Below are 458,764 nucleotides of genomic sequence, written 5' to 3' on the forward strand. Positions count from 1 at the left end.
CTCAGTAACTTTTTCCTGCAATGTCAGATTTTTTAAAGCAATATACCATTACGTCTGCTGGACTCTTCTGGTTGTGGGGATATATAGGGCTTGTAGATTCATCTAGAACCCTAGGTACCTAGAGCCAATAAATGAGCTGCACCCTGCAGTGGGTTTTCATTCTATACCATGTATACAGCAATTCATTTGCTGAAATATAAAGAGTGAAAAATAGCTATCAAGAAAACCTTTGTATTTCTGAAATAGGCACAAGATAAGGTGTTGAGGAGCAGTGGTTATTTGCACATCGCTGAATTCCGCGGTGACCATACTAGCATGTGAATTACAGGGCATTTCTCAAATAGACGTCTTTTTTACACACTCTCTTATATTTGGAAGGAAAAAATGTAGAGAAAGACAAGGGGCAATAACACTTGTTTTGCTATTCTATGTTCCCCCAAGTCTCCCGATAAAAATTATACCTCACTTGTTTGGGTAGGCCTAGCGCCCGTGACAGGAAATGCCCCAAAACACAACGTGGACACATCACAATTTTTGACAGAAAACAGAGGTATTTTTTGCAAAGGTCCTACCTGTTGATTTTGGCCTCTAGCTCCGCCGGCACCTAGGGAAACCTACCAAGCCTGTGCATTTTTGAAAACTAGAGACCTAGGGGAATCCAAGATGGGGTGACTTGTGGGGCTCTGACCAGGTTCTGTTACCCAGAATCCTTTGCAAACCTCAAAATTTGGCTAAAAAAACACATTTTCCTCAATGTTCGGTGACAGAAAGTTCTGGAATCTGAGAGGAGCCACAAATTTCCTTTCAGCTAGCGTTCCCCCAAGTCTCCTGATAAAAATGATACCTCACTTGTGTGGGTAGGCCTAGCGCCTACGACAGGAAATGCCCCAAAACGCAACGTGGACACATCACAATGTTTGACAGAAAACAGAGGTGTTTTTTGCAAAGTGCCTACCTGTAGATTTTGGCCTCTAGCTCAGCAGGCACATAGGGAAACCTACCAAACCTGTGCATTTTTGAAAACTAGAGACCTAGGGGAATTCAAAATGGTGTGACTTGTGGGGCTCTGACCAGGTTCTGTTACCCAGAATCCTTTGCAAACCTCATAATGTGGCTAAAAATACACGTTTTCCACTCATTTCGGTGACAAAGTTCTGGAATCTGAGAGGAGCCACAAATTTCCTTCCACCCAGTGTTCCCCCAAGTCTCCCGATAAAAACAATACCTCACTTGTGTGGGTAGGCCTAGCGCCCGCGACAGGAAATGGCCCAAAACACAACATGAACACATCATATTTTTTCACAGAAAACAGAGGTGTTTTTTGCAAAGTGCCTACCTGTGGATTTTGGCCTCTAGCTCAGCCAGCCCCAGGGGGGGCAGAAATGGCCTAAAATAAATTGCCCCCCCCCCACCCCCAACCCCTCCCCCGAGAGCGACCCTTGCCCACGGGGTCGCTCCCCTTGCGTGACATTGGCGCAAAAAAAAAATCTCCGGTGCCTAGTGGTTTCTGCCCCCTTGGGGGCAGATTGACCTAAAATTGGCCGATCTGCAGAAATGGTCTAAATACAATTTGCCCCCCAGGGGAGCTACCCTTGTCTAATGGGTCGCGCCCCATCTCTAAAGAAAACAAACAAAAAAAACCACCCAAAAACAATTTGCCCTGGCGCCTAGAGGTTTCTGCCCCCCGGGGGCAGATCGGCCTAAAAACAATAGGCCGATCTTCCCCGGGGGGGGGGCAGAAATGGCCTGAAATAAATTTACCCCCCCAAACACCCCCAAGGAGCGACCCTTGCCTACGGGGTCGCGACCCTTGCCTACGGGGTCGCTCCCCCTGCGTGACATTGGCGCAAAAAAATAAATCCCCAGTGCCTAGTGGTTTCTGCCCCCTTGGGGTCAGATTGACCTAAAATCAGCCGATCTGCCTTCAAGGGGGGCAGAAATGGTCTAAATACAATTTGCCCCCCAGGGGAGTGACCCTTGCCTAATGAGTCGCTCCCCATCTCTAAAAAAACAAACAAACTAAAAAAAAACACTAAAAAAACTTTGCCCTGGCGCCTAGAGGTTTCTGCTCCCCCTGGGGGCAGATCGGCCTAATAACAATAGGCCGATCTGCCCCCGGGGGGGCAGGAATGGCCTAAAATAAATATACCCCCCACTCTCCTAACCCCCCCATGAGCGACCCTTGCCTACGGGGTCGCTCCCCCTGCGTGACATTGGCGCAAAAAAAAAATCCCCGGTGCCTTGTGGTTTCTGCCCCCTTTGGGGGCAGATTGGTGTAGCAAAAATCGGCTGCTCTGCCCCGAAAGGGGGCAGAAATGGCCTAAATACAATTTTTCCCTCCAAGGGTGCGAGCCTTGTCTAAGGGGTCGCTCCCCATCTGTAAAACAAAAAAAAACAAAAAAATCCCCGGTGCCTAGTGGTTTCTGCTCCCATTGGGGGCAGATCGGCCTAATCAAAATAGGCTGATCTGCCCCCCAGGGGGGCAGAAATGGCCTAAAATAATGTTTTCTTCCAGGGGAGTGACCCTTGCCTAAGGGGTCGCTCCCCTTGAGTGAAATTCAAGTAAAAAAAAAAAACTCCCTGGTGTCTAGTGGTTTCTGTCCCGCTTGGGGGCAGATTGGCCTCATAAAAATAGGCCAATCTGCCTCCAAGGGGGGCAGAAATAGGCTACATATAATTTGCCCCTAGGGGAACGACCCTTGCCTAAGGGGTCGCTCCCCACCTCCCAAAAATATATATTTTTTTTAAATGATCCCTGGGGCAGAAAAGGCCTTCCAAAAAAATGCCCCCCCTGGGAGCGACCCTTGCCCAAGGGGTCGCTCCCTTATGCCAATTTAGAAAAAAACAAAATCCCTGGTGTCTAGTGGGCATTTCAAAAGCCGGATTGCTTTGCAATCTGTCTTTTGAAATGCTCAGAGAGACTTCAAAAGGAAGGAAATTCCTTTCCTTCCCTTTGAAGCCTCTCTGGGCCTCCCCCACGGGATCGAAAGAGAAATGCTTTGCATTTCTCTTTCGATTGCGCTAAAAGCTGAGCTTCCAGCGCAATGGGAGGAGGCCCTCTGTGATTGTCAGCACGCAATGCGCGCTAACGTCACAGCGGGGTGGGGGGGGGGGTCAGGGGTGGAAGGGGAAGGGCTTCCCCTTCCATCCCTGCCTTGGGGGGGGGGGGAGCACATGGGGGGAGCGCTAGCGCTCCCCCCAGTTCCCGGGTGCAGGACGAGGTGATCTCGTCCAAGGCACCCGGGAACCGGTGCCTTGGACGAGATCACCTCGTCTAAGGCACCGTAGGGGCTAAACAGGCTAATGACGCTTGCATTCCGTCCAGCACTCTTCTTACACACTTCTACACATAATTTTACTCCCCTCCAAAACAGCCCCATTCCTTCTGTTAAATCTGAGTTATCTTGTTAACAGAACCATAGCAGTATTCTGTATGTGTGCTGACTGGGGTATGCACGCACACCTACATAGGAATAATCATCAATAAAGTTTATTACCACGGGGTTTTTATCCCTCTGTGCATAATGGCATTTCTTACACTGGCGTAGTGTTGCTTACTTTTTAGGTTAGGATGGAGCACAATAACGTTGTTTGTTGAACATGGTTAGGGCTGGTTTCAGAGATGATGCCAACGTGGTTGTTGGGGTGAAATGGAGGTAGACTGGTTGAGAGCTTGCTTGTGAGACTGTGGGCATGAGCGGAGAATGTTACAAGACTGAAGACAGAAGAAAGTTTACCCTTGGAGGTGGGGCAACGCCCCTGGGGAAAGAGGGTATCCATGTCCCTCCAGAGGGCTGGCTCAAAACACCAGCAGGCAGATTCCCCAAGTGACCCCATGTCTTCTACCGCTTCAGGCTCCTGGTATGACTGTTAAATAGTGATGCACAGAGGGTCACCACTGTAGAGCCGCCACTAACGAGTGAGAAAGTGTTTGGTATAGTTCCACTCTGTTCTGTACGTGTGAGTTCTGGTGCACAGTAAGGCCTATCCTTGACTTAGAAAGGGAGCACTAAAATTCACAGCCACCACTGAGCTCATAGATTAGTGAGCATTCCACCCACTGGTTCACAAACTTAGCTAGCCTTGCCCTTATTTTATTTTTTTCTTCACTAACTAGCAAAAGTTAGAGAAGCCCTCAGGAGCCACAGGGAAGATTCAAGAACCCATTGAACCAAGGCTATGACAACATTGCCCCAATCCTCACAAAATATCCATGGAGTGGATCCCTTTTCACATATATATATAGACAGTTAGTGATGCACCCTATATGAGTGATATACGGTTTTCTCCAATGACTAAAGTTCCTTTTGTGTCAGCGCATCGATTTTCTCAGCAATCGGTGAGATGGGTGGTGTAGCTCCACTGTGTCAGGAGCAAAGATGAATAAAAATACAAATGTGCCAGCTAGCCACCTCAGTAAGTGTCTTTATTACCATATTGGAGTTTCATAGGATTTTTTCAACCAAGAAGGAGTGGGTGTGAGGGAGGCATTTAAATAAACATGTAGGAAATCAATCAATCAAGGAATTTGTAGAGCACACTACTCACCTGTGAGGGTCTCAAGGCGCCGAAGGGATGGGGGTAGGTGGGAAAGCGTGACATCATCCTCAGAAAGCCTCCACCATAGGACCTAGTCATGTCAGTCCTGCCCTGTGGAATCAGGGGTCAGCACCTATTGGTTCCCAGTTGTAGCCCACATGATGTGGCTAACATTTTAAAAGTCCAAATAGTTTAATATAATAAGCCCACAACCACTTTTTCCTATATTGGAGCTATGTAATATGAACTTTTTTGCACCAAAATTCAGACGGTTAATTAGCTCTTGGACTCCGGGTATTCCTGTCAAACACAGAGTGCAAAAAGAAAGCACCAAAGAATGATACCTCACTGTTTCAAGCAAGTATACTTTTTGGCTACAAGGGCTACTATGGCCTACAGCATTACGTGTTGCTAATGCAGGACATTTACTGACCCCCTAGCCATAAGCTAACAACATAAGCCACACAATATGGTCCCCTTTAAAAATGCTGCTTGAATAATTATATGTCAGTTCTGTGGGCATGTCAAACCTTTTTTGCTTTTATATTATTATGATAAGGTGAAACGTATAGGGTAGGTCATCTATTACCCTCAGAGGTCGACTCAGACCTTTTGACTCAGACCGGAGTGTGTAATGATCCAACCAGACATTATGAACCAATAATCAACAAATATGACATCAAATAATCAGCATAATCAATTGGAGTCAGTAATTTAAACACAACATGGCCTATGTGGTCATGAATCACCACACCAATTTAGTAAAGTTTAAACATTTATTGCCCTTTAGATTAACAATGCTAGGATCATGTAAGTCATGCCCAAGACCAAATGATAAAAATACAGAAACATCACAGGCAGTCCAAAACGCCTGAAGAATCTCAATCTAATTAAGTAATGTACCATTAAACATTCCAAAAGAACATTTCAGAATAGCAACAGAATCAAATGAAATAAAGAAACAGAATGCATTTATTTTGTGCAGTTGAAACAAACTACATCAATTAACAATCAAATTTAGACATTAGCTCAGGCACCTCTAAATTACACTCTAATTAGAAAGCATGTGTGGGCTTCATGCAAAAAGAAAAATAAGACATAACTGTGGTGCTAACCAAAGTACGCAGATGGATTGTCTAAAGAGAAAACCTGCAAAGAAAACACAAATGCACATTGGTTATACATTTCCTAAATGGATCAGCAAGCATCAGAATCTTCTTCAGCAGAGCACATGAACATAAGGTCTTCAGCGAACAACATCAGGACATTAGAGGGAAACAGTTCCGTAAAGTTGGGCCTAATATATCTGAACTGTTGGAATCATAAGCAAGATGTAAGCAGTATCGTGTAGCATGGAAAATGGGGAACTGACTTACATCACCTAAAACATTGCTGTATTAAATTCCAAAAAGTTACCAGCTAAGCCTCTATTGGACAGACTATCGGATGGTTTTACTTTGCAGCCAATGATTGTCTTCTGCACATCAGATGTATCTCTTCACATTTTCTGCTACCATGATCGGATTACGCTGTCACTCCTCTCTCGTCTCCTTTCATACAAAAATTACATTTAAAACTATGTGAAAACATTTTATGAGCTTTCTGGCAAAAATTAATTTGAACGAGAATAAAATGCAACATGAAAAACACAACATTGAGCGCTGAGCTCCTTTGTTTAACTAACAGATTTGATCTCAATGGAAATATGCAACACATGCAATGAGAGCAATAAAAACATTTCTACCGTGCAATTCACACAGGATTTTTGAAGCAACATCATTTTGCAGTTAACATTCTTTTTAAACATCGTGCCTCTGGAAAATTACTGAAATGTGAGGCCTTTAAACTAGTGTTAAGCATGAAGAACAAAACATCGCAGAATAAGTTTAAACCATAAATCTTTCAGTACACATTAATAATACCCTTGGCAGTATATTTAATTATGCTTAAACAAAATATATTTTCATTAGTCAATATTTAATTTCATGACAAACCTCATTGTGGCTGACACCAGAGCGTCCATATTTCAAAGTGCATGTTTTCATTTAGGCCTTTTAATAAAAGTTATTTCACATTATGTTTAGTGACACAATTTTTATTAATAATGTTTCCACTCCAACAATCCCTCCTTTGACGACTATATGTGTTGTCACAAAAAAATACTTATTAATACTTGTATTAATACTGGTGAGACAATTCAAAACTTAGTTTGTTTAGTATATCTACTATTTCTCAGTTTTCTCCAAGTTTCAGATTTTCTCAAATTATGAAAGAATTTGCTTCTCATCTTTTACATTTTAAGTTCTTCCCTCCTCTGTTCATTTTTCAATTAAATCATGCAAGTGACACATACAACCACTATTAATAAATGTTTCAGTATCATTCCCACAGTACCATGACCAAGATTTCCCAACCAACTTTTCACTTTAGTAACACTTTTGCCTACATTTTCCCATACACCTAGTTCGTTCAGGTCTTTTAGATCCAAATTTAAATCAATGTCAAATTTGTAATTACATTTCTAGTTTCTTTACTGTTCTCAGGAATAAATGTAAAACAATGTTTTGTTTTAAGCATCTGGCAGACTCAGCCTACCTTTGCTGAATGGATGTCTAACGCAAGACAGTTCTGAACAACCATTGAACGTCTTGTAACCCTTTCAGTATCCATCAATATGTTTGCTCCAGAAAAATATGTTTGAATTCTATCTACAATAATGGCCAACTTTCTAATTTTCATGTCATTCAGAACAATTCCTACAGAAGGAATAATTGCTCCAAATATATCTCCAACTAGGTCTGAATAACTTGACCTTTTTTATCTTAATTTCAGGTTCTCATGTGTATCATCTATGTTGTTAACATGATAAACTTTACGAAAAAATACTCCCAGGTAGCAAGTACCATACCAGCCATTTGGAAGACAATAATAAGCACTTTTCCCATCTATGTAATAAACCCCAGAAATACCAGGATCTTGTCCATTCAGCATAAAGTCCCATATATTCTTGAAAAGAAATACGTGTCTGCATTCGCTCGGTCCCACAAACTTAGTATCAGTTCTAAATTGAGGTCTGTGTATACAAAGCTTTCCCACATGTTGGCAATCTAAAGCAAGCTTCCCTTGTGTGTGAGTTACACTATATGCATAGTCATTCTTGTATGTGTGTTTAAGTAAACCCTTCTCTATCTTCTCCTTCAATACCTTTCTTCTATCATCAGCCTGATCCAGAAAAGTTTTCTCAACTTGTGAAATGGTACATGTGAGGTTGTCCCTCTGCACGTAAGCTGTACCAAATGTTAAGGTAGGCTCAAAGAAACCTCCTACAATGTAAATGTTCTTAGCTCTAGCACTACTACTCAAATGTTGGTTTATTGGAGCAAATGAAAAAACAATATCCATATTCAAGTAAAAATATTGGATGTATTCTTGATTGTAGAATCTTGTTAATGGAAGACTGCAACTAATTCCATATGCCAGTGGTAAACTATGATATGTAATTCCTTCTTGCACTGATGAATGAATTTGTGTACACACATAACACTCTCTCACATCCATTGTCCCAACATATTCATACAATAAGCAATAAAAAACATTAGAAGAATTATCTCCCTGTGAGTTGTCTAAATGTAGGAATTTCTCATGCCTATTAAACTTCTCTAATTTAGAAAGTGTAGTAGTTTCTAGAGGAGGTGTATAATTAGTCTCAGCTTTATCAGGAACACTCATACTTACAAATAACAACAAACTTATCAATACACACCAACAGACATACACTGGAAAAACATCTTGTTTTTAATGTGTTTGTGATTGGAATCCATGACCCGTAAAGAATCAAGAAGCAAATGAAAAATAGATTATGCAGAAAAAAAGAAAAAAATCTTCAGTCTTCTTTGCAAATGTTTTTAGACTTTTCTCCAGAACTTGTCAAAAATCAGTTTAGCAGCTTTGTCAAAATCAGTTTCAAATGTCTCTTGTTAGATCATAATCTGCAGATCACTCACTATTACATCCAGTGTATAATGTCTCTCTTGTTCAATTGGCAATGTGATTTCAAACTCAGTTCAAATGCAATTCAAGTTCCAAAATGTAGAACTATATTCTCATGGTCAAAACAAAAGGACACAAACTTGTATTCTCATTCATCAGCTATGTGATATGCCATTCAGGACCTGTGTATCTTCTACTTGCGACTCTCTTTCTCTTTGATCTTCGATTTGCACTTGTCTGCCCATCACTCTGATCTGTTCCTTCTATTGTTTCAGCTTCCACATTTATTTTCAGCAGTACGTCATGAACCTTTCCAGTTTCATGCAGTGTAGGCCCCTTATCTCCTTTCATAGTTTTTCTAGACAGTGACGGCAAAACTGGACTTATGATTCTTCTTTGTTCAGCAGGATTTTGACAAGCACTTCTTTGACTTTGACTTGCTTCACCTTCACCATTAGCTACTTCAAGGGGAGTCAAATTTGCATGACTTTGATTGAACTCAACTCCACTTCCGGCTTCTTCAGGGAACGAGATCAGCTTTATATCTTTTTCCCAATCGTCTGCTTCTGGGAGAGACCTCCTTAGACTTGACTCTCCTGCTTCTATTTCTGCTGATGGAAAAATATTAGAATTTACCTCTATTCATCTCTCAGCGGAGTACCTGGATCTTCACCAGTTTGCACTGTCTTTCTTCTTGCAGTCTTTTGCTCTGTCTTTGTCACTTGTTCTTCTTGAGACTGTACAGCAACACTGGATCTTCTTTCAGAGATGCAAGTATGACTCGCATGGACCCAGTTCAGAACTCCAGCACACTTCACAGCAGTCACCAGAATGATCTGGTATGGGCCTTTCCACCTAGGTTTCAAGCAAGTCTTCCACATGTGCTTCTTGATCACCACACAATCACCAGCTCAGAGACTATGACACTGGTCTTGGGATGGTGGCACAGCTGTTGCTTCCACATGGTGAGACAAGAGCGAATCACATCGGCTAGACCCTTGCAGTAATCCAGCACCAAGTCATCTGTTATGTTTACAAGTTCATTTGCAGTAACAGCTGACAATCTCATTGCTCCACCAATCAGGATCGCGTGGGGATAGAGAGCAGTCTTTCTGTCTGGTGTACTTCTCATGCTCATTACAACCAATGGTAAAGCATCAGGCCATTTCAGATTTGTAGATGCACACATCTTTGCCAATCGAGCTTTTAAAGTTCCATTCATTTGTTCTACTGATTCAGAAACTTCAGGTCGATAGCTACAATACAGCTTCTCAATATTTAAGGCTAAATGTGGTAATTTAATCACCTCCTTGTTGAAGTGATTTCCTCTGTCTTATTCTAAAGAGACTGGAAATCCAAAACAAGGAATCAACTCTCTAAGTAACAGCTTTTGCGACTGTGAGGGTATCAATTCTATGTGTGGGGTAGGCTTCAATCCAGTGACTAAATATACAGAGAAGCACCAACATATATCTCAAAACACCGCATACAGGCATCTCAATGAAATTAATTTGCATTCTTTTAAATGGACCACCTGCTATTCCAAAGTGACTCAAATTAACAATAGTTATTTTGTTTTTCCCACTTTCATTTGTTGGCATGTTTGGCAAAACTACCTGCCCTTCATTTAAAACACAAATTTCATCCAGTTCTCTTTCTGTGCAACCCAATTTTATCCAGCATTTATTTCAGGGTCTGGAACCTCATTTAGGAGTCTTTTTATCTCCTCAGAAAGTTTTAATTACTGTCAACATACAACTTTGACTTGTCTCATCAGTATTCATTACACCAACATTTTCCATTCTTCATTAAATGTTATGCAGTTCAAGGCAGTGAAGTGAGCAACCTGATCCGCATAGGAATTTCCCATGGAGATGAAATCACCGACTTCTGGTGTGCACTGCACTTGACCACTGCAATTTGCTCAGGCAATTGTAGGGCTTGTAACAGATCATGAATTCTATCACCATTTCTAACTGGTGAGCCGGAAGAGGTCATGAAACCTCTCTGGGACCATAAATGCCAAAAATCATGTACCACACCACATACATATTGGCTGTCTGTAAAAATCATAATTTCAAGCTGTGCAGAAATAAAGCATGCTCTGGTAAGAGCCACCAATTCAACCACATGTGCAGAAAGTACTCCTTGAAGCCATGAAGCTTCGAGTAGTCTAGAAATAATGCACACAGCATAAGCAGATCTCAAAGTTCCCACATTGTCTTTCAAACAGGAACCATCAACAAAAATGATTTGATCATTTTCCTCCAACGGAGTATCCTGAATCCCAGGTCTGGGTTTGGAGCATAGTTCAGTAACTTCTATGCGGTCATGTTCAACTTCATTTAGACTTTCACTATCAGCATTTTCTACTGGGAGCAAGGATACTGGATTAAGCACATTGCAACGCTTAACGGACATATTTGGTGAGCCTAAAATCAAAAGATCATATCGAGTCAATCTGGAATTTGTTAAATACTGGGTCTTGGTCCTGGTGAGCAAGACCTCAACCGAGTGATGGAAAAAAACAGTTAAAGGATGGCCCATCACAATCTCTCACACTGAGTGATGCTCATGCCAATCGCAGCCACATTCTTTAAGTAGCCAGGCAAAGCTGCGGCATCAGGATCCAATGTAGCTGAAAAATATGCTACAGGGCAGTTTACACCACCATGTACCTATATCAGGACAGAAAGTGCACAACAATCACGTTCATGACAAAACAGTAAAAAAGGCTTCCTGTACAGACTCTCTCTCAGCTCAATAAAAGCTTTCATAAAAGCTTCGTCAAAGGGCACTTGATCAGGTATGTCTTGGCTTGGAAATTACAGAAAATTGGGAATCCATTGGCGGCAGTAACTCACCATTCCCAAATCATCCTGACATCTCTTTGTGGAACTGGAGGATTCATTTGCCAAATAGCTGTAACCCTTTCTATGGACACTTTCCTTGCACGTTGCTCTATCTGAAGTCCCATGTATTTCACTTCTTTCTGACACTACTGTAATTTTGCTGGGGACACTTTGGCCCATATTTATACTTTTTTATACATTTTTTGATGCAAACGTGGTGCAAACTTAAGTTTGTGCTGATTTTGCATAAAATAAAGACGCAAATGTGGCACTAAAAAAGTATAAATAGGGGCCCTTATGTTGATTCTCACCCACATGATTCAACAATGCAATAGTATCCTGTTTGTATGATTCCTGTGTCTTTGAAGCAACCGATAAGTCATCAATGTACTGAACCAATGTTGTTTGGAAAGGCATTTCCAATGATTCCAAATTCATCTTCAGCACCTGAATAAATATGGATGGGGATTCTGAAAAGCCTTTTGGAATTCTGCACCAACAATACACACAATTGCAGAATTTAAAACAAAAGATAAACTGGCTATCCTCATGTCGAGGCACTGAGAAAAATACTTGTGACAAGTCCACTACCGTGAACCATTCTGCGTCACATGTAATTTGGAATAGAATCACTGCTGGATTGGGTGCCACTAGACACTATTCGACCACAGTATCATTAACCTTTCTCAAATCCTGAACAATTTGAAATTTCCAACTTGGTTTTCACAAACCCATAATAGGTGAATTACATGGGTTGCTCAGCACTTCTTTCAGGACTCCCTGTTTAGCAAAATCTGCAATTACAGAAGTCACTCCTCCAATTACATCTGGTGCCATTTGATATTGAGGAGTCTATAGAAAAATTGCGTTAGGTTTCACTGTGACTTTGACTTTTCCAACTCCTTTAATTAGACCAATATATTTTCCAGAAACACCCCAGACTTTTGAACTGACTGTATCTTGTAAGTCAATTGGCAGGTCCAATACTGTAAATGCAGGATAAAGAGTAATCAATAGAAACTCTTCATTAATCAAATTACAATTTCCAACTGGTGAACAGGATTCCTCAATATCACTATTTGTTTGGATGGCAAGTCCATCATTTGTGCGAGTAATCGCATATCTTGTTTTGCACAACAAATCTCTTCCCAAAAAGCTTACTGGACTTGAGTTGCAGACTACAAATCTGTGCATGCCTTCAAATTTACCTATTTTAACAGGAACCGGCTCAGTAATCAGATTTGTTAGGTGTTGATTTGCTACTCCTACAACCTGCACTTCACTTTTGACCCATGTTCTGCTGAGGAACTACTATCTGTTGCTGTGCCATTGGAGCTTGAGGTATTTGCATTTTCTGCTGTGGCATCATTTGCATCTGGGGTTGCATTTGCCTTTGCAGTGGTACCTGAAAACGTAGTACCTGCGTCTCCTGTTGGGGAATTTGCATTTGCTTCAGAATCTGCATCTGATTATTCATATTCAGAACATTTAAATTAGGATTCCGAATTCTCTGTCCTCTCAAATTTGAAAATTGATTTTGTTCATTCAGCTGCACAACACCATCCGGGACCATCACTGGACTCTCCTGTTTCAATGTCCATGACCACAACAAGTGTGACAAAGTAACATCAGCTTCATTGTTTGCATATCACCTAAGTTAACATTAGTATTCAGATCAACACCTGCACAATTTCCATTTTCATTTCCAAAAACACCACGTTCCTTGTTGTTGTGGAATTCCCTGCATCCCCCATTGTGCTGCTCTAATCTGCATCACCATTGCCTTTTCTTTCAATTTCTTCTGTTTTATTTTAATCTTTTGCAATATTTAGCAAACTGCAATACCTCATCAACTGGTTTTGCTTGCCAGCAAATCAAATGTCTCTTAAGAATGCTACCAACTTCAGGTCTCAACCCTTCAACAAATCTGAACACAAAATGGGTCATGTCTTTGGACTCAATTGTTTCTGTACCACTGTAACGTTTGAACGCCTGCAACAACCGTTCATATTATGCATGTATTTCCTCCTTTGCTTCCCGAGCTGTCCTATCACTTCTCTGCCAATCAATGTTTTAGGGGAAATTCTCATTTTCAGAAATTCAATCACCTTGTAATAGCTTTTCATTACTTCAGGAGAAGATGCACCTGTAACTGGATCTCTTGTCCAGCCAATCAACACTCCTTTTGGATTTGATCCATTATTTGCTGGGACCACTGTCTCTAACAGAGTATTTATATCCTCCCACAGACATTTTGTGAGTTTCACAAACACATGTTTGTTGGTACCATTCCACTGGTTTCTCTCTTAATCTCGGGTTATCATTTGTGAATGATAAAATATCACTCCTGGTCCAAGAGACATGAACGTAATTCCCTCCAGGAATTTCTCTCATTGGTAATATCTTTACTAGACTATCAGTCTGCTGTGTATCAGTAGAATTCAAATTTGCAGACTCCCTTTTCTTCTGATCTCTTTTCTTTAGTCAGCTGCCTTCCCATTTATCTAATGCTCTCCATGTTTGAATACTTTAGATTAATACTTTAATGTGAATTTTGATTCCAGGTGATCTCATGTTCTCAATGTCTTTTGAATCAAATTCTAATCTGTAACCCCTCTTCAAATGTTTAGATTTCTCAATACCCACTTCAAATTTTTCGGCAAGTTCTGATAATTTCTGATGTGACAATCCTGCTCTGCTTGTGACATATTCACACATGAAGTGCAACTCATCTTCATTATATGAGTCAATTCTATTTAATGTAAGTATTCCCACAATCATTTAATTTAATTCTAATTTTAATCTTGATAGCTTCAGTGTTCTTTCCCCTTCAGCAACTGGTTTCATTGCTGATACTCCACCACTCACTTTCTCCAACCAATCTGTTAACTGCTAAGGTGTCAGGCCTTGTAAAGAAAAATTATTTCCATTGGGCACACATTGTGGAGTATTACATGGCGGACTCATTGTTCTCTCACAGGTGTCATCAAAATTGAATTCGAACTTGGATTTGACTTCTCCAAACTTTTATTTAGAAATCCTGGAATAAGCTAAATCTAAAAACTGACCTGTTTTGTCAAAAGTCTGATTAATTGGATACATGACTCTCGCAGTAGCATTGAGTCTTTCCATTTCTGCATTTGAATTAAAAAGATTCTGTACATTACTCTCATTATTTCCCTGAGCATACAATGGAGCAACTGGACCAATTGTAAGAGGCACTGTTAATGCCTCTGGTCTTCATTAAACATTCTGATTTCTCAAGTAAATTACTCCAGAGTTCTGACCTGTAAGTACTGAGGCACTTGCTTGTGTTACTGTTACTGGAGTATACCTTGCCATTGTTTGAATTAGGTGTAGACTCTACCTGAACCATCATTGGTTTCTGATAAATCTGTGGTATCTGTGATAGTGGCACCACTGGTACTGTAATACTTGATGCGGAACTTACTATAGGAAATGTACAATAACCTATAGGCTGTGCCAGAGTCTGAATCATAGGTATCTGAGTTACAGCAATAGCAGGAATATTAGCTGCAACCTGTACTTGGCTCTATGTTACCACAACTTGAGATGGTGCACTTGGACTAATATTAGTACCCGAACTTGCTTCTTGTGCTGCATATGGTGGGGGACAATTTCTCAATAATTGTGTTATAAATTCATCATCATCAGAGTCACTATCATATGTCAGCGACTTCTTCAAGATCCTTATTCTTTTTCTTTGTCTTTGGTCTAACACTGTCCTCTTTATCTTGTGTAATTGCAGGATACATTAAAACACCCTGTGAGGTCTCCAAAATTTCTGATCACAGTTCCACCTTGCTTCTAGCAATGTGTTCTCAGCTTTTCTCATTTGCCTCTCAAATTTTAATTTCTCTTGTTGTCTGGCCACTAACTCCCAAATAGCTAAAGCTTCACATTCTGCTGGTCTCTGAGGGGTCTTTAATTCATTAAGTACTATTCTCAAATTCTCTAACATTCTCATATTACAACTTCCATGAGCAGGAAATGCTAAGCTCCCTTCCTTCTCTGTAATCTTGCACCATTTCTTTAACCAAATATATGCTGAAGGACCTTTCTCCTCAATTACAATATATGCTGATGTACCTTCTGGCGGGGCAATTTCTCCTAGTCTGACTGGAATACAAGTATCTCCTCTTAATGCACTCTTTAACACTTTGAAAAATGTCATTTTCGCCTCTAATTTGACTTAAAACTATGAATTGAATTCAAAACAAGAAGTAATTCAATCCCAAAATCCTTTTCGCTGGCTACTCTCAATCAATAGTGAAACGCAACTGTACACCAATCCGTTTGTGGCTCCTTTTCACCAACGAACCTGTCCCAGTGCGGATCAAATTATGTCACACACTGGCTGACAAACACTCACGAACGAGTGACAATTCAAGGCTGATTCACCCAAAAATTAAATTTGAAATATTGCGAGTACTGAAAAAAATTTAAAAATCAACAAACTATCTTGTTTGCTTTCTACAGGTAGGGGCTCAATCACTTCAGAAGCTTTACAGATATTTTAACTGCGGCTTTTAGCTCTGACGGCTACTCGTTCGACTTTAGCTTTCTCTCATGCGCAAGTAAAATTCGATCTGCAAATTTCACCTTTGACTAATACCAGATCCTCCTTGAGCTCTCAGGACTCACCAGGTACCTGTCAAACTAGCACTTCCTAAGCACACACACTAGAAATACTATTTGTCAACCTTGTCCTATTGACCTAACACAGCAAACAAGTTAAAACAACAACCAAGTGTCTCATACACTAGTACAATACTCCAGAGTCTTTGACCACGCATGGTCCGTACATCAACAACGACGTGGGCAATTTTTTAGCACAAAGCGCCACAATCACATGAAGTATGATGACTTCCCTACTCTCACCCCTTGGAGTATGCACACTCCCTATTCAACTATATTAGAGTATACAGACTTCCTGTTTCTCTCACACATCACAATTCACCTGCGATTTGCCAAAGCATTGCAAACTCAACCCGTACTTAAAACTGAAACAATTACTGGGAACACTGGAAACATATCATATTTAATCTAAACAAGCATTGGCAAAACCAAATTTCACCTAAACAAGTATTGGCAAAACCAAATTTTCAAACATCAAAATTTCAACAAACCTTAGCAAAATCAAATCTCTCATAGAACCATCTCAAGTAGGATGTTTCCCCCCTAATGAGACAAAACCATCAGATGATAGCTCCTTATTGAAATGTAACCATCCTCTGCTGCTACCAAGTTCTGTGGGATTGTCAGACCTTATTTTCTTTTTTATTATTATAATAAGGTGACATGTAAAGGGTGAGTCATCTATTACCCTCAGAGGCTTAGTTGTACCTTTTAACTCAGACAAGAGTGTGTAATCATCCAACCAGACAATATGAACCAATAATCCTCAAATATGACATCAAATAATCAACATAATCAATTGGAGTCAGTAATTTAAACACACCAAGACCTTTGTGACCATGAATCACCACACCAATTTAGTAAAGTTTAAACATGTATTGCCCTTTAGATTAACAATGCTAAGATCACGTAAATCATGCGCAAGACTAAATTATAAAAATACAGAGACATCACAGGCTATCCAAAATCCTGTAGAATCTCAGTCTAATTAAGAAATGTAACATTAAACATTCCAAAAGAACAATGCAGAATAGCAACAGAATCAAATGAAATACAGAAACAGCATCCATTTAGTTTGCGCAATTGAATCAAACAACATCAATTAATTAACAATCAAATTCAGACATTAGGTCAGGCATCCCTAACTTACACTTTAATTAGAAAGCATGTGGGGGCTTCATGCAAAAACAAAAATAAGACAAAAATGTATTTAGAAAACATCTAACTATGGCGCTAACCAAAATAACAGTTGAATTTTCTAAAGAGAAAACCTGCAAAGAAAACACAAACGCACATTTGTTATACCTTTCCTAAATGGATCAGCAAGCAGCAGACTCTTCTTCAGCAGAGCACAGGAACATCAGGTCTTCAAAGAACAATATCAGGACAATAGAGAGAAACAGTTCAGTAAAGTAGGGCCTAATATAACAAACTTTTAGAATCATAAGCAAGATCTAAGCAGTACCTCGTAGCTTGTAAAATGGGGAACTTGCTTTATTAAAGTCCAAAAAGTTACTAACTAAGCCTCTAATGGACAGAGTTTTAGTTTGCAACCAATAATTGTCTTCTGCACATCAGATGTATCTCTTCACGGTTTCTGCAGCCATGATTGGACTATGCTGTCAGTCCTCTCACTTTTCCTGACATCAGCTTCCATACAAAAAATACACTTAAAACTATGTGAAAACATTACATGAGCTTCCTGCCAAAAATGAAACTCGAACAAGAATTAAATGCAACATGAAAAACAGACATTGAGCACTTAGCTCTTTTGTTTAGCTAACAGTTTTTTATCTCAATGAGAATATGCAACACGAGCAATGAAAGCAATACAGAAATTTCTACTGTGCAAGTCACAAAGAATATTTGAAGCAACATTATTTTGCAAAGTTAACATTCTTTTTAAACATCGTGCCTCTAGAAAATTACTAAAACGTGAGGCCTTTAAACTAGTGCCATCATGAAGAATAAAACATCTCATAATAAGTTTAATCCATAAATCTTTCAGTTCACATTAATAATAACCTTATCAGTATATTTAATTTTGTTTAATCAAAATATATTTTCATTAGTTATTATATAATTTCATATCAAACTTCATTGTGGCTGGCACCATAGTGACCATATTTCAAAGCGCATGTTTTCATTTAGGCCTTTTAACACACATTATTTCACATTATGTTTAGTGACACGATGTTTATTACTGGTTACACTCCAACACTTTCAGTACTTATTTGCATTATTTCTCGCCCTTTCCACTTTCTGCTGAGACTGAAATAGCAGAAAGGATATGTAGAGAGCAAAACTATGGGGGTCATTCTGAGTCTGGCGGGCGGCGGAGGCCACCCACCAGACTTCCCCCCTCCAAAATACCGCTCCGCGGTCGAAAGACCGCTGAGGGTATTTTGGCTTTTGCACTGGGCTGGCGGGCGACTGCCAAAAGGCCGCCCGCCAGCCCAGTGCAAAAGACCCTTCCCACGAGGACGCCGGTTCAGAATTGAGCCGGCGGAGTGGGAAGCTGCGACGGGTGCAGTGGCACCCGTCGCGTATTTCAGTGTCTGCAATGCAGACACTGAAATACAAAGTGGGGCCCTCTTACGGGGGCCCCTGCAGTGCCCATGCCATTGGCATGGGCACTGCAGGGGCCCCCAGGGGCCCCACGACAACCCATACCGCCATCCTGTTCCTGGCGGGAGAACCGCCAGGAACAGGATGGCGGTATGGGCTGTCAGAATCCCCCATGGCAGCGCAGCAAGCTGCGCCGCCATGGGGGATTCCCAGGGCAGCGGAAAACCGGCGGGAGACCGCCGGTTTTCCGCATCTGACCGCGGCCAAACCGCCGCGGTCAGAATGCCCTGCGGGGCACCGCCAGCCTGTTGGCGGTGCTCCCGCCGACCCTGGCCCCGGCAGTCCGTGACCGCCGGGGTCAGAATCACCCCCTATGTTCTGTTATTATGCCATCATATTGAGTTCTTCTTCTTTGAGTGGAGAAAATGCTTCATTTTCAGAACACTTCTTAATCAAACATCACCATGTTCAGCTGACAACAAATGTATTTTTAAGAACAGGACCACTCTTTTGTCTGATTCTGTTCATCTAAAGGAAGTTCATTTAACTGCTTTATCTAACTATATTTGAAAAAATAAACATGAGTAAGTCTTTCAACAGATTTGTATTCATATTACTGTACAATTATGTTTATAGAGTGCAAATAAGTGCACAGTTGGGTACATAGAAGGAGACGTTATAATTACCTATATCAATCTGGGATTAGTGAGGTACTTTACCAGTAAAAGCCATTACTCTGAGTGCTAGTTGTTTCTATCCCAATGAGGTTTAACTGTACCATAGATGTAGGTACATTGTGTGTGTTTAACAGACACAACCCAGCTCTGTTCCACAACGAACATCTTCCTCTTGAGTGTGCCTATTAATATGTCTACACTCAACCCCCACCCTCACAGTTCATACGTTATCAACAAGATCAATGCTCCAAGGAGAAGGAGCGGCAGTCGCCACTAGATAGTTATAGTTAGGACCATGTTTCCATAGAAAAAGCGTCTTGACTTGCCTAAATCTTTGGAACCATTTGACAAATCTTCACTACATTTTCCCAAAAAAGTGTTGCGGTGATTCTTGTTGCGCACTGAAAGTTTGGTGGTGAACCGTCAAGCAGGGGCAGAGAAAAAGGGGGTTGGGGTGAAAACAGTTTTGTTTTCCATGTTAATTCCCATAGAACCTTTAGACACACCTGCAGCTCGAACCACTGGACCGAACTACTCCAAATTTGTGGCCTAAGGTAACTATAACTCACGCCTCGCCATGCACAGCTTTCTTATTAATAATTTTATTGTAAATGTCGCAGTGATAATATCATTGATGCCATACAAGATCTCACCAGTGATATAACGTGTGGAGTAATTAGCAGTGGAATGGGAAGGCACATGTTATAATTATTTCAGGGTGTGACTTACAGTTACTTGAAAGAACTATAACTTTAACAGATTAATTTCTATGGTTTTGTACCAGTACATTCAGAACCTCACTATAACATCCCAGAAATCTTTGTAGCTATATATATATATATATATACACTTTCACAGTGTTGTTGTAGTTGGTATTCTGGCTACAGGATTTTTGTAGGACACTATTTGCACAATATTCTGACATACAAACTAGGCACTACTCTGTTCAGATTAGCCTCACCCATACCCGTTGTCCACCAGAGTCACTTTTATTACATGTACCGTTTTATATCCATCTGGCCTCCCTGTTTAAACCATCTGGCAACTCCAAGGTGCGGGTCCAATCGTGTGCAGAACATAAAAAGCTGTATATGTGCTTATGTAAAGGGTAAGACATTCTCAAAATTGAAAAGTATACTATAAAGGTTTGAAGGCTGTAGGAATGAGAGGCCACTGCAATGGAAGAACAGGAAGGTCCAGATTTTCAAAGGTTTAGGGTCAGTTTAGAGCTGCTTTTGTAAAGCTAACTGACGCGAAACTTTTTTTGCCATTCACAAAACAACGCATATAGGAACTTGCATTGGTTTGTGTGGCAAAGTAAGCAAAGCATCTCAAAACTCTGCTTTACATTACTTTGCGTGAAGAGGGCGTTACATGGTTGGTTGGGTGGTAAATAGGAGTACCTGTTCTACCACCCATACTTTTTGACGCTAAACCCTATTCTGAGACATCAGAAGAAAGGATTTAGGGCCTGATTCCGACCCTGGCGGTCATGGACCGCCAGGGCCGGGGTCGGAGGATGCACCGCCAACAGGCTGGCGGTGTATCCAGGCCAATTCTGACCACGGCGGTAAAGCCGCGGTCAGAAAAGGGAAACCGGCGGTTTCCCGCCGTTTTTCCCCTGGCCTCAACAATCATCCATGGCGGCGCTGCAGGCAGCGCCGCCATAGGGATTCCAACCCCCTTCCCGCCAGCCTGGTTCTGGCGGTTTTGACGGGCAGAACCTGGCTGGCGGGAACGGGTGTCGTGGGGCCCCCTAACAGGGCCCCACAAAGATTTTCAGTGTCTGCATAGCAGACACAGAAAATCGCGACGGGTGCACCTGCACCCGTCGCACCCTTTCCACTCCACTGGCTCCATTCGGAGCCGGCATCCTCGTGGAAGGGGGTTTCCCGCTGGGCGGGCGGGCGGCCTTCTAGCAAACTCAGAATTACCGCGGCGGTCTTTTGACCGCGCTGCGGTATTCTGGCGGGGGAACTTTGGCGGGCGGCCTCCGCCGCCCGCCGCAGTCAGAATCACCCCCTTAGTGCTAAAAAATAACGCTTTTGGAAAGCCTGCACTAAATCGGAAAATATTTGCATGTGTGCTGCATTGTGCAGATCACATACAAAGGAGGAAAATCATTTCCATTTGTCTAGGCATAGTATTTTGTACAGGAAGGGTATCCTTCCTGTACAAAACATGCGCTACACTCTCGCACACACCCTAGCCCTATGGCGCTAAGGTGTGCGCTTGGCATTCGGCAGCTGAAATCAGTGCCGATGGTAGGGAGAGGGGAGGAGAGTGCCATATCTATGTGAATATGGTGCTCTCCTGCTCTCTCCTTGTCACGCAGCACAGCAATGCATAGCCTTTTTTGCCTGCTGCACTGCGTATCACCTTTCAGAATCTTGGAGTAAAACTAAATTCATCCTCTTTGCAGTCATCAGCCGATTGGTCCACAGGTTGCTCTGCCCACCTATGACCAGTGGCGTATCAAAACTTGAGGGGGGCCCCCTGCAAAGTACCTGGAGGGGGCCCTCTCCCACCTGGACTCAGTCAGGGGCCTGGCACCAGTGCACAGTGTTGTGTGCTGAGTGGGCCCCCTGGAGCTCAGGGACGTTCACACCGCGGGGGCTGCGGGCCCTTTGTTACGCCACTGCCCCCTAAACGAGACCCTGTACTGATCTACAGTATGAGGCGGTGTCATTTAAGGAAGATGGGGTAGAGATTGTTGAAAGCTGTTTCCATCTAAAGAGCAAACTCAAACCTTTGCTCTCATCACTGGACTTTAAGTGTACGTCCATGGTAGTTGTGGCTGCTGAAAATGCAATACTTGATTACTGACCCTGCCTATATCCTGGGTTCCTCTCTAACAAATCCTGATGCTTCAAAGACCCCCGAAAGCAGCTGTTAAGATTTGTTTCTGGTCTAAAGAAAAGCGAACGTGTCAAAGTGGCACAAAAATTCTACATTAATGTCCTGTGAAGGAACTTACTTGATTATAATTAGGGCGCTGGATGTTTCAGCGGTTAAAGAATCTGCCTGCGTGAATCCCTCTATATTCCAGACATCAATTCCTGCGGCAATAATAAAATGGTTTTGTAATCTTCATTGTTAGGTGGAGCAAATTTGGTTTGGATAAAAACAAAATCTTTTTAGGTCTGGCGTTTGCCAGTAACTTTTGATTTCACAAAACAATCTATGCACAGTATAGTTATAGGGGCTTCCAGCCAGCTCTGTTCATCCATTGGTCAGTTTATGTCTCGTAAACATTTTTCTTCTGCGCACTGCGGCATGTGGCGATAAGTCGGCCCACTCCACCCACTGACTAACTTCAGTTTGAGTGAAGGAATTCAACTCTTTCATTTGGAGGGCACCCGCACAGAGTCCTGATAGCGCGTCCAGTCCTTATAAATTACTTGTACTTGGACACGCTGGAGGTCGGTGAACCTTTTGACCTAGTTGGGCTCTCCTCATCCAAGAATAGTCGGATCACTCAAATCAATCATCGATTAATAATCAATCAACCATCAAGAATCAATAGTAATCAGTATTTGACACACCATGACCTTTCAGTCATGAATAACCACACCAGTTTATTAAAAGTTATTGAGTTTATTTCCCTATATTAACAAAGCTAGCACAATATAAGTAAGTCTCAAAATCAAATGATATATGTATATGAACATTACTAGCTGTCCATAGCGACGGAAGAAACGCAATCTACGCAATATCTGGATTATAATGCACTCGGTTGTAGCAATGCAAATCACTAATATAAGCAACTGATTTTGACTAATTTCATACATCGGTCAGCCTAACAAGATTTCAATTTAGCATGGTGCATTAGGTGAATACCTCGACTAACCTCTAATTAGCATTGGCATGTGGGGCTTCATGCAAAACGAATTTAGTCAACACAAATTTTGAAAACTTCTAGCTTGGGTTCTATCAAAATAAGCAGTTGGTACCCAAAAGGAAAACATAATGCATAATACAATTATCCTTTCATATTTACCAAATACAATCAGCATTCAAGGAAAAGTCTTCGTCCTTCAGGTACCGGTTCGATCAGCTTGGGGCAGATTTCAAAGGGGCAAAGTTAGGCAAGTTTCCTTGCTGGCAGCAAGGAGGATGGGGCAGAAAGTCACTGCATGGACAAGACGGGGAAAAATTCAAGTTAAAGTCTCTAGGGTGAGAATTCTTAAAGTCTCTTTCTCTGCGACAGAGAAAAGGCATCGAAATGTCATTTATAGCGTCTTGAATCAGGCTTCAAAATGGCATCAAAGAAAATGGCTGACTTCTCTTCATCCAGTGGGTTTAAGTAAGAAACATTCCAAATTCTTTAGGATCTTCCATTGGAGGGTTCATAGGGTGGCTTCCTTTTGACCAATGAATAGTGTATTTCTCTTAGTACTCATTTATGCATAAGGTGTCCTTGGGGCCTTGGAACACAAGTTGTAACAAAGTTTGCCAATTAATTCTATAATAGAGCTTTTATTGTCTGCACCTGCAGAAGCTGACCTTGCTTCAAAGGGGATGAAGCTAGCCTAGCACGAAACCTTGAGATAAGTGTATTAGTCATCTCTACTGAAAAAATACAACCTTTAAAGTAAAATAATATGTCTTTGTTAATACAAGTGAAAACCACGCAGTTAAATTTGAGACCAAGCAACTAGGCCAAAGCCTCTGCTAAATTTAAGCTAAGGATATAACAGTTTCAACAAGAAAATCATAGAATACATTTGCAATTATGACGGATTAGTACATTTATCGATTCTTCATGACTAATTAAGCTCGTTTATAATAATGGCGAACTACCTCGTGGGCACATTTTCCCACGTACGTTATTTTTCTTTGCTAAAATCACACTACCTTATACGATTTTGATACATGATATATGAATATTTGTTAGTCTTTCTTTTTCTGCTTCATCAGTGCCAAGGAATTTGTGCTGTTTTGAGACCAAAAAATATGTTCACTTTTAGCCAATGTTTTTGTTTTACATTGACAAGGGCACTTCAGGTTCCCTAATAATGAAACCATGAGAAAAACACAAGCACAATAGCCGGTGGTTTACATAGATAAATGTAAACACATAAAACTAAGCATACGTTAAATGTGAATTTTGCTATGGAACTGAATCCATATGGCATTACACTTTCAATAAATATAAAAACATGATTGAATATATGTGCCTACTGTCAACCCAATTCTAATTGGAAAAACCTACTGATAGCGTTGCCCTTGCTTTAACTAACTAAGATATAGACCTACAGTGCGACACTGTATTCATAAAAGACAACCTGGGCATAGCATCGAAGAAGAACAATGTTCCATCTGGATAAATTTAGACCAGAAATTCTTGGATAATTTCATATTTGTGGCCCTGAATCATGCAGTGTCATCAAATAGGAAAAATAAGGCCTGGGGAGTGTTATACCAGAAGTGCATTTACACCGCAGCAAGTAGCAAACCATAGTGAAGGGGTTCAGTGATCTAAATGCCATCTGATGGGTGTATACAAAATTTAAATACTGTGTGAACAAAAATCCAATGTTTTGTGTACGGAGCAAACCAAAAAGGGAATCCCTTACACATGCATCTAAACCAGACTCGCCAACAGAAAGCAAGATGGAAATATATACATATACATCTCTCCACAAACAGATTTCAGTATCCGTACCAGGATAAAAGTCTCCCACAGTACATAAGTAGGTGCATAAATGAGCTCACGAGATAGCTTGTAGATGGAATGTCATCCTAAGGATTTCGGGGACCAAAATTGTAGGGGCTCCAGTTTGAAGCATTTTTAAATGTTATTACAATTTTTTTCTAACTCAAGCCCGATATTGGCTAAAAAATATTGAATTATACGTTAAGGTTAAGATACAAAAATACACATAGATGCAAAATTCATATCTCGCCTTGACTAGAAAATGGGCACATCTTCTAAGCACAATTAACATGAGCAGGAAACTTGACAGTTACCGCTACCAGTTACAGAAGTCAAGCATCCCCACTCTTAACTTTAGAATAGATTACTAGACCATCAAAGCATCCAACAAACACCAAATTTTAAATACATGTGAAGTTGTGGTGCTTTATTTAGTGACAAAAATGGTATTGGATGTGCCTTATTGGTCTGATGATGAATATTTTCTAATTTCTTTGTGTTAGAAATGGATTCTTTGGTTGACAGTCAGGTTACCCCCTGTTCAAGCAAGGACCCTCACTCTAGTCAGTGTAAAAGAGAATCACCCTCAGCTAACCCCTGCTTACCCCCTTGGAAGCTTGGCAGAGTAGTAGGCTTATCTTCAGAGTGCTAGGTGTAAAGTATTTATACCAACACACACAGTAACTTAATGAAAACATGACAAAATGACACAATACCAGTTTAGAAAAATAGGAAGTATCTATCTAAACAAAACAAGACCAAAATGAAAAAAATCCACCATACACAAGTCAAGTTATCAATAAAAATGCAAAAAGAGTCTTTAAGTAGTTTTAAACACACACTAGTGCTGCTAGCGTGAAAATGTACCTGGTTCGCGTCAAAAATAACCCCGCACGGGCAGGTGTGCGTCAAAAATAACTCTGCACGGCGGTACGTGAGTCGGAAATCCAGCCGCGCGATGATCTGAAATCCCCGCAGCGCAGGTTGAGATCTCCCAGCCTCTGTCAGCGAAGCTTCACATCGTTTCTCCTGCTCCGTGCGTCGATTCTTCGGTCACGTTTCCTGCGAGCATTGTTTTCTCAGCTGCGGAGCCGGCGGTGCGTTGTTTTTTCAGCTGCAGATCGGAGTTGCATCAATCTTTTCCCCGCATGGCGCTCTGTGCGTGGATTTCCTTGTCTTTAGGCTGCCATCTTCTCCTTTCAGGGTCCCAGGAACTGGATGGGCACCACAGGGCAGAGTAGGAGTCTCTCCAGAGACTCCAGGTGCTGGCAGAGAGAAGTCTTTGCTGTCCCTTAGACTTCAAACAACAGAAGGCAAGCTCTAGATCAAGCCATTGGAGATTTCGTCTCAAGATGGAAGGCACACAAAGTCCAGTCTTTGCCCTCATACTCTGACAGAAGCAGCAACTGCAGGATAGCTCCACAAAGCACAGTCACAGGCAGGGCAGCTCTTCTTCCTCAGCTATTCAGCTCTTCTCCAGGCAGAGGTTCCTCTTGGTTCCAGAAGTGTTTCTAAAGTCTGTGGTTTTGGGTGCCCTTCTTATGCCCAATTTCTCCTTTGAAGTAGGCCTACTTCAAAGTAAAGTCTCTTTTGAATGTGAAATCCTGCCTTGTCCAGGCCAGGCCCCAGACACTCACCAGGGGGTTGGAGACTGCATTGTGTGAGGACAGGCACAGCCCTTTCAGGTGTAAGTTACCACTCCTCCCCTCCCTCCTAGCACAGATGGCTCATCAGGAAATGCAGACTACACCCCAGCTCCCTTTGTGTCACTGTCTAGTGTGAGGTGCAACGAGCCCAACTGTCAAACTGACCCCGACAGGGAATCCACAAACAGGCAGTCACGAAATGGTATAGGCAAGAACATTTTCACTTTCTAAAAGTGACATTTTCAAACACACAATCTTAAAATCAACTTTACTAAAATATATATTTTAAAATTGTGAGCTCAGAGACCCCAAACTCCACATGTCCATCCACTCCCAAAGGGAATCTACACTTTAATCAGATTTAAAGGTAGCCCCCATGTTAACCTATGAGAGGGACAGGCCTTGCAACAGTAAAAAACGAATTTAACAATATTTCACTGTCAGGACATATAAACCACCGTACTATATGTCCTACTTTAACCATACACTGCACCCTGCCCTTGGGGCTAACCAGGGCCTACCTTAGGGGTGTCTGACATGTAGGAAAAGGGAAGGTTTAGGCCTGGTAAGTGGGTACACTTGCCAAGTCGAATTTACAGTTAAAACTGCACACACAGTCACTGCAGTGGCAGGTCTGAGACATGATTACAGAGCTACTTATGTGGGTGGCACAACCAGTGCTGCAGGCCCACTAGTAGCATTTGATTTACAGCCCCTGGCACCTCTAGTGCACTGTACTAGGGACTTACTAGTAAATCAAATATGCCAATCATGGATAAACCAATTACATACAATTTTACACAGAGAGCATCTGCACTTTAGCACTGGTTAGCAGTGGTAAAGTGCTCAGAGTTCAAAAGCCAACAGCGACAGCTCAGAAAAAATAGGAGGCAGGAGGCAAAAAGACTGGGGATGACCCTTCTTAAGCAAAAAAGTCCAACACTTTGTGATTTTATTTATCACTTTGAGAAGGTGCAACACACACACACAGACACCACCCACATCGCGGGTAAACAGTGATGCTCAGCAATGTACAACGGAGTTCCTGAGACAACAATTCAGAAAGGTGTACACATTAGCCTGGCAGCAGGGTGCATAATGAATACATCAGTGGCGGCGGCGGCAGGTGAGCTCATCACTGGGCATTATAGCAGGGACAGAACATGTAAGATGACGGCAAGGAACAAAAAGGCTGAAATGGTAATTTGTATAAAACATTCCTATCAATCTGAATCCTGGTGTTCTTGTAAGAAGAGATACTCTCGGAGTGGTTGCCAGATGTCCAAAGCCAGGCCGTGGTGGGTTGTAGCATGGAATATATCTCGCTAGTGGTGTCGCAGTATGTCATGCTTTTCAGCCAGTCAAGTGCGGTGGAGCTTTGTTAGCTAGTCCAATGCAAGGGGATCTCGTATATCGCTAGGAGCAATGCTCAAGCAGTGAATCTGCAACCCCCATGTGGTGTGTCATTTACATACCCCAGGAAAGAAAGAAGGGGGTCGGGCACAAGGTCAGTCCCGATCATTAGGGTGAGTCATGAGAAAATTTTACTCCAGTATCTTCCCACTGGACCACATGTCCATGTCAGATGAGCAAAGTCAGCACCTATGGCTTGGCACTTAGGGCAGCTGGAGGACCTCAAAGGCTCTATTTTGGCCAGGGCACTGGATGTAGTATATGCATGTCGTAAGAACTTGTAGTGTAAACGTTTGTGTCTGTAGTTAGGGGATATGAGCTTGGTTTGATTGCAGCAGTAAGACCAGAATTTGACAGTAAGAGGGCGCCCCAGTTCATGGTCCCAGATCTCCATAAACTTCCCATCTCGGGTCAGCAGCTGGACTACAAAAGAGTGGTAGGGATTGGATACCAATCACTCTCCATCAGGGTGTGTTATCACTAATATTAGGAGGGTGAATTTTTCCGGTGCCAGTGGTTAAGAGGAAACCTGCGCCGCAATGCACTATGGACATGTCACAGTATGAAATGGTCCATGGGGGTGGTGTCCGCGAACTGGGCATCTTCGGCGTGCAAAAGGGTGTGACAATCATGGAAAAGATTCCCAAACATGTGTAAGGCATGTTCTGACAAAATACGCTGGAGCAACTTCCCCTGTGTGGGAGGCACTTATTGGTTATCCACTAGTGGCAAAGCAGGGGAATAGAGAGACCCTTCTCCAAGTAAATGAATGATATTCCTTTATGGCCAACTTGTGGTGGAGAGTGTCTGTATGTCGGTGGGGTTCAGTGGGATTCCCTTCAGGAGTATGGAGCGGAGTGACACAGACCCTGTCTGCTTATATTTGGTTTGGCATATGGCAGCCGGGCATCGCTGTGGTATCAGTAGTATGCAAAGTGCCATTGTACTGCCAAATAATAAAAGTAAAAATGTGGTACACCAAACACCCTCTGTCATAAGGTAACACCAAAGTGCCCTGGCCTGCCCAAACTAGCCATGAAAGGAGGCTCTGTAGCGTGGAAAAGAATGCGTTGGTGAGGGGGATTGGTATATTCAGAAAAAGATACAGGAAGCAGGGAGCACAACTATTTTGATGATGGCTTTTCATCCTGCCATGGACAGCAGGAGCCAAATCCACCCCTCAATTTGAGTTGTTAACTTTTCTATAGCTGGGCCATAATTAAAAAAACTACATGCACTTTCTCCCAATGTGACAGAATGCCCAGGTATCTAACTGGGCTGTCACATAACTTCAGGGGAGACTTGCATGTGATTGGCAGCATAGCATCAGTAAGCACGAAGACCTCGGTTTTGTTCCAGTTTATGGTAAGGCCGAAGAACCTACCAAAGCAAGTGATCTCTTGGATTATGGGGGCCAAGTTGTTTGCTAGATGACAAACAATAGAATGTCGTCTGCATATAGGGATAGGAGCAGTGGGCCTGGTTTGAATTGCAATCCGCTGAGGTGTTTCTCCTGGAGATGCTGAACTAAGGGGTCCATGGCGATTATGAAATGAAGTGAGGATAATGGGCAGCCCAGCCTAGTCCCTCTAGTGATGTTAAAGGGTGCTGTGAGAGAGCCATTGGCTTGTATGCGTGCCACAGACTGGGAGTATAATAGCGTGACAAGGGCAATGAACCCAGGGGGAATTCCTAGTTTGTGCAGCTTTGCCCACACAAAAGGCCATTCTAAAGAGTTGAACGCCTTATCTGCATCCAGCAGGGCCACTGCCTCAGGTACCATTGGGGAGATTCTGTTCAGCACAGAGAATACTGTACACAGCTTCAGAGGGGTGGAGGGACGAGGGACAAACCCCGAGTGCAGGGGCAAAAAGCTCTGATCTAGCAAACACGACAACCAGGACTCCAAGACTTTAGCCAATATTTTGTAATAAAAATTTAGCAGTGATAAGGGCCCATATGAGGTGCAGAGCTGCGGCTCCTTTACGGGTTTCACTAATCATGTGGTTACGGTTTCACGCAGCGATGGGGGAGGGATTCAGCATACTTTTCAAGTAAGTGTGTCACAAGTAGGTGTTTACAGGTCTTATAGAACACCCCCGTGAGACCATCCAGGCCGAGGGCCTTGGACTCATCGAGGGGATCAATCACTTGTATGATCTCTTCACTAGAGATCAGCTCACTGATGAACTGCTGCTGGGCATGTGTGATCCAGACCATGGCTATTTCAGAGAGGTAGTCCATCCCAGCCATGTCCTTGCAAGGGGTACGGGAGGTGTACAGGTGTGTGTAGTAGCAGAGGAGCTCTGCCAGGATATTGGCATTGTCACAGAAAATGAAAGGGTACACTGTTCCAAGTTATCAAAAAGTTCCAGGGGACCTAGTGCCTCAGGAGCAAGAGCCCTCATGCATCACAATGGATGTCTGGCATCATCATCGGGAATGCTCCTCGCCAGGCTGGCACTGCAACGCCTGAGGGGCTCCCCGAATAGGGGCTCTAAGCCGTACTGCTCTTATAGGGACTTGTGGGTTCAAACTATATAGAGAAGGATACCTTAATCCAGGCACCAGCACAGATTGGAGAGAACAGAAAAACTTTAAAATTGGTTATTCATCTCAGAAACACATCATAAATTTAATCAGTACGTAAGAGATGAAGACCAAGACTAAAAACCAAGAATGAAAGTAAAAAGTTGAGTTGTGATGCTCAATTACTCTCAAAGAACAAACACCATAAGAGGACTGCAACTATTATGGTACCTCTAATCCAGGGTCAACATGTTTCGCGTCTAGTGGTCCAGCCGGATCCATTGACGCTTCATCAGGACCAAAGAGAAAATAGCAGCTTCTCCAAATAACAAATCTGAAGTTAAACCCTAAATTAGGACTAAAAAACAGTCACTTACTTTAAGTCAACTGGCTAAGTCAAAAAAAGTCACCCATCCCCAAATTTGAGATGAGTCTCCTTGGGAAGCGCATGCCAAGGACTAAGGCTGACAAACTGTGTCAGTGGTCTTGTGCCGTGGACCTACCCTCTGGTCAGCACCCCCGTATATATACGATTTATACAGGGATGATGATGCCAGTCATCCATTGTGATGCATTGTGATGCATGAGGGCTCTTGCTCCTGAGGCACTAGGTCCCCTGGAACATTTTGATAACTTGGAACAGTGTACCCTTTCATTTTCTGTAATTACCATTATTGGGAAACTGTACACTGGACCATTAACCTCCCGGTCCCTCCCCCCTCTTTTTTTGTCTTGATTTATTGGTATTGTCAGTCACTGAAGTCCCGTCAGACCACTGCAGCTCAGAGATGTATGCACTGCCTCTAGGTGGACAGAGTAGTCATGCCATAGTGCGACCCAGATGCTCGCCCTCCCCCTACTTTTGGGCTCTACTGTGTTTTCCCAGAAATGTGACTTCTCTCTCAGCCAGCTCTCAAAATTTGCCCAGTAATGACGTGCAGCACAACAATTGTGGTCCATGCCCCAGCTGTGTATCTATGTTGCCAATATCTTGCAGCTCAGTTTCAATACGAGCCAGATCATTGCGTATGTCATGCAGCACCCTGAGTGTTTAGATATACATATCCCTCTAATGTAGGCATTAAAGGTTTCCCATAGGTTAGCCTGTGCCTGGACTGAACCCTTGTTCAGTTCAACGTAGTCAACAATATCCATGCAAAGCTCAGACCTGAATACTTAATTAAGCAGGGCATTAAACAGGAAGCGCCAGTGACGTTCCATGCCCCAATCTATAGACGGCATCACCAGCACCATCAGGCCAGGTGAGTGGTAAGAGAGATTGCGCAGTAATTGGATCATGCTTTACTAATCATGGGGTGACAGTGACTGAGAGTAACCAATAGTCTGTGAGGGTCCATGTGTTGTGAAGGAAGGTTAGAATGTGTAACCTACTGTGGTGGCATGGGCTATGAGCCAGGCACCTTTAAGAATGTAAGAGTCACAAAGTTCATGAAGTGTCTGCCGTGAGCGCAGCTTGCCACTCGGTACTGTGGCCGTGGAGTTGAGGAGGGGATCTAGTATGAGGTTGAGGTCGCCTCCTAGTATAATATGGTCTGTGTCTACACATTCCAGTAGGAACAATAAGTCTTGGAAGAATTCCGGGGAGTCTGTGTTGGGAGCGTAAACTTTGAAAAGTAGTATGCTTTGGCCTAACAAAGTTCCAGTAACTGCGATATATCTACCGTTGTCATCAGTGAAATAAGCAGTAGGATGGATCTGAGTATTAAGATGCACACGGGTCATGAATAGCTGCTGTAATTAGAAAAATAATAGAGGGGACCCCAGGAAGAGTCAAAGGTGTGGAAATGCCCTAGCGGAAGGTGGGTTTCGTGTAAGAATGCAAATTTTCATGCCATTGCAGGTGAGAAACTGAAGCGCCTGCTTGCCCTTGCGTGGGTTATTGATACCTCTTATGTTCTAGGAAAGGAATGGGAGATCAACCACAGAGGCCCCGTTATCACACAGCACCGTCATGCAGAGTTGTGCAGGATAATGCAGAGCTACTCATCCTAGAGAATGGAACCTTCCTATAAGGCAAATTAAGAAACATAAACAAAACCTCCAATAAAAGACACCACCCACCCCTACTGGGTAATTGAATGCCCAGCAAATCCCTGAACCCATTACCAACAACTGAAAAAACTAATACCCCAATAGTCAGCAATGCACTGTACACCTAGGGGGACAAACAACGCTGCGGCCACTGAGCCCCAATTGCTTAAGTGTGGAACAGTAGGGACTTAAAAGGGGTTGCTAGTTTTAGTAGGAGTGTGGGCCAATCGGGTGGCTAATATGGATGAAGCAGGACAATGTTCACCAGTGGAGCTTCCAGGAATGGTCAACAGGTTGACAGTCTAGTGCGCTCTATAGCACTAATCGTTCTGGTGGAAAGAGGTCAGTGCTGGCCGAGGCATGCAGGTCCGGGGGAGAGCGATCTGCCATGGGGGGCAATGTCCCCTTCCCATATTGTTTACAGAAGGCCAAGAGGTCTGCAGGAGTGCCATTGATGTCCACCAGCAAACAGGCTGGGTAAAGCATGCGTTATGTCAGCCTCAGTTTCCTCAGCATGATCTTGGCCTAAACTTATTTGTGATGAACTTCCTGTGCCGCTAGAGTAAAGCTGGGGAAGAAGGAGTGTTTAAAGTCTTGACATTGTACCTGTCCAATTTTGCGCACCAAGTGGAGAGCCAAGTCTTGATCCTCAAAATTCAGGAGTTGGGCAATAATAAGGCACAGTGGGGCTCTAGGTGAAGTCCGAGGGCCTATGGAACAGTGTGCATGCTCCATCACAAAGGTGGACATGAAGTGTTGGCAGCCAAAGAGTTTGGAAAGAAGCCATTCGACAAAGAGATCCATACGCCTGGTGTACGTGAATTCTGCAACACCCGGAATATGCAGGTTTTGCAGTGGAATCGGGCCTCTAGGTCTTTGTTCTTAATAGCCACTGTTTTAAGGAGCCGTTCGGGTCTCTCTTGCCGCTTACTAACTAGGGAGGATCCGTCTTCAAGTATCGAGAGACGCTTTTCGGCTTCATCCAATCGTCCAGACACTCCCCCATGGAATTGCGTCTACTCATGAAGGTATCAAATCGGGCATCTAGGAAGCGGAACCCCATGTGGAGTTCTGCTACGATGGCCGCAGACCAGCTGCATGTCATCCGGAGTCACAGATCGCTCCGTATCCCTGACACTTTCGACTGGGAATTTCCGATGCTTAGGGTATCCGCACACCCTGGTCAGCGAGATCTTAGGTGCAGGCAGTATCCTGTGTGGCTAGAGGGTTCTGTGACTGGTGCAGTAGTTGTGCCATGATGGGTGGAGCTGCCAGGGGCCTGCGTAATCAGGGATAGTCGGTGCGGTCTTCTGCCACTACAGTGAGGTGCAGGGCCGGGCAGGAGCTGGGTGAAGGCCGCAGGGTATCAGGTGAACAATAGCCAAGAGCTGGACACCCATGCCACTGGGGTCAGCAAGTGGGTAGAAGCAGGCCAGGTGCCTCCTACAGGCTCAGAGTGTTGGAACACACAGGTCAGGGCATGAGACCCCTCAAGTCCCTCACAAATAGAGTCTGGGGGGCCATTGCCCGCAGTGTGATGAAGGCCGCAGGAGGTCCAGAGCTGTGCAGGGAGTGAGAGGATTCAAGCAGGAGCCATCTTGGTTCCTGCCGTGGCCATGTCCCCTGTAATAATTCCTAATGATTAATGACAAATTAATGCTGAAGCCACCCCACCCCCCCGGTCAAATCCAAGAATACTGTGAAAACATGTCAATGTGTCCTTTTGCAATCTCCCAGATGGAAGACACATCATAGTCACCATAGATGATTCTTCAAAATGCGCATCTGTAGAGTTCCTGAGGACATCAGTCGAAGTGGTCACAACACTGGTGGAGAACATGTTTGTATTCATTGGCTTTTGGCCACACCAGCACTGATGAAAGCAGATAATGGACAATCATTCAAGAATCATCACTTCAAAGAACTGACCTACAAAACTTATAGAGCTGGGTCATCAGTGTATCTAGCCATACTAGCCACAAGCGAAAAGAGAACTGGCGTGTTTTACACTGATTGTTATGAAAATGCTCAAAATGGCACACACAACGCAGGAATCAATTCAACAAAGAGCAAAGAGAGATAGGAGAAAAAGCATTGCTATATAACAATATAAATAACTCAAAGTGCCATATCAACCAAAATCATACAAAGCACTCCTAATATACAGCACCGTAGTGATCACTTTAAGAGGGGCAAGGAATAAGCATTTGACTTTTTGAAAGTCTGGAGCATCAGGGCAACTGGTCACAGAGCTAGAAGACTACATCACACAATATCTCAACTAAAGTTATGGCAATTTTCCACCGCAAATGCCATGGAAATAGGAAGGAATGTCAAAACAATCTCCATTGTGGTAACTGCAGTCAATAACTCATCTTAGAAGAGGAGAGGTGTTTTGGTTTACAATATGTGAGTGCAAATACATATAGATCAGATAAAGGTGAGGTGTGTGATATTTCAGGGAACTCTTACTTGCAGAGCAATTTGACCAGCCGTCCGCTTTTCTTTGCCCCTCATGAAAGGTATCACCTGAGGACAACCAACAGCAATAGAAGTGACCCCAGCTTCCCTCTGTGAGCTTAGACGACAATATGGGAGTAGAAGCCAGGAGCAAAGGCTATCTGTAACTCCAACATCTCCTCCAATAGGTGAGAAGTTATTGTTAGGTCCACAAGAACTGGATTTACACAGATTACTTCAAAGGAATCATGTCCCATTCTTTTAGGGTAGATGGCCACACGGAGGCTTCCTGGCTGGTCTCTTTTGAATGGGCTGGAAAGCAGACATTTGGGTGACCCTACGTCTACCAGATTACTTTCCTCTGACATCTTCTACAGGACCAAGATGAGTTGTTTTCTGTAAGGTTAGCCCAATCTGACATTCTGTGGGTATGTTCTAAGTTCACAAGCACTTGCTCCCAGCTTGGATTAATGGGTGTCTCTTATAATCTCTCCATAATTATACCTGACATAGGGTCTGATTTAGAGATTGGTGGATCAGTTACTCTGTCACAAATTTGAGCGATATCCCATCTGCAGTATTACAAGCACATTTTATCCAATGGCACTTGTTGTCACGGTCTGCACATCTCTTACCACCGAAGGCTGAAGAAGTTGGAGGAACACCCAGTTGCTTACTGGTTCTGGACTGGGCAAGATAGGGGCAACCCTTTCTAGTGGCCACAGTACTGCTGACTGGAAAAAGACGCCAAGGCAGACCGTACTCTCCAGAAGGAGTCCCATAGGAAAAACCCAACAAAATGGGAAAAAAACCTCTACCACAGGAACTCCTGAGAAAGAGGAAAAAACAATGAAAAAAGGGAAAAATTGAATATAATTCTGCAGAAAGAAGCAGGAGCACAGAGAAAACTGGAAACAGAAGCCAGGATCACCACCAAGACGGAAGTGTTTGCAACGCAAGGAAGAAAGTAATTGCAGTGTTTATATACCATGAAACAGGAAGTGACACAACAGGAAGAAAGTACGACACCATCTTGGATTGGGAAAGACCACATAGAAATAAATGAGCGAAAAAACTAAATAGAAAAGGAAAGGGAAAAAATGCATACTGGAAAGAAGAACACCAAGGAAGAAGACAATATGGACAACCAAGAAGAAAGAAGAAACAAAGACAGAAGAAAAAGAAAAAGGAAGAAAGAAGAGGAAAGACCCAAGGAGGTAAGTACAAGGAAAATCAGGGAGGCTGTCAGGGGCTGTGGCACGACCCAGAGCACGAAATGTGCCTCCTGATCCGCACCTCAGAAAAATGAGTACAGAAAAATGGGCAGCGGCTATTCCGGTGTCCTGAAATGCAGACTGTCGGCCCAACCACAGTCCGAAAGAGGGACACCGTGGTAGTCCGCTGCATCACACTCAGCCTCCTTCCGATGCCCCAGGCTTGTCAAGAAAAAGAGAGATTTATTACAAACTGAATGGGGTGCATGAACTGAGGAAGCATCTTCCCATGAACAGTCACTGAGGGGATAACCTTTCCAGTGAATCAGAAATTGTAGCTTATTCCAAAAGATACGTGAATCACAGATCTCCTGTACCTCATATTCAGGATGGCTATCCACAGTAAGAGGAGGAGGATATTGAAAAAGCCTATTGTAAGGATCAGCTGTGAGACATGAAAAACTGGATGAATATTTCCAAGTCTCGGGTAAACGTAGCCGAACAGCGACAGGATTCAATACCTGAAGTATTTGGAAAGGACCATAAAAGCGGGGTTTGAACTTGTTTTGAGAAAAAAAAACGAAAAGGCAGAAATTTAGAGGAAAGCCACACTTTGTCTCCCGGTTGGTAAGATGGTGCTGCCCGACAACGGCTATTAGCCTTTCTTTTCATAGTTTGTTTAGAAGCTGGAAGAGTGGTACGGATCAGGTCCTGAACATGGCGGAGTTGTCGTGCAAATGATGTAACCACAGGAACAGGAGGCAGGACACAAGGTATAGTGGGAAAAGTCTTGGGATGATAGCCATAGGTGTAAAACAAAAGTGTTGATCCTGTTGCACTATGCACCGTATTATTATAGGAAAACTCAGCTAAAGAAAGGAAATCGACCAGTTACTTTGAGTGGCATTACAGAAACAACATAAATGCTGTTGGAGTTCCGGATTCAAGCGTTCAGTTTGACCGTTAGTTTGTGGATGAATCCTGATGAAAGGGAGACATTAATATGTAATGAGGTACAAAAAGCCTTTCAAAAACGTGATACATATTGGGGTCCCGATCTGAAATGATGACTTGTGTAAGTCCATGTAGGCAAAAGATACCTTGGATGAATATATGTCTCATTTCTTTGGCTGTAGACAATTTCTTTAAGGCTGTGAAATGCGCCATCTTGGTAAATGAATCAACAGTTACCATAAATACATGATTCCCTGAAGAAGACGATAAAGAACATATGAAATCTGTAGACAGGGTGTGCCATGGAGCAGAGGGAACAGGCAGGGGCATTAATAATCCTGCTGGCTTGGTCCGAGGTGTCTTGGTTTGGGCACATACAGGGCATGATGTTATGTAGGATTCGGCAGCAGTCGTAAGTGTAGGCCTTCAAAAAGAATGTAGGAGCAACTGTCTTTTTAATTTCATGATGTCCAGCTACAGGAGAATCATGGCACATCTGTAATGCCTTGGTCTGTACTTTCTTAGTTGGCAAAAATAATGAGTTTTGATAATAGAAGAAGTCCTGATTCTTTTGTAATTGAGGACTCAAAATGTTCCATTCTTCAAGTAGAAGATACTGGTAGTCTGACTTAACACGATCAGGAAAGGACTGGGCAACCCCGATAATTCAACTGGGTTCTATTATTTTTGGAGCGGAAGTGTTAGCGCTTTCTGGATAGTGACGAGCTAATACATCAGCTACTAAGTTCTGAGATTCGGGAATGTAGGTCACAACAAAGTCATATTGGCTGAAAAAGAAAGCCCATCTTGCCTGCCGGCTATTTCGACATTGGAAATTTCAGAGACATTGTGGATTACGGTGATCAGTTCTTGCTTCAAACGGTTCTTTGGTACCCATTAAGAAATGTCTCTATTCTTTATAGGCATCCTTAAGAGCAAGTAATTTCCGTTCTAACAAAGATTAATTGCATTCGGCTTCTGTCAGTATGTGGGATAAGTAAAAGATAGGATGTTCCAAGCCATCGTCTTCTTGTTTCTGAAGTAAGACTGCATCAATAGCTCTCTCAGAGGCATCAGTGACTACTATAAACTTTTTAGTAGTATCCGGGTGTCGTAACATAAGAGCTTGGATAATGGCCTGTTTTAGGTTTTGAAAGGCCATCCCTGCACTGTCAGTCCAAACAAATCCCTTCTTCAGATTTTCTCCTTTAATGACCTGAGTGATAAAACTTTGTTGATGGGCAACGACTTGTATGAATTGCCAATAAACGTTGGAGAGACCTAGCGAGCATTGGGTTTCCTTCACAGAAGAGGGAGAAGGCCAATCCAAAAATGGCTTCCACCTTGTCTGGATCTATAGCTATTCCAGTCTGATTGATGCAGAACCCACAATACTGTACTTCTGTCTTGTTAAATTCACATTTTTCAGGTTTACTGTATAGCTGATTCTGTCTGAGTCTTTCCAAAACCTGCAGTACATGCTCAGTGTGATGTTCAGGTATACGAGAATATACTAGGATGTCATCCAGATAAATCACCACACTGTTATTCAGAGTCAGAAAACATGGAGTCCATGAATCGTTGAAATATGGAGGGTACGTGTGTTAAACCAGAGGGCCTGACTCTGTATTCACAATGGCCAAATGATGTACGAAAGGCTGTTTTCCAATCATCTCCTTCCTTGACACGTAAGAGATGATAGGCACCCCTCAGATCCAATTTGGTAAACATCTTGACACCTTGGACGGCGTCACGTATATCCCTAATAAGGGGTAAGGGATATCGATCCTTGATGGTTATTTTATTGAGTCCACGAAAGTCAACACAGGGACGCAGATCTTTCGTTTTCTTTGGAATTAAAAAAATAGGAGCCCCTGCAGGAGATGAAAAGGGGGCGACTAAACCATTCTGTATATTATCATCTAGGTATTTTTTAAGTACCTTCTTTTCTTGTTCAGTCAACGAATACATCCATCCAAAAGGAACCACTTCTCCCGGAATCAAAGGAATGGCGCAGTCATAGACCCAATGAGGAGGTAAAACAGGTTTGCAAGGCTTCTGGAATACATGACAGTACTCTTGATAACAACTTGGTACGCCCTGTACCATGTTGATAGAGCAGCTCGTATTCTTGGAAGAAGGAGTTAAACCTTTTGGAGACCAATAGGAGTTTGTGGAGTAACAGTTCTGCTGGTAAAACTGTGATGATAAAGATATTGTTCTTGTTTCCCAATTGATATATAGGTTATGCTGAGTGATGCAAGGAATTCCTAATATCATGGTATGATTTGGAGAGGATATTAGATCAATGGTAATGTGTTCCTGATGTCTCCCAAAATGCAGACAGAGAGTGGGTGTAGTATCCACCACTGGTTCTGAGGTTAAAAGGGACACATCTACTGTGTGGACTTGTTCCAGCATTTCTTTAGGAACTCATGGTATACCTCTTTCTTTTGCCCAAGTGTCATCCAAATATTTACCGCTGGCTCCACAATCCAACAATGCAAAAACCTGCTCTTCTTGACTTTGGGAACACTGTATCACAACGGACAGTATAAACAGAGCTGAGGTTGTCAGGAATCCCCTAGTTGCCTCCTGCGTTATCTGTCGGCATCCCCAGGGATTAGGGTTAAATTATATCTCTGTTCTGGGTTAAACCTTCATGTTTCTAAGTAAACATGATGTTCTGTGTTATAAATTGGTTTTATCAATGCTTGTTTTACCAATGCTTGTTTGCTAATGTGAGCAGGTGTAGACATGTGCTTCTAATTGGGTGTGGTGTAGACATGTGCTTCTAATTGGATGTGGTGACTCATCCACATGTGAAAACTCAACTGCTTTTCTGATTGGCTATAAATAGCAGAGTGAAGCATGCCTCTCTGCTTGGCTTTGTTTTGCTTCCTGATCTCAGCATCTGATTTGGCAGTCCAGCCCCTGCTATCATCCTCGTATTCAGGACTTTTGAGGCAATTATTTTCTTCATTCCTGTACCAGCTGACATCAGGCATTCCTCCAGCACTCCGGAAACAGCAGCTAAGTGACTAGTATTCTCCAGAGAGTTTGTTCTTTGAGCGCCGCGCTGTCCTAGAACAGCTGTTGTATTTCAGACCTCGTATTTTGGTAGAGTGCTTACCTTGAAGAGACAAATGCATTTCTGAACATTCTAAATTATTATTGTAGTTACTTGCCTAAATGTACTTCAGGAAATCTGCTTGAGCTCAAGTACTACAAAATGTGACAGTGCAATGTTAAAAGAGCATTTGTGTGACTTTTCTTTTTCTAATAGCATAACTCTTGGATTTAAATTGTGTCATTCATGCCTGTGTTTCAGGTTTGAGGAATTTGCTTTTGAAAGGTTTTTCACACACACGGTGAAACCAAACCAAACGGTGCCACCGTAACTGTTTAAACCCAGAGTGGACATTTGTATTTCTTGGATTGTTTTTGTTCCTTTTAGTTTAACAATATGCATGCTGGAAAGTTATACGTGATATAATTAGTGCCCTTGTTTGGCTTTCTTGTGCATGATAAGTGCAACCACAGTTCTAATTGTAGTGTGCAACAGTGAATCTCTGTGCAGCCAGCCCTAGTGTAGCAGCACTTGTTGTTATGGTACTCAGTTTGGGTTTTTGGTAATGAAGTGTTAGTAATTGTGCCAACAGTTATTATTATCCAAGAAAAGAGCTGGAGCATCCTGGTGTTCTTCTACCGCTCCCGTGCCCATATCAGAAAGAGAGATTCAGTTTCATTGCTGTATATCACGTAATGCTTCTTCAGCAGCAGCCTCCAACCCGGGTCGCTCAAACATCTGCTTCAAGAGTTTAAGAAAGGTAGGCTAATTAGATAATACAGGATCCTCAGCAGATACCAAGGGGGTCTCCCAGGCTAGTGGGGGGCAAGGCGCTGATCAAATAACCCACCTTGGCTTTGTCAGATGAAAATTGGAGGGGTTGAAAGGCAAAGAAGACTGCCGAAGAGTCCAGAACTTCCTTTACTTTATGCACATCTCCAGAATATCGAGGTGTCGAGGTGGACACAGGAGGTATATCCACAGGTCGAGAAGACAAGGCTTGCCGTAGTGCGGTATTCTCTGCCCGCTATTGTTGTAATTCTTGGGCTTGTTGTTGCACAGTATGGAACATGGTTTGTGCACTTTCTACGACATCATCCTGTGGTCCCTGCATGGTCATCACGCAACGCTGATTCTTTTGGCGTTGCAATCTGTCACGGTCTTCACATCTATTAACACTGTAGGCTGAAGAACTTGGAGGAACACCCGGTTGCTTACTGGTTCTGGACTGGCCAAGATAGGGGCAACCCTTTCTAGTAGCCACTCTGCTGCTGACTGGAAAAAGACGCCAAGGCAGACCGTACCCTCGAGAAGGAGTCCCAGAGGAAAAACCCAACAAAATGGGAAAAAACCTCTACCACAGGAACTCCTGAAAACGAGGAAAAACAATGAAAAAGGGAAAAAATATAATATAATTCTGCAGAAAGAAGCAGGACAAAGAAAGCTGGAAACAGGAGCGAGGATCACCACCAAGACGGAAGTGTTCGCAACGCATGGAAGAAAGGAATTGCAGTGTTTATATACCATGAAACAGGAAGTGACACAACAGGAAGAATGTACGTCATCATCTTGGATTGGGAAAGACCACACAGAAAAGAATGAGAGAAAAGACCAAATAGAAAAGGAAAAGGAAAAAAGGCATGCTGGGAAGAAGAACACCAAGGAAGAAGACAATATGGAAGCCCAAGAAGAAAGAAGAATTGAAGACAGAAGAAAAAGAAAAAGAAAAAGAAAAAGGAAGAAAGAAGAGGAAAGACCCAAGGAGGTAAGTACAAGGAAAATCAAGGAGGCTGTCAAGGGCCACGGCGCGACGCAGAGCATGAACTCTGCCTCCCGGGCTGTACTGCAGCAAAATGAGTACAGAAAAATTAGCTGCAGCGGTTTCGGCGTCCTGAAATGCGGACTGCCGGCCTGACCGCGGTCCGAAAGAGGGACGCCAAGGTAGTCTGCAGCTTACACTTGTAATATGCTGGATGGGATATCTGTCACATTTGTGTTGGAGTAACCCATCATTTGAGCTCTAAATCAGGCCTATAGGGGCTCCCCTCCAGGGAGAGCTTACGTCACACTTTCAGAACACAGCAAAGAATTGCTCTTACACTGATTACTTATTAAAAATCAAAACACCTTTGCCATTCCCCTGTGAAATTGACTAATCACAGCTCATGTTTACCTTGACATGTGGAAAATAGCACAGACTTGAGGCAAGAAATGTGATAAATGGGTCCAAAGGAGCTTGTCCTCATATACTTCCGATTTCTTCTCAGGTTGATCACTATACAGACAAGCAAGGACCTACCTCTGTCAAAAGTAGCTGCCACAAAGCAGTGTCAACAGCCTTTGCTCGCAATGCACTACTCGCCTCAAAGCTGACCTCAAACCAAAGTGAGGATAAAAAGGATATCTAAACTCATACTTCCAAACTGATTTCAAGCAAGAAGAAGTGAACCAATATGCATACATCTGGAGGCTTTTAAAGTTACCCAGGTTCCGAAGAAGAATCAAAAGTAGGGAAATGGTAGAAACGTGGCTTGGTGGACGGGTGGTGAAGGTAGCACAAGCGGAAAGAACAAAGCAGTTGCAGATGGGATATCAGTGGCAAAGGGCCAAAATCAATCAATCAGGAATGTGTAAAGTGCACTACTCACCCATGAGGGTCTCAAGGCGCTGAAATGGTATTCTTGATGGCTTTTATAGCCACTCAGATCAGCCCCTCTGAAAACTGTGATTCAACAGTCAGGTGTCAACTCTGGTGTCTAGGTTCAGTGGTCCAGAGGTCTCTTGCGACAGGCTAGTACCGGTTGCATGAGAGACCCACGCATGCCAGAACAACGCATGCCTTAACAACAGGGTCAGAACCACGACCGTTTCATTTCCACGCATGCCTTCACCATGCATGCCTTTACAAAAAAATGTAGTTGTAAAAGCATGCCTAGTAAAGGCATATGTGGAAACTGCATGTGAAACGGCATGTGTTGTTCTGTCATACAACACACCCCACTGGCCCTGAGGCCCAAAACTACCCCCACCCGTAAACTACCCCGACCCCCCTGAGCCCTAAAAAAATCGATTTCAACCCCCACACCCCTGCCCCTAAAACCTAAAGTACCCCAACCCCGCCACCCTCCCTGAATCCTAAAAAAAAGACCTATTCAAACCCCACCTCAACCCTAAAAACTAAAGTAGCCCAACCCCCCCACCTCCTCTGAACTCTAAAAAAAGACAACCCCTACCCCCACCCTGCCCCATAAAACTAAACTACTTCAACACCTCTCATTCACCCTGAGCCCTAAAAATAAAACTTCCCGGACCACCCATCCCCGCCCACAAAAACTAAACTACCCCGTCCCCCCAACCACGCTGAGACCGAAAAAAAAAGTACCCCGACTCCCCCCCTAAAAACTAAACTACCCCGACACCCCCACATGTCCTAAGACCTAAAACCTCCCCCCTAATAAGTAAACTACCCTGACTCCCCACCCACCCAGTCCTAAAAGAAAAACTATCCAGAACCCCCATCCCTGCCCCTAAAAAACTAAATTACATCGACCCACCACCCACTCTGAGCCCTAAAAAAATCTACCCTCACTCCCCATCCCTGCACCTAAAAACTAAACTACCCCTGACAGCCCCCCACCCACCCTAAGCCCTAAATCCACCCCACTGCTAAACACTACCCACCAACCCTGCCCCAACCCCACTTACCTCACTGCGTCCTCTCACAATCCTTCCTCCTCTTCGCTCCTCCCTCCTCCTGCTCTTCCTTAAACATTCCACCATCCCTTTAAAAATAAACTACCCCGCCCTCAAACCTAAGCCCTAAATAAAAAGAAATACCCAAACGCCCTACTCCCGCCACTAAAAACTTTTTACAAATAGCCTGACCCCATCCTAAAAAAAATACCAAACCCCCTCACTCCCGCCCCTTAAAAAAAGAAATTGCCTGCCTCAACCCTCCCCCTCACCCACCCCAAACCCTTAATCCACCCCTAACCCCTGTCACAACTCCAGTTACCTCACCGTGGCCTCTCCCGATCCACTCTGGCTTTTTCTGTGCTTTAGCCATGCATATAGGTAGTTTGGCACATGCGTGGTTAAGGCACAGAAAAAAACATATGTTGCTCCGGCAAGCGTTGCTACGCTTGTATGCTAAACTTCTGCGTTGTTTTCAACGTACTGTAAAGGACGTTTCCCACTGGTATCTAAAGGAGGTACTATATTAGAGTGATAGTGGTAGTCTCTACTATTGTTGCCACCTGCAATACCATCTAGTCACAGAGCTCCACATGATGTAAACATGATTGCACATGAATGGATGGGTTGACTTATTGACTAAAAGCATTAACTGGAATACTTCCGCAGAAAGGTTTCTTGCCATAGAAGAGGCTAGAGGCAAAAAAGGTAACTGGACAGATCTTCCTGATTATAAAGATCACAGTGCTAAAAGTACTATGTAAGGATCGATCTCTGAAGAGTGAAGGGTTAGCTGGGCTCCGCTTTCACAGGAGTACACGGCCTTTTCAGAAGGATGAGTGTATTATGTGTGCTTGCTTGTCACAATACAAAGCAGTGCTATGCATCACCTGGGCAGGACAGAGTATCTGCTGGGTTCTTATAACAGAGGGGGGAGGCAGAGTGATGAACAATAAGGGTAGTGCCTGGAAGCAGAGAGACGATCGGATTGGTGGGGATGTGGGTGACAGAAGTCTGGCTTGGTCAGATTGCTTTGAAAAGGTAGATTGAGTTCGTGGAGAGTGGCAGGACGGAGTGCCTCCGAGGAATTTGTGTTTTGCACCCGGGGATGTGCTCCTAAAAAGACTCCTGTATGGGAAAGGTCTTCTCAGTTTGAAAACGGGGTATAGTGGTAGCCTGGAGTAGGATGGAAGAGTCTTAGGGAGATCATGAGGCACTATAATGTGTTTTTCTACGGAGCCTACCCCATGGGCCACCACCACTTAAACAATAAAGTGGTTGAGACCCTCTGGCAACAAACAACTAGGATTCCGAAAGAAGGATGGTAAGTGTGGAAGCCCACTGGGATAACTCAGCAAGGCCAACAAACATTTTATATGTTTGCAGATTATTCAGTCACTTCCTGATTCAGTCCCGGCCCCAGTCTTTGTGGCACGTCAGGTGCTATGCCTACAGGGTATCTTGGAGAAAAAAAGCCTTGGCACCTGGTTTGAAGTTGGTTTCCCGATTGAGGGACTGGGAGATTCACCAAAGGGTGCCTGAATTGCCCAACCCGTGACAATGTTCTTCATTTACACTAGCAAAAGGTGTGGCACCGCCCTACTGATCCGCAGGAACCAGAAGATAGGGTGCCAGGAGAGCCCAGTTTGATTGATAACCCTGGGAGTCAGGTGTCTGCCTCCTCCCATTAGAGCCAGTTCTGCAAAGAGATTTGTAGGCTGCGTGTCTTTGTGGCGCAAAAATCCACGAAAATGATTCCCACATAATTGCCAGCTGTTGGCGCATTCGCCAAGCTTTGTCACTTCCCTAATAAAAGAGTTTGGCACAAGAGAACTTGGTGTTTGAACTCGTTTGCAGAAAGAGAAACTGATTTTTTATGTAGTACCGCGACTGCTAAAACCCTTGGTGGAGACCAAGAATATCTTTTGTTCTTGTGGTCGATGTCACACATGGGGCACCACGTGTTGTTCACATCTGCACACAGTCTTGCGAAGTCCACTCCTTCATAGCAATATAAAAGGCAACCCCTTCAGACCTGTATAGTGAGGACAGGGAACTACTTTCCTCCCCATAATTCCTATCAATGACATAAGGAATACACAATGGTTGCTTTTATATCGCTCTACTCTGTTTGTATCCACCTTTCACCAATTATGTTGACATAAGAGCTGACAGCATTTAAACACATTACAAACTCTTACTTTCCTTTCCACTTTGCATTTACACGAGAAACCACTAAATATACAGCGTCGCTATTTGAATACCACTTGACATCTTATTTGACTAGCAAGTCACACACCTCGTTCCTGCTTCCATGCAGTTTGCCAACCAAATCCACCGATGAATGTGGGATCGTTTTTGCCTCATTTCACACAAGATCCCAGACGTTGTTGGCTCCTGTCCGCTAGTGTCCATAGGAGTGCTGAAGGCAGGTGGAATACATAAAGGTGCAGCCATGAGGACCCTGTCCTGTCTGCTGTGTCTGGAATTGTGGGGTTCACGAGTATCTGGGACACTTTGCTACCCATTCCTGTTCCAGGAGGCAGGTCAGTACATGCTTGGAGGACTCTTCAATTTTGGAACTGGCAGCAGAGACATGACTTATCGTTTTCAGCCTGAAGTAACAATATGCGAAAGGTAAGTGGCAATCTCTTCTTTGTGTACTGTTGTATGTTAGAAAATCAACCACAAAAAATTGACTACAAAAATAGTATAGCAACAACATCTCCAACCAAAAATTGTGAAGGTCAATAGCTATATATATATATACATATATACATTGGTGTCCTTTTTTAACTGCACATTGGGAGATTTTTCTTAAAGGCTACCAAAAATAACTAGACAGAGCGCCACAATGAACTTGTCTGTGATATGCTTAGATGACTCTATCAAAGAAGAAAAATCTCCCATTATGCAGTTAAAAAAGGACACCAATGTAGCACCCATACCCATAAAAGTGACCCGACACCTTAGGTCAAAGGAAGAAATTGATCTTTCTCAAGGGGGTCACAACTGTACAAGCCTCCGTTGGGGGAATATCCCCCTCTCCTCCAAACGGCAATCTGCAAGAGCTGCAAAGATTGATAGAGCAACGTGAACCCCGTAAAAAAAAAAAAATCACCCCCAATACCAGGGAAAAGGGAGGCGAATGATGACAGCACGGGCCTTTTGAAATCTATTTTTCCAGTGTATTTTAGTAATTGTGAGGACTTGCGCTCGAGTTTAGAACAAGGGAATCAGTCGGAGCAATCAGTCTGTGTTGCAACACAGGATCAGCCTTTAATCAAGAGTTTTTACACTGACTCTTTTGCTAATGATGTTAGCGCTTTGTAGGAAAAGAGTATATCGGCTCCTCACCCAGGACAACACCAAGGGGACTGGGAGAAAATTACTAACACCATAGTCAGCCTAAGTACCTTTTAGGAACACTCGAGCAGCCCTTCAAACAAGCTAAATTTCCTGTTAGAAGCAGAGGTGCCAGCTACCACATGGAGAGCACTTTTATCAATGCTGGACATTGTCAGCGGCAATAAAATATCTGGCCGACATACAAGACATTCAAGTGGACCTTCTCAACATCATGGCAGAACACATTGTGGCAATAGATTTAAATCTGCAAGCCCTCAATGATCTGATTCAGAGAGCCCAAAAGCACAGTTTTACACAGCACGATGCTTGCAAATGTGTTCTATCAGGGGAAAAGCCCCAGGCCATTTCCTCCATTTATAAGATAATCCTGGAATTCAGGGCCTAAGTCATAAAAACAAGGAAAAGCTTTTGAGTCCTTGAACTGAACGAAATGGCCACCTCAAACGCTGAAATCAGTCATTACATGGAATGCACAGAAGGCGTCCCAAGGGGTTCCCAGAGTTCAGTGTAACGACGAAAAAGAGGGCACTCTAAGCCCAGCCGTATATTAAATTTCCCCTCGGCCAGGAGATCCCGATATAGGGGAAAAACTCGAAAGAATAACTAAGGCTTTCGAAATGGAAGACGCATGTGGCCCTTGCCACCAAAAAACAAAAGGGGAAAGAAAAAGCAAAGAAAGGCACGGAAAAAAGAAGAAAAAGTCCAGCAGAAAAATATATGGCAATGTTTTGTATACCATAAACACTCAGCCTCTCCTAAAACTAGTGAAGGACATGAAAATGTCCCAGATCCATCGTGAGAAATGCAGGAGGCTGTAGCAGAAGAAAGTCTCACTACTACTGTCCCAGCGAGCCCAATCCCCAGGCCCAAAGAACAATTTCAATTTAGACATGTAGGGAACAAAGAAAAGAGGGACAAAGAAATACTCTCGGGCAACAAATGTCCCTAGACTATCGCACAGGGATAGAGAATCCGATGACTCCTGTTAATAAAGAATTCCATTGGTTGCGGCATACTAGGGTATGCACATCTATAATTAGGGTGATATTTTGTATGCCACTCCTAGATCAAATGGCTTCCAATCGGACTGCATTGGGTTGAAACTTGAGTTAAACATTAGTGGAGGAGCTGATAGCCATGGAATTTAGATTGAGGCCCAACATAAACTCACAAATAAGACTCAAACTTAATGCTCTCAATTTTTTTGCAGAACCTTTGAATAAAGCAACTTGTAAACCTTCAGTTTATCAACACTGCCCTTTCCCCCATTGTAGACGAGTGTTGCAACCTATCAGAGGTTGATTGACAGCAGGGGAGTGCAAGGTCACTACTGGCTGTTAATAAACTACAGCAGGGAGACTTGAATGGATGGCCTGGAGTCGTGTTGTTGCAGCACCCAGTTGCTATTGTTATGAGAGGTAATACAAAGGGTACTGTTTCGAAGTTAGAGATGAACTCGCCTATTCTGCAAGCCCAGAGGTGTACCAGCTGGGGATTGGAGACTGATAGGGGGCTATTTAGTGAAAATCTGCTAAGAGTACTATCCTGGAATGTAGCAGGAGTGCGAGCAAAGCTTGCAGACCCTGGGTGGGGAAGGGTTTATCGATCAACATCAGTTTATACTTCTTCAGGAGACTTGGGCAGTGCCTCAGGTATTCAGAAATAGTTATATTAACTTTAGTGCTAATGTGGTACCCTCTATCTCTGGAAGAGCGTTAGGGGGGTCTACTAATTTTGTTAAAATTAGATTTTTTTCCCACAGTGAAGGAAGTTATAATTGGGAGTAAAGATTTGCTGGGGGTAGAAATAAAGGTAAAAACGCCCTTAGGTGTGCAAGGACAAACAGTGCAACCAGGGAAAATAGTACAATAACTAGGTGCTCATCTCCAGACTATTGCAAAATGTATGCACATATGTTTGTGCATATGTGTGTATTCATGTGTGTGTGTGTATGTGTGTGTATATATATATATATATATATACACATACATATTATATATGTGTGTGTGTGTGTTATTCAATGCTTAACAAGTTCATAGGTCATTGCATAACTCCTAGATAAGTTGTTATACTAGATACTTATGGATCCCTGCTCTCATCTTATATCACACTCATCTATCACTTATCTAAATGTGTGTGTGTGTATATATATATATATATATATATATATATATATGTTTGTATGCTATTTTATGCCTAACATGTTCATAGGTCATTGCATAACTCCTAGATAAGTCGTTATACTAGATACTTATGAATCCCTGCTCTCATCTTATCACACTTATCTACCCATCATCATATGTCATGTCTCTATCAAACTATCCTCCATTCCCACTCTGACTCATCCCAAATCCTTTCTACTACTTTCATCTCCTAAATAACTCTGCCTAAGCTCTTCCCTCCGCTTCCACATCTAACTCACCAAACCTCACTCTACTACTGTGACCTCCCACACAACCCTACTAAATTCTCCCGCATTTATCTCACCCTGCTACTATGCTCTCCCTAACCCTTCCACATACTCTTCCCTCCTCCATCCCCCTTTACTCATCCCAAGCCCCTTTGGGTTGAGTAAATGAAGGATATACTCCCAATAACACTTCTGGATTTCTTTCCTCCTCCACCCCTCCATTACTCCAGTCAATCTAACTAACAAACTCTCATATCCGCGGCTCAAATTAACTCTTAATAATACTAAAACTGTACTCATTATTTCCCGATACTAATCCATCACTAATTCTTGTTGGGTTCCAGAGTAGCGTGCTACTCACCGAAAAGCGCTTCGACGCCTCGTCAGGGGTAGTAAGCGCTATATAAATACGATTACAATACAATACCATACAATATTGGTTAGGCGGTCATATACCAAACGTATCCTTTTTCCAGAAACAGACTCTCAAAGCAGGAGTTTGCTGCTGCTTAAAAACACAAAAGCTACTGCCACACCATGGGTACTTTCTCCCAGGGTGTGTGGGTATGTTTTTTTTTCTGTTCCTGACTGCTGCTTTTTTCTGGTGGTATCTGACAGAAACAAGCATTTGCAATGCAATAGGTCTCACATTACGTCGAGTTAAAGCTATTAGCGTTGTAATCTCCCAACATGACTTTTCTTGCCATATTAAATGGGGAAAAAAACGAGTGCGATCGCGCTGTGAAATAAAGAGAAAAAGTAGTCCAGAAACCATACAGAAAACATGGAGCCTAGTAAGTTTCAAGTAGTTTACCAGTGCTCTTGAGGAGGGCTAAACACCAGAAAAGTCATGGCGTATGCATGCCTTTCACGAATGAAAACAAGCAGATTTTAAAAGGCAAGCCCACAAACCAATGAAAGTGACTGACATAACATGGGCGTGGTTAAAATCCCCCTAAAGAGAAATTAGAAGACAGATGGAGCGCTTTGCGTTCGCCCCTAAAAAAGCCTCAGACTAGACACTCTAAAATAGTGCGTCTGGTTTCATGGTATTGATCTGAAGGCCCCTACTCTGTCGACCATCGGAGAAAGCTTTCCATTCATGAAACTAATGGTGGAGCTCTGATAGAAAACTGACCATCGCCTGACTCTAGGAGGTGGGCCTACCGAGGGTTCATTGGACAGGGTATTCCATCACATTTGTCACAAAGTATCCAGAATGCCAAACTCTGAATCAGGTCCAAAGTCAAAAGAAAAAAAATAAGTGTTGCTCCTCTGTAATGAGAGCCAGTGCTGACCATCTGCAACCACATACACAAATGTAGGACTGCGCAGGGGCTTTGTTTATTTTGTACAGGATAATATACTGCTGTCACAACACATGCACTCTCCTTATGAGTCCTAATATACATAAATTCTCAGTGGTGTCATCCGACCTTAGGCAGAATATACCGCACAATCGCCTTGCTAAAAGGCAATACTTCCATACGGTTTACTCACACAAAGTGACCCATACCTGTACCCTTAATAACTGAGCATTTTACACAGGCCTATCACATTATCTTCAAGGCTACAACTCTACAGAAGGGAGGCTACCTGGAGAACAAACTTTCCATTGTTAGCAACTGCTAGAAAACCAGGAACCAAGATCTAGTCCGACATGAAACTGGGAAATGTGCTTCAGCAACCTTCTTACTGCATGCTTTAAGTCTCTGGAACTGACTACCGCGGCCCATAGACTGGTTCCCTCCCTTCTGCAAGGGAGGAAGGAGCCGAAGTGACTTCCCTAGGCCATCATCGGACCCTACATCCCACCCAGTGCTTAATTTGTAAACAAAAAGTTGCCGGTGCCCAAAGCCCTCCTTTTAAACATGCGCCTGCTGCAATTTAATGTGTGAACACGGAATACTGAAGCAGCGTAATCCCGAAGCCATCTGGGGCCTCTTCAATCCATTTAAAGCCACTCCCTGTCCCTTCAGCTCACTCCTGCAGTTTTCTGCTTTCTCTCATTGTGACGCTTTTTCGTTTTTCTCTTCCTCCGTCTTTCCCAAACATGTCTTTTCTCGCAGCAAATGCTTGAGGCAGAAGACTAAGCCCCGGCCCTCAAAAATAAGTGCTGGTGCTCAGCACCGGAAACAACAAGCACAAATTAAGCACTGATCCCACCCCGTCCTGTGTTATCTAGCCATCTCTTTCCCGCTCTCTTGGCATTATAGCTCCATCCTGTGAATTTAATCCCTTTTGCTGTTTGTAGCTCTCAACCCCTTTTCCACATCCAGTGATATGCTCTACAAGTGAACCATATAAAATGTAAAAACATAAAAGTTCAGTAAAAGGTACTCACATTGCAGACTTTTCTAATGTGAGTACATTTTATGCAGCCAAACCCCTTATTCCACTTTTAGTTCTATCAGGACTAGAGTATGTTTGTCCTTCACTTGTGGTCTTTCTCAATAAGCGTGCTCCCGTTTCAGCCTATTAGTTCTATTTATTCTTCTATTCACATACATTTCGTTCCTTCTAACATGTTGTGAAGGATGGCACTGGCAGTTCCAGTAACAGATGTGACCTCCACCTCAGCCAGCTCCGTCTGAGGCGGAATCTCATGGTTCCCATGGCAATCTACAAAGATTCTACTCGTAAAAACACACATTATAACATAACTCCACTCACATTACATCTTATTTATCTTGTTTTCAGTGTTAGCCTATTTTTTTTAGCAGTTTTCAGTTCAGAACTTAACTTTTATTTTAAAAACTACTAAAGGTTTTGCTCTGTCCTCTCTGGCTGACTTACTTTCTCGCTATTACACTTCTGTAGTTTCCATCCAAAGGGCAGGACCTCTTTGTCAGTCCACTGCCCCTTTTTTAAGCCTCTTTTTTTGCTGGGGCTCAATTCTATTCAGAAATCTCCCCCACACTGCCCAGCAACAGGGGCAGGTAAGGATGTTTGGGGTCATGGACCAAACAGATTTTGAGGGCCCCTGTTCATCACAGCTTTGAATTTATGATCCAATTTCAGCTCTTTAATGCCTTCTTTGGCCAGGTCACAGACAGTGCACAGGCAGAATGTGTTTACATCTAATATTCAGGGATAGTGGCTTGTGTTTTCAATACGTAACACAGCAGCAGCTCACTTATATTAAGGCAAATAATCTCTGCGATGCCCACCCGTTTCTTATATTTGAGGTTCTATTTTATAACTCAAAAGAAACTTTCTTATGGATGTTGCATGAAACATAAACACAGTATTTCTACGCACAGTGTCCATAATAGACTCTCATCCATCATCCACATTAAAAATAACTTAAAGGAAAATAGTATTTAAAACATGTTTTTAGGAATTACTCAAGGTCACCAGGGCAAGACACTCAGCAGAACAGAGCTGGCTATATCTTGGGGAGGGAGAGGGGAGAGGTGTCTGAAAGGCTAGAGCACTGGGCCAGTGCCCACTTTGCCCACGCCTTAAAACGTCTCTGCTCAGCTTTGCCTTTAAAATATGTCTTAAATGAATTTGTGAGGTTTGCCTGTTCACGCCATTCTAAATCATTTTTATCTTAGCTTTTCTTGATGTTCTGGTCATGTCCATAATATATTGCACTCTCTGGTAATGTGTACTTTTTAATATTGTTCCATGATTTCCGTGAAGGAGGTTTATATATTTAAATAAATAAATATCTCCCTTTCTGACGTTTTTTCAGTCTTTCTTTTCCACCTTCTTTCACCTTTGTGTTTTTTTCTATCTTTTGCTTTCATCAATGTCTGATAAGGAAACATAAATGATGGCCAGCGTACCCCACCGGCTACCACTGGCTCAAATTAAGCACTGGTATTACCTCACTTGAGAGTACCCAATTTATCAAACTCAAAAGAAAGACTGGAAGAGCCATGCTGGGATCTACAGCATGTTCTACAGGTTACAACACATCAAAGAAAAAGGGACAAAAAACAGCAGAAGTAGGAATTTTAGCTCATGGTGTACTATTTGACATTTACCAATCCCTCTCCTCTTTGCAGGTTTTATGCTCCTGGTTTTGTGTTAGCTCTTGCGATGAGATTTGCCATCGAGGAGATCAACAACTCAACCTCTCTGCTTCCGGGAGTACAGCTGGGCTATGAGATCTACAACACCTGCTTCGAGCCTCTGGTGACCATGCAGCCCACTATGTTATTTCTCACCAGGCGGAACAGCACCGGCGTAGACGTCACCTGCAACTACACAGACTACGAGACCCGGGTTATTGCAGTGGTGGGGCCCATGTCATCAGAGCTGTGCATCTACACAGCAAAACTTTTTGGTTTATTCATGGTCCCACAGGTAAACATCAGGGATAGTGTGCTTAACGTGCCCCTATGAACAGAAGATCCACATGGTGGTGGCTAATCAGTGTTGCTATTGAGTACATGTTGGTTACAGGCTAGAGTTTTGGTCTTTTCACAAGTTGGACTGACAGTGAGACCTCCTGGGACTGTGGGAAACCCTAAAATGTCTATACCTGCCTTTTAACAGACAGGGCTCTGCACACAGATCTCCAGAGCTGATCAGCCTGCCTTTGTAGTGATTGTTTAGGGTTACCATGAATGGTACTTCAACAGTACCAGGAACAATTATATTGATTCCTTTTCTGCAATGAAGTGAAATGTGAGTACATTAACGGCTGACTTTAACTATGAAAGAGGTACCTGGAGAGACCTTTTGTGCTCGGTGCTGTTATATAGATTAAATTGTGTGAATATTCGTTGCTTTGGTGATTCAAATGTGGCATCTTGCTGTGTGGATGCAGTCGGCTTCGGCTCCAGTGTCCTAAATGGCTGCATGCTGATTGGATGGCTAGTCAGAGCCAATTGGAATGTTGAGAATGTGTGTAATGAGTGTGGTTTAATATAGCTGCTAGAGGTGCTGAGAAGCAAATTGCCTCTGTCAGATATCAGACAAGTGTGATAATGTGAAGACATTTCTCCAGGATAGGAATACAGATATGTTATCTGTCAACAACACCAGGAGTCCTGCTAGGTTGAAGGTGCACTGTACAAACACGCCTAATATGTTATCTAGAACAGCAAAGATCCCAAGGAGAACTTGAGAGGGTCTGAAAACATGACAGGTAAAGGTGCCTTACAGCTATGGAGCCACCGCCTGCCGTTTAGGAACTAGGAATATGAATTCCAAGTCCATCTCAGTAATTCACCAGATAGTAATCTTAGTTTAGGATTGTGCTATTTTACACCTTCATCAAGGATTTTGCCCTTACCACAGCAGAGTCAATTTTTAAGATGTGTGGTGCAGGTAAAGCAGCCAGGTATTCAAGAGGCATTTTTCTAAAGCCACAAACACTGTCATCAATGGCAAGGCTTTAAATACATATCCTTCAGACATAATGGATAGACCTACATGTTCACAGACACTTTGTTGGCATCTTTCTGGGAAAACTCTAATGATATGATCGAAGTTCTCCCTTTTATTGCTGAATGTTGATCACATTTATGATGCAAGAAGTTCTTATGTTATATGTATTCATAAAGGAAGCCAGCTAAACCTAAGAAGGCTTTGGTTGGAGAGTAAAGATGAACTTAGAGTATGTTGGATACTCTTAGACACAAGGCTATTTTCTGTAGGTAATTTGCTTTTGTTACTTGAGAAGACAATTACCTTAATTTATTTGGTGACGGAGAGCCTTCCCTACTGAGGTCTATTATGTTTCATTCACTGAACTACTGAGTTAACATTGTACATTTCAATTAAACGACAGAGCATTAGAGTACTTTTTAGCTTATACACCAGATGTATATATTGAAAATATGTTCAGCCTGTTAAATGTTATTTGCACTAAGGATAAAGGTCTAATTCAAATCCACCTTCAGAGTTATGTTTTAAAACAGAATTTACTAATAAATACTAATTTTTAAAACGTGTAAATACATCTGATTGAATTCTTTCAGGCAAAATAGATTGCTTTGTTTCCTTTATTTGTGAATGCTGGGGTGCATGTGAAGGAACTTACCCCAAGATAATTAGTCATGGTGAAGTGTGGGATCTCTGAGAATTATGCAGAAATAAATGATTTTACACTGCAGGTCATTACCTGTAAAAACAGTATTGTAATGCTACTTATATTTAAACAATTGCTTAGTCAGATGACATCTCAGATTTATCAGACAGCACCCTTCTATGAATGAAAGGTTCAGTACACATTGATGTTCAGGACTTTTTACATGTTCTCATGTTTTTGAAGGTCCTGGTAGCCTCTGATATTAGATAATTTGTGAACATGCAATCAGCTTAATGCCCATACTGCCCATGTGTTCCCAAAATTACTGGCCTTATTTAGAGTTTCACAGACATGTTGCTCCTTCCCAAACATGACAGATATCCCGTCCACCATATTACAAGTGCATTACATTCTGTGACACTTCTTATAAGCATGTGAAGAAGTAACCTTCCCAGTAAACCCTAACCCAGGCACTAAGTTTCTTCGACGATTATGTGTTTTATGGAGGTAAAGTGCTGGCTTCCAGAATATTTGTTTTGGCCTCTGCTGTTCAGGAAACATTGCTGGTTAAAATCCTGTGGGTGCATTGTGGGTGATATTTGTCTAGCAAACATCCACACTTTATCCCTTGTCTGCAGGTGAGCTACGCAGCAAGCAGCAACTCCTTAAGTGACCGGGTACTCTTCCCTTCCTTCTACCGAACTATTCCAAGTGATAAACACCAGACAGAAGGCTTGGTGGAGGTCATCCATCTCTTCAAATGGAACTGGATTGCAGCCATCGGCAGTGATGATGCCTACGGCCAACAGGGACTAGCGCTGTTCTCCACACTGGCCTCCAGCCAAGATATCTGCATTGCCTTTGAAGGCACCATCCCGAATATTCTAACTGAGTCTTTCTCCCTTGTGAGCCTGCATGAGACCATAAAGCAAATTAACTACAGCCTGGCCAATGTCATTGTCCTCTTTTCAGGTGAAAGAGCGGCAAAACTACTGCTGGAGGAATGGATCAGGATCGGGGCAGGTCCAAAAGTTTGGCTAGCTAGCGAGGACTGGGCCACATCTACAACAATCTCCTCTATTCCTGGCCTTCAGAGAATAGGAACTGTCCTTGGCTTTGCAGTCCAGGGAGGGCAAATTTCCGGTTTTGAAAGTTATCTGTCACATGTTTTGACAGCGGCAGCGAGAGAGAGTTTATGCTGGTCTCCCAAGGATGGCTTCATACCCTCAGCAAAATGTGATTCACCAGAGACTCCACATTGTATGGAATGTAGTTACATCTCTATTTCAAATATATTATCTTCAGTGGAGGCCAGTGCTGTATACAGAGTACACACTGCAGTCTACAGCATCGCCCACTCTCTTCACAATCTCCTGAACTGTAATTCCAGCCGGTGCCAACCACCACAAGTAGTCAAGAGCTGGCAGGTGAGAACAACACATATGAAATATTTGCATTGCCAATTATCATATGGGGTCCAGAAAAAAGAGCAAAATTAATAGGGTCAAATAAGCCAATCACTTTAATCAGCTTATCAGACATTTAATTCAAACAGTTAGTGAGCCCTCTCTCGATAATTAGGTTCTCACCATGGCTTATACTTCACAAGGGTTTACACACCCCTTCTCCTTTTTTCCTTTTTTGTTATCACTGGATGATGTAGGCACAACTTGAATTATGTCACAATCAAGCGTAATAATGTATGTTTTCTTAAGTCCTCAGAGCACTACTGATATGTCTGGATTTGATACCCACGGGTGTTATGTCACCACGGTTTGAGATTTAAGATTGTTTGTGTAAAACACTCAGTGCTGGTCTTTGGTTGAAGAATATAACGTATTAAAGCAGCACACTCCCTAAACCCTAAAAGCTCATATTTACACTAGCCCTGAAGAAGTCTATGTCACAAAAGCCACTATGTTGAAACAAGTGTTATGTGAATATTGAAGGAATTGAAGACAGCAAGGATTGCAACAAACACTTTATTGTCAATTATTTTTGGTTTTCGACAGTGTGCTTGGAAGAATTCTTTATTGTGGGATTTATGTTTTTGGAGGTTGATATGGTGGTCACTTCTTCCATTTCGAGCACTAGTCCTGAACACACATATATTTTAATTCATAAGTGTGCGCACAGCCTGGCCCAGTAACCCTTGTGGTTCTCAGTTGTGGCCAAATAGTTATTTATTCAGTGAAAGAATTATGATGAACTTGTTTTGTAGAATGACCTCACTTGTGAAAGCTACCCACTCTCCCTACTACCAGATCCAGCACAGGAAAGTGCTAAGGCTAGACTGTTTCCTTCATAACCTGTGTTACCCAGCCTTCCAGCAATGTCTAAAATACCATTTTCGCATTAGCTCCAGTGGCTATTTATTTGTCATTAATGAGGACCCAACGTAAATAATGCATTATGTAGGCATTGACTTAATACATGAACAATAGGGTGTCAAATCTGATTTCAGTTATAGTCACGTCCAGCAGCCATGGTGATTTGGTGATATTTCTGGGTGTGGAGAGTAGGAGTATGGCAACAGTGATAGCACCTTTAAACCAAAGCTCTTACCTTCTTTGTGTCACTTCTTCTTTCCCCATAGTTGCTGGAAAAGATGAAGAAAGTTCAATTTCAACTTGATAACAAGTCATTTTATTATGATGACCATGGCAACCCCAATACAGGTTACAGCATTGTTCTCTGGACCTGGAGGAATGAGACGCTATATTACTCAACCATTGGCAACTACATGCAGGGACTGCACCTCGACAAAGGTGGGATTCAATGGCACACTGCAGACAATGAGGTGAGAGCAGGTTTCATTTGAAGAGACAGACAGGTTTCATTGATACTGACTTCACCACTAACTCAGAAAAGCCCATCATTTTTTAAATTCCTCAGTGATAACTAACTAATGATGATCCATACAAGACATGTGGAAAATATGGACATGCAGCCAAACATTGCTGATTCCCATCCTAGAGCCTAAACCAAACGACTTACCTTCCAAAACATCTACAGGCCTTCTTTAACCCGACTGACTCTCAATGAAAGCAAACTACCTCCAAGGGTTTGTCAATTTAAATAAGATGGATCATTGCAACCTGGTAAGCCCTATATCTCCCCTTGGTTGTAAAACCCACCTTCTCATGAAGTTGGAAAGAAATTAATACATATCCATCTTGTTACCCTGTGGAGAGGCCTATTATATGCCTAAGAGGCAAGCAGGTATATCCAGCATCCCTCCCAAATTTCTTATAATATAACTCTACACATTTGTGCCGCCATCTGGATTTCTGGGACATGAACCCATCCATAAATGGATAATAACTAAAACTCAATAGGCTCCGTGCCAAGCTTTGGTCCTTACTTCAAAGAATGTGCCTGACATTGAGAGGACCATCTTGATTTTTCACTCACTACATTGAAGTAAACCTAGCTACAACCACACTAAAACCATTTCAATGTTCAGATCTTGTTAACATGCATGTCATCCACAGGGACCCAGTCTAACTCTAGGGGTCCTTTGACTCTTAAGAATGAGGTTGAAGATCAGGATTTACAATATTTTGCCCCAAGACTAGGCCACCTTTGCATGCTTTCAACTGATTTAGTGACACACAAGCGGACCCTGGTGATCAGGCATAACTGATCTAGTGCACTAATGCTGGTAAATATCCCTCTTCAACTGTTATGACTCAACTAGGATACCGTCAACTATACATCCTATGAAGGAGGCCAAGGATGGGTTTTATCTGTTGGCAATGTCCATGGCAGCTCCTGCAGCCAGCATAATGGTGTAGGCTCATGTCTAGCGCAGGTTGGTAGCCCTAATGTGCCAATTCACCATGAATCACTGGTTTGCTCCTCCCTTTTTAATGGCTCGGTTGAAAGGAAATCTTACAAATACATTTTACTGTAGAATTATCTGAGGTTTTTCTCCAGTCAACACTACTTTGTAAACACATCATTTGGTAAGGCTTTATAAGGTTTTAATTATTTACAGTTAATAGAGGCATACCACGGCTGCAATCACATAAATCTTCTATTACTTTGTAGTACAAGTAAGTTTAGCAACAATAAAATTTACAGTATAAGGTAAAAGGCTTCCTCTTGTTTGAGAAACATAGATGGGTAATTATTGACTGATAATAGTTTCATCACTAACGGTAACGGGTGTGCTTTACACTCTCTAACCTGTACTATCTGATGTGAGAATTTTAGTCTGCCCATATGGAATCCTGTGCCCACGTATCAAAGTGCTGTCCTGCATGTACACTATTATTTAATGTAGATTTTTGTTTCAGCTATAGCATCAATTTTACCATTCCACAGCTTTTAACCATCTTTAGCTCCAGGGCACGACTCCAGGGTAGATGCAGGTAGACTGTGTCTACCCACTTTTTTCACAGGTTGGATGCTGTCTACCCTACCAAGTGGATGAGGCCCTTACAAATACGCGAAACTTGTCCTGGTGCTATTTGTAGACACTGGGACACATTCGGCACCGCCTGCAGGTTGGCTGCTTTTGTTACGAACAGGCAGGGAGGAGGCTTTTTAGATTCCAACTGGACCCATAACAAAGGCCGAAGTTAAGGGCCCATCAGGCCTCCTTTTGTTGGAGTATCTTGGCTGCGAGATAGTGGGACCCTCACTCCTAAATGCAATGGAGGGGAAACAAAGGCACACAGCTTATCACTTCACAGGTAGTTGAAAGGCACGCTTTTGAATTCGTTTATAAGACATATGCATGCACTGGAAGAATGTCAAATGTGTTGGTATGTCCAGTACGTACATAAATAACAATTTAAATGCCACTATTTTGTTTTATTTCTTTTACAGTGCTTTAGGGATACTCATCCAAATGCAGGGTGCCCGAGCACTTTACATCACAGATGATTTACCAGGCACAAACAGATGTCTGCCTCATGTGTCTTAACCCCATAAGATATTTTAAAATGTAGAATTTGCAACCAGTTAAGCAGAACAGATTTACTGCCCCGTGCCTTCTTGTTGCCAATTTCTTTGTGGTAGGTTTTAAAAAATAAATGGATAAGTTGAGGCCCAGATTTTGCATCAGGGTTGCACCACTTTTTTGGCACATTCCAATGCATAATCTAATTTGTTAAATATTGTAATGCACTTGGATGTACTCATGATAGACCTACTAAACAGATGTGTGAAGTTTTAAGTAAGATCTGATATCACTTCTTGTGATGTCACTTTCTGTGAGGCCATAGGCTGCGATACCATGTGCAATATCATGCACCATGAGGTCACACACTGCTGAATGTCACATGCCATGATGTCACTTTCATACTGCGTAACTTGGTATGTCCCCCCACTTCTTTGTTTAGGACTTGTGTACTGTTCAGCTCCATCACCAGCTGCAAAGAAAGCACGGAACTAGAATAGCCACAGGGAATCTGTATACCAGTGACTCAAATCAGCTTTAATACTGTCCTGTCCTTCCGTCTTGTCTTGACTTCACTTCAAGAGAATTCCTTTCTATTCTAGAGACTTTCATCAGTAATTTCACAATCTTTGCTGAAGGAGGAACGTGGCCAGAGTGTTTGTCCATAGAAATTCAGTGACTCCCCTTAGGGTGTTTTTCCACATGATTGTGTTTTAAAAATTGAGCTGCAAGAATGTTTATTCCAGAACCTCAACTAACACCATTTGTGAAGATAAATATCCATGTAAGTAGAGGTCTAGTACTTTTAAGTTCAGATCTGTACATCTTAGGTGATATTTATCATCGAAGTACACGCATTTGGAGTTATAGATACCAAATCTACCCTTACTTATATGCAGTTATTTTCACATTATATTGGTAGTCAATATGCTGGAGTGGGTATTACTCTTTGTAGGACGATATTACTTATCTCAATATTGTAGTATAAATGTCCTCTGAGGCAGATTTGGTGAGGCCAGAGCAAAATGTACTTGCACAGCCCCTATTGTACCTCACCACTGGTCACTCAGTGAGCCATCCATCAACATATATCAAGAAATATCATTTGTTACCTCTCATACCAGTACTTCGAGAGCCAGTACATTGCGATAAGTACATTGAGAGAACCTTTGCATCAGAACTCATTGCATCCAGAAGTGCCTTTACTTCATATCATTAATGGCAGATGTAATTTTAATTTTTATAAGTGATATTACGAATTACAATGTTAATGTCAATAGTAACAAAGGGCCAGATGTAGCAAAGAACCAATTTGCGACTTGCAAATTGCAAGTCCCTGCGACTCGCAATTTGCAAGTCGCAAATTGGTATGCAGTACGGTGTCTCAGACACCGACTGCGACTCGCTATGGGGTCGCAATGACCCACCTCATTAATATTCATGAGGTGGGTCGCAAATTGCGGCCCCATAGCGAGTATAGGCACTCGCAAACATGGAGGCCTGCTGTCGTCAGCAGACCTCCATGTTCGTGACTGCTTTCAATAAAGCAGTTTTTTTTTTTTTTTTAAGTGTAGCCCGTTTTCCTTGAAGGAAAACGAGCTGCACTTAAAAAAAAAAAACGAAACCTTTAGTTTCGGGTTTTTTTCAGGGCAGGTACCTTGGACCACTACCTACCCTGAAAAAATATTTTTGGGTCCATTCACAAAGTGGAAGGGGTCCCATGGGGATCCCTTCCAATTTGCGAGTGGGTTACCATCCACTTGAAGTGGATGGTAACTGCGACACCATTTGCGACCGCATATGCGGTCGCAAATGGTATTGCATCCCACTGCGACTCGCAAATAGGAAGGGAACACCCCTTCCTATTTGTGATTCAGAAATGCATATTGCGAGTCGGTACCGACTCGCAATATGCATTTCTGCATTGGGAAACGCGTTTAGCGAGTCGCAAACGGCAATTTTTGCCGTTTACGAGTCGCTAAACGTTTCCTGCATCTGGCCCAAAAATTCTAAAACGAAAACAAGAGAATATTATTATTATTATTATTAGTACTCATTATAAGTACAATCGAAATTGCACAATGAAGCTTGTACGTAATAATTCCCCTGAATCCTAAAAACTCATCACCCCCTAAACTCAACCTGTCCCTGAATACAAAAAAAAACTAATAATCTATTGAAAAAACATCCCTGCTGAGTGAGTGTCGGATAGAAGCGGTCACGCCTCCCTCTAGCACAGAAAGAGAGAGACTCGTGTTCTGCCATTAGTATTTCTGGACAAATGTCTGTGTAGAAAGTAGCGTTTCTCTCTTTCCCGCACAGGTGCCGGCGTCAGTGTGCAGTGATAAGTGCTCCCAGGGTCAGGTCAAGCGAGTGAAAGGCTTCCATTCCTGCTGCTACGATTGCGTGGACTGTGAGGCGGGATTTTTCCAGAATGATTCTGGTAAGTACCTGGAGTCTTGAAAACTGCCAGACGGGGTAATTTCCACTTTGAAGGCGGGGGTGGGGGGGTGTTGGGGAGACATACGAGAAAGTAGCCAGTGGGAAAAGACAATACCAACTACAGTCCTGCCAAAAGCTTTTCTGGGGCCTTTAAAAAAAAAAAAATTGCAGGCGGAACAGTGCCTCGTTTGTCATGCAAGGATTGCTTTGGAAGAAATATTGGGAAATTGGGCATTTTCAGGTAACCAAATTGCATCAGTAGAAACCTTGTAGTTTTTAAAGGGGCCATTTAGTGAACAATGACACAAGAGGCTTTACAATGGAATTAGACACCGTCAAAAAGACGTCCCGAAATACGTATCCAAGGTGTCTGCTGATGAAAGAAGACTTGGTAAGAGGAGACCGTTTTTGAAACATAAACTAGCAACCAGTGTTTTCTATGGCAACTCAGGCTTATAGCAATCAATACTGCTTTAAAAGCAATCTTCAATAGGTGCTGGTTGGGGATTCTTTAGGAATTATTTGTTAAATGGGTGCTTTTACAGGGAACTTGGCCAAATAATCATCAAAATTAGGATGGAGTTTCAAAAACTGTGCAAAGTTTTTTTGCATTTGTGTTTTACAAAAGGTTCTGTGGATAAATACAATTGGTGTGAAACAAAATGTCAAACAAAACCAACTTGGGTGATGTATCAGAGCAGGGCTGTATGAGCCCATCAAGACGTGTAGTAATACTTCATGAAGTCCAAGTATTCATTTATAACGGTTATGTGCTTGATAAAGTCAAAAAGTCGCTGCATGGCAGGGGCTAAAGTTGTTCATTCCTCCTCATCTCTACTTTTCCCCAGTTAGAAAACAATGACCCAGATTTAAAAGAAATTGACGGAGCGCGACCCTGCACTAAAATTGGCAGTGCCTTGCTCCGTCATTTTCACAATGCAGGGATGCGCTGTATTTAATGAACTACGGAGCACCCCTGTGTTGCACTGTGGTGGAGGCAGAGACACCCGCTCAAGATCAGTTAAGTACCGAACCCCTATAAATGTCAAATCTTGGAAGGGAACCAGCTGACACTTCTCCCAGTTGATCAGAAACCCACAGGCCTGGAGAGCACAACAAACAGACTGGAAATCCTCAAGAACTAGGTCCCGGAGGGGGCATGAATCATCCAGTCATCCAAATAGGGGTACAGGTGAATTCACTGAAGATGCAGGAAGGCCACTAGAGGAGCCACCACTTTTAAACACCCTCGGGCCGACCGGAGACCGAACAGAAGCACCCTGAACCGGAAGTGGGAACCATTGACACAGAACCTCAGAAACTGCTCCGAGAAAGGATGAATTGGGACATGATAGTAAGCTACTTGGAAGTCCAGAGCGCACATCAGATTGACCATCAACGGAATTATCAGCTGCAATATCTCCATCTTGAAGGGGACATGAGTCACAAACTTGTTCAAGGACTTTAAGTCCAAAACCAGCCAGAGGCCCCCAGTGAACTTTGCTACAAGGAAAATGATTGAGTAAAAACCCTTTCCTGTCTCCAAGACAAGCACCCCCAGAATCGCTCCTTTTCACCAGAAGAGAGTGAATCCTCTGGGAAAAGCAGTGTGCTTCACAGGATTGGCAGGCAAAGAGGTTGACCTCACTCCTAAAGGAGGAGGGAACACCCCAAACCTGATCCTGTAACCAAACGGAACGATGTCCAAAACCCAATCGTCTAACGTGGACCCCCTCCAGGCTACCAAAAAATGCTGTAGACAATCTCTCACACCAACACCCGGCTTCATCTTATAGTCAGGAGTGAGGCTTCTGAGGGAGGGATTTAGGTTTCCTGTCACAACCCTATCCCACTGAAAACCACCCCTGAGAGCAAATAAACTGGTGTCTGGAAGGCAGACGCAGTGGAGACTTACATGTGGAAGGCTGATGGTCCCCAGGCAGTGATTTAAGAGAGAACTAATATTTCTTCTCTTTAAAACGTTTATGAAGCTTCTCTTCCAGTTTGGCTCCGAACAAACCCAACCCCTGGAAAGACATCTGGAGAGCAGATGATCTCTGCACAGCATCCATCTTCCAATCATGTAGAACTAGATTCTGCCGAGCCACCACACAACCCTTCCAGAGAGTGCCAAGGCTCTCACATCAAAAGACACATCCGACAGGAGCCCCACCTGACACTCAGTGTTCTCCAACATCCCAGAGCAATCAAGGAACTCATCCAAGGCATGATAAAAAGACTTCAAACCAGAAATCAGTGACTGCGCCACATATGTGCATAAATCCCAGCCCGAAGTGCGAGATGGGCCCCTGCGTACACCTTCTTCCGGGCGACAACCATTTTCTTATCCAACAGGAATGGAGTCTGGCAAGTCCTTAAACATGTCATGCAAGCGATACAATTTCACCATAAATCTGGGCATCATGATCTTATCGGGATCCTTTCACTCCCATTTAAGAACCTCTTGAATGCAAGGGAGGACAGGTACATCAACAGGAGTAGAACACTGAAACTAGCAAAAAAGGGAACCCGAAGACGTCTCAAGCAACTCATCCTCTGGAAAACCCATATGCTTTCACATAATGGATAAGGCCAGATAACACGTCTTTAGAAATGTACTTTCCTTTAGACACATCCTCCTCCTCAGAACCTGAAGAACGAGCTGCCACTGCAGGCACAGTCCCGTTAGGCCTTTCAACCTCCCCCATGTCCATAAGGGTCTCTTTTATGAGGCTCTTCAGGAGGGCATCATCAACCGCCCTCCTCCATTCAGACTGAGGGGGCCAGGAAGACGAGGAATCAGTGAAGATGGAAGAAGCAAGTTACACATGCTTTCTCTTATGGGTGTGCTTTCCCAATGCAACAACTATGCACACCACTGCAGTGAGTAATACAAACTACTGCTAGCAGCAACAACAGCACACTCAAGGAAAAGACCTCAGAGCAGCAAAAACATCCGCTATGCAGTACTTACACCTTCACCCCCGTGTACTTGAAACCACAAATCCAACACATGCACAGTAAAGACTTCCATCCCATGTGAAAGTCAGACAACATTGCATGTTATTAGCAATACTCCCAGACCTGCATGCAGCCCAGGAGGTGGACTTCACAGCCAGGAAACCTCTGAGGCATACAAACGCTATGACTTCCAACCCCTGCACCTCCCCACGAGCCCTGCAGACAGGGAGGCTCTGGCCTGGACCTCCCCTTAACGTCAGGCAGAAGGGAAGAAGGACAACAGCAGAAGCCACTCCCGTCTGGAAGGAGCAGCTCCCTCCAGTCCTCACGCCATTCTATCATCGAGACAGAAAAAATAACAGAAGGAATATTGGGTAAGTACACAATATGCACTCTTAGGGGGATGGGGTAGAGGATAACATTCCTTGTGTTCTTTTTTTCTGTCATGGAGATAGACATCTCCACTAGTAATGAATGGGACGAGGACTGGAGGGACCTGGCTCACTTCTGCTTCCTCATAGTCCTGGCACCTTTCATGCAGTCTAGTACCAATGCAGACACCCTTGCACCACAGTTCTATTGCTTTTGTACAGGAGGAGATACTTTTCTGCACAAAAACAAGCCCTTTGGTCATTTCCTTTTTCTATGTGTGCTGCAGAATGCAGCACAAACAGAAAGATGAGATAACGCCTCGTTACGCCATCTTATGGGAGGCATGGCGATTTTATGCAATCCCAGGTTTACATACCTTTGTAAATCTGGGATTGCGTGGAATCCATGGATGGATGGATGCGTGGGAACACCCATGCTCCACTCATGGAACGCATCCACAAACAAAAAGTAAAGCAATGCAACGCAAGCTGCTGCATTGCATTACATTTCTTTACAAAGCCACACAAGGCGGTGCAAATCACTGCTTTCCCGGCTTTGTAATTATCTACTAGTATTGTGGCTAAGTGGCGCAACCACAACACAAAATGTTAGTAAATCTAGCCCTTATTTTCCAGGAGCTAGTTCTCCAACCAGTCAAGCAGACTATTTACAACCATTGTGAACCAGGGTTCACCATCCCCAAAGGCTGAATCAGAATTCTGAGCTCCACAATTTTAGAACAATGTTTTGAAGGAGGAAAACATCCAGAATGTATATACAGCCACTACAGTTTTCCATAACAGATAGACAGGTGTTCTTCACAGCAAGAGCCAAAGCAAGTGAAGCTTTTCTTTAAGTTCCAGTTCTAATTACTGTACTGTGAAAGGCTCCCTAAGGAGAGTACTTCAGGACAAACCCTGGCCGACTTTACTTATCTACTGTTGTTACAGAGTGATGTAGTCCTCCTGGTAGAGTGGTTTGCCAAAGGTTTGTTACAACTAAGAGCTGTTGATTCCAATGGCCTTAGCTGGGATGAAGTTAAAGGTGTGTTGGTTGCAATATCACTCTGCTACATCATAATGTACACCTCTGGTATTCAACAAAAAGTTAACTGACTGTTAGTTGGTACCCCAACACCAAAACATTGAACATTTCAGCTCTGGGTATGAGTGACGGAAATTGAAAACTGTGCTCAACAACAATGCATTTATTATTTACTGCTTGCCCCAAAGCAGGGATTGCAAGATGGAGTGACAAATCACGTCATGATCTCCCAAGTGTAAAGTTTAACGGGTTTAACAAAGTCCTCTTCTCTCCTCCCGCCCTTCATTAAACCTTCCCCCACTCTTTTAAAAATAAACTACTCGGCCCCCACACTAAGACTTTTATAAAAAAAAATACCCAACCCCCCACTCCCACCCCTAAAAGAAAAAGCCCATCCGACCCCCTCACCCACCCAATCCCTTAATTTACCGGCCCCACTTACCTCACCGCGTCCTCAATGTATGAGTAGTTTAGCACATGTGGGGTTAATCCACAGAAAAAGCCATGCGTAGTTTCAGCAAGCGTGGTTACGCTTGTGTGGGAAACATCTGCGGTCTTAAGGACTTGTGGTTAAGGACGTTTCCCATGCCCGTTTAATTGGGAATAGTCATCAAAAGTTTCCATGGTGTGATTGTCTTTGCAAGAGGCATAACTAAACCGTCACGGCCCCCTGGATATTGGATTTCACAGTGTAGGAAGTCCCCTTAGTGGAACATCCTGCCCCATAAGTATCAAGGCCCTTGCCTTAACTCCATATTGATAAAAAGTATGACGTAGGGGGAATTTTATGGGGGAGTCGGCCACGGTCTCAGGTGACGTTGGCGGGCGTAGCAGGGGTAGGGGAAGCAGGGATTTGGCTGATCGAGGTTGATCTGTGATGTTAGCAGGAACGGCTGCTGGGACCCCGCAGGGGACCTGGAATAGGAAAAGAGTCCTCACTGCTGTAAAGGGCCTCTGAAAATATGTATCTATTTTTTAAGAAAGACCATGCAAGCTTCATAGTTTACAAAGGTTGGATGATTTGAAAAAAATAGTGATTTAAATAATTCGCACATCCCTGCTAATCTTCCTACTCTGCTATAAATTGGAAACGGCCTTTTCTATGCGGCCGGAGAAACGCGTAGCGTAGCCACTCAGGCGTTACCACGCTCTCCTGAACCACGCATGTACCTGGACCACGCAATTGCATGGTGAGGGCACCATGTATATGCGTGGTTCAGACACACAGCAACAACAGCCAAGAGAGAAAAGCTGCGGCCGGGTAAGTGGGGCTGTGGCAGGTTAGGGGATTTTTAACAACAGGGCGGGGTAGGTTTTAGAGTTCAGGGCAGGGATGGGGTGGCGGGGTAGTTTTTAGGACAGGGTGGGGTAGTTTTTTGGGTTCAGGGCGGGGATCAGGGTAGATTTTGGGACAGGATGGGGTAGGTTTTAGGGGTGGGTTGGGGTGGTTGGGGTAGTGTTTAGGACAGTGAAGGGTAGTTTTTAGGACAATGTGGGGTAGGTTTTAGGGTTTAGGACGGAGGTGAGAGTTCGTTTTTAGGACAGGGCGGGGTAGGTTTTAGGGTTTAGGGTGGGGCTGAGGGTCAGGGTAGTTTTTAGGACAGAGTGTGGTGTTTTTTAGGGTTCAAGGCATGGGCAGGGAGTTGGGGTAGTTTTTAGGACAGGGTGGGGTAGTTTTTAGGATAGGGTAGGTTTTAGGGTTTAGAGCAGAGCGGGTAGTATTTAGTACACAGTGGGGCTGGTTTTAGCGTTCAGGGTGCGGGGTTGGGGTAGCTTTTAGGACAGGGTAGGTTTTAGGGTTTAGGGCAGGGGGTCGAGGTAGTTTTTAGGACAGGGCGGGGCAGTGCTTAATTTGTAAATAAAAACGTGCTGGTGCCCAAAGCCCTCCTCTTAAAACACGCGGCTGCTGCAATTAAATCTGCGAGCACAGGATAGTGAGACAGCATAATCGTGAAGCCATCTCGGGCCTCTTCAATCTATTTGCAGCCACTCCCTGCCCCTTCAACTCATTCCTACAGCTTTCTGCTTTCTTCCATATGTTTATTGCGTGCATTAAATGCTTGAGGCAGAAAAACAAGCACCAGCCCTCAAAAATAAGTTCCGGTGCTCCGCACCAGAAACAACAAGCACAAATTAAGCACTGTGGCGTGGTAAGTTTTAGGGTTAAGGGTGGAAAGAGTTAGGATAGTTTTTCGGACAGGGTGGGGTAGGTTTTAGGGTTTAGGGTGGGGGTCAGGGTAAGTTTTAGAACAGGGCAGGGTAGGTTTTAAGGTTTAGGGCGGGGGTTGGAGTAGTTTTTTAGGACAAGGTGGGGTTGTTTTTAGGACAGGGTAGGGTGTAGGGTTTGGGGGCGGAGGCCAGGGTAGTTTTTTTGGGCGGGTGGTGTAGTTTTTAGAACCGGGTAGGTTTTTGGGCTCAGGGCAGGGGTTGGGTAGTTTTTAGGATGGGGCTGGGTAGGTTTTAGGACAGGGCAGGGTAGCTTTTAGGGTTTACGGTAGGGTCAGGTTAGTTTTTAGGACAGGGTAGGTTTGAGGGTTAGGGTGGGAGGTCGAGGTAGTTTTTAGGACCGAGTGGAGTATTTTTTTAGGACAGGTTAGGTTTTAGAGTTTATGGCGAGGTGGTGGGTCGGGGTCGTTTTTAGGACAGGGCGGGGTAAGTTTTAGGACAGGGCAGGGTAGCATTTAGGGCAGAGCTCAGGGTAGTTTTTAGGACAGGGCAGAGTAGGGTAGGTGTTAGGGTATAGGGTGGGGTTCAGGGTAGTTTTTAGGACAGGGTGAGGTAGTGTTTAGGACAGGGTAGAGTTTAGGGCGGGGTAGTTTTTAGGACTGGGCAGGGTAGGTTTTAGGACAGGGCAGGGTAGCTTTTAGGACGGGGTCAAGGTAGTTTTTAGGACAGGGTGGGGTAGTTTTAGACAGGGTAGATTTTAGGGTTTAGGGGGTTGAGGGGGCTGTATCATACAACCACGCATGGTGTTACCACATATACCTTTACTAAGCATGCTTTTACAACCAAATTCGTTGTCAAGGCATGCATGGTAAAGGCATGCATGGTAAAGACGCAGTCGTGGTTCTGACAAAGTTATTAAGCCATGTGTGGTTCTGCTATGCGTGCTTCTGTCATACTTGAGAGTCATCAACAACCAAAGTTTGTAAAACCTATAATTTCCACATCTGTTTGATATGCCCAGGTATGTTTAGTTTTTCTTTAGAGACTTCAGAGTCTCGGTGCACCACTGTGGCTGATTAGAGGAAATACCTCTTCTAACTTAATAAGTGAAGAAGATGAGAATGTGAGATGAGGCTCTTTATTCGCCAGAAGATCACAATCTTGAAAATCAGTTATGGGGTTGCCAAGAGTAGCAGCTGCTATTCTTTACTTTCCATTTTACTTCTCAGGTAGTGCCCTTGCTACCCCACCACTCAAGGAACATGAATGCACAGTACACACGGGAAGTATAGAAAGTTCTTAGTCCTCTTTTTAACTCAGTAGTTCCCACTCCTTGCTATTTCTTTACCTTCTCATAAGAAATCAGGAAGCTGTTGAGTTGCTGGTGTTGGACAGAGGGGTCAAACCTGTGAGGTAATTGGGGGGTCAAAAGGGTCATTTTTACTACCCCAGCCATTTTGGTGAATCAATGCCTTGATCACAACCATCTTCAAAGTTTGCACAAGTCTAGGCGGATTAAAAGTCCTTCTCGTGCTAATAACTACATATATATACAAAACTGTTGCAACATCAATTTCTTGACTTAGACTTCTTTGACTTCTCGGTCAGCATCATTCATTCATCCCTGGATCTTCATTGTTGGAATTTCGGATGTAGGGATTCAGGTCATTAAGGACTAGACCCACTGGCAAAGCAGCAATCCAATACCTTTCAATTACTGTTCCTGTATTGTAACAAAGTGCATTGTTAATTCACTATCTGTTGGTGTTGAAGCTGTGCTTATGCACATTATTAACATCCTTTCCTATAAGGAAAGATTGATTCAACTTGATGGAATAATTTAATGCAACAAATAAATCATACGCCCATGTTTTCTTCTCTCTCTTGTTTTCTAGAAGATCAGGTGTGCACTCCTTGTCCTGATCTAATGTGGTCCCCAGCCAGAAGTTCCCAATGCTACAATCAGATTCTGATATACCTCTCCTGGGACCACCCACTTGCTATGCTACTGCTGGTCCTCACTGGGTTCATCATGATTCTCATCCTTGCCATTGCTTCACTATTCTTGAAGAATATACGGACACCACTTGTACAAGTCTCCGGAGGACCAATGTGCTTTGTCAACCTGTTGTCGCTCTTGGTGGGTTGTGGCACCAGTGGCATCTACATGGGTAAACCCACTGAATACAAATGTGCTGTCCAACAGCCACTGTTGGCCTTCTGCCTGACTGCCTGCCTCACCTCCCTACTGATAAAATCACTAGAGATAGTTCTGGCCTCTGAGGTCCCTCGCTTTTCCACATATTACCAAGAGTTGATTAAAGGCAAAGGTGGCTGGGTAATCATGGCTGTTTGCTTGCTGATTCAGAGTGCCGTGTGTATTTGGTACATCAGTGTGCTGCCACCTATGGTGCAGATCAGCCAGGGTGACTCTGAGCAGGAGATGCTGGTGCACTGTGTCATTCAATCTTGGCTGGGCTTTGCACTACTACTGAGCATTAGTGGAGGCATGGCCTGTGCATGTTTCTTGTGCACCTTCATGGTGCACAGCCTGCCCAGAAAGTATAACCTCGCTCAGGGCATCACTTATGCCATGCTGATGTATTTCATTGCCTGGATCTTCTTCCTCCCAACTTACTCCACAGTCCAGCCTTTATACCAGCCAGCGGTGCAAGTCTGTGTTATTTTGCTATGCACCCAAGGCATCCTGGGAGCTTTCTTCCTCCCCAAGTGTTACCTGATTTGGTTTAGGCCTGAACGAAACACAGTTACCTTTATGAAGAGTAGCAGTGAAGATACTCCTAGCCAGGATATTTCTAAGGAGTTGCAGATGTAAACACTAAATAAACCATTTCTAAAACTTGATAGCACCTGTAACTGTCAATGCTTCAGCAAGATGTATAATGCACAGTAAAACTATCTATGCTAAGACTCCATGAGTGATGCAGAGTTTGGTAAACAAGACGAACCTGACCAACACTGTAACAGTGCCGTACTTGTGTTGCACAAGGCTCAGGACTTTCCATTTAAAAGGTTGTAAAGAAGTGCTGATTGTCATTATCCTACGTAATCTGGGACGCATCCTTCCTCTATTAATGTCCTTTCCTAGCTAGAGCAGGGTGATTAAATTATCAGTTGATGAAAACTTGAGTGCATGTGTTGATAAAAGCATTTAGATAAACATGTATTATACGTAGTCCTTGGTTTCACATCACTAGCACGCACCCGAGTCCCAACCCCATTTGGTACATGATGCTTGCCTTTGTATCTTGTGATTGAAATAGGCTAACATTCTTAGACGTGGAAATCAAAAGAGGGCTGCTTTCATAGTGGAGAGCCCCACCACAGGTTGAATGGCATGCATCTGTGAATGTGGTATGTATATAGTGTGAACCGAGGGAAAAGAAAGAGGAGCACTGTTGAGAGGCAAAGGGAGAGGCACAGTACATGATAGATTGGAGAGGAGCCCAAGAGCGGAGGTGGACCCTTGCAAAGTGTAGTGATCAGTGATGTCACTGATGTAATACTGGCGGTAATTAGCAGAGCATGGCAACGGAACGAGTTACAGTTACTTTCGGGCACGAGTTACACTTGTTTGAGATAAATATAAGTGATACATTTCACTGGTTTTGTTTGTTTAAAATGATATGTTTAAACTGACATTTCCACTTAACTATAACGTCCCTATAACCTTTGATTTTTTCAATGAATGTCCAAAGTTTTTTGATGTAATGTACCATATTACTTTAACCTTTTTTTCTAAGTGAATCACTTTTTTTTTTTTTAACGTAAAGTATGATTTCATCACTATGAGTGGCATGGGGTTGGACCCTGCTCTCAGCCCCTTCCCACCCTACTGATGCCCGCCCCCAATATCATGGGGCTGGGTGCAGGGCCTAGCCTGTTGCCAGGCTCTGCGCCAAACTCACAGTCGGCGCCCAATCCCTGTGGGCATGTACATCTGACCATGTGATGAAATAATATAATGGTGTCATTTATTTTAGTAAGGCAGATCTGCTGACTTTAGTGTCAGAACACTAAAACATAAAACAATAAAACATAAAAGTGGGCCTATTGGCTTTGTCTGGGTGTTAGCATAGTCATATGTATAAAACAGACTGATTGCCTTTGCCAAGAAGTCAACAATAACGGTATTCAAATGTAAACTGTTGGACCTGGCCCTTTTTGCAAGGTCACCCCCAAACCTTTTACCTCCTTCCTCTTATTTTTGCCTGACAAGTTTTAGTGGGCTTTAGGACTCTGGGCACTTTACCAATTCATATGCTTTCTGTCTAAATTGTAATGGTGATTGGTTTGTCCATGATTGTTATATCTGATTTACTAGTAAACCCCTAGTAAGGAGCACTAGAGGAGCCCAGGTCCTGTAAATAAAATGCTACTAGTGGGCCTGCAGCACTGATTATGCCACCCACATGAGTAGCCCTGTAAACATGTCTCAGACCTGCCACTGCAGTTCTGTGTGTGCAATCTTGAACTGCCAATTCGACCTGGCAAATCTACCCATTTGCCAGCCCCAAACTTTCCCTTTTACTAAATGTAAGTCACCCCTAATGTAGGCCCTAGGTACCCTACGGGCAGGGTGCAGTGTATTTAAAAGGTAGGCCATGTACTGGTGTGTTTTACACGTTCTGATAGTGAAATACTGCTAAATTTGCTTTTCACTATTGCAAGGCCTTTCTCTCCCATGGGTTAACATGGGGACTGCATTTACATATCTTCTAAGTGTAGTTTCCCATTGGGAGCTGATATAGAAATGGAGTTTTGGGTCTCTGAACTCGCAATGTAAAAATACATCTTTTGGTAGAGTTGGTTTTTAGATTGTCTTTTTTTTAAATGCCACTTTTGGAAAGTTGGCATTTTCTTGCTTAACCATTCTGTGCCTGTGCCTGCCTGTGGAATCCACATCGGGGTCAGTCTGAGAATTGGGCTGTTTGTGAATTGCCTCTAGACCAGAGGTCTTTAAACTGGGGGGCGGGACCCCCTAGGGGGGCCTGAGGTGATTTCATGGGGGGCCCCAGACTCTGGCCAAAATAAATTTTATACAGATAACAGGCCTTTGTTTTAAGCAGAAGCATGTTATTGTAGTTTAAAAAAGGAAACAGTACTTAACTGCAATGTTTAAATAGGTTTAGACATATTTAGACATGGCCATGTTTCTAAAATAACTGTGAAAAATTCTGAGGGGGGCCCAATGATTTTTATTTTTCAACTGGGGGGGGTGCGGCATTAAAAAGTTTGGACACCTCTGCTCTAGACTGTGATACAAAGCGAGCTGAGGACTGTCCTGCATTTCTTGATGAGTCTCCTGGGCTAGAATGGGGAGGGAGGAGCTGACATTTACATCTGAAAGGGATGTGCCTGTCCTCACACAATACAGTCTCCAACTGTTTGGTGTATGTATGGGGCCAGGCCTGGGCGGGGCTGGATCTTGTGAACAGCAGAGACTTTCCTTTGAATTTTGCCTACTTCAAAGGCAGAAATGAGTATAATGAACAGACCCAAGACCCCAGATTTTTAGATTACTTTTGGATCAAGAAGAACTTTTGCCAAGGGGAAGTGTTTGATGTTTGAGGAGGACCTGGCACTCTGCCTGTTGCTTTGCTAGGCTGGCCTGTTGCTGCATGTGCCTGAGGGGGGAAAGAAGTGGACTTTGCTTTCTGAAATCCAGTTTGTGAAGTTTCTACAAGGGCTTTGACTGAGCTTGCCCCCAGTTCTGAAGTCTCAGGGACATCAAAGACTTCATCTGCCAGTGCCTGGGCTCTCTTGCTGAGACTCCTACCCTATCAAATGGTACCACATCTAGTCCCTGGGCCTTGGAAACGAGAAGCTGGTGAACCCAAGGTGCAAATCAACGCACCAGAGCTGAGCGGCAGAAAAATCTACGCATTGCTGAATAAAAAATGACGCATCGCCATTTCAGCGCAGATTCATTGCTGCTGTGCGTCCGAATTTTCCACGCATCGTCCCTGGGCGTCAGAACCTGCAACATCACCGCACAGACCTAAGGCTGCTTGTCCGGAAATCAACGCATCTCTTCACTGCGAGGAAAGAATCAATGCATTGCTTGCCCCACAGAGAAAGAATTGGCGCACTGCCTCACTTGCGAGTAAGGAATTGACGGATCGCTTGCTTTTCCGAGGCCCGTCTGTGCTGCTTTATTTTTGACACATAACAGGTACTTTGTGCTAAAACAACACATCCATTGATTTCTACGCATTAAGACCCTTTTTTACTTAAAAAAATCATATCTTTGCTTGTATATGTTGGATTTTTGTCATTCTGGCCTTGTTTGATTTAGATAAATATTGGCTAGTTTTCTAAACTGGTGTGGAGTCCTTTTGTGGGTTTTCATTGTATTACAGTGTGTGCTGGTACAAATACTTTGCAAATTGCCTCCGAGATAAGCCTGACTGCTTGTGCCAGGCTACCAAAGGGGTGAACAGGGGTTACCTGAGCTATGTATCTCCCTTACCCTGACTAGAGTGAGGGTCCCTACTTGAACAGTGTGTAAACTGACTGCCAACCAGAAACCCCATTTCTAACATATACTATATAAATTTATACATTGCAATGTTTAATAAAAGTAACATAAAAATGTTTTAATAAAGTTTTATTTATTAAAAAAAAGCTTGTCTTTAATTATTTCTTCTATCATTTTTCAGGCCACAAAGTGCAGCCATAGAGCCACCCACAAGGGGGCTCTGCCTGCGTTCCAGAGTGCTTTCAAAATATGGAAAGCTTATCTGGGATCATGGATTTCATGACCCAGTAGACTGACTGTGTTTTTTTGTATTGCTGCGGAGGGTTGCTGCACTCCTTGTAGCTCCCCACAACATTAAAGAAATGCTTGGTGGTGTCCTTTCACCACACACCATATGTCTGGAGAAGTTAATAATTAATGAGTGGTTCCTGTCGATCATTTATAATTATCTTTTTTTTTTAAAAAAAAGGGTATTTGGGTGCCCCAGTGCCCACCCGGGCACTCACAGCTTCTTTTATATTAGAATCTGTAGGGGGAATTCAAAGTCCCCTGCGGCAATTGCTAGCTCCACAGCCACCACTGTGCAAGACACAACCAATGTGTTTTAAAAACAAAATTGTTTAAGTGAGTGCCCCATTGCCCAATCAGGGCATCCACATGTACCTAAAGGTTGGGGCTGTGGGGGGAGTCCAATGGCCACTGCAACCCCAGCCAGCTCCCCAGCCAGCACTCATTGTGGTGCTGGTGGGACGGGCATCATTCTCCTTTGTTCCTGCTTGGGCAGAAGCAGCTTTTTTTCTCCTTCCTCCCAACCGGAGCAAACATCTGTTTCCTGCCCTACAGAGTAGGGATAGGGTATGCTCGCAGTCTCCTGGGCAGAACACTGCCGCCTTTCCCTTATTTTTTAATATAGCCCCAAAGGATGGGGTCCCCGGGGTATCTTGAAGACTGAAGTAGGTGGACCACATGCCCCCTCCTCTTAATTGTAGGGGCCCTCGGGGCCTCTTGGAGGCTGGGGATGGGCCTGCATATAGATAGAATTTCAGTCCAAAAGGGTCAAACAGCTGGGCAAGTGGAGTTAGGTACAGGTTAAACGATAGTGGTACCCGATTGGAACCTTGCAGCACTCCACATGTGCTATATTTTAATGAAGACTCACAAGTCATTAGTTTAACTCAGAATGATCTGTGCGATAGAAACTCTTGGAACAACACACATGCTAGATTGAATAAGACATGTCCTAAAATGAATATCAAGTATAATGAAAATAATTTGGCCCTCAATAAAAAGAATAAACGAAGAACTGAAATTAATATAATGTGCATTAAAAAGAATGACATTCACTGTAATAACGGACATGTTTCCAGAGTAATCTACTACATGTTGAAATTATTATGATGCACTGAGATGACTATAACCTCAGTAAAGTGTAGATGACATACTTTAAATATACTGTATTTTGGAATGAAAATAATAAACGTTGACAAAAATACAGTACTCCATGCACATATTACAATGACCAGGACTGGTGCTGAAAGTAATATTGTCAACACTGAAATGAATATGCAAAGTATAGAAATAAATATAGCACACTTTAAAAATACTATGATGCACATGGGTACGAAATATGTAGAAATGAAGATAATCCACAATGAAATTAATATGGGACACGTTCAATTGAACATGAAATATTCTCAAATGAATATGTGTTCAAATAAATGTGATCTATAATAAAATAAATGTGACATGCATTGAAATGAATATGGAATGCTTTGAAAGGAATGTGACACACAGTCAAGATAATATGGCATATGGTGAAAATAATATGACATGCATTTCAATGATATGAAACACTTTGGCATCAATATGACAAATGCTAAAATTAATATGAACTATGTTTAAATGAAAATGACGTCTTAAAATGAATGAAATCCATAATGACATAAATGTGATGTGTTGATAACATTATGATGTGTTAAAATAAATATAAGCCATCTTGACATGGATATGAGATGCACTAAAATTAATATGACCTTTGCTGATTTGAATATGACATTCATAAAGTTGATATGGCTTGCACGTAAAATAATATATCCCCATTGAAATTAATTTAAAATATAATAAAATGGACAGGACCTACACTAAAATGATTATGACATTTGATGAAATCAATATACATGCGCTGACATTAATGTGACATGTCTGAATATGCCAATTGTTAAACTGAACATGACATGTATTGAAATAAATATAACATGATGAAAATAATATGGCGCCTGTTGAATTGAATATAGCTCAGGTCAAAATCATTAATATGTGTTAAGATTAATTTGACACTTATTAAACATAATCTGAAACCATGTGAGAGGAATATGGCATACAATGAAATTAATAAGCAGCATGGTGAAATTAATATTATCCATGATTAAATGAAGGTGACATGCATTGAAAAGATGATGGCATGTTTTGGAATGAATGTGAGTGACATGTTGACATTTTTATTATATGTGCCAGAATGAATACAACATATACTGATATTAAAGTACAATCCTTTTAAAATAAAAAAAATATTTAAACAAGGAATATGTCACACTTTCACATGTGTGTGTAGTAAAATGGATTAATTCAAGGTCTAAAGTCTTCAACAATGCAGCACATGTGACCACATAGGGAGGGGAAACAACCGGTGACACAATATCTGGTGTTTATCATGCTTAGCATACTTTGCTGCTTGTAATCACAGTTAAAACCCCGTGTTGGTGGGAGAGTAGAGTTGCTTGTATTGAACCTATAACTCATTTTTCTCTCCCCCTAGAAGAGTTCCTATACTTTTTCTTTTTCTTATCAATGCTTGCTTTCTTATGGATGGATGTTTTGGAACAATGTATATTGTTCTTCCAGCACACATAGCGGGATACATGTTTTATATTCTGTGAAAACTAATAAAGAATTGCAATAAAAGCAATGCCACACATGGACTTGCAGCATGGGAAGATTGTGGCACAAGAATGTGCAGAATGAGGAGTATGGAACGAAAAAACAGAGGCAGACAGTATCCTTCATTATGACTTGTCTGGGGAAGTATTACTATATGGTATTATGTGGAAATACGAATCAGCCCAATTACAACTAATACTACATCCAGAATTTAAAATCCTATTATAATTTGGAGCTGAAATTGCCGGTCATGTGGTAATACCATTAAAAAGTTCCACTTGCTTGGAACATGTGGTAAATCGATGCAATTGACAGAAATTCACTGAGAAATAATATTTGAAAGTCATATGGACTCAACCTGTCACACTCACAACTATGCTAACAGGAGGAAAATCAAAAAAAGACAATAACTACTTTTCATGGATGCAGAAGGTCTAATCTTCACTACAATGCTGGCCATTAATGAGAAACGTGGACCATCTAAATAACTGGGTGCCAGTCAAGACTGTAAAATACTGATCAGACCTTACATCACAGTCTCAGTCACTGCCATGAATGAAGCACACGTTAACTATTTGTTAATGTTATATGCAGTCCAAATCAAGTTCCAGCTACACCTACGGGGCAGCAACAGGAGGAAACAGCCAGGCATCAAGGGGCATAGGCACCACCCACCACTCCAGCTAGAGGAGGAGGCCTGGGCTCATTAGAAGATGCCTAAAGGATGTCAACAATCTCAAAGCCTACATTCTTACATTAACCATGAGCATAGCCAACATCCGGAACTGGCTGACTGCCATTGGAGATGCAATGGATCCCAGTATAGGCTTCAAAACGTTCATCAACCACTAATGAGACTGATTGTGTTTCACTTCCTTGCCACAGGGGGGTCATGTGCCAGTCAGCAGTGTACATATTGCAAAGACCTAATTCAGTACCTATCAGCTATACTCAGGTTAGCTTCACAATACATTTTCTACGTCAGAGACCACCAGACAGAAAATTATGTCAATGCTATGTACTATGCAACCGGCTTCACAATGATCATTGAACTATTGCATTGTACCCATGTGCAATGGTACTTCCAAAGAACACTGAACAGATTTACCGCAATGCAAAAATGCACCAGAACGTAACCTTGTGGTAATGCTGAGCCTGGTTATTACTCCCTTGCTGTGCTTGATTCCCTGGATCCACCCATGACTCAATAACACTTTAAGATCTGAAGAATGCCATCTCGAGAGGTGGGACACCATGCTCACAGAACACGGCTAGTGGGTGAGTACATTACACTCTGAGCCCTCACATGACATTGCCTGGATATTGTCTTGTCACATAATTTCAATAATATTTATGTAAGGAAAAACCCTCTCTCTCAAACAACCAACTCAACTGAATAAATCGAAACACTCTGCTACCTCAGTTGTAGTGTGCAGGATCCCTAAAAATTCAGTGTCCTCTCTAAACAAAAGAAAAAGGTTGGAGCACACAAAATCAGATGCAAAAGTAATCATAAAGTCTATTATAGGCATGTAGTTCGGTGCATCAATATCACTTTTTTTATCACAGGTGGTCACACTAATATGCTATTTGTGAAAGAAAAGTACATCACATAACAGCATCAGCGTTGTCCTGCCGGACTTTATAAAGACTGAAGTATAACACATTGAAAAAATATATAAACCATACTTTACATATTTGATTTCAGTGTAAAAATATATCATAATTTTGTGAAAATCAAATCAGTACAATGAAACAGAGTCTGGGCATCGCCCATTGGGGCATTTGAGGGCCGGGCTAACCCATATTAATTTTTGCCCCCCGCAAATGACTGAGGCATCAGGCACAGTATTTGCCTAATCACAAAAAACACACATGCTGAAAGTAGAGGTGCTCGGGTGGGGAGTGGTTCAGCACTCCCAAAATAACCATGCCGGAGTTCAGAAGGTAAATGAGCAATACAAATATCTTTAAATTTATTTTTTTATCTTGTTACATATGCTGTGTGTTCCAAAACACGTTAAATGTCAGGCTATGTCTTCTGACAAGTTGCTGCTCATTCTTTTAAGGTGAAAAGTTGGTTACTTTTTTCATTGACTACAAAGCGAGATAATTTTGTTAGGTGAACTATGTGACAATCTCACTGAGATACAGGCAGGACCACTTTAATTATGTGGCAGTAGAGGCCCAAATTATGCAGCCAGATTGACTAAATTACATGGCAAGAAAACACAAATGATACATCTTAATGCAGCATGTTTTGTGATAGTATTGCTTCATTATGTTGTCATTTTTACACAAGCAATGACTGATCAAAGGTTTTGCTTCATTAAAACCAGTTCCATATTCGACTACAGCTATAAGTGACTGAAAGGTGACCAGCAAAGGACCTTCCACTGCATGACAGCACATGTTGTGGCATTTCTAAATAACCTTTATTTATCTGCTGCATAACACAAAACATTGCAGTGACTAAAGAGACAGATACATAACAGAGTGGTTGGAGTGGGGGCCACTCCATGCAAAATGACTGAGGGGTACATTGTGAAGCAGAGATGTCAGGGCCAATAGAAACACGGTACATTTGTCCAATAAGCATAGTGCACAATTCCTTCCGTATCTTGTGGAGCAGACCATGCTGCAAAAAAAATAAACTGGTCACTCAGGTACCCCGATCCATTACTAGTATCACTTTCATCACTTGACCGCACAGCATCGGGGTCCAAGAACTTATCATACAATCTCCCCCATACAGATAGGTCCTCTTCTATTTTATAGTCTGCTCTGCTTACTTGTAAGTGGTATTTCTCAGCTAGTGCCAACTCCACTCTCCACTACATTCCTGTGCCATTGATCTATGGTTGGGACCCCAGGGCCCATCCATGTGATGGCCACCCTTTGCCAAGCAAGCACCAGCGTTAGCTGTAAGAATTTATATGCCAGTTTATGACCCCTGAGTCATTTGATATTTCCCAGCAGACAACACTGCGGTGTCATACCTAGCCAGAGTGAGGTGACATCCATTAATTACTCCACCACCCTGTTCCAAAACCCCCGTACTGCACCACATTCCCAAGCCAAGTGGAGAAATCTACTCCCCGGGCTCCATATTGTGGGCAAGTGTCAGTGCGGGTATGGGGAATGCAACTAAGGGCCCTGGTAATCAAGTATGTATGATGTATGGAATTATAATGAATTAATTTGAAGCGGGCATTGCACAAGACAGATTGCGTGAGCTCGCAAACGCGAGTCTAGTCCCCATCAGTCAAAGTTGGCGTCAGGTCCATATCCCAGGCTGCATGAGCCCAGAGCCGGGCACCCACCACATTTCCCCTCATGGCTTTGTAGAGCAAGAAGATATTGGGCGTCTTTATGAGTTTGGCGGAGGGGATTACTCCATCACAAACGTGACGTTATACTGTCCTCCGTATTACAAGTTCCATCATATGTAATTGGCATATGTAATATGGCAGATGGGATATCCTTCACGTTTGTGATGGAGTAATCCCCTCCGCCAAAATCGTAATGAGGCCCTACATGTCTGCCTGATCCGCATTCTAACGGTAACCCCAAGTCCCTGTTGACTCAGGCGCAGCGGGAAAAGGGGGCCAGGTCTGCTTGGCCACCTCAGTGATGCTTGCATGCTGCAAGAATTGCTCCGGCCCCAACTCAAATTTGAGCTGAGCATGTTCAAAGGTAATCAAGTGTTCATTAGGGTACAAGTCTCTATTATTTTGCAGCCTCCATTCCTCCACACCTGGAAGGACACATGTGCAGCCAGCTGTTGGACTGGAGCCAGTATCCAAACTGGCAACTCCCTATGAAACGGGTACTATCTTAGCACCACCGTAACATATACTTCCATATTTGTGTCATCTGACTCACCACGTAGGGTGCATCATCCTCCAGAGCACCAGAGCCCATCATTAGGATTGCTGGCGGTTGCCCAGCATTGACTGTCCTGGTGGGGTGGCGTTTCTCCCAGCTATCTCCAGGGTCAAGCAAGCACGCATCCTGCTGCAGATGTGCAGCATAATAGTTTAAATCAGGGCGAGGTGCCTCCTGACCACCCTCACTGTAAGATCTAGTCAGCATGGACACAGCCCAACTCCTATGCCTGCCCACCCAAAGCAGAGAAACTATGAGTGAATCCAATTGCCTAAACACCCTGGCTGGCACATTCAATTTATCCGGAAAACTCCACAACCGCAGAATCACATACTTCCTGTGTCGTTGATTTAGGGGGTGCAAAAAGATAGACTGAAGGTTGTAAATTTCTTTCTAATACACAACATTTTAAATGCCTGTAATTAAGCAGTTCAAATATTTCAACATATAAAAAATGTATAAAAGCACAAACAAAACATATTTTGTTTTGCAATTCCGAAGTGTGATGTAAACCAAGGTTTTAATTGGAGAAAAACACATCTTGATGATGCACAAATTATAAATATTGAATTTTATTGTCTTGGAGAATTTGTATAGCCCTCACATGGGCAGCAAGCAGTAGGCTGGGATTGTTGTCATTATCCGCAGGTCATAAGCTCTGACTTTGCAATAGTTACCTTTAGTTATTCATCATCCATGTATTTATGACTGACATTGTCCTTGCTTACACTGGTATGTTGTTAAATATAGGCTGGTGAAATAATGTATCTGCTCCAGAGATCTTTATATTGTTTGCAGGAGCCAGATAATTTGTTAGGTTAATATGCCTCATGCAGAGGGCTGCAAATACCATTACTAGCAGACCCAACATAGCTGCCAGGTCACAAAAGAGCTGCTATAACAGATTATCTATCTGTCAAAAATTGTTTTATATTTAAATAACCCTGCCAGTCTCAACACTTGTGATGGAGTAACCCTCTGTCAATATCTAAATCAGGCCCTTAGTCAAAGCTGGGAATTGAAGGACATTCTGGGTAAGAAAAGGCATTGATCCACATAAGTTACACTACCCCAGACTTCCCTAGGTGCCTTTTTCCAGAAATATCTGGCCCTGGAAGTTTTTCTTGGGTGCTGACCACACCCTGGCATAAATACTACTTCTACCTATATCGCCAGAATTGGTGATATTTCTTTGTATTATAGGGGTTTTAGGGAGCCTTTCATTTCAAGGGTGCTTGCTCAGTCACACAAGTGGTGTACTATTGCTAACAGGAGATGTGTAGGAACACTGTATTTTAGGGCATTTGTGTATCCTCACGTATTCCATTAGTGCAGTCAGCTTTCACTTTTGCTTTGTTGTGTAACCTCAGTGCACACAGCATGCTGCGCACCACATCAAAACAAAAAAATAAAATTCAGGACTCATAGAAGCATTTCCCTTGCTTACTACTCTGATTTTGGAGAAGCAAATTTTCTGATGTTTATGCACGAAACATGTTCTTCTCGAGTACTGTGAACGACGTGTTGAAGTCCAGCACACTGTGAAGGTAGTTGGTGCCTATAGTTGGTGCTAACAAGAATTGACAACAAGCTGCAGGGATATGATGGCCACATTGCACTAACCTCTTTGATCCATGATCAAAGGGGACTTCTCCAGTTTCAGGCAGCACACAGGAGAGTAGGCTTCTGGGACCGGGGAACAGCGAAAAGCACAGTGGTTAAAGAAAGGTGGTAGATGCTGCTAATGGCCATGAGCAGCCAAGAGAAAATGTCAGCTGTCATACATGGTCAATGGAGAAGAGTACCAGAGAGAGAATAAAAAATAGTGAGAAGTACAGAAAAGATAGAGAGAGGTTCTAGAAAATGAGAGAAGATTGAGAGAAAGAAAGGAGTGTAAATAGAAAGTGCAAGAGAGAAATGGTGGGAGAAACAAGAATGGCAAGGTAGATGCAGCAGCAAACAGAAAGGGATTTTGGGAAAAAAGGTTGAGAGAGGCATTGGGGAAAGAGATGAGGAGATGAAGAGAGAATACAGAAAGTAAGAGAGAGCCTAAAACAGCAAAATAGGAGATTGGCATACATGGTGAAAAGGTGATTGGAGATTTTATGTGGAATTTATAGCTTATTGTATTTTGGCCAAGACACCTGGCCCAATGGGATTTCAATGCACAATTTAGCTCTCTATTTCCTAAAAGGGATCAAAGAATGAGATCTTAAAGTAACCTTGAAAAGTGGTCTTTAAAATCCCAATTCAGTCTAACCATTTTTACTTGACCCATATTGCTTTTTGCAAATTGCTTAACAAAGGCACCCTCTTGTCATTTGTTGTAATGTGCTCTTGGTGAGAAATGATGACGTCGTCTTTTTTAATGCACATCAGTCATGTGTACATGTGCCAGAATAGTGATTGGAAAGTACTACGTACTTGTTGAGAAGTTTAAGTTATATTAAGGAGGTGATTTGGCTTTTCATTGTACGTTTCAATATGGCAGTTTAACTGCTTCATGACATTAAGCTTGACTTGAATCTGTCCCTGTAGTAATGCGGAACAATCCCCTTGCAAGTAAATATTTTCCATTTGTAGTACACACATATCATGCTTCCATGCATCACTCAGAAGAGTCCATGCTTGTCCAAGCAATATTGATCACTTAGAGGGTGCCACCTTGAGAATTGTATGCAAGAAGTCCACTGCATGTGAAAGAGTGGAGAATATCCATGTTTCCTGTAGTGGTGGACTCTGCAGCATCCAAATGAGAGGTACTAAGCAAGCACCATCGAAGGAAGCTGTTATCAAAGAGTATACACCTAGAAGCAAACAGTGAAAATGCCACTCAGAGCCTTAAAGGCGGTGTTTGTGCCTGCCCATCCATGGTTCCTCTAACTGGAGAGGGAACTAGTGTCCTCAGGCATGCCACATGGCTCAAATGGACCCATCCCAGGATCAATCACCTAATATTTACCAAGCCTACCTGTTTTGCTGAATGCTCAACATCCTTTTGTACAACACCTTTCATACAACTTGCCTTTAACTATAAGGGTTGTATACCATCAAATGTCATTGAACTATCTGTCTTTTGGAACAATCTTATAGTAACATTCACTGTGGTGAACTTCATAGGCTCTGCATTTCACAACACTAGAATAGTTTAGAAAATACACAAAGTTGGGAGTCAGCCTACTTTCTAAGTCTACACTCTTCTACTTTCAATCCCATCTAATTGATAGGACTCAAAGTTGGATTGTGATAAGTTGAATGGGTGTGCTTTAATATGTACCCTAAAAAAGCCCACAAAGTGTGTACTTCAGTATTGAAACCAGAATGTCAATGGCATAGAATATTAAGAACAGAATATCAAATCCAAAATTTCAACAGTTAGTAAGTAAATATTTTTTTACACTTTACTCGACATGTACACTCCTACACCATATATATATCTTCAATGTGTGTAGATGTGGAATTAGGAATAATATGTACCTCCCTATATGTACTTACTTTCGATATTCTGACTCAATATTTGTGCATCATGATATTCTGTGGATCATTATTTACTAGGACAACCAGCATTCGGGAAAGAATGCACAGCTTTAATGTTTGTCATTGCTGAGGGCTATGCCCCCATAAAATATACTTCTGACTGCAGGCCTGAACAAAGCTGAGAATCGAGAGGGTGGCTTACATATATTGATGAGCAGTGACGTGCTTTTCTGACTTAGGATCTATACTTCCAAATAGTGCTTAATTTGTAAATCAAAACGTGCCGGTGCCCAAAGCCCTCCTCTTAAACATGCGGCTGCTGCAATTAAATGTGGGAACACGGAATACTGAGGCAGCAAAAACCATGAAGCCAACTCCAGTCTCTTCAATACATTTAAAGCCACTTCCTGCCACTTCAGCTCACTCTTGCAGCTTTCTGCTTTCTCCCATTGTGACGCTTTTTTGTTTTTATCGTCCTCCGTCTTTCCCAAATGTGTCTTTTGGATGCAGCAAATGCTTGAGGCAGAAGAACAAGCGCCGGCCCTAAAAAATAAGTGCTGGTGCTCGGCACCGGAAACAACATGCACAAATTAAGTACTGCTTCCAAAGCGACAAAAGAAAGCTGAAGCCACAAGTGAACATGGCTCAAGAAGGAAAGGAAAACAAGAATGCCTGTACACATAAGGAAGACAAAGGTGAAGCAAATATATATAGTTGTGATCACCAAGTAATAGTGGCTGAATGCCTGGGATCAAAGGGTAGACTAAATACCACGGGCCAGATGTATTAAAGAGTTTTGCATTCATAAACGGTGCAGATCGGCAAATTCCATCGTTTACAAATGCAAAATCGCCTTCTAGGATGTATGAAAGGCAGTGCAGTTCAGTTTTAGGAAATCGCAATTTTTAGCGATTCCATAAAATTGCGAATTGAATAGGAAATCACAAATTGCGATTCCCTAAATAGGTAATCGCAAATAGGGAATACCTATGTGCGATTACTTGTGCACATGTATCATGCATTTCCTAAATGCGAACTGAGCATTTAGGAATTGCAATTACCACAAATTCAAATTTGGTGGTAACCTTGTGCAATTTTAAAAAATGCATTGAAAATGCATTTTTAAAAGTGCCATGTAGCGCACACATGCCTCTAGGGCATGCGTGCGCTTTACATGTGCATAATTTCTTGGGGGGAGGTGCATCAAAGGGGGCCTTAGGGCCCCCAACACCCTTGGATTTGCATTACATAAATTGTGAATTCCTTGCAGAAATTCGCAAATTGGGAAATGAAAAACCATTCGCACCTATGGGCCTTCAGGCCATAGGGATGAATGGCGTTCCATTCCCTAATAGCGACTGCGAATTTGAAGAAATCACTATTAGGGATTCGTTAATTTCTTACATCACATTTTGTATTTCTCAAATAGCGATTTCTTAAAATTCGCCATTTAAGAAATGCAGACCAGGACTTTGATACATCTGGCCCCAACATTAAAACGAAAATGGTTATTTGTTAATATAGTACACTGCTATAGCCATTGTTTCTATATTCTAGATTTATTGCTATAGAAACCGGAACATGGACAGGTAGAAAAAAAAGAGAAGTGATTGTAATTATTTTGTGCCTGGACCATTCTAATAGTATTATAGTTGCAAAAATATTTGACACGCTCAAATATAGTTACAATCGTGCACAATTAAATATTTAATCTGTCAAGCAGAATTGTATGTTGGAGGTAGTAGAAGTTCAAAGGAGTAAGAGTGAAAGTGCTCCAGTTCAAAGTCTGTAGGTACAATAAATAGTTGATGTTTAGAATAGCGTCAAGCCATAATAAGCCATCCCAATATATGGTGTCTAGAGAAAGGATACAGTAGTCATCTCAGAAAACCCATTTGACACACAACACAGTGGTGATATTGATTGAATGTTAAATCTAAGAGCTTGGAAAATGTTGTACTATGCAAGCATTTTTGTATGGTATAGTAAAGCAGCCCAAACAATTGATTTTGCAGTGAGTAAAAGTCACTAATCCACGAAAACAAAAAAATAATAGCAAAGGAATTGATCCTAGTTAATAATAACCAGGGCATAGGTCAATCTGTCCTTATATGCCTTTTATCCATGTATGGAGAAGATAAGTGCGCATAAATGCATGTATAAGGCAGTAGCCATTCTAGTATAAGGGTGTATGCCCACGGCGGTAGTATATCTGGGGTGAACAGAGTGATATGTGCCCAAATAACACAAGGAAACAGCACGACATCAAACGTTCAAACAGAATGAAATTAAATATGAGTTCTAGCTATATGATAATGTAAAGTAAAAAAACAAGGAAAAGATTCATAATAACAAATGAAGGCAATACTTACCTGTGGTACAGGAGTGCATCATCTTGTGTGGAAAGAACCTGTGTTGCAGCAAAGGGCCAGTTAAATAGAACGATAACTAAACAAAGGACAATTGACATCAGCCCCACAAAAAAAGACTGGAGTGTAAATAGGCAATTGCCATATTGGAAGTGGCACAAGAGGGTTATATGAACATCCCTGAGTGTTATGTATAAAGGAAAATAGAAAATGTTAACAAATCATATGAAATTTGGAATTAGAAAATAACAAAAAGTGGCAATCCAGACACAAAAAAACAGAAGAATGAATAGCACAGGAGGAGGGCAAAGACAAAGGTCCAAGTGCATTAAAGCTAATAGAAGAACATGAGTAGATTTAGTTAAAACAATGAGCTAGGTTTTTTATACAGGCTATCACAAATGTTGTCTGTATATCAAGGTCCATATTGAGTTAAAGAAAGCAGCAAAGCAATGTATTACAACAGTAAGCTTGGTTATGTCATATGTACATAGACCACAATTGGGAGCTTTCATAATCCCACCACACTCATTGCAGGACAAAAAATCATCCATTGTGACAGCAAAGGGGAAAGATCATAGTAATCCAGGAATACAATAAGAAGAAGAATAGATCAGTAACACGTGAAAGTGTCTACTGTGCATCTTCTTAGACTTAGAGCCTCCCACCAACCTCAACCTAGATAGCAGCCTTAGACCAAAATCAATCTTCGGTCCTCTTATAACAAACCTTAACATTGATAGGTTTTGCAAAGTAGTCACAGAGGACTGATACAATCCCAAGGGTCAGCAACAGAAACATAACAATTCACACAAACAGAACATCACAATACTAGAAAGTCACGGCTTACTATCCCATGGCCTAGATCAAACTATAGTCATTAAAGAGGCTGTCAATGGAGACAACATAGTCATCATGAATATTGAAGACTATGTGAATAAAATTGATTGGCAGCTTTCAGATACCAAAGCCTAAATTAGCCTGGTAACAAATCATATAACAGCTATTATTACAAAGATAATTGACACCGAGCTTCGTAAGTAGCCAATTGAGCCTGGCATTTGATTTAGAATTTAGAGACCTTACAAACCCCTTCCAAACTTCATCATGTATATACATATTACCTAAGATTCATCAAGCGGGAGCTTTCCACCAGGCAGACCCATAATATCAGCTATAAATTCTCTCACAGAACATGTGTATGAATACATTGATGTGTTCCTTCAACCTCTGGTACAAAATTTGCCAATATATATACAGGATATCAAGGGTCTGATTTAGATGTTGGCGGTAACGGACCCGCCATCGGTTTTCCGAGTGAAAACTCACCCGCCGCCATGATGGTCCGCCCACCGTATTTAGATGTTGGCAGTCCCATAGACTTTAACTTGTCCGTGTCCCGCAAACTTCGCCAAGGAATCCCAACACAGCCATGGCGCCATCAGAAAGAGTGGCTGACAGCAGGGCTTCAGCTACACTTACTGCCAATCAGATTTGAATGTGCCATACTACCAAGCAAAAAGTAGCGGTCTGACCTCAACTTCTTACTTGGCAGATTGGAGGGAGAAGGTGGGTGAAATCTCACCTTTTCTCCCAATTCAACTTCTGTTTCTAGCTGGACATGACTGGACAGGACCCTCAGTCGCTGCTGCCACAGGATCTCGTAGAAAACACGGCCCCCCAGTTGCTGGACACAAAGACAGGCGACCTGCATTGGCTGTATACATTGGGGGGGGTCTCTGGACATAGGCATGGGACCACTGCAGACGTGTACATGTCACAGTCATTTTTAAAAATGATTATGACATGCATATGTCTGGGACACGGGTGGGCAGGACACGGGTGGGGACACACTGGTACACAACACATGTCGAACACATACACAACAGTTATCATGGCCTCAGTATTCAATGCCAAATGAATGCTGGCACCACAATGATGGTACATTCACACTCGTCAATTGTGCCGATGTGTGCACATTGCAAGGGGACATTTACCTGTCATGTTGTGCTTGTTTTGTGCGTGTCAGTCACTACATGTATGTGTCTGTGTGATACGATTGGCTGGGTGAGGTTGAAGTAGGTGCAGTGGGTGATGTACTTGCGTCAGTGTGTGCCACTTGCATATGGCATAGATGTTGTTTTGTATGTTGTTTTGTGTTGCTGCATGCAGAACTCAGGTATACGTTGTGTGGCAGTCGCTGTCATGATGGGTGTAATTGTGCTAGTGTGTGTGTGTTTTTGTGTAGATGAGTGTAATGGTTGTGGTGTGTGTGTGTGTGCAGTGTGGCTAGTGTGTGTATGTTGTGTGATAGAATGTACATGTATGTTTGTTTGCAGCATGCATGTGTTGTGTTATGATGTAATGGCAATGGATAATGGTGTGTATGTGGTGTATTGTGTCGGGTGTGATGCGGGGGGACGCACATGTGAAGGGTAGAGTGTGTGTGTGACTTACCTCTTTTCCATGGCTGCTGGCATTGTCCAATGTCCATTGGGTCCAGTGATGTCCTCCCTCCTTCAGGAAACCACTGCAAGTACAGCATAACATCTGAAGATGGCCGGCAGCAACCCGTCAGCCTGACCGCTAGGTAGAGAACTCCGTCATGGCGGTCTGTGGCTTAGCTGCAATACATCTAAATACGGCAAGCAGAAGACCTCCAATGTCACAGTCATTTCAGATCCGCATCCGATGCGGCTTAGTGGTGCGACCGCCAACGTCTAAATTAAGCCCTAAATTTTTATTAAACAAACTAAATGACATACAGTGGAGTTATGAACTTATGTTTGTCATGTTAGATGTGTGTTCTTTATATACCGGTATTTCTAAGGACTTAGGCCTCTCAGCAGTATACTATTTTCTTTCGAAGAGAGATGTTACTCTACATGAGAATAATGACATGTTCCTGGAAATGATAACCCTGGTCTTGGAAAAGATTTTCTTGCATAGCAGAAAGTGATACAGCTAAATACAAGACGTTGCAATGGGCTCCAAGATTTCATAGTCCTATGGCAAACTACATATGAAGTGGTTTTGAGGCAACTGGCAAAAATATCCAGCAAACTCACAGAACATATACTGTACTGGGACACTATATTGATGTTTTCACATTATGGACAGGTTAAACAATTCTAGGGTATTTTTGACCACCTGAATAACAGTACAAGTAACCTTCAATTTATTCACATTTGCAGCAAAAGAAACATTAAATTCCAAAGTATTACTCTTTACACCGAAGATGAGAAAATACCTTCCAAATTTCACAAAAGCCATTGGCATGTAGTTTGATCGTGCATGCCAGTAGTGCGCACCCCATGGCAAGGTTCTCAAACATACCTAAGAAGGAAATAACAAGATTACTAAGAAATTGCAGTGAGGATCAAATATTCATGAAAGAACTGGATAAATGAGAAGTAAGATTTCGTAGTCGGGGTTATTCGCCTCTAGAAATAAAAGATGCCAAGATGAGAATTTGTCAAACAAACAGATCAGCTTTACTGATGGGAAAAAGTAAAATACAGTCTAACAATAGGCAGCCAGCCTTGATTACTCAATACACATTTGCATCAACTCACTGCATATCCCACGCTGGCCAAACATTTACCAAACAAACCACGGATTGTGCATATAAAATCGTCAACATTTTTTAATTGTAATTGTATTTGTATACCATTTACTACCCCTGACGAAGTGTCGAAGTGCTGTTCTGCGAGTAGCGCTCTACTCCGGAACCCAAGAGGAATTAGTGGTGGATTAGTATAGGGAAATATGAGTACAATATTAGTATTATTATGAGTTAGTTTGAGCAGAGGATATGTGAGTTTGTTAGTTGGATTGACTAGAGTAATGGAGGGATAGAGAAGGGACGAGTCCAGAAGTGTTAATTGGGAGTTTATAGTAATAGGATGAGGCTGGGATGAGTAAAGGAAGAATGGAGGCGGGAAGAGTGTGGAAAGGGGTGAGGGATATCATAGTAGCAGGAGGTGTTTTGGATGAGTCAAAGGTGAGATAAAAGAGGGAGAATTTAGTATGGTTGTTTGGGAGATCATGGTATTAGACTGAGGTTTGGGGTGAGCTAGATGTGGTAGAGGAGGGAAGAACTTAGGCAGGGTTATTTTGGAGATGAAAGTAGTAGAATGGGTTGGGATGAGTCAGAGTGGGGATGGAAGAAAGATTGATAGAGACATAGCGTGATGGGGAGACAGTAAAGCTTATGAGAGAGTAACATTTACATTATTTTTTATTTATGTATTCTTTTTCATATATATTTATTTTTTTTTTATTTTTTTTTATTTTATTTTTTTGTATTTTTTTATTTAATATATTTGTATTTTGAATTTTATTTATAGATTAAATTGTATTTATCTTTTCTCTATTACAGTACGACTAGAGTAATAGATAAATAGATATGTAATTACATAGTAAGGGAAAATATGTGCAAGGAATATAATAATCGGTATAATAACATGAGAAGAAAAGTAGTATTGTATAAACACAGACTTTCAAGATTTGTAATATTTGAAGTTAATTGATAAGTGTACTTTTCTAACAGTAATTTATCTTTCCTCAATTTTTCAATAGCGAAATGCTTGCTGTTAAATAGTTAAGATAACATTTGCTCTTTGTGATATAAAAAAGAAAGCATGAATTCATAAGTATCTAATATAACAATTTATGTAGGAGCTATGCAATGACTTATGAGGATGTTAAGCATAGAATAATATACACATATATATGTATATATACACACACACACACACACACACATATATATGTAGATATAAATATAGATATATATGTATATACACATGCACACACACACACATATACACACACATATATGTATTTAACCGTGAGTAAATATACATTTATTAAACAGCTTAAAGCATATGTGTATAATTTATTATTATGAAATAGTAACTATACATATTTCTTAAAGAACTATACATATCTAGAATATACACATAATCAGGTTATAATATTTATCAACACCGGCATATGCAGACCATTGCTGTTTGAATATGGTTGTTATGAAGGAAAGAGCCAACTCTTCGGTAGGCTTCTGAAGGCAAGAAAGTTATCCGTGGATCTTATATTTGGGGGTAATGAATTCCATAGTTTGACTGCTTAAACAGAGAAGGTCGGTACCACCTATTGTATTCTTCTTGTTAGCTCCATGGTCAATAGATGTATATATGTAGGTTGCTGTGGGGTGTGTTGATTTGTGGTGTTTTATATCGGAAAGTTATCAAATGGTAGTCTGACCATGTGGCATGATGCTTTGAACGGTAACTAGTTCAGGCTTTGCAAAAATGACATCTAGGATCTGTCCAGCGATGGGTGTGGGATTGTGTACAGGCTGATGTAGGTTCAATGTGACTAGGCCAGTGGTGACTACTTTTGGATTGGGCATATTGAGTTTGTCAAACCAAATGTATAGGTCCCCAAGAATGCATAGGTTAGAGAATAATGTTATAAGGTTTGAGACTGTATCTAGAAAAGTATCTGGGAATGTTAAGTTGTTAGGTGGAGGTCTCTAAAGGACAAGGAAGTTGGTGTAGGGTTGCATCTTGTGAGGAGGGCCTCACAGCCTTGTATGGAAATGTTGTCTATTTTACTGTGATCTATTGCTTGTTTGAATATAATAGCTAGGCTACCTCCTCTCTTGCCTATACGGTTGTGTGTGATGGTTTGATAGCCTGGAGGAACAGCTTCATACAACACTGGGGCCAAGTCATCTCCCAACCATGATTCCGTTACGAATAATAAGTCAAGTTGTGTGTCCGTGAGCAGGTCGTAGATGTGGTGCTTGTTTTTTTAGAGTGATTGAGCATTTATGAGCAGGCAGTTTAGAAAAATAGTGTTTGTGGTGGTGTTGTTTTGTTTTGGAGAACAGTGAACAGGATATTTGGAGCTTGTAGCAGGTGTGTTGTTAGTCGTGATAACTGTGAGGGTCACAATAGTTCAGTTTTTTAACTTAGTGTTCCTCTTTCAACAGGCTTGGGAGGCATTTTGTTGGGTCTGTGTGTGTTGGTGGTGGACTTGGTGACTGAGAGTGACATGATGAGTGCAGTTTTTTTTGTAGAGTAGCCTTATTGTGTAATCCAAGGGGATGCAAAGTTGTTAAGAGTGGCATGTTGTTTATTTTGTTTGTGTGTGTTTAGTGTGGAAGGAGTATGGGTTAGGGGTGGCGGAGGAGTATGTGGGTTATAATGTAAGGCTCTAAATTGGCAATGGATGAGAGGCGGGTGAATGAATGTTGCTGTGCTGGGGTGCTTGTGGTAGATTTTCGTGAAGAGTAAGAATTTAGGAGTAAAGATAGGCAGGATTTGTATTACTTGTGTAGTCATGAGGGTGGGATTGGGTGTGACGGAAAGTATGAAAGTTTGTGTTATTTTGATGTGCTGATGTGTGTGGTCTGTTTTGTTTTGTGAACTAGTGAGAGGAGATATTGATGTAGTGGTTTTCTGTGAAGGATTTGTATGTGACTTAGTGCTGGTGAGTGGTCTTAGAATATTACAGGGGGTGTTGATGTTTTGGAGAAGAGTGTATGAGGTGTGCAAGAGGGGATGAATGTGGGTTAGGGGTTTTTGTATACGTTGTTTGATCACTGGAAAAGGTAATATGTGTGGTGGAGTGGAGTGTAAGGGTTGTATGGCTGTGTGTAATTGGTGAAGAGAGGGGGAGGTTGTAGATAGTGTGTGGAAGGCTGGGAGTTGGTATTATCATGATTAAAGGGGGTCTGGCAGGAGCAACTAGAGGATAGTGCTGTTGGTTTGTATGAACAGCGAGTGTGTATCTGGATGGCTGAAAGTAATGTATAATGTGGATTGAACAACACTGAAATACTGCTTGTCGCACACTCAGATATTTGGCTTTTTCAAGGCAAAAACAAGTGATGCAGACACTTTCTAAACACTATTTAAATAACAGAAACAGATTAATTAGTCTCCTGAACACACTGTGGTTAGCCACTGAGGTGTATGTAGCAGTACTTTGCCACAAACAAGGAGGGGAATTTCAAACAGTCATGGCTAAAAAACAGCAGTTTAAAAATGGCAAGCTAGCTGAAACACAGGGAGCATACAGTAAACAGGCACGGGTAGCAGTACAAACACTTTTTAACAAATAACAAGATTTCCCAGAAAGGATGGGACTCTTACCAGTCTCCTAGGATTTCATGATCACTGGGCTGTATTAGGGTGCAGAGAAAAGGCTGGGCTCACAAAATGCAGGTGGCTGTCTTGGGGTTCCCTCCACAAACTTAAAGGCCCAATGCAGGTGTTAGAGGAAGGTTCACGCTTCCTGGGAGATAGAGAGCCAATCAGCAAGCCCAAGCCCCTGTGGAAGGGAGGAAGAAGCTGCTGCTCTTTTCAGAATCTCCTTGGATACAGACAGGCTGAATCCACACTTTCAAGCTAGCAGAGTATACTTTCCATGTAGGGGAGAGATTGAAAAACACTGAAATACTGTTTGTTGCGCACTCAGATTTTTGCCTTTTTCAAAGCAAAAACATGTGATGCAGACACTTTCTAAACACAATTTAAATCACAGAAACAGATTAAGCCACATCCTAAACACACTCTGATTAGCCACTGAGGTGTATGTAGCCTTTTTTCTTTAAAAAAGGGGGAAGAGGGGTGGCGTTTGGCTTTATGCAGTACTTTGCCACAAACTAGGAGGGAAATTTCAAACAGTCATGGCTAAAAAAACAGCAGCTTAAAAAGGCAAGCTGGCTGAAACACAGGGAGCCTACAGTAACCAGGCACAGGTAACAGTGCAAACACTATGGCCCTCATTCTGACCCTGGCGGTCGGTGATAAAGCGGCGGCCAAGCCGCCAACAGGCCGGCGGTCTAAAATATGCAATTCTGACCCTGGCGGGAACCGCCAACACAGCCCGCCGTATTAACACTTCGCCCGCCACGGCGGTACAAACAAACAGCGCGGCGGTCCCCGCCAACAGCCAGGCGGCAGACAATGTACCGCCCACCCTATCACGACCCACCAATCCGCCACCTTTTCCGGGGTGGGAGCACCGCCGATAAGAACACGGCGGAAACAGACTACGAACGGGAAAACGCTCACCTCTACGCACTCCACGCGAGATTCCGGCAGTATGGAACCAGAGTTGCAGGTCATCCCCGCACTCCTATACCTGCTCATATACCAGGAGCACGCCCGGCGGCGCGGAAGACATCGGTGAGTACTGCACCTACGACACAGGGGAGGGAAAAGATTACCGGCACACACCCACCCACCCACACCCACTACAACACACACATCAATGCATTCCCACAGATCACTGTCACAACCCACAAACCACCCCCCTCCGAAATAATGCAAAGACCAAAATAAGAGATCATAAACGGGCAGATATATTGAAATATGTACACCAGTAATCCCAATAAATAAATAAACTATGTACAAAATATACACAGCTACTAAATGTAGTCCAACCACTGTCCGTGGATCACAGGGGTCCTGTGCAAAGGGGCAAGGCCCAGTCCCACGACAAGAACTCCACGGAGAGAACACTGCAGGGGCATCAGAAAGAAAATAGGACAGGCACCTCAGGGGGAAGGGAAGGGGGGGCACCTCAGCCACTTGAGTACACGACGCCAGATCCACGAGTGGACTCCATGACCACTGGGCCATCCTGGGGAGTGCTAAGCCACAGTCCAAACAGTCCATACAGTGGGTGGCCTGCCCACTGGGCCATCCTGGGGAGTGCAAAGCCACAGTCCATACAGTCCATACAGTGGGTGGCCTGCCCACTGGGCCATTCTGGGGAGTGCAAAGCCACAGTCCATACAGTCCATACAGTGGGTGGCCTGCCCACTGGGCCATCCTGGGGAGTGCAAAGCCACAGTCCATACAGTCCATACAGTGGGTGGCCTGCCCACTGGGCCATCCTGGGGAGTGCAAAGCCACAGTCCATACAGTCCATACAGTGGGTGGCCTGCCCACTGGGCCATTCTGGGGAGTGCAAAGCCACTGTCCATACAGTCCATACAGTGGGTGGCCTGCCCACTGGGCCATCCTGGGGAGTGCAAAGCCACTGTCCATACAGTCCATACAGTGGGTGGCCTGCCCACTGGGCCATCCTGGGGAGTGCAAAGCCACTGTCCATACAGTCCATACAGTGGGTGGCCTGCCCACTGGGCCATCCTGGGGAGTGCAAAGCCACTGTCCATACAGTCCATACAGTGGGTGGCCTGCCCACTGGGCCATCCTGGGGAGAGCAAAGCCACTGTCCAAACAGTCCATACAGTGGGTGGCCTGCCCACTGGGCCATTCTGGGGAGTGCAAAGCCACTGTCCATACAGTCCATACAGTGGGTGGCCTGCCCACTGGGCCATCCTGGGGAGTGCAAAGCCACCGTCCATACAGTCCATACAGTGGGTGGCCTGCCCACTGGGCCATCCTGGGGAGTGCAAAGCCACTGTCCATACAGTCCATACAGTGGGTGGCCTGCCCACTGGGCCATCCTGGGGAGAGCAAAGCCACAGTCCAAACAGTCCATACAGTGGGTGGCCTGCCCACTGGGCCATCCTGGGGAGAGCAAAGCCACAGTCCATACAGTCCATACAGTGGGTGGCCTGCCCACTGGGCCATCCTGGGGAGTGCAAAGCCACGGTCCATACAGTCCATAACAGACCCCACTGCCACTGGAGGAGGCAAGTTGGCCAGAGGACATCCTGCAGCCCTGCCCGAGATAGATCCTGCCCTGCCACGTCTGCCAAAGGGCCAGCGGTTCTTGCCTTGAAGGGCCCAGTTCAGCGGTTCTTGAGACGGCGGGGCCCAGCGGAGCGGTGCTTGAGACGGCGGGGCCCAGCGGAGCGGTGCTTGAGACAGCGGGGCCCAGTTCAGCGCTCCTTGCCTTGAAGGGCCCAGTTCAGCGGTTCTTGAGACGGCGGGGCCCAGCGGAGCGGTGCTTGAGACGGCGGGGCCCAGCGGAGCGGTGCTTGAGACGGCGGGGCCCAGCGGAGCGGTGCTTGACACGGCGGGGCCCAGCAGAGCGGTTCTTGAGACGGCGGGGCCCAGCGGAGCGGTGCTTGAGACGGCGGGGCCCAGCGGAGCGGTGCTTGAGACGGCGGGGCCCAGTTCAGCGCTCCTTGCCTTGAAGGGCCCAGTTCAGCGGTTCTTGAGACGGCGGGGCCCAGCGGAGCGGTGCTTGAGACGGCGGGGCCCAGCGGAGCGGTTCTTGAGATGGCGGGGCCCAGCGGAGCGGTGCTTGAGACGGCGGGGCCCAGCGGAGCGGTTCTTGAGACGGCGGGGCCCAGTTCAGCGCTCCTTGCCTTGAAGGGCCCAGTTCAGCGGTTCTTGAGACGGCGGGGCCCAGCGGAGCGGTGCTTGTGACGGCGGGGCCCAGCGGAGCGGTTCTTGAGACGGCGGGGCCCAGCGGAGCGGTTCTTGAGACGGCAGGGCCCAGCGGAGCGGTGCTTGAGACGGCGGGGCCCAGCGGAGCGGTTCTTGAGACGGCGGGGCCCAGTTCAGCGCTCCTTGCCTTGAAGGGCCCAGTTCAGCGGTTCTTGAGACGGCGGGGCCCAGCGGAGCGGTGCTTGAGACGGCGGGGCCCAGCGGAGCGGTTCTTGAGACGGCGGGGCCCAGCGGAGCGGTTCTTGAGACGGCGGGGCCCAGCGGAGCGGTGCTTGAGACGGCGGGGCCCAGTTCAGCGGTTCTTGAGACGGCGGGGCCCAGTTCAGCGGTTCTTGAGACGGCGGGGCCCAGCGGAGCGGTGCTTGAGACGGCGGGGCCCAGCGGAGCGGTGCTTGAGACGGCGGGGCCCAGCGGAGCGGTGCTTGAGACGGCGGGGCCCAGCAGAGCGGTTCTTGAGACGGCGGGGCCCAGCGGAGCGGTGCTTGAGACGGCAGGGCCCAGCGGAGTGGTGCTTGAGACGGCGGGGCCCAGTTCAGCGCTCCTTGCCTTGAAGGGCCCAGTTCAGCGGTTCTTGAGACGGCGGGGCCCAGCGGAGCGGTGCTTGAGACGGCGGGGCCCAGCGGAGCGGTTCTTGAGACGGCGGGGCCCAGCGGAGCGGTGCTTGAGACGGCGGGGCCCAGCGGAGCGGTTCTTGAGACGGCGGGGCCCAGTTCAGCGCTCCTTGCCTTGAAGGGCCCAGTTCAGCGGTTCTTGAGACGGCGGGGCCCAGCGGAGCGGTGCTTGAGACGGCGGGGCCCAGCGGAGCGGTTCTTGAGACGGCGGGGCCCAGCGGAGCGGTTCTTGAGACGGCGGGGCCCAGCGGAGCGGTGCTTGAGACGGCGGGGCCCAGCGGAGCGGTTCTTGAGACGGCGGGGCCCAGTTCAGCGCTCCTTGCCTTGAAGGGCCCAGTTCAGCGGTTCTTGAGACGGCGGGGCCCAGCGGAGCGGTGCTTGAGACGGCGGGGCCCAGCGGAGCGGTTCTTGAGACGGCGGGGCCCAGCGGAGCGGTTCTTGAGACGGCGGGGCCCAGCGGAGCGGTGCTTGAGACGGCGGGGCCCAGTTCAGCGGTTCTTGAGACGGCGGGGCCCAGCGGAGCGGTGCTTGAGACGGCGGGGCCCAGTTCAGCGGTTCTTGAGACGGCGGGGCCCAGCGGAGCGGTTCTTGAGCCGGCGGGGCCCAGCGGAGCGGTTCTTGAGACGGCGGGGTCCAGCGGAGCGGTGCTTGAGACGGCGGGGCCCAGTTCAGCGGTTCTTGAGACGGCGGGGCCCAGCGGAGCGGTGCTTGAGACGGCGGGGCCCAGTTCAGCGGTTCTTGAGACGGCGGGGCCCAGTTCAGCGGTTCTTGAGACGGCGGGGCCCAGCGGAGCGGTGCTTGAGACGGCGGGGCCCAGTTCAGCGGTTCTTGAGACGGCGGGGCCCAGTTCAGCGCTCCTTGCCTTGAAGGGCCCAGTTCAGCGGTTCTTGAGACGGCGGGGCCCAGTTCAGCGCTCCTTGCCTTGAAGGGCCCAGTTCAGCGGTTCTTGAGACGGCGGGGCCCAGTTCAGCGCTCCTTGCCTTGAAGGGCCCAGTTCAGCGGTTCTTGAGACGGCGGGGCCCAGCGGAGCGGTGCTTGAGACGGCGGGGCCCAGCGGAGCGGTTCTTGAGACGGCGGGGCCCAGTTCAGAGCTCCTTGCCTTGAAGGGCCCAGTTCAGCGGTTCTTGAGACGGCGGGGCCCAGCGGAGCGGTGCTTGAGACGGCGGGGCCCAGCGGAGCGGTTCTTGAGACGGCGGGGCCCAGCGGAGCGGTTCTTGAGACGGCGGGGCCCAGCGGAGCGGTGCTTGAGACGGCGGGGCCCAGTTCAGCGCTCCTTGCCTTGAAGGGCCCAGTTCAGCGGTTCTTGAGACGGCGGGGCCCAGCGGAGCGGTGCTTGTGACGGCGGGGCCCAGCGGAGCGGTTCTTGAGACGGCGGGGCCCAGCGGAGCGGTTCTTGAGACGGCAGGGCCCAGCGGAGCGGTGCTTGAGACGGCGGGGCCCAGCGGAGCGGTTCTTGAGACGGCGGGGCCCAGTTCAGCGCTCCTTGCCTTGAAGGGCCCAGTTCAGCGGTTCTTGAGACGGCGGGGCCCAGCGGAGCGGTGCTTGAGACGGCGGGGCCCAGCGGAGCGGTTCTTGAGACGGCGGGGCCCAGCGGAGCGGTTCTTGAGACGGCGGGGCCCAGCGGAGCGGTGCTTGAGACGGCGGGGCCCAGTTCAGCGGTTCTTGAGACGGCGGGGCCCAGTTCAGCGGTTCTTGAGACGGCGGGGCCCAGCGGAGCGGTGCTTGAGACGGCGGGGCCCAGCGGAGCGGTGCTTGAGACGGCGGGGCCCAGCGGAGCGGTGCTTGAGACGGCGGGGCCCAGCAGAGCGGTTCTTGAGACGGCGGGGCCCAGCGGAGCGGTGCTTGAGACGGCAGGGCCCAGCGGAGTGGTGCTTGAGACGGCGGGGCCCAGTTCAGCGCTCCTTGCCTTGAAGGGCCCAGTTCAGCGGTTCTTGAGACGGCGGGGCCCAGCGGAGCGGTGCTTGAGACGGCGGGGCCCAGCGGAGCGGTTCTTGAGACGGCGGGGCCCAGCGGAGCGGTGCTTGAGACGGCGGGGCCCAGCGGAGCGGTTCTTGAGACGGCGGGGCCCAGTTCAGCGCTCCTTGCCTTGAAGGGCCCAGTTCAGCGGTTCTTGAGACGGCGGGGCCCAGCGGAGCGGTGCTTGAGACGGCGGGGCCCAGCGGAGCGGTTCTTGAGACGGCGGGGCCCAGCGGAGCGGTTCTTGAGACGGCGGGGCCCAGCGGAGCGGTGCTTGAGACGGCGGGGCCCAGCGGAGCGGTTCTTGAGACGGCGGGGCCCAGTTCAGCGCTCCTTGCCTTGAAGGGCCCAGTTCAGCGGTTCTTGAGACGGCGGGGCCCAGCGGAGCGGTGCTTGAGACGGCGGGGCCCAGCGGAGCGGTTCTTGAGACGGCGGGGCCCAGCGGAGCGGTTCTTGAGACGGCGGGGCCCAGCGGAGCGGTGCTTGAGACGGCGGGGCACAGTTCAGCGGTTCTTGAGACGGCGGGGCCCAGCGGAGCGGTGCTTGAGACGGCGGGGCCCAGTTCAGCGGTTCTTGAGACGGCGGGGCCCAGCGGAGCGGTTCTTGAGCCGGCGGGGCCCAGCGGAGCGGTTCTTGAGACGGCGGGGTCCAGCGGAGCGGTGCTTGAGACGGCGGGGCCCAGTTCAGCGGTTCTTGAGACGGCGGGGCCCAGCGGAGCGGTGCTTGAGACGGCGGGGCCCAGTTCAGCGGTTCTTGAGACGGCGGGGCCCAGTTCAGCGGTTCTTGAGACGGCGGGGCCCAGCGGAGCGGTGCTTGAGACGGCGGGGCCCAGTTCAGCGGTTCTTGAGACGGCGGGGCCCAGTTCAGCGCTCCTTGCCTTGAAGGGCCCAGTTCAGCGGTTCTTGAGACGGCGGGGCCCAGTTCAGCGCTCCTTGCCTTGAAGGGCCCAGTTCAGCGGTTCTTGAGACGGCGGGGCCCAGTTCAGCGCTCCTTGCCTTGAAGGGCCCAGTTCAGCGGTTCTTGAGACGGCGGGGCCCAGCGGAGCGGTGCTTGAGACGGCGGGGCCCAGCGGAGCGGTTCTTGAGACGGCGGGGCCCAGTTCAGAGCTCCTTGCCTTGAAGGGCCCAGTTCAGCGGTTCTTGAGACGGCGGGGCCCAGCGGAGCGGTGCTTGAGACGGCGGGGCCCAGCGGAGCGGTTCTTGAGACGGCGGGGCCCAGCGGAGCGGTTCTTGAGACGGCGGGGCCCAGCGGAGCGGTGCTTGAGACGGCGGGGCCCAGTTCAGCGGTTCTTGAGACGGCGGGGCCCAGCGGAGCGGTGCTTGAGACGGCGGGGCCCAGTTCAGCGGTTCTTGAGACGGCGGGGCCCAGTTCAGCGGTTCTTGAGACGGCGGGGCCCAGCGGAGCGGTGCTTGAGACGGCGGGGCCCAGTTCAGCGGTTCTTGAGACGGCGGGGCCCAGTTCAGCGCTCCTTGCCTTGAAGGGCCCAGTTCAGCGGTTCTTGAGACGGCGGGGCCCAGTTCAGCGCTCCTTGCCTTGAAGGGCCCAGTTCAGCGGTTCTTGAGACGGCGGGGCCCAGTTCAGCGCTTCTTGCCTTGAAGGGCCCAGTTCAGCGGTTCTTGAGATGGCGGGGCCCAGCGGAGCGGTGCTTGAGACGGCGGGGCCCAGCGGAGCGGTTCTTGAGACGGCGGGGCCCAGTTCAGCGCTCCTTGCCTTGAAGGGCCCAGTTCAGCGGTTCTTGAGACGGCGGGGCCCAGCGGAGCGGTGCTTGAGATGGCGGGGCCCAGCGGAGCGGTTCTTGAGACGGCGGGGCCCAGCGGAGCGGTTCTTGAGACGGCGGGGCCCAACGGAGCGGTGCTTGAGACGGCGGGGCCCAGTTCAGCGGTTCTTGAGACGGCGGGGCCCAGCGGGGCCCAGCGGAGCGGTGCTTGAGACGGCGGGGCCCAGTTCAGCGGTTCTTGAGACGGCGGGGCCCAGCGGAGCGGTGCTTGAGACGGCGGGGCCCAGCGGAGCGGTTCTTGAGACGGCGGGGCCCAGCGGAGCGGTTCTTGAGACGGCGGGGCCCAGCGGAGCGGTGCTTGAGACGGCGGGGCCCAGTTCAGCGGTTCTTGAGACGGCGGGGCCCAGCGGAGCGGTGCTTGAGACGGCGGGGCCCAGTTCAGCGGTTCTTGAGACGGCGGGGCCCAGTTCAGCGGTTCTTGAGACGGCGGGGCCCAGCGGAGCGGTGCTTGAGACGGCGGGGCCCAGTTCAGCGGTTCTTGAGACGGCGGGGCCCAGTTCAGCGCTCCTTGCCTTGAAGGGCCCAGTTCAGCGGTTCTTGAGACGGCGGGGCCCAGTTCAGCGCTCCTTGCCTTGAAGGGCCCAGTTCAGCGGTTCTTGAGACGGCGGGGCCCAGTTCAGCGCTTCTTGCCTTGAAGGGCCCAGTTCAGCGGTTCTTGAGATGGCGGGGCCCAGCGGAGCGGTGCTTGAGACGGCGGGGCCCAGCGGAGCGGTTCTTGAGACGGCGGGGCCCAGTTCAGCGCTCCTTGCCTTGAAGGGCCCAGTTCAGCGGTTCTTGAGACGGCGGGGCCCAGCGGAGCGGTGCTTGAGATGGCGGGGCCCAGCGGAGCGGTTCTTGAGACGGCGGGGCCCAGCGGAGCGGTTCTTGAGACGGCGGGGCCCAACGGAGCGGTGCTTGAGACGGCGGGGCCCAGTTCAGCGGTTCTTGAGACGGCGGGGCCCGGCGGGGCCCGGCGGGGCCCAGCGGGGCCCAGCGGAGCGGTGCTTGAGACGGCGGGGCCCAGTTCAGCGGTTCTTGAGACGGCGGGGCCCAGCGGAGCGGTGCTTGAGACGGCGGGGCCCAGCGGAGCGGTTCTTGAGACGGCGGGGCCCAGTTCAGCGCTCCTTGCCTTGAAGGGCCCAGTTCAGCGGTTCTTGAGACGGCGGGGCCCAGCGGAGCGGTGCTTGAGACGGCGGGGCCCAGCGGAGCGGTTCTTGAGACGGCGGGGCCCAGCGGAGCGGTTCTTGAGACGGCGGGGCCCAGCGGAGCGGTGCTTGAGACGGCGGGGCCCAGTTCAGCGGTTCTTGAGACGGCGGGGCCCAGCGGAGCGGTGCTTGAGACGGCGGGGCCCAGTTCAGCGGTTCTTGAGACGGCGGGGCCCAGCGGAGCGGTTCTTGAGCCGGCGGGGCCCAGCGGAGCGGTTCTTGAGACGGCGGGGTCCAGCGGAGCGGTGCTTGAGACGGCGGGGCCCAGTTCAGCGGTTCTTGAGACGGCGGGGCCCAGCGGAGCGGTGCTTGAGACGGCGGGGCCCAGTTCAGCGGTTCTTGAGACGGCGGGGCCCAGTTCAGCGGTTCTTGAGACGGCGGGGCCCAGCGGAGCGGTGCTTGAGACGGCGGGGCCCAGTTCAGCGGTTCTTGAGACGGCGGGGCCCAGTTCAGCGCTCCTTGCCTTGAAGGGCCCAGTTCAGCGGTTCTTGAGACGGCGGGGCCCAGTTCAGCGCTCCTTGCCTTGAAGGGCCCAGTTCAGCGGTTCTTGAGACGGCGGGGCCCAGTTCAGCGCTCCTTGCCTTGAAGGGCCCAGTTCAGCGGTTCTTGAGACGGCGGGGCCCAGCGGAGCGGTGCTTGAGACGGCGGGGCCCAGCGGAGCGGTTCTTGAGACGGCGGGGCCCAGTTCAGAGCTCCTTGCCTTGAAGGGCCCAGTTCAGCGGTTCTTGAGACGGCGGGGCCCAGCGGAGCGGTGCTTGAGACGGCGGGGCCCAGCGGAGCGGTTCTTGAGACGGCGGGGCCCAGCGGAGCGGTTCTTGAGACGGCGGGGCCCAGCGGAGCGGTGCTTGAGACGGCGGGGCCCAGTTCAGCGGTTCTTGAGACGGCGGGGCCCAGCGGAGCGGTGCTTGAGACGGCGGGGCCCAGTTCAGCGGTTCTTGAGACGGCGGGGCCCAGTTCAGCGGTTCTTGAGACGGCGGGGCCCAGCGGAGCGGTGCTTGAGACGGCGGGGCCCAGTTCAGCGGTTCTTGAGACGGCGGGGCCCAGTTCAGCGCTCCTTGCCTTGAAGGGCCCAGTTCAGCGGTTCTTGAGACGGCGGGGCCCAGTTCAGCGCTCCTTGCCTTGAAGGGCCCAGTTCAGCGGTTCTTGAGACGGCGGGGCCCAGTTCAGCGCTTCTTGCCTTGAAGGGCCCAGTTCAGCGGTTCTTGAGATGGCGGGGCCCAGCGGAGCGGTGCTTGAGACGGCGGGGCCCAGCGGAGCGGTTCTTGAGACGGCGGGGCCCAGTTCAGCGCTCCTTGCCTTGAAGGGCCCAGTTCAGCGGTTCTTGAGACGGCGGGGCCCAGCGGAGCGGTGCTTGAGATGGCGGGGCCCAGCGGAGCGGTTCTTGAGACGGCGGGGCCCAGCGGAGCGGTTCTTGAGACGGCGGGGCCCAACGGAGCGGTGCTTGAGACGGCGGGGCCCAGTTCAGCGGTTCTTGAGACGGCGGGGCCCAGCGGGGCCCAGCGGAGCGGTGCTTGAGACGGCGGGGCCCAGTTCAGCGGTTCTTGAGACGGCGGGGCCCAGCGGAGCGGTGCTTGAGACGGCGGGGCCCAGCGGAGCGGTTCTTGAGACGGCGGGGCCCAGCGGAGCGGTTCTTGAGACGGCGGGGCCCAGCGGAGCGGTGCTTGAGACGGCGGGGCCCAGTTCAGCGGTTCTTGAGACGGCGGGGCCCAGCGGAGCGGTGCTTGAGACGGCGGGGCCCAGTTCAGCGGTTCTTGAGACGGCGGGGCCCAGTTCAGCGGTTCTTGAGACGGCGGGGCCCAGCGGAGCGGTGCTTGAGACGGCGGGGCCCAGTTCAGCGGTTCTTGAGACGGCGGGGCCCAGTTCAGCGCTCCTTGCCTTGAAGGGCCCAGTTCAGCGGTTCTTGAGACGGCGGGGCCCAGTTCAGCGCTCCTTGCCTTGAAGGGCCCAGTTCAGCGGTTCTTGAGACGGCGGGGCCCAGTTCAGCGCTCCTTGCCTTGAAGGGCCCAGTTCAGCGGTTCTTGAGACGGCGGGGCCCAGCGGAGCGGTGCTTGAGACGGCGGGGCCCAGTTCAGCGGTTCTGGAGACGGCGGCCGGTCTATGGCCAACTGCTCATTGCCTGGTGGTGCCCTCCTGGGCAGCGGGGATGGTGCTCCTTCAATGCCCACCTGGGCTGTGGGTGGTGGGGCCCTCCTGGCCAGCTGGGCTGGGTCCTCCCTGGGCAGCGGCTATGGGGGTGGTGGGCTCTCCCGGGGCAGCTGTGCCGGTTCCTCCCGGGGCAGCGTCTATGGGGGTTGTGGGCTCCTCCTGGGCAGCAGGCCTGCTGCCTGACCTCTCCGACTTGCTGCCCTTGCCCTCCTTAGTCGTGGGCCTGTGGCCCTTTCCTCCCTTTGGAGCTGTGGCTGGTGACTGTCTCTGGGTGGTGTCCGGGGGGGATGTAGAAGGCGGGCTCCTGCGGCGCCCCTTCCGCCTTCTGCTCCTCTTCCCAGGGGGTGGGCTGGCTGTCCCCTTGCTGCTGGGCGAAGATCCAGACATGCGGGCTGGCGGGCTCCAATACCCCTGCACCCTTGTCAAGGGGGCTGCAGGGCTGGTGGTGGCTGAGGTGCTCTTCTTACCCCGACGAGAAGGAGGGGGGGGCTCAGGGTCAGGAAAGAAGTTAGTAGTGGCGAGGAAGAGTTTCTTGGGACAATGGAGAGTGGTAGGTACAGTGGGAATGGGAGTGGAGGGAGAAGATGTGGTTGTAGGTGAGTCACGTTTGCTGTCTTTGGGTGCAGGTGCAGGAGGGATAGGCTGTCGTGAGGTGGATGGCTGTTGGGTGGGTGGGTGGCTGCGTTTGTGTGGTGTGGAAGAGGGGGTGACAGACACAGTGGGAGAGGACACAGGGGACGTGTAAATGGCAGTGGGGGTGGTGACTGCACGTGTGCGGACTGGAGTGGAGGGTGTGCTGGTGATGGAAACACTGGCTGATGGTGAGGTGAATGGAGGTGTGAGTGTAGACGTCACAGGGAGGGAGGAGGGAGACGAGGAGGTGGGGGTCACAGAGGTGGTAGTGACTGTTGGCATGTCTGCATCGGAATGTTGCGTGTGTGAATGTCTGCGTGATCTGTGGTGCTTATGTTTGGATGAGCTTCTCTTGGGTGTTGAGGTGTGTGCAGGCTGGTCTGATGGTGTGGGTGGGACAGGCAGAGGAACAGGAGACTGGGAGGAGGGAGTTAGTAGAGGGAGGCAGGAGACAGGGACAATGGCTGCCGTCAGTGCTGAGGCCAGAGCCTGGAACGATCGCTGATGGGTAGCCTGACCCGAATGAATGCCCTCCAGGTACGCATTGCTGCGATGAACCTCCCTCTCCACCCCCTGGATGGCATTCAAAAGGGTAGTCTGCCCAACAATGAGCGTTCGGAGGAGGTCAATGACCTCCTCACTGAGGGCAGTGGGGGTAACAGGGGCAGGGCCTGAGGTGCCTGGGGCGAAGGAGATGCCCGGCTTCCTGGCAGAGCGGGCACGGGGCGAACGCTGAGGGGCTGCTGGGAGGGCGGAGATGGTGCGCTGGGTGGCGGCTGTACCTGTAATGGCGGGGGGCACGGATGGTGCCACCCCCGCAAGGGAGCCCCCTTCCGAGGACGTGTCCGTGTCGCTGCAGGGTCCAGTCGTCCCCGTCGTGGAGCTCCCCTCACCCTCCGTCTCACTGGTCCAGTCTGACTCTGTGGCATGGCCCTCCTGGGCCATGTGAGATGCAGCTCCCTCCTGCCCCGATGCCACTTCTCCTCCGCCTGATGATGCTGATGCACACAAGCACAGAAAGACAAACAAAAAGGGGGGGGGAGAGAGAAATAAAGGGATATTAAGTACATGGATCTCCGGTACAGTTAGCGGACATGACAGACACAGATGCCCCCTGCACTAAGTTGCGCACTTGGGGTCCGCTACGCATTCCGTGGAACATGCCCTACACGCCTAGAGTTGACAACTGCACCCATGGATGACACGGCCCAGGGATGGCTGTACTGACAAACTACTGAGGGTGGTGGCTGGGGACACAGGGGCTTACGGGGGTGCCCAGCCTACAGATAACGCCCTGGCCTAGGGGGACCCCCAGCCCTCCTCCCCCACCCAGACACCTCCACTGCGCGACAACAGAGTAGATAATGCTTGTACTCACCCCCTTGTGTCTGCTGTGCTGCCCTCACGCGCCCATCCAAATCAGGGTAGGCCACCGCCAGGATCCGGAACATCAGGGGGCTCAGTTGACGGCAGGCACCCCGCCTACGTTGGGAGGCCATCCCCAGCAGAGACTCGGCGGTCTTCTTGGTCCCGCGGCGGATGTCCTCCCACCTCTTGCGGCAGTGGGTGCCCCGTCGATGGTGGACCCCCAGGGTCCGGACTTCCTTGTCGATGGCACGCCAAATCCCGATCTTCTCATGGGCGCGGACCTATGTGACACGTACAGGGAGGGAGAAATACCACGTTCAAGTTTGTCAGCATTTTCCTTGCCAGTGGCCCAACGCCCCCCATCCCCGCCAGGCCCCCCGCCATGCCCCCCGCCAGGCCCAACATGCCCCCCATCCCCGCCATGCCCCCCGCCATGCCCCCCGCCAGGCCCAACATGCCCCCCATCCCCGCCAGGCCCCCCGCCATGCCCCCCGCCAGGCCCAACATGCCCCCCATCCCCGCCAGGCCCCCCGCCAGGCCCAACATGCCCCCCATCCCCGCCAGGCCCCCCGCCATGCCCCCGCCAGGCCCAACATGCCCCCCATCCCCGCCAGGCCCCCCGCCATGCCCCCCGCCAGGCCCAACATGCGCCCCATCCCCGCCAGGCCCCCGCCAGGCCCAACATGCCCCCCATCCCCGCCAGGCCCCCCGCCATGCCCCCCGCCAGGCCCAACATGCCCCCCATCCCCGCCAGGCCCCCCGCCATGCCCCCCGCCAGGCCCAACATGCCCCCCATCCCCGCCAGGCCCAACATGCCCCCCATCCCCGCCAGGCCCCCCGCCATGCCCCCCGCCAGGCCCAACATGCCCCCCATCCCCGCCAGGCCCCCCGCCATGCCCCCCGCCAGGCCCAACATGCCCCCCATCCCCGCCATGCCCCCCGCCATGCCCCCAAGCCAGCCAGTGGCCCCAAATCCAGATTGAATTAAACTCACTTGTTGGTCTGGAGGACCGTAGAGTAGCGCATACTGGGGGAGGACCCCATCCACAAGTTTCTCCAACTCCTCTCCAGTGAAGGCAGGGGCCCTTTCCCCAGGCGCAGCAGCCATTGTCCCTTCCAGACCGAGGTCACAGCAACACTTGCAGTATAGGTCCTCTCCTGTGAAAGTTCAAGTCGCAAGTGGATAAGTAGATAGAAAATGGCGGTCACGTCCGCGGCGGTGCGTACCGCGGCGGTGCGTCCCGCCACCGCCGGCGCCCTTCGCCATTGGCTCCTGAAACCCATAGGCTTCAATGTTAACCAATGCGGCTTCGCGCCGCGGTCTTCGCCCGCCGCCCGCCGCGGTGTGCCACGCCAGCGCATTGACCTCACATCCCATTGTCACACTTCACAGGTCAGGCAGCCGCCATTTCCATGGCCCACATGGCTCAATTTCAACTGCGTCACACAGGCCTAGGCCTTGCATAGCCACTCAGACACGCCATTCACTGCATAGAGAATCGTTTACTGTGCTAGCTGTGAGTACGTACCTGTGGGTTGCTTGACTGTGTGCTCCATGTTGTCCTTCCTAGGCACCGTCCGCTGGGTTGGGCGAGGAGACGGATGAATCCTCCTGTGTACCGACCGCTGGTGGACCTGTCGACAATGGAAGAACGCCACATTATCCTGACCTACCGTCTTAACCGTGCCACTATCCATGAACTGTGTGCCCAGCTGGAGCCCGACCTGATGTCCCCCATCCGCCAACCCACAGGGATTCCCCCTCTGGTGCAGGTCATGTCAGTACTCCATTTCTTGGCAAGTGGGTCATTTCAGACAACAGTGGGAATTGCTTCTGGGATGTCTCAGCCCATGTTTTCGAAGGTGTTATCCAGAGTGTTGTCTGCCCTGATGAAATCCGTGAGGAGCTACATCATTTTCCCTGAGGTGGGCGAATTGGCTACAGTGAAGGGTGATTTCTACGCCCTTGGACATATTCCCAACGTCATTGGTGCCATTGATGGGACCCATGTGGCTTTGGTTCCCCCAAGAGACAGGGAGCAGGTGTACAGGAACAGAAAAAATTACCATTCAATGAACATCCAGGTGGTGTGTTTGGCTGACCAGTACATCTCGCATGTAAATGCCAAATTCCCAGGGTCAGTGCATGACGCCTACATCCTAAGGAATAGCAGCATCCCTTACGTGATGGAACAGCTACAGAGACACCGTGTATGGCTAGTGGGGGACTCTGGGTACCCCAACCTATCGTGGCTACTGACCCCAGTAAGGAATCCCCGGACCAGGGCAGAGGAACGGTACAATGAGGCCCATGGGCGTACTAGGAGGGTGATCGAACGCACCTTTGGCCTCCTAAAGGCCAGGTTTAGGTGCCTGCATATGACAGGTGGATCCCTAATGTACTCACCTAAGAAGGTGTGTCACATCATCGTGGCCTGCTGCATGCTTCACAACCTGGCTTTGCGCCGCCAGGTGCCTTTCCTGCAGGAGGATGGTCGAGACGGTGGTGTTGTGGCAGCTGTGGAACCTGAGGAGAGTGACGAGGAGGAAGACGACGGGGCTGAAACAGACAACAGGGACAGAATCATTGAACAGTACTTCCAATAGGACACAGGTAACATTTCAAAGATAATTTAGTAAATGTGAACTACTCTCCTGCATCTCTGCTGCCTGTCTATTTGCCCCAGTGTATGATGACTGAGTTGTGGCTTTTCCCTCCCTATTTCAGATCTGGGGTCCCCACTACGAGTCCTGTGCTTCGTTTCCCCATGGACTACAGCTTTGTGGCAGCTGTTTGTTGACTTCACCATGTACAAGGACATATTTGCACTGTCATGTCAATTACAATATATTGAAATCACAGCCAGACTCCAGATAGTTTTGTGCAAAATAGGTGTTTATTTAAGTGCTCAAAATGGGATGGGTGGTTTCAAGTGGGTGGGGTCTATGGTGAAGGAATGTCCATGGCAGAGTCCAGAGTAACAGTCACACAGGTGCATTGTCCAGAGGCCTGTGGAGAGATGGAGCATGGGCAGTTCAAGGATGGACAGGGTTACAATGTGGGACAGTGGGATGACATCAGGTGGTATCCATTGCTGGCGGGGGTCTTGACATCCTACTCTGTCTTCTTGCGAGATCTCAGGGCCCTCTTGCGGGGTGGTTCTTCTCCTGCAGGAGGTGGGGGTCTGGTGGGCTGCTGCTGTGCGGGGGCCTCCTGTCCACTAGCGCCGGCGGAGGTGGTTGGCTGTTCTTGGTCCAGGCTAGTGGCAGGGGCCCTTGGGTGTTGTTGAGTGTCCGCCCTGGTGTTGACGAGGTCCTGCAGCAGCCCTACCATGGTAACCAGGGTGGTGTTGATGGCTCTGATGTCCTCCCTGTACCCCCGATAGTGTTCCTCCTGCAGTACCTGGATCTCCTGGAACCGGGCCAGTACCGTCGCCATCGTCTCCTGGGAGCGGTTGTATGCTCCCATGATGGTGGTGAGGACCTCGTGGAGAGTGGGTTCCCTGGGCCCGTCCCCCCCCTGTCGCACAGCTGCCCTCCGAGTTGCCCTGTTTCCCTGGGCCTCTGCCCCCTGGCCGGTGTGCCCACTACCACTGCCCCCAGGTCCCTGTTGTTGTTGGGGTGGTGGGTTATCCTGGGTGCCCTGTAGTGGTAGACACACCGCAGATTGACGCGCCCTGGAGACAGAGGCATGGGCCCGCTGGGTGGGAGCTGTGCTGGTGTTCCCAGAGGGGTTTGGGTCTGTAGTGGCCTGGGCCTGTGTGAGGGGAACCGACTGTCCAGAGGTCCCCGATGGTCCGGGCTGGTCATCGGTGTCCAGGTCGACAGAGCTGCTGTCATCGCTGACGGCCTCTTGGGTGGGGGGTGTGGAGAATTCTGGCCCCTCCGCCGCGGTGTGTTGACGGTCGGGTCCTGCAGGGGTATAGAGGTATGGTTATAGTTTCAATGTGTGGCATATGGGTGTATCTATGGGTTCTCGTGTCCCCAAGTGCTGACATTCGTGTGTGGGGGCTTTGGTGAGGGTGGCTGGTGAGGGGGATGTGTATATGCATTGGGCATGCTTTGGTGATGGGTGTCCATGCTTAGTGGACGCATGCAGGCCTAGGTTTTGGGATGTGTGGGTTGTGATGGTGAGACATTGGCGGGGAATAGGTGTGCTGGGGGTGGGGGTGAGGATGGTGGTGGGGGTGAGGATGGTGGTGGGGGTGGGGGTGAGGGTGGGGTTCGAGGATGGGGGTGAGGGTTGGGGTATGATTTGGCATGCAGGTGGGGGGGAAGCAGTAGTGAAGCTTCAACTTACCAGTATCCATTCCTCCGCCGACTCCTGCGAGGCCGTCAGGATGCAGGATGTTCAAGACTTCCTCCTCCCATGATGTGAATTGTGGGGGTTGAGGTGGGGGTCCTCCGCCAGTCTTCTGCACGGCGATGTTGTGCCTGGATACCATGGAACGCACCTTCCCCCGTAGGTCGTTCCATCGCTTCCTGATGTCTTCCCGATTTCTGGGGTGCTGTCCCACAGCATTGACCCTGTCGACAATCCTCTGCCATAGCTCCGTCCTCCGGGCAATGCTGGTGTATTGTATCTGTGTGCCGAACAGCTGGGGCTCTACCCGAACGATTTCCTCCACCATGACCCTGAGTTCTTCGTCTGTGAAGCGGGGTTGTCTTTGGGGTGCCATGGGGTGGTGTGTATGATGTGTGGGGTGGAGTATGTGTAGTTAAGTGTGTTGAGTGTGGTGGTGTGTGTTGTTTTGTGTGTGGATAGTGTGTGGGTGATGGTGTTGAGTGGCTGTGGCTGTTAGTTTGTGGACGCTGGTGTCTCGCTCTGGCCTTCTTTCAGAATTTTTTTGCGTAGGGGTTTGTGGGTGATGTGGGTGTGTGTTTTATATTGTATTGTGTGTGTGGGAGTGGTGTGTGTATGTGTATCAGGTGTGTGGGATTCAAATCGTCCAATGTGGCTGAGTTTTGTTCGTTTGTGTGTATTCTGACCGCGGCGGTGTGTCCCGCCAATGGAATACCGCGTTTGAATGACCGCCGCGTGGATTCGTGGGTCGTAATGGCATGGGCGTATTTCTGTTGGCGTGGCGGTGGAGGTTTTGTCACCTCCACCTTTCCGCCGACCGCTGGTCTGGCGGTCAGTTGTGGCTGTCGGATTTTCGGAGGTTTGCCTTCTGTGGGTCAGAATGACCGTGGCGGGTTTCCGCGGCCGCGGCAGTGTTATGGCGGTCTTCTGACCGGCGGTAAGTGCATTTTACCGCCGGGGTCAGAATGACCACCTATGTCATATTTCATAGATTACTTAACCCAAAGAGTAACACAAATAAACCTCTTTGGTTACCGTCTTTACCACATGGCTTTTTCAAATGTGGCAGATGTGGCAGATGCAATATGTGCTATTATGCTCCAGAAAAAAAAAACTCATTCCATATACAACAAAAGCAAAAATATAACATTGTAAATTTCATGAACGTTCATTCTAATTTTGTCAAATGTATGTTGGCAGAACCATCAGACCATTGAGGGAGCGACTGCACGAACACATTAGGACAGTCTGAAATGGCGATCTGAACTACCCTTTGTCACCATTCTATCACTCTGTACATGGACAGTGTGAATGAATCCAAATCAGATTCCATGCAATCGCCATTGCACTTAATCATCCTAGGGATGGAAACAGAATCCTTAATTTACGCAAACCACAGGCCACCTGGGCCATTAGACTTACATCAATTGAGAGGGGGCTGAACGCAGATCGAGAACGGCACACTTTCCACATTGAATGAGATAACAGTATTTGAGTGTTTGTCATTATTCTCTGCTCTCATTTTTCCGTATACCTACATTTGCTTGTACAAACGCCTATTACAATGGCGGCTGTTTATGTGCAAGAGTATCTCAACTGTATGCAATATGTATATATATTGTACTCTTTAAGAACTCATTCTATTGAGACATTACTGAATTCTTGCAAGCTTTTATATTTAAAAGATGAAATACTTAATTTTGTATCATTATAAGTATATTCAAGGTTTTCACGACTATGATACTATTAAAATGGTCCGGACACAGAATAACTAAAATCATTTTCTTTTTTTCTTATTATCTGTCCTTCTTCTGCTTTCTACAGCAATAAATCGAGAATATATAAATAATGGCTACAACAGGGTAGTATATGAACAAATAACCATTTTTATTTTAACTTTAATTGGTATTCAATTACAGTTTGTTCTCAGGTATTCAACCACTATTACTTTGTGACGGCAATTATATATATTTGCTTGCCACATGTCTTCCGCCAGGGCATGGGCCATCTTGTTTTCCTTTTTGTCTTGAGCCATTTTCACTCCTGGCTTCAGCTTTGTTTTCTCACCTTGGTACTATGGATCCTAACACAGAGCAGCATGTTGCTGCTCATCTATAATCCACCTCTCTCAATTCTCACCTTTGTTTCTCAGTACTGATTTGATGGGTTGAATAAAGTTAGGATATATTTTTACTTTAGAAACAAATATGAAAGTGTGGTTTATATATTTTTATTTTTTTTGTATTGCAGCCTTGATAAAGTCCAACATGTTTTGGTAGCCCAGATCGTTTTATGTAATCAAATAAATTGAAATTGATCCACCAAACTACCTGCCTATCGCAGACGTCATGATTATGTTTGTAACTGATTTTATGTGTGCTCTAACATTTTTCACATTGTTAGTTGAGCCGCGAGGTAAAGTGTTCTGCTTGTAGGACCCTAACCACTTAAGAATGCCCTCAACTGTCCTAGTGTTTTTTTTTTCTAAAAATGGACCAACTCGGGAACATGTGCCAGTATTTCTTCAAGCTCTGCCAGAAAGATTGGGTCCCATGCTTCATAGTTTTCTGGTGCCCTGAGAAGGACACCTTTGGAGAGGGTTCCTCACCCTCTTGGCTGACATCTAGCTCTACATTTCTTGACTCTGCAGTAAGAAATGTGCCTATCACCGGAACTGCCAAAAGCATATTTGTGCGACTAGATGTAGTCACTTAGGATGGGGTGACATTTGAGGCAGGGGGAATAGCAACATTGACAGATATGGCACTTATTGTGGGATGTTCCTCTGTCTATAACAGTTGTGCTCCTGATAGTGTGCCCGGCAGTAGTAGTGGCTGCAATTATGAATAACACAGTAGAATATGTTATAGCACAGGTGGTTGATGTGGTGACTGCAAGTGTTGAATCAGAGGTGGGGTATGTGGTGACAGCAGGTATTGCAGCAGCGATGGTGGTCATGGTGATTACAAGAGTGTCAGCAGATGTGGTGCGTCATGCCATGTTTGGTGCTCTACTAGATGGACATTAAAATAGGCAGCTTTGAGCAGCCTGTGGCTAGCCCCTCCTTTTCATTGTACTCCTTCATGATGTCATATTTCACAAGAGGTTTATATTTAGTGTTAAGCAAAGGATGTATGGGTATAGTTTAAATTATATACTTATTCTTTAACATTTTAAGCATTCTGTTGTCTATATAATCAAACAGAATTCTTGACATGGGAACTCCTGTTTCTACAGACTGATCTCTGAAGGTGTCAAGTATGTAGCAGCTGAGGGAACTTTGATGCTTCCTCCTTCTCTGGACATCATACCTTCCTATTATCCCTGGTTGTTTTCAGGTACTTGTGGTTGCAGGGTCCATGTGACGCTGGTCCTCTTGAACCAAACAAGCTGCATTGCTGTGATTTGAAATGTGCTTACCACACTAGGGGTGCTCTTTGGGAACAGCAACAAGAACAGCACTGTACAGGTCTTCAGGACATGTACAGAGAGTGAAGAGCTTGAAGTAAGTAGACATGCTGCATGAGGAGGAATAGCTCACGGAGAAACACTAAAGATCATGGCTTCACATTGAAACAGTGAGGTGCTTGGGGTGGATGAACATGAAAAAGGCAGTGCTTAAGCTACTGGGAGAGACACCACATGGATGAATAGTGAAGATCTTGGGTATGTATATATAGAGTGAGATTACAGTGGATAGGCATGCAGCAATAACAACAGTTTGGCACTTGGATGGATAGATAAATGATCCTGACAGGCTGTGGGAGCTTGTACCACACTGACTTGCAGCATGAACGATATAGAGCATGACAACAGACCCTCAGAGGATATTTGAAAAGGTAGGAGCATGGAGATTATCAGCGTTTAGACTGAAATGTCTAGGCACATGGACATGTAGTGCCTGAATACCCCCAACAAAATCACAATTGTACATCCTTAGGTTTACTCCTGTGTTTGGAATAGATGAACAATTTGTTGGACATTCTAGGAGCATGCTCATGAGGCTTTGATAGTATGCCAGGTGTAGCACTTGAATAGTTTTGAGAATTCTTACTTCTCCTCATTCCTTTTGTATCAACCCACAAGCCTCACTCATGATTCCTCAGTCACCAAACCTAATTCCTAATTCCTTATTCCTCATCCCTCAATAGATGAACCCCCATTCCTCATACCTCACTACACACATTTTGCATAAGCCAACTACTAATATTAGCACTTTCCCTCATGACCACAAAAGGAAGACATAATGAGGAGGCATGAGCAGTGACGAGTGAAATGAGGTCTTCTGAGTGAAGATGAAAATTTGCAGATAAAGCAGTGTATATTTCAGGACAACATCGTTTGCATAAATCACTCCTAACTCTTGAAGAGAGGAGAAAGAGGCGTCAGGAATCTACAAACGAATGAAGGGTATTAAATAGTCACTTGAACTAAGAAAATTAAGGACAGTGGCAGGTTCCTAGCTAGGGTACCTTCACCAATCATGCATAACAAGATACATCATTGGGGTAGACAAACACAGGCCCCAAAATGTTGTAGAGACCTATATGAGTAGGGGTGATAAGGAGTACCTGGCGCTCTATATCACAATATTTGTGCCAATATTGATCAATGGTGCTGCTGTATTAGGACTACACCCCCAATTAAGCCCTATACGATAACCAAGGTTATCCAACAATATACAATTTTAGCAGCCCACGCTATAGATTACTTCTTTCAGCCTATGTAGAAAGTGATGCAGAATAAATTCAATTGGATGAAAAGAGTCCTCCTCCAGTCAATTTCGTGAACAGAATCTTGTTTAATTCTTCTTGAGCTTGTTCCCACTTCATCACATATTTTCCATAGAATTCAAATTTTCATCAAAGAAATCACACCTTCGCCCATCCAGTCAACACGTGTTTCGTCTAGGGAGTGCCCATTGACTTCTTCAGGACCACCTATAATAACATTTTCATTTGATATAAGTTAACATATGTTGTTGGTGACTCATTAACTGCCCTCAACCACTTTGATAGATCTCTCATTATACATGCTTAGGTGTGGAAACCGTTAGAATCAAAATCCAAAATTCTAGTAAATGTGCCATTACCAGTTGTGATTATAATTCACACTTAATATTGACCCAAATTAATTATTTGCCAACTAAAGTCCACACATATTAGTCCCAACAAATCGTGTTCTTGTGAGAAATGTGTAAAGTAAGTATTAAAAAGTATGTGAAGTATATATTGTTTATAAAGAGGTGCCCACCAAATTGATGGTCAGTAATGTGTGATAAAATATTGAAGTATCCCTATAATACACCTGTGCACAAGCTAGGTCACCAAATGCATACCTGCAATTTCAAAAACTCAACATATTTCCTCTTAGTTCTCGTCAGTTTCGTTTGTTGAATTGTCCCGTATTAGGATGCCGGTAATTCGTATTCGCCCGGCGTATCCTATCAATATGTCAAAATGAATAATTCTCATGTGCTTCAAAGGTTCCAAGAAAGTTCCAATATGACACGCAAAGAAAAAATCTTATCGCGCACTATCCTGAGTTTTTCTTACCTCGCATCGAGTGTTTAGCTAGCTGCGAGTACGCCCAAGACGCTAGTGGAGAACGCCATTGTTTTCTACGGCGTTTATGCACTCGGCAAAGTCACAAACATAGAAAACGGACCACCCAGGTCCATAAACATTAACGAGGGGACTAACCTCTTGTATATGCTTGCACTCCATATTGTACTTCAAACTACTTCGTATTAAAACATAAAGTCAGGTTATTCTAAACTGGTAATCGATAGCTTGTGAAATAAGTTCTTCTCTATTGATGACTATTCTATTTCTGCATACAACTACTTAAGATCTATATTATGTTGTTAAATTATCTCCATATATGCACTAGAGTATCCAGTCACATTATAACTTACGTATAAATTATAATTCTGTTCTATCCTTAACCTAAACATCTTAAAATAATAAACCCATATATATGTAGTAGTAGTACAAAATCTTTATTCGACTTTCAGCAAGTCATAAAAGACATAACAGTCATAAAAGAACTCCATTTATGGTGCATACATACAATTTCACTAATAAGAAAAAGTCAAGGAGATAAGATAAAAATGGTAAGAATAATAAAAAGATTTAAAAGCCTACAATAAAAACAGTCTAATATGTCAATAAATAAAAATAAAATAGAAGCCCTATCACAATGAGTTACAATTCGATCGCCTCCTCCATAGATTTCCTTATCTTTAATACAGAACATAAAAAATTAGCTAGGATTCCACACATCTCTAAAGAAGATAATGACTGGAGACAGGCATAAGCTGTGCGACACTGGGGTAGATTAATTGTCCTTAGAAGTGGAGCGACTAACGCTTCCTCTGATAGGCGTAAAAATTACAGAATAAAACCACATGAATTGTAGATTGGGGTGTTTTTGCATCACAGGGACATGGATTTAACACAGTGGTCCAATCATTCATACTTGGAAATGAAACTAGACGGTGGAATGTGTCTAGTCTAAATCTTGTGAGAACGTAGCGGTAGCGAGGAGATACCATGTTTACCAAGTACGGCTGCATACCCTCAGCCGTCAAAATTATTTGATTATGAATGACTGAGGTTTTTTTTGATTCCCCCTCCCATCGTGTGTCTTCTAGATAGTTTAATGCCAGGATACTCAGGTCCTTCCTGGATATCTTCTGTAAGGAAACTGGGTTGGTATAATAGTCTTGCTTGCCCATTTTTTCGAAGAAGGTCATGATGTATTTTAGCCATGGTACCCTTGATGTATATAGTGATTTCGTACAATCGGTCAGGATAGCCTTATTAAAACTGGTGTGTTCCGAAGTCCAGACTTTATGCCATAATAGTAGTGGCTGGATCTTTATCACGTCTGTAATAAAGGGAACCCCGAGTTCGGAATGTGTGACATACGATGAGGTGCCTTTTGGTACCCTCAACAGATGCCGTAGGAAGTCATTTTCCACTGTCTGCACTAGATCACAGTTTGTATGTCCCCAAATTCCTGCCCCGTACGTAACGGCCGGAATACACTTGGCTTTATAGATCTTTATCATGTTGGGTGGTGTAATCCCCCCAAGCCTTTTGGAGAAGAGTCGAAGTGCCGTCGTTGTTTTGGTCAGGTGTACTCTCTTCATCTTCCTGCAGTTGGCCCAGGAACCCAGTTTATCAAATGTGATGCCTAGGTATGAAAAGGTTTGCGTCATTTCCACCTTGCTATCTAGAATGGTGGTGTTATAAGTCTTGCCATGCTTCCTTCCGCAGTTCATGATGAAGGTTTTAGAGCGATTAACGGTAAGTCCCAACTGTGTCATGTATGTAATACAGGTTGTTAGAAGTTTCTGGAGAGCTATTGGGGTTCTGGCCATTAATACTGCGTCATCTGCGTAAAGTAATACTGGGACAGGTTGCTTATCTATTTGTGGTACATCTTTACACCTAGTGGCCAATTCTTTGTCTAAATTGTTTATATACATTGAGAACAGAAACGGTGCAAGAACACAGCCTTGGCGCACTCCTCTGTGTAGACCAAAGAGGCGAGTACATTCCCCTTTTAGGCCGTACCTCACTCTTGCTCTGCACCCTGTGTACATTTCACGAATAAATTGGATGAGGGCTGGTTCCACCCCCATGTTTTTTAAGATGTCCCACAATTTGTCATGGATTACACAATCGAAAGCTGATGATAGGTCAATAAAAGCCAGGTACAGATTACCTGTTCTAATCTTGGTATACTTTGCGATGATGATGCTTAAGTTTAGGCTTTGTTCCACTGTTCCGATTCCTTTCCGGAATCCATACTGGACCGGGGATAGGACGTTCTTTTCCTCTGCCCATGATTGCAGTCTGTTCAGGATTATTCTCCCTGCTAGTTTAGCTGTTGTGTCCAGCAGGGAGATTGGCCTGTAGCACGCTGGATTAAGGCGGTCACCCTTTTTGTATATTGGAATTATGTTGGAGACAGAAACAAAACCTTTCAAGCATACAATTGACATTTCTCAGGCAAAAGAGGCAGTATCCGTTAAGCAGGCATCAGAGATAGCATTTGATGCCTGGTAGCAGTGGTTGCTAGGCTCCCATATTTTCCTTCTATTTAGCACCTGTGCTCAGTTCCTGGACTTTTGTTATTTTTGTTTACCTTTCTCGGTTCCTCCAGGAATAAGCACATTCTAGGTAGGACTTTGGTTGTTTTGCCTTCTCCGTATGTGTAGCAGAAGTTACCATCCGTGGCAGTCGAGAAATTCTTCAAACTCTTCTTCCAGCCAACTGGGTTCTCTGATAATGTTCAAAGATGCCCCTGACTCAAAACTTCCATCTCTTTCAGATCTTCAGGTGAATCTTGGTAGCCAATGAGCTAGTCATGGCATATCCTGTTACTTACCTAGGGTTACACACTTCTTGTGCCAATCAGATTTTGAGTATTCATTGCATACTTTTTGTATAACAAGTTGTTGGACTTGGCCTTGTGGCAAGGTCATCCCCAAACGTTCTGCCTTCGCACTTCACTTTTTGCTGAATTCGGTTTTATTGGTTTTATTGGCCTTAGAACTCAATGCTTGTGATCTCTCTCCTAAACATGGTAACTTTGTAGCAAATTCAATTTACTTGCCTAGTAAAATGGCACTACATGTACACTGGACCTGTAAATAAATACTACCAGTGGGCCTGCAGAACTGGTTGTGCCACCCACTTAAGTGGCACTTCTAACATGTCTCAGCCCTGCCATTGAAGAGCCTGTTTGTGCAATTGTAAACTACCATTTCGACCTAGCAAAGTAAACCTTTTGCCAGTTCTAAACCTTCCTATTTAATATATTTAAGTCACCCCTAAGGTAGGCCCTGGACATCCTCATGGCAGGGTGCAGTGTAGTTAAAAGGTTGGACATGTGTTTTTAAGTTTTATATGTCCTGGTAGTGAAAAACTTAAATTTGTTTTTCATTAGTTCAAGGCCCACCTGGACCCTGGAATTACCTTATTACTTTTTTTAAGTCTAATTTCCAAATGGGAAAAGGCAATCCCTTCTAGTTTAGGGTCTCTAGAATCACAATATAAAATCCTAACTTATGGTGAAGTCGATTTTAATTTGCAATCCTTAAAATAATAATAATAATAATTATTATTATTATACGAGATTTATAATGCACATGGCTACCCAGCATCGTTTTCCCAGTGCTATGCTCCTCCCCATACCGCAAGTCACGCCTTCGCTACACACACAAAATCAGAACAACCCGGTTTGTAACTGTTTACAGAAAACCAAGGGAGAGCAACACGCTTTCATAGTAGAAGTAAGGAATGTCACAGCTTAGGATCTAGATAGGAACAAAGCCCGACCTCCTTTCCTCACTCTGGGAATTACAACAAGGTTGGAGTTGCTGGAACACAAAGAATGATTAAACTTGTGCAGTGACACCAAGGATCTGAGATAAATGGGGCCAGATTTAGAGCTACATTGATGCATTTAGCATAATGCTTTAACCCTTTCGCTGCCAGGCCTTTTCCCCCTCCTGTGCCAGGCCTTATTTTGCCTATTTGGGGCAGTTCGCGCTTAGGCCCTCATAACTTTTTGTCCAAATAAGCTAACCAAGCCAAATTTGCGTCCTTTTTTTCCAACATCCTAGGGATTCTAGAGGTACCCAGACTTTGTGGGTTCCCCTGAAGGAGGCCAAGAAATTGGCCAAAATACAGGGAAAATTTTGTTTTTTTCAAAAAAATTTTTAAAAAGTGTCTGCAGAAGAAGGCCTGTGGTTTTTCCCCTGAAAATGGCATCAACAAAGGGTTTGCGGTGCTAAACTCAGCAGCTTCCCAGCTTTCAGGAACAGGCAGACTTGAATCAGAAAACCCAATTCTTCAACACAATTTTGGCATTTTACTAGGACATACCCCATTTTTGCAATTTTTTGTGCTTTCAGCCTCCTTCCAGTCAGTGACAGAAATGGGCATGAAACCAATGCTGGATCCCAGTAACCTAAACATTTCTGAAAAGTAGACAAAATTCTGAATTCAGCAAGGGGTCATTTGTGTAGATCCTACAAGGGTTTCCTACAGAAAATAACAACTGAAAAAGAAAAATATTGAAATTGAGGTGAAAAAAACATAAATGTTTCTCTACGTTTTACTCTGTAACTTTTCCCTGCAATGTCAGATTATCGAAAGCAATATATCGTTACGTCTGCTGGACTCCTCTGGTTGCGGGGATATATAGGGCTGGTAGGTTTATCAAGAACACAAGGAACCCAGAGCCAATAAATGAGCTGCACCCTGCAGTGCGTTTTCATTCTATACCGGGTATACAGCAATTAATTTGCTGAAATATAAAGAGTAAAAAATTGCTATCAAGAAAACCTTTGTATTTCCAAAAAGGGCACAAGATAAGGTGTTGAGGAGCAGTGGTTATTTGCACATCTCTGAATTCGGGGGTGACCATACTAGCATGTGAATTACAGGGCATTTCTCAAATAGATGTCTTTTTTACACACTCTCCTATATTTGTAAGGAAAAAATGTAGAGAAAGACTAGGGGCAATAACACTTGTTTTGCTAATCTATGTTCCCCCAAGTCTCCCGATAAAAATGATACCTCACTTGTGTGGGTAGGCCTAGCGCCCGCGACAGGTAACGCCCCAAAGCGCAACATGGACACATCCAAATTTTTGGAAGAAAACAGAGGTGTTTTTTGCGAAGTGCCTACCTGTAGATTTTGGCCTCTAGCTCAGCCGGCACCTAGGGAAACCTACCAAACCTGTGCATTTCTGAAAACTAGAGACCTAGGGGAATCCAAGATGGGGTGACTTGCGGGGCTCGGACCAGGTTCTGTTACCCAGAATCCTTTGCAAACCTCAAAATTTGGCTAAAAAAACACATGTTCCTCACATTTCTGTGGCAGAAAGTTCTGGAATCTGGGAGAAGCCACAAATTTCCTTCCACCCAACGTTCCCCCAAGTCACCCGATAAAAATGATACCTCACTTGTGTGGGTAGGCCTAGCGCCCACGACAGGAAACGCCCCAAAGCGCAACGTGGACACATCCAAATTTTTGGAAGAAAACAGAGGTGTTTTTTGCGAAGTGCCTACCTGTAGATTTTGGCCTCTAGCTCAGGGAAACCTAGGAAAACCTACCAAACCTGTACATTTCTGAAAACTAGAGACCTAGGGGAATCGAAGATGGGGTGACTTACGGGGCTCGGACCAGGTTCTGTTACCCAGAATCCTTTGCAAACCTCACAATTTGGCTAAAAAAACACATGTTCCTCACATTTCTGTGGCAGAAAGTTCTGGAATCTGAGAGGAGCCACAAATTTCCTTCCACCCAACGTTCCCCCAAGTCTCCCGATAAAAATTATACCTCACTTGTGTGGGTAGGCCTAGCGCCCGCGACAGGAAACTCCCCCAAGCGCAATGTGGACACATCCACATTTTTGGAAGAAAACAGAGGTGTTTTTTGCGAAGTGCCTACCTGTAGATTTTGTCCTTTAGCTCAGCCGGCACCTAGGGAAACCAACCAAACCTGTGCATTTCTGAAAACTAGAGACCTAGGGGAATCCAAGGAGGGGTGACTTGCGGGGCTCGGACCAGGTTCTGTTACCCAGAACCTTTGCAACCCTCAAAATTTGGCTTAAAAAACACATGTTCCTCACATTTCTGTGGCAGAAAGTTCTGGAATCTGGGAGGAGCCACAAATTTCCTTCCACCCAGCGATCACCCAAGTCTCCCGATAAAAATGATACCTCACTTGTGTGGGTAGGCCTAGCGCCCGGGCAGGAAACGCCCCAAAGCGCAACGTGGACACATCCACATTTTTAGTAGAAAACAGAGGTGTTTTTTGCGAAGTGCCTACCTGTAGATTTTGGCCTCTAGCTCAGCCGGCACCTAGGGAAACCTACCAAACCTGTGCATTTCTGAAAACTAGAGACCTAGGGGAATCCAAGGAGGGGTGACTTGCAGGGCTCGGACCAGGTTCTGTTACCCAGAATCCTTTGCAAACCTCAAAATTTGGCTAAAAAAACACATGTTCCTCACATTTCTGTGGCAGAAAGTTTTGGAATCTGAGAGCAGCCACAAATTTCCTTCCACCCAGCGTTCCCCCAAGTCTCCCGATAAAAATGATACCTCACTTGTGTGGGTAGGCCTAGCGCCAGCGACAGAAACGCCCCAAAGCGCAACGTGCACACATCCAAATTTTTGGAAGAAAACAGAAGGTGTTTTTTGCGAAGTGCCTACCTGTAGATTTTGGCCTCTAGCTCAGCCGGCACCTAGGGAAACCTACCAAACCTGTGCATTTCTGAAAACTAGAGACCTAGGGGAATCCAAGATGGGGTGACTTGCGGGGCTCGGACCAGGTTCTGTTACCCAGAATCCTTTGCAAACCTCAAAATGTGGCTAAAAAAACACATGTTCCTCACATTTCTGTGGCAGAAAGTTCTGGAATCTGAGAGGAGCCACAAATTTCCTTCCACCCAACGTTCCCCCAAGTCTCCCGATAAAACTGATACCTCACTTGTGTGGGTAGGCCTAGCGCCCGCGACAGGAAACGCCCCAAAGCGCAACGTGGACACATCCAAATTTTTGGAAGAAAACAGAGGTATTTTTTGCGAAGTGCCTACCTGTAGATTTTGGCCTCTAGCTCAGGGAAACCTAGGAAAACCTACCAAACCTGTGCATTTCTGAAAACTAGAGACCTAGGGGAATCGAAGATGGGGTGACTTACGGGGCTCGGACCAGGTTCTGTTACCCAGAATCCTTTGCAAACCTCACAATTTGGCTAAAAAAACACATGTTCCTCACATTTCTGTGGCAGAAAGTTCTGGAATCTGAGAGGAGCCACAAATTTCCTTCCACCCAACGTTCCCCCAAGTCTCCCGATAAAAATTATACCTCACTTGTGTGGGTAGGCCTAGCGCCCGCGACAGGAAACGCCCCCAAGCGCAATGTGGACACATCCACATTTTTGGAAGAAAACAGAGGTGTTTTTTGCGAAGTGCCTACCTGTAGATTTTGTCCTTTAGCTCAGCCGGCACCTAGGGAAACCAACCAAACCTGTGCATTTCTGAAAACTAGAGACCTAGGGGAATCCAAGGAGGGGTGACTTGCGGGGCTCGGACCAGGTTCTGTTACCCAGAACCTTTGCAACCCTCAAAATTTGGCTTAAAAAACACATGTTCCTCACATTTCTGTGGCAGAAAGTTCTGGAATCTGGGAGGAGCCACAAATTTCCTTCCACCCAGCGTTCCCCCAAGTCTCCCGATAAAAATGATACCTCACTTGTGTGGGTAGGCCTAGCGCCAGCGACAGAAACGCCCCAAAGCGCAACGTGGACACATCCAAATTTTTGGAAGAAAACAGAAGGTGTTTTTTGCGAAGTGCCTACCTGTAGATTTTGGCCTCTAGCTCAGCCGGCACCTAGGGAAACCTACCAAACCTGTGCATTTCTGAAAACTAGAGACCTAGGGGAATCCAAGATGGGGTGACTTGCGGGGCTCGGACCAGGTTCTGTTACCCAGAATCCTTTGCAAACCTCAAAATGTGGCTAAAAAAACACATGTTCCTCACATTTCTGTGGCAGAAAGTTCTGGAATCTGAGAGGAGCCACAAATTTCCTTCCACCCAACGTTCCCCCAAGTCTCCCGATAAAACTGATACCTCACTTGTGTGGGTAGGCCTAGCGCCCGCGACAGGAAACGCCCCAAAGCGCAACGTGGACACATCCAAATTTTTGGAAGAAAACAGAGGTATTTTTTGCGAAGTGCCTACCTGTAGATTTTGGCCTCTAGCTCAGGGAAACCTAGGAAAACCTACCAAACCTGTGCATTTCTGAAAACTAGAGACCTAGGGGAATCGAAGATGGGGTGACTTACGGGGCTCGGACCAGGTTCTGTTACCCAGAATCCTTTGCAAACCTCACAATTTGGCTAAAAAAACACATGTTCCTCACATTTCTGTGGCAGAAAGTTCTGGAATCTGAGAGGAGCCACAAATTTCCTTCCACCCAACGTTCCCCCAAGTCTCCCGATAAAAATTATACCTCACTTGTGTGGGTAGGCCTAGCGCCCGCGACAGGAAACGCCCCCAAGCGCAATGTGGACACATCCACATTTTTGGAAGAAAACAGAGGTGTTTTTTGCGAAGTGCCTACCTGTAGATTTTGTCCTTTAGCTCAGCCGGCACCTAGGGAAACCAACCAAACCTGTGCATTTCTGAAAACTAGAGACCTAGGGGAATCCAAGGAGGGGTGACTTGCGTGGCTCGGACCAGGTTCTGTTACCCAGAATCCTTTGCAAACCTCAAAATTTGGCTAAAAAAACACATGTTCCTCACATTTCTGTGGCAGAAAGTTCTGGAATCTGGGAGGAGCCACAAATTTCCTTCCACCCAGCGATCACCCAAGTCTCCCGATAAAAATGATACCTCACTTGTGTGGGTAGGCCTAGCGCCCGGGCAGGAAACGCCCCAAAGCGCAACGTGGACACATCCACATTTTTAGTAGAAAACAGAGGTGTTTTTTGCGAAGTGCCTACCTGTAGATTTTGGCCTCTAGCTCAGCCGGCACCTAGGGAAACCTACCAAACCTGTGCATTTCTGAAAACTAGAGACCTAGGGGAATCCAAGGAGGGGTGACTTGCAGGGCTCGGACCAGGTTCTGTTACCCAGAATCCTTTGCAAACCTCAAAATTTGGCTAAAAAAACACATGTTCCTCACATTTCTGTGGCAGAAAGTTTTGGAATCTGAGAGCAGCCACAAATTTCCTTCCACCCAGCGTTCCCCCAAGTCTCCCGATAAAAATGATACCTCACTTGTGTGGGTAGGCCTAGCGCCAGCGACAGAAACGCCCCAAAGCGCAACGTGGACACATCCAAATTTTTGGAAGAAAACAGAAGGTGTTTTTTGCGAAGTGCCTACCTGTAGATTTTGGCCTCTAGCTCAGCCGGCACCTAGGGAAACCTACCAAACCTGTGCATTTCTGAAAACTAGAGACCTAGGGGAATCCAAGATGGGGTGACTTGCGGGGCTCGGACCAGGTTCTGTTACCCAGAATCCTTTGCAAACCTCAAAATGTGGCTAAAAAAACACATGTTCCTCACATTTCTGTGGCAGAAAGTTCTGGAATCTGAGAGGAGCCACAAATTTCCTTCCACCCAACGTTCCCCCAAGTCTCCCGATAAAACTGATACCTCACTTGTGTGGGTAGGCCTAGCGCCCGCGACAGGAAACGCCCCAAAGCGCAACGTGGACACATCCAAATTTTTGGAAGAAAACAGAGGTATTTTTTGCGAAGTGCCTACCTGTAGATTTTGGCCTCTAGCTCAGCCGGCACCTAGGGAAACCTACCAAGCCTGTGCATTTCTGAAAACTAGAGACCTAGGGGAATCCAAGATGGGGTGACTTACGGGGCTCGGACCAGGTTCTGTTACCCAGAATCCTTTGTAAACCTCAAAATTTGGCTAAAAAAACACATGTTCCTCACATTTCTGTGGCAGAAAGTTCTGGAATCTGAGAGGAGCTACAAATTTCGTTCCACCCAACGTTCCCCCCAAGTCTCCCGATAAAAATGATACCTCACTTGTGTGGGTAGGCCTAGCGCCCGCGACAGGAAACGCCCCAAAGCGCAATGTGGACACATCCAAATTTTTGGAAGAAAACAGAGGAGTTTTTTGCGAAGTGCCTACCTGTACATTTTGGCCTTTAGCTCAGCCGGCACCTAGGGAAACCTACCAAACCTGTGCATTTCTGAAAACTAGAGACCTAGGGGAATCCAAGGAGGGGTGGCTTGCGGGGCTCGGACCAGGTTCTGTTACCCAGAATCCTTTGCAAACCTCAAAATTTGGCTAAAAAAACAAATGTTCCTCACATTTCTGTGGCAGAAAGTTCTGGAATCTGGGAGGAGCCACAAATTTCCTTACACCCAGCGATCCCCCAAGTCTCCCGATAAAAATGATACCTCATTTGTGTGGGTAGGCCTAGCGCCCGGGCAGTAAACGCCCCAAAGCGCAACGTGGACACATCCACATTTTTGTTAGAAAACAGAGGTGTTTTTTGCGAAGTCCCTACCTGTAGATTTTGGCCTCTAGCTCAGCCGGCACCTAGGGAAACCTACCAAACCTGTGCATTTCTGAAAACTAGAGACCTAGGGGAATCAAAGGAGGGGTGACTTGCGTGGCTCGGACCAGGTTCTGTTACCCAGAATCCTTTGCAAACCTCAAAATTTGGCTAAAAAAACACATGTTCCTCACATTTCTGTGGCAGAAAGTTCTTGAATCTGGGAGGAGCCACAAATTTCCTTCCACCCAGCATTCCCCCAAGTCTCCCGATAAAAATGATACCTCACTTGTGTGGGTAGGCCTAGCGCCCGCGACAGGAAACGCCCCAAAGCGCAACGTGGACACATCCAAATTTTTGGAAGAAAACAGAGGTGTTTTTTGCGAAGTGCCTACCTGTAGATTTTGGCCTCTAGCTCAGCCGGCACCTAGGGAAACCTACCAAACATGTGCATTTCTGAAAACTAGAGACCTAGGGGAATCCAAGGTGGGGTGACTTGCGGGGCTCGGACCAGGTTCTGTTACCCAGAATCCTTTGCAAACCTCAAAATTTGGCTAAAAAAACACATGTTCCTCACATTTCTGTGGCAGAAAGTTCTGGAATCTGAGATAAGCCACAAATTTGCTTCCACCCAGCGTTCCCCCAAGTCTCCCGATAAAAATGATACCTCACTTGTGTGGGTAGGCCTAGCGCCAGCGACAGAAACGCCCCAAAGCGCAACGTGGACACATCCAAATGTTTGGAAGAAAACAGGAGGTGTTTTTTGCGAAGTGCCTACCTGTAGATTTTGGCCTCTAGCTCAGCCGGCACCTAGGGAAACCTACCAAACATGTGCATTTCTGAAAACTAGAGACCTAGGGAAATCCAAGGAGGGGTGACTTGCGGGGCTCAGACCAGGTTCTCTTACCCAGAATCCTTTGCAAACCTCAACATTTGGCTAAAAAAACACATGTTCCTCACATTTCTGTGGCAGAAAGTTCTGGAATCTGAGAGGAGCCACAAATTTCCTTCCACCCAGCTTTCCCCAAGTCTCCCGATAAAAATGATACCTCACTTGTGTGGGTAGGCATAGCGCCCGCGACAGGAAACGCCCCAAAGCGCGACGTGGACACATCCACATTTTTGGAAGAAAACAGAGGTGTTTTTTGCGAAGTGCCTACCTGTAGATTTTGGCCTCTAGCTCAGCCGGCACCTAGGGAAACCTACCAAACCTGTGCATTTCTGAAAACTAGAGACCTAGGGGAATCCAGGGAGGGGTGACTTGCGGGGCTCGGACCAGGTTCTGTTACCCAGAATCCTTTGCAAACCTCAAAATTTGCCTAAAAAAAAACATGTTCCTCACATTTCTGTGGCAGAAAGTTCTGGAATCTGAGAGGAGCCACAAATGTCCTTCCACCCAGCGTTCCCCCAAGTCTCCCGATAAAAATGATACCTCACTTGTGTGGGTAGGCCTAGCGCCCGCGACAGGAAACGCCCCAAAGCGCAACGTGGACACATCCAAATTTTTGGAAGAAAACAGAGGTGTTTTTTGCGAAGTGCCTACCTGTAGATTTTGGCCTCTAGCTCAGCCAGCACCTAAGGAAACCTACCAAACCTGTGCATTTCTGAAAACTAGAGACCTAGGGGAATCCAGGGAGGGGTGACTTGCGGGGCTCGGACCAGGTTCTGTTACCCAGAATCCTTTGCAAACCTCAAAATTTGGCTAAAAAAACACATGTTCCTCACATTTCTGTGGCAGAAAGTTCTGGAATCTGAGAGGAACCACAAATTTCCTTCCACCCAGCGTTCCCCCAAGTCTCCCGATAAAAATGATACCTCACTTGTGTGGGTAGGCCTAGCGCCCGCGACAGGAAACGCCCCAAAGCGCAATGTGGACACATCCAAATTTTTGGAAGAAAACAGAGGTGTTTTTTGCGAAGTGCCTACCTGTAGATTTTGGCCTCTAGCTCAGCCAGCACCTAAGGAAACCTACCAAACCTGTGCATTTCTGAAAACTAGAGACCTAGGGGAATCCAAGGAGGGGTGACTTGCGGGGCTCGGACCAGGTTCTGTTACCCAGAATCCTTTGCAAACCTCAAAATTTGGCTAAAAAAACACATGTTCCTCACATTTCTGTGGCAGAAAGTTCTGGAATCTGAGAGGAACCACAAATTTCCTTCCACCCAGCGTTCCCCCAAGTCTCCCGATAAAAATGATACCTCACTTGTGTGAGTAGGCCTAGCGCCCGCGACAGGAAACGCACCAAAGCGCGACGTGGACACATCCACATTTTTGGAAGAAAACAGAGGTGTTTTTTGCGAAGTGCCTACCTGTAGATTTTGGCCTCTAGCTCAGCCGGCACCTAGGGAAACCTACCAAACCTGTGCATTTCTGAAAACTAGAGACCTAGGGGAATCCAGGGAGGGGTGACTTGCGGGGCTCGGACCAGGTTCTGTTACCCAGAATCCTTTGCAAACCTCAAAATTTGGCTAAAAAAAAACATGTTCCTCACATTTCTGTGGCAGAAAGTTCTGGAATCTGAGAGGAGCCACAAATTTCCTTCCACCGAGCGTTCCCCCAAGTCTCCCGATAAAAATGATACCTCACTTGTGTGAGTAGGCCTAGCGCCCGCGACAGGAAACGCACCAAAGCGCAACGTGGACACATCCAAATTTTTGGAAGAAAACAGAGGTGTTTTTTGCGAAGTGCCTACCTGTAGATTTTGGCCTGTAGCTCAGCCAGCACCTAAGGAAACCTACCAAACCTGTGCATTTCTGAAAACTAGAGACCTAGGGGAATCCAGGGAGGGGTGACTTGCGGGGCTCGGACCAGGTTCTGTTACCCAGAATCCTTTGCAAACCTCAAAATTTGGCTAAAAAAACACATGTTCCTCACATTTCTGTGGCAGAAAGTTCTGGAATCTGAGAGGAGCCACGAATTTCCTTCCACCCAGCGTTCCCCCAAGTCTCCCGATAAAAATGATACCTCACTTGTGTGGGTAGGCCTAGCGCCAGCGACAGAAACACCCCAAAGCGCAACGTGGACACATCCAAATTTTTGGAAGAAAACAGAGGTGTTTTTTGCGAAGTGCCTACCTGTAGATTTTGGCCTCTAGATCAGCCAGCACCTAAGGAAACCTACCAAACCTGTGCATTTCTGAAAACTAGAGACCTAGGGGAATCCAAGGAGGGGTGACTTGCTGGGCTCGGACCAGGTTCTGTTACACAGAATCCTTTGCAAACCTCAAAATTTGGCTAAAAAAACACATGTTCCTCACATTTCTGTGGCAGAAAGTTCTGGAATCTGAGAGGAACCACAAATTCCCTTCCACCCAGCGTTCCCCCAAGTCTCCGATAAAAATGATACCTCACTTGTGTGGGTAGGCCTAGCGCCCGCGACTGGAAACGCCCCAAAGCGCGACGTGGACACATCCAAATTTTTGGAAGAAAACAGAGGTGTTTTTTGCGAAGTGCCTACCTGTAGATTTTGGCCTCTAGCTCAGCCGGCACCTAGGGAAACCTACCAAACCTGTGCATTTCTGAAAACTAGAGACATAGGGGAATCCAAGGAGGGGTGACTTGCGGGGCTCGGACCAGGTTCTGTTACCCAGAATCCTTTGCAAACCTCAAAATTTGGCTAAAAAAAAAAACATTCCTCACATTTCTGTGGCAGAAAGTTCTGGAATCTGAGAGGAGCCACAAATTTCCTTCCACCTAGCGTTCCCCCAAGTCTCCCGATAAAAATGAGACCTCACTTGTGTGGGTAGGCCTAGCGCCCGCGACAGGAAACGCCCCAAAGCGCAACGTGGACACATCCAAATTTTTGGAAGAAAACAGGAGGTGTTTTTTGCGAAGTGCCTACCTGTAGATTTTGGCCTCTAGCTCAGCCGGCACCTAGGGAAACCTACCAAACCTGTGCATTTCTGAAAACTAGAGACCTAGGGGAATCCAAGGAGGGGTGACTTGCGGGGCTCGGACCAGGTTCTGTTACCCAGAATCCTTTGCAAACCTCAAAATTTGGCTAAAAAAACACATGTTCCTCACATTTCTGTGGCAGAAAGTTCTGGAATCTGAGAGGAGCCACAAATTTCCTTCCACCCAGCGTTCCCCCAAGTCTCCCGATAAAAATGATACCTCACTTGTGTGGGTAGGCCTAGCGCCCGCGACAGGAAACGCCCCAAAGCGCAACGTGGACACATCCAAATTTTTGGAAGAAAACAGAGGTGTTTTTTGCGAAGTGCCTACCTGTAGATTTTGGCCTCTAGATCAGCCAGCACCTAGGGAAACCTACCAAACCTGTGCATTTCTGAAAACTAGAGACCTAGGGGAATCCAAGGAGGGGTGACTTGCGGGGCTCGGACCAGGTTCTGTTACCCAGAATCCTTTGCAAACCTCAAAATTTGGCTAAAAAAACACATGTTCCTCACATTTCTGTGGCAGAAAGTTCTGGAATCTGAGAGGAGCCACAAATTTCCTTCCACCCAGCGTTCCCCCAAGTCTCCCGATAAAAATGATACCTCACTTGTGTGGGTAGGCCTAGCGCCCGCGACAGGAAATGCCCCAAAGCGCAACGTGGACACATCCACATTTTTGGAAGAAAACAGAGGTGTTTTTTGCGAAGTGCCTACCTGTAGATTTTGGCCTCTAGCTCAGCCGGCACCTAGGGAAACCTACCAAACCTGTGCATTTCTGAAAACTAGAGACCTATGGGAATCCAGGGAGGGGTGACTTGCGGGGCTCGGACCAGGTTCTGTTACCCAGAATCCTTTGCAAACCTCAAAATTTGGCTAAAAAAACACATGTTCCTCACATTTCTGTGGCAGAAAGTTCTGGAATCTGAGAGGAGCCACAAATTTCCTTCCACCCAGCGTTCCCCCAAGTCTCCCGATAAAAATGATACCTCACTTGTGTGGGTAGGCCTAGCGCCCGCGACAGGAAACGCCCCAAAGCGCAACGTGGACACATCCAAATTTTTGGAAGAAAACAGAGGTGTTTTTTGCGAAGTGCCTACCTGAGGATTTTGGCCTCTAGCTCAGCCAGCACCTAAGGAAACCTACCAAACCTGTGCATTTCTGAAAACTAGAGACCTAGGGGAATCCAAGGAGGGGTGACTTGCGTGGCTCGGACCAGGTTCTGTTACCCAGAATCCTTTGCAAACCTCAAAATTTGGCTAAAAAAACACATGTTCCTCACATTTCTGTGGCAGAAAGTTCTGGAATCTGAGAGGAACCACAAATTTCCTTCCACCCAGCGTTCCCGCAAGTCTCCCGATAAAAATGATACCTCACTTGTGTGGGTAGGCCTAGCGCCCGCGACAGGAAACGCCCCAAAGCACAACGTGGACACATCCAAATTTTTGGAAGAAAACAGAGGTGTTTTTTGCGAAGTGCCTACCTGTAGATTTTGGCCTCTAGCTCAGCCAGCACCTAAGGAAACCTACCAAACCTGTGCATTTCTGAAAACTAGAGACCTAGGGGAATCCAAGGAGGGGTGACTTGCGGGGCTCGGACCAGGTTCTGTTACCCAGAATCCTTTGCAAACCTCAAAATTTGGCTAAAAAAACACATGTTCCTCACATTTCTGTGGCAGAAAGTTCTGGAATCTAAGAGGAACCACAAATTTCCTTCCACCCAGCGTTCCCCCAAGTCTCCCGATAAAAATGATACCTCACTTGTGTGAGTAGGCCTAGCGCCCGCGACAGGAAACGCCCCAAAGCGCAACGTGGACACATCCAAATGTTTGGAAGAAAACAGAGGTGTTTTTTGCGAAGTGCCTACCTGTAGATTTTGGCCTCTAGCTCAGCCAGCACCTAAGGAAACCTACCAAACCTGTGCATTTCTGAAAACTAGAGACCTAGGGGAATCCAGGGAGGGGTGACTTGCGGGGCTCGGACCAGGTCCTGTTACCCAGAATCCTTTGCAAACCTCAAAATTTGGCTAAAAAAACACATGTTCCTCACATTTCTGTGGCAGAAAGTTCTGGAATCTGGAAGGAGCCACAAATTTCCTTCCACCCAGCGTTCCCCCAAGTCTCCCGATAAAAATTATACCTCACTTGTGTGGGTAGGCCTAGCGCCAGCGACAGAAACGCCCCAAAGCGCAACGTGGACACATCCAAATTTTTGGAAGAAAACAGAGGTGTTTTTTGCGAAGTGCCTACCTGTAGATTTTGGCCTCTAGCTCAGCCAGCACCTAAGGAAACCTACCAAACCTGTGCATTTCTGAAAACTAGAGACCTAGGGGAATCCAAGGAGGGGTGACTTGCTGGGCTCGGACCAGGTTCTGTTACCCAGAATCCTTTGCAAACCTCAAAATTTGGCTAAAAAAACACATGTTCCTCACATTTCTGTGGCAGAAAGTTCTGGAATCTGAGAGGAACCACAAATTTCCTTCCACCCAGCGTTCCCCCAAGTCTCCGATAAAAATGATACCTCACTTGTGTGGGTACGCCTAGCGCCCGCGACAGGAAACGCCCCAAAGCGCGACGTGGACACATCCAAATTTTTGGAAGAAAACAGAGGTGTTTTTTGCGAAGTGTCTACCTGTAGATTTTGGCCTCTAGCTCAGCCGGCACCTAGGGAAACCTACCAAACCTGTGCATTTCTGAAAACTAGAGACCTAGGGGAATCCAGGGAGGGGTGACTTGCGGGGCTCGGACCAGGTTCTGTTACCCAGAATCCTTTGCAAACCTCAAAATTTGGCTAAAAAAAAACATGTTCCTCACATTTCTGTGGCAGAAAGTTCTGGAATCTGAGATGAGCCACAAATTTCCTTCCACCCAGCGTTCCCCCAAGTGTCCCGATAAAAATGATACCTCACTTGTGTGGGTAGGCCTAGCGCCCGCGACAGGAAACGCCCCAAAGCGCAACGTGGACACATCCAAATTTTTGGAAGAAAACAGAGGTGTTTTTTGCGACGTGCCTACCTGTAGATTTTGGCCTCTAGCTCAGCCAGCACCTAAGGAAATCTACCAAACCTGTGCATTTCTGAAAACTAGAGACCTAGGGGAATCCAAGGAGGGGTGACTTGCGTGGCTCGGACCAGGTTCTGTTACCCAGAATCCTTTGCAAACCTCAAAATTTGGCTAAAAAAACACATGTTCCTCACATTTCTGTGGCAGAAAGTTCTGGAATCTGAGAGGAACCACAAATTTCCTTCCACCCAGCGTTCCCCCAAATCTCCCGATAAAAATGATACCTCACTTGTGTGGGTAGGCCTAGCGCCCGCGACAGGAAACGCCCCAAAGCGCAACGTGGACACATCCAAATTTTTGGAAGAAAACAGAGGTGTTTTTTGCGAAGTGCCTACCTGTAGATTTTGGCCTCTAGCTCAGCCAGCACCTAAGGAAACCTACCAAACCTGTGCATTTCTGAAAACTAGAGACCTAGGGGAATCCAAGGAGGGGTGACTTGCGTGGCTCGGACCAGGTTCTGTTACCCAGAATCCTTTGCAAACCTCAAAATTTGGCTAAAAAAACACATGTTCCTCACATTTCTGTGGCAGAAAGTTCTGGAATCTGAGAGGAACCACAAATTTCCTTCCACCCAGCGTTCCCCCAAATCTCCCGATAAAAATGATACCTCACTTGTGTGGGTAGGCCTAGCGCCCGCGACAGGAAACGCCCCAAAGCGCAACGTGGACACATCCAAATTTTTGGAAGAAAACAGAGGTGTTTTTTGCGAAGTGCCTACCTGTAGATTTTGGCCTCTAGCTCAGCCAGCACCTAAGGAAACCTACCAAACCTGTGCATTTCTGAAAACTAGAGACCTAGGGGAATCCAAGGAGGGGTGACTTGCGTGGCTCGGACCAGGTTCTGTTACCCAGAATCCTTTGCAAACCTCAAAATTTGGCTAAAAAAACACATGTTCCTCACATTTCTGTGGCAGAAAGTTCTGGAATCTGAGAGGAACCACAAATTTCCTTCCACCCAGCGTTCCCCCAAGTCTCCCGATAAAAATGATACCTCACTTGTGTGGGTAGGCCTAGCGCCCGCGACAGGAAACGCCCCAAAGCGCAACGTGGACCCATCCAACTTTTTGGAAGAAAACAGAGGTGTTTTTTGCGAAGTGCCTACCTGTAGATTTTGGCCTCTAGCTCAGCCAGCACCTAAGGAAACCTACCAAACCTGTGCATTTCTGAAAACTAGAGACCTAGGGGAATCCAAGGATGGGTGACTTGCGGGGCTCGGACCAGGTTCTGTTACCCAGAATCCTTTGCAAACCTCAAAATTTGGCTAAAAAAACACATGTTCCTCACATTTCTGTGGCAGAAAGTTCTGGAATCTGAGAGGAACCACAAATTCCCTTCCACCCAGCGTTCCCCCAAGTCTCCGATAAAAATGATACCTCACTTGTGTGGGTAGGCCTAGCGCCCGCGACAGGAAACGCCCCAAAGCGCAACGTGGACACATCCAAATTTTTGGAAGAAAACAGAGGTGTTTTTTGCGAAGTGCCTACCTGTAGATTTTGGCCTCTAGATCAGCCAGCACCTAGGGAAACCTACCAAACCTGTGCATTTCTGAAAACTAGAGACCTAGGGGAATCCAAGGAGGGGTGACTTGCGGGGCTCGGACCAGGTTCTGTTACCCAGAATCCTTTGCAAACCTCAAAATTTGGCTAAAAAAACACATGTTCCTCACATTTCTGTGGCAGAAAGTTCTGGAATCTGAGAGGAGCCACAAATTTCCTTCCACCCAGCGTTCCCCCAAGTCTCCCGATAAAAATGATACCTCACTTGTGTGGGTAGGCCTAGCGCCCGCGACAGGAAACGCCCCAAAGCGCAACGTGGACACATCCAAATTTTTGGAAGAAAACAGAGGTGTTTTTTGCGAAGTGCCTACCTGTAGATTTTGGCCTATAGCTCAGCCGGGACCTAGGGAAACCTACCAAACCTGTGCATTTCTGAAAACTAGAGACCTATGGGAATCCAGGGAGGGGTGACTTGCGGGGCTCGGACCAGGTTCTGTTACCCAGAATCCTTTGCAAACGTCAAAATTTGGCTAAAAAAACACATGTTCCTCACATTTCTGTGGCAGAAAGTTCTGGAATCTGAGAGGAGCCACAAATTTCCTTCCACCCAGCGTTCCCCCAAGTCTCCCGATAAAAATGATACCTCACTTGTGTGGGTAGGCCTAGCGCCCGCGACAGGAAACGCCCCAAAGCGCAACGTGGACACATCCAAATTTTTGGAAGAAAACAGAGGTGTTTTTTGCGAAGTGCCTACCTGTAGATTTTGGCCTCTAGCTCAGCCAGCACCTAAGGAAACCTACCAAACCTGTGCATTTCTGAAAACTAGAGACCTAGGGGAATCCAAGGAGGGGTGACTTGCGTGGCTCGGACCAGGTTCTGTTACCCAGAATCCTTTGCAAACCTCAAAATTTGGCTAAAAAAACACATGTTCCTCACATTTCTGTGGCAGAATGTTCTGGAATCTGAGAGGAACCACAAATTTCCTTCCACCCAGCGTTCCCCCAAGTCTCCCGATAAAAATGATACCTCACTTGTGTGGGTAGGCCTAGCGCCCGCGACAGGAAACGCCCCAAAGCGCAACGTGGACCCATCCAAATTTTTGGAAGAAAACAGAGGTGTTTTTTGCGAAGTGCCTACCTGTAGATTTTGGCCTCTAGCTCAGCCAGCACCTAAGGAAACCTACCAAACCTGTGCATTTCTGAAAACTAGAGACCTAGGGGAATCCAAGGAGGGGTGACTTGCGGGGCTCGGACCAGGTTCTGTTACCCAGAATCCTTTGCAAACCTCAAAATTTGGCTAAAAAAACACATGTTCCTCACATTTCTGTGGCAGAAAGTTCTGGAATCTGAGAGGAACCACAAATTCCCTTCCACCCAGCGTTCCCCCAAGTCTCCGATAAAAATGATACCTCACTTGTGTGGGTAGGCCTAGCGCCCGCGACAGGAAACGCCCCAAAGCGCAACGTGGACACATCCAAATTTTTGGAAGAAAACAGAGGTGTTTTTTGCGAAGTGCCTACCTGTAGATTTTGGCCTCTAGATCAGCCAGCACCTAGGGAAACCTACCAAACCTGTGCATTTCTGAAAACTAGAGACCTAGGGGAATCCAAGGAGGGGTGACTTGCGGGGCTCGGACCAGGTTCTGTTACCCAGAATCCTTTGCAAACCTCAAAATTTGGCTAAAAAAACACATGTTCCTCACATTTCTGTGGCAGAAAGTTCTGGAATCTGAGAGGAGCCACAAATTTCCTTCCACCCAGCGTTCCCCCAAGTCTCCCGATAAAAATGATACCTCACTTGTGTGGGTAGGCCTAGCGCCCGCGACAGGAAACGCCCCAAAGCGCAACGTGTACACATCCAAATTTTTGGAAGAAAACAGAGGTGTTTTTTGCGAAGTGCCTACCTGTAGATTTTGGCCTCTAGCTCAGACGGCACCTAGGGAAACCTACCAAACCTGTGCATTTCTGAAAACTAGAGACCTATGGGAATCCAGGGAGGGGTGACTTGCGGGGCTCGGACCAGGTTCTGTTACCCAGAATCCTTTGCAAACCTCTAAATTTGGCTAAAAAAACACATGCTCCTCACATTTCTGTGGCAGAAAGTTCTGGAATCTGAGAGGAGCCACAAATTTCCTTCCACCCAGCGTTCCCCCAAGTCTCCCGATAAAAATGATACCTCACTTGTGTGGGTAGGCCTAGCGCCCGCGACAGGAAACGCCCCAAAGCGCAACGTGGACACATCCAAATTTTTGAAAGAAAACAGAGGTGTTTTTTGCGAAGTGCCTACCTGTAGATTTTGGCCTCTAGCTCAGCCAGCACCTAAGGAAACCTACCAAACCTGTGCATTTCTGAAAACTAGAGACCTAGGGGAATCCAAGGAGGGGTGACTTGCGTGGCTCGGACCAGGTTCTGTTACCCAGAATCCTTTGCAAACCTCAAAATTTGGCTAAAAAAACACATGTTCCTCACATTTCTGTGGCAGAAAGTTCTGGAATCTGAGAGGAACCACAAATTTCCTTCCACCCAGCGTTCCCCCAAGTCTCCCGATAAAAATGATACCTCACTTGTGTGGGTAGGCCTAGCGCCCGCGACAGGAAACGCCCCAAAGCACAACGTGGACACATCCAAATTTTTGGAAGAAAACAGAGGTGTTTTTTGCGAAGTGCCTACCTGTAGATTTTGGCCTCTAGCTCAGCCAGCACCTAAGGAAACCTACCAAACCTGTGCATTTCTGAAAACTAGAGACCTAGGGGAATCCAAGGAGGGGTGACTTGCGGGGCTCGGACCAGGTTCTGTTACCCAGAATCCTTTGCAAACCTCAAAATTTGGCTAAAAAAACACATGTTCCTCACATTTCTGTGGCAGAAAGTTCTGGAATCTAAGAGGAACCCCAAATTTCCTTCCACCCAGCGTTCCCCCAAGTCTCCCGATAAAAATTATACCTCACTTGTGTGAGTAGGCCTAGCGCCCGCGACAGGAAACGCCCCAAAGCGCAACGTGGACACATCCAAATTTTTGGAAGAAAACAGAGGTGTTTTTTGCGAAGTGCCTACCTGTAGATTTTGGCCTCTAGCTCAGCCAGCACCTAAGGAAACCTACCAAACCTGTGCATTTCTGAAAACTAGAGACCTAGGGGAATCCAGGGAGGGGTGACTTGCGGGGCTCGGACCAGGTCCTGTTACCCAGAATCCTTTGCAAACCTCAAAATTTGGCTAAAAAAACACATGTTCCTCACATTTCTGTGGCAGAAAATTCTGGAATCTGAGAGGAGCCACAAATTTCCTTCCACCCAGCGTTCCCCTAAGTCTCCCGATAAAAATTATACCTCACTTGTGTGGGTAGGCCTAGCGCCAGCGACAGAAACGCCCCAAAGCGCAACGTGGACACATCCAAATTTTTGGAAGAAAACAGAGGTGTTTTTTGCGAAGTGCCTACCTGTAGATTTTGGCCTCTAGCTCAGCCAGCACCTAAGGAAACCTACCAAACCTGTGCATTTCTGAAAACTAGAGACCTAGGGGAATCCAAGGAGGGGTGACTTGCTGGGCTCGGACCAGGTTCTGTTACCCAGAATCCTTTGCAAACCTCAAAATTTGGCTAAAAAAACACATGTTCCTCACATTTCTGTGGCAGAAAGTTCTGGAATCTGAGAGGAACCACAAATTCCCTTCCACCCAGCGTTCCCCCAAGTCTCCGATAAAAATGATACCTCACTTGTGTGGGTAGGCCTAGCGCCCGCGACAGGAAACGCCTCAAAGCGCGACGTGGACACATCCAAATTTTTGGAAGAAAACAGAGGTGTTTTTTGTGAAGTGCCTACCTGTAGATTTTGGCCTCTAGCTCAGCCGGCACCTAGGGAAACCTACCAAACCTGTGCATTTCTGAAAACTAGAGACATAGGGGAATCCAAGGAGGGGTGAGTTGCGGGGCTCGGACCAGGTTCTGTTACCCAGAATCCTTTGCAAACCTCAAAATTTGGCTAAAAAAAAAAAAATTCCTCACATTTCTGTGGCAGAAAGTTCTGGAATCTGAGAGGAGCCACAAATTTCCTTCCACCCAGCGTTCCCCCAAGTCTCCCGATACAAATGATACCTCACTTGTGTGGGTAGGCCTAGCGCCCGCGACAGGAAACACCCCAAAGCGCAACGTCGACCCATCCAAATTTTCGGAAGAAAACAGGAGGTGTTTTTTGCGAAGTGCCTACCTGTAGATTTTGGCCTCTAGCTCAGCCGGCACCTAGGGAAACCTACCAAACCCGTGCATTTCTGAAAGCTAGAGACCTAGGGGAATCCAGGGAGGGGTGACTTGCGGGGCTCGGACCAGGTTCTGTTACCCAGAATCCTTTGCAAACCTCAAAATTTGGCTAAAAAAAAACATGTTCCTCACATTTCTATGGCAGAAAGTTCTGGAATCTGAGATGAGCCACAAATTTCCTTCCACCCAGCGTTCCCCCAAGTGTCCCGATAAAAATGATACCTCACTTGTGTGGGTAGGCCTAGCGCCCGCGACAGGAAACGCCCCAAAGCGCAACGTGGACACATCCAAATTTTTGGAAGAAAACAGAGGTGTTTTTTGCGAAGTGCCTACCTGTAGATTTTGGCCTCTAGCTCAGCCAGCACCTAGGGAAACCTACCAAACCTGTGCATTTCTGAAAACTAGAGACCTAGGGGAATCCAAGGAGGGGTGACTTGCGTGGCTCGGACCAGGTTCTGTTACCCAGAATCCTTTGCAAACCTCAAAATTTGGCTAAAAAAACACATGTTCCTCACATTTCTGTGGCAGAAAGTTCTGGAATCTGAGAGGAACCACAAATTTCCTTCCACCCAGCGTTCCCCCAAGTCTCCCGATAAAAATGATACCTCACTTGTGTGGGTAGGCCTAGCGCCCGCGACAGGAAACGCCCCAAAGCGCAACGTGGACCCATCCAAATTTTTGGAAGAAAACAGAGGTGTTTTTTGCGAAGTGCCTACCTGTAGATTTTGGCCTCTAGCTCAGCCAGCACCTAAGGAAACCTACCAAACCTGTGCATTTCTGAAAACTAGAGACCTAGGGGAATCCAAGGAGGGGTGACTTGCGGGGCTCGGACCAGGTTCTGTTACCCAGAATCCTTTGCAAACCTCAAAATTTGGCTAAAAAAACACATGTTCCTCACATTTCTGTGGCAGAAAGTTCTGGAATCTGAGAGGAACCACAAATTCCCTTCCACCCAGCGTTCCCCCAAGTCTCCGATAACAATGATACCTCACTTGTGTGGGTAGGCCTAGCGCCCGCGACAGGAAACGCCCCAAAGCGCAACGTGGACACATCCAAATTTTTGGAAGAAAACAGAGGTGTTTTTTGCGAAGTGCCTACCTGTAGATTTTGGCCTCTAGATCAGCCAGCACCTAGGGAAACCTACCAAACCTGTGCATTTCTGAAAACTAGAGACCTAGGGGAATCCAAGGAGGGGTGACTTGCGGGGCTCGGACCAGGTTCTGTTACCCAGAATCCTTTGCAAACCTCAAAATTTGGCTAAAAAAACACATGTTCCTCACATTTCTGTGGCAGAAAGTTCTGGAATCTGAGAGGAGCCACAAATTTCCTTCCACCCAGCGTTCCCCCAAGTCTCCCGATAAAAATGATACCTCACTTGTGTGGGTAGGCCTAGCGCCCGCGACAGGAAACGCCCCAAAGCGCAACGTGTACACATCCAAATTTTTGGAAGAAAACAGAGGTGTTTTTTGCGAAGTGCCTACCTGTAGATTTTGGCCTCTAGCTCAGACGGCACCTAGGGAAACCTACCAAACCTGTGCATTTCTGAAAACTAGAGACCTATGGGAATCCAGGGAGGGGTGACTTGCGGGGCTCGGACCAGGTTCTGTTACCCAGAATCCTTTGCAAACCTCAAAATTTGGCTAAAAAAACACATGCTCCTCACATTTCTGTGGCAGAAAGTTCTGGAATCTGAGAGGAGCCACAAATTTCCTTCCACCCAGCGTTCCCCCAAGTCTCCCGATAAAAATGATACCTCACTTGTGTGGGTAGGCCTAGCGCCCGCGACAGGAAACGCCCCAAAGCGCAACGTGGACACATCCAAATTTTTGAAAGAAAACAGAGGTGTTTTTTGCGAAGTGCCTACCTGTAGATTTTGGCCTCTAGCTCAGCCAGCACCTAAGGAAACCTACCAAACCTGTGCATTTCTGAAAACTAGAGACCTAGGGGAATCCAAGGAGGGGTGACTTGCGTGGCTCGGACCAGGTTCTGTTACCCAGAATCCTTTGCAAACCTCAAAATTTGGCTAAAAAAACACATGTTCCTCACATTTCTGTGGCAGAAAGTTCTGGAATCTGAGAGGAACCACAAATTTCCTTCCACCCAGCGTTCCCCCAAGTCTCCCGATAAAAATGATACCTCACTTGTGTGGGTAGGCCTAGCGCCCGCGACAGGAAACGCCCCAAAGCACAACGTGGACACATCCAAATTTTTGGAAGAAAACAGAGGTGTTTTTTGCGAAGTGCCTACCTGTAGATTTTGGCCTCTAGCTCAGCCAGCACCTAAGGAAACCTACCAAACCTGTGCATTTCTGAAAACTAGAGACCTAGGGGAATCCAAGGAGGGGTGACTTGCGGGGCTCGGACCAGGTTCTGTTACCCAGAATCCTTTGCAAACCTCAAAATTTGGCTAAAAAAACACATGTTCCTCACATTTCTGTGGCAGAAAGTTCTGGAATCTAAGAGGAACCCCAAATTTCCTTCCACCCAGCGTTCCCCCAAGTCTCCCGATAAAAATTATACCTCACTTGTGTGAGTAGGCCTAGCGCCCGCGACAGGAAACGCCCCAAAGCGCAACGTGGACACATCCAAATTTTTGGAAGAAAACAGAGGTGTTTTTTGCGAAGTGCCTACCTGTAGATTTTGGCCTCTAGCTCAGCCAGCACCTAAGGAAACCTACCAAACCTGTGCATTTCTGAAAACTAGAGACCTAGGGGAATCCAGGGAGGGGTGACTTGCGGGGCTCGGACCAGGTCCTGTTACCCAGAATCCTTTGCAAACCTCAAAATTTGGCTAAAAAAACACATGTTCCTCACATTTCTGTGGCAGAAAATTCTGGAATCTGAGAGGAGCCACAAATTTCCTTCCACCCAGCGTTCCCCTAAGTCTCCCGATAAAAATTATACCTCACTTGTGTGGGTAGGCCTAGCGCCAGCGACAGAAACGCCCCAAAGCGCAACGTGGACACATCCAAATTTTTGGAAGAAAACAGAGGTGTTTTTTGCGAAGTGCCTACCTGTAGATTTTGGCCTCTAGCTCAGCCAGCACCTAAGGAAACCTACCAAACCTGTGCATTTCTGAAAACTAGAGACCTAGGGGAATCCAAGGAGGGGTGACTTGCTGGGCTCGGACCAGGTTCTGTTACCCAGAATCCTTTGCAAACCTCAAAATTTGGCTAAAAAAACACATGTTCCTCACATTTCTGTGGCAGAAAGTTCTGGAATCTGAGAGGAACCACAAATTCCCTTCCACCCAGCGTTCCCCCAAGTCTCCGATAAAAATGATACCTCACTTGTGTGGGTAGGCCTAGCGCCCGCGACAGGAAACGCCTCAAAGCGCGACGTGGACACATCCAAATTTTTGGAAGAAAACAGAGGTGTTTTTTGTGAAGTGCCTACCTGTAGATTTTGGCCTCTAGCTCAGCCGGCACCTAGGGAAACCTACCAAACCTGTGCATTTCTGAAAACTAGAGACATAGGGGAATCCAAGGAGGGGTGAGTTGCGGGGCTCGGACCAGGTTCTGTTACCCAGAATCCTTTGCAAACCTCAAAATTTGGCTAAAAAAAAAAAAATTCCTCACATTTCTGTGGCAGAAAGTTCTGGAATCTGAGAGGAGCCACAAATTTCCTTCCACCCAGCGTTCCCCCAAGTCTCCCGATACAAATGATACCTCACTTGTGTGGGTAGGCCTAGCGCCCGCGACAGGAAACACCCCAAAGCGCAACGTCGACCCATCCAAATTTTCGGAAGAAAACAGGAGGTGTTTTTTGCGAAGTGCCTACCTGTAGATTTTGGCCTCTAGCTCAGCCGGCACCTAGGGAAACCTACCAAACCCGTGCATTTCTGAAAGCTAGAGACCTAGGGGAATCCAGGGAGGGGTGACTTGCGGGGCTCGGACCAGGTTCTGTTACCCAGAATCCTTTGCAAACCTCAAAATTTGGCTAAAAAAAAACATGTTCCTCACATTTCTGTGGCAGAAAGTTCTGGAATCTGAGATGAGCCACAAATTTCCTTCCACCCAGCGTTCCCCCAAGTGTCCCGATAAAAATGATACCTCACTTGTGTGGGTAGGCCTAGCGCCCGCGACAGGAAACGCCCCAAAGCGCAACGTGGACACATCCAAATTTTTGGAAGAAAACAGAGGTGTTTTTTGCGAAGTGCCTACCTGTAGATTTTGGCCTCTAGCTCAGCCAGCACCTAGGGAAACCTACCAAACCTGTGCATTTCTGAAAACTAGAGACCTAGGGGAATCCAAGGAGGGGTGACTTGCGGGGCTCGGACCAGGTTCTGTTACCCAGAATCCTTTGCAAACCTCAAAATGTGGCTAAAAAAACAGATGTTCCTCACATTTCTGTGGCAGAAAGTTCTGGAATCTGAGAGGAGCCACAAATTTCCTTCCACCCAGCGTTCCCCCAAGTCTCCCGATAAAAATGATACCTCACTTGTGTGGGTAGGCCTAGCGCCCGCGACAGGGACCGCCCCAAAGCGCAACGTGGACACATCCAAATTTTTGGAAGAAAACAGAGGTGTTTTTTGCGAAGTGCCTACCTGTAGATTTTGGCCTCTAGATCAGCCAGCACCTAGGGAAACCTACCAAACCTGTGCATTTCTGAAAACTAGAGACCTAGGGGAATCCAAGGAGGGGTGACTTGCGGGGCTCGGACCAGGTTCTGTTACCCAGAATCCTTTGCAAACCTCAAAATTTGGCTAAAAAAACACATGTTCCTCACATTTCTGTGGCAGAAAGTTCTGGAATCTGAGAGGAGCCACAAATTTCCTTCCACCCAGCGTTCCCCCAAGTCTCCCGATAAAAATGATACCTCACTTGTGTGGGTAGGCCTAGCGCCCGCGACAGGAAACGCCCCAAAGCGCAACGTGGACACATCCAAATTTTTGGAAGAAAACAGAGGTGTTTTTTGCGAAGTGCCTACCTGTAGATTTTGGCCTCTAGCTCAGCCGGCACCTAGGGAAACCTACCAAACCTGTGCATTTCTGAAAACTAGAGACCTATGGGAATCCAGGGAGGGGTGACTTGCGGGGCTCGGACCAGGTTCTGTTACCCAGAATCCTTTGCAAACCTCAAAATTTGGCTAAAAAAACACATGTTCCTCACATTTCTGTGGCAGAAAGTTCTGGAATCTGAGAGGAGCCACAAATTTCCTTCCACCCTGCGTTCCCCCAAGTCTCCCGATAAAAATGATACCTCACTTGTGTGGGTAGGCCTAGCGCCCGCGACAGGAAACGCCCCAAAGCGCAACGTGGACACATCCAAATTTTTGGAAGAAAACAGAGGTGTTTTTTGCGAAGTGCTTACCTGTAGATTTTGGCCTCTAGCTCAGCCAGCACCTAAGGAAACCTACCAAACCTGTGGATTTCTGAAAACTAGAGACCTAGGGGAATCCAAGGAGGGGTGACTTGCGGGGCTCGGACCAGGTTCTGTTACCCAGAATCCTTTGCAAACCTCAAAATTTGGCTAAAAAAACACATGTTCCTCACATTTCTGTGGCAGAAAGTTCTGGAATCTGAGAGGAGCCACAAATTTCCTTCCACCCAGCGTTCCCCCAAGTCTCCCGATAAAAATGATACCTCACTTGTGTGGGTAGGCCTAGCGCCCGCGACAGGAAACGCCCCAAAGCGCAACGTGGACACATCCAAATTTTTGGAAGAAAACAGAGGTGTTTTTTGCGAAGTGCCTACCTGTAGATTTTGGCCTCTAGCTCAGCCGGCACCTAGGGAAACCTACCAAACCTGTGCATTTCTGAAAACTAGAGACCTATGGGAATCCAGGGAGGGGTGACTTGCGGGGCTCGGACCAGGTTCTGTTACCCAGAATCCTTTGCAAACCTCAAAATTTGGCTAAAAAAACACATGTTCCTCACATTTCTGTGGCAGAAAGTTCTGGGATCTGAGAGGAGCCACAAATTTCCTTCCACCCTGCGTTCCCCCAAGTCTCCCGATAAAAATGATACCTCACTTGTGTGGGTAGGCCTAGCGCCCGCGACAGGAAACGCCCCAAAGCGCAACGTGGACACATCCAAATTTTTGGAAGAAAACAGAGGTGTTTTTTGCGAAGTGCTTACCTGTAGATTTTGGCCTCTAGCTCAGCCAGCACCTAAGGAAACCTACCAAACCTGTGCATTTCTGAAAACTAGAGACCTAGGGGAATCCAAGGAGGGGTGACTTGCGGGGCTCGGACCAGGTTCTGTTACCCAGAATCCTTTGCAAACCTCACAATTTGGCTAAAAAAACACATGTTCCTCACATTTCTGTGGCAGAAAGTTCTGGAATCTGAGAGGAGCCACAAATTTCCTTCCATTCAGCGTTCCCCCAAGTCTCCCGATAAAAATGATACCTCACTTGTGTGGGTAGGCCTAGCACCCGCGACAGGAAACGCCCCAAAGCGCAACGTGGACACATCCAAATTTTTGGAAGAAAACAGAGGTGTTTTTTGCGAAGTGCCTACCCGTAGGTTTTGGCCTCTAGCTCAGCCGGCACCTAGGGAAACCTACCAAACCTGTGCATTTCTGAAAACTAGAGACCTAGGGGAATCCAGGGAGGGGTGACTTGCGGGGCTCGGACTAGGTTCTGTTACCCAGAATCCTTTGCAAACCTCAAAATTTGGCTAAAAAAACACATGTTCCTCACATTTCTGTGGCAGAAAGTTCTGGAATCTGAGAGGAGCCACAAATTTCCTTCCACCCAGCGTTCCCCCAAGTCTCCCGATAAAAATGATACCTCACTTGTGTGGGTAGGCCTACCGCCCGCGACAGGAAACGCCCCAAAGCGCAACGTGGACACATCCAAATTTTGGGAAGAAAACAGAGGTGTTTTTTGCGAAGTGCCTACCTGTAGATTTTGGCCTCTAGCTCAGCACCTAGGGAAACCTACCAAACCTGTGCATTTCTGAAAACTAGAGACCTAGGGGAATCCAAGGAGGGGTGACTTGCGGGGCTCGGACCAGGTTCTGTTACCCAGAATCCTTTGCAAACCTCAAAATTTGGCTAAAAAAACACATGTTCCTCATATTTCTGTGGCAGAAAGTTCTGGAATCTGAGAGGAGCCACAAATTTCCTTCCACCCAGCGTTCCCCCAAGTCTCCCGATAAAAATGATACCTCACTTGTGTGGGTAGGCCTAGCGCCCGCGACAGGAAACGCCCCAAAGCGCAACGTGGACACATCCAAATTTTTGGAAGAAAACAGAGGTGTTTTTTGCGAAGTGCCTACCTGTAGATTTTGGCCTCTAGATCAGCCAGCACCTAGGGAAACCTACCAAACCTGTGCATTTCTGAAAACTAGAGACCTAGGGGAATCCAAGGAGGGGTGACTTGCGGGGCTCGGACCAGGTTCTGTTACCCAGAATCCTTTGCAAACCTCAAAATTTGGCTAAAAGAACACATGTTCCTCACATTTCTGTGGCAAAAAGTTCTGGAATCTTAGAGGAGCCACAAATTTCCTTCCACCCAGCGTTCCCCCAAGTCTCCCGATAAAAATGATACCTCACTTGTGTGGGTAGGCCTAGCGCCCGCGACAGGAAACGCCCCAAAGCGCAACGTGGACACATCCAAATTTTTGGAAGAAAACAGAGGTGTTTTTTGCGAAGTGCCTACCTGTAGATTTTGGCCTCTAGCTCAGCCGGCACCTAGGGAAACCTACCAAACCTGTGCATTTCTGAAAACTAGAGACCTAGGGGAATCCAGGGAGGGGTGACTTGCGGGGCTCGGACCAGGTTCTGTTATCCAGAATCCTTTGCAAACCTCAAAATTTGGCTAAAAAAACACATGTTCCTCACATTTCTGTGGCAGAAAGTTCTGGAATCTGAGAGGAGCCACAAATTTCCTTCCACCCTGCGTTCCCCCAAGTCTCCCGATAAAAATGATACCTCACTTGTGTGGGTAGGCCTAGCGCCCGCGACAGGAAACGCCCCAAAGCGCAACGTGGACACATCCAAATTTTTGGAAGAAAACAGAGGTGTTTTTTGCGAAGTGCCTACCTGTAGATTTTGGCCTCTAGCTCAGCCAGCACCTAAGGAAACCTACCAAACCTGTGCATTTCTGAAAACTAGAGACCTAGGGGAATCCAAGGAGGGGTGACTTGCGGGGCTCGGACCAGGTTCTGTTACCCAGAATCCTTTGCAAACCTCACAATTTGGCTAAAAAAACACATGTTCCTCACATTTCTGTGGCAGAAAGTTCTGGAATCTGAGAGGAGCCACAAATTTCCTTCCATTCAGCGTTCCCCCAAGTCTCCCGATAAAAATGATACCTCACTTGTGTGGGTAGGCCTAGCACCCGCGACAGGAAACGCCCCAAAGCGCAACGTGGACACATCCAAATTTTTGGAAGAAAACAGAGGTGTTTTTTGCGAAGTGCCTACCCGTAGGTTTTGGCCTCTAGCTCAGCCGGCACCTAGGGAAACCTACCAAACCTGTGCATTTCTGAAAACTAGAGACCTAGGGGAATCCAGGGAGGGGTGACTTGCGGGGCTCGGACTAGGTTCTGTTACCCAGAATCCTTTGCACACCTCAAAATTTGGCTAAAAAAACACATGTTCCTCACATTTCTGTGGCAGAAAGTTCTGGAATCTGAGAGGAGCCACAAATTTCCTTCCACCCAGCGTTCCCCCAAGTCTCCCGATAAAAATGATACCTCACTTGTGTGGGTAGGCCTAGCGCCCGCGACAGGAAACGCCCCAAAGCGCAACGTGGACACATCCAAATTTTTGGAAGAAAACAGAGGTGTTTTTTGCGAAGTGCTACCTGTAGATTTTGGCCTCTAGCTCAGCCAGCACCTAAGGAAACCTAGCAAACCTGTGCAGTTCTGAAAACTAGAGACCTAGGGGAATCCAAGGAGGGGTGACTTGCTGGGCTCGGACCAAGTTCTGTTACCCAGAATCCTTTGCAAACCTCACAATTTGGCTAAAAAAACACATGTTCCTCACATTTCTGTGGCAGAAAGTTCTGGAATCTGAGAGGAGCCACAAATTTCCTTCCATTCAGCGTTCCCCCAAGTCTCCCGATAAAAATGATGCCTCACTTGTGTGGGTAGGCCTAGCACCCGCGACAGGAAACGCCCCAAAGCGCAACGTGGACACATCCAAATTTTTGGAAGAAAACAGAGGTGTTTTTTGCGAAGTGCCTACCCGTAGGTTTTGGCCTCTAGCTCAGCCGGCACCTAGGGAAACCTAGCAAACCTGTGCAGTTCTGAAAACTAGAGACCTAGGGGAATCCAGGGAGGGGTGACTTGCTGGGCTCGGACCAGGTTCTGTTACCCAGAATCCTTTGCAAACCTCAAAATTTGGCTAAAAAAAAACATGTTCCTCACATTTCTGTGCAGAAAGTTCTGGAATCTGAGAGGAGCCACAAATTCCCTTCCACCCAGCGTTCCCCCAAGTCTCCCGATAAAAATGATACCTCACTTGTGTGGGTAGGCCTAGCGCCCGCGACAGGAAACGCCCCAAAGCGCAACGTGGACACATCCAAATTTTTGGAAGAAAACAGAGGTGTTTTTTGCGAAGTGCCTACCTGTAGATTTTGGCCTCTAGCTCAGCCGGCACCTAGGGAAACCTACCAAACCTGTGCATTTCTGAAAACTAGAGACATAGGGGAATCCAAGGAGGGGTGAGTTGCGGGGCTCGGACCAGGTTCTGTTACCCAGAATCCTTTGCAAACCTCAAAATTTGGCTAAAAAAAAAAATGTTCCTCACATTTCTGTGGCAGAAAGTTCTGGAATCTGAGAGGAGCCACAAATTTCCTTCCACCCAGCGTTCCCCCAAGTCTCCCGATAAAAATGATACCTCACTTGTGTGGGTAGGCCTAGCGCCCGCGACAGGAAACGCCCCAAAGCGCGACGTGGACACATCCAAATTTTTGGAAGAAAACAGAGGTGTTTTTTGCGAAGTGCCTACCCGTAGGTTTTGGCCTCTAGCTCAGCCGGCACCTAGGGAAACCTACCAAACCTGTGCATTTCTGAAAACTAGAGACCTAGGGGAATCCAGGGAGGGGTGACTTGCGGGGCTCGGACTAGGTTCTGTTACCCAGAATCCTTTGCACACCTCAAAATTTGGTTAAAAAAACACATGTTCCTCACATTTCTGTGGCAGAAAGTTCTGGAATCTGAGAGGAGCCACAAATTTCCTTCCACCCAGCGTTCCCCCAAGTCTCCCGATAAAAATGATACCTCACTTGTGTGGGTAGGCCTAGCGCCCGCGACAGGAAACGCCCCAAAGCGCAACGTGGACACATCCAAATTTTTGGAAGAAAACAGAGGTGTTTTTTGCGAAGTGCTACCTGTAGATTTTGGCCTCTAGCTCAGCCAGCACCTAAGGAAACCTACCAAACCTGTGCAGTTCTGAAAACTAGAGACCTAGGGGAATCCAAGGAGGGGTGACTTGCGGGGCTCGGACCAGGTTCTGTTACCCAGAATCCTTTGCACACCTCAAAATTTGGCTAAAAAAACACATGTTCCTCACATTTCTGTGGCAGAAAGTTCTGGAATCTGAGAGGAGCCACAAATTTCCTTCCACCCAGCGTTCCCCCAAGTCTCCCGATAAAAATGATACCTCACTTGTGTGGGTAGGCCTAGCGCCCGCGACAGGAAACGCCCCAAAGCGCAACGTGGACACATCCAAATTTTTGGAAGAAAACAGAGGTGTTTTTTGCGAAGTGCTACCTGTAGATTTTGGCCTCTAGCTCAGCCAGCACCTAAGGAAACCTACCAAACCTGTGCAGTTCTGAAAACTAGAGACCTAGGGGAATCCAAGGAGGGGTGACTTGCTGGGCTCGGACCAGGTTCTGTTACCCAGAATCCTTTGCAAACCTCAAAATTTGGCTAAAAAAAAACATGTTCCTCACATTTCTGTGGCAGAAAGTTCTGGAATCTGAGAGGAACCACAAATTCCCTTCCACCCAGCGTTCCCCCAAGTCTCCCGATAAAAATGATACCTCACTTGTGTGGGTAGGCCTAGCGCCCGCGACAGGAAACGCCCCAAAGCGCGACGTGGACACATCCAAATTTTTGGAAGAAAACAGAGGTGTTTTTTGCGAAGTGCCTACCTGTAGATTTTGGCCTCTAGCTCAGCCGGCACCTAGGGAAACCTACCAAACCTGTGCATTTCTGAAAACTAGAGACATAGGGGAATCCAAGGAGGGGTGAGTTGCGGGGCTCGGACCAGGTTCTGTTACCCAGAATCCTTTGCAAACCTCAAAATTTGGCTAAAAAAAAAAATGTTCCTCACATTTCTGTGGCAGAAAGTTCTGGTATCTGAGAGGAGCCACAAATTTCCTTCCACCCAGCGTTCCCCCAAGTCTCCCGATAAAAATGAGACCTCACTTGTGTGGGTAGGCCTAGCGCCCGCGACAGGAAACGCCCCAAAGCGCAACGTGGACACATCCAAATTTTCGGAAGAAAACAGGAGGTGTTTTTTGCGAAGTGCCTACCTGTAGATTTTGGCCTCTAGCTCAGCTGGCACCTAGAGAAACCTACCAAACCTGTGCATTTATGAAAACTAGAGACCTAGGGGAATCCAGGGAGGGGTGACTTGCGGGGCTCGGACCAGGTTCTGTTACCCAGAATCCTTTGCAAACCTCAAAATTTGGCTAAAAAAAAACATGTTCCTCACATTTCTGTGGCAGAAAGTTCTGGAATCTGAGAGGAGCCACAAATTTCCTTCCACCCAGCGTTCCCCCAAGTCTCCCGATAAAAATGATACCTCACTTGTGTGGGTAGGCCTAGCGCCCGCGACAGGAAACGCCCCAAAGCGCAACGTGGACACATCCAAATTTTTGGAAGAAAACAGAGGTGTTTTTTGCGAAGTGCCTACCTGTAGATTTTGGCCTCTAGCTCAGCCAGCACCTAAGGAAACCTACCAAACCTGTGCAGTTCTGAAAACTAGAGACCTAGGGGAATCCAAGGAGGGGTGACTTGCTGGGCTCGGACCAGGTTCTGTTACCCAGAATCCTTTGCAAACCTCAAAATTTGGCTAAAAAAACACATGTTCCTCACATTTCTGTGGCAGAAAGTTCTGGAATCTGAGAGGAACCACAAATTCCCTTCCACCCAGCGTTCCCCCAAGTCTCCCGATAAAAATGATACCTCACTTGTGTGGGTAGGCCTAGCGCCCGCGACAGGAAACGCCCCAAAGCGCGACGTGGACACATCCAAATTTTTGGAAGAAAACAGAGGTGTTTTTTGCGAAGTGCCTACCTGTAGATTTTGGCCTCTAGCTCAGCCGGCACCTAATGAAAACTACCAAACCTGTGCATTTCTGAAAACTAGAGACATAGGGGAATCCAAGGAGGGGTGACTTGCGGGGCTCGGACCGGGTTCTGTTACCCAGAATCCTTTGCAAACCTCAAAATTTGGCTAAAAAAAAAAATGTTCCTCACATTTCTGTGGCAGAAAGTTCTGGAATCTGAGAGGAGCCACAAATTTCCTTCCACCCAGCGTTCCCCCAAGTCTCCCGATAAAAATGAGACCTCACTTGTGTGGGTAGGCCTAGCGCCCGCGACAGGAAACGCCCGAAAGCGCAACGTGGACACATCCAAATTTTCGGAAGAAAATAGGAGGTGTTTTTTGCGAAGTGTCTACCTGTAGATTTTGGCCTCTAGCTCAGCCGGCACCTAGGGAAACCTACCAAACCTGTGAATTTCTGAAAACTAGAGACCTAGGGGAATCCAGGGAGGGGTGACTTGCGGGGCTCGGACCAGGTTCTGTTACCCAGAATCCTTTGCAAACCTCAAAATTTGGCTAAAAAAACACATGTTCCTCACATTTCTGTGGCAGAAAGTTCTGGAATCTGAGAGGAGCCACAAATTTCCTTCCACCCAGCGTTCCCCCAAGTCTCCTGATAAAAATGATACCTCACTTGTGTGGGTAGGCCTAGCGCCCGCGACAGGAAACGCCCCAAAGCGCAACGTGGACACATCCAATTTTTTGGAAGAAAACAGAGGTGTTTTTTGCGAAGTGCCTACCTGTAGATTTTGGCCTCTAGCTCAGCCGGCACCTAGGGAAACCTACCAAACCTGTGCATTTCTGAAAACTAGAGACCTATGGGAATCCAGGGAGGGGTGACTTGCGGGGCTCGGACCAGGTTCTGTTACCCAGAATCCTTTGCAAACCTCAAAATTTGGCTAAAAAAACACATGTTCCTCACATTTCTGTGGCAGAAAGTTCTGGAATCTGAGAGGAGCCACAAATTTCTTTCCACCCAGCGTTCCCCCAAGTCTCCCGATAAAAATGATACCTCACTTGTGTGGGTAGGCCTATCGCCCGCGACAGGAAACGCCCCAAAGCGCAACGTGGACACATCCAAATTTTTGGAAGAAAACAGAGGTGTTTTTTGCGAAGTGCCTACCTGTAGATTTTGGCCTCTAGCTCAGCCAGCACCTAAGGAAACCTACCAAACCTGTGCATTTCTGAAAACTAGAGACCTAGGGGAATCCAAGGAAGGGTGACTTGCGGGGCTCGGACCAGGTTCTGTTACCCAGAATCCTTTGCAAACCTCACAATTTGGCTAAAAAAACACATGTTCCTCACATTTCTGTGGCAGAAAGTTCTGGAATCTGAGAGGAGCCACAAATTTCCTTCCACCCAGCGTTCCCCCAAGTCTCCCGATAAAAATGATACCTCACTTGTGTGGGTAGGCCTAGCACCCGCGACAGGAAACGCCCCAAAGCGCAACGTGGACACATCCAAATTTTGGAAGAAAACAGAGGTGTTTTTTGCGAAGTGCCTACCCGTAGGTTTTGGCCTCTAGCTCAGCCGGCACCTAGGGAAACCTACCAAACCTGTGCATTTCTGAAAACTAGAGACCTAGGGGAATCCAAGGAGGGGTGACTTGCGGGGCTCGGACCAGGTTCTGTTACCCAGAATCCTTTGCAAACCTCAAAATTTGGCTAAAAAAACACATGTTCCTCACATTTCTGTGGCAGAAAGTTCTGGAATCTGAGAGGAGCCACAAATTTCCTTCCACCCAGCGTTCCCCCAAGTCTCCCGATAAAAATGATACCTCACTTGTGTGGGTAGGCCTAGCGCCCGCGACAGGAAACGCCCCAAAGCGCAACGTGGACACATCCAAATTTTTGGAAGAAACCAGGAGGTGTTTTTTGCGACGTGCCTACCTGTAGATTTTGGCCTCTAGCTCAGCCGGCACCTAGGGAAACCTACCAAACCTGTGCATTTTTTAAAACTAGAGACCTAGGGGAATCCAAGGAGGGGTGACTTGCGGGGCTCAGACCAGGTTCTGTTACCCAGAATTTTTGCAAACCTCAAAATTTGGCTAAAAAAACACGTTCCTCACATTTCTGTGGCAGAAAGTTCTGGAATCTGAGAGGAGCCACAAATTTCCTTCCACCCAGCGTTCCCCCAAGTCTCCCGATAAAAATGATACCTCACTTGTGTGGGTAGGCCTAGCGCCCGCGACAGGAAACGCCCCAAAGCGCAACGTGGACACATCCAAATTTTTGGAAGAAAACAGAGGTGTTTATTGCGAAATGCCTACCTGTAGATTTTGGCCTCTAGCTCAGCCGGCACCTAGGGAAACCTACCAAACCTGTGCATTTCTGAAAACTAGAGACCTAGAGAAATCCAAGGAGGGGTGACTTGCGGGGCTCGGACCAGGTTCTGTTACCCAGAATCCTTTGCAAACCTCAAAATTTGGCTAAAAAAACACATGTTCCTCACATTTCTGTGGCAGAAAGTTCTGGAATCTGAGAGGAGCCACAAATTTCCTTCCACCCAGCGTTCCCCTAAGTCTCTCAATAAAAATGGTACCTCACTTCTGTGGGTAGGCCTAGCGCCCACGAAAGGAAATGGCCCAAAACACAACGTGGACAAAACATATTTTTTCACAGAAAACAGAGGTGTTTTTTGCAAAGTGCCTACCTGTGGAGTTTGGCCTCTAGCTCAGCCGGCCCCGGAGGGGGGGGACAGAAATGGCCTAAAATAAATTTGCCCCATACAACCTCCCCCCCCCCCGGGAGCGACCCTTGCCTACGGGGTTGCTCCCCCTGCGTGACATTGGCGCCAAAAAACAAATCCCAGGTGTCTAGTGGTTTCTGCCCCCTTGGGGGCAGATTGAGCTAGAATCGGCCAATCTGCCCCCAAGGGGGGCAGAAATGGCCTAAATACAATTTGCCCCCCAGGGGAGCGACCCTTGCCTGATGGGTCGCTCCCCATCTCTAAAAAAACAAACAAAAAAAAAAAAAAAAAAAAAAAAGAAATTTCCCCTGGCGCCTAGAGGGTTCTGCCCCCCCTGGGGGCAGATCGGCCTAATAATAGGCCGATCTGCAGAAATGGCCTAAAATAAATTTGTCCCCCCAACCCCCCCCCCCCGGGAGCGACTCTTGCCTATGGGGTCGCTCCCCCTGTGTGACATTGGCGCCAAAAAACAAATCCCTTCCCTTTGAAGCCCCTCCGGGCCTCCCCCTGTGATTGAAAGAGAAATGCTTTTGCATTTCTCTTTCAATCGTGCTGGAAGCAGAGCTTCCAGCGCAATGGGGGAGGCCCCTGTGACAAATCAGCTCGCGCTCGTGCGCTGACGTCACAGGGGGGCTGGGGGGGCGGGGTTGGAAGGGGAAGGTGTTCCCCTTCCATCCCCGCCTTGGGGGGGAGAAGGGTGCACGGGGGGCGCGCTAGCGCTCCCCCAAGTTCCCCTGTGCCTTGGACAAGATGATCTCGTCCAAGACACAGGGGAACTGTAGCCTTGGACGAGATCATCTCGTCCAAGGCATAGAAGCGGTTAGGTGCACTTGTTGTTCAATTGATAGCCAGTAAAGATTGGAAAGGTTACTTCCCAGAAACAGCAGACCCAGCAATTGTGCAATCAAAATACAACCAGACACCAAGCTATTGCTTGGAACTTTGTCCTTTAAACTATAGACAATATTAGGTCCTCAGAGAGTATCTAGAGAGGAATTTAAAAGAAGAGTTCCATTCATCATTCTACATCACAGGCAGGGGCTCCAGTAAACTTAATTCCATGATTACAGAGAACTGAATCAGATCACTAGTCAAAACTGGTATCCATTGCCATTGATATCAGTTCTACTAGACCAACATCACAATGCTAAGATTTTTACAGGGCTCAATTTAGGAGGAGTCAACAATCTTGTTTGCATCTGAGATTAGATTAATGGAAGATCACGCTTAATACTTAAGAGGGGCATTTTTAGTATCTGGTCATGTCATCGGCTTGTGCAATGCACTCCAACATTTTAGCAATGAAATCTTTCAGGACATGCTAAACTACTTTGTCAGCCTCTAACTGACTGATATATTAATCTTTCCTACCTCCCTAGAAGAACATTGACAAAATGTGAAAATTGTTCTGGGATATTTAAGGGCTCATTCTCTATATTCCATAAGGGAGAAATCACATTTCAAAGGTGAAGAAGTCACATTTCTGGGGTTTCATATTATTTCGAGAAAGGTATTCACCTGATATGATAATGTAAAGTCTTAAGCACTAAGGGCCAGATTTACAAGAAAGTGGCACTTCAGCTGTGTGTATTTACAATACGGAGCACCATGGCACACGTTAGGACAATAGAGTCAAAATTGATGATACTTTTGTGGTACTTTGCAAGAATAGCGCCATAAATAGTGGCGCTAATCCTGCAAAGTAAAGGGAGGCTTATTGGAAGTAATGGGCATGGCATTTTAACGCCTGCTCTGAGCAGGCGTTACAAATGACACTAAGAATGACACCGTGAAATGTTGTAAGTTTCACTGTGCAATTTTTATAGGCCTCCCTGTGGGGAAACGTCCCCATGCATGCATTAAGCCTGGGACATGCATAATGTGGTGCAAAGGGGCGCAAGTGCAAATATGTTAATATGGCGAAGGAGAACGACCTCCTTAATGCCACATTGGCATACAAAAATGACACTAATGTGGTGCCAACAAGCACTAGGGCCTTGTAAATCAGGCTCTAAGGGTCTGGTCTACTCCCAGCATGGTCCAAGAAATGCAGAGGTTCCTAGAATGTGATAACTTCTATCAGCAATTAATTCAGGTCTTTTCTACGATTGTTCCTCCAGTAACTCAACTTACTTAGATGTTAACTAATTTGCACTGTAGCATGGAACAACAAAATGTCTTTATCCATTTACTACTACTCCTATCCTACATTAACCAGTTATCCCCAAATATATATTACACTTTATAGTGTAAGTAGATGTTCCCTTTTTGCTTTTTGAGATATCCTTTCCAAGCATCATACAGGACCCCAGGAACTACATCCAATAACCCATTTTCTCTATGAATCCTAACAGACACTGAAAACAACTACACCATTGTTGACATGGAGTTACTGGCAATTTGTGAAGCATTTGCCAATTGGAGGTATTATTTGGAGATTGCATCTTTTTCTATTGCTCTCTGGACTGATCACAAAAATCTGGTATATATTAAATCTTTGAAGAGCATCAAACCCAGACATGCCCATTCGTCATTATTTTTCTCCAGGTTTCAATGTAATTTGTCAATGATCCTGGTAACCACCATGAGAAGTCTAATGCTATACAAAAAATCTAAAAAATCTATCCAACAGGTGAACTGCCTGCGATTTTTTTTGTGACCAAGGACCCCCCCCACCCTAAAATGAAATTAAGAATTTATTAAAAGAAATTTGAAAACAACACAATTCCATTTCGAGAGAAGTGTGGATTAAGGAACACGAGCAAAATAGACAATAACAGCACTTGGTACACTGGGTACCTCTGGTTGAATTTGTATATGACTAACCCATGCATTCAATTTTGCCCATTCTACTGTTCATACGGCTATTATCCCCAAGTCCTGTATGAAGTTTTCCTTCCTCATAGAATCCCATTGTGAAGAACTCTATGCAGAAATGTCATAAGGCCCAATTGTTAGCCCGCAAAACTGTTGGAAAGTAAAAGATGCTTATTAGATGTTTGCTGATTTGTCACAGACAGCCCCATCCATCAGGTAAGCTGTGTACTATATAATACAGCTTTCTTCTATGACTCTTTCCATCCCGTGGTTTCACCCCAAGCTGGTTCCTTGTTTGGTGGACCTTTTTAAAATGATGGATTTAACACACTTGGGCTGTAGATCCAACTTTGTGTTCAACAAGGTGACCCAGGGTATTCTGGCGTTATCAGGCCAAAGGCCCCGGGACCCGACATGATACCACCTGACCTATTTTTTTTACAACATTGAGGTCTGGAGTCCTGTCTTGACGTTGGTCCTGAATGCTGCTGTTAAGGACAGTGCACTGCCTTCATGGCCCACTGCTGTAATTGTCCTGGTTTTCAAGAAGGGAGACAAGGATAATCTCCAATGTTATCGGCTGATTTCACTGATTAACGCTGTGGAGAAGGTTCTGGGGTGGGTAATTTTAAACAGACTGGTGCAGTGGGCAGATGAGAATGGTCTATTTTCAGAGGTACAATATGATTTTAGGCTAGGCGGATCAACAACTCATCAATGTTTGAACTTACATTTAATTATAAATAAGTAGACTGTTGCCCAGCCTGAGTCACTCCATTTGCCATTTGTGGACCTTATGTCTGCTTTTGTTAGGGTCAATAGCAGGAAGCTGAAGGGCCTTCTTCTTGCGATGGGGTTAGATCCAGATATTGTGCTTCTTTTATCAGACTGACATACCCACATCTCAGCCTCGGTGTGGTATTCCCAGAGTGTGAATTGCACCCAGACTTTTAGAATTCGTAGGGGGGGTTGTCAGGGATGTTGAATTTTCCCTTTTTTGCTCAACCTTTATGTTAATGGTTTGGATCAAGCCCTACTTTCAGTGAAAGCTGATCATCCAAGAGTGGGGATGAGATTAATCCCGGTGTTATTGTATGCCAAAGACACGGTCCTTATGGCGAGGACCAATGTGGAACTGCAGTCTTTACTAGATAAGTTTATTGTGGTTATGGCTAATGTGAATCTTGAGGGTAATTTCTCAAAGTCCTCTGTGATGGCAGTCGGTCCCCGGTGCATCAGCTCAAAAACTTTAATGATGAGAAATCATATCCTTGCCAAAGCCTTGGAATTTTCGTAACATAGGGTATTGTTAGATTCAAATAGAAGCTGGAAGGCATTGACTGGGACAAGGAAAGGGGAGCTTGCTAATACTTTGGGTGTGGTGACCAGCCTGACCCAGAGGCTGGGCTCCAGGCCCCTTATTGTCTTAGCGAAGCTATATCAGGCTAACTGTGTCTCCAAGGCTACATTTGCCAGTTAGGTATGGGGATACACTAAAGTTGACAACATTCAGAATATGGAAAACATAGTTTTAAGATGCATATTGCAGGTACTAAGTGCACCCCGGCCTTTTCTGTACATGAGGAGCTAGGCATACGATATACAGGAGACATCATTGCCCTTAGACCCTTGCTATGTTGGATCAAGATTTGGACAGAGGAAGGAGCTCAGTTGAATAGGCAGATATTATCAGATTCTTTATCCTTTGATCACATGAATAATATTCCCTGGATTGCGTATGTGAAGGGAGCCTTTATTAGCCTGGGTAGGGCGGATACATTTTATAATCCGCAGTCCCTGCACCTTTCAGAGCTGAAGTGGGTGAGGGAACAATATTTAGCTCATAGTTCACTACTAAGCAAACAGACCGAGTGGCTAAAACCCATGGTGCGGGGACATATGCTTCTAAAAACAGTTCAAACAATGGAACCATATTTATCCAGTGTGACCAGCGAGAGGGACAGATGTCTTTTGGCCACATTTAGATTTAATATGTTGCATCATCTTCTGGAATCCCAAGCTGGGTGGTGTCTGCCTGGTACTTTGGGGCCCTATGGCTGTGACAATATGTCTTTACAGGTTTTGTGAATTTTGTGAAGTTCTGTAGATATTTTAGCATGCCCAGAAGAAGCTTATTGTTCCAATATTAAAATCTATGAGTTTTACGCAAGTTCGGCTGGGTCCTATGTTCCTTCAGCTCCTACTTAATTTACATGTCATATCTGCAGTTTCCTCTTTTTCAAGAGCTGCATTGAAATCTAGGCACTCCAGACCTGATGAATTCTGTTACTGCTTTGGTGGGATTTTAATACAAGTAATATTATGGTTACTATTTTCTTTTTTGCAGCTTTTAAAAAAAAAAGTATTTGTGGTTTTTATTTGCTATCGAGTGCATATGTTTTTGACTTTTTCAAAAGTATGTATTTTGATACCAATGTCTTTTATGGTTATAACTATGACGGAATAAAGATTTATGGATAGAATAGGCCCAAGAGCAATTGAGTTAGCCCTTCCCTCATGAAGGTGTATTCACCCTTTGGTCCATTTTTCAAAGGTTCAAAAAAGCTTATGCTTTAGTATCCTCTGGTCCATTAACCTAGGGTTTAAAATGCCCATGGGACAGCCATGATCCCACCACCTTTGGCAATTGTTGACAGGTCCCCTGAGTATGAAGTACAGGAACTGCTTTAGACATGAAAATTATCAGGGTATATTCCAATATTTTGTGGCATGTAAGGGATATGACACCTCTGAGTAATCATGGGGACCTCCACTGTTTGTAAAAAAAAAAAAAAATGACATTGTTCAATACACTCCAGAAAAAATTGCCTTTGACAAAGAATGTGGAGGGGGTAATTTTGCAGGGTGGTTCTATCAGGAATCGGCAAAAGATTCAGAGATATCAAATAGTCACTTGCACTAAGATCAGTAAGCAAAGTTGGCAGGCACTTCAACAGGAAACATTCACTAATCATGTGTACAATGATACATCAGTGGGGCAGAGAAACACAGCCCTGAGAGATTTGACGAACGGGAAACGGGAGCTTAGGAAGGCTCTTTGCGGCAGGGACTCAGAGGTCTTAGGGGCAGATTTACAAGAAATTGGCGCATCAGCAATCATGGCCCAGTTTTCCTGCGTCGCCCCTGCCCTACCTAACGACACCATAGGTGCACCGTATTTACAATACGGCACACCATGGCGGTCGTTAGGACAATAGCATCAACATTTTTGATGCTATTGTGGCCCTTTGCTGCACTAGCGTCAAAAATGTTGACGCTAGTGCAGCAAAGTGCAGGGAGGCTCATTGATTTCAAAGGGTGTGTCATTTTAATGCCTGCTTTTAGCAGGCATTAAAAATGACAAGAAAAATGGTCAGTGAAATCTTGTAGATTTCACCATTTTTTCTGGTCTCACTACATCAGAAGGGCCCATTGTGCAAAGTGGCGCAATGCATGCATTGCGCCACTTTGTAAATCTGGTGTGGCAAAAATGCCTTCCTAATGCCACATTAGTGTAAAAATAAATTGCTCAAATGTGGCGCAAGGAGGCGCTAGGGGCTTGTAAATCTGCCTCTTAGTACTTCTGCACCATAAGGACAAACAGCCCTCACACACAGGTAACACTTCCGGGGGAAAAAGACGCAGCATCAGTTAAAAAGGCATCAGACAGAGGGGCATATTTACAAGCCACTAGCGCCTCCTTGCGCCACATTAGCGTCATTTTATTTTACCCTAATGTGGCATTAGGAAGGCATTTTTGCCACACCAAATGTACAAAGTGGCGCCATGCACGAATTGCTCCACTTTGCATCCCCTTGCACCACATTATGCCTGCACTAGGCATAATGTATGCAGAGGGGGGCATTCCGGCACAGGGAGGCCTGAAAAAATGGTGCAGTAAAATCTACAAGATTTCACTGCGCCCTCTTTCCAGTTATTTTTAACGTCTGCTAACAGCAGGTGTTAAAATGATGCACCCATTGAAAAAATGGCCCTACTTGCACTTTGCTGCACTAGCGTCAAGTTTTTTTGAAAAATGTGGATTCTATTGTCGACCGTTATGGTGCACCGTATTGTAAATCTGGCGCATCCATGGTGTCGTTAAGTCGGTCACAGGCAAAGCCAGAAAAATGGCACATCAGTGCTGATGCGCCAATTTCTTGCAAATCTGCCCCAGAGTATTTGGTGCTTGGTATCAATGTTTCTTGGGCTCCCACGCTTTGATATATTTTGCACACGTTTGGCATTCCTGCACTTCTGTTATTTTTTTCCATTCCTCGGTTCCACTACGGATTACCTAGGCCCCATTGGGCAGGATTTTTTTTATTTTCTCTTCTGCCTGTGTTGCTGAAGTTACTATCCTTGGCAGCAGAGGTATTCGTCAAACTCTACTTCCAACAACCCTAAGTGTTCTGTGGCAAGGTTCAAAGATGCACCCAAATCAATATTTCCATCACTTTTGGTTTTACGGCTTATTCCTAGTTGTTGGGGAGCTAGCCACAGCATATCCTGTTACCTTGGTAAGCCACAGCCCTTATGCAGATTTTGGGTTATTATTGCAAAATTGTTTGGATAGGAAGTAATCTGCGGCTATATTTTTATATAGAAAGCCAAAGGTTCAGTAAGTACCAGTGAAGTCATTGGGATTATTGAGTTCCATCACCTCGCCAGAATATGGCTTGTCTCTCTCTCTCTCTCTCCTCTCTTTCTCTCTCTCTCTCTCTCCCCCTCTTCCTCTCCTCTTTCTCTTTGTGTAATCATAGTCTTGTATACTAGAAAGATGGAAGGTCGCTGTCATAAAGAGGAGGTGAAAGATCTCCAATTCTAAGAAACCCCAACAACTCTCGAGCTCTCCAAGTGGTGAGTAATAAATGACGTGGGATGAAGAGCGAGAGGTGAGAGATGGAGAGGTAAGATTTAGGGATGAGGTGTAAACAGCAGTCAGGGATGAGAGGCCACACATGAGGGGTGAAGGATCAGATAAAAGGAATAAAGAATGAAGATTAGAGAAGAAGAGTGGAGGAAGAAGAGTGATGAGTGAAGGCCGAGGAATGAGGAGGGAGAGATAAGGGGCAATGAATGAGGGATGAGGAATAGGGTTGAGGGGTGAGTGAGGGATAAGGAGGCATGGATGAGGGGTGGCAGGTAAGGTTGTGGGCTACGGAATGAGTGAGTAATCAAGAGTGAGGAGCAAAAGATGAAGAACTAGAGATGAAGGGTGATGGCTGAGAAGTGAGCATGAACAGTGAAGGAGGAGGAATGTAGCTTAAAGAGTGAGAGCTAAGGAAAGAGGAGTGAGGCCTGGGGAGTAGAGATGAGGGTTGAGGAGATGGATGCTGAAACTTATACCTTTATTTTGTCAGCTTGAAACATAGGGCCAGATGTAGCAAACTTTTGCGAGTCGCAAATGGCCCGAATCGCAATTTGCGACCCCGCAAAATCGGAAACGGGATGCAAAAATCCCATTTCCGACTCGCAAAATGTGACGCGAGCCATTACCGACTCGCAAAAATAGCGACCCCATTGTGCGACCCGCAAATAGGAAGTCGCAATTTGCGAGTCGCAAACCAAATGCAATAGCCACTCGCAAATTGCGACTAGTCGTAAAAAGCCCATTTTGCACTTCCAATTTACCACTAACTCAGAGCAGGTGGTAACCAGAACCAAAGTATAAAAGGAGACCCAGAAGGCACCTGGGTTACTCAAGATGGCGGAGATATATGTGATAGCAATGAGGAGGAGAGCCCACGCCGCACAGCAGATGAGGAGGAGGAGCCAGAGACAGGAGAAGATATACAGAACCAGACAGACACTATTCCAACAAACTGAGGAGGAGATTTATGATAAATACATACTTAGCAGTGCGGAGTGTGGAACCTATCTATGCCCAGCTAACATTGTACATTTTGTGCCAAACAGGTGACAGTGCATATGCACTACGACCATGGATACTTACCCCGTACTTAACAACCAGCAATGAGACAGAGAGGCGATACAACAGTGCATATAGGAGGACCCGAAATATCATAGAGAGGACCTTTGGACTGCTGAAGGCAAGATTCAGATGCCTCCACAGAAGTGGAGGTGCCCTCCAGTATACCCCAATAACAGCTTTCAAGATCGTTGGCGCATGCGCTATCCTGCACAACATTGCCACCAGACGTGGGCTACCTCTCACCCCAGAAGACCCAGATTTGGAGGATGACGAGCAAGAGCTACCACATCGCCATCATGGGGATAGAAGCATTGCAAATCAAGGCAGACTGAGACGGGACCACGTTGCAAACCAATACTTTGGAAGGTACGTGCTAACTGTCACCACACTCACTAATGTCACACACAAAGAGTCCAGGTGAGAAGTGGAACAAACAAGGAATTTAATAATGTGCACCAAAAAAACTATATACATAAACTACAGTTCAGGGGCTGTAAAAGTCCAACTGGCATGAGGACACATTAACCTCATGTGCCTCTACTCCAGGACAGTGCGGAGCTCACACTCTACGCCGGCCTCGCCCAGCATGGCTGGTTCCTTGTGTGTCAGCAGTGCCCTGCTTTGCGCTACCACTGCGCAACACCCTTGTGTCACTGGCTGAGACACTGCTAATGGTGGAGCCCTCCTCGCTGTCCTGCGGCGTGTCTGCCGCGCCCCTAGCCACCTGTCGTGCCTCCATGAGATCTACGGCGTGGCTGAGACGTCCCAGTCCACGTGCCACATCACTGGCAAAGTGGCCCATGTCTACCTGGAGGCTGACCGTGCACCGTGACAGGCCAGTGGTGTTCACTGCCAGCCTGACGATAGAGGCAGACATGCGGTCCAGCCGGTGCATTAGCTGCCTGTCACAGCGCCTTGCACCCTCTCTCTCAGTGACGAGTTCTGCCACCAGTTGTCTCATTGAGAGTGCAAGGTCGCCAACATGGGTATTGAGTTGTTGCAGCTCTGTGTGTACCACTGACTCAGAGCAGGTGGTAACCAGAACCAAAGTATAAAAGGAGACCCAGAAGGCACCTGGATTACTCAAGATGGCGGAGATATATGTGATAGCAATGAGGAGGAGAGCCCACGCCGCACAGCAGATGAGGAGGAGGAGCCAGAGACAGGAGAAGGTATACAGAACCAGACAGACACTATTCCAACGAACTGAGGAGGAGATTTATGATAAATACAGACTTAGCAGTGCAGCAATACTAGATTTAATAGATTTACTCAATCCCCAGCTTCAACGCCAGACTGTGCGCGGCTGCGCCATCCCTACACATGTGCAAGTGCTATGCTCACTGCACCTCTTGGCCTCGGGTAGCTATCAGGGGGTCATTGCCGTGGCAGGTGGGGTATCCCAAAGTGCACTCTCACGGTTCTTCAGAGCATTCCTAGATGCCTTACTCACACACATGTCCAGATACATATACCTACCCAGGAATGAGGCAGAAATCAACAGCACCAAGTTGGAATTCTACAGGATTGCCAACTTCCCCCATGTTATAGGGTGTGTAGACGGGACACGTATACAAATATGCCCTCCTGCAAATCTGGAATATCTGTTCCGCAACCGGAAGTGTACCCACTCACTGAACATCCAGGTGGTATGTGACGCACATTATGTTATCACTGACATGGTTGCCAAATTTCCAGGGAGCACACATGACTCCTACATTTTCAGGCACAGTGGGATACACCAACGCCTAGAACGTGGGGAGTTTGGAGACGGATACCTCCTAGGTATAGCTGAATACACCTTGAAGACATGCACACAGGTCAATGTGGAACCTATCTATGCCCAGCTAACATTGTACATTTTGTGCCAAACAGGTGACAGTGCATATGCACTACGACCATGGATACTTACCCCGTACTTAACACCCAGCAATGAGACAGAGAGGCGATACAACAGTGCATATAGGAGGACCCGAAATATCATAGAGAGGACCTTTGGACTGCTGAAGGCAAGATTCAGATGCCTCCACAGAAGTGGAGGTGCCCTCCAGTATACCCCAATAACAGCTTTCAAGATCGTTGGCGCATGCGCTATCCTGCACAACATTGCTACCAGACGTGGGCTACCTCTCACCCCAGAAGACCCAGATTCGGCGGATGACGAGCAAGAGCTACCACATCGCCATCATGGGGATAGAAGCATTGCAATTCAAGGCAGACTGAGACGGGACCACATTGTAAACCAATACTTTGGAAGGTACGTGCTAACTGTCACCACACTCACTAATGTCACACACAAAGAGTCCAGGTGAGAAGTGGAACAAACAAGGAATTTAATAATGTGCACCAAAAAAACTATATACATAAACTACAGTTCAGGGGCTGTAAAAGTCCACCTGGCATGAGGACACATTAACCTCATGTGCCTCTACTCCAGGACAGTGCGGAGCTCACACTCTACGCCGGCCTCGCCCAGCATGGCTGGTTCCTTGTGTGTCAGCAGTGCCCTGCCTTGCGCTACCACTGCGCAACACCCTGGTGTCACTGGCTGAGACACTGCTAATGGTGGAGCCCTCCTCGCTGTCCTGCGGCATGACTGCCGCGCCCCTAGCCACCTGTCGTGCCTCCATGAGATCTACGGCGTGGCTGAGACGTCCCAGTCCACGTGCCACATCACTGGCAAAGTGGCCCATGTCTACCTGGAGGCTGACCGTGCGCCGTGACAGGCCAGTGGTGTTCACTGCCAGCCTGACGATGGAGGCAGACATGCGGTCCAGCCAGTGCATTAGCTGCCTGTCACGGCGCCTTGCACCCTCTCTATCAGTGATGAGTTCTGCCACCAGTTGTCTCATTGAGAGTGCAAGGTCGCCAACATGGGTATTGAGTTGTTGCAGCTCTGTGTGTACCAGTTGCAGCCCACTGTTCTGGTTCTGTTCCATGTGCCGCATGGCCTCTGATATTTTCCTTATCTCCCATGTCTGCAGGCGCTGACCACGTAGGAGTGCAGCCTCGGCGGCCGACATGGAGGCGTCCCCTGACTCAGCCTGCGGCACTGGAGGGACATTTAGACGTCGCTTGCGATGCAGTGGAGGCTCTGTGTCCTCTACACCGGCACTGTGGCTGGAACCAGGTGCTGGCTCACTCACCAGTATGGCAACTGGTGCATCATGAGGGGACTGTGTTTGAGTGGTGCAGGTCCCTGTGGTGGCTGGTCCTGAGTCCTGTGCAGGCTGGTGGCTGACCTGTGGCCCCTGGACGGTTTGGCTGGAGGTGGTGTCGTGGGGGAGACCTGTGGGACGTAGGGAACACACTGTCAGTATCTACCATCTGTTATCAACTTCCTAATAAACTGTTGCCCATCAACTGCCTACTTGACTACATTGCCCATAATGCACCATGCAGGTGGTTGCTACTCTGAAATGGAGCTATTTTGGTTGTGCATGCTGCTGTGTACAAAGTGGGTGGGGGTATGGCATATATGAGTGTACACGCATGTCTCATGGTACTCACCTGTTGATGGTCCTGGCTCTGAAGTGTCCAGCTCTACCATCCCGCACACTGCCTCTGGCTCCAAGGTCTCCTCCACTCTTTCCTCCAGGGGTGTGGGTGGTGGTATAGTGGATGGTCCACCTCCAGTGCCCCTCATCTCCCGGAGCCGCTCTGCCACCCTCTCCTTGGTCCGGGAGCGCAGGTCATACCACCGTTTCTTCAATTCTTCTATACTCCAGTGGCTCACACCCATGGAGTTCACCTTGTCCTGTATTTCGGTCCAGATTCTTTTCTTTTCCACCTCTGGCACACTGAGGGCTGCCCTCCCAAAACGTTGTTCATGGTGCTGGCAGCATTCTTCAGTCAGCACCTCCAGCTCTTTTTCTGCAAATTTCAATTTGCGCTTTCTAGGTGTCTCTGCCATGGTAGCTGCTGTTCCTCCTGTTTGCAGTTCAGCAGTTTAAAATGGGTGTGGTCCTCCCAGGTGTATTTGTAAACTTCCTGGCTGTGATGTCATCATCAGGAGCCAGGAAGTGTTTTCCAGAGTGTTCTGCTGCACCTGCATTCAATTTGCAGCACAGTCGCAATTTGCGACACCCACTCACAATTTGCATGTTCATTTTTAGCGCGGTCGCAAAAAGCGACCTCCCAAACAGGGGACTCGCAATCTGCGGTGCAACTTCATTTGCGAGTCGCAAATTGAAGTCGCTTTTTCTTCTTGGATACCATTTAGCGAGTCGGAAATTGCGAGTTGCAACGACTCGCAATTTCCGACTCGCTAATTTTTTCCTACCTACATCTAGCCCATAATGCTTGCAAGCCTGTTTATCACATTCAGCAACATTTCTATGTTTTGGGTGTTTTGTGGTTTGCTTTTGGCTTCAAACATTTAAAATGTCTAAATATTGCCCGCTTTGTAGATCACTGTATACTGTCTCCTTAACTTACACATTTTGAATTCAGTATTTTACATTTTTTACATTGCTGCCTGCAAAACGCAATGTAGCACGAAAATTGCATTCTTTGGTAATTCTGTAGAAAGGCTGCAGCATAAAGAGAAACTTAGCTACCATGCTATGTTCCCTTTTTCTCCCAGGAAATTAGAAAAGGCGAGAAAGCAGATGCAGCCCAGAAGATGTGTTTACCATACAGGGCAGTTACCCTCAGGGGATACCAAGAGGCATAGCAGGTAAATCTGAGATCCTGAAAAAGTGGTCAAATTGATGTTGCAACAATGTCCACAATGTATAGTACGGATTTGAGTAACATGGTTTTACTCCCGTCTGCATCACAGAAACATTTTCGCAAAATTAATGCACCCTTCACTTAGTTTAATATGAAAGATTTGAAATGTGGAGAAGCATGGTTTTGTTTCAAGCCTAAGATACCCACAGGAGATATAGGGGGTCATTCTGACCCTGGCGGCCGGTGACCGCCAGGGTCACCGACCACGGGAGCACCGCCAACAGGCTGGCGGTGCTCCCAAGGACATTCTGACCGCGGCGGTTCAGCCGCGGCCAGAAAGGGTAAACCGGCGGTCTCCCGCCGGTTTACCACTGCCCTTGTGAATCCTCCATGGCGGCGGAGCGCGCTCCGCCGCCATGGGGATTCTGACACCCCCTACCGCCATCCTGTTCCTGGCGGGAGACAGGATGGCGGTAGGGGGTGGCGCGGGGCCCCTGGGGGCCCCTGCAGTGCCCATGCCAATGCCAATGGCATGGGCACTGCAGGGGCCCCCGTAAGAGGGCCCCACAAAGTATTTCAGTGTCTGCAAAGCAGACACTGAAATACGCGACGGGTGCAACTGCACCCGTCGCACCTTCCCACTACGCCGGCTCCATTCGGAGCCGGCGTCCACGTGGGAAGGTCGATTTGCCCTGGGCTGCCGGGCGGCCTTTTGGCGGCCGCCCGCCAGCCCAGGGCAAATCTCAAAATACCCTCAGTGGTCTTGTGACCGCGGAGCGGTATTTTGACGGGGGAACATTGGCGGGCGGCCTCCGCCGCCCGCCAATGTTAGAATGACCCCCATAGTTTTAAAAAAATATGCATAATTTTATAAACTGGTACAACTGTACGAAACTACTACTGTCACTTTGCAGTGGTGCAAAAGATGGACCGAATACGTTTTGCTACTTGAGTAATGTGAACTGAGCAAAATAGTTTCAAGCCAGTCTGTTTCATACAAATATTCATACAAAAGGAAGACAATGCATGATTCCATATATATATGTCGTGGGTTCCTATAAATCGTTTCATTCTTGTAAAATGGAGATTAACTTGCTTCATAGGTTAGTGCTGAGGGATGAAGAATGAAATTAGGAATGAAGGCTGATGAGTTAAAAGGTAATGGGCGAGGAGTGAGGATTGAAAAGTAAGGGAGAAGTGGGGAGTATGTCTAGGGTAGTGTTGCTGCCCAGACAGTACTGCCAGAAATTCAAGTCAACATAGGTGACGGTAAAGCTACAGTATGGAAAGGCCAGGTCAATATTCAGGCACAGAACACAACAAAGGCTGGACATCTGAGCTGTTCGGTGACAGAGCATGTACCTGGTGGAGACAGAGAGACAACTAGCACGTGATGAGATGCATTATAGCAGGAGTGAGGAACGCCAGCCAATAAATGGCACAGAGACAGGATGGCGTCCATTATGTCATAACACAGGTTGGACAGGGACAGCTGGCTATGGCATCTACTCTTCAGGGACACGATATGTTGGAGAGGTTTGAGTTGCAGACATTGCCTGGGAACAAGCTGCCTGTCTCCACTTGGACCAGGGCACCTCTCCTTAGCACCATCAACCTCATTCACTTCATACGATTCCAAGCAAGTCTTACTTTCTGCAAGACCTCGCAGGAGGCCTACGTGGACTGTGACGCTTTCTGGGGATGGTCACACCGCAGCCAGGAAGACTACTACGTGATTTCCATTCTTCACTTCAGTTGTTAGATAGTTGGTGTTAGGATGGCAGTCAGCTAGGGGCACATAATTTGCACTCATGCATTCCTCCGCTTGAGGTGATTAGGGTGTGAGTAGAGATAGGATGATGGCTGCCTTGGGACATGGGTGGGAGGGTGTATGGTAGGAGGCTGGATTAGGTTGCCAGGGCGACAAATAGTGTAGTAGTAGTTTTCCCTCCTTGACCTTGTTGCAAGTGGATTTTTCTTATATGAATATTATTGAAGTCTTGTGTCATGGTGCATTCACAACATTTTTTATCAGGACACTATTTCTCATCCAGCCAATGTCATGTGAGGACACAGAGTGTCATGCACTTACCCATTAACTGTGTTGTGTGGAGATGGTGTTTCTCCTCTCAAGATGGAATTCTGCCATTCTTGAGGATTATTGAGGCATGGGTGTATTCATGAAAATAAGCACTGCAATGAGTAATGATCAGGCAATCCATGGCAAATTTTTATTGCATGTTGTATTTTTAGTTAAATCTGTTCCGTGGCCCTTGGAGGTGCCTTTGGTACTTGGGTGCGGTTTAGCAGCCCCATGATCTTTTTGAAAGCCCTCAGTTATATAGAATATAGCATTGGCATTATTTTCAGTCTTGTGGTCTCTGGCAAAGGCAATGTACTGTGAAACTAACATGAGAAGGGTGTTAAGGACTTGCAGCTAGATTTTTCAAAATGTAAGCTGGGCCATGGCATGCAAACAACTCACAGGACCTGATATGCACACAGGCAAGGGAGTGCCACACAGCCAGCAGACTATTGTAAGGGGGTGATTGCAGTTCAAATGCCTGTACTTCCGTTGCATCCTAGTGACAGTCAGCAAGTGCTGTATTGTCAATTCCATCTGATATATTGTAAGAGCATAGGCTGTGCTAATGTTGTCAGTGCTTAGATATCTTTAAATGTGCTTGGGCCTTCTCTTCTATCTGGCGGGGGAGGGTGTGGTGGTTGCTAATGCCTTTTGGTGCTGAGTTCAAGGCTGGATTAACCATTACGCAAATTAAGCATGTGCTTAGGGCATCAAGGGAAGGGGTACAGCACAGAAATTTTCCATTGCTGGATTAACATGGACCATATGTTGCAAAACTGCAAATGGTGCTGCTGAACCAAGTTCTACAAAAAGGGGCTCCCACAATAAATGAAACAATTATATATATATAAATATATATATATATATATATATATATATATATATATATATATATATATATATATATATATATATATATATATATAATAATGAAAATCATATAAAATATTAATAATAGAGGTTAGTGACATACATTAATCTTGCGAATGCAACAAAATAGGAATCTGGTAACTGCCATAAGGTGTGAAGTTAAAAACATGCTCAGATCTATATGGATTATTAGCTGACCGACTGTGCACTTCACGAGATGAATTTGAAAAATATGAAGCAGCTACAAAGGAAATGCTACCAGATATTAATTACAAGGTAGCTCAAACTCGCAAATGTATCAGAAAGAAGCTACCCAATGATGAAGATGCTGCACCAGAAGTATACCTAAGCGCCAAAGATACATTTCGTATCACCACCTTTAACACCATTGTTGACAAACTTGAAACTGAGATGAAAAGAAGAGGAGAGATACAAAAAGAAGTAGCAGAGAGATGTTCTTTTCTGAGTGATGTGCCACTGTAATGGGTTCTTTATCTCCAAGTGGAAAAGATATTGGAATAATTCGATAGGCGCAGGGTTGAGCGGATAAGTGATTTATTTAGATTCTATTAAGGTTGGCTTTTTATCTCTTCTTATTCCACAGGGTAACTTTCTGTTACGTTCATCCAGTTCCCTTTTCTCTTTTCCAAGGCTCTTATCGCGGTCCTGTGTGGTCTGGTCCAGATTTGGAAGGGCTCCGGTCTTTCCCGTGTGGAAGCAGCCCAGGTTTCCCCAAAATAAAAGCAGAACGGAAAACAGGTAAGTGTAGAGGTAAAGTAAGGTCTATATAGGGTTAATAGGGGGTGAGAGGATAGGTATATGTGGGGTTTGTGGTGGGATAACCTTCATTCAATTGGTGAGCGTCACCTTCCCGTGAGTTTCCTAGGTTTTTCTCTCTTTTTGTGAGTTTCTCTCTCCTTTCTCTCTCTTGGGCTTCCCTGTGAGGTTAATAGTGGGGGGGGGGGTAGTTAGTGTGGCTGCCTTGGTATCACGGGGTCTCCCCTTCCTGGCAGGACCTCCCCTCTATCCTCCCCGTATTACCTTTTATTGCCGTTGTTCTCCTTAACCACTTTGGCAAGAACACCCAATTTCGGTACGAACATACCTGTGGGGGCCACGCCCCTCCGGGGACGTGGCCGGCTGTTCACTTCGGTAGGGGCGGGAGGCGCCCTGGGGTTTCTCTCCTTCTCCCGCGGTTCTCCTTTCGCGTCGGACTTCGTTCCGGCGCTCTTCGGCTCCCGGCTCCCACTTTCGTTTCGTCACGTTCCTCCAGTCTCCTTTGTCTCTCTGCTCTCTCCTCCGTCGGGTCCGTCGTTCCTTTCTTTTTCTTCCGCGACGCCTCCTGCGTCTGACGTCATACCCCGAGGCTCTCTCGAGTGCCCCGGGGGTATGTCAATTCGGCCCCTGTAGCCGTACTTGGACCGGCGTTGACGGACGTCCGGCTACAGCCACATTATGTCATTTCATAATCTACTGAAAGGCATTCTCAGTGTTGTCAAAAGCTGATTGATGCTTATCCAGAGAACTTGAACACTAAGGGCATCATTATGAGTTTGGCGGGCGGCAGAGGCCGCCCCCCAAACTCATTAGGTCAGAAGACATCCAGTTCGGTCTTCCACCCGCTGGCCCTGTTATGAGTTTCCTGCTAGGCCAGCGGGATGAAACAGAGTTTCTTCCCGCTGGGCTAGCGGGAAACGCCCCCACAACAGTGACGCCGGCTCATAATCGAGCCAGCGGCAATGTTGCAATGCAACAGGGCTGCCCACGGAGGCCCCTGCACTGCAAGTGCATGGGCAGTGCAGGGGCCCCTATTTCCACATGGGGTCCCTGCACCCCGCCTCTGCCACCCTTTTCATGGCAATGCAAAAGCTAGGGGACATGGGAGTCATAATCCCCGGATTAAGACCGCCAGTGAAAAAGTGGCGGTGCCGGCGGTCAGACTGTGGCGCTTTCGCCATGGACATAATGTAGGTGTTGGACTGTCCGACCGCCACCATGAGTCTGGCAGTCCTAAGACTGCCAGACTCGCAATAAGGGCCTAACTTCTCAGCTGCACTTAAGCAGTTTTATTCATATGTGCGTCATAAATTCAGTGCAAGAAAAAATGTAAAAACAAGATTCAGGCATGCTGAACTTTATCAAATGATTGTAGAATACAATATTGAGTGTGCCTTTTCAAATGTAGACATTTGCATTCGTATATTTTTAACATTAATGATCACAGATTCTTAGCTGGGTGTTCATTTTCTCAGCTGAACTATAATAATAATCCCAACAGAACAACAGTGCAACACGGCAGGCTGCATGCCTTACCTCTACTAAGTAGAGAAGCAGATGAGTTACATAACATCAGTTTTGAGGATCTGATAAAAGTCTTTGCAATTAGAAAAAGTAGGAGAAAACTTTTCGAATGTAAGTGGAAGTATACAAAAATAAACATTATGTTCCATCTTACTGTAAGTTTTTTGTTTCACTTTGAAAAATAAAATGTTTATTTTATGGTTTATTACTGTTTATATTTTGAATTAGATATATATGTGAGCACCAAAATGTTTTACATGCCTAAGGCCTCTAAAGGTCTTAATCAAGCCCTGGCTGAGTTGCTTCCTCCTGTTGCTGTCCCTGTAGTTGTAGCTGCACCAGCATTTGTCTGCATTCAAAATAAAGAAATGGCGGATATGTATTTCTTTCGTGTGTGTAGTGAGTCTGATCAGTATTTTTGCAGTCTTGACTTAGACCTGTGCATTTGGGTGTCTTTGTTGCTCACTGAAGGTCAATGTTGTGTTAAGTAATAGACCATAAGGTCCATTAAGAGCTGTTTTTCTAGTTTCCAGTTTTTCTTCTATGAGTGTAGTTGTGAGTGTGTCAGTCTGTGCACATCCAGCTTTTAAATGTGCATTTTTATCAATTGTCTTGATATTACCCGCTTTGAGCAGGTTGTACTTTTTATTGGTATTCTTACCTGTCAGGTAACTTCAGTTGCAACGTATTATAAGGCTGATTGGTATTACAACATAAAACAATGCAGTAGTACTGCTTCTGAAATAAACGAGGTCTATAGTCTTCCTCTGTTTGTGTGTTCTAAACTCCTCGTGCTGCCCGTTTCTGTACCACAACCTCGTCGTGCTGCAGCTCCATGTCTTGCATTTTGGAACACTTCAGATCTTGACTTATTTAATTTTATTAGATGTGCGTATGAGACTGGTCACATATTTTAGTGATCTATTACCAATTATCATATTCTTTTTTAAATGTATTATTTGTTTTGCAATGCTTGTTATGCTTATTTCAGTGTATATCGTTTTAGCACATGTAATATACATTTTAACATGCACCATTTATTTCAGAGCATGTCTTGATCACTTCAACACGTTATATTTATTTAAATGTGGTTCATATTAACATCAATATATGCCTTTTTCATTTCAGTGCACTGCACATTATCTCAGATAGGAGCTGCCAACACGGCCCTGGCTGGAGAAAGTCTTTCCTGGCTGACAGAACCCAGGCTGACTCTGTCCCCATCTCCCAGTCAGGCCTAAACATCTTTCCTGTGGTGTCTTCCCCAAACCCTACGCTCCTCAATGTATATGTCGGCCCTTGACAGCCTTGATTTGTTCCGTTGAATTCTGGTTACATTGAAGACACTCAGATACTGTATCCATTCTTCATCATCGGCTCTCAGGTCACAGTGTTTGTGTTGCCTTTGCACTTCATCTCTCATATTTACCAAATTGCCCACACCAGTTTTCTTCTTATTAAAGTTCTGCCTGAAATCCTTCCTTCCCTTCTTGTAGAAGGGTAGCACTGGTATTCCAAGCTGTAATGCCCTCCCTCCTGGACTAAGAGGAATGCCCTTTTCTGATGCCCACTGAAATAACTTCTCAACACGGTCAGTGCCGAATACCGCAGGTCACCGTTTTCTTGGGCTCAACAAGAGGAACCCTGTTTCTCATATTTTTCCTTATCCTTATTGGCTCCTCTTTCAAATCCCTTTGCCTGGCTCGTCATTCCATAAATTGCAGTGGCCCTATCCCCCATAGCAATACTGTGTATTTTCATAAACCTGTTCACGCTTTCAGATCAGCATCTTGACTTCTGCATATGTACCTGCTAATTTGGGGCTCTCATGCTGGTGGCTCCTCCTACCTGTGTTGACCTTTGACCTATTCTGAACTACCTGTCATGTTGTCTAGATCTGAAGACCCACCTCTTTAATCTCTAATCTGTTTACTCATCTGTTACCTTGAGTTTAGCAGAGAAAGGGAATGGGAGCTGTGCACTTTACAAGTTTCGAAAGCAATCAATCAATCAATCAATCAGTGACATTTTACCTCGGATAACTTGAATAAATGTGCTGGTTTGTGTGCAACATCTGTACAAGTCGTGTAGTATGTACATTGGAGCATTTGGTTTGGCAAGGTCCCAAATTATTCAACTTCTAAAGATATTAATGTAAGAAAGTTGAGGTCCCGTACTGACTAACTGAATCCTTCCATACTTCCTACTTAAGAGTAAATGTGAGCGGTTTGATGAGGAGAGATGTCCTTCTGAACACTTCTCATTTGCACTATTAGTTGGCCTGGAGATCTGACCAGGACTTCGAAGACATCAATTAATTGTTTGTCTTTGCTCAGTAGTTGTGTGGGAACTGATCGCTATGAGCTGGAAAAATGCGACTTCCACAGCTGCAGTTGAGTGAGTAAAACTAATGAAAACAATATACTATTTAGAATAGAGACAGATGAAGAGCATGTTTTTTTCACAAGGATCTAGAGTGAAAGGGGGGCTGTGGGGCTTTATTTGGAATAGTAGTAATAAGTAATTATAATGAGCTGGGAAGACCGATGCACCTAGACTTGTGTGTATATTTTCCACCGTTACTTTGGTCTATAGCTTAAATTACCAAAGCGTTTTAATAGTAAAAGGATAATATTGCTGCTATATTAAGACACTAGATTGGGGCAAAAAAGAAGCGTGGGTATAGAGTCATGGGGGATTTATTTTGCACCTATTTACATAGTGACCTGTTTAGCGACCCTCCCACTCCAGAACACCCCACCCTCGTTGGTGCATTCTCCATTAACGGAAGGAACAAGACCGTTATGTATTGTTAAATGCCTGAGGTAACTCTGGTGAGGATAAACCTTTGGAAATGCCTTGTTGGTCTAACTCACCTTGTAAGGATGGAGTGTGCGAGAAATTAACTAGCATCCCCTTTGACACCTGCTGCTAACAAGTTAGAGCGTCCCGCCCACACCGCCTAAACTGTGTGAATCATAGCGTGTGAACTAAGGTGAGAGACTCGTCAACATTTTCTCGTTCTCTTTTTAGGGTTTCTTGGGAATGCCCCACTGGTTGCCATGTCTGTGAAGGATGGATATGCAAATAGAACAACTGGGAAACAAGCTGGGGCCCAATCCTACCAAAAAATGAAGTCCGTTCCCTTGTTAGAAACAGAGTGTTATCAGGACCCTCTTTTTCACACCCCAATCAAGTAGAAAAGGCCGAAGATGATGAGTGTGTTCTTGAAAGACACAAAAGGAGCCCATGAAACCAAGAGCTAATAGCTAACGCAGGTTTAAAGAAAGATGCTGGACTTGGTGTGCACTGGGCTACTGCAGTAGTCATGGCTAGCAGCGTGGCAAAGTGGCAGGGGTGGGTGAACAAAATAAAATAAATAATTTTTAAAAAAACGTTACTTCGACACCGCCGTTCTTCAGGTCTCCGGCTGGACTGGTACAGGCTCCCAGGCTGCCCTGCAGCCAATCCTAATGCTTCTCTCATGATTGGCCAGAGTGCCCTGGCTTTGCTGGAAGCCTGGGCCTGCTGTCTCCAACCCGGCAACAGAGTGCTGGGTTGGCAGGAGCTCAGTGCGCATGTGTGTTTGGCCGGCCTAAGATGGTCGTCCAAACACACATGAGCACTGAGGGGAGTGCACATGACTCCCCCTCTGCCCCTGTCATCCCCCATGACCCAGCCCCTTTAAAAATAAAGCGATAATATACATTGTGTATTATCATTTTATTTTTAAAGTTTTACAGCTGCTGCTGCTGGCGGCCGTAGCGGAGGAGCCGCTGTTGTACTGCAGTACAGTATTATGTGCACAGTTTGAAAATGGACATGACAATGATTGATGCTGGTGGGCATTTTTAGAATCTGTGTAGTGTGGAGTATCAAGCTGATCTTTAACAATTGTGTCCTGTTACTTACCATAGCTTAGTAGTACCAGATCCAATTTATAAAAGGCGATGAACTGCCTGAATCCGAAATACAACAAGAATAAGCCATACCATATTATTAAAATAAATAAAATAAATATCAAAACTCGGTCTGGTTGATAAAAAAACCTATTATCCAGCACTGACCAAATACAGCATAGAGCTTGTAATAAACCCACAGCAAGTGCGTTTTAACGCAGAAAATTGCAGTTACAGAACCATACAAACAGACCAAATTGTTTTAGAAAATAGAAATTTTTAACTCAATATCATCAATATAGTAAAGCAGGCCAGTTTTTTACATATTTTAAATATTTAAATGGTACATTCATTTACTTTTTTTATTGAATAGGAATTTTTCATTGAATGAAAATATGATAGATAGATAGATAGATAGATAGATAGATAGATAGATAGATAGATAGATAGATAGATAGATAGATAGATAGATAGATAGATAGATAGATAGATTTATTGGGTGTGAAAAAAGACACACTTAATTATTTCTTTTCCAAGGATGACAGATAGGTTCCCCATGACCTCGGTGAGTCTTTTCTCAAACACAGAATCATCGCCATTCGTTCTTGTCTGCACATGATCAGGGAAATAATGGTAAAGAACAGCTAGGTATTTTGATATCATAACACAATAAAATTGAAGTAAATTTAGTGCACAAGTGGGACTGGACCTTTGGTCATCTAAGTGTTCCCTGTGTTGATCAGTTGTCGGAAGAGATACCGAATATATAATTAAGGAAAACTGATTCTGAATGTTTTCAGTAATATTGTCTGTGGATGTACCACTGTTCAACTTCCTTCAGGTAGGATCGCCACCACCCACTGTATAATTCTGAATACAGTTCTGGAAATAGCTCGGTGTGTTTTGTGCACGCCGGAAGAGCACTATATAGCACTTTGGTAAGAAGTAGCCTCCCAGCACCCCAAAAAGCCGGGCCAGGATACACAGTGCCAGAAGCAGCGTGCTTTGCTTTTCGTTCTCCCCCACGTTCACGGTGAAGAAGCAGACAAGCGTAAAGAAGTAGATAACAACAGTGATGGTGATGCTCTTGGCTTCATTGTAGGTCCTGGGGAAATCCTTCCCCATGAACGAGAAAAGAAAGCAGAGGCTGCTCAAGAGACCAGGGAAAGCATCCTGGGTAGCAACGGCCAATGAAGGGTCAGGCCCACACTTCAGGATGATGGTGTCTTTGAAGCGGTGGTCCAGCCCAGGGTGATGGCAATCCAATGCAAACAAAACACCACACAGCAGAACTTGAAAGGCACAGCTTAAGGCAAGCAGCAAGACCTGGCCTTTTGGTTTCATCCAGAAAGCAAAAGCCCTGGGTATTTTGGTCGCCATCTTGAAAATGCAGAAAATCTGGAATGAGCGAATAAACAGGCAGGACAGGAAGACAGTAAAGCTAACTGGGAAAAGCAGTAGCCTTAAAACACATGTAAGCCGGGTAGGCTTTCCCAGGAAAGTACATATGCTACAGTAGCTCATGGCAAGCAGAGATAGCATTAAGAAGCAGAGCCTTCCTCCTGCCGCTTTTACCACTGGAGTGTCCAGATTCCGATAGAAGATGGCCGCCACAAGCAGCACCAGCCCCAGCCCAACAGAAGAAAGGGTCAGTAGCCCCATGGAAATTTTGGAGTCCCAAGAGAGATAAATGGTGGTCCTCTGGTAACACTGTGAACTTCCTACTGGTGACCACTGGTCTAGCTGGCAAGGATGGCAGGCATCTGCATCTGCAAAGGGAAAGGTAAGAGCACATGAGTATCTTGTTTAGTGGAAGGAGTAGGGCCTTTGGCTTGATCGCTGACCCTATGATTCTACCCTCCGTCAATAACTAACTTGGAGAGCCCTTCCCTTTGCATAATGAAGTTTATGACGCTTGCCACTAAAACAAACCCTTCAGCTACAAACTACAAAGTAAGCTAAAACAATTGAGAACGTAACACAGATCTTAACTACTTGAATTTGGCTAGGCGCCATAATAACCTTTAGACAAAAAGAGAGCCATGTAAATATAGGCCTTTTACATCTTCCTGAAGGTTCTGTTCAGAGTGGTATCAATAGTAAGGGAGTTAGAGGACTGGGATACACTTAACTTTTTTGACTACAGTAATGATATATTTTAAAAGATGGTGGGACAATGTTAGCCTCTACCTACAGGAAAGTGCTTAAAACAGGATCTGTCTTATTATGAAGATCCAAAGGTGAACAGCTCGTCTTTCACCCAAAGCCCAAATTTCACCAGGGAATGATTATCCCACAGACAAACTGGGGATTCCTCAGCAGGACTGATAAGAGTGTGGTGCATCAGACACAGATCAGGTGACATGTAACATGTGGCTAAGTATGCCTCAGCTCTACAATATTTCCAGAGGCACCAGCATATATGGAAATCTGATATCCATGCCGCCCCTCTGCGTCTAATATTAGATGGAAGTGAGCTATGAAGTGAAGGGAACAAAAACTCCTGACAACTAGAGCAGAAACTGTTCTCTGTCAAATATTAAGTCAGTGGACGACTGTGAGACACATCAACATCGTTAGACAAAGGAACAGCCAAATAATATCTTCTTTGGGTCAGTTACAGAAAGTTTTAACTCTTAACCCATCCAACTGTGATGCAGCAGGTCAATGGACCTTCTAGGCATCTTCCACAAACTGTGATTGTTCTGGTGAAGATCGTTGAGGGTGTTTGACATGATGAGGCTTATCCTGGATCTCAAGTGCTCAACAGATGGATTCTTCAGGATTAGCCAGGCACATTCAATGGGAAAGAAGGGGAGTGTTGCTGCTGTAGTGCTAGCTATCAAACTATAAACCAAAAATCGTATCTAGGGGTCAACTTCTTCATCAAAGAGCATCAGTCTGGGAAAATGACATCATTCCCTGTGCTCCACTTCCATTATACACCAATTGAGAGGACTTAGAAGAAAGTTCATCCTCGGAGTAAGCGCTTTAAAAAACTTGGACATGTACTTTACATCTGACTTTATAAAGAGAAGTCCTAAATATCCTCTCCGGTACTACCTTGCCCTGAATTGAGAGGAAACAATTTAGTGACAGACTAAGGTCTACATTTTCCTCATGACTTATCAACCCCAACATAAGCAGTGTGAGAAGTTTCTAAGGCTTTCCTCCACAAACTTATTTTTGAAAGACTTTGCAATGTTTTTCAATTTCAGTGAAAGTTTCAAAATTTTGAAAAAATGACTTGAGGAAAAAAGTAAATTTAAGAGCAACCTGACCTGAAACATACACACCTAGAAAGACCCACCTTTAGGGTAAAAATGTTATTGCATAAAAAGATTGCAGTTGCGAAATTTGGCTAATGTGAAAGCATAAGTTACAATGCACAGAAGCCATTTTGAGAATCAGGAAAGTCTTGAACAGCTTTCATTTTGTGAATACTAGTGGACAGGCTTTAAGGAAAGGTGCATGCTCCCCCAATATCATTCCTTTTACGTAAGCATTAATGGGAGGTTTGTGTCACCTTGCAAATGTAGACTTTGCATTGCGACTTACTGTTATATTACTTGCATCACAAAATTGATCCAATGTCAGAAATCTGTCACTGTGCAAAAAACGGCAACTAGTTTACAACCTGGCTGGAATAAGTATACCTGGCCCACATTTTCTTAGAGTTTGTTCGGTAACCCAAGAACAGACGCTTTGCTCAAATTACCTATAAAAATAAACTAACAAGTACAAAGGTTCCTGATTGCTGGTCTTTAGAAATGAGGTGCCCTTGTTGTTTAAGTTACATTGTTTCACTTCCATTTTTAATGGATACAAGACTCTTAAAGAATTATGGACACTTCCACAAAGTGCCTGAGAAGCATTTGAAGGACAAACCAGCAAATTTTAGTTCTGCAGAAATGGTTTACACACATCTGGCATGTAATATTTTTACAAATAAATTAAAAAAGGTACAGAAATGCAAAACATACTATTAAAATCATACTACTGTAATTGTGTATGAGGCCTTAAGATATGTTAAAATCAAGCTTGCACCTCCAATCTAGGTATTAAAGGAAGAGAGAACCCTATTCTTGCTACTGATATTTTACCTACCACTACGGTTGGCATAGGTTCCCTCCGGGCACGTCAGACACAGGAAGCAGCAGAAGTGGGTCCCTGCTTGTTTCCGCCTTTGCCCAGGTGCACAATCTTCTGAACACATGGACACCGGGACCTGGGGATACAGGGAGTGCAGAAGCAACAGATTCAACCCCCGCTTCGGTGCCAAATGACTATTTTCAATGCTTATAAGGTGATTAAATGATATAATGATATTCCCTGTTATCTAAGGCGTATCCTTTAATGGGGCCACATTTGCTTTTTTAAATGTTGAAATGATGTTTGGCAAGTATGTACTATCTATATGATTTAATTATGGATTTTTTTTGTAATTATACCATGAGCACAGAGAATGATACAGTAATCTAAAACATAGGTATATCATTATATACACATTATCTAACAATGGGACCATCTAACACAATTTAAGTAATGTTGGGACTGAAAAATCCCTTGCATGCTGACAGACATCTACACTGTCCCATCTATAATGATGTCTGGATCCCTGATGTGAACACAGATCATGCTACTTCACCCTGACATAGGCCTGTCTCACAGATTGCGTGTTTTTGGATTCAGAAGGGCACCCAAAGCTCTACCCTCATACTGGTGAAAGGCTACTGTCTTTGCAATGAGTTAAGCAGCACAAGTGCAGTGGTGGTAGCATACCATGTAGTGATCAGTAGAAGTGAACAGGCCTTTTTACCTTTGTCACTGGTGTGAGGCTTACACGCTCACTTAGAGTTCTACTGCTGTGTGCTTAACTGCCTTGACTTACATTGGTTTGGTGTGTAGTCCTGCACAGTACAAGTGGTTATACATGTGCGGTGTATGTGTGTCTGTGAATGGTACGATACATGGAAAATGTAGTGCTGTGCAGTGCATGCATGTTATATGCATGTGCTGGGTGTTGTGTGCCTGTGCATGGTACAATACCCGGAGGATTTTGGGTTCCTTTTTGGGAGACCCTAGGATAACGGGAGGCACATGAGAAGATAGAGTAATCCCCCCAGACAGATTTTTGGATTGTTGCATTTCTCTGAGCTGGGCGCAACACACTGGAGGGATGGGGAGGTAGGCAGGCACTCCAGTATACTTCAAAGGGTGCTCTCGGATTCTGAGAGAGAGGTCACTGGTAAGGGGCTTGGGCATATCTCAGGAAGGAAATGGGGCTGATAAGAGAATCATAAAGAGTAGGGCTGAGGCCCTGGGTTAACCTTTTGATACACATATCACTGTGTCTGATGGTGTGAATCTCTATTCACTCCCATAGCCCATGTTGTGGGGGCTTTCAGTTTTGGAGTTGCTCCTGTAGTGAGAGACTGATTTCTGGATGAAGTGCAGGGCAGCAAAGTTGGCACTTGAAAAGCTCAAACCCTATATCACATTTGGTGTCTAGAAATGGACTATAAGAAGAGATCAAGGACCCCAACATTGTCAATTGTCAAGCAGCCAGTCAGGCTGTGTGAGGAAGATAAGCTCTGCAAGTCTTCTGCCTGTGACCAGGACTGGGGGCGGAGGCTTGCCACTCTCCCAGCTGGGAGAGGAGAAATCACCCTAGGATTCGACGACCACCTGCCCCTGGAGCACCAGCCACCAGTACCTGCCTGCTGCGCCAAGACCAGTGCACCCTGGAGGAAGAGGAGAGCATCGGAGGGAGCGTGGTCATTAGGGGATCCTGGCGATTGGATCCTTATAACGAGGTGTGACAAAACTGCAGCTGCATCAGTTTGGCCATTGTCCATGTTCAAGTTTAACTCAGCAATCTGCATATGCCAGAGGAGGGCTGCTGTGAAGTGAGCCATGAACATTGCTGTGCATATTAGTTTGTTGCCCATGTGCAGGTTTGGAGTTAGCAAACCTGAATACCAAGTGAGGCCACGTGAAGATTGCTGCCATGCCAATAGAGCAATAGCTCATGTATGGAACCCGTATGCCAGGTTGGGCCACCATGTAGATTGCTGCTGGGTCGATCGGGCTGTAGCCTGTGTGTGGAGTGAAGCTGTATGCCAGGTGGGGTCACTGTGAAGATTGCTGCCATGCTGAGCAGGCCATAGCCCATGTGCAGGGTGAAGACAACGAGCTTTAAAAATTGCTGCTGTGCCTATTGGGTCACAGACCATGGACAGAGTGAGGAGAGTTACCCTGTATGCCAGGTGGGCCATGGGGACAAGGCAAAGAGAGTAGTCCGGCCAAGACAGTCAACAAGAAGAGACCATTGTGGTGATCCATGCAAGCCCAAGCCCCGACTGAGAACCTGTACCAGAAGCATCACATACCACCCTCCCCACCCACCTGTGGAGAGGACTCATGGAAATATATCAGCATCGGAGGAGTGGTAAGGTCCCCTGAGACACAGCCTTTGCAGGACCTTGTGTGAGGAACTTGAAGACACCAGACCACTGCCTATGCAGGGCCTCATGTGAGGAACTTACAGGAGGCAGCCATTACAGTCTGAGAGCCTGTAAACGAAGTGCACTTGAAGACTCCTGCCGTGCAGGTCCTGTTGGAGTGAGTAAAATGGATTTGTAGGCCGGACAGCCCCGGGGGAAACTGGCCTGCCATGCAGTGTTTCAGCGCTGGAACACTTTTGAGTTTACTAAGAGTCGGAGTGGGACTCCTGACTCAACTACTAGTGGGGATTAACCTGAGCATCATGTGTAGTGAAAGGAAAATAACCACTACAGCTAGCAAGAGAGGAGTAGGACTCTGTAACCTGCCTATTGAAACACTAGAGCCCTGATCTCAGGGGAAGCGTGCATTGTTTGTTTGTGAATGCTGTGAATGGTATATAAATATGCCTTTTTCATAAATAAGTATTTGACATGACAATCATTTATTACTGATGCTAATCATATTTGAGTTGTGAGCCGTGTTCACCCAACCTGTGCTTACGTTCCCCTGAGAGTCTTGGACTGCTCGAAGGCGCTACCACTGAGAGTCAAGTGCAACTAGGTACTTGGCCCAGTTGCTCAGGGCCCATAGTAGTTCCTGGCCTGGGATACCAGGACTAATAGTCCTTAACACCCAGGCTTGAGCCCAGTAGCTTCTGCCTGTCCTGTGGCCCTCTAAACGGGGCTCTGGCAAGGTTTCATTACCATTTCAAAGTTTCACAAAGTACGCCGAGGGGACAAGGCAATTTCTGTGGTTACTGCCCAGGTCTTGCACAAGCTAATTTTGGCTATTTGTCTTGAGCCCGAGTACCAAAAGCATTGAAATCTCACCTATTTACTTAAGCTTGGGTTTTACTTTATTTTACCACCATGCAGATTGTGTTTCTTGGTCTAAGCGACAGGATACCTGTTTGGATAGCCATGCGCTCAAAAACCAATAAATAAATACATTGTAAAAATTGCTCCTCTTAGTTTACAAATTAACAAATTTCACAATTTATATTAAGACATTATGGTCACATCATTTCCCAAATACACGACCCAATCTCATATTTCTATTAATTACTGTCCCAACTTAATTCTTAAATAGAATCTTGACAGTTTTCTAATACAAAATCCTCGGTTTTTATTAGTCAATGGTTGACAGTTAATTTTGATTAATATAAAAGCCATCTATATTTAAAAATTACTAACTGAAAATGTGTTTTTTATAGAGGTAATTACCAATTCTGTTTGTCAGACTTTCTCTTAGAATTTTAGATCTGCATTTCGGTCATTCCACTTCTCCTCTATCCACTACCGTCCATTAAGTATTAAGTATTTTAATCAGTGCTTTATTAAATGCAGACAACACTGTTTTTATTTGTCACTGTTGTATTTCGTGTCGGTCTGATTTTGATTTAATCCAATAAGGATGCGATTTACGATCCTGACTTGTTTACTTTTTGAGCGAGGAAAAGAAGGCAAGAACATAATAGTTCAGATTTTAAAAGCAGTTTGGAATATATTCAGACTCTTCATAAGTAAGTACTTGCTCCAATCACTTTTGTAAAATTAATCGAGTCAAACTACAAAAGCACATATTAAATCCTATTTTATGATAAGACAAAGCTCTTACATTGCCAAGAAGCCTTACAAGCAAAAAATCTCAGATATGTTTCTTTTTAAAAATGTAATAGGGTATAAAGCTCGAAGTTGACGTAGTAGAGATGTGAACAGGAGCTCTCTTTTCCTTAATACTATGGACAATGAATGAGACCGGAAACAGGCGATGCCAAGAACAATTCACGCATCAGATTAACCCATCAATCGACACTTGCTGGAACAACAGTGACCTCGTGTGTCCATTTTAGAAACTCCTGAAATTTGGACTGGAAATTAATGTTATCTGCTAATTCTCAATGCAGCAAGCACCAAGACAAATGTATTTTTTTCTACTAAAGGCTAGTGTGTGCAATGCAATGGGTCTCGCGTTTAATCGAGTTAGAGCTATTAGCGTTGTAAATTCCTAAATGGACTTTACTTCCTACATTGGTTGAAAATAAAAAGTAAAACAGTTGACATGAGCAAACCGATTAAAAGCTCCACAGCTGCCATTAGCGTGAGCATGAAGGAGAGAAACGAAAGGAAAAAGTTTGCTCTCAGTCAAATGTATTGGAAAACATGTTTGCATAGCATAATAGGGTTGATGGCCAAGGGGTAACAAAACTGCCCCAAGGAGGGACAAACATAAAGCATTCACCAATGATAACAAAGGATTTTTGAAAGGCAAGCCCATGAACGAGAGATTGTGATAGGCGTGCAGTGGGCGTGGTTAAAAGCCCACCTATAGATTACAACAGGCCAGAGAGCTTGCACACTGTGCCCTTGACCTAAAAAACTAAACAATTAATGTTGCTAAAATTAGGCCTCCCTTCCCATTAGGGGTACATAGGAAAATAAAAAACATACAACAATAATAAATAGCTGTAAGAATAGTAGTAATATCAATACCACTACAGATAATCACAGCAATAATAACAATAAACATAATAATAATAATAATAATAATAATAATAATAATAATAATAATAATGTCCAAGGTACTGCTCCTAGAGGGCATATATAGGTGACAAACTTTGTAACATAAGATAACTTTGTAACATAACTAACAGAAAGAAACCGAATGGAAGGCGGTTCCGATCATCCTGGAAATCCAGAAAAAACAGTGGAGAAGAGGTGAGGGAATGAGCACTGTGAAACAGCCTTACACCTCTGGTTCTGTGGTGAAAAGGTTGGGGTTTTGCTAGGTACTGCTATTTTTGGCTCTTTTACTACTCATTTTGCAAGTGGCCCATGAGTAAGTATAGAGGTAAATAGTAAATACATATGCATTACAAGGTCATGACTGAAGATAACTGAAACAGACGCGTTCCCCGTCTACGTGTCTCAAAGTAAATCATACTGGCAGGGTTCTTCCTAAGCAGATTTCTGTGTGTCACTTTCTCTGTCTAAATAAATAAACACGTATTTAAGACATTTGAGGTATGTCCAGTGTTAAAAATAAGCATTGGAAAAGTCACTTGTTCGGGCTTGTAAGTGAAAGTTTCTTTTTAATTAATTGCAAGTATGGATGGGTGACTAGATGAGTGTGAGAATGGTTCAATAGTTAGATGCATGGATAGATGGTTGAATGCATGAATGAGTGAATGATTGTGGAGAGTGGGAGCATTAACAGATGAGTGTGAGTGTGTAGATGATTTGTGTGTCCATGAATAGATGAAGGAGCAAGGGAAGTGTGGGGACCAAGGATGGGCTCATGAAGCGGGAGTGGTAAGGGGAACATTGTGGGTAAAGGTGTATTAGGCGGTATGGGTAGTGAATGGGTGGGTGAATGACTGCCTGGATAGAATAGTGAGTGCATGGTCTGGTGTTTGGATTGGTGAGTGCATGGATGAATGGATGACTAGATGACTAAACAAGTGTATGAATGGATAAAGAGTGTGAGTGCAGTTAATCTGCTCCCTTTGGTCTTTCCGAGAATCGTTGTGTACTTTTAGCGCTGGGATGCCCCAGGGTAGCTATGCGCTCTATAAACTCATAAAACTAAACTAAACAATGTGTGGAGGCAGGGGCAGTGAGATTTGTAAGGGAAGGTTGGGGAGGCTCTGGAAGTGAGGGGTGCAATTTATGGTTTTCGTTGGCAATGAATGGGTGAGCGATTGAGTACATGAATGAATAAATAAGCGATTGGAAGCATGGATGTGTGAGTGAAGTTGTAGACAGATGACTGTGTTAACAGTCCAATGAATTGACGGAGTGCACAGATTTGTGAATGAATCAGAGCTTGTGTGCGCATATGGTTAAGTTGATGAGAGTGGATGAATATATCATTGTGACTTCTTGAAAAGTTTACATAGCCTTGGTACATGGCATGCTATCAACAGAGCAACATGCAAGGGCTGGTTTTCAACCCATGAAATATTAAGCCCATCACCCAGCTTTACTTGCATGTAACGGGCAGTACCTGTGGATAGATCCCAACAGTATGCCGAGATATGCTACTACTAGGCCATGGATGCTCACAATATGGTAAAAGTGACATAGGATGATGGTGGCCCTCAAGACAAGGGTGGGTGCTAAGAACCTACCACAAGTCTATCACTGATCGATGATGTTCTATCATATCTGCTACTCATAAAGGATGGTAGAAGATTGTCTATGAATTTCTTTCACCTTCATGGTCGAAGGAAGGCAAATAGCACCATGTAAAGTCTATATCCATACCAAACAACTGGATGTTGGTGTCCACCTAAAACATGCAGCGTATTATGAAAAGAAGTATTTGATTCTTTACTCAGGGGCAGCCCCTCTGTTATGGCAGAGGAGCATCGAACCACTGTTGAAAGGCAGCAGAAAGCAGAAAAATAAAATAATAATAAAACTATTATATTATCATTTTATTTTTTCACTTAGCCAGTCTGCCAAGTCTAGGATGCGGCAGGCCATCCTCTGCATCAGTAGCAGGGAGTAGGAGTAGTCGGTGCACTGAAAGTGCACATGTCGGTTTGGCCGGCGGTCTTAGGCCGACGAAACCAACATACGCACATAGAACTCTCCACCCAAGCTGTGTGGCAGTCGGGTGGAGAACCAGCATAGGCTCCCAGTCATTAACTGAGAGGCATTTTAGCCCACTCAGGCCAATCCTGGCGCTTCTCTCATGCTGGGTCACAGCATGAGAGAAGGACCTGGATTGGGTGGGAAGGGGGGCAAGCAGAGAAGCAGCAAGGAGGTGGGAGCAGAGGAACATGGAGGTAGCGGCAGGCAGGTCCCCTGCTCCTCATGCTGCCCCACCAAGCAGTACTGGCAGCAGCTGCCATCGTCTTTACTATTAGAAAATTAAACTACTAATGAAAAATCTTTAACTTCAAGTTTCTGTTGGTGTCTTTATTTCTTAGGTATTAAAGGAGGTAAATCATAACTAGATGCTCAAAATGAAGGGGCATGATAAACCCTGCAGCCTAGGAGCACTAATTATGATAGCTTTACATGCAGTCTTTGACCATCCCTCCAAGTGGAGTCTCCTCCAGTACCCAACATGGACGTTAAAGAGCATTACATACCTAAGTATACATGACCCAGGTCCAGTTGAAGAGTAAACTTAGCTAAATCATTGGATGCATATTCGTCATAACCAGAGAATGGTGATTGATTTTAATGAGTACTAGCGACACAACCTTGAGATGGTTAAATGCGGAATATGCATTCACGATTCCTTGCAAATCAAAGATATTCTCCACAAAATTATCCAAATGGTTAGCCTTGAAGAAGCCCTGAGTGGTAGGGGACATAACAAGTGTGGCTCTATTGCTTAAGATAATTAAGCAACTATTTAAGAACCGTGGGTTTGACGTTGTGCATGCTTAATTGCGAACACAATAGATTCACGGTTTCTGTATGTGTGAGTGGCCGATAGCAAAACTGTACCACCATCTGTCATGCTAGATATCAGGAGAGGTTCCTTAACAGGGGCTTCAGGGTGCATCCATGCCACATGTGAGCTGCCACTTACTGCCCCTTGCCACTGCCCACGACTGATTGATATCTAACTTAGCAGTGTTCATGAAAACACGACTTTTGTGGGGGTTGGGGGGGGGGGGGGGGGTTAACACTGACAGTGCACAGGTCAGACCTCTGGGCCTTGACTCCAGGCTCCTGATGCAGGCGGAAGAGTGTGGCTGAGGGGGCTGAGGCACTACCCACCTACAGAGTGCTGTGTAAAAACGCAGTAGTTTGTAGGTGGATGTCCGGATTGCACATATCTGAGGGGTGTAATGCAACTATGATTGTCTCCCACAGGCGGGGGCCATAATATTTAGCAGACATACTGCACATGCCTGAGGCTGCACGGTATATCTGCTAAAATGTGGTGGTCAGGGCGCACATCGGTGTATCCTCGAGGCCAATTTAATTAATTGACCATCTGATGCCTCATAAATGTGGCTGCACATTTTCTTGCTGAAAAATACAGGCTATATTTTATGTTTTGAGATTCTGGAAATATCAAGAGCAGGTAATTAATATGATTTTTGTAAAATCTTCCTTATTCTCTTTCAACACGTCAATTCCGCCTAATACTACTATTAAACAGTCTCAGTTTACATTAATTCTCATGTAGGAACACGTTTACTAGCGTTAAAATATTTGTAAGAGATTTCTTCTTCTGTTTTGGGTTTTCATTTCGAAAGAGGAAAATGCCAACTTTTACTGATTTTCCCAACATTTGTACCGGATTTGTCATTGAAGTAGCGGCTATGCTGGTAAAATAGCAGGCAGGTGGCGACCCCACTCTCAACACCTATTGATATGGATGAATTGGCTTATATATTTCAACTCTCGTGAACGGTGGAGAGGGCTGGTGATGGAACAGAATCTCAATGAGAGCTTGGAGGTCGGAAGTTATTGATGAGCATTGTCTGCTTTGTTCTTCATCTTACCGTGTGGTCCCGAGTGTGCCACGTGATCAGGGTGCCATTTAGACGAAGCTCAGGTGGCTCAACAGTGAACTGGCCAATGGTATCAAAAGACGCCCTTCCATGAAACCAGTTCCACAGCACAATGTCGTAGCCAGTAGGGGCATCACCATTCCCGTCAAAATGGACCCTCTGGCCATGGAGAGAAAAGTCCACATGCTGTAGTGTTCTCAAGAGCTGAAAGAAGAGAAAGTAGCGAGTGAACTAGAAACAGGTGGTGTAAATGCGAGCAATAAAGAGTTCAGGGACTCATACTGTGTCTTTGTCAAACTGGACACAAATGTCCCTCACAACCATTTCTCTGTGTAACATGCAGACCTGCCAACTTAAAAAAAAAACAGTCACCATCTGGGGTCCGGGGCCTTGGAAGAGAGGGTGCTGGGTTCCAAGACTTTTTGGGATTGGGGTGGGGGGCTCGGAGTGATTATGGATTAGCGGTGGGGGTGGGGGGTTCAGGGTTTAGGTTTTAGGGGTGGGTTGGGGTGCTTTAGGTTTTAGGGGAGGGGGCGCGGACTCGGGGTATTTTTAGTTTTTGGGGGTGGGTTGGGGGGCTGGGGGTGATGGGGGTTTCTCTGATTCTAGCAGCCAGATTACAAGTGTGTGCATTTGCTCTGTGTACCTGCCATGGATGGATGTCTCTTTGTACACAGCCACTTAAATTGCACTCGAGAAGCTGGTGCAAAGATCGTGCCACCGCATGCACAGCCATGTACGTCCTGAAGGAGGCACGTTTCTCTGGGATGTCAATTACATCGGCAGGGTTCAGGGAGTGGCAATGATCACATTTCTGGTTACAAAGAGCCATATTCTCCACTCTGGTGCTCGAGTCTTGGACTTTCTTCCCAACCTCTCTGTTGAGAAAGTCCTCAAACCCAGGCATTCTCCCAGGAAATGGTGCAATGCCCAGTATTGTTCCGATATCTGGAAGGTTTGGGATTTCTGAAATGGAGCGATCTGTGGCCCAAACGCTGCTGGCAATCCACACCCGCCCAGTCAAGTTGAAACGCACCACAGTATTGAAGAAATGTAGGGCAAAGCTGGCTTCGCCAAAGACTAGGACCACATTGGCTCTGTGCTCACGGACCATGACCAGTGCATCAGCAGCTTCACCCGACTCCATTGTGGTCACTGTCTGGTGATAAGCCACGCAGATGGCATGTAGAGCTGCCAACCGGATCAGCACCTGCTTCCCCCTCCTACCATACTCAGTACCGCTGCCAAGCACAGCGACCCAGGTCCAGCCGAACTCCTTCAAAAGGGCTATCATTGCTTCAGCCTGCAGCCGGTCACTCGGAAGGGTCCGCACGAAGAATGGGAATGATTGCTTGTCACTCAGAGCTTCAGAAGCTGCACTATAGCTTACCTGTGGGAAGAAGAGCGCACGAGTCAATATTTCAAAAGGAATCAGACACAAAACTAAAAAGTACAGAAGAACAAAAGGTGAAGCCAAGGGTGAGAGTTATAGAAAAAGTACAAAACTGTAGCAGGGGTGGTAGGTTGCAAATGAAGCAATAAAACACAAGGTTGATCACGTTTCTGGATTTATTGCTGAAAGACAGGAAAGGTCCGCAAGGCAGTGGACATGTCTGCACCTCCAAGCTGTCAACCAGAAGCACCTCCAATATGGAATGTCACCTTTCCATTCCAACTGCATGCCTCGATTGTCAAATCATTACATTCTGAATGTGCAGAATGAATACGATACATAAGATACATTCTGCTGTACAACAGGTAGGAAGGCAGGAATAGATGTAGGAAAAAAAGGAAGAATGGGAGTTCAGGAGAGTGGGAGAAAGGAGGGAGAGTAGGAGGGATATGTGATGCCCACGACCCTAAGGTGGGGTGCCAGGGTAATGGAAAGAACTCCCTAAGGATATTCACAATGCTAATACACCCTGGTGACATCACCAGGGGCACAAATAAACATCACCATCAGCATTGGCCTAGTGCTGAGTATAGGCTACAAAATAACAGACCCAAATAATCTGGATTAATGTATTTGCAGCCACAGAAACATTTCAGTAAGAAGTGTCCTACAAATAAGGACGCACATTATCAGTGCATATAAATTTGGTGGTGTACATATAGCAAAACTGGTGGAAACTACTGACAAGCAAAAGGACTGTTGGGCACCAATAACACCAGGGATGAGCAAACAACATATTAGATTACAAGATTTCAAAAGAAAGCACAACTGTTGATTTTACATAGTCTACAGAGCTGTGAGACAGTTACCCATTCTTGGTTAAGAGTATTAGATGTCTTTTAAAGCTGTTTTGAATTCCCTAGAAATGTCTAGCCATAATGGGTATTGGAAGGACGTTCCAGCACAGGGGTCCTGACAGGTGGGCGTACTGGAATCTTGATGGTGCACAAGGAGGTTACGTGATGTTAGTAGTTGCTGATTGGTAGAGCTTAGATTTCAGTGGGGGTGTATTTTGTTGAGGTACCAGAGAGCCAGGCTGATGGAAATGTGCCATTAACACCTGTACAGACCCGTATTAGGATCTAGAGTAGTGCCCAGTTCTTAGCAGGAAGCTGGATGGACTAGTAAGGATAAAAATAACAAGGGCGTATCTGGGGAGGTGAATAAGGTTCTGGTGGGATTATTCATGACTTGTCCATTGAAGGTCTATTAGTAAAACTGTTGCAGTAATCCAATTTGGTCAGTGCTAGTGAGTTGCTCTGCGCCTTGGTAGTGCGGAATGGGACATAGCAGCAGGTTCTATTGATCTTGGTTGTGATGGAAGATTACTTCCACTTAGAGGGTTTATGAGATCAACAAAGTGTCTAGCAGAGGAAGTGAAATCGGGGTGTTGGAAGGGAAGTAAAATAAGGTAGGAAAAGGAGTACCCGCAGAACAGTCTTTGACAATTTCAACAGGATGACATGTAGGGTTATCCACTTTCATATAGCTGTTAGAAAATCTGAATAAAATCACTGAAGGTGGTGCAAGAAAATTGGGAACTAGCTTTGGTGGGCATTTTCAGATAACTATAACCAGAAGCAAAACTGGGGATGGTTGTCACCGTGGAAGACAGAAAAAAAGAGAGAGCAGAGGGATCAGAATACAGCTTTGTGGGAAACCTTCTGGTAATGTATTAAGTGGAGTCTCGCTGGATTGCCAGGCGACAGCAAGTGATCGGCCAGAAAAGTAGGAGGACAATATTTCAGGACTGAACCAGTGATACTGAGTGTAATTAACGATGAAAAGAGGGTGCAGTGAACAACGTGTCAAAGGCTGCAAACAGTTCAAGGAGTTTACAGGCAGAAGAAAGACGGTTGAGGTGAAACAATGATAATTTAACTGTGTGAGACAGCTGTTTAACAAGAGAAGGGTCAAGGTCTTCGAAGAAAGGACCAATTGCATCCAAATGAAGGTAAAAGCCAAGATGTTAGCCTCAAATTGGGTAATAACTTGGATGGAATAGTATTTTTTTTAAAAGAGATAGGGGAGGCATTGATGGCTGTTAAAGGCAGGCGTTAAAATAAGCACCCATTAAAATGAATGGGCCTCCCTGTGCTTTGCTGGTGCTAGTGCAGCAAAGCACCTCAAGGGCGTCAACAATTCTGACGCTGTTGTGGTAATGACTGCCATGGTGCACCGTATTGTAAATACGGTGTAACCACGGTGTTGCTAGATGGGGCAAGGGCGATGCAGGAGAAGTGGAGCATTGGGCCCAATGCACCACTTTCTCATAAATATGCCCCTAAATGTTTTGTAAAGAAGGAAGACGCGTTGAAAGCAAATCAGACATTCCATAGGCAGAATGAGACAAAAACTCATGAGATTTAGGGTCAGGAGAAGTGGTTGGGATGGTGGACCAGAGGTATTTCTGAGTCCTGCCACCAATCACCACGGCCTGTACCATCATCATTTTCTGTCCCTCCACTCTATACTCCTCCTACCAGCCACTTCTAATTTCTATTAATTCCATGCCTTTCATTCCTGGCTGTTTCTGCTAATATAGTATGACTCCTCATACTTATACCTTTCTCTGCTCCATATCTTTGTGAGGAAACCTGTTGTGACAGTGAACACAAGTGTATAGTTTGCCAGTAACCTGAGGAAGCTGATAACTGCTTAGTAATGTTGATGTGATGACGGCAGTATCGCTGACAGTGGGCCCAACCACGGCCAGAATGTGACCATGCTGCAACCGCCCATCCTCTTCCACATTGACGAATGGGTGCAAAGGAGCAGCCAGCAAGCTTAGGGTGGCCTGAATGCCGGATGGCTCATGGCAGTCATCATGGACATCGTACCCAAGGGTGATATTGGGAAGCACTGAACCAGATGTGTTAATTTCCTCAATGGCGAACCTGAAGGCCTGGAAATGCCGGTAGCCCTGTGCATAGAAGGGCATTCTGTGAAAGAAAGCAGACCACAAATGAGAACTCAACCACCTTGGAGAACACAAATGTGAGGCAATTACTTGAGCCAATGTTTCTTAATCACTTGGGGGGGTATTTTTAGTTTCTTCATGCATGAATTAATCTCAGTCACTGGTAATGAGTCAGGCTGCTTGCAGTCCATCATTTATTTTCTCACTGTGTCACTCAAGACAGCAATCCACCATATGCAAATCAGATTCAGGGGCATATTTATACTCCGTTTGCGCCGGAATTGCGTCGTTTTTTTTTACGCAATTCCGACGCAAAACTAACTCCATATTTATACTTTGGCGTTAGACGCGTCTAGCGCCAAAGTACATGGAGTTAGCATCATTTTTTAGCGTGGACACCTACTTTGCGTTAATTATATGCAAGGTGGGCGTTCCCGTCTAAAAAATTGACTCCGCGGCATGTGCGCCGTATTTACACTCCCGGGCAAAATTCACGCCCGGGAGTGGGCGGGTCCAAAAAAATTACGTACGGCTGCTTTTGCACCGTTTTTTAGCGCCTGCAAAAGGCAGGCGTTAAGGGACCTGTGGGCTCTGAAGGAGCCCAGAGGTGCCCTCCCATGCCCCCAGGGACACCCCCTGTCACCCTTGCCCACCCCAGGAGGACACCCAAGGCTGGAGGGACCCATCCCAGGGATATTAAGGTAAGTTCAGGTAAGTGTTTTTTTTTTTTGTGGCATAGGGGGGCCTGATTTGTGCCCCCCTACATGCCACTATGCCCAATGACCATGCCCAGGGGACATAAGTCCCCTGGGCATGGCCATTGGGCAAGGGGGCATGACTCCTGTCTTTGCTAAGACAGGAGTAATTTCTATGGGGGTTGGGAGTAAAAAAAAATGGCGCAAATCGGGTTGAGGCAAAAAAATTGCCTCAACCTGACTTGCCCCATTTCTTGACGCCCAAGCCCCATATCCCCCTACGCTGGTGCTGCCTGGTGTACGTCGTTTTTTTCCACGCACACCAGGCAGCGCCGGCGGCTAACGCCGGCTAACGTCATTGATTAAATACGGCGCCCGCATGGCGCTTCAGAATGGCGTTAGCCGGCGCTAATTTTTTTGACGCAAAACTGCGTTAGCGCAGTTTTGCGTCAAAAAGTATAAATATGGCCCTCAGTCCTTCTCCGCCGGGACCTCAACAGTCAGAACACTTGTCAGTTTTTCTAAGTGTGACCGCCTAAGTCTGAAAGTTGTACCCAGACATGGGTCCCATGCTCACTCTGCCATAGGAGTCAAGCTGGACCTCACTAATGAGAACCAACAAGGTCAAAACCAATCATAGGTCTCTTCCCTTGCTGTCTAGCGGGGACCTAGCTGTCTGGTCTCCTCCTCAAAAAGCATAGTGGGCAAAAAAGAAGTATTTAGATGCACCCCAGGAAATTATCAGTGGCGGAAATTAATTCAAGCACACCATCAACGATCATTCTGTTTTTCTGAAGTGAATGACACATAAAGTTTAGTTTTTTTTTTAAATATTACAGACTACAGGAATCAACAAGCTTCTAAGAACATAAAACGTGTGCAGAAAAATAAATCCTCTACACCTAACTGAATAGCCCCAATCAGGGTGGACTCGGCCTGGAGTTGCTTGTCTTTCGGTTCAGGGAAGACCTGGACTGGCGGTTCAGGCTAGGTCAGTGCTTCCCAACATTTTTAGAACCACGAGCCACTTTTTGGAACTTCGCAACCCTTCATCATTTAATGGCCATGAGGTAGTTGATTTGTTTTCTTTTATTGCAACTAAACCATCATGTGGCAGCACACTTTCGTTTGCAGGCAGCACATTTACTATTGAAATGGTCACTGAATTTTCACAGACAATTTTACTGATAAAACTATATTGTATACAAATAATAATGTGTGGAATTCGAGTTTTCAGTGAATAATTATTGAGTAAAGTGTCTTGATTTGTTTTGATCCTATTAAAATCTTCGCCCCATCACACTTCAAAAATACAAAAAAATGTGCTTTGTTTTTGCTTTCCTAATTGCTGAATGTGCATACTTCAATTACAGTTACTGGTATTTTGTTGTGTGCTACAAAACATGACATCATGCGGCCTTTCAATTCACACTCTGTCGCCCAGCAAGATCGTCACATAATTCACTTTACTTTTCTTTCTATGACTGAACAGTGAGTTGAGCTTGTAAACATTGATCCGTGTTAAAAAAAACAATCAAATTAATCAGCAGCATTTTGTCAGAGGGCCAATTCGCAAAGACGTTAATGAATAAGTGAAATAGTACTCCTGTAGTATTACTTTACCTACTCACAAATGCCTTTGTGACTGGGCCCCAGAGAGTTTTCCCAGTGCATATTTTTTCAAACGTAAATGTAGGCACCCAAGGTTGCCGAATGCCAGAGATGCTGAATATCAAAGCTGTCTAGTCCTGATTCCACATCATGCCAATTGTAGTTATTTTATATCACGAGTTCTTTTTCATCAGTTTGTCAATGTTTCTTATCTTTCTTCCTTTTTCTCCCTTTTCTGCCTTTCTATTGCTCTGGGGGTTGAGGGCTGAACATAAAAAAAACGGTCAATAATACTAAGGGGACACCCTACAATTTCAGACACAAATGAAGCACAGATTTTGCCATTCCACGAGAGCAAACAATTACTTTTTACGTAACAAAATAATCCATGGCATTGGTTTTGTATGTAATCTGATTTTAGTGAAATATCACAATTATTTGTGTTTAAATCTGGAAGAAAGTGCATTAGTAGCGTTATATGTATTCGGGATGCAAACTATTCTTTTTTTTCATAGCATACTTTTTACATCATGTAGCTTGGTGTTTTAGCCTGGTGCATGCTGCCTTCATACATCTTTAGTTCTCTAAAACGTCTACAGTCAGGTGGAGGCAATGAGCAAAATTTGGAGTTTTGCGTTTGAGTGATTTTGTGTTCCTCCCAAAAACAAAGAAATTGTAATTTTCAGATTCGACAAAATATCCGCTTTAATGTAATGAGGGCACAGGAGCCTTGCTAATCTGGAACCCATTTTATGTCATAACAGTTTACACTATTTCTCGACCATAGCACCACAGTCCTCAATCGTGCGCCTAGTTTACGCAGTAAAACTCAGTGTAGCAGAAGTGTATTTTTAGACAGGAGGGAGGTGCCCGGAAATCTGCATTAGGATTGTGTACATTTGTGACATGACTCCGTTATTTTAACTATGCATAACTGCGGCAAGTGTTCCATAATCTCGTTAACTTCCTGACAGATTTTAAAATCAGTGGAACGGTGTCAATGGGTTCTGAGAGGATGTGAGTGTATAACCTTTGAAGCGCATAGTATGGATTCCACAGGAAGTCCTGTATGCTACTAAGAGTGGCAGAGGTTTGATGTGAGCTTTTGACGACGCAACTAACCTGTCTGTGGTATTAAACACCCTAATTGGTCATAGATGGCTGGTGTAAATTGAAGAAAGGGCGCAGACGGGTAGGTTTTCTTGTGTAATATCTTGATCATTGCTTGAAATAGACATATAAAGGTGCAGCTATTCAGTAACCAGGAATGCATGCTAGATATTGGGAAGTGCCCATACTCACCCATTAAAAGTATTGTACCAGTGGTGAGAAGTGCTAGTACTCTTATTTCCAGTGCTTCAAATGGGCCGGTACTGTCCGGGACTGAGTACCGGCACTTTTTTATTTTGAGAGGTAGAGTACCTGCACCTCTCAAGAAAAACGTAATACTTTTCATTGGAGAGTACCGGCACGTCTCAGAAGTAAGCAGGTACTCTGGCACAGAGTACCTGCACTTCTATTTTATCATTTGAAGCTCTGCTTATTTCCAATTAAAGACGTGCACGCACTCGGTATTTAACCTGCCCATTTAAAGCACTTGACTGTGTACTGTCCAAACCGCTGTATTTGGTGTTATTGGATGTAATTGTCCAAGATGGATGATTAAAAAAGTAAGCCCTAAGAGTTCAACGTCCCATACGATTTCAACTCCATTTTATTATTGTCGGAAGAAGAGCGCCCATTTTCTCTTGTCCAGATTCCATTTTACAAATGTGAACAACTATCCATTTATCGTTTCCACTAAAAATGATACCGAATAAAGATGAAGCACAGGGGGTATTATATTTTATTCTGTTTTTGTCCTATAAGCTTACACAGGTGAAAACAACTACGCTCTATGAACAAGTGAAACTCAGAACTGTCCTTGGAGGCTATACCTACACGTGCAGAGCGCGCAGTAGGTGAAGGGTGGCTTACAAGTGGTGGATAAGTTCATTTTCGAAATCCTAAGCAAGGAAAAATATTTGCGACGTTTCCGGTTTTCTCCCATCACAAAGTTTAATTCAGCTTTGACCCATGCTGTTATTCTGCTTATTATCAGATAAATGTTATCACATTGTAAGGTAAGTCTGATTCTAATCAAACCCAGTCAAGCTGGAAAATGTATAGAGACTTGTATGCAGATGTGTATTTTGAAGAGATTCTCTATGTACAGTTTCAAGAGTTTTTCTTTGCAAGTTTACCTTTGAAGGCATAAAGTATCGACAAAAACATAATTCCGTAGCTAAATGTTATGGAGCCTAAACCTTTGCAGCTTCCTGAAATTTACTTTGTTTTCCACAGAACTTTGTGAAGGTTGTGAGATAAAACTTTGCAGCTTTGCTCTGTGTCGCAGCCCTGCTGCCTCTGAAAGGGAGCACTGTCAGGAAATCAATTAATTTCTTTTAAATCATCTTCTCCTAAGAAAACAATAGTCACATAGTTCATGTCCTGCAAAGCCATCACTTACCACCTTATCGATGAGCACACTCACCCCTCACAGTGCATGCCATCTGGTCTGTAGGGCATTGTAGGTAGCCTGGTTCCAAAGTGGATTGGAAACAAGCCTCCAAGGATATAATCTCCAGGTTGTCTAAACTGTGTCTTCTCACTGCCTGTGCCAGCTGTGCCTATGAGTATGCCTCTGACGCCAATGCCTGAGAGAGGGAACAGAGCCCAAAGCAGGGCCAGGACCATAGTGACCTTGGCAATTGAAAACACCATGATCTGCTGTACGACATGGGCAAATGTTCTTTGAGGTGGAGGAGAGAGAAGGTGCTTTAATAAGGGAGAGCTCTCTTTAATAAGGCGGTGAGGCAAATTAATAAGGCAGAGACCCTCCACAGGGAGCTGGAAATCAGCTGGCTGCACAGACACACCAGAGACCCAGCTTGCACACTAGCAGGCTCTGGTACCTGGGGAAATTATGCCACTTCCACAGCTAAATTCTCTACTGGAAAGCAACGTTTCCTAATTTCTGCAGAGTGGTTTAAGTTTTCGTTGTAACTGCACAAAACTAGTTATACCTATATTTCCATGCATAACAGTGCTTCAGCCCTGTTGCCCCTTTGTTAATCAATCCACTGTAAATAGTCTATGTTTCGCATTTTTTATCATAGCAATCACTCACATCTTGCGACTGGTTCTCAAATGTCCTGCTTGTCACTATGGAAGCAGAACCCCAAAACCCAAAATCTCAGACACCCCAAAATATTACTTGAAGAGATTCTGCTCCAACACCCTTGATATAGCGATATAGAACATCATCCTCAACATATGACACAACACTAGTTCTATCAAATAAGCAATTCGGACCACTCAATAATCGAATTCTAGATCAATGAAAAAAGATAATGGATTTTACTTCAAAAATTTTAAAATCAAGCGGTACAGAATGAATGTCACATCTTGCTATAAAGGCTCAATTGTGGATTACATAGTTAGAAAATCAGAATTATTCTAAGTCTCAACGAACATCAAAATCATAAGAGAAATAACCAGAGTCCCCAGTAGGACAGGGAGGTCTTCTACAATTTAAACTGCCAGGTCCATAAAGAACCAGACAGCATCTCTAGTAGAAAAGCAAAGGCTCACCTTCACCCCAAAATCAGGGTGATTTAAACACATTTTATGAATAGGTAATAACCAAAAAACTGCAGATTCAGGGTGGGATGATTGGTAATAATACATATTGGAGAAATCAGGAGTTAAAGCGTTATAACAAGGCACCTAACAATTACCAATTTGTAAGAAAGGCTCCAGCAGCATCTGCACTGTTGCAGTCCAGAGATGCAAAACAAAATATGTAACTTTTCTCCAAACAATAACCTACACACTAGTGCATTCTACTAGGCTCACATTGGGACTGCTGTGGAAATGTCCTTGGAGTTGCAACATTTAATACACAAAGAAAGTTGCATTCACAACACATGCAATACATGCAGTATAATGAAAATACCTAACTATATCAGAGTATCTTGTGCTCTGGAAGACTGTGGGGAAAGAAGGCATGTTTGATTGGGGGAGGGGTGAATGAGCAGGAGCAAGATGAACAGAACATCAGAACATGGCTACGGCTCATGCAGATTCACACGGCCAGCATTCATGGTTACAACTTACTAATAGAGGGCGTTCTGGCTGATGATATACCTTGCATCAACGATATCACACTCAAGAAAGGCACATGTCCTAGAGATCTAAAGTAAGAGATGTTCCTTCAGTGACATATACAAGGTCCAATTTGTCTTGTTAAATGTCAACCCAAATCTCAGATGACGAGTGTGGTTGAAATCACGAAGAAAGAAGTGAATGCTCAGAAGCAAAATTTCAAAATGACCCACAGCCCATATTTAGGGGAACATTGTACTTGTTTAGGCTTAGTTTGATATTTTCAGTGCATTCCAGGATTTAACAAACGGGTGAGATTCATGCACATCACACTTCTTGCATTGTCTCACTTGTCAAGCTTTAAAAAATGACTGGGGTCGGTAAGGTTCCATGGGTGAGGGGCAATACACCCAGGCATTCCTCATTCCAAATTTATGACACTGACAGAAAGACTTCAGCAGCGGGAGTTGGAATAGAGGCATGTACATGCACTTAAAAAACTGTTCTGACAAATTAGGCTGATGCTTCACATAAGCATAGTATGTGCACCCGTCACAGCATAAATGCCTTTTCCAGATCTTTAAATTGAAGGGACTGCCTACCAGTATCAAAGGAGGGCGTGTATGTGGTTCATGCTAACTAGGATGCAAAGTAGTTGGTTTCTGTTAAACGGCTGGGCCTCCAAAGGCTTCTTGACTCTCCTGATTAGCTTAATCGAGCAGTCAGGGTCTAGTTCATATGAGAGCTAAGATAAATACAATAATTACAGTTGCAGCAAAGAGAAACTTATAGCCACGGTTATGTCTTGAAAACTTTTTTTAATAACATCAAAACTTTTTAAGCAATCGAAAAGCTAGTGTCAGTCAGATATTTCTGGAAGTAACTGTAGCAAAGTTATGATCCCAAATAGCTGTGTTAAGGTTGAAATTGCAGTTTGAAAGCTGTATTGTCTTCAGGTTCATAGCTATGAACTAGTTTGTTACACCTCTCATAGTATAGGGGACAACGAGTTAATGATATCCTACAGAGCTTTCACTGCATGGATAGCTTTGAAGCTGTCTAGAGTGGTGAAATAATTTAACTTGGGGTTAAAATGGGTGTCCTGTTGGAGTGAGGCTACTTTGAGAGCAGACTCAGTTAGCTTTGAGACTTGGCTCTGATGAACCCACAACTATCTTCTCACCAAAGTTGGGACTATTTTTCTAGTGTTCTTTTGGGAAAGAAACCAATGTCTAAAAGTAGTAACAAAGTTACATGAAAGTAAAATTTAAAATTTTAAACAGTTAATAAACATTTCCTATTACTTTCATTTAACTTTTGAAGTTGCCTGCAGGACAATTGAGTTTCAGGTGTCTATTGTACAGATTCTATGATCTCCAGTCAAAACGTCCAACTACCAGAGTTCTCTTGGGCTCGCAAATCAACCAGTTATAGTGTTCACAAACATTTGTCAAGCTTTATCTCATGAACCATTAGTGAAGGGTTAAATGTGTATTGTAGAATGCACACGAGGATCTGGGCCGCCTTTAGATTTGGGCTAGAGACTCCCAGTTACTTAGAACCTAGATATCACAGGTCTTGGTGACAGTAGGTATGTAGGGTTAACAGTTCTGAGTACCAGAGTGCTAAATCCTACTGCTTGTAGAGGTGGATTTGCGTTGTGGATCACACATTCTAGTCACTAGTTGGGCTTCAGTTGGAAACAAGCAAAGAAAGGTACCTTATGGTCAATCCTAGTTGTGGCCAGTATCTGGTGGTCTTAGGAGCCATCACAGTGTTGGACCAATGCACAGTCCAGGACCATTTGTTAACTGGACCATTGCCACCTAGCATGTATGGAGGATGACATGTCCTTGAAAGCTGTACACCAGGTCTGGTTAGAAGGGGAATCAGAAGGCTTCTGGGAGTATTTGTTGATTCTTCGGGAATCATGGAGCTGAGTTGGCACTCTACCCAGGTATTTGATCAGCAGAGTATGTAACACAACCATGAGCAAAACTCAAGGTTTTGTCATTGCCCAGTTGTAGAGGGGGCAGCAGAGTTCTCCATGCAGGTCTTGCGCAAGTTTATTTGATCATTCAGTAGAAGAGGGACTCCAATTTAAATTACCAGTCACTGGCAGTTGTGCAGCACCCCACTGCCAATCGTGTCTAAAAGCAGGTTCTAGCAAAGGAAACCAGGCAATATTGATGAAGGTTGGTTTTGTGTTTTTTCTCCCATGAGAGGAGGGGGTGAATGTTTCCTTTTCAGAGCTCACATGGCTCCCAACATGCAATATGGTTGCTGTGGGTATGTGCAACTCAACCGACAGAGCTCAAATAAAGTAGCTCTGGCAATCTCTTTTGGGTACCCCCAGGGCCAGGTAGACAGCTCCATGGAAAAAGAGTGTGGGCGGGGATCACCACACTTTATTATATGTGGCCATGTGAGTACTTTGGTGTTTAAAATCAAAATGTGCATTATTAATCGTTTCAGAGCAATTAACCGACACCTGAATTCACATGTGTCTACTGTCATGGAGCCACCACAATTGAAACAAATTTGCTATGACATGTTAAAGTGTGTTTTCCTGGGTTAAACCGCTGAAGAAAAGAGGGTCCCCGCACTGGCTTAAGCTGATGAAGAAAAGGGGTTCCCAGCACTGGAGGCCATTAGACATAGCAAAGGCGATAGAAGACTTCTTCACTCTAGCTGGAACCCAAGTACTCTAGTGAACTGCCACTAAATAGTACCCAACAACCCATCAGTAAGTTTGTCAAAGGAGGATATGTCCTCAAACATCATAACATGTCCTGTGCTTTGCTAGTTTGCATATTTCAGAGGTCCATGATGTCTCGAGTGTTTTAGAATGTTGAAAACTGAATTTACAGACTGTTAGGAACTTTTAGTTGCTGTTAATGCCCAGAGTTCATAGAACCTAGGTAGACATGCCATGTTTTCATCTTTAATTGGTGAAAAATACTTTGGTCAAACTTGTACAAATTCGTCAAACGTTTGCATCCCAGTTAGGTTTAATGCACATGAGGCGGTCGATTTTTTAATGTGCTGTAGCATTTATAGACAGCACATATTCCATTGAAATGGTATCTAAATTTGCACAGACATACAGTTTTACCATTAAAACTATATTGCACGCAGATGATGACATGTAGAAATCGGGTTGCACTAAATACTTATCATTTGTGCAACCGCAGATAAAATGTCTTGATATGTCTTGATCTTATTAAAGTCTTTGTTTCCATCACACTTCAGAATTACATAGAATGTGTACAGTGCATTTACATGTATCTACTTTTGTTGTGTTTTACAAAAATACATCCTACAGCCTTCCCTTTCACACATAATTTAATTTACTTTTCTTTCTCAGACTGCAAAGTGGGAGGGGGTTGTAAATACCAAATCACATGACAAATAAATAAGAATCAATTTGTCAGAAGACATAATGAGATATTTAAAGTTCAGCAAATGGTCCAAGATATATACAGAATTTAAGGCATCTTCATTTATTGTTTGGACTTTTGTGATCCACCAAAAATTGGCTTGAGACCCACAGTTTGGGAAATACTACTGAAGCTGCTGGTCAGGCACCCATGACAATTTCTGAAGAGCAAGCAGCTCAAGAGTGTCATCAAGAGGTGTGGCACTACAAAATTCTTGAGACAGAATGTCTTCTGCAGGATTCCGTGGAGCCATAGAGCATTTCCTTGCATCTTTGTGTTAACTCATGCAAGCACATTGAAGTCATTCCCTTTTAAATGGCCAAGGCTCTGAAGTTGAGCGGGTAAGCAAATTGTAATCTCCTTTTAGAAAGTGGTTCCTGTCCTCTCTCCGGGAGCTGTGAGAGACTCCCTCAGGACAAGGTCCTTTCAGTCTGCTTTAACAGGATACCTATCATGTCCAACAAGAAGTATGGAGGCTGTGTGTATATGATTGGGAATGAAGTGATATAGTGTGTGGCCTGAGTGCATTCTGAAGTTCACTCCATTCCACAGGTATGGCACATTCAAAATTGGGGATGGCTTTGTGTGATGGTAGCCCACATCTCTGCTGACCTTGTAGCACATTTTCTATGTCTCTTGCCCCCAACTCTTAGTACAGTTGTTAATTTAGGTGGAGGAAGTGGCCCACTCCCGCTGTTTAAATAACCACAGTGCATCTCACCAAGTTACCTTGGTAATGATCTTTCTACTGGATACTCTTTTCTGCAGACTTCTCACCATATGACTCCTCAGTGCGGGACTGAATCTGGAAAACGTGCAATAGCTCCCCATCCCTGGCAAGTGACATCATGTGGATAAAGCTGCAGCTCTAGTAAACTCTTCAGAAAAGACTAAATGGAGCCCAAAAAAGTGTCATTCTGTGCATCAACATCGTGTCCCTCCCTTTTTTCCTTGTCCTGAGTAGTGGAGATGAGACCGTTGTTATGGTTAACTAAAAGCAGTGTACATATCAGAAATTGAGATGTTAGTACGAAAAGTTTGCAAATCCACTGCTTTGAATGGTGAGGGAGTGAGAGATGGGATATCTGCAGCAAGATAGTGGATCCACAGAAAAATCAATACCAAACATAAGATACTTTTTCTTCTGATGGATACTTTTTCCCAGAGACTCCTCATCACATGAACCACTACTCAAGCCTTATCCCAAAGAGGTGGGCCTGAGGAGATGACTATGCCAAAAAATCATGCAACATGGATCAGGCAAAATTACTTTTCCTGTGGACCTGGTACTCAAGGAAGTACAGGTCAGTGAAGGTGAGGACCGTTGTCCATACTGCTACCTAACAGATGTCCTGAAAAGGCACACATGGACCACTTTGAGGAAATGGCATTTCCCATGTTGGGATGCATCCCTGTGTCTTCAGGTGCCTCCTTCTCAGCAAAGGCATAGCACAATTTAATTCAGAGGACTACCAAATAAGCAATGAGAACCAGTGCCTTGAGACCCTCTCAGTGAGTAGCCATGCTCAACAAAAAACTGATTGATTGATTGTATGGTCCTTTGCCTTTTTTGCATCCAGCAAAGCCAAGGAACAGATGATCATCAATTCAGTGTTTCTAGTCTGGTCAATGCAAAAGCTCAGTGCAATATTTACCAGAGTACTGAACAAGTCAATCCAAGAGCCTGAAGATCAATGGAACTACCTCCAGATGGAGATGCAACTTGTTATTTGCCAGCTAACTCCTCAGTTCATCTGGCATTATATTGAGAGGACCTACAGGATATATCACAGACAGCTAGACATCATGAGTAGTGCCCCATTGTCACATCTTCTGTACCTCCAGATGCAGGAGACGAGTGGACATGCTGCCCTGTTTGTTAGGATACCACATGCTACTAATGCTGTCTGGAAAAATATGAACTACCAGCGCACGAACTGAGGGCAGCAATGCTTTACTGGCCCAAAAAATCACCTGCATTTGGAGCACAGTGAGGTGGCACCTCTGCTCTACCAGTGAACAGTACTCTTGAATCTCCATATACTCCAAATTACCTCTCCAACAATGGAAGACGCATTGGTGAAACCCATGGTTACTACCCAGAAAGAACACAAAGGCCTTATGCAGGTCAGATGGTCCTGTTCCATTCACTATTGCAGGTCTCAGAACACTTTTGGTGAAATCAGAATCTTATAAAAAAGGATCCCCCAGTCTTGCATCCACTTCCAGCAGAGCCAACACTGATGTGCAAGCACATCTAAATGAAGGAGAGTGTGGTCAGGAGGTCCAACATTCTGAGCATTTAGGAATCATTGCACATGAGGCAACACACTCAGAGTGATTGTGGTCAAAATTATCACAATGAAAATAAATACTGAGTAAACTGGAGCAGCAAAATCATGTTCAAGAGCAGCAAAATAATACTCCAGAAGTTGTTCGATGCCAGCTGTGATGAGGCCACCTTCAACCGCCAGCCATTGAGGGACAGGAACATGTGTCCTCAAAATATAGCAGTGAGACTTTCAAAAAGGCCTTAAAGGCCCGGCAAGGCCAAATAGAAGCACCACAACCTGGTGGAATGTGGTAGCCAGTAAAAATCTTAGATGTATTGTGTGGCACTGACGGGCAGGTCTTTGAAAATATGCAATATGTATATCGAGTGACACCAACCAATCCTTTGAATCTAAGCCCAGCAAAATCTTGGCAAGAGAGAGAATAATGAAATTGTTCTGCCGGAGGATGGGGTTTTCAACATGTGAAGATCCAAAAAAGGCCAAAAGCCTCTGTCCTTATGGGCACTGGAAAGTAGCCACAGTAACATCCAGGGCCCATCTCCAACATGGGAACCAGCTCTATGGCCCTCTTATGTTGGAGAGTCAACACTGCCTTGGAAATAATGTGGGTATAGCCAGCTGATATGACAGAGCTGGGGGGGAACTTGAAGAGGAGCATCCTGAACGAGAGGCTGTAAGTGTTCTTCACGATCTACAGTACACACAGTAATGGCACACCAGATGTTTGCATTCATTCAAGAGTGCAATAAAGAGGCTTTGTGGCCAGAGCATTGAAGGAGGGGTAGTAAGACTGTAGCTGCTGTTAGCGCTCACCTCTGGCACTGGTACAGCTGCTATACTGGATGGGAAGACTGCATCTGCGGAAAATAAATAGCTGCTCAAAACAACCAGAGAACGTCTGGTGCTGCTGGTGAAATTGATATGCTAGAAGAGAATCCAAACCAAAGCTTGATGCTGCATGGCTTTGCTTAAAGTGCTCCACGGCCACATCTGCCTTATCACCAAAAAGCCAAAAACCATAAAGAGCATGTCCATAAGGATCCCTTGGGCATCACTGACAGAATTTGTTGAATGCATCCAGGTGTGCCGTACAGTGGCAACAGGCAAGCCCATGTATCAAACCAAGCCCCCCACAAGGTTTGCTTAGCTGCAACCAGGCCACCTCAGATCATTTATCTGAAAGGACCTCATGTATGATCCAGTAGGCTCTTCATCACCAATTAGACTACCTAACAAAGATAGAAGAAGCTCATCAGCAAGCAAGTGATTTGTAGAAGTGAAGGAGAATGCTCCTAGAGGAGAACTTTTTTCTCCATATCATCAATGTGCTTGAACTCCTGGGGCCCTATTATATATAGGGCGCACCATCTCTGTTTGCATGAGATGGTGCACCTTAAAACAGGTGTGCCAGTGTGCATTCCGACAGCATCATTGCCTCTGCTCTCCTGTCTACAATACGGTGCAGGCACAGAGGTAAAAGGGTTCCCTCATTTGCATGGGGCCACTCCCCCATGAGAATGAGTGAACACCCTCTCGTGATAACGCTGCCACTATGTGCGCACCAGCGCTATCTGTGTTACAGAAAGGGCCGCACAAGCATCTGCGGACCTTTTTTTTTAATACCAAAGTGTCCTGGGGGCACATATGCCCATAGCACCCCGGGGCACATATGCCCATTGCACCCCGGGGCACTTTGTATAATACGGCCCCTGATTAAGGATAAATTATTGGGGTTATGGTTAGATAAAGAGGCCCACATTATCAAACTTTTCAGGTGAAGATCGGCTGAGAGGAACAGCCGAGGTCTGCGGCAACTAGGAACATGACATCTCACTGAAGGAGTGGAGAAGAGCTTGTCCCAAGTTGCTGCTACTGGGTCAAAAGGGCCTCATTAAAGGGGAGAAGATGCTCAGAGGAAGAAGATGTAGCCAGCAGAATCACTGTCAGCAAGTTAGTCTGGACTCTTTAACTACCAAAGGATGTTCCAGCACCTCAGCAGAGCTGAGAGAGGTGCTCCGCCCACTAGCATTTTTCAAGTAATTGGAGGGATCATTGTCTCTGTAGTATCAGGAAACTTAGCTACCTCACTATGAACATCCTGAGTGCAAGAGACTATCCATGTGTAATACAGTGACATGAGATACATAAGTCAAAGAGCGCATCCATCCTGGAAGTTAGCAAGTGGTAAAGGCTCGCAAAAAAGGGCCATCCTTAAAACAGGGTCTCACTTTCCCGCTTGCCTCGCCCAAAATGTACTGGGCCTTGGATGCAGGTGGAGTTGACTCCAAGGCCCTTGCCAGTGACATCAAGTGCAGCAACAGCAATGATGCCTTTGCAGTGGAGTTTGACCACAGTGGCTTTGGGCACTTCCAAAAAGGGTTGATTAATGTCCAGGTAAGAGGCGCTGATGGAGGAAGGCTGTAAGGTTCCAAAGGATCACTTGGGCCAGAAGGCATACCAGAGAGATGCAGAGACGATCTAAAGATTCTGGTGCAATGCATGAGGAAAGCCCACCACTTGCTATAGGCCAGCTGATGGCTTTGGAAACTCCGAGCACAGCTTTCATAGAATAGACATTGATTATGAAGGTAACATCGAGGCTGGAGTGATGATTATGGGAGAATCTTTCCTTTCAAAACTCCTTTTCAGATGACGTGCTTGTGAAGGAGATCTGGAGTACGAATGATCTCTTTGTTGGCTGGTTTGACCTACGTAAAGTTGGACCGGCCTCTCCTTGATCACATTGCAACACATGAAGCCGTAATTCTTAGAAGGTCTGGAGTCGTATTTGATGCCTAGCCAGATTCAGGTGATTCAAAATTTACATCTGCTTGAGGTAAGCGTGACACAGCTTGAAGCCAAGCACTTTCATTAGTAACATGCTCTGTGTGTGACTCACCTGAAACTCATGCTAGCAATACATTTACAATTATGAGATGAGTCTCCTCACACATAAAAGTGACCAAACATTGCCACATAAGCCCTCTCTAGTTACATGCCTTCTGCCTGGTTAGCAGGTGCAGATATAATGAAGAAGAGAAATTCAGATTTTGCACACATATCAATCAAACTACTGAGGTATAATTTAAACTTCAGAGAACAGTGTTGTTTTTTGGTGTTGAATCATTAACCTATTTGATTCATGAATGCTTATTCCGAAAAGGGCAAACGAACAGCAAGTGTTTGACAACTCTACACAGTAGATCGTCTATTCTTCAGGGCCTAATCAATAAATAATCATATTTTTTTATTTCGATAGCGTAAATAAAGATAAAGAACAGTCCCATATTAACTATAAATCATATATCTCTGTTTTTTCCACTTCTGTGTTGATTGGTACTTATTATGAGTTTAATACCAAAGAGACGAAATTGGTCTCTGAAGTTTAAATCATATTCTTCATATTAAGTATGGCATTATAATTCACTCCCCATTTCTGTAATGCAGCAAGAGGAGAACATGGCACTTGATGTTATGCAAAACTCCAGATAGCAGCAATCGAGCAGGTGCCTAGCTCTTCTTATGGGAAGAATGCAAGAAGACCTTGAAGACTTGATAGCAGTGGCATAACAAAGGCCCCACAGCCCTTCGGTGCGGGAGGAGGGGCGGGCCTGACATCCGCTTGTCTGTGCCAACTTCAAAACGAGGCTATGCTTACTCGAACAGCAATTTTTAAAAGCCCAGCGTACAGCATCGAAATAAAATATAGCCACACATTTAAAAATCCTGATCATCTACAATAATGTAAATTCTTTAGTATTACTTTAAACAGCTATAAAAATATTTTACAAGTGCAAGACAGCTTAAAGGGCATGCAGCACAGAACGACAAGATGGTGGTCTTAAAATGGTCATACTATTTTTTCAAAGGCAGTTCACGACATCTCTAGAGTTTTTAAAGGGCAGAATGAGAGTGAAAACGTAGGGCAGCTTCTTATTGATACCAGGATTAGGAAAGGCAGCTTAGTGTTAATGAATGTCTCCGTTTCCAGGGGGTTCTACGCCTGAATCATGTTACCTAGTTGAAATGCTCTATGTTATTATGAAATAAGGCCTTTGTCCTGTCCAGAAACCCTTACAGTCTCCCCCTCAGCATGTGTAGTTGATACATTAGCTCAGTATTCAGCTAATAGGAATCCATGAGCAGCCTCTGGCTAGAGGCTCCTTCTTCATTTCTCATTCTGCTAATGTTTGGTCTCCAGGTGTTCACCTTCCTCCAGAACGTCTCCCCGGAGCCCTTATTACCAACAGCCATTAAAGGTTCCCCCTAGACACCTTAATTAGTATATCCGATCCACCGACTACTGCTCCCTAAACACTCGCTTTAAAACTCTAAGCACTCATTAACAGGTGGTTTCCCTATCCGCACTTGTATGTTTAAGTGGTAGGTAGAAGAAAGACACACGTTGAAACTGAACAGAGGATGCTGTGCCCGACTTCTTTCTGAGTCGCTGCTCAAAGAAAGAAAAACATATATGTTATTGAAACTAATAAAACTCTCACTTAAGTTTAATCCAAAGTACTTGCAGTAGTACACAGCAATGAGTTTGATCTTACTGCCAGTATCAGTGCCCGCAGTGGTGTCCAGAGCCCGGGGAACACAAAACCCTCCAGGACCCCACTTCTGCTGCCTCCAACCGTGTGGAAACATCTCCAATTGATGAAACAGGTCCGCTTCAAATGTCCAGGGATCACTTCTAGATCTTCACTCCTGGATTTTCCAACAGCAGTATAAAAGAAGACCATCATCCTGTCACCATCACTGCCACAATGTCCTAGCTTCACAGCCTGGCCTCTGCATATTAAGCAGATTCAGCTCAAGTGGCAAGCCACCTGGCATTACCTAACATAGGTGGTGTCACTTTAAAGTCAGGGAAATTATCGCTGTTAAGGAATTACTTTGTTCATGACTCTCACTTCAGTTCACCAATACTAGCAAGAGTCATTATTAGTTCAACATCACTAGGGTATTTTTTAAAGTGTTTTTGGCCAAAACAAGCAACATTTTCTGCAATTTCAATGTAGTTGGAGTACCATCATTCTTCTCCCTGAATTACAGTAAATCCAAGTTCAGATATTCGAAGCCTATATTAACTCCCCCTTCGGTCCACTGATAATCTCCATCTTACGCTTACCACTATCGAATCCTTGCTGTTTACCTCATATAGTTAACTTTATAATGCAGGTTGGCAACTAACCTTCACTTTTCATACAGGATCTATGCACATTAGCTATAAGATAGGAAGAACGCCTTCTAATAATAATGTTAGCCATAGATGGAAATATGTTTTAACCGTCCAGAATAAAAGCATGATTACAGCTAGCACAGGTGGTGAAAAATTATTGAGTGTTCATGTATTTTGAGTAATTGATTTGTGTAGAAAACATAACATAGAAAAATAATGCACACATTTGAAAATGTGATCACGATGAGTGGCCACCAAAGTTCACCTAGTGTACTTACTAATAGTTATTAATATGAAATGTTGAGCATATGTTTGATTAATGTAGTAATAGGTCATATTAAGGGTTATGCATTATGTATTAGCTTTATTAATTATAGGTCTTAACTTAGCGAGTGTCTTGGCCTAGTTGCCAGGCCTCACGTCAAGCTGTATTTCTTAACATTTAATAAATCGCTGTCCTAGAGAGTTAAACTGTGATTTTCCATTGTACTGTGTAAATGTGCTTGTAGCTGAGAATCTTTTCTCATGAGAACCGACTGCTAGAAGATGTTGTTATTGCTAAATGTAACATTATGTGTGTGATATGTATGAGACTGACTTTCTCAGGAGGAGAATAATGGAGACACTGACAGGAGTAGAAGCTGCAACAATATTGTTACCTGACAAGCCGAATGATGAGAACATTGCAGGAGAAAACCAATCAGCAACATGTGAACGGATAGTGGTAGAATTCATAGATTTGGAGTTTTAGTTTTATTGGACAAAGTGGGAACATGCAATCCCTTGACCAATAGGGATTTGGTAAGTAGTTTTAGGGAAGTTCACTTAAAGAGACTGCACTAGGAAAGGACGCGCCATTCTCTCTATTCTTCTGGAGGGTTTACTTCTATTCTTTCGAGTTGCTTAAAGACTTTGCGTTTTCCAAACTTTGATGTTGAATCCTGATGCCTTGCTGATCAACTGATGTCCTGATGACAAAGACTATCTTAACTTGCCAATCCAATTGAAGAGAGGTATTATTGTACCCATGTGTCTGTTATGCCTATTTGTTTTTTCTTTCTAGGTACCAACTGCACTGTTTGATAGAGCTGTAGTTAGATGTTTTCCAAATTTGTGTTACTAAACTGTTTTGCATGAAGCCCAATATGCTGATGCTAATCTGGTGTTAGTTAAGGTTTCCTTACTCTGCTAATAGGGAATAATGTTTGATGAACTTCTCTGCTAAATCTAAATGTATATGATATCGTTTGCGCAATTGTCCTTGTTATTTGCACCGTAACCTTAGAATGTGTCGTAGTTCAAACTTCGATTAGATTACGTTTCTTCCGTCGCTTTGGACAGCCAGTGTTGTTTCTGTAAGTGTATCTTTTAATTTGGAGATTAATTTATATGACTTTAGCATTGTTAATATAGGGAAATAAATATTCTAACTGTTACTAAAATGTGTGGTTATTCATGACTGAAAGGTCATGGTGTATGACAATTACTGACCCTATCGATTATTAATGTAATTGATTATTGTTGATTATTGATCTGCATGTACGGGAGTTATGGTGGGATCAACTTAATTGCGAGTCCAAAGGTTCATCGACCCATTTGCGTCCCCTTGTAAGTTTACTTATTAAGGTCAGACGTGCTAACATTACTCAATTTGTTAGATGTGGAGTAAAAGAATTATTTGAATATTAACCTTCAGTGACACTTCTTGCTCGGGCTCATGCAGGAGATTACGATGATTGTACAGAGGTCTCAGGTTAGAACTATATTTCAAGGAAAAACCTCATATAGGGATGGACAGGCATAACTTATTTTAATAGATACCAATTTGTGAATGACCCAATCGAGGCATTCATTGCAGCCTTGAGGGTTGTAGTAGCAAACTGTGATTTTTAGGATATCATCAACCACTAAATTAGGAATCAAATAATTGTATGCTGGTCCACAAATACAGAAACACTTATTAAGACATAGTAATTCCACTCTAGCAGTGGTTAAAGATACTGAAAAAGGTTTTGAGCGCTGTAACAAGTCTAGCAAGTTGAGGTAGTCATTAATGTCAATAAATGAAGGGCTAAAGGCAAATAAGAAAAATAAAGATAGCAACGATAACAGAATTACATTTACATGGTAGTTAAGTCAGGCAGTCAGAGAAAGGTCTGTAAATCCGATTTTGAGTCTGCAAGAGGATAAAGAATCAGCACTGACAGTCTTAAAGCAGGCAAACATAGGAGCCAGGTTCACAAAGTTATTGATGGGGCCTGAGTCACATAACCCATTTTTTAATATAAATTGGGAAAAATACACTTAGAACAGGAGTGAGGCAGTATTTTCTTTTGTAAGATTGGACAGACCAATAACTTTTATAGCCAAATCTCTGCTCCTGTCTCTTCTGCACACGCATTGCCCTCTCTGCTCATACTCTGCTTTCTCTGCTTCCTTCCACTTCTGCTCACCAATGGTGACAAGTGATATTTGAAAGCACTTGACCATACTATTTGTCCAAATTCCAGAAGCAAAGCGAGTGATCCAGTACTGTTCTAGAAAAGTTGGAGAAGGGCTTCTCTCTAGAAAATGTGGGGAAACAGGAGAGTCCAATACTGGATTATAAAACACCATGTTCACTAAATTGGCAAAAAGGTAATTGGATGTGAAAATAGGGGCACTCATGAAATATTCAAGTATTTTCCTGTGGTGCTAAGAAAGCCTGACTTTCTCAAGAAGAGTGCCTTATTTGTTTCAAAAAATTGTCACGTTCACCTCCAAAGTCACAAATTATCTCCAGTATGCCAGGGCCAGCATTTTTTCATTAATACTCCACCCCCTCTTACCCAACATTCCATGGGGTGCCCTATGTACCTAAAATGGCCTCTGACACACAAGGACCACTATTCTGTGATGTCTGCCCTCTTTGATGCCAAGAATAGCTTCCAATATGCCAGCACCAACGTTTTGCCATGGGTGCCTGATACACCAAGAACTTTCTCCAGTGTGCCTGGACCTGCATTTTGCTCCGGCTAAATCTGGACACTAACATGCCATGGATGCACTCCCATGTAAGTCAAGACTTTCCTCCAGTATGCCAGGACAGGCAACATACTCTTGTGCATAACACACGTACATTTATTCCCTGGTATGCACATGTTCACTCGCACCCACATTCTGTCACTCACACCAACATTTTTCCATTCGCTTATGTTGTGTTAGAAACTCTTGAATTGTTCCTGCACGTGCTAAACTTGACTGTGCTTTTAGGAATGTTTTCTTGGAAGCAATCAAAGGTTAATCAGTGAAGTGCCGATAGGCTGACTATTGTCTTTCTATATGGATGAAGGAATTTCAGTACTAATGGAAGAAAACAATAAGGTTTGCTAAAAAGCTCTACTGCTCACCACAATGACGGCTCCTGGGTTGTTGGCCCATGTCAACTTCCACAACCTCTGCGATCGCAATGAGGAGCAGCTTCATCAACTGAACAAGCTGGAACTGAACAGATGAACAAAAAAATCTCACCACCTGAGTCTCTGTACCCAAGTAGCTCCCTTGCTTTGGTGCAGTTTCACAAAATGAAGCTTGAGCCCCAGTGCCCTGTAGAAGATGGTGTCCATGGCGAAGTCTCAAGTTTAGCAAGCCAGCTGTAAGGGACAGTGAAACATGTTCAGTTTCAGTCATTTTGACCTAGACTTTAGGGAAACATAAATATAAGGTGACTGACGGTCACTTTTCACATGAGTATGAGACAGATTTTTTTCAACATTCGGGGAAAATAAATTTGAACCCAACGATGTAAAGGTATTTTCATGAGTAGAGCGTAATTCACAAAACTGGGTTCTTTGCCTCTACTATTTATTTTCAAAACAGCTGTATCCAGTAAGGTATATGTGAAATAAAAATGCAAGCATATTTTAGGACGGTGCCACCAACACAATTTAGGAATATAGGGCCAGATGTACAATGCAATTTTGCAGTTGCAAAAGGCGAAAATCGCCATTTGCAACAGCAAATTAGCCGTGTACAATGTACCATCTGTATTTTGCAAGTCAGTATCCAGTTACTGACTCGCAAAATAGGGATTGCGACTCACAATTAGGAAATGGGCATCCCAAGGGCCTCCCTTTCTAATTGCAACTCGCAGGCGGATGTATGATGGTTTTGTGACCATAAATGCGGTCTCAAAACAATCACAGATAACACCAATTTCAAATTGGTACTAACCCATTTGCAAATGGGAAGTGTTCTCCAGGGGACCCCTTCACTTTTGTGAATGGCAGCGCAAACGTTTTTACAGAGCAGGCAGTGATCCCATGGACTACTGCCTTCTCTGAAAAAATGAAAAGAAAACTTTTCATTTTTATTTTTAAAATGCATCCTTTAAGGAAAATGGGCTGCATTTAAAAAAAACTGCTTTATTAAAAAGCAGTGACAAACATCAGGCCATCATCTGCGTGAGTGCAGCCATTCCCAATTTGGTCTGAAATCGTGACCTCCCACTGAATAATAATGAGGCAGGTCCATTGAGACCCATTTAGGGATTGCAAACAGTGTGGTTAACACTGTTTTACATTTTGTTTTGCGATTTGCAATTTGAGATTTGCAAACAAATAGCAAATTGTGAGCCACACAACAAAAGCTTGTGCATCTGGCCCTAAATTGGATCCCATTTCCAGCATACCAACAGACTGTATGTTTTCAAGAAGAGGGGGTTGAAGAAATATGCAACCATGAAAATGACTTTTGCAAGGAGTTTAGAATGGTGGAAGGCTTCTCCCACGAAATAAAGCAAACAAAATGCCATTCCAGTCAAACAAAACTTAAAGTTATGTTCTTTTAAGTACAGGGTGAGAGTAGACTGAAATATTGAATGAGATGTGTGCCAAGAACGTTCTAGAGCTCGTGGGTGCAGCTGAGTGGACTTCTTAAATAGTTTTGGCTCGGAAAATATCTGGCTCAATGTGGTTGTGTGCCAAATGCCCAAGCAGATTGTTGTGCATTACTACCCACTAGCAAATATTAGTGAGACGATGGGGCATAGCAATTTCCACTTTGGATTTAAAGACAGTATTATCCTCAGATGGAACTGACACCTGCTAACCAGCAACTGACTGCTTTCCTTATGTTAGTGAGTGCATATATATTTTAGTGGAAGCAATTTGGTTTTGTGCCTGCCACCTGTCTTCCAAAAAACACTTCTGTTTTCATTCTGTCGGAGCATGGAGTGATGGCTGCTTTCCAGAACAACATACCCATGGTGGAGGCTAAATAATTAGGTAACATAGGTTCTCATTAGTATTTGGCTGGAGCGATATCCAGGAAGCTTTTGGATAATAAAGCTCCATAGCCAATAGTGGCTTTGATAGTGCTGATTGGGTAAATGTGGAAAACAGACCAGTGGCAACATGCCTAGACGGTGTTACCAACTTTATAGTAGGGCGGATTTAAGCATTACCACATGAAACTGGTTGCTGGGTCCACTGGGCCTGGAACAAACTTCTCCTAAGCTTACAGAGGCACGTTGCTGAGTTTCTTTGGATGACAAGAGGGATGGCTGTCAAAAACGGTTGAGAAGGGTCTTTGTTTATTAGACATTGAAAAACTACTGAATTTAGGGACCTGTTCATAATGTGAACCAGGACAGAGCAGGGATTGTGAGCAAAAGGCCTAGAGATAAAAAAGGAGATGGAGTATGAGGTCTCTACTGGAGTGTTGAAATAGCTCTTAGGTGGACCTTCTAAATACTGTAAAAGTTCAAACCCTAGTCCAGAGAGAACTCAAAGATTCAGAATATTGTACTGTTGTACATATTTAAGGTCAGCCTCGATTTTGGATATGATAATGGCACTGGTACCAGCATCAGTGCAGAACAGTACTTTCACATGTTATCCAACCCATTTTGTCCTTAGTGGTGTGCTTTTTTTAGATGTATAGAAGCAACCACAGTAAGGCCTAGTGTAGAGTCACGAATGGGAGAATAAACCTATTCGTTCCCATTGATGTGTTTTTCACATAAAGGCAAGAGGTATGGGTTCTTAAGTTTCAGCGTTGCCACTCCACACCCAGGCAATGACAGGACATATGTATTAAAGACCTGTGAGAAAGTTGGACTTTAAGCGATGGATGAGATTTGGTGCAAGACATATGGACCTTCACAATGCATTTATCGCGACCATGTAAGGATTTAATCCCAGCCAGGAGCACTCCTCTGCAGTACCATAATAAATGTATCAGATTTCAACAGTTCGCCCTGCTGCTACTAAGAACAATGCATTTTGTGACTGGAACTTTTTTTGGGGCAAAGAAGTGCTCACTAATTTGTTTACCTGTATGATTTATCTCCTGAACATGTCAACAAGGCTTAAGAACTCTTAAGTGATTATGATGCCAGCACCAAAAGATGTCTTTATGACACATTTCTTTCATCCATAGATGGTTGTCAAAAGTCAAATAGCAACAAAAGTGTTACTGGGCTCAGATTTACCTACCATTGGTGTCCTGGGGTTCAACATTTACTATTAAGCCTACACTGATCTCCAAAGTGCAGGCCTTTAGCCTTGACCCTGAGGTTAGCAAAGCCAAGCAGTCTGCAGCCTATTCTGCCTGGTGGAATGGGGATATAGACTCAGAACTCAACAAGCTGTCCAATAGTAATTATTAAATCAATGTCCAGCCAAAGCTTTGTCGTATAAACTTTACTACTCACACACAGCACATTGATAATTGAGGAGCAATAAATTGTTATTCTACTTTGAGAGGCCACTATCGTTTTTTGGGAGACAGTCTGTACTGCTTCTGTGGGAGATATTGCAGTGATAATCTAAAGCAAAAGAAAATAGCTTTTTTGGGCCTCCTGGGGCGCACAGGACGAATAGTCTGTGGATTGGCTTTTGCCAATGATGGTGAAGGCTTACTCCTTTAAACAATGTGCCCTCCTGTTTTAGAGGGTTTTTTCCTTTGCACAGTGCCTTCTGTCAGTTAAGTTCTGGCAGGAGAGGTAGTGTCTGCAGTGTTTAGCAGGTGGAGTGCCACCTCAGATTAGATGCGCTCAGCATGGCCCAGTCAGCAGGGGTCATGCCTCTTTGTCAAGCCTACGTGGTAGCAATCCACAACTAGTGTAGCTGATGCTTTAAGTAAGTAGTGATGGTGCCATTACTGTGTGGGAGGCTGGTTGTGTTAATTTTGGTCTGGCTTATCTTACAGCTAGGGTACTTCCTCAGGCCACATCCCAAACACAACACCCAAACAAGCTTAGGACCCACCCTCATTATCTCAGGTTGGTTTAAGTCTTCTCTGATAGTGGAGGATTCCTGTATTGTGCTCCATCTCATATTTTCTTAGCAAATACAGGCATAGTCATCCATAGAAGGAATAAAGGGGTATGCATTTTAGCCTCAGAAAAGAGCCATCTAATGGAGGTTAGACAGGAGTCAGAGGGTAGCTGACTTAAAAGGGATGCCTCCCTGAAAAACACTCCAAATAACATAAATACATTCTAAGTGACACAGGTGTATTCTACCCCATACATCATCCTACAGAATTAACAACAATTTCTCTACTCAGTGAAGAACCTCTTCTGATGGTCTGTTTCTTCAGTGGAAACGGCAGGATGCAATCCAGTTTCTATAGGACCCTAATGCTTTTAGGTGTTTACTCACTTAAGTAGAAGTCACACAGGATAAAGTTCCACTGCATCCTCCAAATACTGGTGCATAGGCTTCAGGTCATCCTGTGGGGAACCCTGGGGCTTCCAGATGTCACCCTGTAAGATATCGATGCAGGCCCTTCCCCGTATCTCAGAGGACAGCTTTGGTTTCTCCTGCCTATGACCCTTCGCAGTCCCTCTACATCATTCCTCATGCAAGTGCAGTTCACCGTAATGCCCCCATCAGAAGTCAGTCAGCTTTCCTCTTTAAAGTATGGTGTAGGTCACCTTTTCTGACAGTCTTTTTCGAAGTTTCAAGGTTTCTGGTTCTGACTCTGACAAAGGGAGTTGACAGTAAGTACTCCACCTGCGAAGCGCAGAGTTTCTCAGCTTCTACTGGCACAGAAACCCTAGATTCTGGTAAAGGAACATTGGCACACTTGCAGGAAGTTTCTATCCCATCTTTATACTAAAGTTGCAGACAGTGGTCATGAAATCTAACTTTCAGCTCAGAGAATAGTTTTTAGTAATTCTTGCTTTTTGTTTAATGTTTTCAGATTGGTCTACCTACAGTATGTCTTAAGGTGTCACTATTAAGATGGGATATATGGGGAACATCTAAAACAAAGGAACAAAAGATGGACAGTAAGTAACTTAGTGTTAGCCTCTGGGCAGCAGCCCTCACAGTAATTAATGGGGCAGGTCCGTGTTGAAGGGCAGATCTTCATACAAGAATATGGAGCCATTCAAGTTTGAAGACAGTTATTTATTTTTGGTAAGGCACTTGGGCTACAGCAACAGCAGGCTGGTCCTGTCAAGGCTCCATCCTCCCACAACCTCTCTAGCTCCTAACTCTGAACCCCATAACAACGGCCTATGACTCCTCTCACTCTCAGCATTCCAGTCACCAGCTCAGACCTACAGAAAATGGCAACACACGGTAGAATAAAGGCAATCCAGTGAATTTCGCTGAGCGGACCCTCTGTACCCCTGTTTTAACATCCTAAGTCTGACCCTCTACAAAGGATTTCAGAAATGTCCTGGGGCAGCCCAACAAATTGCTTTCTGGGGCTCTCTCTATCTTGGATGCCACTTGATTGCGTCCCATCACAAAATGTGAAAGGTGGCACCCTGCCATAAAGGTAATGTGATGGTTTGATCATATGATTTTGATTAAAGTCTAATCATAAGCAACCTTAGCTGTTTTAATGTGCAAAATGTATAGCAACTCAACTGAAAACTGCCTAAGTAGCATACATAGAACTTGTGAGGTTTAAGTGCAGAGAAGAAACCACTGGGCACATTAAAACATTCTATCACTGCATAAGTCATAGAGGGTATTGGATTTTTTTATTTCTTAATTCCAAGTAAAGAAAATTAGCCATAAGAAAAAACATTTCAAGGAAAAGAAACTGCAAAAATTGAATGAACACCCAAATCTACGGGGCATCCATTCCCTAGCAACAAATGAAGCTGCTTTATTCCTGTCCGACCTGTTGCAGGCCATTTGAATTGTACCATTTTATTAAACACTTTGGTTAAATAAACCTTGGTATACATGAAAAATATTAACTAACCTGTAGTACATTTAAATTCACACAAGTAGTACATTAAAAGGAAGATAAAGAAACCAGGATGATAAAAATAAAGGGATACAGAGGTACAGGAAGATCTTCATCAAATATGGTCTTGTAGCATAGGGGGAGGTTGCATGAGAAACTAGGGTAAATTACCACGATGATTAATCAATACCATACCCTAGGAGTATAGCGTCCTTCTTTATTCCCCTTTCAGGTACCTGGAGCCTTCCTAGCTTTCTGAGGTCCGATATCTGGATTGTACTTGTCTCAACCTCATCTCCAAGCTAGGCCAAGACTTTATTTCTTATGGCATCCTTGGTTAAGGTTTTGCACTTTGTGGGACGTTACATGTAATAATATTCAGTTTGTACTATATTAGTTCCACAATCATTTTATCTCTTGGTTTAGACATATCTCCCAAGTGTCGAGGTGGAACGCAAGCCTGATAAATTAATATTGATTGCTTTTTGCCTGTACTTTCCTTCCCTACTAAGATAGAGAGAGGCAACGTGGAACCCAGTTTAGTAGAGATAAATCTCCTTGGTATCTGCTCGAAGAAATGTGGTGCCATCCATTTTATTAGGTGGATTCCTGGTCCAACCTCACTGAATTTGACTGTCTTTTGGAAGCAGGCTGGCAATAAAAGCTGAGAGATGTTCTGCTATATTTCAGTTTATCACTTGAAGAGAATGGCTTTGGCCAGGACTAAAAGATTATTCTTAAAGTTTTAAGATGCATTACTTCTGGACTTGGACTTGACTCTTGATAGGAGACGCTGGGAGCTATGCCAAACATTTAGGCCCTCATTTTGACATTGGCGGGTGGCTGAAGCTGCCCACCAGTGCCATTCCGCCTTCAGGCCGCCTGTGCGGCCTGAACCCTGCCGGCCCTATTATGGCTTCCCTGCAGGGCCGGCAGGTGGAAACAGAGTTTCCTCCTGCCGGCCCTGTGGGGAACAGGGTCTTAACATTGCAGCCGGCTCCTAATGGAGACGGCGGCAATATGCCGGTACGGGCAGTGGAATGCACGATTGGGCTGTGCATGGGGGCCCCTGCACTGCCCATGCCAAGTGCATGGGCAGTGCAGCTCCCCCCCGAGTCCACCATTCCACCAGCCTTTCCATGCGGGTGCTTACCACCATGAAAGGCTGGCGGATGGGGACTCGTAATCCCCAGGGCAGCGCTGCCCTGGCGGATTACAACCGCCGGGACCAGCAGGCTGCAGGCTGGCAGCAGCCTGCTGGTGTCGGTGGTCCGACCATGACAGCTCCGCCATGGTCATAATGTCGCCGCCGGACCACCACTTTGGCGGCGGTAAAACCGCAACCATGACCACGGCGTTCTGGTGACCGCCAGGGTCATAATGACCCCCTTAGTCATGTAAGTTTAATGTCTCATTTGAACATGTTCACATTAAAGCTTGCAATGGTTCCACTGTGGAAGGATTGTGTGTCCTGGCTGCAGGGGTTTTCTAGGGAACTGGCAGCAATCTGAGTAGATATAGATTTGTCCCTTGACACAATTCACAAAGTGTAACAAAGTTGCAATTAAATGGTTTAACTGGGCAGGCTGTGGTGAAGGAGAGGGATAGCATTGGTCAAATTGGTGACTAGACCCAAGATTCCCTACTCTCCCTCTTCCTTGTACCACATTCTATTCCAGTATTGATGCAGACACATCAGTGACACTAATAGGGTTCTTGCAGAAGAGGTGGGTCTACTCTTTCTGCCTCATTGGCCTGACAGCAATCAGTCCCCTACATGGTTTACACTTGCAGGTTTGTTGGGGGCAGTATCTGCCTTGATGTCTGAGACTAAAGGGGCAGGATGACAGAGATTAGTTTTTCATCTTTCAAAGGAATTAAATGTGCAATAAGGTTGACAGACCTTTGGACTCAGAAAAAAGTGTGGTGAACCGTCAACAATATTTCAGCACCACTCCAACAACTTAAACACCATAACCAATGTGGCCATGGAAGGAAAACTCCAATCAGGAGTAAAGTTAAAAGATTTATTACAAACACAAGCTCAAAGTCAGGTAGACAATGCGCAAAACCAAATTATAAAGATGCAATTACCAATGGTTGCCCAAGGCGACAAAATAAATTCAGACAAACTAATATTAATAAAACTAAGCATTCAAGAAGAAGAATACATAAAGTCAATAAGACTATCTGAGACACAGAAAGTAAGAGATGCTCAAAATTTACAATCATTAGTCAATCAAATATTTAGCAGAGTCAAAAATCCTTGGCTGGGCACAGGTCAACCCTATAGCTATCCCAATTAGGGAAATGCATGTGTGAGGAGAAACACATGTGGGCAAAATACAAAAATGACAAAAAGGACAAAAATAATTTAGAAAATGAATAACTTGGGCTACAAGTCACTAACAAAAAAGAAAAAGAAAAGCATCAGCATAGTGGAATTTCTAACCTAAAGGGGCATTTCAAGGGGCAGTCTGGGGCGGACCAAGACTGCTCACAGTTCAACTTGTCCATTGCTTTATCAATTCTCAAAAAGTGTTCTGATTTGTCAAAGGTGCCAGCTCATATTACATTGAATAGGTGTCGTTCAATCTTAAATTATCACTAGACTCCAGGGTGCAACAGTTCAACAATTTCCCAAGTCTGACATGGGAACATCTACTTTCCATGTGTCGCCAAGCAGGTTTGAAACAAATGTGTATTAGTTTGGTTATTGTTTCTGCACTGTAATAAATCCAAGAATAAATGGGTATGTTTCTCCACGCTTTAACAATTACCTTATTACAAAAGGACTTTGCATCTCATAGAAATGATATCTGAAAGTAGACTTCACGTTATAAAAAATAATTCAACACTTTTACACGACTGCAAAATGCAAGCTCTGTAGGCCACACATGCTAACACAAGGAAAATATAAAATGCATTTTATTAATATGTCTCAGTAAACAACATATAATACGAAAATGTATAACTTCAATATTATTAATATTTCATCAGTATAACTAATAAATGTCATATAATTTGAAAAGCTTGTTACTGCATTACATTAAGTATAACAGAAAAGTGCATTTTTCTCACTTGTACTTATTTTTAAAATCATTAATCTTTCACTAAACACAAGAAATTCAATACCATTTCTATATGTACTGTTAGTTTAGAGTCTCAGTTACATTTTAACACCACCTTTAACTTTGTAACATGTGATTTATTTCAAAAGGTACCAAAGTCAAACTTACAAGTAAATTGCGCATTTAAAATGTGTGTCAGTGCAGTCTTCTATGTAAGTTTTTCCCCTCTTTTACTTTCATAAAACAAACATGTCACAGTCTGATGGCTTTTGTGACATAAGGGACAGCACTAAAATTGACCATCTATCAAGTTCAACATGGACTAAGCAAAGGGGCATGTTTGTTTTCGGTTCCCTGCCAACAGCAGCCTACGTCTCTGCTGGTGAGCACTAGAGATGGTCTCCTGATGTTCTCTGTGATTCGAAAAACAACCTCGGGGAAAGGAAGGTCTGATAGGTGGAATATTTGAGAAAAAAATCAAAACGAGGTGTGGAGCATCTGACAGATTAATTGCTGGACTTTCACTCATATTGCTTACCCATCCCATAATACACCTAGGAGACTAATCTCTACCACGTGGAATCCATTGTTTAATTGGCTGAACCTCTTTGCCGGTCCATGAGCATTTCTTTTGGAAGTTCCAATTTGACACTCGCCAGGAAAACGGAGGCTGTATAAGAAGAGGATGCTGGATAATAGTTTTGAAATTCTATTACCCATGCTAATCTGTAAGGTCAGGACACCATGTTCTAAGCTGGAAGTCAGTGGAGAATGGTACATTGTGGTTCTTAAGTAACCTAATCAGGACACTGCCAATATCTTGGTGGAAAGCCAATTTCAGAATAAGAACCTCATCATCTCTGCTCAATTTCAGAGATTTGGGGACAAAGGAGAAAAACACTCAGGGCTTAGCTCACCTAGAGTAGACTTCAACCTTATTATACTCAAATAAGATGAACAGAAGAGAGCAGAACCCCCTCATTTTGGTGTGTGCAAGAAAAGGCTTTTTGAGGAGTCTTCTTGCCATAATGTGATCAAGCAGCTTGGCGTCCAAAATGTCACCAAGACATCCGTCCTGGAACGGGGAAATAAAAGGTTAGGTTTATGGTTCCTCAGCACTTGGTTTGCTGGGATCACTCAGAGCTAGGAAAACATGCCACTCTATACCAAGTCTTCTGGGCAGGGATCACCACCTGAAAGGATCGGCACAACTTTTATGGCTAGAGGGGAATGGTCATATCCCTCACCTCTATCTCAATGATAGCAGAGGTAAGTCATAGTGCAAGAAGATAGCCTACGCTCTTTGATACCTGTTCTTTCAGAAGCACCATTAGCTGCCCTTCTCCACAGCCTTCAGAAAAACAATATCACATTTTGGAAGACTGTACCGTGTGCTTATGGTGGTTCTCTTGAAAAGTAGCAGCCATTGAGATATTGCCTTCCACTATAAGCAGAGAAGTCAAGGATCATTGTTCTCCCCAGGGGTGCGATTATTCAGCTGGTTAGGAGGGAGTTTCCACCAAATCTTGGAGAGTACTCCTGATGATTTGTCATCCCAAATATTCTATTCACTCACTGGTTTAAGAATCTGGGGACACTTTTGATAACTTGAAGACATTGAGGCCATCAAGTTTGCACTAACCAGTTTCTCATCTTATCTCATTCCATCCACTTCAGGGGTACCAAACTCCCTACACAGGAGAACATTCAACAGCAATTACCTAAAACCTCTCTTTCAAACTGTATCTGGGTGCAAAGTCATAGCAGAGTGCGAAACCACCTACACCCTGCAGCTTTGTGAGGACCTTCAAATTTTAACACCTCTTAACGTTCACTGAAATGCTCAAAGTCAGAGCTACTGTTTTCTGGGCTCCCTCTCATGGCCAGGCCACTTGGGGACTACTCCCTCCACCTGAGCTGTGGTAGGTCCCACTACCACCTTTGAACACTTGTTAGGTCTCAGTTTTATGCATCTAGAATGCTCCAGCTTAGTCTCCTGAGAATTAAATACAATTGCTTCTAGAATGCTGCTGCCCTGCCGTAACACTAGTTCTATTACATCATATGAAGTGAAAGATCACCTCACTTTCACTTTCACCTTCACCAATCCAATTTTGCCACCCACCTGGAGGGTCACTACGATCACAACCTTTGTGGAAAAATGGTTCCGGAGCGAAAGACAACATATGGACATCTTAATGCAGACTATTGATCCCTCAAATTAAATAAGGATATTTTTGTTATTGCACATACCCTTCAAATCACCTCACTGTCCTTCAGAGAACTGAAGGTACAGTCATGAATATAGGGTAGCTGTTCCCAACCTGTGGTCCACAGCCCTCCTGGGTCCACAACACATTCCCCAGGGGTCCGCAGGCCTTGTCCAGCAGCAAGGCACTGCTATAGCTCAAAACGTGTGCATGTTTTTCTATGTATCACTTCCTTTGTGCAGCAGTTTTAAAAGCACTGCAAAGAACCTGGTACACCCAGCAACTTTCAGGCAAAAATAAAAATGTCAAGATAACTCCGGTGATTAACGTACCTGCTATAGAGATGGGGGTTTTGTCTAGTGGCAGTTTTGACTCATCTAAGGTAGCGCAGATGGTTAATATGTCTACTGCAAAGAACGTGTATCATGCAGTGAACAGTATTTTATGTGCATAGCACAGTGGGTTACTGCTTTTGTCACAGATATTCTTTCCGTACTGTGCAGTTCATAAATGACAGTCATAATCTAGCAGAGTGAGCTATGAACTGCCATCAAAGAGCAGCATGCAAACTATACGGCACAAATTAGAAAGTTTTGTTTCCCCCCGTCTTTCATTTTCTTTATGCTGCTAAAAAAGGTTTGCTTGCATAGAAATACATTCTCATTACTAAAGTCAATACTAACCAGTGTTATGTTCTGAATCATGAGTGTGTGTGTGCTTCTCCAGACCAGTCGCCCTTAGATAATGCCTACCAGTGTGGATGACATGTGAATCCTACACCTTGCAGTCCCTTGTAAAGTGCTCTGACATCCTAAACTGGTATAAGAGGTGGTTGAAAACAAATGAATTACATGTGACAGAGGCTATGGAGAGATCAGAGGCCCTTATTGTTTTACTTCTTTCCCCACTACATATTTAAAAGCTTTCTAAGATCTTATGTACCTAAAAAATAAAAACAGAAATCACTTGGGAAATGTAGAATGTGACCTAAGGATCCAGCTTTCCTAAATAATACCAAACATTGCAAAATAAGTCACCAAGATGCAGCGTCAACCTTCCCATTCAAATTTTTCGATTTTTGCATATTTTTTCAATATTAAATAATTATATCTTTAGTAATTCGAGTGTTTGTTTGGTATGTACTTGTTTTTGTATTTTTTTGTGAATTACTAAAATGATAGAAATTGCTTGGGTGTCCCCGGCTTCCAGTATTGATTTAGTGGGCGGTCCTCAGGAGTCGAAAGATTAGGAACCACTGGTATAGGGAATTGGGTTGTACATGAATACGCAGCGAGATAGTGTATGTTATTACTTCATGTGCTTCAATGCTAATGTGTCTGAAGTTTGACTGTTAATTACTCCATTTGCAGGGGAAATTGATGATGCACTTCTTTAAAGGAGACACTTGCATGCAACTCACTGAACTGTTCTCATAGCCTGTGACTTTAACGCTGCACAGAATCCTCGGCTAATTAAGGTTCTGCATGCAAAGTCTATTGGGGAATTGGCAACTGGGGGATATTCTTAAACTGGCTTGGCTATCATCATGTGCCTGATAATTGTTCTACAGTTTACCAGCATTTAGGCAGCCATGTCCTGTTTAATAATCAGCCATATATCATTTTCCAAAAACGGTATTATTCCATCCTTGGCAGTTGGAGGTTTGGTACACAAATTATTCATTCAACACAAAAGATTTTATTGCACAAAAATCAGTCAAAATCTTAATGTCTATCATTTTATCATCATGCAGTTTTTTTGTTGCTAAACCAAAATCGAAAAGTGGGTATTACTTAGGCGTGCACTGGTATCCGAGGGCCTGGTTTAGAATTTGGCAATAAATAAAAATCCACCACTTTCTGGAAGAAAAACTAAAAAAATCAACAGAATCCACAGCCAGATATACTGCACAATATCATCCCTCTGGTAGAGGGAATTCATAGGAGGATTCTATTCAGTACTTGCGTTTCCTTAAACAATGTGAGGATTTTAATCTACAATTGAATACTAAAAAGTCCCAAACTTGGGAGACTGATTGCAGATCTTTTTTTTTAAGGGCCAAAATATTTATGAACTGAAGTTTATAAAACGTGCTATAAACTCTAATCTGAATGCAAATCCAGCAAGTAGAGATTTATGTACAAGGCATAAAATGCAATTGCTCCTTTAGCGAAAACAGTTCTAATTATTATTTAAAATGCTGCTGGGTCTGAAGGTTTAATGATACATGTCAATAAACAAGGTAAGTTGTTCTATATTTGAAAATACACTGACGAAAGATATGCTTTGTGTAGAGTACATTTTACAACTGGTTACATTCTTTGTCGGATATATCTGTTTTTACACAGCCTAACCTAAGGAATATGCACACAACACACTATGATACAACACTAAAAAGTCTTTGGAGGGCAGGAATGGTTGGATATGAAACAAATTTGCAAGTGTCCAGACGTTTGTTGGATGGTCCGGAAATATGCAGTCAAACGCCACCGTACTTTTTTTTTGCCAGCCAGTGAAAAGAAGTTGTTCCACTGACTTTGTTACAGAAACATGAATCACTACACAAATCCGTTAAAAAGCAAAACTGAACAGTGCAGTAAACTAAAGAACATTTTATTTTGCATAAAAGAAAACCCTTTAAACCTTTATGCAGTTTCTTATAATGGGTTATTTCATATCCAGAGTGAGCTATTTTCACACAAGGACTAGGAATCATGTGTAGATATCCAAGCCAGTTGGAAATTTGCATTTCTAGAACACCAAAACATGAAAAAAGGTGTTTTATTTTTTGTAAGCAAACTGGACATTTGTATCAAGTGTTTGAACAGCTACACTAGGTGGTGGTCCTACCAGAGTTTAACCACTAGAGTTGGATACGTAACCACTGTCAGGTAGGCACAGAGGTAGGCCTGTCATTTACAGAAAAGGAGTTTCCTGTAAATTCTTACTAACTGCACATCCGTCATGATGAACTGGTTAACCAAATCTAAAACGTAACTGCAGTTTTACAAAAGTTAACAATTGGTTTGATAAGAGACATTAGTACTGACAACTTTGTATGGGAGCCACGTCCCTACCTCATGCACAAAGGGGATTCTGCAGTCAAGGACAACGTTCGGGTCCAAAATACTTTAAATACGGGAGTCAATGCACACACTATGCATTCTGCTGAAGTGCACAGGTGTGACCCTTAATAGTAAAGCAACTTCACATCCGGAAAAGCTCTATCTGACCAAAAGACCCTCGAAGATGTACTCAAGGAAGCCTGCTCCGAAGAGGAGGTCTCTAAAACAAGCCTAACACCGGAGTCACAACTAATGAACTCATTAGTAGAAAATCTGATTAGCATCAGGCAACAGACTAAATGCAAAACAGTATCAAAGTGTGAAGATAGTGCAGAGTGTAATCGGAATGTTCATAAAAAACACACAGGCCACACAACACTGCACCACTTTTAGGAAGTATATCCAACCTCAACAGTGAGCCCATGGCCAGAACGCTGACATTCCTGCATTATCTTGGAAAGCCAGTTTTGTATTGTGCCCTTGGGTGATGTTACTGTTCATTAACAGCTCACACGATTTACAGTACACCAGCACTTTGGAATACAGGATTTCCTACTTTGAGAGGCATTTAGATTATAAAATGCCATGGCATGCAGCTAAGATGGTTAGGGCATTTGTATGCCAAACCACCATCACCTCATAATATAAGGTCTCATATTTCAAAACGATTATTCTCTTTTTACTCTTGGACCAAAACTAAAAAGGCTGTGAATGATGCTGGAATGGTCGGAAAAAGTCAAGACAAAACAAAGCTTGTCCTGAGTAGTTTTTATTTGTTTTCCTTATTTTATTTAAAAAAAAATATGTGTCAAAGATTCTAGGTTCCCACAGAGATGCCAACCAACATAAAGTAACTTTAAGTTAGCATGAAGGTTATGGAGGTGTAATGGAGAACTAGATGCCTGGTTCAAGATAGAACCATGTAATCACACGAGATGAACTGCACAGCAGCACTGCAGTGTTAAAGAAAGGGCTTTTGTGCTATATATTTTTACACAGAAGGAAAGGTTTTTTCATCTCATTTCTACCTCGCTTTCCTCTGGTTCAGTAAGAAACACAAGCTGCCTTTCTAAAATTATGCTGATAATTAGAAATATACACAAGCAGATGTTAATAAATGTACTCCAATCACATTATTTGCAGCAAGTGTACTAATAAACCAATTCACATTTTATTACTACATTGTAAAGGTCAGTTCCCATTTTATTGCCACAGTCCATCGTGAAAGACTTAAGAAAACCTTACTTTGCTCAGTGCCTTGCAGATTCCAGCCTAGAGCTACTTTATAAGAGGAAGCAACGTGGGCCACACCCAGAAGGCTTGGTTCCAAATGTGCATTGGCTTGAGTTAAATATCTTTGTTCATATTTACTGTACCTGACCAGCAAACTAGCATACATTGAATACACAGATGCAAAGAATGTTATATGCTATTTATTATTAATTTTGAAGGAGTTGTGGGGCATCAGGACCCACTTGAGGCTTATTCCTTGTGAGGCATGGCCCTCCTCACACTCAGCAGGGCAAGAAAATAGCATACTGCACTCTACACACATGTAAATGTATTACAGGTATTTCAGAGTTGTAACCTCTTTCACCAACCACAAACAAAAGGGGTACACACTTTGTAAAGACTTCAGAAAGGAACAAAGGGATTCATGCTTCCTAACCACCCATTTTGATTCCAAGAGTGCCCTGCCTCAAACCCAGATTTCACTCAAAAAGATAAACCTATATGTAATCTATACAAAGGCAAAGCAAAAAGGACACATCACCAAGCATTACGGAAAAGTCAGTACAATGTCAAATGAACAACAATATGCAACTTTGAGGGGAAAAGTAGTATACAATAGACCAATTGTAATTTGGTAGAAACAGCTAGAAGAAAAATGTATTATTCTAGGTGGCTTGCAGCAAATAACACTATGAACTATGAATTTGCAGCTGCACCGGATATATGTGACCCATTTGGATCTAAAATTTCTAGATTCCAAACCAGACTTCCACATTTCAAAACAATGTCCTTTGCCGCGCATATTGCTTAGCTTCCAGTAGCTTAAAAGACCGTGTATTACAAAATGGAGTGCTTTAGAAACGTGCTAAAAACCTGTATTAAGTCACACAAAAGTAATTGGACAGTTACATTCTTGACACTGATCGAACACGTATACATCCTTTAAAGTGAGGGAATAATACAGAGAAAATGGCTCTTTTCATAAATAGCTTATTTTTAGGTTTGGACACTAGAGAGCAGAAGTGAGAGAAATGCATGCAAACATATAAGGAAACATTCAGTGCTTTCTGAGGCTCTGGGCAGGGTGGAGACACATAATGCATTTAAACTCTGCTTCACACAGCCGAACGTCATGCAAAGCCAACTAGGCACAGGGGATGGGCATTGCTTGTCAAAACGTCTAGCTCAGTGCCCAGAGTTTACTATGCATGGCTCAGCCAGCACTTGAGGTTGTAGATGTGCAGGAACTATAATCAGGGAATGGTCAATTACCAAACCTCTGCTCAAAGCCAGCAGTGCATGTCTAAAGGTAGTGTGCAGTTGGTATTCTAGGCATTGGAAAAAGTGCAGGACATGGTTGTGGGCCATGCCATGGTGCTAAGCTTGCTGTGCATGGCTTCATTTTGTGTGTAGAGGATTATTTCATTGACCAGGGACCAAAGCACATCATAAACAAAGCTTAAAAAAAGCTCAATTAAGGAGAACCCAGAGTTTTTCCTCTGGTCATCACTGGTGAAATCCCATATTAAATCATCATTCCCACTTTTGATAGCATCACTGAAGCTGCTATGGGGCCCCTAAGTACAAGACTTGTTAGAGATGTAACGAACAGTCCCATCCTAGCACATCGAAATATAGCATTTTTTATATTTTCCTGCTACAGATAATATTATGTACATTCAAGTACATCTCCCTTTGAGTTCTGCCTTCCTGAAGATTCTGACCGTCCCTCCCATTATCATTTTGGCAGCCAGTCTGAGGAAATAGTTTATTTCTGCACTCACAAAGATAAGTTGAATTACAAAATAACAAACGTGCAGTTCTTCTGAACTAACTGCATCTTGCATTAATTATATAGGCACATTCGTCACATAAGCGCTACCTATTAGGATGAGCACCTCTCTCCAGGTCTTTACAAATACTGCTTCCAGTCCTAATAGCTCAGTGCATTCTTGGTGTTGTAGTTTTGTTTTGTTTTGCTTCCACTGGATTAGACCAAAACACTGATACAAATGATTGGTAGGTGTAAAGTTCAAGACTAGAGACAGTGTTTGTAAGAACACCTTGAGACCCTTATAGATGAGTAGTGCGCTCTACAAATTCTGATTGCATTGGATAACCCAGAGTAACGTGATCACTCTCCCACCCATGATCTAAGGTTCATGTATAGTAGTCACGCTCCATTTGACAAGCAGACTGTCTTGCTTTTAAAGAAGCCCTGCCCTCCCTCTCAGTTACCGCAGCAATGAACCCCACAAATGAGAAGAGGACAGCAGGCATCCAGGAACTATTCCTATATTCTATCTGATCACTGGATATCACTGAAGAACCAGTACTAATAATTCATCATATTGGAGGCAAAAATTTCCTTCATTTCCAGATACTTAACGATACCTGTTCTCTAATAGCAGGCCAGTCCGCAAGGTGAATGAGATGGGGGCCAGCGACCATCGTCAGCACCGAAGCAGAAGGAGGTCAGCTTCAATGTGAGCAGAGACACAGCGGGATTCTCCAGGAAACCCCAAGCGAGGGGCTGCGTAAGCTTTTTCAGCCGCACAGGAAGTGAGCTGATAGAGGAGGAAGGCTAGAGGCCGCCTCAGGCAGCGCGGGGATGCTATGAGAATCAGCCAACAAACCCTTGGCAGGTGAGCAGTGGTGCAGATATGCAGCCGCATAGAAAGTGGGAGGCGGTGACCAAGCTTCGGCCTCGTTTTGTGAGTGGGCTTGTCAATGCCTTTTAAGCCGCCTAATGATCACATGTGGCAGCTCAGCCAAGCGGGGAAGGCTCTCCGGGGAGGATCAGCATTTCGTTGTCGGTTCGATCCCACTTTTGGCGGCAAAAGTTTTGACTAATTAAGTAAACAGAAGTGAACGCTGAGCCAGCAAAAATAAGCTACCAAAGCGGAATGTTGGGTTTTAATAATTGAGATACGGATAATCGAAGGAGCAATGGGCATTAAACAGGCTCAGGGTCACCTTTGGCCTAGTGATTAAAGTCTCAGACCCTCACACTGAAGGCTGAGGGTTCCAGTCTAGTTGTATCAGTGGTCATCTACCGCTGTATAGGTATGTGAGGAGCAACAAACATGGAGCAAGAAAGGAGCTACACGGGCAGGGAAAGGAAGCTCCCTGTCCGCTTCATAGATGATACAGAATGCACACCACCCCTATGAAAGCAGGTATTGGCCACAAACAATGTTGGGCCTGAGCTGGATGCAGTCTTGGAGGAGCTATTAGCAAATGCATGGGAATTACTTGCACAGCAGAAAAAAAACACAAGGGAGGAAGCCTGGCGGTAAGAGCCCTTCTGAGGGGGCAAAAGAAGCTATAAACGTGGCCACCAAGAGGACAGCAGGCACCGTACCCAAGGGCCCCGGGCAAATGGAGTGTGTAGCCAGACCGGCAGTGCCTTCCCAGGGTACAGGTGCCTAGGAGGAGGGTGCCAAGAAAAACACCTCAACGGTGCAGAGGGATGTCTGTAAAGCACAAACCAATAGAAAGCAAAGCGGTGTGAGTCACCCGGTGTTTTGGAACAACGAAGCCTGGTCTGGGGCCACGGACGAAGACAGCGGGGGGAAAGCTCGAGAAGGAGCCTCTAGCCAGCACTGCAGCAACCTTTTGTCCCAGCCAAAGAGAAACGGCGGCACAAGAGGGTGAGACACAGGCGCAGGGCAAGGTGCGGGGGCCACACAGCAGGAGGACAAACAATGGCAGCATTACCAACTTTGGGATGCAGGTTTGACACAACAAGATGCAGCAGGGTTAGTAAGCAAACTCAACTCTGCACAGCACCAGCCGGGGCATCTGTGGTTTGGGGGTTTCTTGGGCACAGCATTCCACCTTGCACCCAATCACAGCTAACCCATGGTGGGCATGGCCGAGCTTGGCAACACTCATCACCCCAAGTTACCTGGCAATTCCATGTCCTAGCTCGGCAACCAGGCATTCATGGGTGGTGGAGGGAGATGCTCAAACACCCCCCCCCCCAATATTGGAAAAAGGGACAGGCCTAGATAGCCTGATTCTGCTCGCAGTTAAAGGAAGAATTTGGTAAAAGGAATTATTTGACATCTTGCCCTTGCTGGAGGTGTGACAGGCGGTTTGGATCTGACCGCACAAGATAAGTAAGACGAGGATAGAAGAGACATGTGCAGGTCAAGGGTAGAAAGATCCATAGAAAACTAGTTTAAGGCATTTCGCACTTTAGTGAGCATATTTGTGGAAAAATTCCCAGAAAGCGCAGCGGCGTTGTTCTTACACAGACAGTCCACACCGCACAGCAACAATACCAGGGTGATACTTGGCTGCATTAGGATGAGGGTTTGATGGAAAAGATGCAGAGCTGGCCAGTCGTTGAGTGGGATCAACAGGATGTAGAAGAATTCCCCAACCACATGGTAGCCACCAGGGAAGGCATGAACGAATATGATCATAGCATTCGTTCATCAGGGGGAGAGGAAGGGCCAAGAGGTATCTCCGCACAAGCAAGTCAAAAGCACAAACAGGGAGCAGGCAGGGCAAGCCCAAACCCAATACATGCTGGAAATGCGACAACGACGGGGGCAAGTGGGGGCAATCCTGCAAATTCACGCGCAGCTGTGGCAACTGTAGGGGGGCCCACTGGGCAATCGACTGTAAGAAAGCTAAGAGGGCCTACGATAGGAAGGACGCCAACAACAGAAAGTGAAATGCATGTGAGACAATCTGGGACCCAGAGAGGCACTGTTGCCCTTACCACTCATATTAAGTTGACTAATAAGCATCTTCGCTAGGTAACCCAGGGAGAAAGAAAAGCAGTTATTGATGGAAGGATTCAGTTACACCATCTCTTACAAAGGTCCCAGGGAGTTCCATTGGTGCAACAATCTAAAGTCAGTGAGAGACAATTAGGCAATTGCCAGACAAAAAATAGGAAAGGAGCTCATGCAAGGCAGGGTAGCGTGTCCCTATTCCTAACCACCAATGGATTAATTTTTTGTACCTCCTCTACGGGTAGTACTCAAAAAGGAAGAGGGCAAGTTCAGGCTGTTCCATCACCTATCATACCAACCAGGCGAGTCAGTGAACGACAGCCTTGAACAGGACAGCTGCTCTGTATCTTATGCAAGTGTGGATGATGCAGTAGATCACATCAGGGTGGCAGGGTAATGGGCCTTGCTGGCAAAAACAGACCTAGAATCTGCCTTTCGCCTATTACCGGTGCACCAGGACAGTTACCATCGGCTGGGCTTTCATTTATACACCATCTCCTGTGTGTATTTTGAAGCCTTTAGTACATTCCTGGTATCAGCACTGTGCGAACATTTTAAGAAAAGCTGGGTCACTCAGTACTTGGATGACTTTCTGTTCATTGGGTCACAGGACACCACAGACTGTGCAGAGCCTCTACAAGGTTTCCGGGCGCTAGCAGAGAACCTTCGGGTGCCATTAGCAAGTGAGAAAACCGAGGGGTCAATGACACGCCTGTCGTTCCTAGGGATAGAGCTGGACACTATAGACGGGGTGTGTAGGCTGCCACAAACCAAGTTCTCTGAGCTGAAGCAAGTCATAGGGGCTCTGCTATTGAAAAAGAAGGCAACGCTGGGCAAGCTGCAGCAACACATTGGCTGGCTCAACTTCGCAGGCATGGTAATACCGGCAGGGAGGTAATTTGGGAGGAGGTTAGCATGGTTATGCAGGGACCTGTCAGAGAAACACCACAGGGTGAGAATCACACAAGGGGTCAGGGAGGACTAAGGCGGTGGCTCAGCTTCCTAGCCAACGTCAATGGCACAATCATATGGTGGGATGCTTGGAGCTATTACTGATGCTGCTAGGGGTGGGGTGGAGGGAGTATTCAGAGTGGTCTTGGGCGCGACATCGGCTGCGGCCCACTGGCCAGCATCTTGGTTGAAGAACAGGATAACCAAAAACATAACCCTCCTGGAACTTTTTCTCATTGTAGTGCCGTTTTCCACATGGAGTGAAAGGCTCACTAATAACCAGATTCTGTTTTGGTCAGATAACCACAGGGTGGTCCAAGCCTTGAATTTGGGAACTGCACACTGCCTGGATGTAGTACGTCTGCTACAACTTGGTGATTGTCAACTTAAGGACAACTTAGCATTAAGGGCTATGCACATCCCGGGATACAAGAAAACAGTGGCTGATGCTCTGTCTCATTTGCAGTGGTGTCATTTCAAGGAGCTGGCACCACACTCGGACCCAGTCATGACCCTGACACCAAAGATGCTGTGGGAACTGGTCAACCCGATCCAACGATAATAGTGGGCAATGCCTTGGTCAGCAAAACTGCAACGCGCTATCGTAAGTGTTAGGCGGTCTTCCAAGGGGTCACCGGAGCACCCAAATGGGGGACAGTTGCCGAGAAGGATGTACAGAGGTTTATTGAATGGGCATTTAAAGAAGGCAGAACTAGCACATGGGCCCAGGCACACCTGACCGCCGTTTCCTATTATGCAAGTTTGGCTTCAGGGAGAGACCCAACTAAATCTTTCTACTGCAATGTGGCCATGAAGTGGTGGGGTAGGATAAAGCATGGGTAGTGGGACCAGCTCAGGCCCTTGGAATTTGCAATGCTTTTAGAAGTGTTTGCGGTACTAACAACAGGTTGTAGCTCAGGTTACAAACTCATGATGTTCAGAGCAGCCTTCCACTGGCATTTTTCGGAGCCTATCGCATAAGTGAAGTTGTTTCACCTCCCAGCAATGACCCCAGGAACATCTACAATCCCAACAGAGGCTTCCTTGCATTTATGAAGCAAACTGTACCTGGGGGATCATGGCTAAGAAGTTGTGTGGCTGTGTGGATGTGCTGGGAGTCCCTTGCATGAATGCGAGGGGTTATAGATTATGTATGGTGTGTGACTGTAGACAGGTTGGTCCTTTTGATATTTGTATGAACCAATATTTGAGAAACTGAGAAGAATTGACATTCTCCTGCTATTCTTTTCTGCAGGTATTTTAGTTACATTCATCGCTGCCTGAGAAAAACTCTAGCTGCAGGCTGTAAAGAACAAAGCTGCAGAGCTTAGATTGATACATCATGGTCAACAGTACTTTGGAGGTCTTTAAAGAAACCTGCAATGCCTTTAGGGAATCCTGCTCTTGAGAGAACATTGAAGCACTTTATAAACCAGTTAAAACTAGGTCACCACACCATAAAGCACAACACGATTACATTGAAGTAGCAACAATAAGTAGTGCAAGGTTGCAATTATTTACAATTGTAATGCCCCGACATCAAAGTAACCCACCCATTGCATTGATATGCTTTTGTCCTTACAAACACTGCACAACAATGCCCAGTCTATCAGCTGTGTCGCCTACGCAAACTTCCGGAAAGGTCTTCAACCAAAACAGTGTTTGATGGATCCTTGTGTTAGGTGGTCAGAACCAGAGTGTGCCACGTAATTCAGTCTCTGCATTCTCCAAACCGAACATTCGAAATTAGTGAACAAGCACACTTCCAAGAATATCCAAGTAGCTTGTAATTACAAACATAATAAAATAAGAAGCGAATTTGTGAAAGAAAAACTACACGCTATAATTGTAAAAAAAAAAAAAAAAAAAAAAAACACATTGCATTTTGCTAGACTAAAAATAAGTGGTTGAAGACCAAACAGGAAGTGTCTTCACCTCTCTTTCTAAGGACTCTATGTGGGAATTACTTTTTAAATAATATCAGACCTTTCTTTGTACCCAAAATCTCCAGGATTCATATTGAGGTCCGATAAATCAACCAAACCTCTGCTAAGGGAGATCAAGCAGGTTGTGCTGTGCGTACAGCTGTTGTGTGATTTCGTACACCTCGGCAACATAGGGCATAGCTTCGTTCAGCATTGCCATCACTTCATCAGAGGTGCCCACATTCATTACATCAAAAAAGGCATCACGGTTTGGGAGGGCACAGAAGGCCACGGTGGCTGTCTTGCGGATAATCCATGGGTGGTAGTTCGACAGTGACTCATTATAGGCATTCGTGCACATCGTGGACGTTTTGCTCTCTGCGGTGCTGGTCTTCAGTCGGTCCAGGAAGAGCTGAAGCCAGCGCAGGGCACGGTGCAGGCGCAGAATGGTGCGACAGCCAGAGTTGGGGTGATCACTTCGCTTCTCAAGGTCCACCAGCTTGGCTGCCAGCTCATACGCCACCATGGACTGCAAGGAAATGTATTTATCACTCTCTGCACTGTTCCTGTAACCCTCCATTATTTGGATTTTGGCCACTGCGTCTTTTGAAACAAAGGTGAAGATGGTGCCCAGACTGTTCATGAACCTGGATTGCCAAAGAAATTAAAAAAAAAAAGATCAGTACACAAATGGTTAGTAAGATAAAAGAGGTTCTCCATGGCAAGTAAGCAATAGGCATGTTAAGGAGGGAGCATATCACTGCACTATGACCAGGCCGCAAAATTCCTTTTCCTCACAAGCTACACATTTTCAGACCCAAATACAGAATCATCACTGACAACGAAACATGGAAGCAGCAGCAAATAAAAAGTAAGCACCTCATTACAATGCTGCTGAGACCACCAATACGGCGGGGTGAGACTGCTGTCAATCTGGTGGCCACACCCCTATCGCATTACGATGTTTCCACAGGGCTGACTGGCAAAAAAGTAATGTTACGATGTTTACAATGGGCAGCCCTGTGGAAACAGTGTGGCAGCATTTACCTCAGCTTCCAATGCCATTCCACACAAGCACCCTCAGAATGCGCACTGCAGACAGTGCGTATTTCAAGGGTGCCGGCAGGAGAAAGAGAAGCTGGATCAGCCAGAGGGTCATTCTCGGAGTATGATACTGTTACATCACGGGGCTTACATCCTGAGTAATTACATCACACTTTTTACATTTGGAATCATTACATTGCAAGTTCGTTTTCCAGTCTTTTACTACTCAGCACTTTACTTTCCAGCTACGCTTTTTTAAGTGTCCTAAAATTAAAAATATGAACATGTGTCCCAGCATACACATACAGTGTAAAGGTTAGATCAAGAAAAAATATATATTAAGTCAAATACAATTTAAACTAAAATTAGGTAAAAATAATTTATTATTAAGTACCTAAATGTAAAAAATAAGTAATTTTAAGGAATGGATCAGATGAATTTAATTTCAGTTAAGTAAAATTAATTTAAAGTTACTTAATGCTAATTAAATAGGAAGTATTTCATTTATTTTAAAAAAAACATTTGGGTCAATGATGTTAATGTTATTAACTAAAAAAAGGAGCAGTAATGGTGTCTTAGGGTTTAGGGGTGGGTAAGAAACAGGGCTATTAACTAGTTTTTCCAATTCAGTGATGGGCAGTGTGTATGATAAGGCATTTTAGGACTCAGGGATGAGCAGTGTATAAGGGTTGTAAGAGTTTTTTAGGGCTCAAGGATGGCCAGTGTATAGGGGTAGTATTGACTTTTTAGGGGTCAGGGATGGGTAGTGTAGAGGCAGTAAGGACTTTTATGGCTCCAAGATGGGTAGTGGATATTGGTAGTAAGGACTTTTTAAGGATCATTAGCGTATAGGAGAAGTAATGGCTGCTCAGGGATGGGTATTTTATAAAATGTATTTTAAATGTAATTAAGTTAGTATTAAATTGTATACAGGATTACATTATAACAACGCATTAAATGAACAACAATATAAACACACACAAACACAAAAATAAATTGAAAAAATTATACTTTTTTGTGCAATTTTATATAGTGCAAACTTGGCACAGGGGCATTAGAGCTCCTTACATGAGACCAGAAATTTTACATGAGATCCTAGTGCTAAATTTGTTAAGGCACAGCAAGGTCAACTTATTTTGCCTGGAATCAAGGGATGTTGAATCGAGGCCATGATTCAAAACCTGTTGCCCCAGTTCCAATGTAGGGAGCTCTAAAGCTTACGCCACATATCCTTCCAGTTATCTTCTTAACTGCATGGTAAAGAGCTTGTGAGGTAAATAACCTCCAGAGTAAAGTACTGCAATTTTAATGTACTTCCCATTTAATGTCTGTGATGTAATGACTTGAGATGTAAAAATAGCCATGTTACAACTAATACAGCATTAGAGCCTGCAGTAGCGTGGCTATACCGGCCATTAACCTCTTGGGTGCCTTGGACGAGATGATCTCGTCCAAGGCTACAGTTCCCCTGTGCCTTGGACGAGATCATCTCGTCCATGGCACAGGGGAACTTGGGGGCGCGCTAGCGCGCCCCCCGTGCACCCCCCTTCCCCCCCCAAGTTGGGGATGGAAGGGGAAGACCTTCCCCTTCCACCCCCGACCCCCCCACCCCCCCCTGTGACGTCAGCGCGCGCACGCTGATGTGTCACAGGGGCCTCCCTCGTCGCGCTGGAAGCTCTGCTTCCAGCGCGATTGAAAAAGAAATGCAAAAGCATTTCTTTTTCAATCACTTGGGAGGCCCGGAGGGGCTTCAAAGGGAAGGAAAAGTATTTCCTTCCCTTTGAAGTCCCTCCGAGGGTTTCAAAAGCCGGATAGCAATCCGGCTTTTGAAACCCCACTAGACACCAGGGATTTCTTTTTTTTTTCTTAGAAATTGACAAAAGGGAGCGACCCCTTGGGCAAGGGTCGCTCCCAGGGGGGGCATTTTTTTGAAAAGGCCTTTTCTGCCCCCCCTGGGGGCAGAAACCTCTAGGCACCATGGACCATTTTTTTTTTTTTTTTTTTATTGAGGTGGGGAGCGACCCCTTAGGCAAGGGTCGTTCCCCTTGGGGGAAAATTATATTTTGGCCATTTCTGCCCCCCTTGGGGGCAGATTGGCCTATTTTGATGAGGCCAATCTGCCCCCAAGGGGGGTAGAAACCACTAGACACCAGGGATTTTTTTTTTTTTTTATTGTTATTGACAAAAGGGAGCGACCCCTTGGGCAAGGGTCGCTCCCAGGGGGGCATATTTTTGGGAAGGCCTTTTCTGCCCCCCCTGGGGGCAGATCGGCCTACTATTAGGCCGATCTGCCCCCAGGGGGGGCAGAAACCTCTAGGCACCAGGGACCATTTTTTTTTTTTTGTTTCATTTTTTTTTTTTGGGTGGGGAGCGACCCCTTAGGCAAGGGTCGCTCCCCTTGGGGGAAAATTATATTTTGCCCATTTCTGCCCCCCTTGGGGGCAGATTGGCCTATTTTGATGAGGCCAATCTGCCCCCAAGGGGGGTAGAAACCACTAGACACCAGGGAGTTTTTTCTTTGCGTGAATTTTTAATTTGTAGGGCCTAGAAGACTGGTGCAGAGCGCTTCGGTGGCATTTGAAGCACGTGTCCGCCAGTGTGGCACAATAACGTGGGGGGAGGAGGGGTGCTGCTTCTATTGGTTGTATGCCACAGTACCACACCCCTCCCCTCCACCAATCACTCACCCACTCACGCCTGCTCAGACTTACGTTTTCAAGGCTAGATGACAAGAGTGGAGGTTCCACGTAGGTAACCAACTCTTAAAAAAATGAAACACTTGGAAAAGCCAAATGGTCTGTCCATGACAAACCTGCTGCTTTTTTTATTTACTTCACTTTTTCTACAAACATATGTAATAAATATTAAAAGTGTACACATAATAACACGAAACAATGCCTTCTATACAGGTGGTATACATTTTTTTTTAAAGGGAGTAATAAATGAAGATTAAAACGTTTATGTTGGTTATTTTTCATCAATTCCTCATCATTGTGCTTATTAAGGTCCAAAATCCAGCAAATGATTTACACTTCATCAGCAGGGCCAAGTCGATATTGATTAACTGTGGAACACAGTTTTGTTTTCAAAAGCGTTATTCTCAAAAATATTCATTCAACGTTTTGTCGATGATATGTTTTTTAAGAAACACTGCCTTGTTGCGTATGACTGTGTGAGACACAGGAAATAAGTGAACGCATACGTGAGAAACTGGGCGTGAAAAAGAGGTGTGTGAAAGAGAAGGGAGAATTTATTTAGGGCCAGGGTGTGTGAGGGAAGAAGAAACAAGACTAAAAGGGGGTTGCAGGGAAAAGAGAAAGGATTTTGTGTGTTTCGGAGAGAAAAGAGTGGGGTCGTAAGAAGAAAGTCTTGGACGGTGAGGATATTAGAATAGTGTAAGACGAGGGGACTAGAAGATATGTTATAGGAAGTTGTGATAAGTGAACATATGCACGAAGAGTGTGTTTGCGAAGTGAGCTAGAGGAAAAGGAGGGCATGGTGTCAGAGGATGGAGAGAGATGTGATGAAGAGCAAATAAAAAGTGGGGGGCAAGAAGATGGGAGAGGAGGGTATAGATCTACAGAGAGTTAAGAGTGTAATAAAAGGAGAGGTCTGCGGGGCACGAGGTTAAGAAGAAGGCTACATGAGCTAAAACAGTTTAAGAAAAAGCGATGCAAGAAAGACTAATGTGTGAGGCACAGGAAATAAGTGAACGCATACGTGAGAAACTGGGCGTGAAAAAGAGGTGTGTGAAAGAGAAGGTAGAATTTATTTAGGGCCAGGGTGTGTGAGGGAAGAAGAAACAAGACTAAAAGGGGGTTGCAGGGAAAAGAGAAAGGATTTTGTGTGTTTCGGAGAGAAAAGAGTGGGGTCGTAAGAAGAAAGTCTTGGACGGTGAGGATATTAGAATAGTGTAAGACGAGGGGACTAGAAGATATGTTATAGGAAGTTGTGATAAGTGAACATATGCGCGAAGAGTGTGTTTGCGAAGTGAGCTAGAGGAAAAGGAGGGCATGGTGTCAGAGGATGGAGAGAGATGTGATGAAGAGCAAATAAAAAGTGGGGGGCAAGAAGATGGGAGAGGAGGGTATAGATCTACAGAGAGTTAAGAGTGTAATAAAAGGAGAGGTCTGCGGGGCACGAGGTTAAGAAGAAGGCTACATGAGCTAAAACAGTTTAAGAAAAAGCGATGCAAGAAAGACTAATGTGTGAGGCACAGGACAGGTTAGGAGACATCTCAGTTGGAAGGAATATTGCATGGATCCGAGCCTGTCGCCAGCAGGGGATGATATATCAGTAGAAGCAGCAAATCTGACACCATTGCTACAGGAGGTGCCATCATCTGCTGTGGCGTTATGTAGTCTCAAAGGTGAAAAACACAGTAGATGAGGGGGAGTAAAAGGGAAGACAGGAGAAATAAAAGGTAGAAAATAGGAAGAGGGTGAGAGAAGTGCGAGTGGCACCTGTGAACAGAGAATGTGAGGACGTGAACATAATAGAACAAGGTGAAACGAGAAATAAAGGTGAAACAATAGGAAAATGAGAAGAGATCTAGAGGAAATGGCGAGAGCAGGTGGAAGACAAAGAGAAGAAAGAAGAGCGTGGACAGAAAGGGAGAGAAAAGGTGGATAACAAACAATAGCTCGGAAGTGCAATTTTTGCCTTTGCCTTGTGAAATATTTTGGGCCTCATTTCAACCTCGGCTGTCTTTCAGCAAGACCGCCGAGGTACCGCCGTGCTGAAGACCGCCAGTGCAGGCGGTTTTCCGCACAGCGTATCATGACTGCTGGCAGCCCTCCGCCCTTTTTCGGACAGAGATCCGCCAGCAGCCATACTGGTGGTCGGCGGGGAAAAGGAGGCTGCTCCACCTCCACCGCCACATCATCAGAACACCGCCCACCGAATATGGTCCCATGATTCGGTGTGGCGGTGTTCTGGTGACAGGGAGCTGGCGGCGGAGCAGCCCCCATGGATCCCGTTCCCTCCCGGAGGATCACAGGACCAGGTAAGGTGATCGTCCGTTAGGGGAGGGGGGCGAGGGGGTGTTGTGTGTTGTGTGCGTGCATGGGGGTGTGTGTGTAAGAGTGTGTAGAGGGGGTGTGTGAGTGCGTGTATGCATGCGGGGGGGTTTTGTGTGTTTGGAAAATGTGTGCATGTATGTCTGTGTGTATGTCTGTGTGTATGTGTGCGTGGAGGGGTGCGTGGAGGGGGGTGTGTGTGTGTCAATGTTGGGGGGGAATGGGGGTCCTGCCACCTTTGGGAGGTGGTGGGGGTCGTGGGTTTGGGGGGAGGACTCTGGGGAGGTGGAGGGGGGAGGGGGAGACCACTATCAGTGCCAGGGAAGGAGTTCCCTGGCACTGATAGTGCCTACCGCCAAGGATTTCGTGGCAGTACAGAACCCCACCAAATCCACGGCGGTATGCAGGGTTGTGATGCCACCAGCGATGTAGTAACGGCCAACGGGCTAGAGACCGAAGTCTCCAGCCCAGTGGTCTTTACCACCCTGGCGGTCGGAGTGGAGAAGTGGCAGTTTTGCATGGCGGTCACCGCCATGCTTGTAATTCCAATTTTTCTACCGCCAGCTTATTTGCGGTATCACTGCCACTTCTCCACAGACCGCCAGGGTTGTAATGAGGGCCTTTGTCTTTAAAAATACCTACAGGGAATCAGCCAATCCTTACTACCTCTTCCACACCACAATTAGGGAACACAACTAATGGTATCACATATCACTGACATGCCATTGACACACATCAGCCTTGTTAATAGAAATAGAAAATTCAGTTTATAATTCTCTGCATGTTTTCTTTCGGGTATTAAAGGTTGAACAATACCTTGTGAAAGAGTGGCAACTAGGATGGCCTTTCAAGTGAAAACACAGGCATCGACTGCTAACTTGCAAACATTAAACACTCCTCTTCCAACAAATGAGCATGCTAAGACAACATCCTTACCCTGAAAAACAGAGCCGACACAGCGGTGCAGTTAGCACTCCCTTCTACCCGAATGCCACACTTGATCATGACTGGCAGCAGCATAAATGTCTAATTAGATATAAGAAGGGGCAGTGTGCTGGCCCATCTTATTGAGCTCAACTTAGTGTTAAGCAGTCTTAATGTGCAGGCCCTAGGCCAAGATCTCCAGAGCAGCCACATTTCTCTTGCTCCTGTCTTCTCCTTGCTTACAAAACCCACCCCCGATTTGCTGAGTGCCTTCTCCTTGCTCTTCCATTGTTTGCACTTCTTGCTCCTTCATTTTTCTGCTGTTTTTTGTGTGCCTTCGCCTTGCTTTTCTCTCGTCATCAATGTTTGCTCCTTGCTTTTTCCTCCAATTTTTGCCCCTCACTTTCACTGATTTCTCCTTGCTTTCACTGCCATTTTTCTGAATGCCTTTTCAGTACTTTCAGTCTCACGGTTTTCTCTCTGCTTTTACCTTGCTTATTGTGTGCCTTCTCCTTGCTTTTCACTGCTCTCTCCTTGGTTTCCCCTTGTTTGTTGTGCGCCTTCTTCTTGCTATTTGCTCGTTTTCACTGCTTTCTCCTTGGGTTTCCCCTATTGCCGCACCCAATTGCTGCCCATTATTTCCCACCATGTCCGCGCCCTTCCTCCCAGCCCTACTCCCTCTTCCCAGAACCTACTTAATGGAGGACGCAAAGCGAGCCCATTGAGCAGGTCCCAGGCCCAGCTCTCCCCATGCTGCTGCATTGCTGGTCTTCTCCTTGCTTTTTCCCATGGTTTTTGAGGGCCTTCTACTTGCTTTTCCCTCGTTCTCACCACTTTCTCCTTGCTTCCCCCCCTGATTTTTGTGTGCACTCCCCTTGTTTCTACCTAATTTTCACTCTTTTATCCTTGTTTTTCCCCCATTTTTTGTGTGCCTTCTCTTTGGTTTTCCCTCAGTTTCAGTGCTTTCTCCTTGCTTTTCCCGCCATTTTTTTGTGCGGCCTCCCCACGCAAATCTGGACCATCACCTCACTAATGGAATTCCGAAGGGCCCTCATGACCTGGCTATTCAAATGAGCCTCGAGGACCTGCAAGCGCCTGGATACCCTGTCGAGAAATTATGCAGGCATTACAAATTCTGACTGATCGATTGATATGCTGCTCTTGCAACACCTCTGTTAAGAGCCTTGACTTAAACAGGCATACCATGTTTGAGGGCGATACAGGGTGAGTGATGCCAATATGGTTTTCCCCATGATGAAAACAGAAGCAATGAGACAAGAGGTTGGAAAGTTTCTTTGTAACTAGGTGACTTCAAAGTGTCAGACAATTCGAGCTCCACTCATTTTGTCAAAGAGAGTCCCGCGTAGGTAGATAGAAGAGATTCTTTCTGACTGGACATAAAGAAGAAAAATCCTACAAAAAAGGAATTTATTAAGAGTATGTCATCCCCCTTGTGGATCAACTCTTCACACTTACTTGACCAATCCTTTCCAGCCGCTGAGGTAGTAATCCATTAGCACAGCCTGGTTGTCATTTCCCAGACAGGACTTAAAATCTGCCAGGACGTCCTTCAATGAAAAGTTTTCCACCGCTTCAGTCATTTTCAGCTTTAAAAAGCAAACAAGAAAAAGAAAACTAGGTTAGGCAAAAATCATTTACAGACATCTCGCTCCATCCACAACTTCTTACCTTATGATCCGCTCTAGTTAGCAATCTTGAACACTAGTCTCCAAACCTAATTTGTAGTGCCACGGAAAACAACTCAGGTGGCCAGCGAGCCCTAAAAACAGACTTGTGTAACTTACACCTTACCTTTTTTAATCCAAACAGGGTTCTATCAGATTTAACTCTTCTGCAGCAGTCACATAATTTCCATTGAGCTTGTCAATATTAACAGTTCATAAGAAATAAAAAAGAAATCCGGCTTCCTTTTTACTTGATATGTAAATGTACAACCTAAGGCACTGTTTTGCTAACAGAACAGGGACATAACACCTCTGTCCCTTATTAACAGAAGATCCCGAACAAAGCAGACATGGAGCATGTGTTTTCTACACCAAGGTACAAAGGTTCACCTAAAACCAGTTTTCTTTTTTAAACAAGGCACGTACTGAATAACACAAGTCAACATGCACTGAATAACACAAGTAGAGTTAAATATTAAACAAAAAATATATCATCTTTATAAATGATGTTATTAAGGTACTACATATGTTGCTGCTGTCAGACCCTAGAAACAAAACCGCAACAAGCAGACAGACTCAGGGCAATACCATGCACAAAGAAGGCTACTGGCCTCTCATATGGTACACCACCACCCACTGAGGCAATAACCATGTGATTCACAAACATTATGGATAGACTGCTTACTAACATCTACACTGGATCGATGAATGAAATCGGAACACATTTTGCCAGTTCCCGATTTAGAAAGGAATTAAAAATCACAACTATTGTATGGAACAGGGAATTTGAGCAGTGTGTGTCATCTTATTAAAAAAATATTGGTCTTCAAAAAGTAGGTTTTAGCCTCAGTTGCATATAGGATGCTACAGTTCTAGATTACTCCCACAGCAAGGAGAGATTCTGCCTTCTTCATCTCCTGTCCTTTAGGGCTTCGGAGAAGAAGACAGGACTGTTTGTCATACCTTAAAAAACAAAACAATCAAAACACAAAGAGAAGGTCCGTACAGAGAAAAATGCTGCACCTTGAGTAGGCATGCGGCCCGACCAGAAGCAGCAAGGTAGGGAAGAAAAAGAACATCCTAACCAGCAGATTACATCTGGCCAAAGAACGACAGAAGGGAGAATACCAGAAGAAACAAGTCCCACAAGTAAAGTGAAAACAAAGAAAAGTCTGTGCAAGCATTTTTCATTACTGATACCAATACACAACTTTTGTGCAAAAAAGTAAGAGATTTTGGAAGGGATATGCTTTGAAAGATTATTTTTATAAACCACGGTTAACTCAGAGGGGTGTCCTGCCACTGTGATGAATGAGCAAATGGAAAAAAACTAGGAGAGTGATCCTGTTTAAACAAGCGTGCTTTTAATTGTTTCCATAGGACAAAAAACAAGTTTCGTGGCAGAGTTTAAGAGAAGTTCAGCCCAAAGCTTGGGTCCAAGGTGGCAGAAAGCTGACCATCCTATTCTCAACTTGCAGATCTTGGGTACCGGGGATAACAACGCGTTTTTTTTTTTTAAAGAGTTGGGTTACTATAAGGCTAAGGGATATCATGAGCGATAGGAAAAAAATAATCATTGCAATGGGGGTAGGGTGTGGGATAAGGTAAATGTTAGTGTAAAGGACATGATTCAGGTGAGTCTTATTGCCAGAGTTTAAATGGAACAAACATGCTTACTGATGAAGTAATGGTTGCAAGTCATGTTTGTTGTTAATGAAGTAATGGTAGCAAACGTGTCTGTTGTGAATATTCTAGTGGGAGGGGCTCTATTGAGACACATACAGCATTAAAAGTGTTGGTGAAATTTATGTTATGGGTGCTTGTGGTCAAGGTTACTACGCATTCTGATGTTCTTTGTCTGACTAAAGAGCCTTCAAAAAAGCTAGAGGTTACTCACAAGTTAAACCTACCCTATCTCTGATTCGAAGAAGATTTTTTTTCTAATAAGAAGGAATCTTATATAATTATAATAATGACAAGTGCTAGGTAAACTACACAAAAACAAACTCACATTACACACATTTCTTGGTAATTCAAACTTCAATGAGCCTCAAAGTTACAGTAAAGCTGGCATAATTCTGTGTGAGCCGGGCCTATGGTCATGCAGAACTCTCTTTTCTTTTTTATCATTGTGAACACTTTTGGGGATGGACAGGCCATGCCAGGGTGGTGATCCTCTTCTCCGAAGAGCGAGAATCATCTACCTTTCATTTTCATAAAAGATAACAGTTTCAAATTGGCCATTACCTACAGGCTGCCACACCCTCCTTTGCTCCCCGGTAGTCTATGTAACATAACTGCATTAGACACAATACAAAGAAAATGGCGGGAAGCAGAGGAGTATATGGCAATGGACCAACTACTGCCTCATCGGACAATAACATTAAAAAAAAAACAAGGCACAATGCTCTGACGTGGCTGAACTAGGGAGAATATCTGTGGAGTCTTCCAAAACTGATTCGTCACTCCCCATTGGTGGTGGCAAAGGGTTGAATACAACAGGACAGTGGTTCCCAACCTGTGGTCTGGGGACCCCTGGGGGTCCACAAAGCCTTCTCAGGGGGTCTGCAACTGCTTAGAAAATTAAATAATATTAACAAATTAGGTCCCCATCTTTCAGTAGTGAGTTAGTGGTGGGTCCCCGGATTCCAATAATTATTTAGTGGGGGTCCTGTGGTTCCAGTAATGATAAAATATGGGTCCACAGAAGTCAAAAGGTTGGGAACCACTGCAACAGAAGATTCGTCAAAACAATTAAATCCCTTGGAAAAAGACAGGGCAGGCCTTATGGATCCATTTCCAAGGATTCAGCTCTGGTCTAAGAATGGCCATACACACGGTATACTTCATATCACAAGTGACTCTTAATCAAATCAATGGTACTTACTTTCTGAACTTACAAAGGAGGAATGAGATCTGCTCAAATTGGGATCAGTGACCTGCAGTTTACACAACAATCTCTGCAACAGGCACTCCACACATTGAGATGTTTTACTGCTTCAGAAAAGAAGGTGAGGAGAAAAAAGTAGGATTGAAAATATTTAAGTCAATACGGCGCCAAAGTACATACTGCAGTTATATTTAAAACAAATTGGCAATAATATGATAATGACACAAATAACAAAATTAACCATACCAGATCAAACCCTTGGTATTGAAATTAAACAATGATAATATATATTTGGGATAGATTGTGAATGTGTCACCTGTTAAACTTTTATCTAGTATAATTTGAGGAGTTCAAACTACACTTTATAGGACATCTAGAAGGCCAGAGGAAATCCATCTAGAAGGCCAGAGGAAATCATCACCGATAGGCCAGCGAAGGAAAATGAGCAGGTTACACGTGCAACAAGTAAAGAGGATTTACAGTTTATCCTCCATTGCTGGAGGTTAGGTCAAGGGTAAGTCTAGTAAAGGCAAGCCACGCCACCAACATCTATAAACCCTTCAAACAATGAAATTATCCTCTGAATGGAGATGTTGTGGTTTTAGCGATTTCATCAAATATTTCATTTTAGCACCTTTTTTTTCAACTGAATTATATATTTCCTTTCTTCTGCACATATGAGACTTTGCTCTATTTTTCTACTTCAGTTCTGACTTGCATACCCTCAAAAATATCACACGTGTCCCTCAATACCTTCAGCACCTAAGTATCACCATCTAAAATATTGGTGTGTAGAATCTACAGCTAAGTGTCAAAGTATTAACTATTAATAGATCTGAATGTTTTCTTATGCATTAGGTCCTCAATAAAAAGTTGGCTGAAGTATACTGGGACTGGGTAAATGCCATACTAAGGTATTGCAAGGAGGCCAATCTAATGTTTCGCGGATATGGGGGTTTTGAAAATTAACTTAATGGAAGGAATATGAAAGCAGTCACGCCATGATGGAGTAGGATTCATTAGAGTGCCCTAGTGTAGTACAACAATATAGACAGGTTCGTGAAAATGCATGAAAGCCTTCAGTTTACACTTAGAAGAATGTGCCATAATACATGTATCATTTAGCGTATACTGCACCACAGAATATGAGTGTGGGGCTAAAAATGGCATTTCTGACAATGCTGTTAGGTCTACCAGCTGCTCGAGGTTGACCGGGTGCCATTTACAAAAATATTGCTCCACTGGGTGTAGATTTTCTATTATTAACTCAATTAGGGTGATAATTTTTGTAGAGGATTTTTCGGATAAAATATTTTGTTAGGATATTTATACAACAATATTCAAGTGCCATACTTTCCTTCTTAACAGAAATGTAATGCTGTTTCTAAGAGGGCATTAGGGCTGTTATGAATAACATCGGATAAAGATGAATATGGCAAAACCATACCGTCCCCAGAGTCCTGAATCACTATAGAGGCCCTACCATTATTGAAGTAGAGTATTCAACTCTTTTTGCACAAAGGAAAACCCTGGGTTGCTGTTCTACCATTGTACTGGAGCTGAAATATCGATCTATTAAATACTTCATCCCCTACATCAAAAATCACGTAACCTGATGTGGAGGATAATATATATATATATATATATATATATATATATATAAGCGTACTTCGGGATGTAGTAACAAGCAATATACAGGATACAATATTATCTACGTGGATATTTTGACCATGATGTAGTGATGAAAAGAGAAAATTCTGGCACTGATTCAAATGTATTGGAATATCTTTTATGCCACCCTGAAAAATGTCATGAATGAAACATTATATGGGAAAATGATAGAAAAAAAAAAAATCACAAAAGTATTAGCGATTCACAGATTCACATTAAAATAAAAAATATCTAAAGATTATAGAGGTCTTATTCAGTGGCTATGTCCAACTCATCAGAAACGCTGAGAGCTTTTAGGGATTAGAGAATGGCTGTACATCTTAGTTTGCCTGGCTCCATTGCTGCAATCTCCTGTCTGATACATGTGCTTTTCTACTTTTGTTCAGTTTCTGCTATGCCCCCTCACTAGTGGGTTCTCAGAGTTGTGAACTATTTTTATGGGCCAGCCCAAAGCGCTCCGTCCATTCTGCAATCTCTCTCTTTGGGCTTCAAACCACGCCCATGCCACGTCAGTCACTTACATTGGTTCATGGGCTTGCCTTTTAAAATCTGCTTGCTTTCATTTGCAAAAGGCATGCATACGTCATGCCTTTTCCGGTGTTTAACCCATCTACACAGCACCGGTAAACTACTAAAAACATACGAGGCTCGATGTTTTCTGCCTGGGGTCAAGACTTCTTTATCTGTTTATTTTCCACGCAGCTCGATTACGCTGCATTTAACATAGTGCGATCGCGGTGCGTTTTTCTTTCTTTACAACACTAATAGCTCTAACTCGAGCAAACGCGATACCCGTTGCATTGAAAATGCTTGTTTACTCTTGTAGGTTCTAGGTCTCTTGCCTGCCGACTCATGAAGTTTTTTTCAGGATTCAATGTTCAGTTCAGCTATCTTTAGCTTGGGGTCTTTATTTAATCATTTGAGGCTCTGTCTCTTTCTGCAGGAGGAATAAAGTCCCTGATTCAGCACTTATATGCCATCCTTCTTCTCATTTTCCAGTTCTGACCGAGCCGGTACCAGATCAGTAGCAGATGATCCAAAGTCGCTGGGTACCCCAGTGAAAAACACTAATGGCTCTCATTCTATCTGTAAATCTGAGTAATACGTCTTCACTGTGCCATCCAATTCTCCCCAAACGTTAAGAGGTGTATCCAAGTCTAAAGGCAGTACCTAAATATAAAAGTAGTGGAATACCACCAGTTTTGGGTTGTCCCTATGTATGCGTAAGGTCCCTATCGTTGTAGGATGCTCCATAACGTTAGTGGTAGTTAGATGTACAGCTTCCCAGTACATGCAACGTAGTCCCTTCTGCTACTCACTTCCCCTATGCGAACACAACTCTAAAGCCAAAAGTGTAGGTATCTGATTTTGGATCCACATACCTTTCAGTAGAGTTGGGGAACCTCTGTTTTCAGTCAGTCTTGACCATACCAGTTACTGCAGGCCAGCCTGGGGCTGAGAGGTACGTTACCTTAGCAAACAATTGTGACAAAGAGCATGTAGAAGCTACAACCTACATAAACAATATGACTTTCCTGTTCATTCCCTTCAACCGGCGCAAAAAGAGAGGGTGAGGCCTTTCTGTCTTAATCATTTTCCTTTTTGGATTGTGGTCTTTATAAAGCGCACTTTTGCTATTCCACAAATGGGTCTAGGAATAGAGGTCTTGGCACACCCTTGTGAGTTAGGTTTCTAGTGTGGAGGACGCACAGCAGGCAGACCTCTAGCTCCCTTGTTGTGTGGGTCACTGTAAATGTGCATAACAGTCTGTGAGACGTACCAGCATGCCATCCATCTAAGATTACGAGGGTCTCCCAAACTACTGACTTCACACCTGGGCCCCGTCTCCACAATAAGTTGCACCTATCCACACAGTCTCTTGACTATTACAGTCACTCCCAAATTATGATATAAGAAATATATATTGAGTGAGGCATAGCAGATGCTACCCCCTAAAAGTTTGTGCCTGAAACTGAGGTACTTTTCAGCTCAGCAGGCTATCCAGTGTACCTGGTTTCTGTGATCCCAAGACGAAAGGCGATACTCATCGCCAGGAATGCCTAGTTGAATTTGAGTTACAAAAGGCCTGGGGAACTGTCCCAACACCTTTGACTCTCACCAAAACATTCTCTTCAGGCGTTCCTTGCTCAGTGTCCAGAAGGCGAGGCTTAAGGGATACCGGGACAGTGCAGAGGACTGTTATGGTACTATGATGAATTGTTAGTAGACTCCATCATTGAAGGCCAGGAAGGAGGATTATATGAATCTAGAAGTGCCACACTGTGTTTACCAACAGATGAGGACTCACGAGTTTGTGTGTTCTAGGCAGCAATCAGGGTTTAAACATGTCGATCAGAAATTTGTAAACGTCTGTGGTAAAGGGACAGTAAACCTTCATGGTGTTAGGTAGTCGGTGGAATACTTTAGAAATTGGTGACAAAGTTGAGTACCTTCGCGAGACATTGGTATTATAAGGGTAGAAGACCAGTGAGAAGGCCGTTGCAGTGGCCATGCTGACAGAAGGGTACAGTGACGTATTAACCAGTGTTTCTATTAAGTAAAAGATGACCTAGGGGGAACTGAGGACCTAAACAGGAGTGGAGGTGGAGAAAAAAGACAATGATTTGCATCTCGCTGTCAAAATAGATGATTAGGTTTTGGATGAAGGGAGATTGCGGGATAAAAGGAGGGTGTGTGATAAATGAAAGCACACATATATGGTCTTGAGAGCAGAAGAGGGAAAGTAAATTGCTAATATTATTGCCCATTTATTCTAGAGAGTCGTAGAACAGACTAAGTACCAGAAGAGAACATGTAGTGGGTGAGTAACCAGATTCAATATACCTGAGAGACACATATGTGAGCTTCTGATTGTTGCCAAAGGGGAGAAGAAGGATAATTAATGGGGCCTCGTTTTACCTTAGACAATTTCACAATTAGTGTAGTTGAATCCATGGTGGGAGCTCATCGTGTTGCAAGTTGGATATATGGATGCACTGTTCTGGATTCAAAGTAGGCAGTAACCCCCAAGAGGCACGACTAACTAATCCTGAGCTATTTTGGTGTCATCTTCAAGTTTACACTATTGTCACTACAAACATATGCGCTCTTGGAGGAGGATAAAAGGACATTCACACCAGTAGTTCATCTTCAGGTAAGCTCTTAAGGATGTGCAAACCAAAGAGGTTAAAACAAAAAACACACAATACTGCAGAGGCCCAATGCCAACAACATATAGCAGCATACCTGCTTCTCCTTTTCCTTTCTGGCCGAAGGTCCCTTGGTCTGGAATGTAATCCCTCTTAGAATCAGAACAAACTTTCTTACCTCCAAAAGACTGAACTGAAAAGTCTGTTGATCCAGCACCACATCTCATTATAAAGAGCATACATGTCAGTCAAGTACTACCGAAACGAGGAATACCCTTTCTTGTATTTATTGCAGATATTGCAAATGAGAAAATTGATACACTAAATATTTCACCTGCATGGCACGGCCATATATTCCTATGTTATCTGATTTCAGTATACTTACATCAGTTTTACCAAACATAAACTTGTTATATGTAGCGGTCACGCTTGTAACCTTCAACATGCTTGTTGCACTCCACATTTTTTGTACATGTTCTATACAAGCAATCACTCTTAAAATGCTCAGTCATTTGCTGACTCTGGTTCAAGCAATATAAAACATGCTCATAAAAAAAAAACAATCAAATAACGTACATTTGTTCCATGTGCTGTCGTTTTTAGAAAGGACGGGAAAACGGTCACTTAAATGTGAAGTGATTAAATGATCTGACATGAATTTTGTTGGCGGATTGATGGCAATACCATAACATTTTTGCAAACTGTAATATTTCTGCTTTCAGTCACACTGGAATTTAATACTACACAGCTGATCATAAAAAAATGTGGAATCAATTGTCTAATATGTTCCAAAAATGATTTAAGAAGGCCTCTGTTCTACTGCCAAATAAAATACCCCATGAGATCACAAGGAGAGGTGTTTGTAAATTTCGCCTCATCACCAGTATTGCATCGCTGTAGAAGAGCACAAGCCACCTGTGTGCATATTTGTAGGTTTCTCATTTGCGTCCATCTATATTTCACAGGAATGGCATCGATCCAGTCAATTATGGGTTTTGGAGCCGCCGCTGTTTAAGCGATGACAGTCAAATATTTCAAATATATATCTCTGACTAGAACGTGGACAAAAGCGGAGGAAGGGTGTGCCGGCAATCAGGTGACTCAATGCACAGTAACCAGGCACTCCTTGTTCAGAGCTGAAACTGCAGAGATGTTTGCTGTAATTTGTAGGCACTCAACAAACACAGCTGTGGATGTACGTACGGATTAGACCGGTGTACAATGTGCTGAGAAATAAAACATTTACTAATAGATGCGATTTCTGTATACTCCTGTGTCAGTAGACAGAAATATTCACAACCAGCCCCATAGTTTTTTGTTAGGGACATTGTGCAATATGTGGAGGTAGTCTAAAGTACAACACAATGTAAAGTTGGAGATATATAAATAATTCATCTAGCTATGCCCTATGATTCTTTGCCATCATTTCAACTAGAAATGGTCCAAGCTTGCAACCCCTTTTTAATAAGAAATTTTTGAGTGTAAAGACAACATTCAGCCTATAAGATACAATACGAAGAAGGTATTCTCTTGTTATCTCCTTCTAGTATCAATGATGGCCACACCAAAGGTACCCCTGTGACTGTGGTGGGGGTAGGGGGAACCGGAAGCCTGCCATACCTGTCCTACCATCCGTGTTTATTACCTCACTCACTCACCTGCTGCTGCTTGGGCAGCCATACTACCGATAGGTCTACTCCAAGAAGATCCAATTCACCTTCTAAGGCCCACTCAGCTGATCACATGGCACCCTCGCTACTTACCTTCGTTACCTACCATTCTGGCCGGACGGCCCAGCCTTGATAAAGTCACCTGTGTGACGAAACACGTGTTAGCTGTATCTCGATGATGGCACAATGATCTATAGCACCTACAAATAAAGACACCATCTGCAAACAAGACTTGAGACTCCATTCAACCTTACACTTCCTCCAACTTACAACATACCATCAGGGATACTTATCCCTGCCATACTGTTGGACTATATATTCTGTGTGCTGTGGCCATCTTGTCCAATTTTGTCCTTGGGTACTCTGGTACCCGTTTTGGTGCCTACTGGGTAGTAAGGCACTGGGCCAGGTTGCACCAGACTCTGCATTAACATTTATACTTGTCAAAAATTATTGTTTTACTGCCTAGATGTGCGGCACCTTTCACCCTTATTACTCTTGTGTGTTTTTTCCCATTCTCCTACAACTCTGTCGGTGAAGGTTTGTAAGCCTCTGCCATGCTTTGGAATCGATTTATATAACCCCACTGCAGACCATACTCTCAGTTGCTCTGACACAAACTTCCGAAATCAATGAACGGCCTAAAGGAGTCAGTCAATAAGACCTCTGCCCAGGGTAAACAACAACCCTGAAGTCAGACCATCATGTTATCCTACAACAATATAGGAGATAGGGATTATTATGCACTGTCCACAACTCTACCGCTTTTAGGGAGTGCGCACCCTCTACATACCAAGAAAGTAAGATTCTCCAGAAGGGAGGCACCTTCCACTATTGAAAATCCTACCACTGTCCATGGGGCAGGCACTACTCACTGTTCCAAATGATCCTTCAACTTTCCAGGGAGAATGTACCTCTGACTACCCAAGAACGAACCACTGCCCAAGGGGGAGACACCTTCTACTACCGGGGAAACTACGACTGCCTAAATGACAAGCACCTCACACTATCAAGGAACCCGCCTCTGTCCTAAGTGACACTCCCATCATTGAAGAATCTCCCATTGTCAATGTGCAGGGGCTTTCCTTTGCGGACCTTTTCATTCATATGTGCAAAGAGGGACGTTTTGAGACAGAAAAAAACAGGACTGCGTGGCGTATTGTATTTACCCACCAGCTTAAACTATGTAAGTTAACAATAAAATACAAAGAAAACTAGCAAGCTGGAGCTAAAGTTATAATACATCTATATTACTTACTTCAAACCGGTAGTATTCTCTATAAATATCGATAGTTTCTAAACCTGTTCAATGGAGCGAAGGGGCACGCACCCCTCTTCAATGACCCTCAACCCACCCACTGTCCACGTCCAAGGTACATGAAATACAACTGAATTTCCTGTGTCTTAGAAAGTTTCCATTCGCTAAAAAGCAAATATCGGAGTCGCAAAGGAGTCACCAGTATTGCAGGGCGTGACTCACCTATCCAGCTTCACTCACCTGCTGCTCCTCCGGGAAATGCCACCTCTGGCTGTGCGTGTCATACCGGCAGGACAATGTCCACTTAACTCAAGGCTCCTCCATTCTCTTGACAGAACCAATCACAGCTACACTTCCTCCAACTCACCGTTCAATCGCTTGTGCGCCCTTACTTCCGCCTAGTACTTACTCACTGGTGATTGGCTGAAGATTAGCTCTTAGGCGTGTTCCTGGTTCGATAGAAAGTTCCACCATTGAAAAGGAGGCGTTTTTGCAAGCTGCTCAGCGGATAGGCGGGAATAGGTAAGAAAGAGGAGTCATGTGGGTAATGTGATTCATTCAATCACTCATACGTACAAATCCATTTACATTCTACAGCACCAAAAGTAGTACTAATGCGCGCCTAAGGTAATTCAAACTTGAGTTTGTCTTCGTGAGCATTCTACTATCGCCAAATACATTCGCGGGAGACACTGGCACACTTAGGACACAACATAGTCATTGGCGGCTGTATTTCTGTAGCGTGTCGTTCAATCGTCCTAGCAGTGGGAAAGGAGGGGCGGCGGACAGCAGCAAAATATTGTCTCAGGTGCAATACTTCCTTCCCTCCACCAATAGGCAAAGGACAAGAACGCCTCAGCCAATCCTAGTCCACGGCACATGTTGCATTATCTCACAACCAATGACATATTAAATATTTGCTCTCATCTTGTAACAGGGCTTTCTCCTCCAATTCCAAGTCACGACACTTGATCATACTGTTTGTAATGCCATACGTTTTTACCCTATCAGCTAACTGAAGACCGGAACAGTTATGTACTGATGTGCTTCGTAGCGTGCTTGCAGACTGTCAGGCAGCGAGTTCAGGCGTCTGGAAGATCACTGCTATCTCTGAATGTGAGTAAGAAGTCTGCGGAAATTTAAAGGCTGACGAGTTGCTGTAGAAGAGGGGCGGCAAAGTTATTTAGCACAAACCACTCTAGTCGCTTTGCTTGTTGCGAAAGGAGCTTTGCTAGCCATGGTTTATTGATGCAGATGAAGTGTACAAATGCGTCAACACAACATGAAGGCGAAAGACAGAATACCACTACAGACGTCCCTACTTCATGCACACAGAACAGCTGCTTGCACACGCAATAGCAGTGCATGCTTTGCAAATACGCAATAGCGTGAGTTATGTAGTGCACTTGCACAAGAGAGCTATGGTGCTGGAAGTCACTTGGCATCATTTGAAGCTACGAGGCCAGATTTTTGATGGAATGTATGCTATATATATAATAATAGTCGTAACATAACATACGAGGTTTTAGAAATATGTCAGATCGACCTAGGGTTCCTCAAAGTTATTATTATTATTTTTTACATTTTATATAGCGCATCAGAGAGTTTTATAATAGAGCTGAGGCAAACTGCGTACAAGTTGATAATATACAAACAAATTAACATAGCAGTGAAAGACAGGTGGCATGATGCAATGGGATGCTATAATGTGAGGTTCCCTGTAGTTCGTGCCGGGAAAGGTGGAGATGACGCCACAGAGAGCGTGAATAGGTTGATGAGGATAGCCCAGGTGTCGTTCTAAGAGAACAACTTTGAGGTATTTTTTTGAAAGAGTTGTGACACAGTTCAGAGGGAGGACGTTCCAGATTCTAGTGTTTATATCAGAGAAGGGTTGATTCATGCAGCTTTATTGTTTGAAGGTGAGAGGTTCGAGCAGGAGCAATTGAGCATTTCTTGAATCTCGTTTGGTGCATGACATTTTCAGCTTCTCAGGTACAAGGGTGCCGATGAATTTATTCCTTTTTGGGAAGTTTTAAATTGAGCTCTGACTTCTGTGGGGAGCTATGTGATTGGATTTTTTTATGTGTTGACACAAAGCGGGCTACAGGATGTAGGACTATTTTGAGTGGGCTTAGTTGGACGTTGGGGATGTTGATAGTCGAGCCTTGAGAGGACGAGCACCTGAACACCTCATTTTAGGCCCTGAGCTTAGATGAGGTGCCTGATTTCCCAATAGCAATCCTAGCTGGAACAGGGCCCTCTTAGCCATTGATGAGATTTGGTTATGGATGTTAATTTGACTGTCGAGGGTGAAACCAAGTGATTTTGCATTCTGAAAGATGGAAGGGCAGCCCTCTAGGTCGAGTAAGAGTTTCATCCTTTCTTGGATCAATGGTTTACCTTTCTGAGGAGAAAGAATAAGCAGCTCTCTTTTTGCTGGATTTAGTTTAGTTTAGTTTTGAAATCCATGCTTGAATTCTTTTTAGGGTTTTCGATAAGAGGATGAAGTCATTCGGGATGAGACCCTCAGCTGGGTGTCACAGGTATACGGTTGGAAGAGGTTGCCATAGTTCCTGAGGATCATACAAAGAGGTTTGCGATTGATGTTTAAGAGTGCTGTGGATAGGATTAAACCTTTGGGGGTTCCTTTCTGAAGGCTAACTGGCTTGCTATGCCACCAGATTTAAGCTAGCCTGTCTGATGAAGGGTAATACCCTGAAACCGGTCCCAGGATGCTTGTTTCTGGTCCAGGGAAGACCTAGCCTGGCAGTTCGGGCTGGACTGTTCCCATAGGGAACAGGGTCAAGACTGATTTGCATATGGCTGGGTCTAAACTGGAATGGCATGGCAAGCAAAAAAAAACCTGATGGATTAAACCCAGATCTATGATGGGGGTGAATGTTTGATTTGTTCTGCATTCCCTCCATCATCTGTTGTTTTTGTAACTGGCTTTGAACCTGGTTTCCCCATTTTGTACAAATGGAGATCATTTTGTTAGGTATAAGGTGAACCAGCTTAGGACAACACATTCAATACCCGTTCGCTGCTTCAGAGTGTCTAACAGTGCCTGATGTTTGAGTTTGTCAAATGCAGCAAAGAGGTTTAAGTGCGCTAGTAGACAGGAATTACCAATATCAAGGATGCAGAGGGTGTTGTCCACAATTTGCAGGATTGCAGTTGCAGTGCTGTGGCGGAACCCAGATTGGAGGGAGTCAAGGAGGGTGTTAGCCCCTTTGTGGGACGACAGTTGGGAGGGTAAGGAGCTTCAATCACCTTTCCTAGGAGAAGAAGTGTGCTGAATAGGTGGAAGTTGTAAAAGTTGCCAGGATCCAGTGATTGTGTTTTTTATGGGGGAAGTAACTCAACCCATTTTTAGACGGTCTGCGAAAGAGCTTTGAGAAAGGGAGGAGTTAACCAGGATTATCTGTAAGGGGAGTAGTAGTTCAGTAAGTGGTTTGCTGATGGAGCCTGGAATGGCATTGCAGAGATGGTTTGAAGGTTTCACCGTGGAAAGAGCTAATCATAGATCTGCTTCTGTTTTTGGGGCTAAAGAGGACCTTAGCTACACTGCCTTGCAGGTAGCTTCTCCTTGGCTGTGTTGTGGAGGTTGACCGAAAGGAGAGTTAATGTCTTTGACTCTTTTATTGAAGAGCTCTACAAAGTTGTTACATAGGATCTCTGAGGCACGGAGTAAGGGGTTTGAGGGAGGGTTCTTGGTTTGTTTGACTACTTCACATAGTTGTTTCAGTCTGATCTTAGCCCTGTCCAAGAGGGATCTAATATGGCATGCTTTCACTTTAAAAATGTGACCTTTTATGTGCTACTTGGTCTCTCTTTTGATCCTTTCACAAAAAACACAATGAAATAGTTCATGTTAAAAGAAAAGAAAAAAAACTGACCTTTTGTAGACATTGCTTGCAGTATGTAGTTTTGTTGGGCTGAACGTGGAGGATGCTTAACTCCAATCTTTCTCTCTCTGATATATTTCCTTCCTTTGTAGAAGTCTTTCAGGTTCCGAGGACAAAAGGGTTTGGGTCTGCTATGTTTGTACTTGATGGGTTCAAATTCCCCAATCAATAATTCCATGCAGGAGTTAAATCTTTCTTTTGCCTCTTGGATCTTCAGTTGAGGAACTGTTGCCATGAGGTTTGTGAGGGCTACATCAGCCGTGGTATCTTGTATCTTTTACTGGTTCCACTAAACCAAATTTTGTATTTCTTTGATGTTGTCCAAGGTTTTCGAGTTAACACTCTCATGTGATTTGCAGGTGGTCAGATCAATCAACCAAGATGGGGGATGCTGGTCAATAAATGTTTGGAATTCGTTGCACCCTATGATGAAGGTGTTGGTTTGACCCAATGGGTGGAAGATCACGTTTGCAGTCAGAGTTATCTTGTGAGGAGATGTCCAATGGTATTCACTCAAATGATTGAACCAGGTATAGGGAAGAAGCCTGCAGTTAAGTGAGTTTCTGTAGATGACCGCTAAGCCCGACATTGTTGGCCTTCATATTTTCATCTTGAAATGGAATAGAGCGACGGCAAGAATACAGGAATTGGATGGTTGAGCCACGTCTCGGTGAGGACTCAAATGTTGAGTTTGTGAACAGTGATCTGTCTGAGATCTTGAGGCATTGTTTGACTGCAGTGTGGCAGCTAAGCCGCATTCAAATGATGGAAGAATTGGAAAGCTTATGCACAGTTTGTCCAAGAGGTATACTGGGAATATGTATCAGGTTGGGGAATGGGTTGCGGTGTAGGGTGAACTTGTGACAAGGAACTCTGACACGATTCAAGATCATGGTTGCATTTGGTAGGCCGTTTAGTGTATGGCTGGTGGTCAGAATGTTGGAGGATTTGGTGTTTTAGGTCCTTTTTTACAAGGTTGTGTAGCTCAATATCTTTGAGTTGAGAGTAAGTCCGTTTGGGTCTCGGAGGAGATTGCCCCTGGGGATAGTGTTTGGGGAGGGGCTGTTGATCTGATCAGAGGTAAGCGAGTTGCATAAACTTACATGTGCCTCTACTGGTGTACCTCTGTTAATCTTAAATTGGTGTTGGTTAGGAAGTAGATGTGGTGGGGCAGTGGAAGGAGGAGTTATAGGGTGGGGGAAAGATGACACATAGCTGCCAAGTATCCCAGGGTCCACGCGTGATGTGCTGCTACAGTCCAGGTTTTTTTTCTTTGAATTATGGGACTGGTAGTCCTGTTGTATCATGGAATAAAGAGGACTTCAAGTTGCAGAATTCAAAGAAAAAAACCTGGACTGGAGAAGCACATCACACAAGGACCTGGGAAACTTGACAGGACTGATGACACCAGTGTGGACTCACAAAAAGAGGAAGAAGGGTAGCACAGTATCCAATACATCTAAGACAGTTGACTTCTTGCCATTACTGAATCCGGTCCAGTGCTTTCCTTTTAATTATTGCCTTTGCTTGTTGTAGTACAATTGCTTCACCTGAAATTTACCAAGACAACACCTCTCAGAATACATTGTTAGTACAGGAATGCCCCTAGCTGAAAACTCGTGTCACTGATGATTTTTGTCTATGGTAATTTTGCAAAATGGTAGGCTTTTGGAGATGATCATCAGGTCTCAAAATCACCAGGGGTCTCAAAACCATCAGAAACACAGGTTTTAAGCTTTGGGCACTCCTGTAGTAACAAAAGTTATTCTGGGAGCTGTAGTTTTGGTAGTACTCGCTGTGAAATGGGTTGTAGTCAGTTACTTATTGATAGTCAGCCAGGTTGCTTTAAAGGGGGCAACAGAAGGAGAGAATGCTTCTCTTGTCCTTTGTCAATTAGTTAAAGAAGTTGAAGCATGCTGCACAGTTGACACGTCTTTCCTCACTTTTTGTACTGGCCCAGGAAACGTGGCAAGGGCACAGACTCTCCTCCTTTGAAGTCCTCTGAATTTTTCCTAAATTACCTTTTCTATTGTTAAGGTATGAGTGTTAGAAGATCGCCAACTTGAGCTCAGGTATAGGAGTAGTTATTACCTTTAGGAAAGAGCACTGAGGTGTATTGGAAATTAATGGAGGGTGTTAAGTGCCTTGGAAGAAAGTGACAAATTTAGGAGGGTCATTGCTGTGCCGATTTCCCATATAGACAAACATGATTTTGAGGCACTAAAATGGAAATTTTGAGAGACCAAAACAGAACTTTTGCAGCACAAATTAGCATTTTTTTTTTTTTTGGCTGCAGTTTTGCATTATTTTATATTGCCCTTTTCATGGTATAATCATAGTTTAAACCCCACCCCTCAATAAACTTCATCTCCTGTCATAAACCTACTCTGCCATCACTCTGCTCTGCCATCGCCATTGCCATCACCATCCTCATTGAGCACCTCCACTGCAAATATCCCCTTCTGATATTCTCTTCCTCTGCCTGTATCATCACTTCACCACCTTCGTTTCACATGACTATTATGTCACCACCCAACCAACTATGGCCCTTGTTGGAGGAAAATCTATAATTAAAGTAAGACAGGGTAATTCTACCTTTTTTAATCAATTGAAAAAATCAGCCGGTCTCAAAAAGAGGCCAAAGTCTGAAATTCAAAGTTCTGGATTACAAGCAGTGGCATATATACTGTAAAAGCCACAAAACATGTTACAAATTACTATGACGTACTATGACGTAAATAGCAAGCTGGGCAGATACGATGTTGTAAACATACGTAAGTATTTCCAAGAATGATGTGACTGTCAATGTTTAGCAGAAGCCCCCCCCTGTTTTTTTTTGTAGTTCTCATAATAAGGGCGAGATAACCTAGAAAAACCTTCTAGGTTTTCTGCATAGCAAGCGCTCATCTCTTGTTTGACGTCATTGGGCCCGGCCTATCTGACTTTAACATTTTCTCAAAAGGGTTGCGCGAAGGCAGAATCCATCCTTGTTTACACCCTATACTCAATGACAGTGCAAAAAACGTTTTCTTCTTTCAACCTCTCAGTGTGTTTCTTAAAAATAATGTTCACTACGACCTATATATTTCTGCATAAGAATCCACAGTTATTTTTTTTTCATCACATCCAGTACACTACTTACATAGGTTTTTAAAACTATCCCTCACCTGAAATGTTTGTGTATAAAATGTATTCCTGTTATTTCTCTACATAAGTCTCCCCTCTAGTTGATTCTTCAACTATCTTTCCCACCTTCCCATCTACTACTAGAGGAATCGCCTTATGCTATTCTGTCCCTCCACAATCTTAGCGCTTTTCCTAAACGAAAAGCCTCCTCACATTTTAGCTGTTATCCTTTTACAACATGCTATTAATACCAGAGAAAGAAGGCACTTAAAGAACAATATCACTTAAAAAGGCAACAAGGCCTTAAACAACCCCGGCATTCAGGATGGCACCCATTCAAACCGGCTCTCAAACCACCCATTGGGGGCACCACCTTCATCAACCATTTTCTTGTGTAGGTCATGCAGTGTCTGAATGGCTTCAGTCAATGTCCTATTGTTCACATAATTTGCTGACACACCCCTCCTTCCATGGCAGTCATTAAGTCAATACATATCTCATCTGTGCTGTATTACTATCAGTCTAAGAACTTGGAATTATTCCTTGATAGCTTTGAAGTCATCCTCAGTTGGATTGATTATCTTCATTAACTCCCAGTGCATCACTTGGAGCCAGTGGGCAGTTGCTTTTGCCTGATCAAACAGTAGAGTGCTCCCAAAAAAGATCTCATAAACAAGGCAGGAAAATGGCAGTTAGGGACAAATTTAGTACTAAGTTGTAATAACAGTCCTTAATTCTGTTACTACTGGATTTATTTCTTTTTCATATTTATTTCCAAAACGATTTTTTAATATAGCAAAAAGGATCTATGGTAATCTCATACAAAACTTAATACACATCACATAAATAAGTGTAAACCCAAAAATTACAAACCAAAAAATTACTCACAATACACACGAGATAAATTACATATAATATTTTAACAATATAAAAAAGAAACCATCTTAAAATGGTGCCCTACGCATTTGAAAAGTACTGATTTATGGCCTCATCAGGACTTCTCCAGTCCTGATGAGGCCATAAATCATTAGGCCGAAACGCGTTGACTTCTTTGTATTGCAAGTGGATTGGGCTTGCTAAATAATGGACTATACTGTAAAGATTTGAGATGCACGATATCACGTTTGTGTGAAAGAAATACACAACATAGTGATAGTCGAGTGCACGAAAAGCCCAGTTTCTTAGCAAATAACAGTGGATCACATGTGGAGTTACATAATAGTGACCACTTTTCAAATGCATAGGGCACCATTTTAAGATGGTTTCTTTTTTATATTGTTAAAATATTATATGTAATTTATCTCGTGTGTATTGTGAGTAATTTTTTGGTTTGTAATTTTTTGGTTTACACTTATTTTTGTGATGTGTATTAAGTTTTGTATGAGATTACCATAGATCCTTTTTGCTATATTAAAAAATCGTTTTGGAAATAAATATGAAAAAGAAATAAATCCAGTAGTAACAGAATTAAGGACTGTTATTACAACTTAGTACTAAATTTGTCCCTAACTGCCATTTTCCTGCCTTGTTTATGTTGTATTTACCCTGGGCAGGTTAGGGTTATAGGGTTTCCCCTAGTTTTGTGCAGAGACCCAAAAAAGATCTCAGCATCGTTGAATAGTCTATATTCCTGTGGGATTGCTTTCCAAACTGCAGTACCATAGTATTCAACAGTTTTTTTTTTTTTTTTTTTGGGGGGTCGGTGTTGAAGAAGCAAGGTTGTTGGACTGTCTATGGGATGGTCATGCAACTGGCAGATGTTCACATCAGGAGGGAGTGTGTAAAGTCACGAGGGTGCAGAGGTCATTCGGCGGTAGTTTCATGTGGAGCCGGACCCCACTCATCCAATAGTGATCCATCAGGCCGGAGGTGCCACCCTGCATATCAGCGTTTTAGGTGGTGATCCTGCATTCGAGGTTACTACCCACCCTCACTGTCCTATTTCCTCTGAAACAAAGAGTAAACCGTTTTAATTTCATTTCTATTCTAGGGTGCGTGTTAATTCGTGGCCATGGATATCTCTATATGTTTTCCTCCCATATTGCTTGACACTGGCCTAATATCTTATCGGATCTTAAGTGACCGTTTATTTTGGTACCACCCCATAAGGATATTGCTCTACATGTGAACTTGGCGCTAGTGTGCCAGTTGTCATGGGCAAATACTGATCCCATAATGCTAAGGCCTAGTCTGCTCACTCAGAGGGTTAGGTAAATAGTTACTACATTCAAACGCTGGCTAAGACCTTCTAAAAATGCCTCAGTGTAATACCCCTTTTTCCCACTCTGTGTGAGCACTCTTCAGCCCTACTGTAGGAGGCTGGCCTGGCTTGTAGTGGGTACCAGAGTTACTTACACCATGTGCCAGGTCCAGTTATCCCTTATTAGTGTAGTGTAGTGTAGAAGAGGTGTTTCTAGCAGCTAAGACTGATAGAAGGTAGCTATGACAAAGCAGCTCAGGCTGAACTAGGAGACATGGAAAGCTCCTACTATACCTACTTATATCATATGCACAATATCATAAGAAAACACAATACACAGAGTTACTAAAAATAAAGGTACTTTATTTTTATGACAATATGCCACAAGTATCTCAGTGAGTACCCTCAATATGAGGATAAGATATATACACACGATATATGTACACAAACCAAAATTAGGTAAGTAATAGCAAGAAAAGTAATGCAAACAGTGTAGGATTACAATAGATTGCAATAGGAGCACATAGGTATAGGGGTAACACAAACCATATACTCCAAAAGTGGAATGCGAACCACGAATGGACCCCAGACATGTGTGAGCTTGTAGAGGGTCGCTGGGACTGTAAGAAAACAGCAAAGGTTAGAAAAATAGTCCACCCCAAGACCCTGAAAAGTAGGTGTAAAGTGCACCTACTACCCCCAAAGAGCACAGAAGTCGTGATAGGGGGATTCTGCAGGAAGAACAAAAACCAGCAAGGCAACAATAGTTGATTTCCGGACCTGAGTACCTGTAAGACAAGGGGACCAAGTCCAATAGTCTCAACAGTGTCGAGAGTGGGCAGGAGCCCAGGAAATGCCAGCTGAGGGTGCAAGGAAGCTGCCACCAGTTGGAAGAAGCTTGGAGTTCTGCAAGAGAGAAGAGGACTAGGAACATCTCCTTTGGAAGACGGATGTCCCACGTCGCGATGAAGCTTACAGAGGTGTTCCCACACAGAAAGACCGCAAACAAGCCTTGCTAGCTGCAAGGGTCGCGGTAGAGTTTTTTGGGTGCTGCTGTGGCCCAGGAGGGACCAGGATGTCGCCACTTGGAGGAGGAGACAGAGGGGGCGCCCAGCAACACAGGGAGCCCTCACAGAAGCAGCCAGCACCCGCAGAAGAACCCTAACAGGCACTTGGAAGAGTCCACGCAAAGTCACAAAAGGGAGTCCCACGACGCCAGAGGACAACTCAGAAGGTTGTGCACTGCAGGAAGGAGTGCTTGGGACTCAGGCTTGGCTGTGCACGAAGGAAATCTTGGAAGAGTGCACAGGAGCCGGAGCAGCTGCAAATCACGCGTTAGCCAGCAATGCGGTCTAGCGTGGGGAGGCAAGGACTTACCTCCACCAGACCTGGACTGAAGAGTCACTGGACTGTGGGAGTCACTTGGACAGAGTTGCTGAGCTTCAGGGACCACGCTCGTCTGGATGAGAGGGGACCCAGAGGACCAGTGTTGCAGTCTTTTGGTACCTGCATTAGCAGGGGGAAGATTCCTTCGACCCACTGGAGATTTCTTCGGAGCTTCTGGTGCAGGGTAAAGGCAGGCTACCCCCAGAGCATGCACCACCTGGAAACAGTCGAGAAAGCCAGCAGGATGAGGCGGTACAGTGTTGCTGGTAGTCGTCTTGCTACTTTGTTGCGGTTTTGCAGGCGTCCTGAGCAGTCAGCGGTCGATCCTTTGGTAGAAGGTGAAGAGGGAGATGCAGAGGAACTCTGATGAGCTCTTGCATTCGTTATCTAAAGAATTCCCCAAAGCAGAGACCCTAAATAGCCAGAAAAGGAGGTTTGGCTACCAAGGAAGGAGGATTGGCTACCAAGAGAGGTAAGAGCCTATCAGAAGGAGTCTCTGACGTCACCTGCTGGCACTGGCCACTCAGAGCAGTCCAGTGTGCCCCCAACACCTCTGTTTCCAAGATGGCAGAGGTCTGGGACACACTGGAGGAGGTCTGGGCACCTCCCCTGGGAGGTACTGGTCAGGGGAGTGGTCACTCCCCTTTCCTTTGCCCAGTTTCACGCCAGAGCAGGGCTGGGGGATCCCTGAACCAGTGTAGACTGGCTTATGCAGAGATGGGCACCATCTGTGCCCATCAAAGCATTTCCAGAGGCTGGGGGAGGCTACTCCTCCCCAGCCATTCACACCTATTTCCAAAGGGAGAGGGTGTAACACCCTCTCTCAGAGGAAATCCTTTGTTCTGCCTTCCTGGGCCAGGGCTGCCTGGACCCCAGGAGGGCAGAAACCTGTCTGAGGGGTTGGCAGCTGCAGTGGAGACCCCGGAAAGGCAGTTTGGCAGTACCCGGGTACTGTGCTAGAGACCCCGGGGGATCATAGAATTGTCACCCCAATACCAGAATGGTATTGGGATGACAATTCCATGATCTTAGACATGTTATATGGCCATGTTCGGAGTTACCATTTTAACGCTATACATAGGTAGTGACCTATGTATAGTGCACGCGTGTAATGGTGTCCCCGAACTCACAAAGTCCGGGGAATTTGCCCTGAACAATGTGGGGGCACCTTGGCTAGTGCCAAGGTGCCCACACACTGAGTAACTTTGCACCCAACCTTCACCAGGTGAAGGTTAGACATAAAGGTGACTTATAAGTTACTTATGTGCAGTGGTAAATGGCTGTGAAATAACGTGGACGTTATTTCACGCAGGCTGTAGTGGAAGGCCTGTGTAAGAATTGTCAGTGCTCCCTATGGGTGGCAAAAGAAATGCAGCCCATAGGGATCTCCTGGAACCCCAATACCCTGGGTACCTCAGTACCGTATACAAGGGAATTATATGGGTGTACCAGTATGCCAATGTGAATTGGTAAATTTAGTCACTAGTCTGTAGTGACAAATTTGGAAAGCAGAGAGAGCATAACCACTCAGGTTATGGTTAGCAGAGCCTCAGTGAGACAGTTAGTCATCACACAGGGAACACATATAGGCCACAAACTTATGAGCACTGGGGTCCTGGCTAGCAGGATCCCAGTGACACATAACAAACATACTGACAACATAGGGGTTTCACTATGAGCACTGGTCCCTCGCTAGCAGGATCCCAGTGAGACAGTGAAAACACCCTGACATATACTCACAATCAGGCCAAAAGTGGGAGTAACAAGGCTAGAAAGAGGCTACTTTCCTACACCTACATTTTTCATTCTTGATATCTCTTCCATTATCTCTTGTTTTTCTGTCAGGATTTGTAGGACTTCAGGGGTGGTATCAAATCTAGTTGTAATAACTTGTGCAACTATAGGACTAACATGAATTGGTCGTAGCTGTGCTTTTATTCTGCATAAAAAGAGGTGTGGGAGACAGCGTCTAATATTTGGGGATACCTCTTTAGGGAGATGCAATCTGTCTACTACAGCAACATGGGGGATGAAGGAGCATATATAACAGCTGGTGTTGGATGTGCCTATACTATGCATGTGCTGGTACCACATATGCTCAAATAACGCAGTATGGAGAGGGTGATGATCAGTATCTTAAGCAACAGTTCTGCACAAGTGTGTAATAGTTGATGTAGGATCAAAGGAATAAAAATGCACTAGGGCTAAGAATAGCAGTATTAGTGCACCAAGAAGGAAAAACAAACAAGAACTACTTTACTTAAGAGAAGTATTGTCTATTGTTGGAACAATAGAGGGAGGCATACTCCGGTTGCTTTGCCTGTTCTCCACCCTTTTTTTTTCCTCCTCGGTGTCCGAAGGGATAGATGGCATGGTCGAGACTAGGTGGATTTCCATCAGATAGATTCATGGTCTGTGGCCTTGAACTTTCACCACTGTAATCATGCATTCAGTCACTGGGAAGGGTCCATTAAATCTGCTATCTTTCCACTTGTGCCCAAAATTTCTGATGTAAACCTATGTTCTCAATGGCCATGGAGTCCATTGGTCTTCTAAAGGACAGGGATGTGGAATTCCTATAGCTCCACACCCAGGACATACTGTTTGGGACAACAAGTTTTCATGTCTATTTTGTCCTGGGGACAAGTAGGCCAAGCCCCCTGCAACACAAACCCTTTCACTGTCGCTTTACAGGGGCCAGGAAAGAGCATTGGTCAAAATTAATGTAATATTTATGTCCATATTTTAATGATGTTCAAACCTGTGTTTATGGTTCACTAATGGAAGGCCTTCATTATTAGGGTGAGCACGCCAAGAAAATGTTTTAAGCTCAGACTGCACTACTGACAGTGGTTCCAGTATAAACATTTGAATAAACGAATACATGTTTTGATATTATGAGGCTGCATGTAATGCTCCGAGCATGCGCTCTGTTTTGATACAATATTTGCAGGAGCTTGAAAGCAAAATTGGTGATTCTTTGCTTTCAAAGTAAAATGTTTGCAAAAAACTGCAACTAGGAAAGGAAAGTTTTTGCTAAAACAACTGATATTTAGCTACCATTTATTTGAAGTATCTTTCAGTTAAATGTGTTGATGCATGCTAGTATTTCCAGAAAATTCTTCGTAATGGAAAAATCAGTGTAACCAGTTCCAAAACGAATTTGGAAATAAACAAGCATTGGCAAAACCACTAGGTCTGATGCTGGTGATTAGCCTTTTGGTTTTGTCAGTGTGTGTTTTGTTTTGACTAGGTTTTAGTCATTTTATTTATTGTGTGGTATTTTTGGGGTTTTTGTTTTTTTCTGAGGTAGCTGCCAGGCCCTCATCACCACAACAAACATTGGCAAAAAGTGAAATATTTTTTGTCTTAAAAAGCACGCCTTGCCACAGTAATTCAGGACACTTAACAAATCTACTTTATGTGCCAGTATAGTCCTTGTGAAAGAGTAGAATGCTGTCAATCAAAGTGAAAACAGCCAATGAATAGAGAGAGAGATAGAAGTTGAATAAAAACAAAAAGTCTTGGATAACTAATTAGGGCTCCACTTCTTAAAGAAAATCACAACATGTATGTCTTGTATATGTTCTCGCATTAGTGCAGCTTTACAGCACTCATGAATTCACAGAAGTAGGCCAAGAAAACATACTCCTAGAAAATATTTGTGAACTGCATTTTAGCATGAGTGTTAGACCTGGCGTCTTTGGGCGTGTTTCCCCTGTCTTTTTGCCTCCTGACCTCTTGTTTTTATTATATGCTGCACTCTGTTTTTGCTGGTTTATTGTCTCTGAGCTCTTTACAACTGCTGATCAGTTCTAAAGTGCAAGTGCTCCCTAGGTAAATTGTATTGGTGATTGGTTTATCCACGATTGGCATATTTGATTTACTGGCAAGTCACTAGTAAAGTGCACTACTAGTGTGCCACCCACAAGAGTAGGTGTGTAAATATGTCTCAGGGCTGCCACTGCAGTGTCAGTCTGTGCAGTCTTCAGGGCTTGAAAAAATCTACTCAACCACTTGCTATGGCAAATCATGTTTTATCAGGTCGAGCTATTTCTTTTTAGGACTTACTTGCCCCTTCTGGCAAGTTGACAAAGAGCAGGGGTTCTGTTGAGTCAGAAAGGGGAGGGGCAATAAAATATGCCTTTAAATCTTGTTCTTGTATGTCACATTTGCTCTGTGTTCACAGATAGAGGTCAAAAGTCAGTTTGTCTTACAATTAATTTTTCTTTTGACTGCACAGTCAAAGGTGAACTGTCTGACCTGCTGTTTCAAGTGTGAAATGAAAGGCTATAGGGTGTAAGGTTTTTCTTCTACACAACATTCAAATGACTAAGTCAGCTGTGCAAACATTTCAAAATGTATTTCAGTAGTTGTGAAAGCCCATTTTTTTGTACTTGTGTGATGAAAAAAATATTTTAATAGGATTCAAACAAATTGGAATACTTTACGTGTTGATGTGCAAAGGATGTTTTCTGAAACTCAATGCTCACTGATTGTTAATACACTATTTAGTTTTAACAGTAAAGCTGCAAGTTAGTGGAAAGGATTTTGGACATTTCTTGGAAATTTACTGTGTCTAGAATACAGTATGCTACCACATAATGGTGTATTAATATATTTATTAAAAATGAGCGTTTAAGCAAACTGAGAAACCTCCTGCCCTGATGGCAGCGCTACTAGTAAACAAAAAGCGAGTCATGGGTTATGTGTCCCCTCTATGTGGGCTGGATTCTTGTGATACATGGAGCAAACGTTAGTCTACTTAAACAAAAGAGGATGTTTTGTACTGCAGAAATGCTGAGCTCACATATTTGAACGTGCAATCATTTGTGAGACTGAAGAAAAAGGCGACTATGTAAACTGTTTGCCCAGGATCTCACAATTTGAGGCCCATTTATGGGTCAAGTACATTACAGTAGATTATTCGTGTTACTTGACCTGCAGGTCTAGGAACATTTCTATGATTTGTCAAGGCCTGGTCTTGCAATGTCAATTCAACCTGGCAAGTGTACCCACTTGCCAGGCCCAAACCTTCCCTTTTTGTACATGTGACGCACCCCTAGGTTAGGCCTTAGGTAGCCCCCAGAGCCGGGTGCAGTGTATGATAAGGATGGGACATGTACTGATGTGTTTTACATGTCCTTATAGTGAAATACTGCCAGATTCGTTTTTCACTGTTGCAAGGTCTATCTCTCTCATAGGTTAACATGGGGGATGCCTTTAAATATCCTTAAAGTGCAGTTTCCCTTTGAGAGCAGATGGAAATATGGAGTTTCGGGTATCTGGGCTAACAACTTAAAAATGCACCTTTTGGTAAAGTGGGTTTTTAAATTGTCTGTTTAAAAATGCCACTTTTAGAAAGTGAGCATTTTCTTGCTTAAACCATTTTGTGCCTCTGCCTGCTTGTGTATTCCACATCTGAGTCAGACTGACAGTTGGCCGTTGTGAATTTCCTCTAGACAGTGACACAAAGGGAGCTGGTGTGTAGCCTGCATGTCCTGATGGGTCACCTGGGCTAGAGTGGAGGGGGGAGTGGTAAATTACACCTGAAAGGGCTGTGCCTGCCCTCACACGATGCAGTCTCTGACCCCCTGGTGTGGGTCTTGGGCCAGTCCAGGGCAAGGCAGGATCTTGTCCACAACAGAGAATTTCCTTTGAAGTTTGCCCAGAACTGGGTTTAAGTAGTGGACCCAAAACCCCAGACTTGTAGAACACTTCTGTATCAAGAGGAACCTCTGCCAAGGAGAAGAACTGAGGAGCTGGAGGAGGAGTCCTGCCCCTTTGCTGTGTGTGCTTTGAGTGGTTGGCCTGCAGTTGCTGCTTCTGCCTTAAAGAGGGCAAAGACACGGAACCGTGCCCCACGTTGGGCTGCAAACCTGGTCTCACCGATGCTGCCTACTGACGTTGTCACTGAGCCGCTGCTTGCATCATGATCTGTGGGCCCTGCACTCCACATCACCTTGCTCGCACCGCAGCCTTGGCATCCCCGATGACGCCGCTCCACAATGACACGGGTGCCGTTGCCTGCACCATGGCCTATGAACACTGCTCATGAGGTACACAAAGCACCATCCCATCCCGTACCACAGCCCTGGCCCGCTGGCGCCATTGACTCCCATGTCGTCAACAGACACCCCTGTCTGCACTGCGACCTGTGGTCACTGCACAGGCCTGCGCCGCACAGCTGCCTTGGGCCTGCCAACGACAGCACTTCAACAACACAGCAGCTACCTGCACTGTGACCTGGAGACACCACACATCGCACTGTCCCTCTTCACACCACAGCCCTGATCTCACTAATGCCATCACCCAGCCGCTACCTGCACTGTGACCTGTGGACACTACAGCCCCGACGGCATCCACACCGGCGCTCCTGACTTCGTCATCAGCCCAGAGTTCGATCTGCAACTTGCATGACTTCAGCGGCTCGACAACCCCCGCACCGACCTCTGGAACCAGCACCGCACTCCAGATCCCATCGCTGGCATCACAACTCCCTGCATGTCCAAGATACTGTTTGCGGTTCGTCCCGACACCGTAGCTGAGGGTCCCTATTTGGACAAGGTGTAAACCGACTGCCAACTAGAGACCCCATTTCTAACAATGAGCAAATATGCATGTGTGGTTTTGCTCTTGCGAAAATCTGAGCGTTGAAGTTTTCTTTCTCTCCAACCACGTTTTCCCAACCCAGGAAGTATCCAGCCTGCCTCTGTATAAGAAAACATTTTAGAAGTGCTGGGGAAAACCCCTAAAACATGCACGTTATTAGGTTTGCACAGACTCAAAAGGGAATTACAACACTAGAACTATTGCTTATTCCTATCTCCAGCCTCAGGATGGAGCCCTGCCAAAAGGTGCCAAAATAAAGGAATTGCTAGTATTCAAGCCCTACAATAGTACGAGCCCTGGCATAAACTAAGAGGCTATCAGAGCTCCTATATAATGAGATTGCTGCCACAATTTGTCATTGCACTACATTTCACCACAGGGACAAGTGCATTTTGTTATAGGACAAGTATATTTATGAAGCAACCTGTGCCATGGACAAGTAGATATTTTATAAAATTCCACACCCCTGGCAGGAGTTGCGTTGGTGCGCTTGTCAGCTGTACGTGTAACCTGGTTGGGGAAGAACTTAGCAATCTTTGTTAACTCAAACATATTACATTCATTTCAGTTTGTACAATGTCTGTGAACTCACAGTCTCCAATTTACGCTCAGTTAATGGCACAAATGTACTCATTGTTCTGCCTGTCAGGATTTGATAAGGATTCAAATGGTGATCTGATCCTGGGGTCATCAACAAAAACTGATCTTCTGATATGTCTCCCACCTGTATGTTGGCCTCATAAAAGATGACACATGTCCGCATGTCACCAGTGTGGTCACTTGCCATAAGTGTCCCATAGGTGGGAAACACTTCCAGAGCCTCTATTTCCAGAAAGAGGTCTTTGTCTAATGCTTCAGAATAGGGGCCCTGCCATTGGAAGAGAAAGTTCTTAAGTAATTCAACTAACTTCCCTGTTGATTCTGGTATGTCTACTATGATAGTGTACACTGCTCAAGTGAAGGCTAAAAGGTCTGTGAGTCTAGCCCTAAACTGGCACAGCAGAAAAGGTGTGTGACCATAGACCTGGTACATGTACGAGATACTCCTGGTCTAGAACATATCGTAGATCCATCCTCTTCAAAGTGAACAGTCATGTTTAACTTGGCCAGGAGATTACGTCCTAGCAAGTTGGGTGGGGCATTTGGGGAAAATAAGAGACCACCATCAACATGCTTCCCCTTTATTTCCATACCCGGAGGTTTAGTGAAACAAACCCTCATCACAGTCCCAGACAACCCCTGTGTGCTTGTGTGTCATTGATGAATTTGACAATAGGAGCCCCGTCTCATGGAGACAGGACCTAGTGGCCCCAGTGTTCATGAGGAAGGTGTACTCCGTGTCATAGTGGGTTCCTTGTCTAGCCTGTGGGTTACTGATAAGACTGGACACAAGACTACACTGTGGCCACATTCATTGGGCGCATCCTCCCATGTAATTTTGCTGGAATGGGTTTCCTCCCCTGACAGTTACCCCTCCTTGGGAGTTTAAGTGCTGCAAGGTGGGCTGCACTGTCTGTTGTGGACTACTGCATTTGGGGCACGGGGTAGCTGTAACTGCTGGGGTGGTATCTGTGGTTGAGGCGGCAATTGCATTTGGGGCTGTGGGAAGTATATCACTTGGGGAATCATGGCAGGATGTGGCCCAATACCACAAGATGGTGCCATTTGTCGGCCTTATACCGCCTTTGTCTGGTTATTAAGTTCATCTTTCTTTTTTAACCTACAATCTCTAATGGAATCTTGCAATAGTGGCATGTCTGTCTACTCTGTAATGTGATTATTCTATTTCCCCAAAACCTTCCACACTCCCTTCTTCCACTATTCCTAGTATTGCCCTCTCTAGGCAGCCTGGTTGGGTGGTGGCGGTGGTAATTCCTCCCTCTGTTTTCTTGGTCAACTTCTGGACCATTTTGGCTGCTGCTTTCTCTGTTTTATCTTTCTCACTTTTTTCCTTTTCCCATCTCTTCTACCAGAAATGTATTATATGTGCCTGGGTCGATGGCCTGGCATCTAAGGTCACTATATTATCTTGTCCTGCACTTCGGGTGATATACCCTTTTTCACTATGTTATAAAGCAGTATTGCACTCTGTCCAGCCATCTCCCAACTCTCCATTACTTCTTGTATCCATTCTGCTGAGGAATTGGCCTGGGTCCTCTTTTGGCTGCATTGTCTTTACCATAAAAGACCCAATGTCTGGCCTGTCTGGATACATTTTTCCAAATTGTCTCCAGACAATTCGACTTACTGTGTTAAAGGGTGCGCCATCACATTTTGGGTTGGCCAATGTCACATCCTTAACTCCTGCCTTTTGTGAACGATGTGTCTGTCTATTCTTCTTTAAGGGAACTTAGTAAACTTTTAATGTCCTCTTGTGCAACAGTAATCCCTGCTGTATGTTTTTCTAAAGCTGATCCATTTCCTAGCCTCCTCAGCGAGCGGTGGCAACTGCTTTTTAAATATTTTCTTTATTCATCTGGGGCCATGGTATGTATACCGAGGTGCCTCTGGGCCATTAAATATCAAGGGCAATTGTGTCAGGACTGTAGTCCTATGGCCAGTAGAGCGATGGGAGTCTTACTTAGGAGCATACATCCGCCACACTCTGAGACTTTCTTGCATATAGGGATGGTGGGCTATACTAAGGGTCTGTATACTGCACAGACGGGGATGTGAAGAGGTGGGTAGTGAGTGCATTGTGCCAGGTCGCATTGTGTGCATGCCCCGTACCTTTGCTCTATTTTAACTTAATTTCACATCTTGGTAGGGAGGTGGAGGAGTCGAAGGGGTGGTCTGAGACTTTCTTTGATTCTCTCATATTTGTTTCACAAAAGACCTTCCATAAGTCTAATGTGTTCTTCCTTTTCTCTAGTTTCTTTTTCTTGAATTAGCTTTGTAAGAAGATGACCATGTGTTCTACCATTGTAGTGTCAAAGAGCCTTCTTCAGGAAAGGCATACACAAGTTTTAATTTTGCTTTATGCCATTCTTTACAATATTTCTTTATCCAGCCCTTATCTTCTGAGAACACCTTAACCATGTGTTCCGAAGGAGACCCCATGTGTTTTTAGTGAACGTTATCTTATGTACTATACAGTTTACACTGTAACTGGACTCCTTCTTACTTCATGGGGTATTTCCAAACTTCACATAAACCTTTATTAGGCTATGAAGGTGAACATCAGATATAATTATCCCTTATTTCTAAAAAAATATATTTAGTTCACACACATTTTGGGCAGGTACATTTATGCGTGGCCTGAGTGTGACATTTGCTTGATGCAAATAAACACAATTATGTTATTGTGTATATGTGTATGTATGTGTATATATATATAAAACCTAGTGGCAGTTATTAGTTAGGACACATAGAGAGGTCGGACCCCTCATGGGCAAAAATTGCCTAATTATTTTTCAGACTGATCCACGGATGGATTCATTGATCCCAGATTCGCGAATCCACTTGAGGATTCACAAATCCAGAGAAACATTTGGGGCAAAAACACCCACTGTATCCAAATTCATGCTGCACACAGCCTAAGGCAGTGCGCAGCTTGGGTTTGGTTGCATGCAGAAGGGTTGGCCGCTGGACCTAGTCATCCAGGCCCCGTGGCCAAACCCCGCTGCTCACAGCCAAAGGCCGTGCACTGCGCTGCTTATATTCACATCTGTGCAGGCTAAGAAACTCACTTTAAAAAACAAAGTTTTCAGGGATGTTATATTTATGTTCTGAATTTACTCGCACAAAACCTCAGAAATATAGCAGTTATTTCAGGTAACTATAACTCGCTCCCTAAGGTAATTATACTCGCCCCTTCGCCTTGCGCAGCTAACTACTCCACATTTTATGTCACTGATGGCATCTTTGATACTATCGCTGCCACAATTGCAATAAAATTATTGATCAGAAAACTGTGCATGGCGAGAGTGCAAGGTATAGTTAACTTAGGGTGCAAATTATAGTTACTTGAAATAGCTATAACTGCTGAATTTTTAAAAGTTTTTTGTGCGAGTAAATTCAGAACCTAACTATAACGTCCCTGTAACCTTTGTGGTTTTTTTTCGGTGAAGATTTATATATATATATCACTCAGATCTTAAATTCTACTCTAGGACATCCCTAATAAACCCCAACAATAAAAGGTCTAACACTAAGTACAAGTCTATTATTTCAGGGAACTCACAAGACTGTTGCCCATTATTCCAAACAAGGTGGCACCAGTGTCGCACATGAACAATTTAAGCAAACTACCTACATAAATACTTATTCACTGTGTGTTATGTTTCATCAGGAAGAGCAGTTCCCCACTTCCAGTTCCCCACTTTTTTTATTGTTGTTTTTCAATCCATGCTTCTAATTATGATAAAATATTATTTTATGTCTTGCCGTGCCTCTCTCTGTGTCTGTATTTGTTTATGTGGGATCTCTGAGGTGTTTGGCTAATTTTCCAGTGTCTGTCCTTTATAATTATGATATATTATCCTTAGACCACTTCACTCACTACTCCTGGGGGAATGGTCTACTCTTTTTAGAGGTCTCCTATAGGGTGCCTTACTCCTGGAAAAACAATTGCGGCAGGTTTTGTAGATTTAAAAACAAACTCCAGTATTCTAAGAATGCAAAAGTCTTGTTCGCATTTACCTGAAAGGCAGTAAATTATATTCCTATTTATAGTAGCTGATAATTCTTCTTCTGTCTGTAAACCCTCAAAAGATTTGTGTGCGCCCCAGTCTATATGGTTTGATAATTCTCCTTGCCTGCAATCTTAAGGCTGTATAGTTCCATACTGGGAATAATGGTTAGTAACTATTATGGGGTTCATGAGACTACTATGCAACTTATTCCTTGGAGGACAATGGTCTTACATTAGTTCTTTGGATGGTTCTTTTTTAGTTGTCTGGCAGAGGTACTTCTGTTATGAAAATGTAAATTGTACTATTAATACATAGGCGTTCATATATTTCTAACATCAAGGGGTTATTTAGTATTTGCTGATCTACTAATGTCCGTTCCATTGGAGAAAGCAACTGTCTGACCGTTATAAAAATGTATAATTAATTTGAGAGTCTATTGTAATTGATTAGTTAACTGTTACGACATTAACCTAATTCAGTCAATTACTTTAAACCTTCATGTATAATGTTGTAACTATTCCCTCATAAGAATAGGAAATCTAATATATATATTCCTAAATTATACACTAAATAGCATAAACATTTATACTAACATTATTATGTGGCCACATTTCTATCTTATACATACCTTTGTGTATATATACAACAACACAAAATTTCATTCTAAGTCAACCAAAACACTACTGCATTAATTCTAAATTACATACTAGGGCAAGCAAAACATTACTGGTCACTTCCCTCTGGATTCGTAGAGAGTACAACTTTTCACTATTTTTCAGATCATACACTGATTACTCAGCCTCAAACCCTGTTCTACCTATACCACTTTGAACTATGTAGTTGAGTACCTTCTATCTTCCGGTCTTACTACCAGAATCCCTTAATGTGTCAATACTCAATCTTGCATGTAAACAATGAAGTTATATATTATTGTAAAAATTGTTAATATCTTCGCATATAAAAAAGGAACAGACCACATACTGTCCCCACCTTAAAAATGCCAAACACCTGAGTCCTTCCTGCCCCTTAGAAATGCAGAGACTTTTACAGAACAACTGCGTCTCTCTACCATCCAAAAGTGCGCAAATCACTTCTTGGGGGACAGGCAGTATTCAGGGCTGGCAGTTGGTGAAGTCAAGCTGAGCTTCTGGCTGACTCGCCAATCTGTTGGAGTTGGAGGAAAATCTACTAATAAAGGAAGGCAAATCAATTCTACACAATAATATGGTTTTAATCAATTGATCAATTGGGAAAATCAGCCAGTCTCAAAAAGAGACCAAAATCTGAAGTTCAAAGTTCTGGATTACAAGCAGTGCATGAAGGGGCATCCTGTCTGACTGTAACATATTCTAAAGAGGCTTGCGCTAAGGCAGTATCCACCCTTTCTTACCCCTGTGCTCAATGACCATGCAAAAACCATTTTCTTCTGTCAACCTCTTGGTGTGTTCCTTAAAACTAATGTGCAGTATGACCTGAATATTTCTGCAAAAGAACTCTGTTATCTTTTTCAGCACTTCCAATCATTAGGCTTATGCCAGTTCACTACTTAAACAGGTTTTAAAACTATCCCTCTGAAATATTAGTGTTGGGATTTGGAATTTTATATTTATGTATATGTCTACAAAATGTATTCCTGTTATTTCCCCATATCACTCTTTTCTCCTCTTCTGTCACCCTCATCCATGTAATATAGTGGATTTTTATAAGAGCCTGGTGACATGATGATAAACGATGAAGTGAATTTGTCAGCTGTATATCAGCAGAGCCCTGAGTTGGCTACAAAGGATCATAAACGTTATCCATAATGTATTTTTCATATCACATGTAATTTAAACATATGTTTGGTTGAAAATCAGTAAATAACTGAAATGACCACCTATCCATGAATTATGGTCAAAAATTCATCAGTGCGATTTAAGTTTTTGTAAAAAGTGAACTTTGGAATCAGTGACTATCGCAGTCATGCCATGGCTAAATAAATTAACAAATGTGATATTCGTTAATTTATTTAAAATGTATGAATCCACTGAACCTTGTCCGCAAGAGCGTCTGAGTGAACTAGGCCCAAGGATACCGGTGTCCAGTATTCTGATTGAGGAGTAAAAACGCAAGTGGGAAGTTACACAAGAAGCATTAAAACTGAATTGCAGGCGAAGAGGAATGCACATTTCTCAAGTCTGGTAATTGGATTTGCACAGTTCCCTAATTATAAACCCAATCCAGCCAGGAAAAATGATCACATGATACAGGTTGTCTGATATCTTTGGTGCCTCAAAGGCAGGATGTGCCTTGAATTTCTACAGTCCTCCCTGTGGAGAATTTTCCGAGAGTTGTAATTGCTGCCAGCATCGGTGCATGATCCTTATAAATATGGTTGCAGGACACGTATAGATTCATGCTGTGCAAGGTGTTTGTAAACGTCGCATCTGCTAGAAAATGATTTGTTTACAAAGCCTGGCTCTGACCTGGGAGGTGTGTTGCTGGTGTCATAAGCACTAAAACAGGCCCAGCACAGGTGAGCAGTTTTTGAACCCACCTCTATGAATATTGTTTTTTTTTTCATGCAATTGCACCGCAACACCTGCCAATTTGGAAAAAAATGTGTTTAAAGAAGAATAACTTATTCATTTTGATCGTAAACGTCAGTTACTAGCATACAAGTAAGTAGTTTTCCACAGATGATTTTCCTGTCTTGAGGTCCCTTCCTAATCCTCTCGGCACAGAGCCGCAGTGAAAATAATGAAAAGATGGTAGCACTGCACAAAAAACTAAGTATTGTCACACAAGAGAGGAGGGCTTGGCAGGAACGGAAAACACATCTATATACAGTGAGTACTACACCTTTTTTTTGCTGGTTCCATCGAGGCACGTTATGAAGTGCCCTGTGCTGACAGTCAACAGCAATATTGAAAAAAGAAACCAGAAAAAAGACTGCTGCAAGGGATTTTTCTTTTTTTAGTGTCTCCTTAACAGAAATTGCAGTCATTGTACACCATGATAGATTTTGCAGGAAGTTTGTAAAAACACTAAATGCTTGGGGGTCTCCAAAGAACATGAATGTTCACTCAGGACTATCATGGTATGCTGGATAGCTTTCTATATTATCTGCAAAAAACTATGCTAATGATTTAACCATGTTTGACATAATGGTGTCCTCTCATAAAATTTCAATCCAAGCTGTGAGACCGGTTAATGTAAGTCACAGAGACAAATTGTCTTAAGGATTAAAACTTTATAAAGGAATGGGGATGACATGTAGACTATTATATTTAATAGAAAGTGAAGCATTATCGCAGTGTGTCTTCAGTAGCAAAAACGGTTCGGGAAAAGATTAGATGCAGCCAATCGAGGAGATATTGTGTTGCAGATGTGCAACTTTCATAGACTTGACAAAGACATTAATACTGTAGTTTGAGAAAATATTTATCGCCTTAGCTACACAAGGTCGTTGTTAAGGGATTAGGGGCTTTTTGAGAGATGGAATGTTCAAAGTAAGAATGCCAAATACATTGCGTGGATTAAAAATAGCATACCTCAAGGAAGAGTAATTAGTCTTATTTTGTTTGATATAATAATTGGAGCTGCCACAGATGTGTTGGTGGAAGTTGGGTGTTATTTTGGTTCTTAATCAATCGATGGAATATTCTCATGCAATAATTGAATAGTGGAAACATGATTGTTGTTCTGGACTAAAATATGACATGTGGGTATCAACCCATGATGAACTTTTCTGTGGTACAAAATGTATTCAAATTTAGGCCTCTAGAAGTGTTGCTGGATAGAAAACAAAACACCATGTGAAAACAGTGTTTGGTGCAAAAACATGCAAAAATTATTGATAGCAGTGTCTGGTATGTATTTGCAGTGCACCAAGATTGTGGGTTGATCTGTGTAAAGCAGTGGTGCAGAGTACTTTGGATTAAAATGTCATTCGGATTTTCAAAGAGTTACAATTTAGCAGGGAAGTTTAAAGGACTCAGTCTTGTATTTTGGTAGCTGGGGTCTTCCTCAAATCAAGCGGTCTTTGAACATAAAAAAGAATCTTGTTAAGTTTGAAGCACTTGGTTTATTTACTGTAAATAACCGAGTGAAGCTCATCCTATAAAGAGTATGGGACTAAAGAAGGATTGGATTTACACCTATCGTTCAGAGCCGGGGATGAGGGACATCCCAGTTTCATATGTGGGTAAGGCATTTGAGCTGAGTATATGGGTGGGAGTGAATTAGATGGTGCTTCGAAGAATCTCAAATGGCCTTTATGAAATCGCTGGGTCTTAAGGATTCACAGGAGACTGTCAGGTGATATGAGAATTTGGGGAATCTTATTGGTTGTTAGTAGAACCTTGGTAATCTCATATTCTGCTGCTAGGTGTTTTTTTGCAGCCGTGTAACCTAAAAAAAAAGAAAACTCCGCACAAATGTACGAAAGGAACTGTGCATCCTTTATGAATAGTTGAGCACATTGTGAGTGACAATTCTCTGTTTTTATTTTTTAGGATATGGTGTGGAGGCTGCTTGCTTGAGACTGAACCAACGTGCTCCTGTTGTATCAGTTGCAATAATTTTGCTTTTCTTCCATGAGGGATTATTGCAAGCATATTTCTTCTTTGATGTCAAAGAAAAATCTAACTGCTGCTGATATGGGGACTCTGCCTCACTTATTGGACACCATAAATGTGAGATCACTGGTTTAAGGAAGCACGCATCAAAATAACAAGGCTATATAAGTATAAGAAGATGCCGGAAATCAAAGTTACGCCGTTAGGTAAGGTCAGCTTTGTAGGTAAACACATACCTGATGTCTGTTTCTGAATCCTTGAGCATTTGGGGCAACTGATTAGTAGTACACATTTGAGAAGTGTCCAAGAATTGATTAGAAAAATGGATGAGAAACACGATTTTTATTTCAATTTGAAATGGTCCAGTTCTTCTTAAACATCTTAGTTTCAGAGGCTTTCAGTAAATGATCAAACCCCATCTGGACGTCTCCCAAGTTCATCAGTAGAGTAGTCCTCTCTCCTGTCAGAAAACAGGTACTGCGAACCCTGGTCTGAAATTGTACTGTATACAAAAATGAAGGCCTTCTGCCCTGCTCATGTTGTAAGCAGGGGCGTAGGAGCCAATACATTTCTGGGGGGGACAGCCTTGGGGACTTTCAATCAACCCTATACAAATCGCTCGTAGTTTACGAACTGCAGGCTCCGATAAATATACACAATCATATATATTGGAAGTGAAATAGGGAGAAAGGAAGGCATGTTTTCACAGTCTGAAAGTATCTTTTATTGTTATTTACATTCACAAAGTAATTCGGTCAAATGTGAAAATAACATGTTGATTAACCTTGTATCTTCATGCACCAAGCAAATAAAGGTAGGAGGGTAAAAAGTAAGAACATACCCTTTGTGCCCCATACCCATCATGCCCTTCGCCTCACGCCAGTTGGAACCGCACTGGAGATATCAAAAGCGATTAGGTACAACAGTTGTAAACTGTGCTCGGAAACCATAGTTCTAATAACACTTCCACTCCTGTGTGTGATCTTGGGATGCTCAGCTCCACATCAGTTATAACTAGAAGCATTTCAACTGAAGAAGCTCTTGGAGGTACAGGCTATATAAACATGAATTCTCTAATCTCTGTATAAATTGCAGTCACTAATTTATTTAGAAACGGCTGTTTGTGATGCACCAAGTCACTGCGTATAAAGAAAAGACATTCACTGATTATAAAGAAAATACATCAGAAAATGACTAGGATAGGGTTATTACAGGCGAGTTCTGACATTACAGTGCCTTCTGGCACAGCTAGCAGTCAAGGTAAAAGGCAGATCGGGTCACAGAGCATAATTAATGCAGCTGTTTAAAGCAAAAAATGGAATGTTGCTTTTCTTTCTTTGCTCTACTTTAATAGCTTGGAATGACAGAAGCTATGCACTAAGGTTTTAAGTGGTTTGTGGGAAAGTTGGTGGTGTGACTATGTATTATATGGGGTAAAATACCCCCTTCGTACATAAGGATATAGGATATTGCAAGTCACCTTGAAGTTCATACCTTATAAACAAGCTTTGGCAAAGCCAAAAGGTCTCGCCTATGCAAGTTCTATTGCCTTTGCCAATGTGTTTTAGCCATGCTGTACACTAGTGAGACTACTATTCAGCATTGCTCAAAGTTAATGGCATAAAGGTGAATGATGCGTCATCGACTGGTGTAGTGTCATGGAGTAAGTAGAGTGTCCTAGAATGGAGCAGTAAACTAACTTTAAAGGAACAGGGGTCCCTTGAATAAAATGCAACACCACTCCCATAAACAATGACTTTAAAGTAGTATGCAAATGGAGTGTTTCATGCATTTATTCAATCAATATATAAAAGATCAAATGTAGTGGGAAAATATCAACAGGGGAAATCGAGAAGGACTGGTATTCGGGCATTACACAAGTTATCTGGATGACCCAATGTCGCCAATTACAAAAAAATGTAAAAAGTAGCCTACATAGTACAGTGGTTTGGAGGAGGCTGGCCTGGTTTGTAGTGGGTACCTATGGAACTTACACCTTATACCATGCCCAGTTATCCCTTAGTGAAATGTAGGGAGTGTCTAGAAGCCAGGCTTTCTAGGGGTAGCTGTAGCCAAGGCTTAGCTAGGAGACCTGCAAAGCTCATGCATTACCACTGTAGTCACACAGTACTCACACACATGAAACAAAATACTCAGTGTTACAAAAATAAAGATACTTTATTTTAGTGACACAAATGCCAAAAATACCATAGAGACTATACTCCCTTAGGAGGTAAGTAATACACCAATTATATACACTAGTATGCAGCAATAGCAACAAAAACAGTTAGAAAACAGTGCAATTAGTGAAAATCACAATGGTTAGAAATGGGCCTAGGGGACACACAAACCATATACTAAGAAAGTGGAATGCGAATGTCGGTTTCCCACCTAGGCAAGTGTGGAGTATAGAGGGGCACTGGGAGTATTAGAAAACACCAAAGGTAAGTAACAGAACCCACCTCATAGCCCAGGAAAGCAGGAGTAAATCACAATAACTTTCCTAGAACACACAAGAACATGAGGAAGAAGATAATGCAAGAAACAGAAGATACTTCAAGACACAAAGGGTGGATTCCTGAACCTAAATATCTGTGGAAGAATGGGAGTAAGTCCAAGAAGAACAAAAGAGTCCAGGGAGGACAGTAGCCCCTGCAAACCCGAATCAAGGTGCAAAAGAAGAACCACTGGTGAAGAACAACAGTCAGTACTGCACCCAAGAAGATGAATGCGGGTTCCTGGTTGGTGTAGATGATATCCCACACCAGATGGATGATTGCAGTCTGGTTTGCGTTGCTGGATTCTGCCAACAAGCCTTGGCACACGCAAAGCTCACGGTTAGCGGAAAATGGCACTGCCCGGGACCAGGAGGGACCTGGTGGACTCTACCCAGGATGAAGAGTCAGAGGGGGCTCTCAGCAACTCAGAGAGCCCACAGAAGACCAGCCAGCGCACACTGGAGTCCCCCAGCACGGGGCAAAGTAGTTGCAAAAGGAGGCCCATGCAGCACAAAAACGAAGGATCCCATGCCGCCAGAGAACCGATCAGGAAGCTGTGCATCGCAGGAAGGAGTGCTGGGGGCCGGAGCTACATTGTGAACAAAGAATTTCATAGAAGCCTGCCAACAAGCCTTGGCAACTGAAAAACACGTGGTGCACAGGGGTACTGTCTTGCGTGAGAAGGCAAGCTCTTACCTCCACCAAAGTTGGACAGTAGGACATCAGGACTACTTCAGTCCACCACCCGTGATGCAGGATCCATGCAACTCTTCAGGAGAGGGGACCCACTTAGATGGTTGTCGTTGCAGAGAGGTGCCTCCTGAAGCAGGGGAGTGACTCCTTCACGCCAAGGGAGATTCGTTCATTCTTCTGGTGCAGGCTGAAGACATGCTGTCTTCTGAGGATGCACGACCGGGAAACAGTTGCATTTGCTGGCAAGAGCTGAAGATACAATGTTGTAGAAGTCATCTTTGCTTCGTTGTTGCAGTTTGTGGTGTTCCTGGAGGGTCCAGATGCAGTTTCTTCGGTGAGAAGGTGAAGTAAAGGATGCAAAGGATTCCTCCTGAAGTCTTGAAATCAGAATCTGAAGAACCTCCCAAAGGAGAGACCCTAAATAGCCTCGAAAGGGGGATTGGTCAGCTAAACAGGTAAGCACCTATCAGGGGACGGCTCTGACACCACCTGCTGGCACTGGCCACTCAGATGCTCCCAGAGTTCGCTGCCAACTTGTAATCCAAGATGTGAAAACCCAGCGACCCTCTGGAGGAGCTCTGAGCACCACACCTGGGGTGGTGATGGACAGGGGAGTTGTGACTCCTCTTTCCTTTGTCCAGTTTCGTGCCAGAGCAGGGACTGGGGGTACCTGAACCGGTGTAGACTGGATTATGCAAGGAGGGCACCAAATGTGCCCTTCAAAGCCTTTCCAGTGGCCTGGGGAAGGACGCTACCCCTCCCAAGCCTGTAACACCTATTTCCAAAGGGAGAGAGTGCAACTCCCCTCTCCCAAAGGAAATCCTTTGTTCTGCCTTCCTGGGCTTGAGCTTCTCAAGCAACAGGAGGGCAGAAACCTGTCTGAGAGGTGGCAGCAGCTGGGGCTGCCTGGAAAACCTCAGAAGGCTGGAATGGCAATACTGGGGGTCCTCTAAGGAGCCCCCAGAGTGCATGAAATCATACAAACAGTGCTTGCAAAAGCCATGTGATATTATTCCAACATGTTTGATACCAAACATACCTATGTTCGGAGGTACCATTATGTAGCTCGGAATAGGTAGTGACCTATTTCCAGTACACATGTAAAATGGCATCCCCGCACTCATGAAGTCGGGGAAAATGGTCCTGGAGGTCGCAGGGCACCTCTGCTGGGGCAGGGGTGCACTCACACACACAGGTACTTTGCACCCTGCCCTTAGGGCTGGAGGGACTGCTATAGGGGTGACTTATAAGTGACCTGGTGCAGTGTAACTGGCAGTGAAAGGGTGCATACACCTTTTCACGCAGGCTGCAATGGCAGTCCTGCAGAAGCCTTTGCATGGGCTCACTACAGGTGGCAAAAGAAATGCTGCAGCCCATAGGGATCTCCTGGAACCCCAATGCCCTGGGTACCTAAGTACCATAAACTAGGGTCTTTTAAGGGGGCACCAGTATGCCAATTTTGGGTGAAATACTGGATTACCAGTATGCAACAACCATAATTTAAGGGAGAGAGCATAACTACTGGGGTCCTGATTAGCAGGATCCCAGTAGACACACTCAAACACACTGGCAAACAGGCCAAATGTGGGGGGTAACCAAGATAGAAAGAGGCTACTTTCCTACAAGGTTAGCATCCACAATAATGATTTACAAGCTTTTATACACCGACTTTTACATGAATGACTCAAATAGTGAATCAAGAAGTCATTCGCTCATAGTACCTATGCTTATGCCAACTTATGTACAATATCACAAATTCAAGTCGAGGTACTTTGGCCGATGATATTTCAATCCCCTAGACAAGTATCAGTATCATCCTAAGCCTCCGTTAAGATTGAGTTAAAGGGGTTACAGAGTGCTTGTAACCAAAACGGCGAAGATAAATCTGACCCACGTGTCATATGAGCGAGAAGGCAATCAATGGAGATCTAAATCTCTAATCAAACGCCAATGCCATAAAGTAGTAGTAGAGTGGAGTAGTGTCACAGTGTAATAGAGTGTCATAGAGTGAAGTGGCAGAGTGTCGTAGAGTGGAAAGGCATAAATAAGAGTGAACTGGAGTAGAGTAAAGTAATGTGAACTGGCACAGAGAAAGTTAGGTAGAGTGTTGTTGAGCATAGTACATTGTTGTATAGTGGAATGGCATAGAGGGTTGTGCAGTGGCGTTGAGTAGAGTATTGTAGATTGAAGTGGCATAGAGTGGTGTGGAGTGGCATAGAGTGGAGTAAAGTGGAATGGAGTGGCGTATAGGGAGTTGTATAGGGAGTTACAGAGTGGAGAAAGTGTTAGAGTTTAATGGAATTGAGTGTCAGAGTCTAGTATCATGGAGTGTAATGTCAGAGTGAAGTGTCATAGAGTGGAGTTGGGTGATCTAGAGTGAAATGGCAAAGAGTACAGTGGTGCAAAGTAGATTGGTGTAGAGTGTAGTGGTATAGAGTGCATTGGTTTTGAGTAAAGTGGTGTAGAGTGCATTGGCGAATACCGCACTGTATTAGCGTACAGTGCAGTAGTGTAGAGTGGTGAAGAGTAGAGGGGAGCAGAGTGGAGTGGCACAGCATAGATTGCAGTGGTTCAGAGTGCTGTGTCATAGAGTGATGCGTTGCATGGTAGAGTGGAGTGGTGCAAGGTAGAGTAGACTGGTGTAGAGTGCAGTGGTGGAGTGCAGTAATGCAGAGTAGAGTGACAGAGTGTAGTGGCATATAGTACATTGGTGTAGAGTGCAGTAGAGTGGCATATAGTTGAGCGGTACAGAGTAGAGTGCCGTGGTGCAGAGTAGAGAGGAGTACAGTTCAGTGGCAGAGTGCAGTGTTGCAGAGTAGAGTGTCATAAAGGGCAGTGCTGTTGAGTAGAGTGGCATAGAATGCATTGGTGTAGAGTGCAGTGATGTAGAGTGATGCAGAGTAGAGAAGAGTGGCGTAGAGTACAGTGGGGCAGAGTAGAATAGAGTTGCATAGAGTGCCGTGGCATAGAGTAGATTGCTGCAGAGTACAGTATAGTGGTGAAGGGTGGATTGTTGCAGAGTGGAGCATAGTGATGTAGAGTGCAGTAGCATAGAGCGGTGCAGATCAGATTGGAGTGGCGCAGGGTACATTGAAGTGGCGCAGGGTACATTGGAGTGGTGCAGGATACATTGGAGTGGTGCAGGATAGATTAGACTGGCATAGCATAGAGTTGAGTTGCGTAGATTGCAGTGGCATGGAGGAGATGATTTGAAAGTAGAGTGAAGTGCCCTACAGTGGAGTGGTGTAGAGTAGATTAGAGTGCAGTGGTGCAGAAAAGAGTGCAGTGGGACAGAGTACAGTGGCATTGAGTGCAGTGTGCAGAGTAGAGTGGTGTGGAGTTCAGTGGCAGAGAGTGCAATGTTGCAGATTAGAGGGTCCCAGAGTACAGTGGTGTATTGTGGAGTGGCATTGAGTGCTGTGGCGCAGAGTACAGTGGCATTGAAAGCAGTGGAATAGAGTGCTGTGGTGCAGAGTAGAGTGGCATAGAGTGCATTGGTTTTGAGTAAAGTGGTGAAGAGTGCACTGGCAGAGTGCAAGTGTGTAGTGTACAATGGTTAGAGTAGAATAGCATAGATTGCAGTGGCGTGGTGTAGAGTGGAGTGGTACAAAATAGATTGCAGTTGCGTAGAGTAGCACAGAGTGGAGAAAAGTGGCGTAGGGTGCAGTGGCATAGGGTAAATTGTTTCAGAGTAGAGTGAAGAAAAGATAGAGAAAAGATAATATACTTCAATATGCTTAAGTATGTAACGATAACAACATAAATTATAACGCTAGGCATAATGGCCCAATATGGCTTCTCCCTGTTAGCCAAGTTGTAATCCAGCCCTTCATTACCTAGATAACAAAACATTAAACATAAATGTTAGAAAAATATACCCTTCTAATAGCTAAATTGTGTGAAAAGGTCAAATCTGGGCTCAATCTCGACTTCACTGTTCCACCAACTGGTGTGATCTTAGGCAAATACAAATATTGTGTTTCGCAGAGTCTCCTTTCTAGCCTGCAGGTATCAGGCTGAGTGGGACTCTGTTTACTCTATAGATCTTCCTCATTGTCCTGCAGCTCCTCTTGAAGGCACCCTGCAGTGCTCCTCTTCAAGGCGGTGGCAGGTGATGCAGACAGTAATCATCCAAAACTCTTTTCTCCTTCTCGTGCCCTTTGTTCTTATGAGCACCCTTAATGCCCACAGCTGTGAACAGGACAAACAAAAGGGCAGAGGGCGCAGGAGGCCTCCTGGCTCACCTTCATTCTGTTCCCATCAGATTGGAGGATGGTCCCTACAGGGCTATGATAAGTAGCGCTTTTGTGCGCTAATGGCCCTCTGAATAATAGATGTAAAAGGGGAAATTATTTTGTCCCCTTGTCACCCCCTCCCACCCCCACCTTCGTCCCCCTCCCTCCAAAATCTGGGGGGGATACATCCCCTTCGTCCCCCACACTGCCTACGCCCATGGTTGTAAGGCACGTTTTGTGGTAATGTAAGTTAGGTTAGTGAGTTGGGTGTATACTTCTGGGTGTAGGCTGTAGGTGACACATTCAAATTCTGCTGAAACAAGTATGTCTTATCAATTCAAGTAAAAAGATTATTAGGTAACAGGGAATACAATATAAGTACCATGAGACCATTCACCTTTGTTGTGGGCATATCTAATATGGCCAGTGTGATTGTATTAAATATTCCATCTGTTCATTGCTTTGTTAGTGGCACAACATAACCATTCTTTTTATATCCCTTTCATGCATGTCTCTTGTTGTTTTTATTTTCTAAAAGTGTTTTCCCGGCATGGTTTAGGCAACGTGCTCTTCCCTGCAGTGAAAGACCGGATCCTAGATAATTTGCCATTAGCTCATTACTTCATTTACAGGCTTTCAATTTAGTAACCTCTTTAAGTTCAAATCAAATAGGTTTTATACATGCTTGGCTACCCGACTGGTTTTCCCAGCTCAGGTGGAATAAGGACCAGAAATCCAATGAAGACTCAAAATAGCCAGGTCTTAAGTAGTTACTGGAACAAAGGATGCTAGTTGCACAATTGCAATTAATTTGGTAAGATACTCCATACCTTACAGCCTAAGGAAGCAGAACAGCCGCCATGTCTGACCCTTTTATATCTATGGATAGAGCCTAAATTAGAATTTCCAGATCATAGTGCTCGCCTAGGGACATACAGATGTCTGAAAAAGTGAATGTATGCAGAACACGCCTGGTGCAATACTTTGAAACTGTAGCACAGAGCCTTGAACTTGATGAATTGTGTAATTGGGAGCCAATGTAGATTGCATACATGTTTAGAAACTGAATCATTGCAAGGGACGTTGACTGACTGTGTGACCCCCATATATAATACATTGTCATAGTCCAGTCTTGTAATTATCAAGGCCTGCACTACCTTTTTTAGGGTCGAGCCTGTGGGTACATGCACATGCATGCTTCTAGTGCCCTGCAGAAAGAAGGCTTGTGACTGAAAAAATCGTGCCCAGTATGGCACACAAAATTGCCAAGTTTTATTTTCTATAGCTAAATTTCTTTTATTTTGCCAAGTAGTTCTTTCTCGCTTTGCACTCATGTTTTCTTATGTTTTTTTTTGCTCTTGGGCTGTTCTACAAAGATGCCGATTATCTTGTACTAAATATTGCAAAGCAACATTGTTTCTTTTTTAGGTGTAATTTCTGAAATTATGTTTTAACAAATAACTGTGCAGTCTACCCCAATCCACCCCACTCCGCACCAGTACAATCCACGACAATCTACCCCACCTTTCCCCATTCCAATCCAAACCACTCACTCCCAGTGCAATCCACTTCAACCCACTCCACTTCAGTTCTCCCAACCCACCCCAATCTAATCTGTCCCACTCCAATCCTCACAACTGCAATCCAAACCAATCTGCTCACTCCAATTCAAAACATTCTGCCCCACTCCAATCCTCCCCGCTCAAATCCAAAACAATCTGCCTTACTCCAATACACCTCACTCCAATCCACCCAGCTCCATCCTAATCCACCCCAATACAGTCTGCCCCACTAAAATCTGTCCTACTTCCATCCAAAACAACCCGTCCCACTACAATCCATTTAAATCTGTCCCACTCCAATCCAAAGGAGTCTGACCCACTCCAATACAAAACAACCCACTCTAACACAAAACAATCTGCCCCATTCCAGTTCGCCTCACTCCAATCCAGTTCACCCACTCCCTCCCAATTCACCTCACTCAAATCTAATCCAGTCCACACCAATCCAGTCCACCCCATTCCAGTCCAATCCAAATGTACTCCACTCTAATCCAGTACACCTCACCTCACCCCAATCCAATCCACTGCACTCCAGTCCATCCTGCTCCAGTCCGATCCACTCACACCAGTCCGATCTGCTCACTCCAACCCGAAACAATCTGTCCCACTCCAATATGGTGCTCCCCACTCAAATATGACCTACTCCATTGCGCCTCATCCCATTCCAATCCACCCCACTCAAATCCAATCCAGTCTTCCCCAATATAATCTGCCACGCTCCAATCCAAAACAATCAGCCCCACTTTTTTGCTTTCACTAATGACCAAGCTGACAAAAATCTCTGGAATGCACTTCTCAGTTCAAAGAAGACATTTATTATTATTTCACCACGAGGTTCCTTAAAGGAGATTAGTAGGTCGAAAGCACATGTTTAAAAATAGTCACAGCAATGATAGGAAAATATATCAAAATGATTCTTGACTGCAATATACACAGCAAATGTATGTAGTTATGGTTATGCAAAGAATAAAGTAAAAATTCATCACCATAGGGCCTGCCAAGCTCTTTTATCTTTCTCATGCCAGCAAGAAGATGACCCGTTCAACTGCGAGAAAGAGATCCCCACCCTCATGGGACAAATGTCAGGCATTTGACATCTAATCCTGACCAAGGTCTTGGATATTCCACCGCTACTGAGCAGGGCCACCTTTTTATATCTTAGAGAACCGAAAAGGCTTTCTGGAGAAAACCCCTCCCATGAAAGAGAAATATTCAAACATGCTGGCTACTGTAGGTCGGAGTTGAAAGGAATGTGTTGAGAACTGGCCAACACCTCAAGGCATTCCTCCCAAGGCCAAACCGTCCCCTGCACTGAAACAATAAGTCTAGTACATTCTTATCATGCTGACTGACTAACTGTTTGGTGATAATATGTCCTAGCTCTTCGGTGAGAAAGAATACGAAAAACAAGTACAGTCTACCATGTGGAAAATCAGATCAACTGCAATGTATAACACTACGACAAAGTCAATAGGCAGCTAAACTGAATACAAAATGTAATTTATAACCTGTTACCACTAAAGTAACAGTTGACAGCTAAGCCAGGTGCAACGTTGTGTGACACGACATCAGTGGTCAACACTCAAATAACACTGCACCCACTCCAATCCAAAACAGTTTGCCCCACTTCAATCCAAAGCAACGTGCCCCACTCAGATCCATTTCAGTCTGCCACAATCCAATCTGCCCCTCTTTAATCCAAACCAACCTGCCTCACTCTAATCCCAATTAACGCACTCCAATCCAGATCAGTCTGCCCCACTCAAATCCGCTCCACTTCATTCCAATCCACCCAACTCTAATGCAGTCCGCTCCACACCAGTGAAGTCCACTGCAGACCAATCCAATCCAGCCCACTTCAATCTGTAGCACTCCAACCCAATACACCCAATCCATTCCATTAGTCCACCTGACCCCAATCCAATCCACCCTACTCCAGTCTGATCCAACCCACCCTACTCAAAACCAACTCACCCTATTCCAATCCACCCACTGAAATCAATACCACCCCACTCCATTCAAATCCACCTCTACCCAATCCAGTTTACTCGAATTCACTCAACCCACAGCTCCCCATTCCATCCCACTCCAATACAATCCACTTTAATCCACCCCACTCCAGGCCAATCCAGTCCACATTAATCTACCCTACTCCAGTCCAGTTCACCCCACGCCAGTCCAATCCACCTCACCTAAATGAAATCAACCCACCCCAATCAAGTGCACCCCACTCACCCCAATCCAACTCACTCCCTTTCAATCCACTTCACACCACTCTAATCCACCCCACTCCAATCCATTACACAGCACTCCAGTCCACACCACCTCACTCAACTCCAGTGCACCCCACCCCATCCCAGTTCAGTCCACCACACTCCAGTCCAATCCAGCCTACCCCAATCCATTCCACACCAGTCCTATCAACTCTACTCAAATCCATCCCAATACAGTCCAATCCACCCTGTCCCATTCCAGTCCACCCCAGTTCTTTCACTCCAATCCATTCATCCCAATTAACCAGTCCAAGCCATCCCAATTAACCCCACCCCTTATCCAGTCTATCTTACTGCAGGCCGCCACACTTTAATCCAGTCTATTCTATTGTACTCCAATCCAACCATTCTATCCCAATCCAAACCACCCACTCTATCTCAATCCACCCCATGCCATGTCAGTCCACCCCACCCCAGTCTACCCTACTCCAGTTCAATCCAATCCACCCCACTCCTATTCACCCCGTGTCAATCCAATCAACCCCACTCCACCCGAGTCCAGTTAATCCAGTCCACCCTACTGCAGGCCACTCTAATCCACCCCGCTCTAATCCATTCCACCATATCCCAGCATTATCACTGCAATCCAAACCACCCACCCTATCCACTCTAATCCACCCTAATCAAAACCACCTCATCCCATTTCAATCTACCCGACTCCAATCTACCCCACTCTACTCCAGACCAATCCACCCCACCACCTCAATCCACTCCCACCCACTCCACCCCACTCTACGATACTCTCTGCCACTGAACTCTGCTCCCCTCTACTCAATTCCACGACACTCTACTCCCCCTACTCAACTCTGACACGCCAACAAATCTCATCTACGACACTTTATTCCCCCACTCCATGCCACTAACTTTTAGCCACGCTGAACAGCAGTCACACTGGTGTACAACATGGCAAAAAATCATTGCCAAGGCAAATAACTCTTGTGTAGGTGATCACTATCAGCTTTGTCAATGCTTGTTTGTGCATTAAGAGGTAGATACTACAAGAGCTTTCTCATGGATCTCAGTAGTTCACAACAACATGCAACTAACTTTGTGATCTCTAAGAATCCTGTTTGTAGCTGAGAACGTGTGCATGTTATTTCAGGAGTTGCCTTGAAGTCCTCCTTTAATGTGACTCGAGCAAATCTTTTCCCCTTTATTTTTGACTGTCCTTACCAACAGTTATGGTCTTGTTATAGATATTCTTTTAAATGTGTTTACTTATTGCTTGCAGAGCGCACGCTCAGAGACAACAGAAACTTTAGCTCCATTCAACTATCAGCCTATTGAAACCAATAACTCTGGTTCCTGTTCTCTGATTCCTGTTGGCAAATAAAACTGTTTTTTGAAAGAATTTCTAAAAACCAAATGAGGGATAGTTCTCAAAAACATCAGCAAGTCGTAACACAATTGAACAAGTGGACTAAGGGAGTGCCTCCCAGAATCTGGATTTGTTTTAAAACATTGAACAGATAACAAAAGTATTAAAATTAGATCACTAGGCTTCTTCAAGAAGTGTGACACGAGTGATCACTGCCATGAAAGCTAGCTTTAAAATAAAGTATTTGCTTGACTGGAAGCTAGCGAGGTTGGATTCTGGCTTGTGAAACAATCTCATATCTTTTCATATGAGTAACTTTACAGACCAAATGGTATAGAATCATTAAATGGCAATATAGCAGAAAAGATACACACGAGCAATGGTCTTTGGCCGCCAGTATGCAAATAAGGTAATAGTTAACGTTCATGTATAGTTAATGATCAAAGAACGCAATTGGAGATTTTTCGACAATCTAGTGCATCTGGAAGGCCTTCCAGACTGGGTCAGTCAGGTGCCGATCAGATTGTTGTGTTTTTGTTTTTTTTTCTTTTTTTCACAGCACTTCTAGGAATCTTTCAGCTACACGGCAAGCTAATATTGTACCCACAATTGTGGTATTCTTTTTGCATGTCGACTGTCGTACATGACAATGGGATGCAACAATGCAGCGCAAAGTGAAAATGGGGTAGTCGTATCACTGGCAAGGTTGCACTGTAGTACAGTTTGACCACCCTACCTGATTATTGACAATGTGGGTTATTGTATCCAACTGGTACAGAGGTTGGTTGCTTGGAGTCCCCGAAATCTAACTTACCGATATTTATGCTTTAGAATTCCCTCTATGAGTCCCTGAGACCAGCTGCAAGTGCAGAGATGGAGGCCTGAAAGCAACACCTGACCTTTATTTATGCTAATTAAAAGTAGCACATTGTGAAAAGGACTTCTGGGGATGAGGAGCATGGAATTGTCTGTGAGACCTCCATCTGCACCTTTCTGGTGCATAGAGCTGTTAGTTACAAATTAGAAGCTTATTCTCCTCTTGTGAGTGTTTTACTGGGTCAACCAGTAAACTTTTAACGGTTTGCAATTGTCGTTTCAGTCACAAATCATTGACTAATTAAAATTGATCATTTTCCTTGTAAATTCCAAACGGGGGCCATATCCGTTTGCCTTTCTTTTTACTTTGCAAATTGCAAGTAGTTGTGATGCTGACTGTGAGCCGCAGGGGCATTTGCTACTTGCGATGTCACTTTGATACATTAAGGTTTTATTTTTTGTCAGTATATGCAGAAGAAGTATGAGGGTGAAAACCATTTAATACATTGGAACCATTTTCAGTGGGTGTGAGGCTAATTACCATCTCTTATGTTATATTAGAGACCTTTAGTATAACACAGCAACTCACTCCCGAAGAAGTATCTCAGTGCTAGTCAGGACAGAACAGCAAGTCAAAATAGCCAGTTTAACAGGTTTGTTTTTCTTTAACACTTTTGACGTCTCTTAGGTACCCTTAGGTTAAAAAAGGTCTCTTATTGGTGCTTGTCTTCTGAAGTGTACAGGATCATCAGTATTTGGAGACTGATACTTCTTCAGCCTGTTACCATGAGACATAACAAAGGAAAGGTATGACAAAAAGAAAAAAAGTGTTTCTGCAATATTCTGGTTGGTTGCAAATTATGCACGTATCTATATTTGGCCTAATGTCTCATATTACACCTTAAGGTAGTGTTGGCCTTTTAGTCAACAACACTTAAGGGATTTGCAGTGACCGATTTACACCATGAGTGTACCTGCGAGCGAAAGTATGGAATGTACTATTTAGTAAATGGAAAAGCTGACTGAAGAGATCACACCAAAACTGGAACCGCCGTCAGCAATATATATATATGATGGCAATAGAAAATGGGGAATTTGCAGGATTTAGGCTCTTATGTATTTTAGCATTTATCCATAGCCTCTTTCACTTTAAGAAGCATTCATGAGCTCTTATGTTCAGAACGAGTTTTAATCTCTATGCCTTCATTAATCTGCTCTACCATTACTGTGTTATGTAAGTGCATGCATACTACCCCTTTTGAATAATATGTTAGTCACACAAACAATTCTAAGGAATATTTAGTTTAGTAACTTATCGGGTGTGAATTTTCTTAACAATCTGTTTTCATGGCTATACATTCAGCTGTTCGGGCTAATAGCAGCAGTTGTCTGTAAATGTGCTCATTTAGGTAGAGACTCGCCTCTACTTCTATTTTGTACTAGTAAATATTCCTACTGGTGCATCCTTTTTTTTAGGTCATTATCTGTAAGGTAAACTGGACAAAGGACGCCTTTTGCGTGGTTGGCTAGGGGTAATGCACCAGACAAAAAAGAATCGGCACAGAACAATGTCTGTTTTCTGTTCTGTGTTCCAGGAGCTGGCCAGGATGTGGGCCGTAGCTGTATCCTGGTGTCTATCGGTGGCAAAAACATCATGCTGGATTGCGGCATGCACATGGGGTTCAACGATGATGTGAGTAAGCCGGAGTATGCAGTACCACTTGGAATAGTTTCTCATGCCACATGTTTTGAACTTGACACCATTCACGTTCTCACCTCCTTGTAATGAGAAACTCCCACCGCACACACCCGCCCACAGCATTTTATCTAATCATTGCGAGTGGTCTCTGATCATTTGTCTCTTTTTTTTTTTCCTAGAGGCGCTTTCCTGATTTCTCCTACATTAACCCAAACGGGAAGCTAACAGATTTCTTGGATTGTGTAATTATCAGGTATGTTCTTTAGTGTGTTACTAACTTACCCGTTTGTTTCTCGGAAGGTTATAGTGAATGAGCCGTTTAGAGTTGGAAAGCTATTTGAACAAAATTGGTATTTGTTATATTTTCAGCTGTATCAACCCCGTTATTGTGAAAATGACAATGTTCTGGGTAGTCACAAGGAATAACTACTTCCCACTGGTCTACTTTTATTTATTAAGGAGGAGGAATTGCTGTTGGAATTCTCTATTTTACCACTGCCACATGGGTTGCCCTGCCTGGTGTGCCCAAGGCAAGCCCACCTTAGGCCATGCAGATCCGGATGACTCCTGGACGATTAGTCTAGCAATCGGATATGCCTTTCTAAAGTTACACAAATTATTAAGCCAGGTTGAATAGATCAGAATTAAGCTAAAGGAAACATTGAAATATATTTTTAAAAACCTCACTAGCTAGCAAAAAAATTAAGCACCGCTTAACATGCTTTTAACATAGTAGCAACAATGACCCCCCACTTAAATCATAAATGTGACAAAAAATTATTATGATTCACTTCTCATCAGGCATTAAAATGTTGCCATGAACTAGATTAGATAATCTTCTTAAGAATTGTCAGCAATATTTTTATATAATTTTTTATTCATGTTTTAAAGTTAACTCTAATTGTAGTTATTTACTGCCTCTGTGAACAAATGTATGTTAAAAGGGTACACACAGAAAACAGGAGGTGGTCTAGTAATTAGTGGTAACACAACGTTCTGAAAGCAGTAACACTGTCCATCGATTTTACACTGGAATTGTTGTTTTCCAGTGTGTGTGCCGCATGTATGTATTCCGATTCACTTGCTCGGTCTGTTGTATCCACTTCCGTTGCGAGTAGAATGAACTATGATCACGTTCGCCACGTGCACCAGAACACAGACTGTGCATTAGAAATTGGGTCTCTAGTTGCCAGAGGGTGGCCCCCTGTCCAAGTAGGGACCACAATCCTAGTCAGGGCAAGTAAGATACACACTAAACGTTTACCTGTGCTCACCCTCTGGCAGCTTGGCACAGAACAGTCAAGCTAAACCAAAGAGGCAATGTGTAAAGTATTTGTGCACTGTTAGTTGGAACTGGTCTTTTCTGCAGGGTTATCCCAAAACTCTTTGCCTTTCTTCTCATATTTGTCCGACCCTCTATTTGTTGGCTTTAGGACTCTGGGCACTTTACAACTGTTAAGTGCTAAAGTGCATGTGCTTTCCCTCAAAACTTGGTATAATTGGGTTACACCAGTTTGGCTTATTTAATTTACCTTTAAGTCCCTTGTAAAGTAGTATATCATGTACCCAGGGTTTGTAAATTAAATTCTACTAGTGGGCCTGTGGTGCAGATTGCGCCACCCTCAGAAGTACCCTTTCATACTTGTTTCAGGCCTGCCGTGCAGTGCCTATATGCACATTTTACTGCAACATTGACTTGCCAAGTAAAATTACTTGCCAAGGCCTAAACTCCCTTTTTACTACTCCTAAGTCACCCCTAAGGTAGGCTCTGGATAGCCCTATGGGCAGGGTGCTGTGTATGTAAAAGGTAGGACACCTATTCTTATGTGTTACATGTCTTAGTAGTGACAAACATCCTATTTCGTTTTCACTTCTGAGTGTTGCTCTTCTCACAGGCTAGCATTAGGAATTCCCTTAAAGGGAACTTAGTTGGTAATTTCTGATCTGTGAGGAGTACCGTGGGCATGTTTGGTATGTTTAGAATAGTAATGAGAAATCCTGCTTATTGGTGTAGTTGGATTTTGTTATTACTATTGTGGAAATGCCACTTTAAGGAAGTGGCCTTTCACTGTGCCTATGACTCTTGTGCTTTGCAGCCTGACACCAATCAATGTCTAGGGTAGAATGACAGCGGGGCATTGTGCTTACTTTCCGGACAGCCATCAAACAGGGAGGGTGGAAATGTAACAGGATTGCACCTGGTTACTGAGGGCCTGGTTATGACCTTGGCGGATGGGATACTCCTTCACAAACGTGAAGGATATCCTGTTCGCCGTATTACAAGTTCCATTATACCCTCTGGAATTTGCAAAACGGAGAGCGGGATATCAGTCACGTTTGTGACAGAGTATCCCATCCTCCACAATCGTAATCGGCTGGGAGAGAGGGCGGCGGGGCACACTTACATTTGTATGGGCTTTGACCTGCCCTCACACAAAGGGCTTGTTTACCCCCCTACTGATGTCTGGAGCCACGGCTGGGGTTGAAAGGTGGTGCTGTGCACTTCTAGGGTTCTCTTGAAGTGCCCCCTAGATCAATGACCTTTTGAGTATAAGTACAGGAGCTGTATCCCCATATTTTTAGGCACTGGGACTTGTAACCAGACGCAGCTGGCTCTACCTGCTGCACATTGCCAGAGACTGTTGTGCTACCAGGAAGGACTGCCATTTGGAGTACTTGCTTGTTGTTCTGGCCTGTTGAGCTGAGGGAAGGAATGCCTCTCTGCAAAAATATCCTATGTGCTGGCCTGCCAGTTGCCCACCTGCTTTGAGCACCCCAGTTGTTCTCTAGGGGCTGGTTGGCAGCTCCCCCCTCCCCTTTTAGCTATGGAGAGCATAGGGTCGTACCTCTATCCTTTGTCTCCGCTTTAGAATGTGCCCCTCGACTCAGTGCATTGAGAGCGCTTCCCCTTCAGGACACCCTGCACATGGTGAGTTCTTTGTCAGCAAGAAGTGGTGTGATCTGAACAGGCCCACATGAGACTGATCGTGGGACACTCTCTAAGGACAGTGGGGGGCGGGGGGGTTGCTATCCTTGTAATCTCTTGAAACGTGTGGTAGGCACTTTTCACTCTGTTTCTTCTGCAGAGCCTTGGTTTGAGGACAGTCCCCTCAGCCAAGGGTGGTCCACGATGGACAAGGCCTTAGGGCGAGGTGCTGCTCCTGGGCCCCACTCCCTGTTTGGGGAACCCGCCAGTGACCGCACTTCAGAAGCCTCCCTCAGTTTGGCCCCATGAGGCGAAGGTTGCAACGATCTTCTAGTAACTGCTGTGAGGCTTCTCCGACTAGACATTATTTGGGGGGACAGGGCAGAGGTCCTGGAGGCCCTGAAGTTCTCCAGATGCGCTACTTCATCAAGGCAGCTTGTTGGGAGGTTGTGGAGGTCAAGGGCAGCACCGCACGGATGTGGGCGGCTGACTCGTTATTTCACACAGCATACCTTTTGAGGGGGCCTACAGGAAGGGGAGGAATCTGCAACGGAGGTCCCGTTGCTACTGAGACCCCCTTTGGCCATATAGTACCCATAGGAGACGCATAGGTGTGTCTGCTCTCTATGTGTGGGATTGATGTCACCTATAGACAGGAGCACTGTCTTTTGTAGCCTGAGGATGATCTTGTTGGCACCAAGGCGTACCTGGTATTGCTTTAGGGAAATCAGTATATGATCTACCTCTAACTACTGCATTTTATGCCCTCCGTGTTTGTACAGCATTTCATGACCTGAAGTTATGGTATATGTCGTTTTATCTTGTCAGGATAACGAGCATGTTTCAGGATCCGCTGTGTATGCATTGGGAAATGCGTTTTTGATGACATGTGCAACTTAGAAATATTTCTCTTATTGCACTTGTGATTTCTGTCAATTGCTAGTTGTCAAGGTTATCTCTGTTTTATGAGGTTTTGGTCTATGGTTTATGAACAATATATTGTGTATATATATCATTGTGTGGAGTCTCTTTTGTTGTGTATTTATTGTGTTACTTTTGTGAGTGTGTTGCGCAAACGCTTTGCACATGGACTCTGAGGATAAACCTGACTGCTCTGTGCCAAGCTACTGATGGTGGCACAGATTATCTTTGGTGGGTAACCTACTTGCCCTCATTAGAGTGGTGGGTTCTGCCTGGCTTAGGTGCATACCCTAGCAAACCAGAGCCCTTTTCTAACATTAACACACAGTAGCATAGTGAAAACACCACAAAAGGACTCCATGCCAGTTTAGAAAAATAGCCAATATTTATCCAAGTGAAACAAGACTAAAACGGCAAAAATCCAACATACACAAGTCAAGTTATGAATTTTTAAAGGTTGGATCAAAATGCAGTGCTTAGAAGACAGTTGCTGCAACTATCTGGTCGTGCTGGACTGGGGCAAATCCAGAAGTGCAGTGTGACGGCGATGGCGTGCCGGCTGGTTATAGGGGTCATGCAGACCTGCTTCACAGTACCTTTTGTTGCTTCGATGCTTGGTGGTGATATGTTGATCCAGACGAGGGGATGCGTTGTGCTTGCAGGCAATGCGTTGTTTCCTGATCGGCCAACTTCATTGATTCATCGATATCCAGAAGCTATAAGTTGTAAGTCGGGTTAATTGAATTGCACAGTCGGCAAGAGGTGTCCATGGCTTCGGTGCAGGTAGTGACAAAGCAGCGTTTCTGCAGTTGGATGTGTCGGTTCAGACTGACACGCCGGTGTTGTTGCGTCAGTTGTTGTGTTGCAGCATCACACTCAGCCCCATGGGCCCAGGACTGGATTTGGCACCACTTGGCAGACTCACAGCAGAGGAGTTCAGGTGCTGGTAGCAAGATGCAGGTGACTTTTTTGATATCCCTGAGACTTCAAAAACTGGAGGCAAGCTCAGATTGCAGGATATAGACAGTTTGATCCAGTCCTTTCACTCCCAGGAAAGAAGTAGGAGGCAGCAGGCCAACTCCGCAAAGTGGCGGTCCCTCCTGACAGCACAGCAGCCCTTCTACCTTATAGAATATCCTCAGTCTTGAAGTATTCTGAATATAGAGTGTCAGAGGCCCATTACTAATACCCAAAATAAGCTTTGATGTAGGGGTAGATTCTCCCCTTCCAAATGAGGCCTTCCTGAACTGGTTTCCTGGCCCTCTGTTGCAGCACAGCTGTGCTCGAGGGCCAGGAAACCTCACTAGACACCATGGATTTCACTTGAGGGGGTGGTGGGCACTTTTTTATTTTTTAAAGGTAGATTTTATATAAATATATATTTAAAAAAAATATATTTATAAATATATATGTTCGATGGCATGTGTAGCTGCAGATACACATGCTATGCACAGGTCCTGCCATCTAGTGTTGGGCTCGGAGTGTTACAAGTTGTTTTTCTTCTAATACGTTTTTTCGAGTCACGGGACTGAGTGACTCCTATTCGGTTCCATTGCGCATGGGCATCGACTCCATCTTAGATTGTTTTCTTTCCACCATCGGGTTCGGACGTGTTTCTCTTCACTCCGGTTGTTCGAGTCGGAAAAATATTACAAACCCTCTAAATTCGCCAATATTGTTTTCGATCACGTATCATCCATCATCGACACCTCGGTACCGGTGGATACAGATCTCTACTTGCCCTTCGGGCACCCACGCCCCAACTTGGGCCTGGTCGGCCCAACAAAAGTATCGTCGAAGCCTCATGGACCGGACCCCGTTTAGATTCTGTCCTCGGTGCCACGCCAAGTATCCTTACATGGATCAACACTTGGTTTGTAACCTGTGTTTATCTCCGGATCATCGAGAGGATACCTGCGAGGCCTGTAGATACTTCAGCTCAAAAAAGACTCTAAGAGATCAGAGAGCGCGAAGATTAGAGATGGCGTCCAGAAGCACCAAGCGCCTCCACGCAGAAGAGGAGGAGATGATCCACACCGCCGTCTCAGTTCGGGGGTCCGATTCCGAACAAGAGTCCGACATCGACCGACAAATAACAGCGGGCCAGCACGTGAGTACGCTTGCCACGACCAAATCCAAGCCCAAATACAAGGCGTCGGGGGATCCCACTGCCAGAAGGCCATGGCCCCACCCGTAAGATAGCTACCGGTGACGAAGCAACATCTTCGGCACCGAAAAAGGCCACGCCAACAACAAAACCTTCGGACTCGAGCCGAGGCACAGGCTCTGAAATAATAAGGCACCGACCCATCGAGTCCAAACCCCGAAAGTCACTTTCGGAGCCGAGGCCAACAAGTACTCCAGGATATTCATAGCTGAAAAAAAAACAGCTTTGGAGCCGAAAAAGCATACATACAATAAGGAGCATGGACTTTCAAAGCAATTAAAAGAAAGCCATAGATTTGCTGAGGAATTGACCTAAATGGAGGATTTCGATGAGAGACAGGCCAGAATACAAATCCACGAAGACACTGACAAAATCCTCACGGCACCTCCTCTAAGAACAAAGAGGAAACTGGCCTTGCATGGACGTTTGGACACTGACCAGCCAACGGCTAAAGTGCCAAAAACAAGAGAAAAATCTCTGCCTCCTCAGTTTTCACCTCACCAGTCTCTTCCTCATTCTCCTCAACTAACTGTCTCCCCGCCTGCTACACCCACTGCACAGTCTCCATCACACACTACACAATTACAACATGACACGGATCCATGGGATCTCTATGATGATCCAGTCTCAGATAATAGTCCAGAGCCCTCTGAGGATAGCACCTCATATACACAGGTTCTAGCCAGGACAGCGGCATTTCACAACGTGGCCATGCACACGGAACCTCTGGAGGACCACTTCTTATGTAACACATTGTCCTCAACTCACACCACATACCAGAATCTACCCATGCTTCCTGGCATGCTAAAACCTGCACAGCAAATCTTCCAGGAACCATTTAAGGGAAGAGCTATAACTCCAAGGGTAGAGAAGAAATATAAGCCACCACCCTCAGACCCCATTTTTATTACACAACAGCTACCCCCAGATTCCGTAGTGGTCAGCGCAGCAAGAAAAAGGGCAAATTCTCAGCCCTCTGGAGACTTGCCCCCTCCAGATAAAGTAAGAAATGTGATACTGCAGGTAAAAGGGTGGTGTCACAGGCAGCAAATCAATGACGTATAGCCAATTCGCAGGCCCTACTGGCCAGATATGGCAGGGCTCACTGGGATGAGATGAAGGGCATTATTCAGTATCTCCCCAAGGACCAAGAGAAGAGAGCCCAGCAGGTAATAGAAGAGGGACAAGCAATCCTAAATAACCAAATCAGGTCAGCGCTAAACTCCGCAGATACAGCCGCAAGAACTATTAATATGGCTGTCACCATTAGGCGACATGCATGCCTTAGGTCATCAGGATTTAAACCTGAAATCCAGCAGGCTGTCCTCAACATGCCTTTTAACCAACAACAATTATTCAGCACACAAGTTGATACAGCCATTGACAAAATAAAAAAAGAAGCCAACACTGCCAAAGCTATGGGTGCACTTTATTCATCCCAATACAGAGGCTCATTTTGAAAGCCTTAATATAGGGGAGGCTTCAGACCCCAACCATCCGAGCCATCTACCTCACAAGCCAAACTCTCTTACCAGACGCAATACCAGAGAGGGGGGTTTCGGGGATTACAGAGGCCAATTCCCCAGATCTAGAGGAAAATACCAATCCTCAAAACCACCCACTAATACCAAACAGTGACTTTACCACCACCTTCCCTCACCACACTTCCCCTGTGGAAGGAAGACTGCAAAAGTTCCACACGCACCGGTTACCCATGACAACAGACAATTCCTCATTCCCAAAAAGGACAAAACATTAAGACCAATATTAGATCTCGGGACTCTCAATCTCTCCATCCGATCAGAACACTTTCACATGGTAACACTACAAGATGTAGTCCCACTGCTACAACAACAAGATTTTATGGCAACATTGGATCTAAAAGATTCGTATTTTCACATCCATCCAGCTCACAGAAAATATCTCAGATTTGTAATACAAGGAAAACATTACCAGTTCAAAGTGTTACCTTTCGGGATATTAACAGCTCCCAGAGTGTTTACAAAATGCCTTGCCGTAGTCGCAGCATACATAAATAGACAACATATACATGTCTTCTCATATCTTGACGACTGGCTAATAAAAGCCAACACTCAAAAACCATGCCAACATCACACACGTTATGTAATAAACACCCTACACACACACCAGGGTTCTCAATAAATTACAAAAAATCGCACCTACAACCAGCACAAATTCAGCAGTACTTAGGAGCCACATTAAACACCCAAAAAGCACTTGCAAGCCCAAGTCCTCAAAGAGTGCAATCGTTCCACAGCATATTGCCAAAAATCCAGCCAAACCAACAGTACACTGTCCAGTTTGTCATGAAACTGTTGGGTATGATGGCATCATGCATCGCCATTGTCCCAAACGCAAGATTAAACATGCGGCCCTTACAACAGTGCCTTGCAAAGCAGTGGTCGCAGGCACATGGTCATCTCCAAGAGCTAGTGTTGATAGACTGCCAAACACACATATCGCTTCAGTGGTGGAATTCCACAAATTTAAACAAAGGGTGGCCATTTCAAGACCCTGTGCCTCACACCATTCTTACAACAGATGCATTAATGATTGGATGGGGAGCACATCTCAACAATCACAACATTCAGGGACAATGGGACAACAAACAAAAACAACTTCACATAAATCACTTAGAACTGATAGCAGTATCCCTAGCAATAAGAGCTTTTCAACCTCTTCTTGTTCACAAACACATTCTTGTCAGAACAGACAATATGACAACAATGTACTAATTAAACAAACAAGGAGGAACCCACTCATCACAACTTTGTCTTCTAGCACAAAACATTTGGCATTGGGCAGTTCACACCAACATATACACCTAGCAGCTCAATACATTCCAGGGATTCACAATCAATTAGCAGACCACCAAGAGATCACCAACAAACGCACAAGTGGGAAATTCACCCTCAAGTGCCTCACAAATACTTTTGCCAGTGGGGAACACCAGACATAGATCTGTTCGCCACCAACCACAACGCAAAATGCCAAAACTTTGCGTCCAGGTACCCACACCCTCGATCCAAGGGCAATTCTCTATGGATCAACTGGACAGGGATTGCTTACTCTTTTCCCCCTCTGCCGCTCATTCCATTTCTGGTCAACAAGCTGTGTCAAAACAAACTCAAACTGATACTTATAGCACCAACGTGGGCACGTCAACCATGGTACACCACATTGCTAGACCTGTCAATAGTACCACACATCAAACTCCCAAACAGACCGGACCTGTTGACACAAAACAAACAACAGATCAGACACCCCAATCCAGCAATGCTCAATCTGGCATTCTGGCTCCTGAAATCTTAGAGTTTGGATATCTACATCTTCCACCAGAATGTATGGAAGTGATTAAACAAGTAAGAACACCTACCACCAGGCAGTGTTATGCAAACAAATGGAAAAGATTTGTTTTCTACTGTCAAGCAAAACACATAACACCCTTAGACGCAACCACACAAGACATTGTAGGTTATTTACTCCATCTACGAAAAGCAAATTTTGCTTTTTCATCCATTAAGGTACATCCCGCAGCAATTTCTGCTTATTTGCAAAATAGACAAAACAAATCTCTATTTAGAGTGCCTGTCATCAAAGCTTTTATGGAGGGTCTAAAACGTATCATACCTCCAAGAATGCCACCAGTACCTTCATGGAATCTTAATATCGTACTCACACGACTCATGGGTCCACCCTTTGAACCCATGCACTCCTGTCTGATTCAATTCCTAATTCGGAAAGTAGCAGTTCTAGTGGCAATCACTTCTTTACGAAGAGTTAGTGAAATACAAGCATTCACTATTGAACAACCCTTTATACAAGTACACAAACGTAAGGTAGTAGTTCGCACAAACCCTACATTTCTACCTAATGTCATCTCACTGTTTCATTTAAATCAAACAGTGGAACTTCCAGTCTTCTTCCCACAGCCAGACTCCGTGGCAGAGAGAGCACTACATACATTGGATATTGAAATAGCTTTAATGTATTACATCAACAGAACAAAATCATTCAGGAAAACTAAACAGTTGTTTGCCGCATTCCAAAAACCCCATACTGGTAATACTATATCAAAACAAGGCATAGCAAGATGGATAGTGAAATGTATCCAAACTTGTTACCTTAAGGCTAAAAGACAGCTGTTAATAACGCCAAAAGCACATTCCACTAGGGAAACAGGAGCAACACTGGCATTTCTAGGAAATATACCAATGACAGAAATCTGTAAAGCAGCCACTTGGTCAACACCCCGTACATTTAGCAAGCATTACTGTGTAGATGTGTTAGCAACACAACAAGCCACAGTAGGACAGGCTGTACTAAGAACACTATTTCAAACAACTTCAACTCCTACAGGCTGACCACTGCTTAGTGGAGGAGAACTGCTTTGTAGTCTGTGCTTAGCATGTGTATCTGCAGCTACACATGCCATCGAACGGATAATGTCACTTACCCAGTTTACATCTGTTTGTGGCATGTTCCGCTGCAGATTCACATGCGCCCGCCCTCCTCCCCGGGAGCCTGTAGCCGTTTAAGTTACATTTAAATTTGTACATATGTATATACATCTCTATTCCATTGCATGTACATATCTTTCTTTATACTCTATCGCTCCTACCTTACCCTCTGCGGGAAAACAATCTAAGATGGAGTCAATGCCCATGCGCAATGTAAACGAAAAGGAGGAGTCACTCGGTCCCGTCACTCGAAAAGACTTCTTCGAAGAAAAACAACTTGTAACACTCCGAGCCCAACACTAGATGGCAGGACCTGTGCATAGCATGTGAATCGGCAGCGGAACATGCCACGAACAGATGTACACTGGGTAAGTGAAATTTTCCATATATATCAAAACAAAACCCTTTCAGGGTTAGTGTCGCATAAATTATGCAAAACACAAAAGAGAACTCTGAGTAGTTCCCAAATTTAGGTGGAGAGCAGCTCCAGTAAGGAGCATTCTACAACACCAGCAACACTCTAGATTTGCTCACTTCAAATGCCTGTTTATCTAGCAAAGTTTTTAAGCAAAGGATCAGCACAGTGCTATCCACGCCGAGCTAGATAGGGACAAAGTCTTTTGCCATTTGTACAGCAAAATCTTTTAGCATAGGATTGACACAGTGTCATCCTTGCCAAGCTGCAAAATGACAAAAGCCATTTACCCTTCCAGACACAGTATTACAGCTTTGGACTGGTCAAATACCATCCAAAGCAACCTGGAATGAGTAAAGCAATCCCTGACAAGTGTTTCGCTCTCATTAGAGCTCATCAGACGGGTTTTTAGCTTTGTCCAGACACAAGGGAGCACCATGTATAAGTCAAAACAAAACCCTTTCAGGGTTAGAGTGACGCATAAATTATGCAAAACACAAGAGAGAACTCTGGGTAGTTCCCAAATTTATATATATAAAGATCACGTTTGTCAACGCATATATAAATTCCCCACCAGTTCTCTTGCAGTTGCAGCTTGCTTCTTCAAAGCAATGCACATTCTTCAACTGACTCGTTACAACTGTAGCGTTTAGGCAGCAATAAAAAAGTCAAGTAAGTCTTGTGATTATATTTCTGCTACAAAAGGATCAGACTTTTGTCTAGTGGCAGTTTTGATGCCATAAAATAGCGCAGATGGTTTAAATGCCTACTGGAAAGATCAAAACTGTATTTTATTTAAATAGCTGAGTAGATTAGTAAAGCCAGCCATTACCTTTGCTGTAATACAGATGAAATGTATGTGGGCTGTGAAGAGATGAAGGGCACTTTTGCTGGGTGGTAGTGAGGGAATCGGAGGAGGAGGTAGTGGGAGCACCAATGATGATTGTTGGACTGGGTGCTAGAGGCGCTAAAGACTGTGACGATTGGTATGTGACAAGGTGAAGTAATAGTGTGTCTTTTTTTGCGTGTCTTAAGAGAATGTGCTGATTGAGGGAAGAAGCGAAGGTAAGTTGACCTCTACTGTTTCACCTATCATACACACACCCACCAGCAATTATGTGACTGTCTACGTAGGCTAGTGTTTTACAGGTCCAGTTTAGCCAGTTGTAGAGATGGCAACTCGTTGGACAACTGCTGCTCAAGCCCTCACTCTGGTTATAGAAGACAGCTCTGATGTATGATCAGAGATTGAGACAGCATCTGAGGGATAGGACAATGGCGCAGACTCTGGGAGTGATCTTTCAGTCAGAGTCCCATTCGATAACTCCTCTTCCAGTGATTATGAAGGAGGTGATGAGGACAGTCCTACTGTCCCTTCGCAAGCAAAGTCTGTGCAGTGGGACAATAGCGGGTTAGCCCAACCCAAAGAGCAGGTGCATGCGGCTGCAAGCACAGAGAGAGTGCTCTCTTGGGAGCTCCCCAATTTAGTTCAGCCCCAAATTCCACCGCCCAAAACGTATTGTGGAGACATCAAAATTTTCTAGCACAAAACAACCTGGCTTTGTAAGGCAGGCACCCGCATTTTTGGTCCTGGGCTCGGTGGCGATATAGGGAAACCTACCAAACTCAAGACATTTCTGGAAACTAGACATCCGGGGGAGTCCACAGAGGTGTGACTTTTGTGTATTCCCCCAAATTTTCTTACCCAGAATACCCAACAAAGGTGAAATATTGAATAAAACTAAAAAAAAAATTCTTGTATTTCTGTCTCACAAACTACAGGAATATGCTAGGATCCACAAAATTCCTACCACCCAGTGTTTCCCTACCTGCCTGATAAAAATGCTACCCCACTTGAGTGCCTGTACCTAGTGCCTACGTGATGAATGGATCACCCCAGGGTCAACAGTTGCCCTCATAAGACCCAACATTGACCATTGTGTGATCTTTTCATGACACGGGCACTAGGCCTACCCACACAAGTGAGGTACCATTTTTATCAGGAGACTTGGAATGCTGGCTGGAAGGAAATGTGTGACTCCTCTCAGATTCCTGAATTTTTCATCACCGAAATATAAGGAAAAAGTTGGGTTTTTTTTTGCCAAATTTAGAGGTTTGCAAAGGATTCTGGGTAACAGAACCTGGTGAGAGCCCCACAAGTCACCCTATTCTGAATTCCCCTACATGTCTAGTTTCCGAAAAATATATAGGTTTGCTAGGTTTCCCTAGTTGCAGGCTGAGCTAGAAGCCAAAATTTACAGCTAGGCACTCTGCAAACAACATGTCCGTTTCATTGGAAAAATGTGTTGTCTATGTTGTTTTTTGGGGTATTTCTTGTCACTGGCACTAGGCTTACCCACATAAGTGAGATACCATTTTTATCGGGAGACTTGTGGGAATGCTGGGCGGAAGGAGGTTTGTGGCTCCGCTCAGATTCCAGAACTTTGCAGCACCGAAATCTGAGAGAGAGTGTGTGTGTGTTTTTTTTTTGTTTTTGCAAAACCTTGAGGTTTGAAAAGGATTCTAGGTAACAGAACCTGGTGAGAGCCCCACAAGTCACCACATCCTGGATTCCCCTAGGTGTCTAGTTTTCAAACATGCACAGATTTGGTAGGTTTCCCTAGGTGCCGGCTGAGCTAGAGGCCAAAATCCACAGGTAGGCACTTTCCAAAAGACCCGTCAGATTTCAATGTAAAAATGTGATGTGTCCATGTTGAGTTTCCAGCTGCGGGCATTAGGCCTACCCACGCAAATGAGGTACCATTTTTATCGAGAGACATTGGGGAACACAGAATAGCAGAACAAGTGTTATTGCCCCTTGTCCTACTCTAGATTTTTTCCATCCAAATGTAAGACAGTGTAAAAAAAGATGTCTATTTGGGAAATGCCCTGTAACTCGCATGCTAGTATGGGGACCCCGGAATTCAGAGATGTGAAAATAACCACTGCTTCTCAACACTTTATCTTGGGCCCATTTTGGAAATACAAAGTTTTCCTCGATTCCTATTTTTCACTCTTTATATTTCGCCAAATGAATTGCTGTATAACCTGTATGCAATGAAAACCTATTGCAAGGTTTAGCTCCTTTATTGGCCCTTGGTACCTAGGGTTCTTGATGAACCTACAAGTCCTATATATCCCTGCAACCAGAAGAGTCCAGCAGACGGAACAGCATATTGCTTTCAAAAATCTGCCATAGCTAGAAAAAGTTATAGAAGAAAACATGGACAGAAATGGCTCTTTTTATACCTCAATTTAATTATTCTTTTATTTTAGCTGTTACTTTTTGTAGGAAAACCTTGAAGGATACTTTGTATACCTAGGTATACCTTCAGTAGTAAAAGTATCTCTCAGGAAATTTATGAGGTTTTCAGTAGTGATCTAATTTACCATTTTAGCGACTACCCAATGAGATTGGTAACCAACTAGAAGCAAAGCAATCTACTTTAATATACCTTTGCGGTTTATTGGGCCAATTATGTCTAGTGCTAGCATTTCCCATGGTTTGTCTAGAACTGTAACTGGGGATCAGGGAACATTGTGAACAGATTTAGATTGATCACTATTGGCACATAAGGTGCAGTTTTTTACTTGTTACTCAACTGTGGAATCCATGCCGGGAAACCAATAACGTTCCCTAAGGCCAGATTTGGTTGAACTCCTCCCTAACTGGCCTTCATGCACTGATTTCAATTACTTTATTTCTTAAATCTTCAGGAGGTGTTATTTTATCACTTCTTAGTATAAGATTCTTCTCAATGTTGATTTCATGGCGTACTACCCAAACATTTTTGATGCCCTCCTTTACCTCTTTGCAAGGTTTGGGGTCAACCCTGTAATACAATTACAATGTTTTTAGGTGTTGTAAAGGTACATCTTTTGCAGTACATTCCTTGAACTCCTTGGAAGTGAGGTCTAGTTAACAGATTTCTCATATAGGTTACTCTAAAGTTTTTTGTATTCTTCTTCCCTTTTCAAAGGGTCCCTGGTCAAAAAGTCAGCTGCTGTGGTAAGGTTTCCTGGAACTTAATCTGTTTTGAAGGAAAAGCTTTCCAAACCCAGTACCCATCTAACTATGCGCAGTATGCTGTTGGGAGATCCTTTGGAAGTAAATATATATATATATATATATATATATATATATATATATATATATATATATATATATATATATATATATATAATTGTAGACCCCACAGAAAGAATGGAAAGTGCTTGATAGCCCAGAAGCCTGCAAGGGTATATTTTCAACGACAGAATAATTAATCTCTCACTTAGAGAGAGTATGTGAGTCAAAAGCAACAATCATCTCCTTTACAGCAACTATTTGGGAGAGTGGCTCCTAGTCCTTTGTTAATGATGTAGGTAGTTAATATTCTTTTTCTGTTGGGTTCAAAATGACATAAGTATGGTGTGGTCAATAGAGCTTCATTTAGTTTCTCAAATGTTAGTTCTTGTCCTTCCAGCAATTTGTACTGCATGTGGTTTTTTAAAGTGTTTTCTAAGACTACTTGTTAGGCTAGCAAAATTCTTAACTTTGTCATATACTCAGCAAGTCATAGGAATGGAATAAGCTCATATTTGGGTATCTTTTGAAGAGCTTCTTTAACATCTTCTAGTAGGCAAATTTTGGGTTTGAAGCCATCCTTGGATAAAGTGTATTGCAGGTATTCTACTGCACTTAACCAATTTAACATTTGTCCCTTTTTAAAGTTAGCCCTGCATCTCTGAGTTTTGAAGAACAGTTCTTAACATGTTGTGTTCCTCTACAGTGGCACCATACATTAGGACATCATCTCAGAAGCATAATATTTTAGATTCTCCTTCCAAGATTTGCTGCATCATCCTTTGCAAAACTGCAACCACTAATGCTAGACCGACCGGCATCCTGTGGAACATAAACATGCTCATAGATGTAGTAAATGCTGTTAACCATTTGGATTTGGGGTGCAGTTCTACTTGGGGCTAGCCTATGGTTATGTCCAAAGTAAACCAGGTTGCTTCCCCCATTGTGCTTAGGATTTCAAGGATGGGGGTAAAGGGTGCTTTTCAACCCATATGTTATTGTTAAGATCACATAAATCTATGCATAGTCCAATACCATCCCTATGAGCTTTCCTTGCTATAACTACTGGGCCCAACCAATCAGAACATTCTATAGGCTGGTTGATGCCTAAATCTTTTAGTCTTATAAGTTATTTTTCCAAAGGTTCCTATATTCGATGTGGAATCAGGCTAGCTTTGTGTGTAACTGGTTTTGCATTCGCTTTCAATTTTATCTTATGTTGGTAATCTTTTAGGACTCCTAACAATTCTGGGAATTCATCACATATTTGGTTGCCCATGATGGACTGGTTTAGAGTCAAAACTTGTTCTGGGTTGGATCCTTGATTTCTTTCCCATCCCAAGATGTTGGAACCTTCCTCTACTACAAACACTTTTCCAACTGTTGATAGATTTTTTGTTTTTTGTTTTGTTTTTTGTTCAGGTAATACATGATTTTAACCATGCCTTTGAGGGGAATGAAATCTTTAGTATACCCACTGGGTGATATATCAAGGGTTTGTAGCTTTATATCTTCACTGTTAGACATAGATTGAAAATCAGAAAAATTGATTAGTGTACATGGGGAGCATAAGTCTGCCAACGTTTTATTGGTTTACCATCTAGATGAATATTACACTCTGAGTATCTGATCTGATTGATGGAGCTACTGTCGGTTATTTTAAGGAATATTTTCTTTACTACTTGGGACCCTTCTTCTGATATTCTGTTTTCACTTCCTTTACCATTTCTGATGATGTCTCTGCACACCCTGTTGTAGTGGGCCTTTCTTCTTACATTTCTGGCAGGTGGCAGACCTAGCTGGGCAATTGGAGTAGTTAGTTAAATGATTGCTGCTTCTTCAGTGTTAACAGCTTGGTTTATTGTTTCCCTACTCATTTCTATGGGGATGCACTTTTTTTTTTTGTTTTGTTTTTTTAATAATAATTCTTGGTTTTTATTTTACATACTGTAGGTTTTTTTGTTCTGTTATTTCAGAATTTTGTTCATCTGTGGGTGTTGTTTTTATTTCTTTCAAACACACAATGGTGTGTTCTATGAACTTGGCAATTTCAGTGGCTTCATGTAAGTTTGGTTGCTTCAGTAACAATTTCTTTTGTATCATAGTGTTTGTGCATTGCACATGGTGATCTCTTAGTCATTTAAACCCTCAAATCCACACCACTGACGTAACCCTCAAAGTGCTGTTATGTAGTTTATCACACTTTGTTTACCCTGGGTGTTGCTGAAGAATTTGTGACATTCTAGCACAATGTTAATTTTGTTCCCAAATTGGTTTTCCAATTTCATTAGTTATCTTGTACTCATCAACTTCATCTAGCTCTTTTTGCAGAATTTCTGGTTCTGACAACATTGTGAAAAATGTCCTGCCATATGTGCTTAAATTGTGTAATAATATGTTACTTCCTTTTGGGGCTGAATTTTTCTCCTCCATTCGCTATGAGGTAGGTCTCAAAAGTATTTACCCATTCTTTCCACTCTACACTAGGTTCCCCTAATTTATTTAAAAATGGTGCAAGTTGTGACCTACTAGCAGCTGCCATTGTTATGAACATTGGTGAAGGAGTATCTTAAGTCAACTTCACTGTACTTTCTAACTACTTGTTAGACCTAGAATTGGAGCAATAAGTAGTAATATAATGTTGCACAATATCTATAGGTTTTGGAGTTCTTAAGCAAAATTATTTATACTTTTCCCATGGAAATCAAATATCTTAGCAGATATGAAGTTTGACAATTGAATCTCCCAACATATCGTTCAGTCCGTAAATGGCCTACATTTACTGTTGTGCAAGAAAATGCTTTGTCTATTTCAACATAGTTATTGCATGAAAATGCTTTTAAGTAAAATACCTTTACTCGGTGTTCCTTGGATATTTTTGTAGATACTTATGTGAAATTCAGCATGCTATACTTGTAATGAGGACAAAAATACAATTTAATAATTGATTATATGCAATTAGAACGGGATAAATATTCAGAAAAATGTTAGTGACTCAATCCTTAACAATTGCAACAATATAAATTGTGCTAATGATATGGTGCACTGTATTTCCCTCCCATTTCACGTTATAAATGAAAGGTTACAGTTAATTTCCTAAAGGTAATTTGATTCACCTGGAAGAAGTGACTAATTTGTAGAATAGATGCCACAGGTGCTGACTCTGGGACACGCTGTGAGAAATTATGGTGTGCGAAGTCACCGCTGCAGTTTGAGGATACCCCACGATAAAATCAGAGGTGTGCGTGTCACCGAAGACAAGTGTACCTTCTCTCCTGAAAATATCTGCTAGCATAGTAGTGGCGTACTTTGTGTTCACACTCCTCATAAACACTATTTCGAACTACTTTGTTTTGGCATCCATTACAATAGCAGCAAACCTCTCCTGTCCAGATAAAAATTGGAAAGGTCCAATAAAGTCTAGATTTATCTTTTCCTTTACATAATCAGCTTCTGAAAATGCTGGTGGTCCCCACTGACGCCGATCCCTGGCTTCAACCTATTCTCCAAATATTTGCATTCTTCACACCTCTCTACCCAATGTTTGATGTCACTGTCCATCATGGGCCACCGAAAGCTAACTTTCTAACTTTTAAGGGTGTATGTCTGACCCAAGTGACCCTCCTGCTAACAGCATCAGCTACTTCCTTACTGCTTCTGACAGTACGAACCTTTCAAGGTGAATGAGTTACTACTCAAAGACAACTCCTGAACCACTTTACGATACAGTTTGAAAGCATCCCAGTAAGTGCTTTCACTCCTCACTCCTCCTTTAATAATTCTTGCCACTTCCTTAAGGATTTCATCCTCATTCATCACTTTCTTCCACTCTTCCATTGAAACACTCCAACGAACATCCTCCACATCTGCTACGACCCCCTCCATCTGCAAATCATCTTCACCAGCAGCCTTATTAGACAATCTTAACAGGCAGTCTCCCACTTTATTCTTCCATCCTGGTAGATATTTAACTCTACATTCATACTCTTGCATTTTAACTGCCAGCCTGGCTAGGTGCCCTGAACAATTCTTCGTTGCGTTTGGTCCCAGCTCTTTAAGCAATGGCTTGTGATCTGTCCTGACTGTTATCTTCATTCCCCAAATAAAATTCTGAAAATAATTTGTCACCCGTGCAACAGCTAATGCCTCTTGCTCTATGACAGAGTAGTTCCTTTTGACTTCTGTAAAAGAGTGAGACACAAACGCTAAAGTTCTTTCTACTTTCCCAAGCATTTCGGACAGTACAGCCCCAATGCCAACAGCTCTGGCATCCACCATAAGTACAGTCTTCATTTCGCATTGAAATGGAACCAGAATGTCACATTAGAAATCTCATGCCTGATCTGCTCAAATGCAATTTTTGGTATTCCTACACTCAAATCTTTTCCTTTTCTCAATGGCTCAATTAAGGACTGCTGGTGTTCTCGTTTCCTCCTCTGTTGTGCCCTGGACCAGAAACCTAGTTTTTACTTAACTAAGGCTGCCAGGTCTGAATCACTGCCCACCTCCGCTATTTCAGAAGTGCTTTTACTATCACTTTTTTGCATCTCGTTCATGCACTTTTTGATTCTTCCACTACTTTGGCTATTTTAATAGCCTCCTTTAAAGTTGGATTGCTCGCAGCCCAGAGCCTTTCATGCATCCTTTTGTTGTTGCACTGGACTATCAGTTGATCCCTAATCAATTTCTCTGTCATTACGCCAAAGTTACACTTCGTGGCCAATTCTCTCAATCTGGCCACACATTCATCAACTGTCTCATTAAACTTTTGTGGCTGTGCATAAAATTCATGGTGTTGCATAACTATGTTCAGTTTTTCAGCAAAACAATTTTGTAGTCGCCATTTTACTTCTTCATACACTTCTTCTATTTCATCACCACACTCGCTCATGTGGCAAATATTTAACGATATGCTGGCCTTATGTACCTAAACAACCTATCAAAAGTGCCTTCTTCCCACTGGAGGAAAACTCAGTACCCAAGAGCCACCAAATATTGCTCAAACGTCTCCACCCAGTCCTCCCACTCAATAGGTGGCTCTCCTTGATGCATTAAAAATGGAGGTGGTACAACGATGGAGTGATTCCAATTCCTGGTAGCACCTAAACAGTTTCTCTCACGGTCTTTCTGGTGCAGTTTAGCTACTTAAGCATGGTGCTGCACCGCAAGTCCTGTATGTAGCTTACAACTCTGATTAACTGTCTGGAACAAAATAAACACCAGTAGAGTTGTTTAAAAGCAAGTAGATGGAGCTGATACTCTGGAGGATCATAGCTGGCAGGAGGCCGGAAAACTGAAGGTACGATTTTTTAATAGCAAAATCTTTAGGTACTGTAGTATTTAATTTGTGGTAGTTGCTTATGTAAACACCGCCGTGTTGCAAATGCGCCATAAAGGGTGACTGTCAGCTTTTGCAAATGCACCGTAATCGGTGATTACACGGTCTTCAAAACACAAAAGCACAAACATATGTTTTTTTTTTAACGTGTCTCTTTTTTTTTTTAACGTGTCTGATGTGGCACGAGAAGTAGGGAGAAGCAGCACGGCAAAGAAAAACAGCGGTACACGTCCTTCTCGCACTGTCAATATCAGCCCCACTCCTCACCACCCAATCTGAAATGAATCTTCAAGCATACAAGGCGGCGCTTGCAAGTAGGTGCGCAGTGCACTGACATCTCGGGAAAGCGCTAGCCTGCTGCCAAGGTCCTTGTGCAAGTAAAAATCGAAAAGCCAGGTAAAATCAATAAAATGTCTTAAAGTGTTCTCAACACCAGAGCGCTTGCATAGAAAGGTATCCACTGATAAGGAAGAGTGCTTCACCCCAAGCACGTGTAGATTAAGGTTAGAACAAGCCTTTCACAATGGACGTTTCCACCATACAGTATTTCTCGGGATGTAGATGTTTTATCTGTTCACATGTGCTTGGCCTCTTTGTCGCCAATTTTACGTGTAGCATCCAATAATACATCTGAAGACTTAGTTATATTTCTACCAATAATACATCTGAAGACTTAGTTATATTTCTACTTGAGTTGCTGGCAAACATGAAACCCTGTGCGTACAGGCCAGATGCCAACAGTTTCTCTCCTTCACCTCCCAACCACCTCAGAACCTCCTTATGTCACAATCTTTCCCATTACCTAACTCCATTCCTTAATGGAAACAGAAGCTGTATTTAAGTGCACACTATAACACAACCTTTGTTTGCCCAGGAATCCTGCTGATTTGAAGTAAAACTGGTACAAGTTTGGGAAATGAAGACCACCTTCTGTACCTTCCAGAACTGCTTCTTGAGGAAACTCAAGACATTGTACCGCAAGGCAATACCATTTCAAATGCAAAATACATTTTGTCCTATGCACAGTAGACACAGCATTTCAACAATTTAATATTTTTATGGAAAACCGCTGCTCTTTATGGAAGGTAATCAAAAGATACCTTTACAATGCATAATCGGAGTCCCTTTCGGATAAAACTATGTTGTAGAGTAGTAGGGTCAGTGGCGAAGATGCTGTTCATAGATTTTGTACAACATGAAGTCTACTCACTTATGGGACCAATTGAACAAACATTTCCGAGCTGCAAGCCGTCTACAATTTATATGTAAGGGGACAAGACTGGACTATTGTTGACCCATTTAATCCTGTCAGACATTGACCCAGCCCCTTGATGATGCTGAGAGACCGTAGTGGTCACATTGCCACAACTCAACAGGTAATACATGCGGTATTTGAAGCCCATATATGTAACATATATACAATACCATTTAGTACTGACATACACACGCTACCTAACGGGATTGCCTCTGACACGATTGATGCGGAACGACCAGGAGACTCTGGGACAACAGCCTACCAAACAGGAACTGAAGGGTGCAATTGACTCTCTGAGAACTGCTAAGGCCCAGGTGGGGACGGGCTGCCAGCGGAATTCTATAAGATTTTTTTTCAGGAGCTCTGATAGATAACCTCCTGTTAGTATATACGGAGGCCCTGGGGACGGGCACACTCCCTGATACAGTGAGGGAGGCACTTACTGTCCTAATCTGAAACCCAGTAAAGATCCCATGGAGGCAGGTTCATACTGCCAGATATCAATGTTAAATGTGGACCAGAATCTCCCTAGTCATATATTAGCAGCAAGATTGTTGGCCTGTCTCCTGCGCTTGATCCACAAGGACCAGTCGAGTTTGGTCCCCCATTGGAACATACTCCCCAATATCCGCCGACTGTCGCATGCACTCCGTGCTCCCAACTTTCGGCAGATGACCTGTGTGTGTTAGCTTTCCTGGATATAGAGTATGCCTTCGACTCAGTTAGTTGGGATTACATCTGGCAGGTTCTGGATGCCGGGGGGGATTGGGTTCTAATTACATACAGTGAGTAAACTTATTATACGAACGCCCAGTCACAAGACTCCATAACTGCCAATGTGTATCATCTACCATAGTTCTGGCCATTGTCCCCCCCTGCTATTCACCCTCCCCATGGAGCCCTTGGTGTGCCAGCTCCGCTCGGCATTACAGGGCTGGGGTGTGCTGGTGGGTAATATGGAGCCTATAGTTTCGCTTTATGCAGATGACGCAATGATTTATCTCTGGTAACCAGATTTGATTGCCCCAATTTTGCTGAATGTCGTGACTGAATTCAGAGAATTCTCGGGTCTTTCGGTTAATAGCATTACGTCGGTTTTGTTCCTGATCGGAGCGTTGAGTATAATGCCAGTGGATCTACTGCCGGCGGCTGGGATCCCCTGGGTTGTGGATAAGGTTAGGTATCTGGACGTCTACATCACACATGAAGCGCAACAGATCTAGGAGTTAAAAGTAGACCGTGTGATCCATAATCTTCACCTGTTAGGTGGAGCATATTCCAGAAGTCTACTGTCCTTAATGGGAAAGATAGCCCTTCTTAAAATGTTCATGTTGCCCTGATGCTTATACATATTACAGGGCACTATGTATTAGATCCCGTGCCAGACCTTTAGAGACCTAGACAGGCTACTAGTACATTTGCTGTGGGGTGGAAAAAGGTGTTGGTTCGGGTTAACTAAGCTTAAAAGGGAACGTGACAAGGTAGGTGTGAGGTCCCAGACCTGGAACTCTATTATTTGGCTGCCCACCTCCAGCATGCAGTTTATTGGCTGGACGGCGAGGAGAACCGGGAGCGAGTCTCTCCTGGCTGGTTCACATGAGGGATCCAGTTAGGCAAACTATTGATTAGAGGACTGAAGGTCCCGGACATGCAACCACACGTGATAACGTCTGTCATGTTGATTGTGGAACAGATATGGAACACATGTAATCCAGCGGCTGCCATCTGCCCCAGACCTGGACATCTGGGTGTTACGTCCCTTTGCCCAAATCTCCCAGACAATGTTGATCAATAAATGGCGGGAGGGAGGATGTATTATGCTCTCTGACATATACCAGGTGGCCGTTTCATAACACTTCAGTATGCTTTTGAGTCGTTTAGCCTTGGCTGCAGGCAATTTTTGCAATTTGTGAAGATGGCTGCCACTGGTAGACCACTTTGGGCTTCCTTTTCCGAGGCCCATGAGCCCACGCAGTCTGTGGTTATTTTGTTGCCCATGGTTTTGGGGGGGAGGGAAGGGTGTGCACAAGAATATGCCTCACCTATATTGAGCACAGGCAGAGGGATAGTAATGAGCCTATTGTACCTAAGGAATAGGCAAAGTTGCATGAGGTGGTGAAAAAGTTCCCTCTATACTTTAGTTTTAAATTGATTTAGTATAAATTCATACACATGGCATACCTTTCACCCAAGCGACTTTACGCCATTTGCCCTGAAAGTATGCTGTTGTGTCCCCATTCTGTTGATGGGTCGGATGATTTCTTTGCATGTTGTATGGTGTTGCCTGGTTATTGCTCACTACTGGATGGCGATACTGGCTTGTATAAAATTCATCACTCGATGGGTGGTCCCCCGCTTGATTAAAAAGTTGTCTGCTGGGATTGCTCCCGAAAAATCCCAAGAAGTTGAGCAGGCGATATCTGATGCTGGGGTTTATAGTAATAAATCGATGTATAGCAATTCACTGGCTGAGCCCTAAACCTCCTGCGGCTTGGGTCTGCAAGTCTGACATATTAGAATGGGCAGGGGCGGATGAAACGATGAGATGACAAAGTGGTGAATGACATGCTTCTCTGACTCCAACGTTGACAGCACTATTGGAGGACCCCACTGACGGTTAGCTATGGGTTTACATGCATAGAGAGTGAAGGATCCTCTGTGTGTCGTACCCCTTGGTCTCTACGGGCACGAACCACACACATACTACACACACATACTACACACACTTTCTTCAATTGCCTCAGTTAGTTTACACCTGGGGTTACCACGAGTTCACAGTTCACTGGAATGTAGAAGCAGCAGTGGATGGCTTAGGGTTGGTGGAGTTACTGGGGGTGCACGATTCTGGATTTCAAAGGATTATACAGAGCTGAGATGAACCCTTGTTTTATATGATAGCAAAGAACTGTTGACCTACGCATGACGACGAGAAGTAGTACAGGATTCGTGTACACTAAGTCATAATCCTTTTATATTTTACAGTGGTTTGCTACTGTTGATATTGTCAAGGTATGACTGTATACTTCTGAAAAGCCAATAAAAATATATATGTCCAATCTAAGAGGGGTAGATATATTAATTAATACAAGTTTCTGGCTATTTAACTTGATAATCCTAAACCACTTAACAGGATTAAAGAGCACGGTCAGTTTCCCTACATTGAAATTGTGGATATTCTTGACAAGTGATGCCTTTGGATTACTGGGTGGGCCTTGTAGAATCAGTCTGTCCTCGAGGAACTTCTTTCTTTTGTTGCATAATGTTCTATTATTTACAATGATTGATACTGGTGCCTTTTGGAATGCAGATAGTTACCACATCCTCTTCTCTCCAATCTCCCATTCTGCCATTCTTTGACAGCCATTTCCACCTGGACCATTGTGGAGCTCTGCCTTATATGAGTGAGATGGTGGGGTTCGATGGGCCCATCTATATGACACACCCAACCAAGGCCATCTGCCCCATCCTGCTGGAGGACTATCGTAAGATCACTGTGGACAAGAAGGGTGAGACAAACTTCTTCACTTCACAGATGATCAAGGATTGCATGAAGAAAGTGGTTGCAGTGAATCTACATCAGACGGTTCAGGTATGGGAGTGAACAACATGGAAATCAATTTCTAAAAGTAACAAGCATTGGTAAAGCCAGTTGTTATATTTTTTTATGGCTAACTTATACCGCAACAATAAAAAGAAAAAATGCTGCCTCCAAAAATGGCTGCAATATGCTTGCTACATTGTTTTACATTTGAACAAAATAACCGTTCAATATAATATGAATAAAACGTTGTGGTTGCTTTCTTGCAGGAAGATCTACTTAGTTCAGGTATAGAAACCGTTTTTAGTTTTGATGCACGTCACATGAATATGTGTCTCATTAGCACAAATAAAAGATGCAGTAAGAATTACTGTTACCGGAAGACCTAGTTTACAGTGGCGGCCCGTCCTTTAGGGCAGAGGGGCCACGCCCCCCCACCTTTTGCCCTTCATGAAGAGTGTCTGTCAGGCTGAACAAAGGTCAGCCTGACACACTTCATTTTCAGCTCAGACAGCCAGGAGTGAGACATGCGCAATTTGGGCAGACTCCTGGCTGCCTGAGCTGAACTTTGCTCGCCAGAGGAGGTCACAGCTCCTATGGGCGTGACCTCCTTGGCTCAGCAAAGGTGCTTGACTTCGACCTGGGCGCTTCAGGTTTAAGCCCTGAAGCGCCCAGGACGAGTGTCAATCAGTGACACTTCGTCACAGAGTGGGGTGGGGTCAGCAGTCTCACTGACCCCATCCCACTCTGTGACGAAGCTGGGACTGCTGCCTTCCCTCACTGGCTGACCTGAGGTCAGCCAGTGAGGGAAGGCAGCAGTCCCAACCCTCCTGGGACCTGGAGCTGAAGGTAAGTGTGTGTGTGATGTTTTAAATTGAATGTTTGGTGCACGCGTGCAAGTTTGAATGGTATGACTGTTGTTAATGGATGTGCATGTGTGTGTGTGTGTGTGTGAAAGAATGTGTGTGATCTTTTAAAATGAATGGTGCGTGCATGTTTGAATGTTATGAGTGTTAATGGATGTGCGTGCGTGAAAGAATGAGTGTGTGTGATGATTTAAAATGAATGTTTGGTGAGTGCATGCATGTTTGAATGGCATGAGTGTTGTTAATGGATGTGCGTGTCTGTGTGTGTGAAAGAAAGAATGAGTGTGTGTGTGTGTGTGTGTGTGCGCGTGCTTCCCGCCCCCCTCCCTCCTAAAGCTGCCGGCTGCCACTGCTAGTTTATACGCACAAGGGGGATTTAAAAAAATAAACTTTTAAAACTAAAAGAAAAACTCCAGGGATCAGTGCAACTCCTAACCGCCCCATCTCTTTACTCCGTATCGAGGTCAAGATCCTGGCCACAATATTGGCCACCAAACTATCACAAGTGATCATGCTCCTCATTCACAGGGATCTATCGGGCTTTATGCCTGGTAGATCAACCCTATGTAATCTACAGCAAGCTTATAATTGGATGAATGAATTCCAAACTGGTCTGAGGCCTGGTCTTCCTCGCTTTAGATGCAGAGAAGGCGTGTGATGAGGTTTACCAGCCTTTTTTGAATCAGACTCTGGTAAGGTTTGGCGCCCAATACCGGAAGTGGGTGTAACTACACTATCGGGCATTAGTGGCAGCTGTGAGAGTGAATGGGGCACAGTCCCTGGGCTTTCACATCTGTCGGGGTACGAGACAGGATTGCCCCTGAACTCCCCCTCTTCTTTGCCTTCACAATAGAATCGCTGGCTTGTGCGGTACAGGTCCACCCGGCGGTAAATGTGTTCAAATTAGTAGGAACAGTGGACGAGGGGAAAATAATTACCTCTATGCGCATGACCTCCTCCTTTATGTCACAGATACGCCCAAGAACCCTGCCATTAATCTTTCAAGTGTTTGAGGAGTTTGGGAGCTACTCCAGATACAGAATGAACTGGGGCAACTTGGTGCTTGACAGTCCATTGGGTGGGATTTATGCATCCCTGATTACCCCCGTCACATGACGTGTGGAAGTTAGATATAAACACCTCGGGATGTTCATGACCTTGGAGAGGGAACTCAGCTTTGAAAGGAACCTGGTGTGGGTAGGGAAAGCGTGCCGAGAGGAGATGGAGAGGCCTGCCCCTCATGTTAATGGGACATGCAGCCATGTTTAAAATGTTTTCTCTTCCAAAATTGCTATACGTATTACAGAACATATTTTACCAGATCCCATTGGATGTCTTTATCAAATTGGAGGGTGGCCTGCATACGCTATTGTGGGATGGGAGGCACCCCAGAATAGATCTGAAAATGCTTCAATTCAGCATAACCCGTGGATATGCATATGGTGGCAGAGAAAATGACATATGCCAGTAAGGGTGCCCCTCCCCCCCAGGTTTTGTAAGGTATGGGTAAGATATATATAGCCTATTATTTCTTGGAGTTCTCAAAAGATGGTGGGAACTGAGCCAGGGATCGCCAAGAGTTAAAAATAAAACAAAAAGAAAAACATTGGCAAAGTGAAGTATTGGTCCAACACACGCTTCTTTTTAGGCGGCTGTGCACAACATCAGACCAAATGTCCTGACTCACAGTAAATGAAATCTAGTGACTTTAGTGGGCTGGCAAATTGCCTCATCCTGTGTTCTGTGGTGAGAGGAAGCAAAATAGTTGAACAGACCACTGGATGAAAAGGGCTCTCCCAAAGTCCCTCTTTGTATTTGCGTATTTTATTTATTTGTGTTTTTATTTTTTTAATTAAGTGAGGCTGATGAGACAGCTAAATCTATCCGAAGAATATATGATTCATTCCAAATGTGACTGTAAAAAATAAAATAAAAGCAAGTGTCTGGATAGGCAGCTATGGACCTCATACTGAGAACACAATGTGCACAACAGGTAAGACATTATTGCTGTGTTAGGCATAGACATAGAAGGCTGCAGCTATTTCAGATTCTTCATGATAACTGTATGAGATACATGTGCACAAAGCGAATCAAACTAGGAATACTTTATGTACCCAGTGATCATCTTGGTAATTTGCCATGGATATCACTCTTATGGACCAATGTTGAACATTGCTCTGGCATACACAGTCAGCGAGTGCTTGAACTGGAAATTAGGAAATCTAACCACTTGGAGATAAAAATTTATAAAACCAAGAAATGGGTCAGCTCCTTATTGTTAGATTATAGAAGCAAAGTTGAAACTATCCAACCCAGTGACCAACTGTCCTGGCCAGACATTCAGCATAGACAGTGTCTAAAATGAAAGAGAATAAATTGCTTCAAGACTGTAACCCTAGTGCCTAGGCCCTTAAGATAGTCAGGATGACAGAACATATTGCCTGGGGGAAAGTATGCATTGGACACCACAAGAATAGCTGACCATTGTGACATCTATCTTTCTTAGGTTACATTTTATAATGTATCTTCTTTATTTCTGCTGGTCTGTGATCTAATGTTCCCTCCAGGAAAGTGATGAATTGTCAAAAAGGTTTCTATCACTGCATTTGGGGAGTGGGCAATAAATACGTGAGGTGAAGAAGACACTGCATGAGTGTGAGTGAGGGGCTGACCCTTTTGCAGCTTTCATTGGTCCACTGACTATTAGGACATGCCTGCAAGACCTGGAGTGCAAAGGTAGGGGGTAGGGCCGTGGGAGTACCATGGAGTATTGTAGCTTACAACCTGCTAGAATGTGTGACGTCACAAAGCATGGATTGTAGTCCCATCTGCACACAATATAATTCAGTGCACCTAGTTGGTGCATTGTAATGGTAACTGCCATCTGTCGCCCACTACTCCCTCATCAGGAGTCGTCTGGTACTGGGAGTGATCCTGCTTTAAATGGCTCAAGTCTCTCGAGCAGTAAGTCAACTGCAGAGTTTGTGCAGGATCATGAGTGTCGGGGAAATTACACCAGCGGCTTCCGTCAGTATAGCTCCGATCCCTTCATTCCTTGAGTCCATGAGGGTCATGTCACTTCTGAAGTGGTCCCATCGGGAAATGAGGTATTCTAGGACGAATCTTCCAGGGGTTTGTTAAGCTCAACCCCAAAGTTCAGGCCGACTTTCTTAGCATCCCCTCCTGACAGACTGTCGAACTGACTGCAACTATTGCTGCAAAAATCTTGCCTCTGGCATTCCTGCAACCTACTAAGAATCAAGTACACCTGCCTTATAAGAAGCACTTATACTGTTTCATTAACATTTTGGCAATGGTTATTTTTTTTTAGTTTACATTTTTTATTGCTAGAAAATGACAGCCACTGCTAGGTGGCAGCATATTTTCTTTTCTTTGCTTTTACTTGTTGAGGCATATGTTTGCAGTAGTCAATTACAAAAATAACTATTACACCAGGTTCCAAGGCCTGACCTAAGGGCACAGGTAATAGGTTGAGCCTAGGCAGCGGGCATGCTCTTTCTCTCGTCATGCCGTATCTGCTTCTGTGGGCTTTCACCATGCTGATCACACGGCCATCACTTTTATTGGTTCCTTGGTCTGCCTTTCAGACTACCTTTGGTTTGTTTGGTAAATCCTTTACATTTCTTCCACCTCTTGGCTGTTTTGTTCCCGCCCTAGAGACTCTGATACATTGATCCTTTCACTATCAGCCATATGTTTTGTTTTGGTGCACTACTTTTTTTTTTTTTTTACTCTCCGCTCTCTCCTCGCGGCTCACTTGTCGCTTGTTCAACTTAGCTGCTCTCAGCTGCCCACTTCTGATTGCTGAGAAGTCCTCTCCGTGATTCAACAGTGGCAAGGCACGTTATGCGTGGAGTGTCCTTTTAAGTAGTATGTGTGCTTTATGAAGTCATGTGTTTCCATGTATAAAGAAAATGTGTGGATTTTGGTATTCCCAGTCTCCGTGATTCAGGTTTTACCTTGCCTGTGTACCTATCTTTAAAAAAAAAAAAGTTATATTAAGGCTTTTATTAGGGCATTTGAGCAAGGAAGGGGCCAGGACGTGCTGCTAGAGCCGCCACGTATCAGCACGTACCATGCTTCATGGATGCGCTTAAGGTTTCACCATGCCCATGCACCTGACTTTGTTTTATCAAGGTTCTGACATTTGAGTACAGAGGGGGCCGGAACGTGCTGCTGGAGCTGCGTGATGCCGCATGCCTGAGACACTAAGGCGCTCCTGTGAGGTGCGGTATGCTAGGCTCGTGCTATTTCTCTGCATGTGCTTTAAATTCCGGTCTCCTCCGTAGGGACGTCATTGTCCATCTGTAGTTGCTCCCAACTCCCTGTGATACCCCAAATATCATGAGGTTTGCACTCTTTTTGTTCCATCAATTTCCTCCATTTAGTACAGCACAATATTACAAATTTTATAAACTTATTTTCCTCTACCGCTGGTGAGTCGGACAGAATTTCCTCTTCCAGGTGAGTGATGGCGGAGGCACTGTCCTCATCTGCTAGAGCATGAATGTGTAAGGTAGAAACATGTAGAGGTATCGTAGCGCACGTCCTCCTGTAAGCAGGGGACAGCACAAGGCCCTGTTTGCTGTTTTTTCATATCTGAATTCCCGCTCAGATTCTCTGTGGCTTGGGGCAATAAAACTGCATTTCAAGGCTTGTTGTACATTGAATTTCATGACCCCTTCATCGTGCTGTTTTGGTTGGTATTTTGCAGACACTCCCATCTTCACAGAATTGGTATTTGGCGGAGAGTTCCTGCTACAGTGGGTGTGTTTTCCACTAAAATGTTGTAGCATCTTGCCCGTTGCCGGAAGAAAGATCACTTATCTGCAGAACCCTTTGCTCACTGAAGATTAAAATCAGCTGAGTGCACGTTCAGGGATCTTTATCAGGTGAAATACCAACAGTAGGTTTACTCTAGCTGTGGGCCGTGTTTTTTTGTGCAGTGCAGTTTTGAGTTTGCCTATTGCCCCTTTGGCAGCCTCGGCTCCATTGCAGCATAATGCTGTTGTAGAGACTTTCTTGATAGTAAAGGGGTGTGAGCTGGTTGGCAAATAGGGCAGGAGGGATCATGTATCCTCAAGGGGGGAGAAATAAAGTGCTTGTGGTTTGTATCTTCACGTTCGATGGCATGTGTAGCTGCAGATACACATGCTGTGCACATCCCGCCATCTGGTGTTGGGCTCGGAGTGTTACAAGTTGTTTTTCTTCGAAGAAGTCTTTTCGAGTCACGAGACCGAGGGACTCCTCCCATTTCGACTCCATTGCGCATCGGCGTCGACTCCATCTTAGATAGTTTTTTTCCCGCCATCGGGTTCGGACGTGTTCCTTTTCGCTCCGTGTTTCGGGTCAGAAAGTTAGTTAGAATCTCGGAAAAAACGTCGGTATTGTTTGCGTTCGGTATCGGGTTAGTAACAACAGATCGACACCGAATTTAGAAGAGTTCCGGTGGCCCTTCGGGGTTCTTTTCGATCCCCCGTCGGGGCCTGGTCGGCCCGGCCACGTGTGAATTCAAGGCTGATGGAACAGACCCCATTCCGCTTCTGTCCAAAATGCCATAACAAGTATCCGTATACGGATCAGCATCTGGTCTGTAACTTGTGCTTGTCCCCAGAGCACAAGGAAGATACTTGTGAGGCCTGTCGAGTGTTTCGGTCCAGAAAAACTTTAAGAGACCAAAGAGCCAGAAGACTGCAGATGGCGTCGACGCCGGCAGAACAAGAGCGTTTCGAGGAAGAAGAGGAAGCTTTCTCTATCCAAGAGTCGGACTCTGAAGAGCTCGAGGCCGAAGAAACGCCGAAAACCGTGAGTAAGACGTCGAAACATAAGACTCACGAGAAGTCAACAAAAGCCCAGGGGACGCCACTGCCAACAGGCCATGGCTTAACCCAAACAAGCGGTGACCGAGCCAAGGCACCGAAAAAGGGCACGCTGGTGTCGAAGTCATCCGACTCCGGTCGAGATACCGCCACACAGCAATCTCGGACCCGAGACATCAGCTCTGAGAAGTTTCGGCACCGTCACAGCGGCACCGAACAAATTCGGCATCGAGACACCACCACGCCGAAAATTACAAAGGTTTCTTCGGAGCCTAAAAAGACCTCCGAAAAAGTTTCGGTTCCAAAACATCCAGCCTCGGAGCCGAAAACAGGTTCCTATACAGAGGAACAAGGATTGGCCTCCCAAATGAAAAAACATAGATTTGGAGAGGAACTTCAAGCTGTAGAGCCAGACTATACTCAAAGGAGGCTCCACATTCATCAAGACACAGTGAAGATAACCACTCTTCCTCCAATTAAAATAAAAAGAAAACTTGCCTTTCACGAAAAGGACAAGGAGCCACAGGCAAAGGTGGCAAAGAAAACAACTCCACCACCTTCTGCACCACCATCAGTGCACACATCACCAGTAGCAACTCCTCCACTGATGCACTCCCCGACTCATACTGCCATGAGTCAAGATGATCCCGATGCATGGAACCTTTACGATGCTCCAGTATCGGACAACAGCCCAGACTCGTACCCTACCAGGCCGTCCCCTCCTGAGGACAGTACATCTTACACACAAGTGATCGCTAGGGCAGCTGCTTTCCATAACGTCACCTTGCATTCAGAACCAATTGAGGATGACTTCTTGTTTAACACACTAACCTCCACTCATAGCCAGTACCAAAGACTACCTATTTTCCCAGGAATGCTAAAACATTCAAAACAAATCTTTCAGGATCCTGTTAAAGGCCGAGCCATAACTCCAAGAGTGGAGAAAAAGTACAAGCCACCGCCAACAGATCCTGTTTATATTACAACGCAGTTAACTCCAGACTCAGTAGTTGTCGGGGCAGCTCGTAAGAGAGCAAACTCTCATACCTCGGGAGACGCACCACCTCCAGACAAAGAGAGTCGCAAATTTGATGCTGCGGGCAAAAGGGTTGCAGCACAAGCAGCAAACCAATGGCGCATTGCCAATTCACAAGCGCTTTTGGCAAGATATGACAGAGCTCACTGGGATGAGATGCAACATTTGATAGAACACTTACCCAGGGAGTTCCAAAAAAGAGCACAACAAGTGGTGGAAGAAGGACCAAGTATCTCTAATAATCAGATACGGTCTTCAATGGATGCAGCAGATACGGCTGCAAGGACAGTAAATACTGCAATAACAATAAGAAGGCACGCATGGCTCCGCACGTCAGGTTTCAAGCCGGAAATTCAACAAGCCGTGCTAAATATGCCATTTAATGAACAGCAGTTCTTTGGGCCGGAAGTCGACACTGCTATTGAGAAACTCAAGAAGGACACTGATACGGCAAAAGCCATGGGCGCACTCTACTCCCCGCAGAGCAGAGGCACCTTTCGTAAAACACCTTTTAGGGGAGGGTTTCGAGGACAACCTACAGAAACCACAACATCACAAACAAAGCCCACTTACCAAAGCCAATATCAGCGGGGAAGTTTTCGGGGGCAATATAGAGGGGGACAATTCCAAAGAGGTAGAGGAAAATTCCAAAGCCCCAAAAGTCCTCAAAATAAGCAGTGACTCACAAGTCACCCATCCCCATCACATAACACCTGTGGGGGGAAGACTAAGCCAATTTTACAAACATTGGGAGGAGATAACAACAGATACTTGGGTACTAGCAATTATCCATTATGGTTATTGCATAGAATTTCGAGAATTCCCTCCAACAGTCCCACCGAGAACACACAGTATGTCGAAACAACATATAAATCTTCTAGGATTAGAAGTTCAAGCATTGCTCCAAAAAGAGGCAATAGAATTAGTACCAAAACAAGAACTAAACACAGGAGTTTACTCACTGTACTTTCTAATACCCAAAAAAGATAAAACTCTAAGACCTATACTAGATCTCAGAATATTAAATACATACATCAAATCAGACCACTTTCACATGGTTACATTACAAGAAGTAATCCCACTGCTCAAACAGCAAGACTACATGACAACACTGGATCTAAAGGATGCATATTTCCATATACCTATACATCCTTCACACAGAAAGTACCTAAGGTTTGTATTCCAAGGGATACATTACCAATTCAAAGTGTTGCCATTCGGAATAACTGCGCCAAGAGTTTTTACAAAATGTCTAGCAGTAGTAGCTGCACATATCAGAAGGCAGCAAATACATGTGTTCCCGTACCTAGACGATTGGTTAATCAAAACCAACACGCAAAAACAGTGTTCACAACACACAAATTACGTCATAGAAACCCTACACAAACTAGGTTTCTCAATCAATTACTCAAAATCACACCTTCTGCCGTGTCAAACACAGCAATACCTAGGAGCAACAATCAACACACTAAAAGGAATTGCCACTCCAAGTCCACAAAGGGTCCAAACATTCAAAAATGTAATACAAGCCATGTATCCAAACCAAAAGATACAGGTCAAATTAGTAATGAAACTCCTAGGCATGATGTCCTCATGCATAGCCATTGTCCCAAACGCAAGGTTGCACATGCGGCCCTTACAACAGTGCCTAGCATCACAGTGGTCACAAGCACAGGGTCAACTTCTAGATCTGGTGTTGATAGACCGCCAAACATACATCTCGCTTCAATGGTGGAACAGTATAAATTTAAACCAAGGGCGGCCTTTTCAAGACCCAGTGCCACAATGCGTAATAACGACAGATGCATCCATGACAGGGTGGGGGAGCACACCTCAATCAGCACAGCATCCAAGGACAATGGGACATTCAGGAAAAACAGTTTCATATAAACCACTTAGAACTGTTAGCAGTGTTTCTAGCTCTGAAAGCATTTCAACCCATTATAACCCACAAATACACTCTTGTCAAAACAGACAACATGACAACAATGTATTACCTAAACAAACAGGGAGGAACACACTCAACACAATTGTGTCTCCTAACACCAAAAATATGGCATTGGGCGATTCACAACCACATTCGCCTAATAGCACAATTTATTCCAGGGATTCAGAATCAGTTAGCAGACAATCTCTCTCGGGATCACCAACAGATCCACGAATGGGAAATTCACCCCCAAATACTGAACACTTACTTCAGAATGTGGGGAACGCCACAAATAGATCTATTTGCAACAAAAGAAAACTCAAAATGCCAAAACTTCGCATCCAGGTACCCACAACATCAGTCTCAGGGCAATGCACTATGGATGAACTGGCCAGGGATATTTGCGTACGCTTTTCCCCCTCTCCCACTTCTTCCATATCTAGTAAACAAGTTGAGTCAAAACAAACTCAAACTCATACTAATAGCACCAACATGGGCAAGGCAACCTTGGTACACAACACTACTACACCTTTCAGTAGTACCTCATATCAAACTGCCAAACAGACCAGATCTGTTAACACAACACAAACAACAGATCAGACATCCAAATCCAGCATCGCTGAATCTAGCAATTTGGCTCCTGAAATCCTAGAATTCGGGCACTTAGACCTCACACAGGAATGTATGGAGGTCATAAAACAGGCTAGAAAACCTACCACTAGACACTGTTATGCAAATAAGTGGAAAAGATTTATTACTGCCATAATAATCAAATTCAACCTTGACACGCATCTGCAAAAGAGATAGTATGATACTTTCTACATTTGCAGAAATCTAAACTAGCTTTCTCTTCCATTAAAATACATCTTACGGCAATTTCAGCTTACCTGCAAATTACGCACTCAAATTCACTATTTAGGATACCAGTCGTAAAAGCGTTTATGGAAGGCCTAAAGAGAATTATACCACCAAGAACACCACCAGTTCCTTCATGGAACCTCAACATTGTCTTAACACGACTCATGGGTCCACCTTTTGAGCCCATGCACTCTTGTGAAATGCAATACTTAACGTGGAAAGTTGCATTTTTAATTGCTATCACATCTCTAAGAAGAGTGAGTGAGATTCAAGCATTTACCATTCAAGAACCATTTATTCAAATACACAAAAATAAAGTTGTTCTACGGACCAATCCTAAATTTTTACCAAAAGTAATCTCACCGTTCCACTTGAATCAAACAGTAGAATTACCAGTGTTCTTCCCACAGCCAGATTCTGTAGCTGAAAGAGCACACATACATTAGACATCAAAAGGGCACTAATGTACTAAATTGACAGAACAAAACGAATTCGAAAAACAAAAAACTATTTATCGCCTTTCAAAAACCTCATACAGGAAATCCTATTTCAAAACAAGGCATTGCTAGATGGATAGTTAAGTGCATTCAAACCTGCTATCTTAAAGCTAAAAGAGAACTGCCTATTACACCAAAGGCACACTCAACTAGAAAGAAAGGTGCTACCATGGCCTTTCTGGGAAATATTCCAATGAACGAAATATGTAAGGCAGCAACATGATCTACGCCTCATACATTTACCAAGCACTACTGTGTAGATGTGTTAACTGCACAACAGGCAACAGTAGGTCAAGCTGTACTAAGAACATTATTTCAAACTACTTCAACTCCTACAGGCTGAACCACCGCTTTTTGGGGAGATAACTGCTTATTAGTCTATGCACAGCATGTGTATCTGCAGCTACACATGCCATCGAACGGAAAATGTCACTTACCCAGTGTACATCTGTTCGTGGCATTAGTCGCTGCAGATTCACATGCGCCCACCCGCCTCCCCGGGGGCCTGTAGCCGTTTAGAAGTAGATCTTAAACACTTGTACATTTATAAATATATTACTTGAAACTTCATTATGTACATACGCATTCACTCCATTGCATGGGCACTATTACTAGCATATACAACTCCTACCTCACCCTCTGCGGGGAAAACAATCTAAGATGGAGTCGGCGCCCATGCGCAATTGAGTCGAAATGGGAGGAGTCCCTCGGTCTCGTGACTCGAAAAGACTTCTTCGAAGAAAAACAACTTGTAACACTCCGAGCCCAACACCAGATGGCGGGATGTGCACAGCATGTGAATCTGCAGTGACTAATGCCACGAACAGATGTACACTGGGTAAGTGACATTTTCCTTCTCCTGCTGGGTGGGCACACTGAGCACAGGTGGGGAAGGTTGAGCGACCTCACCAGAGACCAAAAGCAGCTACCAGATGTCGGAGACTGGCCCTCTGTGTTGTGTGCAAAGCTAGGCACACTGTGCAGGGGGGGTCCAGGTAACCACACATTGGTTTACAGGGTTAAAAACTAGATCACCTAATGCTCTAATTTTTAAGGGAGCTTGATCGAGCAGTTAGGACAGTCGTCGAAAAGTACAAAACATTTGTACTAACAGAGTCATTCTTGCAACTCACACACTCGAAAGAATAATTCGAGGCCAATGTCTAAAGATTCTTCAGATTTTGTGTGATTTGTAAGACCGCAATCATCAAAATTGGTTAAGTACTTTTTGAGATATGAAGTTTTTAAGTTGAATAAAATTTTTTATTTTTGTGCGCAATTACGCACCATAGGAATCAATGGAGGATAGCCTTTAAAAATATATATAAAATCACACAGTAGGTTTACCAAGTTCTTCTTTAGGAGTTTGGTTGATGTCGTTGGTGGGCACACTGTGCCAACTGGAAAAGTTTGGGAGGCTCCAGGAAGTGCAGCGGGAGAAAGCCTCTGGAGCTGGTGCAGGGCCACTGCGAGGGACCACCTTGAAAAGCACTGCACAGTTTAGTTTAAAGGTTAATCCTTGGGGTCACCTTGGAGTGTCGAGGTCACAAGGGGTGGGGGACCCTTAGGGCACAGTCGGTTCTTCGGTGCAGGGCGGCCAGGTGCAGAGCGAATCGGTGGGCCAGGAGCTGCGTCCAAGAATGCCCTCAAGAGCAGGAGGTAAGTTGGTTCAAGGGTCAGTTGCAGGACAACAGGTGTGCACTCTGGCAGGAGGTCTGTGTTTCTGAAGTCCCTCGACTGGGACTTCCTCCTGGTCTTTTTGCAGCCCTGGGTGGGCTGTCTAAAACCCAGGGTATTGGCACAGTTTGGCCGCTAGAGAGAGAAGTATCACCAAACATGGCACACTGGCATGGTTTGTCCTTGCGGTCGTCGGGATGCAGTTTGGTGCAGCTGCGATATCCGGTTATGGAGTTAGTGGCTGGTCAGTGAAGTGACCCTCACGGGCTTGTTGGTTTCTTGTGGTTTTAGAGTGGTACCTCCACTCTGGAGGGAGTGCTGGCAATTTGCGTAGTCTGGAGGTCTTCCGGGGTTTTTGTAGAGCTGTCCAGCAGCCCCTCAGTGGTGATTATCGGTTCCTGGGTGCAGAAGGCAGGGTTTGGTGCCTTTTCTTTGGTTCAACAGGTCCACAGTTCTTGTGCTTTAAATCTTCTTGGTGCTGATCTTCTTCTATCCAAGATGGAGGAAAACAAATGAAGGGTCCGCCTCGTATGCAACACCTTAGGAGTGGTGCATGGCAGGTAGGGCCACCCCTCTTATTATATGTTTGAACATCCTGCCGTTGCCCCTGCCAAAAGTGGGGGTTTGCAATGGGAGCATCCATCTGCTGCTAGTAGCAGGCCTGGGTCTAGTTGCATAGGCAGTAGCCAGGGCAGTGCATATTCCTGAGGGAGGGGGTATTAGCACCTCCACCCAAGAAGAGCTTGTTCTGCAACCCAGAAGGATCTCTTAACACAAGGTTCACATGTATCAAAATGGCTGCCCTGTTCACTCAGTATGTCCCAGGTTTGGCAAGGACACAGTGGGGCAGATTGCTTATACAGCTATGCCCTCACATACAGTATAGTGCACCCTGCCTTCAGGCTGGAAGGCCTTCCAAAGGGTTGTCTTACCCATAGGTTATGTAGCATATGGTGGACAGGACACAGGCAATGTGCCATGTTGAGTTTGTGTTTTAGGTTTGCCCCTGAGTCCCCAGCCTACAACGGTAGGACAGCTGGATGCATGGCCCTAAAGCATGGCACAATCAGTGCTGCTGCACTCAGGGGCCTTTCCTTAGTACCCCAAGCCCTGAATACCCAAGTACCTTTTACTAGGTGCTTATAGTGGTAGCTAAAGGTGTCTCCAATTGTACCCCTGCATCACAACAACTTAGGGAAGGAGCTCCGACCCAGGGAACCTGTTTAGCACGGGCCCTGGGTATTAAAAATTTGAAGGCTACATCATACACTAGGCATAAGGTGGGGCTAACCATGTCAAAAAGAGGTCTTTTCTCACACCAGATAGGTCTTTGTCACCTCTCTGCATGCTTAGCAGTTCCAATGCTGGCCAAACCAGGTGGTGCGGCTTGACTGTCCCCTCGCTTTCTTCTCTGGCGGACTGGCCCAATCCACAAGCCCGCAGGGAAGAGGGTCGAAATCACATCTTTCTGCACCTTACCAGTTAAGTTTCTCGGTTTCAGCAGGATACTCCTGTTTTTCACAAACGTCTGACATTATATTGCCTTTTTTTAGATGATTATTTCATCCCCATGTTTAAAGCACACGAACACAGGTTCAAGCGTTAAGGCTTCCATGAAGAGGATGATGGTCCTGGCAGTGGAAGTGCTAAGAAATAGCACAGGTCTCTCCACATGGCCCTATTTATGCACCTTTAACATTTCACAACAATGATCTCTTGCTCGACAGTGCAAGAACTGTTAGTAGTTGAGATCAGTGATGGATACCCTATAGCATTTCACATGTTTCATTTATACAGTTCCCTATTTTCTTTTTCCAAGTATACTTCTGAAGTTTCATTTTTCAAACATCCTTTTTGCAGGGACATTGGAATTTTGTGACTGTGCAGCCACTGCGTTTTATGCATACTTATGGATTTGCTGCACTTTTCACATAATTCCTCATCTCCTGCATAATTTAGAGATTTTAACAAAAAAACAGTTTCTAGTTTGAAAAAGATATAAAGTTACTAAAAACTGTACCACATCAGATTCTGCGCAGTGGCAGGCCTTTTGTCCTGCGAAGGTTGGTTGTTTTCAGTTGCTGATAGCTGTATTACAGGTTTTGCTGTTTGACCATACACCCATCTTTATCTTCCCACCTAAACCTGTAGCTCAAGCACATTAGCCGGTTTATATATAATACTATTTTGAGCTCTACACTTATCCGTCAAGTAACTGTCAGCAAGCCCAAATGATAACTCAGTTAGCTGATCAAGCTGGCGATTGGCAGGCTCTTCATTTACCTTGTAGAGTCCCTTCCGAGCTACCTTTCCTCTATTTCCTCTCATAAAGGTAGCAAGATCTCCAGTATATGCTAACCGCAATGTATCCATTCTCAAACTTTCATTTAAAAGTCTGTTTAAAAGTGTTAAAAGTACCAAATAGATAATCCAAAAGTATTATCACATCTTGCCACCATCATTACCCCACTAGAAGAGCCAAGAAATAGGCAATCCCACTGTGTGCACGTTTTTTTTATTTATTTATTCATGTGACTGCCTTTTGGTGCACAGCAGTAGTCCAACTGCAGTGAGTGCCCCTTGCCTATTCTCCCACACTTAGTAAATGACACTAATTACTGCAAGCCTCCCATTCCTTTTTGTTTCCTTTCTCCCAGCGAGCATCTGCAGGACCGACAATTAGCGCATCCTCACTTAAAGCTCCCCTGTGTCCCCCCCCCCCCTCCTGTGTTGCTAACTTTTGATCTCTGACCGCGGAGACTTCAACATGATCCTTTCTGCCCCTTCATTGTTTAGCTTTTCAAGTTCCCTCTTCTCTCTTGTTATTCGCGATTTTCATCTGCCACAAGTTACTGCAGTCCTCTCCCAGGGTTTTTACTGTAGCTTGGGTCGCCATTCTTCGCCCCTCGGCCTTGTCACAGCTCAGGTGATAGAGCTGCAACATTATTCTTAAAACATAGGCACAACAACACCCACCAACCAAAAATATAATTACTTATGCACACAGGCATATCATTACGCTTTATGTTTTCCTGCTATTGCACAAGAACAACAAAAACAAGCATTTGCAATACAATAAGTCTTGCATTTGCTTGCGTTGGAGCTATTGGCATTGTAAATTCATAACTGGACTTTTCTTGCCATATAAATTGGTCCGCCCTGCCTCATATTTTTGTATTTTCCTGCCATATAATTCCATTGGCCCTGCATATAACCAAAGCACTTCATTTACATTCTTCCTCTATCTGCAGTAAAACAAAATGAAAATGTTGCCATTTTGCATCCTAATTTAAATCTGCCATGCTAATTCCAGTAGAATACCACTTTCACCACCCACCATCCGAGTTGCTGGCTGGCTAACACAAATCCCCCAAAAAAGACACAAGAGGGCCAGAGGAGAAATAAACAAGAAGGGTCACCCAGACTACCAAGAGTGTTCAAACAGCCATAGTGTAATTAGGCCGTTAAGTTGGCCCAAATTATGGTCATAACTGTAATAAGGAGAGATTATTAAAACATGTGCAATAATCATATACATCTTTGAGAAATAAACGTTTGGCTTTAAACTGTAATGCTCAAAACGGCCCCTAGAGGCACCATAACAAAAAAGATCATTTGTAAGATACATGGTCGTGTAACCATATTGTAAGCCCCTAGAGGGGATAATCCCATGAAAAAAAGCTCAGGAAAAAGTAATGCAGTGTAACCATATACTTAGCCCCTAGAGGGTGTTTTTAGGGCTAGCAGACCTACTGCAATGATATTACAAACAATGCCTTTAAAACAAAACTTCTCCCAGCTGTAAAACAAAAGTTGTAGCCATGAGAAAGCTTAAAAGACACTAATGGTGGAAGTGGATATTATTTTGTGGTTTTCTCGAACCTAGTGTGGGGACCCAGAGATGATTTAGAGAGAGAGAAGTTTTGAAGGTGGTCCCATTGTCCTAGGACCACCACAGGCTGAGTTATAAGCAAAAATGTTTACATAAAGTAATGCCCTGCAAAGCATTATGGGGCGAGTTTTCCTGAGTACAGTACTTTTGCTTGAGGAGATCTGTTTTACATAAAGCAATAACCAATTTCAAGTGTTTTGAGTGGAGAGCCACAAGAAATTACTCTGATTAGGTAACTGGGAACAATGTGACCAGCGCTCCAATACCACTGATCGGGTTCACGCTGTTGTGCCTGTTCACATTGTGAGCGCCATGGCCGTCATGCAGCATGAAGGAGAGAGACAAAAGAAATAGTTCACCCACAATGAAGTATATCAGCAATCGTGCAATAATTCATGTAACAGTGGCAGTCTGCAGGGTATGACAAAAACAGCCTCAAGGCAGGACAAACTTAAACCATTTACCAATGACAACAAGTGAGTTTTGAAATGCAAGCCCACGAACAATTGAAAGTGATGGGGGTGACATGGGTGTGCCCACCATACTTACAACAGGTCAAAGTTCTTGCTCGCTCGACCTAAAAATTGCAAATATAGTGAACCTGCACGCTCATCCAAAAGGTGAGACCTATTAGCTATGCCAATGCTTGTTTGTAGTGTGACCCTTTTTATTCAGAATGTCCTAATTTGGATTATTTTACTGGTAACTGAAGATATCTGTACATAGTTAATAAGATCTTGACTTTTAAAAAGCAGAAAGTTAAAAAAAAAAAAAATAGTTACAAACATTATAAGTAATTTTTCTGTAAATAGTTGCATAATCCTAATCGGTATTTGAAATTGAGCTGTTGTGGGGGTGGATGGCTTCATGATGGCCGAAAAGATAATATAAACAAACAGAGGCTGTCTGAGAAAGTTTGGAAGGGTATGGAGCGCTTGGATGACATACTATTCACTATCTCTGTAGGGAGGTAACGATTGTGATTCCACTGGAGTTCGCTGAGGACTGTAAATTGTGGATGGATGGATGGATGGAGGGGGGTTAGGATTGGGACTCATATGCTGGAGAATTGAGACCATATCAAGAACTGTTTAAGGATATGTTAGAGTGACTGTTGGGGCGATGGGGGAGGGAGGGGTTCACTGTTGTACCTTTTCCTCTACCTTTGGTGCCAAAGTACAGTGCTGTGCTGTATTTATGGTTTTTGTTCTAGTATGCACCAGTTGAAAAATTCAATAAAACTAGTTTAAAAAGAAAGAAAGAAATTGAACTGTTGAGGCAAATTCCATCTCACATTTTGGTTACATCAGTAACCTCTTTATTGCAAAGATGAATAATGTATGAAGCACGGAAATTGAAAAATAGTGTGTGAATCACAGAAATTAACAACACTGGTATCCAGCATACCTTAGAACTGCATCCAAGCCCTCTGATAGAAAACAAACCTCAAATATGAACACTATTTTTCACATGTGATCATTAATTATTACATGACTAAATTCTTAACCACAAGTGCAGGCAGATGCCTTGCTGAACTTGTGAGAATTAATAGAAAGCTTTCCTGAGTAACCAAAATGTTGTCTTTGTAAGTTGAATGACCATAGATGAAACAACCAAAAATGCTTGCTGTGCTGCAACGAGAGCTGGCCAGACCAACCAAGGGATAAGGCAGCTGCCAGGTTTTCCACTACTCGGTTCGCTAGCAATAACTGTTCGGAGTTGAATAGTTGTTTGTTCAGGATTTGGTAATGCCATTGTGGGAGCAAGTATTTTACTGTTTAGAGTTGTGTACAACCACCCAGATTTCTGTGACACTTCACCCAAGACATATGGTACCTGTTCTTGAAAGTCTGCAAGATCCTTTTTGGGGGGGTGTATAAAGAATTCAAAGTCTGAGACACATACATGGTCCAGTCATAATGGAAGGATAAAGCAGCAATTTTAGTCGTCCTCCAGCAAGAACATTACCTTTTTATTTATCTACTTATTTAAGAATTTATTTATTGTTTGAATGGGCCGACAGTCCATCAACAAGATTCAAAACTTAATGCCATGACATAAAAGCATTCCCTAAAAATCTTAAAATACACATGAAAACGTATCTTTTTGCTTAGGTAAACAAATTCCATTTGATTCACCAAGCAAACTTCGAGACTTTAGCAACTGAAAAAGAACACTAGGACTAGTGTCCACTTTATAAATCCTAAGGGCACGGTGGCCATTTTTGAGCTCAAAAGTTTGCAGAAGGGTACACTAGCTTTGAGTCACTTTATCTAGAACCGAATAAAGTGCAGCAAGTTTAACAATAGCCCCTTTTTTGGCAATTCAAAAGCTTCTAGCAACCCTTTTACAAAGTATCAATTTTTGAAAAAAGGGAGTACCTGCTGAAGTATGGAACCACTATGTAGCCACAAAAGGCCAAAGTCACGAGCAGCCCCAAAGGCATACTTTGAATCATCGAAAGTAGTTACTCTCTTCTGTTTGGCCAAAATAGAAGGAGGGTGAGAGCTATCAGTTCAGCTACCTAGGCAGAATTCATTGCAGTAAAAATTGCCTTTAAACACTTTCATGTAAGGTGCTGCATAACTGGCAACCAGTTTTCCTTTGTCAGTTTAAGACAAGAACCATCAAAATAGTATGTAGATTTACAGTTAAGCAAAGGTGTTTTAGCAATAGTAATGTTAGGCTTCTAGATGTGGGCAATAATAAAGAGTCGGTCATTGGGCTCTCCATCAAGAAGGTAGAAAACCAAGAAGCCGGATTTATAAGTAGGCATCTTACAAAGGTAATGTAGAAGGCATAACGCGGCAATGTTTCTTAATTAGCCAACCTGGATACTGAAACTTGCTGTGTTTTAGTAGCTGGCGATAGTGCTGCTTCAGCATGAGTTATAGCCGCAGTGAGAGTTAAATAATATTTTCAGACAACCCAACAAGATTGATAGCTGCTGCAGCATGCAACAATGGGGGGGGGGCTGCAACCACAGCATTAGGAGCCAAGGAAAACAGGCAATCTTTTTTTGTTGCTTTGCACCAACAATCTGGATAAATGCAGTATAGAAGGTTTTGCAAGCTGAAATTTGAGCATACATGTGCACACGTTCTCATAGACAAAGGTTTGCTCCAATCCGTGGTCCAAGGCAAAGTTTCAGTGCTCTCCTTTTTCACAAGATCATGTAACTGTTTCTCAATACAAGCATGGTCTAGAATCCATTAACAGGAATAGCCAGCCGTTCCTAAGAGCGCACATCAGAGGGACAATAACTGGCTAGTGTCACTTATAAGAGCTTGAATGTTTTTAGCACACTGTTACCTCACTCGTGGAGCAAATAGAATTGCAGTTTATCTCTAAAGGCTGTGTGTCCTCATTTAGCTGATTAAGTGAGCATATATTGTGGGGGGTCACATTTACATTAGTCCAAGTGATCCTAGGTAACTAACAAGTCAACATAGTGGCCCAAGGTACAATTACAAGGGAAAGCCACAGTGTCTATATATTTAAGTGCTTGGGGAATATAGGTGACTTGGTATGCCCTTGTGAAGGGAGAGTTCATGTCGTTTGAGATCAAATGAAAGAGAATACAAAAAGCAGCAGACATTTGAAGAAACAGAACATAAATCAACAACAGTTGCGGGATGCATGCTAGAATAATAGCTGGGTTTGGCACAAAAGAAAAGCTTGCTATTACAACAGCATTTATAGCACAGAAATATTGCGCAAATCGGTATGTTTCTTTATCTAACTTCTTGATGGCAATATGGGAGTGTTACGGATTCCAACAGTAGGGATCAAAACTGTTTGCTTTAACAGAACAGCAACAACTAGGCAGATTCCTGCTTCTGACTCAGAACTTAAGAAATACTGTAGGATGTAAGAAAGCGTCTTCCTTAGAGTCGGTTGAATCTTGATAGGATCTGCAGTCCAAATGCAGCCTACTTCTCTAGTATTTTGGGACCAGAAAGACGGAGGGGCTTGCACTAAAACATCATACATATTTTAGGGCGAATCATTTATATCCTCATTGATATTGGAAATGCAGCCACATTCACACAACAGGACTAAAACTGCATTCTTACGTACAATCGGAACATCTAAATAAGCACCATAGCTCGGCCAATACCCTGTGCAATGCAGTTTTACAAACAATATCCCTCTGAGCAGGTTCACCTGTGAACTGGGAAGAAAGATCTGTTAGTCCATAATTCGGCTCAAAGAGATGGACACAGAATTTGAAGAGAATGAGGAATACTTACATTTGAAATGCCAGCTACATCAGTTTCTTTGCCCAAGGGAGAAAAAGAAGAGAACAGTTATTTAATGTAGACTGACTAGCAACAGTATCAATAAGCTATAAAGAGCCTGATTTAGATTTCAGCGGACGGATTACTCAGTCACAATGATGACCGATACCTCATCCGCCAAAATATAAATCCCATAGTTGTGAAAGGGCAACTTGTCTGCCTAAATCTAAATCAGCCCCAAAGTGAGCTTTCCAGTGACGACACATTATACAGACATCCCATTCTTTTCTTTAGGGATCAAAGTATGTATGGAGCAGTGTACTCCCATCAGGTTAGCCTAACAAGATGGAGATCTGTCTGGAGAAGGGGGAGGATAACTAGGTTGTTTGAGCTGACCACCTGAGCCCGGAGGAATTGCAAACAGTCCTATCTTTTTATGTATGGAAACTCCACAGTCATAAAGATACTACCCGTAAAGTACTGTTGTGATTGGCGAAGAGTTGTAAATTTGAACAAGTTTACCTTTGTAAAACAGGCCCTTTGCTTTTATTTTCCTAGTTGTCCCACAAGAGCAATAGGACTTACCAGGTCGATCAAACGCTCCAAAACCCCAACTCTGTCTGTCTCCCGACTCTTCTGCCACCTTGTCTACCATGTTCTCTGCCCCTCCATCTGTGAGTTTTTGAAATTATTGTGTATGTATAGACCTAATTTTACATTCTGTAGATTCTTTCTTACATTCTTTCTTACATTCTTATGCACCTTCACAATGAATTGCTGCAGAAACCGGTGCAGACAAACTTTTGTTTGGCCTGTCCACACGTATGATTCTTAACTGTTCTTGCACCTTTGACATCAATCCTTGATCAAAAGCAGGACCCATTGCCACCTGTGCAGTTACGGCAGTACATGTGCATCCTCTTACTGTATGAGCTCAGCCTTTTGTGCATTATCAACATGGGTATTTTTTTTTAAACTTTTTTTTTAACCCGGTATTTTTGCTGACTGTAAAACTCTGTGCACTTTACCCCTGCTAACCAGTGATAAATTGTTTGTGCTCCTCCTTTCAACATGGTAAAATTGGGACGCGCCTAAGTGGCATATTTACCTTTTAAGTCCCTAGTATATGTTACAAAGTGTAACCAGAGCATGTAAGTTAAACGTCACAAGTATACTGCAGCATCCATTGTACCATCCACTACAGTGACGGCATAAAATTACTGCAGGCCAACCATGTGTAACCTATCTGTGTAGTTTTAAACTTCAAGTTACACTATCAAAATAACACCTTTTCACAGGTCTAACTTTATTTTTTAGATATTAATAAATAACTCCTAAGTAGATCTTACTGTCCAAAAGGCACAGTGCATAGTATTTAAAAGTAGAGCACGTTAATGTTAAACATGTCCTTGCAGTGAACAGGCCCCAAAAACTATTTTCACTGTAGATGGTTAGCCATTGTTTTCCTAGGAAGACACTGAAATGCAATATTAAATACTAATACAATACCTTAGAAATGGGGTTAGCTAGAAAATAAACAACCATGTTTAACAGTTATTTCCGTGATGAAGTTGGATTAGTACTCCATATTCAGGAAAATGAACTTTTAGAAAGTTACACTCTCCATGCCTGGAGTTCTCAGGGGCTAATGTGCGTTTTGCTTTCCAGTGTCTACCTGATTTTAATTGGCATTTTATTACCCCCGGGGTGAACTTGCTCCCAGAGTTGAGACAAAGGACGTGTGTGTGCGTGTGCGTGTGGAGGTGGTGTGCCCTTGATAGAATAGCTAATGGGCTGGAACCGGGAACTGGATTAACTTCAAGGAGGCCTACCTGTTATAAGCAGATGTAGGTAATACCCAGTCCTGCCCCCCCTTCTTTTTTTCTCCACCAGATAGGGAGCCTCCAATCACAGTGGGCCTCTTTTTGACATTGCAATGTCAAGTCCTGAAGGAGTACCAAAACCTGCTGGACAAGTCTGCTGGGGTTTACATAACGCTTGGGGCACACTTCAAAGGGTATGATCACTGTTCCAAAACAGTTCTTGTGTAAGTAATGTCTGGTTGCTGGAAAACTCGGCTTTTGTTGCACCAGAACTGTCTCTGATATTGAGATATATATATATATATGTTCGATGGCATGTGTAGCTGCAAATACACATGCTGTGCACATCCCGCCTTAAGGTGTTGGGCTCGGAGTGTTACAGGTTGTTTTTCTTCGAAGAAGTCTTTTCGAGTCACAAGACCTCCCATTTCGACTCCATTGCGCATGGGCGTCGACTCCATCTTAGATTGTTTTTTTTCCGCCATCGGTTTCGGACGTGTTCCTTTTCGCTCCGTGTTTCGGGTCGGAAAGTTAGTTAGAATCTCGGAAAAAACGTCGGTATTGTTTGCGTTCGGTATCGGGTTAGTTACAACAGATCGACACCGAATTTTGAAGAGCTCCGGTGGCCCTTCGGGGTTTTTCCGATCCCCCGTCGGGGCCTGGTCGGCCCGGCCACGTGTGACTTCAAGGCTGATGGAACGGACCCCATTCCGCTTCTGTCCAAAATGCCATAACAAGTATCCGTATACGGATCAGCATCTGGTCTGTAACTTGTGCTTGTCCCCAGAGCACAAGGAAGATACTTGTGAGGCCTGTCGAGCGTTTCGGTCCAGAAAGACGTTAAGAGACCGAAGAGCCAGAAGACTGCAGATGGCGTCGACGCCGACAGGACAAGAGCGTTTCGAGGAGGAAGAGGAAGCTTTCTCTATCCACGAGTCGTACTCGGAAGAGCTCGAGGCCGAAGAAATGCCGAAAACCGTGAGTAAGACGTCGAAACATAAGACTCACGAGAAGTCAACAAAAGCCCAGGGGACGCCACCGCCAACAGGCCATGGCTTAACCCAAAAAATAGGTGACCGAGCCAAGGCACCGAAAAAGGGCACGCTGGTGTCGAAGTCATCCGACTCCGGTCGAGATACCGCCACACAGCAATCTCGGACCCGAGACATCGGCTCAGAGAAATTTCGGCACCGTGACAGCGGCACCGAACAAATTCGGCACCGAGACACCACCACGCCGAAAATTACAAAGGTTTCTTCGGAGCCTAAAAAGACGTCCGAAAAAGTTTAGGTTCCGAAACATCCAGCCTCAGAGCCAAAAACAGGTTCCTATACAGAGGAACAAGGATTGTCCTCCCAAATGCAAAAACATAGATTTGGAGAGGAACTTCAAGCTGTAGAAAATGGGTTATTGGTAGGGCAGGTAGGTACCTACACGTAGCAACAAGCCACAAACCTCCACAAAAGTACAGTTAGGTCTCAGTAAATTAATCCCAGCTCTACCCTTGGTAGCTTGGCATCGAGCGTCAAGGCTTAACTTAGGAGACAAAGTGTAAAGCATTCAGATATCACAAAACAGTAATTAAATAAAACACAGGAAACAGTTTAAAAATCCAAAACCAATTTATAAAAATAGCTTATATTTTTATCTTTAAAATGACACAAAAACGATTAAAATCGGTTCAGGGGAACCGGAGATATGAATTTTTAAAGTATTATTATTTTCTAGCGCTTAGAAACAAAAAGCGCCAATCGGGTCATCTGGTTGCACCAGGACCGGGGCAAAGTCAAACTTTCAGGCCGACCGCGATGGAGCCCTGCTCGGCTACAGGTCGCGGGAAGCCTCGGTTAAAAAGTTACCTTCTGACTTAGTCTTTATTTTGAAGTTTTTCTTCACCGGGACGAACCTGCCAGTTGGATCCGACCTCCTGGAGCCCTTGTCCGGATACGCGAAGTCGGTTTCCTCGGTGGTGATTTTTACCTTCGGACTTAGTCGTTTTTTCGAGATGAAAATCCTTCGACCGGGGTAAACCTGGATCTTGATCCGACGTCTGTGGAGCCCTTCTCGGATACGATGGCTGGAAGGTCCCGGTCAACTTTTTACGTTCGGACTTAGTCTCTTTTTTGGATGTTTTTCTTTACCGGGACGAACCACGAAGTCAGGCCGGGTCGCGGTTGAGGCAAGCCGGCTAGAATTTCCGCGTCGGGTCGGTCACTTTATGGAGCTTTTTTCCAAAAATTCTCCAATCTTTTCCAAACTTCTGGGGCTTCACCCAGATGTTCTTTTAAGGTTCTTTTGGGGTCCACAGCTCACCCCAAGGGTCCAGAAGTTCTGTGATGGTCCTTGGGAAGTGCGGACTTCAACTCCCAGAATGCACCTGGCGCAAACTCCTTTTTGGCCACTGGACAGTGGTCAGCTGGTCACTTTTTCAGGAGTTGGTGCAGGGGACTCTGGTTAGCAATTTTTCACCTGTAGCAAACAGGGAGTCCCTCCTTGAACCAGTGGAAGCCAGGCAAAGTCCTTCTTGTGGTGAAGCCCAAGTGTGCAGCTGGTGCAGTCTTTCTGAGTGCAGGGTCGAGGTGCAGGCCAGGGGTCCAGCAGGGCAGTCCTTCTTCTTGTAGTTCCTTCTTCTTGAAATTTGGTGGGGATCTCAGGCGTGGGTGCAGGTCTGCCAGTTTTATCCTTGCTCCTGGGTGAAAAGCAGGGGGGCCCTGGTTCTCCAATCAGGGACAGGGTCGTCCCCCTGTGATGACCACTTCCTGGGAAGTGTGGCAAAAATCCATCCCAGAAGGCAACAGTCTCTAAAAATCCAAAATGGATGAATCTGATTTTTGGAGGAGAGATCTGGCTGAGCCCACCCACTGGTGTGGCTAAAAATCATAAACACACCCCTCTCCTGCCCTCTCCTAATCTAATCAAGGGGGCACCTAATTGTCTGGGGTTGCAGGATGTGGGGGTGTTGCTGGGTGCTGCAAATGTCCTTCTCTGCCTTTGAAGACCAGTTTGGCAGCCCTCCCCCTTCCTGCCTCACCATCTGCTGAGGGGAGATTCTCTCCCCCAAGCACATTCCTTTGTGTGAAGTCAGGCCACTTCACACCTCATTAAAGTAGCCTGGCAGAAGCTGCTGCAGGCTGGCCAATCAGAGCACAGCAGCAAAAACAATGCAGAGCTGAAATTGGCAACTTTTTAGGTAAAGTCTAAACTTTTTACCTGCACTAGTTATATTAAATCCAACAACTGGAAGTTGTGGGATTTATTATAACAATCAGTTTGATACCAAATTCTTGGTATGTAACATTTAAGGAGACTTTAAAATTTAAAATAAAGTCTGCCCATTCTAGCCTATGAAGGCCATTTACTTCAATGAGGGAAAAACGAATTTGGCTGTTTTTACCTCACCAGGGCTTATAAATCTATTTTTATAAAGTCCCTGCTTATAGTTACATGGCACCCAGCCCTAGGGGCACATAGGGCACACCTTAGGGGTGACTTATATGTAAAAATAAGGTAGTTTAAGACTTTGGAAGTACCTTTAATTCCAAAGTCGAATTTGCATATAACTTTAATTTAAAAGCAGCCAGCAAGGCAGGCTTGCTTTTAAAATGACACTGGGCACCTCAGCAATGCACCTAGGTGTGCACCACCTATGCTGTGGTCCCTAAACCTACATGCCCTACCATATACTAGGGACTTATAGGTAGGTTAACTTAGCCAATTATAATTAGCCTAATTTGCATATCCATTTTACACAGAGCACAGGCCCTGGGACTGGTTAGCAGTACCCAGGGCACCATCAGAGTCAGGAAAACACCAGCATAAAGTGGAAAATGGGGGCAAAAAGTTAGGGGGCCTCTGCAATCAGCCCCAGTTTCTCACACAGACTATACTCAAAGAAGGCTCCACATTCATCAAGACACAGGGAAGATAACCACTCTTCCCCCAATTAAAATAAAAAGAAAACTTGCCTTTCAAGAAAAGGACAAGGAGCCACAGGCAAAGGTGGCAAAGAAAACAACTCCACCATCGTCTCCACCACCATCAGTGCACACATCACCAGTAGCAACTCCTCCACTTATGCACTCCCCGACTCATACTGCCATGAGTCCAGATAATCCCGATGCATGGGACCTTTACGATGCTCCAGTATCGGACAACAGCCCAGACTCGTACCCTGCCAGGCCGTCCCCTCCTGAGGACAGTACATCTTACACACAAGTGATCGCAAAGGCAGCTGCTTTCCATAACGTCACCTTGCATTCCGAACCAGTTGAGGATGACTTTTTGTTTAACACGCTATCCTCCACTCATAGCCAATACCAGACTACCTATGCTCCCAGGAATGCTAAAACATTCAAAACAAATCTTTCAGGATCCTGTTAAAGGCCCGAGCCATAACTCCAAGGGTGGAGAAAAAGTACAAGCCACCGCCAACAGATCCTGTTTATATTACAACCCAGTTAACACCAGACTCAGTAGTTGTCGGGCAGCTCGTAAGAGAGCAAACTCTTATACCTCGGGGGACGCACCACCTCCAGACAAAGAGAGTCGCAAATTTGATGCTGCGGGCAAAAGGGTTGCAGCACAAGCAGCAAACCAATGGCGCATTGCCAATTCACAAGCACTTTTGGCAAGATATGATAGAGCTCACTGGGATGAGATGCAACATTTGATAGAACACTTACCCAAGGAGTTCCAAAAAAGAGCACAACAAGTGGTGGAAGAAGGACAAAGTATCTCTAATAATCAGATACGGTCTTCAATGGATGCAGCAGATACGGCTGCAAGGACAGTAAGTACTGCAATAACAATAAGAAGGCACGCATGGCTGCGCACGGCAGGTTTCAAGCCGGAAATTTAACAAGCTGTGCTAAATATGCCATTTAATGAACAGCAGTTGTTTGGGCCGGAAGTCGACACTGCTATTGATAAACTCAAGAAAGACACTGATACAGCAAAAGCCATGGGCGCACTCTACTCCCCGCAGAGCAGAGGCACATTTCGCAAAACACCTTTTAGGGGAGGGTTTCGAGGACAACCTACAGAAACCACAACATCACAAACAAGGCCCACTTACCAAAGCCAATATCAGCGGGGAAGTTTTCGGGGGCAATATAGAGGGGGACAATTCCCAAAAAATAGAGGAAAATTCCAAAGCCCCAAAAGTCCTCAAAATAAGCAGTGACTTACAAGTCACACATCCCCATCACATAACACCTGTGGGGGGAAGACTAAGCCAATTTTACAAACATTGGGAGGAGATAACAACAGATACTTGGGTACTAGCAATTATCCAGCATGGTTATTGCATAGAATTTCTCGAATTCCCTCCAACACTCCCACCGAAAACACACAGTATGTCATAACAACATATAAATCTTCTAGGATTAGAAGTTCAAGCATTGCTCCAAAAAGAGGCAATAGAATTAGTACCAAAACAAGAACTAAACACAGGAGTTTACTCACTGTACTTTCTGATACCCAAAAAAGACAAAACTCTAAGACCTATACTAGATCTCAGAATATTAAATATATACATCAAATCAGACCACTTTCACATGGTTACATTACAAGAAGTAATCCCACTGCTCAAACAGCAAGACTACATGACAACACTGGATCTAAAGGATGCATATTTCCATATACCAATACATCCTTCACACAGAAAGTACCTAAGGTTTGTATTCCAAGGGATACATTACCAATTCAAAGTGTTGCCATTCGGAATAACAACTGCGCCAAGAGTTTTTACAAAATGTCTAGCAGTAGTAGCTGCACATATCAGAAGGCAGCAAATACATGTGTTCCTGTACCTAGACGATTGGTTAATCAAAACCAACACGCAAATACAGTGTTCACAACACACAAATTATGTCATAGAAACCCTACACAAACTAGGTTTCTCAATCAATTACTCAAAATCACACCTTCTGCCGTGTCAAACACAGCAATACCTAGGAGCAACAATCAACACACTAAAAGGAATTGCCACTCCAAGTCCACAAAGAGTCCAAACATTCCACAATGTAATACAAGCCATGTATCCAAACCAAAAGATACAGGTCAAATTAGTAATGAAACTCCTAGGCATGATGTCCTCATGCATAGCCATTGTCCCAAACGCAAGGTTGCACATGCGGCCCTTACAACAGTGCCTAGCATCACAGTGGTCACAAGCACAGGGTCAACTTCTAGATCTGGTGTTGATAGACCACCAAACATACATCTCGTTTCAATGGTGGAACAGTATAAATTTAAACCAAGGGCGGCCTTTTCAAGACCCAGTGCCACAATACGTAATAACGACAGATGCATCCATGACAGGGTGGGGAGCACACCTCAATCAGCACAGCATCCAAGGACAATGGGACATTCAGCAAAGACAGTTTCATATAAACCACTTAGAACTGTTAGCGGTGTTTCTAGCGCTGAAAGCATTTCAACCCATAATAACCCACAAATAAACTCTTGTCAAAACAGACAACATGACAACAATGTATTACCTAAACAAACAGGGAGGAACACACTCGACACAGTTGTGTCTCCTAACACCAAAAATATGGCATTGGGCGATTCACAACCACATTCGCCTAATAGCACAATTTATTCCAGGGATTCAGAATCAGTTAGCAGACAATCTCTCTCGGGATCACCAACAGATCCACGAATGGGAAATTCACCCCCAAATACTGAACACTTACTTCAGAATGTGGGGAACGCCACAAATAGATCTATTTGCAACAAAAGAAAACTCAAAATGCCAAAACTTCGCATCCAGGTACCCACAACATCAGTCTCAGGGCAATGCACTATGGATGAACTGGTCAGGGATATTTGCGTACGCTTTTCCCCCTCTCCCACTTCTTCCATATCTAGTAAACAAGTTGAGTCAAAACAAACTCAAACTCATACTAATAGCACCAACATGGGCAAGGCAACCTTGGTACACAACACTACTAGACCTTTTAGTAGTACCTCATGTCAAACTGCCAAACAGACCAGATCTGTTAACACAACACAAACAACAGATCAGACATCCAAATCCAGCATCGCTGAATCTAGCAATTTGGCTCCTGAAATCCTAGAATTCGGGCACTTAGACCTCACACAGGAATGTATGGAGGTCATAAAACAAGCTAGAAAACCTACCACTAGACACTGCTATGCAAATAAGTGGAAAAGATTTGTTTATTACTGCCATAATAATCAAATTCAACCTTTATACGCATCTGCAAAAGAGATAGTAGGATACTTACTACATTTGCAAAAATCTAAACTAGCTTTCTCTTCCATTAAAATACATCTTACGGCAATTTCAGCTTACCTGCAAATTACGCACTCAACTTCATTGTTTAGGATACCAGTCATAAAAGCGTTTATGGAAGGCCTAAAGAGAATTATACCACCAAGAACACCACCAGTTCCTTCATGGAACCTCAACATTGTCTTAACACGACTCATGGGTCCACGTTTTGAGCCCAAGCATTCTTGTGAAATGCAATACTTAACGTGGAAAGTTGCATTTTTAATTGCCATCACATCTCTAAGAAGAGTGAGTGAAATTCATGCATTTACCATTCAAGAACCATTTATTCAAAAACACAAAAATAAAGTTGTTCTACGGACCAATCCTAAAATTTTACCAAAAGTAATCTCACCGTTCCACTTGAATCAAACGGTAGAATTACCAGTGTTCTTCCCACAGCCAGATTCTGTAGCTGAAAGAGCACTACATACATTAGACATCAAAAGAGCACTAATGTACTACATTGACAGAACAAAACTAATTTGAAAGACACAACAACTATTTATCGCCTTTCGAAAACCTCATACAGGAAATCCAATTTCAAAACAAGGCATTGCTAAATAAATAGTTAAGTGCATTCAAACCTGGTATCTTAAAGCTAAAAGAGAACTGCCTATTACACCAAAGGCACACTCAACCAGAAAGAAAGGTGCTACCATGGCCTTTCTAGGAAATATTCCAATGAACGAAATATGTAAGGCAGCAATATGGTCTACGCCTCATACATTTACCAAGCACTACCGTGTAGATGTGTTAACTGCACAACAGGCAACAGTAGGTCAAGCTGTACTAAGAACATTATTTCAAACTACTTCAACTCCTACAGGCTGAACCACCGCTTTTGGGGAGATAACTGCTTACTAGTCTATGCACAGCATGTGTATCTGCAGCTACACATGCCATCGAACGGAAAATGTCACTTACCCAGTGTACATCTGTTCGTGGCATTAGTCGCTGCAAATTCACATGCGCCCACCCGCTTCCCCGGGAGCCTGTAGCCGTTTAGAAGTAGATCTTAAACATTTGTATATTTGTAAATATATTACTTTAAACTTCATTATGTACATACGCATTCACTCCATTGCATGGGCACTATTACTAGCATACACAACTCCTACCTCACCCTCTGCGGGGAAAACAATCTAAGATGGAGTCGACGCCCATGCGCAATGGAGTTGAAATGGGAGGAGTCCCTCGTCTCGTGACTCGAAAAGACTTCTTCGAAGAAAAACAACTTGTAACACTCCGAGCCCAACACCAGATGGCGGGATGTGCACAGCATGTGAATCTGCAGCGACTAATGCCACGAACAGATGTACACTGGGTAAGTGACATTTTCCATATATATATATATATATATATATATATATAATACAAGACCTGCTTCAAACTGGATTTTAGTGCTAGATGTGGATGGACCCTAGGATTACTTTTGTACACTCCCCACACACACGCACCGCCCTCTGAGCCCAAGGTTAGTGCGGTTGAAGACTTTCACCATCTTGAAAATGTCCAAGTGGGTCAGGTTGACCCCGGGAACCTTTCCCCCATTGGTTAGGGCATGTTCAGGGGGTCATTCCTACCTAAAGTTCATGCCAGGCATACACGTGGCATCTCCAGGCACCCACTTCAGAACACTCTCAAACCTGTGATTGATCAGAGGAGAACTGAACCTGCATTCAGGGACCTGAGAAGAGCCCTGAAAGACTGGAGCTGCTCTTTCTCTCTCTTTTACCCAGGGCAAAGAAGAAGACTACGTGCAAGGATCAAGAGTCAGACTTGCTCCAGCTACAGAGAGTTATACGACAAGCTACAAGAGATCTCTGCTGCAAAAGCCCAATTCTACTGTAAACTGTACCTGCCTGGACCCTGCTGTTGGCTTCTGCCTGACACCCTATACCTCAGTATCTAAGTGTCTCCTATGGTGTCCTGGGGGCTTTAGAAATGTATTCCTGAGGTGGATTGGGACTTAAGGTCTTTAAGTAAAAAGTTAAAATATTTTTCTCGTGTTGAACCTGCCCTCTATTACGTACACATCAAATTGTGCGTAGGTCCTGTTCTACTGCATCCATTGACTATCATTGGGACTTTATGCTCCTTTGGGCTATTGTGACTTGAAACTCTAAAATTCATACCTCCATTTCCCCTTATAGTTTTTTGTTGTCCTTTTAGTGTCATTTTGTTTTTTTAAAATTCATAAATACTTTACACATTACCCTTTTTGGCTGTCTGCTCCTTGCCACAGCTGGCAGGGGGTAAACTCAGGTTTATTTAGTGACCTAAGTGGTTCAACCTGACAAGGATTGTGATTATTGCTCGAGGTGTGTACCTAGCCTCCCTCAACTAATAACTCAATCTCATACCCTTGCCCATCGGCTGAAGCTGTGCTACTCTTGGTCACAGCCACTTCTACACGTTAGCAACTTCCTGCCAGAAATGGAAAGCACACTGTATCTGTCTTAGACTTGTCTGTCTCTTGGATATGGTTTGTCATTTAAGTGAAGAGACATGGAGGAGGTGGCTCATTGGGGATGCAATATTGTCTTTTATCCTTAGTTACTAATTTGGTATCTGTTTCACTTGAGTTTCCTTAACTACCCCCTGCACCCATTCGCACTTGCTGGCATTTCAAAGCTTCCTCTTACCAATTCAGGATGACTAGCCATTGTTCTGACTGGTCTTTGAACCTTCATTTAAAATTATTCACGTTTGATGTCAGTGATGTCTTCGACAGGAAAGAATTTCTTTCCTTCACCATCAATCCACTTGATTTCTATAAATCTGTGTTACTTATGCCCTACTGGTGGTACATGATGTGAGTGAGATTCCTTATAGATGTAGCCGGATTCTGTTTACATTTTTCAGATCCCATGTTCCTTCCTATAGCCTAATTCACACACCGGGAGAATGTAGAGCTAGTCTGCGGCCTTCTGTCTTAAGTTCATTCTCGTGGAGGGGAGAGTCCAGTTTCAGGCTAAGTGTTAATGGGAGAAACTGACAGTTTTCTCTTGCCAGCTCAAGATAAGAGGAAAGTTTGAAAGTACATTCATGTTTGTTCTCTGCCCTTCTTGAGTTGGAACACCTCCTGTTACAGCCTGTCTAGGCTTGCAGAATGCCTGAGGTGGCTCAACAAGTTAATCAAATATGGTCTTCATTTGGGACGTGGGCGGCCATGCCTTCCCTCCTGAGACTCTCCTGCTTTAGTACTGTGGATTTTCACTCACACATCGGTCTCCTGGTTCCCGGAATACTCTCCTTTTCTAACCACCAATTTTCCCATCTTCACCTACCCAGATGGCTTCTATCCATAATCAAAGTAACATTACCTAATGTAAAATCAATAAATACAGAACAGACGAGTATCTCACAATGAAATTGTGTGTGACCTGATCAGCGAGCCATATTCCTGGCTGCAGCAGATTACAATTACATTAGAATAGGCAAAGCATCTAAATGTTTCCAACTCTTATTGACATACAATTGTACAAAGTCTGCAAAATTTCTGTCTTAACATTTCAGCTACCCTAATAAGTACAGTAGTTGGGAATTATCTGTAATAAAATAACTTTATTCCCAATTTTCTTTCCTCTTTTTGACCTTTGGGTGATACTTGTGATTTCCTAAATCCATTGAGAATCGCTTTTAGCTATGTAAATGCTATTTTGTTGTAGTTTCATCCCTAGGTTACCTTGAACGTCGATTTTTGTTTCAGAATTTCACCCTGTTGATGCCTGTGTATGCCACTAAAAAATCTCTGACAAAAGATAAATGGGTGAACGATTTTCAATATGCAAAATCCGAAGGTTTTTGGAATTCTAGTAGTTATTTAGAGGAAAAAATATTTAGGCAATAGCAAATTTTGATCCCTTTAAGTAGTCCATAGGTTAAACTGCATACTAGATAAGCGTTAGTCATGTATCCAGATAGATTTGAGTTCAATCCTACATGAAGGCAAGACGAAGAGTTCGCATTTCTTGGTTTTGGAGTCCGAAATTGGTTATACACTGGAAAGTGGTTGTCTGTGGTATTCATAGCGACATGTTCAATCTTCTGCAGTTTACATTTAAGCTTTGTATTCTGTTTTTGTATAAATGTGGTACGGTTAAAGCACATCAGTTGTACCTTACTATGCAAAACTATTAATTCTGAAACAATGGCTCGACAGTCAACCCCTTCTATGGATATTCAAATCTGCTGTTATCTCATCTGAGTATTTTAAGAGGAAGGAAGCTAAATGAGAGAAGAGAATTAAGACATATGGCTCTTTCTCCTAAGCATATGAAATCATGTGTGACCATATAAATGAACCCAATAGCAGAGACATTAAAGCTATCGCTTGGTCAAATTAATCTAATTTGCACAGTCAATTTTTTTGTTTGTTTGTTTTTTTTTGTTGTTTTTTTTTGCAACATCATATAGAATTTCTAATCCAAGCATGTTCTATACCTGCTCCGTTTTTGTTTATTAAGCTACGTTTGGTGTTCTTTTTTCTTAAGATCATTGATTTAGATCCAGTAATTATGGTTACTTCTTGGGTTTCTGTTTTTATTCACGTATGTATATGAAAATAATAAAAAATCGTTATTGTGAATGTGTGTGCTGCATTGAAAAGACATTCAGAGTGGATCGACCTGACTCTGTGTTTACTGGACTTATAAGAGTCTTATCATTTTGCAGGTGGACGAAGAACTGGAGATAAAAGCGTATTATGCGGGTCACGTGCTGGGGGCAGCCATGTTTCAGATTAAAGTTGGGTCTGATTCGGTTGTTTATACGGTATGTCCTTTTTTGTGTACACACACACACACACACACACACACACACCCTTCCCCCTCCCCCACCTCTTCATGTTCTTCATTCTCAAATCTACTAGTACCTTACCCTGCTCTTACAGTCTAACCTGTTTTTAGTCTGCTCTTTTGCCATTTTGCTCCCGCTCCCCCGTATCACTGTTGTATTTTCTTTCAGTCATTATTCGCAAACTGTGGTATGGTCTACCCTGTGATATTTTACCCCTTCAATCTCCCTGCTACTTACTCAGTATTGTTCTCCTATTGAAACATTTCATTTTTACTCCTGTGTTCAGAGATTTGGAAGGTACTCTCTTGAAAGCTGTACTAACATTTTATAAATGATGGGAAGTGTTATGATTTGTTTTACGTATTTACAGTGAATCATGTATATGGTTGGAATGCTGTGTCTTGTTCATATGAAACTAACGTAGACTACCACCAATACAAAGCAATATGTATATTGAGTTCCTCTCATGCACTTTTGGTCCATGAACATGTGCAGTTTACACTGAAAATTATTGAATTTTAATCTCTCTCTTCCAGGGCGATTATAATATGACACCAGATCGTCATTTAGGGTGAGTTCAGAGCAAATTAATTTCTAATGATTATCCTGTGCCTTCTAGGTGGAATATTACGTTCCGTTTTATTTCACGTTATGACCTTGAAGGAAAATAAGGATGTTGATCAACCTCAGCCGTGGAGCGCTTTTCATTTTCTTTGCGATTGACGATTGAACATGTTTCTTGACAAGTGTTGGTAAAGCCAGTTCATCTGGCTTTTTATGAGGGAAAGTGGTTGGTGATAGTTGGGCAACGTTGTATGTGTTTGCCTCTGTTGTCCTAGGAAAAAAATCCCACAAGGAAGTGACATATTGGCTCCCACAGTAGGGGAACTGTTGGACAGACTGTTTCTTCGAAGAAGAGCATGATGAGAGTTCCTGAAGATGAAGGTTTTCAGTCAGGTGCTTGAAAGGCATACAGAGCAAAATATTGCATAGTAGATATTTTTGACAAAGGGCCAGTACTTTTGTATTTTTGAAAAACCTATATTCAACCGTTCCTTCATATGAAAATAAAAGCTGTAATTTCAACATGCTACCATGGCAACAAAGTTAAACAAAATGATCACGCAAATTTAATTAGTGTATTTGTTACAGGCCAGGGAATGCAAATAGCAACCAGTACTTGAAAAAAAACAGAAATCTGCTACTAAATCACAAATCAGCAGGAATTCAATGTCTATTATTTAGAAGCTGCGCATCATGTTGATTCTGCAGTTTAACGTTTAAAGGATCAAGGGCATAGTTTCAGGAGAGGTAGTGTTTGAGGTGTGACAACCCAAATAAATGGATTCTTGGATTGGTAGTTGGGTCTGAGTCATTCTTGCTATGTCTGTCATTTTTCTTTCTTGTCATTCTGATTTCACTAACCGGTTTTAGCATGTTCATTTTTTTAATCTGGAAGTTAAATATATTTAGTCCCTGATTTACAAAGATTTCGCATTGAGGTTGTTCACTTTTTTGATGCAGCCCTAATGCTGAATCCTTTTTGGTATTTCCAAAACAATGCAGATATCTTTTTGCGTGGCTTTGTAAGAAAAAATAATGCAGTGCATTGCCCTGCCTTGTGTTATTTTCCATCTGGTAACCATTCCCTGGGTGGTGCATGGACGTTCCTATGCATTAACCCATGAAATTTGGCGCAAACCCATATTTACAAAGGCCCTGATTTATGAATATTTTATTTGTGGGTTTCTTCACTTTCTTTTACACAACCCCAACGCAAAATCCGATTTGGTATTTACAAAGCCACACAAATGTCAATTTGCATAGATTTGTAAGAAAAAACACATTGGAATGCCCTGTGTTACTTTGCACCAGGTAGGGGGGTTCTATGGGTGGTGCATGGGCGTTCTCTGATCCACCCAGGGATTTTTGATGCAAACCTTCGTTTGCAAACAGTTGTAGGCATGGGTTTGCACTAGAATGGTGCACCTGCTTGAGGCTGGTGTTTCAAAGAGAAATATTTGTATTTCTCCTCTGTATTTCCTCTTTGCATGTGTGCTTCATTCTGCAGCACACATACAAAGAGGAAAAAGCCTCCAAGGATAGGTTTGGTGCAGGAAGGTACCGCTTCCAGAACAAAAACTATCCTGACCGTAATGTACACACCATTGTATTATGACATAAGGGTTCTCCTTTGGTGCTAGGCAGGCCATGGAAAGCCCAGGATTACACAATTTATTTGAAGATAGGGAACAGTTCTGCTGTCTTCTGTTGATGCAACGCAGTGCAGCAACTTTGCTTGCTGTGCTGTGTTGTGCCACTATTTTGTAACAATGCCCTTTAGTTAGCGTTTGCTAAAAATGTAACACTTTTGTTCCTATAGAAGTACTCCTTGAGTGGATGCAATTTTACTACTTTTAGAGATCAAACATAATGGCAGTAGGAGGCTTGGAAAGCTACACCAGTCTCTGGTTTCTAGGCGTACTACTGGCAATCAAACATCCAAGAGATAATGGAGAAATGCTTGCAGATAGTCTAACCACAGGCCACATCGAAGTAGTATTTAAAACCATTGTTTTTTGCTCACTCTACTAATCTAGACAGAAGGCCTGCCTTTGGATTTAGGGGACGGAGGAAAAGCAGACAGTTTAGTGGAAGACTCTTCTGCCTTTACTCCAACTGCCAAATTTTGAGATGTCTGCCAGCCCAGCAGCTATCTCTTTACTTTGGCAGGAACTGCTGTCATAGTTGTTCCTGTCAATGTAGAAGCTTAATGGGCACCCAGCTGTCAAACTTTTTATTTTATGTTTTTCAAAAAGTCACTTAGCGGAAATTTATTTTTGAAAATAAATAAAAAATCACCCCACACCAGTTTTCTCCCATGGTGTGGAAGTAATTTTTAGGTTGCAGCCTACCAGACAGTGCAGCTGTCTAGTTTGCTAAAGACAACTTGGGGACTTTCAAAAAGTAAACCTAGGAATGTATTCCGCCTGTTAATTGGCTTTGTGGTTTGTATCTCCCATTTTCTATTTGCTGGCTTTATTCGCTTTGGGCTCTCCAGGTACAGTTCATTCTTCCCGTTGCCTAATTTGTGTTTACTGTACTCTTTCATGGACTCTCTTTCTGTAAACAGGCCTTTAAATCTTTTTCTTATCTTGTCACATTTGCTGTGCATTCAAAGACTGAGGTCAAATGTCAGACGCTGTCTTCCAAGGGCACTTGTTTACTTTTCTTTCTCTGACTTCAAAGTGAGAGTATTTATGGTACAATCTTACTGGATACTGAGGGTAGGAAAGAGGTTTTTTCTAGCACACAACAACATTTAAATGAACGAAGTATTTCAGAATATGTCAGAATTAGGAACACAAATGAAGCACATTTTTTGTTGCTTCTGAAGTGTCCTGGAAACAAATACTTTATTATGATCATAAATCATTACACTAGATGATGCAATTTCCTCACATTTTCGTTTGTACAGTGTTTAGTGTTATGAGTAAAACTGTCTGTCTCTGCAAACTTAATGGTCATTTCAATTGCAAATGTGTCGAGTGTAATGGCAGTGCATACTCCACTCTGCACCAATCCTCACCTCTGCACTGTACTGTGCACCACTTAACTTTACACCACTCCCCGCCACTACACTCTGCACTGCTCCACTCTACGCCACTGAACTCTGCCACTTCACGCTATGCCTCTGTACTCTGCTCTGTACCACTCTAGTCTACACTCTTCCTCTCTCTACACCACTGCACTCTTTGCCCCTCTACACCACTCCATTCTAGGCCACATCATTCTACTCTGCACAAGTCCACTCTACACCACTGTACTCTACACCATTCTGCAACAGAGCACTCCATGCAACTGCAATGTATGACAATACTCTCTACACCGATACGCTTTACTCTGTAACACTCAACTGTATTCCCCTGCACTCTAAGTCAATCCACTGTACTCCAGTCCACTTTTTCTGCACCCATGCATTCTATGCCTCTGCACACTACACCACATTACACCATTTTCCTATGTAACTCTATGTAACTGCACTTTACCCTTCACCAGTCCACTCTACGCCAATTCACTCTTTTCTGAAACAATCTACTCCAAGCCACTGTACTCTGTGTCACTCTGCTGCACACAATGCCACTCTTCTCTTATTCACTGCACTCTATGCCTATCCACTGTACACAACTGCACTCTGTCATTGCACTCCATGCCACGGCACTCTACATCCCTGTACTTAATGCACCTGCTCTCTACACCACTACTCCACTCTGACACTCAACTCTGCAAAACTTCACTCTCTGCCACTGAACCCTTTGCCACTCTTTTCTGCACTACTACACTCTACAGTACTCTATGCTACTGCACTCGACGGCGCTATACTCTACTCTGTGTTACTCTTCACCACTGTACCCCACTACACTCTGCCATTAGACTCTATTCTGCTCTGCACTCAATGCCACCTCACTCTGTTGCTATACTATGCAACACTCTACGCCAGTGCACTCTGCACCAGTCCACTCTATGCCACTCCACTGTGTGCTACTCTGCACAACTCTGAGCTATGCCACTCCAATACACTACACTCTCTGCCACTCCACTGTACAACATTCTACTCCACTCTTCGCCTTTGTACTCCACTCTTCGCCATTCCATCTGCGACACTCCTCATGATTCTCCTATACCCAACTAATTTTAGCAGAGCTGGTGTACAACATGGCTTAAACATATTGGCAAAGCCAATATCTTTTGCATATGTGAGACCTGTTGGCTTTGCCAATTCTTGTTGTGTTATTTTTTTTAAACTCTCCCTGACACCCAGGATATACCTGTCAGTGATGGCTATAGTAAGCAAATACAAAATAAGCTGTTCATTTTAAATTGGGTGGCTTACTTTCAATGGCACCTAGTACGTCAGGCTGTCGAAGTACCTGTCTGCCAAACCTTAATTCAGCTCAGAAGTCCACATAATGCAAACCAGTGCTGATCCTGCACCTCATGGGAACAGACTATACCAAACATTGACCATCTCACCCATTCACCCTGTGGCTCATTGTGTTTTTTTAGTTGGGAAATCTGAGATTCACATCCCATGATTCTCACTAAGCAGCACCCCTGCAAAGGAATACTTGATACCCATTACCAAAACCCTAATGGGAATGAGTACACAAAAGCAGTATATTTGCACCCTGGAAATGCCATACGCTTGATAGACAGCCATCCTAACAATTATAAAGCATGAAAAACACATGGAAGCCAGTGGCTAAAGGGTGCTGACTGCACATTCTCTTTCTAAATCTTCTTGCTCATAAGATTCGGTCTTTTGTGGCTTGACCTTAAAATGCACTTGAATTTGAATTATCAGTACCTTTTTAAAGCTCTTTCCTTCAGAAAGTTTGTTATCCCTAAATTCTCAAGGAGATCTCATGGTGCTGCCCTACATGCTCCTTCCAAAGAGGTGGATCTGACACTCCACCCACCCCCGCCCTACACTTGGAGCACGTGTGGGTGACCCTGGTGGACGGCATACCCCTGAAGAAGCCGGCAAACAAGTCTGCATGTGCATCTTCAGGCTTGGAGGGCGGTGGTACAATCATGTACTGCAGTGCTGGCGAAGCTCTTCGCCATCGCAGTCGGAGGGGAGGCATGCGCCTGCCCTTTGGGGAGCTCAGCCCTGCCAGTGCCAATGGGCTGTGGAGGAGGCTGGGCAAAATCCTCTGAGGATCCAGTACCTGCTGTGGTGACTGGTATGTACCCCCATGGTGCTTCAGTTTAAAATGACAGGGTGGAAGGTTGTGTCCTTCAACTTGAAGACACTTTGAAGGAACTTAAAACGAGGGTCTCACGCCTCTCCCATACATCTAAGCTCCTGGAGGCTTGCAACGAGGATGCCGAGCGTAGAGCCTGAAGATGTAACCTTTGCTATGTTCGGTTCCCTGAAAGTGGAAGGCTACACACCCAAACAATTTTTGGAAACCTGGATTGCTACCTGAATGTCCGCTGCACTGCCTACTTGCTGCTTTGTGGTGGAAATGACTCTCCACTTCCTGGCACAGAAACCCACTCCAAGCGCTCCCAGTCACCCGATCTTTGCTAAATTACGGAACTATAGATACTGAGACACAGTGGGCAGAGAGGCCGGGGACCTCCGATTCCAAGCAACCCAGATTATGATTTTTCCAAACTACACGCAGTTGACGAAACAATGGCAGCAGTTCGATGAGGTCAAATAACACCTCAGGTCCCAGGGAATCCAGTATGTGCCTTGATTACAAGCAAAACGTAAAGTAATTCAGAATTCTAAATCCTTTTAGAGCTCCTCATGAGCAACCTGACACCAACTTGGAAGTTGTCTGCGTCACAAAGGGATGATGTCCGGGTACAGCACCGACTGGGTTACCTGCGTTTGCGGCAGAAATATCGGGACAGCCACAGGACTTTGAAGAGGACCATTCCAGTGATGCCCTTTCTGCCTTCCTTAACCCTCCACTGCCCATGCCGCCCTCATCCCTGCCTGGATCTACACTACACCAGTCCCTCCACACCACTAAATACCTGCGTCGACTACTTACTTCTGACCTCAGTGTTAGCACCTCAATGTATATCCTTTTCTTACTAGTTTTGCTCAGGAGGGTGGGGCTCCGGTTACTGAATTACTACCTAGTTTTTGGTTGAGGGAGGGCAACAGATACTTCTGGGGTGGAAGTGTTGTGTAGAGGGGATGATATTACTATCGGGGTCTTTGGATGTTGCAATGGTTGTCCTGTTACTTTTGTTAGTTTTAGTATTTCTGTATTATTTATTCTGCACGGCTTGTTCACACATACTACCTACGTACTCCATATCAAACCCTCATGACAGATACACCTGAACAGATCACTGCCCTCTTGTGTAATGTTAATGGTCTTAAAAATAAAATTAAGAGGAGTGCAGTGTTCCAATACCTTAAACGTTATTGCCCTCCGTTGGTGCTACTGCAGGAAACACACCTGCTCAGTAATAATTGTCTATACCTACTGTGATGCAGATACACCAGGGTGTACCACACACGATTCCATGCATGTAACTAAATCTCACTGTAAAGCCTTAGACGACTTTGTTGTCATTGAGGGGGACTTGGAGGGCAGACACTGGACAATTGCTTCTCTATATACCACCCCCCACTTGTGATGATAACACTGTAGGCACTCACAGTGGTGTTAGTCAAATCCCCCGGCCCAACATTACTGGGTGGTTACTAAAAATGGGGTCTCTAGTTGGCAGTCAATTTACACCATGTCCAAGTAGGGGCCCTTACTTTAGTCAGACAAAGGAGTCACACACCTAAGATAACCCCTGCTCTCACTCCCTTGGTAGCTTGGCTCAAGCAGTCAGACTTATCTCAGAGGCAATGTGTAAAGTATTTGTACCCAATCACAGTAATACAGTAAAAACACCACAAAAGCACTCAACACCAGTTTGGAAAAATAGCCAATATTTATCTGACTTGAACAAGATCAAAATGACAAAAATGCAAAATACACAAGCAAAGATATCACTTTTAAAAAGTTGCAAAAAGTCGTTATCCAGAGAAATCGATGGTTGTCTCTTTTTAACACACAGTACCTGGGATGCGTTATAAACAATGGAGCCCATATAGGAAATGAGGTGCCAGAAAACAAAAGATGCGTTGGTTTCCGTTCTGCGCAGGTGAGGTGATCTGTCGATTAGGTCCTTGTAGGAGATGTGATGCATCAGTTCCTTGCTGGCAGAGTAGGTGATGCGACAGGTCCTTAAAGGCAGAGGAGGTGATGCATTGGTTCTCTCCCCAGAGGAGAGGGGATGAGTCAGTTTCCAGTCACACAGCCTCGGTTCCTTTGCTGTGGTGCGGGGTTGATGCAATCATTACACCCAAGGACGATACTTGGGAAAATCTAGGTGCTCTGTGATGCAAGCCGTTGTGGAACTGGTGCTGCGTCGGTCCTACAGGCGCTCCGTTTATCCTTCCACCGCAAGGTAGGTGCTGCGTTGATTCCTCAGCCGCAGTGCGTTAATTTCTTCTACCGCAAGCCAGGCGATGAGTTGATTTTCAGCAGCGACGATCCGATGTGTGAATTTTCTTCCTCAGGACACCCGTTTCCACTTCTAAGGGCCCAGGGACTGGATTTGGCACGACTTGGCAAGTCAGGACTCTCAGCAGATGTGTCCAGGCACTGGCAGTTGAAGTCTTTTAATGTCCCTGAGACTTCTTAACAGGAGTCAAGCTTAGTTCAAGCCCTTGGAGAACCTTGGAAAGCAGGACGTAGAAAGCAAAGTCCAGGACAGAAGCAGCAGGCCAGCACAACAAAGCAACAGGCAGAGTAGCAGTTCCTCCTACAGCATCCAGCTCTTCTTCCTGGCAGAATGTCCTCAGTCCAGAAGTGTCCTGAAGTTTTGGTCTCAGAGACCCAATACATATACTAATTTCTTCCTTTGAAGTAGGCAAACTTCAAAGGAAAGACTTTGTGGTGCACAAGACCCTGCCTTTTGTGGCCTGGACCCAGACATACCCCAGGCGGTTGGAGACTGCTTTGTGTAAGAACCGTCAAAGCCCTATTCAGGTGCAAGTGTCAGATCCTCCCTCCACTCTAGCCCAAAAAGACCCATCAGGACATGCAGGGCATACCTCAGCTCCCTTTGTGTGATTGTCTAGATTGAATTTACAAACAGCCAAACTGTCATCCTGACCCAGATGTGTATTCCACAACCAAGCAGAAGCACAGAATAGTTAAGCAAGAAGATGCCCACTTTCTAAAAGTGGCAATTTCAAATTTACAATTTAAAAACCAACTTCACCAAAAGATGTATTTTTAAATTGTGAATTTGGAGACCCCGAGCTCCTTATCTCTATCTGCTCCCAATGGGAAATTGCACGTAAAAGATATTTCAAGTCAATCTCTGTGTTAACCCATGGGAGAGATGGACCTTGCAATAGTGACATCCTACTTAAGCAGTGTTTTACTATCAGGACAAGTAAAACACACCAGTACATGTCCTACCTCTTAAATACACTGCACCCTCCCCATAGGGGTGCCTTGGGCCCACCTTAGGGGTGAATTGCATGTAGCAAAAGGGAAGGTTTGGGCCTGGCAAATGGGTACACTTGTCAGGTCGAACTGGCAGTTCCAAACTGCCCACACAGACACTGCAGTAGCAAGTCTGAGACCTGTTTCCAGGGCTACTCGTGGGTGGCACAGTCAGTGCTGCAGGCCTACTTTTAGCATATGATTTACAGGCCCTGGGTACCTCTAGAGCGCTTTACTGTGGACTTATAAGTAAATCAAATATGCCAAACAAGGATAAACCAATTACCAATCCAATTTAGACAGAGAACTCTTGCACTTTAGCACTGGTCAGCAGTGGTAAAGTGCCTAGAGTCCTAAAGCCAGCAAAAACAAAGTTCAGCACAGGATCAAAACAGGAAGTCAGAAGCCAAAAAGACAGGTCTAACAGTGGTGACATCAACTCAGTTAAGGATCCCTGTTTGGACTTTAGCTACCCCTTAACACACAAGATGGTTGACCTGGCAGCGTAGGCCAGGTACCTGGCCATGACTGATGCTTGGCTCTGTCGTAGGGCTCTTGTTATTGGAACAAGACTGCTGGATTTGGGGTGGCAGCACCACCATTTGTGGGTGACTGAGTCAATCCCACACCGAATTGGCAGCTGTCAGCCCTACCCATTAAGCTGGCTAGTAGCTTCTTACTCAAACATAAAACAAAGGTGATCTGTGGCAGCCTGGCGCATGACACTGAGTGACCTCCAAGGGAAGTCGTGGTAGGCAAATCTCACCCCTTCCTCCCATCAGCATAAGTCTCATACACACACATAGGCCAAAGAAGACGTTGCAGGAAAGTTTTCAATACATTTTTTGTAAAGACTGTAATCTACGATAAAATGCAAGAGCTGCAATTGTTAGGGCAATGAGACATAGCAGCATTAGGATTGTTAGGACCAGTGAGGTGAAAGTAAACCATCCAACCATATTGGAATAATATGTGCATAGGATTCCTATCGAACTCCTAATTCGTAGTGACGACATAGCAGTGATAGCCCAGTCTGTCTGTACTCAGTCCTTGAGAGGAGCACACAATCCTGTTACCTGAAAATAGGTGTCTGCCGCCATCTCCTTGGCTGGTTATAGAGACAGGGCTGAGGTCAGCAGTGAAGTGGCATACAGCGTGGATCAATATCCTGACCAGACCAGAATGACAATCCCTGTTTTTCCTTGACCTCTACAATGTTTGTTTTTATAAGAAACCTATTTCTGTAGTTTGTAAAAGATTTCAGATCATTTCAGCACCAAAAAAGTCACAGTGGATTGGTCTAACATACTTTTCGGGGCTCTAAAGGTGTCCCAGTGAGGAGACAGATCATATCCCACCAGGCTGCAGCCAAAACACACAAATGTAGGGACATAGCTGTGTTAGAACATAAAATATGTGCTGCTGAGGGGGGCCTTGCAGACACCCCTAGTGATACTGCAAGGAACAAGTTAGAACTGAAAAGGCTAGTGCTTAGACATTACATGACATGGTGACCCCGTCGCACATAGCTATGTATTACAAGCTGTACGAGATGGGGGATAAGGTTAGGAAACTACTACACTAGCTAGTGCATAGAGAACAAGAACTCCGACTAGTTCCCAGCCTGACTACAAACACTGGCTTAATGCTAATGGCATCCCATCTGAAAGCCCAAGAATTTTGAAACTGCTACACTTCTCTATATGTGGAACACCCTACTTCCGTGGCTGAGCAGGGCAACCTGATAATCGAGTCTTGTTTATCAACAATTCACATGCGTGAAGGCACGACCTAGATAAACCATTTACCTCAAAGGAGTTTCTGGAAGCTATTCGGGCGCTTCCTACAGGGAAACGCCTGGGCTTATTAGCTTCCCATTGGAAATGTATAAGAGGCATGCATCACAGTTGGTTCCCCCTTTGCTGGACATGCATAATAACCCTTTGAAATCTGGGGAGCTCCCATCCGATTTACGGGGAGCCACAATCTTAGTAATCCGGAAGCCACCAGATGTATATGAATCCTCCAGACCTTTCTCCATTATCAACATGGAGACCAAGATCCTAGCCAAAGTACTTGCAAACCGCTTGGTGGAGATGATTCAATCTCTGATACATCTGTATCAGAACCGCTTCTTGGTGGGCCGTGGAACTCGTCACTGGCTTCTCTGCATCAGTAACGCAGGAGCCTTGACTAGAGATGAGGCAGAGCTTAGAGCCCTAACCAATTTCGAAAAGGCATTTGATTAGATTGTTTAGCCATTTATCTTCCGTCTATTGGAATGTATTAACTTTGGCCCCCTCTTCCACTGCTACATCCAAGTGCTGTATTCGAAGCCGTGGACGAGGGTCTGAGTGAACAGGACACTTTCCCCGACCTTTAACATTGACCGAGGAACAAGGCAGGGCTGCCCCCATTGACTCTCCTATTCACTCTGGTCATTGAACAATTTGCGGAGTGGATTCGGCGAGACGTCCATCTAAGTGTGTTCTGCTGGCCTGATGGTAGCGAGTGCAGTGTTTTTATATGTTGATGACCTCTTAATTCACATCAGCGATCCTGAGACCTCCTTGCCCCAACTCTTATCTATGTTACAATTTTTACACACACCAGTCCAGTGTTACCGTGAACTGGCCTAAATCTACTTAATCTCCTTTACCGAGTCACAAGAGGACATCAAGGCCACCTTCCCAGTAGAGTGGGAAGCCCAACATTACCTAGGGATGCACATCACAGTCACCCAGCCGCAGGCATTAAACCTAAATGTTACACCCCTAATTGCTCTGGTATGGAGGGACTTGGATCACTGGGGAAGTCTTTGCTAAATATAGCAGGCAGAGGAGCACTGTTTAAGATGATAGAGCTTCCTTGGCTCCTCTACTCGTTATAGAATTACCCCCACAATATACCCCCTGCCTTTTTCCACACCCTACAATCAGACATGGTGAAATACCTTTGGGGAGGCGGCCTACCGCGTATCTCCGATTGTAAATTCGTATTCAACCCATACGATGGGGATCTGGGGATTGCAGATATAAAACTATACTACTGCCTAATCACCTTGTACCAATATAGGACTGGCATTTTGCAAGATAGTATGACCGCTCTGGAGCTCTATGCCCTTGAACACCGTGGCATACTTAACCACCTTTATGGTGCCAACACACCGACAATCCTTTCACCCTCAGCACAAACTGTTTTCACCTGCTGGCACCAGGCTCTGTTGTAGACTAGGTGCCATGAAGCACCTTGGACCAGGAGCTTGCTCAAGCATACAGTCATGCTGGAAGTCTTTAGGGCATGTTGATACAATTGGTATAAATGGAATTCTGGAATGCCACCGCCATGTGCACATTTCAAGCACATGAGGCTTCCCTCGATCCCACAAAAACCCTCCCACAACTCAACTCCTTGGTAACGCATGTTACAGATCATATGGTCAGGGTAAGCATTTTCACTTTATACCACACGTTGGTGAATAATACCCCGGACCCCATGGGGCATTAAGAGAAATGTGTGAGTGTGACGTGGGTCCCCCAGGACGGGGAGAAATTTGGTGGAACCAGAATAGCCCTTGGGATGCCCGCGATGTCAAGAAATTGTGATTAATCCAACTTAAATATCTTCACTGCTTATACTTCAGCCCCACAAGACTTAATAAAATGAAGAGTGACCTAAACCTGCAGTGTTTATGATGTCACTTGTCCATGGGTACCTTCTTGCATGCCATATGGGAATGTCCTGACATACAACCATATTGGCAGAACATAGGCACCACGCTATCCCAGGTAATGGGCAAAACAGTAACCTTGGAACCAAAGTTGATCCTACTTGGGCTGATGGGTGAATGGGGTAGGAGAGAAGTTGATATACAAGACTGTTTGTTGCCACATTCTTCCTTATTCCTAAGAGGGGCATAGCATGGTATTGCATTTTACACAGGCACCGGCAATGGCTGAATGGGCACACGGACTGGACTATTGTGCTACCGCGGAAAAAGCTGTATATAAATCCCTTTACTGCCCTGAGCAGCATCAAAAGATCTTGGGGGGACTGAAATGCTTATACGTATGGGCTAACTTTGTAAGGTTAACAAACGCCTGGTGAACCTGTGTTCTGTTTATTTGTTGAAAGGTCTACACCTGATAAATGTGCATCAATGTTTGTTTGTGCAGAATACTTGTATACGGCTTAAAATCTAATTAAAAATACAAATAGTCAGATTAGAACCATCTTGGTCTTTCATCTTCACGAGGTATTGAGGTACTAGGTGATTAAGGTAATACCTACCCCCTTAAGATTTAGTTTCTGAGGAGTACATGATGAGCGGTATCATGCTTATTTGCAATCCTTGGTATCTATATTTTCAATTTGCTATGAATTGTAGCATTGTAGTGATAAATGTGCGGATTATATGCTGAACTTAAATCTCAGTTTCTATTTATCTGTTAATTTGTGTAGGCTAATCATTAAAGATGGGATTCCTTTCCCTTCTTTATTCATTTAATGTGACTGTTGCTTCTTTGTTTGCTGCCTGCACATTAACTCAAATTATTAGTCCAAAAGTGTGTTGCAATCTTAAAATGGTAAAACAGAAATATATGCTACTGTTTTAGAAAGACAAGAAATCAAGAGCACAATCCTAACACAACTAATGCACAAGGAAAAACAAAACAAAAAAATTGTGCTAACCTACTAACAACTAATCTTGGGTTCCGAGTTAGTGTGCTACTTGCCGAAAGAAGCACTTCAATGCCTCGCCAGGGAGTCGTAAGCACTACATAAATACATTTACAGTTACAATGCTTAATTGTTTTTCCTTGGTTTAAATTATTAGTTGCTAATAATAGCATATATGTATAGATATATTTTGTTTTTACAGTCTGCTTTTAGCCTGTGGTAGTGTCTTAGCATGATAATAAATATGCCCTCTTAGTAAATCTATCTCCCTTTTCATAGATTGGACTTAAATTTGCTTGGAGTTACAATAAAAAGGTGTTACATTTTCTTTGGAATAGTGTGATGTATATTCAGTCATGTTTGACCAGGTTTGGTCTTTGTGCTATATCCATGCATGCAGAATGCCTCACTTCAGATCTAGTCATCCACTCCCTAGTTGGCAACAACAAAAAGAAGGGGGTGCTTGCCAAAGTGTCATCAGGCAATTGCTAGGGCTTTTTCCGGATCATCATTTTTGAGCCCACTGTGCAACTTTGGAAAGAGACCAGTTGCATGCAAACCAGTCTTGGTCTGGCTTGAATAGTAACAGTCCAAGCCAAATTGCTGTCTAATCTTCGCCATATGGAAAGAAAAGCAATACCTGACAGCAGCGTTTCCCAAACTGTGGATCGCAAGCCTATTTTTGGTGGGCCACGAAAGTCCAAGTATGTGTAAATAAATAACCTGATGTTTTAACCCATTGGACTTCTTCAGATTGTTTTACAGACAATAAAAGATTCGCACCTCCCTAGTCCTAATGGTCAAAATATTTTGTTTACAAAGTAAGTGGAACATGATGACTCATATTCATTGAAGATATGGAAATATTTTAGTGGTTAATTTGCTTTAACATGATTTAAATAGGACAGTGCTGAGAACACACATCACTGGGAAGACAAGTGCGCCTATCCGGTGGATTTACTTTGTAAACAAAGTATTTTGACCATTAGGGCTGAGGAGGAGTGAGTTTCAAATTAAGCCCAAGCTTTAAATGTGAATGACTCTAACTCAGCCCCACAGGCCTTCAGGAAATACTGTCTCGCAAGTAATTACATTAAATTATCTACATAGCCTACTCCCCCTTTTACGCTGAAGAGAGCCATGTGCAGCTGACAAGACCAGGGCACTGCAGGCTGCAGCCAAACTCAGGCTGCGGGAACTGATCTGAAATAAACAACATAAAAGCAAGTGCTGCAAGTTTGTCAAGGTAAATGGTATTGGTGTATCATCTCTTTGAGGACCTCAATTTCACTTCTGTGCAAACTGTAGCCAGAAGCAATATTTGCAAAGCTACGTGTGTCATGAAAGTTTATTGCTCAAAAAATTGGGCTGTTGTTCTAAAAAGTGTGGACGGCATTGCCCTACAAGTTTCAGTCTAGTCATCAGTGAAGTATAGCTTGCGTTCTGTGGCACAGGACTTGTTCCAGCAGATGTCGGCCATCAACAAATTTCTCATTTTTATAATTAATAATATTACCAAGATCATTAGAAAGAATATGTTACGGAGTTTGATGTAGCGACATTGGTCCCTTAAAAATAGCACATCTCTTCCTGGGTTAAATCTGAATTTACTAGCCTAAGGGCCATGTCAATTTGCAAGCTGATAACATTGTGCACACTAGTTGAACAGTGGGTCAGTTGGATATCTTCATATGTTGCGCACCCGCTGCACTTTGTGTGACTTGTGGGCCACCCATTTAAGTAAATTGTGCCGTTAATTCATTTTTTTGTGTACCGGAGAGGTTGATAAGTTGAGTAACATTGAATTTGGCAATGGTGGCAGCTTCTAGTTACAGCTCTTTGAAACCCAAACGTCTTATGTTGGACATTTGGTAATGTTCACTGCATAGCTTTTAAATATTGTTGTATCTGAACCTTCTCTCCAAGGCATGGGAGTGAGAGCGTCGTGGTTCACAGTAATAACAAAAGGTGTGATTTTTTATTTATTTTTTTATTTTATTTTTTCTTGCTCCTAGCGCTGCATGGATCGACAAATGTCGGCCCGATGTGTTGATCAGCGAGTCCACTTATGCCACAACCATCCGGGACTCCAAGCGCTGCCGTGAACGAGACTTCTTGAAAAAGGTTCATGAGACCGTGGAGCGCGGTGGAAAGGTATGTCTCCATCAGCTTCAGGTTTAGCTCAAATCAATTCTCTGTGACCCACTTTTCAGTAAAATGCCAAACACCCAAAAATTGGAATCCCCTACCCACTCATCATTTGACCCCTCCTTTCCAAATAGTCTCAAAAGCACATATGTCACAGTCCTAAATCTTACAGGTTTTTTAGTGTTTGGCTAGTTTCCAAACCATGTAACTTTCTTTGTCTGTGATACAACATTCAAGTAGCGTTTTCTGTATGCCACGGCTATTATCCAGAATCGTTGCCTAAACTGGTTTACAGTTGCTGAACTTATCAAGACTTAATTGCAACTCGCTTAATTTGTATCTTGCTATGTCATATGCATAACTCTGAAAGGCGTATTTTGGTATTTAATATTTATAGCTCTAATACTGCTGCGCATGTAAACCTCTTTTTTAATGTATCTTAGTGCCTCTTCTGCGCTGTACAAAACTACAATAAAAAATAAAACCAACATTCTGCAAGTTATGGAATTATGGTTGTAATGAAAAGCAGACTAAAAAGCCGTCTAGGCAAAGTGGTTTTGGCTAAAAGGGAAGATTGACTAAAGGTGTCATGCATGGCATGTGAGGACATGGTACCTATGACCCTCGCCACAGAGTTTAAGCACTTAACATCTAGAGCACTCTTGCTCCTGGAACAGTTGTGTATTCTGTATATTTTATGTGAATTAATTGTTAATTTTTTGTTTGTAGCTGCACTTAATCCTTGTTATGTTCCACTCACAGGTTCTTATTCCAGTTTTCGCTCTAGGAAGGGCACAGGAACTCTGCATCCTTCTTGAAACCTTTTGGTATGACCTAAAATAACTATAACTTCACAGGCAGGCATTTCAATTTTCATAGTACTGATTCTATTTCTTTGCCATTTATCTAAACAATATACTGATGTAAATTGAACACTCTAGGGCTCTTTCAATTTGCCAGTTCGTAAAAAAAAAAAAAAAAAGAATTTGGAACACTTTATGAACATCATTTTTGTTCAAACCAGAACTAAAGCTGATTTATTTTCTTGTAAAGCAAGGCGTGTCTTTCCCTTCTGGTACTTGTTTAACTGACGAGTGTTCCAAACTGTTCTCTCCAATTCCCTCTGCTGCCCTGCTTTGCAACATGAATGGTTTGTAATACGGTGTTTACTTACTAAATACGTTTATAATTTTATGTTGGCTACATGATTACCTCGTCACTGTTGAAACTGATGATCTTCTTACTAATAGTGATCTTTTTGTATCTGTTACAACTTAGTAGAGGATCTGTTACTTCAATGGCCATAAAGAGAGATATGCATCACGTTAGTCCATATACTCTTGAAAGTTTGGAGCACTTCGGTAAAGCCAAGTGAGTTAAAGGGGCATTTAGAAGTGTCTTTTAGGAGACTAGTGCATCTCCACCTGGTTCCATTTGCTTCACGTTTTAACATTTTTGATAGCCCAGTGGAGGGGAAGTTGTGAGGGGCACTGTACCTCTTGTATGAATTTGCCATGTCAAAACAAGATTTACTTCAGTCTGCCCATCACATAGAGAGATGATGGTCTTAGAAGAAATCAGCGGTCCCATGACTGGCTCATGGATGTGGGAGACCAACAGGGCATGGGCTGCCTGAGTCTGGCCTTTGCCTGTTAGGAATTTTCTACATTAAATGGTCAGCCATTTAGTTCTAAAAACACTGATGCAAACTAGTTATTTTGCCATTCTGAACACTAAACCTGACTTTGTACAAGCGAATATCAAGAGTGGAGTCCTCAGCAGAGAAAACAGGGAGGGGAATTGAGTTCAGTAGCAAAAAATGTAGCTATGGTTGGGAGTGTTCAGTATGAGCACAAAGAGTAACCCAATGTAGGTTGAAGCAGGATTGGAGGGTGGAAAGTTTGTATTCAAGTTGGGTCTTTAAAGTGCTCATGTGTATTAGAGGCTAACTATTCCTAATTCTCTGGCAGGGAGAGGATGAACCTCAAGGCGCCAATCTACTTCTCAACGGGACTCACAGAGAAGGCAAACCACTACTACAAGCTGTTTATTACGTGGACCAATCAGAAGATCCGGAAGACCTTTGTACAGAGAAACATGTTTGAGTTTAAGCACATCAAGGCCTTCGATAGAGCATTTGCCGACAACCCTGGCCCCATGGTAGGAACTAGAGGAGAATGCAGCAGGGAACTGTAGTCCACTGTAGCATAATAAAGAAAAGAGCAAGGGTAACCCCAGACTGAAGTAGGGTATGAGAAGAGAAGGGGGTCACTGCATCTTCGTAGGACGAAGAAAGTGATTATGAATGTATTCATAGGAATAAAATGGCATAGGTCAAATCTGACTCGCAGTAACGTAAGGCGTATGGAGCAGGTTACACCTGTCCCTGTTAGGAAAAAGACTTAAAGTGAAAAGTAATCTCTGACCTTCATAGTAAAGAGATATCGGAGGGCAGGTGATTCTGGCCAGGAAATAGGAAAGAGAAACAGAAATGTGAAACTTGATCAGGGTACACAGGAAAGGAGAAAGTAGGCTTGGAAGAAAGTAGGGGAGATGGTGGAAAACTAGAGTGGTAACCCTCGGTTTGAGAGTAAGAGTGAGCAGTGAGGTAGGTATCCCTTGGCCATGATACAAGCTCAGGCTGGTTAACCTTGAATCATAGTTTTAAGCAAGGGCTTGTATCAAGTAATCTGGATAAGAAGAGGGGGCTGCAGGGGTCATGGCAGGCAGGAGGCAAATAACCATAGACAGTGGTATGTTGGGGCGCTGAAAGTAAACCCACCCTGTGGTAGCTGGGAGAGGTGAATGATGTAAGCAAAACTGCTTGGTTGTAGTAGTTGTAATACTTACAGACATATGGTACAGGTATCATCAGACCCTCGTAAAAAAGAGTAGGTAAACCTGGGTCAGAATTGAATGGAAAGACTACCTGACTCTGTAATCCCTGAATCTAGATTTAGGGTTAAGAAAACAGTGGTGCATATAATCTTTGATATAAATAGGAAAGGAGAAAATAGAGGACCAGTAGTAACATGGGATTATGGTCAGGTAAGACAAGGCCGGATTTAAGAGGGCTAGCATCAAGGGCACAAAAAACCATGGTGGAAGAACAAGGAGAACTTGTTAGGCAACACTGCAATGCAGTAGGAAAGAGAAACGGTTGGAGAAAGTAACATACGCACCCTATGGGCTGGAAGTAAAGAAAGGAAGAAGTAACTGTCTCCTATTATAGAATAGGAGAGCCTAAACTCAAACGTGGTAGAATCAGATAATTAACTTTGTGTGTTTGACTTAGTGGTGGTTGCTACTATGTTTTGTGTGTCTTTTTCCCAACCTGTCTGTATTGGGTGGCTATAGGCTAGAGAAAGAATGATTGTAATGAGATGTACTGTTGAGTCTAATGAGACTTGGTTATAAAAATAAAAATTGGAGTTGTCGTAGAAAGCTACTCCTTTCAATGTGAAGATGTGGAGTTTGGATTCGCTATCACAAACTAGATGGCACTGGACATTTCTGCACCCACTTATTCATGGTCGTCATTAAATCTAATGAGTATCTGAATATGGGTCACAACAGAAGACTTATTTACCCCATCCTTTTTTCTAAGCCTTGGTCATCTATGAAAGTGTAATTTAAGGTTGATCACTCTCCTGCAATTCTTTCTCCACAGGTTGTTTTTGCAACACCTGGAATGCTTCACGCTGGACAATCTCTCCTGATCTTCAAAAAATGGGCAGGGAATGAAAAAAATATGGTACGAGAGCAAAAATATTTTTGATTACCTTCTGTGTAGCTTAACACATTTTGTGGTCTGTCTTATGAGTATAGGTTTTCTATAGTACCGAAGGGGAATAAAACATCATATTTTAGTGCCTACACTACTAAACTACAACTTTTGGGACACTCCCACCTAAGCTTGACCGTAATGTTTAGTTCCTGTAACCGCCCAATTATTGCATGATTATCTCTATGACTTAGTACTGAAACAAAGGAGCATTTAAAGAGTGGCCAAATCCCTTCATATTTTTTGAACCACTGAAATGTGTGCCTCACTACTGTTGCGACTGAAGGATAGAAAGGCGATTAAACAAATACTGTTGCTTGCTATACTTGGTGCGTGCAAACTAATAAGCAGTATTTTCAAAATTTTAACTTGGATTAGTGGAAAAAGCTGCTTGATTGAGTACATTCGAAATACAAATGCAAATGCATTTATTTAAGAGTGCAAGCAATTTTTAAAAGGTAAGGTTCATTCATAAATATGTTTGTAGCATGTGTTGTTGTCGGGACACATGGTAGTTTACTCAAACCATCTAGTGTTGGCCTTAGACGTTTGGAAGTTGTTTTTCTTTGAAGAAGGTATTTTAGGTTACTGGATGCACTATGACTCCGTTCTTAGTTGGCAGTGTTCTTGTGCACCAACACCTTGTTACATATTTTTTCCCACCATTGGGTTCGGACGTGTACCAAGCTATGAGACTTGACTGTTCTCTGCAGTTTCCTTCAGGCCCATGTGATCAAATTTGACACCGGTGATCAGGGAAAAAGCTTGTCCGTGCACTTTTGTGATAAAGTTTGGAGACCAACGCTCCTCGATTGACTCCCAACCACTAGAGCTTCGGCCCTTCTCACGTCTCCTTGTTTTTCACAACTTATATGCAGAGAATGCATATAGGGTGATGGAACGGACACTCTTTGAGTATTGTCCCAAGTGCCATTTAAGGTACCCATGATCCAACCTCCATGAGGTCTGTAATTCCTGCCTCTTCCCCCAACCGGAACAACACTGCCTGCAAAGCCTGCCTCACTTTGGTCGAAGAAGACCCTGCAATATCGACTGGAGAGATGTTGGAGATGATACAGCAGCAATCCTTCTTGGTGTGCCTGACCATTTTGGAAAACGGGCCCCATAGAGGAAAGTGAGGACTCCAGCCCTTTGGGCATTTCACCCAAATAGCTGTCACCCACCTACATTGACAATTGGCTGATCGAGAGCACAGGCAAGCGCCAATTCCATGCCCACACCGAGGCTACCGCCTCTGCTCAGCAGCCTCAGGTTCCCAATAAATGCAAACAAATCCCACTTACAACCCCTCCAAATCCATCCCTTCAATGCGGTCACTGGCAAAGCCTATCCCAACCCGCAGAGAGTATTGGGTTTCCGCAGCTCTTACCTTTTTTTTCTTGTTGAATCAGATCTTCTTTATAGGAGCGATGCCATGCTTTGATAGCCAGCAGTCAGTTCTGCTGCAAAGTGCCAGGTGTTTGGTGATTAAAAAACATAAGAGAGAGAAATTTGGTAATCTGAGGGCACATGCCGGCATACAATTCCCAGCAAGGTTAATAGTACTGATTAATGATAAGCTCTTGTTCTTTACATAAATGGACTGTACCATTCACTTCTTGGTGTGTCTTATATCTGATGGGTAGAGAGCACAGACACAACTTGAAATGTTATGATCCCAGGAAAGTTAGTAAGTGCCCTATGGCTCTCTCTCTCTCTTCTGCCATTGTCTGTCTGTTCAACCATTGAGTCATTCATATGGTCCAAGTAGTAGTTCCTGTGCATTGGTCCTGCAACTTATTGAGGAGACGTAAGTGTTAGAAAGGAGAATTATCACCCCCTCTTCTGCCCCTCTTTGGTGTATATATCTAAAGTTCAGTTCAAGCACACTGCATAATCTGTGGGTTGCGTACACTGTTTTATGTAGTGCGGTGGCTCTATAGCTTTTTTATTTTTGTATTTATTTTCTTGCTATGATCCAGTTTACTACAGGCCACTCTGGAGATCTTTTTTTATATGTGCAAAAAAAAAAGCTTCGATAATTTTAATGGTTAAAGAAAAATGTATGCATTGTTTAGGAACTCACAAAGAGGTGTTATTAAGTCCTGTTCTGATGAACAGTTGCACAGCATATATCCGTTCCTCCACTGTTAAATTATGTGCACTGCAATATCACAATTGGGCGTTTCAAAACTGAAGTTTAAATTGGCATGTATTTTCTGTTCATTGCTTAAGATTAAACATAACGCCATACCCTTACACATGGAACATGTTCTGTTTCCAAAACATGGAGGCTCGTTTAGTAATGAAGATAAAGAGTCTCTGTTCAATGTGTCTTAATTATTACCTGCCATTTCTCTTGCAGGTCATTATGCCAGGCTACTGTGTTCAGGGAACAGTTGGACATAAGATCTTGAATGGCCAACGGAAACTGGAGATGGAAGGAAGGCAGACGGTAAGGTCCTTTGTGTCCTATATTGCTCAAGATGGATTCATGATCTTTTGTAAATATCCATCCTATTAATCCTCCCGAGCCATAAGCTGATATATCATGAGGTTACCTGTTGTTTCACTGGCCATATAACTTGCATTAATATAGCTTGCACACATTCAACTTCTTTGCCCCACGCCTTCGATCTTACTTATTGGGGCCTGATTACGACCTTGGCAGATGGGATACTCCGTCACAAACATGACGGATATCCCACCTGCCCTTTTACAAGTCCCATAGGATATAATGGAACTTATAATGCCGCAGGCGGGATACCTTTCATGGTTGTGACAGAGTATCCCATCCACCAAGTTCGTAATCAGGCCCCTAGTCTGTGAGTTTAAGACTCAGATATCCACTCACGTTCACGGTTTGGGAGCGTCACATACCCTGATCACATGGAATACTGCAATCCAGCCTTCTGTTACTTTATAAATAACCTTGAATGCCCTTGAAATCTCCAGTGAGTCATGGACTCTGTGTGTGTGCAGGAGTACCTTTGTGCGTGTCATCTCTTGGGCTTCTTTGAGTTTTTACATCTTTATTTCCATTGTTCTCAGGGGTCCATGGACGTAAAAGCTGTTGTACACATCTCTAAGCTGATGAGTGGTTCTTTACTGTCATCGCTTGTACTGTCGAATCTCCTTTGAGTATTTACGGTGAATCTTCTTCCTCAATTCGATAATTGTTATGTACAGGAGCAAACACTGAGAGAGAGAGAGGCTGAGGACACAAGGTCAAGGGACTCTGGTTCAGGAAGGGTGGATGGGGCAGTGATGAAGAATCTTCTCCCCCCCCCCCATTGTAATGGATTGGTGAGAGATGTTAGGACCCACCAGCATTTTCCCCATTCATATAATCTGATTACTCAGTCGTGCCAGGTCAGGGGTGGAGGGTACTCACTCCAAGTGCTTATATGTTTAGTACTCATACCAGGGATGGAAATACACAAAGTAGCATCTTCTTTCGATGTTGACTTCTCGCCTTAGGAAAGTAGACAAATCTAATGTGATTAGACTGTATATTTTTGCATTTTCTCTGGAGCTCTTCCTGAAACTGAAGATTTTATTATGAAGCATATTTAGATTGTTTTGCTCCCTCCCCCATGTGAATAAGGTGCTTCCAAAATGCTGTGTCAAGTTCCTAAATCAGAGGTATTGGGATTCATACACAGTGTCTCTGGCTTGGGCAGTGGGCTTTTGTATACATTTCTTCATTCCCTTTGGCCCAGTCAGTTCTGGTAGAGCTCAAGGAAGTGGTTGAAGGAGCGGGGGTGGTGGGCCAAATCTAGCCTCGGTTTACTTGGACAGGACTGGAGTAGCTAGCAAAAGTCATGCTTCCTGTTGATCCACAGTGAGGAAGATGTGACGGTAAAGGTTGCAGTGACAGAGTGACACTAACAGGAGAAGAAAACAAGAGGTGGTCAGTGACAGGCTGACAATGACAGGATACAGGTAAGTACTGATGGGAAAATAGGGGCATTTACAAAAGAAGGAGAGTTAAACAGGAAGGTGTGGTCAGTGACAGGAGAGGTGGGTGATGTGAGGATGGGGGGGTAGTAATAGGAGAGTTTGACAATGACAGGAGGCTGTGACAGGAGAGGCGTCTATGAAGGACTGTTAGACCTGGCATCCTTTGTGTGTTCTCTCCTGTCTTTTTTTTTTTTCCTCGGCTTCCTATGTTTTGACTACGTGCTGGACTTTGGTTTTGCTGGTGTTGGTACTCTGGGCACTTTACCACTGCTGACCAGGGCTAAAGTGCAAGTGCTCTCTGGGTAAATTGTATGTGTAATTGGCGTTTCCATGATTGGCATATTTGATTTACTGTTAAATCCCTAGTAAAGTGCACTAGAGGTGCCCAGGGCCTGTAACTCAAATGCTACTAGTGGGCCTGCAGCACTGATTGTGCCATCCACCTGAGTAGCCCTGGAAACATGGCTCAGACCAGCTACTGCTTTGTCTGTGTGTGCAGTTTCACAATGCCAATTCGACCTGGAAAGTGTACCCTCTTGCCAAGCCCAAACTGTCACTTTTTGTACATGTCATACACCCCTAAGGTAGGCCCTAGGTAGCCCCATGGGCAGGGTACAGTGTATGTTAACGGTGGGACATGTGCTGATATGTTTTTTTTTTTTATTCCTGACAGAAAGAAATACTGCTAAATTCAGTTTTTACTGTTGCAAGGCCTCTCTCTCTCATAGGTTAACATGGGGGCTGCCTTTAAATATCTTTTGAGTGCAGTTTTCCTTTGAGAGCAGATAGCAGTTTGGAGCTTGGGGTCACTGAACTCACAATTTCAAAAACACAATTTTTTGGTGAAGTTGGTTTTTAGATTGTCAGTTTGAATATGCCACTTTTATAAAGTGGGCATTTTCTTCCCAAACCATTCTGTGCCTCTGCCTGCTTGTGTATTCCACGTCTGGGTCAGACTGACAGTTGGGTTGTTGTGAATTCCCTCTAGACCGCAACACAAGGAGATCTGGGGTATAGCCTGCATATCCTGATGAGCCATTTGGGCTAGAGTGGAGGGAGGAACTGACACACCTGAATGGGCTGTGCCTGTGGACCTCACAATGTAATCTACAACCCCCTGGTTTGTGTCTGGGGCAAGGCCTGGACAAGGCAGGATCTTGTCAACAACAGAGACTTTCATTTTAAGTTTGCCTGTTTCAAAGGCAAAAAGGGGTTTAATTAGAAGACCCAAAACACCAGATTTTTACATTACTTCTGGAACCTAGAGGAACCTTTGCCAAGGAGAAGAGCTGGATGAGGAGTCCTGCCCCTCTGCCTGTGACTATGCTTTGCTGGGTTGGCCTGCAGTTGCTGCTTCTACCTAAAAGGGGACTAAGACTGGACTTTGTGGTACATTCCTGCTCGTGAAGTATCTCCAAGGGCTTGGACTGAGCTTGCCTCCTGTTTTGAAGTCTCAAAGCCATCAAAGACTTCCGATGCCAGCACCTGGACTCTCTGCTGAGATTCCTACCCTGTTAAGTGGTGCCATCTCCAGTCCCTGGGCCCTTGAAAGGTGAAGCTGGTGGAACCACAGTGGAAATCCACACGCATGTGCCACGCAGGGAAATGTTTGACACACCACCCGCAACACGCCTGTAAAAACGATGCACCACCTGCAGTGTGGCTGAGAAGTCAACGCATCACCTGCATTGTGGCTCGGAAATTGATGCATCACCTGTATCGTGACTGGAGAAACAACGCAACACCTGCTTGCGGCGGCTGAAATCGACGCAAGCCTCACACAGCACAGTTCCGCTTCACCGTGTGGCTGGGTTTTGCACACCTCATTGCTGAGTGTCAAAATCGACCTGAACCTGCCTGGGTCTGAGGTGCCAATCCAGAAATCGATGCATCGCTCTCTTGTGGGAGAGAAAAACAATGCATCGCCTACCCGACTGGAGAAGAAACGACATACGGCCTCATTTGCGAGTAAGGAATCGACGCATCACTGATTTGTCCGGCTCACGCTCGCCCGTGCTGCTTTATTTTTGACACACACCAGGTACTCTGTATAATATCAACGTATCCATTGTTTTCTATGGAGAAAGGCTCTTTTATTTTAAACATTCATAACTTTACTTGTGTATGTTGGATTTGATTCATTTTGATCTTGTTTGGTTTAGATAAATATTGACTATATTTCTAAACTGGTTTGGTGTCTATTTTGTAGTGTTTTCATTGTATTACTGTGTGTGTTGGTGCAAATACTTTACACATTGCCTCTGATATAAGCCTGACTGCTTGTGCCAAGCTACCAAGGGGGTGAGCAGGGGTTATCCTAGGTGTGTATCTCCCTTCCCCTGACTAGTGTGAGAGTCCCTGCTTGGACAGAGTGCAAACTGACTGCCAACTGAGACCCCATTTCTAAAAAGGACGTTGACAGGAGAGAGCACAGGCAATGGGAAGAGAAAATGTAGAAAGTAAGAGTGAGATCAGGGTCCTTACACGGTCCTGTAACCTGCATGCCTAAAACAGTCCACTCAGTGCTAAAAATGTAGTACATTTTCCTGTATCAACCCAGTCCATGCTCCTGAAGTTTTTGTACTCTTTAATTTTAAAGTTTCTAATGAGTACAACTTCTCATGCTCTTAAGCAGTCAACTAAGTAGCACAAAGCAGTATACAAAAGAGTAAGATCATTCAAAGAAAGAACAAAAGACCAATATTGTCCCAGGTTTATAATTCCCTGTGAACTTTGACTGTTTTAGCTGAATAGTAGGATATGCAATAAAAAACTCACACTGAGTTAAACTTGTTAAAATGATGATTGATTCTTAAAGCCAGAGACAATTTATGGGGAAATGGGGTGGATTCTGGGAGGCTGAAAATGTAGATACAGGGAGGTAGAGAGTTAATAAATGGTTACTGGTGGACTACAAGAAAGTATGGTGGGGAGACATTATCATGACAAAATGAAGAGGTGGGAGTAGATGCTTAAAACAAAGGTGATTTGTCATCTAGTATTCAAAGAGTCAACTGTGAGTGAATGCAAAAAAAATAGAGCTTGAGACTCTGTCAAGTCGTCATGTATTCTAAAATTATATTGTGTTTTTCTCTGAACAATTTATTTTGCTTTTCACTCTTCTGAAATTGGTGGGTCCTCAAAATTATGTCTACCTCAGGAGGTTTTTGCTTGAGACCTATTTGCCTAGGTGGATCTAGGTTAATTTGGAGCCATAGAACGAATACTTTAGTTTCCATTGTTTTGAGCTTTCTGGTCTGTAGGGAGTTCTACAGGGAATTTCAGAGATCGGACAACAAGCACATGCCTTGGAAAGGCAGTTGCGCTGTAAGGTGAATTAGGTATACGTTTGCCTGCCATGAAACTGGCACGCCACCAGTCTTTTAGAGTCACAAGCCTGCCAAAAAAACTGGCAGTGTTCCAATGCCTGCCTCTGTCCATTGTGCCTTGTAAGGTATGAGATTTTGTGTTAGACCAGTTCCTCATAGACCGGAGGGTGTCTACTCTCTGACACTGTATTTATGACTGTTTCCCCAGCTGGAGGTGAAGATGCAGGTGGAGTACATGTCATTCAGTGCTCACGCAGATGCTAAGGGAATTATGCAGCTTATCCGACAAGCGGAGCCACGCAACGTGCTGCTGGTGCATGGTGAAGCCAAGAAGATGGTTTTCTTAAAGCAGAAGATAGAACAAGAGTTCAGTAAGTCAGCCTGCCTTTAATAACAATAGCCTTTAGAAATGTATTGCTAAACTGTGTTAAAAATGCATTTCTCTATATTCCAGATTCGCACAAAAATGTTTGACTTACACTCCTTACTTACGTGCACAGTACTTCCATCCGATCACAACCTCTTTGATTTATATGGATTAACAATGGGAATACCCTTACATCTGTGTCAAAAAGGTATCCAGAAACTGTTAAAAGTACCAGAACCTTGGTGGTGGCTTCAAGTTTTTCTTCCACTTGCCCTTCATGAAGCGTAGAGTGCAAGTGGATGCTAAAAATCAATATAAAATTAAACACTAAAGGCCACATGTACCAAGCATTTTTTCTAGTCACAAATTACTAGAAAAATGTTTCTTGGGATGTACAAAGCCCAAATTGCGATTCGGTAACTTGTTACCAAATCACAATTTGAGCTTTGCGATTCAGTAGCAGGAAGGGACCTGTTCAGGGCGTTCCTTCCTAATACCAAATCTGAATGGTGTGTATGAATGTTTTGTGACCGTGAATGCCATTGCAAAACAATTGCAGTTAACACCAGTTTCAAATAGGTGTTAACCCACTCGCAAACGGAGAAGGTCCCCAAGGGATGCCTTCCCCTTTGTGAATGGATTCCCAAATATTTTTTCAAAGTAGGCATTCGTTCCACATACCACTGCCAACTCGAAAAAAAAATAAAAAAAAGTTTCATTTTTTTGTTTGAAATGCATCCCATTTTCCTTTACGGACAACGGGCTGAATTTATTTAACAAAAAAAAATACAAAAATAAAACTGCTTCATTAAAAAAACTGTCAGAGACATGGTGAGCTGCTGTCCCCAGCAGGCCACCATCTCTGTGAGTGTGGCCATTCCCAGTGGGGTTGGAAATTGCGACCTACCTCATGAATATTGATGAGATAGGTCATTTGCGATTCCCAAACAGATCGCAAATTGCGAGTCTCAAAACAAAAGGTCATCTATCTGGCGCCTAAATTTGTCAGTTCCTGTAAGGTGGTTCCTCAAAATCAAAACCAACAAGTCTTAATCTCACAGTTTTAATCAACACTACTTAACATTTGCCTCTCAATTTCAGATCACTCTTAACTCACTCTGTTGTAATTTTTATTTCTTTTTTGTTACGGACTTCTTGGAATGGCTGATTTGTAAACATGTTTCACACGCACTCACACTCTTTCTTTCTCTCCCTCTCACGCACACACCTATTGTGTTATGCCATCTGATATTTATTTTTTGATGATATAGTTAAAAAGCAGGTGCTACAAAGAGGGGGTGAATAGAACTGACAAAGGAGATACCCAGAACTATTGACGGTATGGAGATCAAAGCTGAGGGTATGTGGCCAATGAATAAAGGAGTGAAGAGTGAATGTGATTAAGGTCATGGATCACTTTTCAAAACAATTGGCAGGCTATTACTGTCTGTTAGAAAAATGTCTAAGCATATTTCTTTTTATACAGATAGTGTTTTTTATACAGATAGTTTATCTGAAAAGACCACAAAGCAATACCCAATTTTACACGTAGATTAACCTTCAACAGGGATCATTAGAAAATTTGTAACAAGATATTTTACATAGTATATCCAGAAAACCTAGCTCTTTACAAGCAAACGTATCTCAGCAAACGGAATGAACACCACACTATGCCACTGTTTTCCCTTGATATGACCTGTCTTTTGTTTGCGTGTCAGTTTGTTAAAATTGCATTGGTGGTCCTCTACTCTTATATGGAAGCACAAATCCTAGGTCAACTTTCAATTGAAATACTTAAAATGGAAGGGATAATTTAGAGGATCATAGCAACAGTGTTGGCCAGTGATCTTTGAAAGTGGTGAGGTGTAATGCCTTCCCTGACCTGCAGCAAGCAGTCAAGTGAGCCGTACTTCCTCAAGAGGTGTTTAGAGGCAGAGGGGCTTGGGCTGTGGAATTTAAAAAAAATGCATTTTCATAGGGTTCATCACTTATCATAACATATTTCTGCACTTCTGCCTTTCACCTTTTATTCATCAGATATCAGTTGTAAGTTATGACAAACAACCACCTTGTAAGTGGCAGGATGAAAGCCTACAATGACACAAATCTCACAGTCTCGGTCAGTACAGCCGAGCTGGACAGATTTTAGAAGCTCATACATCAGTGCTATCACTCTGATTATGAAAACCTCACAGACAGGTTACACTAATCTTACAGTTTAAGGTTTCAGACATTAGTGATAATCACTCAAGAACCTGCTTTAAACAATATTTGTTTGGAAGAGCACTAAATTTGTCTTCAAGCAACAGCTTGCCCATTTAGGAGAATGGGCCCAGTTTGTTATCACATACACACTCTCCATCCTATAAAAAACTAGTTCACCCCAAACAAAAGCAAATGTTTATAGTTGAAATACCAGTTTTTCAACAATGGCTTCCTTCCACAAAGCACCATGGACTCTTATCATCTAGCTGAGACTCCAGACTAGGCCTCAAATCATTTGTAGGTCACAAAAAAGTCACCCATGGTATTTGTCCTTGCATTCCTGCAGATTTATTGCATTAATAAATGTACAAGAATTTACAGGTTTAGGCCCTGCACTCCCCTAAACACCCCTAAAGTGAGTATTTAGGTGGCCCCCTGACACTAGAAGAACAGATACTTCTGACAAAAAAGAGGAAGGACCAAGAAGAGCTGAAGAAGCAAAAACTGCGGACAGCTGGTGGACTTTGGCACAAAACCCTTCCCACCTACCAGCTCCTGTCCCAACAATCACTACAGCCCAACAAATCATGTAGCTGTGCGTCCTTTAAAAGCCTTGGAGGGCCTTCAGCACTTCTCCAAGCCGTCAGCATCTCCCCTTGAAGTGGAGGAACCACTTCCTCGCATCTTGCAGGCACCAACTGCAATGTCTGTTTCACTGGTCTGCTGACTAACGTTTCCACTAACGCAGCAGCTGCCCAGGAGTACGTCACTGTGCTCCAGTAGGTCCGCTCTGTCTCCCCACCGGGTGAGAAGACGCCAGGGCCCATGGGAGTCGTCCTGCATCAATCCCTGGAGTACCGGACCCCTTGCAGCAACCATTGCTTGTTTGAGTCCAATCCAGACTCCAACCCTGCAACTAGCCATTGAGGGACATCAGCAACACATCAGCCAGCACTGAGAGTGGACCAGCTGCCCTGTTTTGTCCCCTTCTTGCAGGTCCAACAATGAACCTTGCATGCCTTTGATGCAGGAGCACCTGACTACCAAAACCTTCTGTGCCCAAGCTCCCTGACACGGGTCCACAACAACAGGCTCTGTTCTCCTTTTTCCAGACACTCCCCATCCCCTGTTGAGAGCTCCCGGCCATGTCCCCAAGTCCCCCTCTGATGCTGTTTCCAGGTGGCCACCCTCAACGCCAACCCTGCAGTGCACAAGGCCCCTGACCCATCTAGCACCTCTGCCCTCAGACGCTCCAGCGCAGGTAAAACTGTACTGCTGGTGTTTCTAGTGAACTTGCCCCTCTAGCACCCTACAACCTAAAGGAAACCCCTGAGAACCGACTGCAAGGACCCCCTTGCAATAAAAGTTCTTTATCCAAAGAAATCCCATTACAGCGTATAAGTGCATTTGAGTGACCTTGTTATTTACTTTATAAAAATTGATGAACTGCAACAGTACTTACCTTCTTTGAAGTTTTTCTTGTGTTGAAACATTCTATAAAACAATAATCTATATTTTTCTAAATATTTGTCTTGAGTTTCTTGAGTGTGTGTCTCATTTATTGACTGTGTTCAACAAATACTTAGCACTATCCTCTGATAAGCCAGGACTATCTTCGTAGTGTCCCCTTCCATTTGGTATACTACATAGATAGCCATCTTCCTACAGTATCGCGGAGTGACTGGCTAATTATCCACATTGTATTATGAATCACCTAACTTTAAAGGTCTTATTGGTGTCCTGGCTCCCTAATTAAACAAGGAGGGTAATCCTACTAAATCAAAAATATCTGGTGTACATACAGCCTCTGGCTAATGTAAAGGTAAAGTAAAGCACTAGGAAGACATTGAAATAAAAAGCATTTGCAATACAATAGGTCTCGCATTTGTGAGAGTTCGAGCTATTGTCGTAAATGCCAATGTCTTTTACCTTTGTGTTTTTGTTTGGAGTGCAGTAGATATATTTGAACAGAGACATAGTTGCAGCACTGTCTGGAGGACTAGGAATAAGGAATTACCACTGGGAACAGAGACAAATCTGCAGCGCTGCCTAGAGAACTTAGAATGGAGGAGTTACTGACGGGACCAGAGAAGCACCTGCAGCACTGTCTAGGAGACTAAAAATGAGAATTTTCCACTGTGATGAGAGACACAGCTGCAGCACTGCCTAGAGGACTTAGAATGAGGAAGCACCAGTGGAACCAGAGAAGCAGTAGCAGCGCTGTGTAGAGGACTTAGAATGAGGAATTACCACTGGGACCAGAGAAGCAGCCGCAGCGTTGTCTACAGGACTAAGAATGATGAATTACCACTGAGACCAGAAAAGCAAGCTAGCAGCATTTCCTAGAGGACTTAGAATGAGGAATTACCAACGGGACCAAGGAAGCAGCTAGCAGCACTTCCTAGAGGACTAAGAATGAGTAGTTACCCCTGGGACCAGAGAGGCAGCTTGCAGCACTGCCTAGTGGGTTTAGAATGAGGAATTACCATGGGACCAGCGAACCAGTAGAAGCACGTCCTACAGGACTCAGATTGAGGAATTACCACTGCGAGCAGAGAAGCAGCTGCAACACTGCCTAGAGGACTTAGAATGAGGAACTACCAACGAGACCAGAGAAGCAGCTAGCATAATTTTCTAGAGAACTAAGAATGAGGAATTGCCAGTGGTACCAGAGAAGCAGCTTCAGCACTGTCTAAAGGACTTAGTTTGAGGAATTAGCACTGGAACCAGAGAAGCAACTGCAGCGCTGTCTACTAGAACAAGAATGAAAAAATACCACTGGGACCAGAGACGTAGCTAGCAGCACTGCCTACTGGATTAAGAATGAGGATTTTCCGCTGGGACCAGAGAAACAGCCGGAGCACTGTTTAGAGGACTTTAGAATGAGTAAGACTGAAAGTGAATGAGTGCGAGTCTGCTGAAGGGTGCAAAACACACAGAGCCAATTATTTCTAAAACAGCAGTGGAGGAAAAAGTGGCTTGGAAAACATCAATTAAGTATACTCAAGCAGAGGCACAAGAACAAAGGAAACCTGAAACCTTTCATGCCTTTCTAAGCAGTGTTTTAACTAGATGACATTGCAGAACTCGAAACTGCACTGTGTCCACTTTTTAAAGTGAAAAGAATGTCTATTTAAAAACGCACTTACCGGAACGTTTTTTTTTCTGATGCATAAACATATAGAAAAATGCTTGCAGTTTTTATAAATTGGTGTGGATCTCCTTTTTGAGAAATGTCTCTCATTTATTGACTATTGTGTGTATTTGTAGATGTTTGCACTCCTCTGTGATAAGCTTAAGACTCCTCGACCACACTACCCCTAAATAGAGCACTTCGGGGTTGCATAGCAAATCCTGTCCACTGATTTCTGGTGTGTTGCATCTCAGGAAGCCTGGGCAGTAACAGGCATATACGCAACATTTATATTATTGTTTTCATAATGAGTTAAAATATTCTTTTATGAATTTGAATGTGATCCACTGCACATTCTATACTGAAACTCTGTGCAAAGTTCAGAGTGTTCATCAGATTGTGATGAGGGGTGATTCATTCACTTGGAGAACACACCCTTGTGCCTCCTGCATATAGTTGTTGTTGTGTCTCCACACTGTACCTAGTGAGAGGAAAACTTAATCTAACAGTAGGGCACTTTTGTGAGTGCATTCATGCTGACAAGGAATCCTCACAAAGTGAGGGGATGCAGTCAGTCTTTTTAGGAATTGTATTCTGTGTATATAGTATGTTTTCCCTAGAGAACTTAAGACAGTTGTTAAATTGTTAATAGAAGTTGTTTGTATTTGTTCAAGTACAGTGCTTCTGAAGTTATTTTCAGTGAGGCCACTGTTAATGTATTGGTGGGCCATCCTGGTAGTCATACTCCTGTACCTTAAGGTGCTACGATGTGGGACATCTTGTTTGGGGTCAAGGGCAACAAGTTTTTATGTTTACTTTGTCCTTGGGACAAGTAGGCCCAACCCCCTGCAGAACAAACCCTTTGGCTGCCTGTTTACAGAGAGTTGAACTCTCTGCAGTTGAGGTAATGTGTTTCCAGAAGATAATGCTGTTCGAACTTGTATTTATGGTTCATTATTTGAAAGCCTTCATTATTAGGGTGCGTGCTGTAAATAAATGTTTTAAGGTCACACTTCACTACTGACGTTGGTTCCAGTACAAAAAAAAAAAACGTGTACACACATGTTTGAAAAGTTTAGGCTAAGAGGCTAAGTATAATGCTCCCAGAATGCTCTCTGATTATATGCAAATGAAATGTAATTTAGTAAAATGTGTTGATGCATGCTAGTATTTCCCAAAAATATTTCTAATGGAAAATCAGTGTAACCATTTTCAACACGATTATGGGAAGCATGAAAATAAACAAACACTGACAAAGCCAACTGATCTGACATACTTTTATAAGTCTTTTAGTTTAATCAATGCGTGTCTTGTTTTGACATGGCTTTTGTAACACTTTATTGTTGTGGGAGCTACCAGGCCCTCAACAATGTAACAAACATTGGCAAAACCCCCCCAAAAGTTTTTGAACTCTTAAAGCACACGTTGCCACCAGCGGCATAACAAAGGCCCCGCAGCCGCCCTCCAGGGGGCCCCGTCAGCACAGCACCTGCCCTGAGTGAGTCTGGAGAGGGAGCTCCTCCATGTTCTTTGCAAAGGGGCACCCTCCAGTTTTGTTACGTCACTGATTGCCACTGTAGTTCCTGACACTGAACAAAACTACTTTGTGTGGCAATATACTCCTTGTGGAAGAGCACAATGCGATCACTCACAGTAAAGCCAGCCGAAAGAGAGAGAAATAGAAGTTTAATAAAAACAAAATGTCTTTGTTAACACCAGACCTAATTAGGGACCAAGACCCACATGTAGGTAGCTTTTTGCATGTCGCAAACAGCGACTTTCGCTGTTTGCGACGTGCAAAAAGCACATTGCGATGCACAAACCCAGTTTTGCGATTCAGTAACCTGGTTACCGAATCACAAAACGGGTTTGCGACTCGCAATTAGTAAGGGGTGTTCCCTTCCTAATTGCAACTCACAGTGCAATGTAGGATTGTTTTGTGACCGCGAACTCGGGCGCAAACCAATCGCAGTTTGCACCCATTTCAAATGGGTGCTAACACTTTCGCAAAAGGGAAGGGATCCCCATGGGACCCCTTCCCCATTGTGAATGTCACTGTAAACATTTTTTCAGAGCAGGCAGTGGTCCTGCGGACCACTGCCTGCTCTGAAAAAATTAAACAAAAACGTTTCATTTTTCGTTTTTGTTATGCATCTCGTTTTCCTTTAAGGAAAACTGGCTGCATTACAAAAAAAAAACCAAAAAAACTGCTTTATTGAAAAGCAGTCACAGACATGGTGGTCTGCTGTCTCCAGCAGGCCACCATTCGTGAGGGGGTCGCAAATTGCGACCCACCTCATGATTATTCATGATGTGGGCATTTGCGAAGCCCTTGCGAATCACAGATCGTGTCAAGGACACCATCCTACATTCGGATTTGCGACTCGCAATTTGCAGGTCACAAATCTGAACCTACCTACTTGTGGCCCCAAATTCTTAAAGAAAGTCACAAAAGTGCACCCATGGTATATGTTGTACCCCTATAAAATATTTGTGAACTGTATTTTAGCGTGGGTAAATACGATGTGTAGATTTGCTCATGTGAAAATCTATTGAGCATTTGCAAGTTCATTTTCCCTCCAGCCACTTTCTTCCCAACCCTGGAAGAAGTTCTAATTCTGCCATTGTCAGGAGTAAATGCCCAACCTTTCTTATTATGGGAAAATATTAGAGAGAAGCTGGTAAAAATCTTTAAAACATGCAGGTTAGTAGGTTTGCAGACTCAAAGGTATTCCAGCCCTGGAACTATTGCTTACTGCTTCCTCCAGCCCCAGTATGCAGATCTGCAGAAAGGTGGCAAAATAAGGAAATTGCTACAGTAGGGATTGAAACTCCAAGTATTCAAGCCCTACTATGGTAGTAGCCCTGGCATAATCAGAGAGGCTATTAATTGCTGCCATAATTTGTCGCCACACTACATGGCACCAAAGGGACAAGTAGATCTTTTTACAGGACAAGTAGATTTGAGAAGCAACCTGTCCCCTGGACAAGTAGATATTTTAATAAATTCCACACCCCTGAAGCTTAAGGGCCCCTTGCCTCAAATTCTCCAGTTCTTGATAATGGTCTTCTTCACCTGATTTGAAATGATTAAATATGTGGTAACACTCACTAAACAAGAGTTTCCATCCTACTTATTATTTTCGATGAGAGCATCCCTGATGCTACTAGTTTGTTTCATTCTTCTTGGTATAACTTCCTTTGGGTAGTTGTGCTGCAACGTTTGTCACTGTGGAGATCTACTTGTCTGTTAAAGTCATCAAGGAGACTGGAATTCCGGTGCAACATAAACAAGCATTTGCAATGCAATGGGTGTCGTGTTTACTTGAGTTAGAGCTATTAACGATGTAAATTCCTAACTGGACTTTTCTTACCACGTAAAGTGAAAATTAAAACAGTTGACATAAGCAAGCCAATTCAAAGCGCCACGGCCACTATGAGTATGAGCACGAAGGAGAGAGACAAAGAAGTTCTCTCGCACTCAGACGTATCGGCAATCATGCAGTTATCCATGTAACATGGTGGATGGCCAAGACAGTATCAAAACTGCCCCAAAGAGGAACAAACATAAAGCATTTACCAGTGATGATAACGGATTTTTGAAAGGCAATACCATGAACGAGTGATAGTGGTGGGCGTGGTTAAAAGCCCACAGATAGATTACAACAGGCCAGAGCGATTGCGCACTGTACCTAAAAACTGACCATCTGGCAGATTCTCACCCAGTTGTCACAGATGAAAGCTGTCAAACCATAGGAGGCTATTCCTGTCCGTGACCTTATGATGTGTATCCGTACACAGCGTACCATTTTTGTGGAGGATTCTTAAGTCCAGAAATGGGAGGGTCTCTTTAACTATGGAGTGGGTAAATTCCAGAAAGTTGTTTTGTGTGTTAAGACAACAAATATGGGTTATTTTCTATTAACTGGTAGGAAATAGGTTTCGCATAAGGCTTCAGCACAATGTCTCCTCTTAGTCAGCTAATCTATTTTCTGGGGAAGTTGAGTTGTACTTTTATCAAGCTTCTCCCTCCCTCCTTTCATTAGATACTGCTTGGATGAGACACACAAGCCTGTCCGGTCAGACCCCTGGAATCAGCTTGCCCCTTTCCACCGGGCTTCAGACCTCTTTCTTCTAAGGCTTTGTCATCTACATTTTATCCGCTAGTGGGCACCATCCCGAACTGTGAGCAGAGGAAAATATTGTCAAAATAGTGGCCTCTGTGCTCATAATGTAAGTATAGATTCAGCAATCTCCTGGAAAGGAGTTGTCACAACAAGTGTTATTGAGGCGAGAGAAATACAGCCTTTCTGCATTGATGACCATTGCCCTGTTAGACCATACTTCACCTCCGAGACGCTCATCCTTTGTAAATATCTTTATTAATTTAAAATTTCCTTATAAATTGGATAGTCTCGGTTCCTATCGAGCAAGGGAAATCCTTGCATACGTTAGATGATGAGAGAGGTATTGGCATTATTTAGTACAGTGAAGGAGGTGCAGAAATCAAAGAACTCCTTGTAAAAACTGTACGTTCGTACACACTGGCTTGCTATCTTAAAAATGTATTGTCAGGTTGATGGAATCTTGCATAATTGCATGCTATCAAAATGCTAATGGTCACATCTCGGGGGAAACTGGAGCTCACTGTTTCATGAGAAATGTCTCCATATCAGGAATGTGTAGAGCTGCAACCTTGAGATCAGTCCATACTTTTGCTAGGCATTATTATGTTGAATGCTTAGCCATAGCAGACCCCGTGGTAGGACAAGCCTTCTTAATGCAGCATGTTTGCTTGGGGTCTATCTCAAGATTAGACTATTCTTGTGGTTTCTTCCTCCTTAAGTCTTCAGAATGGCTTGCTGTTCTATTCTACTGTTTATGAACGTCATATACAATTCCATGATGGAGGATAAAAGGTTACTTACTTACTTTTCATCACAGTTCTCCATATTGTTTTTTTTTCTTAGAAATTATGAACATCCTCCCTGCAAAACCTGTGAGATGGAATGTATTTGTAGTGTCACATAAAAGTAAATTGGTTAATCCTATAGGTCATACTCCGTTGGTTCAGCATCTGAAATTCTTAATCTGGAGCAGGTTCATTGTGTCTCCCCATATAAAATGCATTGTTTTTTTTTTTTTTTGTATAGTGTGACATGGGCCTGGCAGGGTTTAGCCAAATGTAATAGGATTGCTTGACAAATTACAGCATATTAAAGACACATCATGTTACCACTTACATGCCTGTTTTCTCGTAAAAAAAAAAAAAAATCTAACATTTATTATTTAAAATGTGTTGGCATATCCCGCTGTTCTGCAGAGATAATCTGTTGTGTTTTTAATTCACAAAGAAAATACCATGATGGAAAACCATGATTATTAGGGACTTCATTTGTTTGTGATTGCTTCTATGATATGTGCACATCAGACACTTACTGATATCTTGTTTTTACTAGATCTTAAATGCACAATGCCTGCAAATGGCGAAACTGTCAGCGTGGTCACCAACCCGAACATCCCTGTGGATATTTCACTTGGACTTTTGAAGAGAGAGGCCGCCTTGGGTGAGATTTGTTAGATTGAAACAAATGCAGTCTGGAAGAGCTCACCTTCTGCGTGGAAGGTGGGACTCAGATTTGAACACAAATGTGTATTATGGGTTTTTAGTTGACATCTCTGTAAACACCCTAGCAGTGAACTTTTGTTTTTTAGTCTCATCACTGTCTAGCCAGATTTTTCTGTGATGTGTGTTGTTGTTTGCATATTTATGCATGCATGTGTGCCTGTGTGTGGTACATGTTGGTGCATACCTGTGTGTGTGTGTGTCCACTTACAGATTATTTTGTGGTGCTAACAACTGTGGTTCCTCATAACTGTCCTCAGTAACTGCCAGAGTTAAACTGGCTTAAGGCATTAGGACATTTCTGACACACTCAAGCTTATCACGCACTGGATCTTTCACATATTTCTATTCTTAACTGATGCCTCATCATCACAAGGGGAGTCTCCGGTAAATTTATATATATATGTTTACAATTAATACAGATGTATTTGTAAATTATATTAATCTGCCTTTAGACAAACCGCATTGTTTATTTCAAAGCACATTCCTCCTATTGAAAACTGCTGCCAAACATATGATAGGGAGGCAGTTTACCATGCTGAGCACTCCCCTCCCTGCAGAACACACCATAGCTCAGATTCACACTTCTCATGTAGGGTAGCCAGAGAAATGCTGTTCAACTTTTTTTTTTTTTTTTGCCTAGGTTTATCTCAATAATTTCATAGATGCCATCCAAAGTAACCAGTTGCAGACTTTTTATGATCATAAGTTGTTGTTTCTGGGATTTTGACCCAAGAACTAGCTGTTGAAGGACTATGACTGATCATACTAAGGAGAAAAAAAAATCTACAAAGCCCTGGCAACCTGTGGCCTGAAGATTTATTCTGATGTCCACCATAAAGAATACTTTTACTGCTTACTTCCTCAGTTACCCTCATGAGAAAGTTAAGGATTGCATAATATGTCACTCATTTCTGGCAAAAGCCCTCAAAGAAAGGGAAAAGAGACTGATATTTGTCCTAAGAGATGCTTCACCAATCCTGCCCCATTATCAGGGGAAGATTCAGTAATGAGTGCTCCTCTTGCACCCTCCAAAAAGGCACAAAAAAAGACAATACTTGGAATTGCAATTAACTGAATATTTAAAAAAAAACCTAAAAGGTCAACAGAAGCAACCCCAGGCAAGGTAGTGGCTTTCCCCTCTAAAGAACCCACTTCAAAGTTTTCCCAAAACCATGAAAAGCGTGCTTCTGCCCAAGCCTGTGAGGAGGTCTCCAGTTTCCCAATAAAAGTGTTGCAAGTGAGTTCCTTGCCCACCACTTCGGGTAAGACTGATAAGTCCTTGTCCTTGCATGTCCCATGTGTTGGGACAGGGTGGAAGTCTCGCTTCTTATCCTCTATTCTTCCACCGCTAAACCCTCCTTGACTTGTCATCATCATCATCTTATTCTTCCTCCTCACTCATCATTACTGCGGATTGTGCCACAACTCTGCATTATCCCAGGCAAGATCATCTTTGCCATCCCTGTTATTCACTTCTGCTGTAAACAAATACAGCAGAAGTGAATAATAGGGATGTGTCTGAAGGTGAATAGGAAAATGAGTGCCATATCTGTAAAAATCAGGGTTGAGAAGCAAAAGACTCTACATCTTGCAGAATTATTCCAGAACAATATAGCCCATTTCCACAGCCTAGTGGACGGAGCCCCAGAATGCTTTGACCAACCTATGGCGAGAAAATAGAAACAGTGCTTCTTGTACCATTTCAAGGAACACAATGCAGATCAATGAGGGTATTCCATAAGCTTGAGCAATAGTTGTTCCACCGGACACTTTATTGTAGTGTATGTGCACTGTTCCAGGAACATGGCATCTCCCTGCACTGTCCTTGAAGACCAGAAGAGCAGGTCTTGGATCATTTGTATTGGTTCCATAGCTGTGACACATATCAAAGCTACTAACCTGCTGACCGTATGAGGTTAATATGATAACAAATGTTGTATCTCATTTTACCGTAGCTCAAACTTATACCAGAAAACAACTGGGTTGACATGTGATTGACGGCGGCATGAATATTGCTAGAAATAAATTAAAACAACTTTGAGGCACCAAGAAGGATTGGGAAGCAGCTTTTTCCATACAAAGGTTCTAAATAGAGTAATGGTAATGCTTTTTATAGTGAATCGCTCTTTGACAACGTTTTGACGTCTTCCGAAACATCAAATCAGGTAATGAAACAGTCTGCTCTTTGTTCTTCCTACAATTGTTTCAGCCATCACCATTTAGGTGTCATTAATGCCAGATGAAAGGGCAATATGCCTTCACCAGCTATGTCCTTAACAAGCTATTCGACACACCACTCACAGCAATGATTCACTTATTCTAAAGCACCATCCCAGCACCTGGGTGTTACCAAGCAAAGGAGCAGGTGTGAACCAAAGAACAGGAGTCCACCATACGAATATCAGAAAATACGTGTAATTGGCAAGGGCCCAGTAGGTGGGTAAACCTTGAACTCCCTTCACCAGTGGAATTCTGTATCCATAAGTTGTTAAAAAATGGAATTGATCTGGTTCAGCCATTCTTCAGAACAGGGGTCTGTAACATTTTTTTGTAATAAGGTCTGCCTATGCTCTATGCAAATCATCACAAGCTGATAATATTAATATTGTAATGTTAAAAAAGCTTTAGCAATTTACAGTGCCTCTGCATCGGTAATACACAACAGTGCCCCAGGCACCAAGGCAATGGTATTAGTAATAAGCCTTCCAAACACCACGATTATCACTCCAATATCCGACTCGAATGTATTTTAGAAATTCTGCTACTTGACTACAAACATCAGTTTTTGTGGACTGAAAATAACACATTTGCTTCTCAATTATACTCTTCTTAATTTTGGTATACCAGTATCAATGTAACCAAGCAAAAGCTTCAAACTTAGTAGGCTAGGCGGCACACATAAATGCTGGTTGTAGGTAGCTGTAGAGCTACCAGTAGCTCACAAGCTACTCGTTGTAGTCACCTGAATTAGACTTTTTCTAACAAAACTTTCCAAATACAACCAGATAGACAAACATCACCACCTTGGAGAGCTCCAGCAAGAGAAGCTAGCTCTGCTGCTGAAAGGTGCAACAGAATTACTATCCAAATGCCATGGAAACCAAAAGTCTTATAACCCCATTTTCCCAGACAAGAGTTTATCAACCCTTCTTTGAGCTACACAAGCTAAACAAGTTTCTGGAAAGAAATATACAGTTTGGATGATGACCCTCCAAGTGGTCCTACAACTGCTTTAAGAGAGATAATTGCTGGCATTGTTGAGACTGCAGAATGTGTATTCCAGCAGCGTAATGCCATGGGCGAATGGCGACATTTCCACTTTCACCCATGGCATCACAAATGTCTGCCTTTTTTTACTAGCCTGCCAACAAAATAATTTCAAAATCGTTCCCTTTGGCTGCAAACCCGAAAAGATGTCACATGTTTTTCACTGCTAGTGGTCACAGTTGTCGCGTCCTCCACTATGTGAACGACTTGGCGAGTTGGCAATCCCTTCTGTGATGGATATACTTGTTTGTTGTTTTCAGCCATCAAATCAAACTCAATTAGAGCTTGTGGTGGGGGGTGGTCTTTCTGTTTGGTTTAAGCTTGCCTTTAATCAGAAGCTCAGCAGTATTTGTGTCGAAAATATCGGGATCCAGGCCATTTATGTTGATTGTGGTAAAGAGCTTACATTTTTTTCTTGTGATTTTTTACGACGAGGAGTCCAGCTAAGTGTGGGAGCCTATTCATTGAATGATCGATCTATCTATTAAGAAAGCTTCATTAACTGCCACCATTTGCCACAACAGCAGAGGCACTGAACTTGGGAAGTATGTCTAAGATGTGGTAAATATTCATGTAACTGGACCTAGCCCAGCCTTTTGTTGCTAGTTATTTCGTCAAAAATTGATAACATATTTTTAGCCAGGGTCCTCTTGAGCAGGTTACTCTTATGTGACAATTTAGACAGAAACTATGGAGATCACGACCCTTAATAGCAGTTTTGGTTTCTCCATCTATTCAGAAACAGTGTTCCTAAGACATCTCAGTTTGAGGCCAAAAAGTGACAACTTGTTTCTTGTCTGGAAATCACCATACCCAAATGACGTTTGATGTTCCCTGATTCAGCTTAACCATAGACTTTTATACAATTGCGTTTCAGACCAGATGTGGAATTGAGACATTTCGGTTGCTTTTGTTGCTTGGTATGTTCCTGCTAAAAGTCTCTTAATGTGAACTTTTAACCAAAATGGTTCAGTACTGCTTGCTCTATGGTCAGTAGACGTTTGAGAAAGGCTTTTAATGAAAAATCAAGGGACAAAAACATAGTAGTTGTGGATCCTGACAAATACAGACTTCCTCTGCGCCCTAGGTGCAAAGGAATTAAAGAACATAATTAACCGATTTTAGCCACTAAATGTAAAAGCTCAAGAGTATTTTGGAATGCCGTCAGAAATAGTCAAAACCATATGGCCTTTGTCCGCTCCCACATAACTGCGGATGAGTGGGTCTCACATGTTTCTAGTATATACAATTTACTTTCTCATATTAGCCAGGGCAGGAATCCCCAAAAAACAGCATCCTGCACTCTTATGTTTGAGGTGGAACTCCATGAAGTAACTAGTGCTTTAAAGGATTGGACCTCTAATAAGGCTCCTGGTTTGTCCCCCACAATGTTACTGACCCATTTTTATTATTGACTCCTCAATCAAAGTTTTAGGCAGAGTCATCTTTATTCCAGTTAAGGGAAGAGCATGTTTTAATTCTTACTAATATGGGTTCAGAAAGGGCTTGGTTACAATGGAGCAGTGTCTGAATCTCCATCTAATCCTTAGCAAGTCCTCCATCGCCCAAAACACCTATTGTACCTTGGCTTCATGAACCTTTCAAGTGCATTTGATTGGGACACATATCAAAACTATGGCAACTAATATTGGATATGTGATGAGACCCACCTCTGCTCCACTTTCTTGCTGCCCTGCATAGTGATCTAACAGCTAGGGTTAGGTTTGTGCCATCAGGGAAATGCATCATCACTATTAGCTTGGAGTGAGGGGTTTGGCGGGGTTCCATTTTGGTTTCATGACTGTCCATCTTATATATTAATAATCTGAACTCTGCTCTAGCTGTGCAGTGCCACGATGCACCTGTCACTAATTCCATAGCCATCCATGCTGTATTAGGTACGATGATCAAATCTTGCTAGCTTATACCCCGATCAGTTTAGGCAGAACGGTGGCATTATTTGACACTCATGTCCAGTCTTGACCTTGATGGTAACTATGCTAAGTCTTAGACAGTGGCTTTTAGGAAAAACTTCAGTGTGTGTAAAACCTCTATTAAGGATAACAACTTAACTAAATTTACCAGCTTCCTTATTTAGGTGTTACTTTTGAAGCTAACCAAAGTTGGCACATAAATATATCCTTAAAGACATAAAGGTTAACAGTCAGTGGGGGCCTTATTTAATTTGACTACAGCTTTGGGTGGTAAACCGATTATGCCTTTTCTTAATATTTATAATACCCAGTGTCTTCCCATTGGCACATACGGCACTGGGATATAGGGGGGTTATATCAAGGCTACATCATTACAAATCAAAGAGAATCGCTTTTGTAGTCAATTACATACACACTCCCACTCCCCCCGCAGCTATAATTATATGTGCTGTGGGAAGCTGGGCTTACTGTATCTTGAGGATTAATTGTTATGGATCTTTATTTGGACCAATGAACATGCCACTTTCAAACTTGACATAATTAATAAATCCTTGCAGTAGATACCGGCATGATATATCATGGACTTCCTACCTCAAGCACGCCTGTATATCTCTAGGGAAAATGGAACTTTTTGACTCTGGGTCAACACTTTTATCCATGAGACGGGAAGATCGAGGGCTTGTTGAACAAAGGAACTCTAGTATACGAGGCTACCATGAGCTAAAAAAATATGTTCTTTATTGAGCTTAGTTTAGTAGGTAACATTGGCCACTGGGAGCGGGAATTGATATTTGGGTTACAAACTGGGACAGTACAACATCTGTTGGGTTTCCCACTAGGTCAGCATGCTAGTGATACTGTTGGTACCTGTGATGAAGTTTCAAAACAGACACTGATGCACTTTTTTAATTTTTATTTTTTTATTTTTTGTAAAGTCTGTGAATTGCATACCAAAAGGTTTTTATTGCCACATTTAAAACAGACATTTTAGAAGGTGTATACCAGGACTTCAGTTTTTATAGATACTTTGTGATGATCTGTTGTATAATCGTCCCTCAAACGTACTGTGAGATGTTGTGATTCCATGAGTGATTATATATGGAGCTATTGTTATGTATTTCAATATATGACAGTTTGTACTTTTATGATTATTAAGTCAATAATTGAAATCAGTTATTTTGATTTAGTTTTGATTACAACTTTGGGAAATAGTAACAGCAGAATTAGGTAATTGACCAGGGTACAGGGCAACACTATACACTTTGCAGTGCAGCTGTTGGTAGGTAAAGGTACATAGAGTATCCTGTATCGCTATGAACATCCCTGCTTCTTTGTTATTTCCCTATAGTTTTCTGTCAGTTTTGTAGTTTTTTTTGTCAGCCTGATAATAATGTGGGCACAGAGGTAAAAAAAAAAACTGTTTCTCTCAGTTGGAGACCTGTACCATTGATTCTCCTGGTGACCACAGGATCCAGTGAGGAGCTGCGAAGAGGAAAGTTGCAATAAGGGATTAACGGACACATTGGCAACGCTCCAGATCCCACTGGTGTGTGGCACCATCCCATAAGACTTCGCCTCTTAGGTCCTCAATATGGAGAGATTTGGGTTTAGCCCATCAAATTAATCCTGTGTCTAATAATCACTCCATTCATCTTCACCATATGGAAATGAATTGCTTTGATGTTTTGCTCCTCCTCGAGATTGTGCAAAAAGTGCAGTTGTAGATATGTAAAGAGTTCATGGAGTGTCACTGTCTTTAGTAAAAGAGGTGCCATGACATTCGGGCCAAGGGATGTGAGGGGCTCACTGTACTCTAATTCTGCCTGTCTTGTACTACCAAACAAGAGGGTGATAAGGGGTTCGTTTTCCATGCTTAGATTGTGGTCCTTGGTACCCTTGTTGTGCTACTTCAAAGCTACATGCTTTCTTATCTCTTTATAAAGATGGGACTGAAATCATCATTGAAGGAAAATCAATTATAAATCCCTTATAGTAGCAAAAAATATTCAATTCAAATTCCTCCTTATTCGGTTTACAATTTGACACCATAAAAGACAGCAGAAAACACACATAAATACATTCAAGTAAATAGATAAAAAGATTAAAACAAGTTATGAAAAAGTTAAACATCATCTTCCAGGGTTCTCCAACCATTCCCTTGGCAACATTTGCAGATACAAAAGTGCTGGTCGGACTTGCCTAAAACCGCCCCCTTTAAGCAAGGGAACTATAAAACGGATCCTCGGGGCATAGTAAAATTTACAGCACAACGTAAAGTGCAATGTGTCCTGAGTGGACTTATTTTCACAACTACAAGGGCCCATCAAATTAAAATCGTAACATCTCCATGGTGAGGTGAAAGATAAGAGCAACAGGTTTAACATAAAATGGGTTAATAAGCTTCTATCCCTGTTGTTTCTTACCAGCATTAAATAGGGCTTGATCTCCCATGTTGTGGATGTCTGGGCATACTTGTGGACGGAGGGTTTAACCAACTCACCCTCTTCCCTAAGTAAGAGTGCTCTTTCCCTAAATGAGTCTTTGACCCACTGCAGATCACCTTTACCAATACCCTCTGGATGGAGAAAAACACCTACTCTACCCAGCTTCATAAAGGTGTCCTTCACATATCTCAACCATGGTATTTTTAGGGCATGGGCCAGCTATAAACAATCCCTCTTGATCAGGCGATTTAGGGCCAATTCCTCCTTTAACCGTATCCTCATCCAGGACATCAGCGGGCGCAGTGCTAGGAGGTCACTTTAATACTTAACCCCCAACTCCTCATGTACAACATAAGTTGATGTGCACCGTGGGATACGTAGTACACGCCTTAAAAATGTATTTTCTTTTATCTTTAATTCCCATGAGGGGAGGGACCCCCGAATGTCACACCCGTATGTGACCTTAGATATACATTTAGATTTGTAAATGTTCATTAAAGGTTTTAACGGTCTAGTGCCCAGCATGGCTGCAAAATTAAAAACAACCCGACTGTCTTCCTTATGTCCATTTTGTTTGCCCCAATCACTGCACCCCCAGATATGGAAAACTCCCTGTTTTAACTAGAGGTAATGGTTTATGGTAAAAATCCTCGATTTTAAGGGCCTAGGGCCCAAGTCCAGGAACAAAATATATTGCCCGTGCTCTACAGTTAGCAGGCCTTGTGTGAGTCCCCAGTGTTCATAGAGCTGCTGCCATTGTGAGAGTTCCTGAGACATGCTGTTGATGTATATTTGAAGTAGAGCGTCATGTGTTCAACCACAATCCAAGGCTGCCTTTCATCCTTCGGAGGTTTAAGAGTACCAGTAACATGTATATTAGTAATAACTGTTATTTACAATACAGTGAAATGGAAGAACTGCAGTGATTAGTGTTATAAAATTATATAGTTATTAGTGGCACCTTGATGTACTTCATTAGCTGCTATTCAGAGTTTGGTTTCTACTATCATTCTCCGTTACATCTGCACAACTGTTTAGTTCTAATTGTAAAAAATGTTTCCTATGGACTAATAATCTCGTTATTAGGGCACTGCCTGTTGTTTTTGACCTAATTTTCTTCAGGATCATTAATGTGTAAATCTCGGAGGAGAAAAAGGTTTTTGACATGGTATTTTCTTTTCTCAGGCCTGCAGCCCGATATTAAGAAGCCAAGGCTGATGCACGGCACCCTCATCATGAAGGACAATGTATGTTCTTTTCCGTTTTATGTTCTTGCTCATTCTGTGTGTAGCACACCAGGTCTGAGTTATACAAAAAGCCTCTGTTGCAGCACAAGTTGAATGAAGATTTATTGCAATTAAACTGCATCCCTTGCTGATGGTGGCTGTTCCTAACTGGTCCTTGTCCCAACTTCCACAGAAACTCGTCCTAGATTAACAATCCAATAAGGAATGGCAGCCATCAGTGATGGTACGTGCACATTAGAACATATGGCGTGAGGCAATGAGCACTGCACCAGCTAGGAGAGTAACCGCAAAAAGCATAGACAGAATAACTTAATCAAGCGTAGCTAACAGATAGAACAGGTCCTGGATAGCACTGTAGTAATTCAGACCTACTTCTTTCACGATTGTGTTTATTGTATTCTGGACCACAATCCTACCAACAACAACACTTCACAAATTGCTGCAATATATTTAACAAATAGACTTAGGTGTTAATTACTTTATCTTTCCTTCCACATTGTATGAACTGACTGTTAGGGAACACCATGGATTTTTGTCATAGCCAGCACATCATTTCTTCGCTGCCAGCTCCCCATCAAAACCTCCAACTCGTACTTCAAGTCACTTTACTGTGCATGGTAATTCAACACATCTAAAAACGCTCTTCCTGCTTTTATTATGTTTGGAACACTTTCCCTTGAACCTCTGCCTTCATCATAGCAAAGAAATTCACCTTAAACAGGGGGGATTTCAAAGCTCATTACTACCCTCTGCATCAGCTGGCAAGCACCCTACCTAGCACCCGTCGCTCGAAACTGCCCATGTCTTAGGCACAGTAATGACCAACATCTTTCCCCTTTCTTCCAATGTTGGTCTGGCCACATGCAAGGGCCCATCTCTTTCTGTACATCCAAGCCCAACTGCTGCAGCCATCAGACATGAACACAGAACATCCAAACCTTTACACTGCATCAGTGATGATACTTCTAACTTGCCTGCTTGGCAGTGATGCCCTAGAGACAAGAGTCTTGACAAATAGAAACGTATTGCCCTCAGCAGGCAAACCGTTCCACAATTTAAAAACAAAAATGTACCTGTTTTGAGCACCTCAATGGTCAGTGCATGTAACAACTCAATTTCAAAGCTCGTTCAAGCTGTTCAGACCTCACTAGCCAACTTTAACAATGGCTGTTTTATCAAAAGAATCAAAAGGTTCTTGTATAAAACCCAATGCAGTCAATCCTGATACTGCACAGGGGAGCAGATCACAATCAGAAAACAGCATAGAAGCAGCAATCTCCATCGGAGCTGCTGGCCTTCTCCATGACCCAAGGACAATATCTTTCAGCTATTCCAGATGGATTTGACCGCATTAGAAGATACATTTTACTTTCAAAGCTTGCCGGCCTTCCTGTTATTTATCACCTTTTGCAACAAGTGCAGCTCAAAGACCTACTATCCTGTGTCCTTATTGTTCAGGTTTTTAAGGTGCAATAGTATCTGGCTCGCCACCCCCTCCCAAGACATCTTTCTAGAACTGTTTAAAATGGGACATATGCAGTTTTACCTGAAAACACCTTTATAAACACAAGGAGTCTTTGAAAAAACAAATCAATACAGAAACACATTCCCAACACCAAAGAGATATATCTAGACAGTGGCTATACAGACTCTTTAAAAATAAATGATGTATGTGCATACACTCAGTATGGACTTTGGGTGGATAATCTGCGATAGCCAAATCCTTACTTGAACTGTTTTTTGTCCAGCCACTCTCTGTTCGATGCACTTGTACTTTCACCCTCACTCCAGGATTGTTCATGAAGCCAACAAAATACTAATTGCACCAAATGGCCACTCCTCACGCCACAGATGAACCTGTATGCATTTTTAGTTCTTTGCTAGACAGCGCTTGCACTGTCTTTTCGAGACATGTTGTTATACTTTGTGGGTTTACTGCCTGCCCATTGTTTTATTTGTTCCTTCTATTGTCCTGTAAAAATGCTTACTTGCTAGTGGTGAATTCTTCTTGTTTGCTCCTCCTTTTTGTGTTTTGTTTCCTACCACGCAGGAAGTACTGTATCTTTAAGCTTTGGTTGCTTGAGTGTTTGTTTTGTGGGACAATTGCTTTCTTTCCTTCCTAATTGTGTTACTGTTTCTCTGTCTTCAGTGGATGCGTGCGCTCGCTCCTAGGGTCATTCAAAAAACAAAGGAAAACGTCAGACGCTGTTTGCCGAGAGCCATTTACTTTTCGTTTTCTGTCTTCACAACAAGAGGATTTGCGGGTCATGGACATTGTTTTCTATTATTTGTCCGATCCCTCAGTCTTTCACCAGTTCACTTTGGTCCCTCTTTTTTTCCTAAACCACCGAACCTTCTATTAAATGGCACGCAGGGAAGTGCTTCTTCAGAAGCTGACATGTTACGTTATTAATAGTCATATTTTACAAATTTACTTACTGAAGTGTTCAGTTTGGCGACAGCCGTAGGGCTCTCCCATACAATTGCTATTCCGAATTGGCCAAAATACTCCCATATAAACAAGAGCACACGTGTCGCCCTTTTATTTCAATGCAAGGAGCAACTGTGCCACTCTCTATGGTAATCTGGTGGCACGGACATCTCTTTCCTCTTTAGTGGCTTCCACTGGATTGTACAGTGAGGCTTGTTTTATTTATTGTTGCTTTCCATGTCGTCATTGCTGCTTTCAGTTGTTGTTCCTTGCCCTGTTCCTCTTCAGTGGGGTGAAGATGTACTAGCAATGACGAGAGCCCTGTACTAATTGGGTAACGCATGCTGCGCCTAGGTGCACAGTTTGCACCGCTTGTTCTAACCGCCCCATCAACTGCTTGCAGTAACCACTCTCTTCACCTAAACCACAACCCCAGAAGTGATCCTGCAGCCTCTTAAAGCGACTGAAACCTAACTTCTCCACCTGCAACTCGATTGTTGAGAAATCCTTGTTTTTGTATTCTGAATATAGCTGCAGTGTTTACCCACCGGCAGTTTACATTGTTGCGAATTTGGCTTGTAGTGTCTTTCTTGACATACCCTCCTATCAAACACCGATACTATACTCCACTTTAATTCAGTGCGTGTTATTTTACTCATCCCTTTGCAGCCGCTTTAGTTGATGCCAGTTTGGGCGTGATTACTTCTGTGTGTCTCTCGGTATTATAGTTAAAATCATCATTATACGTTGCAAACTTAAATGACAGTTTCTAGCAGCCAGGTGATTGATTACCATTGCTGCCTGTGCTGATTGGGTGATGGCAGGCATACGAAGCAGTGCTACTGTTTGGCTCCTGTATTTACATCATTGTGACTTGTCGCAGCGTGAACCAATAAAGACTGCCAGTGAGGCTAGTCACATGCATTATGACACCAGCCAATACTAGCGTAGTCGCATAGTGTAGGGGACTAATCACTCAGGGTTGGTAGATTTAGATTGATTATTTGAAATCGAGACCAGTGAACATCAATTAATTTAGTTTTTTTGTTTTTTTAGAGGTGGGGAGTGACAGTTAAGCAAAGGAAACAAAAAATTGGTATGGAACTCTGGGACGATCTGCCCATTTCTGCAGTTAGTCTGATTTCTTATCAGTTATGCCATTAGCCATATTTATGCACATGCCAATAATATTAACACTTCCTCTACAGTGTCTAGTCGGGTCTTGGCCAGCGTGAACACTGCTTCAATTCCAGCTGCAAAGGGACGAGGCACTAAGTTTGGTCTAGCTAATCTCAGTATTTATTAATAAAAGTAGGTATAAAAAAAGAAATCAATTTACCACTGCAGCATTTAGTGATGCAGCCCAGTAGCTTACCTTGAATACAATACTTACAGTGGCCGAGTCATTTCCTTTTGAGAATAGAATATTTGGCATCGAAAAGCACCTGCAACACTTGACACCCCTTAAAAGTGTTGTGAAGGACAAACCCACAATGAAAAAATGCTAAGGTTCTCTGAAACAGGCCATCTGACCCAGTGGCACAGATCTGTGTTTTTATGTTTTTTTCTTTAGGTTTTATATCGAATGACACTTAAGCTATTCAGGGAAACATCTTGTAACCTACACAGAGAAAGGGGGGGGCGTATGGTCCCCACACTCTTCCACTGGATCTCTGCTGATTACCAAACTTTACACATTTTAATTTGAGCACGCTTCTTTTCTGTTAAATATACAGTAGGTGAGTGAGTTTCAACTTTAGCACTTGTTTTTGAACCATGGTCCTTAAATACTTAAAAATTCCCTGGGAATTCATTTCACCCTTTGCTTACCATTGGCTTTGTGGTTTGTAACTCACATTTGCTTGATTTCTTTTTGTTGGCTTTATTTGATTTAGACTGTCCCGTTTGAGTTTGTCCCTTTCCTTGCCCAAAACGTATTTACTGTGTTCTACCATCTGTACTGAATTTCTGTAAACATGCCTTTAAATCTTGTTTTTATCTTGTTACATTTGCTGCGTTTGGCTTTGCTCGTTTTATTGATATACAAACATGCATTAACATTGCTAGTGCCTGTTGATGTTAGTCATTGGTAAGAGTCCCTGGCTGACATTGGAAACTGGTTGTCATGCTTTGTGAAGGTGAAACATGTGACATATCTGCTACATATGCCCTATCTTTACTTTTGTTGGAGTTGTTTCTTTCAATATGGTGGGCTTCCGAAAGAAGACATGGTGTTTTGGAGATTATTATTTTTAGTTTTGAATGTGTTTCTTTATTGGTTTTCTTTACCTAATCTATATCTTTGTCCCTAACGCACAATTTAGATTTGTACTGCCTTATCAGAAGCCTGTTGCTCATTATTCTACCAAAAACTCTCCAGTAGCTGCATTCTACTATATTTTTGTTGTAGGTGATGAGGAGCCCGTAGCATAAGTCCTCTGCATCTTGGAGCCAAACAGTAGGCTCAAGAAGCACTGATCCCATCAGTCATCAGAATGCCTTAACTTACATTCAGTATGGCAGAGCCAAACTAGCAGTTTGTTCACCGCTGACTTGCATGTTGTTGAAGGTTGTCCAAAATTAACAGTACACCTGCGATTTAAGAATGTTTCAGCTCTCTCCTTTACAGTCTGTCCTGGTTTCCAGTCCAGATCTTAGTTTAAAGAAGCCTTCATCTCATATCGAAGCACGCATGCTAATAAAAGATATTCACATACCTAGGAACTCGTTATGAGGACTCGGGTGCATGCGTGTTAATTCCAGACCACCAGAGTGCACAGTAACAGGCCAAGAGTCCCTTTAAAACCAGGGGTGCAGAATTAACGGTGATCCTAGATTGAACCCTGAGAATCTCTTGAGGAATTACTGGTAAATCAGTAGTCTTTAATCCAATTCTCATAGTAATTCTTCATTTTGCCCCACAGTTTCCGCTGGACATTTTGTCTGCTTTATGCAACACAATCTCCTGGTGCGACATCAACATAATTGTGGTATCTTTGTAGACCCTATAATTACAATTGTGGCCACTAACAGGGTTCTCAGTCCATTACGCATTATATCTCTCTCATAATGAGGGCTCTACTCGTCTTTGTCTCCCAGAATTGTATTTTCTAGTCCCAAACAAAAAGAGCCTCATTTAAAGATTTGTGCATGCTACATGTCTGCAGGAAATTGGCAGATGTGCCTTACACTGACCCTGGGATTCCTCAGCCTCAATGGCACCGGGTGCTGGGAGGGGTGCTTGGTTTCCAGTAGTGGAACCTTGTTGCTTTCACAATAGAATCACTATTATGGATCAGAAACACTTTGGTTTTAGCAGGATTTATTTGCAAAAATGTTGACTGAGAGTGACTTTTCACCAGTTCTCTACCTGATTCTTTCCCACAGAGCTTCCGCTTGGTTTCCCCTGAACAAGCACTGAAAGAGGTGGGCATGAGTGAGCACCAACTGCGCTTCACATGCAGGGTTCACATTCAAGATGTTTGCAAGGAGCAAGAGATGGTACAGCGCATTTACAATCATCTCAGGAGGTATGTTTTAGAGGCAGGCTTGTACGCCATCCTGAGGATGAGATTGGCGTATGGATTGCTGCCTCTTGATGTCCTAGTTCAAAAGGTTATTAGCATATGTTATACGTGGGTAAACCTAGTATAGTGGTTGGTTAGTCGGCAGTAGAATAATGAACTCGGAGCTCCTACGCCAGACACTAATGGAAAGCCTATGTAAAACTGGACACTTCGCGGTTCACAGGCTCATTACCTTGTGATGATATATGGTGCATCTGTAAACGTTCCTGGCTGCACGTCATTTTAATACCATTTGGGTTTATTTGGCCCTATTACTCAAGCTCCTTTTTTTGTAATAGTATATTTTGTATAAGTAACACATCACTGCTCTTACACAGTTGAACAAAGAACTTTTGAAGCATGAATGAGTTTGTGGTATGTATTCTATTGTCATTTTAGTTACGTCAGCACAACTTAAAGTTGAAAATGAGCATCCTCCTTAAAAAATCACATCGCCACCACTCGGAAAAGCCCCACTCTATAAGAATTCCTCTACAGAATGTTTGCATACGTAGATGTTGTCGGTGTAGACATTTCAAGGAGGGTTGCCCACTTTTTATCTGTAACATTTGAAGAAAATAAGGAAAAAAATAATCTGAAGACAATGTAACTTTAACTGTGACTCTATGAAACAAAGATGGTTCTATCTGTGTAGGTGGTTTCAATAGAACATATTTTGTATGTTGTCTTTACTGCAACTCTGTTTGTTGATCAGCTTTTAAAAGTGGGGATATTTTCATGTTCTCACGTTTGGATTTGGCATTCTGACTCTGAAGCTGCAAGATGATACAAGGCTGAAATGGGGTTTGTACCTCCTAATTTATTTCATTCTGCAAACGAGCATATTATGAAAAACGAAGTATTTTTAAGAGCGCTTGATTAAAAATTGTATACTTTCTCCTTTCCTTCTCTCTCGGCTGTGTTCAGCATCCACTCGCAGCCCTCTGGGCATCCTCATGGGCATATAGCCTAAGGAAATATGTGCATTAACTTGATTTATCGAATTTAACACTCAATCTGGCAGAGATTCCTGACAACATCAACTTCTCTTTTAAGACCTGTAAAAACTGTAGCTTAAATATCTTTGTAGATGTTGTGCACTTAGGACGCATCTACCACCTGCATGCAAATCATGTTCTTCAGGATTGCAACAGGTCTGAGTTATTTTGAGCCAGAATGTTGAAGGCTAAAAAAATCTTTTTGCCCAAAGAGTGGCCCAGTTTTTGGGGGAGAAAAATTGGTCTCACAAAGGCAGTTGTCGCCAACTGAACCATAGTTGTCAACAGAAGAGCAGTCAGTGACTGGGATAGTTATCAACAACAATCTCTTTAGTAGAGATTAGTCTTGTCAATGGCGGTTCACCTAACCGCACCTTTCTGATAGCATCCTAGTCGATGACTTCTTTGGTCTCAACTCTGTGCCCTAAACTGTCAGTGGGGTGCTGATGATGCACGTTCCTTGGTGTCAGTAGACCTTGCTAGATGGAGCCTGGATGGAGAAGATAACGACAAATCGGAGAATGTCATGACTGTGATCCTCTCACAGCTGTAACAACTAATACCTTTTCCCCACTCCCTTTATCACCAGAATGGCTCCACAACATAAGCACCTCTTTATCTCTTGTGGTGTAGAACATTGAACATACTGTAATTGGTTTCCAAGACTCATGTCTAAACCTGCTCAACTAATTTCTCAGACACGATTGTCTCTGGCCTCAGACTCCCCTATTTCAGAACTAGTGCTGACGGCTTACCCTGTACAGATGTAGACCACACTTGGTCTTTGTTGCCTCTACTGGGCATCCATGGCAAGCTGGTGGACACAAAGGCAGATACTTGTGGTGATAGAGAAGATTGTGGAGATGGGAGACAGAAATTACTCAAACTGTAATGAGGGTTCTCTAGGCATGAAAAGTTTACATTCAACCACCCAATGCACCGTCTTTTGGTTCCTTTTTTCTTCCCAGATTGCATAATTCCACTCCTTCTTGGAACAAGTTTGAGCTGCCAGTAAGAACCAAAGAGCAGTTTCTTCTTTGATTTAAAGAAGAAATCTAGGAGATTGGTGAAGGATTTTCTGAAGAGGTCTTGTTAACTATAAGGTCACTAGCCACATCCTGTGCATTTATAGCAAGATTTGGAAAGTGAGAGATAGTGCAAGACTCATTACCATTCTTCCTCATACATCCTAGAATGCCAGGCTCCATAACCGCTGCAGTTCAGACATTTCAGGAGCCTATGTAGATGATGTATCCATGTCTCAATAAGGTGTCTGGATAGCAGACCCACAGGAAGGAAAATATATCCAATTTATGTCAGCCCACAGATCTACAATGAATAAGAAATATGACGCCACCTTGTGTGCTCTTCAGCCCCACTAATCTGCCTAATAGGAAGTTGAGGGCCAAACATTTTATTCAACAGATCTGATGCAAAGATCCATTTCTTGAAGGCAGCAGCTACTATTACTTGCCCGAAGGGCCCGCAATTGGGTGTATGTATAACTTATCCTTTTTTGCTCCTGGCCAGGAACAAACAGGTGCAGATCTGCTTGCCTTTGGTGTGGTAGTAGCGTGTTCACAGGGCATGTCTGCTGCACGTCCAAGCCACGGTCATCGTTTTATAGAGTTCATGCTGAAAAACTACTAGAGCGCCTACCTAGACTCTAGATGTCTTACACCTAAAGTACAGTGCAGTTCACACTTATTCTCTGGGACCTACCAAGTCAACCATTTCTATCACAGTTTTCAAAAAGTTCACCACATATAAAATCAGCACATTGAACATGTTTCAACCTTCCATCTCCCCACAAAGCCCGCCCCCCCCACCCCAGGTCAAAATATTTTGATATTTGTGGAAGTTAATTTAACGCTTATCCATGTGTTCTTGTGCAGTTTGTTTGGATCAATGTCCCAGCTCATCAGTTTGTTCCAGAGTCTACCACGACAGAATTTGTCGAAGGTTGAACTGTAGTTTTTGCTCTTGCTTTCTATACCAGAAACGTCCGGCCAGCATTATTAATAGTTGTAGAACAGCCTGGTTGGAAACCTGTCTGGGAGAGAGGGATTAAATGTTTTATTTGCCCAGTCTGTTAGTAGGTTAAGCAAATACTGAGCGAATAGTTTCCCTTCACAAACTAACAAAGGTATTATATGATAGTATTGTGGGTCTGAATTAAGTCGTTTTTTAAAGGTAGTATGGATAATGTAACCCTTACAGGGCCTTGGTTTGGTTTCAATGGCAAGCACTTAAGAGAATAGTTTGAATTCAAGTATGTGCCAACATAAATAGAGCATGCATTATTATCAAAACGACAAAGAGATATTCTAGTTGCATTTTACTTTATCTTTTAGAAATAAAACCAAATTTTGAAAAGGTGCAACCTGCCCAATATAATTTAAATTTGGATTTGTGTATTTTTGTTTTTGTCAATTAAATAAAATATGTAATATTTTGAGTACTTGGTTAATGTATACTTGTTTCTGCATTTTGTTCTGTATTGTGTTGAGGTTCACAATAACAGCAATTGCTGTGACTGGGGTCCCGACTTCCATTAGTGATTCACTGGGGAGCCACAGAAGTCGAAAGGTTAATAACTGATGTTCGCCAATGTTTTATAACTTTAACTGTTCACAAATTTTAGTATCAAGTTCCAATCTTTGTTTTCTTAAAACATCGTCCTGGAAAAATCATATAATCGGGAAAACCAAGTCACTTTTCAGAAAAAATTGCATGTCAGGGACTGGGTTTTCTCTGTTACATGATTCATGGTAAAATGTGTACATCAGTCCTGGCTAGTCCATCCCTGTAACCTTGACAGCTATAGCTGCTTTTTAGTTTGAAGCCTACTAGACAGCGCAAGCACTGTCTTAGGCAAGCCATATTGCTAACTTACAGCAGCCTTAGACTCCGCCTATTGCTTCCCATTTTTTTGGCTCTATTTCACCCTCATTTACTTGCTTATTACTGACCAGCGTCTTGTAGGCTTTCTGTTTTTGTCATGTGTTTGTTCCTCACCTGGCAAATAGCTTAATTACTTTTGATAGTCCACTGCTCATTGTGCAAGCGCTATTTCTTCTCTTTATTTTAGGCACTTTTTAATTTTATTTTATTGTAATTTTATTTAAAGCATTTATTTTCAGCACAATTTCTTATTTTTAGTTTAGGCGCTCCATGAGAGTGCATGTGTTTCCATCTATCTCCTTAGTGTGGTCTCTTCCTCCTCTGCATGCCGTAGTGCATTCTTTCGTGCTCATGTGTTCCTCCTCCGTCCCCTCTCATTGCTGGCCTGATGTTTACTTTTCCTCCCCAAGCTCCACATTGCTTTTCCTCCCAGTTTGGTTGCTTCCCTCCCCACACCCCCATCATCTTGTTGCTTTTGTCCACTCTCTGTGGTGTCACCCTTATTTAGCTTTTGACACGCGTTCTCTGCTGTTCCCTGATTCCCTCTCCACCAAAAGCCCCATCCTTGCTCCACATTGCTTTCTGTGCCCCCACCCCCGTTCCATGCTTATCCTGTTACATTTGACTACGGTAGGAGCCGAGGATTTTAGATTAACTTCGCCAGGGAGCAGAAACAACTGCATATCTTATGGCTCAACTTTGAGGGGAAACAAGTACAGCAGCTCCACTTCTAAAAGGGTGCGAGACCTACAGTCACAGTGGAAGAGATCAGGCTTTCTTTCGCAGAAGTCCATGCTTCTTTAATTTTTAGCCTGAGCCCCTTGCCCAGAATCTCCTCTCTTTCCCTGAAGGACTTCACAAAGAGCCTCTGGGTTGTGACTTCCCTTCTAGGAACGATTTTGTGCCATTTGTTTAGCTTTTGACTGAACAGTGCCGCTTTACACTGTCTATGCGTATATGCAGCATTTAAAGACAATGTGTACCCTTCCCCTAAGTACATAGATTGGTTCCATGGCGTATAGCATGGTCTACATTTCACCCTAAGCATAAATACTTGCAGAGCTGTTAGCATAATGTTTACCTATGTGTTGTATATTGTAAACCGATCATCTCTTTTCCACAAAGTGAATAAATAATGCTTGTCGTGCACCTAAATATTTCCAGAGCTATGTATGAACATGTTTGTCCAGCTTTTTAAAGAGTACAACTTTTAAGTAATGCCATTACATTTGGTAGGGCTTTAGGTAATCTTTACACTGTCCGTGTGATCATATTTCCAGGGGGGGCACATCAATATTTGCAGAGGTTTTCACTTATTGCTTACTTTGTGCACGTGATCACTGTCTGCTTTGAAATGAACCTGGTAGTAGAAAAGAAAAGCCTACCATGAAGGTATGCTCTCATTTAACTATGAACACAAAATCCTTATAATTACATCACAAAATGTTTTTCTTATGCACTCGTGTGTTCAGTTGTGACAAGTTTACATCAGGCTCCTACACATGTGCTCATATTATGTGTGAGAACACTGATGTGTACCGGAAACTACATCAAGAGCACTTGCTCCCAGTAATAACAACATAATAAGTACATAATTCTGCACCTGATGTAAGCATTATGTGAAAGCCAAGCATATGTGAGTGTGCCACAAAATCATGTCTGATCTAAAACTAATCAGTTTTGAGAAAACCTTTCAAATATTTCATCATCTTGTGAAAATACTATCCAAAAGCCTTCCATGATCACTCGGACAGTGTAAAGATTACTTAAAACCACCACAAGTGCTTAATGACATGGTAACATCTCTTTAAAATCTTAAAGAAATTGCAAAGCGTACATATACTACCCATGCAAAAAAACATTATTATGGATCTAAAACTAAGGTTTGCTTGGCAGAGACAATTTTTTTTAAAAAAATAGAGTGACAACCTAAGGTAACCCAAAAGAAGATGTTCAAGTACAAAGAATAATGTTCCTTTATGAAATGACTTAACACACACAATAACAGATTTCAAAGAAGGAAATTACTTGAGTAAACACAAACCTAATTATTCAAAATATTTCTTCAAAAATTCAAAGCAAAATAATAAAACAATAATCAAAATGATCAAAGAACTTTGTTGCATGCAAAACAAACTGATCTATAATACAGAATAATAAGCTTCTGTGACAGACAAGCAAAATAATGTACAATGATCTATTGAAAATATCACATATTCATTTGAAAATGTGTCGTTTCAATTTAAACCAATTCAGACAGTCCGTGATATATAAAAAGAAAGTCAAAATTAAGCAACACAGGTCTGTACCTGCTCTTGTACAATAACAAATGTTCTAGTTGACTTCTCTTTTTTTTCTGTTATTACAGCAGCCAGTCAAAAACAACCAAGGCTTTGAACTTCATATCCCATGAGCCATAATGACCCCGACCTCCTATCGGCACCAATTAAGGGGCTATCATTCTATATATAAACCTTTGCAAAAAGTGTCTGTCCTTATTCTTTGCTAACACAGTACATCTTCGACAATATATGCACAACTTGTCTCCAACGTGGATACCAGAAATCAGCTGCAAAGTCTGGCAACCGGGCGAATCCAAACATGACACTTCAGAGGCATACTGTCAACACTGATCCTTACAAATGGATTTCCAACCGTTCTTGTCCCAGCTGTCGCCTCCGCTGGTTTATTATCTTTACCTGTCAATAAGAAAATAATTGTAAAACTATGCCCCTCTAAAGAGAAAGCTGAAATCAAAGGGTGGATTACACAACGCAATATCAAATATACAATCATCATGATAAAGAGTACCACCAATATGCTGATTAATACACATTCATCATAAAAACCAGGTGGGATAATTCTCGCCTCTGTGTCCTTAATAGAATTGAAAATTCTTGCCGATTCTATATCAAGACCGGAGGCTTCAGATCATGGTAGTTTAGACCTGGCCACCACCACTGAAGTGACATCCCTAATCAGCTTGTGATAAAACCCTTTAAATGGGGAATCTGATGACCAATCAGCCGCTGCCAAAATACCCTCTAACCCAGAACCAACAGAAAGAGCCTTAGATGACAGACCAAAAGGCCCTAAAAGCTGTTCCATTAAAACCCTGCTTCAGCCAACAGCCATGTGACCCAATGAGCCAATTTTGTGCAGGTCAGCGGCTGAAAGGGATTTTGCAACGAAATAAACCGTTGACCTCCAGGGTCTCTGCCAAATTTGCAGGTGGAGTCTTGGTAAGCCCTAAAGCATCATACTACACACTATTTCTGGTTATCAGTAAAAACCGGGTGAGTCTGTCTTAGTGCACTTGGTTATCTTGAGAGAGACTCCCGTGGCAGTACTCTACCTGTTAAATCCAAGGCTTTCACATCAGAAACTCACCTACAAGCAATGAGGCGTATCAGAAGAGTCGGTTTTGCAGGCAGCTGATTCTTTGTAAGGTCTTTATTGTCTGGCCAAGGTCTTAAACCTCATTCACATCCCACAAATCAGAATATTTTGGTTCCGGGGGTTGTGCCAACCTGATACCTCTAAGAAGTTTGTAGATCAATGTGTGCTGTACTTCTGCTCTATCCTCAACACGTGGGTGACCTGCAGAAATAGCAGACCGAAAGTTATTACCTATCCTATTGGCTAAGCCTTATGCAGCCAATTCTGATAGGAAATTAGCAATTGTTGCAACACTCCCCCCCCCCCCCCCCCCCCCCCAAGGGATCAGTCAGTCTTCCGCTCACTACTCCTATAAACCCATTTTTGTCAGGCTGCAGCATAGCTGGCTGGCCAAAGCTGGGAAAGAACGTAGCCTGCTCCAAAATTCCCAGCACTGGCCATTGTTTCCTTAAATCCTGCAGACCATGAGTGACTAGCGGTCCTGAACCACCAGCGGGTGTGGGAGACCCAGTGGGTCCATCAGAAGGTCCTGGAATATTTGGACCCGGACCGGCAGAGCACAAGATTCCACCATTGCCACCGGAACCATGGCTGAGACTTCCAAAAGGGGTTTACCAGACTCAGTTGTGAATTCTGATGACGCATTTGGATTAAAACCCTGTGGATCATCAAGGAAGGGGAAAGTGCATAAAGCAGTTTCTTCGACCAAGTTTGGAGAAAGACATTTTAACTTGCGGGTCCGCACTATACAATTTCGGAAGATGAGAGTTCAGGCAGGAAATAAACAGTTCTGTCTTATAGGGGCCCAATAAATTGTTGAGTATTCTAAAAATGCAAGGATGAGGTCTCCAATCACTGGAATCGTGGAGAAAACTAGAATTCTAGTCCGCCACTGATTTAGTCTGACCCGGAATGTATTCCGCTGTCATCGAAACATGATGCTGAAGGCAATAATGCCAGCAGTCTTTGGCAATCTCCACTAGGAGATGCCATCTCATCCAACCAGAGTCTATTTATGTACCAAACTGCTAAAATATTGTCCGTCCAAATCAGGATGCAACATTTCACCTTGTGTGGAGTTAAAGGCCGCACCGCAAATGCCCCTGCCAGAAGCTCCAAACAATTGGTGTGAAGTTTGAGCTCTTCCAGAGACCATCTGCCCCCTGTTCCTACACAGCCGCATCTCGCCCCACCTTCCCCATGTGCTGGCATCTGACTCTATGATCATCTCTGGAACAGAGGCAAAAATGGCCTTGCCATTCCCGGCGTCCATATGGTCCAACCATCAGGAGATTTCGATCCTGGCCTCCTCTGACAACACTATCTGTTCCAAATATAAAAAAAACCTTCTGTAGATGAAGTATCGCGAGGTGTTGCAACTCTCAGTAATAGAGAAGACCTGTAAAGATGGTCTGAATGGAAGACGCCAGAAGGCCCACCGATCTGGCCAGAATTGACAATGATACAGTCTGCAAGGCTTTCTTCAACTCTTTTCTTTAAGGAAAACATCTTGCAAGGGGTATCTTGAGTTGAGCCAGATCCAAATCTGCTTAGAGTCCTAAGAACTCCAGACTCTGAGATGGCACTAGGAAAGATTTCTCCATATTGATTATGAAGCCACGATCTTGGAGTTGAACAGCCCACAAAAGGGGGATCAAGACTGTCTCCCTGTTTTGTGCCATGATGAGGATATCGTCCAGATAAATAATCATGCACGCTCCCCGTTGCCTAAGAAATTGCACTTCTAGACAAAGAATCTTGGTGAGACACCAAGGTGCCGAGGACAAACAGACTGGAAGGGTGGTAAACTTGTATCACTGGTGACGCCACCAAAACTGCAGAAATCACCTGTATGGAGGAAAAATAGGAACTGACAGGCATCCTTAAGGTCGATCTGTACCATAAAATTCTCCTTCCTGCAAGAGATCTTGCAGAAGGTGAATGCCCTCCATTTTGAAATGGCGATATAAAATCCAAGAATTGAATTGTTTGAGATTGAGCTCAAGACGGGAACCTTTGCCCTTTTTCTGCACGAAAAAATCATGATTACAAATCCATGGGTGTGATGAAGAGATGGAAAAATCGACTTTTTGGCAAGCAGGTTTTAGATTTTGGTGTCAATAAAAGGACTGATGGGGGGAAAAAGATGGGGTGGGTTGCTTAAAAAACTAGTTTGAACCTATGCACCCTTTCCAGAACCTAGGGGTCCCGAGTGGTCATTTGCCCGTTGTGCAGTAAACATCTGCCCCTGCCCCCCAAGTGCAACCTCTGAAGAAGGAATGAGCTTTACCTGAATAGGCTATTCATTGCTTGACATGTTTGCACCACAGAAACCACCTCTGTTGGAGCGACCTCTGTTTTGTGATGGGTACAAGTTACTATATCCTGAGTAGGTCTCCGCCCCTCTGCCTCTAAGGGAATATCCTCTAGAGGAGAACTGAGAGTAACTGTGGCCTGGCGCCTAACCCCTCAGTCACCCAGCCCTTATAAAAAAGGGCAGTGTGAACAACCACTTTAGTCCTTTATTGAAAAAAAAAAAAAGTATTGTCCAGTGCAGAGAAGGTGGAAACGTATTTGCACAGATCCTTCACAACCCTGTCGCTTAAAAGGAGGCTGTTCACCAAAGGGCCTCTTTCACTCACCACCAGTTTGGCCAAGTTAGGATTGATTCTCCTCAGCAGGGATCTGTGGCATTCGATTGACATAGCACAATTTATGTTACCCAGAAGGCAAAGAGCACGTTGCGACCATTCAAGCAATACGCCTGGATCAACTGAGGAATTTGAGTCTTTGGCTTTGACATCTAACTCTAAAATCTTCCCACAATATTTTCTTTGCAGCATCGTCCGGGGAAATCAGTTCCTTTTATTCTGGATATTTCACAAACTTTATAAATGTCGCCATGTTCGGCTCTAGCTCAGGATTGTCTGCAACCTTGCCAGTAAGGAACGTTCATGGTCATTCAAACCATAATGTGTTGGGCACCTCATTTTTAAACCCTTTGCGTAATCAAGTTTGGGCGTAGTCTGCTTCTTCAGGGCAGGGCACCCAGTCTGAGGAGCGTGGGTGAATGATAGCATCTGAGATAAAAAGGAGATTCAGAGGACGGGAGTAAGATTGATCCTTCTTCCATATGTTGTGATTTGCATTTGCATTTTAAGGGCTGTTGAGACTCATCTTGGGACTGGTCAGAATCGGAGTCTTCTTTGATTCGATTTTTTCTGTGACGAACACCTGAATGCCCTGATGCTGATGGAGCCCCATATTTGGGATCCAATTGAATTGAGGAGGCCATCTGCATCCCTGCCTCTGTAGGAGGCCGTCCAGTCAGACCCCTACAAGACAACTTATATTGCCTTGTTTGGCATTCTGGGGGCAGCCGAAGGTATTCCGAAGCACTCAGTGGGCTCATGTGTGTTCTATTGAGCCGATTGAAGTTTTTATCCGTAACGCATTAGCATCACGCGTGCGTGGGCTTGTATATAATGAGGACTGGAGTCCCCATCACAACTGACACGCTTTTCCAAGAGGGATGAAATCTCTTGTAAATGTGGTGCGGAGGCTGCCTAGTAAAAGCAATACAGTTGACACAGTTAAAAAAATTTAATACAATTACTAGCAATGAGAAAACACCGAGAAAAACTGTCACTTATCTGTCACTGCTGCAGAGGCAGAGAACGAGGATGGACATTTGTTTAAAATGTTTATATATAGATACCCATAGCCCCTGATTGGTGGAAACATGGGGTCTGGGTCATTAATGCTGATGGGATACGTAGTTTAAAAACTTTGATTGTTTTTGATTTGCTACTGCTATTTGACAGTAAAGAAAGAGAAGCATAATCCGAAGTCTCTGGCCTTGACATAGAAATTAGCACTACTACTAACAAACCTTTTAAAACTGTACTTACCTTTAAAAATACAATCTTTCCTAGCTTCGATTTTTACAAGCTGTGCATACATTGTTTGCCAATACTTTTACTGTATTATTAACACATTATAAAAAATACTAACCGCTTTTTTTGAGATGATGCATAGCATTGGCGAAACAAACGTTGGCAATGAGGTCTAAAAGACAAAACCTGTTGCCTTTTCCAGTGTTTTTGTTTAAGCTCTTGCTGTGGCTGAGTAGTGTCCAGTGCTTTTCACTTCACTGAAATCGTCTTATTTGCCCTTTCCAATAAAAACTCGCTATAAACATGTCTTGGCAACCAAAGTGAAATTTGGCCATGTTTGGCCCTCTTATGACTCAGTTATTTTATTTACCATTTTGGGTCTACCATTTCTCCGCATTTGGTAGCACTTTCTCAGATCAAGATAAGACCCTCATAATAACGGATGTGGCAGATACTTTTAAGTTGACTATTTTGGTCTTTGGTGACTTTAACGCTTAATTAAGTCTCCATAGACCAATTACACCAAGTACACCAGTGGATCATTCCTCTGATCAAATCTGGATGTCTGAGGAGTTCTAGCTAGAAGTAGATTCTAGCAGTAATTTTTAAGCATATATAGTTTGTTCAGTTCTTAATTATGGACTTATGGTCACCTCCCAATATTTTGACCTTGTACAGGAAATGCCGCCCCAAACTGGATTGATTGCTTTGTCCTCACCTCACTTCATGGAGTCTGTAAAGTCACATGAAGTGATTGACAAGAAAGTGATCTTAATATATTAGTGTAACATTATGTTCGATGGCATGTGTAGCTGCAGATACACATGCTGTGCACAGTCCGCCATCTGGTGTTGGGCTCGGAGTGTTACAAGTTGTTTTTCTTCGAAGAAGTCTTTTCGAGTCACGAGACCGAGGGACTCCTCCCATTCCGAGTCCACTGCGCATGGGCGTCGACTCCATCTTAGATTGTTTTTTTTCCGCCATCGGGTTCGGACGTGTTCCTTTTCGCTCCGTGTTTCGGGTCGGAAAGTTAGTTAGAATCTTGGAAAAAAACGTCGGTATTGTTTGCGTTCGGTATCGGGTTAGTTAGAACAAATCGACACCGAATTCTGAAGAGGCTCCGGTGGCCCTTCGGGGTTTTTTCGATCCCCCGTCGGGGCCTGGTCGGCCCGGCCACGTGCGACTTCAAGGCTCATGGAACGGACCCCATTCCGCTTCTGCCCAAAATGCCATCACAAGTATCCGTATACGGATCACCATCTGGTCTGTAACTTGTGCTTGTCCCCCGAGCACAAGGAGGATACTTGTGAAGCCTGTCGAGCGTTTCGGTCGAGGAAGACGCTGAGAGACCGAAGAGCCAGGAGACTGCAAATGTCCACGCTGACAGGTCAAGAACGCTTCGAGGAGGAAGAAGAAGCTTTCTCCATCCACGAGTCGGATTCTGAAGAACTCGACGCCGAAGAAACACACCAAACCGTGAGTAAGACGTTGAAAATCAAGACTCACGAGAAGTCTACAAAAGCCCAGGGGACGCAACCGCCAACAGGCCATGGCTTAACCCGAAAACTAGGTGACCCATCCAAGGCACCGAAAAAGGGCATGCTAGTGTCGAAGTCATCCGACTCCGGTCGAGATACCGCCACACAGCAACCTCAGAGCCGAGACAGCGGCTCCGAGAAACTTCGGCACAGAGACAGCGGCACCGAAGAATTTCAGCACCGTAACACCACGCCGAAAACAAAGAAGGTTTCTTCGGAGCCTAAAAAGACTTCCGAAAAGGTTTCGGTTCCGAAACAGCCAGCCTCGGAGCCGAAAACTAGTTCCTATACAGAGGAACAAGGATTAACCTCCCAATTACACAGATTTGGAGAGGAGCTTCAAGCTGTAGAGCCTGACTACACGCAAAGAAGGCTTCATATTCATGAGGACACAGGGAAGATAACCACTCTTCCCCCAATCAATATAAAAAGGAAACTTGCCTTTCAACAAAAGGACAAGCAACCACAAGCAAAGGTGGCAAGGAAAACAACCCCACCACCGTCTCCACCACCATCAATACATGCATCACCAGCAACAACTCCACCACTGATGCACTCACCAGCTCATACCACAATGAGTCAGGATGTTCCCGATGCATGGGACCTCTACGATGCTCCAGTGTCTGACAATAGCCCAGACTCTTATCCTACAAAACCGTCACCACCTGAGGACAGTACATCCTATACACAGGTGGTCGCAAGGGCAGCCGAGTTTCACAATGTCTCCTTACATTCGGAACCAATTGAGGATGACTTTCTCTTTAACACCCTATCCTCCACCCATTGCCAGTATCAATGCCTTCCCATGCTCCCAGGAATGCTAAGACATTCAAAACAAATTTTTCAGGATCCAGTTAAAGGCAGAGCCATAACTCCAAGGGTGGAGAAAAAATATAAGCCACCGCCCACAGATCCAATATATATCACAACACAACTAACACCGGACTCAGTAGTTGTGGGGGCAGCTCGTAAGAGAGCCAACTCTCATACCTCAGGCGACGCACCACCTCCAGACAAGGAGAGCCGCAAATTTGATGCTGCGGGAAAAAGGGTTGCAGCACAAGCAGCAAATCAGTGGCGTATTGCCAATTCACAAGCACTTTTAGCAAGATACGACAGGAATCATTTCATCGAACACTTACCCAAGGAGTTCCAAAAAAGAGCGCAACAGGTGGTGGAAGAGGGACAAATTATCTCAAATAATCAGATACGGTCTTCCATGGATGCAGCAGATACAGCTGCAAGGACAATAAACACTGCAGTCACAATACGAAGGCACACATGGCTGCGCATTTCTGGGTTCAAACCGGAAATCCAGCAGGCTGTGCTCAATATGTCGTTTAATGAACAGCAATTGTTTGGGCCGGAGGTAGACACTGCCATCGAAAAACTCAAAAAGGACACCGATACAGCCAAAGCCATGGGCGCACTCTACTCCCCGCAGAGCAGAGGCACATTTCGGAAAACACCTTTTAGGGGAGGGTTTCGAGGTCAACCCACAGAAACCACAACCTCACAAACAAGGCCTACCTACCAGGGTCAATATCAAAGGGGAGGTTTTCGGGGGCAATTTAGAGGGGGCCAATTCCCAAAAAATAGAGGAAAATTCCAAGGCCCCAAAACCCCTCAAAATAGGCAGTGACTCACAAGTCACACACCCCCATCACATAACACCTGTGGGGGGAAGACTAAGCCAATTTTACAAACTTTGGGAGGAAATAACAACAGACACTTGGGTCTTAGCAATTATCCAGCATGGTTATTGCATAGAATTTCACCAATTCCCTCCAAACGTCCCACCGAAAACACACAATATGTCAAAACAACATATAGATCTTCTAGGACTAGAAGTTCAAGCATTGCTACAAAAGGACGCAATAGAATTAGTTCCAATTCAACAGAAAAACACAGGAGTTTACTCACTGTACTTTCTAATACCCAAAAAGGACAAAACTCTGAGACCAATACTAGATCTCAGAACACTAAATACCTACATCAAATCAGACCACTTTCACATGGTCACGTTACAAGGCGTAATCCCACTGCTCAAACAGCAAGACTACATGACAACATTAGATCTAAAAGATGCGTATTTCCATATACCAATACATCCTTCACACAGGAAATACCTAAGGTTCGTATTCCAAGGAATACATTACCAATTCAAAGTGTTGCCATTCGGAATAACAACTGCGCCAAGAGTTTTTACAAAATGCCTGGCAGTAGTAGCTGCACATATCAGAAGGCAGCAAATACATGTGTTCCCGTACTTAGACGACTGGTTAATCAAAAGCAACACGCTAAGACAATGTTCACAGTACACAAACTACGTCATAAGGACCCTTCACAGGCTAGGTTTCTCGATCAACTACGCGAAGTCACACCTTTTGCCGTGTCAAACACAGCAATACTTAGGAGCGACAATCAACACAGCAAAAGGGATTGCCACTCCAAGTCCACAAAGGGTTCAAACATTTCACAAGGTAATACAGGCCATGTATCCAACACAAAAGATACAAGTCAAAATGGTAATGAAACTCCTAGGCATGATGTCTTCATGCATAGCCATTGTCCCAAACGCAAGATTGCACATGCGGTCACAAGCACAGGGTCAACTTCTAGATCTGGTGTTGATAGACCGCCAAACATACATCTCGCTTCTATGGTGGAACAGTACAAATTTAAACCGAGGGCAGCCTTTCCAAGACCCAGTGCCACAATACGTCATAACGACGGATGCTTCCATGACAGGGTGGGGAGCACACCTCAATCAACACAGCATCCAAGGACAATGGGACATACATCAGAGGCAGTTTCACATAAATCACTTAGAACTGTTAGCAGTATTTCTAGCGCTAAAAGCATTTCAACCCATAATAACCCAAAAATACATTCTTGTCAAAACAGACAACATGACAACAATGTATTATCTAAACAAACAAGGAGGGACACACTCAACACAGTTGTGCCTCCTAACACAAAAAATATGGCATTGGGCGATTCACAACCACATTCGCCTAATAGCACAATTTATTCCAGGGATTCAGAACCAGTTGGCAGACAATCTCTCTCGAGATCACCAACAAACCCACGAATGGGAAATTCACCCCCAAATACTAAACAATTACTTTCAAATTTGGGGAACACCTCAAATAGATCTATTTGCAACAAAAGAAAACTCAAAATGCCAAAACTTCACATCCAGGTACCCACAAGATCAATCCCAAGGCAATGCTCTATGGATGAACTGGTCAGGGATATTTGCGTACGCTTTTCCACCTCTCCCTCTCCTTCCATATCTAGTAAACAGGTTGAGTCAAAACAAACTCAAACTCATACTAATAGCACCAACATGGGCAAGGCAACCTTGGTACACAACACTACTAGACCTTTCAGTAGTATCTCATGTCAAACTACCCAACAGACCAGATCTGTTAACACAACACAAACAACAGATCAGACATCCAAATCCAGCATCGTTGAATCTAGCAATTTGGCTCCTGAAATCCTAGAATTCGGGCACTTAGACCTCACACAGGAATGTATGGAGGTCATAAAACAAGCTAGAAAACCTACCACTAGACACTGCTATGCAAATAAGTGGAAAAGATTTGTTTATTACTGCCATAATAATCAAATTCAACCTTTACACGCATCTGCAAAAGAAATAGTAGGATACTTACTACATTTGCAAAAATCTAACCTAGCTTTCTCTTCCATTACAATACATCTTACGGCAATTTCTGCTTACCTACAAATTACGCACTCAATTTCATTGTTTAGGATACCAGTCATAAAGGCGTTTATGGAAGGCCTAAACAGAATTATACCACCAAGAACACCACCAGTTCCTTCATGGAACCTCAACATTGTCCTAACACGACTCATGGGACCACCTTTTGAGCCCATGCACTCTTGTGAAATGCAATACTTAACGTGGAAAGTTGCATTTTTAATTGCCATCACATCTCTAAGAAGAGTGAGTGAGATTCAAGCATTTACCATTCAAGAACCATTTATTCAAATACACAAAAATAGAGTTGTTCTACGGACCAATCCTAAATTTTTACCAAAAGTAATTTCACCGTTCCACCTAAATCAAACGGTAGAATTACCAGTGTTCTTTCCACAACCAGATTCTGTAGCCGAAAGAGCACTACATACATTAGACATCAAAAGAGCACTAATGTACTACATTGACAGAACAAAACTAATTCGAAAGACAAAACAATTATTTGTCGCCTTTCAAAAACCTCATACAGGAAATCCAATTTCAAAACAAGGCATTGCTAGATGGGTAGTTAGGTGCATTCAAACCTGCTATCTTAAAGCTAAAAGAGAACTGCCTATTACACCAAAGGCACACTCAACCAGAAAGAAAGGTGCTACCATGGCCTTTCTAGGAAATATTCCAATGAACGAAATATGTAAGGCAGCAACATGGTCTACGCCTCATACATTTACCAAGCACTACTGTGTAGATGTGCTAACTGCACAACAAGCAACAGTAGGTCAAGCTGTATTAAGAACATTATTTCAAACTACTTCAACTCCTACAGGCTGAACCACCGCTTTTGGGGAGATAACTGCTTACTAGTCTATGCACAACATGTGTATCTGCAGCTACACATGCCATCGAACGGAAAATGTCACTTACCCAGTGTACATCTGTTCGTGGCATTAGTCGCTGCAGATTCACATGCGCCCACCCGCCTCCCCGGGAGTCTGTAGCCGTTTAGAAGTAGATCTTAAACATTTGTACATTTGTAAATATATTACTTAAAACTTTATTATGTACATACGCATTCACTCCATTGCATGGGCACTATTACTAGCATACACAACTCCTACCTCCCCCTCTGCGGGCAAAACAATCTAAGATGGAGTCGACGCCCATGCGCAATGGACTCGAAATGGGAGGAGTCCCTCGGTCTCGTGACTCGAAAAGACTTCTTCGAAGAAAAACAACTTGTAACACTCCGAGCCCAACACCAGATGGCGGACTGTGCACAGCATGTGAATCTGCAGCGACTAATGCCACGAACAGATGTACACTGGGTAAGTGACATTTTCCGTCTTCCTGTAGTACCACTCCTGTTCCCTCAGTGCAACCTTGGTTAGAAGAAGTTTCCAACAATAGGAGGAAGTTTTTGGGTCATGTTAGACTGTTGGAAGCAATTTACTTGTGCAATTAAAAAGAATACCTCATCCATCATTTGGAGTCTCCACAAAGCCTGAACTAATACTATGTTGCTGGACGAGTTTCAGAAAATGAATAAAGTGATTGCTTGTCAATTTATTGATAAAGAGGGCAAGCCCAGCATAAAAAAAACTAACTTGTTTGACGCTAATTGCTGGAGAGCACGAAGTGTGCTATGGGTTGCTATTAAGATCTTTCCAAGGGCTGACCAGGTATGTATTTAACAAGAGAGTAAGCTATAGACAGGCTATTCAAGCAGCTTAGCTTTGCACCAAAAATGCAGAACTATCCGACTCGAGCATGGCTAAGGACTCTTCAGGAGGCTAGTGGCTGAAGGGAGGGTGGCAAATGCTTTGGATGTTGTAATCTCAGAAGAAAAATTGCACATCCACTTTAATATGTTGTATGGAAAAGTGGAGGTGGATGTGCTTCAAAGAACAGACCCAGATCCTGGGGTTTTTCAAGTTGTACAGACCTACGAGTGGTCTTGCAGTCAATTGATGACTGCCTACCAAAAAGAGACTTGGGCCCGACTGGGCACCTGTTGATTTATACAAATATAACCTTGATTTTAAAATGGTCTGCAATTCTGGTCACCCTCTAGCTTCCGGGGCCTTTTACATTATTATACTTATTTTCAAGCAAGGGAATGAGGCCATCCTGATTTGTCGTAGGCCAATCTCCCTTTTGGTTTCCTACCTTATAATCTTGGGTAGACTCCCGTTGAATTGATTGTAGAACTGGGAAAGCGAACAGGTCTTGCCTTATTGATGTATTGGCTTAGCAAATGTTTTTGCCGGTGCTGTGCAGCACCAGCAAAAAGAAAAATGCTTTTTGCATATGTTACAGGAAAAATGGCATACTTACATAAATTCCAAGGCACCTACATATAGCTCCAAGCGTGTGCCTTGGAAGTGACACTGGTGACCCTTTTTTTATTATTATTTTTATTTTTTATTTCCTAACCCAAAATGGCTGACTCTACTTGGATTTATAAATAGCAGGCCAGCAATAAATGGCCGCTGCTAGGTCCTTCAAAAAATAATTAAAAAATTAAGACATCTGGGCCATGAGGGGTGCAGGAGCAACAGAGGTGTGTGTGGGAGAGAAACAGTGGGAGTGTTGGGGGTGAGGGAGCAAAGGGGGCATTCACAGACCTCACACATGTCCCTCTTCAAGTCGAGGGAACGGAAACGTTCACACTCTTGAGGCTGTTCCTGCATCAGGCCTTCTTCATGGTCGAAGCTGTCGGCAAGTCGAAATCCAAATCGAAGAAGAAGCATAAGAGGTCTAAGCAGGACTCCAACCCCATCCCGCTACTCTGTCCAAACAGAAGTCTGTACAGCATCACGGTGCAAATAGATCTTATTCCCAATCTCCTATCAGGGAGCTGATTCCACAGTTACTTTTCGTCCACAGTCAGGCAGGCAAAGAGATATGGTATCCTCTGAGTGCCTTCCTAGGGAACCGAGCTGTGGCCCTGCGCAAGGATGAATACAGAGTCTATTATTTACTCCATGGAGCTTTGATTGACTATTGAGGTAGGATAGTATCTCTGGTTACATCTGTTTGAAGCCTGCCGGTCACGTGATCCACTCCTTGAGTGCTGACTGGGCTAATGTGCTTGCCGCAGAGGTCATATAATCCGTTAGCTGTAAGATAGCTGGGAGGGTTAATATCTCGGATGCAGACGCAACATGATTTAACGTGAGTGAGGCAGGTGGCGGTTAAACCATTGGCTACAGAGATCGCATAGTTAAATCTTTGTAGGATAAATGAGGAGGAGGTTAAGCCACTTGCCTGTGAGATTTCTCACAAGGTCAACTCCATGTAAGGTAGATGAGGGTTAAATGCACTGTCTGTAGAGATCTGTGTTTAGCCTGCCTGTCACGGGGTCCAATCCCTTGTAATAGTTGGGGTGTTAATTCATCGGCTTCACATGCATTCTCAGTGACACTGCTGAGGAAGTTAATTTGCCTCTTTCAAAGATCTGTATGTAATCTGCTGGTCGCTGAGTGTATTTCTTTTGATATGGCTGAGGGTATTAAAGGGCCTGATGCACTTCAACCCCCTCCCTGTGTGCAGCATCCAAGACACCTCGACCAACTCCAGTAAGGTAAGGTAGTTGAGGGCACGTTGGTTGGTGTTTTAATGGGTCCGGCCATTTGACTTTAATCAGTGTGATACATTTTCTCCGGTTGATGAGGCAGCCTGTAGTTACTAGGCACTATTGCGCCTATCGTGCCTAAGAGATACATAACCTCGGGTGGCACAATCATGGGTGTGATGTTGTGGGAGCGGTTATAGACGAAGTTGGTGAGGAGATGGAGTTGATGCAGGCCCTAGTAAAGACCTCTGTGAGAACCACCAAATCAAGGTTAAAGGGGTGGGGTGATTGACATTGGTAAAGGCACAGATCTTTTTCATGCCAAAATGGGACTAAACTCCTCCCCCCTTTAAGCCCAGTTGTCGATTTCCCCCGTCGCTGCCTGTGATCTGCAGTGGTGTGGACTCTGCCCTTGTGGGGCTGAGTCAGTACTGCTTCCTCCCCAGTATCCTGTATGACTTTGTAGGTGCTGGATTTCCTTCTGTCTTGGGGAGATGATTTTGAGCAGCGGTAGATGTTGGATAGACAAACCAATCCATAGCTGGGTTTTTGGGTTAAAAAAACAGTATGCCCATGATTTTACAAATCCAATATCCATTATATAGGAGTAATTCATTTGACACAAAGTTATTGCTCAGAAGTAAAACTTTGCATCTTTACAATCACATTAAAACTTTCTGAAGCAGTAAGGAAGAGAGTTTCTATCAGCCACTGTCTCTACTCACATGTCAGTCTATTTAAAAGAAAAAGTGCAAATACAGACTTCATGCCTAAAAAAAAAAAAAAGAGAAGCTCGATGTGGCTATTTTGGAGAGCGCAGATGCATCTCGTTTGTTTCATTTTATTGAATGGTACTGATAATCATAAAGGTGAATATGCATCATGTCAATGAAAGAATCCTATATTGTCTTATGCTGCAGAACTGGTTTGGGTTGGTACTTCTTTCAAATGTCTTTTCAAGACCATTCTTCAAGATGCAGCCTATTTTTAGTGATGCCCCTCGCAGTAGAGTAGTGTCCACACTGGAGTTCTCGCAACAAAGGCATAAAGAGGTGTGAGGTTTTGGGGCTTGATTAGCAGCAGCGTAACTGAAAGTATATTCAAAAAACACAAATAGCTGTGGTGCAAATGTTGGATCTTAATTTGGTCCTGTTATCATTCTTACATACCCCCTTGGACCCAATGCACAGCAGCTCGTTGCATCTGCTAACTCTCAAAATTGTCTTTCTCATTGCATTCACTCCAGCTCATCTCGTGAGATAGCTCCTACATCACATTTTTCCCAGAAAAACTGGTGTTGAGGACCAGAATGGCTTTCTTTCCTTAAGTAGTGATGCCTTTTCGCATAGGGCAATCCCTCATTCCCTCAGCGTTCTTTGTCCTTCCTCAAAAAAAGAGGAGAGATTCCATTGGCTGGACCACACCAGAGCCATAAGCTTTTACATTGATCGCACCAAACACCATCAGGCTGACAGTCAGCTTTGTGGGGATCTGTGGGGCAAAGCAAACTATGATGTTGCAGAAATGGATTCAGTCAAGGTGTATAGTCATGTACATTAAGGTCTTCTATTCACTGGCCAAAAAAAGGCCTCTCGAAGGACTAAGGGCCCATTTCAACAGGGCGTAGTGCCAGTTCTTGACATCGGACAGGCTGGAATGTGGGAATCAGTGCATACACTCATGAAGCACTACTGCCTTGACAGCCTGGTCTGACGGAAAGGGCATTTCAGCCATTTGGTCCTGCAGGGATTTTTAGTTTTAGCCTACCACACACACCCTCTACCTCGGGATGTACTGCTTTGGTATATTTCTAAAGGTGTTATTCTAAAAGTGAGAAGGATCCATCAGAAGAACAAAGAACTTGTCTTCGGTAAAGCTCTTTCTGGTTGATACTCTGGCTAACTGCAGATTCCTCACTTCCCTCCTACCTCCTTTTCTATGGAGTGGTCTTTATTTACTATCTAAAAGGACCCCAAATTAGAGCTACACACACCTGTTCATCGAGTTGTTTGTGATGTGTGCCCGAGGTGCGAAAAAAGGCAAGTAAGAAATTGACATTAGTGCTAAGAGGTGGTGCCTATATGTGGCTCCGGTCCTTCACTCCCGCATGGGATAAGACCCCAATACAAAGCTACACAGGAGCATTGCTGTGGAATATTTTAAAGGTGAGGAATCTACGTTTAGATAGAATAGAAACCAGAAAGAGCATTACCGGAGGTAAGTAACTTCTCCTTTATGTCTACAGGCCCCAAGAACCTAAAAACAAAATACTTTAAGGTGATGACATCTTGCTTCAAAGAGGCCAATCCTTCCACTATTTGGTAGTTTATTTTGATGTTAATTTTAATTGTTTTGTCAGGCCCTGAATAATGCAGTAACCTTGGAAAAAACTAATGGCTCTATTTCTTCTTTTGCAAGAAGACAATGGTGTCTGCACAGTCCATCCATTTGGAGGATTTATGAAACTAAAAGTGTGGTGACTACTCTATATGAGGCTGGTCCCCCACTTAAACAAGAAGAAATGAGCATGGAGGCGATCCCGAGTCGGGTTTTGGGTTTGGTTGAATAAGTTCACCGAAGTAGCAAGATCCATCTTGTCTGTGCACTTCATATGGATTCTCCGAGCTCCATTCCCTGGTTACACGACATCAAGATTGGGCTGGAAAGGAGTGGCTGTGGGTAGTTATATATTTATCCCGATAAGATACAGGCTTCTTCGTAGGGGAAAATTACTGACGTATTTAACTAGGTAGTAACTTCTGAGCAGAAGTTAGTGAAACTGCCAATACCCTCTGTGAAATCCCAGTTCCTCCTTAAAATAAGTTCCGCCCTAGAGCGGGCAGTACTTACTTAAGCTCCCTCATTCCCATAAAAAAAAACTGCTATGTTGCTTTAAATGTTTCCCCTGGGCTGGAATGGTAGATGCGGTCTATTTATGCCTTCTAACATGGATGCTTTTTTCCCCTGTTTTTGTAAGCTTTACGATTGCCCTAGAAAGAAGTTTTTAAAACTAATTTCACTGCCTCTGGGTTAGGCCAGCTTTCAAGATTTTACAGATGATAAATACCCCATAGATCACTTTAGTGGTGTCTAAATTTGAGTCTGATCCCATAAGGAATATATCAAGAATGGATTATATATTGAGGTCAAGAATATGTACCCAAGCCATTGATTACTATTTTAAGCATGGAAGTTTACTAGGAGGTATATATACATTGTTTTCGGTTTTGTTTTGCTTCATTTAATTATTTTTGTAGTGTGTGTTTTGGTAGTTTACTTACCTCAAATGTTTTTACTGTCTTCTGTTTTTAAAGATTTTTTTTTTTTGTGTAACTGAAAGAAACTATGTATTACTTAACTGACTGATGCCAGAAGCCAAAAGAACTGAAGCAAACACTTAATAAAGCAGATGTAGTCTTTTCGCCCACAATTGATATTCTGGTGGATGTTGCTCCTCTAGCATTCAAGAAAACTAGCAGTGCAGCATACTGTGGGATTAAAGATGACTTCACAGCACCACTTTCACACCAAGGCTCAAGTTCACATTTTGGAATGCCGTTTGATAAATAGTTGCTGCTTGCCAAAGCTTTACGTTTGATCAAACCTGACAGACCTCCAGATTCGCCACCTCTACCCAGGATATTCATATCTATCTCCTTAGAAGTGTGCAGGGGAAAATAAATCCGCAAGTACAGTATCGTACTTCTTCCAGTCATGTCAGGCTTTTCAACTACCATATTACCAGGAGTAAAGTTTGAAACAATAATACCAACAGAAAACTCAGTCCTGTTGAACTGCCAGTAGTAGTATAAGTTTGTTCGATTAAAATCATTACACGCATTTTAACAGCATAATAAGATGTGGGATACAACATGCATCTCAAGATACAGATAGTCAGGTTATCCTATCTGTAGCACTATAAAATACAAAATAATTGAAATGGTTAACAACTTACCAGTAGCCTGCTGCACTCTAAAGATTTACTTTTCACAGCACCTTTCACAACCTATCACTAAAAATCAAGCATGTGCAAATCGGTCTTAAAACCTGTGCAAAAGTTGCTAAAGTGGTTAATAATAGTTCTCCATCCTTTAACGTCTGGTCCATTGTGGTTTAACACCTGGCATGTGCAGCTCAATTCTCTCAAGAGTAAGTTAACGCTCTGAACGGGGCAAATGCAGATTGTTCACAAAACCCATGGACATTATCAATGCCTTCCTGAGCGTTTTTGTCCTCTGTTTGCAGTATTCCTCTCCCAATCAATCCAAACCCTTCTGAACAATCCAGTGATGATTTGATTGGCATCCGCAACTGTTCTAGTCGGCCGTGAGCGCTAGCAGATTTATTTCCACACAGTATTTACCGCCTTTTCATGTGTATCAGAAATGTAATCAATTTACAGTTTAGTTGAGGGTCGTCTGGGTTAAGACAACTAATTATTGCGACCTGCATGTGTGAATTGCTCTGTCCAGGAAGCTATTTTGGAGAAGCAAAGCCCGGGCTTGCATTAGGGCAGGGCAGATGTATGAGATTTTCCTTTTCGCATCCCTATAAATCTGCATGTGGTTTGCCCCTTGTACTTCCAGTGCAGCTGATCTGCAAGGCCCGGGAGCTGGCCAAAACTTACTGCCATCAGTCTTCTCTTAATGTGTATCGAAAATGTCGGAGTTAAATAGGTCGCTGGTTTCATCTCATAATTATCAGCCACCATCCAAGTGTGTGCTCGTTTGCTGAAAATACTTTTGTCTTCCATCACTGAATGAAGTTTTGCAGCTCTGTTTACCACTTGTCTAAATGGAAAAAAAAAAGCAAGTTATTTTTCCAAAGCTCATTCAGATTTGTTTGTTTCAACGACGTATGCAGATATTTATAATGACTAGAAGCGGGATCATTGGCCTCGGCGGTCCCTAGAGCCTGGTTTAACTTGTTGCCCTGTGCTGCTCTGATTTTATACCAAGTTTTTTAATGGCAGTATATTTTCTTCCCAATAGCTGTTAAATTAGGCCAAATTTAAGGCGGAATTGCGTCGGAGAGGCATTTTTTGGGAGACCGAACACTGTCTTGTACGTGGTTGCTTGCAATTTCTCTAATAGCTGTGCATCCTTCCTTTACAGACTGGTGCTTGCATAAGCGATTGTTGGAAGAAATTTTGCGGCACAATGCAAAATGCTTGAATTAGTGCTTTTGCTTTCTTAATAATATAGTTTTTCTGTTCCACAAAGTTTGCCTTGTTATCTGTAGGAAAGTAGCCTCTTTCTAGATTTGTTACCCCCACTTTTTGCCTGTTTGCCTGTGTGTGACTGTTCACTGGGATCCTGCTAACCAGGACCCCAGTGATAATGCTCTCTCCTGTAAACTGTACCTTTTTCTTCCCACACCAGGTAAGCACCTGTCACCCTTTCAGGGCTATTTAGGGTCTCTCTGTTGGTTGGGTCCTCAGATTCGGCATGCAAGACTCCAGCAGGATTCCTCTGCAACCTCCACTTCAACTTCTGGCCACTGGAACTGCGACAGGACCCTCAAGGAACCGACAACGCTGCAATCAACGAAGAAGACTTTTCTACAACATTGTTTCCACAACTCCTGACAGTTTTGCAACATTACCCTGCCTGTGCATCTTCAGAAGACAGCAACTCTTCAGCCTGCACAAGAAGAAGAAGAAATCTCCCTTGGAGTGAAGGAGTCACTCCCCTGCATCCGCAGGCACCTGCTCCAAACGATGATCTGCTGCGAGGATCTCCCATCATCTTGAGCTGTGTGGATTCTGCATCATTGGTGGTGGTCCAGAGTAGTCCTCTTGGTCCTCTCTGCCAGCTGTCCAACTTGTGTTGAGGTAAGCCCTTGCCTTCCCATGCAGAATAGTACCCCTGTGGCCTGCGTCTCTTGTAGTGGCAAAGGCTAGTTGGCATCTCCTCCAAGGGATCTTCAGGCGACGTGCAGCTCCAGTCCCCAGCACTCCTTCCTGCAACACTCAGCCCTTTGCGTGGTTCTCCTGTACGTGGGATCTTTTTCTGTAGTGCTGCGTGGGCTCCTTCTGCGACTCCTGTGTCCCAATCCTGTGGGAGCTGCCTCTGCTCCTGTGGACTCTGTGACTACCCCTCCTGGGTTGAGTCCTCCTGGGCCTTGCTGGTCCCAGGCAGCACCACTTTTCCACTAACTGGGAGTTTGCCTTAGCCAAGGCTTGTTGGTGGAATTTCAGCACCAATGCCCATCTGCAATCTTCACTCCAGTGTGGGACATCTTCTGCATCCATCAGGAACTCTTCTCCGACTCCAGGGCTGCAATGCTGACCTGTTCTTCCTCACTGTCGACCAACTCCTGCAAGTAGAGCTGGATGGGTAGTATCTCCAACTCCTCCTGGGCTCTACTGTGACTCTTGGTCTTGGTCCCCTCTCTCCACAGGTCTTCTGTCTTAAGGAATCCACTGCTGGTTTCTTGCAGTCTTGTGTGGGTGTCGTCTTTTTCTTCTTTTCCTCCTTTGGGTGGTTTGGGGAAAATCCAGTGATTTACTCATGCTTTCCTGGTCGCTGGGGAGGGGGGGGGGTACTATGTTACTTACCTCAGTGGTTTTCTAGTACTCCCAGCTCCCCTCTAAACCTTCCACTTACCTAGGTGGGGGTCCTGTGTTCGCATTACATTTTTTTAGTGTATGGTTTGTGCTTCCCCTAGGGTTACTATAAGTTATTGCTATTTGCACTGTTTTATAACCTTTTCTATGCCTATTTCTGATTGCTAGTGTATATATTTAGTGTATTACTTGCCTCCTATTGGAGGATTGCCCTACAAGTATTTTGTGGTCTTGTGTTCCAGAAATAAAGTACCTTTATTTTTGTGCAAGTGAGTGCTTTCTTTTGTGTGTGTAAGTGCTGTGTGACTACAGTGGTATTGCATGAGTTTTGCATGTCTCCTAGACACGTTTTGGCTGCTCATCCACAGCTACCTCTACAGAGCCTGGCTTCTAGACACTGCCTACACTTAACTAAGAGGGGATACCTGGACCGAGTATAAGGTGTAAGTCCCTTAGGTATCCACCACACACCATGCCAGTTTCCTACATTATCTATGTAGACTCCCAAATATTTATAGCAGTTAACTTCTTCTAAGAGCGCATCATTCGAATAGATTAATACTGGATAGCCAATGGCGTTTCTAACCATCATTGTTATAGTTTTAGTAATGTTTATTTCCAGCTTGTTTTCCTTGACAAAGATGGTTAATTCAGAGACTGATCTTTACATTCCAATCAGGGCCGGCATTTGGGCGGTGCGAGCGGAGCGGCCGCACAGGGTGCTGCCTGGATTGGGGGGCGCTGACCTGAGGGGTTCCTTGTGGGTCCAGCCTTCAGGAAGCAATTAAAACGTCTTGATACCTCTTGTGGTAAATGTTCCTGCTAGGGAGAGAGACAGGAGTTTTGTCTAGCAGCAGCTTTGACTTGCCATAAAGTAGCATAGAGGGTTAATATGCCTGCTGCAAAGAACAGAACTATATTTTATGTGGATAGCTGAGTGGATTATTAAAGCCAGCCTTTACAAGTGTTTTAAAACAAATGAATGTATGTGAAAGGAGGGCTATGGAGAAATGAGGGGCACATTTGCCGAGTGAGGGAATCCGAGGAATTGGTAATGGGGTGTGGGCGGCAAAAAATACGTTATATAGGGTGCCAAGAGCACTAATGCCGGCCACAATTCCAATTTTCGAAAGGCTCGGCAATACAACGTCGTCGGCATAAGCAAGGTTTGTCAGATTTCAGGGGCTGTGAGTTCACTCCGTCTAACATATTAGTCAGATTAGCCATAAAAAGTTAAACAAGCATTTTCAATGCAACGGGTCTCGCATTTGCTTGAGTTAGAGCTATTAGCATTGTAAACTCCTAACGGGACTTTTCTTGCCACACAAATTAAAAGAAAAAAAAAACACAGTGCAATCGCACTATGTAAAATGCAGCGCGTTCGTGCTGAAATTGAAAACGGAAATAACGAGCGCAATCGCCCTATGTAAACCCCAGCGCAATCGCGCTGCGTGGAAAATAAACAGACAAAGTAGTCCGGAAACCATGCTGAAAACATTGAGCCTCTTATGTTTTTAGTAGTTTACTGGTGCTGTTTAAGTGTTGTGTAGGTGGGCTAAACACCGGAAAAGGCATGACGTATGCATGCCTTTCACAAATGAAAGCAAGCTGATTTTAAAAGGCAAGCCCACGAACCAATGAAAGTGACTGACGGGACATGTGCATGGTCGGATCCCAAAGAGAGATTACTACAGGGGACGGAGCGATTTGCGCTCTCCCCTAAAAGGTGTGGGGGGGGGGGGTTAACCAACACACCTCCTTGCTTTAGCCCTACATCTTTTGGAATCTTCCTGGATAGCCTTGAGCCATCGCCTATTTTAAGCCGAATCCACTTGTTTGTGTATAGTTGTTCCATGGCCTGTAGAAGGTTAGTTGGAATGTTCATCCCCCTCAGCTTTCGTCAAAGTATCCCTTGATCAACACGGTCCAATGAAGGTTTAAAATCTATTAAGCAAAGGTATAGTTTCTTCCTTGTTCATTTGCACTTGTCAGCTAGTGCACTTAGTGCCAAGATGTTTGTAGTAGTGCCAAAGCTCTTTCTGAAGCGTGTTTGGTTTATTGGTACCAGATTGTTCGAGTTCGACCACTTTATTAGGACTAATAGAATTAGATAGGCATCATATTTGGTTTTAGAGTGTATATCCGTTTTCAGTCATGCCTTATCCCTATTCCTATTCCATCTGTTGCCTTAGTTATAGAGCCAAACAGAGGGATGTGGAATTCCTATCACCCGACGCCCGGAACATATTGTTGGGGTCAAGGGCAACAAGGTTTCATGAGTATTTTGTTGTTGGGACAAGTATGCCCAACCCCATTCAGCACAAACCCTTTGGCTGCCAGTTTACAAAGAAGGGGACTGTCTGCAGTCAGGTAATATATTTGTGTGTGCATATGTTAATGCTGTTCGATCCTGTATTTATGGTTCACTAATGAAAAACCTTCATTATTAGGGTGAGCGCTGTAAAAAAAAAATTCAAGTTCACACTGCCTTGCTGACAGTGGTTCCAGAAAACAAAACAACAACAAAAAGTGTACATATGTTTGAAAATTTTAACATTATGAGGCTAAGTATAATACTCCCAGAATGCTCTGTGATTAAATGCAAATGTTTGCAGAAGCTTTGAAGCAAGAGTGATGATTCTTTGCTTTCAAAATAAAATGTTCAGAAAAAATGCAAGTAGGAAAAAAAAACGCTTGGCTGCAATGAAATTGTAGGTGCTATTTCTTTGAAGCTTCATTTATTAAAATGTGTTCATGCATGTTAGTATTTATAAAAAACATTCCTAACGGAAATCAGTGTAACCTTTTTCATCAAGATTATGGGAAGCGTAAAAATAAATGAGCACTGGCAAAGCCAATATCCAAGTTTTTTTGTGTGAGTTTTTTGGTTTTGTCAATGCGTGTCTTATATTGGCATGGCTTTTGTAACACTTTATTGTTGTTGGAGATGCCAAGCCCTCACCATTGTAACAAACATTAGCAGAAAGGGGAAACAAAAAGTTTTTTTTTCATCTCAAAGCATACATTGCCACCAGTGGTGTAACAAAGGCCCTGCAGGAACCCCTCCAGGGGCCCCGCAACACAGCACCTGCCCTGAGTGAGTCTGTGGGGTGGCGGGGCTCCATATTTTTTGCAGCGGGGTCCCCCTCCAGTTTTGTTACGCCACTGATTGCCACAGTAGTTCCTGGCACTGAACAAAACTACCTTGTGTGCCAAATATGCTCCTTATGGAAGAGCAGAATGTGATCACTCACAGTAAGGCAAGCCGATAGTGAGAGAAATAGAAGTTTAATAAAAAAAAAAATGTCTTTGTTAACGGCAGACCTAATTAGGGAACTGATTCTTAAAGAAAGTCACAAATGCGCCCCCATGGTATACGTCTTTGAATTAGTGGCTTTCATAAATTCACAAGAGCTTACAGAAGTAGACCAGTAAATCGTACTCCTAGAAAATATTTGTGAACTGTATTTTAGCAGAAGAAAATATACATGTGCAGATTTGCTCGTTGGAAAATCTATTGAGTGTTTGCAAGTTCACTTTCCATCCACTTTTTCCCCAACCCTGGAAGAACTTCTACTTCTGCCTTTGTCAGGAGTAAATTTCCAACCTTTCTCATTATGGGAAGAGATTAGAGAAGAGCTGGTGAAAATCCTTAAAACATGCAAGTTAGAAGGTTTGCAGACTCAAAGGCATTCCAGCCCTGGAATTATTGGTTACTGCTTCCTCCAGCCCCAGTATGTAGATCTGCGGAAAGGTGGCAAAATAAGGGAATTGCAATAGTATGGATTGACATTACAAGTATTTAAGCCCTACTATAGTAGCAGCCCTAGCAAAATCAGAGAGCCTATTACCACAGCTCTTACATAATGCGATTGCTGCCATAATTTGTCGCCACACTGCATGGCACCAAAAGGACAAGTAGAATTATTTTACAGGACAAGTAGATTTAAGAAGCAACCTGTCCCATGGACAAGTGTATATTTTATTAAATTCCACACCCCTACATACAGGAGGGTCTGCAGGTGAAGCGATTGCAAAAGATTTGCGAGCTGATTTACTTAACGATCCTGGGGTGGGATTCCTATTGAATATACTGATTAAATGCAAGGCCCAAGCTTCCTCCGATACAATAGAATTAATTATTAGGTGGAGGTGGGGGCTTACCAATCCATTTACTGTTTTCCAGAGGGAGCTGATGTTTACCTGCTTTGTACTATGAATAAGTTTTACCTAGAAGGCCTCCTCCTTGCGCTTCCAATCTTCCTACACCTGTTTTTTAAATTTCTTCCTCAATTTTCTTATTGTGTCCCATGATGTTGCATGAGCATTTGCTTTCTTTGATGTACTGATTGCCTTTTTGAGCTCCCTCTTTAATGCGATGCACTCAAAGGATAATATGGTTTGATGCCTGTGGGCATATTGGACCTTTTTTTTTTTTTTTACCTGAGAAGCGTCCAAAGTATCTTTTGAAACACAAATCTTCCAACAGTCTTTGTGACTGGTAGTTGCTGAACACGATTCTTCTAACAGGTTTTTGGCCAGGCTGGGCAAACCATCTAGGGAATCGTTGGTCCACCTTATTCTAAGTTTTTACATTTTAGGAGTCCAATGTCAGGTTGTGCTTGAGTATGCTTGGGGACATTTATGCTTAATGTCATGTGCTAGTATGCGTGATCACTGGATGTGATGTATTAAATTGCAAATTTCCTTTAATGCAACATCAAAGGGAGGGCGGTAGAGTCTAAAAAAGATTGTGTGGTTGCACCTTATAGGTATGATTAGGAGGAGTTTCGGCCTGCGACCTTCCGTTTATTACTCGCAGGCCTAAAAGCTCCAGAGCAGTGATAAGCCTCTCACCCTTAAGGTTGGGATGTTTAAATTCTGGACCGAGTTGCACGCACGCATTCGAAAAGGCGTTATCTGCTGCAAGTTTATCATATTTGGTTTGTAAAATAGATTGCCATTAAAGTCCCCTGTCAAAGTTAACTCCCAAGTTGTATTTACCAATCTATTCTCGATTATTATTGAAATTAATTTAGTGTAAAGTCATTGTTTTTCCTCTGTGTTGGGATGTGTATGTACATTACATAGCACCATGGGATTTATTCCGTGTTCCTTCCAGTTGCTAAATTTTATAATTTGGATTTAAGGGTTGGGGACAAAAGCTGTTCAGTAACGACGTTTAGTGATGATGCTATGTAGACCGCAAGCCCTCCCTTTGGCCTCCCATATTGATGCGATTTTACAGGTTTGAGAAGGTAATGTGTGTATCCGACCAATGGCAGTGGCTCCAATAGCCAGGTTTCTTGTAAGGCAGTGATGTCAAATGATTGCCACTTCTGCGAGGGTATTCTCTCCTGGAGGACTGACTTGGTCCCTGCTACATTCCATGATAGTAGACTGAGGGTGCCTTCTGACATTTCCTTTCTAGTGATGGTTTCGTGGTCACCTCCTACTCGGCGCAATTAGAACTGTGGCCAGCCAAGCCCCATTTATCCTGACGAGGCTTGCTAGCCAGTACTTCTACTCCTTCTGGTGTTAACGAGGGGGGCCCTAGCCGACTGCGGGACAAAATATACTGAATCTGTTTTGCCAGTGATTTTAGTCCCTGCAGGGATGTTGGAATGCGAGGTTCTATCGGGTGTCCCCTAGCCGACTGCAGGCCAGAATATACGCAATCTGTTTTAGCAGTGATTTTTAGTACCTGCGATTTGTAATAGGGAAGTTGGATAGTGACATGCTTTATATTTTGAGAGCACGATGCCCTGGGCTTCAAATTGATCAGCGCCTTCCAGTATTGATTGAGCAATAACTTCAGTTCACCATTTTGTGAGATGCTTCGAAGAAGGAATGTCAGTCATTACACGCAGGATGTTACCTCGATTAAGAATGTCCTGAGGGCCCTTCGAAATGCCTTCCGGCATGAATAGAGCACAGTTGATCTCATTCACTTCCTATGTGAGCGGGCCACAGTTGATGTTGATTGTCGTGATCTTTGTTATGATGTACTCCAAATGGAGCCAGATCTTTCATTTATCGTATTATTTGGAGGCCGCTAGTCCGCTTCCTCTTCATATTTGATGCCCTCCCAATTTCCTTTTTGCAACAAATTGATGGAATTCTGATTAGCAATCATGCGTGTGATCCTGCGATCTTTCCACTTATTTGGTTCCGTTTCATATTGAATGCCATCCCTCTTTCCAATTTGCGGGTCGTTATTAATCCTGAGCAACTGCCATCATGTATTGTCTTGCCAGGAATAACCATAGATGGATGTGGAACAGTGTCTTCTCTTAGCCGTGTGCTTCTTGTAAAAGGTCGCTAGGGCATGTCACTGTGTGGAGTATCTGTACTGTTGTAATTTCTATATTTAAATTGGGTTGAGTGCGCCACACACTGGTCATCCTTGGCTCTGTACTATTGTTATGCGATTGCTTCAAAGTCAAATAATTTTTTGAAGGGGTTGTCTGTGAGGCTCTTCAACCATGTGAGTGTGTGGAGTGGGCTCCTAAAACATTCTCTTAGCCTACTTTGTGAAATTGAGGCTTCTGTTGGTTCTGTTAAATTTACTGTATAATTGGGTTTCATCCGTTCATGTTGTTCGTTGCCATCAGAGCTTTCTGCCCGGTCAGTGCTTGCATGAGATTCCGATTGGGAGCTCTGGCTGGGGAATGCTTTTGTTTTGTGCCTTGTCACAAAGATCGGATACACCCTTGTTGGCAATTCTTTAGCTGGGTGCTGAAATGTATTCCTAATACGTCTCTTTTGACACTTAGTCTGCTTTTCTACATCCATTACATTGTGAACATTGAGGCTGTTTGCTAGGTCAGCTTCCCTCTGACCTGTCTCTTTATGTTTTTTGAATTACCATAGAAGGTGCTATAGTAACTGGTGCGTTCTGTGGGTCCATCTGACCTAGGTCTGTTGACTTTTTTGTGGTATCGTTCCTGATGCATACTGCTGGTCCATCTGACCTAGGTCTGTTGAATTGTGTTCAAGTGCCACGCAGGGAGATTTGCGTGCTACTGGGGGCTGTTGGTGTGTAATATGTATTTGAGTATGAGTGACCAGTTCTTTGGATTTATTACAAAAGACCTGTTCTTGTGGAGCTAAGGTTTTCCTTTGTTCGATGATGTTTAATAGTACTGCAGGTAGAGTACTTAATTTGTCAACAATTGGACCACACGTATAAGCCAATTGAAGAGGAGGTTTGCTATCTTGGACCCTCGTGACTAGGTCTATTAATTTTTGCACTTTGGTGTTTTTATCAACAGTATGCGAAATCATAATATTCTTGGTCGATTTGTATGTCCATTTTATCAGATTGCATGTTAAGTGCCCGGGTTGCTGCTTGCATAATTCCTAGTCAAGGCCTATAAATGTTCGATAAGTTATCCTGATTCGAACTAGAAAGCCCATCTGCAGCCTGTCTCTGTCTTAAGTAGAACACTTTCCCCCAGTAATAATAATTTGGTTCTGCTGCATGCTGATTATTCCCACGGATACATGCATTGATTTTTTTTGGGGGGGATTAGAAGGCAATGTGAGGGATTCTGCTGATCTCCTTTTGCTACGGGGCTTAACAGTGTGTTGATTGATTGATTATACTCCCATGTGGCGCCATTTTAAAGTGAGGCTTAGCAATGTGTTAGCTGTTTGTTCATGCATCATATGGAGGGGTCCAAATGAATTGTTTTAACTTCCATTGCCTTTATTAGATATGCATAATTTGAAAATGAAATACAGTGTAGCCATGAGGCGTCTGCATCCGCTTGTTGATCAAGGCAGTTGACACCCCCTTCCCTTCCACCTCCCCCCCCTGCCATATTATGTCTAAACTTGGATTTGATGGGCAGAGTGGTGGTTTACCAGCTGGTGTTGAGTGGGGACTATATGGTGCATATACCTGGACCTGCACCTCAGATACCCTCAACACTGGTGTATTAAGAATTTTTAAGCTCTGATGGTATAGTTGTGGTTACATCCATAGTTGCCTCCAGGTAGTGCTCTTGAGTTGAGGCCCCAATGAGACCGATGGTTTGCGGTATAAGTGGTATTCGAAGACCAGAAATCTTTTCTGTTGTTGCGTAAATTAACACCACCGGATCCTTAAGAAAGGAGAACTTCTGGTTTAACGGCTCATTGCCAAAATCATTTTGTTTTGGTGATTCTAGGGGGGTTGTTTCACTGAATTTCATCATATTCGCTGCCTTGAGATTTCTGGCGTTCCATTTTTTGCTGTATGTTTTGGTGGGGCGTCCTGGCCTCATTTTCCTACCGCCTTTCACTCCACACCACCTCCACACGGCCACCCCTCCTGTGATCCTCCAGGCCTCCACTCACTCCATGCTCATCTCTATCGGCTCCTCAATCAGCTGCTTGGTGCACTGCGCTACAGGTCAGCGCCTGCATCCATTGAGTTTCTGCTGCAGCTCCAGCATCTGATTTTGAGTACCTCTTACAATAGACGCAGAGGGTGTAACCAGACCAGTACCCAGGAGTGTACCAAGAGAACCTGACTCCGCTTATTTGACTGCCTTGCTCTATCCTCACCTGTAAGGGGCAGAATCGTCTGGAGGTGTACAAAACATACGACCAAGTTACATCACTAAACGTAAATAAGCATCTAAAGACGATAAGATAGGTCCTCAGAAGTCTAAGGAGCAAATGTTTAATTCTCCATGTACTTAATGCTACTGAAGACAGGAAGCTGGAGGCCATTCCTGGGCTTAACACTCGTTAGAAGATTTCTAACACAGTAATTGTTCAGAGTGGTATCCTTTCAAAATGTCATATCACTGGGTTCAGTTCAATTTTCATCTCCATCGACTTACAAATGCACTGAAAGTTCTTCATTCTGTGATCATTGACGACCCAATTTGGTCAGTTTTTACGTATTCGTAGAAATTGTACCAAGAAGAGTGATTACTTCAATCAGGAATACTCATGAATAGGCTTGTAGAAAGAGTGTACCCCAAAAGACTGCTGAAAAGAACTACATTTCTTTTTTTAAAAGCATGGTATAATCATAGGGGATATTTATAGCAACCTAATCAAAGAAAAGAAGAGATGGACAAATTAGTTTGTGTGACCACTTTCAACCCTGTTAGCAATGAAATAAGAAAAATCATTGAACAACATTGGGGTTTGTTAGAAGACCATCTAAACAATTAAGAACTACTGCTATTTTCATTCAAGAGTGGGAGGAACTTGAGGGATTCCTTAGTGAGAGCTAACTTACCGGAACCACCTAGAACAACTCTAAATACTTTGTGGGGTCTCACGGTAGTGGTTGGCCACTATAAATGTGGGAAGTGTCTGGCTTGTAAGTTTTTAGTTTCAACACCACTGATTTAATTCATAATAACATTGTGAATAATTTAAAAACGTTCACTAATTGTAATGCGAAAGATGTTTATGCTATATGGTGTCCATGCCAACTACTGTATGTAAGAAAAACCACACAAAAAGTGAAATGTAGAAATCTCCAACATAAAAGTAGGATCAAATGCGGGACCATTGGAGTACCTCTTGTGGACCATTACCAGAGCCTACAGCTTAATAATGATGACCTAAAGTGGCAAGTGATTGAACATATGAGGATGGGACCAAGAGGCGGCGAGATTGACGTTCTTCTATCCAAGAGAGAGCTGTATTGGATGGACAGGTGCAACCCAATTTCACGAGGATTGAGCACATTGGAGGATTGGAGACAAGCTTTTGCTACATAACAAGATCATGGACTTTATCACCTTAGCTTGTGAGAAGCGTTTTGACTGTATTTTGGTTATAAGTACCACTGCTTTTGGCTTTATTAACTATAACAGAAGGTACGAATTCATATAATATGAACATATATACACCTTTTGGAGGGTTCTATTATGGGAACTAGGAATACAATATTTCAATCAGGACCGCATTGCCAATTCAAGGGCTCTGTTTATTTAGCTTGATTTGATAGCAAATACCCACGTACACTGTGAACTAAGTATATGTCCACGTCTACCACATGATGGGACTTTTCATGAGAGTTTTCAAGCCAAAAATATCTTTAACAATTAACTTGGCCTTAGGGTAGCTATTAGCTGTCACAAACATATTATTAAGAACCATCACAGTCTGTAATTAATACAGACAAAACCTTAAGGTGCATTCATAAAAATGGTTCAGTATAGAATCATAACCTGGATTTACATAGAGGGTTATGTTCTATCACTATTTTAGTTTTGCCTCCACTGTCTTTTTGGCCCAAGTAATAGAATTCTTATTTTGTTTTTGGTAGACTAGCAAAAGAATAGCCCTTATAACACTAGATGTTCCTTATTTTATAGAGGAACAATCTACTTTTGGCCACTAGATGGCAGCAGAGGCTATCCTCGTGCAAGTTAGGTAAAGCTGGCTGTCTCATCCATAAATAGAACGAGATAGGCAGCAGGCTCTAATAGATTCACTGTGCTGCTGAACTACCAGCCAAGTAAGTAGATCGAATCAACAGGATTGCTGCAGTTTTTAGGTGGCAGAGACTCCTTTATCTGACTTCATTATATTTTGTTTACTTTCTTCCCAAAACTAGAGCATTTAACCTGATTAAATCAGGGCTGCAGATCCTTCACTTTAACATCGGACCACGCCAACAAGTTTTAAAAAAGGACTTTAAACACTTGGCTCATTTTCATGGAATGATCTAAGAACTTCCTGTAGGCATTAGGTAACTATAAAGCAATTTTCAGGTTTATTTTCAAACCCTATACAGTAGCATTGACCTTGGAAACAACAATAAGACAAATATTTGTTATATATATACATATATATATATATCACTTTTTCCTAGATGGCAAAGTAAAAAACTGGTATTAACAACAACACACCAGGGCTACATGAGATAGAAGGCGACTTGGTATAGTTTTATTGTTAACAGGACTAGGATGTGTGTGAGTACAATCAAATAGGGGTGAGTACGTCTTCAAATCCGTTTATTCTCTAAATTAATTAGGTACATTTTGTTTCTGTCTCTTAAGAGGTCGACTTACTATCACATAAAGAAGTAGTGACCTAACGTTAAATATGGATTTGATATTATACCCTTAAAATATGTTGTACTGTTGAATTAATAGATGCTGACCAGATGGAGGGCAAAGTACTGATACATGCTTTCTGTATTGTAGTCTAGGTGCTTCCTATTTCAGTATTCTGTCCTGATGATGACCCTCCTGAATTAATTTCTTTGATTGGGGTTGAAAAGTCGACATTGTATTAGAAATTTTGGATTGACTTTTGAAAAATTTTGTAGGCTCACATTACCTATGGTTATAGGTGCTTATTTGAGACCTCATGCTTTTAACCACAGTTTGGTTTTAGTTTTCATGTAAATAGCACAGCAACACTTATACTAACACATAATTTACTCGCACTGCGCCGTTATGCAGGCGCACCTCAGTTACTTTACTTTAAATTGTTGAATTTAAGTTTCTAATGCGATATATTACTCACAAAACTCATTGGTACAGAAAGTTCTTTATAATACAACCACTGTCGTGGAGGTTAATTCATATCCTTCCCCCAGCGGGGCCAAAACATTTTTTGTTATATTATTCATTTACCCAGGTCCTAGGGTACTGGGTTGCCCCATTTTTTCAAAATACATTGACGCCCCCAAGCAGTTCTAAATGTTACCTTTTGGCCTTGAGTGTTTAGTGAAAATATTACGAAGTGCATATAGCCTAAATAGCATGGTGCTTAAAGTGCCTAAGCCTTCACTATAGCATTATTACGAATATTGTCTGTTGAAGTCTGTGTAGATGTAAGATTTAAAAAACTGACATCTAGTACTTTGGGTCTGGTTTTAAAGAAAGAGTAGTCCTCCTTTCCAAGACATGATTTTTCTGAACACACCTCAATACTTTCCAGTCCAGAGTTTACACCTTGGATGAAAGGAGATGACTAATTGGCTTAGCTGCACTCTTGAAAGGAAAATAATTGTACACTGCAAGGTAAATCATTTCCTTATTAGATGTATCCTTTTGTATCCCCCTGGTGTCACATTGCTGATTGTATATGAGGCCGATGCTGGGAAGTCTTGGATTGTCGGAGGTGACAGACTAGAGCTACTGGGACAATAAACTGAGAGTTACAGATGCCCTAAGATTCATATTCTCTCTCTCGCTCTCTGCATGTCTCTCTCTCCTTGTCTCTCCTTTTCTGAGCAAACATCCTCATTCTAACTCTTAAATTATACTCTGATGTGCTGTTTTCGACAGTTAAACATGCTAAAGCTGCAAGCAGGTACTTTATCTCCTACCTTCTATGCACTACTCATCAGTAGAAATTGTAAATTACCTTACATATTAGCTGTATTTGTTTTTACTGCTTTTATAACATTTTACTGGGGGCGTACCAGCATGACAATTCGTACATTGGGCATGTTCATCTAGGAAAAATACCAATCTATGAAAACTGTATTTATAGGTAAGTAAGTTTGTCTTCTTTTCCTTATGCTCAAAAAATTAGAGTAAAATATTTTCTGTATTCTTACCTGGCGCAAAACTTAGGTCACTGATGCTCTTTGACAGGTTTTCTGGCTCTACCAAGCTAACAGTAGATCTGAGTTTTGCTGTGTGGAAGACAATTATGAGACATCATCGATATGTAAGCTTCTGTTTTCCCTTCCAGCATCCTGAAGGATTACTCTGTCCAGCACCTACCGGATGGTTCTGTCATGGTGGAATCTATTCTAATCCAAGCATCTACCCAAGACGACCCAAGCACAAAGGTCCTTCTAGTTTCTTGGACGTACCAGGTACGTTGTTTTTCCTGTCATTATTGTGTGAACAAAAAGTTAGGGTCCAATTTTTAGCAGAACTCTGGCGCTGCCAGCTTCCTAGATCCAGAAGCCCCACCTACTTTCTATGTCGGCCTTGTGTCTGATTCGCTTGCGATCAGCAGGTAATATTTGGGAACCAGTGAGACCTACTGCCAACCAACTTTTGACTGTTCCAGGTGGGTAAGTATTAGCGTGGGTGCAGGTCAGCTAAAGGATTTGTTTCTGGGCAAGTTTATGATTTAAAAATATTTGAGGGGTTTTGAGAACCAGCACCGTATATTAGACACACAATTATTTTATCATGGCCATCAATGCTTTCACTGCTATCTGGTTCTTAATGTCAGTTATATCACTACTCTGTGTGGATTTAGGTACTAGTTTGGCCATGTGGGCGTCTGTATGATACAAATGTGTCCATCAGTCGCAAAATGCTATGCACCCCCTAGTTTAAGTAAAATGTCTCATTTGAGGATATACTTGGGTTAGAACACGTAGTGGCTATCATCTTTCCCATACTCTTATACATAGTGGCTGGTTCATTATTTCTTGGCTCAGAACTGCCACACAATACCAAGGAAAAACATGTTTTCCTTCTTTTCGTGTCTTTTGTTTTTACATGGTTTCCTGGATAAACACATATTTTGCATTAAAGTTCCAGCTATATTCTATAAAATTCAACACCTGGAGGAGATCCTTACCCTAAACAAGTAACACTGAAGCTCCCTTTACACCAGTTTTTTTTTTCCTCCGTTTCTGTGCTGACTGCAGTGACAGTACAGAAAATGTCCTTGCATGACTGAGAGCACAGTGGCTGTACTTACTGCAGTGACTTCCATTTCTGCAGCACATTTTCTGCCCTTACTATAACGCCAGTGCCTAAGCGCCCTTTGTTATGGAGATGTCTCAGGCTCTCCGTGCCACAGCAGCACATGGAACAGTCTGCCACTGAAGCCATGGTGGTGTTCCTGTAGTCAGAGTGTGTGGAATTTCCTTAGCATAGCAGAACACGAGAGTTAAAATTTCAGAAAGAGCATCTTTTTAACTGAATTTGTTTTATTTTTACCTAAAGGATGAAGAGTTGGGCAGTTATTTGACGTCACTGTTGAAGAAAGGATTACCGCAGTCTGGCTGAGAGCAGATCTGGAGTGGAGATTTAAAATCAATGTACAGATATAGATTTTTTTTTTTAACTAGGGTTTTTAATAAACTTTAAGTTGCATTCCTGTGCTTTGTGTTCTCTGCTACTTCCTATTATAAGTTAAAACAACAACTAAATGTATTGGGTATAGTGTCTCTTTAATGTCCCTATATTGAAGCCACTACAGGATATTCGGGGTGGTCATGTGTGTGTGTGTGTGTGTGTGTATCGTTGTGTGGTCACTAATGGGGAAAAATGAATTAAAAATGTATGTTCTACTAAAGCGCCTAATTGCTAAAACTTATCGTTTTTTTGGGGTCTCAGGTGTATCAGCCGTTTTCATGTGATTCACTTTTTTGAGAGGTAACAAGGTCTCGGGTTTAGCCCAAAAAACCCAGTTCTTCAAAACAGCCATGGCCATTTGCCGGAACTAAGTGACAGTTTTACTCCAATAGCCTCAAAGGGTGCTAAATAATACAAACCCGTTATGCATCTGCAAACAGAAGCCTTGGCAAATGTCTGCATTATACATTCGAAAATGCAACGCCGTAGACTAATATACCTTCCTAAAGGCCAAGACAAAATAGTTCCAGTAATTATGATTAAAACGGTGAAGGCCCTCTACAAAAGTGTGTTTGTACCCTGCCCTCAGTCATCGGCCGTCAACTGTTCTAGTTGGAGGCTTAGATATTTTATACGTGCCTATCATAACTTGCTAAATCCCAAGTTCAAGCCATGTTTGGCTCTTCTAGGTCTAAACCAAAGCCTGTGGATCTTCCCCAATTTAACATTTAGTTTTTTTTAACTAACAAAGCCCCCACGGAAGTGCAGGCCTCGCTACAAACCCCATGGGCTCATTGTTTACAGTCCTCTACATAAAACAGTACAGCAATGCTGTGCTCTCACTCCAGAGCTTAGGCAGGATTATATTACATCCTTCATAATTCACTAGATCACTTACATAAATATTGCATAAGAAGGGGGTGAGCAGATGCCTGTCTCGTGCCAGAATGACAAGTGATCGGTTCAGATTTTTTGTCACTGCGAATTTAAAGGAAGATCACAAATCGCAGTATATCCACTTTATGTGCCCCAAAAGTAACACTCGTTTTGGTGGATACTTGTGGATTCCTCACATTTATAATGTCCCCAGGCGCCGGGCTGGATCCATAAGATTTTTCAGCAGAACTCATGTGCACCAGTTGGTGGAGTCGTGTGTCTATGGATCAACTCCACTGTGCCCCTGAAGAGAAAGCGAGCCACGTATAGCCATCTTTCTGCAGACCTGGCTATCACGGCAATAGTGTTTTGTGAACATGTGGCTTGATCCCCACACTGCAGCCTAACAAATATACAGTACAACATTCCATACGCTAATGCAGTGGTAGCACTCTTGGCCCTGGAGGAATGTGGATGGAATCAACCGATGTGGAAGCTGCTTTGCGTAGCAGATCTTTTTGAAAATTGCTATCCACCTCGACAAAGCACGTTACAGTAATTGCCCGAAGTGAAAGGATGTCACAACTTTGGTAGAAGACCTACTCTAACTCTCACACCAAATTGTTTGGAAAGAAGGTGAGTGTGGACAGACTAGCAGAGCCTGAAGCACACACACACACACACACATTGAGCTGAAGTTATCTTCATGAGAAAGACCACCTGCAGGGTCCGTAGATGTGTCATGGCTCTGAAGGGGGAAAACATAAGGAAGGTATAGACCAAATTACGGTCCTGCTGTGCCATCCTAAATATATGGAAGAAACGTATATCAAAGTACATCACAGGTGATTTGAACAAGGACAGTTTAGTTAAACACAAAAAGGACAAAAAGGTCCTAAGATAACCTCTAGCAGTGCCCATTGTAAGCCCTTGCCAGGCCAAATGTAAAACAAATAGTAACACATCTAGAAGCTTAGCTTGCAGTGGATCCCTGTTAAGCTTCCCACACCGAGCCACAAGCTTGTCCCAGTGTCTGGCGTAAACAGGTTTTGTATTAGGACGCCTGGCAGCCCGTGTTGACATTCACTACTTGTGAAGGCAAATTGAACGCAGTCAACTTCATGCACAGATGTTTAGACTGCACAGGCCTTTGCTTTGAGTACAAGATCCCTACCCTGCTGATGAGCATCGGAAGCGTCTGCCTCATCAGAGGACTGATGTCCATGCCCAGAGCCTCTGGGTACCACACTCTCCTGTCCCAATCCGGAGCCACTAGAATGACTTGGTTCTGGTCACTCCTGAACTTCTTTAGAGTTTGGGACAGGAGGGACAGTGAAGGCATACAGGAGTTCTGTTCTTTACTCTAAGCAAAATGTGTCTCCTAGAGAGAGAAAAAGTGTTCACACTGAGTGTTCTTTCCGATAGTGAAGTGATTGAGCCAGGGCCTTCCCTATAGCTGGAAGATGTTCTGTGCCACTTCCGGGTGTAGCTACCATTTGTGATCTGCGTTGCTGACTGCGTTTGCCCACCCTGGCGTTTAAAAATCCCACTAGGTGGTGTACGATCAGGGAGATGCCTTGATAATTTAGACACGTGTAGAGAGAGGGGCAGGGCCTCCTGTCTCAGAGTTCACCCTGCAAGTTGCAATACCACATGCCTGTGGTGTTTGTAAAGATCTGAACCAACTTCCCCTTGACTGATGACAGTGTCTATTGATGCCAAGCAAACGGCCCGCAACTCCTGTAGATGTGGTGGCGGTCTCTGCTGGAGACCAGAGTTTTATGATCTAGACCTTTCCCTGCTCACCTCACCAAATGAACAGTAATGCATCAGTCACCGCCCTCAGCGTGGGTGGGGTAGAAAAGAGAAGTCTGCTGCTAGTCCTGTTGCAGTCAAGCAGCCACCACTGGTGATCTTTTGCAGTTTCCTCCAAAACCTGCATTAGTTCTGAAAGTTTCCATTTATACTTGGCCCATTGAGGCTTCAGATCCAACTGCAGACCCCACATCTGCCACCTAGTAAGGTTGGTGGGCAGGATGCAAGTGGTCAGAAAGCCAAGATGCCTCAGCCATTCTCACTGACACAGGACTGAGGCTGAAACATCTGGATCTTAGCCCCAAGGATCTGGACTTGGTGCTCTGGAAAGAAGGCCCAGAAGTGGATGGCTTTTATGAAAGGGAGCTTCTGCAAAGCAGTAAGGTTTAACTTTGGTATGTTGATCTTGAACCCCACTGAAGTAAGGAGGTTTGACATCATCGGGAGGTGGTCCAAGTCTGACTGGTGAGCAAGCCTTCACCAGTCAGTTGTTGAGGGAGGGGAAGCTTGGTACTCACCCAATCTCTGAAGGTACACCGAGCTACAGCGCTACACCACAGCCTCCACCTGCTGCTCAGTTATTTTCCTTTGACTGTAGATCTCTGGTCAAGCACAAGCTTGGAATTTACAACTTCTTGGTAGACCACTCGTGTGGCGCAATCTTTTTGTCAGAAACCTGGCTTACATAGAGCTCAGCGCCGGACCCTTCTTTTAGCCATTCCTCGAGGCTTTGCCATGGTGGGACTGGATAGGCAATCTGCGAGAGGGGGTGAAATCTCCATTACCTTTAAGCTACTGTGCTGTGCTCTTTCTCAAAACCTCTTATTGCAGGGTGTGAAGCAGTTTTTTTTCCCTTGAACATTTTTCTAGTAATTTTGCCGTAGCAGGGAGAATAATTTCCCCCGCCCCAAAATCCAGTCCCCCTCACCCCCACCCCACCCCCACCCTCTAGCATAACTATATTGCTGGCCAATGTACTATCTCCACTCGTCTTGCGTGATTTTAACTTTAGTCATCGGAGAGCTCAGTCT

The 458,764-nt window shown here is 44.0% G+C and overlaps 4 protein-coding genes across 9 annotated transcripts; 2 read left to right on the forward strand and 2 right to left on the reverse strand.

Annotated features, from left to right (window-relative positions):
* The first annotated feature begins 36,144 nt into the window (after positions 1-36,144).
* LOC138301786 (taste receptor type 1 member 3-like) lies at positions 36,145-72,473 on the forward strand. The gene is made up of 7 exons (XM_069242290.1): positions 36,145-36,261; positions 46,515-46,612; positions 53,771-54,071; positions 56,382-57,170; positions 58,340-58,543; positions 62,975-63,095; positions 71,533-72,473. The coding sequence occupies exons 1-7, from the start codon at positions 36,145-36,147 to the stop codon at positions 72,471-72,473; spliced, it is 2,571 nt and encodes an 856-aa protein (XP_069098391.1).
* Positions 72,474-179,672: 107,199 nt separating this feature from the next.
* LOC138301787 (taste receptor type 1 member 1-like) lies at positions 179,673-217,813 on the reverse strand. Its single transcript, XM_069242291.1, has 7 exons — positions 217,534-217,813; positions 216,564-216,741; positions 196,492-196,795; positions 193,047-193,790; positions 192,392-192,604; positions 183,517-183,637; positions 179,673-181,178 (listed from the first exon to the last, which is right to left on the reverse strand). Exons 1-7 carry the CDS (start codon positions 217,811-217,813, stop codon positions 180,247-180,249), a joined length of 2,772 nt encoding a protein of 923 aa, XP_069098392.1. The 3' UTR covers positions 179,673-180,246.
* A 15,289-nt stretch (positions 217,814-233,102) lies between these two features.
* On the reverse strand, positions 233,103-260,249 carry CPTP (ceramide-1-phosphate transfer protein). Of its 4 annotated transcripts, none has more exons than XM_069241077.1 (4): positions 260,095-260,249; positions 252,117-252,213; positions 249,008-249,138; positions 233,103-241,192 (listed from the first exon to the last, which is right to left on the reverse strand). In XM_069241077.1, exons 1-4 carry the CDS (start codon positions 260,136-260,138, stop codon positions 240,670-240,672), a joined length of 795 nt encoding a protein of 264 aa, XP_069097178.1. In that variant the 5' UTR covers positions 260,139-260,249; the 3' UTR covers positions 233,103-240,669. The 4 variants fall into 4 exon arrangements, with proteins under 4 accessions (XP_069097178.1, XP_069097179.1, XP_069097180.1 ...); XM_069241078.1 differs by having other exon boundaries at positions 252,117-252,210; positions 260,095-260,229; XM_069241079.1 differs by having other exon boundaries at positions 252,104-252,213; positions 260,095-260,152.
* Positions 260,250-260,302: 53 nt separating this feature from the next.
* On the forward strand, positions 260,303-455,064 carry INTS11 (integrator complex subunit 11). Of its 3 annotated transcripts, XM_069241075.1 has the most exons (19): positions 260,358-260,376; positions 260,866-260,970; positions 286,217-286,485; positions 301,270-301,367; positions 301,553-301,626; positions 326,303-326,531; positions 361,118-361,216; positions 361,777-361,811; positions 376,980-377,118; positions 377,875-377,939; positions 379,083-379,272; positions 380,783-380,866; positions 383,262-383,351; positions 388,397-388,559; positions 399,353-399,460; positions 408,353-408,414; positions 414,233-414,375; positions 453,691-453,817; positions 454,911-455,064. In XM_069241075.1, exons 3-19 carry the CDS (start codon positions 286,458-286,460, stop codon positions 454,971-454,973), a joined length of 1,797 nt encoding a protein of 598 aa, XP_069097176.1. In that variant the 5' UTR covers positions 260,358-260,376; positions 260,866-260,970; positions 286,217-286,457; the 3' UTR covers positions 454,974-455,064. The 3 variants fall into 3 exon arrangements, with proteins under 3 accessions (XP_069097177.1, XP_069097176.1, XP_069097174.1); XM_069241076.1 differs by lacking the exon at positions 260,866-260,970 and having other exon boundaries at positions 260,303-260,376; XM_069241073.1 differs by lacking the exon at positions 260,358-260,376 and having other exon boundaries at positions 260,828-260,970.
* Positions 455,065-458,764: the final 3,700 nt, after the last annotated feature.

The sequence above is a fragment of the Pleurodeles waltl genome, chromosome 6 (genome assembly GCF_031143425.1).
Source record: "Pleurodeles waltl isolate 20211129_DDA chromosome 6, aPleWal1.hap1.20221129, whole genome shotgun sequence".
In the NCBI taxonomy this organism is placed as follows: Eukaryota; Metazoa; Chordata; class Amphibia; order Caudata; family Salamandridae; genus Pleurodeles; species Pleurodeles waltl.

Excerpts from the sequence above, each read along its gene's own strand:
- INTS11 (XM_069241076.1), top strand. The coding sequence starts at position 286,458 with ATGCCGGAAATCAAAGTTACGCCGTTAG. Across the intron at positions 301,627-326,302 it reads TTGGATTGTGTAATTATCAG|CCATTTCCACCTGGACCATT; the intron begins GTATGTTCTTTA and ends ATTCTTTGACAG. Across the intron at positions 414,376-453,690 it reads ATTTACAATCATCTCAGGAG|CATCCTGAAGGATTACTCTG; the intron begins GTATGTTTTAGA and ends TTTCCCTTCCAG.
- CPTP (XM_069241077.1), bottom strand. The coding sequence starts at position 260,138 with ATGACACGCACAGCCAGAGGTGGCATTTCCCGGAGGAGCAGCAG. Across the intron at positions 252,214-260,094 it reads ATTTCCCGGAGGAGCAGCAG|CAGTAAAACATCTCAATGTG; the intron begins GTGAGTGAAGCT and ends TCTTTTCTGAAG. Across the intron at positions 249,139-252,116 it reads GCAGATCTCATTCCTCCTTT|CTGAAAATGACTGAAGCGGT; the intron begins GTAAGTTCAGAA and ends TGCTTTTTAAAG.
- LOC138301787 (XM_069242291.1), bottom strand. The coding sequence starts at position 217,813 with ATGACTGAAACTGAACATGTTTCACTGTCCCTTACAGCTGGCTTGCTA. Across the intron at positions 193,791-196,491 it reads GCAGTTATCAGCTTCCTCAG|GTAAGCTATAGTGCAGCTTC; the intron begins GTTACTGGCAAA and ends TTCTTCCCACAG. Across the intron at positions 192,605-193,046 it reads GAGACATCCATCCATGGCAG|CTCTTGAGAACACTACAGCA; the intron begins GTACACAGAGCA and ends CTCTTCTTTCAG.
- LOC138301786 (XM_069242290.1), top strand. The coding sequence starts at position 36,145 with ATGCATACTGGAAAGAAGAACACCAAGGAAGAAGACAATATGGACAAC. Across the intron at positions 36,262-46,514 it reads AAGAGGAAAGACCCAAGGAG|GAGGCAGGTCAGTACATGCT; the intron begins GTAAGTACAAGG and ends TTCCTGTTCCAG. Across the intron at positions 46,613-53,770 it reads GAAGTAACAATATGCGAAAG|GTTTTATGCTCCTGGTTTTG; the intron begins GTAAGTGGCAAT and ends TCCTCTTTGCAG.